We start from the raw sequence: 521,981 nt of genomic DNA, 5'->3' as shown, positions 1-521,981 counted from the left end.
TCTGGGTTTAATTAGGTCACGTGATATTTTTGGCCAATGCTATTGAATACAAATTTTTTGAAAAAAATTAAAAAATTTTAAATCGAAAAATAATTGTTCTGTTGGAACTGCACGGGTCCAATCAACGTGTTTACAAAATATTTTTTGAAAATATTAATATTCATAAAAGTTATGACACTTTTATTAAAAATTGATGAAGTCTAAAACCTAAAATTTTATATTTTATTAGATGCGCATTGACCTAACTAACATTCAAGATAAAACATTTCGCAAAAATTTTCAGTAAAACAAAAGTTACAGCAAATTTTTATTGTGGGTTTAATTATGTCACGTGATATTTTTGGCCAATGCTATTGAATACAAATTTAAAAAAAAAATTAAAAAATTTTAAATCAAAAAATAATTGTTCTGTTGGAACTGCACGGGTCCAATAAACGTGTTTACAAAATATTTTTTGAAAATATTAATATTCATAAAAGTTATGACACTTTAATTAAAAATTGATGAAGTCTAAAACCTAAAATTTTATAATTTATTAGATGCGCATTGACCTAACTAACATTCAAGATAAAACATTTTGCAAAAATTTTTAGTAAACAAAAGTTACAGCAAATATTTATTGTGGGTATTATTATGTCACGTGATATTTTTGGCCAATGCTATTGAATACAAATTTTTTGAAAAAAATTAAAAAATTTTAAATCAAAAAATAATTGTTCTGTTGGAACTGCACGGGTCCAATAAACGTGTTTACAAAATATTTTTTGAAAATATTAATATTCATAAAAGTTATGACACTTTTATTAAAAATTGATGAAGTCTAAAACCTAAAATTTTATATTTTATTAGATGCGCATTGACCTAACTAACATTCAAGATAAAACATTTCGCAAAAATTTTTAGTAAAAAAAAAGTTACAGCAAACTTTTATTCTGGGTTTAATTAGGTCACGTGATATTTTTGGCCAATGCTATTGAATACAAATTTTTTTGAAAAAAATTAAAAAATTTTAAATCGAAAAATAATTGTTCTGTTGGAACTGCACGGGTCCAATCAACGTGTTTACGAAATATTTTTTGAAAATATTAATATTCATAAAAGTTATGACACTTTTATTAAAAATTGATGAAGTCTAAAACCTAAAATTTTATATTTTATTAGATGCGCATTGACCTAACTAACATTCAAGATAAAACATTTCGCAAAAATTTTCAGTAAAACAAAAGTTACAGCAAATTTTTATTCTGGGTTTAATTAGGTCACGTGATATTTTTGGCCAATGCTATTGAATACAAATTTTTTGAAAAAAATTAAAAAATTTTAAATCGAAAAATAATTGTTCTGTTGGAACTGCACGGGTCCAATCAACGTGTTTACAAAATATTTTTTGAAAATATTAATATTCATAAAAGTTATGACACTTTTATTAAAAATTGATGAAGTCTAAAACCTAAAATTTTATATTTTATTAGATGCGCATTGACCTAACTAACATTTAAGATAAAACATTTCGCAAAAATTTTTAGTAAAACAAAAGTTACAGCAAATTTTTATTGTGGGTATTATTAGGTCACGTGATATTTTTGGCCAATGCTATTGAATACAAATTTTTTGAAAAAAATAAAAAATTTTAAATCGAAAAATAATTGTTCTGTTGGAACTGCACGGGTCCAATCAACGTGTTTACAAAATATTTTTTGAAAATATTAATATTCATAAAAGTTATGACACTTTTATTAAAAATTGATGAAGTCTAAAACCTAAAATTTTATATTTTATTAGATGCGCATTGACCTAACTAACATTCAAGATAAAACATTTCGCAAAAATTTTCAGTAAAACAAAAGTTAGAGCAAATTTTTATTGTGGGTTTAATTATGTCACGTGATATTTTTGGCCAATGCTATTGAATACAAATTTAAAAAAAAAAATTAAAAAATTTTAAATCAAAAAATAATTGTTCTGTTGGAACTGCACGGGTCCAATAAAAGTGTTTACAAAATATTTTTTGAAAATATTAATATTCATAAAAGTTATGACACTTTAATTAAAAATTGATGAAGTCTAAAACCTAAAATTTTATATTTTATTAGATGCGCATTGACCTAACTAACATTCAAGATAAAACATTTTGCAAAAATTTTTAGTAAACAAAAGTTACAGCAAATTTTTATTCTGGGTTTAATTATGTCACGTGATATTTTTGGCCAATGCTATTGAATACAAATTTTTTGAAAAAAATTAAAAAATTTAAATCAAAAAATAATTGTTCTGTTGGAACTGCACGGGTCCAATAAACGTGTTTACAAAATATTTTTTGAAAATATTAATATTCATAAAAGTTATGACACTTTTATTAAAAATTGATGAAGTCTAAAACCTAAAATTTTATATTTTATTAGATGCGCATTGACCTAACTAACATTCAAGATAAAACATTTCGCAAAAATTTTTAGTAAAACAAAAGTTACAGCAAACTTTAATTCTGGGTTTAATTAGGTCACGTGATATTTTTGGCCAATGCTATTGAATACAAATTTTTTTGAAAAAAATTAAAAAATTTTAAATCGAAAAATAATTGTTCTGTTGGAACTGCACGGGTCCAATCAACGTGTTTACGAAATATTTTTTGAAAATATTAATATTCATAAAAGTTATGACACTTTTATTAAAAATTGATGAAGTCTAAAACCTAAAATTTTATATTTTATTAGATGCGCATTGACCTAACTAACATTCAAGATAAAACATTTCGCAAAAATTTTCAGTAAAACAAAAGTTACAGCAAATTTTTATTCTGGGTTTAATTAGGTCACGTGATATTTTTGGCCAATGCTATTGAATACAATTTTTTTGAAAAAAATTAAAAAATTTTAAATCGAAAAATAATTGTTCTGTTGGAACTGCACGGGTCCAATAAACGTGTTTACAAAATATTTTTTGAAAATATTAATATTCATAAAAGTTATGACACTTTTATTAAAAATTGATGAAGTCTAAAACCTAAAATTTTATATTTTATTCGATGCGCATTGACCTAACTAACATTCAAGATAAAACATTTCGCAAAAATTTTCAGTAAAACAAAAGTTACAGCAAATTTTTATTCTGGGTTTAATTAGGTCACGTGATATTTTTGGCCAATGCTATTGAATACAAATTTTTTGAAAAAAATTAAAAAATTTTAAATCGAAAAATAATTGTTCTGTTGGAACTGCACGGGTCCAATCAACGTGTTTACAAAATATTTTTTGAAAATATTAATATTCATAAAAGTTATGACACTTTTATTAAAAATTGATGAAGTCTAAAACCTAAAATTTTATATTTTATTAGATGCGCATTGACCTAACTAACATTCAAGATAAAACATTTCGCAAAAATTTTTAGTAAAACAAAAGTTACAGCAAATTTTTATTCTGGGTTTAATTAGGTCACATGATATTTTTGGCCAATGCTATTGAATACAAATTTTTTGAAAAAAATTAAAAATTTTTAAATCGAAAAATAATTGTTCTGTTGGAACTGCACGGGTCCAATAAACGTGTTTACAAAATATTTTTTAAAAATATTAATATTCATAAAAGTTATGACACTTTTATTAAAAATTGATGAAGTCTAAAACCTAAAATTTTATATTTTATTAGATGCGCATTGACCTAACTAACATTCAAGATAAAACATTTCGCAAAAATTTTCAGTAAAACAAAAGTTACAGCAAATTTTTAATTATCTGTTTAATTAGGTCACGTGATATTTTTGGCCAATGCTATTGAATACAAATTTAAAAAAAAAAATTTTAAATCGAAAAATAATTGTTCTGTTGGAACTGCACGGGTCCAATAAAAGTGTTTACAAAATATTTTTTGAAAATATTAATATTCATAAAAGTTATGACACTTTAATTAAAAATTGATGAAGTCTAAAACCTAAAATTTTATATTTTATTAGATGCGCATTGACCTAACTAACATTCAAGATAAAACATTTTGCAAAAATTTTTAGTAAACAAAAGTTACAGCAAATTTTTATTCTGGGTTTAATTATGTCACGTGATATTTTTGGCCAATGCTATTGAATACAAATTTTTTGAAAAAAATTAAAAAATTTTAAATCAAAAAATAATTGTTCTGTTGGAACTGCACGGGTCCAATAAACGTGTTTACAAAATATTTTTTGAAAATATTAATATTCATAAAAGTTATGACACTTTTATTAAAAATTGATGAAGTCTAAAACCTAAAATTTTATATTTTATTAGATGCGCATTGACCTAACTAACATTCAAGATAAAACATTTCGCAAAAATTTTTAGTAAAACAAAAGTTACAGCAAACTTTTATTCTGGGTTTAATTAGGTCACGTGATATTTTTGGCCAATGCTATTGAATACAAATTTTTTTGAAAAAAATTAAAAAATTTTAAATCGAAAAATAATTGTTCTGTTGGAACTGCACGGGTCCAATAAACTTGTTTACAAAATATTTTTTGAAAATATTAATATTCATAAAAGTTATGACACTTTTATTAAAAATTGATGAAGTCTAAAACCTAAAATTTTATATTTTATTAGATGCGCATTGACCTAACTAACATTCAAGATAAAACATTTCGCAAAAATTTTTAGTAAAACAAAAGTTACAGCAAACTTTTATTCTGGGTTTAATTAGGTCACGTGATATTTTTGGCCAATGCTATTGAATACAAATTTTTTTGAAAAAAATTAAAAAATTTTAAATCGAAAAATAATTGTTCTGTTGGAACTGCACGGGTCCAATCAACGTGTTTACGAAATATTTTTTGAAAATATTAATATTCATAAAAGTTATGACACTTTTATTAAAAATTGATGAAGTCTAAAACCTAAAATTTTATATTTTATTAGATGCGCATTGACCTAACTAACATTCAAGATAAAACATTTCGCAAAAATTTTCAGTAAAACAAAAGTTACAGCAAATTTTTATTCTGGGTTTAATTAGGTCACGTGATATTTTTGGCCAATGCTATTGAATACAATTTTTTTGAAAAAAATTAAAAAATTTTAAATCGAAAAATAATTGTTCTGTTGGAACTGCACGGGTCCAATAAACGTGTTTACAAAATATTTTTTGAAAATATTAATATTCATAAAAGTTATGACACTTTTATTAAAAATTGATAAAGTCTAAAACCTAAAATTTTATATTTTATTCGATGCGCATTGACCTAACTAACATTCAAGATAAAACATTTCGCAAAAATTTTCAGTAAAACAAAAGTTACAGCAAATTTTTATTCTGGGTTTAATTAGGTCACGTGATATTTTTGGCCAATGCTATTGAATACAAATTTTTTGAAAAAAATTAAAAAATTTTAAATCGAAAAATAATTGTTCTGTTGGAACTGCACGGGTCCAATCAACGTGTTTACAAAATATTTTTTGAAAATATTAATATTCATAAAAGTTATGACACTTTTATTAAAAATTGATGAAGTCTAAAACCTAAAATTTTATATTTTATTAGATGCGCATTGACCTAACTAACATTCAAGATAAAACATTTCGCAAAAATTTTTAGTAAAACAAAAGTTACAGCAAATTTTTATTCTGGGTTTAATTAGGTCACGTGATATTTTTGGCCAATGCTATTGAATACAATTTTTTTGAAAAAAATTTAAAAATTTTAAATCGAAAAATAATTGTTCTGTTGGAACTGCACAGGTCCAATAAACGTGTTTACAAAATATTTTTTGAAAATATTAATATTCATAAAAGTTATGACACTTTTATTAAAAATTGATGAAGTCTAAAACCTAAAATTTTATATTTTATTAGATGCGCATTGACCTAACTAACATTCAAGATAAACCATTTCGCAAAAATTTTTAGTAAAACAAAAGTTACAGCAAATTTTTATTGTGGGTATTATTAGGTCACGTGATATTTTTGGCCAATGCTATTGAATACAAATTTTTTTGAAAAAAATTAAAAAATTTTAAATCGAAAAATAATTGTTCTGTTGGAACTGCACGGGTCCAATAAACGTGTTTACAAAATATTTTTTGAAAATATTAATATTCATAAAAGTTATGACACTTTTATTAAAAATTGATGAAGTCTAAAACCTAAAATTTTATATTTTATTAGATGCGCATTGACCTAACTAACATTCAAGATAAAACATTTCGCAAAAATTTTTAGTAAAACAAAAGTTACAGCAAACTTTTATTCTGGGTTTAATTAGGTCACGTGATATTTTTGGCCAATGCTATTGAATACAAATTTTTTTGAAAAAAATTAAAAAATTTTAAATCGAAAAATAATTGTTCTGTTGGAACTGCACGGGTCCAATCAACGTGTTTACGAAATATTTTTTGAAAATATTAATATTCATAAAAGTTATGACACTTTTATTAAAAATTGATGAAGTCTAAAACCTAAAATTTTATATTTTATTAGATGCGCATTGACCTAACTAACATTCAAGATAAAACATTTCGCAAAAATTTTCAGTAAAACAAAAGTTACAGCAAATTTTTATTCTGGGTTTAATTAGGTCACGTGATATTTTTGGCCAATGCTATTGAATACAATTTTTTTGAAAAAAATTAAAAAATTTTAAATCGAAAAATAATTGTTCTGTTGGAACTGCACGGGTCCAATAAACGTGTTTACAAAATATTTTTTGAAAATATTAATATTCATAAAAGTTATGACACTTTTATTAAAAATTGATAAAGTCTAAAACCTAAAATTTTATATTTTATTCGATGCGCATTGACCTAACTAACATTCAAGATAAAACATTTCGCAAAAATTTTCAGTAAAACAAAAGTTACAGCAAATTTTTATTCTGGGTTTAATTAGGTCACGTGATATTTTTGGCCAATGCTATTGAATACAAATTTTTTGAAAAAAATTAAAAAATTTTAAATCGAAAAATAATTGTTCTGTTGGAACTGCACGGGTCCAATCAACGTGTTTACAAAATATTTTTTGAAAATATTAATATTCATAAAAGTTATGACACTTTTATTAAAAATTGATGAAGTCTAAAACCTAAAATTTTATATTTTATTAGATGCGCATTGACCTAACTAACATTCAAGATAAAACATTTCGCAAAAATTTTTAGTAAAACAAAAGTTACAGCAAATTTTTATTCTGGGTTTAATTAGGTCACGTGATATTTTTGGCCAATGCTATTGAATACAAATTTTTTGAAAAAAATTAAAAAATTTTAAATCGAAAAATAATTGTTCTGTTGGAACTGCACGGGTCCAATCAACGTGTTTACAAAATATTTTTTGAAAATATTAATATTCATAAAAGTTATGACACTTTTATTAAAAATTGATGAAGTCTAAAACCTAAAATTTTATATTTTATTAGATGCGCATTGACCTAATTAACATTCAAGATAAAACATTTCGCAAAAATTTTTAGTAAAACAAAAGTTACAGCAAATTTTTATTCTGGGTTTAATTAGGTCACGTGATATTTTTGGCCAATGCTATTGAATACAATTTTTTTGAAAAAAATTAAAAAATTTTAAATCGAAAAATAATTGTTCTGTTGGAACTGCACAGGTCCAATAAACGTGTTTACAAAATATTTTTTGAAAATATTAATATTCATAAAAGTTATGACACTTTTATTAAAAATTGATGAAGTCTAAAACCTAAAATTTTATATTTTATTAGATGCGCATTGACCTAACTAACATTCAAGATAAACCATTTCGCAAAAATTTTTAGTAAAACAAAAGTTACAGCAAATTTTTATTGTGGGTATTATTAGGTCACGTGATATTTTTGGCCAATGATATTGAATACAAATTTTTTGAAAAAAATTAAAAAATTTTAAATCGAAAAATAATTGTTCTGTTGGAACTGCACGGGTCCAATCAACGTGTTTACAAAATATTTTTTGAAAATATTAATATTCATAAAAGTTATGACAATTTTATTAAAAATTGATGAAGTCTAAAACCTAAAATTTTATATTTTATTAGATGCGCATTGACCTAACTAACATTCAAGATCAAACATTTCGTAAAAATTTTTAGTAAAACAAAAGTTACAGCAAATTTTTATTGTGGGTATTATTAGGTCACGTGATATTTTTAGCCAATGCTATTGAATACAAATTTTTTGAAAAAAATTAAAAAAATTTAAATCGAAAAATAATTGTTCTGTTGGAACTGCACGGGTCCAATAAACGTGTTTACAAAATATTTTTTAAAATATTAATATTCATAAAAGTTATGACACTTTTATTAAAAATTGATGAAGTCTAAAACCTAAAATTTTATATTTTATTAGATGCGCATTGACCTAACTAACATTCAAGATAAAACATTTCGCAAAAATTTTCAGTAAAACAAAAGTTACAGCAAATTTTTATTCTGGGTTTAATTAGGTCACGTGATATTTTTGGCCAATGCTATTGAATACAAATTTTTTGAAAAAAATTAAAAAATTTTAAATCGAAAAATAATTGTTCTGTTGGAACTGCACGGGTCCAATCAACGTGTTTACAAAATATTTTTTGAAAATATTAATATTCATAAAAGTTATGACACTTTTATTAAAAATTGATGAAGTCTAAAACCTAAAATTTTATATTTTATTAGATGCGCATTGACCTAACTAACATTCAAGATAAAACATTTCGCAAAAATTTTTAGTAAAACAAAAGTTACAGCAAATTTTTATTCTGGGTTTAATTAGGTCACGTGATATTTTTGGCCAATGCTATTGAATACAAATTTTTTGAAAAAAATTAAAAATTTTTAAATCGAAAAATAATTGTTCTGTTGGAACTGCACGGGTCCAATAAACGTGTTTACAAAATATTTTTTAAAAATATTAATATTCATAAAAGTTATGACACTTTTATTAAAAATTGATGAAGTCTAAAACCTAAAATTTTATATTTTATTAGATGCGCATTGACCTAACTAACATTCAAGATAAAACATTTCGCAAAAATTTTTAGTAAAACAAAAGTTACAGCAAATTTTTAATTATCTGTTTAATTAGGTCACGTGATATTTTTGGCCAATGCTATTGAATACAAATTTAAAAAAAAAAATTTTAAATCGAAAAATAATTGTTTTGTTGGAACTGCACGGGTCCAATAAAAGTGTTTACAAAATATTTTTTGAAAATATTAATATTCATAAAAGTTATGACACTTTTATTAAAAATTGATGAAATCTAAAACCTAAAATTTTATATTTTATTAGATGCGCATTGACCTAACTAACATTCAAGATAAAACATTTCGCAAAAATTTTTAGTAAAACAAAAGTTACAGCAAATTTTTATTCTGGGTTTAATTAGGTCACGTGATATTTTTGGCCAATGCTATTGAATACAATTTTTTTGAAAAAAATTAAAAAAATTTAAATCGAAAAATAATTGTTCTGTTGGAACTGCACGGGTCCAATAAACGTGTTTACAAAATATTTTTTTAAAATATTAATATTCATAAAAGTTATGACACTTTTATTAAAAATTGATGAAGTCTAAAACCTAAAATTTTATATTTTATTAGATGCGCATTGACCTAACTAACATTCAAGATAAAACATTTCGCAAAAATTTTCAGTAAAACAAAAGTTACAGCAAATTTTTATTCTGGGTTTAATTAGGTCACGTGATATTTTTGGCCAATGCTATTGAATACAAATTTTTTGAAAAAAATTAAAAAATTTTAAATCGAAAAATAATTGTTCTGTTGGAACTGCACGGGTCCAATCAACGTGTTTACAAAATATTTTTTGAAAATATTAATATTCATAAAAGTTATGACACTTTTATTAAAAATTGATGAAGTCTAAAACCTAAAATTTTATATTTTATTAGATGCGCATTGACCTAACTAACATTCAAGATAAAACATTTCGCAAAAATTTTTAGTAAAACAAAAGTTACAGCAAATTTTTATTCTGGGTTTAATTAGGTCACGTGATATTTTTGGCCAATGCTATTGAAAACAAATTTAAAAAAAAAAATTTTAAATCGAAAAATAATTGTTCTGTTGGAACTGCACGGGTCCAATAAAAGTGTTTACAAAATATTTTTTGAAAATATTAATATTCATAAAAGTTATGACACTTTTATTAAAAATTGATGAAATCTAAAACCTAAAATTTTATATTTTATTAGATGCGCATTGACCTAACTAACATTCAAGATAAAACATTTCGCAAAAATTTTTAGTAAAACAAAAGTTACAGCAAATTTTTATTCTGGGTTTAATTAGGTCACGTGATATTTTTGGCCAATGCTATTGAATACAATTTTTTTGAAAAAAATTAAAAAAATTTAAATCGAAAAATAATTGTTCTGTTGGAACTGCACGGGTCCAATAAACGTGTTTACAAAATATTTTTTAAAAATATTAATATTCATAAAAGTTATGACACTTTTATTAAAAATTGATGAAGTCTAAAACCTAAAATTTTATATTTTATTAGATGCGCATTGACCTAACTAACATTCAAGATAAAACATTTCGCAAAAATTTTCAGTAAAACAAAAGTTACAGCAAATTTTTAATTATCTGTTTAATTAGGTCACGTGATATTTTTGGCCAATGCTATTGAATACAAATTTAAAAAAAAAAATTTTAAATCGAAAAATAATTGTTCTGTTGGAACTGCACGGGTCCAATAAAAGTGTTTACAAAATATTTTTTGAAAATATTAATATTCATAAAAGTTATGACACTTTTATTAAAAATTGATGAAATCTAAAACCTAAAATTTTATATTTTATTAGATGCGCATTGACCTAACTAACATTCAAGATAAAACATTTCGCAAAAATTTTTAGTAAAACAAAAGTTACAGCAAATTTTTATTCTGGGTTTAATTAGGTCACGTGATATTTTTGGCCAATGCTATTGAATACAAATTTTTTGAAAAAAATTAAAAAAATTTAAATCGAAAAATAATTGTTCTGTTGGAACTGCACGGGTCCAATAAACGTGTTTACAAAATATTTTTTAAAAATATTAATATTCATAAAAGTTATGACACTTTTATTAAAAATTGATGAAGTCTAAAACCTAAAATTTTATATTTTATTAGATGCGCATTGACCTAACTAACATTCAAGATAAAACATTTCGCAAAAATTTTTAGTAAAACAAAAGTTACAGCAAATTTTTAATTATCTGTTTAATTAGGTCACGTGATATTTTTGGCCAATGCTATTGAATACAAATTTAAAAAAAAAAATTTTAAATCGAAAAATAATTGTTTTGTTGGAACTGCACGGGTCCAATAAAAGTGTTTACAAAATATTTTTTGAAAATATTAATATTCATAAAAGTTATGACACTTTTATTAAAAATTGATGAAATCTAAAACCTAAAATTTTATATTTTATTAGATGCGCATTGACCTAACTAACATTCAAGATAAAACATTTCGCAAAAATTTTTAGTAAAACAAAAGTTACAGCAAATTTTTATTCTGGGTTTAATTAGGTCACGTGATATTTTTGGCCAATGCTATTGAATACAATTTTTTTGAAAAAAATTAAAAAAATTTAAATCGAAAAATAATTGTTCTGTTGGAACTGCACGGGTCCAATAAACGTGTTTACAAAATATTTTTTTAAAATATTAATATTCATAAAAGTTATGACACTTTTATTAAAAATTGATGAAGTCTAAAACCTAAAATTTTATATTTTATTAGATGCGCATTGACCTAACTAACATTCAAGATAAAACATTTCGCAAAAATTTTCAGTAAAACAAAAGTTACAGCAAATTTTTATTCTGGGTTTAATTAGGTCACGTGATATTTTTGGCCAATGCTATTGAATACAAATTTTTTGAAAAAAATTAAAAAATTTTAAATCGAAAAATAATTGTTCTGTTGGAACTGCACGGGTCCAATCAACGTGTTTACAAAATATTTTTTGAAAATATTAATATTCATAAAAGTTATGACACTTTTATTAAAAATTGATGAAGTCTAAAACCTAAAATTTTATATTTTATTAGATGCGCATTGACCTAACTAACATTCAAGATAAAACATTTCGCAAAAATTTTTAGTGAAACAAAAGTTACAGCAAATTTTTATTCTGGGTTTAATTAGGTCACGTGATATTTTTGGCCAATGCTATTGAAAACAAATTTAAAAAAAAAAATTTTAAATCGAAAAATAATTGTTCTGTTGGAACTGCACGGGTCCAATAAAAGTGTTTACAAAATATTTTTTGAAAATATTAATATTCATAAAAGTTATGACACTTTTATTAAAAATTGATGAAATCTAAAACCTAAAATTTTATATTTTATTAGATGCGCATTGACCTAACTAACATTCAAGATAAAACATTTCGCAAAAATTTTTAGTAAAACAAAAGTTACAGCAAATTTTTATTCTGGGTTTAATTAGGTCACGTGATATTTTTGGCCAATGCTATTGAATACAATTTTTTTGAAAAAAATTAAAAAAATTTAAATCGAAAAATAATTGTTCTGTTGGAACTGCACGGGTCCAATAAACGTGTTTACAAAATATTTTTTAAAAATATTAATATTCATAAAAGTTATGACACTTTTATTAAAAATTGATGAAGTCTAAAACCTAAAATTTTATATTTTATTAGATGCGCATTGACCTAACTAACATTCAAGATAAAACATTTCGCAAAAATTTTCAGTAAAACAAAAGTTACAGCAAATTTTTAATTATCTGTTTAATTAGGTCACGTGATATTTTTGGCCAATGCTATTGAATACAAATTTAAAAAAAAAAATTTTAAATCGAAAAATAATTGTTCTGTTGGAACTGCACGGGTCCAATAAAAGTGTTTACAAAATATTTTTTGAAAATATTAATATTCATAAAAGTTATGACACTTTTATTAAAAATTGATGAAATCTAAAACCTAAAATTTTATATTTTATTAGATGCGCATTGACCTAACTAACATTCAAGATAAAATATTTTGCAAAAATTTTTAGTAAAACAAAAGTTACAGCAAATTTTTATTCTGGGTTTAATTAGGTCACGTGATATTTTTGGCCAATGCTATTGAATACAATTTTTTTGAAAAAAATTAAAAAAATTTAAATCGAAAAATAATTGTTCTGTTGGAACTGCACGGGTCCAATAAACGTGTTTACAAAATATTTTTTAAAAATATTAATATTCATAAAAGTTATGACACTTTTATTAAAAACTGATGAAGTCTAAAACCTAAAATTTTATATTTTATTAGATGCGCATTGACCTAACTAACATTCAAGATAAAACATTTCGCAAAAATTTTCAGTAAAACAAAAGTTACAGCAAATTTTTATTCTGGGTTTAATTAAGTCACGTGATATTTTTGGCCAATGCTATTGAATACAATTTTTTTGAAAAAAATTAAAAAATTTTAAATCGAAAAATAATTGTTCTGTTGGAACTGCACGGGTCCAATAAACGCGTTTACAAAATATTTTTTAAAAATATTAATATTCATAAAAGTTATGACACTTTTATTAAAAATTGATGAAGTCTAAAACCTAAAATTTTATATTTTATTAGATGCGCATTGACCTAACTAACATTCAAGATAAAACATTTCGCAAAAATTTTCAGTAAAACAAAAGTTACAGCAAATTTTTATTCTGGGTTTAATTAGGTCACGTGATATTTTTGGCCAATGCTATTGAATACAAATTTTTTGAAAAAAATTAAAAAATTTTAAATCGAAAAATAATTGTTCTGTTGGAACTGCACGGGTCCAATAAACGTGTTTACAAAATATTTTTTGAAAATATTAATATTCATAAAAGTTATGACACTTTTATTAAAAATTGATGAAGTCTAAAACCTAAAATTTTATATTTTATTAGATGCGCATTGACCTAACTAACATTCAAGATAAAACATTTCGCAAAAATTTTCAGTAAAACAAAAGTTACAGCAAATTTTTATTCTGGGTTTAATTAGGTCACGTGATATTTTTGGCCAATGCTATTGAATACAAATTTTTTGAAAAAAATTAAAAAATTTTAAATCGAAAAATAATTGTTCTGTTGGAACTGCACGGGTCCAATCAACGTGTTTACAAAATATTTTTTGAAAATATTAATATTCATAAAAGTTATGACACTTTTATTAAAAATTGATGAAGTCTAAAACCTAAAATTTTATATTTTATTAGATGCGCATTGACCTAACTAACATTCAAGATAAAACATTTCGCAAAAATTTTTAGTAAAACAAAAGTTACAGCAAATTTTTATTCTGGGTTTAATTAGGTCACGTGATATTTTTGGCCAATGCTATTGAAAACAAATTTAAAAAAAAAAATTTTAAATCAAAAAATAATTGTTCTGTTGGAACTGCACGGGTCCAATAAAAGTGTTTACAAAATATTTTTTGAAAATATTAATATTCATAAAAGTTATGACACTTTTATTAAAAATTGATGAAATCTAAAACCTAAAATTTTATATTTTATTAGATGCGCATTGACCTAACTAACATTCAAGATAAAACATTTCGCAAAAATTTTTAGTAAAACAAAAGTTACAGCAAATTTTTATTCTGGGTTTAATTAGGTCACGTGATATTTTTGGCCAATGCTATTGAATACAATTTTTTTGAAAAAAATTAAAAAAATTTAAATCGAAAAATAATTGTTCTGTTGGAACTGCACGGGTCCAATAAACGTGTTTACAAAATATTTTTTAAAAATATTAATATTCATAAAAGTTATGACACTTTTATTAAAAATTGATGAAGTCTAAAACCTAAAATTTTATATTTTATTAGATGCGCATTGACCTAACTAACATTCAAGATAAAACATTTCGCAAAAATTTTCAGTAAAACAAAAGTTACAGCAAATTTTTAATTATCTGTTTAATTAGGTCACGTGATATTTTTGGCCAATGCTATTGAATACAAATTTAAAAAAAAAATTTTAAATCGAAAAATAATTGTTCTGTTGGAACTGCACGGGTCCAATAAAAGTGTTTACAAAATATTTTTTGAAAATATTAATATTCATAAAAGTTATGACACTTTTATTAAAAATTGATGAAATCTAAAACCTAAAATTTTATATTTTATTAGATGCGCATTGACCTAACTAACATTCAAGATAAAACATTTTGCAAAAATTTTTAGTAAAACAAAAGTTACAGCAAATTTTTATTCTGGGTTTAATTAGGTCACGTGATATTTTTGGCCAATGCTATTGAATACAATTTTTTTGAAAAAAATTAAAAAAATTTAAATCGAAAAATAATTGTTCTGTTGGAACTGCACGGGTCCAATAAACGTGTTTACAAAATATTTTTTAAAAATATTAATATTCATAAAAGTTATGACACTTTTATTAAAAATTGATGAAGTCTAAAACCTAAAATTTTATATTTTATTAGATGCGCATTGACCTAACTAACATTCAAGATAAAACATTTCGCAAAAATTTTCAGTAAAACAAAAGTTACAGCAAATTTTTATTCTGGGTTTAATTAAGTCACGTGATATTTTTGGCCAATGCTATTGAATACAATTTTTTTGAAAAAAATTAAAAAATTTTAAATCGAAAAATAATTGTTCTGTTGGAACTGCACGGGTCCAATAAACGCGTTTACAAAATATTTTTTAAAAATATTAATATTCATAAAAGTTATGACACTTTTATTAAAAATTGATGAAGTCTAAAACCTAAAATTTTATATTTTATTAGATGCGCATTGACCTAACTAACATTCAAGATAAAACATTTCGCAAAAATTTTCAGTAAAACAAAAGTTACAGCAAATTTTTATTCTGGGTTTAATTAGGTCACGTGATATTTTTGGCCAATGCTATTGAATACAAATTTTTTGAAAAAAATTAAAAAATTTTAAATCGAAAAATAATTGTTCTGTTGGAACTGCACGGGTCCAATCAACGTGTTTACAAAATATTTTTTGAAAATATTAATATTCATAAAAGTTATGACACTTTTATTAAAAATTGATGAAGTCTAAAACCTAAAATTTTATATTTTATTAGATGCGCATTGACCTAACTAACATTCAAGATAAAACATTTCGTAAAAATTTTTAGTAAAACAAAAGTTACAGCAAATTTTTATTGTGGGTATTATTAGGTCACGTGATATTTTTAGCCAATGCTATTGACTACAAATTTTTTGGAAAAAATTAAAAAATTTTAAATCGAAAAATAATTGTTCTGTTGGAACTGCACGGGTCCAATCAACGTGTTTACAAAATATTTTTTGAAAATATTAATATTCATAAAAGTTATGACACTTTTATTAAAAATTGATGAAATCTAAAACCTAAAATTTTATATTTTATTAGATGCGCATTGACCTAACTAACATTCAAGATAAAACATTTCGCAAAAATTTTTAGTAAAACAAAAGTTACAGCAAATTTTTATTCTGGGTTTAATTAGGTCACGTGATATTTTTGGCCAATGCTATTGAATACAATTTTTTTGAAAAAAATTAAAAAATTTTAAATCGAAAAATAATTGTTCTGTTGGAACTGCACGGGTCCAATAAACGCGTTTACAAAATATTTTTTAAAAATATTAATATTCATAAAAGTTATGACACTTTTATTAAAAATTGATGAAGTCTAAAACCTAAAATTTTATATTTTATTAGATGCGCATTGACCTAACTAACATTCAAGATAAAACATTTCGCAAAAATTTTTAGTAAAACAAAAGTTACAGCAAATTTTTATTCTGGGTTTAATTAGGTCACGTGATATTTTTGGCCAATGCTATTGAAAACAAATTTAAAAAAAAAAATTTTAAATCGAAAAATAATTGTTCTGTTGGAACTGCACGGGTCCAATAAAAGTGTTTACAAAATATTTTTTGAAAATATTAATATTCATAAAAGTTATGACACTTTTATTAAAAATTGATGAAATCTAAAACCTAAAATTTTATATTTTATTAGATGCGCATTGACCTAACTAACATTCAAGATAAAACATTTCGCAAAAATTTTTAGTAAAACAAAAGTTACAGCAAATTTTTATTCTGGGTTTAATTAGGTCACGTGATATTTTTGGCCAATGCTATTGAATACAATTTTTTTGAAAAAAATTAAAAAAATTTAAATCGAAAAATAATTGTTCTGTTGGAACTGCACGGGTCCAATAAACGTGTTTACAAAATATTTTTTAAAAATATTAATATTCATAAAAGTTATGACACTTTTATTAAAAATTGATGAAGTCTAAAACCTAAAATTTTATATTTTATTAGATGCGCATTGACCTAACTAACATTCAAGATAAAACATTTCGCAAAAATTTTCAGTAAAACAAAAGTTACAGCAAATTTTTAATTATCTGTTTAATTAGGTCACGTGATATTTTTGGCCAATGCTATTGAATACAAATTTAAAAAAAAAAATTTTAAATCGAAAAATAATTGTTCTGTTGGAACTGCACGGGTCCAATCAACGTGTTTACGAAATATTTTTTGAAAATATTAATATTCATAAAAGTTATGACACTTTTATTAAAAATTGATGAAGTCTAAAACCTAAAATTTTATATTTTATTAGATGCGCATTGACCTAACTAACATTCAAGATAAAACATTTCGTAAAAATTTTTAGTAAAACAAAAGTTACAGCAAATTTTTATTGTGGGTATTATTAGGTCACGTGATATTTTTAGCCAATGCTATTGACTACAAATTTTTTGAAAAAAATTAAAAAATTTTAAATCGAAAAATAATTGTTCTGTTGGAACTGCACGGGTCCAATCAACGTGTTTAGAAAATATTTTTTGAAAATATTAATATTCATAAAAGTTATGACACTTTTATTAAAAATTGATGAAATCTAAAACCTAAAATTTTATATTTTATTAGATGCGCATTGACCTAACTAACATTCAAGATAAAATATTTCGCAAAAATTTTCAGTAAAACAAAAGTTACAGCACATTTTTATTCTGGGTTTAATTAGGTCACGTGATATTTTTGGCCAATGCTATTGAATACAAATTTTTTTGAAAAAAATTAAAAAATTTTAAATCGAAAAATAATTGTTCTGTTGGAACTGCACGGGTCCAATCAACGTGTTTACGAAATATTTTTTGAAAATATTAATATTCATAAAAGTTATGACACTTTTATTAAAAATTGATGAAGTCTAAAACCTAAAATTTTATATTTTATTAGATGCGCATTGACCTAACTAACATTCAAGATAAAACATTTCGTAAAAATTTTTAGTAAAACAAAAGTTACAGCAAATTTTTATTGTGGGTATTATTAGGTCACGTGATATTTTTAGCCAATGCTATTGACTACAAATTTTTTGAAAAAAATTAAAAAATTTTAAATCGAAAAATAATTGTTCTGTTGGAACTGCACGGGTCCAATCAACGTGTTTAGAAAATATTTTTTGAAAATATTAATATTCATAAAAGTTATGACACTTTTATTAAAAATTGATGAAATCTAAAACCTAAAATTTTATATTTTATTAGATGCGCATTGACCTAACTAACATTCAAGATAAAATATTTCGCAAAAATTTTCAGTAAAACAAAAGTTACAGCAAATTTTTATTCTGGGTTTAATTAGGTCACGTGATATTTTTGGCCAATGCTATTGAATACAATTTTTTTGAAAAAAATTAAAAAATTTTAAATCGAAAAATAATGGTTCTGTTGGAACTGCACGGGTCCAATAAACGTGTTTACAAAATATTTTTTGAAAATATTAATATTCATAAAAGTTATGACACTTTTATTAAAAATTGATGAAGTCTAAAACCTAAAATTTTATATTTTATTAGATGCGCATTGACCTAACTAACATTCAAGATAAAACATTTCGCAAAAATTTTCAGTAAAACAAAAGTTACAGCAAATTTTTATTCTGGGTTTAATTAGGTCACGTGATATTTTTGGCCAATGCTATTGAATACAATTTTTTTGAAAAAAATTTAAAAATTTTAAATCGAAAAATAATTGTTCTGTCGGAACTGCACAGGTCCAATAAACGTGTTTACAAAATATTTTTTGAAAATATTAATATTCATAAAAGTTATGACACTTTTATTAAAAATTGATGAAGTCTAAAACCTAAAATTTTATATTTTATTAGATGCGCATTGACCTAACTAACATTCAAGATAAAACATTTCGCAAAAATTTTCAGTAAAACAAAAGTTACAGCAAATTTTTATTCTGGGTTTAATTAGGTCACGTGATATTTTTGGCCAATGCTATTGAATACAATTTTTTTGAAAAAAATTTAAAAATTTTAAATCGAAAAATAATTGTTCTGTTGGAACTGCACAGGTCCAATAAACGTGTTTACAAAATATTTTTTGAAAATATTAATATTCATAAAAGTTATGACACTTTTATTAAAAATTGATGAAGTCTAAAACCTAAAATTTTATATTTTATTAGATGCGCATTGACCTAACTAACATTCAAGATAAAACATTTCGCAAAAATTTTTAGTAAAACAAAAGTTACAGCAAATTTTTATTGTGGGTATTATTAGGTCACGTGATATTTTTGGCCAATGCTATTGAATACAAATTTTTTGAAAAAAATTAAAAAATTTTAAATCGAAAAATAATTGTTCTGTTGGAACTGCACGGGTCCAATCAACGTGTTTACAAAATATTTTTTGAAAATATTAATATTCATAAAAGTTATGACACTTTTATTAAAAATTGATGAAGTCTAAAACCTAAAATTTCACGGGTCCAATAAACGTGTTTACAAAATAATTTTAAAAAATATTAATATTCATAAAAGTTATGACACTTTTATTAAAAATTGATGAAGTCTAAAACCTAAAATTTTATATTTTATTAGATGCGCATTGACCTAACTAACATTCAAGATAAAACATTTCGCAAAAATTTTCAGTAAAACAAAAGTTACAGCAAATTTTTATTCTGGGTTTAATTAGGTCACGTGATATTTTTAGCCAATGCTATAGAATACAAATTTTTTGAAAAAAATTAAATAATTTTAAATCGAAAAATAATTGTTCTGTTGGAACTGCACGGGTCCAATAAACGTGTTTACAAAATATTTTTTAAAAATATTAATATTCATAAAAGTTATGACACTTTTTATTGAAAATTGATGAAGTCTAAAACCTAAAATTTTATATTTTATTAGATGCGCATTGACCTAACTAACATTCAAGATAAAACGTTTTGCAAAAATTTTCAGTAAAACAAAAGTTACAGCAAATTTTTATTCTGGGTTTAATTAGGTCACGTAATATTTTTGGCCAATGCCATTGAATACAAATTTTTTGAAAAAAATTAAAAAATTTTAAATCAAAAAATAATTGTTCTGTTGGAACTGCACGGGTCCAATAAACGTGTTTACAAAATATTTTTTGAAAATATTAATATTCATAAAAGTTATGACACTTTTATTAAAAATTGATGAAGTCTAAAACCTAAAATTTTATATTTTATTAGATGCGCATTGACCTAACTAACATTCAAGATAAAACATTTCGCAAAAATTTTTAGTAAAACAAAAGTTACAGCAAATTTTTATTCTGGGTTTAATTAGGTCACGTGATATTTTTGGCCAATGCTATTAAATACAAATTTTTTGAAAAAAATTAAAAATTTTTAAATCGAAAAATAATTGTTCTGTTGGAACTGCACGGGTCCAATAAACGTGTTTACAAAGTATTTTTTGAAATTATTAATATTCATAAAAGTTATGACACTTTTATTAAAAATTGATAAAGTCTAAAACCTAAAATTTTATATTTTATTAGATGCGCATTGACCTAACTAACATTCAAGATAAAACATTTCGCAAAAATTTTCAATAAAACAAAAGTTACAGCAAATTTTTATTCTGGGTTTAATTAGGTCACGTGATATTTTTGGCCAATGCTATTGAATACAAATTTTTGAAAAAAATTAAAAAATTTTAAATCAAAAAATAATTGTTCTGTTGGAACTGCACGGGTCCAATAAACGTGTTTACAAAATATTTTTTGAAAATATTAATATTCATAAAAGTTATGACACTTTTTATTGAAAATTGATGAAGTCTAAAACCTAAAATTTTATATTTTATTAGATGCGCATTGACCTAACTAACATTCAAGATAAAACATTTCGCAAAAATTTTCAATAAAACAAAAGTTACAGCAAATTTTTATTCTGGGTTTAATTAGGTCACGTGATATTTTTGGCCAATGCTATTGAATACAAATTTTTGAAAAAAATTAAAAAATTTTAAATCAAAAAATAATTGTTCTGTTGGAACTGCACGGGTCCAATAAACGTGTTTACAAAATATTTTTTGAAAATATTAATATTCATAAAAGTTATGACACTTTTTATTGAAAATTGATGAAGTCTAAAACCTAAAATTTTATATTTTATTAGATGCGCATTGACCTAACTAACATTCAAGATAAAACATTTTGCAAAAATTTTCAGTAAAACAAAAGTTACAGCAAATTTTTATTCTGGGTTTAATTAGGTCACGTAATATTTTTGGCCAATGCCATTGAATACAAATTTTTTGAAAAAAATTAAAAAATTTTAAATCAAAAAATAATTGTTCTGTTGGAACTGCACGGGTCCAATAAACGTGTTTACAAAATATTTTTTGAAAATATTAATATTCATAAAAGTTATGACACTTTTATTAAAAATTGATGAAGTCTAAAACCTAAAATTTTATATTTTATTAGATGCGCATTGACCTAACTAACATTCAAGATAAAACATTTCGCAAAAATTTTCAGTAAAACAAAAGTTACAGCAAATTTTTATTCTGGGTTTAATTAAGTCACGTAATATTTTTGGCCAATGCTATTGAATACAAATTTTTTGAAAAAAATTAAAAAATTTTAAATCGAAAAATAATTGTTCTGTTGGAACTGCACGGGTCCAATAAACGTGTTTACAAAATATTTTTTGAAAATATTAATATTCATAAAAGTTATGACACTTTTATTAAAAATTGATGAAGTCTAAAACCTAAAATTTTATATTTTATTAGATGCGCATTGACCTAACTAACATTCAAGATAAAACATTTCGCAAAAATTTTTAGTAAAACAAAAGTTACAGCAAATTTTTATTCTGGGTTTAATTAGGTCACGTGATATTTTTGGCCAATGCTATTAAATACAAATTTTTTGAAAAAAATTAAAAATTTTTAAATCGAAAAATAATTGTTCTGTTGGAACTGCACGGGTCCAATAAACGTGTTTACAAAGTATTTTTTGAAAATATTAATATTCATAAAAGTTATGACACTTTTATTAAAAATTGATGAAGTCTAAAACCTAAAATTTTATATTTTATTAGATGCGCATTGACCTAACTAACATTCAAGATAAAACATTTCGCCAAAATTTTCAATAAAACAAAAGTTACAGCAAATTTTTATTCTGGGTTTAATTAGGTCACGTGATATTTTTGGCCAATGCTATTGAATACAAATTTTTGAAAAAAATTAAAAAATTTTAAATCAAAAAATAATTGTTCTGTTGGAACTGCACGGGTCCAATACGTGTTTACAAAATATTTTTTGAAAATATTAATATTCATAATAGTTATGACACTTTTATTAAAAATTGATGAAGTCTAAAACCTAAAATTTTATATTTTATTAGATGCGCATTGACCTAACTAACATTTAATATAAAACATTTCGCAAAAATTTTTAGTAAAAAAAAAGTTACAGCAAATTTTTATTCTGGGTTTAATTAGGTCACGTGATATTTTTGGCCAATGCTATTGAATACAAATTTTTTGAAAAAAATTAAAAAATTTTAAATCGAAAAATAATTGTTCTGTTGGAACTGCACGGGTTCAATAAACGTGTTTACAAAATAGTTTTTGAAAATATTAATATTCATAAAAGTTATGACACTTTTATTAAAAATTGATGAAGTCTAAAACCTAAAATTTTATATTTTATTAGATGCGCATTGACCTAACTAACATTCAAGATGAAACATTTCGCAAAAATTTTCAGTAAAACAAAAGTTACAGCAAATTTTTATTCTGGGTTTAATTAGGTCACGTGATATTTTTGGCCAATGCTATTGAATACAAATTTTTTGAAAAAAATTAAAAAATTTTAAATCGAAAAATAATTGTTCTGTTGGAACTGCACGGGTCCAATAAACGTGTTTACAAAATATTTTTTGAAAATATTAATATTCATAAAAGTTATGACACTTTTATTAAAAATTGATGATATCTAATACCTAAAATTTTATAATTTATTAGATGCGCATTGATCTAACTAACATTCAAGATAAAACATTTCGCAAAAATTTTCAGTAAAACAAAAGTTACAGCAAATTTTTATTCTGGGTTTAATTAGGTCACGTGATATTTTTGGCCAATGCTATTGAATACAATTTTTTTGAAAAAAATTAAAAAATTTTAAATCGAAAAATAATTGTTCTGTTGGAACTGCACGGGTCCAATAAACGCGTTTACAAAATATTTTTTGAAAATATTAATATTCATAAAAGTTATGACACTTTTATTAAAAATTGATGAAGTCTAAAACCTAAAATTTTATATTTTATTAGATGCGCATTGACCTAACTAACATTCAAGATAAAACATTTCGCAAAAATTTTTAGTAAAACAAAAGTTACAGCAAACTTTTATTCTGGGTTTAATTAGGTCACGTGATATTTTTGGCCAATGCTATTGAATACAAATTTTTTTGAAAAAAATTAAAAAATTTTAAATCGAAAAATAATTGTTCTGTTGGAACTGCACGGGTCCAATCAACGTGTTTACGAAATATTTTTTGAAAATATTAATATTCATAAAAGTTATGACACTTTTATTAAAAATTGATGAAGTCTAAAACCTAAAATTTTATATTTTATTAGATGCGCATTGACCTAACTAACATTCAAGATAAAACATTTCGCAAAAATTTTTAATAAAACAAAAGTTACAGCAAATTTTTATTCTGGGTTTAATTAGGTCACGTGATATTTTTGGCCAATGCTATTAAATACAAATTTTTTGAAAAAAATTAAAAATTTTTAAATCGAAAAATAATTGTTCTGTTGGAACTGCACGGGTCCAATAAACGTGTTTACAAAATATTTTTTGAAAATATTAATATTCATAAAAGTTATGACACTTTAATTAAAAATTGATGAAGTCTAAAACCTAAAATTTTATATTTTATTAGATGCGCATTGACCTAACTAACATTCAAGATAAAACATTTTGCAAAAATTTTTAGTAAACAAAAGTTACAGCAAATTTTTATTCTGGGTTTAATTATGTCACGTGATATTTTTGGCCAATGCTATTGAATACAAATTTTTTGAAAAAAATTAAAAAATTTTAAATCAAAAAATAATTGTTCTGTTGGAACTGCACGGGTCCAATAAACGTGTTTACAAAATATTTTTTGAAAATATTAATATTCATAAAAGTTATGACACTTTTATTAAAAATTGATGAAGTCTAAAACCTAAAATTTTATATTTTATTAGATGCGCATTGACCTAACTAACATTCAAGATAAAACATTTCGCAAAAATTTTTAGTAAAACAAAAGTTACAGCAAACTTTTATTCTGGGTTTAATTAGGTCACGTGATATTTTTGGCCAATGCTATTGAATACAAATTTTTTTGAAAAAAATTAAAAAATTTTAAATCGAAAAATAATTGTTCTGTTGGAACTGCACGGGTCCAATCAACGTGTTTACGAAATATTTTTTGAAAATATTAATATTCATAAAAGTTATGACACTTTTATTAAAAATTGATGAAGTCTAAAACCTAAAATTTTATATTTTATTAGATGCGCATTGACCTAACTAACATTCAAGATAAAACATTTCGCAAAAATTTTTAGTAAAACAAAAGTTACAGCAAATTTTTATTCTGGGTTTAATTAGGTCACGTGATATTTTTGGCCAATGCTATTGAATACAAATTTTTGAAAAAAATTAAAAAATTTTAAATCAAAAAATAATTGTTCTGTTGGAACTGCACGGGTCCAATAAACGTGTTTACAAAATATTTTTTGAAAATATTAATATTCATAAAAGTTATGACACTTTTTATTGAAAATTGATGAAGTCTAAAACCTAAAATTTTATATTTTATTAGATGCGCATTGACCTAACTAACATTCAAGATAAAACATTTCGCAAAAATTTTCAATAAAACAAAAGTTACAGCAAATTTTTATTCTGGGTTTAATTAGGTCACGTGATATTTTTGGCCAATGCTATTGAATACAAATTTTTGAAAAAAATTAAAAAATTTTAAATCAAAAAATAATTGTTCTGTTGGAACTGCACGGGTCCAATAAACGTGTTTACAAAATATTTTTTGAAAATATTAATATTCATAAAAGTTATGACACTTTTTATTGAAAATTGATGAAGTCTAAAACCTAAAATTTTATATTTTATTAGATGCGCATTGACCTAACTAACATTCAAGATAAAACATTTTGCAAAAATTTTCAGTAAAACAAAAGTTACAGCAAATTTTTATTCTGGGTTTAATTAGGTCACGTAATATTTTTGGCCAATGCCATTGAATACAAATTTTTTGAAAAAAATTAAAAAATTTTAAATCAAAAAATAATTGTTCTGTTGGAACTGCACGGGTCCAATAAACGTGTTTACAAAATATTTTTTGAAAATATTAATATTCATAAAAGTTATGACACTTTTATTAAAAATTGATGAAGTCTAAAACCTAAAATTTTATATTTTATTAGATGCGCATTGACCTAACTAACATTCAAGATAAAACATTTCGCAAAAATTGTCAGTAAAACAAAAGTTACAGCAAATTTTTATTCTGGGTTTAATTAGGTCACGTGATATTTTTGGCCAATGCTATTGAATACAAATTTTTTGAAAAAATTTAAAATATTTTAAATCAAAAAATAATTGTTCTGTTAGAACTGCACGGGTCCAATAAACGTGTTTACAAAATATTTTTTGAAAATATTAATATTCATAAAAGTTATGACACTTTTATTAAAAATTGATGAAGTCTCAAAACCTAAAATTTTATATTTTATTAGACGCGCATTGGCCTAACTAACATTCAAGATAAAACATTTCGCAAAAATTTTTAGTAAAACAAATTTTACAGCAAATTTTTATTCTGGGTTTAATTAGGTCACGTGATATTTTTGGCCAATGCTATTGAATACAAATTTTTTGAAAAAAATTAAAAAATTTTAAATCGAAAAATAATTGTTCTGTTGGAACTGCACGGGTTCAATAAACGTGTTTACAAAATAGTTTTTGAAAATATTAATATTCATAAAAGTTATGACACTTTTATTAAAAATTGATGAAGTCTAAAACCTAAAATTTTATATTTTATTAGATGCGCATTGACCTAACTAACATTCAAGATGAAACATTTCGCAAAAATTTTCAGTAAAACAAAAGTTACAGCAAATTTTTATTCTGGGTTTAATTAGGTCACGTGATATTTTTGGCCAATGCTATTGAATACAAATTTTTTGAAAAAAATTTAAAAATTTTAAATCGAAAAATAATTGTTCTGTTGGAACTGCACGGGTCCAATAAACGTGTTTACAAAATATTTTTTGAAAATATTAATATTCATAAAAGTTATGACACTTTTATTAAAAATTGATGATATCTAATACCTAAAATTTTATATTTTATTAGATGCGCATTGACCTAACTAACATTCAAGATAAAACATTTCGCAAAAATTTTCAGTAAAACAAAAGTTACAGCAAATTTTTATTCTGGGTTTAATTAGGTCACGTGATATTTTTGGCCAATGCTATTGAATACAATTTTTTTGAAAAAAATTAAAAAATTTTAAATCGAAAAATAATTGTTCTGTTGGAACTGCACGGGTCCAATAAACGCGTTTACAAAATATTTTTTTAAAATATTAATATTCATAAAAGTTATGACACTTTTATTAAAAATTGATGAAGTCTAAAACCTAAAATTTTATATTTTATTAGATGCGCATTGACCTAACTAACATTCAAGATAAAACATTTCGCAAAAATTTTCAGTAAAACAAAAGTTACAGCAAATTTTTATTCTGGGTTTAATTAGGTCACGTGATATTTTTGGCCAATGCTATTGAATACAAATTTTTTGAAAAAAATTAAAAAATTTTAAATCGAAAAATAATTGTTCTGTTGGAACTGCACGGGTCCAATCAACGTGTTTACAAAATATTTTTTGAAAATATTAATATTCATAAAAGTTATGACACTTTTATTAAAAATTGATGAAGTCTAAAACCTAAAATTTTATATTTTATTAGATGCGCATTGACCTAACTAACATTTAAGATAAAACATTTCGCAAAAATTTTTAGTAAAACAAAAGTTACAGCAAATTTTTATTGTGGGTATTATTAGGTCACGTGATATTTTTGGCCAATGCTATTGAATACAAATTTTTTGAAAAAAATTAAAAAATTTTAAATCGAAAAATAATTGTTCTGTTGGAACTGCACGGGTCCAATCAACGTGTTTACAAAATATTTTTTGAAAATATTAATATTCATAAAAGTTATGACACTTTTATTAAAAATTGATGAAGTCTAAAACCTAAAATTTTATATTTTATTAGATGCGCATTGACCTAACTAACATTTAAGATAAAACATTTCGCAAAAATTTTTAGTAAAACAAAAGTTACAGCAAATTTTTATTGTGGGTATTATTAGGTCACGTGATATTTTTGGCCAATGCTATTGAATACAAATTTTTTGAAAAAAATTAAAAAATTTTAAATCGAAAAATAATTGTTCTGTTGGAACTGCACGGGTCCAATCAACGTGTTTACAAAATATTTTTTGAAAATATTAATATTCATAAAAGTTATGACACTTTTATTAAAAATTGATGAAGTCTAAAACCTAAAATTTTATATTTTATTAGATGCGCATTGACCTAACTAACATTCAAGATAAAACATTTCGCAAAAATTTTCAGTAAAACAAAAGTTACAGCAAATTTTTATTGTGGGTTTAATTATGTCACGTGATATTTTGGGCCAATGCTATTGAATACAAATTTAAAAAAAAAAATTAAAAAATTTTAAATCAAAAAATAATTGTTCTGTTGGAACTGCACGGGTCCAATAAACGTGTTTACAAAATATTTTTTGAAAATATTAATATTCATAAAAGTTATGACACTTTAATTAAAAATTGATGAAGTCTAAAACCTAAAATTTTATATTTTATTAGATGCGCATTGACCTAACTAACATTCAAGATAAAACATTTTGCAAAAATTTTTAGTAAACAAAAGTTACAGCAAATTTTTATTCTGGGTTTAATTATGTCACGTGATATTTTTGGCCAATGCTATTGAATACAAATTTTTTGAAAAAATTAAAAAATTTTAAATCAAAAAATAATTGTTCTGTTGGAACTGCACGGGTCCAATAAACGTGTTTACAAAATATTTTTTGAAAATATTAATATTCATAAAAGTTATGACACTTTTATTAAAAATTGATGAAATCTAAAACCTAAAATTTTATATTTTATTAGATGCGCATTGACCTAACTAACATTCAAGATAAAACATTTCGCAAAAATTTTTAGTAAAACAAAAGTTACAGCAAATTTTTATTCTGGGTTTAATTAGGTCACGTGATGTTTTTGGCCAATGCTATTGAATACAAATTTTTTGAAAAAAATTAAAAATTTTTAAATCGAAAAATAATTGTTCTGTTGGAACTGCACGGGTCCAATAAACGTGTTTACAAAATATTTTTTAAAAATATTAATATTCATAAAAGTTATGACACTTTTATTAAAAATTGATGAAGTCTAAAACCTAAAATTTTATATTTTATTAGATGCGCATTGACCTAACTAACATTCAAGATAAAACATTTCGCAAAAATTTTCAGTAAAACAAAAGTTACAGCAAATTTTTATTCTGGGTTTAATTAGGTCACGTGATATTTTTAGCCAATGCTATAGAATACAAATTTTTTGAAAAAAATTAAATAATTTTAAATCGAAAAATAATTGTTCTGTTGGAACTGCACGGGTCCAATAAACGTGTTTACAAAATATTTTTTGAAAATATTAATATTCATAAAAGTTATGACACTTTTTATTGAAAATTGATGAAGTCTAAAACCTAAAATTTTATATTTTATTAGATGCGCATTGACCTAACTAACATTCAAGATAAAACATTTTGCAAAAATTTTCAGTAAAACAAAAGTTACAGCAAATTTTTATTCTGGGTTTAATTAGGTCACGTAATATTTTTGGCCAATGCCATTGAATACAAATTTTTTGAAAAAAATTAAAAAATTTTAAATCAAAAAATAATTGTTCTGTTGGAACTGCACGGGTCCAATAAACGTGTTTACAAAATATTTTTTGAAAATATTAATATTCATAAAAGTTATGACACTTTTATTAAAAATTGATAAAGTCTAAAACCTAAAATTTTATATTTTATTAGATGCGCATTGACCTAACTAACATTCAAGATAAAACATTTCGTAAAAATTTTAAGTAAAACAAAAGTTACAGCAAATTTTTATTGTGGGTATTATTAGGTCACGTGATATTTTTAGCCAATGCTATTGACTACAAATTTTTTGGAAAAAATTAAAAAATTTTAAATCGAAAAATAATTGTTCTGTTGGAACTGCACGGGTCCAATCAACGTGTTTAGAAAATATTTTTTGAAAATATTAATATTCATAAAAGTTATGACACTTTTATTAAAAATTGATGAAATCTAAAACCTAAAATTTTATATTTTATTAGATGCGCATTGACCTAACTAACATTCAAGATAAAACATTTCGCAAAAATTTTTAGTAAAACAAAAGTTACAGCAAATTTTTATTCTGGGTTTAATTAGGTCACGTGATATTTTTGGCCAATGCTATTGAATACAAATTTTTTGAAAAAAATTAAAAATTTTTAAATCGAAAAATAATTGTTCTGTTGGAACTGCACGGGTCCAATAAACGTGTTTACAAAATATTTTTTAAAAATATTAATATTCATAAAAGTTATGACACTTTTATTAAAAATTGATGAAGTCTAAAACCTAAAATTTTATATTTTATTAGATGCGCATTGACCTAACTAACATTCAAGATAAAACATTTCGCAAAAATTTTCAGTAAAACAAAAGTTACAGCAAATTTTTATTCTGGGTTTAATTAGGTCACGTGATATTTTTAGCCAATGCTATAGAATACAAATTTTTTGAAAAAAATTAAATAATTTTAAATCGAAAAATAATTGTTCTGTTGGAACTGCACGGGTCCAATAAACGTGTTTACAAAATATTTTTTGAAAATATTAATATTCATAAAAGTTATGACACTTTTTATTGAAAATTGATGAAGTCTAAAACCTAAAATTTTATATTTTATTAGATGCGCATTGACCTAACTAACATTCAAGATAAAACATTTTGCAAAAATTTTCAGTAAAACAAAAGTTACAGCAAATTTTTATTCTGGGTTTAATTAGGTCACGTAATATTTTTGGCCAATGCCATTGAATACAAATTTTTTGAAAAACATTAAAAAATTTTAAATCAAAAAATAATTGTTCTGTTGGAACTGCACGGGTCCAATAAACGTGTTTACAAAATATTTTTTGAAAATATTAATATTCATAAAAGTTATGACACTTTTATTAAAAATTGATAAAGTCTAAAACCTAAAATTTTATATTTTATTAGATGCGCATTGACCTAACTAACATTCAAGATAAAACATTTCGCAAAAATTTTCAGTAAAACAAAAGTTACAGCAAATTTTTATTCTGGGTTTAATTAAGTCACGTAATATTTTTGGCCAATGCTATTGAATACAAATTTTTTGAAAAAAATTAAAAAATTTTAAATCGAAAAATAATTGTTCTGTTGGAACTGCACGGGTCCAATAAACGTGTTTACAAAATATTTTTTGAAAATATTAATATTCATAAAAGTTATGACACTTTTATTAAAAATTGATGAAGTCTAAAACCTAAAATTTTATATTTTATTAGATGCGCATTGACCTAACTAACATTCAAGATAAAACATTTCGCAAAAATTTTTAGTAAAACAAAAGTTACAGCAAATTTTTATTCTGGGTTTAATTAGGTCACGTGATATTTTTGGCCAATGCTATTAAATACAAATTTTTTGAAAAAAATTAAAAATTTTTAAATCGAAAAATAATTGTTCTGTTGGAACTGCACGGGTCCAATAAACGTGTTTACAAAGTATTTTTTGAAAATATTAATATTCATAAAAGTTATGACACTTTTATTAAAAATTGATGAAGTCTAAAACCTAAAATTTTATATTTTATTAGATGCGCATTGACCTAACTAACATTCAAGATAAAACATTTCGCAAAAATTTTCAATAAAACAAAAGTTACAGCAAATTTTTATTCTGGGTTTAATTAGGTCACGTGATATTTTTGGCCAATGCTATTGAATACAAATTTTTGAAAAAAATTAAAAAATTTTAAATCAAAAAATAATTGTTCTGTTGGAACTGCACGGGTCCAATACGTGTTTACAAAATATTTTTTGAAAATATTAATATTCATAAAAGTTATGACACTTTTATTAAAAATTGATGAAGTCTAAAACCTAAAATTTTATATTTTATTAGATGCGCATTGACCTAACTAACATTCAAGATAAAACATTTCGCAAAAATTTTCAGTAAAACAAAAGTTACAGCAAATTTTTATCCTGGGTTTAATTAGGGCGAATTTTTATTTTGGCCCGTTTGCTTTTATGTGACGTCATATGCATATATAATTATATGTTGATATAAAAAATTGTGAAAAAAAATTATTATTTAGATTTTAAATTCTATTTACTATAACAACCGCAGTAACGTAACGAACCTATTTTGAAACTATTAATCAAAAATATTAATTAATATTCATAAAAGTTATAGGCATATTACATAAAATTTGCAAAATCTTAAAATCCAAAATTAATTGCGTTATTAGATGCGCACTTGTCTAACTTTAATTCCAGATAAAGAAATTTGCAAAAAAAATCTAAAACAAAAAAATTAGGGCGAATTTTTATTTTGGCCAGTTGGTCTTTATGTGACGTCATATGCATATATAATTATAAGTTGATATAAAAAATTGTGAAAAAAATTTATTTTTTTAGATTTTAAATTCCATTTACTATAACAACCGCAGTAACGTAACGAACCTATTTTGAAATTATTAATGAAAAATATTAATATTCATAAAAGTTATAGGCATATTACTTAAAATTTGCAAAATCTTAAAATCCAAAATTAATTGCTTAATTAGATGTGCACTTGTCTAACTTAAATTCCAGATAAAGAAATTTGCAAAAAAAATCTAAAACAAAAAAATTAGAGCAAATTTTTATTTCGGCCAAGTTGGTCTTTATGTGATGTCATATGCATATATAATTATAAGTTGATAAAAAAAAATTGTGAAAAAAATTTATTTTTTAGATTTTAAATTCCATTTACTATAACAACCGCAGTAACGTAACGAACCTATTTTGAAATTATTAATCAAAAATATTAATATTCATAAAAGTTATAGGCATGTTACATAAAATTTGCCAAATCTTAAAATCCAAAATGAATTGCCTTATTAGATGCGCACTTGTCTAACTTAAATTCCAGATAAAGAAATTTGCAAAAAAAATCTAAAACAAAAAAATTAGGGCGAATTTTTATTTTGGCCAGTTGGCCTTTATGTGACGTCATATGCATATATAATTATAAGTTGATATAAAAAATTGTGAAAAAAATTTATTTTTTAGATTTTAAATTCCATTTACTATAACAACCACAGTAACGTAACGAACCTATTTTGAAATTATTAATCAAAAATATTAATATTCATAAAAGTTATAGGCATATTACATAAAATTTGCCAAATCTTAAAATCCAAAATTAATTGCCTTATTATATGCACACTTGTCTAACTTTAATTCCAGATAAAAAATTTGCAAAAAAAATCTAAAACAAAAAAATTAGGGCGAATTTTTATTTTGGCCAGTTGGTCTTTATGTGACGTCATATGCATATATAATTATATGTTGATATAAAAAATTGTGAAAAAAAATTATTATTTAGATTTTAAATTCTATTTACTATAACAACCGCAGTAACGTAACGAACCTATTTTGAAACTATTAATCAAAAATATTAATTAATATTCATAAAAGTTATAGGCATATTACATAAAATTTGCAAAATCTTAAAATCCAAAATTAATTGCGTTATTAGATGCGCACTTGTCTAACTTTAATTCCAGATAAAGAAATTTGCAAAAAAAATCTAAAACAAAAAAATTAGGGCGAATTTTTATTTTGGCCAGTTGGTCTTTATGTGACGTCATATGCATATATAATTATAAGTTGATATAAAAAATTGTGAAAAAAATTTATTTTTTTAGATTTTAAATTCCATTTACTATAACAACCGCAGTAACGTAACGAACCTATTTTGAAATTATTAATGAAAAATATTAATATTCATAAAAGTTATAGGCATATTACTTAAAATTTGCAAAATCTTAAAATCCAAAATTAATTGCTTAATTAGATGTGCACTTGTCTAACTTAAATTCCAGATAAAGAAATTTGCAAAAAAAATCTAAAACAAAAAAATTAGGGCGAATTTTTATTTTGGCCAGTTGGCCTTTATGTGACGTCATATGCATATATAATTATAAGTTGATATAAAAAATTGTGAAAAAAATTTATTTTTTAGATTTTAAATTCCATTTACTATAACAACCGCAGTAACGTAACGAACCTATTTTGAAATTATTAATCAAAAATATTAATATTCATAAAAGTTATAGGCATGTTACATAAAATTTGCCAAATCTTAAAATCCAAAATGAATTGCCTTATTAGATGCGCACTTGTCTAACTTAAATTCCAGATAAAGAAATTTGCAAAAAAAATCTAAAACAAAAAAATTAGGGCGAATTTTTATTTTGGCCAGTTGGCCTTTATGTGACGTCATATGCATATATAATTATAAGTTGATATAAAAAATTGTGAAAAAAATTTATTTTTTAGATTTTAAATTCCATTTACTATAACAACCACAGTAACGTAACGAACCTATTTTGAAATTATTAATCAAAAATATTAATATTCATAAAAGTTATAGGCATATTACATAAAATTTGCCAAATCTTAAAATCCAAAATTAATTGCCTTATTATATGCACACTTGTCTAACTTTAATTCCAGATAAAAAATTTGCAAAAAAAATCTAAAACAAAAAAATTAGGGCGAATTTTTATTTTGGCCGGTTGTTCTTTATGTGACGTCATATGCATATATAATTATACGTTGATATAAAAAATTGTAAAAAAAAATTTATTTTTTAGATTTTAAATTCCATTTACTATAACAACCGCAGTAACGTAACGAACTTGTTTTGAAATTATTAATCAAAAATATTAATATTCATAAAAGTTATAGGCATGTTACATAAAATTTGCCAAATCTTAAAATCCAAAATGAATTGCCTTATTAGATGCGCACTTGTCTAATTTAAATTCCAGATAAAAAAATTTGCAAAAAAAATCTAAAACAAAAAAATTAGGGCGAATTTTTATTTTGGCCAGTTGGCCTTTATGTGACGTCATATGCATATATAATTATAAGTTGATATAAAAAATTGTGAAAAAAATTTATTTTTTAGATTTTAAATTCCATTTACTATAACAACCACAGTAACGTAACGAACCTATTTTGAAATTATTAATCAAAAATATTAATATTCATAAAAGTTATAGGCATATTACATAAAATTTGCCAAATCTTAAAATCCAAAATTAATTGCCTTATTATATGCACACTTGTCTAACTTTAATTCCAGATAAAAAATTTGCAAAAAAAATCTAAAACAAAAAAATTAGGGCGAATTTTTATTTTGGCCAGTTGGCCTTTATGTGACGTCATATGCATATATAATTATAAGTTGATAAAAAAAAATTGTGAAAAAAATTTATTTTTTAGATTTTAAATTCCATTTACTATAACAACCGCAGTAACGTAACGAACCTATTTTGAAATTATTAATCAAAAATATTAATATTCATAAAAGTTTTAGGCATGTTACATAAAATTTGCCAAATCTTAAAATCCAAAATGAATTGCCTTATTAGATGCGCACTTGTCTAACTTAAATTCCAGATAAAGAAATTTGCAAAAAAAATCCAAAACAAAAAAATTAGGGTGAATTTTTATTTTGGCCAGTTGGCTTTTATGTGACGTCATATGCATATATAATTATAAGTTGATATAAAAAATTGTAAAAAAAATTTATTTTTTAGATTTTAAATTCCATTTACTATAACAACCACAGTAACGTAACAAACCTATTTTGAAATTATTAATCAAAAATATTAATATTCATAAAAGTTATAGGCATATTACATAAAATTTGCCAAATCTTAAAATCCAAAATTAATTGCCTTATTAGATGCACACTTGTCTAACTTTAATTCCAGATAAAAAAATTTGCAAAAAAATCTAAAACAAAAAAATTAGGGCGAATTTTTATTTTGGCCAGTTGGCCTTTATGTGACGTCATATGCATATATAATTATAAGTTGATATAAAAAATTGTAAAAAAAAAATTATTTTTTAGATTTTAAATTATATGTACTATAACAACCACAGTAACGTAACGAGCCTATTTTGAAATTATTAATCAAAAATATTAATATTCATAAAAGTTATAGGCATATTACATAAAATTTGCCAAATCTTAAAATCCAAAATTAATTGCCTTATTATATGCACACTTGTCTAACTTTAATTCCAGATAAAAAATTTGCAAAAAAAATCTAAAACAAAAAAATTAGGGCGAATTTTTATTTTGGCCAGTTGGTCTTTATGTGACGTCATATGCATATATAATTATATGTTGATATAAAAAATTGTGAAAAAAAATTATTATTTAGATTTTAAATTCTATTTACTATAACAACCGCAGTAACGTAACGAACCTATTTTGAAACTATTAATCAAAAATATTAATTAATATTCATAAAAGTTATAGGCATATTACATAAAATTTGCAAAATCTTAAAATCCAAAATTAATTGCGTTATTAGATGCGCACTTGTCTAACTTTAATTCCAGATAAAGAAATTTGCAAAAAAAATCTAAAACAAAAAAATTAGGGCGAATTTTTATTTTGGCCAGTTGGTCTTTATGTGACGTCATATGCATATATAATTATAAGTTGATATAAAAAATTGTGAAAAAAATTTATTTTTTTAGATTTTAAATTCCATTTACTATAACAACCGCAGTAACGTAACGAACCTATTTTGAAATTATTAATGAAAAATATTAATATTCATAAAAGTTATAGGCATATTACTTAAAATTTGCAAAATCTTAAAATCCAAAATTAATTGCTTAATTAGTTGTGCACTTGTCTAACTTAAATTCCAGATAAAGAAATTTGCAAAAAAAATCTAAAACAAAAAAATTAGAGCAAATTTTTATTTCGGCCAAGTTCGTCTTTATGTGATGTCATATGCATATATAATTATAAGTTGATAAAAAAAAATTGTGAAAAAAATTTATTTTTTAGATTTTAAATTCCATTTACTATAACAACCGCAGTAACGTAACGAACCTATTTTGAAATTATTAATCAAAAATATTAATATTCATAAAAGTTATAGGCATGTTACATAAAATTTGCCAAATCTTAAAATCCAAAATGAATTGCCTTATTAGATGCGCACTTGTCTAACTTAAATTCCAGATAAAGAAATTTGCAAAAAAAATCTAAAACAAAAAAATTAGGGCGAATTTTTATTTTGGCCAGTTGGCCTTTATGTGACGTCATATGCATATATAATTATAAGTTGATATAAAAAATTGTGAAAAAAATTTATTTTTTAGATTTTAAATTCCATTTACTATAACAACCACAGTAACGTAACGAACCTATTTTGAAATTATTAATCAAAAATATTAATATTCATAAAAGTTATAGGCATATTACATAAAATTTGCCAAATCTTAAAATCCAAAATTAATTGCCTTATTATATGCACACTTGTCTAACTTTAATTCCAGATAAAAAATTTGCAAAAAAAATCTAAAACAAAAAAATTAGGGCGAATTTTTATTTTGGCCAGTTGTTCTTTATGTGACGTCATATGCATATATAATTATACGTTGATATAAAAAATTGTAAAAAAAAATTTATTTTTTAGATTTTAAATTCCATTTACTATAACAACCGCAGTAACGTAACGAACTTATTTTGAAATTATTAATCAAAAATATTAATATTCATAAAAGTTATAGGTATGTTACATAAAATTTGCCAAATCTTAAAATCCAAAATGAATTGCCTTTTTAGATGCGCACTTGTCTAATTTAAATTCCAGATAAAAAAATTTGCAAAAAAAATCTAAAACAAAAAAATTAGGGCGAATTTTTATTTTGGCCAGTTGGCCTTTATGTGACGTCATATGCATATATAATTATAAGTTGATATAAAAAATTGTGAAAAAAATTTATTTTTTAGATTTTAAATTCCATTTACTATAACAACCACAGTAACGTAACGAACCTATTTTGAAATTATTAATCAAAAATATTAATATTCATAAAAGTTATAGGCATATTACATAAAATTTGCCAAATCTTAAAATCCAAAATTAATTGCCTTATTATATGCACACTTGTCTAACTTTAATTCCAGATAAAAAATTTGCAAAAAAAATCTAAAACAAAAAAATTAGGGCGAATTTTTATTTTGGCCAGTTGGCCTTTATGTGACGTCATATGCATATATAATTATAAGTTGATAAAAAAAAATTGTGAAAAAAATTTATTTTTTAGATTTTAAATTCCATTTACTATAACAACCGCAGTAACGTAACGAACCTATTTTGAAATTATTAATCAAAAATATTAATATTCATAAAAGTTTTAGGCATGTTACATAAAATTTGCCAAATCTTAAAATCCAAAATGAATCGCCTTATTAGATGCGCACTTGTCTAACTTAAATTCCAGATAAAAAATTTGCAAAAAAAATCCAAAACAAAAAAATTAGGGTGAATTTTTATTTTGGCCAGTTGGCTTTTATGTGACGTCATATGCATATATAATTATAAGTTGATATAAAAAATTGTAAAAAAAATTTATTTTTTAGATTTTAAATTCCATTTACTATAACAACCACAGTAACGTAACAAACCTATTTTGAAATTATTAATCAAAAATATTAATATTCATAAAAGTTATAGGCATATTACATAAAATTTGCCAAATCTTAAAATCCAAAATTAATTGCCTTATTAGATGCACACTTGTCTAACTTTAATTCCAGATAAAAAAATTTGCAAAAAAATCTAAAACAAAAAAATTAGGGCGAATTTTTATTTTGGCCAGTTGGCCTTTATGTGACGTCATATGCATATATAATTATAAGTTGATATAAAAAATTGTAAAAAAAAAATTATTTTTTAGATTTTAAATTATATTTACTATAACAACCACAGTAACGTAACGAGCCTATTTTGAAATTATTAATCAAAAATATTAATATTCATAAAAGTTATAGGCATATTACATAAAATTTGCCAAATCTTAAAATCCAAAATTAATTGCCTATTTAAATGCGCACTTGTCTAACTTAAATTCCAGATAAAAAAATTTGCAAAAAAATCTAAAACAAAAAAATTAGAGCGAATTTTTATTTTGGCCAGTTGGCCTTTATGTGACGTCATATGCATATATAATTATAAGTTGATATAAATAATTGTGAAAAAAATTTATTTTTTAGATTTTAAATTCCATTTACTATAACAACCGCAGTAACGTAACGAACCTATTTTGAAATTATTAATCAAAAATATTAATATTCTTAAAAGTTATAGACATATTACATAAAAATTTGCCAAATCTTAAAATCCAAAATGAATTGCCTTATTAGATGCGCACTTGTTTAACTTAAATTCCAGATAAAGAAAAAATTCGCTCTTATTTGTTTGTTTTAGATTTTTTTGAAAATTTCTTTATTAATTCTTTATCTATTTTTATGTGATACGACAATAACTTTTATAAGTAATAATAAATTTAAATAATATTTTTTAAAATAGGTTTATTACGTTACTGACTTTTTTATTGTTATTTGAATTTAAAATCTAAATTACTTTTTAAAAGTTTTGTACAAACTTATAATTATATGCATATGATGTCGCACGGTTACTTAAGGCCAACTTACCAAAACAAAAATGTAGTCCAACTTTTTTGTTTTAAAATTCTTTGCGAATTTCTTTAAGTACCTAAGTTAGACAAATGTGCATCTAATAGGGCAATTTATTCCGGTTTTCAAGACTTAGCGAGACTTTTCTTTTATGCCTATAACTTTTTTATAAAGAATAATATTTATCGATAATATCTTAAAAATAGGTTTATTACCTTACTGCGATTGTTATAGAAAATTCAATTAAAAAAAAATATAACTAAATATATGTATATGTTGTCAAAAGGTCAAAACCCCTTTTTTGATATATTTCAGTTTTTATTTGAAAAAAATGAGTAATTTTTGATATTATTGAGGCAACAATGTGTTCTAAAAATAAAGATAGGTTTAAATAAAAATTTATAAACTAGTGTATTTTTAGTATTTCTGATATTTTTCCTTATTTTAATAAAAACAAGTATAATAATTTCAACATTATTGTTATTAATTTTATGTTATTATTTTGGTTTTGTTTAAAATATACTTCATACAAACATAAAAAAAACTTTAGTTTTATTAAACAAAATCTGTTGAAAATTGTGCTGATGTAGTCTTAAATAAATGTAGACTTTTTTGTATTAAATAAAAATCCCATTTATATACCAGGCCATTGATTATAACAACAATCTATATTAATGATTCATCAGTTACTTAAAACATTGTTTTAATTAAATAATTTTACGATACTATTAATGTAGTTCCACAATCCTTTCAAGTCACTAGAAATTGTAAAATGGTTAGTTTATTTGTTTTCTCCAATCACTTTTGAATCATTTTGCAATTTAACCTTTTAAAAAAACCTTGCATTTAGTTTATATTATTTCTAAAAACAATTTTTCAGTTATTTTAAAATTCATGAAAAATTGAAAAGCATAAAAATTTGATTTATTATCTTTTTGTAAAATTCCACATTGTCCAGTTTGGAAAGTAGGGCAGCGTGCATACACAAGGATTTTTTCGTTGAAAAAAATACACGCCTGAAATTGGCGTTTTGTACGTCTGGCTTAAAAAATAAATGGAAAATTAAGGTAAACACGCTAACATAAATCACGCGTGCACGCGTTGTCCAAAAATTTTAATACGCGTGCACGCGCGGTCACGCCAATTTTTACGCATGCAGGCACGACGTCTCGTCGAAAACTGCCCTACTTTCCAGACGGGCACATTGTTGTGGTATTAAGCTTAGACAACCATTCATTTTTTATTCATCTGCATCTCTCTTTTTGCTGATTTTTAGACCAATTTTATAAACTAAAATAGTCTTATAAAAGATAGCTTAGATAATCCAAATTAAAAACAAATATTAAAAAATTGATACAAGCCTTTGCTTCTACTAAAACACAAAACGGGAAAACCCCAACAGGTGTTTCCCCATGTATTTAGCGGATTTATTTTTTCATTATCCCCAACATAAAAATCAACCTTACTGTGGTCTATTTTAATTTATAATATAATTAATAAAACATTTGGTTGGTTCCAATACACAATTTTCAAATACTAAAGCAATTAAGAAGCCAGTTTCTTTATCTTATAACTTGGCATAAAAAGCAACGTTTTTCCGAGGTATTTTAGATGTCTACAACTTCTAAAAATTTTCAAGTAGGCAGAATGTATTAAAAAATACAAGGCTATGTCGTTTTAAGGTACCTACAAAGCTACAAACACCTGTACGAATTAGACAACTAAAAAAATAGGCGAGTCCACTTTTAAAACTGTTTTAGTTAACTAAATCTCTTCGACGTTTTTGGTTCATGGTCTCTTTATTAAATGTAATTTCAAAAACAAAAATTTAGGGGAAACATTTTTTTATTTAACGTAAATATCATGATTTAATGTAATAGAGTTATTATACAAGTTGTGTGAAGGAATTGTGTTTTAATTAAAACCTTCGAAGGTCTTAAAATAATTCCAATTATCGTGACATATTTAAAAACCGTCAATGAATAAGGACCTAATTTAAATTATTTTCCATTAATAAAAAGCGTAAACAATGCTTCATATAACAAACAAACAAAGCTATTAATTAAACGATCTATTCCAATTTGAACGCGTTTAAAGATTGTAAATTTAATTTAGCGCGACTTAATCGGGGAGGTCCTCTTTGAAAATGTTGATTTAAAATCTCCGTTATCTTTTCATTGTTATCCTAGCATCGCGTTTACTTGTTGCCTTGACAATCGGCAATTTAAACAACAATCGCGTCCTTTTGTTACGTCATATAACGCGGTTCAGATCTTAGCGGGATGTGGTAATAAATTCGGCAACTTGATTCAAAAATAAGTTAAAATTGCAAGATTGATAAGCAAAATTGTTTTTAAATTAAAAAAAATAATTATATAATGCAACTAAGTGTAATAAGGTTAGCAATTCAAGCATTAATTTTGCGAATTTTATATTTCACGTTTATCAATTTATTAAAATATATGCCTAAAAAAGAGACACATAATTTTTTTATTTAATTTTTGCAAAACTAATTTGATACAAAAATTGGCGAAGTTTTAATAAAATATTTATCCTGTTATTTTATTTCTTTCATCGGGTCTTAAGAAAATATCCGACCGTTTATTGTAGGTTAAACAGAATGCTCGCGGTTACAATTGTTCAATCATAATAGCTAACCACAGTTATATTGTTACGTCATAGATCATTATTTGTTTCATGCATTGTTCGCAGATTCGGTTGTATCGATTTAATGAAAGATTTTTTGTTTTGCGTCGAGTTTTTTATGCCGCAAACATCGTAAAACATACGAAATATTTATTAATCAACGAAGATTCGGTAAAAGATCGATTACATCTCTTCCCAAACAACCGAACAATAAGTTAAAGACAGGGTTGGATTAACTTGTATGAATTGGTGGCTATTATAACTAACCAGTAATTGTCCGGTTTATAATGGCCTTAATGATTGAGGGATACCTAAACGAAAGCTTAACTAGTACATGAATATCTTTATATATTTTAAAAATTTATACTTCGTGGACACATTTTTTTATAATTTTTTTTTCAGATATTTGGTGCGCATGTTTTAAATGTGCAAAATAACGGTTAAATAATAATGTATTTTTAATTATGGTTACTGGTCATTGGGCATACAAATTATTTCGTAATTTTACTTTCCAGTTAAATTGATCGAAGGGTCACTTAGCTAAGGTTTAACATGTTCCGACATGTATTAGCATTCCAATAAGTTACCCACTCGAGCCTCGTGTAAACATCCCTTCTTTGTTTCTTCTCATTCTCTCACTTCTTTCTCCTATGCGGCTTCTCTCACATACTACTCGCCCATTGATGTAGATTGTGGAGTGGTTAGAAAAAGTCGACTATTCGCCGGTAGTTAAATAGAAAACGGTTTGTTGGTAAACCTGGAACAGCAAATCACAGTGCAGAGACATTAAAACCCAGCATCCAAATTCAGACAGGCAAGATCATATTCAGATTGCAAAGCTTCAGCAACATACAAACTCCCTACCTGCTTACCGTTAAAAAATAAAGTTGTACGGGAGGGATATGAAAGTTTATCAAGCAAGGAAAAAATTGCAATACTCGAATGTATTTATGTTTAAATTCAATATTTTTTCATCTTATCAAAAAGTTCAGTTCAAGATTAAAGTTAAATTAATTTTTAATGTAAACAGTAAATGAATAAAATAAACTAAAGTTCGTGTAAACTTGATTGTAATTTTGTGTTTACACGTTTTTCTAATCAGCAAAGTAAACAGTGTGTGTAGTGTAATAATATTAAGGCCCGGATTTTGAGGCAAATCTTATGAGTCGAAGATATAACAGAAGTGGAAGATATAACCCAGAATATTCGCGAGAACTTCCCTTGGAACAAGCAGTACAGGTATGATGTCACAATTACGTAATTCTGACGTAAATACTTAACTTATTTCATTTTACTAAAAATTTGGAGAACAAGTATTTTTGTTTAAGTTGTTGTGTTGATATTATTATAATGTAGGTCATTGCAACGCGTGGTATCTTTAAATTATTGTTAAAGATGTAATCTTCCATTTTCTAAATGTTTAAGTCTCTTACGTTATTGACCTTGGAAAGCCCATAACAATTATGATCAACGATTTGAATGGCACTTAAGAATATTTAAGGGTAGACGCGATGCTCCTTATTACTGATATTTACATCAAAATACATAAGGAAAAGTATTAAGGTTTTTTCTACGTATTTAAATACCAAAATCCTTAAATGTTTGAGCAACTGTTTTCAAATTTTCTAGCGGATTTTTGTATTATTTTTAATGAATAATGTGGGTATGTTATGACTACATGTATTATAAACACATAAAAATATTTATTCAGTCTTTATTTAAAAATAACGGCGATAAAAACTTTTTTATTTTAATTTCAAAATTTGCATAGTTAACGGATTTATAAAACGAATACTAATACAAATACTTGCGGTCAAATTTAAACTCATTATACAACAAACGGTATGTTTATTTATAACCAACCAATCTTTAGTTTGATTCCCGCCTATAAATTTTAAACAAAAGAACGAAACTTTTAACACAATGTAACCGTGTGTTTAACTAGCAAACGTTTATATTAAGTTGTATCAAATTACTTATAGGGATAGACGTAACAAATAAATCATTTTAATTAAATAACGGAACTTTCATTCATTGATTTTTAAAGCAGATTGGCCAATATTTTTTGCAGCAAATAACAATATTTTAGGCAGCGTTTTAACACATCATATGTATGTTAGTTAACAAAATTGCAACGTTTACAACTTTTTAAATATACGAGGAATATTGCTTGAAAAGAAAATGTAAGATTTATGTTTTAAAATAAAAATTTTCACATAAATATTATAAATCCTAAATACCTATGACAATATAACGTAATCGTATTACGAGCCTATAGCGATTTTAAGTCATGGTACTTTGCACTACCCGCAGTTACAAATTTCAAAAGCGCTTTTCTCTCTTGGTTTGTTTTAGTTTGAAAATTTCAAATCGACGAGACCGTTGATCGGTTGTTGTTCAATGCAAACATTCGAACGAGTATCATCTTGCCCGAGAGTTTAACGCTCTAAACGCTCACATCAACCTTAATACGCTATGTCATATTAACGACAAATATGACTATGGTAACGTCAAAAAAATTGATGTGTTTATTTTTGTAAGGTGGTCTGGAATTCAAAACGGCATTGTTAGTTGTTTGTTTGTATTTATAGAGTTTGTATTATAATTTGCTATTTATAATATTAACTGTTACCTTTATTAGTAACTAGTCATTACTTATTTGTAATAACACAAATGCCATTTTTACGCTACGCTGAACTTTTGTATTTTTATGTTACAAATTTGTTACATTTCAGAATAAATTTAAGATTAGTTTTAACGCTTTAAAATACGGCATTATTTGCTCCAAATATGCACGTATAAAAACCATTAGTCATCAATATTTTAATAAAAGTTTAGGAAAATGTTATTAGTATGGTACATAGATACAAGTGCACGAATAAACACAGGAGTTAAGACATCGTCGCACATTTAACAACGTCATTAAACTGGTATCCAACATCGCGTTGTTGTAAATCAGCAGACAAAAGCCCACAAACAATGGGACTTCGTTGGTGTCACGTGATTCAAGCCATTCAATCTATCGATTGTGTGGTCATTTAAAATTTGGCGGGAATTTTGCTAAAGCTTTAAAAAACTAATTTCGTATTTTACGAGAATATTTAATATATAAATTTCCTTTTTCGAAAAATTAAAGTTTTAATTAAATTTTTGTTGTAAAATGCGCTATAAAATTGAATAAGTTGAAAAATTTTGAACTTTTAGTCTCCAAAACTATTCCAAACTTTAAGGGAGTCAAAAAAAGGTAAATAAAAATTGATACAACGGTATGTATAAGCATTAGCCATCGCTGATAAGGCCAAACCGCAAAATAAATTCTGAAAATTTAAATAACGAAAATTATTTTCTTAGATTGCATAGGCTAGCATAGACAAGTATACCCACGTGTTATTAACAGTGTTAGTTTGGCCTATTTACCGCCAGCTTGTAAATCAAATAACTTTTTGTTTGCACATCCGTAGATGTGCCTTAACGTTTGTCAACATTGGAAATTTTTAAATTTATGTCGGTATTTTAGACTAGGATTTCTTATAATATTTTGCAACGCTTAATTTAATCTTTGGTATCTAAAATTTGTTCAATATTAAATTTTTAGTTAATTGTTTTATACGAAATTTAATATATAAACAATATACAGTAATTATGGTGTGACTGAGTGTAGTCACTTTTTTGTTAAAAATCATAAAAAGTTATATCTAAAATATACAAAATTCCTTTGTAAATACTTTTAGAACTTCAGGATTTTATCGTTGTCGCCTGTAATTTTTATTGACATTTTATTGTACAGAAAACTGCTTAATTTTAACTGCTTCTAAAAAGACCAAACATTATTTTTTTATTTTATTCGTTCTAGAACGTTGAAGACACAGTCCTAGGTGGGGATAGAGAGGGGTCGGTTCGGTCGGTGGGGGCGAGGGTCCGAGAAATAATCACCGAGAATCTTAGGGAACCGGATAGAACCGAATTAAACCAATCAGAAGAAGACATCATGTCGAAATCATTCCAGGTTGGTGTTGTTTATTTTTATTTTTGCTTAAGGTGGAAAGGTTGGTAGGGGTTTAATTAAAAGCTTAAGTTATGATTTTTAACAAACAGTAATTGTAGCTTTAAAAGCGTAAAACAACGAAAATTTATATTCAAAACGAAAAAGAAACTTTGATTTACAGACATTCGCAAATGCAAGTTTGTAATATTTACTTTGGTATATTCTTATATAACATAAAATATATCAAAGCCTTGTGCATTAAAATACAAAAGACATGCATTTACATTTCAGCTTAGATGATAACCTAAAGAAATAGGGTTATTAGGTTTAACACAAATAAATTATTCTTTTGTATAAACCGGTTTATTACATGAACCCCAACAAAAGATAATCACCCACTTTAATCTTTATTGTATAATAAACTTAATCATACCACATCTTAAATAAATATCGTATACTATAACGAGTTGTGGGTAACACGCTTTACAAGTTAACTATACAAAGTTAATAACCGAATAAGATAAATGATGATTAACTGTGTGATGTTATCGTGTTAAAAGATGATGTATGTTAAACATCGCATGTTTTTTTACAAAACATGTTTTATTTAAAAAAATTTAATATGCTTAATAACTTAGAACGATCATACAGTTAATGGTCAAAACCATAATTTTTTACTACAGGAGGAGAACCGAATGCTCCAGGCGGAGCTGAGTAGAGTAGAAGATCTTTTATCTCAATCGAGAGCTGATAGAGATGAAGTAGCAATCAAATATAATGCAGTTAGTGACAGGGTAAGTTCATTAAAACAATGTTGAATTTTGTTTGTTTTTTCGTGCATTGAAATAATTAAATTGGTTGTTTGAACAAAAAAGTATTCTTAAATATCTATTGGCACTGCAAAATGTGTTATGGACCTGTTTGTAAATATTGCAGCAGAACTGCCCCCTTCGTAGTATTTTTTAATTAAAATGCAGTAATGCATTTTAATTATTGGAATGTTAAATGAATATATGTTGTTAAATTGAGTTTTGGTTGTTTAATTTTATTTAATAATACCTAAAAGTATATTTTTAAAATAAATCATTTTTGTTGTGTTCATGTTATCGTGCTTAGCAACACAATAACTTGAAATAAGCATTTAGCCTAGCACACTACTTTGTTGAAATATTATTTTTTAAAAGTGATCGCTAGACGTCGCCCGTCTATTGAAATTTGTACCAACGGTTTTACCGGTTGTTTTGTGTACATATTTGCTAACCTTATTGTAATAATTTACTTATTGATTTTATAATGTTTACTTTCGTATGATTAAGGTGTTAGGTTAATAGAAACGAAGATTTTTGGTGGAATTTAAATTTTAAAAATTAGTTGGGTAAAGGTAGTGCAGTAGGCTAGTAAAGTTTTGTAGCTGGGAGTCAAACAGTTACAAAAAAGATTTTAAATTAGCAGATGTTTCAAGGGTAGACTAGTTGATAGCTGAAAAGCAAAGAAACAGTATAAACATCAAAACTGTGTTCATTTTATAAGAAAACAATCAATTTTTAAAATTTTTATTTTTCTTGTGAGAGTTAAAGAAAGATTTTTGAAAACAAAAGGCGGGACTTTAAAAATCAAGAAATTTGCGTTTTAAATCAATCTTTTATTAAACTATTTTAAACTAAATAAACTCGCTATAAAAAGTGCTACAACGTCGCCAAATCATTTCACGAAACAATGCCATTTATCGCTCTTCAAATGCCCTTGTGACGTCACAATCGTTCCTCTTCCTTCAAGTGGCCTCTATGGAAGTACGATCTTTTATTCAACCAATCAGAGGGCTTGATTGTTCGATTTAATAGCGTCCCTGCGGGTGTCCAGTTACCTTTAATTTCTAGTGTTCTTCAATTCTTTGTTAATTCGATTATTTCATTGTTTGTCGCGCTTTCGGTTCTTGTTGATTTTTTTTCATGTTTGAAAGTTATTGAAAAAATGTTTTCACTTTTATTAATCAAGTCGAACTCGGTTTGCTTTTAATATGAAGGAAGTAGCGAGCGAAATTAATTAAAATCTCGAATTTTAAAGATAGAGAAGTTTTTAATTTGATTAACAAACCAATTGTTTTGAAGGTCGAAAAATATCTAACAAGCGAAGTTGTTTTGTTAAAATAATGCTCATTATTATGTAAGTGGCATTCTTCCATTCATGTTTCGCCACACCTGATTGAAGTTAATTGTGATGTCATAATTGAGCCACGCGTTCAAATAGTTTAAATTTTAGCAAAACGCGAAAGTTATTTGAGACATCTGGAGACCCTAGTAACAGCAAGACTGCTAGTTAAAATATAATACAAAAGTTTAAGAACCACGACTTTAATAAAAATGAAATATTTTTTTAATTTGTTGCAAAATCGTTACGCATTAGTCGGTGAAAAAATTGGCATTTTGCGTTTTCGTGTTATTTTTTACAACAGTTAAAAGTAAAAACGCTGGTAAAAATTCTAGGATACATTTAAACGACTCATAGTACTCGAATTAGTTTTAAGTACAAAGTTAAAGTGGAATGGTAGTAATTTGCGACCCGGCGAATTTCATTTACAGAGAATATAAACACATAGTTGGCAGGTGTCTGCGCTTTGTTCGTGTTATCGATTTGGTATCCAGGTATTCAATTAGGAGATCGGGGGTAAATTGCAGGGATAAAAAATACTAATATATTTTTCTGTTTATGCTTTTAAGTTTTTGTGACGTTTTAAAATTAAGGGTGTCATGTTTGTTTTTAAAACGCAAAAAACCGAATTTAAATATATAAGAAAGTTTTATGATTCCAAGATTTAGGCGAGTTGTAAAAACAAATTCACAAAAAAAGAAATATTTTAAATATTTCGAAGGTATTTATTTCACCACAACAAAAATGTCTGTATAAAAAATCGTTAGTAAAGAATATGCAGTATACCTGATAAAATAAAGCAAAAATCCTAACTTATCACATCTTATTAAAATTGTTAAAGGTGGTTAGGGTTTTTAATTGTTTAAGTTAAAGATGTCGGACGAAGAGGATTCGGGACAAATGGATTCTGTGCGTACAAGAGTAGATAGAGTAAGAACATTTAATCGAGAAAAAAATTAGTGGGAAGTCCGATATATAATTTTGGCTTTAAACCTTTTAATTGGTTTGTAAGATCTAAAGTTTGGGTTTCACATTGCTAAAGAAGTTTGGGTTTCATTTGTAAAAGGGCCATGGAAATTTGAAGGTTTCCAAACGTAATAGGGTCATACAACTTTTTGGGTAATCAGATTTTAGAAAAAGATTAGAAATGTTTAAAGATTAATAAATATTTTTAGTTGGAGCAAGCTCTTAGACTTGAGAAAGGTGAAAGGGACAAAGGAGTTTTGGAAAACAGAAATTTGGAAATGCAGGTATTATTATAGGCATGGTTCTATAAAGTTGAATATGTACTTGTTTTAATTTGTGATATTTACCATAAAAATGAAACCGTAGATATGCATGAGTAAGTAGCGTTTTTTGTCTAGTTTTAAAGCTTTTTCGTTGTTGTTGTTGTTAGTATAACACCAGACTGCATAAAAATAAAGTAATGCATGTGGAAAAATTGGTGTATTGTATTTGTAAGCTTTGGGCATGTGGTATTATGTTAAATGTTGGTGTTTAAAGTAGCATGTGTAATTATTAGATGTAGATAACATATGTTGTCGCATTATCTAAAGTTTAATATTCTAACTGTGGTAGATATATTCAAAGTTTTGCCTAATTCAATTGAAAAATAGCCAACTGCAATAGCTAACGCAACAAAGTAGTTAAACCCTTAATTTCAATAGATTTATAACTGCGTAGGTTTTGCACAATTATAGAGGTCTTGTTAGTTGTATGTTGAGGATAATAACTTTATCTATTTGTGTATGAAAAATTTGTGATATTTTTACTTTAGAATTCTGTGCTTCGGCAAAAACTTGAAGAAGAGCAAACTTCCTACCGCAGAAAACTCCAGAAATATCAGGAAGGACAACAAGTTCAAAGTTCATTGGTGCAAAAACTTCAGGGCAAGGTAAAAAATCGAGTTGCTTTTTAAAATTGTCCATTTAATACAGGTGTATATAAGGCTAGTAAAAGGTTAAAATAGCCATTTCATTAAGTCGCATTTTAAAATAAATTTGCAAATATTTATTCATTTTGATCTGCAACGGATTAGCCTACGTGAATGTTTCGCAAACTGCAGGTCTGCATATATTTGTTACATCTAGCGTTAAGTTACTTTGTTTCACAAATGTGTTACCGATTAACAACATGTAAGAAATGACAAATAACTATTACCAATATGTTATTAAGGTTACCGAGCTTCCTAAGTTATTATATTACAGCGTCGTTGTTGCTTTTTTTCTAAGGATAAGGCGGTTTAGAAATGTGGTAACTAAGAGCAACCAGGAGTGGTTACTATTGTTCAAAATTCTCGACTAAGCTTGACGTAAACGAAACAATATTTCGTGAAAAGTTTCGAGTTTCTAAGCGAGCTTTGTTTAAATATTTAAAGATCCCAATTTTGAATGAAATGAATTAATTTTGGGCACTGCTAATAGGCGGTAGGATCGTGAGGTTAACAAAACGAGGCGATCATATTTTATCTGGTGTGACATCACCGTTATTCTACTTCACACTTTTATGTTATCGCAAACAAGGCCCGGTCTTAGGGTTAATTTATAACAAACATAAATAAAAAAAATTACCTGTTTCGCATAGTCTTTACTAGCTTGTCTAAAAACTTGTTTGCCATGATGTGTTCAACTTTTTGCGGTTGGTGCGAAGGTTGCAAATCTGAAAAACAAATTATTCATTCAATCAATCGAACACTACGTTGTTCATATTCATATGCCTTATTCGCCTTCACACATGATTTTATCACAATTCTTTTGAAATGTTTTTATACCCGGCACTTGGAAAAACTATTGTTGTTTTTTTGTGTTTTGAAAGCCACATCGCACTTAAACTGATTGTAGACGCCGGCGTTAGAAATAATATTTGTCGAACACGAATAAAAAGTTTCTTAATCCAACAAATCATTCAAGTTTTAGCAAGCTTAGTGCGAGTTTAATGTTGCGAGTAAGTTAAACAGAGAAATGTCGACTCATGTACCTGATAATTATAAGTGTATTCATAGGGGTGATTTGTAGGTTGTTTTATGTTAGGATTTTTAAAATGAATAGTAAGACGGAAATAGAAAAGTTAAATGAACAGGTAAACTCATTTTTGGGTCGTGGTAATTTGATTATCAATTAATGATTAAGGTTTTAATATAGCTAGCATTTTACTAATCGCCACAGCCTAATATTTTATAAAGTAGTGGGCAATTATTTTTACTAATATGTCATATAATTTAACAGGTTCTTCAATACAAGAAGAAATGTGGGGATTTAGAAGATGAACTTAATGTTATGAAAGCCGAAAGTGATAGATCTAGAGTAGCGGTAAGTAACGTAAAAAATCGGGATATTTTTAAGAAATATAATAAGGTGACAAAGCTATTTATAACCACAATATGTAACTTAAAACACTGTTGTTTAGTTATCGGAAACAACTGATACCCTACAGACTAGATTAGATAACACAGAGGCAAGGTTAAGGAGGACTGAGGAAACTCATACAACTGATCTTGAAGATGCTCTTATCAAGTTAGAGGAAGAAAAACAAAGGTGAGTTTATAGAAAGCTGGCTAAACTTTTAAAACTCCTGGTAATCATATATATATTAACTTATTATATTTTATGTAAATTGTAAAATCTGTTTTTTTTTGTTTGAAAAATGCATTTTTCTGCTTTTACTACAGGGCGACTTATTAAGTAGTATTATGCCACTTCTATGCTGGTATCTGTAAAAAATTTAAAATTTTAAAGAAAGGGCGTTAAAACAACTTCGTAACCTTAGTTACACCGCAAAATAGTTTTCATTTAAAAATGTTGAGAGTCAAAAAATAATTAAAAAAACAATGAATGAAATATTTATGCTTACAACTCGATTCTTAACAATTAAACCTAAAAAGAATATTAAAATAGTGCGGCATTTTGTGTTATAATTTGGAATATCTTAATACAAAAGCGTTTGGCATGTATTCGTTGTTATGTTTTTTGTGTAAGCACTCACCCGAAACGAAGACTAACCAATCAAATACCGAGTTTGCGCATCTATTATTTCCATTGTAATCGAAACGTCTAAAAAGCCGACGAGACGGTATTAATATAAAAATATGAAAGGTTTTTGAGGTATAACTAATGGAATGTTGATTTAACCGGCGTATTATAAACCGCACTGTTAAAGCAAACCATTTTTTCTTTACAAATATTAAGAGTTCTGAACGTTTGTTTAAATGGTTACTTTTGTGGTTTCTTTTGTTTGAGTTATAACGGATAACGACTGATTAAATATCGTTATTTAAATACAGTAGCACGGCCTTACAACGCCAAGTAAACTTTTCTAACAATAACCCATTTCAAAATTCTATTATACAAAATTGTATTAAGTTTCAAAAAAATTTAAATAGTAAATCGTATAATAAAATGTTAACAGCTTTAACGTACGAACGTTGGAGCGAGAAGAAGGACTGTTTATAAAAACTTGAAACAAAACACTTCATATAATAAAACATAAACAATTCCAGTGTTTACAAATAAAAACTTTGGTTTCAGATGCGAGAGTTTGGCTGAGGTTAACTCTATGCTTCGTGAGCAATTAGTTTCCGCCAATGATTCTAATGCCGTTCTTGCAGATGACCTCAAAAAGGTCTCGGACGACTGGAATTACGCTAAAGAGGAACTTAAGGTCAAGGAAAATGAATGGAAAGACGAACAGGAGGTAAGAATTAAGTTTCAATGTTAAGATTATTTTACAAGTAAACATCTATAGGACATAATAAAAATTGTAAGCAAATATGTAACCTTAAGCTAGTATATATAATTGTCTTATGCCACCTTGCCAAAAAAACAAGAAATAGTAGTCGATAATTAGTGAAATTTAAATGTCAATTATATAAATTCTGATTTTAATTCCATTTTTTACAGAACTTTAGTTCTTACTTCGGAGATGAGCACAGCAGATTGTTAGCATTATGGAGAGCAGTTGTGCAAATTCGACGAGGTTTTACTGAACTTAAATCCAATACCCAACGTGACCTAGGAACAGCTGTGAACGACGTACAGGTAATTCAATCTTTTGTGTTCTGCTTTTTAAGTAAATTTGTTTTTTATGAATTCTCTGCTTTGTATTCTCAAATCAATACATTTGATGGATTATGACCAAGCAAAAATATCCTTTATTCTTTTATCAATACATATAATTAATGAGAAAAAATATATTCAAAGAGAGGAGCTCGCCAACTCCACGCCGCATGCCTTAACCTTAACGCCAACCAAAATGTTCAAGATACTTCCGTGAAAGTTTCCCTGGAAAGAGAGAAGGGAGAAAAGTTTGATGTTGAAGAGCAACTTCGTCAAAAGGTAAGTTTATTTATTAATTTGAATTGCCATAGTATACCAATATCACCGAGTTGTATATAATTTTGATATGCATATGGAGAAATACAATACAAACAAAATTTAAAACTTTAATATTAATGTTATTGCAATTTCTGTTTAAGGTGAAGGAAATGTTACAAATGCAAGCGGATTTTGACTCTGACAAGGCAAGACTGAATGCACGAATTAACGAACTAACTGTCGCGTTTGATCGTGCAAAGACCCAAGTTAATGAAAAAGAACGAACAATCAACGAACTTAACACATCGACCCGACCAATGGTAATTTTAATTTAAATTTAACAATTTATGCCATGTTAAGTTATAGTTCAACTAAAGTATACAACGATATTCTTTGTTAAACAGGAAAGTACTCGTGTTGATGGCAGTGGAAGAGTAGAAGACGAGGAAACATCGGCTAGCCTCGCAGCTGACAAACTTGCACTTGAACAAGCTTTAAGAGACATCGCCCAATCTGTGATTGCAGATGCTGACTTGGCTGTTGCTTTATCGGACAGTCCACGTGCTTCGGCTGTTGATGACCTTACTGAGAGTATGGCTGATATCGGACTTTCCCCAAGGTTAGTTTTTAAAAACGACGCTGTACCGACTTACTATTTAAATTTATATCATACGAATAAATTAAAAAAAAAAAAAATTTTTTCAAATAAATTTTTCGATAAACGTAGAAAATAAGGAAAATTTATTTGATAAAAAAAATAAAGAACCGAACATATAGCTTTTTAAAGTTAAAGATTGTTAGCTATGTAAAAGTGGGACATTACCTTAACCACAAACTACTTGCCCTCTACGATAACAACTCGTTGAAAATTGGGAAAACTAGCAAACAAACACCTAACACTTTGACCCAGCACTACTTTAAAACACTCAAAATTGTCGCGCTATTGTTGGCCCTAAATTTTTCCTCTTATCTGTAGGAATAGAGCTTAGCACAACGCCAATAGTTTTATGTTAGGTTAGGCAATTTGTACAACATAGGGTAAGATATGAAGTACCACATTCCATTGGAATTGATTTAAAACCCAGCAATTGTTAAGTCCTTAACCACACGGAAAAGTGCGCAGGATAGTTTAAAGTGTAGCTTTGTAAGATCAGGATTAAATATTTTTAAAATAACAATATTTAGCTTAGACAACGAAGAGCAATAAATTTGGTGAACTAACTCTATTTATATTTAATAAAGGTAAAAGTGTATGTAAAAAAGTGATTAGCGTAAAGTTTAAAAATGAGTCATAAATTTCGGAAAATATTGCAAACATATCAATCGCCTTCAGCAAAAACAAGAAAGGGAAAAAAAATTTCATTAACAGAAAGTACAAGCCCAACTACCTCGAACATTAGCTCGGACGATAGCGGATTTTTTTCACCGGGATGTAAGGGACGAAACGACTCGGTGACAAGTTTGGATTCAGCACAGAACGATTACAAAGACGAGGAAATATTAGACATGTTATCGCCACTCGGAAAGTTCAGTAACTCGCGAAATAACCTTCGTAAAAACCGTCATGCACCCAAGACTCGTGTACGATATAAAATAGGCGTTCATAAGACAACGTGTCAGTCTTGCAAACTAAATAAAAGTTATGGAATAAATGAACAGTTGGCTTCCATAAATTGCGGGTGTGATTTAATACCAGCTACTTACCAAACCACTTTCGTGCGGGTTTGGCCAAGAGAAAGGTTGTTTATCAAAATTTTAAAAATTATATTTGACTAAATATAATTTACGACAAATTTTTCAAGATTATATATATAAAAAAAGTTTATTAATTTTAAGTCATTATAACAATTTTTCAAGTTTCTGACTTTGTATAAAATTAATATTTATTTTTTCAGACGAAGTTATTCTCCTTTGAGATCCCCGTCGCCTGGACGAAGGTCTCCAAGACGTGGAAGATCTCCGGGCATAAGAGGAGTGTCGCCCTCGTTTGCTGACTCAACTTACAACGCTGTTCAAGCTGCTTTGCAGAAACGCCAGCTTCAAGTTCAAGTAAGATTAACGAAGATTTTAAGCGTTTTTTACGCACATTAGAAAAATGTAAATAAATGCTTCATCTTTTTAAATAAATAATAAGAATTTTACTTTTGTCAAACGTTAGACTTTTAGGAATAATTTGTAAGAATATTTTGTTTTTTAGGAACTCCGAGCTAAGTTAGAGGCCGCAAGAGATGCAGCATCTTCACTTAAGAAACAATCAGCAGAGAATGACGTTGAGAAGAAGAACTTAGAGAACCAACTTCTAGCCTTGAAAGAGGAATTAGATCACACAACTCGAGCTAAGGATAATGCTAAGAGAGATGCCTACAGGTTCAAGTCGACCGCAGAAGTCGTTGGAAGGTTAGAATTTTGATCTTCTTATTTAAAGACCAAAAATACAAAATACACTGTTTTATGTATAAAGTGAATTTAAAGCATTTAAATAAGTTGATATAAATATTTTTATTTTAGTGAGAAAGACGAAATGGGCAAAGAACGTGAGAACTTGCAGGGTAGAATTGATGCATTACAGGGCGAAAAGGAAAGGCTGCAAGCGGCAAATGCTGATCTCCAAAGACAACGAGATAATGTTGAAGATGAGAAAGAGGATCTTATTAAGGATCTTGAGAGAAAAGACAATGAACTTAAAAGGGGGTAAAAAAAGTTCAGCATTTTAGTACAAATATTAACTGTTTAATCCTGGATTCGTGTTTACCTTATATTACATTTAAAATTATTAGACACAACTGCACTTTTACAAATTAACATATTTTATCAATTTAAGCAAATCCACATACGATACGATGGACGACAAGCATTCGTCATTGCGAGAACAACTTGTGACAACAAAAGAGGCTCTAAACCGAGCTAACTTGGAAAAGGAAATTATGGAAGCTGAAAAGGCAGAAGTAGTTGAGGCGTTATCGAAGGTACTTAAAACGACTAATATGTTGTATGTTCATCCTTTTTTAATTAAACATCTTATCAAATGTCTAGGCCAAACTGTATTTCTTGATAACAAGTAACGAAACAGGTTGAAAATTGCGGTTAACATGTGACATAACTTTACATTTTCTGAAAAGGTTGAACGAACAAATGCGGACGTAGAGTTGGCGCTTAACAAGCTAAAAACAGAGGAAGCTTCACTTCGAGATCAACTTGCTAAAATGCAAGCTTTGAACGAAGGTTTGGCTCAAGATAAGGTTGATCTTCACAAGGTTATAGCTGAGGTAAATGTTAAAATTTTTTGGAATTTCTTCATTCGAATACTGGAATTTCTTCATTCGAATATGTTAACAATGTCATAAAATATGTTTTATGTTATAGATGGAGGAGAAGTTTGTTGCTCTTGGTGCAGCTAAATACGACCTCGCACTTGAGAAAGATTGCATTCGAGCTGAACTTATCAAGACAGAGCAAGAAAAGATGGATCTTCATAACGAAAAGACTGGGTTGGATCATAGCTTGATCTTGACTGAACAAAGCAGAGAAAAACTTGAGCAAGATCTTATGTTGTTACATAGAGAAAAAGCTGAATTGACTGACGCGCTTCAACAGGTAACTTGCCTTGCTTCCATGGTATATTAAAATCAAAATATTTTTATCAAAGCTATCCCAATCAATATTTTAATGTGTTGCTTTTGGTAATAAACAAACTTTTTTTATTATAAGTGCACTCGCCACAAAGCAAACGTAGAAGAAGAGTTGGGAAGATGCAAGGACGATATCGCAAGGCTTAACGACATCAACGGCAAACTTGCAAGGGAAAAGGAAGAGTTAACGAAAGAGAAAGCAAACCTCATCGTTCAACTTACAGCAACTGAAAGGGAGAATCGAACCCTTTCCGAAGAGATGGCTGGATTAAGGTCAATATTTACTCTAATTCGCGGTCAAGTGGTTTTTTAATCCTTGAATAATCTTGAAGTTTGACTGTCAATTTTGTTTAAAACTCTTCTTGTATCTCTATTTAAATCCCACAATAGCGTTATTTGTTATTAAACTAATTAAAAATTTTAGGGCCGACAAGGAGGCACTCGAGACCAATTTGTTTGATGTGCAGAACGTTGCAGCGACCTTGGAAGCTAAGAAGGAACAACTTGAGGAAGTAAACCAGAATGCTATGATGAAGAACGAGGCATTGCAAGGTATTCCTATCTGCCAATTAAACCTACATTTAGTAGTTTGTAGCCTGCATATTTTATTTAACATTTTTAAACACAAATTTAGTTTAAAAATGACGTACTTTGCTAAAACTGTTGCTGTTTTTTATTTATGAACAGTCGAAGTTGGTCGAACAAGAAAAGAAATGGAAGTGGAAATCGCTAAACTTCAACGCGATATCCAACTACTTAATCAGGCCATAGCTCAACAGGAAAGAGAAGCTCAAGTTGCTTTAAAAACCGAGCAACAAGCTCACGAGGAAGATATCGAGAAGGCTGCAAGGGTCAAGGTGTGTATCTATTTTAACACAGTGTAGAGCTATTTTGTTAATAAAATATAAAACATGTTAATATATCTTGTAATATGTTACACACTTCAAGATACTTTTGGTTTAATTCTAAGGACACTCTTCGACTTGAGTTAGAGTCAGAGAAGGCTGATGCTTTCCATGAATATAACTTAGAAAAGGAGGAACTGGTGGCGAAATATGAGAACGAGAAACAGGAATTGGCGGAAGAAATGGAGGCGATCAACCAGGTATTTATTGTCAAATTTTTTACAAGAAATATAACACCTTTAAAATTTTTTATATTTAAGTAATTTGAATTACATACATGTAAAAAAACGGGAACCGAAATTTTGTGTAGTCATTTTATGTCGTGAAACGACATGGTAATATGTTTATGTTGCAACACGATATGAAATACCTATACATAGAGAGGCAGAAATCATAACAGCTATTGTTTTAAGATGTAAAAAGAAATACGATTATGCACATTTTTGAGAATAACACAAAGGATTTGTATCGAGTTTCTAATATGCTTTATTCTACTTTTCAATAAATGTCCTTGAAGAATAGAAATATTTTATACCACTTGAATATATCCACCAACTGAAGGATTTTACTTTCATAATTCATAACAGCTGAATAGGTTAAAAGGTGCGTGGTTAGGTTAGCGTTGGGTCTTAATAACAATAGAAAAGCATTACATGTCGTCTGGATCATAAATCTGTTTCGATCTTAGAGCAAGGTTAAAACGTTTATGACTGATTTTGTTGTTATGTTTTTGTCGAGAGAACATTTTTGTAAAGTTATGTCGAGCAGTATACGCGAGATTTCTTTGGTGACAAACACATTTGATGTAGTTATAGAAACTTTGCTTGTATTAGTTTAAGATAAACAAAGGGTAAATAAGGAACTTTAAAGACAATTAAAATATAGATTAGCAGGTTAAAAAAAAACCTTAGTACCAAAATACAGAACCATTTCTAGGTAAAACTTAGGGCTCAAGGTTATAAAAGAATGAAATAAAATGTAGTAAGGTATAAACATTATTAATAAAAAAGAAATAATGGAGGGCACAGATGAAGATGTTATGTTTCGTTTGGGACGCTGGCGTAAGTGGAATAAACATATTGCTTCTATGAATTCTCTAGTGAAAGTAAGTTGGTTTAGAAACATAGTTGAATTACTAAATCAATAGGTACTAGATTTTTTAAATGCTGGGGGGGTTGATCAAAACAATTTTAAAATAATAGCTATATGTTAAGGCATAGTTATTATGTTTTTATGTTACTAAATAATTTTTAAAGATATACACTGGGCAGCTTAGACAATCCTTTGTAGGCGGTTAGTAGTTGATGTTAATGCAGTAAAACCAGTCGCAGTCTAAAACCAATCAATATTTAACAAGTAACTTAATGCAGGAAAACAACGAAGCGATGATCATGGCCGAGGCAGAGAAGCAACAAGCTCTCTCAATGAAAGAAACTGAGAAGAATGCTGTACAAGAGAAGTTAAATAACGCAATCCAGAACTTGCAAGATCAAGAAATCGAATACGAAAAACTAAAACGACAAGCTAACTCTAAACATGAAAAAGACAGAGTAAGTATATTGTAAATAAATCAATTAAATTTTGTTACATCAATCGTAAATTGCCAGCTTGTGTTACCCAATTGCATTTAACAAAAAGTACTAAATATTTATATAACAACAACATAAGGAATTTTTTTTGCAAAACTTTATAAAGAAATTGTTATAACAGAACACAATCAACCAAATCACACAAGAACAAAAAGACTTCCGCACGCAGTTTGAGCTTGCTACTGAAGCTCATGAACGTGAAGTTAAGGGACTTAACGAGGCTTGCAAGCAGGTTCATGCAATGAGGGATGCAGCACACAAAGAGGTAAGCAGAATAAATTAAAGACACAACTGATATACAGCTCATATAATATTAAATGCTTATGCGCTATTAAACTATAACCACGATATGACTGTACAAAACAATACACTTACGTGTTTTAATTGAAGTTCTTAAATTTAAACCAGGTTGAAGAACTCAAACTCCAACTTCGAATGGTTGAGGATGCTAGAGATGGTGTAAGAAGAGATCTTATCGAAGCCCAAAGAAAGGTTAAAATTATTATTTTAACACAGAACAAACTTGACACTGGTATCAACATTTTACATAAATTTATTGATAATTCCTAGGTTCGTGAAACAGAAGAAGCACGCGACCGGCAAAGAAAGGAGAACTTAGAATTAAAGAGAGGAGTAAACGAAGAAGTGCATGAGAAACAAACACTTAACAAAGCTAACGATCAACTCCGAGTCCAGGTTAAAAAGGCAGAACAAGAACGAATTGCACTTAAGGTATGCATTAAAATTTTAATATAAAAAAATAACATTTTTAACCTTTACAATTGTTCTTAAAGACGTAGTTTTATACAAGCTAGTTTAAAAATTGTTGTTGTCTTAGGCACCATGTAATAGATAACGATACCTCGTTAAAATTTTTAAAGTATTATTACACCAACTGGCAATCTAGAATAACTAAATGTAATTAATCTATCTTATAATTTAATCTGTTAACCAAATATTTCACAGAGAGCCAACGAAGAAAAGGAGCAAAAGATCGCAGTTCTAGATGAAGGAAGAAACAACACACAAAAGGAGAACGGTGACTTGAGAGCAAGTCTGAGGGAGGTTGAACGCAGCAGATTGGAGGCTAGAAGGGAATTGCAAGAACTTCGACGACAAGTAAGTTGCTTCTTTGTTTATAATTCAAAACAAAATAGGTTCATATTTTACACAATTTTACCAAATGTTTTAGGTTAAGATGTTGGATGGTGAAAACAACAAACGATCCAAGGAAGTAGAGGACTTGCAAGCTAGAGTTTCTGATGATGAGGCACGAGAAGAGGAGGCAAGACGAGAATCTTTTGGATTAAAACAAAAAATTGTCGCAACTGAAGCAAGCAAAGAACAAGCTCTTAAGGAGGTAAATTTATTGTTTAAATTCTGCTAGAAACCTTTAAGTAGTTTTTGACGATTTAAAATTTTCTAAGGGCAAAACAGTTTTTGTAAATGTCGTAAATTAGATGTTTATATAAACCGTTAACATATTAATCTCTTTAGAACGCAATGTTGCAACGTAAATTGGCTGAATTTGAGGATGACACGAGAGCAAAGGAACGAGATTATTTGGAGCAACTTTCGGAGTCCCACTCAAATTCAAAGAAACAAAAAGATGACATCAGGAATCTTGTTATCAAACTTGATAGTTTGGATGAAGATTTGGCTGAAACTAAATTAAAACTTTCCGCATCTGAAGGAAGAGTTGCTGGATTAGAGAACGAAGTCGTTAAAATAGAAAGTGAGATTACTTACATTTTTAATAAAAATTTCTCTCATAGCTTTATTTGATATCTGTTAATTAATTATGCTTGGGCAAATTAATTACCCTAACACCGACTAAGCAATTAATATAATACAATTACTTTATACTTTTAGGCAATAAGCGTGATGTTGAGTTTAAGTTGGGAAGTCTCCACAGCGCCCTCCGACGTACCCTTGGAATCTCAAGATTGGGAAGAACAATGAGTCCAATGAGAGGTGGATACAGATCTGCAAGCCCATCTCCAAACCGGTAACTTTTTAACAGTTGGTTAAAAAACGGTCAGATAGAAAAAGTGTTTAAATGAATTTGCGCAGCTTTTAGTAAACAATAATAATCAACTTTCTCTAAACAGTCGATCACAATCTCCTGGCAAAGGTTTTGACAATACATTTACGACCACTACTGGCGGTAAAGGTACACCAATACCAAGGACTGGCTCACCCGACAGAAACCGAAGCATTTCACCAAGTTTCCGACGATCAGGATCTCCTACGTAAATTTTATTAATATTGTTGCATGTTTTAGATCTCTATAACCTGTTAGCTTTAATATAAAGTGCTATTCTTTTTTTGGGAAATGTTACATTTCAATATCAAAAAAGGATTTCGTTTTCGCACAACATGTAACACTTTTAAAATATACTTTAGACGAACTGAACAATTGGTTCAAGACATCGACCCTGAAGTTGTACGAGCAAGTTTGAGAGATTTCCTCCAAGAGTTAAAGGACACACAACGTGAGAAGGATGACGCAAAGATCGAAGTATCAAACCTTACTCGTCAAGTAAGTAAATTTACATATGTGGCAATTTGGTAATGAAAACATCAGCAGTTTCGTCAATATAAATACGTTATCTAAAGTTAAACGACCAAAATTCATTAGCAATGTTTAAAGATTTACATCTAAACATTTAAATTAAATTTGATATTTTTTAGCTTATGGAAATGGAAGCTGACAGAGACCGAGTCAACCAACGTTTACAACAACTTCAAAAATCTTTGGGAGAAGCGGAAGAAGGCAAGAGAGGTGCGCACGGAAGACTTGCTTCAGCTCAGACTGCTCTTATGCTCCAGGAGGAGACAATAAGAAGAAACGAGAGGGAACAGAAGAGTATTGCTGAAAAGCTGGCACAACTGGAACGTGCACAACAAAATTCTGAAACTGATAGAAGAGCTCTACAAGTAAGTGAAACTGGTCTGTTACATTTACTAGTAGCCTAAAAAATTTAAAATGTTTAACAAATAGCCTTAAAATATTCTCTTAAAAAATAATATTTGTGGTTTGTTATCAGGATAAGATCAATAAAATGAAAGCCCAGCAAGCTAAGTGCGAATCAGACAAAAGAAAATTAAAAGAAGCTTTCGACATGTCCGAACAGAGAGCCACAAAACTTGAACTCTCTAGACGAGCGCTAGAGGGCGATCTTCAGCGAAATAAACTTACTTTGAACGACAAAGAAACAGGCAACCAGGTATTGGTTTTGTGTTAACATCTTATTTAAGGTTAAGGTACAAAATACTGTTTAACCTTCAATGCATGGCCTTTTGTGGGTTGTTTCGCAGAAATTCTCCGCTTGAAGTTTTGTTTGACAGCCCCATTCGTTCAGGAAGGCTTAACCCTTGTTTGTTTACATGTTTGTTAAACTATTTTCATTTATCAAAGGTCCAACAAGAGCGAATTTCAAACCTTACAGCCCAGATACAAGACCTTGAGGGCAAATGCACTTCACTGCAACTTACAATTGATCGGCTAAGCACAGCTTTGGCTAAAACAGAGGAAGGCGAAAGTCATCTTAAGGACAGGGTAAATATAATTTAACCATGAACATTTTGTAGTAACATAAACAAACATCACATTGGAACGATTTCCAGGAACTTGCATTGTACAAAATCGTGAATCATAATTTTATTATTTTATCACAATCTTAATTACCCTTTCATGTTAAATTTTTTTAACAACAAAAATGCAAACACTTAACCGATTAATACTTTTGCAAGGTTCAATCTTTATCGTTGTCAATGTCAGAGAAAGATGCAGCAACAAATTCACTTAACGACAAGATCAGTCAACTACAAAAGATGTTGACAGCCTCCGAACATGACCGAAGAGTATTACAGGTTTAAATTATGACGTCACAATGTCATTTTATTTTAATTAGAAACGTTTGTCGCATAACACAAGCTTACGAACCTGGATCGAAGGTTTGTTTACGTACATGGATTTTTACTTATAGTATCGCAAAGGTTTATTTTACAGTAAATTTACAAATATCTATTAATGTTTTATAAAGTTCCTAGAACAAAATGCCCACACAAACCATAAACAATGTACCTCGACATGTTTTAAACAAGATATAACCACGACATGGCAGTGGCACGAACGTTTTTTAGCTTACAAGTGGCTATGGAAGATTTTGGTTTACCGTAAACTTGTTTTATTTTACAACGTTTTAACCACCCACATCAAAAATGAATTTGTTTACACAAAAAAGCAACTTTTCAAATAATATTATTAGGCCTACATTATATTGCAGCAGACTTCTTGTAATTAAAAATAAAATCGACGACCAAAATTATTTGACGCAGAATTTAAATACCATCAATACGCATATTTTGAAACAAACTGCTACCAAACAAAAACCACAATTTTTTTTCTTATTTAATTTACCTTTGAACCAATTTATCTAAAGGAAAGACTTCAAGCCGCCCGACAAGCTGTTACAGACCTTAAGAAACAAAATGGAGCCTTGCAAGAACGAACACACAATTTAACGCATGAGATTGAAGACGCTGAAGTTAGAAGATCTGAACTTGAAAATCAACTGAAAAGTTTACAACAAGTAAGTTGTTTTTTTAATATTTACAAATATAAATAATGGTGTCAAGATTGTAAAAGAAAAGTCAAGATTTTGACCGATTTTTTTCGTGACTCACACCTGAAATATTTTATCGTCAATTTTTTTCACAAGGTTTATTTTTCCATTAAAGTCAATTTTCTAGGTTAGGGAGCAAACTTACGCTATTTTTAGCTGTTGCCTTAATCGTTACCCTTGGTCCTATGTAAATAAATAGCTTATATGTTCACAGCTTTGCTTATAATATTAATAAAACAACCCTTCCGTCAAAACATTTGTAATAAGTAAGTTTTAAACGACGCTGTTTACATATTTACTCGCCAACATGAGTCGCACCTTCACAACACTGGTCGCGTGGTATATATAGACATAAAGCAGCAATTAATTAATAAGCGAGATTTTATATGTAAATTGTCTCAATGCAAAGTAGTATATGAGACACATCGTACCATTTAGATTAGGTGGAATAATATAATTGTTATCAATAAATCCTCTGTCAATCATAAACATTAACATATTTTCAGAACAAATTATAAACAATACCTAATATGGATGTTGACCTATATTTGAAGGGATTGCGTAACGTTAAAATTTAAATATACGTACTACAGGTCATTTCTCAACACCAGGATTCTGAAACAACTGGCTTAGAACGCATACAGAAACTTCAAGAAGAAAAACGAATTCTCCAAGAACGACATACTGGACTTAAGCGGGCAATTGCACAACTTGATTCAGAGAAGAGAGAAACACAGAGAGGTGCTGTGAGATTAGAGAAGGATAAACATGCACTTCAAAAGACACTTGATAAGGTATTTTGTTAAATCTTGGGATTAATTATGACAAACTAAGGTTACTAAAACATTTTTTAAACCGATATATACACTTAAGTTTATATTAATACAGCATTACTACAAACAAGAATTTATTATTTATTTACAACAAACAACATGTATAAACTATAATATTTCCGTCAACTCGTTTACAAATAATAAAATACAACTTTCCAGGTCGAACGTGAGAGATTAAAGACTGAAGAAGAAACGATCAAGTTGGCAGAAAACAAGGGACAGTTGGATCGATCTTTGAGGGATATGGAGGGAGATGTTGAGGACCACAGAAGAACCATTCAAGTATATAGATATTTAAGATATTTTGGATATATGTGTGTTAATTAGCTTTTAAAAGGCTTGTCTATTAAAAACAAGCGTTCGAACAAAATGCAAATTATCTTCCACAATATTTTTGGTAAATGTACATTAATACAAAATGTAGATTGAGTTGGTTAAAATCTTTATTTAACCACTTTTAAATTTTAGGCTCTGCAAGCACAGTTAGCTGATGCTGAACAGACCAATGCTCAACGATTGGTTGATGTTACTTCACGACATCGACAGGAAAATGAGTTGGAGATGGAAAGATTAAGAACAGCTCAAGTTCAAACGGAGCGAACATTGGAAGCTCGTGAGAGGGCGCACCGACAACGTGTTAAAGGTCTTGAAGAACAGGTGACAATTTTTTCACAACTATTTCAATATAAAATCTTCGCACAAAACTTTACGATTATTTTTATATAATTAGGTAATAAAATGATATTTTAAAGTGATTGATGTATACGAAAAAATTTGAACCCTTGCCTTTTCAAGTTTAGATAACTATTGCGCCAAAGCAACTTATCACTTAACCATTCCGTGCAGACAAATTAAAAATCACGCTACGGGAATTTTTTTAATTTTTTTAGAAATGGGATTGGTTTAATTTTAACTTAGATATTTTATAAATATTTAATATTCGAATCGGTGGAAATTTATAACAAATTTAAAAATAGAAATAACGACAAGGTCTGGGTAAAAAAAGTTCCGCATTAATTATTAACGTTTTGTCAAAAACAAATCAAATCTTTCAAATGTTTCAAAGTAAATCACAAATACTAAAAACAAATATTTTGCCAATTTGTCTACGTTATATAATATAAAACAACGCCCCGGGGTTAATTTAAATAATATCCATTTCTTTTTTAAACAAACAGATATATAGTATCGGTTTTGGAACTAAAAAACTGCAATCTAGAAAGAAGGTAATGCAGATGTTATCTACTTTATAATTGCCACATTGCCACAGTCGCTTTTTTATTTATGGAAACAAACCTATAACGCTTAATACTTCATCATTGCACAATCGTGTTTAACATTCCCGGTCTTACTCACTGGTTTAGTCTAGGGTGCAGTTTGATATACAAACTTGTCATAGAAAAGGGCGACTAACAAGTCATTTTATTCATTTAAAAACAATCCCAAAGGTTTTTATTAATAGAATAAAACCAAATCGTGCATAGAATCAACGAGTAGATCGATTTAGTTACGCATGAACTTGCTTTTTAGAATATTAAAGAGTATTGTAAAAAATATTGTTTTTTAAAAAATAATATTAACGAAATTAACAAATTATTAATTAATTTTTTTTTGTATTTTAGGTGGCAACCCTGAAAGATCAACTCACACAAGAAATTCGTCGACGTCATCGATAATTTCGCTGACGTCATATTACGATTACGTCACTTACAGCGTGTGTGTCTTTTTGTTCGTGAATTTTACAAAACGAGCGAAGATTTTTTCATGCACAACATTGTACAAATTTTAAAGTTCTATTTTCCTTGACTTTTTCGTTTCGTTCTAGCCTTAGCTTTATTATTGTTTGTCTGAAATGTTTTTTTAACCCAACAAACTTTGATTTTAAGTGTAATTATTATTCATTTTCGCGTCGTCATTCAACAAATAGTATTAGCATAAACACACTTTTGCGAAAAGCGTAGGCTAGATAAAATAACAAATTTTTAAGAATATATTTTTTTACGGTTTATAAATTATTTTTGTAATTTTTTTACACTGTTTTTTTTTTAATTTTCTATTAATTCAAAAATCACTGTCTGGATTTTGTATTCTTGATTACTTAGAAATAAAGTAGATAAATTGATGTAAATAGGTATTTTAACTGTAATTAATGTACACTTGTTAATAGTAAATAGTGTAAAGAATAATATTTTTCCAAAACGTATCATATTGTTTATATACATAGTATTAAATAGATTTTGTATTAAAGTTATAAATATTGTATTTACACCAAAATTTATGTTTATTATTTTGTAAATTTTTAAAAAAATATCTGGGACAAAAATGTATAAAATATAAATAAACATTAAATTTTTGCAAGTTAAATTCCGTCCCCTGAGATTTAATTAAATTTATCAATAATGTGTGTGGCGATATTTACCAAATATTCCCCCTAAAGAATGGTTGTTCTGGATTAAAAATGGTTGACATATTTGCGTGTGATGTAATGTTATTATCTCGTTTATATCAATTAAAACTTTAATAACAAAAAATTGTTGGTTTTGTGTTTAAAATAGTCTAACCATTTAAATACAGTTCTGCAAAGTAAAATTAATTTATCTTGAAATACGAAATGACAGAAACGCATTGTTTGCAAATCAGACACGCCTAGTAGATAACACAAGAGTCCATGTTAAAATCCTTATTATTACGTCAAATAATGGTTTGTTGTTTAAGAGCGTGTGACAAGTGCTACGTCATAAACCTAAACAACTCCAATGGGATTATGTTAAGACGTTTCCGTGCTATTTAAATCGAACCTGAATCACAAAATGTCGGTTTAGACAGAACGTTAGGTCAAGGTTAAAAGTTTTGGTATCACGTCATATAACGTTATGTTATACATTTATAAAGTTGCTTTACTATGGTTTGGATTAAATTAGTCACTAAAGTTTTTAAATATAAATAACGACATGCGTAAAACTCTATTGGTGGTCAAAAAAGAAATGTTTTAGAGCTCATACAAGATCGTCAATCAAATACGCCTTCTCTGTTTTGCAAATATAAAATATTCTGATTAAAAGTTTTTGAATGTGAATAATAAAAACAAATACGTGGGAACGCCAAAATGATTCACAAATCGCAAAACTGTTACATTTCAAAAATACCACCCAATTAGCACAAAACTTTAACCAGCGCCAAATTTAGACATTAAATCTATTCAAAACAAACGCACCTAAATTTAACACATGTACCTGTTAATCAAAGGCTAAACTAACATTCCTCTCAGTCTTCTTTAACCACGAAAATACACATTCTTCGACCCGCACAGCTGCATAAAGACTTCTAAATAAAGATAAATCTTTAAATTTTAACTTAAAATTACGAAACGAGCAAATTACTTAAATAAACGGTTGGTATTCCATGTAAATCATGTTTGGTAAACCGAGAGTAATCTTAATTATCCACCAGAACTATCATGTGTGCACCTTTAACGACCTGAGACATTACAAGAAGTTGTATGAGATTTGTCGACCGGTGCTTAACTGGATTAGTAATGTGACATTATGATGGATCATTTAATAACTTCTGGTTGTAATCTTGGAACAAATAAACTGTACGGCCTTAAATATAAACAATACACATAACGTGATGATTATATAAGAAAAGGGTGAGGTAACCGTAAATGACTATATTTAGATTTTGAGGCATGAGGCAAAAACAAATCGAGTATAACTGTGCCAGTTCACCACAATTTTACTGAGAACTGGGAGTAACATGCTATGCAATATTCCCTTAAACATTTTTCTGTTTGGTCAAAATTTCACCAGGAAAATTAAAAGTTAAAATTCGCTCTATAGATTAGTGTCAAGTCAATGCATAAACATGTCGGTTTTGCATAAAATAATAGATTTTAATAACGTTGATCTCATTCGGTTCATGACCTGTTAGGTTTGTCTGCATAACATTCCGACACGATCTAAAACTTTGACGTAAAGTTCGTTTCGGTGACATTGAAGGGTTATTACGAATTATAATTTTTGAAAATACGTTAAGTCAAAATTTTTATCCAGCCTATTCCTGTTCGTGATTTAGCAATTTGCGTTTTAAATTTAATAAGTTGGATCAAAAATTAAGTACCGTGGTCTAGTATGTTAATTTTTCCCTAACCTTTTTTTTGAGCAATATTTTAAATACAAAAATAAACTTTCAAGCATAAAAGTGTTATACAACACTTGTGAAATTTGCACATTTTAAAAATGGAAATTTAAACCTGCAAAACGTGAACCTGCTAACATACAAATAAGAAACCAAACTCATAAATCGCTCTTATGTACACACGATTACGGGTTTAATTTAATATATTTAGAAAATGTCATTGGCGACACAAATCCCTTGGTTTAGATTTTGATGACATTTCTGGTTTTTATATACCAGAAAAACATGAAAGATTAACTCGAAGTGTTACGTAAGATATACCGAGTGACATTTTATTTAAAATATATGTATTCAATTTGTTATGACAACATAAAAATATTTATTAAAAAAAAAAAATTAAAAAGTTATATTATCTGCTGTTTTAGACAACTTTGCATAATGTTTCCACGTAATCAAACGAAAACTAAAATTTTTCTTTAACTAATTTTACATGTAAACTACTCATTAAATATACAGTTGAAAACTCGTAAAAATTATAAATAATTATTTTACTTCTCAGCTTTTAAAAAATTAAACTGATTAAATTATTTTGGGTTAGAAAAAATTCCATTTTTGCTCTTACTTAATTAATATATAAAAGTTTAACCAAATATATTGAGAAAATACCTCAAGTTTAAAACAAAACCTTGAAATATAAGTTGATGGTCTGGTTTACGACTCAAATGAATCAAAATTAAAAGTTTTAAAGGCTAAGTTAACCAACGTTAAACTAAATTGTCAGAATACATATAGTTGAAGTTAAAGATATTACAATTTATAGTTAAGACAGTGCCCAAAGCACCTTACTAGAATAAACGGTAATGAAGTTAGCACGTGCATAAAAGTTAATTATACGATAGCAATCGGGTAATAAAATTAACAAAAGCGCAATGATATTTATTACTAAATTGAAATAAGTAAATTATCAAGTGAGAAAATGGTTGAAGTTTTGCTGATTTAGTTCAATTCAACGAAATGTTTGCGATGCGTTTTTAATCAAAACAAGGGTTAATAAGGTTCAGTAAATTTCTTTATTTTCAACAAGTTTAAATTTTATTTTGGTACTACAAGCATAAATACTTTAAAATTAGGTTATTATCATTAAATAGTTTAGTTATGAATCAAATTTAGATTTGTATACGTGTTAGATAAAGCTATGAAATTATTCAGTTTTAGATAAAAGATGCAAATTTTTAAATTTTCCTAAAGTTGAGAAACAAAAGTATTTAATTTTCTTTCCGCAGTTATATAACTTTAAAGTTTTAAATTTAGTTAACATTAAACTTGGATTTAAACAACGCAAATCCGGTTACATGCAACATTCATGTTATTTTAATTATTTTTACAAAAGATTAAAACTTTGCTGGTGTGATAACCACCTGGTAGAAAAACTTTCACAACAAACACCAAACTAGGAGGTTTACCCTTATCAAAGTTAGAAAAGTTCGTTAATTAAAATTGTTGAGTTATTGGAGAAAGTATCGAGCATTACATTTGGGTTCGACCAAAATAGATTTTCGTTTTTTGAACTTGTTAAGTCTGTTTATAGACAGGATAATCTGAAAAACATTTAAACATTCGCCACACACAAAATATTTCAATCCATCATAGCTACGACTTTAAACTCGCTAATGCGCATTAGGCTTAATGCGGGCACGATGTTCTTTAGTAACGACGTATTGACGCCTGATATTTGACTCGTACGCAAAATAATTGAATATAATTTGGCGATCTAGCATTAACATTTCATGCTAATTTCAAATAGAAACGTTAAAAGGTTAAGCTGTGTGTTATTACATAAATTTATACGTAAAACAGCGACTTATTTATTTTTACCATAACCTTTTCTAAATAAATTCCAGTTTTGTAACAACAAACCTAAAAGGTTTTATTATAAAGCAACTTGTATACTGCGTCTATAAACAGTCTGGTCGAACTAACAAGGGTTTCATGTTTAAATAGCTTTAGCACAAAGTTTATTTTAAGATACGGTAAGACAAGTTGATGCAGTTTATAAAGGGATATAGGGGAATACTGTTAAGGTTAAAATCAATGAATAAATTGACCAAAGTCTAACAAATAACCAAACATTTTTTTAAGATTATTAGCATCAAAGTAGCATTAATTACTGTATCATTTAATAGAATTCCTAATATAAAATAACAGTAAACCATTACTCGGCGAAATAAATTACTAACCCGTTTCTCATTAATCTCACTTTAAAATAACATGACGTGCTTGTATTAATTATACAAAATTTATTTCAAATGTAGAATCTCCAAATTTAGAAAGTCATGCCAAGTTGTTGAAGATAAATTTCACGTAATTGTGACATCACGTCGCAACAGATTAAAACGGAATTAACCACGCAAATTTCCGAATTTAATAAAAGTCAAAATTAATGACAAATGTAGCTCGTCAAAAGCGCATCGTAACAATACATGTTACTTGATTGAGTTCGAAATATCGCCGAAATGACGTCACGAAATCGCGTCTGATTAAGCTAAAGAGCATGGTAAGGTCAGCTCGGCAACTTGAAAACTGAAAGGTTTGTTTTGTTCACAAATAAATCTCAAAGTGAGATTTGAGTGATGGATGATAATTATGATCGTGACTCTATAACAAATCGATGCGATTAAGAAAACTCTGGCATTTTCTATTCCGTCACCAAATCATCTGCGTGTATATTGCCTACGTAACCACGAAACAGCAGAAACGTTGTTCGAGATTTCGCATAAATCAAACCACACCAGTAACACGACGTTGTTGGCGCTAACTTGTAATAATTGACTTATACGGAAGCGCACGCCCACCTATACTGGGATAAAAATAACAAAATAATGTCATTTTATAACTCGGGGAAAACGTTGTTGTACGACCGGAGAATATAGCAGGGCTTAAAATAAGCAGATGACTTAAAATGAACGTACGCAAGGCACGGGACCACATGACGAAATAACTGAGTGCGGTTAATTATAAATTCTTACAATAATTATTAAAACAGGGAATTTTTTGTAAATTTTTTTGCAAGTAATACTTCAACGATGATTGAGTTAGGAGAAAGATTTTAGGCCGTTTTACACGAATGTTGTTTTGTTGTAAAACTTGTTTTAAATCATTTTTAACCCACACAAAATTAAAATGAAATGTTTAGTGTACTAAAAAAATGATAAAAAAAAAATAAAAACCAAAATTAGTTTTAACAATTGATCTATTATATTATTTTTTAGTAAAACCTCTAAAAAATCATTTTTCTTAAAACTATTTTTAAAAGATTCAACTAATATTAAACAATTTCACGAAAAAAAACATAATTGTATGTAAAAATAGCTCAGTTTAGTCTAATTATACTAGATTAAACATTTGATAAAATAAACTAGTTTTTAAGGATAACTAACAGGTTATTATATCAAAGTTTTAGTCGCCATTTTGTTTAATTAGGAACCTTGTGGTTTAACGCTACTTTAAAAAGCTTTTGTTTTAAGAAACCTGAGGTTTTAAATTTTAAGACCGGTATATTATAAAAATAGGGTTCTGTATTGGTAAAATATTATGCAAATCCATTAGGAAAATAAAGTAGTTAACACTAAAATGCCCCAGACATTTATTTCTCGCCTTTTTAAATCTTAACGTGATAATGAACGAGCTTAGGTGTCTGTATAGCAACGTAACCACCGGCATTGAATAGAATTTGATTAATTTTTAATGACTCACACGACTAATTAACGATCTTGACCTTGTCAATAAAAATAAATTCGGCGAAAAGTTCGGTTAATGCAATCACGATGTAGTTTTATTAAAATTAATTTTATTTAAAAGCATATATTTATTAACGCCATATATAATTTATTGAAAAAAATTAATAATAATTTTAAAGGCTTGTGAACCACCTTCAATTAAGTGAATCTTCAAAAATTAAAGCGGCTTTATTACATCGAGAGCGCAATGGTAATTATTCACGTTTTCTCTAAAGGAAATGAAGGTTTACAAATATGGATTATGACCGCATACAATTCATTACAACCTCACCCTTTAATAAGGTGTGACCGTGTTCTAACATTATATAAAACTGTTTGCGGTAGTGGGAAATTTGACCTACAAATTTGACTAATGGACTTCAGAGAAAGAGAAGTACCGGTAATGCTAAAATACAACAGTACTCGTGTAAACATGTTACTTTTCCCAAAATTTACATTTAACATAACAAAAAAGAACACAAAATTTTCATTATAACGATCAGATATTTAAATCAACATAAACACAATCACAAGGATCAAAACTCTGCATCACACGTCACAATATGGCGACAAATGCGTCATCGTAATGAACCATAAAGCAAGATAACATTCAGACAATAGTTTCCCAAGCACATAAGTAAAACGTGCTCATTTTAATCATGTGTTGGTTACGCTACATTGCAGCAACACTTACCATAATATAGTAATATTAGAGATAATTTACGAATTTTATAAAGTAAAATTGCCGTCGATACCTGTCAAGGCAATTTAAAAAAGGTTTACAAATGCTGATTTGAAATTAAAGATAATAGACATTTACAAAGTTTATGTCGCCTAAACACTGTACAAGACCTAGTCAAAATATTCCTAGATAAGATTTATGATAAGATAAAGAAGCTTAACTGTATGCACTTTCAATACAATAAAGATTACATCTTTTTATAGTTTTCGTTATGTAAGAGGGAACCTTGTCAAAAACTTAATACAAAATCAAATTTTAAATTTCTAATAAACAAAAAATATCATCTACTTTTTATCAATTAGCATAAAACCAAATTTTTGTTTTTTTTAATACTATTTGTTTATAAAAATAAAAATTTGACCCTGGAAGTTGAGATAACCTTTCTCCATATATGCCTAAGTTCCATTAAAATTTAATCCTTTTATAAAGAAAAGAAAATAAATAAATATTCCTAGAAAAGCAAGGCCGCAACTTTGCAAATTATTTCAAAGTTTGACAACTTTGAACACTTACGAGAAAGGAGAACGGCGAATGCAAACCCCCCTTGTCAATCCCTTATTTAAACAATACGTATTACACGTCATAGATTGTCGCGTGGCCGGCTTAGTGTTTGTATACACATCCGTATTTGTAAGCCATAAGCGTGTAACACTCTACCACAATTCCTTGTTGACAAGTCAGGTGGTAATTATAAACAAAATCCCAGGAGTAGAACACTGACACTGGTCGAGCTATCGCGAATTCGCCGCCACAAAACAATTAAGATAAAACTCCTGGAAAACAATGGGCAAGAGTATCGAGAATAATAAACAGGCGTTGTGTTGAATATGACAGTCAAGTTCATAGGCGCCGAAAAATTAATTTTCACAGGGTTTAAATTGCATAACTTTATATCAAACCCACCTAAATGGAGCAAAATTTTAGCGCCTGTATTTATTTTCAATACAATTCAAAGAATTGAGAATGACGCAGATAATTTACTCTATGGTATTATCACAAAATATTATCGCACATTTTTGCAAAATCAAATTTCAAAATCGGTAAGAATGTCGCAAAATTGACAGTTCTCCCGCAAAATAAAACTCTTCGAGGTGTGAAAAACAGTTAAACTAATTCCAAACACGGTAGTTAATGATCTAATTTACAACTCTGCACCCTACACCAGTTAGAAAATCCGGCAAAATACGCCAAGTTTAAAGTGCTAGAGCGCGTGCCAATCATAATGATGTTTAAGTTAACTCATTACTGCACAGAGCTGCTAATTAATATGTTTAATGCGAGACGACAAATATGCGCCCGCATTTTCTGCCTTGGGGGCTTAATCAACAATGTGTGTAAAAAACTTTGACCCTTAAAAAAAGAATTAGAAGAGAATGCATAAAATATATATAAAAATAGCCGCCTTATATATAAATGGCTGAGGTCAGTTAAAATATTCAAAGTCCAGTAAATTCTATTTCGAGAAAGATCTTGCCTAAAATAGAAGAAAAAAACTAATTTTGGAAAGGTGAATTAGAAAATATAGAATACACCAACGCGGTAAAACAATAAAAGAAATGGACTGTGATTACAGCATCTAGATAAAATTCACTATAAAAGTGTGTCGAATGCGAAAAATAATCGAGAACAAGGTTTCAAGGTATTTAGCTACGGGCAAGCGTTATGTAACTTTAACGTATGCGGAGTTTCGTAACATTCAACAAACAGGCAAAAACTTTTTTGTCAGTATAAAATCGACGCTCGCTTTAGGATATTAGGCATTCGTTGAAGCTAAGATTTGTGCAAAGAACTGAAATAATCCTGACTATTCGGAGAAGTTACGTTCATACAATTTAATATCGCGTCATTTTAGCAGAAATATTTATAGATTTAAGTTTAAAAAGACTTGGACTATATTGCAATTTTAAAGGTATTTAACGCAATTTTTTTTTTGGCAGAAAATTATTTTAGTCTTATTTTATATAACAAGATAAACTTCAATTAAAATGAAAATTCCAACTAACTGTGCATCAACAAAAACATCAACTACAACGAAATATCAACTAAAGTTAAACTTTAAAAAATTAGAAGAAAAATATATGTTACAATCAAAAAATTATACCAAAAATTGGAACAAAAGTTGCAAAGAATTAACGAAGTCAAACGAAGAGTATACACGTAAAATTTACTCAGAGGAAAAAGGGAAAATTTGTTCGACCACCAAACAAAACAAACACGAAAAAACAATTTTCAGCTACAAAATGTTCTCAAAAATGTTGACGAGAATTTTTACTTCTACACCAAGTCTCTTCAAAATCGGTAAGTTTTTAAATTATTTTTTTATTTATTAAGGCATTACAAAAATTATAAAACTAAAATATTTTAGAAAAAGTACAAGGTTAAAATAAAAAATTAAAAACCGGTTTAGAATTTAAAAACTAAATTTTTTTTATTTTTTTAAAATATTATTTACCTGAAGTTACGCAACTAAAACACAGAAGAGTTAAAAATAGATAATCCTTTATTTTAAGTCTCCGATTTGCTAAGCCAGTCAATACTCGCGTTCGTAACATTAAAACTTGGAGTTTAATTTGCGAACGCATAAACAACGAAAATAACCAGAAATGATCTTTAACATGTTCGCAAAACAACTTAAATACAACAGATGGTGATATTTTAATCGGGAAACATAGTGGGCCAAAAAGTCACGTTAAGTGATTAATTCAGGCATTTCGTGACTAGGTTTTAAGCTATGGCTAACCCCCTTAAAGAAAGGCTAATCAATCAGCATCATGTATGACTTTTGAAGGTTACCTGCCATATTTGCCGCATATTTGGATCTGGTTATCAAAATTAAAAGTCAAGGGGACAAAATAGGCCACAGTAGTTATGTTCGCATAAGATCGCGTGCCATAGTAATCGCTTATGTGATTACATCGCAATATTTGTTGCCCAACAATAGAATATCGTGCGAATTAATTAACACCTGATAGATCAAAATCTGAAAAAAATCCCGGTTTTTTCATGCATTGCGTCCACTAGCGGTAAGAATATTTTGAGCACAATGTTTAAATTTGTTTCTTTTTGTTTCAGCGTTTTTGTTCCTGCTTTTCAACACAACTGTATCAGCCCACTCACTTTTAAATAGATTACCAACTAGAAGAAATAACCAGGCTATTTCATCTTTAAAATCACCGTCCTACAATAACTTTATTGTTCGGTTAAAAAAGCGATCTATCGACGGTTCTCAGTGTTATATCCCACTTAAAAAACTGGGTCTTCTTGCCTCTAATGCTGTTACAGTAGCGGTAAGTTTATAACCAGACTTTAAAACTTAACGCTTCAACAAATAAAAGTTTGATATATAATTTTAACAACCAAGTATGTACATAATCTTAAACTTAATTTTTTTAATTTTAGAGGAACGAACATCGGGTTGCATTTAAACGAAACACCGTGTTTTTACATCAACAAGGTTGGCCTGAATTTACACGACGAATGCACCGGGAATTAAAAAACACGTTTTGTAAAATTGAGGCAAAGCCACATCTGTTTAGAAAGAAAGAAACAAACCAACTTATTAAAACCATGCTGGCCATGATTGGAACTCTCCAAGAAGAGGTAAACTAAAACATTTAATTGGATCCAACTCAATATTTAAAAATTGTCGACTGCATGAATCAACTTTAGACATTAATTTGAATTGTTAACCAACTGTACTATATTTAAACATAGAATTACAAATATCTAATTTTATTTTTTTTTATAGATGAACGAGTTGAAAATCCTCGATTACAATCCCGATTTAACTTGTGGTAATCATTTCCAAGGTCAAGTAACAAAACGAGGGGTGGTAACAGAGTTAAACAAATGGAACAAAGTACTGAACGAGTTATGCGGGCAGGGCTTTCAATACTCGCGAAAATAAACCCCCGAAACTCTGTTACACCCCTCTCTTCATTTATCCCAGTTTTCTGTCAGCTTAATTTATTATCGTTTAGTCCAATTGCACACACTTTATTTTTCTATTTATTTATATTTTGTCGTCATTCGTATCAATATCTTGCCCTCTATTGTGTTTTATCACTGTGATTTGTATTATAATGACATAAAAAGGTCTATGATGACGCCATGCGTCAACTTAGGCTATTTTGTAATATCAACCTAATTTTTAACATTGAAAAGATGAGATTTTTTTAATTATATTTTATAACGACTTATGTTAACTGTGTTTTTCGTTATATTATATTAGTTGCTGGGCAATTTATATAATATATTTATTTTTTTTGTATGTAAGCCCAAAAATCAATGTTGTCAATCATTTTTGTTGTTTAATTATTGTTGTTTTTTTTGTTATCGCAAAAAGTTAATAAATGACACCACTGTATCATTTAAAAAGATCTTTATATTATTTTAGCATATTAAGATTTGTCAAATGCCAGTTAACTAAATACTAATAATTGACTTTTCTTAAAGCTAAGATGTCAAAATAAAAATGACTGCACTTACGTTTATGTTGTTTACTTTTAAATCCAGTCTTTTAATCCACATGATGTCGCTGAAGATCTAAAAAATAACAGCAACTTTTTTTAAAGTTACGCAAACCAAAATGTATAAATTTTAAGCTCTGACTAAATTCAACTTATATGTAAATTTAACTAAAATTTTTTTAGTTTAAAAAGATCACGTTGTAATAACAAAATTAACATTTAAGTTGACACATTGATTGTTACGTTACAAACAGATTATTGCGTCACAGAGAAAATACACACGTGACCAATTTGAAATGGCAATTAACGTTGCAAATTCTGTAACTCTGCAACGAATACATACACATTTGCAAAAGAAAAACATAAACCAATAAACACAAAGATTTAATCCCTCCAAAAATATTTATACATAATTACCATCTTATAATATAACAAAATATTAGAAATTAAAATCGTACCTTCGTAAAAAAATCCAACAGTTTTCAAAAATCATTTTTTTAAGTTTTTAAAAAGTTATCAAGGTTAAGTGGGTTTATATGATAATGCACGTTGTACAGCACAATAAATATTTATATAAAGTTTATCAAGATAAACGTTTAGTTAAAATTTTGGTATGTAAAGAGAAGGGCGGATTTTATAATAAAACATGTTGCTAATACAGCGTGCATATACTAACGACCTAAATTTTACTAGTTTAGAATTCGCTAAATGCTTGTTTCTAATAAATAATCTGATATAAATGCTACTAAAATCCCAATAGCCTTTTATTGTATTGACTGTGTGTAAACTGTTGCTCAACTTGGACTAAGTATCTACTAAAATAATTTAAAAATATCTTTTCCGAGAACTTTTAGTTAAAGAACGTGTGCAATTTCGCAAAACAATTTTTTTTATCAAATATGTCATCTGCTTTGTTCGATGCGCATGAATAAATAAGGTGTTCCTATTTATTTTAATCAAATGATTAAAAAGAAAAGCAAAATTTAAAAAAAATAATTGTTTTTAATCAAATTTTTATATAAAAAAAATTTGGGAATAGAATACTCTATTACAACAGTTTAAAAGGAACTTAATTTTTAGTTATTTTGTAACAAATTTTTAATGTTTTAATATCTAAGTACCATGATCAATTATGTCAAGTGAATAAGAAAACATTTTTGTCAAAAACATTTTAGTTAAATCAACTTAAACTGATATTGGACTTAAAAGGGAAAAAATTATTAAACTTCAAGCTATTTATAAAAGCATTGCCTTTGTCCTGGAAAAGTCTAGATGTAAAGTCAAGAATTAACAGTAAAATAAACACACACTTTGACTAGAAACAGGTTCATTTTAGGCTTGGACAAGTCTACGAACGAGCACTTGAGAAATTGATGACACCCTAACACGGGTACTTAAAAGCGAGTTACCAAGCAAAAGTGGGCTTAAAACAAAACCACCAAAATATAACACCAAGTAATTTTATCATTGCCAACAACGCTAAACATTTAAGATCAGCTATTTGAAAAAAAAAAAGAGTTTTTTTACGATTTTTGTGATGTCATATACCACTGTAGGGGACTTATCTTATACTTATGTGAACTAATAAGACAGTTTATGGTAAGATTTTATTTGCAAAGCTTTTACTTAAGGATGTCAAAATCAACTGATGACTTTTGCTCATCAAATGTCATAGATACGCATGTAAACATTTTCGCAAACTTAACATAAAATGTCTGGTAACGTGAATCATATTGTAAAAACTTGCTTATAACTTTAATTTTAATCAGAAATAAAGGGTGCAGCAAGGATTCAAAATGATTACGAATTGTGCTGGTTTACTTGATTATATTAAAGAATGGCCGCGAAGAACATTTGTTGCACTATTTTTTACGTCTATGTTAATTTATTTTTTAAACTGTAAGAATGAAAATTTAGAAAACCAAGAAGTACTATCGAGGTTAGTAATAATTATTTGATAAATTTATGTTTTGTTTTGCTTTTTTTTAGGGGTTACATAATTTAAAATTGTTGAAAAACTTTGTTTAAATATCGTTGTAACCCGTTTGGCAGCTTTAAATGTTATCGACATTTCGATTAAAAAACAATTTTAGGTAAAATATGTTACCTCAATTTCAAGGTATTTGTTTAATTTGAGATAATATTTGTTTTATCGTAATACGATGACAGAAAGGTAATTTGAAATGTTATTTTAAACTTTAAATTACGCAACAGACTGAGAATAACGTAAAAATAAGCATGTACCAAGTCTTAACTTATTCCATATTATCGCTTATCACAACAAAATTAAATAACGATAAATTGCAAAAGTTTTGTTGCCCGACAAAAAAAAATTTGTAAAAAAACAATATTGCAATTATATCGTTGGTCTTACTTTTTAAACGATTTATTTTTGCAAGATAAAAATTTTATAAATATTTGTTGTTATCGGAAGGTAAGCATAACATTCTTAGACCGCTTAGTCATATCGTACGATGTTTTATAACTTTGCCCCACCTAATTTGTTATTTTATTTACATAATTTGCATTTAAAACTTTAAAAGCTAGACTTAAAAACTCATTGAAATTTACAGAATTTTATTCGAGTAAACCGTTTATATTTAAAAGATTTTATCCCTTCCGTTAAATAAACCAAACTGGGTTTTAAATTCTATAATTTGGTAATGTTGTTAATATATTCATGTTGTTTGTATTAATTAAACCTAGTTGTTTGTTGCAGACACAAACGATCTTTACTTCCCACAGCTGCTGAAGCAAAAATAATAGTGGATCGCCACAACGAGTTACGTGCAACAGTCGGGGATGAAGGGGAAGAACCGATCCCTTCTAACATGAGATATTTGGTAAGGAATATAAATTTAAAATGTATTTTTTCACTGAACACACTAGTTGCGGCAAAAATGAGGCTTAATTTTTTTGTAAGTTAACATTAATAAGGCTTGAAGTTTTCGTGAGTTACTAACATCGCTGCGACAACTGTTTTTAAATAAGCAACACACTGCGTAAAATGTGTTAAAGTTATTCAATATTTAAAGTCTAAGCATCGCATATATCTTGGTCCAACAACGCAAAACTTTAACTGTGTCAAAGAGGTGGAATGTCAAACCTTTACCATAAAAAGGCAACTCATGTTTACAGACATTAATTTAATTCAGCTTAATATCAACATCTAGCGACTGCAATTTTATTAATTTTTAAAAACAGGCTTGTTATATTTACAGACATGGGACGAAGAGTTGTCTATAAGTTCACTTAGACATGCGCAAAATTGTGAATGGAGGCATTCAAAGGGAGAAGAAAGTATGCTTGATCGATTTCAAGTAAAACCAAATTTATTTTATAAAATTTTAAATGCAAGAATAACATTTTCAGTCAAATAAATATTTTAAGAATTTAATATTTTAAATAAAAAAAATGAAAAATTTTGCCAATGTTACGCAAATATAAACAAATCGGTATTGTTTTAACATATGATATGATACCCAAAAACAGTTAAATAAAAACAAATAAATCTACAAATATTCTTACTTAGGAACCGTGTGGAGAAAACTTGTGGGCAGGTTCTGGGGATTTAAATACAAATTTTGATCCTATTCATGCCACTATGGCTTGGTATGATGAATATATTTGGTATACATTTGCTAATAGGTCTTGTGTACCAGGACAAATGTGTGGACATTATACTCAGGTTGTTTATATAAGGTTTTTAATGTAGCGTTTTTTATTTAAATGGAAACAAAGTTATTAGCGTTTAAAAGAGTTAATAAATTACTTGAAAATCTATGGACATGTTAGAGTTTTAGTATTACAATTGGAAGCTATATATAAAGTTGATCATATTATTTGTAAAGTAAGGTTTATGATAAAACTACTACTTAAACTATGAATTTATTTACATACAGTTTGTATGGGCGACCTTATATAAAATAGGATGTGCTTGGACACAATGTCCTTATATGGAGGAGAATGGAGTGGTTATGACAGATGCATTGTTTATGGTTTGCCAATATGCGCCCGGGTAAGTTTATTAGTAAAAAGTTTTTAATTTCACTTCGTCGATTTTTAAAATCTAATTATTATAACGTGTTAAATTAATAAAAAGTGTGGTGAGTTTTTGGAAGGCCACCTAAACAATTTATTTGAAATGAGGTTAATTCTAATCAAAATTCTGTAAACCTAATTTCAATTGACTTAGCAATGCCAAATTTAACTGATTCCTAATTGCAAGTGATTTAAATTTTTGTTTATGTTTTTCTTTACTCAATAGTGGAAACGTTGAGAACACGGACCCGTATAAAGTGGGCGAGCGATGTTCAGAATGCAATTCGTTCGATACCTGTCCTGATGGTCGACTTTGTCGTAAGTTAAAATTGTTTTAGTAACCGACAATAATTTTGTTTCATTAATTTACGTTTTTTAGCATAAACGAAGTTAACTTTGTCGCAATTACTTTTCAGGGAATGAAGAACGCGATAAACCATATTATGTTCCTAGAAATACTGGTAAGAAAACTGATCTTAAACATTCGCAAATTCTTTATTATCCACTATAGGTTACATGATATAACACTTTATTAAAACTTTCGCTTTCTCATACGGTAACAAATAAATTAAGTAAAGACTTCCTATTATATAGGAACAGTAGCTGGCATATTAGTTGGAATGGTTTTACTTCTGGCATCAGTGGCAGGTGTGGCATATTACTGGCACGTTAAACAAGGGTTACAATCCCCGTTCTTATTAGCTTGGAGGAAACGCCGAAGGGTTTCGTCAGTCAATATTATGTAAGTTTGTTTTGGGGTAATATAGGGACTTATTGTTTTTGATTGGATGTTCAATTTGTTTATAAGAACCCTATTTGCAAATCATACAAGCGTTTCCTTTGATATTTGATTTGGTGAATTTTATGAAACATTTCGTTAAAAAAAATTGTCTAATATTACTTAACTTTATAAAATTTTTTGACTTTAATTACACAAGAAAAGAAAAAACAAACTATTTAAACCATAATTTGTACCTTAGGATTTAAATAACGCAAAATCGTAACATAAAAAAAATAATACTTTTATTAAATAAGGCAATTTGTTACATTTTAGCAAATCAAATACCACGTAAAATAAAATTAAAAACAGCTAAAGCCACACGAGTTTGTGCTTAAAATTTAATTAAATTTTGGACTTTAGTTTAGGTTTTCGAAAACCTAAACATGCTGATATTAAATCCATGTTACATTTAACCAAACATGACAATTTGAAGCCCATTTTAGAATATACCAGAACGTTGTTTGTAATTTTAATTAAACGCTACATATATTTTGGTTTAAAGTGTTAAGATTTCTTAGCAAGATATACGTATGGTTTATATATGCTTACACATAACATTATAATGGTTTTATAATGCATAGAGTACCATTTTAAATACGTCAATCGAAAATGGATGTCTGAAGTATTACACCAAATATTTGCGATATTTTGAATAAAAATATTTGCTACTAACAAGCTATAATTAATCTTACGACATTTATCTTACGCCATATTTGAACAACAAATATTTTTATTTATCGCAAAACTATTCAATGACGCAAATTCTTGATTTAAAATGCGATTATTTTTAATTTGAAAATTTTTAAATAAGCCCACAATGTTTTAAAAATTAAACCAAATATTAGATTACAAAATAAATATTTTCTTAGCATTTAATTCTTATTTTCCGATTTTAACTTTTTAATTTTACTATTTAAAATTTTTATTTTTTTTTTTAACTTTTTTAATATTTTTACTCAGAAACGAAAATGGAAACGGAAAAACTGATTCCAAAAATAATTCCGAAAAAAATTCCCCTAACACGAAACCACGCGAAACAAGACTTGCATCAATAAATATTACAACGTAAATAACTTAAAAAAATTAAGTTAAATGAATTTGTAAATATGTTAAAACTAAATCAAAACTTGCTTTTTTATTGTGTTTGTGTTATCATGATCTCTATTCTAAAAATATCTTTTAGAAAAAAAATACGAGATTTCGAGTAATTTTATTTGCAGTTTTGAATATATTTTTACTCCCGTAAAAAATAAGATTTTATTTGTAAAATTATTGAAAATATTATACTAAGGTTTTGCACATTAGCAAAAATTGAATTATTGCTTTCTGCTGTTAATAAAATGCTCTTTAAGTAAAATGATTGATTCTTTTGCAAATCTACTTCTTAGTTTAATTGTTTACTTACGAAATATTTACATTATTAAATAAGAAACTAATTAGCGATTATTTAATAAAATTTTGTATAACATCGTGAATTACAAATTAAATTTATTTTAGATTTTCAATTTATTTTGATTGAGCCATGTTAGCGAAATTATTTGCAACTATTTAATTTGTTTTTGATTAAAGCGATGAATTAAACCTAATTATGCGGGACAACCATAAAGCTCTAATCTTAAAGCGATTCTACTTTTCCATCTCCGCGGATGAATACGAATAAATCGAGATATAATCGGCGGAACCAAAACCTGAGTTTTAATCCGCTTTCCGCTAACATTTCCCGCCAATTCCGTTCTCCGCGATCCGCTTTTCCACTCCGGAAAATCCGGAACATACCAATTCCACGTCGTTCCGTCGTCGCTTAACGAAATCATAAACCCGCGAATATATCCTTTACGGGGAACCCCCTGTATTGCGACTTTGGTGATATTCATGACGCGAGCGAAGCTTACCTTAAACCTAGCAACGAGGTAACTATAAATACGAACTTAAAACAAAAAATTTAATTTTAAAAACACTAAGTTTTGTAAATAGCCAAATACAACATTTACGCGAGATAATTTTGCATTTTTTAAATTAAAAATGTTCAGACGAACTTATTGTATATCAAAAATCCCTAACTCTTTTTCTACCATCAAAAATAACATCATAATAATCATTTACCAGTTCTTGAAAGTCATAAAAAAATATTTTAAACTCACCACAGATGCCTGCTTGTCGATTTTTTTGCTTTTTTTGGTATCCACGCGGTGCCGCTGTTGAGCGTGGCCCATGCTCGATTCTCAGGTAAATCACAAAGTTCTAGAATCGACCGAGTGGCTCGACAAGTTGCGCTTAAAGTTATTAATCCGTTGTTGTCACGAAAAGAATTCTGTTTAAAAAAAGAAAATTTTTTTAGTTAAAAAAATATAAAAGCAAAAAAATAAATTTTTTTGCACAGCTGAGCGTATATTAAAATAAATAATATATGAAAAAAATTAAATATTAAATTCCAGATTACATTTTAGTAACATTGAAATTTATAATCAAATTTTACGTAATTCAAAGTTGTAACTTTTCTAAAGAACATTTTTTTTACTTATACTTTCGTGTTGTATCTAATATATTGTAATTATGTTAGGGTATGGGATGTTTTGGGTTTTATATTATTTTTTGGATTTAATTATGATTTAAGATAACTGTTACCTTAATTAGTTCTTCATCGCAACTTCTTTTACTTATATTAGGAGTTGTTAAAGATTGGTTTGTATTAACTTGTTGGTTGGGAGGTTGACAATCTCCTTGACTTAATTGTTCAGCAAATTTCCAAACCGCTTCAACTGCCTAAAATAAAGTTGTTTTTAATTAAAATTTTGCATTTATTATAATAAGTATAATTTTATAAGCAAAAAAAGTTATGTAAGCCATAAACTACTTAAATTACAATAAATTCATATACTTTATTAATAAAAAAAAAAAGTTTTGTGTTTTTGTATTTAAATATTTAATTGTGCAAATTATTGTTTACGTAAAAGTAAATTTTTTTTATTGAATTTGTTTAACAAGACAAATTCAATAAAATGTATTTTAGTCGTGTTCTAGCTTCTTAAACAACAGTTTACCAATATTTATAGACTTGGTAGGTTAACGAAAAGCTAAAATGAATTCAAAAACAATATAAAAATAAGTTATTCTTAATTAATTATGTGAACATACCTTAGAAAGAAACTGAAAAGCAGTTGGACCCAATCTATTTAGATTTGTTTTATCGTCGCATAATTCATTGTAACATCGTTTCATATAACCTCGTTGTGAACCTGAAAAAAAAATTGTTAAACATTGTTTAAAAAAACTATATTCTTTTAAGCGTATTGCAATATTTTATTTTATTTTTTAAATTTGTAAATAAAAACATGCAAAATAATAAAATAAAGCGAATTATAATAAAATGTTTTTATTACTTTATATTAACATGTTTATATTAAATATTGCTGTAGGATATATTGTTACAAGCTATAACAATATTGTTATTTGTTCAATACCTGTATCTGTGATAGAAATGCAAGGCAGAGGTTGACGAAGATAAAGAAATGGAAGACAATCATCAAATCTCATCAATTTTTGTTCATTACCTAAAAGTTAACATTCAAAAAATTAAAACATTGAAAAGAACACAAGAGATAATTTTTAAATGTATATCACAGTCAATTTTAAAAGCTAAAAGATAATTAGTTAATTTTTAAAAAACCTTTCGCACAAAGCTCATAGGTGTTTATTGTATCAAAATTTAATTTTAACCGCAAATTCAAAATTAACAAAAAAAAACAGTAAAGCCTACCATCCAGTCGCACAGGCAACTTGATAACGGGTGCGTTTAACTCATGAGAATTTACATTCCACGAACTAGACAAAACATCGGCAAAATACAAAGCCGCATGAGGTCGCGAGTGAACATTGGCGTACGAAATTAAAATCCAATCTCCAGCGTACTTTCGTTTTTTAACTTTGTCCTTATAGCTCAGATATTGTTGATATAAAGAACCAGAGCGGCCTGATGACACCCCGCTTAACGTTGGTACAATTTGACTGTTTGGTCTTTAATAAAAGTAAAAGTGTAAGTTTAAAAACAAATATTATTAACAAATTTTAAATCACTGTTTGCTTGAATATTTCAATAGTATAAAACGTATATAAAAATAAAGTTTTAATTTCTTATAAGTTTAGAACAATAGTTACCGTTTTAAAAAAAATTGTTAAACATTCTTTTTCACCTGATGTCATAATTTAACAACGATTCCATGTTAACAGCTGACGTAACTCTAGCTCCAGTCTTCTTTAAAAAGGGAAGCAGCCATCCACATAAGAAGTGAGAAGAACCAGTTAGTCCTTCAGTAAACTCTTCACTCGCAAAACAATTTGTGTAACCACTGTTTGCCAATCCTTCGTAAAAGTTTCCTTCTTCTTTGAAGTCGGTAAATACTAGGATGACCGAAAAGTTCCTAAAAAGTTGTTTAGTTGTAAAATTTAATTTTTTATGTTGTTTCAATCCAAATTTCTTTTTAACACATTTATAATAACTAAAACCCTAACATCTATACTAAGGCAACTTTAATTAGACTTAGGCAAAATTAAAAATTTGTCAATTCTTTTTATATTTTAAAAGTTCTAAATTTTAAAATATTTCCTAACCTCGAACACGTTATATTGTTGGTTAGCAACCTTCCAACCTCTAATAAACCGACAACTCCTGATGCATTGTCATCAACCCCAGGACTTCCTCCATCATGAGTATCATAATGGGCCATTATGACGATCAAACGATCGTGTATTGTGTTGTAATAACGACCTCGTATTACTGAAATTATGTTGTAACCAAGAACGACTGTTCTGATGTACTGAAACAATATAGAACGTTATTAAATAAATATTGTTTATATTTTCTTGGTATAAAAAGCTGTTATGTTATAAAGTATTTTAACTTGAGAACGTTTTACTTAAACTTTTTTTTAAGTTAGAAAATTTCTTTAAAGAATGTTAACTAAACATAGAATATCTTACTGATCTAAAGTTAGGTGGCGCATTTTTCTCTAGAGTAGTTTGTACAACTTTAAAACTCTGAAGTTCTGACGTCATCCCCAACTTACCAAGCGTTTTCCGAATAAATTTTCGTGTTGCAACCTGTAAGAGTTAATATACATAAACTACATGAAAAATTGGTTTAAGAAATACTTATATCTACATTTGTATAATATTTATGAGTAAAATCTTTTAAAAAAAACTATTAAAGAAAAACTTTAAACAAGATTTAAAAACTAAACTAAATTTCAATAAACACAATTTTAAAGTTGGTATATTAAACTTCTCTCATGCACATCACGTGACCATATAAACTCACCTTATTGGACGGATCTGAAGCATGATGACGTGGTTTAAATAAAGTGTTTCCCAACCATTCTCGTAAATTGATTTCGCTCACTCCGTTTCTTCTATCGTGAGATTCCGGAACATAATTTGGTAAAGCATCGTTGCATCTGTCAATCAAATACTTTGTTAATAACATGAGTAGTTAAGCTTGGTTTTTAGGTATCTAAGCCATCCTTAATTAAAAACAAGTTATGATAAATTTTTAAACATGTTTGTTTTGAATCTCTAAGTTATTATAATTCAAAAAAACTTGACAAACAAGACTTTTAAAAGATGAAAATGTTAACAAGATTTCGATTTCCACCAACAAGCCCCTTAACAATATAAAAAATTTGTGGCACAAAAATAAAAAAGATAAAGTCAAAATTTATTAAAAAAAACTTTAAATACTAACTTGTCACCATAGCAACAATGTTTACAAAGCACGGTGTCGTCAGTTTTATAACAACCAGTATTGCAGTCACGTGGTTCACATCTTCGGGTGTAATCAACCAATCCGATCGCCGTGTGGTTAAGCACAGTAATCTGAAGAAATGATCAAATATGTAAAGCAAAAAATTTTTATTTTTTGTTATATATCTTTGTACTCGATATGGGAATGTCAAATGCGCGACTTAAACATAGAGTAACAACAGTTACCCCGACCCAGACTCGAGTTGCCTGTGTCAGTTTGGGATATTATTGATTATAATTGCCAAATAAATAAGCTGCTGATAAAATGCTGGCTAAGCAGATGTTTATACCGTTTATAGCATCTTACTTAACGGCGCTTTAGCTTGAGATCACTGGGGATCGAACCAAGGACCTCGTGTAGTGTAGTAAGTGTTCTAACCTTACACCACTTTGCCAAGTTATACACCAAGTGCAAGCAATATTAACAAATAAATAATTTACAATTTTATCAAGGTAAAGCATTGTTGCTAAAGGCCAACATGTAAAATATAAACAATATTAATTTTTTTTAATAATAAAGTTACTTACTGAGCACGTGCCAGTGCACGAGACTGTTCTTACAAATCTGACGTCACTTTCGTCGACGGTTTCCCAACATGATGACGTCACAGAAGAGATGGAAGTCCCATGACATTGATAACATTTCCGTAGCAACAAAGTCTCGAGTTGTGTTTCTGTGAACGTGGAAGTTCCGTTTAAGTTCAGAAAATTGTTTTCTGGATTTATTAAATCATCAAACAAGAAACCAAGCACAGAACCTGGAATATAAATTTTATTTAAATTGTTGAATTTTTGTTTAACCTGTGTTCAAATTGTATTCATTATTCTAATTGCATAATAAACATTTAAGATACTTGATTTGAAAATGTTATCTAAATAGGTGTAAAAAACAATTTTAAGAACTAATAAACCCGGTGAACTTTAATAATATGTGAACGATGTATTGTTTTGATTTGTTTACAATGCAAACATAGGGTAAAGATTGGCATTTGTAAACTTATATCACCTTACAGAACGTGGTTCACAAAGTTTTGATGGTTAAGTAATTTAGCCTAAGTTACATTTAGGTAACAATGTTATAAAGGTTCTAAATGTATATAACCTTTACCCTAGACCGTTTATTAAAACAAGGCGATCTCCCTAATTTAGTAAAGCATATAGGTACTCCGCTTTAACGGATCATCGTAAAAAAAACTAAATTAGCTAACTCTGTTATTTATTCGAATATGTACAGTAGGCGCGGTAACTCACTTCATTTAAATAAAAACATGAGAACAATAAAATATCAAAGACAAAAAGGTACCCGTCCGCACCTTTGAGTTAGAACCAGCTTTTTTTGAGCGCCACGAAAAAATATTTGAAGGCCCAAGTAGGTTCAAGACAACGAATTCCGATAAGAAAGGCAGACACAAAATACAATCAAAGTACACTTTGAGCACATGACTAACTATAATGCGTCTGGAACCACCCGCACATGACAACATTTATTTTACAAAAACCATAATAAGAATATTGCAATAATTTCCTATAATTTGTTACATTCTCATTCCCCTATCAAACAACCTTGGTGAAGTGTTAATGATAATTAGCACAACGCAAAACTCGTAACAACTTTTAACTTCCTCTAATTATTAACACTTTGATAAAAAATCTTCGTAATCAAAGTCATAATTACCTTGAAATGCAAATATTATCTCCAATATAACGAAATATTTCATCTTTAAATTTTAAAAGTTATTAATACTGACAACTTAAATTTATATGTAGCGAAGTCTACACTTTGTTTACAACCTTTGGTGTTAATCATTTATTAGTGGATTTGATTTAAAGCAAATGTTAATGGTCAGCATTTGTAATTTTAAAACACACAACAATATAAAGTAATCTTAGTTTTTTTTAACATTAAATAAAACAAAATATGCAAAATATTTAATTGAAAAGTGGCGCAAATTAAATTGCCTGTTCGTGGCGCAAGTCAAACAAAATATAACAAAATCGAAACAATAATTAGAACTTAATCAAACACAGCGAAGGTGAAATAATCTCTTGTACAAACAGCTGGTTTGCTTCCTCGTAATAGGAACAAAAACTGCGAAAACTTAATATCCAACCAAGATACAACCACGAACCTAACTAAACACATTAACACGGATGCAATACATTCGAACGAAGATATAAAACCAGAAACTTAAGATTTAAGTTCATTATACGAAAGTCAATTCATAGATGTAACAACTGTGTACAACATATATTTCAGAAAATATCAACCTTAATCAAAAAGAAATACAGAATTCTAAAGTCCGTAACAGCAACGTCGCGATTAACTATTAGCAGCATACGGATTATATATAGACAGTTTATAGTTAAACTTGTACATACAAATATGTGGATCGGCTGTCCAAAGTCAAGTACAAATTGCATAGAGCCAGCAGATATTATGGCATCGCAGGAGTTTTCAATTTGTATGGTAAGTAAATTTACAGCTTGCGTAAAATGGAAATGTAAAAGAAACTTCACCAAGAATTGTACTTAATTAGTTTTATATTAACATGTACTTTTTTTTAAATTATTCAAAACGATTTTGTTATTTTGTCAGAGTCGCCAGGCGTCGTCTAATGACGTAAAAGTAATACGAAAAAAGAAACGAAGACTAACGCAGTCACGTGCATCATTATATCGAAATTATGACATCACAGACCAAGTAATTCGACCCGCGCTACAAAAATCGACAAAAGAATACAACTCTCCGCTTAAAAGATATCAAAATCAAAGAAATATTGGAGTTAAACGAAGCAGATTTATTAAGGAAACTCCGACACACCAAAATGAATCACCGAGGTAAATACCAATAATAAGTTCTTTTTCAATAACATTTTATTGATAATTTTAAATTATTTACGGTTGTTACAACCTTAGTGAAGAAGACTGCATTTTTTAAGTTTGTTTCACATTAAAATCTGAGAAATTAAAATAACAAGAAACTTACAATAAACATTAGCAGCTTAACAATGTGTTATATAAGGCGATAAACAAACGTCCTAGTTATTACGTCATAGATTCGCGTCTGTTAAATCACAAAAAGTCGCGACAAACACATTATTTTAAATACGTCATAGTCAAAAAAGATATTAGTTAGTATATTTTATAAAATTGTTGATAACTTAACCTTACCTTTATGTTTAGATCCAAGCGAAACCAGGTTAACATCGATTTTGAAATTCTTCTTAGAAATAAAGGTAAATTTCTATTTTATAAACAAATATAAGTGGTTTACATTTAACTTATTTTTTCTGCAACATAATCAGAACTATATTATCCTTCCAAACTTTGGTTTTATTTTACTGACAATATATAAAACAGTTACTGATGCTAACAAATCTAGTTTTTAAGTTCACATTACTTAAGCTGTTGCAATACAAAAGTACATATACAACGAATACGTTAACAAAAGCGTTAAATAACTTCAAGGCCTTAACGTAAAAACGTCGCGCGTTTTTGGCGTTTTTTGGTGACGTCAATTTAGTAAGAGAGCAGATTTCTCAGAGATATTCTCTCAGCTAAATGTCAAAGTTGTCTTGATAAATTGTTTGATTATTTACACTTAAGTCTGTTTATATTTGGTTTTTGACAATATCAACATTTCAAAGAAAAAATTTAAAAAAATTTAAAGAAATTAAAAAGTAATGTTTATTTTTTTAGCATAGCAAGGATAGTTGCCTTTAACTAAACCGCAAAATTATGTTTCAGTGCACGTAGGCAAAATGTTAATATCATTTTTAAAGTTAAATATTTGCACATTTTTTGTACATTACGACAAATTATAAACACAATTGTCAAAATCGAACATAAAATATAAAAAAAACTTTTAAAATGTAATTTTTTATGCAAATTTTTAACATGCCTTTTTATTACAGAGGGACTTGCTGCGTTTCGACAATTTTTAGACACAGAATATAGCGCTGATAATTTGGATTTTTGGATCGATTGTCAACAATATGTAGTAGCTGATGTAAAAGAACTTAAAAGCAAAGCTGACGAAATTATTTTAAAGTATTTAACGCCAAGATCTCCAAACGAGGTATTAGAGTAATAAGTTTTTTAATTATAAAATTAAGAAAAAATATCCAGGAAAATATAAAAAAAATTAAACTTAATTTTTAATAAAAACCCATTGGAATTTTTGTACAAAACCGTAGTCTAATAGCACCAACAGTTTACATGAGTTTAAAAATTTTTGCCCTTGTTATCTGAGGGTTGGGGCATATTATTTAGACGGCGCTTAAATGTCAAGCCTTATCTTCCATGTTTATTTTAGTAATATATAAACTATCTTGTTTAGGTAAACTTAAATTACTCCCTCAAGAAATTCGCCCAACTTCGTGCGATTCATGACGACAGAAGAGCTTTTATTCGATCACAAAGAGCAATTTACAGACTAATGAGTGAAGATTCGTTTCCGCGTTTTACTCGAAAGTACCCGAACCTTGTTCCTTATTTAAAATCACTTAATAAACTAACATGGGTGTGACTTTATTTATTTTTATTTTTTTGATTTTTGTAATAAAACTTGAATAGTCGTTTAAACATCTGAGCTTTTATATGCAGAATTTGTGACGTAAGCAGGTTTAATGTGACGTCATTCCACCCAATACAACTTTTAAAGTTTTTACAATCTTTTTTGATTTATTTAAATTGTTAAGTAAGACACCAAACGACGACCATGCAACATTTAATTGACGTCACTTAGTTTTGTCACCAAAACTTTAAATGACGTCACATAGTTACGATTTAACTTTCAGTTTAAGCGATCTAAACGAGCCCTTTTTTTCACGCTTTAACGATTTCGGTGACGTCATGTCGCAATGGCTATGTTTGGGTGATAACGTTTTGTTTCGTTTGATACTCATTCCTCTTTTACTTCCCATTCCTTCTCGTTTTATCTCCTCCTCCTCTTCTCCCTGAGAGAAATCGGAGAAACGAGATTTAAGGAAAGGGGCGCGTTCATCGTCTGTAAATTTGGATTGGAACATAAAAGTTATAAGTAAATAATTGTGAGTCATCTTCTTAAAACCTGGTTTGGTTTTCTTTTTTCACTTGCCCATAAAAAAATACAATTTCGTGTACGATAAACAAGTAAAAATAATGAAATGTCAAAACTACTTTTAAAGTAACAACAACTACATTTTAGGTGCTAGATTTAAACTGCTATCTTGATCTCACATCAACGCTGATTTCAATTTCTAATGCTTAAATTTTAGATTTACTTGTGATACCAAGTTAAAAATTATCTAAGGTCAATCAACCTAAATTTCAAAAATCAAAGTTTTATTTCTACTTACTTGATGTATCTTCTTCGTTTAAAATTGTCCCAGAACAATTTTTTCCGAGTTTTAACTTACAAGCAGGGGAGTCTACCGGACAGTGATCACAAACTTGTACTGTTATGCTTGGTACAATTGATGTTTTGCGTTTCTGTTAAATAAAATGCTTTCAATTACTTGTTTGTAAAAGAAAATCATTTAATAATAATATGAAAATTCACATTAAAATTTTGCATTGAAATCAATGTGCAAATAACACATGGTCATTTTATCGATGCTCAAAATAGAAAAAAATCCCTTTTTATACCCATTTGTAACCCATTAACGCAATAAAGGCATTGCTTAAAATTTTGAAATTAATTTAATATGTAAATAACAAATAATAACTTAATGCTCAGAATAGAATAATGTTTTTTGACATCTTAAAGGCATTGTTTTAGTACAGATAAGTTTGTTTCAAGCATAAATAAGTTTGTTTAATTTATGGCAGTAAAACTTACATAATTTGTAGTTGTAAGAGGTGTAGATCGAACCCTTGCTACAAGTTGCTTTGCTGTTCTATAGAGCAACAAAAAATAAAATTATAAAAACATTAGCCAACTTTTTTTCGCCATCATAATTAGGTTCTCAAATTAAAAAAATTGTTTTTCTTATACTTTCTTAATTTTCAGGTAATCTATTATTCTTATACTGTATTTTGTAAATTATTATGTTTTTACAAGCTTTCACATTATTAAGTTTTTACAAGCTTAAATTTTACTATTTTACTTTGTAAAATCTTCGTGACTTGGCGATTGTTTCATCTTGGGACTAATCTGTTCAACCAAGCCCTTGCTAGTTTGTTGTAGATTTGTTGCATGTCTAAATGATGAAGATCTTAATTTTACATCTTCCTGGACTTTGGTGAAAGATTTTGAACTTGATCTTCGACGTGAAGGAGAAACTAAAAAAATGAAAATAGAAATAGAGCACATTCATTTTATGAACACAATCTATAGCTGGAATAGATACAAAATTGATATGTAAAAAAACCCAATTTTTAAAAAGCACTTTCAAAAGTAAATATATAATTAATACCTCCAGAATCAGTTGTTCCATTTTCACTCTTTAATTTAAATTGAGATTTTAATGCAAGGGCTTCATTGATGAAACCCTCAACCATTAAAGAGAAATTAACTCTCTCATATTTCGATGTATTCAGCAAGTCCTCCAGAACCTTTTTCTTTTCCATCTCTTCCACTGTCTCAACATTTCGTTCCAACACCTAGAAGAAGCAACATGTTTAACTAAATTAACAGATGACAATTTATAATACTTAGTAACAAATATATATTTAGCGGGGGATATTGTGATACAATATTGTACTATTTATTTCAAGTTTAACTGTTACTTAGAATCCAAGTTTATATAAATATATAACGAATTTATTTTTACCTTTCTTCTGGTAAAGCCTTTAAGATGCATAATTAGCGGAGATTGAAATTTCATTACAAATATCATAAAATTCCAAAAGGGCAAGCCACCTAAAAATAATAAAATAAACAAAAAATGATAAACAAATTGTAGCTTAAAGATAAGTTTTCTAAGTGTAAGCATTTAATTTGATCATTTATTAAGAAAACAGAAACCATATGCATTATACTACATATAAAGAAAAAAATATATATTTACCTAGATTTCTTAAAGCAATTTCTTTAATCTTTTGAGCAAGTGAATACCATTGTCCATGTAATTGCGTTCTGAAGCAAGTTATCACAACTTTTAATGCCAACAACAACACTTTTTGTTGGATGTTATTCTTTCGGTAAGAAACTAAATTCAAAACAATTTTAAATATTTTCAAATTAATAAACTAATTTTTTATTCATAAGAACGAACATAGCTCTGAAGATAACAAATATTATAAAACAAAAAAAAAGTTGTGCAATATTAGAATAACTCTAAATGTTTTAACAGACACTAAAACAGCTGATTCTTTATTTTTACAAAGTTTTAACTAACCCGGTGAGGATGCTCTAAACAGCTGGGAAAGACTTTCAGTAACATTTTTAGACTTTCCAAGCAGCTCATTTGTGCAAAGATTTAATAGAAATACTGCATCTCTATCAGCCACTGTTAATTTCCACTTTACTGAAAGATTAATTTTTTATTTGTCAAGTTAAAGAATAGTTAGATTATAAAAAATTTCTTAAAATTTCTTTACATCAAATTAAAAATGAAAACCAATTGTAATAAAAATTAAAGTCATTTACCTTTACCATCTCTTTCCTTGGCGTTTGGCAAAATCGGTGTTTCAGATACGACACAGAAGCAAAGAGGAATAATAAGATTCAGAAACAAACTTCCACTTCTGTCGTCCGCTAATGATGGTTTAAGAATATCTTCCAAACTACAACCATCCCTTAGTGACTTGGTTAGCAAAACTACATAAAATATTTTTTTTACTTAGTAGATGTTAAAGTTCATGCTTTTAAGAACGATAAATAATAAAAAAAGAAAGATAAATAAAAAAAAATATTTTCCAGCTTATAATACCTTGCACATCAAAACTAAATAACAGATATATTTCTCTTACCAATTAATTTAATAATTTTGGGAGTCAAAATAGGAGACACGTTGAGCAATTCGTTTGATTGACATCGACAATTTGCTTCATCAAAATTACTATTAGGTGAAGCACTTGCGTTTATTTGCATGGAGATGCTTAACTGTAAATTAAAGCACAAGTTGTAAGTAATATAAATTCTATCTTGTAAAGGTTTGTACCTCATAAAATAATAAAAAAAAACTGTATAAAAAAATTAACCACATTTAAAATGTTAATAATAGATTTCAACTTTAAAGAAATGCTTTACCGTGACACAAGTTTTTAAATAAGGCACATGCGAAAGGGCTGGTTGCCTTGATAATAAATCACACAAACCATCCACGATCATTGCCATCATTCGCCAATCCAAGTTTAATCTAAAGTAATAAGAATAACTTTCAAATTTCAATAGAAAAAAATTTAAAACTGTAAATTTATGTCAAATTAAGTTATTTTATAAATTAGTTTAAAATATATGTCAATATACAAACAGATATTCGTTTATTTACCTGTACAGATACACTTTGTTTGCCTTAGCGAAGAATTTATCCAACCTTTTTAGAACAAGAAACAAAGCTGTTCGGTTATTCTCAACAGCCCAATCAACTACTGGTAGCATGTGTTTAATGTAACAAACCATTCCGATGCTTACCACTGGGAGTGTATCATCAGTGAGAAGCTAAAAAACAATGATAGCAAATGTTGTAAAAGCAATGTTACAAATGTTACGTTTTAGCATCAAAAGTATTATAAATTACCTTTAGCAAAGACTGTGCAATTTCGGCTATTCGTATGTGAGATTTAGTGTTAAAGCAATCTTCATTATCAATACCTTTAATAGCTTTTATTCTGAATATAAAGTTATTAACTGAATTATTTTTTTTATTTACAGGTGGTAACATTTGTTGGCTTCTGCTAAACTGCTAAGTTACCTTGCTTTAAATCTGGTGTAAAACTTTGTGCAAATTTGAAGGACTTGATCTCTTGGAGCAACAAATTCTTCAGTTGTTTGTTGTTTCTTTTCCTCGATTTCTCCACAGGCTCTAATCCCTCCCTCCTCCATTGCACTAATAAAATTGTTAATTAGTTTTTGCAGTTTAATTATTTATGTTTAGAGATTGTTGATCTACCTGAGATAAGATAAGTAAATGCTAAAATAGTTAAATAGCTCAAAACATATAAAAAAATGGTTTTAGTTTTAACATTTACTAGTCTCTGACCGCACTAAATAAACTTAATTTTATATAACTTAGGATTGTTTTAATAATATATTACAACTTACCTTTCAGGATTAGTTTTAGCAGCTGATGTTCTTGTTGAAGTTTGTAGCTGTTGTTGTTGCTGAGAGGTAGAACTTTGGACAACTCTTGTTAAAACTTCAACACTTGCAAGTAAGGATCTCATACACACCGACATCTCATTTAACTTTGATAGTTCTGCAACACAATAGAGAATGTATAAGTGAAAAAATATAAATTTAGATTCAAGGTAGCCTATTTTACATGTTTAAAAACAACAAGCAATAAATTTACCTTCGCCAGGGGTGCATTCAAGTTCGATATAAGACAAAAAACAAGGTAGCATACTGTTCATTACAATAAGTAATTCTAGTGTGCGATGGTTTTCAGGCTGATAGGCTATCACTGTTATGCACAATCTAAAATGTCAAAATGATTTGTAAATTTTAATAATTAAAAGTATTAACACATTTTATTCGGGTAAATTTCTAAACAATACAACTATTTTATTTTTAACCTAAAATTGTTGCCAAAAGATTTTACGAAGTCTTCTCCTTCTGCACAAACATCAGCGATTTGAAAAGGCTTTTCAGCAGCAATTAAACTCATTACCTAAACAGTAATAAATATTATTATTTAAGTAAGCTAGGGCAAAAAAGTTATTTTAAATAGTTATAAAACCGATTAAAAATTTATTTTATTATCAATGGATAACAAAAATAAATGTGATTATTCATTTTACTGGGTTTATTTTTAATTTTACAAGCAAACTTTGTTAATAATGTTACATTAATAAGTGAACAAGACCATATTACTTACATCAATGACATCCAATTCCTCGTTGCTTTGAAGTGATAACAAAAGTTTAAAGAAATGTTGGTGAGAAAGTTGATCTTCGTCAATATGATCTGTATCTTCTTGTTGGTATTTATAAGCCTTAGACAATAAGTTTAATCATATGTTAGAATAAACAGTGTTAAAATGTGTTTTAAAGATTATAGATTTGACACATAACTAAATAGTTGTACTTTACTATAACTCATATTTATAAAAATCCTTATAAAAATGAATCAAATTTATAAGTTTAAGCAAAGAAAAGTAAAGAAAGAGTAAAAAACAACTTACAGACAATAGAGGGGCAGCAGAAGCAAACAAAAGTAAAAGAAATGGTTGTCTGTGAACATTCTGCATTTGCTTAAATACAAACTCTAAACTTTTCCTCACCAAAGTATTTTCATAATGTTTGCTGTATACCTAAATAAAAAAATTATAGATTTAAAAATTGACCAACATTAACGTTAAACATTTTTTTAACTCAACATCATCTTAAAAACTTACCCGTAGCATTGGAGGCAAAATAAACTTATAGCCATGCATAGTAAACGTATGACTAAAATAAACCATGATATCAATAATAGATGCTGAAAACTTGCGAAGAATTGTGACATTTTCACAATGTATAATTAAACTTGCACTTAAAACGTGGAGAAAAAACTTAAGGTCATTTGCCCATGGAAACTCCTCTAAAATTATTAATATAAAGGTAAGTACAAAATCCATTAAAAGAAATACAAATGTTTATCCAAGATGATACTAAATATTAGAATATCTTACTTGAGAGTGACAGGAGAGTAGTGACAATAAGATCAATCCAATAATACTTTAACATTGCATCAATGCTTTTTATTTCTTCCCCATGTTCTGTGTTGAAAAGGAAAAACTCGGCATCCATAGCCTAAATGAAAATCACAGTAAAAATGTTTTGTTTTTTTATAGCATAAATAGTTTTAATTTTTAAAAAAATGATCAAATGGTCTTTGTTTTTATTGTTATTGAAAAAATTATACCCAATTTTTTTATTGCATAAATAATATTAATTCACCTTTTTAGGAAAGCACCACAGTTTTTTGAGTTCATCTTGTACAAAGGTTGCATTTAATTCCTTTTCAACAGCACTAGTTTGGTTCTTCAAGGCGTTTATTAAAAGCTTAATTTTATGAATCTCAGCTAGTTTAAGTTCAATAACTCGAACAGTCATGAGTTTACAACTTTCTTTTGGCTCCATCTTTACCAACGTTAACTAAAAAAAAATATTTTAAATTTACAATATCTAAGCAGCGATTTTATAAAAGTTCTACCAAAAGAGTTTTAATTATTTAAAGCAAAAAAATACACACATAAAGTTAAATTTAGTTTAATTTACCTCTGGATAAACAGCTTTTTTGAACTGATAAAAGTCTCTAACGTAACAATGTCTACACAGAATTTGATTAGTTTTAAGGTCAATCAGTTGATATGATTCTTGGTTGTTTTCTGTTACATCAAGTGAGGTGATTGCTTCATGCAATACCAAGTCAAAGTTGCTATCATCTGTCACATCAACCTTTAAAGCAAATTAAAAAACAAGTTGAAAAAATTATAAGATTTTTTTTACAAAAAAATTAAAAACTTAGATTATATACAATCTAACCGCTAAAACAAAACGACATTTTTTTGAACGAAATTTTGTATTTTTACCAACATTACTACATTAAATGTTTACGTAAATTTAAGCTTATAATAAATACCTGTGTAGGCATATAGTAATCCCCCTGATTCCAAACTGTAAGTTTCTTAGTGCCAGGCATACCCGATGAAGCTAAAATCTATAAAAATGTAATGAGAAAATAAAAATTTGAGCTAATTATAAAATACATAAAAATAAAAAAGTCATACTAACCCCATCTAGAAGAAATGTTGTTAATTACTTACTTGAGTTTCAATTTGTTCCTTCCTTAAAGCTTGTTTTAATGTTTTAAGATCAACAGCCTGAGTGTAAGGTAGTAAAGAATTTATTGAAGCAACACATGGTGAAATGAAAGCTTCGTTTGTATCTTGTCCTCGGTTGTAATGTAACACTGCTTCCATCTAATTTTAGATTATTGTTCAAAGATAACTTAAAAAGTCATAAACTTACATTTCAATATAATTTTGTTTAACATTGTGCAATATAAAAAACAATTTAATATATTTCGATTTACCTTTATGTTTTTTTTTAATAAACCTCTACAAATGAATTTTTATCTTGTTTAAAAACATAAAGTAACTATTTATCTTATTTTACCTATAGTATAAAATGGTATTACCAAGTGATTAATTAAGCTATGTGCCACAGCCGGTGAGATTTGTCTCATAAGACTTGGAAGCATTCTAATAAGCCTGGTAGAATATTCTTGGTCTTGTTTGTTTGTTAGTTGTTCTGTTAAACTTCGCAGGAATAGGTTGTGATCTTCGTTTAAACATTCTGTTACAACCGATCTTGTCGTTTCACTAACTGTAACAGAAACAAATAGTAAATGCTTTTTGGGTTTGAATAGAAAAATCCTTCGAGTTAAACATATACTTAGATTTTAAATTTAACAATGTTAAGACAAATAACCTTACCAGATATGTTGTCAGATACAGCATCATCGGAAAGTAAGTTAATAACAGAAGAAATACAAACTAAAATACAAGACGGAAACACTGGAAAATTTGGGAATGAAAGCTCAGAATATTTAAAGACATTATCTGGGCTCACTAAAAACAGAAATTATATATTTAAGTCCGTGGTAAAACTGTGTTGTATTAAAACAATTATATATTAAACATTTTTAAAGAATAAATAAAAACATACTTATTTCAGTGCTGTAATTTCTGGAATAACTTTTGTTGTGTAAATAATTTGAAGAACTAACTGAGGTAAACCTTGATAACCTGCCTATAGATTCACCGCTGTCTAAAATTTTAGTTTTTTTTACATATGTATTCATGAGCTGTTATTTATTGTGATACAGTTTTTAAGTGGGTATTCAGTTTGTTACACATGTTAATTACTTGTTATTTTTTAAATAATATAAACAGTTACTCTTACCATCCTCAATATCGTCTATGGCAACTTTCTTTTTAACTTCATTAGTGATGATTTGAACCAAAGGAACATTAGTTACATAAAATTTATTCCTAGCTATGGCGCGTTGTTCCTGGTCGAGTGCTAGCAATCTTTTTAACCTGTTCTCCTTGTAGTGAGATCTAATATATTTATTTTTTGGTTATAAAAATCAGTTTTAAAATAAAGATATTTGAAACATAAAATTTAACACAATCTATACTTACAGTGTATCTGTAGCAAGAAAAGCAGCGTTTTGGGCATTGGAAAAACTGTTCTGAGCCAAAATATCGTCGATATTCACTATATTTGGCATCCATGGTGGATCTGGAAAGTTGGGAGTTGACAATCCAAGTGTAGATTGTGAAAATGTTAATGTTAGAGTGGGTGCTTGAACCTACATTGTTTACAAATATTTATTTATATATGAATTTTCAACATTTTCTAACCACAAAGTTACTTAATCAGATCTTTTTATCAACACAATTTTTAAACTTGTTTATTAAAATTAAAAAATAAATTTAACACACATTGTTTTATGTTAGAATAATTTAAACATATTTACCTTAAAAGCCCTTCTTGCTCGATTCTCAGCTAACTTCCACACAGAGTTTCTACATTCCCACAGCACCCTAATCTTTTTTATTGCACTTATTCTCTGTGAAGGATTTATGTGAGAAATTTCAGTCAATATTATTGAGTGAACTTCTTTTGGAATCTTAACAGCACAGAGTAGAAATAATGCCCCTGTTTGGTAAAGTTATTTTTTAGTAAGCAACGTATAGTACGTATAAACATTAACATTTTTTAAAGTTATGAAACACTTTTATTAAAAAGCAAATGGCATATATATCGAAAGAGTCTACATGCAAGGTTATAAAATTCCAAAATTGAAAATTAAATTTATTTTAAATAGTAAAAACATTTAAGGTGAAATAAAAAAACAACTTTAAATAATAAACATATAAGTAACCAGCACTCTCAGAAGTTGACTTGTTACCATCCAACAAAATCTCCCAACACAAAGCTTGTATGTCCATAATCATGTTCTCATCAATGATTGTGATTGATTTTAACAAACATGAAAGTGGAAATTTGGTAAGACATGTTCTCTTGTATTTTAAATATCTGCTCAAACATTGGTAAAAGTTATAATAAACTTATATAACAAGTAGTTTAAAATTAGAAAAATAATAATTTTAACAAAGTATTTTACCTTAAAAAAGAGCCAGTTTTATTTTTATCTTGATCGTTATCTTTGTCTTGTGAACTCTAAAATTCAAAAACTATGTTATTAATATCATGAAAAAGTTGCTTTAAATATTTTCAAACATACATAAAACAAAATATTAAAAATCAAACAGAAATATTAACGTACCTGTTGGTTTATAACTATACAAAAATGAATTGTGGATATCAGTCTTGAACATGATCTATCCATTCTCTTATGGCAATACGGATGACAAAACACTGAATGATCGCATAAGAAATTTTGCTGGTTTGCCAAGGCTAGCATATGCTTAAATAAAAAAAATGGAGAAGTAAGGAAAGGTTTATAAAGACATTATATTATTGCTAAATAAAATATAATCTAAACAAGTCATTTTTGGATAGTTTATTATTTAACGGATACATAGTTAACTACCCTATAAATTTTGATTATTTAACCAGACCCTGCAACTAATAAAAACTTTTTTACCTTCAGCCATGGCAAGTTATCAGACAAAGCATTTACACCAGTTCTCAGCTGCGGTGAAAAATAAACCGCCGATGACGTTCCCATTGCACTCAACGGTGATACAGGAACTTCTCTTTGTGTTGCAGAGTCAGAAAACAAACTACCAATCGACAAAGAACTTCCAAATGAAAATGCACTGCATGAACTAAAGGGTGAAAAACTGCTCGTACCACTTGGGTTAGAGTTAGGGACGCATAACATATTGCCACTGGAAGCTGAGCTACTTGTGTACCCAAAATTTGTTTTTGAGCCTGGGACTTGGGTGTTTGAGATAATTGAACTGCAACGACGTGTGCGCAAGTAATTTTCTGGAACCTCGATGTCCTCTTTAATCTGCAAATCTAAAAATTGAATTTCAAAAACCAACAAAAATAATAATGAGGTCATTTTAAATTTTAATTGCAAATACTTTATTTCTGTTAAGGAATTTGTTTAAACTTGCTTACACAATTCAGATATAAAATCCAGAAAGAATATGGCAAATATCAAATTACGTTATATTTACCTGGTAGCTTTATTTGTGGAGTGACATTAATTTCTACACTTGGAGGTGTTTTAAGAGCTTCAAGTTTGTTTGGAGAATCAACTCTTGGACTCGGAGTTGTTGAAGGTAAAACGTGAATCTCTGGAACTAAAAATACGAGAACTAAAATTTTTTTAAATCCATACATTATGTTCATATGTTACTTACTGCAAAAATTATAAACACGTTGTAATTAACATAAAAGGAATAAAAACTATTTTTAAGATAAATTTTATTAGAAATCAAATAACAAAGGTAAAACGTAATGCATGATTATTTGGATATTGATGCATTGAAAGACTAAATTTAACAAATTAACAATCCTTAAATTAAAACCCGAATAAAAATAAAAATATTAGAAGTAGTTTCTTTATACCTGACTCCTTGTCCACCCTAGAACTGTCATGTTGAGGTAACCTTGGGTAAATATCTCGCAAGAAAGTTGTGATTTGGTAAAGAAGGTTGCTTGCACACATTTTAATACAACTTGGACAATCCTTTCCACCCGGATTTACTCGCACTAAAATAAATCACCATTACCATTTAGATAATTTAATACATAGAGAAAGTGTTTGCTATGACTTGTAGGCTGATAAAAGAAAGTACAAATTACTCAATAGCAACAAAAAAGTCAGTATTCAAAACTTATGTTTAATTAGTTGAGTATTTCACACTTGTTTTTAGATATTTAGTAAATTAATTTATCCTTGAACTATCTTACTGTCTTTTATGAAATTCTCCAAGATATCATCTTTTCTATTTTTCAATTTATCTTCAACTTTTCTTACATCACCCAACACTTTGGAAGGGTCGTTATCCAAAGAAATAATCTTCTCTAAATAACTTGAAACTTCCTGCAACAAATATCGCATAATAAAAGCTCAGAAACAAAGTCGTAAAAAAATATGAGTTCAAAACACCATTTAATTATAATTTATGTGATTTGTTGAAATCTAAGAACATATTTTGTATATCAGTTTTCTTACTATTCCCCAGCGGTAAAAGAGAGTCGCAGCATTCGAATAAATTGCAGCATTCTTGTTTGATCTTTTGTTACCAGCCCTGTTCTGCATCCACTGTGGCCACGCACCTGAGGCACAACTATCAACAAAAGAGGCACAATACAACAAAACTGCTGCCCGCGACAATACCGGAGACTCCTAAAAATCAAGATATAAGTTAAACATTATCGGTTTAAAACAACACAGATTAGGTTTACAAACTTTGTAACTTATATATCTTAACTGATCAACATTTAACTTATAAACAATTCAACAAAGCCCAAACCTATTTAAACAGATTATCTATTTTAAACTTACAAGTCCCATAATAGACCCCATAATGGTTGGTTCAGGACAGGTCCCAGGTGGACAAAAATCCATCAAAATTTCCAATATTTCGAGTCCATCGCTGATATCTTTGGTGTTAATTTCAAACTCGGTGTTATCTTGGTCATTGTTGTCACTGTTACCTATCTTATTTAGCATTGATAACTCTGTAGAAAAATTAAAAAATAACTGTAAATGAAAATAGTTTTAATAATCTTTTGTAAGTGTCATAGCAAGTTCCATTCTAGCAGGATTATTTTAGTATTTCAAAAAGGTATATGTCGACTTTATAAATCACTAAAAAATGTATGAACATAGATTATTATAACCTCAATAACCTCACTTTAAATAAGTGTTAATTTAAAGTTTACTTTAATCTTAAATAACACTTTGTTGTTTAACTTACTTGAAGCAATAAACCCCTTGGCAGTGTCCTTATTTTGTTTCTTTCCACTTGTTTTCTTTCTCATCCTTGTCAAAAAACTTTCGCTATCTGCTGGGCTCCCTTCATCAAACTCAGTGCCAGTAGAGTAAGCTTTGCTCTATGTACAAAACAATATTAGTACATGTTTTTTTATTATGTCTAGTTACGTCAAAAAATATTTAGAATTTATAAAAACATACCACACTTTTCTTAAATAGTCCTCCTATGTTGATCTTTCCAAACAAAGACAAACTTCGTTGCACCTCCATTTCGCTTGACATTGACGAATTGTCAAAAGGAGAACAACATTCATTTTGACTAAATATAAATGCAAATTTAGAAATCATTCAGTAATTTAAAAAATTAAAAAACGGCAGTGTGGTGAAGTAGTTGACTTTACTACATAAGTTCCAGATTTTAATTCCCACTTCTCCTATATTGTAGTGCCCTTAAGTAAGGCGCTAAAAACTGTATTTCCTTCTGTTTGCCAACACTAAATCAGTAGCTTCTTTATCAACCACTTATAAACAATAATATATTATTTTAAAACTCACGTTGTGGATGGTTGCCCGGCGTTCCACGCGGCTTCACTTTCTACAGGACTCGAGTCCAAAAACTCGATACTTTTCCGCAGAAATTTACCCTGCTTCCACAATGGGTTACTATATCGCGTCATAAGTGGGCTTGATTCTAAGTTAACTGCACCACGTCTTTAATATGTAAATACAAATATTTAACTTTTTTGGAAAAAAACTAAACGAGATAATTTTATAAGTGTTAAAATTTTGGAATGGTATTAAAGTCTTTGTACTTTTTTAACATATTTACTTAATTAGAATGTATACATACAAAGCCTAATATCTGTATTTGTTAAATATAGTTTGTACAGAAACATTACAAAGAGTTATTTTATTTTGGATTCAATAATTACCTAACAGTTCGAAAACTTTTTGGAAAAATTGTGTCAGAAATTTTTCTTTGCGTTTCTTCTACTTTTTCAAATTTTTTCTTCGCCTAAAATTAAAAAAATTGCAATACCTTAAATAATTTCACATTTTAAACTAGATTAAACATGGTACAAAAAAACAAAAATGTATTTAACTTAGTATGAAATATATTTTAGTAAACTTTGGATAATTTAAAACCTACTTGAGCTTTAATCCACTGATGTCTTTTTCTCATTGGTGTTTTCATAATTAAGAGTAAAACTTTATTGAATGTAGAAGGATGTTTAATACGAACAAATTGAACAAAGTTTCGCACTTCTTCATATAAGATCTATAAAAAATAAATACCTTTGTAAAAGATCTATAAATAAAGAAAGTAGCTAAATTAATCAAGTTGTTAATACCTTATTTTTCTTGTTGTATAAATCTTTTTTAAACTCCAGACATTTTTTAATAACTTGTTGGAAAATAAGTTTTACAACCACATCACCAATGAACGTTGTTGCTTTTGCATCAGCACACAATATCTCATCTGTTACATCTAAGCAAAGTTTTCTTATTTAAACTTTCATTGTAAATACATATTTGTTTCATACTAATAAATTAAACGACAAATCTGTTAAACCTGCCGACCAAGCCTTCATTAAACCATTAAGGAATGATATAGTATTACTGTACAAACTTTAAGAAAAAATATTAATAGAAACAAGTTATTTACTTTTTACATCGCATATGTTGATGTCCACTGAGCAGTAACTTAACAACGGGTGTACAAACTCCATAACTTTATCGAGTGAGTGTTTGGTCACAAATTCACTTATAAAGCTTTTAAACTGGGTGATATAAGAAGAGAACACACTTGTCAACATTAACCTGGTCTGTAAAATGTAATGAAAGATTCAATATTAAAAAAATAAACATCAACAACCAATACAGTTCTTTTTTTACAAGTTAAATTATCTTTAACTTTTCAAAACACCATCTAAACCTTCAAATTTTTTTCTGAAACCTTTGATGCTAACTACTTACCAAGGACCTCATTCTGTCGCTGGTTGAACTGATTTGACCAGCCTTGGAGCAATTTCCTGAACAACCCAGTAGAGTTGTCAGTCTTTGTAAGATTCGTATATAAACTTCTACTGTGTTGGTCTGTATTTTAAAATATTATTTGGTCAATAACATAGTTTTTTTAACATTGCCTTAGTTAAAAAAAACATTAAAAATATGATATAAATGAAAATGTTTTACAAAATACATGAGATAGGTATAAATAAAGTCAACAAATGTTCCAAAATGCCTATTATTAATACCTAAATCTAACTTACATTGTCTCTGTCAGTAATAAGTTTCAAATGATGCAAACAATCAATAATTTGAACACAAACATCTGTAACTTTCAACCCAGGGTTTTTAGCTACAATGACATCAATCACATTTAATACAACTTCAACTTTTAAAAATCCTTTCTCGTCCAAGTATTGCTGGTGTGCTTTTAGTTCAGATTTGTAAATACTTTTATCAAGACAAGTATCTGAAGTCCATTTTCGATTTTCTTTCATCTTAATTTTTACAAGACATTTAAAAAAAATTTATAAGATACTTTAAAACAAGTTTTATACTTAATAGCATGTTAAACAAATATTAACCTCAATTGTTATTGTATTTTCCGATTCTTCTTTAAATTGATTAGGTTTAGTATTTTTTTTCAAAATATCGCCTAGTAAAATCAAAAAAAAAATTAAACAATTCTTGATATAAATCAAAAAATTTAAAATAATACCTATAACCAAAATAAAAAACATAAGAAAGCGGATTAATATATTTAAAACAACATTTTAGCCTTTAAACCTCTTTTTAGCCTTTGAAGGTTTTCTTTTAAAAAACCCGATAGTGAATATTAAGGCACCAATAGAAGTTAAATATATCAATCAGTTCCAATTACTCACTTGACATTGAACAAGAAGCAATACAAGATTCACTTGTTTTCCTAACAGCGTTGTAAGAAGGCGGAAGCAATATGCTATCGTCGTTTGTTGAATGAATACGATTTGATAACTTAAACGTTACAGTAAGGTCTTCAGACTAAAAGAAAAATATAAATTAAACCTCTACAAAGCCATTTATATGTGAAATTATTTTAATAAATGCAAAAAAATACCAAATAGTTAAATGCCATTAAGTGTGCTTGTTATTCTTTAAACTTACTACTTTCCTTGGGCCTCCTTTTTTTACAGATTCAGAATTTCTTTTAAGTGGGTAAACTTCGTCATAGGAAGGTGGTGGTTGTGCCTTAAAATATAAAGCTAAAAATGTAAGTCGAAAGCCTAAGTTTTTTCAAAAATTAAAATCGAACCAAATGTGCTTTAAAGAACCTTACAATATATTTTTGTTTTAGTAAATTAACAAGGTAGCAGAAGTAAAATTATAACCTACAATATATTTAAAATTTTGTTTTTCAGTTTGAGGTTTATATAAATAAATTTGCTTAACTAACCAAATATTTTTCTTTAAGCGCCATCCTGTAAAACAATGTCGAATGCCTTCTTTCTTTTACTGAGCAATGTTTTCTTCTGGTTATTGGAGAACTTTGCGATAATCTTAAACTTGCTGTCTTATTTTCCCTGTTACTCTAGTAATCAAAATTTGATAAAAATTTGAAAATAAATTTTAATTTTGCAAAATTTAAAGTAAAAAGATCTTAAACCCCAAAAAATATTTACTTTTACATTTTACTTTCAAAATTTTACAACAATCAATTTGTTAAACTATTCTCTTACCCTGAACCTTGATAAAAACTTGCTTGTTGTTTTAATTGGATCTTCATTAACTTGAGCAACAGTCGAAGTACTTGGTGTTTGTTCTATCACAAAATATAATTGGCGTTATATCATGAATAAATTTTAAACTCTCATTCGAAACTTCAATACTTTAATTTTTGTGTATTAGTGAAAAAATTATTTTTAAATAATGAACTTTATCAATAATTTTTAAATTATAAATTTTGTGATTTCCAAAAAATAAACTTCGCGATTTTCAAATATTAAACGTTATTATTATGTTATTAAAATGCAATGTGAATAAATAAAACAAAGCAAACCTTCGTTAGATAAATCACTGTTCTCTTCCTTGATAATATCTTTCTGGGGAACGATCAACTCAAAAGTTTTCCTTTTTCTTCTTGATCTCGGCCTTCTGTCAATCATAGATTGCCATTTGCGTGGTTGAGATCTAAAAAAGAGAAGATTTTGGCGTTTAGTAATTTATTACGTAAGAATTGCCTTGTGTTACTCACAACCTTGTGCTTGTGACGTCAGAATCGCGTTTAAACGATTTTTGTATCTTCCGCAAGATGTAAATAGTTCCCCACAGTACTCCCTCTTCCGACCAACTTTGATGAAGCAGACAACTTATTACAGCTACGTCACAAATGGTGACGTAACCCATCGATTGTGTGGTATAAGAAGTGCTACCAAAATATTTTTATTTTAAATAACTTAATTAGTCCAAAACTTAAATAAAATGTGTTATAAATTTAGTCATTTTATTTAAGTTTTTTTAAATTTACTTTGCGAAGCATAAAAGATTGTTGGGTTACACAAAATTAAATAATTACAACAGTTTAACATTACTTACCCTTTTTTATCGCCTTCTGATTGGTTGTTGCTGGTTAATAATTCTGAATCGTTTACTCTGGTGGAAAATGCTGGGATTGAAGGTTGTTCGTGATTCCATATTGACCTCCATATTTGTTGACCACTTTGAAATTAAATATAAATTACAGTGCTAATTTTTTACATATATGGGTTGATTTTTTTTTGTAGAGTAACAGCAGATACTCCGACCCTGTCTCGAATTGCCTTTGGAAGTTTGGGATATTAAAATATATTTAAGCAAATGATTAATTGATGGCCAAACAAAAGTTTATACCGTTTATAGCGTTTTACTCAAGGATGCCACATTATAAAAACAGTGTGGATCGAACCCACAACCTTGTGTGGTTAAACCAAGTGTTCTGACGACAACACCATGCTGCCGGTATTAAAATATATAAATTTAAAAAAACTGATATTTTTAGAGATTTGCAAGTTAAGTTTGTTTACCTTGTCAACCTAAAAGTCAAATCAGTTTCCTTTATCTCGCTGCAAATCGGTGCCAAAAGATAAATAAACAACCTAACATTTTCAAGCGACATCGACGGAGTTGCTCTTCCGTTAAGTGATGATTCGTTTTTACAAACTTCTGCAGCATCAACGAAGATCCAATGAAGAGTATGTAGCAGTTTAGTAGCTGGTACACCAAGTTTGTCAGCTTGGCCTAGTGGACAAATAAAATTTTTTTTTTGAATTTAAAGTTATGCAAAACATCAAAATTGTTGGGCAGCACGAAGTTATTGAAAATACATAACAGTCATTAAAAAACAAGACTACAAAATTGGCTTTAATTATCAAAACGTCACAAGGCATTAAAATATAACGTTATCAATAATTTAAACAAGTCTTCAAACGTCATTCAATTTACTGCGCAATAAAAGGTTTAAAAAAATTGATTACTAGCTGAATAATTAATGTTTGGACAGGTGAGTTAATCTCAATTTTGATTGATTTTTATTTAAATCGTAGATTAGAGAATATTAATCCAAAAACAAACACATTATTATTTTTGAACGAATATGATAAACTACATGCTGTAATGAATTTTCTAAATAAATTAAATTTTCTTATTTCGTTTTATTTGAAAGGTATTTTAAACCATCGGTATTATTAAACAACGATATATTCTATTAACGGTTTGGCTTACTTTAGCGCAATTTAAAAGAAAGATACCGCGATAATATCATAGTAGTAATTACCAATATATTAAAATTAAACTAATTACAAAATCTCCAAATCAAATTTTACACACCTAATTTGTTTCTGTTTGTAAGAAATAGCGCCGCGCAGTGGAGAATGTGTGGTATGCAAGCCTCGATAAGTTGCCATCGAGATATGGCCTCAATAGCGCCACTTAGGGACGGTGGTAATCCGAGAAGTTTGTTTTCCACCAAAACGTGCTCAAAAGACTAAAAATGAATTTTACATTTTTTAAATAAAATTAAAAAAATAATTTGTTTTAAAAATAAAAAAGTTTAAATTGCTATAATATAATTACAAAAAGTTAATTAAAATTTGTTGTAAAATTAAATTTAAAATTTTTAAGTCATTAAAAAAAGGAACAAATGCAGCTATCCTAAAGCCTTGTCGTTCAATGCGAATACAATTAGCAATAGTGACGTCACGAATTCGATTTGCAGTGCGATAAAAAATTTCGATCGATGCAAAATTTATTTAAAATAAATCTTGGCGTAAACAACGGATCGATAAGTCAATTAGTCTGCATCAACCTTTATATAGCAGAACAATAAACACAATTTCTTAACAGTATTTTCATCGCGTTTTTAGCTACTAATATTGCATAAAATACCAGCGCACCTTAATTACGTTTTACCCCAATTTGAAGAACTATCTTACCACACATGAAGCTTCGTATAAACGACCTATTTTCTTTCGCAAAAATGGCCTGTAATAAAACACAAAATACTTACGTTAATGTCAACACAAAAATGGATTTTAAATATTTAATTAAATTACATTTTTAAGAATTTACACAACTCTAAATTATTTTCAAATTTCGGTTTTTAATTTATCAGAATCTTGACACAGTATCGACTTTTAAAAATCCAATAAACTACAAACGAAATTCCTAATCCACAATTTAATTTAGTTAAGTGTGTAACAAATTCTTACTCTGTCTGTCGCCATAGGAAAGACTGGATCGGCAACGGAATTTTAAATTGACGACTTGGTTGACAAGTTGTTGAACTTTCGCTAAATTTTTCCATTTTAACCCCAAATTTTTTATCTAAATCCTGTATTTGAAAAACAGTAAACTGTAAATATTAATAAACATGAAATTACAAATTGTTTCTTTGTTTGAAAATAAATTCCTACTAAAAACAAATAATAAAAAAAACAAAACAAATTTGAATAATCAAAATTTATTGTACTACACTATGAATTACAAAAAACAGTTAGTTTTATAAATATATACTTTACCTTTTTAAGCTAACATTATTTGATTACATACTACACAGACATGAAATAAATCACATATTATTATTTATTAACGCGCCGTAACTCATTATTTATTAATTAGGTAACATAATTTTTATTGTCTTGGAATATCACGCTTAATTATTATTATCTTAGAACAACTAATAAAAAACTGCAAGATTTTTTAATAAATATTTCTACTTTAAGATCGTTTCTGTGTTTTAAACTCTATGCTCATTATCTATAAAATTAAATTACCTAAAAAAGTATTTAATTTTAAAATCATGTTTACAAAAAAATATTGAACTCAGAGGTCTGAATAAATTTAATATCATAAATAAAACTAAAAAAATTGTTTATTTGAAAATTTAAAACCTTATTCTAAAAATTTTGATTAATCAAAAACAATAAAACTTTCGCCGTAAATTGTAACGCATTTTTTTATTTTTCTGCCCTTAAAAGTGCGTCTTGAGCTCAATGTTATTGTAGACCTGAATGCCATGCTGTTAAAACCTGACTACCTGTGAAAAATCAATACTTAAATTAGAGACGCTTGCGTAGTAATTGAATTTTTAAAATCAAAATTATTCAAATCCCAAGAGACGTAAAATCGAATCCAAGTTGACTGAAAGATTTGGGATTTTAATATTTCGTGATTTCTACAAGATTTATGCAAACATTTTGATCTAAAGTAATTTCAATTTTCTTGCGTCCTGAAAGTTGTTTATAAAAAATTTGACTTAGTATAGATTGTAATTTATTTTCAAAATGCCATTGTAATCAAAAATAAAACGATTTGCTGAAGTAACTTAAACATTATTCTCATTCTCAATGCAGAAATGTCAATCAAGAACTTTAACTTAATAAAACAACTGTTTGTGTTTTGTTGCAAAAGTCAAAATAAAAAACAACTTTAACTCTAACTATGCATTAAAACAGTGGGTAAATAAATCACATGCAAATATACTGAAAATAATAAAAAACATACTTCCTAAATTAACAAAAAGTTTTATTATTTATTAAAATAGCGGGAGAAAGAAAAAAAATGCATATTAAAAAAAACAACAACTACTATGTTAAAGATAACCACGAAAATTCAAGTCTTTTAAGTAAAAGTTTTTCATGATTGGTTTTTGGTTACAAATTGTTTATACCAAGCAACAATTTCTGTTACACTTTGCTCCATATTTTCAGGATTATTACTTTGTAATTCGTGGACAATTTCAGGTTTATAAGATTCCCTCGCTTCATCCAATATAGTTTGGAATATTTCGCATTCAATATTATTTCTTATTTTTGCTTCACTATAGCCTCTGCGATGCAAAACATTTTTGTCAATATTTGATTGAAAGGTTACAGGTTCGATTCCCAGATAAGACAAGTTAAATTACTTTAGTTTGGACTGCTATATTTAATGTCACCAATGACAAAATTGTAAATTAAAAAAATAAAATTTGAATAAGATTTTTAAAATCAATTTTTTGCTCTTAAAGGTAAAGTAAATGTGTTGTGCTATAATGTGCTTTAAAAAAGTGAAATAAAAATATTACATTAACTGCATTGAGAATAAATCTAATTTTGTTTTAGCCACAACTAAATTATGGATTTAGTGTAGTATATTTTCAGTGATGATTTAAATATACCCTAGCTTAATGTTTAACAAATTTCATTAAAAAGGTAATTAATGATCTTTAATATTTATAAAAATAACCATCTGACTCAATTTAAAACCACTTATTTAACAAATTCTATCAATTCCATAATTTTTTTTAAATTTTAAAATCCTTAAAACTTAACATTAAAACATACCTTTGTATTAGTCGATCATAGAGGATACTGTTATCTGTTCTTAGAACAAACACAATATCAAACCATCGCTCTGGGAAGAAGTCACATCCATGATAATCAACAATATTTCCTCCTTCACTTAATCTATCTTCCAGTTCATCTGACAGTTAAAAGTTTTTAAATAAATATATATATATAAATGTAAAATATATGTATTAGTGAAACAAATATTAATTAACATGGGAATGCAAACTTTAGAATATTATCTAACCTTTAGCAATGTCTGTAAAGCTTATAGCTTCTTGCGAATTAATATTAAATTAATTTAAGGTAAGTATTTAAAAAAAAAAAAATTAAAGGTGGACAAGTTTAAAAGTTCTAACCATTTGAGGCCTTATGGCTAACCATTTGAGGCCTTATGACTAATATTTTTTAATTTTTTTTATTGTGGCAAATTTAACTTGTTTAAATTTACCAATAATTCTGTCTTCATCTAAAATTGGACAATCCAAAATTTCATCAAATCCACAAAAAAGTTCATTTTCCTTCGCTATATCCCCAATATTAATGTAATTAAGATCAGTTTCTTGAGATATTTCTTGTGCAAGTGTTGATTTACCAGTACCAGGAGTTCCTAATAAAAGATAAATATACAAAATATTGGCAACTTTAATATTAAACTTTGCCACTAAACAATGTGACAAAGTCAGAATGTGAAATACATTATCACAATTAAAGTAATAAATCAGAATTCTAAAAAAATATGTAAAATTGAGAACTTCTCTAATCACCAAAAAATAGTATAATTTTATTTATTTATTACTAGTATATGTCTTGTGTTTCAAATTAAATTAAACAGGTATAACTTAAAAATTGTCAAAGTTGTAATGTGAAAATAAGTTTTAAATAAAATCTTACCTGTGATTAGAATATTGGGTTTTATCCGCATCATTTTAACCAAATATCCAGAAAACTTTACTCTTAAACTAATACACTAAACAAATATTAATCTAAAAGAAAAATTTGATCATATAAACCTAAGTTCAACGAGCTTTATTTCTTTAAACTTACCAGTTTTTGCAAAACTTATTGTTTACAAAATAACACGTGCACGACAGTGTTTCCAAAAATAATTTTAGTAAGTCTATATTTTTTTGTCCTCACGCAATTTTTTTATTACCAATGAGCATAATTTTTTTCTACATTTAAAACAAAGCTAAATGTGTCTTTAACTTACTTGATTGAAAATTTACAATAAAAAAGCAGAATGAAACCAAATACAAAAAAAATATAACAAATTTACTTAAGCTCAATATCGAAACACAATACATTCCGTTGCACGATAATTATAAATAGTATAACAAAGTATTCATGAAAATATGCTAACAACTAGTAATTCACTCCCTCTTTGTATTTATTGACATTGTTTGTACCCCTATAGTGGGTTGACTGCACAAAATATCAGCTCTAGAGTCGCCATCAATGTCTATGACTTGTAATAAATTACTTTCCCCTCTACATAATTCTCGACGACCCCTCCAATCGATGTGGTTACCAAACATACCATTATTACACAAAGTAATCTCAATATTCCTATAGAAAACAAAAAAGTTACCAATTAGACTTAATCAAAAAGTAAAATAAGTGCTAACCAACCAACAGCGTTGATTGTTGTCGAACACTTGGCATCACTAAATAAAGTCCTGGGTTCGATCCCCACTGTTCTTATGCTGTAGCATCCCTTAAATATGGTGCTTTAAACAGAATGAAATTTCGCTAAACTAATACTCAATCAGCAGCTTATTTAATAGGCAATTATAATCAATATTTATCCAAACTGGCAAAGGAAACTCCAGACTAAGTTGGGGTAATGGATGCTACTCTTTGTTTAGGTCATAAAGTCAACCTTTCCATATTAAAGATAATTAAATAAAAAAAATCCTACCCAGATTTGGTGTTATAACAAAGTAAATCAGATATTCCATCAGCATTTAAGTCCTCAACGTATCTTAATATCATTTCATCTTCATTTAGAAACTTACAAAATTGAGATGGTCCTTTCCATGATAAAGTATCGTAAGTACCTTGATCACTTGCATAATGTATTTGACTGTAGAAAAATGAAATATAAGTAAAAATATAAAGTTAAAGTTAAGTTTTACAAAACCATGTTTTTAAAAAATAAAAAATATAATTTAGGAGCTCTTTAGTGTATATATGCAATCATGTTTTTTATAAAAGTACAGTAATAAAGGTAAATTTTAAAGTCAACACATGCACTATAATTTACAGCCATCCATCCGCAGAGGCGCATAGTAAATCATCTTTTTCATCCCCATTAAATCTCCCAACAAATAATTTCCCATAAAGACATATCAGTTCTGGGCTTATTTTCAACTCTCCTAAGACTAAAATTTAAAAAAAATAGCCTATTAATATTTTTAAACTAAGAATAAATAAAAAATATTGATTACAATTTTGATTTCTTACCTGATTCATAAACTTTAGCTTCTGTTGTCGATGTTGTTGTGGTTGTTTCTGTTGTTGTTGCTACTGTGGTGCTTTGTGGTTGAGTTGTTGCAATTGTTGCTAGTGTAGTTGCAACTGTAGGTTGTGGAGTTGCAACTGTTGCTAGCGTCGTTGCAACTGTTGCTAGTGTCGTTGCAATTGTTGATTGTGTTGTTGCAATTGTTGCTTGAGTAGTTGCAGCTGTAGGTTGTGTTGTTGCAATCGTAGCTTGTGTTGTAATAGGTGCATTTGTTGTAGTTGTCGCAGCAATTATTGTTGTCGTAGCCAATGTTGTTGTTGTTGAAATATTTTGATTTACATCGCAACATTTTCTCACATGATAAAGCTTGTTTGTGGCAGTATCAAATCTGTATTTCTGTACAAAAAAATATATTTAAATGCTATAAAAATATCAAAATGTTAGGTTAGAGGTAATGGGTACCTATAAAAAATGCTGGATTAAATGTTAATTAAATAGATCGCTAATAGATTAAAAGAATCGCATAAATTAAACCCCAACCCTCACTAAATGCATTTAATTTAATCCATTAGGTTCATTTGATAACCATTTAATATACATTTAATCCTGTATATTTTATAGATATCAAAAAATAATACCGAACACTGTACCTCTTCATCATAAACACAATCTTCTTTGCCACCAACTTGCAACAAGTTACTCATACACTTCCTTGTTCTGTAAATACTACGATCACATGAACTTGTTTTACAAACACCCAAGGAAGACCAAGCAACCCAGCCTACCCACTTGTAAACCAATACTAGGTTTTTAGCTAAAAAAAAAAATGTATAGTTTTTGTTCTAATATTTAAAGCTTGTTAGTAATAAGGTAACACTAGTGGGAGCAATTATAATTCTTTACAATATAAATTTCTAATGGTAAGACAAATTTAGTTTATTTAAAAAAAATCCAACTATAAAATTTAATGTGATAAAATCTTTACAAAATATTGTAGACAAGCCTCTATATTTAAATTCATCTTACCTTCTTCACAGTCTATCCTACCACATTCCCCTTTATCCAGATAAGCAAAGAAACTCTGGGTGCAACCACCTTTAACTGAACATTCTCTAAACCTAAAAATATATAAAATAGGGCTTGAAAATGGAGCTTGAAGAAATATTGCGATTTACATCACAAATAAACTACTATAATGTAACAAAATATGATAAACTACTATTGGGTTCTGAAAAAAGCAAATTAGTATTTTCATGAGATCCTAATAATAAGAGGCTATGATATTATCCTAAATTAAGAAATTTAAAATGCAAAATTAAGGTTGTAACCTCTGTCTCATTCCCTGCACACCACAGGTGGCAGTACAGGGTCCCCAAGGCCCCCAATCGGTAAACTCCCCCCCACATTTCTGTGTAGCACAAGTTTTTCTGCAAAATAAATTATTAAAAATTGAAACTACATTTAGTGACAATTGAACCGGCAGCGTGGTGTAGTGGTAAGAACGCTTGCTTTACCACACATGGGGTCGTGGGTTTAATCCCCACTGACTTCATGCTGTAGCGCTCTTGAATAAGGCGATATAAATGGTAGGAACTCCAGATGATCCAGCACCTAATCAGCAGTATAAATATCGGACAATTATAATCTATAATATCCAAACTGCCCCAGGCAACTTGAGACTGGGTCTGAGTAACTGATGTTACTCTATGTTTAAGTCGCGCATTCGACTTTCCCACATCGAGGATAAAGATAAATACAAAAAAAATTATATATACAAAATATTCATAAAAGTAAATGCCAATTTTTTTTTAAATATCCCAACTTTTAGTATTTTTAACCCTTGATTTAAATGCCAAAAATCTCAATTTTTTCACTTACTGTTCAGCAGGATCGCCTTCACATAATGATGATATTTCTCCATCCTCATACTTGCAAGTTCGAAACCGGATAAGCACCATTCCTCCACATGTTTTTGGACACTTGGTCCACTGTTCCCATTCACTCCATGCTGAGGGTTTATCTAAAAAAATCAACAAAAACACATTTTATTTTGAGATATTGTCTTGAACTGTAAAAATTTACTACTTATATTTATATTGGTCACAAGTTTTTTAAACAGGTTGAAATAGTGTTTTAAAGGAAATTATATTAAACAATATACCAAACTGCCAAAGACAACTCGAGATCTGGTCGAGGTAACTGATGTTACTTTATGTTTAGGTTGTGAAGTCGACCTTCACATCAAGAATAACAGAAAAAAATAACAAATAACAATGCTATAATTTGCATTACCAACATTTTAAATCAATAAACAGTTCATTTCACCAGCAGCACGGTGTAGTGGTAAGAACACTTGACACACCACCATGAGGTTTTCGGTTTATTCCTCACTGCTCTCAAGCTGTAGCGCCCTTGAGTAAGGTGCTAAAAATGGTAGAAACTCCTGCTGAGCCAGCCCTTAATCAGCAGCATAAAAATCGGGCAATTATAATAATATCCCAAACTGCTGAATACAACTCGAGACTGGGTTGGAGTAACTGATGTTACTTTATGTTTATGTTGCGCATTCGACTTTTCCACATCAAGGATAAAGATATATACAAAAAGAAATTACCTAAAAGACCAGTAACCTCACATTCATACAAATCATTTATTTCATTGATGTCAGTTTGAGAGAGATTTTTCATGGTGTAATATTTTGCCTTTTCACCATTAGCCAGTGTGAAAGCACTTTTACCCCACAAAGCAAAATCATTAGATCCATACATCATGATGGAATCCAAATCAAACTTGTAACTTTTGTCAATTTCAGTCATTTTTGTTCGCTTTCTAAAATTACTATGGTATCCTAAAAATAAAAGTTTAGTTTGTAATAAGAGTTGATACGGCAAATCTTTTAAGATATTGTAATTTAAAAGTTATTAAAAAAATTAATACAATAAAACAAAATAACTTGAGAAACATAAACCCAATAGAAGATGACAACTTAAGGAAATGTTAGTTAGTTGCAAAAAAAAGTAAAGTAGCAATACCTTATATGCATATCTATTGTTCAACTTTTACATTGAAAGGACATAAAATAACATTTACTACTGCTTTTATTTCCACTAATCTACAACTTACTTGATTTAATATTTTCTAAAGTAACTGTAATGTACTGATCTCTATCTGGTCTCGACATTTCATGATAGATTCCCAATGCATGAAAAAATTCATGAGCTACAGTCTGTTAATAAGCAACAATTACTTAGCTCTAACTACATTGCTCAACATTAAGTATAAATAACCACTGTTTTGTATTTAAAGAACAGAAAGTCAAGTGTTCATATGCTATCTGAATTTAAAGGAGGTACCCTCTTAAATACCTAAATTACACTATTTTTGGACCTAACATACTATCTTAATTTTTGCTAAACATTGCTCTACATACTTATTTTAAAATAATAATCAAAATTTAATAGGCATGATTTTAGTAAACATTACTCCAATTACCCTACAACAATCTCACCTCAAACTGCCAACATCTTGCCTCTAAATTCATATTTTGATATCTTGAACCTTTTATTGAATCTCTGCCATACCAACCTATCAATGACCTAAACATGTAATACTTGTATTTAAGAAAAAATAATAATTTAAAAGATCAATCATAATTTTTAAATTAAATTTTTTTAGCTAAAATTTGGTATGACAAAAATATTACCTAGCCGAAACTTCAACACACAATAGAGCTTTAGACTAAGTAAGATTATTATCCCAAGACTGGATAGATAGAATTTAATTTCTTTCTAATAGTTAGGTAATACAAATAGGTTTAAAATGTAAAGAACTTACGAACATCGATTTGAAAGAGCGATGGAAACATGAAATGTGTCGCTGTCATCTTCTACAAGAATCAGATCAATACAAGTAAACTCGGACAAAAACTTGGTGACATCATACATCATTTCATACATAAATTTTTCTAAATTATGAATTGTTCTAAAATTTAAACTTATATAAACCGTTAACTGAAGCAACAAAAAGTAAGTAAACCTAGGAAATTTTTTTTTATAGATTTACTACTATTTGTGCAACAGTTCATGTTGATGAATAAGTAGTAAAAAAACATAAAAACAGACTTTATAAGAAACACAAAGAAAAACAATATTTACTAGCAGAAAGAAATGAGTAATGAACTTTGACTCTTCCCTTTTCGTTTTTGGGCCAGTATCCAATTGGTGTTTCACTTTTAGCATACACGCTAAACTTAGCTTCTGGTTCATCTGAGTAAGCATATGCCTTGAAATAAACATAACAATAAAGTTAATAATACAAACAACTTTATGCCGATTGTTAAAATATGTAAGCTATAAAGTAGACCTACATTTAAATATTGTTTTTTCAAATACCAAAAATACTTATTAATAAAATAATGTCACAGATGCAAAAATAGTATAATATAAGTTTTTTTCAAGGTATATATATATATATATTTAACTGATTTAAATAAAAAAAACATGATTAACTTACATCAAGTAAAGCACCAAGTGAATTCTCATCATAATTCATATCACTTTCAACAGTTCCCTTCTCTGCACATTTACAACTTACAGGACAGTGGTCTTTATCACTTTCATAAGCAAATGGGCATTCTTCACTACACAAAGTCACATCAAAGTCACATTCTTTAGCTGTTAATACATAAAAGTTCATTTACATAAATGTATTAATACAATATAGCCTATTAACCAAAAATATTCCTTTTAAAAAATTAAACCGAAAAAAACAATAAGTAATAATTTACCAACACAAAGATTAACATTAAACGGAGAATTTGCCCCACTCCCTTCCACTGCATTTTCTACAGCTTGGCAAGCTAGTTCTTTCATAGTTGATGGTCCTAAACAATATAAATTGTGTATATAATAAGATTTGTTATACACTGCAACAGTGGCAGCAAAGTGTTGCTGTTGTAACACCTGACTCAACTACAAAAGGTCCTTAATTTGATCCCCACTGTTTTAATGCACCAGCACTTTTTGAATAACAGTTTTAAGTAATAGAAACTCATACTAAGTCAAAAAATCTAAGATCAACTATATTTTACTGTAACTAATTTAAACTCACCTGAGCTAAGTGTAACTCCAAGAATAATACAAATAACTCCAATAACTAAAATGCTAACAAACAGTAACTTTTGGTTTAATGTTAAGCCCTTTTTCCGAGCTTTAGACTGTCGAGCTGCATAAATTCAAAGCATTTAGTCAAATGGTTAAACTTTTTTAATATCTACATAGGAATCTTTTAAAGACAAGCATAGTGTCAAATTTTTATTCTGTTTTAAGGCTGTTAGACCAGTTCTATTCACTGTTTAACTATCACACTACCAGACTATTAATTTAAGTATCAAGCTTACCCATACACTTTGACAAAATATATTTAAATGTTTTTCATAATTTAAGTACAAACCCTTTCCAGTGGCAGCTTGTGCAAGTCTTTGTTTTTTACTTTTGTTCGTTGATCTATTTTTCGAACTTTTCGGAGTATTCATGTTTAATTTCGTCTAGGATTAATGAAAGTGCAACGTGCAATAGTAGAAGTCAAGTCAACATAAGCACAATATGTCTCCTTGACATTAACTTATTTAATATTTCACATAAAACCTTCTCTTTTTGAAGTATTCAATTTTAAATGCAAACCACGTGATGTTAGCTGTTTTCGTGACGTAGGCAACAACATGAGTCAAGGTTGTAAATAATATGTGTTACTCTGGCAAGTTAGTATATTTATTTTTTAGGATACAAACTGAGTTGTCCTCTATTCAAGTAGTTATGTAATTAATTTAATAAATTTTAACTAAACATTTTCATAACCCTTAAAAAAGGCAACAATTTTGGTATTTAACCTTTTATGGTGTTCTTTGACACTTTTGCAGAGAAAAAAATAAAAGTAAAAATAAAATCATGGTCAGTTCGGTTCGGTCGTCAACAATGCGAATAAAACATTAAATAATACAATAATAAAAAAATAAAAAGAAAAGACAGAAGTCTAAAAGACAACTGAGGCAAAATCAGGTCATTCAAAGTCAGGTCGTCAACATCAAAACATAATAACAAAATAATAATACAATAATAAAAAATAAAAGAAAAAAACAGAAGTCTAAAAGATAACTGGGCAAGGCCAGGTCATTCGGAAACGGGTCATCAACATAGGAACATAATAAAGATAATAATACAATAATATAAAAAATAAAAAAGACAGAAGTCTAAAAGACAACTGGGCAAAATCAGGTCGTTCGGTAACGGGTCATCAACGTAAAATTAACAAAATAAACTTCTTCATATCAACTATTCATTAGTTTTCTTTGAAGTGGGCAAAGTATTGGAGAAAGCTCGATCGATTCCATATCTGAAAGCTGCATTAACATCACCGTTCTGTGCACTTACTTCAACAACCTGATGAAAAGAAATATTTTTGTTTTATTAAAGTTATTAGAAACCTTATAGAAACTAATAAAAATATATTTATTTATGTATTTTTATTAACTAACTAAAACATAACTTGGCATGTTATGTTTTAGTTTTTACTACCTTTAAAACGTTAGCTGATATAAATAACATGTTTTCAAAATTTAGGTTTTTATGTAAATATTTAAAACTGAACTTAATAATAATTAAAAGAGTCTCAAACCTTCAAGTTTGGTTCTTCTAAGCCAAATTTCCTCAAAGCAGAATCAACAATTTCCCTCAAGTCAGTATCCTTGTCAGAACTTGGAACGTTTTTAACTTCAACAACTCTTACTTGGTAGTTGGAGTTATCTTTCCAAGTTGTTAGTAATGCAATATCACTCTGTATTTAAAAATTTTAAATAAAATTTATGATAAAATATAAATACCTTTTTAAATTTATTTAAAAAAAAGGCTAATAAATAGATGCTTGCAATTACCTCATTGCCACGTTGGACTTCGAAGTCTTGTAGACTTTCCCAAGCTCCACAATCCATACCCTTTGCACACTGACATTCTGTTATTATTCGGAAGTTTAACTTTGTCTAAAAGAAGAGAAAATTTAAAATATATTACTTAGAATGACTCTATATATCTTTAGGATATATTCTAAATCTATACAACAAATACTCGCTAATTAAAAATACATTCACATAAAAATTAAAAGCACCTTAGATCCATTTTTACATGTTGCAGTCTTTGAAACATTGTAATACTTCGTAGCAGAACAACATGAACATTGCTTAATAAACCTTCCACTCTTTTCATGGTAGTGAGAACTACTTGAACATTGACCCTCACAGTAAGCCAACTCTAATGTTTCATCAGTGTTACAATCGTCATAGGAATAAACTTGGGGTAAAGACTTCGTCGCTCGGCAAGTTAAAGATGGATAGTTGCCTATTTTTAATTTTTTAAATAAGATGTCAACAAATAAGATATAATTGACCACCTTTAAATTAAATTAAATGGAAAACCTTTCAATAAAAAGTACTTACATGAAGAACAGCAGTCCTCTGAATCATAACTAATTGATCCCTACAAAATAATAATAATAGAAAATTTATAATACTGTAAAGCAACAAAGAAAATACCAAACAATTAAAGTAATATTTTAATTACTTACCCCTCTACCAAGGCAATCAGTTTTATTCATGGCAGGGCATAAAGTATTAGCAGTGAACGAGAGAGCATATCCATTTGTGCTGTTAATGCAACTATAAACTGTGCATCTGGCCTTGTGTTTTTGACCAATCTGATAATAAATTTAATTAAATATTAGCATTTTAAATATTATTTAAAAATAAAACATACATTTTCAAAATAAAAACATTATTTTAACACTGCGTTTACTAAAGCTTCAATTGATTTGCAGTTTTTAAATTTAATATTATTTTGAGTTCAAGTCCTTCCAATCTTCTAATAAACTAGAAACTTACTTGTAAAGTGAATGTTTTATTGTTTTTGGTATCAGTTATATTACATTCTGTTGGGTAACAAACTCCACAGCAATGAGCAGTATCTTCCTGTCTTGCATAACCCTGGTAAAAATTTAATACATAATAAATACAAAGCAAATGTCAATCATAAACCTTGCAAAAATAGTAAAATAAAGGAAATATTTTAACAGAAAAACTTACACTTGGGCAATCTAAACAAATAGTGTGGCTACATATCACAGCATTAAATCCATCTTGATTTTTGTGTTCTGAACAAGAACAATTGGCACACTTTCCTTCATTCCAAGTTGACCCTGGAGTCTTTAACAAAGTTTAAATATGTAAACATGGCAGTAGTTTATTTAACTTACATATATTATGTTGTGTTGCGTATAAATTTTTTGAAATTGATGTGGGGTTAATGTATTAAAATAGACCTAATAGTATTTATAGAAATATATATACAAAAAAGATCAAATAAAAATTTAAATATACCTTAGTTGTTGTTCCATTAAGAAGGCAGACATTGTCTGGAACTAAAAGAAAAATAATACAAAACGTTAAACAGATTTATACTAAATAAAATTTCAACTTGATAACACCAACTAAGAAATACTAAAAAAGACATGTTATTAGATATAAAAACAAACAAAACAACAACTTACTACACTGGCAATGTGTACAACAATCCTTTAACCCACAATGTTGTTTATACCCAGGACTACAATCCACATTCTTAGGAGGACTACATTGTACTTGGACATCTCTTCTTAGTGGAATACCAGCTCTCATTTCACAAGTCTCGTTGTGGCAAACATCGTTGTCAACCTGCCACACATCTCCAATCTGGCATGTGACACAATTCAGTTACAAGTTTGTATTATTAGGTTTATAAATGTTTTTTGTTTTTATAAAAGTTTTTATTTTATAAATAAAAAAATGTTGACATGATTTTACATAACATAAGATAGATTTTATATTTTAAATTTTGTTTTACATTTAATTTAAATTTTGTTTTCTTAAAATTAAGGCAACATAAAGTTAAGTAGTTAAAGAAATAGACATTTATCAGACTCACATGATGATAAGTAGTAGGGTGGTGTCCAACTCGCTCAACAATGCACATATTTCTTACACATATTGGACAACATTGTCCTTCTACTTTCTCAGGACCAAATCCCTGTTAAGCAATCAAATTAGTTTTTTTTCAAAAATGATAAAATAAGGATAATAAATAACTCTTGAACATATACAATATAGATTTTTATTGCAAATTGAGACAAAATATACAATTTGGAACTCACCAAACTACATTGTTTACATTTGTATGAAGTATCTGTGCAGTTGGTGACAAAAGTATTATTCTTTAAAGTGCACGAGCAGTTAAGACAAGGATGGATAATAGACATCCAAGTTGCGTTCATTGCTACTTTGGTTAAACTTCCATTGATTGATGCATAACATACACCTTCAAATTCTGTAAACAAATTATCACATCTAGTATCTCATATCACTATTTTGTTAAGCATACTAAACAAAGAAATCTTTTTTAAAACTAAAGTATAAGTGTCTAGTGTTAGGTTAATTAAATACCATTCCCTTTTTAAATATATTTTGTAACAATGTCTTTGCCAAATTAAAAATATTTTAGCTCACCACATTTTTCAGTTATACATCCACAAATATCTGTTGAGCTCTTCTTTATGTATCCCTGAAATAATACAACAATATGTTAAGCAGTTATTCAATTTAGATATATCACAATTTAAGACCAAGGTAATTTAATTTATTTCAATTTAAATATTCAAAAATACTTTTCAAAAAACTTTTGTTATACTAAATTTTACTTTAAAAAATTGACATAAAATATTTGCAAATTTTTCTTGAGAGTTACTAGACCACAAATATTTTGTATAAGTTTTATAAACTTACTAAACCACAAGTAGCATAAGTGTTCAAACACGATGTACAAACACAATCCTCCTTATCACAACAAGTTGTTGGACTTGTTCGAAGCTTTTTAGGGTGAGTACAGTTCGCCTCTTTCTTTTCACACAAACTGGTGTTGCACACACAGGCATATACAGGCTTACAACTTGCACCACCGTCAATTCTAGCTTCTAATTTTCCATCTTTGCAACTATCAGGTCTTGTAGCAGTACAATTGCTGTAATCACATTCTGTAAAATATTAAAAAAGTTAATTACTAACTTTTAGCATGTCACTTAACAGGTATGTTTTATAGAATATTTGTTAAAATAAACAACTAAATAGATGTTAATGTTCATATAAATACAAAAACTTAATCTCACCGCAGACATATTCAGGACAACAAGGATCAGATCCAACCTTTATCCTTAAACTTTCACACTCCTCACAAACAGGTTTGGCCATGTCTTTATGAGGACAAGTTCTTGGAACACAACTGATTGTTTTCGTTTCCATTGCACAGTTGCAAATCTGGCAACCTTCTTCTGCTGAGACCCAAGGTGTACCAACCTTTTGACACAAAAAATTGTTGAAAAAATGTGTGAATAACTTCTTTTTTAAATAATTTCATTAGGTTAGTTCACTCAACTACAAATAATTAACAATTTTTTCCATCATTTAAATTTAAAATAAAATTTAACAATATCTTAAACTGAATATTACACATATAATAAGTATACCGCTAAGTTGTAACATTACCAAATAAAAATTGCACCACAAAGTCAACTATAGCCTACAACATCCATTACCTACAATAAATTATCTATTGCAATTTATTTTGTAATAAAACAATTTTCAAACCTCTCTATATGTATCATGATCAGCATCGTAACACTTATGACAATGATCCTCGGTTACACAAGTGTTATTTACAACAACTTGACCTTCTGTGCAGTTGATAAAGCAACCTGATGTCACTCCAATGTCACCTTTCAATTTACTGACACTAGTGTCAACCATTTGCTGGCATGTTGGCTCATAGGGTGGCTTGCGACATTCATCATAAGTGCCGTGTTTGCATGTCATTGCTGAAAATCAAATTGTAATATTTTAAAAATAATCTAGATTTATTTGATCAATTTACAACTTTAAAGTTTTGGTTATAACATTATATTCATACAACTAAACATTTTTATTCAATTTTTTTAAATTTAAACAACTTTAACATAAATGAACGTATTTGAATATTTTACAATTTTACAGTCTTAGTTTTAACACTGTGTTGCTATTATTAAACGCTTAAATTAAAAAAAAACAGTAACTAAAATTAAAAAATTTAGACAACTTTAACTTACGACAAACAACTGGCGTTCTCCACTCAACACAATGTCCTGCTTGTGTACATGCACGAGCAAATGCAGCTAAGACATCGCAAGGTAGATAATTCTTAGTACAAGTATCTGATATACATGCACTGTAGTAACCATCTGTAACCATAATAAAAAAATATTTATTTTGTTTAAGTGTTCTTAGGTTTATATTCAAAATTGGTTTGAATTCAAATTGAATGTTTTAAACTTACCATAATCGACTTTCTTTCTACATTCAGCAAACTTTGGATTGTAACGAATAATTCCACAGTGGTCTGAGAAGGGTTGAACACAAGTTGAGGTTGTCTCTGGTATACGACATGAATCCTTTAAAAGAAAAAAGAGTTGAATAATATTTTAGTTTAACTGGTTGATAGCCCTGTCCTACAAATCAACATTGTTGATATGGTCGCAACTTTTAACTGATGTTTGCTTGTGGTAACTTACCATTATACAAGCGATAGTTTTACATATTTTAAAGCTCTATAAATTGAAGATACATATACTTATATATAAAGTCCACTTAGCTCCTATATAATTGTTATGCTACACTACATTATAATTATTGCAAAAACTAACACATATTTCACTTATTCAAAATTACTGCTTAACAAACATTTAAAGTAAAAATAATTTATAGAATTAAATTTAGCTTACGTTAGATAATGACCACATGTATCCAAAATCCTGTGGAGTTTCATCGTGACCATGCCAAGGATTCAGAAGATCGTCATCTTTATTTCCATTGCAAGATCCTAACATTTTTAAAATAATTCAAAATTAAATCAGGAGTCAATATTTTTAAATTTCAAGTAACTACTGTGTTGAAAATTTCTAAGTCTTTCCTAAATACCTTACACCATAAAAATTAAAAAAATAGCAACAGAAAACATTTTTATTTGTAAACTCACCACACATTCCATTCAGTCTGTTTCCCCACATGAAGTAAGGAACAGAAAGAGTAACCAAGTGGTCATGTGGGGTAAACACAACAGTTAGACCAAGATGAGAGTATTCAAGGATTATACTAGATCTTCCTACAACATGAATCTTAAGCACATCAGCATCTAATCCACTTACATAAGGCAAGTGAAGGTGGTGACCTAAATGGGTGGCCTGTAAAATTCAATGTTTAAAATTTTAGTATTCGATTCGGAAAATTTGCAATACGAAATTATGTTAATAAAATATTGTAGAGTGATGAGCTTCTATTTAAAGTTTTGGTAACAAAAAAATGGGTAAATAAAACCAAACTGTAATTAAATAAACACAAATTAAGTTAAATATGCCAAATTGTTTTAATTTTTAAACTTAAATATTACCGTTAGATTCTCCAAATGATAATTCCCATCTCCTAAAACAACATCCACGCTGGTCACACATTCCATTGCTTCAGGATATTGTTCGTTACAAGGTCCAGTTGTTTCAATCACTTGAAAGTCATCAATACTTGTCACTTGATTGTTAGATTGTGCTAGAATGTTGCTACAACCAGAGTTAGTTTCATAACGATAGAATGCCCCATCAAAAGTGTGATAATGAGGGTCACCCAATACTTCACAAACACCTGCAAGTTTCACATTGGTAATTTATGTAGCAAAAATATTCATTTTATAGTTAACAATAGCCTACAAATTTTAAATTGGGAATATATTTAATATACATCAAGGTTTTACAGTTTTTAAGTAGTGAAGAGACATTTATATATGGTACCGCAAATCAATAAAGATTAATATTATTAAAAGTAACTAACTTTAATTTATTAATTTCTAAAATAACCCTACTTGTATATAGTAAATATTAAAATATCATAAACTTACAAGGGCATTCCCACTGGCAATTACAATCAACATCAACATGAAGATCAGGTTCGTGACCTTTCGTACAGTTTGGTTTAGTAAGGTCATTACAAAAAGTCAGTTTGTTTCGTAATAATAAAGATCCATCCATCTGACATTCGTAATATTTGCAAGTATCTTTCGAATCATAGAATATTTGATGAATTGGAATAAGCTAAAAAAATTTAAGTTAAAAATATGTTAGTATTTTTAAGAATTTTAACCATATACATTTCTACTAAAATTAGGAAAAATTAAAGATCATTTGGTCAATTATTAAAAAGTTACCTCCACACTTCCACTTGTCTCATTGCGATAATAGCAACCTAAACAATTTATTTTATTATGTTATTTTAAATAAAATATGAATCTAATCTAAATTATAGGTTATTAAAAATAAAAACTAGTGTTATTACTGACCAGTAGGTGGAGAAGGTGTGGTCATTTCTTCTACCAAAGCTAAACAAATTATTAAGAGTTAAAAAAGTGTTTAGTTTAACTTTTAATTTAAAGTTTTTGCATAGTAAACCTTTTATTACAACAACTTAAAGAGTTAAACTTACGTTGACAAATTGTGCTGTTTAAAAGATTGACAGACAAGCTTGTTCTATAATTTTCCAGGTCAGCTTTAATAACTTTATCGGATCCAAAAGTTGATATTTTGTCGAGTAAATTTGTCCTAGCATTTCCTAAGCCAACTGCAGCAATACTGTAGCCTGTGTCTTGGAGTTGTCTTACTATACTATCCGTTATACCAAGAGTACGTCTGTTTACCATGGCAATAATGGTCTGCGAGGTAAATTTCAAAAACCATCAAAAAATTGAAAATAACTTTTTTATACAAATTCTTTTTTAATACATAACCTTTTAAAATAAATAATGCCCTTCATAAGTAGTCCAAAATTTATAAAATAAATATTATCAACTTTTATACCATTAAAAAATATTTTTATAGGTAAAAAATAAACCTTTCTGATGGGATATCCAGTTGCATTTGTTCTTCTCACTTTCTCATGAAGAGATGTGAAAACTTTTGCCAACCCTCCCCCAACATTACTCCTTTCATCACTGGTCTTGTGAAGTGAAGTTATTGTTCTTAATAACTCATTAAGGTTATTGGTAAAGTCATAAACCTAGAAAAAATTAAGTTTTTAATAATATAACTAAAATGAAATATTCAGGACCTCATGTAGAAAATGGTGTTCAAATTACTACACCACTTACTTTTGTTTCATCTCTATTATTTCCATAAAACACCATTGCAACTCTCGATTTGGCCAAATTAATTCTTTTTACAATTTCGTACAAAATAGTTTTCTCCATTAAATAACTTTGTGGGGAACCCCCAGTTTTAGGAACGACACAAATGAGGTCCATACTTTCATCACAAGTTTTAAAAGGTGAAACTAAAATAGAAATATTGAATTTTTATTTAAACAAACTATAAAAACCTTTTATAAAGTAACACCACTTTTGTGTTGTAAAAGCATCTAATATAATATTAAATATTAAATTTAAAGACTGATATTCTGACTAAAAAACAATAAGTCAGTGATTGTTTCACCTTCTTTAAATATAATTTATATTAAAAATGCATACATAACTGTACATAATACTTACCAGGGGGTGATATTGTAGTAGGACGAGCACAATTACTAGAACAGCACTTCACACTAACACTGTAGTTATGACATCTTCCCCCTTCATCAGCAGGTACCTCAGCATGAATACATTTGATCAATTCAGAGTGAGTGCATTTTAGGTTGGATTGAAGCCTGACTTGATCACTCTGTAAAATTTATTTTGTTTTAAAGTAGTTTATCACAAAAATAATAAACTGTTAAAGTTTTACTAGCATTTGGTCATTATTAATAAACAAAACAATTATTTTATAAATAAAATATTAAATTGATATGTTTGACTACTAAATTTTGCTTTTAATTATTACAATAACAGTTATCAACTTTATAATGTAAGTGGTATTTCAATCCAAACTTACCTGGCATCTAACATTATAACCTTCAAATCCCTTATCACAAATGTCACCATAGTTAACTTCCTCAATATCCCCAATACTCTCCTCATCTGGTGTATGATTACTTCTGTAATCTAAATTTCAAACTCAATTTTCTTAAAAGTTTAATGAAATACTTGATACAACAGAATGTTTAAAAATGCAACTTACCAGTCCAGTAACATTCACAAACACCAGTTGTAGTTTGATGAGGGGTAAAGGTACTGAAGTACGATGTTGCTAAAAGAAAAATTTAATATCATTTAATGGTTAATAAAAGTTAAAACCAATTGTTAACTGTATATATATACACAAAATTAAAACTAAGTCCAACTGTAAAATCAAACGTATGCCTAAAATTAGATTAACACAAACATGTATATAAATACTTTCGCTTGGTGGAATACAGAGGTAACTGTAAACTAGATCTACTGCTCTCAGGTTGTTTAAATGTCGATAATTTTGAATATAAGTTGCTGCATTGTTAGTAGCAATATGTTCCAGTTCAGTTACGTTGGCAGATAGTAAACCGACTGTTACAATCTGCAAACCACCTGGGTGTTCATGTTGTAGGGATTTAAGTTTTGCTAATGGTTCCTCAATGTCATCCTGTAAAAATATTAATAAATGTTGATTTATCGTAGAAAATATACTGAATAGTAATAAGCTGTTTTGCACAATTTTAACAGATAAGAAAACGTTTTAAATACAAATTTTTATATATTATCAGCTACTTTATTAAGTTTTACATACTTTGGAAATAGTTGTGTTTAAAATAGTTGTGTTTAAAATAACTGTATACAAAAAAAGCTTAAAAAAACATACCATTAAATAAACAATTTAAAATAAATTTTGAATTACTTGCCTTTGATCTACCATCAGTTATTAACAGAACAGTGTAGGGTACATCTGCCCTGTCCTTATCAGGTGAAGTGGTCAGCACATTATAAGCCATGTTAAGAGCTTTGCCTGTATTTGTAACAGTTCCTTCAGTAGGTCGCATGGATTCAACCCCAGCTATTACATCTTCATATATTGGAGCATCTGTTAAGCTGAAAACTAGTGTAGGTACACTGTCATACTCAATAACTGCAACCTGTGAAGAACAAAATTATTTTAAAGAGAAACTTTTAAACAGTGTCTTTCAATTATAACCTTAATTCATTACTTTCACCTAGTTGTTTTAGTTAAAAAATAGTTTAAAAAAAATTAAAATAACAACCTGAGTGTTATTGGAAGATATTTTGAAACGAGACAAGATATTTTTTAAGAATTCTTTGATTTGATTTATCCTAAATGTAGCTATACCAGAAACATCAACAACTATAACAAGATCGTGGACATATTCACATAATTCTGGCAGAATTCTTGGGTGCTCAGTTGTAACTGCTGTTGTAGCTGTGAAAGTAAAAAAAATTAACTTAAAAAACTTACACTGCTCAAATTAATGATAATTTAAAAGTTTTTAACTAAAAAAATATATTTAATTTAAATCTGCAGTAATTTTAAATTCATTTATTCATTAAAAATAAAATTTTATTACAAAACACAAGTGTTTTTTGTATATTAATACAAAGGGTAACAAACTATATTTGTACATTATAAATAAATATTATTTTTATAAACTTAATTTACCAGAAGGAACCCAACAAAGATTATGCACAACATCATCAATAATATTCCGCTGTGAGAGTTCATGGTAAGCATCTGCGTAGATTACTGGTCCATGAGTTGAAAGTTCGCCAAGGCTGGTTGACCTTGCAGGTGGAAGCATACCAACAACAACCACTTCTACTCCAGCAGGATGAGCTCTTTGTAACTCTGTGCGCAGATCTAAGATTTGATCAATCGAGGTCTAAAATATCAACAAATAATAAATAAAATCATTGAAATTTTTCTAGAAAAATTAAATAATATAAAGTTAAATTAAAAAAGTGTGCTTTAAAAACAATAGCCTATTAAATATAAAAACAGTAGTATAATTGCTTAGCATTTTTCCAACCACACTTAGTTTTTGTTTGTTGCAGATCTTTATGTTTGTTAGTTGTTTTAAACTTACTTATGTTGAAAAATTAAACAAAAATTTAACATTTAAAAGAAGATTTACCGAGTCCATTCCTTCGGTTACAATCAGCACAGTCCAAAGTACATCACTTCTTGCCCCACTTTGTTCCGATAACAAACTCATGAGAATTTGATCTAACTTAGCTCCATGGCTGTCGGCAACCCTTCCAATGGTTTGTGTTGACATTCCATCAATTCTAAACACCAACGAATCTCTTGATGTGGATGCAGTAAAGGGAAAAATTACAATTCCTGAGTTCTGGTAGGCTGTCAAGGCAACCTTAAAAAAATATTTTTATTAGATTATGATTTCTTGTAAGTACATATACTAATATAACAACAAAGTGACGTTAGTTTAAAAATGTTAAATATTATTGAAATATTAACAAGCAATTTTGCATTAACCAGTGGAGCACAAAAATGTGTTAAAATAGAAAAGTTTGTTTGCCAATTACAGAAAAATTAACTTATTTTACTTGTGTTTCATCCGGTCCAATATTAAACTGCATCACAATAGATCTAAAAAACTTCTTGATATCTTTAAAGTTATGATCAATCTCTAAACCAACTGGAAACTGTGCCATGATAATAATATCTTTCTTTTGTGGGCAAACATAGGGAGCAGTTGTAGGCTGTACAGGTGTAGTGTCTGTAAATAAATTATTATCATTGAAAAATTAAGTAAAATATGCAGTCACATTTAAATGATATATATTTCTAAACAAAAAGTCTTTAGTAGAGGCAATAAAATGCTTAAAATTAAAATTAAAGTTGAAATAAAATAAATACAAGTAAACAATATAGAATTCAATTTTATGTAAAAAATGTTATAAAAAAACGTAAGTAGAAACACTCAAATAAACTATTAGACTTACAGACAGGATGAGGAAAATAACAAACTTCAGTTGAGACATTTTCTGAAACTTTTTCAGTAGTTAAATCAGAATACTTTGGTTGGTAAAGATAAACTCCATTTACAGCTAACTTTTTAAGTTCTTGTTCAGGAGCCTGGAGAACTCCCACAGGGAAGATATTTAAACCTGGTGAATGATGTCCGGCAACTTGGTTTAGCTCTCGGATAACTGGAGCTAATCGATCCTAAAAAAAATTTACAATTTTCCTAAATCTTTAAAAAAATTAAATTTTAAAATTGTTTAATATTTCTAACAAATGTTTAAGTTTTTTTTCATTGGACAGTTTTTACTAAAAAAACAAAAACTATTTCTACCTCAGAGGGGCTATTAGTGACTAAAAGAATTTTCCAGGCTACATCAGGTCTTGCTCCTTTGTTAACTGTAAACACTCCATTAATCACAGTGGATAAAGCATCAGCCGTGTTTGATAGTTTACTATTTGTTGTATTTAAACTTTCGATTTTATTTAAAACATCAAGTTGCGACTTCAAATCACCAAACTTGGCTTGAATAGTTGGCCGTTTACCATATGTTACTATAGCAACCTTAAATACAGAAATATATTTATTTTTGCCTTAAATAAATGTTTAATCTTTGAAATATCTAAAAAAAATGACTAACAATTTATAGTAATGTAATGGATAAAACTTTATATAACCTAAAGAATAACTATAAAGTTTATGTATATAAGTTGTCAAAAAACAGAATTTAAGTAAATGTTATTAACAAAAATAATTTAATAAACAAACCTGGGTTTGGTTTTCTGATAAACCAAAAAATTGCAAAACAGAAATAAGAAATTCTTTAATTAAAGTAAGTTGGAAATTTGAAACTTCTTTTGTGTTTATCACAATTGCAATGTCGTTTTTGTCTTGACAAACTGCTGGATATGCTGGCACTAAAAATAAGATATTTATAGAAAAGAGTTTATCAAATTTTTCTAACTATGTTTTAAAATAGCAAATAAGAATAATATAACATGATTTTTGGTATATTTATTGTTTTAATGTTACTGTACTTCATAATCTAAACATTATAGTCTGTATGTTAAAATAATATATAAAATAGTTAATTTAACATCAAAATTAAAACCAGTACTTACATATCATTTCAGTGGGATAACACAATTTCTCATACACTTTCTTCTCATTCCTTGGCCAACTTAACCTGTTATAAGCTGTAGCATAGAAAGCAGCATCCTCAGTTGCTAGTTGAGCGGTTTGATCTAACTTTGCATGGTTTATTCCATATACTACTATGGTGGCTTTAGGGTGGGCTCTAAGTATGTTGTCTCTGTACATAAGTGCTGTGTCGTGATCACCCTGCATTTCATAATTTATATATATTAATAATAATACAAAAATGTTTTCTAAATGTAAAAAAATAACTGCATATAATGTTAAAAAAACTGGCACATAAAAAACTAGCATAATAAACCAATACCCAATTTAAATCTGTAAAGTTTTATGTAAACTTTAAATATTAGGAGAAAACTTAAAAAAAAAACTTATACTCACCCTTGCATCAGTATCAGTAAGCACCAACACACTTAACAAGGTATCTTTCCTTACATATTTGCTACTATCAAGGACTTGCTTAAACAAAGCAGACTTGTGAGCATATGTGCCTTCAGCATTTATAGGTAGTTCTATAGATTCAATGCTCTCCAAAACAGCAGAAAGAGAGGTTGAATCATTAAATTGGAAATGAACATAAACCTTAGTGTCCGCTACAATTAATTCAAACTGAAAAAACATAATGAAATTGGCATCTTTTTAAATAGTTCATACAAAAAAATTATTTTATGTATTAAATATTAATTAAATTTTTTTATCACTCAAAGATATTTTGTAAAAGTTTAAATTTTTGTAAATGTGTTTACGTTAATATAGCTACAATACACTTTTACAAAAACAATTATTTTTTTTAGCTTTTAATCTTAGTAGCTTAATACCTGAGTATGACCCGGTCCAATGTTGAAATTTTGTACAATTCTGGAAAGAAATTGTTTAATATGACCTAGGAAGTCAACCCTTCGAGGTGAAGCAGGTAGCTCAGCAGCTATTATGATGTCATGATCGTAAATACAATATTTCGAAACGGGTGCCGTTGTGGTTAAACCAACTAAAATATATAAAGGTATTAAACCTATATTAGATTAAAGACCATAAACTTTAAAGTATATATTTCTTACAAAAAAAGAGTAACATTAACCAGATTACAAAAAAAAGAAAAAATAAGTTAAACCTAAACATTAAACTGTAGTAAACCTGTAGTTGGATATGGAGTAGTAAATATTGGTTCTACAATTCCTTCACAGACATCTTCTCTAACTTGCTCAGAAAGTTGACCTATATCATGAATAGAACTAAAAGTCTCCACCCCACCACTGCCATTTTTAGTTGTTAACTCATTAATGTAAGGAATTGAATCTGGGCCCATTGTAACCAACAATACACCAAGGGATTTAAGCATGTTTACTTCTGATACAACATGATGGACATCATCATTTGGTAACTTATTCAGCATTAAAATAATCACTTTTTCAGAGTGCGTTCTGATACCAGATGCATGAAGAAGGTTGTTAACGGTATATTGTAACGCTGGCACTATTAAAGTAATGTGTTCATCATCTGCCAGTTGTTTGCGCAATTTTAAAGAATCGCTAATTTTCTGCAGTGCTTGAGCTTTAGTAAGTTGATTTCTCATATTAATTTCAAGTTGACTAACTGGTCCAAATTCAACTACTCCAAATCGAGTGTGGCCAGGCTAAAATGTAGAGTAAAAATTAGTTATCGATTTCTTAACAAAAGTTAATGTCTTTTAGTTAGTTTAAAACTATTTTGTTGCATTTGAATAAATTTAACAAAAGTTACATCACATTTGTATAAATTTTACAGTAAATGTAGTTTGTTTTAATTTAAATTTTTTGATAATTAAACATTTATAATTTTTGTTTAAAATACTTAAAAATACTGGTGAAAATAAGGTTTAACTAACCCTTAAGTCAAAATATTTGACTTGATCTTTTATGAACCATCTTGTCATCTGCAAACTGAATGAGGATAAAGTTAAAGTGCGATCAACCACGAAAACAACATCCATTTCTCTTTGACAAACAAATGGAACAGGAGTGGTAGGTGCATATGTTGTTGTATGGGGAGTTACAGGGGTGGCAATACAAAATCTATTCCATATCATATATACCACAGCCTTAGTGTAATAGGGCAAGTAAACTGGCCTGAAAAAATTATAAACAAAGCTTCAAATTAAAAAAAATAGGATAATTACAGATATGCCTTAATTTAAAATTTAATTTAATTTGGAAAATCTAGCTTTAAAATCGAAATTTTATCAGAATTACAACGTTAAGTAATAACAACTTATTATTCAAAAACATATATACAAATAAAAACTTGTAATATAACCATTACTCACAGGTAAGCTGAAATGTAACCGTGTTTGTTGGTCAATCTATGCCAGGGAACATTACTAGCATCCTCCATTACAATAGAAAGCACAAATGTTTTATTTTCAAGCAACTCATCCAATCTTTGCTGAGGTATTAACTTATTAGGGATTCGACTCATAACAAATACAACCATACTCTTAAAATCGGAAATATTTTTTCTTCCATATTCTGCAAACATGTTTTCGGCAGCATCAAGTCCAACGACCATATTCAAGGGACCTAAACTTGGGGTAACAGCCTGATTTTTAACAGCAGCTTTAAAGTCTTCTTTGTTGTGCATTAAACCATCAGTAACTGAATATGCATGAGATCCAAACCTTATCAAACCAGCATAGTAATACTCTGTCCCAAATGTTATTTTGTCTGCTAATTGATTTAAAAAGCTTTTAATTGGCTTCAGTGTCTTTGCTCCTGCTGATAATTCGTCATCAATTGCAAATATAACATCAACTCGACATGCTGGCAATGGAGTAGGAGTTGTGGTTGATACTGGAATAGGGGTTGTAGTAATAGGTTCAATTTTACAAATCAGCTCAAGAGCATTGTTTTCATATTGTTCCATTTCTTGTATTTTAGGCACTTCAACAACTCCATCAGTTAATGTTGAAAGAGAGTATTTTTCTCCATCATAAAACCCCCCAATTGCATATGTTATAACGTTCACATGTTTCTCAACAGCTTGTTGTATTACAGATTTTGTATCATCCTCGCTTCGTTGCCCCATCAACATAACAATATCATAAGAAGTGTTAACTGCATTTGATGAAGTTATAGTAATATTCTGCATAGCCAGTGCCATAGCAAGCCCAGCGTTAGATGGAAAGTTGTTACCAGAATAACTCGCATATTCTAAGGCATTCTGAATCTGTGGTAAAGCTAAATATTGATCCAATCCAAACTGCAACTCTGGTTTGTCACCATAAGTGATAAATCCAAATTTGGAAGGCAAAATGCCTCCTTTTTCATAGATTGTTTGTGCAACGTGTTTCATAAAGTTAGATACTGTAATTGTATTCAATGGACTTAGTAAACTGTTATCAACAACAAAAATTACATTGCTTACTGGACAAATAAGATTTTTAGAAGGAGGTGGATGCTTTATTTCTGGTGGGGCTGATGGGTAACATAGGTATACTGTTAGATCATGTGCAGCATAGTAAAGATACCTTGCAGGGTCTACTGGAAATTGAATGTAATCAATTTTGGTTGTGGCATGGTTGAATAAAAAGTTACTTTCAACTGCAACTGAATAGAATGTAACATTGTAATGGGCAAGTCTATCCCATTGGCGCTCTAAAATAACATCATCAACATTTCTGTATAATATAAATATAATAGAGCGATGTACAACCGAATGATTATTTGTAGAATTTTCAATCATGTCGATAGCTTTATCCATAGTTTTTTGAACATCTATGTCAGCAACCGGCATTACAGGATAGATTGAGCTTATAATATCTACCATTGATTTATTGTAGTTTGATCTATCTAGATTAATAATTACCCTAGGTTTTTTGCCAGTAACAATTACCCCATTCTGTGTAAGACCTTTCACGAATAAAATGTGATGATCAAATTCAACAAAGAACTGCATAAGGTAATGATACAACCTTTGTTGGGTAAAGAACACCTCATCGATAACAAACACCACATCAGATGCAGGGCTACAGGTATGTTCTTTGGGAACTTCAAATGCTGATATAGTAGGTGGAAGTGTATGAGCAGTGTAATCCACACACAAAACATGAGTAATATAATCAGCTACTGGAACTGTGTCTGCTTCATCGTTTATTGCAAGGATAGTTGTATTTGCACCAGGAAATGTTGTGTATTGATGCATCTCAGGATGCTTATGTGTAGCTGAAATAAGATGTACGTTATATTGAGATAATTTTTCCACTGCATCATGTAATTGATCATCATCTGAATGCGATCTTGTCATAAAGTTGACAATAAACTTTCCAATTTTGCTGTATTTAGGTTTTTCCTTTTCATTAAACACACTGTCCAACACAAACTTGATAGCTTCACCTAACCTTAGTTCGTTATTTACATCTCCATGATATGGTAAAGTTGCAATGGCTTCTAGAAGAACACCAGTTGTTGAGTAAGCATCCAAACCAAACTCTATATTTGGTGGTTTTTCCCCGCCAAAAGTAACAACTGCAATTCTAGTTTGTTCCTCTGAACTAACATCATCGGAAAAACGAATCATGAGCTGTTTAGCTTCAGTAAAATTATTTTGCAACAACTTTCTATCAACCAGCAACACAATATCTGCAACTAACCTATTACAAGGCCTGGGTGGGGGAATATACGGTATTCCTTTACATATGGAAGTTACAAGTTCACTTGATAAATCTCTAAGTTGAGATAGAGAGAATATTGTATTATAAACCTCAGGACTTGTAGCCAAACTTCTTGCTGTGCTGCCTGTTGCAAACGGGTAATGTGCAATTACTGTGACTGTAATGTTGAGATCATGAAGTTGTTGTAAAGTTTGTCGCTCAATTTGTTGTGGGGGTCGTTTCAGCATTGCCTGTATTATATAAATTGATTAATTTTCTGTAAGAAAAAATGTTTAACAAAATTATGGGAAAGTATTAAAACTTAAACACAATTTAAAAGTTTAATAAAATCGATATAAAATTCACATTTTTATTTTAATTTTTAATTATAACAAATTATATTTAAATATAAATCACTATTGTTAAGATTTTTATTTGATATTGCAACAGAAGTCAACTTACAATTATCACTTTATCTCCACTTGTAGTTCTGTTTAAAATATCAATAGCTACAGTCAAGCCAGCATTAACATTTGTTGTTTTAGAAAAGACACTTGTGTCTGCGGCTTCATCCAACGCATCAGAGATCAGGTATAAAGTATCAGATTTGTCTCTGTCTATGTTGTATGGAACTAATACATGAGGTTCATCACCAAATGATACAAGTGCAACCTAGACAAAAAAGGTCAGTACTCTCTTATAAAAGTTGTACTAAAACATAATTTACATGTAAAAGTAAATAATCTAAGCTCTATAAACAACACAATCTCCTAAAAGTTGAAATATTTCAAACAACAACACTTGATTTTAGGATTAAATGGCATAAATTTAATTTTGAAATAATTTAAATATTATTTTAAAAATTAGCAAAATTAAGCCACATTAAATTACCTGGACATTATCAGGACCAAACTTGACATATTTAAATAGATTTCGTAAAAAGTCTAAAGTCATTGATCTTTGGAAGAAATTGCCTTCGACAAACTCATTATCCACTAAGATGATAGCATTGCTTCGATAGTCACAAACTGGGGCAACAGTTGTCTCATAAACTGTTTAAAAAATAAAATTAATCTCACATTTATAGGTAATAACAAAATACTAAATGCACTTAATTTAACCTGTAAATGTTAGGTAACACCTAACAGTTTAAGGTAGAAACAATACACAAAAAATATAAGACAATGTTTTTTAATGAACACCCAAGTAATAAAACTTGGTGACATAACTTAGTAAAAAAAGAATTACTTGACCTACCAGTGGTTACACTAGGGGTGGTTATAGGGGCAGTTGTAGGTGGATGGGTCCTGGGCACAATATAAGTTGGTGCTAAGTAGTTGGAGAAACCTAAAGTTTTAAATAAGTTATTAATAATATTGCTAAAATTTTTGAAGCGGAAGGTGATAAAATAATCACAACACGTTTGCAGAATTTTTTGTTTATATAACACCAATTGGATACAATATAAATATATCTACAATAACATAAAACCATATATACCTTCACAGATATCATCTCTCAGATTTGTAATCATCGTTTCATTGCTAAGTGCGTCATAACCTCCATTTACTATTTTGTAATGAATTTCGGGATATGAAGCATTGACAACAGCTATCATTCTGTTAAATTTTTCCCTTGATGCTCTACTCTCACCTCTGTCCTTAACACTTTTTACTACAAGAATATAGATGTACCATTTCAAGTCAGTATCAGCGAGACTTTTAAGACCTTGTTCTAGTGCATAAATGTTGTCTGCAGCACCCTCATCTAATATTATCACCGCTGAGCGCCCATACACAAATCGATCAAAATAGGTCAGTCCTTTGATTTGTTGATCTGGATTGAAATATTTCAAGTTTAAAATTTTGTAATTTTTAGTTTTAAACAAATAGAAACAAAAAAAATACATTGGTGTAAACTTAAAGTTGTTAAAGAATGATTTTGTCCAATATAAGTTTAGCGATAAGTTTAGCGATAACATGTTACTTCTTTCCATTTAAAATTAACTTAAAATTTTAATAGCTTTTCTTAAACTTGTAATCTAACCTGAGTATTTCTCTGCAAATGTTGTTAAAGCTTTTCCAGCATTTCTTCTTTTACTTGAAGGCAATTCAAGAACCTCGATTCGTTCTTTTAGTTGATGTTTATTTCCATTATATTCATCAGTGGAGATGAAGTATGGACTTTCATCATGAATGTCTTTGTCATAAACTATAACACTAACCTGTTACAAATACATAATTTTGTTTAACAGTATAATATTAATGCTTAAAAGTTAGCAATGTTTTAAAAATATAAATGTTACTTTTTGTATTAACTTTAAGCACACTAAATGACTTGAGCAAGTATCATACACATGTTGTTAAAAATTATATAACCTTATTAAAAAAATAAAATACTTTACAATGTTATCTAATCCTTTATTCGAAAATAGTTTTATTTACCAGAGAATGTTGATTATCCACTTTAAACTGAGAAGCAAGAGAAGTGATAAAAGTTTTTAGTGGGCTTGTATTTTGTCTTAATATTGGAGCAACATTAGAAGAACCATCAACAAGAACAATCAAGTCCAACATCTCAGTATCGCAGTGGGCTAAGAGATTAAGTTTATTAATTTAAAATTTCCTTGGAAAATTTTAATAATTTCCACGGTTATTGTTTAAACATAATCTCAAGTTAAAACTCAAGGTTGATAAAAAAAGTTATAAAATTGTAAAGACAGTTAAATAGATTAAAAACTTACAATATACAGGTGGGGTGGTTGGTGGAATTGTTGTAACTTCTACAGCTGAAAAAACACACAATGTTGATCAATTGCTATTTTAAAGTATAAAATTTTAGAGTTTTAACAATGCAAAAAAAGTACTCACGTTGGCATATTAAGTCTTTTATGTGTTCTACTTGGTTGGGCAAACCTTTAAAACCATTTCTAACTATAACCAAGTTAGGATGTGGTAAGGATCCATCAATTGAATTTGCTAATGCATTTACTAATCTTGTTGGTGTATCTTCTGTTGGGGGAATCACCAAAGCTGTTACCTCAATGTGGTCCAATTTAGCCACTGTTAGAACATCTCTAAGTTTGGGAATTCTGGAATCGATTGAAGGACGATCTTGTGATGTAACAACCAATACTGCTACTTTGCGGACACCAGGACGACCACCAAAAGGAGCTAAGGAGTAAATCATTTTAAAGTATAATAAAGCATCAAGTAAGAATAAGTTTTAAAAATCAAACTATATATTTTTTCGCTGTATATCACATAAACAAATTGAAAAAGTTTTAAAAACCTTTAAATTTATTCATTGCTTCTTGGATAAATGGAGCCACGATATCAGCTTTAGGTTTTCCAGGAAGTTTCAAATCTTTGATAGCTTGTAACGTTGTGTTGGTTGTATTGTGAGATCCTAATGGAAATCCCAAGTCAGGAGTTTCATGTAGCATGTCATCATAAGTTAGTATACCAACCTTAAACAGCAAGATTTTTAGTAAATTTCTGTTAAAAACTTAAATATAAAGTAAAATATTGCTTTACTAAATGCAGTTATATTTTCTTTAAATTAATTATGTTTACAAGCAATATCTTTAGTTAAATTACTTTAGTACAATTTATATAATAAAGAATATAAAAGTACCTCAAAATCTCATACAAAACATTTACAATTCACCTGTGTGGTATTAGGTCCAATTAAAAATTTTGGAATTAATTTTTCCAGAAACTTTTTGTAATAAGGTAGAGGCGAAGGTTCAGGTGAAGTTATTGATCCATCCAAAATAAATAACACATCAGTAGAAGGCATACTTGTACACACTAAAAATTTATTTTGAATTAAAAAAATTTAAAATATCTTAAACAAAGTATAAATATATTATTTTATACTGACTTTAACATAAATTAACTTAAAACTTAAATATACAACAGTGTTTTTATTTCTTAAATCAAAGTCTTAAATCAAGTCAGTTATTCTAGTTAGAGTTGGCAAAAGTACATGCTATGACATAGTTAATAGGCATTATTTGTCTTTTATAACCTGGAGATATGACTGTTGTTTCTTCAGACCAAGGAGTAGTAGAAATAATAGTTGTTTCTTCAGCCCACGAGGTAGTTTCTAGTTTTAGTGTTGTCATTGGTACTAATAAAACATATAGTATAAAAAAGAAGTTTAAAGTGATGTATTAAAAAAATGACGATTTTAAATATTCTACAAATAAACTAGGAATTAAATTTTCACCTGAACAAATAAGATCTGTTGTTTCGTTTACAAGATGAGTTAAGTTATGAAAACCCTCTGGTACTGATATAATATGATTTGGTAGAACCGGTGGTATCAGAACTTTGGAAATTGATCCAGTATCATTAGCTTGCTTAGTTGGTACTGCTACAATAATTGTTTCAATGTCAGAATTATTGTGAATAATTGGTTTCAATTTGTGGAGAATTTCTTGAGTCAAATTTGGATGTGAAGTAACCTCAATTACAGCAACTTTTCTTACACTTCGCCGTCCTCCTAAAAACGAAAATATGAATTATAATAACAACCAAAAATTTTTAAATAACTAAATTACCTGCACATTTACAAGTAAATTTCTATTAAAATAATAAATACTGGATTTGTTTGTTTAACTTACTTCTAAGGTGTTTGTAAACTTTTTCAATCAAATCTGTAAGATTTCCTCTTTTATTTCCAGGAGTGATCAAGTTGTCGATTTGTTTAAGAATGTGAGTTTTGTTGTTGTGAGGTTTAAGTTCAAATCCAAAGGGAGGACTAACATGAGTTTTGTTGTCATAAAATATTACTCCAACCTAATTTTATCAAGTTCATGTTAAAAAAAAATTAATAATTGAATTTTTAGTATAATCAAATAAACTTAAAATATAATACTTTATTCCAATCACATATTAAAAAATAGTAATTTCAACATGTTGACAAGTGTCTGATACAGATTTAAAATATAGTTGTTAAGTAAAACCTTTAACTAATATAAATTTGGTATTTTAACATTGAAATAAGTACCTGGGTATCATTAGGACCAATATTAAGATGGCTAACAATCTTTTTCAAAAACTTTTTGTAATGTTCAACGTTTGTTTTATTTGGTTTGTGAGAACTATCCAAAGCAAATACAACATCAGTTGGTGGCATCACATGACAATCTGTAACAAAAAAATCAGTTGTAAAATATTAAAAACTAAATGAAATTTGAATTGTTTTTAATAAAATAAAAATCATAACAGTAAAAATTTGTTAAATTCTGAAAAGCTGACCTTTCTTGATAGACAATTATATAGCAAGCAACTTACGATAAGGTATCTCTGGCGTAGTATACCATGATGTAGTTGTAAATACTTCAGGAGGTGTAGTTGGATATTCATGAGTTGTTGAAGCAACTGCAATTTATATTGTTAAAATAAATAAGTTAAATTGTTTTTGTTTAATCAAGTTAATTCTTACATTGATTTAACCTGGGTAAGACATAAAATAACTTTGTAACTTGCACCTACATATTTCTATTTTTGATCTTTACATCATTAAATTAAGTCAACTATTTCAAGAACTAAATTTATTGTTGTAAAATACTTGTAAGGTATTGTATTTATGTCAACACATACAAATTTTTGTCTTTTATTACCTGGTGATATGACTGTTGTTTCTTCCAACCAAGAAGTAGTTTCTGGTACTGTTGTGGTCAATGGTACTATTAATATATAAAATATAATTTTTTAGTATTAATTATTAAAAAGACATTTATAATTTTTTTAAATGGTGCTTTACAAAGTAGAAATATTTAAATTTGAAATATAAAAATCCCATATGGTCAAACTTAAAAAAATGACTTACAATTTCAAACAAATAACCCATAGAAAGGGAAATTATAATTACCTGAACAAATAAGATCTGTTGTTTCGTTTGTAAGATGAGTTAGGTTATGAAAACCCTCTGGTACTGATATAAGATGATTTGGTAGAACCGGTGGTATCAGAACTTTGGAAATTAATCCAGTATCATTAGTTTGTTTAGTTGGTACTGCTACAATAATTGTTTCAATGTCTGAATTATTGTGAATAATTGGTTTCAATTTCTGAAGAATTTCTTGAGTCAAATTTGGATGTGAAGTAACCTCAATTACAGCAACTTTTCTTACACTTCGCCGTCCTCCTAAAAATGTAAAATAATGGTTAAAATAATTGTCCAAATATTTTAAATTAACTAAAATACTGCCAAACACAAAAAAAACTTATGCAAATTTATAAGTAAATTTGTATTAGAATAATAAATACTGGATTTTTTTGTTTAACTTACTTCTTAGGTGTTTGTAAACTTTTTCAATCAACTCTGGAAAATTTCCTCTTTTATTTCCAGGAGTTTTTAAGTTGTCGATTTGTTTAAGAATGTGAGTTTTGTTGTTGTGGGGTTTAAGTTCAAATCCAAAGGGAGGACTTACATGAGTTTTGTTGTCATAAAATATAACTCCAACCTAATTTTATTAAATAAAAAAATGTTGATGATTTAAGTTTATGTTAAATTTATGCTTCCAAGTTAACCATATTTAAAAAAGGAACAATTTTATTTGGTAACATTTGGCAGATAGCTGTAATAAAATATCTCAATCACGATTTTTAATTAAATGACCAGATATATTTTGTATTAAAATTAAGCTGTAATTTTTTATTTTTAATATAAATACCTGAGTATCATTAGGTCCAATATTAAGATGGCTAACAATCTTTTTCAAAAACTTTTTGTAATGTTCAACGATTGTTTTATTTGGTTTGTGAGAACTATCCAAAGCAAATACAACATCAGTTGGTGGCATAACATGACAATCTGTAACATAAAAAGCAAAATATTAAAGTTAAGTTAAACTCTTTAAAAGTATAATTCTTCCCAATACACGAAAAGAATGAACTTACGATATGGTATCTCTGGTGTAGTATACAATGAAGTAGTTGTAAATATTTCAGGTGTAGTTGGATATTCATGAGTTGTTAAAGCTAAATCAATTTATAATTATTTTTATTTTTATTGTAAAGTGCAAGATGTTAAATTATCAAGTTTAATTTAATCAAAGTAATGTTTTTTGTAAATCTTTTTGTAAGTTAAACTTCAGATGTAAATACTCACGTATGCAAACCAAAGTCACCAAGTCATCAATGACATTAGGAAGGCCTGGAAAACTAGTTGGAACATAAACCAAGTCAGATTGTGGAACAACATTTAACTTTTCTTTTAATTGATTGACTAAAAAGAGCGGCAAACTAGATGTAGAAGGAATCATAATAGGAATAAACTGAATATTTTGATTTTGAGCTTGCGAGATTACATCATGGATAGAAGGCTCTAGAATTCCCATCAAAGAATCTGTTGTTATCTCTACCAAAGCTACTTTGCGTGCATGAGGTCTACCTCCAAATTCCCCTTAAAAAAATCAAAATATATTTAAGAAACATACTCAATATTTAAAAAAATGTTAATAAAATATAAAAATAATATCTGATATAGTTTCAACATACTTGCAAATTTTTCCATAGCGTTTCTAATAGACTTTGTGTAATCAATAATTGCATTTTCCGGAAAAACAATTTCCTTAACATAATTCTTTGCTTCTTCAGTATTTAGAAATGAACTAAGTGGAAAACCATTTGGTTTTGTTCCATAAAGTGCATCACTATAGGTGTACACACCAATCTATAATAATATAATATTAATTTCATTAATCTGTGTTTAAAATAATCTCAAATTAATAATTTAATATTATTGTAGACTTATTTAAATGAAAATACAACAACATACTTGAGTATTATGAGGTCCCAGTTTAAACTTATTGATAAGATTTTTTAAAAAGTCTTTATAAATTCTTTGTTTGGGAACATCTTCAGAAAGACCACTATCAAGAACAACTAAAATATCGGTGGGAGCCATGTTTTCACACTCTGTTGAATTAAATCAGTTTTCACATATATATTATAAATTTATATCTAATATTTTTACATGAAAACAACTAACGTTAATCTTGTGATGAACAAAATGAAAAAACAACAATTAAAATTGTTTTGAATCAACAACAACAAACCTCTTGGAATGTAAGTTGTGACTTCATGAGTTGTTACTTCAGCTGGAGTGGTCATTGGAACTAAAAAAAATCAAATTATGTTTTGATAATTTAAAACTCAATACATAAAAATTTTAAAAAGTTACAAAAAATATTGCTCTTTTGATAACAATAATAAAAATACCTGAACAAATAAGATCTGTTGTTTCATTTGAAATATGAGTTAAGTTATGAAAACCCTCTGGTACTGATATTAGATGATTTGGTAGAACCGGTGGTATCAGAACTTTGGAAATTAATCCAGTATCATTAGTTTGTTTAGTTGGTACTGCTACAATAATTGTTTCGATGTCAGAATTATTGTGAATAATTGGTTTGAATTTGCGAAGAATTTCTTGAGTCAAATTTGGATGTGAAGTTATCTCAATTACAGCAACTTTTCTTGCACTTCGCCGTCCTCCTAAAAATGTAAATAATGTTTAAAATAATTAGCCAAAAATTTTAAATTAACTAAAATACTGCCAAACGCAAAAAAACTTATGCAAATTCATAAGTGAGGTTGTATTAAAATAATAAATTTACTGGATTAGTTTGTTTAACTTACTTCTAAGGTGTTTGTAAACTTTTTCAATCAAATCTGTAAGATTTCCTCTTTTATTTCCAGGAGTAATCAAGTTGTCGATTTGTTTAAGAATGTGAGTTTTGTTGTTGTGGGGTTTAAGTTCAAATCCAAAGGGAGGACTTACATGAGTTTTGTTGTCATAAAATATAACTCCAACCTAATTTTATTAAATAAAAAACTGTTGATGATTTAAGTTTATGTTAAATTTATGCTTCCAAGTTAACCATATTTAAAAAAGGAACAATTTTATTTGGTAACATTTGGCAGATACCTATAATAAAATATCTCAATCACGACTTTTAATTAAATAACCAGATATATTTTGTATTAAAATTAAGCTGTAATTTTTAATTTTTAATATAAATACCTGAGTATCATTAGGTCCAATATTAAGATGGCTAACAATCTTTTTCAAAAACTTTTTGTAATGTTCAACGTTTGTTTTATTTGGTTTGTGGGAACTATCCAAAGCAAATACAACATCAGTTGGTGGCATAACATGACAATCTGTAACAAAAAAGCAAAATATTAAAGTTAAGTTAAACTCTTAAAAGTATAATTCTTCCCAATAGACGAAAAGAATGAACTTACGATATGGTATCTCTGGTGTAGTATACAATGAAGTAGTTGTAAATATTTCAGGTGTAGTTGGATATTCATGAGTTGTTAAAGCTAAATCAATTTATAATTATTTTTATTTTTATTGTTAAGTGCAAGATGTTAAATTATCAAGTTTAATTTAATCAACTAATGTTTTTTGTAAATCTTTTTAATTTAATTTAACTTCAGATGTAAATACTCACGTATGCAAACCAAAGTCACCAAGTCATCAATGACATTAGGAAGGCCTGGAAAACTAGTTGGAACATAAACCAAGTCAGATTGTGGAACAACATTTAACTTTTCTTTTAATTGATTGACTAAAAAGAGCGGCAAACTAGATGTAGAAGGAATCATAATAGGAATAAACTGAATATTTTGATTTTGAGCTTGCAAGATTACATCATGGATAGAAGGTTCTAGAATTCCCATCAAAGAATCTGTTGTTATCTCTACCAAAGCTACTTTGCGTGCATGAGGTCTACCTCCAAATTCCCCTTAAAAAAATCAAAATATATTTAAGTAACATACTCAATATTAAAAAAAATGTTAATAAAATATAAAAATAATATCTGATATAGTTTCAACATACTTGCAAATTTTTCCATAGCTTTTCTAATAGACTTTGTGTAATCAATAATTGCATTTTCTGCAAAAACAATTTTCTTAACATAATTCTTTGCTTCTTCAGTATTTGGAAATGAACTAAGTGGAAAACCATTTGGTTTTGTTCCATAAAGTGCATCACTATAGGTGTACACGCCAATCTATAAAAATATAATATTAATTCCAATAATCTGTGTTTAAAATAATCTCAAATTAATAATTTAATATTAATGTAGACTTATTTAATTGAAAATACAACAACATACTTGAGTATTATGAGGTCCCAGTTTAAACTTATTGATAAGATTTTTTAAAAAGTCTTTATAAATTCTTTGTTTAGGAACATCTTCAGAAAGACCACTATCAAGAACAACTAAAATATCGGTAGGAGCCATGTTTTCACACTCTGTTAAAAAACAAATAATCAATATTTTAAACATAAACATACAAAAATATTTAGAAAGTAAAACACTTATCCAACAAATTAATAAAAAATAATAAATACCTCTAGTAATTACAGTTGTTACTTCTTGCGTAGTATATTCTTTAGCTAGATATTAATAAAAAAAAAAACAATTTGTGTAAACACAAAAGAAATATTTCAATTTGTTATAAATTAGAAACATTAAACAAACAAGACTTACGAATAGTTGTTGTGGCATATTCTACTGCAGTAGCTACAAATAAAAATTTAAAATAAATACAATAAAACATATAGGTACAACCGTAATTTCAGCAAAAGTATTCTCTACTAAAAACAAAAAATTTTTTAAAAATTGAAAATATTTACTTGTTATGGTTGGAATTGTAACAGTTGTCAACTCTGGTACTATAAGTAAAGGTAAAAGTTTTTACAGTTAAGCTATAATGAGTGAATATTAAGTACAAGCATTTAAATCTACTTGATGTTTATTCAAATATAAAAAAAATTTTACAACATACCTAAACAGATAATATCTCTAACTTCATCAACTTTATAAACCAATGTAGAAAATCCTTGTTCAAATATAAACACATTAGATGGTTTAATTAATCCCTCAATAGGTTTTAAAATGGTATTCTTAACAAATCCATTCAAAGGAGTTCTAGCTGTTGAAACTGCCATAATGATAGGTTCAATATTTTCAGCAACTGCTCTTTTTAGTAGTTGAACAATCTTTGGGATGTTTAGATCAAATTCACTCATATCAGGAATTATAAACTGAAGAACAAATATTTTTCTGGCATTCGGTCGACCACCATTTCGCACTAAAGTAAAAGCAAACAGCTACAATATTTGTTTAAATTATACTATTTAATAAGAGTTAAAAAACTACTACGTATTATGATAAAAAATAAAAACAAAACTAAACACAATTGCCTAAAAATTAAACCAAGATTTTAAAACTAGACATAAAAATTTTTACAAACAGTTACTATTAAAAAAAGCAAATTATGTCGCACAATACCTAGATATCCTTCATTCAATGCTTCTTCAACCATTTCAGTGATTTTTGTTTCTTCATGGTTGGGTGTATGCAGTTCGTTTACAGCATCAAGTAAGGAAATCAAATTATTATAAGTGCCAAGCTTAAATCCATTGGGTATTGTAGAATATAATGCTTTATCATAAAAATAAACTCCAACCTTAAGATAAATCAACTTAAATTAACTAAAAATCAGACAAGAGATATTCAATCAAAACTTTTTATAGTACATTTTCTCTTTTATACTACATTTTCCAAAGTCATCACAATATTGTTTAAAAAATTTTATTATATTTTACTCTAAACTTAATAGTTTTACCTCTGTGTTATTTTCTCCAATCTTTAATCTGGCAAACAAATTTTCAAGAAAGTCTCGATAATAATTGATATTCACAAAAGCATGATCCAACTTCGATCCATCAAGAAGGAAAATGACATCAGTTGGAGGCATAATTTCACAGGCTTAATATAACATCAGTTTGGTTAAAAATTTAATTTAAGAGCACACTTTGGTTAGCTTTTAAATCTAAGAATTAACAACTTAACACTTACCATGAAAGGGTGTTGGCATTGGAGGGGTAGTGACCGGAGGCAAGGGTGGTGGAAGCAAAGCTAAAATTTAACAAGTTATGTTGACATCAGATAACATCATGTTTAAGTAAGTCATAGTTATTTAAACTCTTTAATATAAACTTTTAAACAATTCTATTTTTACAATACAGCAATAAATAAATTGTTAATCTTTATGCTTGTGAATAGGATTTTACTTAAAAACGTTTAACCTAGCTAATTTTATCGATGTGTATTATGAATTTACCTGAACAAATAAGTTGAGAGACATAGGATACGTATCTAAACAAAGCTTCGGGTCCACCATGAATCCATACAGTGTTGTTAAGTGGGAGATGAATTGGAATTTCATCATCAAAACTTAAAGGTTTTTTCACCGAAGCTCTTCTCATTAACATTGGAAGCCTTGGACAGATAAGAATCAAACTAATGTTTCGAGCAGCTGCATCGTCGCAAAGTTTATTAAATAAAACCGGATCATCTGGTGTACAACCAGCAGGAGTGATAACAACTAGCACCCTGCTATCATTTACTGTTGAATCTATTAAAAGCAATTATTTAAAATAAACCTAAATAGTTGTAACTAAGTGATTGCAGAAACAGATAGTTATGCCCAAAAATTTGCAATTCTTAAATTATTTTGTTTGAATATTTTTTTGGTTAAGGTTATAAATTATAAATATGTACCAAACATTTGTTGAACCACAATTTTTTTTTAAATATTGTTATTACATAACCAAAACTGTATCACACTTACGATCTGGAAATCGATCAAGAGTTTCATTAATAGATTTGACTACATCAGGTCTAAACACTTCATCTGGATTTTTTTTCAGGTTCTCAATAGCATGAAGAGCATCTTCTCTTGATAAATTTTCTTCCAGTAAAAACCCGTAAGGCATATCTGACACTAGTGCAGAACCATACTGAGATACTCCAACCTTAATAAAAGCATGTTTAAGTTTAATTGTTGGATTACAAACAAATTATAAAAAAATAGTAAAATACAATAATTAAATTTAGTTCAATTTGTTATAAATAAAAACAATAAACAACTACATTTAAACAAAAGATAATCTTATTTTTAAACATATTTTTGATGTTTGAAAATAAAATTTATACTTCAAGATATCTTCCCTCGATGCTAAATGGAACAACAACATTTTCTATAAAGTTTCTTATGTCAATAAAATATTGCTCATTTGTTCCCAAGGCGATTGAATTTTCAATTAAAAACACCAACTTGATTGTTTTTTCACAATCTATTAAAAACAAGGTATTTTAATACCATTCAAACAACAAAACAAGCGATAAGTATGTGCATACCCTTACCAAAGTAAAATAATTATTACAACAATGCTAATAAACGTTAGGGCTTAAATTATAAACAATGTTTTAAGAAACTTAGATCCTAGAAAAACTGAATATTCTTTTGAACAATAAGTAATTTTTTTAAATATTAATTTAACTTACTAACCAATAAATTTAAAAAGCTACTTACACCATACATGAGATTTTGGAATAGTAGAATAAATAGGAGGCAGAGAAGTAGGTACATAACACAACAAATCAGCAAGTTCTTGACCTAACACTTTAGAATCTATTTCAGGTGATATTTCTAATGAAGACTCTTTTATTTCTTCTTGCCAAGCTTGAGTTCTTGCTGCATTATTTACATTAAATGCACCGGGCATGTACACAGTGGTAAAGCCAAATCCTTTTCTTTTTAACCATTTTATTTCATCTAAACTCCAATGTTCGGCTATTCTATCCAAAACTAGCACAATCACTTTCCCATACCCAGATCTGGGTCGTTCATGATCATCAAATGTAGCAGCTTTTCCTTGTCTAAGCCCTGCTGCAAGCCTGAAAATTCCTGGTGTTGAGGTTGTAACTAAAACATTATTAACTGAATCTGGTGAAATTTGTTCTAAAAGTTTTCCTTTATTTGTGCCTTCACTTAAAAAGTTTATTTTTATCTCAGTTTTTGACCCAACAACAGCTAAAGCAACTCTTGCATATTTGTCATTAATAGCAAGATCTTTCATGGCATCATACAAAACTTGAGAAACTTTATATCGATCAGTTTCATTTCTTACTATTCGACTATCCACCACAATAAACAAATCAACTTCTCTAAAACAACTGGGTGCAGCTGTTGTTGTTTCCTCCCATGGTGATGTAGTGTAATTTACATAACTTGTTGTAGTTGGGTAAGGTTGTGGTGTTGTAAACTCTGGCAATGGTCCAGGGTTGCAGAGATGTTTAGCTAGGTATGAACCTAGTTCAGTTTGTAGAAGTGTATCAGGTGAAGGTATTACAGTATAAAAACCTTTATCACCAGCTATAGTTGAAACATCTTCTATAGTTGCATTGTCAAACCCAACAACAATTACATTCGCATCTTCTTGTAATTTTTCAATTGGACCCATGTTGCTTTGGTCTAATTTTGAAGCGGTTATCACAACAACAGTTAAATCACGAATAACTTTAAGCTTAGCATGCTCCTTGTTAACCTCCATTATAGCAGCATTTAAATCGGAAATATTACTTCCATGAAGAACAAGATCAGCATGCCTAAACTTTAAAAAGTTTTGAAGTGCTCTGTTATCTTCAAGTGGAAGAGCATAGTCCAATGTATCACTGTACATCAAAATAGCAATTCGAACTCTCAGCTCTGATATATAGCGACCTGGTAACTTGAAGTTTTGAGGATTAAGAGTTAGCGCCACCTTTCGAATTCCTTTAAGAATCATAAGAATGTCATTTGTTGTAACACGATTTGAATCATCTATCAAGAAATATATATCAGTGGGTTGATTGCAATAAATAGAGGGTACGGGCAACTTTCTAGGCTGTCTACATACATTTGCAATAACAGGATAGAAGGCTCCGGAACGAACTGGTTCTTTCATATTTACATATCGAATGTTTTTAAAACCAATTAAAGATTGAAGTTTATCTTTTTTTTCAATGGTGTTAAACACGGTTGATTGTGCTATAACAGATAAAACAACTTGTTTAGTTTCTAAATCCTTCATTGTTTCATTAGTAGGTGCGCCTTCGCCAGGTAATATTTTTCTTCCAGCAAATGCAATAATAGACTTTATTGCAACTGTACTTTCTTCTTTAGATGTTCCAAACAAACCTGAACCAAAATAATCAGACAAAGTATCTTCAATGGCAAAGTTCAGATCAAAATTGACAAGTCTAGAAATGTCTCGATTATTATTAACAAGAGATTCAATTTTTGATCTCATTGTTGCCAGTATTTCAGATTTATCATAACTAAATTTGAAAACACGCCAAGTACGATGATCAGCTAATATCATTGAAACATGAGTATACTCTTCACTGATTGAAATATTTCCCAATACCTCGCTTAAAAATGTATAAAAATTGTCAATTCCTTCAGGAGATGTTACCAATGCTGTGTCAATAATTACTACTAGATTTGATTTCATTGCACATAAAGATTTTGGTGGTTTATATATAGGTGGAAAGGTAACTGGTACAGTAGTGGGTGTAATTCCTGCTGGCGTTGTAGTTTTAGAAATAATTTCAGTTGTTCCATTACAGAGTTGATTTACAATTTGAATTGAAACATCCATCTCGGTCATAATATCATGAACATTGCCAAAATGATATTTATGAAAAAAAGTATCCCAATTATCACCAACATGTAACTCGTGACTGTGTGACCAAACTGTTACCATTAACAATTTAATATGTTTCTTGCTTAGATTTTCAAGTAATTTATCAATTGCTTCAACACTGTCTGTAGGGTGAGAAAATAAGAAAACAAGTATTGTATCTTGTACTGTTTCATTAAGTTCCAGATCTGAAGAGTTGAAAAGCCGAACAGCAGATTCAATGGCTGGAACTACTTTATTTTCCCTAAATCTGTACATTTCCAGATTATTTACAACATTTTGAAAAATAGATAAATTCTGATGAGCACTTAATGAAAGTTCTGTCTTAACATTTTCACCAAATTGTTGTAACCCAATATGTAACATGGAATAGGGTGCACCATAATCAGCAGGTGCAATGGTATTCCCATACCCCCAAATAATCTGTTTTAAAAGATTAAAGTTTGCAGGGCTCATTTCAAAAGCACTATGGATCAAGTAAATCAAATTAACTTTTCCGTTACAGTATCTTCTAATGTCAGCAATTGATTGGACACCCATGAATCTGGTAGTAGTAGAAAGTTCAGGTGTGGTAGTAATATTAAGAGGAGCAGTGGTGCTAACTTCAGGTACAGTGGTGGTGAGTTCACATTCAGATGGAACATAACAATCTGTTTTCCCCTTGTTTGCACAAACACTTTACATACAAAAACATAAAAAATATTAGTTGACAGTAAAATGTTATTTTAAACAACATTGATAACAATATAATAGTTAAAGCTAAATAAGCTACATTCTATCTTTCATATAGAATTAGTAAAAAAATTATTAAAACAGTAATTGTGTTATTTATAGATTTAGTTATACTTTTAAAATTAATTTAGAAAAACACAAAAAAATAAAATCCAAAGTTTACCAAATATAACATTTTTCTTGTGTAATAACTTCTCCAAACTTGAAACTTTTTCCGTTAGCATGGCAAGTCTTGGAACAATCTTTTGTGCATCTCTTAGTAATTTCATCATAAAGTTCACCTTTAAAAGAAAAAGTAATGAAGTCAATTGACTAAAAATGTTTAAAATTTATCCAGTAATTTCATCATCAAGTTCAACCTTAAATGGAAAAGTGATTAAATCAAATAACTAAAAGTGTTTAAAATTTATTTATACAGTAGGTCTAAAATACTCAATATACTGTTTAATGAAGACTACTATAAATTAAAGCACAAATTTTTTTACCATGTGGACATTTGGGAAAACAACCTTCAACACAAGCAATTTGCAGGGGGCATCTGTTGTGATGACCTGCCAGGTATTTATGCTGGCATGTGGCAGGACAAGGAGATTCACAAATGTCATAATGCCATGTACATAAGTCTGTTCCATTATTATAAGCCTCACACATAACAGCTGCAGTTAACAAATATTATTTCGTTTACAACAGAAAAAAATTTAAATTTTATTTTATATTTCAATGTAAAAAGCTATATTAAAGGTATCAACTTTATTACTATACCTATGTTTATTTTTTTAATTAGGTCCAACTAAAATAATTTTTTTTTTAAATAATTTTATCATTAAAACTTACGACATATTGATGGTGATCTCCATCTTAGCGGCATGCCATTCTCAGCACAAACAGTGGCATATGCCGCGATAGCAGTACACACACAATCACAGTCACCACCCCCGTCACAGCCACAAGCATCATACAAACAATTCTGATAATACCAAGTTACATCAACCTAGAAAAAAAAATTTGTTTAATTTAGATAAGAAAATTATGACAGAATTATACAGAACAAAACGATGGATTACATTAAACTATTTTTAACACAATACATTTAAAAAAATGATAGCCGTAGTTATTTATAAATTGATAGCTAAATTTAACAACAATCTATATATAATGGAGCTTAGTGGACAGCATATATATATATATACTTATGTATGTCCAATTTATAGGCATTTAAAATAAAATAACTGACGACTGTGATGTGCGCATAAATTATCACAGTCAAATATTAGTTGAGAATTGTAACCATATTATGACAATTTGAATTAATCAACTGTTCCTACCAAAGTGTGGCAGGGGGCAAAGACTTCACTGTTTAAAATCTTGCAACTCTTTTGAGCCCAGGGTCTTCTATTTGGGTGAGCATTACATGGATTCTCAACCTTGTCCGCATCATCACAAGTTGATGAAGTCTATAGAAGTTGAAAAGTTAAACTTTTAACAAAAACAATAAATTTAAAAATATGAATAAAATAAAAAATGTAAATAATATATGTATAGGTGTTTATATATTACTAAACATTAAACTTGTAAGAAGGTAATTAAATATAAATTCATAGTTTAAACAGCTTCTTATTTGGTTCGAAAACATTTTTCACAATTAGTTTTTGTTTTTTTCATGAATGAAAAAATGAAAGTAGTTTTAAATGTATCTGTCAATATGACTAGACTTAGCTTCCTCATTTGGTAGATTTAATATTATAGATGTTGTGTATTGAGCATTTCAGGTAAAGAAAAAAACTTTAAATACTTCCTTGACTTAATTATTTGGCAAACCTTTAATATACACTTCGTGCAAAGAACAAAAAAGTAAAAATAGTTAAATCAGTAAATTGTATTGCTTTGTTTTGTCAAAATTATTTGAGTTCACATTCCTTTTACTTAAAACATTTTGTAAAAATGTAACCCTGTAAAAGCCCGACTTTTGAATAATCTGGCAAAAAAACATTCCTTAATATTATGTTATATACTATAAATTACTTTGTCAACCCTCAACCAATAAATTAACAACAAATTTTTTTGTTTAATCTACTTGTTTTAGCTGTTTACACCACACGTAAATTAAAACAAGCAGACTTGTTTATAGATATAGCAACCTTGACAAATATTCGTAAACCTAAACAAATAAATAATTAAGTTTATTTACCTTCCAACTGTTTCCAAACTCCCAAGATGTCACTGCTTGCATTCTGTCTGCTTTCATTCGATCATTGCTCTGATTGTCATCAAAGTTACCACACAAGCCACACACTTTACCCTAAATACATAAATTATGTTAAATATGTAATTTATACAAAACTACTTTAAATTATAAAAATTTTATCTAATGAAGTAAATTTTAGCATTAAGTTTATGCCTATAACAAAATTTTAGGTTAAATTTAGGCAAAATGCAATACAATAAAGATAAACCTTGCCTGCAAAGCAAGCTCTTAAAATCAAAAACAGATTATGTCTTAATCATAGAAAATCTAAAGAGAACCAAAAAAATTGTTTTCTTGTAATATACCTTATAACTAGGATCCAATTTAACAATTATAGTGGACTTTCCATCCCAAACTACAGTTATTCCACTACTTGTTGTCATTATTATGTAAAATCCAACCCTGTGATAATCCCACATAATCTTAGTTTGATTACTTTTTGATCCAACAGCTGGACCCCAAGATATAACTTCTTTCTTGTCTAAAAAAAAGTTGATATTTTTAAAAATGCATCATATATTTTTTTCAAATATATTTAACATTTAAAAAAGATAATAAAAATATTACACTTGCAAAATTACACTCTTGAACTAAATATTTACCAAATCCAATTCCTTGAGTTCTAAAGGTTATAGAGACCTTGTCTTCTATAGTAACAACAACTCCTTTGGTGCATGTTATTCCATCACTTCCACATATTGCATTCTCAACTTTAATTCTGAAAGTTCCCTTATTATTGTTGCAATAATCCTAAAACAAAAAATACCTTTTAACATATTAAACTTAACATTGTAATTTTTTAACTTCCAAAAGAGAGAACTCACATTTGCTTAGTATTACACCTAATTGAAAAATAAATAAATTTCAAAAATTAAAAATTTTTTGTGCATTTTTTAAATAATTACTTGAGCTAATATATAGCTACAGGAGCCCATGAATTCAAACTCATATCCATCAAAAGTTTGGTAATGTGGATCACCATACCCCGTACATGTTCCTGTACAAAATTCTTGGGTACACTGCCAATCTCGGTTTTTACAAACACTAAAAATAAAAGGCGTTTAATTACTATTAAAGCACAAAAGAAATCTTTAAGTATAACTTATAAACTTACCAAGTATTGCAGTCTACACTAATGTTATGCCCAGGTAGGTAAGCTTGGCCACCAGAATAACAAGGACAGTCCTCAGGTTGAATGCAAGTTTTTCGTTCATGATCAAATACAAGGTTATCAGGGCATGCACATCCTTCAATGCAAGTTCCTATAAAATAAGTTTATAAATTGTAAAGCATTCAGTTGAATAGCCAATATACAAACAAAATAATTTTAAATGTGTAGATACAAAATATTTTTAAATATTAAAAAGCAAAAAATAAAATTTCTGTAAAGTTTGCCTAGTTCAATAAAGTATTAAGAATTGTATTAACACTTGCAAAGAACTAGACTAAAGTCATATCAACTTAAATTTTTATTTAAAATAACAGTTACCAGAATAACAATCTTCTCCATAATTAGAACAAGTTTGCTGACATTCTACTCCAACTGGGTTTGTAAGACTTTGGTTGCAAACCTTAAATACTTGACCGAATTGACACACTTCATCCCCTATAATTTAAAATTGGCAATAAGTAAAATTTTGTAAATATGATAGAAGTAAAAAAAAAAGTATTAACATTTTAATATTAAAATAGACAATCAAGACTGCATGTATAAATGATAGATTTTATGTGATTGGCATTTATTTACATTTGTTAATAATGTTACATGAACATTTTATATATATCATAGACCAATAAAATATGAGTGCATGTTGCTTACTTGTGAACTTTTTAATTGGTGCAGGTTTTGGAATCCTAGCATTATTATTTATGCAAGTAATTATCCCATCAACACACCGACTAAAAATAGAAAACAGGGTTATTATACATAAAATAAATAAACTTTAATAAATAAAATTAGGTAAACAATAGCTTTAATTAATAGAAAAATATTTTATTAAGCTAGAAATGATCATTATTACCTTTTTCTAAAATATACAACTGCTCTGATACTTATACAAAATAACATAAAAAATTGGCATATACTAATTAGCTATTAGTATTTTTTAAAGTTTTTTTAGTTAAATTACTAAAATAAAAAACATACCAGTTTGTGTTCTCTCTATGTATAACTTCAAATGGGTTATAGACCAATCCAGCATGGTAACAATGACAATAAGACTTTGCAACACATCTGCCAGATGCATCCAAGTACAAACCTTCAGGACAATTACAACCTTGTGTACAGTTCACATCACATCTTACACTTTGATCTGATATTGATCTACATGTTGTTAAACATCTACTTCCACATTCCTGGTAGGTAAGGGTGGTTGGACAAACCACAGCTAAATGATAATGTTTTGTTAAACTCCAATAAACATATATAAAGCAAAACACTTAACCATTAGTTATTATTTACCAAATAAAAGAATATGAAAATTAAACTTAAACTAAAAGGAATCAAAAGTAGAATAAATAGTCGATACTTAAAGTAAAATATTTAGTGAAACATTTAAACAAAGTAAAAATATCACAACTTGTAGAAGATTAGTTTAAAAATCAAATTTAAGATTTGGTTAACTTACAACAAAATTTAGATGATCTCCAGTTAATTACAAATCCAGCTTTGGCACAAACCCTGGCATAATGAGCAATCGAGTTGCACAAACATTCTTCCGCATGCTCGCACTCACAAACATCATATCGACAAATATCATAATAATATTTTGGGTCGATTTCTTGATGGCAATCTTCAAACACATCGCTCTTAATCACAGCACACTCACTGTCAGCGTAAGCAGCTAAACAATAACAATTTGTAATTAAACTTTAATTTAATCTTTCAAAACAAAAGTTTAAATATATTAAATAGTTTTATTACAAGAAAAAACTGAAAAAATAAAAAACTGAAAAAATAAATAAACTTATCATTTATTAAATATAAAAAATGTTTTGTAATGAAAAAATGCCTATGTTAAAAATTGTATAACACTAATACATTCAATATTTTAATTGTTCGTACCTCTTTCTTGGTTACTAAAGCAAGGTTCAGAAATGGTTGTATCAGAAATCGATCTACAATTTGCATTCGCCTTCCAAGAATTTCCAAATTGAGTTGGATTTTTTTCACTAAGACCTTAAAATTATTCAACAGGGAGTACATAAATTTTTAATATAATTAAAATATTGTAATTTAGAAATTATTTTTAGCTAACACATTTTTACAGTTAAAATATTATTCTCTTACCATTGGGATTTCTCATGTCATCTTTTTGATTATTGTTGTAATTTCCACATAGTCCACACAACTTATTTTGCCATCTAAAATAAAAGTAAGCAATATGTTTAAGCTTAATTTTAATATCTTGCAGACAACATCACATAGATTAAATATGAAAAAAAATTCAAAGAATAACACTATTTTAACCTTACTGAATGAACTTAACATTAGGTAAACATTGCAACAAAATGTACAACCAACTTTAGCCTACCTTCTTTCAGCTGTAACATAAACTCTGTCATATCCATCCCAGGCCACAGTTATCCCAATATTTGTTGTTACCTCAATAAAAGATGAAGATACTTGAAACACTTTGTAATCCTCTGTAGAAAAATATAAAAAACTATAAAAAAAAAACAAATTTAAAAAACAAATATATATAAATATAAAAAAATTTAGTATTTTTTATTTAAAATTAGTTTAGCTTAACAAAATAATGAGCTAAGACTCTAAATGTTAACTAACCTCACAATATGCTGAATTAACAATTTAAAAAGAAATCTGTTACCATTAATAATAGGAGCCACTGTTATTTTCCCATCAATAGTTACTATGTCGCCTCGACCCAGTGTTATAGACACTTTGGTATGATTGCCGGGGTTAGAAATCAAGGATCGTAACAGAATTGTGACATCTTTTGTGCAAGTAACAGATGAGTCGCGACCACAAGGTGTATTATCAACCAACACACTAAAATAACAAAAAAATTGTTTTGCAAAATAAATATATATCTACAATTAAAAAGGCAACTTACATAAACTTAAATTTAAATTACAGTTTTTAAAAATAACATTTATTTCAAATTTTGTCATAAACTTTGCATACAACTTGTTTTCAAGCAAACTTTAACATAATTAAAAACAATAATTGTTGGAAATTCCAGAAATGTGATTAATCTTGAATGTCAAAATTCTTTACAACTTATTAAAATCGGAAATAATTATGTCTTTTTTGGCAATGTTAAAGGTTATTAAAATACTAGGAAAAATTCCAAAGTCGAACTAATTAAAGTCAAAAACAAAAACATTTGATATTTTTATTATTTCCTGTTGTTCAAAGAACTATTTGACCTTGAATCAGTTTAAGTATCATGGGAAAATTTTATTTTTTATAAATACATATTCTTTAATAGTTATTGATGTTTAAAAAACTTAAATAAAAAGAATCAAGTTGGCACTGATTGTTCATATGCAAAATCGTATAATTAACCAACTCAAAAGAATATTTATAAAAGAATTACCTGAACAATGAAGAAGGGGTACAATCTTTAGCGAATGTGTATTGGCAATCACCATTCATAGTAAAGGTCTGGCCATCGAAAGTTTGGTAATGAGGATCACCAACTGCAGAGCAGACTGCCGGGCAAGGAAGATTATTGCATTCCCAGAATGCACTTTTACAAGTACTGCAATAAAAATAAACATAATTTTAAATGTTTTTTATCCTCTTTCACAGCCAAAAATAGGGTAACATTTGTTACCCGACCCAGTCTCAAGTTGCCTTTTGCAGTTTTAAATAGTACTTGCCAAATGGCCAAAAATTAACCAGCCGATTGATTTTGGGCTTGGTTAAAGCTGGTTTTGTACTTACTAAGACATGAAATTAGTATTGACCTAAAGTTGTAAAAGTTATGTAATACCATTGACCTTATATTGTAAAGCAAGATGTTCCAGAAGCTATACCACATTGTGGGTGCATATTCACTTAACAGCAAATTAAATAAACACTTCAATATTTTTTTACATAAAACTAGCATATTTACCAGGTTTGACACTCTTGTTTAATGGTAGAGTTAGCTTCGTATTCCACGCCATTATGAACACAAGGGCAGTCATTCACATGAACACAATGACCATCATGTCTTAACATCCCTTCCGGACATGCACAACCTACACATTCAAATATTTTAAAATCACATGGTTAAAATTTAAAAAAGTAACATGTAACACATTTAACCACAAGAATTCAAGGAAAAATAGAAGAAAAAAACAATTCAAATATTGGTAAAGCTCTGCAAAATTATTTTTATACTTAGCTTTCATTTTGATATAAATTAAGCATACTAACCATCAATGCAGTGGTCGTGGCACTCAGTCTCAGGTGTCACTAAATTGTGGCATGTTTTTGGACATGAACTGGCACATTCCTTGTAGACCATTCCATTTTCACAATTAAGTGCTAAAATTTAACAACAGAAATTTAAAAAAAATAAAAATATAAAACCTGTTTATAGATATAAAGCTTAACTAAGTTAGATAAAAGTAAACTTACGACACATAGTTGCCGTCCTCCAATCAGGAACAATAGCAGTTTTACTCATGCACAGTTTTGAGTATTGAGATACAGAAGGACACTGACAAAAATTGTTTACTTTTCCACCATTCTAAAAAAAATATATACATTAATGGATACAAGTTTTACAATAATTAATTAATATAATAACATTATAAAACAGATAATCGAAAGCTAAAAATCAATTATTGCTTTATCTAATAATTACTATAATTTAATCTAAAACCTAACCCACTAATGAAAATGTTCTTTTATTTCCGAAAAAATGTGAACCTAAATTTTAGTAAAATGTCATAAAAAAATATCAAAAAAAATAAAACAATATCTTTTTGATGTTTCAAGAGTATTTTAGCTTTAACCTTTTTTAACTTAAACTTACATTGGATTTGTGTTCACATTTGCAGAGATCTGAAATACAAGTGTTAACCAGGGGATCAGGATCCACACCAGCTTCTACACATTCCCGGAAAGCAGCGTTCTTGGTGATAAAAATTTGACATACTGCTTTTATTTGCTAGAATCAAAATAATATATGAAATAGACACATAAAATGTTTGTTGTGTAATAATATCGAACTTTCTTTAATAAAAAAAGTTTTTAACAACATTTCTTGGTTTTTATTAGTTAAGAAATGAATACAAATGTTTAATATAAATGAACTGACGGTCAGTGATAAGAAAACATGTAAATTAATTAAATCTGGAAAAATCATACAGAAACAATAAAGAAACAAAAAAGTAAAACCTAAACAAAGGTGTTACTGACAAACCTCTACAGTTTCAGCAGTGATACCAGAACAATCATAAATCTCTTCAGTAACCTCATGGCAATGTGTGTGAATTCCCAACACTCTCCAACCTCTTGCAAGAAACATCGGGCTTGTTGCATTTGTATCTAGAGGGTAATAATTATTTTAATTTTTAAAAAGTATTTCAAAATTGACAGAAAATTTTTTCTATCATTTTTCCTAGGTAAATAATATTCTGATTAGTTTTTGCCTTAACAGGAGTTCATACCATTTGTAAAGCCTTACCTAAGCGCTGCAACATAGAAGCAGTGGGTATCAAGTCAATGACCCTATCCTGAGACATCAAGCAACTCGCTTTTATTAAGCTTCACCAAATTTAAGAATTAAATGATAAACATGAAACAAAACTTACTGTCAGGTAGCATCATGTCGTTTGAAGAATCACCATCAGCATTTCCACAAAGTCCACATAAACTTCCCTCTAAGTATCCAGGTTCCACTTCAATTTCCACCATTCCTTCTCCATCCCACCATATTGTAAACCCATATCTATTAAAATTAAATCGAAGCATTTGACTTATAAATACACCAACTACATTTAAACTATTTAACCAACACAAAAGACCTAATTCGAATACAAATTTCCAAAGTTTTGGTTAAGTTTTACCTTGTTATAAGTCTTAAATATCTTCCAACTTCACTGATTGACATTCCCTTGATTGCATTATGATGCAAGTCGATCCTAAACACATACAAATTATAATATTCGAGTAGTTAAATAAATATGTTATTCTTTAAAAAAAATGTTTCCTTTTCAATTAAAGTTAAAACTATTTAAAGAAATTTTTTACTAAATTTTAAAGTTGTTTATTTTTAATTTATCAAATCTGCGGGATTAAAATCACAACAAAATATAACAAAAAAATAACTTTACTGTACAACAAACTTACATTTGTCCACCAATTAGAGCAATCCTATCAGGTAACAAAGAGACGGGGGCAAGACCCTCAATATCCAACACGACTGCTAGGAATGAAGTTTTGTTCACTAATGCTTGTAACCTTGGTTTCAACTAAATGCAAATGTTTTTAGTGAAAATAGATTAATTAAGGCACATGTTTATATAAATTAAACATTTTGTAACCATTATATACATAATTAAAAAATTGTTTATAAATAAAAAAACTTTAATAGACAAAAAAAATACATAAACTGTATAGTTTTCTTAAAAGAAAATTTATTATAAAAATAAATTGGTTTTTAAAAGTAGTCACCAAATTGTATGCAGTTATATTGTTTATTTGTCCTGTATCGCCCTCTACAGGCAAAAAGTCTTCTGGATTAACAACAATATCGATAGTGAACAAATGATCATGACAGTCAGTTGCAAGAGTATATCGACAATTCCCAGGAAAATCAAAACTGTGACCGTCAAATGTTACGAAATGTGATCCACTCCAGACTACACAAATCTTATCTTCTTCAGCATTGGGAAACTTTGTGGCTGAAAAAGTAAAGTCGGTGTTATTAGAATTTTACTGTTTAATTTTAAACAACTTTTTATTTATAATATTTTGGTAAAAATAACAATATCTTTAGATAATAAAATATGAATACATATTATTAAAGTCATGATTCAAACAATACATCATTTTAAACATAGTACCGTATAAATAAATCTTTAATATTACTTTTATTAAAAAAATAAATGAACATATTTTAGAAATGATTAAAGTTAGTACTTTATAACTTACGGTATTGGCAATGTGGACCCTCAAAACCATGTGTACAAGCACAAATTTCAGGTGCAACACATTTCCCACCATTTTGACATCTTTTAACACAAATAGCTAAATATAAAAATATTTGCTTAGAAACTTGCAGTTGTAACTTATGAATAAACAACAAACTTTAATTTTAAATTACAAATTAAACCATTTTACAAATGAAAAAGTTCACAAACAAAATAAAGAAAATTTAAACATTAACAATTAACAAAAACTAAAAATTTTTTTAAGTTAAGTTTTTAAAAATAAAAACAAAATTCAACAACAAATTGTACAAAAAGTTGTTGGCCATTATTCAAAAATTTAATAAAAATACTAACGAGTTTCACAGTTGTGCCCTCTCCAAGGTCCATAACATTCACAAGAATTCGGAGCAACGCAAGATCCACTATGTTGACATTTCGGATTGCAATCAGCTAAATTTAAGAAAAAAACATTAAGTTAAAGTTAGACAAAAAATCTAGTTTGCTTAATATTTAGCAACTTCATGAGAATAGCATTTTAATCTCAAAGTTTTTTGAGTTAGTTACACATCACAGAACAAAATAAAATAAATTATTTTAAAATAATAATATATACCTTATTAATTCCTAAATTATATAACTTCAGACAACACTGTGTATTTTAAGCATGATACACCGCATTAATAAGTAAATATTTATACAACATGTATTCATTTTTAAAATATCAGGTTGTACTTACGAACATTACAGATATCTCCTGTCCACCCGCTCACACATTTACAGGTGTTCGAAATTCCACATGCACCGTTCTTACATGGTGGGTTACACAAAGCTTTTAATAAATAATTAGTTAAAATCCTTTAAGTGATTAAAAAAGTGATTTTAAAATAAGATATCTTTATTAGAAGAATTCAAAAATATATTTCATTTTTAACAGAATAAATTTTGACATAAAACAAATTTAAATATTTAAATCGCTTTGTTTAAAATGCGATCCCTTGTTTAATATTTTAATTAGTTAAAAAAAGTATATAATAAGATACTGATATAAACTAGAATACAAACCAATTTCACAAATTTCTCCAGTAAATGTAGGTGGACAAATACATTGGTCTGGGGCAGAACAGTGTCCACCATTTGTACATTCAGGATTGCACAAAGCTGAAACACAATATTAATTCATAGTAAGATTAATATTTTTTTTTTTATTTTGCTTTTTCGCACATTGATAAAATTAAATAATAAATCCAATATACAATTAATATTACAACAATGCAACGGAAAAAAAAATAACAAAATCAATTTAATGATTTAAAACATGTCAAAAGTATTAATGATTACATAAATATTTTAAGTATGTTATGGCATGGTCACCAAACCCAAAATTTATAAGATATTTAACACAAAGAAGTAATCTAGGTTAATAAAAAACAAAATTTATTCACAGTTTTAATATGTAACACAAGTCTTATAAAATTAACATAAAAACAGAAAAAAAGAAAAAACTTACGAACATCGCAGTGAAAACCTTTGTAACCTTCTTCACAATAACATTTGTCTGGTCCAATACACTCACCAAAATAACATTCACCCGAGCAGACAACTGATTATAGAATGACATTTTTAAAGACGTTAACATTAAATAATAATTAACTTAAATACCTTTTTATTCGATTAGCTTTTTTTTACTTAAAACTAAATATATTGCCAATCAAAACTACATTTTTTATGTATTAATTAGTTTATTTTATGTTTTATAAAACATTGCACAGACTCCTACATTTAAAAGTAAATTATCAAATTCCAATTAACTTTAAAACAACATAACTCACATTCAGAGCAGTCAAGGCCGAACCATTTGTTAATACAAGTACAAACATTAGAAGCAGTGCATGAACCTCCATTTTTACATGGTTTCACACAGGTAGCTGTAAAACAAATGAAATTTCAACTTAAAATTGTTAAATTATGATAAATATAAAGAGAAATATAGCTTTGCAAAAAGCAGAAACTTTTTTTGTCATATTTTTTTTAAATTGGCGCAAAAAGGTCAACTTTGCATCCATAATGTAGAATAACATTTCTTTACCTGACTCAGTCTTAAGTTGACTTTTGCATTTAAGATATGACTAATTATAATAATCTTACAGTTATTTTGCCGTGTGGTTTTTGGGACAGCGGGAGATTATATTGTTTATAATTTTACACTCAAGACCGCTGCTGAATTAAATTAGTAGAGATCAAGCCCAGGACATCATGTGTTAAAGTCAAGTATCCTAACCACTACACCCGACAACTTAACATTTGAATTTAGTAAAATGCTTACAACTTATAAACACAAAAGCTCATTAAAAAAGATTTAACTTGTTTACTTACGTCTATCTCCGCTAGCCCTCTTTCCATTTAATAAAGCAACTAAATCGTCATTTTCATTCGGAGATCCTGACAAAATTGAACCTGCTTCTCTTATTAAGCTCCTCAAACCACCACTAACAAAATTGTGTAAGGAAATAAAAAGCGAAAAATAAAAATTCAAAAAAAATTTCTATAATGAATAACAATTGTTACATCATAGTAAATCACGTGTTTTTCATATTTTTGAATACCACGAGGTAGTCATGTGACTTACGCTGCACGAGGTTGACCATTGTCTTCGCCAGGGGATTCCCCTCTGCGGGTGTTTGGCGGTCCCCGTCCTCGGTTTCCGGGTGCCCGGCGCCGACCTGGTCTCTGTCCCGGTTGAGCTTGGTTTTTTTCTAAAAATATTTATCAATTTGCTTACTTTTAATTTATTACTAATTTGTAAAACTAATTTTAATTTATTCTAATTTGTAAAATTAATTTTATAATCTTAATTTATTCTTATACACTTCGGTTCGTGATTCGAAAATTCGAGGCAACGCATTCTTTTACACCACAGACAATTAATCAAAACCAAAGACTTTGAAAGACGAAAAAATCAATGCGTCCCATATAATTATTGGTTAATTGTTAGTCTGAAAAAGCATTTTATCGTTAGAACATTACCGCTTTTTATGCAAAGTGATCGTGGGTTCAATCCTCACTGATTTCATGTTGTAGCGCCCTTGAGTAAGGCGCTATAAACAGTATGAACTCCTGCTGAGCCAGTACATAATCAGCAGCATAATTACCGGGCAATTATAATCTATAATATCCTAAACTGCCACAGGCAACTCAAGACTGGGTCAGAGTAACTAATATTCAAAACGCGCATTCCACTTTTCCACATCGAGAATAAAGATATATACAAAAAAAAAGTGCTTTAGTTATTTTTTTACTTCCACTTTGATTGTTACATACTTAAGGATTAACCCGTTACTGGCTACTTTAAACTTGACTTACCTGGAAATGAAATCAAATATAAAATCGCGACGACGAAAAATAGATCAAAAACTTTTCGGCGCATCCTTAAAATAAAATATTTTCACAAAAATGAAGCTAAACCCTAGCCAACATACAATATAAACCACCCCATTTTTACACAACAAAACAGGTAATGCGCACGACACGCTGTCATCAAAGAAAGTCCCTTCGAATATTTCCTTTTAATTATTTGAAGAAAAGCGTTTTTTACGTAAAACATCGAAAAAAGGTAAAATGTTACGTAACTTTGTGGTAGCAATACCTTGCAAACGCATTTCCTATGGCATTTAACAAAGGAAAAATAATCGAGATATTAATTTTAATCACTTCCGAGAAAAATTTTGTTGAATAAGAAACAAAAAAACAATTATGGCCAAAACTTGAAAATAAATTTTGTGTGAAAGTTAAATTGTTTTTGCACAAATAAATTAAATATCTTGCGGTCAATATTTTCCAAATTGTGCCAACGACGGTAATTAAAAACAACCTTAACTGAACCAAACTTAACATTGGTGCTAATAACAAGAATTTATTAACGAAATAAAAGAAATCAAGACCTTTTAAAAAGGTCAAATGACAAAAGTTATTTCATAAAACTGAAAACCAGACCTAGAAAAAGAAACTCCCAAAACAAAACTAAATTTATTTAAAATTAAGACAAGTAAAATCATTTTATTTTTTTATTTAAACATAAATGCCTGTTGCCACCAAAAATATTTTTTTATATTTTTTAAATATTTTTTGGCAACCCTTAAAAAGATCATGTTCCAAATTGTTTTTATTTGACAACACTACGTTTTAGAGCTCATAATTTAAACAACCAATTCTACTGTTGCGGTTGAATAACTGCGTGATATATTACAGGATAAGTTAAAAATGAGGTTTTTACTCGACCTTATTTCATTTCTTGCTTACACAATATGGATTTATGTTAAAGAATTATTTAGGTATGAAATATAAACAGTTTATAAACTTTAGGTTTAAGGATGTAGAAAATGGTGACGTATTAGGTTGTGACGCATTTTACGTCAAAAACGGTTAAAAAATGCGCAATATGTGTCTAAGCTTATCAAATTTTGCAGAATATTTGTATTGATCGGTTGTGTTGTTTGTATAATATGAAAGAAAATAAAGGCGTGTGCTTTTAAATTGAATGCAAGTTTTATAGTAAGCCTGTGAAATTGTACATATTATTGGATAGCCTTATCGTATTCTTTACAACTATTTCAACTTCACATATTGATAACGTAACTGATAAAACGTTTTAAAAAAATAAATAAAAAAAAACACAAAAATTAAAATTATAAAAAGGGCAACAATACATAGACAACACGTTAGCAGCCCTTTTCAAACACAATTTACGAGTATTTTATAACGAGTTTGGTAAAGATCATTACTCAAACACAGTTAAACTCAAACAACAAAGTTTTTATATTGTTGGACTTTACACTCCAGTACAAAATTGCGACAATATTTACTTAAAATTGTGTTTTTAACAAAATTTAAACCTTAAGGCGTTATCGTTGTATTAAGATAAAAAAAACTCGCGTAAAATAAAACCAACCATTTTACATAAGTTTATTGTTTTTTGTTTTTTTTAAACCTTTATTGGTTTTAATTTAACTTTAAATACGTTATATTTAAGTAACAACATTTGTTTGTCTTTTTTTGAAATGTGCTTCAAAAAAATGAAGCACAAATAAAATGTAAATAAATGTGATTTTTATGCATACTACATATCGATAAAATGGTAAAATTACGTTTTAAAATTTTATATTCATATAAAGCATTTAAATATTATATTGTAAGTTATATTATAACGCAAATATGCAAATTGGGTATCAAAAAACTATAAAAACAAATAAGAAAATTTACGATATTCACCCCCCTTTTTATTAAATTTAGATGGATCCTACCATCGAACTACAAGTCAATTTCAGGGGAGGTTTGTTTAATTACCGGAGGAGGAAGCGGGATCGGTCGTTTGATGGCGCTGGAGTTTGCAAGAAAAGGGGCAAATATCGTTTTATGGGATATCAATAAAAAAGGTTGGATTTTGCGTAACAAAAAATGTTTTAATTTATTTATAAATAAATGTATTAATTTCGTATAAATAAATGTACTAATTTATTTATAGACTTTACTTATTTTATTACAAAAAAATTCTAAAATAAAAAAAAAAAAATCGTAATGTTGTAGTACACACTTGCTGCTATAACAATAATAAATTTCAGTAGTGTCACGTGACTATGTTGCAACGCAGACTTTCTATATCTAACTAACCTTTCTAAGCGAATATTGACACAATAAATCAATATTTTAGGTAACGACGAGACGGCAGAAATGGTCAGAGAAATTGGTGCTGAAGTCTTCGCAGACGTTTGTGATCTTTCTAAGAAAGAAGAAATTAAATTAGCGGCCGCAAGGTTGCGCGAGAGAGTTGGCGATGTAACTATGCTTGTTAATAACGCAGGTAAAACGTTAAATAAATATACTTTTAATTAGATTAAATAAACAATTAAAAATTGATGGTAAAATAAATATAAATTGGAACTAGATTAAATTAAAATGTGGTTTAGTTTAAGACTACTTTGTTATTACATTCAAATTAAATCTTTGCTAAAAAAACAAATTTAAAAAATTAATCTATTTTCGAAAAACTTAATCTTTTTAATAGGCATTCAACGCAAACTTCCTTGTTTTATTTCACATAATACTAACAATAACTTCCTCGTTTTTTGTATTACGTAAAATTAATGACATAATAGTTTCATAAACTATATGTAGCCTATCGCCCCATTGTCAAAATTTTTAAATTTTATATTTATTTTATTTTTCCCATTGTGAATAATTTCACAAACGTCATTCAAAAAATCAAATTTTTTGACAAATTTTTTTGTTTTTGTATTAGGTTGCTTGCCCCTTTTACAAAATTTTGTTAACAATTACTTTTGAATTTCTATTATTTTATATTTATTGTGACGTAGGAGTGACATTCTGCAAGAAGTTAATGGACCTATCGGAAAGTCAAATCGAGTTAACTTTCAAGGTCAACACTCTTGCGCATGCGTGGACTTTACGCGAGTTTCTACCTACAATGGTGCAGAATAACCATGGTCACATCGTTACTGTGGCCAGTACAGTCGGTAATTTACATTGTTAAAATATTTTTAATGCAAAAATTAAAGTTAAAATATTACAAGGATTTTACCAACAAACAAGTCTAAAATAAATAATAAAAAATAAATTAAAAAAGCAAATCCAATTCCTTGTCAAAGCTATTGGCACACTTTATTCACCAATGCGCAATGTTAATATTTTTAATATTTTTAGTACTTGTAGTTTTTTAAATTTCCCACTTTTACTTTATGGTTAACAACTTAAAATGACGTCACGTGTATCCAAATATAATATAACAAAACGTCTATAACGTCATAAGTAAAAACGTTAGTTTATAACGACATAAATAAAAAACAAAAGCTTATTACGTCACACGTATTAATCGTAAGTTGATGACGTCACAGGTTTATTCGCGACACCTGGTATGCCCGATTACAACGCTTCTAAGCACGGAGCGGTTGGTTTACATCAATCGATCTATTATGACCTCACAGAAGTGGACGGAGTTAAAACGACGTTGGTTTGTCCTTACCACATCCATACTGGAATGTTTACGTGAGTAGACAACATTTTGTTTCGCTGATGACGTAGTAGAAAGGCAAATAATTAAAAAGATGTGGAAAATTTTTTAGTAACATATTACGTTAAAACCTTACGCATATTATTTACTTTTACCTTCATTTTAATACAGAGGTGTTAGGATCAAATACCCTTGGCTCGTTCCTTCACTAACTCCCCAGGAATGTGTTGATGCAATTATACATGCAGTCTTAACAGATAGAGAGATGGTGGCTATACCAAGGTCTATGTATTTTGCCCATTATCTTTCAACTCTTCTGCCTATGAAGATCCAAAGAGCCCAGCATTCGTTTATTGGGTCTGATGAATCTCTCAAGAAGTTTGTACCTAATAGAGTTTACCAAAAAAAAGAGTAAAAATATTAAAATTTTATTGTTGAACTTATATTCCATCTTATAATAATTTAAGTGGTTAAAAAAATACTTAAAAAAGCAATATAGAAAAGTAATATTTCATAAAATGCATTTGGCAAAAATTTATACAATTTTTTTATCTTTCTCAATTAAAAATTGGTAGACACTATCAAAATGTGTGCATGATTATAATTTCTTTAATCAGTAATGTTATTTATACAAAAACTTTCAAATAAATATTTAAGATAATTACATTTGTTAGATAAAATGTTTAAGGGAAAACCTATTAAAATTATTTGACTATAATGTAATATGCAATAAACAAAAAATAATCATTTTAATAGGCTTGTTATTATTAGTTCTACATACACTAGCATGTAGCATTTTCATTTATACTTGAGACAATTACTGAGTCATTGAAACAAAGAAATTTTTTTCCACAGCAGTTATTTCCTTGTATTATCCACACTTGCTTATAAACAAGGAAGAACACCAAGTTTTAATCAATTTTTTCGTGTTGTACAAGATTAAGCAGGTTTTAAAATGAACAAGTTAATTTTAAGTTTGATGATTTTAAATATTGTTAATGGAAGAGACTGTTATGAACATGGGAGTAAAGAATATTATTTCGGATCATCTTTAAGTAATTATAATCAGGCAAAACAAGATTGTGAATATATGAGTGCCAAGTTAGCAACTGTTAAAACATTCAGCATCAGAGAGTTTTTTAATAAAACAATTTTTGGTAACTATTAATAGCTTTTTAGTGTTATAGCAACCTCAAAAAAATGAATAGCTATTATAATGCAAAAAATATTATATACATTTTTTTGACGTAAAAAAAGATTAAAATTTAAACAAGAAATAAGAATTTAATTATTCTGTATTTTTAAATTCTTAAGGTAAAGATGGACTATACTACATTGGCCTGGAAAGAAAAAAACCTAATAAATCTGATTCCTCTTTCAAGTGGAACGATGGGACAACTTTAACCAGTGGTCAATCTAACTGGGATAAAGATAAAGGTGCAGATGAACCTAATAATGCCAATGAAAAATGTGTTGTTATTAAGAGCTGGTCTTCCAAATGGAACGATGTTGAATGTGTAAAAAAAAACAAATATATTTGTGAAAGGAAAATAAAAAGTGAGCAATTAGAAGTAGTTTGTATACCCTAATTTTAATACAAAACATTTTTTTTAAATAAATTAACAATTTTAACTAAATTACTTAATATTAAACAAAATAAAAAACAATTTAGCCATATTCATGATACTTAATATTATTTTGTTTGATATAGAAACAACAACAACAAAAAAAAAGATAACTCCATTATCTCCACCAATAACAACAACAACTACAACATTAACCACTCCAATAACAACAACAACAAATAATAACATAGCTCCCCAACCACATGCCACAACAACAGCGTTAGGGAAAGCAAATTCTGACCATGATAACCTTGAACAAAATAACAAGGTAAAAAATCAGGGTGCAGTCAACAATTTAATAAAAATTATAATCCTTGTAATTTTGATTGATTCTATGCCTGGTCATAAGTAAATCAAACATACAGTCACCTATTGGAACAAATCGGGACTTGGCATTACAACAAGTTGTTTGCCTTTTAACATTAAAAAAAAGAAAATGTGTGAGCATAGAAATAATTCAATTTCGTGATTAAAAATATAAAAATTTTCTATTTGTTTTTATGACAAATTTACAAAAACTATTATTTTATTTAAGGAAATGGGCTTAACAATTGAGTTAATTGTGGTTGGCGTAATTTTATTTATTAGTTTACTTGGATTTGGTTGTTTTGTGTACAGGACGAAAAGAAATGCGCAAAATGAGCAAGGTAATAGTATTTTTAGTGATATTTATGTCAAGTTTTAAAGGTCCATTTGTAGATGGACTTAAAATATTCCAGAACTAAAATTTTTTTCTTAGTTGTTGTATTATTAATCTAATGTTACTTTGTTTATTACCCGCTAACATTACCAGAACTAAAGTGTTTCGCTACGACATAACAAATAATCGCTATAACACTAAAAACATTTCTTTTGTTGACCTTTTATCATTAATTATTTAGGAAAACTTATATTTGGATAAATCATGGTCTAAAAAATGGAGCAAAAATAAATAGGATGCGAATTTTAGTTTGAAATTTATGTAACACTAATTTTTCTATTTTAGATGAAAATATTTACATGAACAGAATCTAACACTCATAGTAAACCAGGCCAAGAAGAAAACATTTCACCACAGAAGCATCATCTTGTTCTTAAAACTTATATAACAAGGCTTAGGACAATTTACAACAACAAAAAATTCTCACCTGTGATTTTATAACATTTAGGTTAATTTTTAATCAAATTTACAAAAACACAACAATATTAACTATGATTTCATTTTTTAAATATGTTTGTTTTCTTTTTTGGATTTTTATATTAGATTTTTATAATTTTTATTAGATTTTAGATTTTTATATTAAGTACGGAAAATTTAGTAGCTATGCCCAACTTGCATAAATATAAGTTACATAAACCAATGTTTGCCCTTTAACTAAGAGAATTAGATTTATATACTTAAATTTGAAGTCAAAATGTTTTCCTTTAACTCACATGATGGTCACAACCTAGCATAGGTAGACATCGCAATCTGGGTTTTATTTCGCTTGTATAAATTTCCTTTTATATAACTTTTTTACAGTAAAAACTTTTTATTTTGTTTTATTTTATTTATCGTTTGTTTTTTAAAAGTGAATAGAATAAATGTCAACTCAAATGATAGACCTTACCTTGTATTCATATGTCATTGTGTTTCTTAAACAATTCCCCTTCAATTGATTTCATAAATTTTAAATTCCTATCCCTTTATAATGCACTTCCTTTATCAGTTTTCTTTTATCACCTATAATTTAGAATAAAATTGTCATTTTTTATATTTTAGTGTAAAAAACGATTGCAAACTAGATTTATTTGATAAATAAAATATGGTTCGAAATTGTTTGATTCTTTTTTATAAATATAATTGATTTAATAGGTTTATTAATTAAATTGTAAATTTAAATATGAACTTTTTTATATTTAAACCTAATTTTAACAAGCGAACACGCACTCATTGATATTGTGATATAAAAGTAAACTAAATTTAAAAGCAAAATGCCGATCTTAATTTTTTAGTAATCAAACAAGTATTAAAATATAATAATAACAAAACAATTAAAACAAAAATTTTACACATTTTTTACTTATATTTTAACATTTTACTTAAATTTTCAACTAATATTTTTTACTTTAATGGACAGCGAAAAGAACGATTTTTGACGGCGACCAGAACGCTATTAAATTATTCAAGCGTTAAACTCACACTAATTCGTTATTTTATAAAAAAACTAAAATAATAATTAAACGATATTTAGCTAGAGTTAAATCTTCATTTTAAATAGCAACATACAAAATAATAATACCAGCAACATATTAAAATTTCAGAAAATTTAATCTTTTAATTTTAATAATAAAATATATTAATTAGTAATTAGTGATAATTAAAAGTTGTAAATAGGAGGTTTGCGATTCGTTGGGATAATAACAAACATACTAAAAATTTAGAACTTTTAGTTTTAAAGAACAAAAGTTATTCGATTTCAAAATTCGGATTAGTAAGAATAAAAATAAAAATAATAATAAATATACGGACAATAACAATATGTTTCGAAATCTAAGATTTCGAACCATAATTAACGCTATTTTACATTTCTTATTTAAAAGAATATTACTAAAATTCTTTAGATCAACCTTTATATTTAACAGGGTTTGCCTTTTTGTTTATTTTTATGATTGATAAAATGAACATTTTTTCATAAACATATCAATTATTTCAATAAAGTAGTTTTTATTTATACTAAGCAACTTTAATATTTTACTTTTATAATTGTATAGTTAACAAAAGTTCTCTTTGGTTTAGTTGTAAATAAATATTATTAAAAAATGTAAATGTTTTTTTCTAATTTGCACATGGTTAGTCAAACGCAAGTATTGTTAAAACACTCTGTTATAATTAATTTTAATGTTTTTGTTTATTTAGGAAAAAATGTGGCCGTGAGGTTGCACCAGAGAGTCATTGATGTAACTATGCTCACGAATAATGCAGGTATATCGTTAAATATTTATACCATTAATTATTATTTAACAATTAAAAATTATTTGTAAAATAAATATAAGTTGGAACTGAGTGATATTATCATGTCAAACTAGTTTAAGACTGATTTGAGATTACATTTGAATTAAATGTTTGCATTTTTTGGGGGGTTTTTCGCACATTAATAAAAGTAAATAATAAATACGATATACAATTAATATTACAACAATGCGACGGGAAAAAATGACAAAATCAATTTAATGATTTAAAACATGCCTAAAATATTAATGTTTACAACTTAAAATTGTGTTTTTAACAAAATTTGACCCTTAAGGCGTTATTGCAGTATTAAGATGAAAAAAACTCGCGTAAAATAAAACTTACTATTTTACCAAAGTACGTCAAAACTTTATTAGTTTTAATTTAATTTTAAATACGTTATATTTAAGTTACAACATTTTTTTTTGCCTTAACTTTTTTTGAAACATGTGCTTTAAAAAAATAAAGCACAAATAAAATGTAAATAAATGTGATTTTACATTTATGCATACGTATAAATAAAATGGTTAATTTCTGCCTTAAAACTTTGTTTTATATTCATATAAAGCATTTAAATTTTATATTGTAAGTTATATTATAACGCAAATATGCAAATTGCGTATCAAAAAACTATAAAAACAAATACGAAAATTTACGATATTCACTCCCCTTTTTATTAAATTTAGATGGATCCTACCATCGAACTACAAGTCAATTTCAGGGGAGGTTTGTTTGATTACCGGAGGGGGGAGCGGGATCGGTCGTTTGATGGCTTTGGAGTTTGCAAGAAAAGGGGCAAAAATCGTTTTATGGGATATCAATAAAAAAGGTTGGATTTTGCGTATAAATAAAAGTATTAATTTATTTATAGACTTTACTTATTTTATCACATAAAAAATCTAAAATTAAAAAAAAAAAATCGTAATGTTGTCGTACACACTTGCTGCTATAACAATAATAAATTTCAGTAGTATCACGTGACTATGTTGTTTATATCTTTCTATATCTAACTAACTATATCTAACTAACTTTCTAAGCGAATATTGACACAATAAATCAATATTTTAGGTAACGACGAGACGGCAGAAATGGTCAGAGAAATTGGTGCTAAAGTTTTCGCAGACGTTTGTGATCTTTCTAAGAAAGAAGAAATTAAATTAGCGGCCGCAAGGTTGCGCGAGAGAGTTGGCGATGTAACTATGCTTGTTAATAACGCAGGTAAAACGTTAAATAAATATACTTTTAATTAGAATAAATAAACAATTAAAAATTGATGGTAAAATAAATATAAATTGGAACTCTATTAAATTAAAACGTGGTTTATTTTAAGAATACTCTGTTATTACATTTAAATTAAATCTTTGTTAAAAAAACAAATTTTTTTCAAATTTTTGCAATCTATTTTTGAATAACTTAAACTCTTTATTATAATTTAGTAACTTAATCTCTTTAGGCATTTAATGCAAACTTCCTTGTTTTATTTCACATAATACTAACAATAACTTCCTCGTTTTTTGTATTACGTAAAATTGATGACATAATAGTTTCATAAACTATATGCAGCCTATCGACCCATTGTCAAAATTTTTAAATTTTATATTTATTTTATTTATCCCATTGTGAATAATTTCATAAACGTCATTCAAAAAAATTAAATTCTTTGACAAATTTTTTTGTTTTTGTATTAGGTTGCTTGCCCCTTTTACAAAATTCTGTTAACAATTCCTTTTGAATTTCTATTATTTTATATTTTAAAGTCACGTGTTTAATTTTTTATTGTGACGTAGGAGTGACATTCTGCAAGAAGTTAATGGACCTATCGGAAAGTCAAATCGAGTTAACTTTCAAGGTCAACACTCTTGCGCATGCGTGGACTTTACGCGAGTTTCTACCAACAATGGTGCAGAATAACCATGGTCACATCGTTACTGTGGCTAGTACAGTCGGTAATTCACATTGTTAAAATATTTTTAAAGCAAAAATTAAAGTTTAAATATTACAAGGATTTTACCAACAAACAAGTCTAAAATAAATAAAAAAAATAAATTAAAAAAGCAAATCCAATTCCTTGTCAAAGCTATTGGCACACTTTATTCACCAATGCGCAATGTTAATATTTTTAATATTTTTAGCACTTAAAATTTGTTAAATTTCCCACTTTTACTTGATGAGTAATAACTTAAAATGACGTCACGTGTATTCAATTAAATATAACAAAACGTCATAAGTGAAACGTTAGTTTATAACGACATAAATAAAAAACAAAAGCTTATTACGTCACACGTATTAATCGTAAGTTGATGACGTCACAGGTTTATTCGCGACACCTGGTATGCCCGATTACAACGCTTCTAAGCACGGAGCGGTCGGTTTACATCAATCGATCTATTATGACCTCACAGAAGTGGACGGAGTTAAAACGACGTTGGTTTGTCCTTACCACATCCATACTGGAATGTTTACGTGAGTAAATAGCATTTTGTTTCGCTGATGACGTAGTAGATAGGCAAATAATTAAAAAAATTTGGAAAATTTTTTAGTAACGTATTATGTTAAAATCTTACGCATATTATTTACTTTTACCTTCATTTTGATACAGAGGTGTTAGGATCAAATACCCTTGGCTCGTTCCTTCACTAACTCCTCAGGAATGTGTTGATGAAATTATACATGCAGTGTTATCAGACAGAGAGATGGTGGCTATACCAAGATCTATGTATTTTGCCCATTATCTTTCAACTCTTCAGCCTATGAAGATTCAAAGAGCCCAGCATTCGTTTATTGGGTCTGACGAATCTCTCAAGAAGTTTGTACCCAATAGAGTCTACCAAAAAAAAGAGTAAAAATATGGAAATTTTATTGTTGAACTTATATTCCATCTTATAATAATTTAAGTGTTTAAAAAAAATATTTAAAAAAAAAATATAGAAAAGTAATATTTCATAAAATGCATTTGGCAAAAATTTATACAAATCTTTTATCTTTCTCAATTAAAAATTGGTAGACACTATTAAAATGTGTGCATGATTATAATTTCTTTAATCAGTAATGTTATTTATACAAAAACTTTATCCAAACCAAATAAATATTTAAGATAATTGCATTTGTTAGATAAAATGTTTAAGGGAAAAACTATTAAAATTATTTGACTATAATGTAATATGCAATAAACAAAAAATAATCATTTTAATGGGCTTGTTATTATTAGTTCTACATACACTAGCATGTAGCATTTTCATTTATAGACAATTACTGAGTCATTGAAACAAAAGAAATTTTTTTCCACAGCAGTTATTTCCTTGTTTTATCCACACTTGCTTATAAACAAGGAAGGGGGTTGTACAAGATTAAGCAGGTTTTAAAATGAACAAGTTAATTTTAAGTTTGATGATTTTAAATATTGTTAATGGAAGAGACTGGTATGAATATTATGGTAAAGAATATTATTTCGGATCAAATTTAACTAATTATAATCAGGCAAAACAAGATTGTGAAAATATGAGTGCCAAGTTAGCAACTGTTAAAACACACAGCATCAGAAACTTTTTTAATAAAACAATTTTTGGTAACTATTATTAGCTTTTTAGTGTTATAGCAACCTCAAAAAAATGAATAGCTATTATAATGCAAAAAATATTATATACATTTTTTTGACGTAAAAAAAGATTAAAATTTAAACAAGAAATAAGAATTTAATTATTCGTATTTTTAAATTCTTAAGGTAAAGGTGGAGAATACTACATTGGCCTGAAAAGAAATAATTCTGAAAATTATGATTCCTCGTTCAAGTGGAATGATGGGACAACTTTAACCAGTAATCAGTCTAACTGGGATGAACATGAACCCAATCATTCATATGAAAAAAGTGTTGTTATTAAGAGCTGGACTTCCAAATGGAACGATGTTAAATGCTATACAATACATAAATATATATGTGAAAGTGAGCAATTAGAAGTAGTTTGTATACCCTAATTTTAATATAAAACATTTTTTTTAATTAAATTAACAATTTTAACTAAATTACTAAATATTAAACACAATAAAAAACAATTTAGCCATATTCATGATACTTAATACTATTTTGTTTATTATAGAAACAACAACAACAACAAAAAGGGTAACAAGAAGAACATTAACTCCACCAACAACAACAACAACTACAACATTAACTCCACCAACAACAACAACAGAAAGTAAGATAGCTCCCCAACCAGATGCCACAACAACAGCGTTAGGGGAAGCAAATTATGAACATGATAAACTTGAACAAGAAAACAAGGTAAACAAATTTATTTTAAAAAATAATACAATCATATACCACAGACAAGGTATATGGCTAAGTCCCTTGTAGGTTTTAATTGGTTTTATATATGCCATGATATAACTTAAGTTTTAATGATATTTACTTAAACCAATTAAGCATTAGGTTCAAGGGAACATACAGGAAGTATATTAAAATCAACAATATATTTAATTATCACAGCACATAAGGATAGCATAATATTGTTACTTTATGAATAGAATTTTGTCTTTATTTTTAACCTAATCAAAAAATTTTGTGTGTTTTCAAAAAAACTTATTTCTTATTAAATATGAGTAAATTTTTTATAACTGTTTTTCTGACAAATTTACAAAAAACAATATTTTATTTAAGGGCAATGGCTTAACAATCGGTTTGGTGGTTGGTCTGATTTTATTCGTTTGTTTACTCGGGGGCGGTGGTTTTATGTACAAAAGAAGGAAGAATATGCAAAATCACCAAGGTAAAATAAAATGTTTTGTTGTTATTAATGTTTAACAGCCTATAAATGCAAAAATAAACATAGAATTTCAGACTTAATCTTAATTTTTTTTTTAGTTTCGTATTGTTAATTTGATTTTTCTTTTGTTTATAAATTGGTTTGGTTTGGCTGAACTAATGTGTGTTTTGCTAGCACATAATATAGGATCACTATTACTAAAACATTTTTTGATCCTTTATTAATATTTATTGAAAAAAATATAGATTCCATAAATTATGTTCTAAAACTTTACCAAAAAATAAATTGGATGCAAATTTTAGTTTAAAAATTATGTGATGCTAAATTTTATAATTTCAGAGGAAAACATTTATATGGCAGCAAATGATCCAGCTAACCCTAACCCTACCACAGAACCAGGTAGTTCTATTTACAACACTGCAGACCCTTTTCGTGGTCAAAACTTATATGCGACGGCACAGCCACGTTCAGATGCCAACTCTAACACCACTGCAGAACAAGGCCAAGGTAGTAACATTTACACTACAGGGGGCCCTTCTCAGAGTCAAAACTTATATGCCACAGCACAACCACGTTCAAATGCCGACTCTAACACCACAGCAGGACCTTCTCAAAATGAGAACCCAAACACCACAACTCAGGACAATTTGCAACAACAAGAAACCTATGCAGCAGTTATTCCAAAACATTTGCGTGAAAAAAAATAATAAAACAGACAGTGTAGTAATTTATGGTTATGTTTGTGGCTGTTTTTTTTTTGGTTTTTTTATTTTGTTATTTTTGTTTTGATTTTATTTCTAACACAATATTCTATAATTAATAGAAACTCAAGTAGCAATGTCAACCTTATGTATAAACATGAGTTACATCTAACCATCATTAACCCAAAAGTTACCACCCTAAATAAAACATTGGTTAACATTGCTACCAGAGTTTCTTATTGCTTTAATATAATTCTTTGTCTTTAACCTTTTTACGAAATTTTTTTTGTTTTATTTTTATGCTGTTTTTTAAAGAGGAAGCTATGAGTATGCCAGACTTTATATTTCTATTTTTAATAGAGTTCTTGAACAATACCCTAATAATGCTTTTATATAGAATTTTCCGAAACTCCTTTCAAAAATTAAAACTTAATGAAAATATATAAAACTTGGCCTTATTAAGTAATTCAACTAACCCCTATTATTATATACCTACATTACCAACATTTAGTTTTTTTCTTTTTTTTTATTGCCAAAAAAAATTATTTTTTTGTAGTTATTAGTGCCATATGCCCGAAAATCATTTTATCAAATACACAAAACAATGACATTTTTTATTAACTCCCGCTTAACCTATTTCATCTAATTAAAATGGCTTTTAGCCACTAAAAAAATGATACCTAAATTTTTACAAAAAGTCGTTATCAAAACTTTTTTATAATTTTGTTTTTTCGGGAGAATGCGCATTTTGGTCAAATGGTTGAAGTCATACAGACTAATACATTTTTTGCATGTAATCATAAATTGCACATTAGCGCCAATATACGTTTTATATTTAAAAGAATTGTAATATATTATATTTACCTGTTGGTTTGATTGTATTTTGTTATTTTGCCCTTTCTCTATCATTCCAACAATGGTAAAATAAAGTCTTCTTTCCACAAACATACTAATAACATACTAATTGTTTTAATTAAGTATTCTTGGTAAAACTGAAACAACGGCAAATGCTTTTTTGTTTAATTGTAAATAAAAATTATAAAAAAATGTAAAGTTGTTTATATGACGCACGTGGTAAATTACTGAACCGTAATAACATAAACATATGTTTTGAACTTTATTTGTCCTCAAAAAGGAGGTCATAAACCTAACATTCTGCTGTGATTTATATTTTTACAGACTAAACGACTTGTTCTTTAAACTAATGCTTAACCATAAAAATACAAACAAAGTTCAATATTGCTTTATATTTAGTTAATTAAGAAGCAGTTTTTCTAAACAGAAAAATATTCTATACAAGAAAACCAAGCCAAAATTGATTTGCTATGGTTTTTAGCGTTTTATAACATAAGTATTACCAATTACAATCAAAGTATACACTCTTAACACAACAAAAGTTACAAAATAAATCATACACAGCATAAAGTATCAGAGCAATCAATAAAAGCTTATAATCATGAGCTGAGCATTTAGTTATGCATTGCAACCAAGTAACACAAGCCAAAAGATTAAGTACACAATGTGATCAAACAAAAATAAAAAAAATCAACAGTACAAAGTACAGTTAGACAAATATAATAAAATGTGAAAGCAAACATACACTAACTATATTAAAATACAACAAATTAATTAAAAATAGAATGTTAATTCAGAACCAAATTTTTACACATTTAAATTTTTTTTTATTTGCACTAGGCATTATTGTTTAACTTGCTAAATATTTTGTTCATCAATAGGAAGTGTACCCTTCATAAAATCCTTGTATTGTCTTTAAACCGGCCAAAATATAATTTGCTACATTATGGGGATTTTGAGCCAACTGCCCTACACCATTTACCAGAGCATTCAGCAACCCCTTGCCAATTTTTCTTAACCACAGCAAATCATTTTTTTCATTAATCTTTTTAATACTTTCAAAACAGCTATCCAACTCTTGACAAAACTTGTCAGCAAATTTATAACCGAATTTTTCATAACCATTTTTTTCGAATTTGCTTTGAATATTATTTCGAACATCATGTTTAACTTGGTCATGGTAAGCTTTAAGGTCCTGTGGTTCAATGTACTTGTTGTCAATAATCTAAAAAAAATACTATAAATTAGACCTACAAAATTACAAGTCACACTATATGCTATTAGTAACGTTTTTTGATTAACATTAGAATCTTTTTTTTATTTTATTTATTTACCAAGCGATAACTAAACGAAATAAATTTACATAATTTGCATTTTTTTTAAACTAAAAAATTGGGACTACAAATAAAATCAACAAAGAGTTTTTTAGGACTGAAAATACACTTTTAGCAATTTAATACCTCGTTCATTTTTTCCAAATAGTCAGATTTTATTTTTTGAAGAACATTACCTACATATTCATTTAGGTTTCTCTACAAAAAATATTAAGCTGTATGTTATTTTTTTTTTGTATATATCTTTATCTTTGATGTGGGAAAAAAACATAGAGTAACATCAGTTACCCCGACACAGAAAAAATTTAAACAAAGTTTTACAAAGTACCATGGCTATATTAACTTTTGCTAAGCCAAAAGTAAATATGCAAATTATTTATAATCAATAGTAACCAGAAATTTTAAAATATTTTTTTAAAATGCTAAATTTAAATTTACCTCATAGACAACATTTTGTCCTTTCAAAGTTGTAAAATGTTGATTGATTTCTTGTCCAAGATTGATTTTAATTTCTGTCCTTTCAGGGAGTAAAAGCTTTTCTGCTTCATTCTCATAAATAAGTAAAGCTTCTTTTTTATGTTGGTCATGATAATTTTTTAATTCATTTTCTTCTTTGAAGTTGCATTGGATAAACTATATTATAAGAAACAATTATTAATACATTTTGTATTACATTAAATCACAGTGTTTATAAGCAAAAAAATTACAAACAAACAAAAAATTTACCTGCTCCATTTTTTTTTTATAAAAACTAGAGTTTTGTTCTTTAATTTTTTTTAATCTGTTCACTGCTTTTGTCTGTAAAAACGTTTAATAATTTTTTAAAACAAAATAGGTAGTTTAATATAATTTTACATGGGTAGTGTTGTTTAGTGGTCAGAACACTTAGTTTATGTTAAAAGAGATTTAGGGTTTAATTCGCACCGATTCTATGCTGTAGCACCCATAGGTAAGGTGTTATAACTAGTATGATCTCCTGCTAAGCTAACCCATAATAAGCAGCTTACTTATCGGGCAATTATATTTAAGTTGTAAAGTCGACCTTCCCACATTGGGAATAAATAAATATGAAAAAATAGTGGTTTAGTTAAAAAAGTAACAGTTATTTATTTTTTACCTAAGTAAAAACGTCCATAATATTTTGTAATGAAGCCCTTAACTTGTACCAGTACACCAATTTGGTAATATTTATCATATTATAAAGACAAAAAAATTTGTTGTAAGAACCTTGTTGTTGTTGTTGCTCCCCTTAAATTGTTCAAGTAAATTTTCAGCAACCTTATTATTAAATTGATTTTACATTCAGCAACCATGTGGGTGTTCATATTAAGTGTGTCGAACAATTTTAAAGCTTCTGCTCTGTACCGGTTGTGAACTTCCCAAAGTTTTGCTGGCTCAACATATTTGTCGTCACATTCCTACAAAAATATAAAACTGTAAAACTCAGTAAAGCATTTAAAAAAATATTAAATATTATTAAAAATATTCACTTAAGTTTTAATACACTTTCTTACTTTGTTCATTAATTTTGAGTACACTTCCTTTGCTTTATTAATTGCTTCTAGAGTTTTTGTTTTAGCTAGTTTCTAAATATTAAACAAAATATATTATTTTTTAAATAAAAAGTTGTAATAAAGATCAAAAAAATTAAAATAAAAGCTTCAGAACCAACATTATTTAACTTTTGCCAAAAAAAAATGCAAAATAAAACAAAATGTAATTAAATTTAAAAAAAAAATTAAAATAACTTTGTTAGTTTCATTATTTTGATTAAACTTTAACATTTCATCATTTAGTTCGGTAAGAAGCATTGATTTGTATTCAGCACGAACACCAGTGTCTGTTTCAAGATTAAATCTTTCAAACTTAGTTAAAGATGTACCATTAGCTCTTGCATTGGCCTTGACAAAAGCTTTTTCATCAAGAACTACACCTGTATACTTCAAATTCAAAAAAATATTTGTAATAATAAATGTAGTTTGACATATGTTGGGTTAAAACAACTAAACCCTAACTGAATGCCTAATTAAAACTAGAATTATAAGTTTTAAATATATTATATTTTATTTGATGTTAAAAAAGTAAAAATAAATCAAGGCAACAAAATTGCTTTTGTATACTTCACGGGAATAAAATGTTTCTCTTACCTCATTCATCAAAAGGATGTAAGTTTCCTTGCAACTAATCGACAACTCTGACAATTCTCTTTCTAGTTTATCCTAAAATAGTGAAGAAAGTACATTACCAGGTAAGTAAAAGATAAATTAACAATAAATTTGCAAATAAATTTAACATGATAAAAACAATGACAGATTTTTTTATATGTATATACTTTAAATGTAAAACAAAACCTTTTTTGTTGATTTGTTTCTAAAAAAACTTGAAAACAACTGGTTATATCTTTTTCAAGTCTTTCTTTAAATTCTTGGCGCAATTGAGGGTCAAAATCTTTCACTTTTTCTTCAAATTTAACCATAACTAGATTATGATCTTGTGTGTTTGTTTGTTCGAGTATTTCCTTCTCAATAAAACATTCCTTATAAACAGAATAAGCTTATTAACAAAAACTAAAACTATTTAAAAATGTGTTTAGGTTTTTTAAAGTTTCTAAACCTAAAAAGTTAGTTTTGTCAACTTTAAATAAAACTTTTGGATCACTTCTATTGCACTTTGCAAGCCTAGCTAAATCTTTGTCGTATTTTACAGTACTACCTAATTCTTACTTGACGGTTCTAGCTAATTCTCTCTTGTAGTTTACAATCCTACCTTATTTTCTGTTGTACTTTACTGGAACAGCTAACTTCCTCAAATTTTATGATCCTAGCTGCTTCTCTCTCATATTTTATAATCTTAAGACTTTTCAAGAACATTAAGTACAAGTAATCAAAATTTTTAAACAAAGTTTTACTACTTAACAAAATTTTTTAACATACCTGCTTTGATTTAAATTCTTGTGTCAAATTTTCAACAATACATTTTAACTTGTCTTTTATTTGATTCTGTAAAATTAATTATGTTTATTAATTAGGCTTATTTTTAAATTTTTTGTTATATTTTTATTAATTTAATAATTAGTTAATGCTTAATTAAATATTTAATGTTTTATACAACAACACTATATAAAAAGACTACAAAAATAAGAGCAAACTGTTAAATTATTTATTTTATATTATACCTTATGCAAAACAATAAAATTTAGAAACAATTTATTAGATTTTCATACATAAAATGTTTTATTCTTCTCTGTAAAATAGTCAAATTGGTGATCAATTAATTCTTCAAGACTTTTTCTCTTCGTTTGAACAAACTTACTATCTCCAAGTTTAGGAGCATCATTATAGACTGCAAGAGCCTATGATTTACATCCATCATGAAGCTCTTGAAGATTTTTTGTATATTGCTGGCACAACTATAACGAAGAAACAAATAAATATTAAATAATATATATATGTTATTGTGAATGTAAAATTTGGCCAAAATATTTTATATGTTTATATAAAGTTTAATAAAACTTTCACAAACCATTTTCATATTTTCCATGTAATGTTGCTTTGCCCTTTGAATTAATGCAACAATTGCTGCTTTTTAATTTGCCTAAACAAAAGAAACACTGTTATAGCAAAGGTACAGCCAATGTAAGTACGTACATTGTGAATAAAAATTATTTTAAATGCCTAATTTTAAGTTGAAAGATTTATAAAATTTAAAACAAAATATAAAAAAGAAAATATGCACCTCCACAATGGATTCTACTTCTGGCATTTTTCCACTTTTAAAAATGTCAAAATAGGCATGAATTAGGTTGATTAGATCCCTTCCAGTGACATCACAGCCATTATTTTTTTTCACAACAATGTTGTGGGGCTGGAACAATTGAATTTGTAATTCATCAACAATTTCTAAAAACTTTTGACCAATATCTACAAAAAATAATATTTTGGTATTTTTAGATAACAATCAAAAACTAATTTTTATAATTTTTTTTTTGGTTCACAGTCGATAAACCTTTAAATGGAATTGAAGTTTCCTTCAGCTATTTTTATTCCAGGATAAGGCAACAAAAAACAAGACAAATCAGTAAAATATTTGTTCATGTTGTCTCGAATTTCATTGATTTCTTTGTTTTCACTTTTGTTAAGAATTTTCTTTAAATATTCACTGCCCCCTTCTAATCCTAATTTTATATCTGCATGGGGCCAATCTCTAATTAGAAACATCAATTTCTGGCAAACACAAATGTTATTTATTTAAATTATACCTGTAATAATTTGTAATTGTGTTTATTAAAAATCAACAAATAGTACCTGAAATGGAGCTTGATTTTGAATATCTTTGTTGTTTTTCAAAAATTCTTGTTTGGAAGTATATCCATAACTTGCAAATAACTACAAAAATAATTCTAAGTACATGAGTACTCAATTTTTTTTTATAATGCAACACTATTTAGTAGTACAAAAAAATGTTTCAATTTAAAAAAGTTTTTTTGTATTGTTATTAGGTAATCATGTTTTTAAAACAGCTAAACAGCACCGAAAGTATATATCAAGAGCAATTAATAAAAAAATAAATACTGGTTTAATACTTGACAGCAAAAAATTCTTAACATAAATTTTAGGCGCAACATCACCAAAACAAAAGTTACAAACAAACTTACATGTAAGTTTTGGAGGTCATTACTGTTTATTTCTTGGGAAACGTTGTAGATTTGAACTGAACCGATCAGAGTACTTAAAGAAAAGATAACCGATGAACTCTTTGTGTCCCCAACCAGATCGAATGCTCCTTGAGTGTCCATAAGAAATAAGTTGACTTAAAATACAATGTTTTTGTTAATTTAAACATTTATTTATTTCCAATCTAACCGTTATTTTAATTTTTTATTAAAAAAAACTTGCTTCTTTTCCATGATCAGTAGTAACAGGAAAAGGTTGGTTCCAAATCCAAATTCCTTTTGTGTCACTCTCATGACCACCTCTCCAAGGGAAACCATCCTTTGGATTCAATATTTGAGATTTGTTTTTTAACCATTCTTCAGGCTTAAAATAAAAAAAAAATTTTTATCACCATGCAGTTTTAAAAAAATAACAACAAACATATCCTTATTTTAAAAATTAACTTGATTATATAAATATTGATTCAATAATAAAAAAATTTAACAGTTTGCCTTATTAACTTAATTTAACTTTACACTTTTAAATACTGACCGAAACATACCTTACTAGACCTTAATCTGTGCAAGAAAAGGTTCAAAAGAAAAGATTTCCCTTTCCGAAATGCTCCGGTCAATGAATACAATGCAACTGGTTTATCTTTCACATTTTCATTACCAAATATTACTTCTAAAGCCTCTGTGTCCAATTCGAACCCTCCTTCATCGCTGCCCGAATTATTTATTGGTTTTACAAGTTGAACTGGTTTTCCAAGGTTGGAACAAATCTGAGCATTTTTTCTCTCTAAATAATTAAATAGTTTCAACCTTATTTATCTTATACATATATGCCACAAAAATAAAAATTGTTTAAAAGTTAGTATTTGATTAAATGAAGGTTTAGTACCTTCCATAGAAAAGAAAAATCTTATTTTATCTCTCCAATCCAGATCCCTAAATTCCACACCATTAGAAACAATTAGCCAACACTTTTCTTTAAAGGTAAAGGGCATACTAACACTGCCTTATGTTTACCAAAAGGTAAGTCTTTAAGCATATAAAATTAAAAATGTTAATTCTAGCTTCTAATTTTCATTTGTGAAAACACTTTAATTTTTTTTAACTATGAGTTTTGTCTAGTACATAGAATTTCTTTTCTAGTAGATAGTGTACCTCAAAATCATTTACACTAACAAATTAAGCTTAATAGTTAGTCGTGCATTAGGCAATAAAAAATTAATTGCTGAAACAGCATTCACTAAGTAAATAAACTTGAGTTACAACTTTATGAGCAAACAAAAATTTCAAGAATGGTATAAATTAATTTTTTTTTTTTATACATCTTAGTCCAAAGAGTTACATGCATCACCAAAAGTAAAACCTTATTTATCTTTAAAGGGTGTTAAATACTTAATACACCAATTTAATTATTTAACTTGATTGATTTATTATTTCACCCAAATAAAAAAGGGCTGTTACGTATGTAAAAACGTATGTAAAGTATAAAGGTTGCAACAATATTTACATTCAATAATCATTTACGAACAATCAAAGCTGTGGAAATTTACACAATATGAAGGTATTAAAACCCTAACTGAATATCGATAAAGCAAATGATATTCCAAGTTAAAATAAAAATTTAAAAAAAATAGAAAAAATCAAGATACAAATCCTAAACAATAACTAACTGTATGAAATATGCTGGACAACAAAAAAACAATACAAATGCAAAATTAAAAAATCACATTAACTTTATATAAATTCTTTAGAACATCCAAGATAAATACAAAACTTACAATAACCTTCAACATGATACTTTTTTTTTATATAAAACAATAAAATAAACTTGCTATATGTCCTGTAGTTAGATAACAAACAACTATTTTAAGATATTTAAGAATTAAATCCCTTTAAAAAACCTACTCCTGCTTTAAATAAACCAAAAACAGTCCCAACCCCTGGTGGAATAGAAAATAATGAAACCCCACCATCTTTTATAGCTCCTATCACTCCCTTTCCAATTCTTTTAAAAAGATGTGGTTTATTTTTCTCATTATCATCTTTTATAGTTTGGAACTTTTTGTCAAGATCATCGCAACATTTTTCACCATAACTTTTTCCAATTAGTTCGTACCCTTTTTGGGTTAATTCGCTTTGAATTTGAATTTGAAAAACTTGGCTAATTTCTTTATGAGTTTTTTCTAGTTCCTCTGGTTTAACGTAATTGTTGTCAGTAAACTAAAAAAATAAACTTTCATAAGTTTAAAAAAAGAATTAAAGAAACGAGTAGAAAATTTAGAAAAGTAAAAAATATTGTACAAAAGAAAAGATGAAATCAATTGGGGTTATTGTAAGATCTTAAGAGTTCATTTAGGCTAAATATTTTCAACTTAAATTAAAATTAAACTGATAGACACAAATAGAAAACATAAAGTATATGTAAATAGATTATACATAAAACATAAAAAAATTATTATAAATAAAAAATAAACCAAAAAAAATTATAAACAAAAACATAATAGTATGTAATAACAGTTGTGCCATTTTGCATTGTGGCACCAAAGTCTTAACTTAGTTTTCACTAATTATTAAATTCTGATACTTTTTTCTTTACCCACTCCATAGAAAGTTTTGCAGGTTCTGGAAATAAAGAATTTTCTAAAATAGCTGCTTCTAAATTTGTCTTTTTTACTCTATGTTTGCTTAGATATTCGTCCATTGATCCTTGAGTCCCTAGAGCATTTAATATAGATGGACTAACACTTGTTGGAGAACTACTACTAGTATTAGATTGACCACGCATTATATACCAAGTTAAAGCCTGTTCAGCTAAAGCTCCCCATTCCTGTATATTTTTAAGCAATTCATTATGATTTTTGTTGATAGTTTGTAAATTTCTTTGATAGATTTTCGCAAAGCTACTAAATTCATCATCAGCATATTTGGTAAACTTTTGTTCCACACTTCGAGAAATGTTTTTGTTTTCAATTTCTTGTTTTATTAAACTTACTTCCCCTTGTTTTAAGATATCATGTAACGATTCTAAGGTTGAAACTTCTACTTTTTTGTCATCACATAACTACATGAAATTAAAATCTCACCTTTTCTATTGTTTTAAAACTTAAAATACAAACAAAAAATAACTATAAAATTGTTTTATATAGAAGTAAACTATTACAATTTTCAGAAACCATAATTTATTAATTAAACAATTTGGTTTACATTACCTGTTTCATTTTTACAAAATAGCTTGTTTTTTGATTTTGTAGAATTGTTTCAGCAAATTTTGTAAGCTTTTTCTACAAATAAACAAATAAGTTGCAAAATATATATAATTAATTACAAGATATATATAATTTATCACATTTATTTTACAATAGAACAAATTAATAAATAAGTATTAAAATATATATTTTCTATGAATTGTATACAATATTGTTAATTTTATACAAATTTTAAAATATTTTAATACCTTGTTAACTTTGTTATCATTTTTTAATATATTGAAATGGGCTTCCATTTGTTTTCTAAGGTCATCCTTAATTTCTGTTCTTTCTGCAATCGCAAATTTTTCTGCTTCGTTTTCATAATCAACTAGTGCTTTATTTTTATGCTTGATATGAATATCTTCTAGTTCCTTTTCTTCTTTAAATTTGCTTTTAATGTCCTGTAATCCAGTAAGTTTATTTTCTTTTTTCGAAAATGTAGATTTTTAATTATGTGTAACCATAGTTTATGTATTTCTAAACAAATTTCAGTTTTAAAAAAAAAATTACCTCTTTCATACCCTTTATATAACAACTTAAATTTGATTCCTTGACTTTTTTAAATAAACTTATTTCCTGTGCCTAAAAAACAATAAAACATATATTTATTTTACACAAATGTTGTCTATTTATTAAACACCACCCTAATAATTAAGGTCATCATCAAGTAATTTATTTGATCTGTTTTAGGCCAGAACACTCTAACCAATGCTTTAGACCAGAACACCCCAACTAATGCTTTAGACCAGGACACCGTAACCAATGCCTTAGACCAGGATACCCTAACCAATGCTTTAGACCAGAACACCCTAACCAAAGCTTTAGACCAGAACACCTTAACCAATGCCTTAGACCAGGATACCCTAACCAATGCTTTAGACCAGAACACCCTAACCAATGCTTTAGACCAGAACACCGTAACCAATGCTTTAGACCAGGACATCCTAACCAATGCTTTAGACCAGGACACCCTAACCAATGCTTTAGACCAAGACACCGTAACCAATGCTTTAGACCAGAACGCCCCAACCAATGCCTTAGACCAGAACACCCTAACTAAAGCTTTAGGCCAGGATACCCTAACCAATGCCTTAGACCAGAACACCCTAACCAATGCTTTAGACCAGGACACCCTAACCAATGCTTTAGACCAGGACACCCTAACCAATGCTTTAGACCAGAACGCCCCAACCAATCCTTTAGACCAGGACATCCTAACCAATGCTTTAGACCAAAACACCCTAACCAATGCTTTAGACCAGAACACCCTAACCAATGCTTTAGACCAGGACACCCCAACCAATGCCTTAGACCAGAACACCTTAACCAATGCCTTAGACCAGAACGCCCTAACCAATGCTTTAGACCAGGACACCCTAACTAAAGCTTTAGGCCAGGATACCCTAACCAATGCCTTAGACCAGAACACCCTAACCAATGCTTTAGACCAGAACACCCTAACCAATGCTTTAGACCAGGATACCCTAACCAATGCTTTAGACCAAAACACCCTAACCAATCCTTTAGACCAGGACACCCTAACCAATGCTTTAGACCAGAACACCCTAACCAATGCTTTAGACCAGAACACCCTAACCAATGCTTTAGACCAGAACACCCTAACCAATGCTTTAGACCAGGATACCCTAACCAATGCTTTAGACCAGAACACCTTAACCAATGCTTTAGACCAGAACACCTTAACCAATCCTTTAGACCAGGACACCCTAACCAATGCTTTAGACCAAAACACCCTAACCAATCCTTTAGACCAGGACACCCTAACCAATGCTTTAGACCAGAACACCCTAACCAATGCTTTAGACCAGAACACCCTAACCAATGCTTTAGACCAGGATACCCTAACCAATGCTTTAGACCAAAACACCCTAACCAATCCTTTAGACCAGAACACCCTAACCAATGCCTTAGACCAGAACACCCTAACCAATGCTTTAGACCAGGACACCCTAACCAATGCTTTAGACCAGGACACCCTAACCAATGCCTTAGACCAGAACACCCTAACCAATGCTTTAGACCAGAACACCCTAACCAATGCTTTAGACCAGAACACCCTAACCAATGCTTTAGACCAGAACGCCCCAACCAATGCTTTAGACCAGAACACCTTAACCAATGCCTTAGACCAGAACACCCTAACCAATGCTTTAGACCAAAACACCCTAACCAATGCATTAGACCAGAACACCCTAACCAATGCTTTAGACCAGGACACCCTAACCAATGCTTTAGACCAAAACACCCTAACCAATGCTTTAGACCAGGACACCCCAACCAATGCCTTAGACCAGAACACCCCAACCAATGCTTTAGACCAGGACACCCCAACCAATGCCTTAGACCAGAACACCCCAACCAATGCCTTAGACCAGAACGCCCCAACCAATGCTTTAGACCAGGACACCCTAACTAAAGCTTTAGGCCAGGATACCCTAACCAATGCCTTAGACCAGAACACCCTAACCAATGCTTTAGACCAGGACACCCTAACCAATGCTTTAGACCAGGACACCCTAACCAATGCTTTAGACCAGGACACCCTAACCAATGCTTTAGACCAGAACGCCCCAACGAATGCTTTAGACCAGGACACCCTAACCAATGCTTTAGACCAGAACACCCTAACCAATGCTTTAGACCAGGACACCCTAACCAATGCTTTAGACCAGGACACCCTAACCAATGCTTTAGACCAGAACGCCCCAACCAATGCTTTAGACCAGGACACCCTAACCAATCCTTTAGACCAGGACACCCTAACCAATGCTTTAGACCAGGACACCCTAACCAATGCTTTAGACCAGGACACCCTAACCAATCCTTTAGACCAGGACACCCTAACCAATGCTTTAGACCAGGACACCCTAACCAATGCTTTAGACCAGAACACCTTAACCAATGCCTTAGACCAGAACACCCTAACCAATGCTTTAGACCAGGACACCCTAACCAATGCTTTAGACCAGAACGCCCCAACCAATGCTTTAGACCAGGACACCCTAACCAATGCTTTAGACCAGAACGCCCCAACCAATGCTTTAGACCAGGATACCCTAACCAATGCTTTAGACCAGAACGCCCCAACCAATGCTTTAGACCAGGACACCCTAACCAATGCCTTAGACCAGAACACCCTAACCAAAGCTTTAGGCCAGGATACCCTAACCAATGCCTTAGACCAGAACACCCTAACCAATGCTTTAGACCAGAACACCTTAACCAATGCCTTAGACCAGGACACCCTAACCAATGCTTTAGACCAGAACACCCTAACCAATGCTTTAGACCAGGACACCCTAACCAATGCTTTAGACCAGAACACCGTAACCAATGCCTTAGACCAGGACACCCTAACCAATGCTTTAGACCAAGACAACCCGACCAATGCTTTAGACCAAAACACCCTAACCAATGCTTTAGACCAGGACACCCTAACCAATGCTTTAGACCAGAACACCTTAACCAATGCCTTAGACCAGAACGCCCTAACCAATGCTTTAGACCAGAACGCCCTAACCAATGCTTTAGACCAGAACACCCTAACCAATGCTTTAGACCAGAACACCCTAACCAATGCTTTAGACCAGAACACCCTAACCAATGCTTTAGACCAGAACACCCTAACCAATGCTTTAGACCAGAACACCCTAACCAATGCTTTAGACCAGGACACCCTAACCAATGCTTTAGACCAGGACACCGTAACCAATGCTTTAGACCAGGACACCCTAACCAATGCTTTAGACCAGGACACCCTAACCAATGCTTTAGACCAGGACACCCTAACCAATGCCTTAGACCAGAACACCTTAACCAATGCTTTAGAGCAGGACACCCTAACCAATGCTTTAGACCAGAACACCACAACCAATGCTTTAGACCAGGACACCCTAACCAATGCTTTAGACCAGAACACCCTAACCAATGCTTTAGACCAGGACACCCTAACCAATGCTTTAGGCCAGAACGCCCCAACCAATGCTTTAGACCAGACGCCCTAACCAATGCTTTAGACCAGGACACCCCAGGACACCCAACTAATTTAATTTAAAAATCACCTTAAATTTATTGTTTTTTCCTTCACTTTTACTCAGCAAATTATCAGCAACCTCATCAAATTGAACAATACATTTATCAACTAGCTTCTCGTCAATACCAAGATTTTTTAAAATTTGTAAAGCTTGTTTACAGCATTTTTCATGAGCTTCTTTCAAGGTAGTTGGTTGAATGTATCTGTCACCACATTCCTGTAACAAATATTTATTTTTTATTTTCTGACTTTTATTAACTTATAATATGAACCTAGAAGTGTAAATAAAGAAAGTTTTAGATTTTAAGTAGACAAAAAACACTGCTTATAAATGCCATAATGTATTAATATACTACTATAATAGGCCTATGTTTCGTTATTTTTAAGGTTGTTGAATTTGTTACATTTTTATAAAATTTTTAAAATCTGGACCACATGTAGTTTACAAAAATTTTGTACCAAGGGAGGGAGCCCTTGACAATTTATTTTTGATCTTAACGGTTCTTGCATATTTATTATAAGACTTTACGATCCTCTATAATTCTTCATTGTATTGCACAATACGCACAAATTCCCTTTTTTGTACTTGGTGTTTGTCATATAAAAAAGTCTGTCTTTTATTTTACTTTCTTGCCTATAGTATAAATGCCCAATTACTTTATTCACCAACAACATATTCTATCACTGCTCAGTTTACCCTTACTTTTCTCTGCAAAAAGCACTTTAATTTCCAAAAAATGTTGAAATTTAGTAAAATGTCAATTTTGAAACTTTGATTTTCGAACATACAGTCGAGATGTTTTTAAACTGTTGATCGGACGCCATAACGACTATAAAATAAAGTCATGTTTGCAAAGTTAAATCAATCAGCAGTCAAGTCTGTAAAGTTAAATTGTGTATGGTAATGTCTGCTAACTAACAAAAGGCAAATTGTCTAAAAATTTTAATAAAACAAAAACTGATTTCTTGAATAATACTTTTTTAAAATGTATCAACTGATACCATTTTACGACCCCTGCTAAATTTTTTCTAAACTCTTCGATCCTTGCAAATTCTTTTTTGTTCTCTAAGATCCTAATTGGTCTTCGTTAGTTCTCTTCAATACTCTACGGCCCCCGCTAATTCTCTTTTATTCTCTACAGTCTTTCCTGATTCTCTCTTAATGTTTATGGTTTATGAGTTTGAAACTCAAGTGATCCTAAAAACTTGTTACCAAACTTAACTATTAGCTCACCTTTTCCATTAACTCAGAGTACTTTTCTTTTATTTGGTTTATAGCTTCTATTGTCTCTGATTTAGCAAGTTTCTAAATATAAAATAAAGTTTTTGAATAGATAGTAGCATAAATTATTTAAATGACCAGTTCTTGGATATTAAAAAAAGGTAATGTGTTTGTTATACATAAAAAAATTATTAAAAAAACTTTATATAACCATATTTATTCTGTTGGTTTTTTGAAAACTTTTTTTTTCTTTAAAAATTTCATCAACTAGCTTTTCTTTGTAGTTTCTGCGAATAGTGGTATTAAATTCAGTTTCTTTTTTTTTAAACTGAATGTAACATTTTTTCTTTGCATTTTCATGCACAATTTTAAAACCCTCATCATCATGGACTTTGTTGTCTATCTGTAAAAATAAACAACATTGAAACAAAAACTGATGTGGTTTTATTGAAAAATAATATCTCATTATTGTAGTTTTGTTGAAAAATAATATCTCATTATTGTAGTTTTGTTGAAAAATAATATATTATTATTGTAGTTTTGTTGAAAAATAATATCTCATTATTGTAGTTTTGTTGAAAAATAATATATTATTATTGTAGTTTTGTTGAAAAATAATATCTCATTATTGTAGTTTTATTGGAAAATAATATCTTATTATTGTAGTTTTGTTAAAATATAATATCTTATTATTGTAGTTTTGTTGAAAAATAATATCTTATTATTGTTGTTTTATTGAAAGATAATATATTATTATTGTAGTTTTGTTGAAAAATAATATCTTATTATTGTAGTTTTATTGGAAAATAATATCTTATTATTGTTGTTTTATTGAAAGATTATATCTTATTATTGTTGTTTTATTGAAAAATAATATCTTATTATTGTAGTTTTATTGAAAAATAATATCTAATTATTGTTGTTTTATTAGAAAATAATATCTAATTATTGTAGTTTTATTAGAAAATAATATCTAATTATTGTAGTTTTATTAGAATATAATATCTAATTACTTTTCCTTTTTTTATAAAAACAAGTTTTTATTAGTATTGTGTAGTCTTTGTTTTTTATTTGGCACTTTTAACAATGATTCTTACCTCTGCCATAGAAGAAGTATAAGTTTCTTTGCATGTATTTACTAAATCTGACAATTTTCTTTCCTGTATAGACTAATAAACAAAAAAATACAATATTTAACAGGTAACAGATTTAGTAATTTCGATTTAAAATAAAAAGATTTTTCCAATTAGTTACAAAAAGTTAACGATATAAAAGTATATATAGCTCTACTGTTGCAAAGTATTTTTTGTCATGGCCACAATATTAAATTACAGATTACAGACATGGCCCATTAACAACTTTCAAATTGTATATCCGAGTTAAATTAAGAATTTAGTTTAAAAATTATCATTTTTATTTCATTAATTTTGTATATAGTTTAACCTACCTTTCGACGTGAATTGGTTTCACAAAAAGCTTTTAAACAACTTTCCATTTCTTTTGTAAGGCTTTTTTCATATTTTTTATTATCTATACTTTTACAAAGTTGAAGGTCATTGAATTTTTCAGAAAGTTTGGACCCAAAGTCATTAACTTTCATTTGAAACTTTGCACAAACTTGTTTTTTGTTTTGATCATAAATTTCTTTAAGTTTTTCAAGTTCTACATATTTGTTTTCGCTTTTCTATAAAAAAAATGTGTTCTAATTATAGCTACACAAACCTAATGTAAAAAAGTCATAAAGAAGACATTACAAATTCAAGCATACATTACAAATTTAATTTTTTAATCAAAACAAAAAAAAAACTAACTTCCTTTAGATAAGATTTAAATTCTTGTATCATTTCTTTAACAATGGCGTTTAATTTTTTTTCCACATCCGACTGTTAAGTAAATAAGATTATTTATGCTACTCATTTAGAAAAAAAGTTGTCGTAAATCAAGTCGATTTTTACAAAAACATTACTCATTTATGATATATAAATAAAATTAAAAAGTTAAACAAAGATGTAAAAAATAATAAACATACAATACGTAAAAATAAACCACAGCCAATGTAATTCTTTTAAAGTACAATACAAAAACCAAGATGTAGACTAACCAGACAATAAAAACTTACATGAAATTTCTCATGAATTAGCTCAAAATATTCAAGTTCTTTTTTTATTTGACTTTTCAAAAATTCTTTTTTGTCTTGAATAAAATTCGAATTCCCAAGTTTGGAAGCATCGTCAAAAAATTTTAAAGCTTTTATTAGGGAATCTTTATGAACTTTCTCAAGATCTGTACTATAAGTTTGATTCTGCAAAAAAATGTTGAATTGTTACATTAAAAACGTTTTTTAATGACCAAAAAATCAAAAGTAATTCTGCAAACAAAAATTTCTTTATTTAAATCAAATCGCTAAAAGGGTATTTACCGCTTTCATATTTTTTATGTACTGTTGCTTTGCCTTATCAATTAAAGTTAAAATCTCTGCTTTTTGATTTGCCTTAAAAAGAAAAAAAACAAAAGTTGATATATAAAGTTATAAACATTTAAAACATTTAAACTTTTAACATTAAGATAAATGAATAGCCTATATGTAATATAAGATCTTGAAATTTTGTTAAACTACAAAATTAAAAAACACTGTGCATATGCCTTTAAATAAACACTAAAAAAAGTTTAAAAGTTTAAAAAAAACATTTTTAAACCTCTAAAATTGTTCCTACGCCAGGCAATTTCCCACTTTTAAATATTTCGAAATATGCTTGTATAAGAATTTTAAGGTTTTGTCCTGTGACATCACCACCATTGTTTTGTTTGACAACAATGTTATCAGGATGAAACAATTGTTGTTGTAATTCATCGACATATTTCAAAAACTCAGAATCTATATCTGTAGAAAACATTACAAAGATAAAGAGAAGTGATTTTATGACTTACTATTTTTTATGTAATTTAATACATCAAGACAAAGGTTTTCTTTGATAAAAACATGTAAGTTGAAACATTATCTCATTGGATATTGCGCAAAAGAATTTCAAATAAAAAATTTTTCATTAAATTTTCATTTTTTAGTAAATTTTCATTTTTTAGTACTCATCAAATCTTATTTTTATCTTATTTCGGCAATTAATCCTAGTAACATTTGCGCAAATAACTATTCGGGATAACCTACATTCAAATTTATGACATTTTACCAAGCAATTAAATTCACTAAATCTTATTTTTATTTACTATAGGTAATTTTAACTTTTTCCTATCCCTATTTTTAAATTAAACATATCACCAACCTGCAAAAGAAATTGGGGTTTCTTTATTACTTCTTACAGCAATTTTCATTCCAGGATGAGGCAATAAAAAGCAAGACAAATCAGTGAAGTATTTGTTGATGTTGTCACGCACTTCTTTAACTTCTTTATTTTTATCATCAGCTAAAATTTTTTTCAAATAAGCTTTGCCCCCTTTAGATCCATAATTAAAGGTAGTATCTGACCAATCTCTAATCAGAAACATCAATTTCTGAAAATTTAAACTTATATTTCAACCAATTACAAAAATCACTAAAGAATATTACAATAATTATTTATTCATTTTTATTTTAAAATTCTTCTAATAAACCAGTCCAAATATAAACTTTTTTTGCTTAAGGATTCTACAACATTTAAATAGTTAAATTTTGGCAAAGACTCCTAGGTGTAAAAAGTACTGAATGCCAAGGGTTTAAAAAGTAAAAAAAAAAATTAAAATTAAACAATGTTTAAATAATAATAAAAATAATTGTGCAAGAATAATTATTAATTCTTGTCAAGTTTAAACAAAGTTATTTACCTGAAATGGGGCTGGAATTTTAGTTTCATTGTTTTTTACAAACTCTTGTTCAGCAGTTTTGCCATAATTAGCAAATAACTACAAAACCAATTTTATTTTAGTTATAAAAACCTAAGTATGGAATAAATATAAAACATTTTTTTTTAAATATTTAAACATTGGAGTTTAAGTCTAAATACAATTTTGCCTTTTAAAAAAGTGTTAATCTTGTAAAATTTTAGTCTTGTGAAAACAAAACAAATAAGTTAAACTATTTCAAAATAACCTGCAAGTTGTTAAGATCATCTCCACCTATGCGATCGTGAACATTATAGATTTGAACTGAGCCAATCAAAGTGCTTAAGGCAAAAATACTGGATGTTGATTTCGTGTCTGATATAAGATCAAAAGCTCCTTGAGTGTCCATAAGAAATAAGTTAATCTAAATAAAAAAAACATTAATAAAAAGTCTACAATTTTATATTTTTAGATATGTATATATATTTACCTCTTGTCCATTCGAATTTGTAAAAGAAAATGGTTTACTGTAAATCCAAATTCCTTTGGTATCACTATCAGAGCCACCCCTCCAATGAAAACCTTCCTCTACTTTTAACACCTGGTTTAATCCTTCTGACCATTTTTCAGGCTAAAACAATTATAAACAAAGTGTACCCATTTACAAATAAAGCCAAACAAAATATAGCAAAATCTTAAATCTTACAAAACCACCTTAAATGTATATTGGGTAAAACTTGACATATTTAAAAAAAAAACATTAAAACATTAAAACATATATGTTTTTTAGGCAATATTTTTTAAGTTAAAGATTTCAGTTATAAATTTTGGGGCTTCAACTTTTAAAAACTTAAAAAGACTTAGTTGACAGAAGCCCACAAATATTATCAAATAAAAAATTAATTCTTTTTTATAATTTGTCAAAAACAGTACAAGTCCTTTTTTATGTAATTGATCAAAAATCTAAAACATTTAGCAGTTTAGGATGTAAATTTTTTAAGGCTTTTTACATTGTCAATTTATTTAATATATTAGTACAATTTATGGTAAAAACCATTTATATAGTTTTTTTTTCAATATTTGTTAACAAAAATTTAACATACCTTACTAGACCTTAATCTATGCAAGAAAAGGTTCAGAAGAAAAGATTTTCCTTTTCGAAATGCTCCGGTCACAGAATACAATGCAACTGGTTTATCTTTAACATTTGGATGACCAAATATTACTTCTAAATCCTCTGTATTTAATTCAAACCCTCCTTCTTCACCGTTTGCACCATCTAATGGTTTTACAAGCTGTATTGGCTGTCCAGTTTCTACAATCGATGCTAAATTAAACACGTGCACATCAGTCCAAAAGTAAACAAATGTTGTCAAATAAATCTAATTTATTTATTATTTAAATATTTTTTTATTTTCCTCACTTTTTTTTAATAATTTTTGCCAAATAAAACTTTTTTTAGAATTAATTTTATTTTAAACTAAAATAAACACAAATTATTACACTAATTAGTTAAAAAAGAAAAAACTTATTGCGTTAATATATTATTATAGTCAGTTAAGGCCTGTTTACACGACAAGGTACCGTAGCGTTGCGCTGCGTTACGTAACGTCACTTTACGAGTTCTAGAGATTAACAAATACAAAATACCTAATAAAGTATACCGCTTACAAAATCTTGCGTAAATTTTGCTTGAGCCACAAAACTTTACGAAATCTTACGTAACTTTCGCAAACTCACATACGTGTGAACGACTCTGTTCATTTTAAATGGTTGCAAAATCTTGCACTACGTTGCGTTGCTAACGCCGTGTGAACAGGCCCTTAACAAAATATAATTTGCAAGCAAAACTGCTACTTACACATTTCTTTTAATTTAAAACCTTAAATGCCGTTAATCATTTTCTTACGCATATCTTTTTAATAACTTAAATTGTTATTTTACAATAACAAGTACCTTCGCCAAAAAGTACCTTCGCCAAAATTTTCTCAAGGGAAAATTAAGAAATTTAAAAATATGAGACCCTATTCACTATGTCGTCAACAAATATGTTTTTGTGTAAAACCAGTTCTTCTTTTTACAGAAAAGTTTTGTTTATTTTATATATAAAATACAATAGAACGTTACGTTGTTCTTGAAAGCATAAATATCCAGTTTCACGTTTTGGTAGTGTGGCAAGCGCTTAATTCTTAACCGCTTTCCAACGGGTTAAGTTCATACGAGTTCACCGAGCCGAGTTCATACATTAAGTTCATATATCCGAGTTCATATATTAAGTTCATACGAGTTCACCGAAAAATTCGCCATGATATTGTTTAACTACACAAATTTAAAATTCACATTAACATAAATCGCATTATTAATTTTTTTGCAAAATACGTATTTACTCAGATGGTAGTAAAGTTGTTTTGTAAAGTTTAGAGTTGTTCTGTAAAGTTTAAAGTTGTTTTGTAAAGTTTTTGCAGAATTTTTGAGACAATTTATGTTTACCAAACATCGATTTATTTGCATTGGTCCCAGTTCACACCAATGCAAAATTGTATGTAAATGCTGGAATGAGGAACCGAAAAAATGAAGGCCGTTTTGAGAACCTATCAATAGTTGAAATATTTAGACAGCAAACTAATTGTATCTAAACGGACATGGTCAATAACTCTTAGCTTGTATTGACAGACATAAAATTTTTAATGTTTAAATAAGGTTGTTTTTGTATAAGGTTATGGTTAAATGCAAATGTTTTAATTTTTTTTTTCAGCATACGTTTTTAATTTTATTGATTTAAAATTAGCTATAACAGTTGAAAGAAATCACAACGTAACGAACAATAATTTTCAAATAGGCTATTTGAAAAATATTCTATAAAACTTTTATATTTTTATTTTGAATAACTTATTATGAATAGTCTTATATTTTTATTATGAAGTACAGATTAATACACCATTTGTTTATAATTGAAATGAACTAGTATGAGTTCTAGAAATAGAGAAAATTTTTCTGAACTAATTGCATGTCTGAAAAATTTTGGCTTTAGCGAAAGTCAAATAAGAAGTGCGATTTATGCAACAGGTAAAATAAAATGTTAATTTAGTCATTTATCAAAGTTTGTACTAAAATTACTAAAATCGTTATTTTTAAAGGAGTTTCTCCTATTGTGAACGACGAAAATGTATCTATTTTAATTGAAAATATTAACAGAAATCAAGGTAAATTTTTTATGCAAAACTTAATTAACACTTAAAAATATCTAAAACATTATTATACCTTAATAAATTTAATTTTGTTTAAACTTCTTATTTTTAATCAAAACGCATTATTTAATTAATAAGTCTATTTGATATAAAAATTTTTAAATAACATTTAAGAGCTTTCGCCGAGCGTGACTGCTGCCAATGTGGATATAGACAAAAACCAAGGTAACGAAATATATAACTTTTATAGCTAAAAAAAGAAAACTGAAAACATTTTCAATTTAGAAACAGTTACCTAAGTACATGGGCAAAGTTAATTTTTTTAATCTCTGTTTTTAAAGCAGGAACAAATATTCTTAAAAGCAAATCACACAAAACCTCTAAAAAATCCTCGGGTAACTATCAACCTCGGGTAACTATCAAGGTCAAAAAGATTTTGAAGTTAAACTCGGCAAGTTATCTTTTATTCTTTGTGTATATAAATGCTGTGTTAAACTATAACCATTAGTTTAACTTCTATCTATTTAAAGGCTACCTTGAAATACTCTAGCATCCATCTTTGACATAAAAAAGGACTCCCTATGTTTAAACTTTTTTGTTGCTTTGCTGTAATGTTTGGCAGATTTAAGCAGTTACTTATCGTTGTTTAAACATGAACTATATATAAGACCAATCTGTTCCCAAATAATACTAAAATATAACTGTTGGAATTTTGTTTCTTTTAAACTTTAGACGCTGGTTACGAAATTGGCAAACCGATTCAACTTGTGAGACCAAGAGATCCCTCTGGCAGATGGCAGTGATAAGGGAGGGTTTGAATTAAACATAGAGGCATTAGAGGTTATATTTGGTCATCCAAATGTCAAAAATAAACCAGTTGCATTGTATTCATTGACCGGAGCATTTCGAAAAAGGAAATCTTTTCTTCTGAACCTTTTCTTGCACAGATTAAGGTCTAGTAAGGTATGTTTTTTTCATTTTTGAATTAATTTTTATATATAAGTAAATTTATGCCTGAAACTAAAAAATATTTGACAAAAATAATTTATTTTAAATTTGTTGTTTTAAGCCTGAAAAATGGTTGACTGACAAATCTCAAATATTAAACCCAGAGGATGGTTTCCATTGGAGAGGTGGTCATGAGAGTGATACAAAAGGAATTTGGATTTGGAACCAACCCTTTTCTATTTCTACTCACAGTAAAAAGGAGGTAAGTTATTATTATTTTACTAAAATAAATTTACACGTAACTCAATGTACATTTTGATCTACAACAAAAGACTCGCAAAATTAAAACTGGTTCTAACAGGGAAAATACTCCTTTAAAAACATTTAATGTAAAATGACCGATCCAGGCTGATAAACTCTTGTATAACCAAGCACTCTTTAAGGTCAACTTGTTTCTTATGGACACTCAAGGAGCATTCGATCTTGTAGGAGACACAAAGTGTCAATCAGTTATCTTCTCTTTAAGCACTCTGATTGGCTCAGTTCAAATTTACAACGTCATGCAAAACATTGACACTAATGACCTTGAAAACTTACATGTAAATATTTTAAAAAAATCAACTACTTTTAAAAGCATTAATATATATTAAGATTACTGATACACATTAAAACTAAGTTTTAATGTTATTATGACAGTATGTTATTTATAATAAATATTATTGATAAATCATGATTTTACCAATTTTAACGCAAAAAATCAAAACCTTATCAAATAGTTGAACAGTAGGTTTATTTTTGTAGTTGTTTGCAAACTATGGAACCACTGCGAAACAGGTATTTCTGAAAAACAATACAAATGCTCAAACTCAAGCTCCATTTCAGGTAAGCATAAGTTTTTTTCTAACTTGATAAATTACTATTTTTTTAAATCACAATTATTTTTTTAGAAATTGATATTTCTTATCAGAGATTGGGCTGATAGTGACATAGAACTAGGATCTGAAAATGGCAGCAGATATTTGAACAAAATCCTAAACCAAAGCGAAAATAAAAAGATTATACAAATTCGTGACAGCATCAACCAATACTTTACGGAATTGTCTGGGGTTTTTGTTGCCTGGACCTGGCAATTGTGTTAGTACTGGAGGTAAAAAGGAAACCTCAATTTCTTTCAAAGGTTTGTAAAAAATTAACTTAATTAAAAAAAAGGCTTTAATTTAAAAAATATAATTTTATTTTATTTCTAGCTTACCTCAAATTACAAACTAGTTTTGGGCAACATTTGATAAAATGTAGTTTAAAAATTTTTCCTAGATATAGATCATAATTTCTTGGAATATGTCGCCAAATTACATAAGCAATTATTTCACCCCAACAACATTGTTGTGAAACAAAATAATGATCGTGATGTCACTGGCCGTGATCTCATAAATCTAATGCATTCCTATTTTGATATTTTTAAAAGCGGAAAAATGCCGAACGTAGGATCCATTTTGGAGGTAAAAAAATTGTTTTTTGTTTTAAAAATTTGTTAGATTACATTAATTTTTACCAAAATATTTTGAAAATAAATTATTATAAACTGGTTGTATGGTTACCAAGTCAAATGTTTTATTGATATTAGCATTGCCCAATTTACAGTGTTTCTTTTATATCTTAAGGCAATTTTAGTTATTTGTTTTTTGTTTATTTTTTAAAGGCAAATCAAAGAGCAGCAATTTTTGCTTTAATACAAAAGGCAAGGCAACAATACAATGAGAAAATGAAAGAGGTTGGTTTCACGTTTGTTAAACTACAATAACTATATAATAAGAATATCATTTATTAAATATTTTTTGTTTTAGCCACTAAGCTTTTAAATATTGTTAACTCAAAATTTTATTTAAAATTATAATCGTTTTTAGAAATTCACGCATTATGAAAAAAACCTCGAAATGATTCATCAAATTTGTAAATCAGAAGCTCTCTCTGTTTATGACAATTCTCCCAAACTTGGAGATAAAAACTTTGTAAAAGAACAAAAAAAAGATCTTGAAGAATCGATAAACCAACTTTTTTTTGCGTTTGAAGAAAAGAATAAAACCTTTTATGTAGGTTTTAACTGTGTATTACAATAATGTAACAATTTTAACAGCGTTTGCTTAGTAAATATTTGACACTGACTATCAATACAAAATAGTGTTTAATGTATATAACAACACAGCAATAATTTGCCTCGAGCCTCATCTCAACCCCTATTTTTCTCTAACACAGATTTAATTTGTTGTAAAATTAGAAACTGGCAGAAGCAAAGGCACTTACAACTATGGATAGCGCAAAACAAAAGTATTCAAAATTGATGAACGAAGTAAGTATAAAGTAACTGTTCAATGTTAATCAAATTGGCGCCGACATTTGCCCTGTACTTCATGTAGCATTCAAGTGTAAAGTTTTATTAATACAAAATGGTAATTTTTGTTTAAAAAATAAAAAGACATCTTTGCTTTAGGAATGTGACGACAAATATGTTGCTTTAAAGTTGTTCGACACACTTGATATAAACACCAACATGGTTAATGAATGTAAAAACCAATTCAACAGTGAGGTTGCTAAAGATTTGCTGAAAGATCATACGAGAAAAAATAACGAAAACAAGGTGTTTTTAGCTTTTTAACACTATATTTGTTAACCCCTTACTTTTAAAACCCCTATTGTATTTGTTAATGTTATTTAAACAGTGGGTGTGATGTAAAATACTAAACACCAATACATAATTTTGTTTCGTGAGTTTAAATTTTTTTATTATCATTGATAAATGTTTTATTGTAGCAGTAGAATAACCGGTACAATAACTATGCTTAAATATTTTACTGCTTTTAGACAAAAGCTGTAAATGGATTTACTAAAAATAAAGAAAATGCTTTTGTCTTTTATGACAATAAAATGAAACAGGGAAGTGTTTGTAACTACATAAATTTGGTTTGAAACCAATAAAATAAAACATTAGCTGATTGTTAAACTATACTTACCTTAACTACCTTTGTGATAGTTTATCCAAGGCAAATTTAAAGCAAAAGGTGAGCTAGAAAATTGTCATAACCTGGCAAAGAATGAAGCCTTAAACATGTACATGGAGAATGCAGAAAAGCTTTTACTTCCTGAGAGAGCAGAAATAATTAAAAACGACCTTGAACAAGAAATCAATCGTCATTTTAAAAAACTTATTGAACAAAATGTTGATTACGAGGTTGATAAGTTAAAATATGATAAATTTATGAATTAAACTGGCAATATAAAAATGCTTATATTAATTATTTTACTAAAGTATTAAATTAAAAATTATGAGTAAAATCTACATAACAAACATTAAAAATGTAGAATAATCTAAAAATTACTGTGCCTTTTTAAATCGTTTTTGTTATGTAGAAAAGCTTGAATAAAAAAGCAAATGACGTTGTTGTTGTTGACCTTTATCAAAATAGTGACCGCCAAATTTTTTAGCAGTATCACTAACCCAAAATAATAGTCTTAAACTAGAATATAATATATGAGTGTATTTAACATTACTTTAAAATATAATTAAATTTTAAATAGTAAAACGATTTGCTAAATTATATATCGTACTTTTTTTTAGTCTGAACTTGAAAGAAAATTGTCTGATTTGTTAATTAGTTGCAAGAAAACTTATACTTTATCTATGAATGAGGTAAGAAATTTTACGCATTAATACAAAATTTACAACCAACAACCATAAGCTATAAAGTGATGGCAAACTTTACAAGTTTGTACAATAAACGCCACGTTTCTCTAGTAGTAATAGCCTACTAATTACTTTTTTTCATTGGAACATTTCTCAGTTTTATTAAAACTACCTGCTTTCTTAACAATATAATGTAATAATTAAAATATTTTATAATAATAAGAAACAATTTGTTTTAAAGTGGGGCAACAAAGTTCTCGACGATGCAGGTTTTGAAGTAGCGCACGTTAATGCTTGTAAAGCTGCTGAGTTGAAATATGAAAGCTCGGATTTTGGAAAAGACACTGATCTTCGCGTTAGATGCAAATTAAAACTGGATTTAGAATTAAATGAGGAAAAGTCAACGTTTAAACGCACGAACGAAATTAACAAAGTAAATTTTAAGTTGTGGTTCTTTAATAATCTTTAGAACAATACTGCAAAACTTTAATAATAATACCATTTACATTAAAACATGTTTTTTTATAAAGTTGATAATTAAACATCTAGTTAGTATATTTTATTTGTAAATAAAACAATTTAATTTCTTTTATGTTTAGAATAAGGCAGAAATTATCAAACGAAATGCTTCGTACAATGCAGAACAGCAATACTCTAGATTAATGGACAAAGTAAGTTTATAGTTGATGTTTAAACCTTTTAATTAGTGGCTTTTTGACAATATTTTCTACATGTCCTTAGTTCCTTTTATAGTGGTCACAAATCAATGCACAAAAAAATAAACTACCCCCAAAATGTAAAATAATGTATGTTATTAAGTGAAAGTTGATTGATTTTTAACAATATGAATATAGTATATTTGGTAATGTTGTAGGAATGTGAAGACAAATATGTTGAGCCAGAAACACTGGGTGAAGCTCACTTCAGATGCAAAGCAAAAGCTTTAAAGTTATTTGACCTTCTTGATTTGGACACAAACCAAATTGATGAATGTAAAAACCAATTCAATACCGAGGTTGTTGAGAATTTGCTAGAGCAATATAGAAGAAAAAATAAAGAATACAAGGTGTTTGTCGTATTTTTACCATTTAATTGTCAACTATTTTTTTATTTAAAAATTAAGGTACTTTTAATAGATAATAGGTATTTAGTTGGTAAAGTAAACTTCTTAAAAACTTTTGCTGTTTTATTAACCTTTTTATGTTATTTTAAGTCTAATCTAGAGAGAAAAATATCTAGTTTGTCATTAAGTTGCGAAGAAGCTTACATTGTTTACATGAATAGGGTGAGAAAGATAAAAAAAACTAAATAAATACCAAAAAAGATAAAAAGATTATGTCAAAAATATTAGTATCCATCAAGTTTAAAAAAGGCATGATCAAAAATAAGTAATTATGTAACACCTGTTATAACAAAAATAGATAAAACAGTTTTTTGAACGATTTGTTTACAGTTTGGCAGTAAAGTTCTTGATGACAGAGCTTTCGAAGACGCCCATAAAGATGCTTGTAAAGCTGCCATAAAAAAGTTTGAGCTTTCTGAGCTTGGAATAAACACTAATCTTCGTGATGAATGCAAATCTAAACTTCATACTGATCTTCAAAATAAAATGCCATCGTTTAAACGCATAAACGAAAATAACAAGGTGATTTTAAACCGCAATTATAAGCTAGACTAAAGTTGTTGTTTTATATTGTAGTTTAAACCTCTCTATGATTATAAAACGATTTAATTTTTTTAGGATCTAGCAAAAAGAAAGGCACAAAATACTGTAGAGAAAGCAAAACAAAGATACTTCCAGTTGATGGACAAAGTGAGTAGTAATAAACAGTTTATAGTTTTATTTAAGTATCTTTCTTGTTGGAGACCACAGTGTTACCTTTTTCCGATTTCTACGCAAGTACTTCGTTTATTTTATAAAGTAGCTATTTATTTGCACGAATCATTAAAAATAAATTTTTACTTTTTTTTAAGATATTTGAAAACAAATATGTTGAGCCAGCGAAACTTGAGGAAGCTCACAGTAAATACATTCCAGAAGCTTCAAAGTTGTTTGACGCACTTGATATAAACGCCTACATGGTTGCTGAATGTAAAAAACAATTTAATACCGAGGTTGCTGAAGATTTGCTTGAAACTTATAACAGAAAAAATAAAGAAAACAAGGTGGTTATAGCCTGTTTAAATATAATATATTGTTAATATTCGAAATAAAAATGATAGTAATTTAAATAAAAAGTGCTTTGCTAACTGACAAAATTTGCCTAACTGACAACAACATTTTTCATTAAGAACTATACATTTTATAGTAAAATTGTTATAGTAAACCATGGTAAACCATTACAATTATATTAAGTGCCAACATGATAACGGAACCGTAGGAGCTACATTTAAATAATGTTTATTTTTTTTGTAGGTTAAAAAAGTAAATGAACTCAAAGAAATTAAAGAAAAAGCTTTTGAATTTTATGAAAATAAAATGAAACAAGTAAATATTTGTTACTTTATAAATTTAGTTTTAAAACTGGTAAAATAATGTTTGTCAACTAATAAGTTTTTTTGTTATAGTACATCAAGGGCAAATACAAGGAACACTATGGGTTAGAAAATTACCATAACCTACAAAAAAACAACGCATTAAACATGTATGTGACAAATGCAAAAACTTTTTTTTTACTCCCTGAAAGACCAATGATTAAAGACAATCTTGAACAAGAAATCATTCAACATTTTACAACTTTAAAGGAACAAAATGTTGTCTATGAGGTAAATTTAATTTTAATATAAAAATCCTATAAAAGTTATAAAAATCCTTTGGTATGATAAAAATAACTTTAAAAGTGTTGAATAACTGTAAGATTTTTCTCGTTTGTGTAGAGATACTTTAATGAAAGAGCACTCGCCATGCAGGAAGAAATAAAAGACAACTATTTAGATAAATTTAAAGAGGTATTACTAACATTTTTAGTAAATCCTTAAAAAAACTAATATTTAACTACGTTAAAATTACCAAAGAAATAAAATTAATTTTAGCGAAGTACCAACTAGTTACAATTTTTAAAAATGCATTGATCTTTAAGAATGGATTTAAATTGGAGTAACAATTAAAATTGCAAGTTTTATGCTTCGTGCAAACATTTTTAGTAAAAAATAATAATGATAACCTTTTATTAAGATACTGGACAACAAATACGTTGATCCAGAAAAACTTAAACTGTGCCACGAACAAATTAAAAAAAATGTACAAACAAAATTAAAAAAAGGTTTTGACGAACGTGGATACCAAAAATCCGGGGAAGAATTTGTTCTAAAATGTCTCCAGAACTTAGATGAACGTTATAAAAACATCAAAAAAATTAACGATAGCAATAGACCAAAATGGTTAAAAAGAATTATCGAAAAGGTTTTAAATTTTTTTGCAAGTTTTGTTGGATATGATATATTCCCACCTAGAATTTTTGACTATATTGCTGGTGCAACTGAAGTCTCAGAGAAAGTCTCGGGAGCTTTAATTCTTTAAATTAAATTTTAAATTTAAAAAAAATTATTTTGTTATTTAATTTTTAATTAATTAATTTTTCAATTTGTATTATGATTTATTTTGTTATTAACAAAATGTAGTTCCCATTTTTCGGTGCATGTTTAATTTAATTGCTTAAAATTTTATAACTTATATTGCAATATATAAAGCCATACTGCTAAATATTTTTAACTATTAAGTATATTTTAATTAGATTTGTATATAAGCTAAGACTTTACATAAACACTAATTGGTACCCAGCCCATATAAACTGTAATTTTTGTTTGATTTGGTTTGATTGCTTTTTCATACTTAGTAATATTTTTTCTAAATTTAAAAAATACGTTTATAATATTAATAAATGTATTTTATAACTGTATATCAAAAAAATGAATAAAGATGGCAAAAATTTTTTGTTTAGTTTTTGTTTTTTGTCTAAACCTATTTTTTACAGACCCAGTACTTCAGTAATCTACGTCTTGGTATCAGAAAATTATTTAAAAAGTTGGATTTTATATAAATTTTAATTTTAGTTGCTATCCTTTACAAGTAAAAATAAAACAATTAGTTTTCTTGTATTTTTAGAAACTGGCCCAAGCAAAAACACTTAACATATTTTTTCGTTATGATACTTATTTATGTGTTGTAGTAAGCATTGTTAAATGTGCTATAAGCCCCTATTTTCGTGGCAAAAAAAAAGGTTAATATAACGTCGTTTGCAGCCAAGCGTGTATTTAATGTTAAATAAAGTGGTGCCATTCACCCATAACATTTGTTAGTACATGCATTATTGTTGAATATATATTATCTTAAGTAAAATGACTACAATTGCACAATTAAACCATTTAGTGATGCATGTTTAATGTAACTTTATTTAATATTGTATATAATATTTCAATTGCATAAAATAGTAGTCACATTTTCGTAGTGATCGTGTTAATTGTAAATAATGTAATTTAACCCTTCGGCATAACTTATGTAAACATAGAAAATTAGAAATTTTATTAATAAAAGCACTAATTATAAGTAAACTAAATAATTTTTATAAAGGAAATGTGTTGGTATAAAATAACCTGTATTTGTGCAAATTTTTCAAGATTTTAATTTTCAAACTTTTGGTTATTTATATTTTTAACTGTACATATTAAAAACTGCAAAACTGATTTATAAAAAGTGTAAATAAATTAATTTTATCAGTGTGTAGATTTTAATAATTTTTACGACATTTGGAGTTGATGATAAACTACAATACAGTCGATTCGTTGCATAAGACTACTTTATTTAAAAGCGGTGTTTCACGTACTGCAAACTTTTCGTTATTAGCTGAAAGAAAGTTAATTTGAAGTCGTTCGCAACAAAGCGTGTTTCCAAAGTCAAGTTAACTATAAACAATAACTGGCAGAACTACAAAACAACGTTTTATATTGATTTCTTTCTAAAATACGAAAAACTTAAAATTCATTTTAGTGAAGTAGGCCTATGTGAGAATTTTATACATTATTGACCCAATGTTATTATTTTTACAAATAATGCAGTATGTTTTAAACAGCACGTGAAAATATTTAATAATTAACTGCAAATTTAAATCTAAGGCGTAAACTTAAAAAAAATTAAATAGCGAGCATTAAAAGCAAAGTAAACCACATATCGAACTGTTGTGAGTCTAAATATGGTGTTTTGAAAATCAGTGACCCAGTGAACTACGGGAAATTTTTTTGAGTAATATAAAGAGTTGGAAATTCCAGATATTAAACTGTTTGCGTGTGTTTAAATAAGGTGTGGTAAAAATAAGTAACCCAGAAAAACAAGTGGTTTTTTTCTGGGTGATACAAAGAGGTGGAAATTCCAGAATACCAGACACAAAAAATTTTGTAGTTAAAAATAGAATTCGAAGAAACTTTTGTACAACAACAAAATTTTTTTTTTTCGTTTGCAAAGTGTGATTAAAAACGATACTCGCATACAAAAATTTACTTTATGTAGACCTCGTAACAGATGCTAATTGTATGTAGGTCAAAATGATTTTTTTGATAAGAGAAGTGACTGCGCATGTTTATAGATTTTTTAGCAACAGTGCATATTTATAAATTTTTTGGCAAATGTAAAAATTTATAGATCCTAAGTCTGCGTTTTATTATTTTAGTAGACAGTAAAAAAATACAGTGTAAAGGCCCGTTCACACGGCGTACGCCACGCAACCTAACGTTATGTAAGATTTCGCAACCATTGAAAATAATTAGGGTTGGTCACACGTACAAAAGTTTGCGAAAGTTGCGTAAGATTTCGTAAACTTTTGTGGCTGGAGCGAAATTTACCCAAGATTTCGTAAGCGGTATACTTTCATTTTAGATATTTTGTATTTGTTAATCCCTAGAACTCGTAAAGTTACGTAACGCAACGCAGCGCAACGCAACGTTACCTTGTCGTGTGAACAGGACTTTACAAATTAAGACAAATTATCTGAAATGTTTCCACGCGTGAAGAAACAAAGCGTAAGCGAAGGTGAAATACAAAGTACGATTAATAAAACAGGTAAAATGAAACGTCAATTTGGTTATTTATCTAAATTTAAAATAAAATAACTAAAATACTTTGTTTTGCGACGAAAATGTGGATACTCTAGTTGAAAATCTTAGCGAAAATCAAGGTAAAAGTGGATGGTTTATTATTAAACTAAATTTACTAAAATGCAATTTATAGTTATTGCCGATATATTTTTGCAGTGTCTTTTAAGTATAACCCGCAAACTTAGAAATAGAATATCTATCGTGTTTGTGTACTTAGAGTTCAAAAATTTTAGTATGTTGTTTATAATAAAAAAGTGTTTCAAACGTCGTCTTTACGGCATATCATGTTGATCAAATGTATATCACATTATCAATTATTTAAAAAAGTATGAAAAAAATGTTTGTTTGTTTATTATATATAATTTCTTGTTTGACACGCCGATTTTTATACTTTACGGATCTAAGGTTTTTTTAAGAACATTTACATACAAGTGAACAGTTACGTGCAAATTTATATGTAAAATGATTGAACTTTTTTAAGTTTATTAACAGTTAAAGCTTGGTCTTCTAATGTGCAGTAAAAATGCTTATGCCTGCGCCAAACCTGCATCTAAATGTTGATTTTATATTTTTAAAATTTAGAGAAACTTCTTCAAATTGGACCAGTTCAACTTGTAAAACCAATAAATGATTCGGGAAGTGATGAAGGAGGGTTCGAATTGAACACAGAGGCTTTAGAAGTAATATTTGGTCATCCAAATGTTAAAGATAAACCAGTTGCATTGTATTCTGTGACGGGAGCATTTCGAAAAGGAAAATCTTTTCTTCTGAACCTTTTCTTGCATAGATTAAGGTCTAGTAAGGTATGTTTCGGTCAGTATTTAAAAGTGTAAAGTTAAATTAAATCAAGTTAATAAGGCAAACTGTGGATTTTTTTTAATATAGTTGTATAAAAAATAAAAAAAGCAATTTTTAAATAATTTTAAAAATATTTTTAGTCAGAAAAATGCTTAGAAGACCAATCTCAAATATTAGAACTAGATAATGGTTTTCATTGGAGAGGTGGTCATAAAAGTGATACAAAGGGAATCTGGATTTGGAACCAACCTATTCTACTTACTACTGATGATGGAAAAGAAGTAGGTTGTTTGTTTTTTGATAAAGTTCCCTGAATTTCAGAAAAAATACAAAAATCATTCCTAAGACAAAACCACAACCACTTCTTGTTACTACTATGCCCCAAAAAAGTATATATGACCCTAATACAAGTAAAGTTGGCAAATATAACCACTTGGCAATTTTTGGGGCCAAAAATGAGTAAAAGGGTGAAAATAAGTAATGTTAAATATTTTACAAAATAGTCAATCAGGATTAATTTGACAAATATATTTTAGGTCAACTTGTTTCTTATGGATACTCAAGGAGCATTTGATTTTGTTGCGGACACAAAATGTTCATCAGTTATCTTTTCTTTAAGCACTCTGATTGGCTCAGTTCAAATCTACAATGTTTCCCAAAACATTGACACTAACGACCTTCAAAACTTGCATGTAAGTAAATATAAAACAAATATTTTTACTGTACAAAAGAAACAGATTTCTAATAAATAGTGTATAATATAGTGAGACACAAAATAAGGCTATGTTCAGGGGGTATGTTACATAGTTTAAAAATATCGAAAATATACTTTTAAAAAGGTTTAAACTTTGGTTTATAGGTTATTTAATATTTAACTTATGCAATTAATTTACTTTCATAGTTATTTGCAAATTACGGAAATACTGCCAAACAAGAATTTCAAAAAAACAACAAAAATATTCAATCCCAAGTCCCGTTTCAGGTTATTTTCTGTCAATATTTAAATAACAAAGGTAAAAATTAATATATTTATGAATAACAAATGTTTTGTACAGAAATTGATGTTTCTGGTTAGAGATTGGCCTGATAAAGATGTAAGTTATGGATTAGAAGGTGGTAGAAGGCTTCTAAGCAATATCCTTAGCAAAAGTAAAAACAAAGAAATTATTGAAATTCGAGGCAGCATCAACAAATATTTCACTGAGTTTTCATGTTTTTTGATGCCCACTCCTGGAAAGAAAGTAGCTGAAAGGGGAAGTAAAGAAACTCCAATTCCATTCAAAGGTTTGCACATTTAAAGAAAAAAACTTCAATAAACCATACTAAAATTTCATTTACAAATTTTTTTCAAGATATTGATCCAGAATTCTTAAGGTATGTTGACGAATTACAAAAGCAACTTTTTGAACCCCACAACATTATTGTGAAACAAAACAATGGCTGTGATGTTACTGGTAGTGATCTAATCAACCTCATATATGCCTATTTTGACATTTTTCAAAGTGGAAAAATGCCAAGAGTTGAATCCATTGTGGAGGTGCATGCTTCCTTTTTTGATTTGATTTTAAATTTTTTAAATTTTACAATTTAGAACTCCCAAGTATTGAAATTTTTTATACAATTTGTGTATAACATCGGCCCTACTTATATTCTTATGACAGTGTTTGTTTTGTTTAGGCAAATAAACGAGCAGCAAATGTGGCATTAATTCAGAAGGCAAAGCAACATTACATGGAAAATATGACAACTGTATGTAAAACTTGCATTTAATTTCTGTTAAACTTTTAAAGTTGTTTAGTTGGTTAGCAAAGAAAAATTTACATTTAAAATGTCATGTATACAACTTTTATTATTCCTTTTTTATGTCAAACAATAAAATAGTTTGGGGGTTTAATATTTTTAGTTTGTTTCAGCAATGCCACCAATACGAAGAAAACCTTCAAGTGCTTCATGATAAATGTAAATCAGAGGCTCTTGCTGTTTATGATGATGCTCCTAAACTTGGAGATGGAAGTTTTGTTCGAACAAAAAGAAAGAATCTGAAAGAATTAATCGACCAAAAACTTGATTTCTTTACAGAAAAGAATAAGAAATTTTATGTAGGTTCAATTCCACTTTTTTAAAAATTTTTCACAACTATTATGATATTTTTACATTAGGAGTATTGTAAATATAATAGTTTATACAATATTGTTGATTACAATACAACAATAAATTAATTTTAAATATAATTTTAACCACTCTATAGGAACAGCTAAAGAAAGAGTTACGAGACATCGTTGAAGAAATGGCAGAGGATTTCAAATCAAACTTTGAGCAGGTATATATAAAATGAAACTGATTTATTGTTGTTGAAATCATACAATTAAAACAAGTTTCTTTAGGTAGTTACTTTAAATCTTCATATTGTATTGGGTAATAAATTAGTACACCTTTAAAAATGATACATTACAATAATTGATAATTCTATTTTTGTTTAGGGGTGTAATGGAAAGTTTTTGGAAGATGAAAAACTCCAAAAACTGAATGTTGAAAGCCAGGACCTGGTTATTTAATGAAAAGGTGAAAGATTTTGACCCCAATCTTTACGAAGAATTTAAAAAAAGACTTGACAAAGAAATGGAAAGATGTTTTCAAGCTTTTACCAAAACCAATCTGCATAAAAAGGTAAATCTTCTTCGTATTTAAAGACATTTATTTCCAGCTTAGTAACCTTTTCAGTTGACCTTATAACTTCATCTGCTTTAAAATTTTTTATGATATTTGGCTTACACAACATTGCGTATATAACCTTGCTTCTAAGATAAACAAATGTTAAATTTTATAAACACTGCACCGAAGATCACTCAAGATCGGGTTAATTTAAAACGATCCCAACTCTGTAACTTCTTTATTTGTTGCCTTTAGTCTGAACTGGATAGAAAGTTGTCAGATTTGTTCATAAGTAGCAAAGGTGCCTATACTTCGAGTATGAATGAGGTAAGAACAATTTTTCATAGGTTTACAACTGTTTTTTGTTATGGCTATGTTTACTTATTGTATTCTAAAGTAAAATGGTCATTTAAATTATTTTTTACTTGCTCAGCAAGTTATTAAAAGTCTATTTAGCTAATTTAAATATGTTTGCTTAAGGCTTTAAAAAATATTTATGATTGCAAAAAATGTTTTACAGTATAGTAGTGTTGTTCTTGAAGACAAGAATTTTACAGAGGCGCATGCAAATGCTTACGAAGCATCTTTGGCTCAGTTTGAAAGCTCTAATCTAGGGGAAGACACCATTCTTCGTTCTGAATACAAGACAAAACTTGATAACGAACTTAAGGATGAAATGTCAAAGTTCAAACAGGCCAACGATTTTAACAAGGTAAATTATGTTGCATTTATAATCTGGACTAAAAATTTATATTTGTGTTAAATAGTTTACTTTTTAATATGTACCATAGAATTAGTCGGCAACTTAAGACTGGGTGGTGTAACTGTTGTTACTCCATGTCATTTGACCTTTCCACATCGAGGATGAAGTCATATAAAAAATATATTTATATGAAATTTAATCATGTTTTTTATTGTTTCTATTATTTATTATCAGAATATTTTTACAGTGAATCATGTTATAATACATTTTTTTTGTTCTACATTTAGAAACTGACTAAAGCAAAAACTTTGGATCAAATGAACAAAGCCAAGGAAAAATACTGGGAATTGATGGACAGAGTAAGTTGCCAGATAAAGATAACCTTATTGTTTAATATCATTAGTTAAGGTTAATTTACAATGCTTATGTGTCTTAACATAAGTATTTAACAGTCACATGGTAAAAAGATATCTACAGACATAGGAATAAAGTGTTGCCACAGATACAATTTGTAGTAAAACATTTTAAATTTATATGTTGCAGGATTGTGAAGACCAATATGTTGAACCAGCAAAACTGAAGGAAATTCACAAAAAATGCACAGCAGAAGCTGTTACGTTGTTTGACACACTTGACATAAAAGCCAAAATGGTCGATAAATGCAAAAAACAATTCAACAATGAGGTTGCTAAGAAATTACTGGACACCTATGAGCGAAAAAACAACAAAAACAAGGTGCTTATAACTTACATTATATTTGTTAACCCTTTTACTAGGCTAGACTGATATGCTAGTTAATTATACATTGTAGCCTATTGGAATCTGGTGGTTATTGTTCTTGTTTAATCCATTTGTTTTTTACAGACCAAGGCTGTAAACCGGTTAAAAGAAATTAAAGAAAATGCTTTTAATTTGTATGACAAAAAAACACAACAGGTATATAATTAATACTTACGAAAATATGGTTTAAAACTCTAAAATTAACTGTATTATAAGTGTTTGCTTTATTACAGCTTATCCAAGGCAAGTTTAAGGAAGAGAATGATTTTAACAATCTTCATAACCAGGCAAAGAATGAAGCTTTGAGCAAGTTTGAAAAGAAAGCAGAAGAGTTTTCGCTTACAGAAAAAACAGAGATTAAAAACAACCTTGAACAAGATATCAATCAACTTTTCATAACCTTGGATTCGCAAAATTCCGTCTACGAGGTGAGAAAAGTATTTATATTTGGTGTAATTAGATTGGAATAATAACATAAATACATTTCTAGTTATTAAAAAAAGGTTTTTTTAAATTGTTTTCTGTTTGCAATAACAAATAAAAACTGTTTTTGTAGCAAAACCTAAACGAAAGTGCAATTGCCATGCTTCAAGAATTGAAAACCAATTACTTACAAAAAATAAATGAGGTAATATTTATTTTAGTTTTGTTAAAACCTTAAAAAAGTTAATGTTACAATAAGAAACTAAATACATATAAAGTATGTATTGTAATTTCTTTTAAGTTGGGATAAAAAAAATTCTGTTGTTAATTTATGTGATGGCAAAAAAGTAGCAGACAATATTATCTAGTTTTTTTTGACATAGGTTAATTTTTGTTTCCACTAATATAGTCATTAACCTTTTAATTTTAGTTAACTGACAGCAAGTATGTTGATCCAACATGTCTAGAAGAATTTCACGAAAATACCAAACAAAATCTTCAACATCAATTTCAAGCTGATTTTATCAAGGAAGGATATATTAATTTGGCAAAAAAATATGCTGACAAATTCTGTCAGGATTTGGACAATAGTTTTGGAACCATCAAGAGAAATAACAAGAAAAACAAACCAAATTGGCTGAGAAAAGTTGGCAAGGGGTTGCTAGGAGCGGTACTTCAAGGTTTAATTAGTTATGCTTCAAGTGGAAATGCAGTGGACGGTGCACTTGGAGTAGTAAAAGGATTTATTGGTGGCTTTACAGGAAAAAAAGTAAAATAATTTTTTGACTACTGAAATTGTATACGCTGGCATAAAAACAATCCCTTAAAAAAATTAGCGTTTTTAAGTCAATTTAAAACAACCTTAATACTATAAAATATTGGTAATGCTAACTGATGACTTTTTGTTATATTTTATATGTTATTTGCTTGTTGCATTTTTAGTTTTCATTCATTACTGCATGTTTTATAATTTAATGTTGTAAATTTTGCTATTTTAGTAGTGTAGTTGCCATATTATTACAACCTAAATAAGTGCATGTTACGAAGTTGATTATTGTATATATGATTATAACAGCTAGTGTGAAAATATATTGTATGTATGACTTGGACTATAACAGCTAGTGCGAAAAATATTGTATAGCGAGTATTAAAAATATTTGAAATGCCAATTTACTTACATAAACACTGATCAGCTTGGAACAATTACAAATATTTATTTTCAATTGCTAAATTTGTATTATTTCTGTCTGTTAAAATTGAATTTCAAAAATTTTTCATTTATTTTGTTTTAAAACTGTACATATTATAAAAGCCAAATTTGTAACTGTGTGGCGAAATTTATTTGTTTATTTCTTTGCTCGTACTTTTAAATCTCAAATTATATTTTTTTGTTTCTCAACGAGAAAAGCTTGGATAATTCGGCTTCTTACTGTTAAAGCACTTAGGCATCAACCTTATTTTTGTGTTTAATGTATTAAAATGTCATATATAGCAAATATTTTTAAAAGATAAATCTTGTCGTATTTTTTTTAAAAACAACTGTTTGCATTGGTTTGAAAGACATCATCTAAATTGTATTTGAATGTCAGAATAATGAACCCAGCAAAACAAGACCTATACTCCCTGTAAAATATAAAGGGGAAAAAGATCCAGTCGAAAAATACCTAAAAAAAGAGAAAATTTTGACACACACGAGTCAAATGACACATTACAGCATCGTCGTAGGCTCATTTGCTGGCACACTTAAAATAGTAATCTTATTTTGCCTTTTTTTAGACCTTAATTTATTTTTTTTGGAGAATAGAATTTTGGCTTAAAAATGAAAAGAACAGTGGGCTGTATTATTTAAGATATATCCCAGTTTAAAAGTATTTATATCAAGTTTGCTGTATTTTAAAAAATTAAACCAAAGGTAGTCTACTTGCAAGGACAAAACTTCTTTTAGAAAAAGCAATTGTGAATATTCATAGATCTTTACTAAGGTTAATGGACTTAGTCGAGTAAATTATTAGATAAACAAGGTGAGTTCAAAAAATAAAGACAATTTATCTGAATCGATTTGTGTCTTAAGAAATACAGCTACAATGACAAAGTAAAAGAAAAGGGCAATTTGTAAGGCAAAAAATAAAGCATGAAATCAATTAAGTTTGTTTTTAAAAAATCCAATATGAAATTGACAAAATGTTTTTGCAGTGTTAACGACAAAAATGTAAATTGGAAGTACAAATACTCCTTCATTTTTATTAGGCATTCTTTTCGGGTACTTTCTGCCACCAACTGGATCTAAAGTATTGTCAGAATCAGCTCAATCCCTGACAAGAAAAAAAATTCCTACAATAGTAAAAAAATATATTATTACAATATATATTTGTTTCAATCCTAAATTTAAAATAAGAATTAAATAAATTTATTCAACACAAAATTACCTGGAATACGACATGGCTTTCATCTTTGTTGTATTTTCAAAATTTGTTTTGCTACATTATCATAACTAGAAAACAACTACACAGTTTTAAATTTTAACAATTGGTGTCAGACAATGTATATTTGAATTTAATCGTATGGTATTTTATAAAGTATAATTTCCACTTTTACCCAGTTTTAATTAAGGTAAATATTGTTCCCATATCTTAGTTTTAATAATTTAAGATCATATAAATAACTCACATTAAATTTTGAGGGTCCTTACTGTTAATTTCTTGTGCTTAACTGATAAACACTCTGATGTCCGTGACAAAATTAAATTCTCTTTGTGAGTCCAACAAAAATTATTCTGCAAATAAACACAAAAAAGTATAAAAAATGAAAAACCACACATAAAAAACTAAAATATACTGTTTTCAAAGATTCTTCTTTTTCATTAACAGTAGTAATTGGAAATGGTTGGCTTTGAGTCCAATTCACTCTGTGTTATCACATCTCCAATGAAAACCATTCTCTGATTTTAATTTTTTGTAACTGGTCTTTTAACCAATCTTACCGCAAGATAGAAAGCTTTGTTTAAAAATAAGTAGCTAACACTGTAAAAAAAAGAACATAAAATTGGGTTTGTAAAATTAACTGACAATGATAGTTAATACATATTTTCTAGCGTATTATATGAAACAACATAAAAAAAACAAAGTACATTACCTTAATCTGTGCAAGAAAAATTACGATTTTTCATTCCAAATGCTTTGTTCAAAAAATACAATTGGTTTAGTTTTAACATTTGACAGTTTGAATTGCCAAACGGTACTTTTAAAGCCATTTGTATTCAATTCCAGTCATTCTTTAATGCTGCCTAAAACATTAAATGGACTTTAAAGTTGAATTGGTTTTCCAAAATTGATGCTGACAACTAAAAAGAAATTAAATTCAACATTACTCAGTTAGCAAATTGGTACAACGTTAACACAACGCGTGTTAAAAAGTTAAAACACAATGTTGTCAAATAAAAACTGAACATGTTGCCCATTTTTAATTTAATTTTTACAGTTTTTTACCAAACTATTTTTGTTGTAAGCAAATATAAAAAAGGTAAAAAAAAATCAAATTTCAATATTAAGATAAAAATAGGACGAAAAACAAAAATTTTAAAAGTTGTAAAAAGTTATGCTATTAAACAAGCCATGTTCAATTTTTTTTGCAAAATACAATAAATTTTAAATCACTTTCTAATATTTATTGTTTTTACAAGTTTTTTTAAAATTTAACAACCCAAAAACACATTTACACTTTTTTTTTTTAAAACATGACCTTTTTTATCGCAAAATTTGTAATTGCAAAGTTTTATTCCTAAGGATATACCTATATTTTTATATTGTAATACTTTCTTAGGCGCCCTTCAAATTTTTTTTATACGTTAGAGAACAGTTCTCCTTTTTTAGAAGGAAGCTTTGTGTAAATTATATTAACAAAACACAAAGGACTAGTCAACATAAAAATAAATCGTTGTTTTCTCTTCTTCTTGAGACAATAAACATTCAATTTACTGTATATAGTTTAAACTAGTATTGTAGTATTATAATACAGTTCTTGCTTTAAAAAAATGTGATGATAAGAAAAACTTGGCCCCATTTAAAAATAAGTTTTGTGTTTAATGTACATAAAATATTTTGAATGTATGGCAAATTAAACTTAAAAGATCAAAAATTGATTTATAACTGTTATATATGTTTCGCCTACTGGTACGACGTAGCCTCACAGATTTAATAAATACTACTTACTAAACAAACTGACAACGACATATCAAAACTAAAAAAATAAATGTTGTAGCATCAGAAGCAACAGCAAGATAAAGCAAACACATAAGTTGTATTAAAGGATAGATCATGCCATAAAACCGATTCGTTTTTTAAGGTAATAAAAAATTTACGTTTATGCCAGATAATAAAAACTTCGGGAGTGAATAAATATCAAGAGATCAAAGCAAAGTTAAAGCTTTTCAAACAAGTATGTTCAATTTCAATGTTTTACTACCACTCCTTACAATAACAACCCTTACAATACAATACAAAAATAAAAAAAAGATTTTGCCAAATTTAGTAATCTTCTGCAACAGGTGCACGAAACAAAATGTTAGGCTATAAAAAAATTACCAAGCAACTAAAGCACGGTTAGGGTACTTAAACAGCAGTATTGTATAAGACAGTAAATTTTTAATAATGTAAAGCCTGTCATAAAAAAAAACATTTTAATTAATTTGAGCGTTAAAAAATAAACGTTTTAAACTATGGAACCGTGCTGTTGCTTGCACATAATAACCAAATAATAATTTATTAAAGAAATTATTAACTTTTGTTAACGTTGATAAGTTAACCTAGTGCAAAAAATTGATGCTTGTTCAATCTTTTATAAAATACTGAAAAGACAAATAAATCATAAAATTTTCCGGAGCTTAGTTTACAGGCGCCAGGTACAAACACCCGATAAAAGTTTATAGCTTGTATGAAAAAAAAGCAGGTAAATAGAATTTTTAACTGTGACTTAGTAACAAAAGGTTTTTATATTATAAATTAAGCAAAGTAGATAAGGACAACTACCTGAAAATTATAAGTGATTTTATATAAAATAAAACATTAAAGCAAAGGTTAACAGTGTTAATTATCAAAAGCTAAAAGGTTTTAAATGACAACTGTTAGGCTAATACCTAAACAAGTTTAAAAATATATTATAAAATATTTTAGTTTAATAATGTTTTTAAAAATAAGTGTATTATTATATCACTAGTAAATCTATAAAGGTTTACCCAAAATACAAAAGGTGAGTAAATATTTTAGACATTTAAATATGTATGCATTTAATAATAATAATAATAATAATATTACCTTAATAAAATAAAAAGTAAACTTATACTTCGTTTATATTAGAGTGTAGAGTATCAAGGTAGTTTAAGAAATCTATGATTCAATATTTTATCACATTTTATACAGATTTATTTATTGAATAAAAAAAAAAATATGAGTTCTAGAAAAAGAGACAATTTCTCTGATCTAATTAAACATCTAAAAAACCTGGGCTTTAGCGAAAGTCAAATAAGAAGTGCGATTTATGCAACAGGTAAAATAATTTATGCAACAGGTAAAATAAAAGGAAACTTCTTGGTATAATAAATTTTAAACTAAAAAGAGTAAATTTTTTTTTCTTAAAGGAGTTTCGCCCATCGTAAACGATGAAATTGTATTAACTTTGATTGAAAATATTAACAGAAATCAAGGTAATTGTAGATTGTAAGTTGTTACAAAACATTTAAGTCATCAAACTTTTATTAATTTTATATTGACAACCTTTATTTATATTGATCAAGTGACATAGATAAGTTTTGTTGACATAACCACGTGTACAAACAATAAACGTAAAATTATTAGATACTTAAACGCTTTTAAAATATTTATATTGCGTTTATTAAGCCTTAATAAAAAACCCAGATACTTAGGTTTAAAATATAAATAGTTAACTAGGTATAATTTCCACTATTATCTTGCTGTTGACTACATTTATATCAATCTTGAATTTGTAAATATTTATAATTTTAGAAAATTTCTTTAAAATTGGACCAGTTCAACTTGTTAGTCCAATAAATGTTACGGGCAGTGATAAGGGAGGATTTGAATTAAACACAGAAGCATTAGAGGTTATATTTGGTCATCCAAATGTCAAAGATAAACCAGTTGCATTATATTCTTTGACCGGAGCATTTCGGAAAGGAAAATCTTTTCTTCTAAACCTTTTCTTGCACAGATTAAGGTCTAGTAAGGTATGTGTAGATTATTTTGGATAAATCCGTTAAGCTAACTTTTAATTTTTTTAACGAACAGTTTTTTTGATGTTGATTTGAAATGGAATTGTTATTTATTTACTGTCAATCTTTGGCGTATTTTTCCTCTCTATTTTAACAATGAGTTCCAATGCATTTTACTATGACTTCTTTATTGAATTTAAAGTTTATTTAACAACTCTTTTCACATTGGAACTCTAACATCGTTTTTCTGGTTCTAAATCATTTTTTTAATAATTTATTTTTGCTTTTTATTAAGTGCAAATTTTCGTTTTAAAAACAGTTAGGCAATTTCGTTCTACTAAAATTTTGTTCTACTTTTGTAAGAATTAGCTATAATTTTATATTCATGTAACCAACAACTAAAGACAGACAGTTCTTTAAATTAATTAAAATTCGCTACATATGTTTTGTTTGGCAATAAAATTTTGATGTTAAATTAATATATTTTCAAATAACAAAGAGTGTTATTTTTCGTAATAGTATAGTTGTATAAAAAAACTTTTCATATATTTGAAAATATTTTGTTAGCACAAAAAGTGGGCAACAGACCAGTCTCAAATATTAAACCCAGAGAATGGTTTCCATTGGAGAGGTGGTTATGAAAGTGATACAAAAGGGATTTGGATTTGGAACCAACCAATACCTCTTACTACTGATGATGGAAAAGAAGTAAGTTGTTTTTATACTTCGATAAATAGTTCTGAGTTCTAAAACAAATTTAAAAATCACCCCAAAGTCCTCACATCTGAACAACCACACTTCTGTAGCAATAACATCCAAAAAAAAGAAAAAGATTATATCTTTTTTATTACAAGTATAACTAGGAAATGTAAACCTTAGAAATATTATCTGCTAAAAAAATTACTAAAATGATAAAAATAAGTAATGTTAAGTATTTTACAAAATAGTAAATCAGAAATAAATTAACAAATTTTTTTAAGATCAACTTGTTTCTTATGGACACTCAAGGAGCATTCGATTTGGTTTCAGACACAAAATCTTCATCAGTTATTTTTGCTTTGAGCACTTTAATTGGTTCAGTTCAAATCTACAATGTTTTTCAAGAAATAAACTGTAACGACCTTCAAAACTTACATGTGAGTTATGCTTTATAAAAATATTCTTACTGTTTTTATAAAAAATTTAAAAACTAACTACAGATATATATTTATATCATAAACATACAGTAAAAAAATCTAAAAGTTAGTTTAAGGTCTTTTCAATACTTAACTTATGCCATTAATTTACTTTCATAGTTATTTGCAAATTATGGAAATACTGCCAAACAAGAATTTCTAAAAAACAACAAAAATATTCAAACTCAATCCCCATTTCAGGTAAATTTGTTGTTATTTAATAAACAAAAATACAAATTATTACATTTATAAATATTATTTATTTTTTGCCAGAAATTGATGTTTCTGATTAGAGATTGGCCCCATGCAGATATAAAATTAGGATTACAAGGTGGCAGTGAATATTTAAAGAAAACTCTTAACAAAAGTGAAAGCAAAGAAATCATTGAAATACGAGACAACATGAACAAATATTTCACTGATTTGTCTTGTTTTTTGATGCCCCACCCTGGAATGAAAATAGCTGTAAGAGACGACAAGGAAACTTCAATTCCATTTGAAGGTTTGCACACCAATTAGGATCTCAAAATATTTATTTTATATCTTAAATTAACAAAATATTATTTATTAATTTTTTCTAAGATATTGATCAACAATTCTTGGAATATGTCGATAAGTTACAAAAGCAATTGTTTCAACCTCACAACATTGTTGTAAAACAAAACAATGACTGTGATGTTACTGGAAGTGATCTAATCAATTTAATTCTCGCCTATTTTGACATTTTCAAAAGTGGAAAAATGCCCGAAGTAGAATCCATTGTGGAGGTGCATATTTTCTTTTTTAAAGTTTGTTTTGAATTCTATTTTTCTTCCAAAATAGATTAAAGCATTTAAAATTATTCATATTTACAGTCTATGTAATACATTGCCTTACTTTTAGTAACATAACAGTGTTTGTTCTGTTCAGGCAAACAAAAAAGCAGCAATTGTGGCTTTAATTCAAAAGACAAAACAACATTACATGGAAAATATGAAAAAGGTTTGTGAAATTTTTATTAACCCTTTTTTTATAATGCAGTGTTCCATTTTCTTTTTTTTCTGGCTGTTAACCGGCAGCATGGTGTAGTGGTCAGAACACTTCCTACACTACGTTCTGGGTTTAATCACCACCGCTCTCATGCTGTAGTGCTTTAAAGTAAGGCGTTATAAACGGTGTGAACTCCTGCAAAACCAGCACCAAATTACCAGCTCAATTATCAGCCAATTATAATCTATAATATCCCAAACTGCCACAGGCAACTTGAGACTGGGTTAAGGTAAATGTTGTTACTCTATGTTTAGGTCACCCATTTAACCTTTTTACATCAAGGATAAATTTATATATACGAAAAAACGATAATAAATTCTACTTTGTTATAGTCGTGCCAGCAATACGAAGAAAACCTTCAAGTGCTTCATGATAAATGTAAATCAAAGGCTCTTGCTGTTTATGATAAAGCTCCTAAACTTGGAGATAAAAGTTTTGTTCAAATGAAGAGAATAAGTCTTGAAGAATTAATTGACCAACAACTTGACCTTTTTTACAGAGAGGAATAAAACATTTTACGTAATTTTAAACTCTGTCTTTTTACTTTTTTCTTTACTATTTTTTTTTACGGCTTAAATGTAGAGTAACATTTGTTCATCTGACCCAGTTTCAGGTTGCCTTTGGTAATTTGGAAAATCATAGATAATAATTGCCCAAATAATAAGCTGGTACATAAAAATAGTATGAACAGGAGTTTATACTGTTTATAGCGCCTTACTTAAGTGCGCTACATCATGAGAACAGTGGGGATTGAATCCAGGACCACATGTAGTGAAGCCGAGTGTTTTCTCCACTACACCATGCTGTCGGTTTCACTTTTGCCTAAGGGTTATTTGTACATGAAATAGTTTTTACAATGTTGAAGATTCCAATACAAAAAGAAATTGTTGTTATGTATAATAAACTTTTTTATATTTTAATAGGAACAGCTGAAGAAAAAATTACGAGATATTGTTATAAAAATGGCAGAGAATTTTAAATCAAACTTAGAGCAGGTATATTTAAAATTAAACTTAATCATTGTTGTTGCAAACATACAATTAAAACTCATTTATACATTTAGTTACTTTAAAACTCCACTCTTTATTGGGTAACAAACTACTACATTTGTTTAATATAAATAATTAAATATTTGTTATTTTAAGGAAAGTAATGGAAAGTTTTTGGAGGATGAAAAACTCGAAAAACGGAATGTCCAAAGCCATGACCTAGTTATCGAAGCATTCAATGAAAAGGTGAAAGATTTAGACCCTAAACTCTCCCAAGAATTTAGAGAAAGACTCGACAAAGAAATGAAAAAATGTTTTAAAGCTTTTATAGCAACTAATTCTCATAAAAAGGTAATTTTTTTATACTTTAAAAGATTTTTAAAAAGATTTTTTTATCATTACAACCTTTTAGTTAACCTTATGACATTCTGTATTTTTGTAATTAATAAAAAAATTTTGGCTAACACAACATTGCATAAAAAAATAAAATAAAGTTATAATTCTGCTTCTTAGAAAAAATACCTAATTTCAAACCAAGTGCACACAATATCAAGTTGAAACAGTATCAACTTTCAAATAAAGTTATTTTTATTGCTTTTAGTCTGAACTTGATAGAAAATTGTCAGAATTGTCAATAAGTTGCAAAGGAGGCTATAATGCTTGCATGAATGAGGTAAGAACCTTTTTTATATTTTACTTTAAAGTAAAGTAGCAATTGTAACAGTTTTTAACTTGCTCAGCAAGCAATTAAAAGCCTAGATAGTTCCCATATATTTGTTTAACATAAGGTTAAAAAAATATATCCATTATTCTTAATACTAAAATATAACTCATTAGCTGTTTCAAAGCCATTTCAAATTATGATTACAATATTGTTTTACAGTGTGGTGATGTTGATCTTGATGACGCAAGTTTTGAAGCAAAGCATGCAAATGCTTATGACATATCTTTAGCTCAGTTCGAAAGCTCTGACCTTGGGATAGACACTGGTGTTCGTGCTGAATACAAATCAATGCTTCTTACCGAACTAAATGATGAAATGTTAAAGTGTAAACAGACCAACGAAATTAACAAAGTTATTTTATGTTGTATTTATGAACTTGACTAAAATTCTTTATTTATTTTATTGGTTAAATAGTTACCCCTTTTGTCAGACACAATAATATATAAAGTTTAATAATGCTTTTTTATAGTTTAGGCTTTTTATTTATTATTTTAATATTATATTAATAGGACATGTTATTAAAACAATATATTTTATTGTATATTTAGAAACTGGCTAAAGCAAAAACACTAGAAACAATGAACAAAGTCAAGGAAAAATACTCGAAATTGATGGACAAAGTAAGTTGTGAGTTAGAATAAAATTAACGCCAATGTTTGATATCATGAGTTGAGTTTAACCCACAATGCCAATGTGTCTTACCAGTATTCAATAGTCAACATATTGACAAATTTTAAAATAGTTTTCTAGATATTTTTATATTTGTTAAAAAACTGCTTTTTTGTAGGAATGTGAAGACAAATATGTTGAGCCAACAAAACTTTGGGAAGCTCACAACGAATGCATGGCAGAAGCTTTAAAGTTGTTCGACACACTTGATATGAACGCCCACATGGTTGCTGAATGTAAAAACCAATTTAATACAGATGTTGCTGAAGATTTGCTAAAAAATTATAGGCTGAAAAACAACAAAAACAAGGTGCTTGTAATTTACAAATTATTTGTTAACCTTTATGTTTTGTGGTACTGGATTGGCATGATAATTGACGAGTGATTTGACTAAAAAGTCATCCTATAAAGGATATGAAACGAAAATGCTTTAGCTAATAAACAAAATATATTGTAAACCATAAGTTGTAAAAGATTAGAAACTGGTGGTTGTTATTCTTGTTAAATCAACTTGTTTTTTTACAGACCAAGGCTGTAAACCGAATAAAATAAATTAATGAAAGTGCTTTCAACTGTTATGTTATTGAAATGCAACAGGTATATAAATTATATTAAGTAATTATGTTTTAAAACTCTTGAATAAAATGTCTTATTGCAGCACATCCAAGGCAAATTTAGGGAAGGAAATGAGTTAAACGATCTTCATAACCAGGTAGAGAATGAAGTTTTGAGCAAGTTTAAAGAAGAGGCAAAAGAGTTTCTACTTACAGAAAAAACAGAGATTAAAAACAACCTTGAACGAAAAATCAATCAACATTTCACAACTTTGGATTCGCAAAATGCAGTCTATAAGGTATAAAATATATATATATATTTCTGGTTAATAAAAAATTGTATATTTGCTGATTTTTTTTTTGTTTGCATTAACAAATAAAAACTGTTTTTGTAGCAAAACCTAAATGAAAGAGCAAATGCTATGCTTTAAGAAATGAAAGCCAACTATTTGCAAAAAATGAATCAGGTATTATTTATCATATTTCTGTTACAAACAATATTACTTATATTAAGAGTTTACTGTCTTGTATTGAAAATCCCTTTTATTGTTTTACAAAACGTAATTAATTTACAATAATTTAGCTTTTTAGTTATAAGTAAGCTCTATTTACATACCTGCTATAAAATCTTTTAACTTTGGATGAAAAGGTAAGTTCTGTTGTAATTTTATATAGTTATGTGATGGCAAAGAAGTGGAAGATTCCGTTCTAGAGATGTTACACAATGTCTATAAACAAGAACAAATAAGTTTAATGACACAGGAAATCAAAAACATCGAAATCTGCAGAAGTATTGAGCAACAGTTTGTAGAATTTACTGATCTTATAAAAACAATTAGATCACAGCCTAATATTTATAGAGATAACAAAGAATTCAACTTAAAACTTGACAAAAACACATACATAAAACTTGACAAAAAAGCGTATTTTTTGTAAGTTTGTGCTTTCTTTTATTTTTTTAAGACAAACACAGGTACTCATCTGCGTAAATGGGGGCCCAAAGTAGCTAAAGGGCTATTAAGTGGGGGTACGATTGTTCTGGGTGACTATCAAGATTCTGAAAATTGGACAAGGGCTGGATTACAACTTGCATCTGAATTATGTGATGGTTTGGAAAGGCAAAACAACCGGTGGTGATTTCCGTTTTAAGTGCAGACACAAGGGAATGCCAAACAACTCACAAAAATTAAAGACACAGAACTCTAAACTGACATTGCTCAGCCTTTGAGCATGAACACTTAAATTAATAAAACACTTGTACATACAATCTGAACAATGCTTTTACGTTTTTTCTTAATATTTGACTTTGTTTATTTGTGATCTTGTAAAGTAACAATTTTTATATAAAATTGCTTAATGATTTAATTATTTTAAAGCTTATTTTTAGTTTTTTTTACTGCGATTAGTTATTGTTTTTCTAACATACCCACAAACATTTTATTCAGTTAATTGGCAACAAATATGTTGAACCACAGTATTTGGAAGAATGCCATAAAGACACCAAACGAATTCTGCAATATCAGATTCAAACTGATTTTACCAAAGATGGGCACGACAATTTTGGTAGAAAATTTGCTGAAAAATGTTGCCAGGAGTTAGATGATTGTTTTAAAATCATCAAGACAAATAATGAGAAAAACAAACCAAATATGTTAAGAAAAATTGGCAAGGGATTGCTAGGAGCTGCATATCATGGTGCAATTGGTTTTGCTATAGGCCCACCAGGAGGTTTTAGAATTCTAACTTGTGCACTTGGAGCAGTAAAAGGATTTGTCGGTGGCTATACTGAACTAAATATTATTGTTATATAGCCAATATTTTTAATGCTAATTGACTTACATAAGCACTAATTATGGGCGTTGTTTAGATAGTAGAAATTACAAAGATTGTTTTAATTTACTAAATATAAAAACCCATTTCATTAATTTTTTATCGTACATCGTTAAATGTTTTCACCACAATTATTGATTCTTAAAACATAATGCGTCTGCAGGGTTTAATTTTTAATTATATTTTGATTTTTTTAACTTGTGCTGGGATACAATTATTGTAAATAAGGAATAAGTAGTTTTGAGGATATTGCAGTTTGTAGTCGAAAAATCACCAAAAGTGACGTTTGCAAGTATGACATGTAAAGTTATCAAAAAAGGCTTATTTGACATTAGAAAATAATCTTATATTGTATTTTTCTGATCGTTTTTTTTGCAATATAGACCCTTAGCATAAAACCCAATATTTTGCTGTAACGTAAAATGTAATATATGTCCCAATTTTTAAGTATTTTGTATTTGAAAGTTTATAACAAAGCCAGCCTGTAAGGCACAGCTACCTGTAGGGCACAGTTGGTTAAGGCTCACAACTGCTTGAAGGGGAAAAATTTCTTTCAGAATGGGCAACTGTGAATATTTATAGATTTTTTTTAACCTGGTAAGAGGTCTTGTTAAGCAGTATGAGTTTAAAAAAAGAGACAATTTCTCTTGAATGTATTCATACCCAGGGGTTTAGTGAAAGTTAAATAAGAAGTGTGATTCAGGCAACACTATATATCTTTTAATATATATCTTGTTATTCACTGTCATTAATGCGCGGAAAATCAAAATAATAATAAAAAACAGGGAAAGTAAAGCACAACTTGAGTTGTTTGTTAAAGTACTACATAAAACTTATTAGATTGTTTTGCTGAAAACACCACAAATTTAAATATCTGGTCGGAAAATATGAGAACTCTTTTCTTTTTGTCAGGCATTCTTCTAAAGTACTTTTTGCAACCACCTGATCCCAAAGTAATTTCAGTATCAGCCTAATTTGTCAAAAAAAAGAAATTCCTACAATAGTAAAAAATATATTATTACAAGATATATTCGTTTTAGTCCTTAATTTAAATTTAGAATTAGTTAAATTTATTTAACAAAAATTACCTGGAATAAGACATGGCTTTCATCTTTGTTGTATTTTCAAAATTTGTTTTGCTACATTATCATAACTAGAAAACAACTACACAGTTTTAAATTTTAACAATTGGTGTCAGACAATGTATATTTGAATTTAATTGTATGGTATTTTATTTAAAGTTTAATTTCCACCTTTAACCAGTTTTAATTAAGGTTAATATTGTTCCCATATCTTAGTTTTAATAATTTAAGATCATATAAATAACTCACATTAAATTTCGGGGGTCCTAACTGTTAATTTCTTGAAAATTAGTTTTGAATTTAAACCAAGCCAACCAGAGTGCTTAACTGATAAACACTCTGATGTCCACGACAAAATTAAATTCTCTTTGGGAGTCCACCAAAAATTATTCTGCAAATAAACACAAAAAAGTATAAAAAATTAAAAACAACACATAAAAAACTAAAATATACTGTTTTCAAAGATTCTTCTTTTCCATTAACAGTAGTAATTGGAAATGGTTGGCTTCGAGTCCAATTCACTTTGTTTTACCACATCTCCAATGAAAACCATTCTCCAATTTTAATTTTTTGTAACTGGTCTTTTAACCAATCTTACCGCAAGATAGAAAGCTTTGTTTAAAAATAAGTAGCTAACACTGTAAAAAAAAGAACATAAAATTGGGTTTTTAAAATTAACTGACAATGATAGTTAATACATATTTTCTAGCGTATTATATGCAACCACATCAAAAAAAAAACAAAGTACATTACCTTAATCTGTGCAAGAAAAATTACGATTTTTTATTCCAAATGCTTTGCTGAAAAAATACAATTGGTTTAGTTTTAATATTTGACAGTTTGAATTGCCAAACGTTACTTTTAAAGCCATTTGTATTCAATTCCAGTCATTCTTTAATGCTGCCTAAAACATTAAATTGACTTCAAAGTTGAATTGGTTTTCTAAAATTGATGCTGACAACTAAAAAAAATAAATTCAACATTACATAGTTAGCAAATTGGTACAACGTTAACACAACGCGTGTTAAAAAGTTAAAAACAATGTTGTCAAATAAAAATTGAATTTATACGTGTTGCCCATTTTTAATGCAATTTTTACAAAACTTTTTTATTACGTGAAGCAACTGAAAATTTGTATAACAAAAACTAAATATTAATACTGAAATAAAAATCGTATGCAATAAAAAAAAAATTAAATAAGACGGTTTTGTATTCAATAAGGCATGGTAATTTTTAAGCTTGTTTATTACCAAATATAAAACAATTAGATCACAGCCTAATATTTATAGAGATAACAAAGAATTCAACTTAAAACTTGACAAAAACACATACATAAAACTTGACAAAAAAGCGTATTTTTTGTAAGTTTGTGCTTTCTTTTATTTTTTTAGAATTATCTTAAAACATATAAACAAAAAATTGGTTGTATGCATACAAAGTATTTTTGTTTTTTCTTAACAAGTTTAAAAAAATAGTTTTAATGTGTAAGACAATAATATGCGACAGGTAAATTACTGCTTCTTTTAAAATTACGTTTTAAAACTTTTAAATGGAATGCAATTTTAATAAATAATGTGTGGAGAAATTAATTTGCTGATTTTGTTAAAATTGCCTATATAAAACAGTTGAAATTATGACTACAATTAAGTCAATTTGACGCATAAATTTCTTTTATATTTTAATTTAATAAACCCTTTCATTCAAGTGTTGTAGTTGTTTATAGCAAAAAATGTCACTAATTCAAAAAATGTTGAAGGTTAAGTTTATAACAAACAATAACTGGCAAGCTAAAAACAAAATTTTCTAAAATACAAAACAACAGAAGCCATACTTTTTTTGGAAAAGGTTTAAATGGAATAACAAAAATTAAATAAGGTCTTAATGTCGTTATTTTTACAAGAAATGCAAAACTTTTTCAAACATTTTGATATTGCCCACATTTAGTTATTGCAGAAACAAATCTTATGTGTAGACTTTTAAGTAACTACAGAGCGCAAAAAACACAGTGAACCACACAAATCAAACCATGTGCGGGGGTTGAATGACGTTACCATGAAAGAGGAACTATTTCTTGTTTGTGATATGTGGTGTAATACGATACTAGGTACAAATGCCCTAATGTGAAGACAGGTATCGCTTCTGCTAATTGTATACCAACCAAGTCAATAGCGAAATCTATTCAGGGCGTGTATTCATACATTTTTGCCCTGTGCCTGTAAAGTTTGGTAAAAAGAACGTTATCAGATAAGCAGTATGAGTTTTAGAAATAGAGACAATTTCTCTGAACTGATTAAATATCTCAAGAACCAAGACTTTAGCGAAAGTCAAATAAGAAGTGCGATTTATGCAACAGGTAAAATAAAATGTTAATTTAGTCATTTATCAAAGTTTGTAATAAAATTACTAAAATTGTTATTTTTAAAGGAGTATCACCGATTGTAAACGACGAAAATGTATTAACTTTGATTGAAAATATTAACAGAAATCAAGGTAAATATAGATCGATAATTGTTAAAATAAATAACAAGTGACGTGTCACGCGATATAAAATATTAATTGATTGACAGCACATTCCGCAGTTTGTCCATAAACACAATATTTGTGAAGGTTAATGCTTTCTGGTGCTCCTTTGCTAACCCCTGATACAGCTGTATATCTTCGGGTTAATTAGGTTCTAACAGATATCGTGATTTCCGCACCAGGCATTGCAAAACAGAGTATAGTTTGTTTGCAGTTATTAGCCGCGGCGATATTTCATTTGCAGTGGCTAGCTTCACGTTGTCCATACATATAATAAAAGCGTCCTTTAATGCGCCATCTCTCATATCACTCCGTATCACGTAAAGGGATTGGTTGCACAAGCAATCAATTCCACACACTAAAATGCGATTACTACTAACTCTAAACAATAAACTTAAAAAGAAAATCTAATTATTTAAATAAAACTTATGATTTAAATGACCTGGATTTAAGTAAATTTTTTACTATCTTGCTGTTGACTGCATTTATATCAATCATGAATTTGTAAATATTTATAATTTTAGAATATTCCTTTAAAATTGGACCAGTTCAACTTGTGAGACCAATAAATGATACGGGCAGCGATGAAGGAGGGTTTGAATTGAACACAGAGGCTTTAGAAGTAATATTTGGTAATGAAAATGTGAAAGATAAACCAGTTGCATTGTATTCTGTGACGGGAGCATTTAGAAAAGGGAAATCTTTTCTTTTGAACCTTTTCTTGCACAGATTAAGGTCTAGTAAGGTATGTTTCGGTCAGTATTTAAAAGTGTAAAGTTAAATTAAATCAAGTTAATATGGCAAACTGTGGATTTTTTTAATAAAGTTGTATAAAAAATAAAAAAAGCAATTTTTAAATAATTTTAAAAATATTTTTAGTCAGAAAAATGGTTAGAAGACCAATCTCAAATATTAGAACTAGATAATGGTTTTCATTGGAGAGGTGGTCATAAAAGTGATACAAAGGGAATCTGGATTTGGAACCAACCTATTCTACTTACTACTGATGATGGAAAAGAAGTAGGTTGTTTGTTTTTTGATAAAGTTCCCTGAATTTCAGAAAAAATACAAAAATCATTCCTAAGACAAAACCACAACCACTTCTTGTTACTACTATGCCCCAAAAAAGTATATATGACCCTAATACAAGTAAAGTTGGCAAATATAACCACTTGGCAATTTTTGGGGCCAAAAATGAGTAAAAGGGTGAAAATAAGTAATGTTAAATATTTTACAAAATAGTCAATCAGGATTAATTTGACAAATATATTTTAGGTCAACTTGTTTCTTATGGATACTCAAGGAGCATTTGATTTTGTTGCGGACACAAAGTGTTCATCAGTTATCTTTTCTTTAAGCACTCTGATTGGCTCAGTTCAAATCTACAATGTTTCCCAAAACATTGACACTAACGACCTTCAAAACTTGCATGTAAGTAAATATAAAACAAATATTTTTACTGTACAAAAGAAACAGATTTCTAATAAATAGTGTATAATATAGTGAGACACAAAATAAGGCTATGTTCAGGGGGTATGATACATAGTTTAAAAATATCGAAAATATACTTTTAAAAAGGTTTAAACTTTGGTTTATAGGTTATTTAATATTTAACTTATGCAATTAATTTACTTTCATAGTTATTTGCAAATTATGGAAATACTGCCAAACAAGAATTTCAAAAAAACAACAAAAATTCTCAAACCCAAGTCCCGTTTCAGGTTATTTTCTGTCAATATTTAAATAAGAAAAGTAAAAATTAATATATTTATGAATAACAAATGTTTTGTACAGAAATTGATGTTTCTGGTTAGAGATTGGCCTGATAAAGATGTAAGTTATGGATTAGAAGGTGGTAGAAGGCTTCTAAGCAATATCCTTAGCAAAAGTAAAAACAAAGAAATTATTGAAATTCGAGGCAGCATCAACAAATATTTCACTGAGTTTTCATGTTTTTTGATGCCCACTCCTGGAAAGATAGTAGCTGAAAGGGGAAGTAAAGAAACTCCAATTCCATTCAAAGGTTTGCACATTTAAAGAAAAAAACTTCAATAAACCATACTAAAATTTCATTTACAAATTTTTTTCAAGATATTGATCCAGAATTCTTAAGGTATGTTGACGAATTACAAAAGCAACTTTTTGAACCCCACAACATTATTGTGAAACAAAACAATGGCTGTGATGTTACTGGTAGTGATCTAATCAACCTCATATATGCCTATTTTGACATTTTTCAAAGTGGAAAAATGCCAAGAGTTGAATCCATTGTGGAGGTGCATGCTTCCTTTTTTGAATTGATTTTAAATTTTTTTATTTTTTAAATTTTACAATTTAGAACTCTCAAGTACTGAAATTTTTTTTACAATTTGTGTATAACATCAGCCCTACTTTTATTTTTATGACAGTGTTTGTTTTGTTTAGGCAAATAAACGAGCAGCAAATGTGGCATTAATTCAGAAGGCAAAGCAACATTACATGAAAAATATGACAACTGTATGTAAAACTTGCATTTAATTTACGTTAAATTTTGTTCAGTTTGATAGCAAAAAAAAATTTAAATTTAAAATTTTATAAATACAATTTTTATTATTCCTTTTTTATGTCAAACAATAAAATAGTTTGGGACTTTAATATTTTTACTTTGTTTTAGCAATGCCACCAATACGAAGAAAACCTTCAAGTGCTTCATGATAAATGTAAATCAGAGGCTCTTGCTGTTTATGATGATGCTCCTAAACTTGGAGATGGAAGTTTTGTTCGAACAAAAAGAAAGAATCTGAAAGAATTAATCGACCAAAAACTTGATTTCTTTACAGAAAAGAATAAGAAATTTTATGTAGGTTCAACTCCACTTTTTTAAGAATTTTTCACAACTATTATGATATTTTTACATTAGGAGTATTGTAAATATAATAGTTTATACAATATTGCTGATTACAATACAACAATAAATTAATTTTAAATATAAAATATAATTTTAAACACTCTATAGGAACAGCTAAAGAATGAGTTACGAGACATCGTTGAAAAAATGGCAGAGGATTTCAAATCAAACTTTGAGCAGGTATATATAAAATGAAACTGATTCATTGTTATTGAAATCATACAATTAAAACAAGTTTCTTTAGGTAGTTACTTTAAATCTTCATATTGTATTGGGTAATAAATTGGTACACCTTTAAAAATGATACATTACAATAATTGATAATTCTGTTTTTGTTTAGGGGTGTAATGGAAAGTTTTTGGAAGATGAAAAACTCCAAAAACTGAATGTTGAAAGCCAGGACCTGGTTATCGAAGCATTTAATGAAAAGGTGAAAGATTTTGACCCCAAACTTTCCGAAGAATTTAAAAAAAGACTTGACAAAGAAATGGAAAGATGTTTTCAAGCTTTTACCAAAACCAATCTGCATAAAAAGGTAAATCTTTTTCGTATTTAAAGACATTTATTTCCAGCTTAGTAACATTTTCAGTTAACCTTATAACTTCATCTGCTTTAAAATTTTTCATTATTTTTGGCTTACACAACATTGCGTATATAACCTTGCTTCTAAGATAAACAAATGTTAAATTTTATAAACACTGCACCGAAAATCACCTAATATCGGGTTAATTTAAAACAATCAAACTCTGTAAATTCTTTATTTATTGCTTTTAGTCTGAACTGGATAGAAAGTTGTCAGATTTGTTCATAAGTAGCAAAGGTGCCTATACTTCGAATATGAATGAGGTAAAAACAATTTTTCATAGGTTTACAACTGTTTTTTGTTATGACTATGTTTACTTATTGTATTCTAAAGTAAAATGGTCATTTAAATTTTTTTTACTTGCTCAGCAAGCTATTAAAAGTCTATTTAGCTAATTTAAATATGTTTGCTTAAGGCAAAAATATTTATGATTGCAAAAAATGTTTTACAGTATAGTAGTGTTGTTCTGGAAGACAAGAATTTTACAGAGGCGCATGCAAAAGCCTACGAAGCATCTTTGGCTCAGTTTGAAAGCTCTGATCTAGGGGAAGACACCATTCTTCGTGCTGAATACAAGACAAAACTTGATAACGAACTTAAGGATGAAATGTCAAAGTTCAAACAGGCCAACGATTTTAACAAAGTAAATTATGTTGCATTTATAATCTGGACTAAAAATTTATATTTGTGTTAAATAGTTTACTTTTTAATATGTACCATAGAATTAGTCGGCAACTCAAGACTGGGTGGTGTAACTGTTGTTACTTAATGTCATTTAACCTTTCCACATCGAGGATAAAGTCATATAAAAAATATATATATATGAAATTTAATCATGTTTTTTTATTGTTTTTCTATTATTTATTATCAGAATATTTTTACAGTGAATCATGTTATAATACAGTTTATTTTGTTCTATATTTAGAAACTGACTAAAGCACAAACTTTGGATCAAATGAACAAAGCCAAGGAAAAATATAGGGAATTGATGGACAGAGTAAGTTGCCAGATAAAGATAACCTTATTGTTCAATATCATTAGTTAAGGTTAATTTACAATGCTTATGTGTCTTAACATAAGTATTTAACAGTCACATGGTAAAAAGAAATCTACAGACATAGGAATAAAGTGTTGCCACAGATACAATTTGTAGTAAAACATTTTAAATTTATATGTTGCAGGATTGTGAAGACCAATATGTTGAGCCAGCAAAACTGAAGGAAATTTCCAAAAAATGCACAGCAGAAGCTGTAACGTTGTTTGACACACTTGACATAAAAGCCAAAATGGTCGATAAATGCAAAAAACAATTCAACAATGAGGTTGCTAAGAAATTACTGGACACCTATGAGCGAAAAAACAACAAAAACAAGGTGCTTATAACTTACATTATATTTGTTAACCCTTTTACTAGGCTAGACTGATATGCTAGTTAATTATACATTGTAGCCTATTGGAATCTGGTTGTTATTGTTCTTGTTTAATCCATTTGTTTTTTACAGACCAAGGCTGTAAACCGGTTAAAAGAAATTAAAGAAAATGCTTTTAATTTGTATGACAAAAAAACACAACAGGTATATAATTAATACTTACGAAAATATGGTTTAAAACTCTAAAATTAACTGTATTATAAGTGTTTGCTTTATTACAGCTTATCCAAGGCAAGTTTAAGGAAGAGAATGATTTTAACAATCTTCATAACCAGGCAAAGAATGAAGCTTTGAGCAAGTTTGAAAAGGAAGCAGAAGAGTTTTCGCTTACAGAAAAAACAGAGATTAAAAACAACCTTGAACAAGATATCAATCAACTTTTCATAACCTTGGATTCGCAAAATTCCGTCTACGAGGTGAGAAAAGTATTTATATTTGGTGTAATTAGATTGGAATAATAACATAAATACATTTCTAGTTATTAAAAAAAGGTTTTTTTAAATTGTTTTCTGTTTGCAATAACAAATAAAAACTGTTTTTGTAGCAAAACCTAAACGAAAGTGCAATTGCCATGCTTCAAGAATTGAAAACCAATTACTTACAAAAAATAAATGAGGTAATATTTATTTTAGTTTTGTTAAAACCTTAAAAAAGTTAATGTTACAATAAGAAACTAAATACATATAAAGTATGTATTGTAATTTCTTTTAAGTTGGGATAAAAAAAATTCTGTTGTTAATTTATGTGATGTCAAAAAAGTAGTAGGCAATATTATCTAGTTTTTTTTGACATAGGTTAATTTTTGTTTCCACTAATATAGTCATTAACCTTTTAATTTTAGTTAACTGACAGCAAGTATGTTGATCCAACATGTCTAGAAGAATTTCACGAAAATACCAAACAAAATCTTCAACATCAATTTCAAGCTGATTTTATCAAGGAAGGATATATTAATTTGGCAAAAAAATATGCTGACAAATTCTGTCAGGATTTGGACAATAGTTTTGGAACCATCAAGAGAAATAACGAGAAAAACAAACCAAATTGGCTGAGAAAAGTTGGCAAGGGGTTGCTAGGAGCGGTACTTCAAGGTTTAATTAGTTATGCTTCAAGTGGAAATGCAGTGGACGGTGCACTTGGAGTAGTAAAAGGATTTATTGGTGGCTTTACAGGAAAAAAAGTAAAATAATTTTTTGACTACTGAAATTGTATACGCTGGCATAAAAACAATCCCTTAAAAAAATTAGCGTTTTTAAGTCAATTTAAAACAACCTTAATACTATAAAATATTGGTAATGCTAACCGATGACTTTTTGTTATATTTTATATGATATTTGCATGTTGCATTTTTAGTTTTCATTCATTACTGCATGTTTTATAATTTAATGTTGTAAATTTTGCTATTTTAGTAGTGTAGTTGCCATATTATTACAACCTAAATAAGTGCATGTTACGAAGTTGATTATTGTATATATGATTATAACAGCTAGTGTGAAAATATATTGTATGTATGATTTGGACTATAACAGCTAGTGCGAAAAATATTGTATAGCGAGTATTAAAAATATTTGAAATACCAATTTACTTACATAAACACTGATCAGCTTGGAACAATTACAAATATTTATTTTCAATTGCTAAATTTGTATTATTTCTGTCTGTTAAAATTGAATTTCAAAAATTTTTCATTTATTTTGTTTTAAAACTGTACATATTATAAAAGCCAAATTTGTAACTGTGTGGCGAAATTTATTTGTTTATTTCTTTGCTTGTACTTTTAAATCTCAAATTATATTTTTTTGTTTCTCAACGAGAAAAGCTTGGATAGTTCGGCTTCTTACTGTTAAAGCACTTAGGCATCAACCTTATTTTTGTGTTTAATGTATTAAAATGTCATATATAGCAAATATTATTAAAAGATAAATCTTGTCGTATTTTTTTTAAAAACAACTGTTTGCATTGGTTTGAAAGACATCATCTAAATTGTATTTGAATGTCAGAATAATGAACCCAGCAAAACAAGACCTATACTCCCTGTAAAATATAAAGGGGAAAAAGATCCAGTCGAAAAATACCTAAAAAAAGAGAAAATTTTGACACACACGAGTCAAATGACACATTACAGCATCGTCGTAGGCTCATTTGCTGGCACACTTAAAATAGTAATCTTATTTTGCCTTTTTTTAGCCCTTAATTTATTTTTTTTGGAGAATAGAATTTTGGCATAAAAATGAAAAGAACAGTGGGCTGTATTATTTAAGATATATCCCAGTTTAAAAGTATTTATATCAAGTTTGCTGTATTTTAAAAAATTAAACCAAAGGTAGTCTACTTGCAAGGACAAAACTTCTTTTAGAAAAAGCAATTGTGAATATTCATAGATCTTTACCAAGGTTAATAGACTTAGTCGAGTAAATTATTAGATAAACAAGGTGAGTTCAAAAAATAAAGACAATTTATCTGAATCGATTTGTGTATAAAGAAATACAGCTACAATGACAAAGTAAAAGAAAAAGGGCAATTTGTAAGGCAAAAAATAAAGCATGAAATCAATTAAGTTTGTTTTTAGAAAATCCAATATGAAATTAACAAAACTTTTTTGCAGTGTTAACGACAAAAATGTAAATTGGAAGTACAAATACTCCTTCATTTTTATTAGGCATTTTTTTCAGGTACTTTCTGCCACCAACTGAATCTAAAGTATTGTCAGAATCAGCTCAATCCCAGACAAGAAAAAAAATTCCTACAATAGTAAAAAAATATATTATTACAATATATATTTGTTTCAATCCTAAATTTAAAATAAGAATTAAATAAATTTATTCAACACAAAATTACCTGAAATAAGACATGGCTTTCATCTTTGTTGTTGTATTTCCAAAATTCATTTTGCTACGTTATCATAACTAGAAAACAACTACACAGTTTTAAATTTTAACAGTTCGTGTCAGAAAATGTATATTTGAATTTAATTGTATGGTCTTTTATTTAAAGTTTAATTTCCACCTTTAACCAGTTTTAATTAAGGTTAATATTGTTCCCATATCTTAGTTTTAATAATTTAAGATCATATAAATAACTCACATTAAATTTTGAGGGTCCTTACTGTTAATTTCTTGAAAATTAGTTTTGAATTTAAACTAAGCCAATCAGAGTGCTTAACTGATAAACACTCTGATGTCCACGACAAAATTAAATTCTCCTTGGGAGTCCATCAAAAATTATTCTGAAAATAAACACAAAAAAGTATAAAAAATTTAAAATTACACATAAAACTAATATGTACTGTTTTTCAAAGATTCTTCTTTTCCATTTACAGTAATAATTGAAAATGGTTGGCTTCGAATCCAATTCACTCTGTGTTATCACATCTCCAATGAAAACCATTCTCTGATTTTAATTTTTTGTAACTGGTCTTTTAACCAATCTTACCGCAAGATAGGAAGCTTTGTTTAAAAATAAGTAGCTAACACTGTAAAAAAAGAACATAAAATTGGGTTTTTAAAATTAACTGACAATGATAGTTAATATATATTTTCTAGCGTATTATATGAAACAACATAAAAAAAAAAGAAGTACATTACTTTAATCTGTGCAAAAAAAATTACGATTTTTCATTCCAAATGCTTTGTTCAAAAAATACAATTGGTTTATTTTTAACATTTGACAGTTTGAATTGTCAAATGTTACTTTTAAACCATTTGTATCCAATTCCAATCATTCTTTAATGCTGCCTAAAACATTAAATTGACTTCAAAGTTGAATTGGTTTTCTAAAATTGATGCTGACAACTAAAAAAAATAAATTCAACATTACTTAGTTAGCAAATTGGTACAACGTTAACACCACGGCGGTGGATTTGACCACCATTTCTACTCAGCAAAAAAAAAAAAATTCGCGCCTTTTTTCCTGCCGTTGGTAAATAATATATTTTTCCCGCCGTTGTTATTTTCAGTTGCCTGTTGTAGTTTAACAATTATTTTCGTTGTTAATTTTTAAAGTTCAGTTACTAAGCCAGTCGTTGCGTTACTTAGCCAGTGATTAAATGCCAGACGAGAAATGATGCCAATGGTTTGATTTTTTTTTTATTACAGATTGAATTCTACAGTTGTAACTTATTATCATTTAAAAAAATCACCAACGGTCCTCCAGTCTTCAAAAACAGCTCTTTTTAGAGCTAACTTCTTATTGAAACTTCTTTTTTAAATTTAGTGTAAAACTCACATTTAATTTATAAATCACTTTACATACTTCAAAATAGTTTTTTAAATAGCCTACATATTTCTACCAATAATTTAGTTTATATTAGATTTTACTTTGTACACATAAAAAATACAGACCATAAAACTTTTTCAATACTGTGAAAACTTTTTTTTATAACCAGTCGATTTAGATTATTTTTCAGAAAGTTTTAGCTCAATAGTTAGTACAGATTCAAAAAGGAGAAATGTACACCAGTGCTATTAAATCACCTATCATTGACTCCGTAGTGCAGCCTGTGGTACAGTTGTTAAAAAATCCAGAACTAATATAAATTGTTTACTTAAATTAACTAGACTTTACAAACCATATTTTTTAGCTAGCCTATTTTATTTTAGTACGCAAATTCTCTTGGTGAGGTAGAAGAGAAAATCACTCAATTTGAGATCTCAACCTTAACAAAGTTTATAGTCAGAAATAGTCATGACAGTAGTATGTGTAACAGTTACAGGTTTTCATAAATATTCTACATTTTTTTAAACTCTTATTGCTGTATATTGTATATTCAGAAGGTGAGAAGATTTTCTGGAATGAAGACTGCATTCCATTTAAATACCTTAAATGTTATATAAGAGAATGCCAACACGGAAAAGATCGCAACAAATCCAAAAACAAACTTAGATGTGAAAAAGTTGTACCTCAGGTAAAAGGCAGCTAAAATATAAAAAAATATTAAATTTTGACCTCAAGTAACGTTTATATAAACATCATGTTTTTACATTAAATTTACAGCTAGCGGATCACATGGTAAAAAAATCCTACATGTGTTTACAAGGTTCAAAAAAAACTGATTGTCCTGCTACTATACAGATTTCATATATCACTCTTTTTCCTGATTTTAAGGTTTGTAATGGACACTTGCTGCTTTTTAAATTACAAAAGGCCTTGCCAGAAATACTAGTAATCAGAAAAATAAACAAATTTATTTTAGATTGAGTCCAAAGAAAGTGGAAACAAGTTAAGGTATCTAAAAGACCTTGCCAGCAAAGAAATTAGAATTCGTTTAAAAGGTTCATCTGAATTATTAAAATCCACCGTTTACAGAATTACTTTTCCACCCATTAAAGCTCATGTTGGTCATGTTATTGGAAAGGTAATTTTAATTTTTTAAATTACTAATTTAAAAACAAATAACTAAAATATGTTTCTCGTTAATATTCTTAATAATGTAGCCTCTTTGCAAGATTTATTGTAGGTGGTGTAATGGGTATGCAATGTATTGTTTAAACACAATTTTTTGGAAACTTATGCTATTTTTAGCATAATATATGTTACGTATTACTTTTTAGCAATCTGGATATCAACAGATAGTTGATAAACGGATAATTGCTGAAGTTGGAAAACTTGTTAATGATGGTGTTAGTAGTGTTCGTGAACTAAGGCGGGCAATTGATCTTTACGTTAAACATGATTTATTTAAGGGTCAAGAACCACCCTGCCAATCAAATCGGAGATTTAATCCAACAATGAGGGATTTAAAAAACAGTTTTTATCGTGTATTTGTGAATCGAAAACTATCAAAATTTGATCAGACAAATGTTAAACTTTTGATTGATGAGTGGAGAAAGAAATATGGTACTGATGACAATATTTTGTATCGACCATATGTTGCAGGCGAAGCAATCAACATGGAAGAACATGAGAGTGAATGGGATGAAACCCCTTTTATCAAATGCAAACAATCGCTTCTATTTGTTCATCAATTTTCATGGCAAAAACGATTGTTAGAACGATATGGTCAGGAAATCCGCCTTTTAGATGCTACGTACAAGACGTCAAAGTACGCCCTTCCCCTATTTTTTCTTTATGTGAAGACCAATGTTAACTACCAAGTTGTTGGGTATTTTATTTTACAAAATGAGACAGCTGATGATATTCAAGAGGCACTTAAAGTTTTGCAAAAATGGTGTCCCAAGTGGAATCCTTCTTTTTTTATGACAGATAAGTGCGATGCTGAAATTAATGCACTTGAAGCTGTATTTACAGGTAAATTTTTTTAAATGCAACGATTGTTAGTATCACTTAAAGCTTAAAAAGCAAACTAAAATAAATCTTATTCTGTAAAGGCTGCAAAGTACTAATTTGCGACTTCCATCGCGAACAAGCATGGGGAAGATGGGTAAAAAAACATGAAAATGGTGTTGGCGATAAAGACAGGCAACAAACGGCTTTGAATCTTTTGCGATGCATTGCCACAGCTGATACTGCAAACAAGTTTGCATCTGGACTAAACCAATTACATTGTAGCGAGATTTGGAATGAAAATGAAAAGTTTCGAAACTATTTTAGCAAATTTTGGGAACCTATTAAGGAGGTAGATTACATCAATGACTTTACCATTTATGTAAAATATATTTAAGATATATATGCTTTTTAGACATAACATTTTATAAAAGTTATATACAATTGCAAATACTTCTAAGACTTTTTTGCAGCGCTGGGCTTGGCTTTATAGAGTAGGTCAGCTTCAAGTCATAATCAACACCAATAATGGAGTTGAAAGACAAAACAGAACTTTAAAGGAATGCCACATCAGATTTCGCACAGATAAATCATTGTCTGGTATTATCACTGTTTTACATCAAGATTTTTTACCGGAAAATTTACAAAGGTGTGAAGAACATATGTAATGTGTATGCAGCAGTTAAATAATAAATCCAGTTATAAATTAAAAAGCCTAAAAATATTTTTAGGTATAAAGACGGCAACCTTGCAGCTTCAAGCAATTATCGCAGATATCATGATAATGTTCCATTCTTTTTACGAGATAGACCCCACTACATCATAAAACATTGCATTTCCAGAATGATCTCTGCATCAGACATTGTTTGTACATCAATATTAAGAAAAGGAGACTTTTTTAGTGTTAACAGCACATCAACAAAAGAAGTTTATGAAATTTCAATTAATTCGATTCCTAAATGTACCTGTGTTGACTTTAAAAGATATTTTTTACCATGCAAACATATGTTTAGCATATTCGAAAAATTTTCAGATGTGTCATGGAATAGTTTTCCATCATGGTACATAAATTCACCTTTTATGGTTTTGGATCCTTGGATTGTCAATCCTACTTTACCTGTAACTCAGGCAACATCTGAAGTTAAAGAAGAAAAAATAAAAATTTCTCAAAAGCAAATTTACAAGGTAATGCTGACATGCCCTTGAACAAACCTTTACACACTCAAATTGTAGAAGAAAAACCAAAAAGATCAACTATAACCAGAATCTCTGAAGCCTTAACTACTATACGAGATTTATCATTTGATGTGATTTCAGAGGACGCCTTGTTAAAGGCTGAAGGGAAACTAAATGAGATTATTAAGGGTTTAAGAATGAATTGTCAATATGATGATAGTTTGCGGGTATTGGGATTAAATAAAAATCTGAAAAAAAATTCTGAAAAAAAAACAACCAAAACAACTAAACCAACTAAAGAGGTTTGTGACGAGCTTCCAAGAAAGCATCCCAAATCAAACAAATATGTTTCGCGGCATGGTAAACACGCAGACGCGATGCGTGATCTATATCGGGTAACTACTTTGTTTCCTAAGAAATGCAAGTTTCATAATGACAATTCTGATTTTCAAATTCCACCAACCAAAAAGACGTGTTTTCAAAACACAAAGTTATTTAGTACTGAACCAGTTGTCTTGATAAAAAAAATTACTCCATAAGTTAACCAATGGCTAAAACAGAAAAGACGTCCTTTAAAGGATAAACATCACTACTGAAGTGAAAATGCATTTAAACTAAATAAACTAAATATATATTTTAAACCACTAAAATATATATTGTAACAGATTAAACTGGTTATATTTGTTTTTACACTAAGGTTGTTGATCGGATCAGTTTAATATTTAATACTTGAGAAATTATATTTTAAACTCTTAAAATAAATTCTTGTATTATAAGTAAATGCTTTCTTACAGTATACAGACATGCCAAGTAAAGTTATCGGTGTAAAAGGAGGCAGAGTTAAAGTATCAGGATGTTGCATTGATATTCCTGAAGGTGCACTAAATGAGGATGTTCGAATCACCATTAATGTTGATTGTTCCGTTGATAAAACTCCCCCAACTAGGGTATTTGCGGTTATAAAGTTGTTTTACATATATTTAAGCTACAAAAAATAATTATTTTGTATAAATAATTATTTTTTATCACTTGTTTAAATTTTATTACTATTTTATTTTCAGGAAAACCCAACTTACTTATTGACCCCGCAATTCGAATGCTTGCCGCATAGATTAAAGTTTCGGATTCCAGTACAAATATCTCTTTTCACTGCCCTTTTTTTGAAAACTGAAACCTATGTTGTCACTGTAATTTTTTTTTTTGCTTTAATAAATAATAAGTATATTTTGGCAAATTTTTTTTAGTTAATTTTAATTATTCTTTTGTATATGATTGCAACTAAATTTTGTTTTAGCCTCAAAGAAGTGAAGATAAAGTTGTTTGGGAAAATCTTGCTGATGTTATTTTGGGAGATTCCGGGTCAATTAGGTTTCAAGTTGATCATTTGTCATGGTTAGTAAATTGTTTAATAAATAGTAGCATGGTTAAAATATTAAAGAGGTAATATTAAAGGGAATTTTTATTTAAGGAATAATAAACACCCTGGGTTATTTTTTTAATTATACAGACATGTTTCAAACTTGCATAAAAAGGAAAATTAAAAACCAAAAATTTTATACAACTTAACTTACAATGTAGATTACCAAGCAAAAGCTAACAATCTGGTGCACACTTTTTATCTTAACATAAAACTTCACTATGTCATATATTGTTTAAAAACAGTTTAATCACTGTTGTTTTTACTATTGTCTAATTGTTTAAGGTTTCAAGTTATTAGCACCTGGTTACCTGAATTAGATCAATATTCACAAAAACCTAAAAAGAAGCAGATTTTTCATTGCTACCATAAAGATGGAAGAGAAAATTTAACGTTAGAAATTATTGACTCTAACATGCAAAACTCACTTACACAAAATGTAACCCGTGCTTTTATGGTGTCTGTTTCTTTAAGGTTTGCTATATGTTTTAGGCTACATGTAGTTCTTAGTTAATATTTTTTGCTTTATACTATCTTGTATGTTTAAAGATTAAACGACAAAGTGGAGGTTAAGATTCTAAATGATTGTTTTGAACCAGTCTGCCAAACCTACAGAAATAGGAAGTTTAAATCTGATATTATTGAACTTAGACCAAAGCCAGAATTTAGAAATGAAAATCCAGCAAATAAAATATTTAATTATTCCATTACAAATCGTACAACAGGAAATGTTGAAGAGGGAAGATTTGAATATCCTAAACACAAAGAAGCGGGTTCGTAACAACTTTAAAAAAATTTAAATTAATCTTATTAAAAGATTTAATACATATTAATTTTCATAGTAAATATGTTAATAAGTTATACTACTTTAATATTTAGTTTGAGTAATGCTTGCACCTTTTGATATATTATTATTTAAATTACTCAACATAATGATTTACAAAGTAACTAAATAGTTTTTTTATAATATTTTCTTTCACAGTAAATATATTTACTGGAGACACTGTTTTTCAAGAACAAAGAGAACCTGAGACCTAGCATCAAGGTTTTAATAAACAGCATACCAAATTGGTAAGTACTATTACACCAAAAAGTTTCTTACAAAATTAACTTGTTTTGTTTTCTGTACTTATAAATGTTTGTAATTTTTTTTATTCTTAGTCAGCCTTAACCAATAATATACCAGTAATAAAGCATAAGTACAGAATACAAATTTTTATTGGTGTTGTTTCTTTTAATCTTAAAAGTGTTTTTTGGGTGTTGTTTCTTTTGATTCTAAAAGTTTTTCGAAATTTAAGCATTTTTTTGTGTAAAACATTTCCAAAGTATATAAAACATTTCCAAACTATAACTATTTAATTTTTTTATCCTTAACTCACTTCCATATACAAAACCGTCTTATTCTAATTAATTAACAACAAGTTACTTAAAAAACCTTAGTGTCTTTTTGTAAAAAGTAAAAAAAAAAAAACAATTGCTTAGCAATAGAATAAAACCAGAAATCACAAATGAAATTGTATTTTTTCCTAAGATTGTTAAACTTTTTTGTTTAAACAACATATAATATAACAACATTTCTTTCTATCTGTTTTTGCTTTCTCAAATAATTTTGGTCCTGAATGCTAATGCAATTATATTACTTGTCACATACTCTTTATACTCTGATATAATTTAATATGTAAGTGGATAAGTTTACCATCTAACCCAAACAATAAATGTAAATAATGTGATTAAACTTTAGACAATACTTATGTATACACTGGGTACTTCAAAATTAAATACTCTTATTCCAAGTAAACCGAATCATTTTTGTAAAAAATGTGTTCTTTTTAATATTATTTTTCTTTGTACAAAATCTATAAGATTTTAAATTTTTAATTTTTGGTCATTGATTTTTTAACTGTACATATCAAAAATGCAAAACTGATCAAATAAAGTGTGAGAAAAATTAATCTGCCTTTTGTTTGTTGGTGTTTAAGACATTTGAAGGGATGATAACGCATAAAATATTTTCTAATATGTAATTAAGAGACTACTTGATTTAAAAGTGTTGTGGTATGCGTGGTGTTAAGGGCCAAAAGTTTTCAAAGGTGTTTGCGACAAAACAAATTCAAGGTTCAGTTACTAACCAATAATAACTGGCAAGCTAAAAACAAAATTTATTAAAATACGAAACAAAACATGACCTAATTTTTTGTAAAAAATTTAAGTAGAATAACACAAGTTAAATATTGTGTTAATATCATTATTTTAACAAGTAATCATTTAAAACGTTTCGATATCGCCCACATTAAGTTATTGCGGAAATAAATTTTAACCGTAGACTTTTTTGTAAATATAGAGCGACAAAAGAATGGTAAACCACACAAGTCTAACTGTATGCGTGGGTTTGAATGACGTCATGGCGAAATTGTATGTAAATGTAAAAATGAGGAACCGAGAAAAACAAGGGGAACTCCCTGGGAAATATAAAGTAGTGAAATAACGAGACGACTAGACATTTTACTTTGTCCAAACTTTAACAAATGTGTTTAAGTTCTGTGCGTGAAATGCAATAAATAATTGATGTTTAAATCTAATTAGCATTGAAAACTCATAATTAAAATATATGTGAACAAGTATATTTCCCTGATTTATAGAATAACAGTCTAATAGATTATGCCTTATTATGTAATGTAAAAAGATAGAAATTTTAAGCTAAAAATAATTTAAAAAGAGGAACTATTTCTTGTTTGTAATATGTGGTGCAATACGATACTTCTATTTGAAAATGCCCTTTATGCAGAGACTAGTATCGCTTCTGCTAATTGTATATAAACTCAGTCAATAGCAAAATCTATTCAGGGCTTGAATTCATGGATTTTTACTCTTGTGTTTATTAACTTTGGTAGAAAGTAAGTTATTAGATAAGCAGTATGAGTTTTAGAAATAGAGACAATTTCTCTGAACTGATTAAATCTCTCAAGAACCAAGGCTTTAGCGAAAGTCAAATAAGAAGTGCGATTTATGCAACAGGTAAAATAAAATGTTAATTTAGTCATTTATCAAAGTTTGTAATAAAATTACTAAAATTGTTATTTTTAAAGGAGTATCACCGATTGTAAACGACGAAAATGTATTAACTTTGATCGAAAATATTAACAGAAATCAAGGTTAGTATAGACCAATAATTGTTAAAATAAAACTTCACTAAAATACGACTTTTACCAACTCTAATCTAAACAATTAAAAAAAACTATTTAAATATTTAAATAAAACAAATGATTTAAATGACCTGGATTTAAGTGAATTTTTTACAGAAATAAATCTGCCTTCAAATCCAAGGGAGTCACACAGAAATTTTAGACAATCTACTTCTAGTAGATATCAAGGTCAACGAAATTCGGAAGCTCAATTTGGCAAGTCATCAAACTTTATTAATTTTATATTGACAACCATTATTTACATCACGTGACAAAGATAAGTTTTGTTGACATAACCACGTGTACAAACAATAAACGTAAAATTATTAGATACTTAAGCGCTTTTACAATATTTATATTGCGTTTATTTAGCCTTAATAAAAAACCCAGATATTAAAATATAAAATAGTTCACTAGGTATAATTTTCACTACTATCTTGCTGTTGACTACATTTATATCATTTATGAATTTGTAAATATTTATAATTTTAGAAAATTCCTTTAAAATTGAACCAGTTCAACTTGTGAGACCAATAAATGTTACGGGCAGTGATAAGGGAGGGTTTGAATTAAACACAGAGGCTTTAGAGGTAATATTTGGTCATCCAAATGTCAAAGATAAACCAGTTGCATTGTATTCATTGACCGGAGCATTTCGAAAAGGAAAATCTTTTCTTCTGAACCTTTTCTTGCACAGATTAAGGTCTAGTAAGGTATGTTTTGTTTGGCAATAAAATTTTTATGTTAAATTACTATATGTTTATATGGCAAAGTGTGTTATTTTTTGTAATAGTATAACTGCATAAAATTTTTTTTTTAATTTTTTTAAAAATATTTTGACAGCCTGAAGAATGGTTGAGAAACAAAACTCAAATAATGAACCCAGAGGATGGTTTCCATTGGAGAGGTGGCCATGAGAGTGATACAAAAGGAATTTGGATTTGGAACCAACCAATACCCGTTACTACTGATGATGGAAAAGAAGTAGGTTGTTGTTTTTTGATAAAGTTTCCAGGGTTTTAGATCAAATATAAACTCTTGAGACTAAACGTCTAAACAACCACACTTCTGTTACAAATACACTTCCGAATGCAATTAGTAAAAACTAAATCCGACAACAATTTTTTTCTAAAAAAGATTTATACTACCTAAAAACAAGGTAAACTAGAAAATGTAATCGCCAAAAACCCATGCGACAAAATTTAACTAATAGACTGCTTTCATGCTCAAGCGCTCTTGAGTAAGGCGTTATAAAAGATATGAACTCCTGTTGAGCCAGCGCTTAATCAGCTGCAAAGTTATCAGGCAATCATAATCTATAATAACCCAAACTGCCACGGGCAAATCGAGACTGGGTCAGGGTAACAGTTGTTACTCTATGTTTAGGTTGCGCATTCGACCTTTTCACATTGTGAAAAAAGATATATACATAAAAAGAAATTAAAAAAAATAGAAGGAAATAATTATTTTAACAGTATTTTGCAATATCCTTAATCAAAATTACTTTTTAAGGTAAACTTGTTTCTTATGGACACTCAAGGAGCATTCGATTTGGTTGCAGACACAAAGTGTTCATCGGTTATCTTTGCTTTAAGCACTCTGATTGGCTCAGTTCAAATTTACAATGTTTTGCAAAACATCGACAGTAACGACCTTCAAAACTTGCATGTAAGTTATACTTTATACAACATTTATTGCTTGAGAATTTTTTTTTGTTTTTAAACTATTTTAAAACCAAGAACAGATTGCTACTAAACATAATAGGCAACTTTATTAACTATATCAAAAACTTGGGTTCAGGAAATATGTTAAAGTAGTTTTAACTTGTTTAAATATAACATATATAGGTAGTAAAAAATATGTTAAAAATTAATTTAAGGGTACTTCAATACTTAACTTATACAAAAAATCTTTTTTTTGTAGTTATTTGCTAATTATGGAAATACTGCCAAACAAGAATTTCTAAAAAACAACAAAAATACTCAAACTCAATCCCCATTTCAGGTAATTCTTTGTAGTAACAAAAGTAGTAAGTATTGCATACATTTATAAATACTATTTATGTTTGACAGAAATTGATGTTTCTAATTCGAGATTGGCCTGATAAGGATGTAAATTTTGGATCAGACGGGGGCAGGGAATTTTTGAAAAGAATTCTTAACAAAAGTGAAAACAAAGAAATAATTGAAATTCGAGACAACATAAACAAATATTTCACTGATTTGTCTTGTTTTTTGATGCCCCACCCTGGAATGAAAATAGCTGAAAGGGGCAGTAGAGAAACTCCAATTTCATTTGAAGGTTTGCACACCAATTAGGATCTTAAAATATTTATTTTATATCTTAAATTAACAAAATTTTATTTATTAATTTTTTTTTAAGAAATTGATCCACAGTTCTTGAGATATGTTGATGAATTACAAAAGCAACTGTTTCAGCCTCACAACATTGTTGTGAAACGAAACAATGGCTGTGATGTCACTGGAAGTGATCTAATCAACCTAATTCACGCCTATTTTGACATTTTTAAAAGTGGAAAAATGCCAGAAGTAGAATCCATTGTGGAGGTGCATATTTCCTTTTTTAGTTTTTGTTTTGAATTTTAAATTTTATAAATCTTTCAATAAAGAATAAGGCTGTTAAAGTTGTTTTTATTTACAGTGTATGTACTCTGATTTACATAACAGTGTTTGTTTTGTTTAGGCAAATAAAAAAGCAGCAATTGTTGCATTGATTCAAAAGGCAAAGCAACATTACATGGAAAATATGAAAATGGTTTGTAAAAGGTTTAATAAACTTTATATCAAACTTTTAAAATAGTTTAAAGCAAAATATACACGCACATTAACATGTATACAATTTTTAATACACTTAAGCCAGGTTTTATTAAATAGGAATTTAAGTTTCTTTTTACTTTGTTATAGTTGTGCCAGCAATATACAGAAAACCTTCAAGTGCTTCATGAAGATTGTAAATTAGATGCAATTTCAGTTTTTGATGATGCTCCTAAACTTGGGGATGAAAAGTTTGTTCGAATGAAGAGAAAAAGTCTTGAAGAATTAATTGACCAACAACTTGACTTTTTTACAGAAAAGAATAAAACATTTTATGTAAGATTAAACTATATATACACTTTTTATTTTCTCTTAATGTTTACTTAAACACTAGGGCTATATGTAGATGAAATAGTTTATTCAATACCGTATACAATTAACCATAAGTTGATGTTAAATATATTAAACATTAATACAATTCTATAGGAACAGCTGAAGAATGAGTTACGTGATATTGTTGAAAACCTGGTAAAGGATTTTAAATCAAACTTTGAGCAGGTATATATATAAGGGTTAAACTCATCTTATCTTGTTGCAAACATAGAATTAAAATTTTTATTAGAGTAGTTACCTTAAAATTTAACTAGTGTTGGGTACTGAATTAATGAACATGTGTGCATATTTAGGTAAATATTCTGTTATTGTTTAGGGATGTAATGGAAAATTTTTGGAAGATGGAAAACTTAAAAAAATAAATGCTCAAAGTCGCGACCTAGTTATTGCAGTATTTAATAAAAAAGTTAAAGAATTTGACTCCCAACTCTCCCAAGAATTTAGAGGAAGACTCGACAGAGAAATGAAAAGATGTTTTCAAGCTTTTATTGAAACCAATTTGCATAAAAAGGTAATATTTTAAAACATTCTTTATATTATAAAGTTTTCATTTTACCTCATGAGTTATTACATTGACTATTTTTAAATTTTTAAAATGATTTTTAGCTATCTTAACATTGCTTAAACAAATAGTATAGAAAAAATGTTTGGTCCTTAACCAAATGCACCAAACCAATGGTAAATTGTAAGCAGCTTTCAAATAATTCTTTTATGTTGCTTTTAGTCTGAACTGGATAGAAAATTGTCAGAATTGTCAATAAGTTGCAAAGGAGTCTATAATGCTTGCATGAATGAGGTAAGAACTTTTTTATATATTTTATAAAGTAGCAATTGTAATAGTTTATAACTGGCTCAGCAAGCAATTAAAATCTTGAATTGGTTATTTTAATATGTTTGTTTAATTAAAAGTAAAATAAAAGATATCCATACTTTTTAACATGACATTCTTAGTTATTGGCTTTTACATTACTTCATTAAATTATGGTTGCAAAATTTGTTTTACAGTATGGTGGTGTTGATCTTGATGACGCAAGTTTTGAAGCAAGGCATGCAAATGCTTTTGATACAGCTTTAGCTCTGTTCGAAAGCTCTCACTTTGGGATAGACACTGGTCTTCGTGCTGAATACAAATCAATGCTTCTTACCGAACTAAATGATGAAATGTTAAAGTGTAAACAGACCAACGAAATTAACAAAGTTATTTTATGTTGTATTTATGATCTTGACTAAAATTTTTCTCTTGTTTTAATGTTAAATAGTTATTCTTTAGTTATTCACCATAGTATATAAAGTTCGATATATATTTTTATAGTTTTTGCTTTTTATTTATTTGTAGAATTTTTTAGAGGGAATTGTTAATAAAACAATATATTTTGTTGTAAATTTAGAAACTGGCTAAAGCAAAAATACTAGAAACAATGAACAAAGTCAAGGAAAAATACTCGAAATTGATGGACAAAGTAAGTTGTGAGTTGAATAAAGTTAACCTTAAAGTTTGATATCATGAGTTGAGTTTAATCCACAATGCTAATGTCTTGACAGAAGTAATGAACAGTCAAGTTAAAAAATAGGTTCCTGTGTTTTTTCTACATTTGGTTAAAAACTACTTTTTTGTAGGAATGTGACGACAAATATGTTGAGCCAACAAAATTAAAGGAAGCCCACAACAGGTGCAAGGCAGAAGCTTTAAAGTTGTTCGACACACTTAACATGAACACCAACCTGGTTGCTGAATGTAAAAACCAATTTAATACTGAGGTTGCTAAAGATTTGCTAGAGAATTATGAGCTAAAAAACAACAAAAACAAGGTGCTTATAACTTACAATATATTTTTTATCCCTTTTGTTTTGTGATACTTAGTTAGTCCAATTGACAAGTACTAGATGGCTTGATAAAACAAGTTTTTTACTTAAAAGTCATCCTATTAAGGATATGAAACAAAAATGCTTTAGCTAATAAACAAAATATATTGTAAACCACCTAAACCACAAGTTGTAGCAGATTAAAAACTGTTTGTTGTTATTCTTGTTAAATCAACTGGTTTTGTTACAGACCAAGGCTGTAAACCGATTAAGAGAAATTAAAGAAAGTGCTTTCAATTGTTATGACATTAAAATGCGACAGGTAAATTAATTTAACTGACAGTGTGATGTAATGTTAAGAACAGTTGCTACACCATATGTGGTGGTGTGTTCAATCCCCACTGCTCTCATGCTGTAGCACCCTGAGTTAAATTCTTATAAACAGTATGAACCCCTGCTGAGCAAGCACTTATTAGCAGCATAATTATCAGGCAATTATAATATATATTATCCTAAACTGCCACAGGCAACTTAAGACTGGGTTGGGATAACAGTTGTTACTCTATGTTTAGGTTGCGCAGTTAACTTTCCCACATTGAGGATAAAGATATATACAAAAAAATGCTACTTTTTAAATTATGTTTCAAAACTCAAATAAAATACTGTATTATAAGTAACTTTTTTATTAAAGGACATCCAAGGCAAATTTAGGGAAGGAAATGAGTTGAAGAATCTTCATAATCAGGCAAAACATAAAGCTTTAAACAAGTTTGAACAGAAGACGACCGAATTTTCGCTTACAGAAAAAACAGAAATTAAAAACAACCTTGAACAAGAAATCAATCAACATTTCACAACTTTGGATTCGCAAAATGCTGTCTATGAGGTATAAAATTAATTAATTTGGTGTAACTGAAATTGGAATAATAACACAAATACAGTTCTAGTTAAAAAAATGTTTTTCTAATTCGTTGTCTTTTTGCATTAACAATAAAAATTGTTTTTGTAGCAAAACCTAAATGAAAGAGCAAATGCTATGCTTCAAGGAATGAAAGCCAATTATTTGCAAAAAATGAACGAGGTATTATTTATCATATTTCTGTTACAAACACTATAACTTAATTTACTGTATTGTATTATATATCTCTCTTATGGTTTCAAAGAAACCTGAATAAGTTATAATAATTTGGTTTTTTAATTAGTAAGCCTTTTTTACATACCTGCTATAAAATTCTTTTAACTTTGGATGAAAAGGTAAGTTCTGTTGTAATTTCATATAGTTATGTGATGGCAAAGAAGTGGAAGATTCCGTTCTAGAGATGTTTCACAATGTCTTTAAACAAGAACAAATAAGTTTAATGAAACAGGAAATCAAAAACATCGAAATCTGCAGAAGTATTGAGCAACAGTTTGTAGAATTTACTGACCTTCAATTTACCATCATCAAGAAAAACAAAGAGACAAACATAGGCACCCATCTGCGTGAATGGGGGCCTAAATTGCTTAATGGTATAGCAAGTGGAGCTATGGCATTTTTAAGCAACACCAAAGACCCTCATAGATGGATAAAAGCTGGTTTCATGTTTTCATCTGAAATGATGGGTAAAGGTTCTGAAGCCGTTAAACAACTTTCAATTATGAATCTTTTAAGTAAGGGAAAACAAGGGGATACCAAAAACAAGGACACTGAAGTCTAATTAAACTGATTTTGTTTGGTCTTCAAATATTAACTCTAAAAAACAAATAAGACAATTGAACATATGCTTTTTTTAAGCTGAACAATTCTTTATGCTTTTTTGTTGTTTAGTTTTGTTTATTTTAAGTCTGTACCTTTACAGCTGGACTATCTATATCGAATTACCTTATTAGATTTGTTGTTATAATTTTTTTATTATTTAGTTCTTCTTAAGACAAATTATTTGTTGTTTTACTAATGTACTTAAAACCTTGTTATTGTAGTTAATTGACAACAAGTATGTTGAACCAGAAGAACTAGAAGAATGCCATAAAGATACTAAACGAATTCTGCAATATCAGATTCAAGCTGATTTTAACAGAGATGGGCACGACAATTTTGGTAGAAAATATGCTGACAAATGTTGCCAGGAATTGGATGATTGTTTTGAAACCATCAAGACAAATAATGAGAAAAACAAACCAAATTGGTTGAGAAAAGTTGGCAAAGGATTGCTAGGAGCTGCAGCCCAAGGTGCTATTGGTTTTTTCTTAAGTCCACCTGGTTTTAATTATTTTACCGCTGCAATTGGAGCAGTTAAGGGATTTTTTGAGGGCTTTAATTCCAAATGGTAAATACAAAAACCTTAGATGCTACTTCTAGGTATTTTACTAAAGACACATAATTTGGCAATCGGACAACTTTTAAAACACCCTTGTATCTTGAATTTTTTTTTTTGTGTTAATTTATAACAATTTTAAAATCAAATATTATGATAGCTGATTGATGACTTTTTATTCCGTAATAGTTTGTATTTTACGCTTGTTTTTGATTTCTTGATACGCGTAGTTTAGTTGCTATATTGTTATACCCTTTATTAATGCATGTTAAGTAATTATTGTATATAGAATTTTTATTATAACAGCTGGTTAAAATATCATAAAAAAATATACCAATAATAAAATCCATTTTAAATGCAAATTTATATACATAAACACTTATTCTTCTATAAAGCTCAATTTCAATTTGCTATATTAAAGAACATATTTCTGTCTGTAAAAAATACATTAAATTGTAACTATTTCTGTCTTGATAACTGTACATATCATTAAAAGATTTGTAATAAAGTGTGGCAAAATTTATTTGTTTATTTTTTGGCTTGCGCTTTTAAAACTCGAACCACAATTTTCTGTTCTTCAACGAGAAAAGCTCGGATAATTCGACTTCTTACCGCTGAAGCACTTAAACAACCACCATATGCTCTTGTAACATGCTTCTTACGTTTTGACATGGAAGCTAACTCACGAGGTCGAGCTGGTTTGATACCAAACAACTTTTTTTTTGTGTCACCACATTTTGGGATTGATCCAAACTTTTTTGTATGAAGGTAGACAAGTCGACCACCTAAACAAGAAAATGTCTGTGAATATAGAGAAATTAGAGCAACTAAAATAAATAATATACTGGATCGGACAATTCTAAAGTACGGGATGCGGGATAGTGTGGGAATGTATGTAAACGTTAACAAAAGTTTTCGAATTACAGGACGGAACGGCATTTTTGTACTCTACTTCGAGATAAATGCTTTATTAACCTAAATGAAAAAGGGATGATGCGGGATTGATATTTAAGCACATGAAGGATTACGGAAGTGTATAAAAATTCCGTCTTTTTCTTCAGCGATTTTTTGTTTACGTTTACATATGGCTTGGCATTTTCACACTTCACAACTTTCTGCAACCCGTATTTCAGTACTACCCAGTGAATTGGTGTATGTGAAATGGTTATCGAGTGGATCAAACAAGTCGCATAAATTAAACCCCAACCCTTACATATTTAGAATAGACTTAATGTGTGCGATTTATTCGGCCCATTCATATACATATGATCCATTCAATTCTTCATCTTTTTTTAAAGGTACACTTTAGGTAAAACATATTGGTAAAATTAAATTAATAAAATACGTTAGCCAAATTAGTTAACAAAGAAAAAGTTCATAAAAATATTGGATAATCTGAACATTAACCCTACGTTTAACAATGCAAATAAATATGCAATAATACTAGCATTAAATGATAAGGACAATTTAAAAAAGGAAGCATTTTAAATGTAATAGTTGATAGTATACAATAAAGTTTTAAAAGATTTCAAAACTAGGCAGATTTAATAAAAAACTAACTTTTTATTAAAATATTAACTGTAACTATTGACTATGACACCAGTCACTGACTATACAACGGGGCATCTCTAGTTAGCAGCTAAATATAGAGGAATTTTATCAGTCAGTTTCACTAGTGTGATTAAGTAACGTGTTTTGTTGTTATAATTCATTTTTACGTATTATCTACAGCAAGAAAGTTTAGTAATATATTTAAGATTTTTTAGTCCCTTATTTACGCCTAAGAATGCCAAATCAACGGAGAAAAAGCGTTCAAAACATGAATAATTGTAACTTAAACAATTACCTGGCGTTTTTGAGATCCTTTTTCGGTTCGAAGTTGTATTATAACTCAACCTACGCCTATAAGTAAGTCGCTGCACCATTTTAACCGACTTTCAAAACCTCGCTAGAAGAAAAAAGAATCCAGCATTGGAAACAATAATCTCGTGTCCATGATTTATTTTTAGTGACGTCATTATTCATAGAGGTCGCACTAATAACCACTAAAGTCGTATTTGAATCAATTTTGAAATCGCCATGGCATTTTTTAACGCCATCTTAAAATTTTGCAAAGCGTTAAAACTTGTTGCATAAATAATGAATTATAGCGCGCGTAGTAACGTAGATTCCATCACATCTGATGCATTGAAAAGTAGAATTGAAGCTTACTGTACTAAGCCAGTTCTGCCACCAATATTATGTCAAAGGGACAGAAATTTTTTAGACAAAATAAGAACCCAAATTGATAATGAAAAAGAAAGACTAAAGTTACCTGAAGAAGGATACAGTCCTGAAAGATTTTCCGTTTACAGGTACATAACATTGTATTTTAGAAGTCAAACTGCTATTTAAGGTTTTAAATAAATATCTTTAGAAATCGTTTTGTTTTAATGGCAGCGTGGCGTAGTAGTCAGAACACTTGCTGTACTACATAAGGTCGAGGGTTTGATCCCCACAGCCCCCATGTTGTAGCACCCTCGGGCAATGATAATCTATTACATCCTAAACTGTCAAATGCAATTTAAGACTGGGTCGGGGTAACTAATGTTATTCTATGTTTAGGTCATGAAGTCGACCTTTCCACATTGAGGATAAAAATATGTTAAAGAAAATGACTTAATTGTGCCGAACTAAACTTATATTTTATTTTAGCCAAGCTTTTAATGATGTCATAGAGAATGTGACAGTTTACAAAGACATACTCTCTGATGTTAAACGCGAATATGAGGATTGTATTACTGCCATTAACAACGGACAAAAAGAATCGTTTTTTCTTCAAAGTAAAATTAAAACTCTGGCACATTTGCCTTCTACTATTGAGGGATATGAAAGAAGAAAAATTGACCTTAAAGAAAAGTAACAAGTTCAAAAAATTGTTTCATATATATTATAATACTCTGCTCAATAAAGGATGGTTTAAAGAATGTAAATGTTTGTGTATTTTTAATTTAAACAAAACTTTTATCTTGTTTTAGTAACACTTTGCTTGCTTTAATAGTGGAGCCAATATAAACCATTACAATGTAGAATAGCCTACCCACTTTTTTATAGATTAACCATCTTAAATAAAGACAATGCAAAGCTTGAAGAAAAACTTAAATTATTAAAATCACGAGGAAAAAAAGAAACAAAAGCTAAAGTTAAAGAAACTTCATCAACTGAAGAATTACAAAAAGAAGAAATTCAAATAAAACCAATTCCTGGTGAAACTTTAAATCATTTTCTTTTTTAAACACTTTTTAAATATCTTGTTAAAATGTTTCGTAGCCTTTACATTTAAGTTAGGCCGTGTCAACTTAAGAATAATAAAGAATGTTGAAATAGGTTTTAAACTCTGAGATACAAATGTGTTCAGGTTTAACTGTGGAGCAATGGACCCAAGAGTCAACATTATCTCAAGCTGTGATTAAGTTAAACAAAGATATCAAAGAAATAACGAAACAACAAAAAAATAATTATGTTCCAATCTCTAAGAAGATTGAGGTTAATAAATAATTTAAAATTTAATATTTAGCTTTCAACAAACTTAAATTTTTAAATTTCTAGGCTGAGAAAATGTTTGAAGACAAGTTGCAGGAGAAGAAAAATTTAATTGAGAATGGTAAGAATATAAAAGCAAAAAATCAGAGAATGAAATTACTTATTGAAGCAATGTCAGCTTTTACAAGAATAAAGGAAAGAAATCCTTCATTTGAACAAGGTACTTAACCCTTGGATTGACATGTTTTATTACCAGTTTGTATAAAACATTAGCAGTAACAATTTCGCGGTAACAAGATACTAATGTAATGTTCTTTACCTTTAAAATGTTGAAATAACATTTATTTCGTTTTAAAAGTTTTATTTTTTTATAGATCTTACAAGTTACATTCACAATTTTTTCTCCAACGAAAAACATTTATTAAGAGAAAAGTCTTTGCTAACAGAAGAAGTAAGATCACCATTTAATTATGCTACTCTGGTTTAACCTTACTAAATATTAAAAAATTAAATTATCTACAACATAAAATGTTGTAGATAATAAAAGTTTTTAGGTTGTTAATATTTAAATAAGGTATAAGACCAAGTAGCAAAAATAATATGGCTTTTGTTTATTAAAACAAACTAAACACCATCATTTTTTATCCAGGGATTTCTTGAGGATGATGATCCTTCCAAGGAAAAAGAAGCAGAGATGATTTTGGAATATATCGACAAATTCAACGAATTATTTGCTGATGAGGAATATGCCAAAGCTGCAATACATGCAGCTAACAGCCCCAGAGCTGTACTTAGAGCTATGGAAACTTTAAACAGGTTGGAATATAACTGTTTGTTTTAAATTTTAAATTTGTTTTTATTGATTTTATCAAGGTAAGTTTAACTGTTAAAGTATAAGAAAATGCTATGTTTAGCGATGTGCTATTAATTTTGGCGAAGTGCTTATAAAGGATCTTTAAAAAAGTTAATTAAGACTTAAAATGTAATGTCTTAAATGCCAAAGGAATATTCTTTCTTAAGACAAAAGTAGCCATTTAGATTTAAATATTCTGTGTTTGTTTTAGATTCAAAACTGTGTCAGAGAATTACTCTGGGACTCCAACCCCACTTTTGTTGTATTCTGAAGCTTTGATGCATTCCTCATCTGCACAAGCTCATGTTTGTGATAAGGAAATGTCAATCGATTGCTGCAAGTAAGTGCACACATTTGTTACCCTGATCCAGTTTTGAGATTACTTTGCCTGCTAATTTTAAGCTGCTAATTAAGTGTTGGTTCAGCAGGAATTCATACTGTTTATAGCGCCTTACTTAAGGGCACTACAGCATGAAAACAGTAGGGATCAAACCCAGAACCACATGTAGTTTTCAATATAAAATTCAATATAATCTAAAAATATTAGAGCTGTAGTTATTTATTTAAATGTTAGATGTGCTTTGGATGAGAACCGACCAGATTTAATTGAACATTGGGTGAGCAAAGCTTGTATTACAACTTGTGAAGAAATTGGAAACTTTCTGGTGGAATATGGGTAAGAGATATAATACAGAATTTAATTAGTAATCCACTAAAACGAAAACTGAATTGAGATAAACTAGCAGAAAACTATCCATTTATAATAAACCTAAAATTGCATTATCAGACTTTTTATCATATGACTGTCATTTTTTTATTTATCTACTAGAGAAGAGCATCCACAAGATAGAATGTTATGTTATGCTGTGGCTGTAAAGATATACACAGATGCTGAGAGTCACTCAAACGTTTGTTATACTTTATTTGCTATGGAGCATCTTGGTGGACTATTGGATTATGCAAAGAATGTTGCAAGATTTTCGAAAAGTAAATTTTTTTGATGTTTGAAATGGATTCTGTATTTTTTTTAACTATAAAAAAATATGTTTTTATTCTTAATGTAAGGCCAAGGGCATTTTAGATAAAGTTTTTAAAACACAATTTAGATAAAGTTTTTAAACTTTAGGTGACTACTTGAATCTGGTTCGTAAATGCCCGAACCCAACTTTGGTTTGGAACATTTGCCGACCTTCAGATGAGATGACCCCTGAACCAACCAACCTTTACCAACCTAGTGTGCTTCCTGTCAGGTAACTAAAGGATATTGTATTTAAATACTTATAGTAACCGACAGTATTTTCTTTAAAGCAAAGCATTTTAAAAGTCTTTTGTTGTAATAGTTTCTCTTAAACAGTTGACAAACAGTGAAGAACTTATTATTAAAATAGGGAGGGAAAATACGCCAAAGCTTGTCAGCAAATAAATAACAATTCCATTTTAAATCAATATCAAAAAACTGTTTGTTTTTAGAAATTAAAATTTGCTTATGCGATTTATCCAAAATAAGCTACAATTTAAAAGTAGGACTTCGTAGTTCACTTAGACACTACGAACATATGGTTAAGACCCTTAGACACCATGATCATATAACTTGGGCATTATTTTGTATATTTTAGGTTTGATCAAGCTATCTTAGCTATGTTAGAATCTGGTGGAAATGGGGCGAAAATCTCGTTTAGGTTTCTTGATGATCTTTACACTGAGAGTTTCTACCGCGAGGAGGGACAGGCTGATCGGAGACTAGACTTCTCTGATGCTCTTCACCGCATTGTTTATGATGAGGCAGAAAGTGAAAGTTTTACCGATGATGAGTCAGCAGATTGGATTAAAATCGCTGACTTATGTGCCGAGAATAATCTAGAGGATGTTGCCATGGAAATCAAAGCTGCATTCACGGTTAAACGAGCTGTGATGAAAGCTCTAGATATTATTGCTCAAGATGAGAAAGAAGAATTTGATTATTACACATAAATCTCTTACTATGACATCATACTTAAAATATATTTAAACCCCATTGATTTACCTTTTATCTTACCTTTCTATATGTTGTTTAAAATAAAAAACAAAGATTCACTATAGCTCATCATTGGCCCCTTTGAAATGTGACCTTTTTTAGCTCAAACAACATTTTGTTTGTTCTTTCACAAATATTTGTCCCGCAGGGTGTTTCATGTTTATTAACTTCTAGTTTAGAGAGTCTAAAGCAGTGGAAAAGGGTAGTAAACCGAACCTTAAAGGGAATGTGTGTACTTTATAACAGACTTTACTTTACATGGTTAAGCCTTTACTGAAGCCATGCTTTTTTACAAGCCAACACCGAGGTTTTATTGAGTGATTCTGTAAACAGTCATTCACAAACAATCGAATATTACTAGAAACAAGAAAATAATCCGATAATAATTAAAAGATAAAACAATAAAAGAAGATGGAAATGTTGAACTTGGCTTAAAAGCACCATTTTATATTGGCAGTTGATTGTTATGATTCTAGAAAGTTATCAATCATGTACTATGACATCATCATCGTTATTATTGTCACTGTCAATGGTTTTAGTTGTTTGCTCATCATGGTCATTATCACTTAATGCAGACCATTCCTATGGAGAATAAATAAATGTTTAAACAAAATTTAAAAAACGAATATCATTTCTAACAAATAGTTATAAATGTTTGATCATAATTAAATTAACTGACATCAAATGAAATGTTGCCTGCATCCAATTCCGCTTCATCTGAAGACTCTAAAAAATAATAAAAAAGGTAAAATTTCTACAAAACTATTAACATCAACAATAAAAAATTATAAACCAAATTTTTACCTTCTTCGTAAACAAACAATGCAGTTTGTTCCTCTCCCGACTCAGCATTATTTTTCCTCGATAAAACCTGACTCATCAATAAATCAAGTTTGCCCTCTAACCTTGAAAGTCGACTTTGAGTTTGAGTTCTGACGTCGATGAGTTGGTATACTTGACTTAATAGTGGGACAACATCAGGAAACTTTGAGGATAAAATGATTTAATGAAAATTAATCCACAGGTTGTTTTCATTAAGTTTTTAAAATATAAAATGTTTTGTTAATTAATTAATTAAAATAAAATTTCACAAAATCTAATCATGAAAAGGTCTTACAGTCATTAAATAAGAAGCATGAGTGTTCAAAGTTGTTCTCATCCATTTAATAAATATTAAACATCTAAAAATAAAATAAAATTTAGTCATTTTAGAAGTGATAATGTTAAATTTGTTATTCTATGTTTAAGTCGTTAAGTTAACATTTTTACAGTAAGAGTAAAAAATACAAAAAAGGGCTACGAAAAAAATTTTAATTAATTAAATCTATTGTTTAAAATATTAATTCTATAAAGCAAAAATAACAATTTAGTGTTGCCAAATTATTTTACTTTTCAGGGCTGCCGTCAAGTCTTTCAGTTAATTCTTTAACAAGAGGAATAATATATGGAAGTGGAAGTTGACGAACAGTGTTTCCAATTAAAGTTGCATTACCATGTTGAAGTACTTGCTGTATTGGTGATATAAATTATTATTGGCATCACTTTTTATATATGATAGGTTTTATATTTTTTATTAGGTAAGGGTGTGCTGTTATGATGTGTTTTTGAGCTATCTGTAAACGCCAGGCTCAAGGGCGAATAGTGTGGCATTGTGCAGCTCAAACCCGAAACCTTATGGCTTGTAGTCCGCTGCCATGACCGCTTAACACACTACTGGGCAATTTTACTAGATACTTACGTTGAGTATATCTCTGTCGTTACTTTGAAGCCCTTGTGACAACAATAACGCAAATGAATCAGCAGTAGGGGGCGCAGGAGAGTCATCAGAATGAGTCGGTTTTACAAGATTTTCCAGAGCAACTAACCGTTCTTCCATCGCCATCTAAAAACATTTTATCATGAAAAAATGTTGTCAAAATTCAAAAAGAAATATTTTAAATATTACCTCCGACTTTCCGATGGAATTTTGCTTTTTTCTTTTTCTTGGGGTTTTTTCGCTTGAGTGACCAGGAAGTCCAGGAACAATTGTTGTTATTTCGTTTCTCTTTCTGATTGGCTCCCGCAACTAACGATAAAAATATTATGATATTGAGAAAATCGAAATACCGTGTAATCTTTTAGAGAACTAAAAAGTCAACTCACCTTCATGTTGTTTTCTTCCAACAAAACAAAAGTTAAAGTCGGATCTTTTCGGATTAAAATTACATCTTTTTCTGTTTGTTCGTTTATTTTCTAAGAAATTGAATATTTTTAAATTAGTAAATAAAATTTGTGTATTTATAATTCTGCTTTTTATTGAACTTTTACTATTACCAAGCAACCAAATCTTGATTTAAAACTTACTATATTTTCAAATGCAAGTTTAGCTTTTGACCCGTAAGCCACAGTTACAACTTCGTCTTTAAGTTGTTTGCTGATTGAAATTGAGACAATATCAAGGGGCTTCCCCTCTTCACTACTTATTCTGATCATGTGGGATGGGGTTAATGGTTTCATGGTGGGCCTGGAGATAAAAGGGGGCAGGTGTGAAAATGTGTTAGTTTTAAATCTTAAACTTGGTTTAAGTTTCGTCATAATGGTCAGCCAATGCTTAACAAACCACCAGCGTGGTTAAGTTGTCAGAACACTTGGCTTTCATACATGAGGTTGTGAGTTTAATCCCCACTGCTCTTATGTTGTAGCGCCTTTAAGTAAGGTGCTATAAACGGTAAGAACTCTTGCCGAGCCAACACTTAATCAGCAGCTAAATTACTGGGCAATTATAATTTACAATATCCCAAACTGTCAAAGGAAACTTGAGATTGGTTCAGGGTAACTGATTTTACTCTATGTTTAGGTCATGAAAGCGCTGTACAACAACTTGACTCACCCATTTAAAATATGAGTAAACACCAGAACTTCATTGTTTTCAGTAGAGACGACAGCATACAACTGATGCTCAACATTAGAAGGGGGTAAAATATCGAACATGATTGGTTCTGAAGGAAGAGCTAAGGAGGATACAGCTGTCTTCTTATGTTTAAGACTCTTAATTTGCCTTTAAAAAATTAAAAGTTAATAGACAAAATTAATTAAAAAATTGCTATAAGTGTGAATAGTAAATCCTAGTTAATATACCCACAAAATAACTTAATTTTGAATAAAATAAAACTTTGTTACCATTTTATACAGAAAAAAGTTTTAAGACTTACCCTTAAAAAATTCTACACTAATAGTGACTTGTTTAAAAACATTAAATGCAAGAAATTCAACAAACCAAATGCTAAGAGCTCGATCGTCGATCGCAGATGACACAAAATAGCTCCCATCAACCTCCTCTAGTGGTGAGTGGTTGTTTGTTATAAGGTCAAAGTTCACAAAACTTAATCCATTAACTGGACTCGAATGCCCAGAAAATTTCTGCAAATTATTAAAAGTAAATAATAGTTCTTAAAGATTGTTTTTAAAAAAATTCTTTTTAGGTTCCATAGTTTAATAAACATATTCTCACCCTTAATAATTCTTTAGATTTTAAGTCCCATAGTTTAATAACTTTTCCAGCAGAAAGAAGAGTTTTCGAATTGGGTCCGACAGAAATTCTTTGAACTTCGTGTTTGTCTGCTTTCCATTTACTAAATTGTTTAAATTAATTTTGTTAAACTTTTTTACTACTTTTCAATACAAATTATATTTAATGCATAACACTAAGGCTTATTAGGGCAAAATCAATTTTTTTTTGCCAAATGCCAGTTTAAAAACAAGATTAGTTTATATACTATATGTACATACAAAAAAAGTATATATACTATATGTACATACAAAAATATTTTTTTCTTATTTTTTTCTTATTCTTATCTTATTTTTTCTTATTGAAAAATGTACTTGAACTTGAATTTAACTTAGACAATCCTTACATAAAACTACTAATATCATGAAATGTTAAGGTCTACCTTTTGTGCTTAAGTGTGGTAATATCCCATTCCATGATATATCGATCGTTGGAACAACTATAAAAAAGATTTTGCTCATTTTTCCAACAAATACAATTCACCTGGTCTGTATGTCCGCCATCCTAAAAATATAGTTTTAATTTTTAAATTAATAAAATTAAGGTTAAAACATATGCTATATCTATTTATAGTGAAGCTTTGGTAATTACTATTTAGCATTGCCTTGAGCATTTTATATTTTACAAGAAACTGCATAAACATTAAAAGCAAAGTCCTATGTTGATATCCATAAGTTTTTTTTTAACATAAATGACAAAAACTAGAAAAAGGGGGTTTAGAGCTTAAACATTTACAAGCCCGAGTATTTTGTCGCGATACTCGAACGAGTCCGAGTACTCGGTTATGACGTCATTTAAACGTATATAACTGGCTACGAGAATCTTTCCCGCATAATCTTACATATTTTTGAATAAGATCTCCAGCTAATGCATCAAACAACATCACATTTCCAACTGTGGTCCCAAGAGCAATATACTCAAATTTTTCTGAAGTTTTATGTTTTGTCTTTTTTCTTCTGGGTGTTTCAGGTACCTAGAATTAAAAATAACAATCAATTTAAATCAAAAAGGGGTTAGTTCCTTTCTTTATATAGTATGTATAACTAAACTTTAAAAAATATACAAATTCATGTTCTATAAACAATTTGAGAACTATTTTAACAATGATATTTAATATAACACCACCTAACAGCAGAATTTTCCGTTGTAAATTACTAAAAAATTTGCTTAAATTGTACTGAAATTTGAGAGGTTTATAATGCCAGGAATTAATCAACAAAATTTTAACTGGCGTAAATCTTTGGCATAGAAAATTTTTTGCAGTTTTGAAATATTATAGTAAAATGAAACCTGTTTAAATGCAATTTAAAGAAAGGTAAAATAATTCAATGTGTGACCTGTTTTCTGTTACTGGATATCTTCCATGACAAGCAAGTAAAAGTGGAACTAAGATGACTGGCTGGGGTGAATTGTTGTTTTTGTTCCCCGGTTGTTGCATCCCACAAATGTAAAACTCCATCTTGAGAACAAACGGCTAATTTGTCGCCAGCAAAAGCGGAAATATTTTGTTGTTGTTCAACTGACATTCTAGCAAAAAAATCTACAAAAAAAAAAAAGTGTTTAATTTTTTCTTTAATTTTGCTAAAATATAGGTTAATCTCTTTATGTTACAAATAAAGAACAAAAACTTTTTCCGTTGCAAGTAGCAAATAGACGTACAAATCGTACTTTTTGGGATAAAATTTTTGGATTTTTTTAATGACAGCGTACGTTACGAAACCTCGCGAAATATACAAAATATTTAGTCAAAACTAAAGATATTTATTCTAATATAGTAATAGTAAACCAATATTTAACATTTCACGTTCACTTTACAAATTAAAATTAGTTTACTGTGTCTACAAAACCAAACCAAACTCAGAAAATTGTTAACAAAAATGAAAACCTTTTTATAGGTAAAGAGTTATTTTTCCCCTTTACACAACTATATATTTTAAACCCTATACCGGCGAACGGTTATACATGCTGTCTTGGTTTCTTTCATGCGCACGTGCAATTCAGAGTTTCCGACTTAGAAATATTAAAATTAAAAAAAGATCTAATAAAATACAAATGCTTGTATAAACTTTTACATTAAGTTAATATAAATAATTTTAAATAAATATTTGTTAAAATAAAATAAACCAAATATGTTTAATTTAGTTTATTTTGCTAAAAAAAATTTTAATATAATTTTAACATTGATTAAGCTAATTTTTTTTTAAAACTATAAGCATACCCATATTAGCCATATAACATATTTTAGTTACATTCAAACAATTAAATACATTTTAACTAAATTTAGAATAATTATCTTTAAAAAAATTAACAGAAAACCATTAAAAAAATTAACGTCAATTTCTCAGGACAACACTGGGCAAAGGATTTTGATAGAAAACACGATTTTCTATTGAACACTTTGTTTACGTTAATTTATTAGATAAAATTTACAATATAATGCTAGATATGAATAAAAATACTGCAATAGCAATTGCCGGACTTTGTGGCACAGCATTTATCGGGTATTGTGTTTATTTCGATCGTAAACGACGAAGTGATCCCGATTTTAAGAAGAAATTACGAGAAAGTTTGTTACATTTTAAAATCAAGATACGATATTTTAAAAACATTTAGTCTTCTATTACTCGAGCCTATATTTATTATATTTTTTGTATTTTTAGAAAGAATGAAATCGCAATCAAGTTCAAATAATTCATCTAAAACTAAGGTAATTTATTTTCCTTGCATTAGTATCTTAAAGATGTAGTTTCAATATCTGTTTAGATGTGAAGTTACCTCTAATTTTACAGGGATTTACCTATATTTAGGAGAAAAAAATCTATTGATAAATAAAATCGTTATGTTCTTAGATGCCAGACCTCCGAAATGTTGAAGAAGTTCAAAAATTCTTCCTGGAAGAAGTCCAAAAAGGGGAGGAGCTTCTAGGTCAGGGAAGTTACGAAGAAGGAGTCGAACATTTGACCAATGCGGTGGCAGTGTGCGGTCAACCACAACAGTTGTTACACGTTTTACAGCAAACTTTACCTCAACCTGTGTTTGCGATGCTGCTCGAGAGATTGCCAACCATTAGCCAGGTTTAGAGTTTTTGTTTTTTAACGAAAAGAAAATTGTAAAATACCTTATTTCTTTTAAACTAAATATGCATCTTACTCATAAAAGAATGTAGAAAAAATGTTAATGATTTAATTTATACATATACCTTCATTAAAATTGTAATTTTTTGCATCTGATTGTGGCAGTTTTTTTTATGTATATTTGTGTATATTTTCTATTTTATTTAACAGAGAATATCAACTGCTCCAACAATGTCACAAGTTCCAGAAACCAAAGAATCAGACACCGCTACAATAACTGATGTGGATGACTTAGAATAAAAACTTTTATGCAGTTTAACTTGTTGCTAAACTTAAATTGGAATATACATACAACTGCTATCATGTGTTGCAAATATCTACAAAACCATGTACATTCATCAAGTTTTTTATTGTACAATAAAACGTTTTAAGAAGTACTGCTTATTTGGGGCAGTGTCAATAAATATTTTGAATTGTATTCTGTCATCAAAAAAGAAAGTTAATTGACTAAAGTTTTAAATAAAGTTTTTTTAAAGAAAGTGCATTAATTAACAAGAAATTTTTCCCAAAATTAAAGAATAAATAATTGATAAATATTAAACAGCAGCTTGCAATGTTTATTTTCGTTTTATAGACTTTGTAGTTTTTGTTTTTTTCTTGGGCCCTTCACCACCAAACCAGTTGGAAAGTACTTCCGACATATCTGGAAGTTTATTTTGTCCTGGTTGGAACATCTTCATCGATTCTTCCATTTCTTTTTTAACCTCAGGATCAGTTGAGTTCATCAACTTTGGTAAAACTACGACCATAAGAAGTGGCATCACCATCATCAAAACCTAGAGTAAAAGTTAAAATTTACAACTTTTTTACAAATCAAAATAAAATAATTGGAAAAAGTTTAAAATTTTAAAACCCTTTTTATAAAAACGAATTAAAAAGTATGGTACATGACATTAGCAATTAAAACAGTTAAGTAATGTGTTTATAAATATAAGAACACCTAACAAATAGGCTTATAAACAACACAAATGAAATATCTTACCATTGGATTTTTAAGCATATCAAATATACTAAATTTCTCTCTTGCTTGAAAATATTTAGCAATGGCCAAAGGTTTTAAATCTAATGGATATTTGACCAAAGATTTTGCATTTGGTTTTAAGTTGTTTAATTTTCTTGCCCTCACATTTCCCTGGCCGGATACATCAACTCTGATTGGTTCAAACATGTAAGTTGGGGAAAGCACTTCAACCACAAAAGATCCTTTTGGAACATTATGAACAGTGAAGCTTCCATCCGCCCTGTAAAAAAATATTATTTAAAACTTTTGTAAATCTAAGTTTTAATTTTACACAATTTTTGGCTAAGAATTTTAACACTTTTAGAATAAAAAAGCACTGACTTGAAACATAAGCTTATAGCCCTTTATTTATTATTCAATAATAGCCTTTAATTAAAAAACACTAATTAACAGTTAGCCAGTTAATTTTATATATACACATTTACCTTAAAAATCCTTTATATTGTCCATTATTTACTATAACTGTGGTGTCAGCATTATTTTTCGCGTCGTTCGGAATAAAAACTTTACCTTCAACTTTAAAACTAATCGAAGATTTAAAACAAAGAAATAATACGAAAGAAAATATGAAACAGAACTTCATTTTTAAATTTAAACTCTAAAAAACAACAAATTAAATGATTTAAACGCTTGTAACGTTAGTCATTTAATACCTTACGTAATGAATAATAACTAGTAAACGAGTGACCTACTTAAACTACCTGTTTAAAAATCATTTTTCAATTTTAAAGGATTGTTTTAAAGTAAAATGTCGCCGAGTTGTTTTAAAGGGTTAAAATTTTAAAGCAAAGATTGTAACAGTTAAATGCTGTAAATAGGGTTTTGCAATATAACTTTTTATCCTCATTGTCCGTCAATGCACTTAATTTAAATTGCTTATTCTGCTATGAACAAGAGGTGGTTACAAACTAAAAAAATAATAAGCTACATCTTTTTCGTTTAGCAGTGAAAAGTATTTCAACTTTAAAAGTAATGCTGTTAGTATTATTAATACGACATAAGTTTAACTACAATTTGACATTTTAAGTAATATTTCAGTGCCCTAATTATATACTGGCTAACCATTAACACATTTGCCTTATTGGAAATTGTAAATGAAGTCTTTTATTTAACTCCCTAAGTAGATTTAAAAAGTTCACCCTAAACGAGATTTTAAATTGCAACTAACTTATTTCGCCAAACAACATATTGGCTTTAAATCTTAACCTTTTGATCTATATTGATAAGGGGGTAACTAAAGCAGCATGGTGTAGTGGTAATAACACTTGCCACACCACACATGAGATCAGTGGTTTAATCCCCACTGCCCTCATGCTGTAGCGACCTTGAGTAAAGCACTATAAACGATATGAACTCCAGCTGAGCCAGCACTTAATGAGCAGCTTAACTATTGGGCAATTATAATCAATAATATCCCAAACTGCCACAGGCAACTCGAGACTGGGTCGGAGTAACTGATGTTACTCTATTTTTAAGTCGCGCATTCAACTTTCCCACATCGAGGATGAAGATATATACAAAAAAAGTCTAAAGTTTTGGTCCTGATTCAATAAAGGGTTAAAGTTAATGTAGACATGCATTCATTTTATTTCCATGTAAACTACACAACGAGAAAACATTCAGAATATAAAATCAGTTCAAATTTAGTTCATACTTCGCCCTTTCTAATCCTTCCACATTTAAGACAAATTTACGACGAGACAGATTGAGACGAAAAGCACAACATTGTTTTGGGTTGCATAAAAAACGTTTTACAGTGATTGGGCGAGGATAAATTAGACAAAAACAGTGAAAAGATCAGAAAAAATGGGCAAAACACATCTACAAGCTAATAACAAAACAACTATCTTCAAGTTGCTATAGTGAAAAAGAACATTTTTTAAATAAGCTCCAAACTGTAATTTGGTCCTTTAAAAACGAATCACAATATTAAAGATCATGAAAAATAATGCAACTTCTAACTGACAAAAATTTAACTAGGTAATAACAAAGAAAAATCTAAATAAAAATCAAATTTAAAATCAGATTGTATAATTTATAATTATTTGGAACTTCTAATTACTGAGATTAATGTTGATTGATTCTTTGCCAACGATAAGTTTAAGTCTCCTTGCAGGTGACCCAGTTTTCGGGGTAAGGGAAAAGTTACGGAGTTGAGTGGTTCGTTTACGTAGCGTAAGTTTCGGTATTTCATTTGTTTTGCATTGAGACATCTTTGAGTCATATCGTAAAGGTATGTCGGTATTTGATGTAACATATTTCTGTTGTTTGTTAGTTAAAAGTAACTTAAATGATTCTCTATTTTTTTGGTGAATTATTTTCGGTGAATTTTGTAAGTTTTTTTGTGAATTAGCTGATTTTAAACACGTTTTAAAAGTAGTCCTTGTAGGTGGTGGCTCATGTGAGATATTGTCCTTAACTTTTTTTGAAGATAATATCGGTAGAAACCCTATTTCTGACCATAGATTTCGAGCTGGTTTATGTTCAATTGGATTTGTTAAAGCCTTGTCTAAACCACTTCTTAGTTTCATGGAGAACAAATCATTGTTTTCTTGTTTTTCATTGTGAGGTAGCCAATCTGCTTCAGTATTAGATGATAGAATATGATCAGAATATTGTAACTCAGTAAACGAACTATCCCTTTCGTCTGTATACTGTACTGTGAAAAAAACAAATAATAAAAATATATTTAATAAGGAGTCTGTAAAAATGAAACAAAAAAGTACAATGATTTGTGTCCAAATTTACATCAGTTTTTTGGTAGAAAAAGGAGGTTATTTTTGTAACTTATTAATCTAATGTAGTGATGCTAATTAAATTGGTTTAAAGTTAGCATAAAATCATATAAAGAAGTGCCTTAAAAACAATTTAAACTCACCAATATTATTGGGTTTTTCAGTTAAACGAGCGCTTCTACGAACCGTAGTCGGACTTTCAACTTTTACCAATTTATCTTTACTATTAGCTCCTTGTTCTAACAACTTCACAGCGAGTGCTTCAAGTTTTAAACCTTTTTTCGTGATAAGTGTTAGTCTGTTGTTGTTGCCATGTGACGGTAGTTTAATCGGAGCTGTTGTTTTCCGGCGATGAAAACTTGATTGTTTACTGAAGTAAATTCCATTTATATCAGTTTCTGTTGCATCTAGGTAAGGTTCAAATAAATTAGTGTTTTGGGTTGTTATACGTGGACGTTTGTTGTTACTTCGAAGCCCTTGACTGCATGTTCTTTTACGAGAAAGTGGTTTAACTTCCTGAACCACATTTTTGGTTGGAATAAAATCAACCACTACCGGGTCATCAGTCAAGGGTGGTGTTAAAGTTAAAACTTCTTCTGAACTTGTTGATAGAACATCGGAATCGGCGTAACTTCCAGCATCACTGTTGCAGGTAAAATACTCAGAACTGTCCTCAGAACTCACTGAAAACTCACTGGATGCTGGGGATGTTGATCTATCACTACTTCTTAGTCCGTTAAGTTTGTGTTTTAACACAGGAACTTGTTGGTTGGTCGACTTTTTTCGGCGTAACCGGTGAAGTCTTTTATCCGTTTCACGGAGTCCATATTTCTTGCTGAAAGTCATTGGAATATCAGTCACATTTGAGCCATCTTTAGGTCGAAAAGCTCCGGTTTTCCTTCTGTAATAGATAAATGTTGATTAGTGCTGTATATAGAAATAATATACCAGGTTACATGGTATACAAAAGACACAAGTTTTACTTAGGGCAAAAATGATTACCTTTCACAAGTTTCACATTCACAGAAGCAATTTTTGTCGCCAAAAAATGAGTCTCCATAGAAGCAGGTAATCTCCTCACCGGGTTCAATGTCTCTTAAAACCTTAACACAAGCGGTATCTCTTCCCGATGACACAAAACAACAATTCGGTCGACAATCTACAACAATAACAGCATTGTTTAAAAACTATTAAAATGAATTTTTAAATGCCTATTTAAAAATATAATACAATTAAATTTACCACAACATTAGTCATAAACTAGCAACTAACAACACCATAAAACGTACAAAAAATTCTTTTTATACATTAATAATACTACAAAAAAAAAAAATTCGATACTAAAACATAAATATAACTAAATTTACGCATTTAATAAACAATAGGATTAGAAAACACTTTACATGCTAAAAATAATATAAAATACCAAATATCTTACCATGGTTAATAAAAGAAGCGGGGCCGAGCCATAATTGAGCACAATTCTTTCTTGTTGAAAACATGACGCTAAAGTCATTTCTACCAGGAACTAATAACGTCGTCTCATCTTCTTTTGTTAACTCTGCTATGCATCCAACTAAGAGGTTCATTTTCTCGTTCTTACACCTCAAAAATAGAAAACAAAATGTCAGTTACATAGCATGGAAGGGTATTAGTATAACACTGTAGTAGGAATAGCATTGAAAAGGTCCGTAAAGCATGAAAAACTGCTATTATATAAACAAATTTACTACAGTAATCTTACAACCAACCAGGGTAATTGAACATACCATCAAAATTAATATAACTTATATTTAAATATCAACACTAAACATCTTAAACATGTTTATATCTCACCATTCTTTAGTTGAAACAATCTTGGCTCCTCCATCCTCCAAACTATATCGGTTACAAACCTCAATTCTAAACCCACACTCAGGATGGAACATACCCAGATATCTGAACACATGGTCTTTAAATACCTGCAATATTAACAACCTGGGTAAATGCATGTACATTCATTTAATAAAAAGTCTGGTCATTATTCCTACAACAAAAAGGCAAAAACAACATAGACTTACAAAAGGGAAAGAAAATATATATATTTACACAAAAACTTTAAACCTACCTGCTTTTGCTTGTAGCTTTTATTAAGAAAGTGGACATTAAAACAACCTCCAGACATCAATTTTTCAAACGATTTCTCATAGTCAGGATAACAAGTAAAACTATGGACAGCCTGGGCACATATTTCTGCTTTGCCTTTGACAGGACGAAACCTGGAAAAAAAATATAAGTTTTAGGCTACTGACTTACATGTGCAAATGTAAAATCAAAATAATTAAATTAATATTAATCGTAACTAGAATTAGAAAAAGGTTACTAGTGATTATTGAATATAATACACTTTAGGAGGGCCTGCTTATTTAAAATAATAGTAAACACTTACACCAAAGAAAATATTAAAATAAAAACATTAGTAAACACTAACCGAAGGTTCATTTTATGAGTTGAAAATCTCAGAATTGGATCCAGCACCAAAGAAGTAGCCAAGTCATCATTTTCACATAATTCCCTTGCATTCATGTTGGTGGATGGGGTATAACGTGACACCATTTTAGGTAGAGTGCCCGCACCATATAATGATACAACCATTATTCAATAAAATCTGTAAAATATAATTTGCAAATTTTTTTAACAAAAAATATGGTTTGATATGATTTCTATTAGAAAAAAGCAGCCTAAAATGCATTTTTATAGTAGTAGTACTATTTGAAAATAAATTCTTTAAATAAATTATGAAAAAACGCTAAAGTTCTATTTTTATTTTGAATTATGGATCCCTTTATTTTTTGAGGCTTATAAAATTTTGCACTCTACCAAAAAAAATGTCTGTCTATACTCTATAGCCTAAAGCTGTTCTAATAAACTTAACAATTACGTCTGTACGTCTGACGTCATCCAAACTAATTCAAATTTAATAACTTTGACCCAAAAAATAATTCCCTACTATAGAAACATATTTACGCTAACCTAATTACGTAGTAAAACTTGCCGTCAAAACAATGAACACAACCTAACGACTTTGCTGACGTCATCAACCGTTTGGGCGCCAACGCCCTCTGCCAAAATCCTAATGTCAAATGTCTAGAATTTAAGCTCAACAATTTTGACTTTTTTAGACGTTCTAACCAACTTAGACTGTCGCAAACTTTAGATAAAACTTACCTTAATCTTGGTTTTGTTTCAGAATATATATCTCATCGTAGAATAGTTGTACAAGTTGGTAAAATTAGTTCTTGTTTTCGTCTAGTTGATTCGTTAGCTTCGCTTTAGTTTTAGAAATGGCGTCGCTATTATCAGGAACAGTCAGTCACGTGATATCAATCCGCGCAAAAAAGGGGGATTATTTTTTATCAATTTGTGCCAATTTATCTAAAAAACAAAGTAAACTTTAATTAATATTAATTTTAATTTAAAACTAATTTATTAAATGAAAAAAAAATATTTAATTTGTTTATATTACGTTATCTAATGCGCACTGTCTGCGCGGATGAATATGCGTACGTTCTTTGTTAAATCACGTGGCAAAGCGTAATAGGGAGTGCACAATAATCGTAATAAAGGGGGTTTTGTTTACGTTTTCGTAGGAATAACAAAAATGTTGTTATCAAAATAACAAAAGGTTGTTGTGATAATAATTTAATTAATTAACGCAATTAATAATATTTTTTGTATATCTACAGTATTAAATTGAAAAGATAGCTCACACGTTTTATTTAAAAACAGGTTACCAGGGCATAAATTACTATTTTTAAACCAAATAGTTATTTAATTTAATAAAATGACACAGATTTTAGTAATTTTTCCCCTTTTTACACAACAAAATTACCCTTTAAATAAACCGAAAGTAAATTTGTTATAATATCGTTCGAAAATCTATTTTTAGATGTATGATCTATAAAATGGTTCCGTTTACAGGCTTCACAAGCATTATAAACGTTTAAAACATGATAAAATAAACCTACATCATATTATTGTGTTGCCATATTAAACAAAACATGATGTCATTAATTAAGTTTCAGTGTTTCATTTAATTAACAATTATGAATGGAGTAATTAAAAACTATTGTGTATATTTTTTCTAATATCTTTGCTTTGTACATTTCGACCAATGTTATATAAATTGGCCTTTTCTTCAAAAATTAACAATTTTTTTAAAAATTTAAATTTATATATTTTATTAGGTACACATTTATAACAAATTTGTTTATAAACAATTGTTTAAAATGCCTCGAAATGTTGAAATTAAGGCCCGCGTTCAGGACATGGTTACTTTACTGAAAACAGCAAGACGACTAAATAATAATAAAGATGGGACGATTTTAAAACAATTTGATATTTTCTATAACTGTGGCCAAGGACGACTTAAACTACGATGTATAACTGAAGTAAGTGTTCAAATTTTAGGTTTATTTAAATTAATTTGTACCGTACAATTTTCTACTTAAATTTTTGTAAAAAAAATAAAAAGCAAATGTTAGCGCGCATTTTTACACATCAGAAATTGTATTACACATCATTTTTTTAAGTAAAAACATTGCTATTTTATAATTTAATTATGGTATATGTTAATTAGGGGCAAAAATCACGAAGTGAACTAATAGCTTACGAGCGCCCGGACGTGGTGGGCCCAAAAATCTCAGATTTTAGTCGAACGACAGTTATGGATTTCGCTGAAATGGACAAAACTTTAACAAGCTCACTGGGCCAAAGGGGGGCGGTAAAGAAGCAAAGAACCTTGTTTATCCTCGGCCAAACAAGAGTGCATGTTGATAAGGTTGAAAATTTGGGAAATTTTATGGAATTAGAGGTACTGCTTAAATTCAGTTTGTTAAAAACCGGCAGCGTGGTGTAGTGGTCAGAACATTTTGTACGCTACATAAGGTCCTGAGCTCGATCCTCAGTAACCTTATACCGTAATTCCCTTAAGCAATTAGCAGTTTATTATCGAGTAATTATAATCTATATTACCCCAAACTTTCAAAGTCTACTCGAGACTGGGTCGGGGTAACTGATGTTACTCTATGTTTAGGTTACACATTTTACCTTCCCACATCAAGAATAAAGATATACATAAAAAATATGATTGACAAAAACTTGACGTGCGTTTTTGCCATTATTGACGGGTACACTTCTTGTTGAACTAAATTTTAAACACGTTATTTAGGTAATGCTGCGTGATGATCAAACTTTTAATGATGGTGATCTAATTGCAAGAGATTTGATGCAAGAGCTTGGAGTTTCCAACGAGGATTTAATAACGGGGGCCTACTTTGATTTGTTAAACAAGAAGGCTTAGTTAACACTCGTATTTTTTGGGTTTTTGATATTTTATTTGTAATTGGGATTTCCCTTTTTTAATTAAAAAAAATTAGTTTAGGACATATTTGCTATTGTTGCCATATTGTAAAATTTTGTTATCAAGTTAAACTGTCTTAATTTTTTATAAGGGGTGCTGCTAAATTTGTTTTTTACTGCCATTTTCTATAATAAATTTAACAAAAAATGCGATTTGTTTTATTTAAACCATTTTTAAATTACCTGATTAAGTATAAAAATTCATAAAAAAAAACTTCTGTACATATTTAGTATTATGAATGTCAAATACATGTTTAGATCAACTCCATATTTATATAAACTATATGCAAGCAAACTGTCATTGCCCAATCTAATAACCAGAGATTATGACGTAATTGTATGACGTACCAGCTGTCATTAGAAGATATCATTTAGTGATAAACAAATTCCTGAAGTAATTATATAAACATATAAACCCTTTTGGCACCATATTGCATTTATAAAGTGTCAAAGGAGATTAACAGTGTTTATAAACAGTTTAAGAACAAGTTTTTAAATAGGTAAGTTATAACATGTATAAAGGTTAATTAGTACATTTAAGTCATAGCTAAATATAACTCTTATCCCATGTGTAAGAAGATATATATTAAGTGGCGATATAAGGCAGCATGCAGTTCAGTAAACTTACTTGAAGTTTTGTACTTGTAGTTAGTTATTAAAACTACAGTTGTAGCACTAACATTTAATTGTTTTAATAAATATATTTATTTTTCATTGACAATTGGTTGAGGCAGTAGTACAAAATATAGTTTAAATTAATTCGTTTAAAAACTATTCTAATATAATTAATAAAAAGCTAAAACTTAAATAACAAATTTAATTAAAAGTTTCAGATTAGTTAAAAAATTAAACATTTATAGACATAAATTAAAATGTTTTAAAACATTGTATTTTATTTGTTTTTACTTATTAAGTTTAGCTTAAACCTTAGCTTAAAAATAAGCTTATAAATTTAGATATTCATCAGGGATTATTTAAATAGTTTAAACATTACATTTAAATTTTTATTGATTAAGTTTCACACAAACCTAAGTTAATAAAATGTCTGAGCACCGACAGAGAAGTGAGAGGCATGTCAACGTGAGTCCTTACTTTCAACAAACATCTATGGAGCCGTTTGATTGGCCAACATCAAGACTGATTGATCAGGTGAGGTTGTAATATTTATAACTTAAAGTTTGGTCGGGTAAGTGGTTTAAGATAAGCTTAAAAGTCGACTATCTCACTTTAAAAATCAGAAAGTGTGTTAAACTTCGAAGCTAGGCTATAGTCGATGGTTTGTGAAATTTATAACTGGGCTAAAAATTATTTTTTTACATTAACGAATAAGATAATATGTAAAGTTAGGCAAAGATTAAAAACTTTAGGAATAAAAATAGGAATAAAAATTAAATATAGGAATAAAAATTAAAATATATTTTATTACAAATTCTAAGAAAAATCAACACTAATCGAGCCCCTGTAATTGAATTATGTCCTCTGTTAAGTTTTTTTGTCAGTAAACATCAAACCCATATTCTTGCAGGACTTCGGGATGCCCACAATGGGGGATTACACGTTTGACTCCTCCCATCGCTTATTCAACGATCCATGGGCAACAAGAAGGGTGGTTACCCGCCCCATAGTCTCCCAGTTTCCACGACAAATAAGCGGTGGTGGATTGTCGCAGGTATGCGGAATATGACGTCATAAAAATAAATTTTTTATGACGTCTTTATTAATTTAGTCAAATGATGTCACATGGTATCAAATCTATATGACGCAAATGTTTACACGATCTTTTCATAAATTAATATGGATTAAAAAATGGTCCCTGGTGAATACATTGTAACGTCATCATCGATAATCACATTTTAATGATGATGTCATAGTTATAGTAAAAGCCAAGCAATTCTAGTTAATCCAATAGGTCAAACGTCAATGTAGGACAGAATCTAATATTTTGTTTAACAGGTGTCGACAGAGGACGACAAGTTCAAGGTGACTTTGGACGTAAAACATTTCACACCGGAGGAGATCACGGTGAAAACGGTTGGTGATGTCATAGAGGTTCACGGACGTCACGAGGAGAAGAAAGATGATCACGGAGTGATATCACGTGACTTCACGAGAAAGTATACAGTTCCACCGAGTACGTAAATACTAGAATTTTTATTTTAACACTTTTTTTCATATTTGTTTACGTCACAATGCTTTGCTCACAGATGTTGACCCCATGACTGTGACGTCATCACTCTCACCTGATGGAACCTTGACCGTAGAAGCTCCGATTAAGCAATCTGCTTTGCCACAAGGTCCCACCACTCTTCCAGTGCAACACGTTGAGGATAAACCAGCGTCAAGTTAAGTTACTGGGACGAGATTTAATCAACAATTATTCGACGATGTTTTAAAAGCTTTTGTGTAACTTTTCAAGTTTCTGTTTATTGTAAAGTTTTCTTTGGTTAAATTTTCTGTTCAAATATTTATAATGGAACTGGGCAGCGCAATAAAATATATAACTAATAAAAAAGTAAGTTTTTTATTTTAAAACAGTTTTAGATATTTATTTATTTTTAACTGTTCCCAGTAACTTGACAGTATATTGAACAGGGCAACTTATACGCAACAAATATCTGCAGTTTACTTCATGGTTATAAGTACTTGGTATAACTACTATATTGGACGATGTAGTTCGACAAAGTATTGCACAATCAACTAAAAAAAATTATGTTCGTTTTTTTAATATAGGAGGCAGTACTTTTACTTAAATTTACATTAAAATTGGAAGTTGTTGTACCAGTATATTGATATTCTGGTTGGGTGATCCAGTCTGGGGGATTAGTTTGGAGCGATTCTGCGCTGATGCAAGTTTCAAAAGTTTCATTAACCTTGAAATAAATATACTGGTATAAAAACTGTACAAATAAAACGATTTTGTAAGGTCACGTTTAAATAGAATTATAAATTTTAAGAGTATGTAATATAGAATATATTTTTAAAGAATAATTCCATGAAAGTAACAACTAACCTTCCAAGCATGTATTCCAATTCCTTGTTCAAGTTGTTTTCGATTAAAATATTTTCTTTTACCAAGTTGAATAAGAGCAACATAAACAATTGTCTCATCTTAACAAATAATAATAAAGTAACAGATAAGCATTTATTGTAACATAATTTGACTAATACTAATTTATATTTTATTTTTTTTACTAACCTAATGATTCCTTTGTTCCAAAACTGATTAAATATTGAGGATTTCTATGAAACAGATCAACAACATCTTTGCAATATTTTCCACCATTATTTAAAGTGACTTTCCAATTTCCAAATATATCTTGGTTAAACCAATCCTTGTTACTTTCTGGTTTACCTAAAACAAATTACAATATAAACAAATTATTTTATGATTAAACAACACTTTAAATAAAATATTACAGGAATAGCTATTTGATTAAATTATAAAAGTTTTACCAAATAAATCATTAAGATTTTCCACAGTATAAGTTAATGTTGCTTCATATTGAAACAAATCTTTTAAAACAATGTCAACATTTTCTTCAGTACTTATTGGACTCCATAATGTTACCTAGAAATATTTTGAAAATATGATGATAAAAATTAAAATACATTTTAGTAATTAATAAAGTTTATAAATTACTTTTTCACCTGGTCATTAGATTGATCAATTTTAATAATTGCATAATAATGAAGAGCTGACATTTTAAAAGCTGTAAAACAACATAACTTATTTACCCTCAACCTTAAGTTGATAATGTTTTCAAAATAAAATTAAATTAAAAAACTTTTATATTTTCATAGTTAAATATTGTACTTACATTTGTTTTTCTTTTCAATATCATCAACACAAACAAATACTATGCTTTTCATAATAGTCAATACTTTATGAAATTGTTTCTTTAATGCAATCAAATCATTTTGATTAAAAGTTTTCGTTAATTTTTTCCTCCAGAAATGACCCCCAGTTAATAAGCGAAAACTTTCTGATATTTGTCCACTGTTTAAAGATTCATAACTTCCAAATTTTCTAAAAAAAGTTCAACAAAAATTTAAAGATGGTAAAAAAACAATACCATAACACAAAAACAGTTTTTATATTAAATACTTTAGCTTTTTAAAAAAATTAAATAAATTTTAGGTAAATACTAGCAAATAAAGTACAAATAATTTTAACTATAAAAACTTATTTAAATATAACAAGTCCACATAGTTTAACAAAAAATATTTTTAAATGAATTTACTTACTTAGCAACTGCTTTCTCTAAATAAGGCATCCAAAGTTGGTTTGAATTTAAACAAGTTGAAAAGTTAAGTTGTCCATGGTGAATTGGTAAAAGTTGATCAACTTCAATTTTAATCCATTTTGCTTCATCTACATCCCATAATGTTAAAGTTATGGGTTTGTTGTTGGCTGGTATTGGGCCTATATAACAAGATCTTGTTTTATTATGTCACAAATTAAATTTAAAAAATGAAAATGAAAAACAAAATGTTCATTTTAAAAAATTGGTCTTTTTTGTATAGTAAAGTTGGATTTAAAGTCATTGTAATTTTCTTATATTATTTTTTTTATGTAATACTAAAAATACTAAAACCTAAACTCTTACAGTTTTCATTTGAGCCCAAATGTTGATTAAAAATATAAAGTAAATATTTTTTGTGAAAAGTGAAATAATTACAAGCACAAATCAGCCAACAATTCCCTACACCACCTTGGCATGGTTGAGAGATGTTTTCATTAAAGAAACAAATATCTTGGTCTGGTATAATTTCCTATAACACAACACATTAGATTTTTTAGGTTATTTAATTATCAATTATTAATAATGAAGACATCACTTATATATATTTATTTATTCCTGTCTTAAGAAAGGTGACCTAACAGCCTTAAATTGGTTAACTTAGCAGATTAGATAAACTCAACTAACTGATGTTTATTGGTGTGTAAAAAGTGTAATATTATAAATTACTTTTTGTGAAGATCTTAACAGAACAAACATATTTAGGCATAAAAGCACAAAAATAAATCTTACCTTTGCAGTTTTCCATATCAGCGTTGAAGCAATTTCGTTATTTTTAACTAACAACTGACAATTTTCCATTTTTGCACTACAAAAAATTTACATTTCCTTCTACCGGAAATTATATTTAATAAAGTAGCCTCAGGTTAGGTTATTTCCCTTGACTAAATTGGAATGTAATAAAACATTTTGCTGACTCATAACTTTGTTCCTAAAGTCAACAAAATGAAAGAAAAACTAAAAATCATTTTGTTAAATATTAGTTAGTGAAGGACGTTAAAATGTTGTCCAGTGGTGCTATAGCAGGTTATTCTATATTGGGTGCTTTTGGGGGTTATGTTTTAACTTCAGTTTTGCTGCTAAAGTGTCCCGGTATTTTGCACACGAAGAAAAAACGATATTTTTTGGCATCGCATATTAGCCATCGTGGGGGTAAGTTTTAATTCCTTGAAATTAAATTTAAAAAATGTAAAAGTTTTACTAATATATTTTTAAATTTCTGTTCCATTATTCATTGGTAAAATATTGCTTATAAAATACATTTTTTAGGTGCTGCTGAAAAAATCGAAAATACAATTTCGGCCTTTGACCAGTAAGAAAATAAAAAAAATTTTTAAATTATTAAATGTTTTTTGTTAATTTTTTTTAAGTTTGATGTAACATTTAAATTGTTACTATCAGTAATGTATTTTATGCAATTTATTCAAAAAAATCACTTGTAAAAAAATAAACTTAAATTTTTATTTTTTAGTTTTGATTCAAAAAATATTTAATTTTTTAGTGCAATAGCATGTGGAACCCAACTACTTGAACTTGACGTTCACCTAACAAAAGACAAACAAATTGTTGTTGCTCATGATGCTGACCTAACAAGATGTACTGGGTATGAAGGAAATATTTGTGACTCTAACTTTGAGGTAAATATTTGAATTTTTGTGCACTTTTAATTGGAGGTTTAATTTACATTTAAATTACATTGAAAAATGCTTTTTAAAAATAAAAATAGTAAAAGTGTTATAATTAACATGTCTTACGTAATGTTATAATAGTGTGATAATACCCAATAATTATACTTAATATAAGTGTATAAATAGCACTGTTATAGCAATTAATTACTAGCTATTATTGCATTACATTAAAATTAGCCTGTCTTTTAAACACAACTGATATAATTTAAAAAAATGGAATTTATTATTCAATTAATTTTTTAGGACCTTCCTTTAATGTCAAGTGAGTTGAAAGTTCAGTTCTACAACAAGTCATGCAACAACAATGGAGTGAATGAAAGGATAGCAACATTAAAGGAGGTGTTTGAGAAATATCCAACTATGCCAATTAACCTGGACGTAAAAGATAACGACGATGAACTTATATTCATGGTAGGTTATGGTTTTTTTTTTGTATATATCTTTATCCTTGATGTGGGAAAGTCAAATGCGCGACTTAAACATAGAGTAACATCAGTTAATCCGACCCAGTCTCGAGTTGCCTGTGGCAGTTTGGGATATTATAAATTATAACTGCCCGGTAATTATACTGCTGATTAAGTGCTGGCTCAGCAGGAGTTCATATCGTTTATAGCGCCTTACTTAAGGACGCTACAGCATGAGATCAGTGGGGATTGAACCCACGACCTCTTGCTGGTCATTTTTTTGTTTTTGTCAAAATATTTTGCCTTTTTGATGTAGTTATATATGTTTAGTGAAAATATATCTATTTTTTTATTTTTATTTACTAAAACTAAATTTTTAATAAAGGCTGTTATAAAAATAGGGCAAAATTTTTAAATTTGTTGAAAAGTTTCTTATTTAATTTCTGTTTGTAAAAGAAAACATTGTCTTAATTAATGGTGATTGATTACTAAGAGGGAAATTATATTTAAAGTAGATAAGGATAAAACAAGGAAGTAAATGTGAAAGTGATAAAAAAAAATTAAATTATTCCTGGTTTTAAAAAGAGTTTCATATTTATTTATTTTTTGTTAAATCGTTTATAAAATATAAAAATGAAAATTGTTTTAAAAAAATTTTAATGGAAATTTTTGGCTTAAATTCCAATGAAAATTGCAAGTCATGCTGACATTTACATAAATGCAAGTCATAGTGGCCTCAAGTTACCCGATGTTTAAGTTTTAAAAGCACTTTATTTTTGTTTTGTTATAGACTCCAAATTTATTTTCTAAAAAATTATATTGTGATTTTGTAGGTTGATAAATTGATAAGAAAATACAATCGGGAGAAAATAACTGTTTGGGGAAATTTTAGCGATGATGTCACAAATAAACTTCACAAACTGGTAACAAGTTTTTTTATTTAAAAAAATTATTTAATATTTAAAAATTTAAAAAATGGATTTTTTTTACTTAGAATCCTGAGGTCCCACTTTTGTTTTCTATTAAGCGAGTTCTCATGCTTTACATCTGGTTCTATCTTGGGGTATTACCCTTTCTTTCCATCAAGGAAAGTTTTTTGGAGATTCCATTTCCAGATGCAATAAAACAGTAAATTGATTTTGAATAAATATAAGTTTTTTTTAATATTTTGTAGTGTTTAATTTATGGGGTTAAACCTCTAGTTTTTAATTAAATTTATATTTATACATGATATAATATTTAACATGTCAGATTAACCTTCTTTTAGTAAAACATAAACATTATATTTAGCACCTCCTTTAAACTAACACCAGGTCGAAAACGGTTTCTTAAAATTTTGAAACCAATCCTTCAAAGCAAGATCTTGTTTAAGCATTTGCATGATAGGGGAATAGCTGTATGTTTCTTTATTTATCTATTTATTTAATGTTAATTTATCCTTGATGTGAAAAGGTCGACTTTACAGTCTAAACATAAAGTAACATCAGTTATTTCGACCCGGTCTCGAGTTGCCTTTGGCAGTTTGGGATATTATAGATTATAATTGCCCTGTAATTATGCTGTTGATTAAGTGCTGGCTCAGCAGGAGTTTGTACAGTTTATAACACCTTACTCAAGAGCGCTACAGTATAAGATCTCTGGGGATTGAACTCACGACCTCATGTGGTGTAGCAAGTGTTATTACCACTACACTGAGCTGCCGGCTCTATAATGAACCTTTTTTATAAAAATTTGAATATTGAACTTGTTATTTTTGTAGACATACATGTGGGTTATAAATGAAGATGAAGGATTTGAAGCAGCTTATAAACTTGGTATTGAAGGAGTGATGACTGATTGCCCAACTAAGCTTAAAGATTGGCTGGATCAGAACCCAAAATATTGGGTGTGAAGAATTCAATGCTACCCCCCCACTTTAGTCAACTAATCTATCTCTTTAGAAACTTTTCTTTTAGTCAACAACCCTTTTAAGACAACACTGCTTCGTTATTGTAGTTCAAAGGTGCATTAAGTATTTCATTTAACATTATTAAAAAAAAACTGTTTAAAAACTTTTAATAACTTTAATTTAAGATTTCTGTAACTTTTACTTGCACATTAAACTTATTCTTCAAATTTTATTCTTAAAAATAGATTTTATTTTTATCTGTATTTGATTTCTGTAATGTATTCAGTATTCAGTTCAATTATAGTTCAAAAATTTTTATTTTTATGTTTATGGGTCTCTATTAAAGGCATACTGTAATAATCAAAATAGTTCTAAATTTTGTTAACTTTTTGTGTTAAATGTTCTGTAAACTTTTAGAAAATTTGTTCTTAATTTTTTTGTTTCGTTTTAAAATGTCAAAATATGTTTTATATTAATTCTGTAATTTTATCTGAAAAGCACTTTTATTTTAAAGTATTTGATTTTATGGTTCTAAATTTTTTAACATTTTGATTCTATTTAAAACGGTTGTACTATTTGTTATGCGATTATACGCCATAGCGGTAGATATAAAAAAATCGCATTCTAAAAAAAATTGATTTATTTTCAACCGGTAGTTGGGGACAGAGAGTCAAAAATTTGTTACTTTATTTTAATATGTAGTCCGGTAGTGTGGCGAAGCGGTTATGGCGTCATACTACGAGCCGCACCAATGCCACATTATTTACCCTTAAACCCGGCGTTTAAGGATAGCTCAAAACACGTCATAACAGCACACCCTTGCCCAATAAATATTAAAAACCTATTCTCTTAAAGGGATATAGAAATGAATATTAGTGGAAATTTATGTTTGTTTTTTAATTACAACTTAATATAATTAAAATGTCAAAACTCTTGTTAATTAGCGACAATTTAGTGTTAATTAAATAGTTAAAATAAAGGCGCAAGAACACATTTAATTAACGCGCTATAACACTTTTATTGGGTTCCGAAATCTAGGTGTAAATAGACCCACTGTTGCGTATCCGCCTACAGCTTTATGACGTCATAGACAGCTGGGTAAAAGTTTCACTTTTTCGGATAATTTAATTATTTTTTTTGTTTTTAGCTTTCTATATTTTCATTTTTTTACTTTCTTTTTTATGTTTAAAAGTTAAAAAATATTTAGTTTTGCATTTATGTTATTTAAATTAAAAATCATAAAAAAATTAATTAAAAAAATTATTTTTTTGTTATTTTTAAATTTGACGCTTTTTAAAACCCCAACGAATACTCAAACCCACGCGAATTGCTCTTAAATTGACGGCTAACAAACGTTTTTGTTTGCTAATTGTGACGTCACGGTCGTACTTGTTTGCGTATTGTTACGAGTATTTGTATTGTGGTAAGTGTGAGATTTCAACAAGGTAGTTCTTGTTGAGAATTGTAAATTTCTTGCAGAGCGTTTTTGCTAAATGTTAAAAAGTTAGCAGTTTAGTTATATATGTAGCTTTAAAAATAGTAAGAAATAAAATGTTATTACAGTTTTTAGCATTATAGAAAGAATAGAAATGTAAAATTATAAATAAATATTAAAAAAATCATAAAAAAATATTAAAAAATAATTTTTTTAAAAAATTAAAAAATAATTTTTTTTAGAGAATAAAATAAAAATATCTGGGTTTTATTATTTTATATCTTTTGTAATAAGCAATAAAGTATATTAAAACTTAACACTTAATTAACGTTGTTATACAATTTAATTTAATGTGGTTATAAAGACTTTTGTTTTGAATTAAACAACGTTGTTAACGCAACATATATCTTTTGTTTAAAATCATTATATTCTGTTAATTATAAAACTAACATCCTAAAAATGTAATTAAAAATATTGGAAAATATAATTAAGTTTTAAATCTATATAGACTTGTATGCATATTAATCGAAAATTAACTTAATCTTAGATAGAATATTGATTAGTATGGATTCAACTAGGGAGTTATAAGAAAGATGTCATCATTAATATTTAACAGAATCTAACCTTATTCGAGACTTAAGTCATGTTTATAGTCATTAACTAGTACAGATAGACAGAAGGCAAGTTTGGAAAATCTAGTATTCTAACCACTAGGGAAAAAACGTAAAAAACAAACCACGTGATCAGGATTAAATCGAATTCTGATTGGGATTAGCATTCTGTTTGTAAACAATTTTAAATTGCCTCGTTGGTTTAAATACAACGAAGCAGGATAACTGTATGTTTATATTGAACTAATCTTTTTATTGATTAATTACGCGACCAATTTAAATGACATTTTAAACCTGTTTAAAGGATATGGAATTGGGTTTTAATAGATTCCTGTTTAAATAACCATGTGGCCAATAGGTTTTTTAAGTTTAACTTTATTTAACTTATTTCTTACAGAAATTTATGTTTTTTATAGCGTTTTAATATTTTTTTTTCGATTTTTTGTTAATTCTTTGAATCAGGAAAAAACTATATAGCTATAAAAGCAACTTTATCTAACTTATTTATGTTAAAAATTTGTGTTTTTATAGCGTATAAAAAACGCGTTTCTTAAATTTTTTGCTAATACTTTAAATAGAAAAAGAAAAATATTAACGTAGAAATCTATATACCAGTTTCAAAATATATTTGTATAAAAATATAAAGAATAGAATATAGAAATTATATAGGTAATACAATGAGCAATGTATTATGCCACAAACAAAATTTATCCGAGTATAAACGAAGTGGTTACGGGGTTTGAACACCAATAACAACATTGAAAAGAAATTTTCGTTTCACTTGGCTAATCTGTGTAGGTAGCTCTGACTATTGTGAATAGCTCAGTTATTTTCACGGGGCTTTGTGTAATTTAGATCACGTTAACTCGAGGTAATCGAACCTGGTTTCAATTAATTGTGATATCCTGGGTTTTGTGTTAAAATTATAACAAAAATGTGGTTGCTTATTTACAAACGTATAACAAGTAGAATTGTATTTTATTTGTATTTTTTGGATATTTTCTCTAAAAAAATTATTTGGTAAATTATAAAATGTTGCAAACTATATTGGTCATAAAATTTAACCATTAAAACCATATAAATGGTAGTTTACGTAACCATTAGAAATCATTACAGCCATTTTTTGTAATTTAGTTTTTTTTAAGCTATATTGGTGATAAAATTTAACCATCACAGCTGTATAAATGGTAGTTTATGTAACCATTAGAAGAATAATAAAAGCTGTATAAATGGTAGTTTTTGAAACCATTAAAAACCATTAGGAAAACCATTAGAGCCATACAAATGGTAGTTTTTGTAACCATTAAAAACCATTACAGCAACCATTAAAGTCATACAAATGGTAGTTTTTTTAGAAATTATATCGGCAATTGTGCAATTGCAGTGCAGTGGTAACTCACGAAAGTGTTGTTGTTTTAGCATATGCTCCTATTAACAACGATTATCAGCTTAAACAGGCACTTATGATATTAATTCCATCTTTTAAATGGGTTTTTGGTTTTTATTTATCGCACTTTAATATTTCAATTGATTTCAATTGTTTTAATATCGCTATCTGACGCTTTATAAGTACGTCACCACGCTAAACAACAGGTCCTTGTGCATAGATTGTATTATGATTGGTAACAGACACTGACCGGTATATATGGACTGTACAAACGTCTATAGTTGACCAATCTATTGTCCACTAAAGCCTGTATTGGTAACAGTTTGGTAAAATAAACAAAACTCTCGTAAAAGAGAAAGTCAAAATAGGAGAGAGCTTTTTTCTTACGCGTGGGTGTATGTCTATAATACAACGCCTCGTTTTATTCATTATTACAAAGAGAAGTTAGCTGTTGGTTATTGTGCAGTTTTCTAGTTAAACTAAATTTAAAAACGGGATTGCGAAGTAAATTAATATATATTTAAGAATAAAGGGGCATGTGAAGTTAGAAATAGAGTGTAAATATGAAGTAAATTAATGATTAATAGAAGGTCCCAACTTTAATTAGTAACGAAATTTAAAGAGAACTTTTTTAAGTTGACTTTTAGACTCTACTAACTTAACTAGTACTTCGTATACCTTTTTAAACGTAACTTTTGTATAACAGGTTATATAGTTAATATAGGATATTCATAAAACTGTACACTTATTGCTAAGAACACCGAAATGCCTGGTTACCAAACCAAGTTTGTCGACAAAGTGAGAAAACGTCATCAGTGCCCATTATGCAAACTTCCAATGCGAGATCCTGTACAAATCACTACATGTCGACATCGATATTGCGATACTTGTTTGCAGACCTTTCTTGGGTGAGTTTAACTTTAAGAATCATACAAAAATATTGACAAAAAAGTTTTTTGGGATTTTAATTCATATGAAGAGTAAAAAAGGGTGTAGTAATATCTAGTAAAGTTATATATGCTTGGTCTGTTTGTATATAGGTTGGTAAACTTATTGTTTGCTTATTTATTGCGTTTTTTGATTGTTTAACTAAAGATTGCATCATATATTTGTTAAATATTGGGGTTAAAATTTTAAATTTTCAACTTAGACCTTTAAGAAGCGAATTTTTCATGCGTTTTATTAAAGCAAAACAGTGAATTATTAAAATTTAAATAAACTTTGCAGCTAATTTTTAAACCACATTTTTTAAACAACGCAAACTAACAAAGCTTACAGCTGCATTTTGCAAGAATTTCGACATTTTTGGCCACCTACTGCGTAACAAAGTGGTATTTATCGCGTATTTAATTGGCATTGTGATGTCACAACGCTCATTTCAACATGTTGTTAATTATTAACTTAAATACGTAACAAAAGAAGTTTTACAAATTCAACATTTTTGCAAATATTAACATTTTTAACAACTTATTTGTTTTAGCGCTATAAAAACCAATATAAGGTTAACAGCCTTGTAATATATTGCTATATATTTGTAGTTAAAGAGCTTGGTTAAACATCTTTTGTTTTCTTAAGGGTTTTTATTGTTTTTACAATTTTAAAGTAGCGTTTGTATATATTTTATTTAATTTTTTTATAAGTTTAAATCTGTATTTATATTAAAAAATAAGCAATGCTCATATTATTCATCTAAGTACAATTAAAATAAGGTTTACATTTCGTTTAAAAATTAGTAAATTTCAATAACTTTAAAAATTGTCAAAACCGATTATTTAAAATTTTCGTAAAATCTGGGTGTGAAATATATTACCCGACATTTATGGCATAATTGTGTGAAGCACACGTCACAATACTCTTTGTTGCAAAATAATGAATTTCTAACAAAAATTTCGTCATCATTTGATGCCCTTAAGCTAAATGTTGAGTTGTTTTAAAAACTAATTTTAAAATTATTTTGTTCAACCAAAATACATAGGATTGTGATATTATCATTTTAATGACCTATTTTTACTATTTTCAACTTTAAACTTGACCCAAAGCCACTTAAATCTTTAATACAAATTAAATTTAATATCTTATATTATCCATAGAATACTAAATTTATATAAATCCACGTTATATTAGATTACAGGGTATATTTTAAGATTTTAACTCGGTTTTCGCCAAATTATTTAAGCTTTAAACATGATATTAGTCAGGCAAGTCTGGACAGGCTTTTTTATCTTTCAAATTGAATAAAAGTCAGGTAGGTATTCTTCACTTTAAACCAACTTTCGTGGTATTCTTCAGCTTTTAACATTGGTTTGTGCGATCTTCTATAACTTGTATCAAATGTTTTTGTAAGAAATATTCGACAAAGATTATCTTTCAACTCTTCAAGATTTATAAAGTTTAATTGTCATAGTAACCAAGTTTAAACTAAGATTAAGTGGTTTTATTTTGTAAATATATCATCTACGTTATAACATAACCTTGTACATTATTATATAAGACAACGTTTAAAATATGTTTGTATAATATTTCGTCCCTAAAAAACTTTATTATTTTGGCAATATCGCCTACAGACTAAATTCTTCTAACCTGAAGTTCAAACTAATTGAATCACTGCGGTTCTAACTTATGCGTCATTTACCACAAGGGCTTCAAGTTAACATGTGCCTAGGTTAAACCCAAAATTGGTCAATCAATAATAAGACAATTTCACAATATACTAAATATATTTACGGTAGTATACCAGTAATGGCAGCGAACTACAAGCTAAAGGTTACGGGTTCAAATCGCGCCAACGCCACACTATTCGGCTTTAAATCCTGGGTTTATAAATAGCTTAAACACATCGAAATGTTTGGGGTTCAAGTCGCACTAATACCACACTATTCGCTCTTCAGCCCGGCGTTTACAAATAGCTCAAACACGTCACAACAGCCCTTTTCTTAAAAATATAAAAAAGCACTAAAAAAATTTAAAAAAATAACATTTCAAAGTTGTTTTTTTTGTCTGAAACGTGGTGACAAAACTTACTTTAAATTGTCTGTAAAATTGGCCTTCTCACATCGAGGATAAATCACTAAAAATGTCGCTTAAGCCTGGGAACCAATCCTCAGATCACGCAATATTATCTCGGTATATTATATTACATAAACATTGTACACCGCTACACTTCTAAGTTAAACCACGAATATCAATCTTATTTTTTGAACTTTGGCAAAAATCGAAGAAATTACATTTTAGCGTTTTTTTATTGGTTTAACTTATAGATAAATATCGAATAAAATGAATTAAAGTTAATATTTTTAAAATTTACTTAAAATAACAATATAAATTAACTTTAATCGATTTTTTATTGGCTAGAAATTACGATTTTTTGGTAAAGTTTAATATTTTCATGAAGTCAACTTGACTATTGTTTTTTAACAATGACCTGTTCCATATATTATGACGTGTTTAAATTGTGACGTCATCATATTATGATTTCATTCACACTTGTGTATTTTTGGCTTCGAAATTTACGTTGTTTATCGTTTAAAATCAGCGCCAGCAATTATAACTGGGAAAAGTCGACAACTAATGAGATTCAGTGTCGTAGAAGTACCTTAGCTTGCTTGTAAAGTCCTCTACCCTGCACTTACAATCAGCTTAATTCTTAAAAGTGGCAATTACACTAAAAAAACAATAACTTAGTAGACTCGTAACCCTTTAACAACGACTTTACATTGGTTTTAAACAGGCTTCGCTTTGTAAGAGTTACCCTACTTTATTTTAACGCAAAAAAATTAATTTCTAAAACTTTTATTTTTAATTTTTCAGGGAAAATTTTATTTTTAAATTTAATTATTTTTCTACTTGATTTTGGTAACTTCTTAAAAAGATTAAAATTGTGTTTTGGAACATTTTATGCTTTTGGCGACAAGGTAAACTATATTCGAGACGACTTTTATATTTATAAACACGTGTCAACTTTAACTTATGACATCATAAATCATGTTTATTTGCCGGTTGTCTGGGTTACATTCTGAGTTATCTTCAAAAATTTAAAATAAACCAAACTTTAAATTTATCGATTACAAGATAGCAGATTGTTTTATCATAAAACCAACTTATGATGTCATAATTGATATAACATGTCATAATTATGGGAGTCAGATAAAAGTTAAATTCTCATAGAAAAGTGATTTTTAATAATTTGATTCCCACATTAAGTACATGAGATTATATCTTGTGACATTATTGAAGTATGTTAATTGAATGTGAGGGTATTTAAATAGCGGGTGATTAATTTATTGTAAATGTTGAATTAATAGAAAAAATTATGTGAAATTAATTTATTTTAACCACCAGCAGATTTTTAGTTAAGTTAAAATGTTTGAATTTTTTCACAAATTTTTGTTTAGTTTTTTTTGGAGTGTTAAATTACCTCGGATTTTGCTTTACAAATAAGTTTTCACATTCCTTTACTTTTGTCGCGAATTCTTCTTCTAAAGAAATGACGTCATCGACTTAAATCATTTGTAAACAAAACTTTATGTAAACTTATAGGTTTGTCTATAATTCTTCTATTTATAAATCTTTAAATCCTTTTAACAACTTACTAATATCAAATTCACACCCTTCCTATTGGTCAGTCTGTTACGTTTCCTTAAACGTCATAATTTCCTCAATATTACGTCATAATCTGAGCGGACGTAGCCTATCAAATATCACAACTTTCTGTCGATTGTATTAGAAACAATATCGTTTGTTTAACCTTTGTCTCATTATTATATTATACCGCTTTGATGATGGTTTATGACGTCATAATAGGGATTGTTGTAAATGAAAGTAATAATGTTTATGTCCAGTCGACTTCCTTATATGGGAAGTTAACAAGTTTTAAAGTTTTCAGAAGGTTTTTATTTGTTTTATGTCTCACCGGAAGGTCTGAGGTTCGATTCCCAGCCTAACCCAAATTAATCAAACGTTGTTGTTTATTGAGAAAGGAATTTAAAATACAAATAACACGAATTGTTAAACATTATCTTATTTCATTTAAAAAATACAGAAAATTTGTGTTTTACTTTATCTCACTTTTACACCACTTTGAAAAGTGTGGTACTTTGTATCACTTTAACACCATTTTGAAAGTAGATTTAATTTTCATTATTACCGACAAAAATAATTAGATATTGCGGAAAATAGTGATCTCGTTTCATTGTTTGTTATTGTGACGTCATATTAGTTTGGCACGTGGGTTATTAAGGTCGCTCATGCGGGAGATTTTGTTTTAAAACAATCAAGACCACGTGATCAAATATTAAATGTTTGTTGTTAATAAAATCAAAGAGAATTACAGCTATAAGCTTATTAACGTTAACAAAATATTGTTTGATATATGGGTAGTTAAAAAAAGTTCTTTATTAAGTGAAATCAAAAAACATTTTTTTAAATTTTTTTAGGAATTATTTTTATAAATTTATTTTATTGTTAAAACAGTGTTGTAATTGTGTTGGTAATTTTTTTAGGAAGTAAGAATCACATTAAACACCATTATTTTGTTTTTTCGCGCATTGATAAAAGTAAATAATAAATACGATATACAATTAATATTACAACAATGCGACAGGAAAAAATGACAAAATTAATTTAATGATTTAAAAAATGTCAAAAGTATTAATGATTATAAAAAGATTTTAAGTATGTTATGGCATGGTCACCGAACCCAAGACACCACTTATTTTTATTTTTTAATAAGGGAATGTTGCAAACAATGTGCATGTATAATATTGTGTTAAATTCTATCCCCTTTAAAATTTAAAATCCACTCAAACAAGGTTTTGCACGGGGTTTAACTTTTAAGAATTTTAAGATTAAGTTAAACAAATATCAAGTTTTTGGGTTCCGAGTTCAATAATAATTACTCAAAAGTCACTCAATATTTTAAATTCTTCGTTAATTTTACTTTAATACAATATCATAGGGGTAAAAATGCACGGTCCTTTATTATTTTTTAGTTTTTATTAGTTTTTGTTTTTTTAAATTGTTTAAATATTTATTTTTCTACCTTTAATCTTTTATGTTATGGTTCAATAATTTTTCGACGTAAAAAGTGTGAATTTTAAATCTGGCGCAATAATATCTATCAACACCTCATTAGGGTACTATTTACTTCATGATTTGTATTTTTCCGCGAGTTTATAAACAATAAAATTTTATAACGTTATATAAAATAAAATTCCTTTGATCAATTCACTTATATAATGACGTCACAGTTACCATTATTCGTCCTTTGATGATCGGTCATCGTAAAATTCAACGTTGACTTTAATTTTAAATTCAAACAAGTGGTCACGTGACACTAATATTAAAATCAAATATAAACAGCAGTTGGTGAGCGGTATTGATGGTCATCTGGTCAATACAGTTTTGTTTATATTTTTATTTGTTTTAATTTCAATATTTATGCTGGGATGTCAAATATTGGTTGTAAATTAGTGTTTTTATTAATTAGTTTTGTGTTAATGTTTTAAATCTTAAAACAAACACTAATTAGAAAATTAGTAAAATGTTTACAAAATAATTTTTAAACTCAGTTTAGCTATACCTTAAAAAATAACATTAATTCAAAAAAGGGTCAATAATACTAGAACAAAAACAACTAAAATCCAAGAATTCCAATGCTCTATTACATCACAAAATAGTTTCACAACAAGCAAAATACATTAAAAGTAGTAAAATGAAACTTCATTGGTTGCAACTTTTTGTGTGTTAAACTGTAAACTGTGTTCACGTGACTCGTGGTCGAATAAACACCTGCTTTACTGGGTTTTGTTTCACTTGGAATTAAGGAAGTGGTTTTATGGTATAATGGTGAAATGATTTGGTTTTGCTGAGCTTTGATTTTTGAGGTTTTTATGTGTGTTTATAAGTTTTTTAACGTGATTTACTGTTTATAACGTTATTAGATAGAAGGTGTTTATATGGTCTTTAAGGTTGTTAACTTTTTGCTGAAAAATTAAACACTTTTTAATTAGTATTTTGGGTTGTTTTTTTCTTATTAATTTTTTTTGCTGATTATTCAAAATTGTAACCTTGTTACCTTTTGTGTTTCTGATTTTAATCAATTTTACGTCAAATTCGGTTTTAATCTTGACGTAAAATCTGGTACCGAAATCTCCGATTTTCATCATTATTACGCGATAAAACGTAACTGTGGAACGTTGTTACGTCATATAACCACTATATGTGATCATAGGTGAACTATTAAGCAGAATAATTAATGGTAATCACTAGTTTTTTGGATATTTAGTTAGTTATATGACTATAAAATACAGTGTTATCTAACTCTATAACAACGAAGTTTCGAATTATACATAAGAAAAGTGAATTAAAATGTTGGGATCGCTATGAAAGGGTTAAATCTAACGTCTACCATGATTATATACCGGCTTTAATAAGCATAGAATAAGTTGTAATTATAAAGTTCGTTGAGCCTTCATGTCTGGCTTTAAAATAACTCGGACCACAAGAAATATCTCGAACTTCATTTTAATTCTCTTTGATGTTAATCTCTGTTGTCTGATTTGAGGTTCAATATGACGTCATAAGTGTATCATTATGTCGCGTTTTTAGCATTTTTATTTTTGTAAGATCTTTGATAAAACTGGGGTTATGACCCGTTTGTGTAATTTTCTATGTGCCAGGCGTCAGGCTGACCACTAATTAATAATTAAATATTTTAAATTCTCGGCGTTGTTTAATGTTGAACATATTTTTAGGTCATTTTAAATCTCGTTCAATCCTTTTATGGATTTTTAAAATTTGTAATTTCTTCACCTTTACGGCCTTTGAAATTTAATGATCCAGTTATTAAGAGATTAGATTTCTGCATTCTTTAAATTGACATTATTTTAATTGACTTTTAAAGTGCTTTAATATAAATAAATTCGATTATCTTATAACCTTGATATAATAATGTAAACAATTCTATTGTTACGTGAACAATTAAACAATAATCGTTTCATTAAACAATCGAGTAATTGTAAGTTCTTAAAACATATTACATGATTGTTTAAAACAATTAACAACAATATAATTGATTGTTATTACAACAAAAACACGAAAAATCGATTGTTTAGATAATGCAAATTATACTTAGTTAAAATAACACTTTTTGGCATTCTTTTAAATCAAAATTCTTCACTTAATTATAACTCAAATACACACAAAAATAGGCGGTACTTAAACCTGTCAATCAAACCAAATTCGACCAATAAGAGCAAGTTAGGCTGTGTGACTGGGTGGGCAAAATTGAAAACAAGTCTTAGGCTTGTTGAACTGGTGATTTAAAATACTAATTAGCGAGTTAAAATGACTTGAATCATAGGTTAAAGTTTTACCGGATTTAAGTGCATTGTGGATGACTTTAACATTTTTAAGACTTAGTTTGTGACGTCACAAAAAATGATTCAGATTTTTTTTCCTTACTCAGGGGTAAAAACAAAATTGTTTTTGTGTTTTTTTGCAACAGAAAAGTAAAATTAATTAACATCAAATAATTAATTAATTTTTTTTGTTTTTTTTAGTGATGGAGTTTTCAACTGCCCCGTTGACCACATGTGTTTGGACTACGCTAAGGTGAGTGTTAAAGTTAACTTTTAAACCACACTCTGGTACCCAAATACGTCATCACGATTTAATCTCATGTTATTTAGATTTTAACTGATTTACAAAATAAAGAATTAAGATTAAAAGATTATCACGAAAAGTGTAAATTTTAAAGTTGATTTGAAAACAGATTTTGTTAACATCACAACAACTATATAGAGTTAATGTGTTGGGATATTTAAATAAAATATTTGCAAAGATTAAACACATTTCAAAACTTGCAATATTTTAAACCGATTAACACAATAAATAAATGTCAATTTGTTACATTTAAGTATAATAACATGACCTTTAAAATCGCTTTAAAGATTTGTGTACCAAATAAACCAGATTTTAAATATTTTTATCTTGACCAAGTTATCAAGACTTTAAAATTATCTTACAAAAAATTTAGTATTTTTTTTTATTTTGGTTTTTCGCACATTGATAAAAGTAAATAATAAATACGATATACAATTAATATTACAACAATGCGACGGGAAAAAATGACAAAATCAATTTAATGATTTAAAACATGTCAAAAGTATTAATGTTTACACAAAGATTTTAAGTATGTCATGGCATAGTCACCAAACCCAGTATATGTTGCCTAAAAATTCACAAATAACTAATTCATTCAATAATACACTCAACAAATTAAGTATTTAATATCCTACATCTAATTTGAGGTACTTGAAGCTACTTTAAACAATTGCGGTTAATAATTAGTTTTCAGATTTAAGTTTTGTGGTTTCTGGTTTCAGCCAAGATTTCACGCGGTTTGGTCTTTCAGTAATTTCATGAAATTCCTAATAAAGTGTTTAAATATATCCAAGGGAAACCAATCTTTGATTTTAACTTATGATAATAATGACTCAGGTTCATTTATTTGTATTTACGTCAATTACAAATTTCATGCTCTTTTAAAGCTGGTTTTAACATTTTAAATATTCCAAACATTGCAAACATCTCAACGTTATATCAAAAATGCGACTTGAAATTACCCAACTGTAAAAAGCCAGCTAATTTTTTTGACTTTTTGGTTCAGCTTTAACGGTTTAAAGCTTACAGGTTGACTTGTTATGCATTAGGTTACGTTTGTTAAGGTTATTATCATGCTGAACAGGAGTTTAAATATCGCTTTACTTTGAAAAACTTTTGTTTATATTTTACATTAATATCCGCGTGAGAAAAAACGAAATTTGTGAGAAAGTTGCAAAAGTTTACAACTTGTGGTATTACCTATCTACAGCATAAACTTTGAGTAATTAATTAATTAAAATGAAGTTGTCTTCATCATGACTATATGACGTATATGGGTCCCACAAACTAATGTGTTTTAGATGGTTTGTTTATTATGGGGGAAATTTTTCCAAAGTTCAAATATATAAAACTTTATTTGATTAATGAAGATTTGTTTATTTATGTTCTCAAATTACCCAGAACTTTATTAACTTTGAGGTTCATTTAATTGAACCTGACACGTTTGCTTAAAAGTTTAATAACGCAAAGTTCCATCAAGCGGTTAAGGTTGCAAAAGTCACTAAAGTTAACTTGGTTATATTACGGGTGTAACTTGCTGATATTTCCGTTGTTTTTATGTTTCAAAACACACAAATTTACATGGGTTTAGTGGGTTTAATTTTGTGCCGAAATTTTGTTGACAAAATATTAAACTTTGGCGTTTCAAAGGTTTTTTAAAAAGTCAAAGAAAAAAGGGAAAATGCCAAAACTTTTAAAATTTATTTTTCTATATATTTTTATTTATTAAATTGGTAGAATAATAAAAGATAACAAAAAAATACTTATTACCTCTTTATAGAAATACATTTATTTAATATTTTTGCACTACTTCAAATTTGCTTTAAACAATCTTTTATTGTTTAAGTTTTCAATATAGTTATATGTGTGTGGCCGGTAATATATATTTACTGTAAACTTTTTCATTTCCTATTTCATGTTTACATGCAAACCTTTATTATTTTAACTTCAAACTTTTGCGTTAATATATAACATATACTTTAAAGCACTTTACTAAAACTTGAACAATCTGTTAAAGATAGAATAATTGGGTAAATTTTATTAGTAGTAAGGTTAATTTTGCAATCCATAAAAATCTTGAATTTTAAACATTAAAATTGATGTTTAAATTGAAAGTCAAATTTGAATGACAGTTCCCATTCAACATATGTTGTAATGTACTTGTTATAGCATGTATGCAGATTATGGTGCAACCTCCAAGCCGTATACTTAACATTCCTGAGACCTGAGATCATATTTTTTTCAAGTTTTTTATTTGTGTCTAGATGCTAATCATCAAACGAAATCTAAAACTTAAATTTCAAAAAACTAGACAATGTAATTCTACCGTGGGGAACCTAATTCGTTTTAAATTACATGCATAATGGATGTCGAAAATTTTAATACAGTTTTTATTAACTTAAAGTTAACTTTATAAATAATGGATTAGTTTAACACATGTTTCAATCAAACTTAAGCTTAACGTTGGGAACATATGTTCCTATTACAACGCAGTTTAATACCACCAACACCTTGTTGCATAAATAATCTACTGCGATTTTTTCCTGACATATTTTCGAAAATTTAAAATTTGGTAATAATGAAAAAAAATTTAACAACTTTTTGTGTGGCCAAGTTTTCCAAAATAGCAGCAACATATTTATAAATTAATCACATCTCTATACTTAATAAACTAATATAATTCTTTTAAAGTTATTAAGTTAAAAATAGGTCAAAGTTTTATACAAGATTATACTTGTAGGTTTATCAGATTACATATTAAAACTTAACCAAGATATCAATACATGTTTTAAATGTTCAATTGATAAGTTATACATAATACAAAACATCGAACATTGAATAATTATCTTGTATTTTAAAATATAAACAGAACTATTAAAACTTTACGAATATATGAAATATGTTTACCTTTATTATATTAAGAATATATCTTTAGTATCTATTAATAACCAGTTTTTTACCATATTTAAATAAATTCTCGATGACTTTTCCAATAAAAACATAATTTTTGGGCCTTTTACATAAAGAATATTAAAATATATTTACACTAAGTAACAACATTTTTAACTTTATTTATTTAATGTTTTTAGATCTACCCTGACCCTGACTTAGAAACTGATATAATGTCTCTTACCACACATTGTAGTAATTATCCATCTGGGTGTAAATGGACTGGCAAGCTTCATAACTTAAAGGTGAATTTACGAAATTTTTAATTGCTTTATAAGTATGGGAAAATTATAAGTAATCTTAATGCAAACTTTTTCTTATTTTCACATAGATTCATTTGGACAAATGCAGCCACAGTGAACGAGATTGCCCGAATCGTTGTGGCATTAGGCTTCGCTCAATGAACCTAGCCGATCATCTTGAGTTTGAATGTAATAAGAGAAGAGTGGTTTGTGATTTCTGTGCCAAAGAATTCACCGGAGAAATGGTAAGTCTGAGGTCCTTTGATCGATTCCAGATAAAAGCAATTTTTAAAAAATAATTATTTTTGTGTGATTTTGAAATACTTTTTGACTAAAATATTGAGGATAAAAAATTTTAATCATATTTTGACCACTAGATGGAGGAGCACGAGGGAAGTTGTCCGCTAGAGAGCGTACATTGTGAGAACAAATGTGGGGCAAAGATGTTGAGGAAATATTTGACAAGACACACAACCGGAGATTGCCCGAAGAGAGCGACCAAATGTACACACTGTAACAAGGACTTCAACTACGATATTTTACAGGTAAACTTAATATATACATTTTTATTTTTATAGGTTTTTGTAATTTTTTATCGGAAAAGAGTATGCTGTTATGACGTGTTAGAGCTATCCGTGAACACTGGGCTCAAGGGCAAAAAGTGTGACTTTGATGCGGCTCAAACCCGAAACCTTTCGGCTTGTAGGCCCATGCCATGACCAATTAGTAAACTACTTTAATATATTTGAAATCCATATATAATGGAGCTTAGTAGACGATATATGTATGTATGTCCAATGTATAGGCTCGCCAAATAAATAAAAAAACGTTTTTGGTGCACAGGTAAATTATTGCCAACAGATATTAGTTATGAGTTGCAATCATGTTATAACAATTAAAATTTCGACTATAAAGCGAGCTGTCTACTAAGTATTAACAATTTTCATAGTTAAATTAGAGTATACATTTTTAGTTATAAATTTTACTATTTTTGCGGTTTCCTAGTTTATTATATTAAAGAAAATTTCATAATATTTGACTTCTTTTTTTCACTATTTTAAAATATCAATTTTTCATGCTCAATATAAATGAACTGTTTTTATTCTCACACAGACTCACTTTGGTAACTGCCCACGATATCCGATCAGTTGTCCGAATCGTTGTGACGTTTTAAAGATCGCCAGGGAAGAATTGGAAATCCATTTAAAGGAAAAATGTAAATCAGCCTTAACTGCTTGCCCATTTAAAGAAGCTGGGTGTAAACATAAGGTAATATGACGTCATATTAGTTACTATTTGTGACGTTTTTTATGGATTTTTCTATTATTGTTCAACTTAATATAATGTATTTAGTATTTGTTTAATCATTGTTCGTGTACAAATAATTTGGGTTTAACGGGACTTGAACTTAAAACCTTGCCCTTAGAACAACTAAAATAAAAAGTCATTCTTGGCAACCGAAAGAACTTTCTTTTAGTTAAACAACCCGCCTTATATTACTTCTATACAAATATTAAAACAAATAACTTTCAATATTGGAATGTTTAAAGTTTATTTATTGGGCGTAAATTACATTGTGTTTAAATATTTAATCTTCTACTATTTAATATTTGACGTAAAAATTACGTGATAACTTAAGTCAAAAACGTATAAACGACCCAGTTTTCCTACATCTTACGCAAAAGTTGTTTTATTACACTACACACACTTAGATGACTAGATCATGTACAAACAGTAGTCAATAGCTCGCCCAACGGTCGGGATTTTAATTGTCGTAATATAGTCACAACTCCTAACTAATATTTTCCTGCGATAATTCACCCATACGACACAAATAGCAGTTTTATGTATTGCAGGCCCATAAATTGAATATATTTATATATATCTTCTACTAGGCCTTATTAAATATACATATAAGCGCTTTGTTGTTTAATATAATGTCTAATACAAAGTTTAATGTAGACCAATATAACTTTAATTTATCCAATTTATGTATTAGTATTAGTTACTTGGTTGCCATGACATTCATACTTGACTAATTTTCTATTACTCATCATTAATATTCACTTTATTTACTCGCAATTGTTCACACCGCCCACTGCTATTATGACGTCGTTGTAGTTCCTCTATGACGTACACAAACGGCGTTCATTGTGTACACGAGTAAGCGTGGAATTGTGTTGAAGTGGACTTAAGTTAAACGAAGTTTTAAATGTTTAACTTTTGGCGCTTAAAACGATTTAAAGCGGGCTTTATTATATGGAAATGTTAACTGATGTATTTTCCCATGGGGTTGAAATTTTAAGTTTTCATTCTTTTTAGATTATTTATTTTTATTCATTATTTTATTTGAAAACGACAGCGTGATGTAGTGGTTAAGAACACTTACTACACCACAAATGAGGTCGTAGGTTCAGTCCCAACTGCTCTTATGCTGTAACACCCTTAAGTAAGGCGCTATAAACGGTATAAACTCCTGCTGAGCCAGCACCTAATCAGCAGCTTAATTATCAATTATAATTTATATAATATCCCAAACTGCCAAAGTCAACCAGAGACTGGGTCGGAGTAACTGGTGTTACTCCATGTTTAGATCGCGCATTCGACCTTTTCTTATTAAGAATAAATTTATATACAAAAAAAATAATTCTTAAAAATAACAAATTTTTGCCACATATTTTAGTGCCCAAGATACCATCTCGATCGCCATCTCGCGGAAGCAAATAACACTCACATAAAAAGTATGTTCGAGTTAGTTAAGCTACAAAAACAACAAATCGGTGAACTACAGCGACAAGTAAGTGACCTGAGCATTAACAACAACGGGGTCTTACTCTGGAAGATCAGTGATTACTCCAAAAAGTTGCAAAATGCTCAAAAAGATCAAATTATTGAGATGAAGAGTCCACCTTTTTACACACACAGACATGGTTATAAACTTCAGCTTTCTGCGTTTTTAAACGGAAATGGAAGCGGCCTAAACAGTCACATGTCACTGTATATTCGAGTTCTGCCTGGGGATTATGACTCTCTGTTAGAATGGCCGTTTGCACACGACCTTACATTTACTATATTAGACCAAGGCGACCCTTTATCCTCAAAACGAAGCCATATAACTGTCAGGTTCACTCCAGATCCAACCTGGAAGAACTTCCAACAACCAACTGTGGATTCAAATGTCGATGATTCCAATCTTGGGTTCGGTTACCCCAAGTTTGTTTCCCATAAAGAGCTAAAAGACAATAATTACTTGAAGGGAAATAACTTGTATATAAAAGCGATTGTGGACACCTCGCGGATTGTAATTCCTTAGATTTCTCGTGTTTTTTGTTTGTTTTATTTAACCTGCCATATATCGTATATTATAAGGGTTGAATATTGAAGTTATTGCTAGTAGAAACACTAGTTAAAATATTTCGGTACTTACAGCCTTTAGGTTGAAAATAAATAAAGTTAAAACCCTTCCAAATAAAGTTAAAACCCCTATATTGGTACTTTTAGTCTTTAGGTTGAAATAAATAAAATTAAAAACCCCTTTTTGTTAAAAAAGCTCGTTCTTAGAATAACGGTCTTAGGAGTTTTTTTTTATTGTTGTATTGATTCAAAATGTTATAGAACTCGACTAGTGATATTATTTTAGGTATATTAGTAAAACATGCTGGTTATGTTTTTCTAATCTTTTGTATATTTCGTTTTTTTTCGCTTATTTGTTAATTTAAATTAATATTTTTTGTTGTTGGTCTAATATTTTGTTCCTCATGGATTTATGGTTAGGTCAAAATTTTAATTCTTTATTTTTTGAATTAAAATTTAGTTTTCTTTTTATTTTCTGCTTATTTGACTTTTGTTAAGTTTAGATTTTGTTGAAATGTTATGTAAACATCTTTAGTTAATTGACCATCGATTTTTCTGTTTTTTTTTCGAATAAAAATTAGACAAAATTATTGGTTTGTTATTTTATTTATATCTTATCCTCGATGTGGAAAGGTCGAATGCGCATCCTAAACATAAAGTTGTTTTGATCCAGTCTCGAGTGCGCTACAGTATGAGAACAGTGAGGATTAAACCCACGACCTAATGGTGGTGTAGCAAGTGTTCTTATAATATATGATATCCCAAACTGCCAAAATGAAGACTTGGTTGGGGTAACTGTTGGTACTCTATGTTTAGGTCGCAAAGTCGACCTTATCACATAGAGGATAAATAAAAAAAATAACAAGTTTAAAACTGGATTTAGTAATTATTTTTTTCCACCAATTTTTTTTTTAAATTAAATTGTTTTTATTTTTGTTTGACAACACGAATTATTATTTTTTATTTGGCAACAGCGTCTTTTGATTGACACGTGCGCGTGCGCGATGTAAACAAAAATTAACATCGAATAATAAACTAAAAAAAATAATGAATAAAAATAAATATTCTGATTTAGTTAGATGTTAAAGAAACTTAAGGATTGTTTATTAAATTACAAAAAATAGAAGAACTAGGAAATTTAATTTTAACCGTTACGTGTTTTAATTAAAATATAAAGAATAACAATTATATAGTTACTTTAAAAACACCGGCAAACCAGCAGCGTGGTGTAGTGGTAAGAACACTTGCTACACCACACATGAGGTCGTGGGTTCAATTCTCACTGCTCTCATTCTGTTGTGCCCTTGAGTAAGGCACTATAAACGGTATAAACTCTTGCTTAGCCAGCACTTCATCAGCAGCTTAATTACCGAGCAATTATAATCTATAATATCCCAAACTGCCACAGGCAACTCGAGACTGGGTCGACGTAATTGATGTTACTCTATGTTTAAGTTGCACAATCGACTTTCTAACATCAAGGATAAAGATATATACAAAAAAAATATATATATTTATATAAAGTATTACAGTTAACTAATCAACCGATTAAAATATTAATTTTAAAGAATTTTTAAGTTAAAATAAGTTTTATTAAACAATAGATATTAAAGTTTTTAAAATAACATGATAATAAAGATCATATTAATATTTCTGTTAAACTTTAAATTTTGTTTCACAAACGATGTCCAAAATTGTACTTTATCCTCAATGTGGGGTGAAAAGCAATCATGCACATCACCAGTGTTGCCAAAAAACTTAACATCAGATTTTTGCAACATCGAAAAAGTTGGAAAAATTTCAAACAAGGAATTTTTGGAGAAATTTGCTTTTCAAAAACCAGTTATTTTTGAAGGGGTTTCTGACAACACTTTATTTAAACAAAGATGTTTAGTTGAGAACCTACTTAAAGAATATGGACATAAAATAATCACATTAAGCACAGCTAACACTCACTCCTATGATAAAACTGATATGACTTTTAAGAAATATATAAACGAAGTTTGGGGCTCACAAGATATTCAAAAATCAGGAGCAGAAACTTTATATTTTTTCGGGAATCATAATTTTAAAGATTGGGAAGGACTGTTTAGAGACTATGTTGTACCACTGTATAAATTACCCAATAAGGGACCAGCGTTTAGTTTCGGTCTAGCGGGTGCAGGAACAGGGGTTCCGTTTCATTTTCATGGTCCCGGTTTTGCCGAAGTTATTCACGGGAGTAAACGTTGGTTTTTATCGCCTTACGAACTAAAACCTGATTTTAACCCAAACGAAACAACCTTAAAATGGGTTTTAAACGAATATCCAAACTTTGAAAAACACGAAGATTTTTATGATTGCATTCTGAAACCGGATGAAGTTTTGTATTTTCCAGATAGATGGTGGCATGCTACATTGAACTTAGAAGATTCGGTTTTCATCTCAACTTTCTTGGGTTAATATTAATTTGGTTTAAGATAATTGGTGCTTGATTTGCTGTGGCAAATAATTTTTTGTTTTAATTTATTTATTTGTTCACATTGTGAAGCGTATACATTTTTGTACTTAACTTTTATCAAAATTGTTAACTTTAATGTTACCTCAAAAAGATGAAACCAATTGTTCAATGTTTTTTTGAATACTTGACATTTATATTAAAAACTATTTGAAATCTAGAGGTAAACTGCTCTTATATTTTTAGTTTTAGCAAAATTAAACAAAAATTTGCCAAAAAACTATCTAATCTAGACCACTGCGATGATATTAATTATGTTATTTAATTGTTTTTTGTTCAGAGATGTTCAAAATAATTAAAAATTGATTGAAAATAGTTAAAAATGCGAACTGTGTTGATGGTAGCAGAGAAGCCGTCGTTGGCTTTGTCGATTGCCAAGATTTTGTCGCACAACAAGCTTTCAACAAGGAAGGGAATTAGTAACGCTTGCCCTGTACATGAATATACTGGTAAGAACTGTTGAATATGTACTTAAAAATAAATGTACTTGTCTTTTTAGGTATAATTTTATGCTTATTGGCAGTAAGGTTTATAACAAGTAATCTATATATAATCCACCTTAGTGGACAATATGTTTATGTATGTCCAATTTGTCGGTCTACCAAATAAACAAAACTGCCATTTGTGGTGCTCCGATAAACTATATTAAGAATTGCGACCTTATTACAACAATTTTATATACACTGATTTCAGAAAAGTACTTGAAGTTAAAAAAATTCTAGAACATTATATATATATATATATATATATATTTAAAATCAAAAAAAAACTAGTCCTTTCTTTCATTAACAATTGTTTTGCCAAGATATGGAACAATAAATAATATTTTTTCCTACTTTAGGGACTTTCCAAGGTGAACGAGTGACCTTCAGAGTGACCTCTGTATGTGGTCATGTGATGAGTATTGACTTTGAACCAAGATATAACAACTGGGAGAAAACTGATCCAAGTGAATTGTTTACAGCAGCTACATTAAAGAAAGAAGCAAACCCAAAACTTAATATTGTTAAGTGAGTTTGGAAAACAAATAATTTTTATATTTCAAATTTCTTGTGTGGGTTATGCAGTTTTATTGTATATTATTATAATGCTTTTTATTTAATTTCTGTAAATGTATTACACTGAGTTTGGAAATTACCGATAATTTCTTTAATTTTTTAAATATTTTAAGTTACTTAGCAAGTTGTATTATTATTTTTTACTTTATTGTTGATTTTGTTACAATTTGGTCTACAAAATACCTAATTTAGCTACTTCAATTAAGTTTGAAATTAAATTTTATGTTTAAGGTTTCTTGAGAAAGAATCACGTGATTGTGATGTCATAGTGTTGTGGTTAGATTGTGACAAGGAAGGTGAAAATATTTGTTTTGAAGTTTTGGAAATTGTTCTTCCCTCAATGAGGAAATCTGTAAGTTCTAAAAAATCTTTTATTGAACTTTTTAGTTGAAGAAACTGGCAGTGTGGTTCAGTGGTTGAAACACTTGGCTTCATTACATGAGGTCCTGGGTTCGATCACCACTGCTCTTATGCTGTAGCACTCTTAAGTAAAGCACTATAACCTAACCAAACTTCTGCTTTGCAAAAAAACAATCAGCAGCTTAATTATCGAGCAATTATAATCTATAACATCCCAAACTAACAAAGGCAACTTGAGACTGGGTTGGGGTAACAGTTGTTACTCTATGTTTAGGTTGTGCATTCAACCTTCCCACATCGAGGATAAATAAATTTAAAAAATGCTATAAAATGTCTTTTTTAGACACGAAATGAGAGAGTATATCGAGCTCATTTTAGCTCGATAACGGACAAGGACATTCACTCAGCTATGACCAAACTTGGCCAACCAAATGAGAACGAGTCATTGTGCGTTGAAGCACGACAGGAACTTGACCTAAGGTTAGGATGTGCGTTCACCCGTTTCCAAACCAAATATTTCCAGGTAGGCCAAAATCAATTTTTGTTATCAAAAAAAAATTTAATAAATCTTCTAAGATTTAACTTTTTTGGTTTTTGTCACAAACCTGACTTAGACTTATAATAGTTTTTCAACTAGATATTGACGTAACTTTTAACTTTTTTTTTGTTAAGGTTCATTAGTGAAAATAAGTAAGCAAACGCTGTTTAAAAAAAAAGCAGTTGGGACCAAACCCAGTACCTTATGTTGTGATATCCATTGCATAACCTACCATTTAAAAATAAAATCAATACCATACTTAACAATATATATTTGTAGGGGAAATATGGTAACCTGGACAGTTCCTTAATTTCCTATGGACCATGTCAAACCCCAACTCTCGGCTTCTGTGTGGAAAGACACGATCGGATTCAATCTTTTAAACCTGAAACTTATTGGTGTTTGGATGTCAGTGTTAAATGTCCAAATGATGGACCTTCCATTCTACTGGATTGGGAGAGGTAATTTTGTATTAAGATTATTAAAAAAACTTGGCAGCATGGAGAAAACTGGCAGCATATTGTAGTGCTTTAAACACTAGGTTTCACTACATGAAGTCCTGGGTTTGTTCTCCACTGCTTCCACGCTGTAGCGCCCTTGGGTAAGGCGCTATAAATAGTATAACTCTTGTGAGCCAACACTTAATCAGCAGCATAATTACCAGGCAATTATAGTCTTCAAAATATCCCAAACTGCCACAGGCAACTTGAGACTGGGTCGGAGTAACTGACGTCACTCTATGTTAAGGTCGCGAAGTCGATCTTTCCACATTGAGAATAAAAAGATATCAGAAAAGTAATCTTATTCTAGAGTTTGAAACATATTTTAGGTTATGTTGTTATCGATTTTTTAATCTTTTTTTAGATTTTTAGTTCCAAATATTTTTGTTAAACTTAATTTTTAATTTTGGTGGCTTACTTTTTATATCCTTTGATAAATTGATTTATATTTTTCAACAGAGTTCGTGTATTTGACCAACTAGTTGCTAACATGTTTCTATCCTCAATCAAACCCCATCCAATCTCCACAATAACTGAGGTTAAAAGTAAAGAGAAAGTGAAGCAAAGACCACAGGCACTGAACACTGTTGAAATGTTAAGAGTGGCAAGCTCCTCACTTAATATTGGACCTCAGCAAGCCATGCAAGTAAGTGGTACATTTTAACAAGTTTTAGTTAAGAAAAAATGTAGACTTTGCAAAATCTTGTTAGAGCAAAAACTTGCTCAAAGTTGTACCGACTGAAAACTTGTATAAACAATAAGACTGAATGGCAAAAGCTTGTAAATTTGTGTGTTAATAAAGGTTATAGATGACAAACAATCTATACAACTAGGATAAATTTTTTTGGAAATGGTAAATCATCTTGAGAGTTAAGGCAATATCTCAAGTTTAACCGGACACAAATGTAATTTAATAGTTAATCTAAGTTAATTACATGTCCTTTTAAGACCAGGGATGTAATAACTAAATCCATAATATAAATGCAACCTTACAAAACTTGACTTTAAACCTTTATTAGCACTATACAAAAGCCTCCCCTATAGTTAGTATTTTATTTGTCATAACATGGTTGCCACTCTCAAAAAATCATTGCCCGTGATAAATTACCTGCAAACGATAAACAGCATTTTATTTATTTTGTAGGCCTATAATTTGAACTTCATATACATGTATATAAATATAATTCAATAAACTTCTTTAAATATATATTAATAATTTAAATTTATCTTAACACAGGCAGCAGAGCATTTATACACTCGTGGTTATATCAGTTATCCTCGAACTGAGACCACTCATTACGCCGACAACTTTGACTTCAAGTCAGCCTTGCAACAGCAATCAAGTAGTAGAATATGGGGGTCCTATGTTCAGGGGTTGTTAAGTGGAGGGTGGGTGAAACCTAGAGGGGGTAAAGATGCAAGGGATCACCCTCCTATCACCCCAATGCAGGTGGCAACTGAGCATGAGATTGGTAAGAATTTAATTTTGGTTTTAATTACATTTTTTTTTTAATTTGGCTGTAAAAAAAAATATTTTTTTTTTTGTATTTATTTATCTTGATGTGGTGAGTTGACTTCACAACTTAAACATAGAGTAACAATAGTTAGTTCAACCCAGTCTCAAGTTGCCTGTGGTAGTTTAAGATATTATAAATAACAATTGTCCGATAATTATACTGCTGATTAAGTGCTGGCTCAGCAGGAGTTTATACCGTTTATAGTGCCTTACTCAAGGGCACTACAGCAAGACCAGTGGTGATCAAACCCAAGACCTAATGTAGTGAAGCCAAGTGTTCTAACTACTACTACATTCTACAAGTAATAGTTAAAACAATTAACTTTAAATTCCAACAATAGGTAGTCATGATAGTTGGAGGTTGTATGAATATATCGTCAAACATTTCCTCGCAACATTGAGCAAGGATTGCACTTATCTACAAACTCAAATCTGGTTCGATATTGCGGGTGAGAAGTTCTCTGTCACGGGAAACTCCCCACTAGTACCTGGATTTACTGAGGTTGGTAGAAATTTTTTTACTACTGTTATTATACTTTAAAACTTACAACTAGGAAGGTTATTTAAAATTACTTTAAAAAACGAGTGGTGATCATGACATCAGATTATGGGTAGGATTTCAGGTTTAAGCCTCGTCAATGCCCCATCATTTTTTCTTAAGCTTGGCATTTACAGATAGCTTAAACACATCACAACATCACATTATTTTCACCATATTTAACCTATGACCTTAAAATAATACTGAAAAATACAAAAAGTTAAAGTTATCTTAAAAGTTATGTCTTCGTACAAATTTAATTTTGTTTAAGATAATGTCCTGGCTATCAATTGATGAATATCAAAATGTTCCAAAATTAAACAAAGGGGATAAATGTAAAGTAGAAAAAGTTCAGCTTTCTGAGAAGAAAACTTCACCACCAGGTGGGACATTTAATTCTTTTATTATTTATCAACAAAATATTTAAACAATAAAATTGTTAATCCACGATTATATAGATTATTATGTACATTACATTTTATTAATGCTGTTTTTAAAAATTAAAAAAAATATTTAAACTTTTATGTACTTTTTTCAGGTTATTTAACAGAAAGTGAGCTGATAACTTTAATGGAAAAACACGGAATTGGAACTGATGCTAGTATACCGACTCATATCAATAACATAGGGCAACGTAATTATGTAACCGTGACCAGTGGAAGAAAATTAGAACCAACAAATTTGGGTAAGTTTTTAATTTTTTGAATATTTTTTCTGAAGGTTTTCTAATTGTATTAAGCAAGCCTTGTTAAACCTAGTCTTATCGTGATAATATTTTATGTATTTAGTCTAAACATTATTTATTGGTTTTAGTTTTTTTGTATATATCTTTATCCTTGATGTAAAAAGGTCAGCTTTACAACCTGAAATTAGAGTAACATCAGTTACCCCCACCCAGTCTCAAGTTGCCTTTGTCAGTTTGAAATATTATTAATTATAATTGCCCTATAAATAACCTGCTGATTAAGTATAGGTTTTGTTTTTTTAGTTTAAAATGTAAATATAGGTAGCTTTTATTACCTTAACCTAGTAGTAGTCTGATCTGCTTATTAGCTTAAAGATTGGTAACTGGTTTTAGTTAATTGAGATTACTTACTTTTATTTTTTTCCAGGTATAATGTTGGTGCATGGATATAAGAGAATTGATCCCGATTTGGTTTTACCCACAATGAGATCAGCTGTTGAGAAACAACTCAACCTTATTGCAAGTGGTAAGTTAAACTTTAGCAGGCAAAAAAATTTAAAAAAAATATCTTAAATATATAACTAAGTGCTTAAGTTGTTTATTGCTTAATAAGTACCCAATTCTTAATAATGCTTAATAAAATTTCCTTTTTTACAACTTGTTTTTGCTAATTGTCTAGGAAGAAATCTGAATTAAATTTAACACTTTTTATATTAATATTTTGTGCGACAACTTTTTTGAATTTATTGAACTAAATTGATACAGGGTTTGATGACCATGCTATGATACTCAAAATCTTTATCTAAACGTTAATATTTATGACATGTTTTGAATCATTAAATTGATTTTGTCATTTTTTTTAGTTGCATTACTATATTTTAAATTCTCTTTCTTTTTATTACTTTTATTGATGCGCAAAAAACAAAATATAAAAAAAAATAAATAAGGGGTAATTTTTAATAAAAAAAATACTTTTTCAAGTAGACAAGTGTATTTTAATTAACATTTTTATATCTTACGAACAGGCAAAGTTAAGCACACTGATATATTGAAGCATGCTGTCCAAATATTTCACCAAAAATTTCACTTTTTTGTTGAGCATGTCACTGATATGGACAAACTGTTTGAGGTCACTTTTACACCACTCTCAGAAAGTGGAAAACCTATTTCAAGGTTGGTATAAAATTATTTATTAAACTACAACAAAAAACATGGTATTTAATTTACAAATTTTTTTTTACTTAAAAAAAATGAAAAAAAATTTAAAGTAAAAAAAAAGATTTAAATAGTAAAACAAAGTTTGTGACCCAGATGTGGCAAGTGCCGGCGGTTCCTCAAATATGTTGCAGCAGCACCACCTCGACTCTATTGCGCCACATGTGACGAAACTTACGACCTTCCACCAAAGACAAATGTCAAGTTGTATCAGGAACTTAAATGTCCCCTCGATGATTTTGAGTTATTAGTTTGTTCAACAGGTTGGTGATGATTTAGTATCTATGTAATCACATTTTTTATTTATTGATTTATCCTCGGTGTGGAAAGGTCAACTTTACGACCTAAATTAAGAGTTACATGAGTTTCTCCACCTCAAATTGCTTTGGCAGTTTAGGATAATAAGGATTATAATTTTTTGTTAATTGTAAGTTGCTGATTAAGTGTTTGCGCAGCAGGAGCATACTGTGTATAAAACCTAACTTAAGGATGCTTGGCAAAAAAGGTTTAATTACGTTATTCTTGCAGGGCCCCAGGGGAAGACGTACACATTGTGCCCATATTGTTACAACCACCCTCCATTTAAGGACATGAAGAAGTTGTCAGGTTGTAATAATTGCTCTCACCCAGGCTGTCCACATTCAAGGTAAAACAACTTGTTTTCTTCTAGGTTATTTAATTTATTTTAATATAATTGCATTTATTTCATGATTTGTTGGTTTAAAACTTTATTGTCACTTTAAAAATGATATTATATTGTTAAGTAAGACCTAAGATCTTGGGTTTGATTTCATTTCCACTGAGGGCATGTTGTGGCATTCTTAAGTAAGCCCTGAGATTCTGGGTTTGATTCCCACTGCTAGAATGTTGTAGCTCATTAAACAAGACCTTTATAAAATGATATTACAAATTTAGTAAACTAAACATTTTTGTAACTTTCTTCCCAAAGGACAACTTTGGGTGTTGCCCAGTGTCCTTCATGTGACCTTGGGGTAATGACCCTTGACCCCTCTTCTGCCCCCAAGTGGAAATTATGTTGTAACGAGGTAAAATGTTCCAGCGTGGTAGAGCTCTTCAAGAATGCTCACAAGGTTATTAAAAGTTTAAAAGTTTTTTTGTTTTAGTAAATCGTATTATTTTGTAACAATAAATGATATTGTTTTGTAATTGTTACATCTTGATCCATTACAGATCACAGTGAGTGAAGTAGAATGTGAAAAATGTGGTTCTTATTACTTGGATGTGGATTTCCATAAAGATAAAACCCCACTAAAGGACAATGAAACTAAACACTCAGGTTTATAAACTTTAAGGTTTTATGTCAAAGTGGGTTAACTTTAGTTAGTTTGTGGCCTGCACTTCAGTCACAATTTTAAATGTTGTGATATGGTCATAACTCTAACATATGTTTATAGTAACCCGCACACCACAAATGGCAGTTTATTTTTTATAGAGGCATCAAAAAAGACATACACACAAACATTTAAATAAACTAGACAATAATTTGCCCTACAGTCTTTCTTTTTGTTGTCACAATATGGTCGCAACTCTTAACTAACATATGTTTGTGGTAATTTACCCGCACACCACAAATGGCAGTTTTATTTTATTTTAAAGGCCAATAAAATAGACATACATACCTACAGTAATATATGCTGGTCGATAGCTCGCTCTTCAGTCTATATTTTAATTGTCATAATTTGGTCGCAACTCAACTAATATATGGCTGTAGGTATTTTCCCACACGCTACAACTAACAGTTTTTAAAAGTGTGAAATAGCAGCCATAACATCAGATTACGAGCCAAATAGGTTCTGGGTTTAAACGGTATTAATGCTAAACTATTCGCCCTTAAGCCAACTTTTTCCAGATATCTCAAAAACTGTGTTACAACTTTAAAAAAATGTCTCCTTTAGGGGGCTGGAAAAAATAAACTGAATTTTTTTTTAAAGGTCTATAAAATGGACTTACATACACATTTGTATATATATATTGTCTACAAGACTTTATTGAATATCAACTTTGTAAACAATGTTTTTTTTCTATTTTTTCTAGGTTGTATTTTTTGCGATGAAGTTTTCTCATCTTTGATCAAATTAAAACAAGCTCGAACAACAGTTAAACGACAATTTAAAAAGCCCACAAGAGGGGGTAGAAGAGGACGAGGAAAGAAAGTCCCGAAAGATAAAATGTCCCAACTTGCGAATTATTTCGTTTAAATTTGAGGCAAAACTTTTATTTTTAATCAAACTTCTTAAAAGCCTTTTTTTTATTTTTGAAATTAATGATTAAAAGTAGAAATAGCAAAGGTAAAGTTTTATTTTTAGATTAAATTAAAGTCTGCTTACAGTTTTAAAGCATATCAAAATAATAATACAGAATTTAAGTACAATTAATTATTGCATTTCTCTGGATACAACTTTTAACCGGCAGCGTGGTGTAGTGGTAAGAACACTCGCTACACTGCCATAAGGTCGTGGGTCCAATCCCCACTACTCTCATGCTATAGCGCCCTTGAATAAGGCGCTATAAACTCCTGCTAAGCCAACACTTAATCAGCTGCATAATTACCAGGCAATTATAATCTATAATATCCCAAACTGCCAAAGGAAACTCGAGACTGGGTCGGGTAACTGATGTTACTCTATGTCTAGGTGGTGCATTCGACCTTCCAACATCGAGGATAAAAATATATACAAAAAAAAATTATAAAAAGCTCACTAGAAAAAGATTTAACTTCATTAAAAAAATTGTGATATTTTTAAAAATAATTCTAAACAAAATTACAAAAAGATGCAATAACTTAAACATTGTGAATCAGTATAATAATAATAAAGGCACCGGTTAACATAAATGCATATTAAATATATAATAACAGGTAGGGGACTTACTTGCGACGAAAACTTCTTGAATATATTTTAAACATTAATTAGCATAATATTCTTGAAAATTAGAGTTTTAGTTTTTTTATATAATAGTTTTTTTATATAATATATAAGAGTTTTTTTATATAATATATAAGAAATGTTGTCATTGCTAAAAATTGTTTTGTAAATGTGAAGAATTAAATGGAAACTTAATTTACAGAAATAAAGAAACTGAAGTTTTAAGGTTAATCAAAAAATGTAAATTTTTGCAAAACATTTAAAAAACTCAACTATTTAAGTTGCTTTAATTAAGGCACTTGACATATAAAAAATATCTGCAAAATTTTAAACATATTGCATTTATACACAGCTTTTAGGTAACTTTAACAGAATAAAAATTCTAGTACCTTTAATATTATAAATAGTTGCCTGAAACAGAAATCAAATTTATTTGAAATTTTTTAAATTTTTTTTCGAATAAAAATAAAATAAATTTATAAATAAATATACGAAATAAGTAACTTTATTACTTAACTTAAATCGTACCAACCACCAACTTTAATAATGGTTAAACCAAATAGTTTACTAATTAATTTAATTAATTAATCAAATTTCATAACATTCTTTACTTTCCAGCCCATAATATGCTTCTTTTAAACTTGGTATCACACTTGAGTCATAACTCTTGTTTAATTCCTTGCAAAGATTACAAAACCCGTTGACCTCATAATCAAATGGGTCATTTGAGGGGATGTCCCCTGGGTTTGGGGGCTCTCGCAATTTATAGATTGGGTAAAATCCTGGCATTTTCCACCAACTAAAATCAATTTTTTTTTTTTAAATTTTGTCGTTTTCGTTAAAAAATGTTTTATATTTTAAAGAGTTTTACGGCCAGAACACTTTGCTTTACTACATGAGATCCTGAGTTTGATCCCCACTGCTCACATGATTTAGCACAGAGTAAAGCACTATAAACAGCATGCATAAACTTCTGCTGAGCCTAAACAACATAATTATCGGGCAATTATAGTCTCTATAATATCCCAAACTGTTAAAGGCAACTCGAGACCGGGTTTGGGTAACTAATGTTACTCTATGTTTAGGTTGGCATTGGACCTTTCACGTTAAGGATGAAGATACAAAAATAAAATGATTGGTATCCCTAAATTAAACAAGGCTCACTTAAAATATTGTTTATAAGCTTCATCATCTTTATCCAAACTAATTAAATATTCAGCTAATTTCTTTGGGTCATTGTCGAAATCTTCTGAATGAATATAACTACCAGGTGGCGCCACTTTTTCATATTCTTGCTTTTTTGTCCCCCATACCACGGGTACTAACCCAGCATAAAGTGAATTGTACCAGAATTTTTCAGTAACGTAATCCACACAACCAAGTGTGTTTTCAAACGCTAGATAAAACCTAAAAATTAAGTTTTGAAAGATTATTTTGCTGTTTTTTGTTTTGTTAAAGGTACAATTTAGAGAAATTTTGTCTTAAAACTATGGTTTGCAAAGTAGGATTAAATTGTTTACAATTTTAAAGTTGAGTTGGCATTTTTGGCAAGTTTTAGATATTTTAATTTTGATATTTTGCTTTTAAAATTTTTGTACGGTATAAAATTACATTTAATTTAATTGTAATTGTTGTTTAATCTTTTAAATTTTGTATAATTATAATTTTAAAATATAACCTTCACTTTTTTGTTTTTAAACCAAAATTAGATTTAATATAAGGCCAAAATTTAACAAACGATTATAGAAAACCACATGATTGTAGGTAGTTTAAACTAAAGAGATTAGGTTAGCTATGCTCCACATAAAAAGTAAAAGCAAACACGGATGTGTATTTCACGGATGTGTACTCTACAAACAAAGTAAAAGAAACACGGATGTGTATTTAGGTTTAGAGGGTATGAACATAAGTAAACAATATTAAGTTGTACTGAATTAAGGAAAATATATATAATTAGGTAAAAAATGTTATAGTTTTATGTTTATAAATGATTGTAAAGCATTGGCATTGTATAAAATACCTAATTGTAACATTTTTTGGTAATTTTTTTGATTAAAATAAACACTCAAATGTATATTAAGGACTTAAAATCCAAGTTTTTACATTTTTATAATTTATAGTATTCAAATTTTTGACATTTTTACACTTTTTTGTTATTTTATGGAACTTATAGGTGGGCATAGTAACATAGAAGAAATAAGGATGTTATTTTAACTAACAGGTCATGTAACATAACCGGTTAAGGAAATAATTCAAATTTAAATTGATGTTGTTTCAAGATATCAATAAAATGTATTAATAAGTTAAATTTGTTGAATATCATTCTGATTTTGTAATAATGGGTTTAAAAACTTTAGTTTTATTTTTAGATATTTTTGGACAATTTTACCCTTTTTTTAAACCAAGATTTTATACATTTTCTATTCTACATATATATAAATATTATAAAGCATTAAATTAAACTTTACTGTTAAAGGGGTTAAAAATACATATTTATATCTTATGGCAATGTTTGAATATTTTAAATATAAAATTAATAATATAAAAGTTAATAACATTTATATGTAGCATCATAACTTACTTAAAAGTCCTTAAAAAGTCAAAAAACTTTAAGTTTTCCAGTGGCAATTGTTTGGTTCCACATTTTCCATATAACTCCAGTGTGGGAAGATGTTCTTCTATTTCTTTAACAAAATTTAATCTTTTCACCGCCCCTGCAACGTCGTGGCAATCACTTCCAACCCAGGCAGCAGTTCTGTTAGTCACCTGTTGGTAATAAATGATCAATTATGATGTCACAGTTGGTCAATTATAGATTATAATTTTTCATATAAAAATGTAAGCCCTGGTCATTTATAAAGTTGTCTTATTTGATTAATTGTGATGTCATATTTGGGTCAATGGTCATTTTTCGTAACAGGAAAAATTAAATTCTAGATTGTCAGAGTAATTATTAATTAGAAAGCTGTGGGCATTAATATTTTTAAATGAATTTTTTATCAAAAAAAGAATAAATAATTAATATGATAATTTTTTAATAGTTTAAATTTAATATTTTAAAAAGATATTTAATCTTTAAAAAACTGGAATTAATTATTACCATATCTTCTTACCTTTGCCTCCATTAATTGTTTAAACATAACTTCAAACTCTTTATCATTAGTTACAGGCTTTAATTCACTTAACCGAGATTCTTTTTTCCTATAATAACAAAACATAATACAGTAGCAATTTTAATTAAAAAAATGTTTGCTAATTTAATTAATATTTTTATTTTTTAATTAATTTTTTTAGATCATTTACCTTCCAACTCTGTGCAGATACCAATCTTGAGCAGAATGCGGAATAAAAACTGCCGGAATGTTAGAGTTAATATGATAGTTCATCGTCCAGTTAATAAAGTTGTCGAACTCAAATAACTGTTTGTGGTAATAATTCATCACTGTCCATGGTGATTCATGACACCACCACACAAACAATTGGTTATTATCTCTAAATAATTAAAAATTGAAGGTCAATAAAAGAGGGTTTAAAGTCCTTTTAAAATTTAGTCTACTTATTTAAATATTTTTAAATTGTTTAAAATTACTTTAATTGATTTGTTAATAAATGATGCTATAGAAAAAAAAATGAAATTTTAAAATACAATTTAAATTACTAAAAATTTCAAAACAGAAACTAATTAAAACCAAAATACTAAGAAATGTCGGATTTTTGAAGTGTTTTAAAATTAAAATTATGTTTTTTGAATTTTAAATTTAAATATATGACACTAAGAAATCACACAAATTAAATTAAAAATCTTGAAACCTTTCTGGAACACTGATTGCTACATCTCTTGTAAAACCTTTCATGTAAAACACAACAGCTGAACTTTTACTAAATTTTGATTTGTCCTCCGTTATATCGCAACCCCCACCACAAGTTTCTGTTTGGGGGATTGTCCAGCCCCTTTTATGATAAGTGGGAACCCAAATTAATATAAGGGGCTTTTTGGCTGGAAAATATTTTGCTCAAAAAAACATTTTTTAATTTTACTTAAAAAATTGATTTAATAATTATTGAATGTTTTAATTTAATAAAGTAAAATAATAAACTTAAAGGTTCTTTTGTATATCCACTTTTACACTTTTACAAAAACTTAAGTAAAACAATATTTAAAACACTTAGATTTAGTTAAGCATGCAATCACAATCACTTTGTTAAAGGTTGGGTTAGTTTAAACCAAAAATTTGTTAAATGTAAATAAAAGCAAATTGTGTTAATGAATTGTTAAATGTTAAAAAAAATGCAAATTGTGTTAATGAATTACCTTCTATAGGAATGGTTGTTAAATTTGAAACAATTTTAGTAGTAGTTGCAATTGTAGTTTTTTTAGTAGTAGTTGCAATTGTAGTTTTTTTGGTAGTAGTTGGAATTGTAGTCTTTTTAGTAGTTGTAGTAGGAGTGGAAATTGTAGTTTGAGGAATTATTTTATCTTTTATTATAGTTTGTTTAACTGCCTCATTTATGTGTATTTCTATAGATTAATTTATATCGTTTAACTATAGTTAATACCATTAATATAACCCCCTATTTTACACCAAAAACGATATAGCTACTAAATTACAAGATATGTTAAAACTCAGTTTTTTGCCCCAAAATTGATAAAATTTTTGCCCCAAAGTCTTTTTATAATAAGCAATTGTGCATTTTTGATATGCGAAAAATTATAACGTTTTACATGCTATAATATAACGAAAAATGCATTAATGTTTTTGTTAGTTCATGCGCTGGTTAAATAACGTAAAAAAAACGTTAATATTCTTACCTTTATTAAAGCTCCAGTTTCGAAATGCGATCGAATTTGGTTGAAATGAAAGTAAACCCAGAGTAAAAAATACACTAAACAGTGTAAGCAGGACGCATCTGGTTAACTTACGCATATTTTCACCATATAATACCATTTAAATTAAATATTTACCGTTAACACATCTATCTAAACTTTAACAACATAATGAATTGCACAATACATAAATATTTATCACGGATTGTTGTGAGTCAATAATTAACTCAGCAATAAGAATTTAAAATGTAAAATCCCATGCGGTTTTGTTACATTCTATACCTCTTGCTATTATCTGAATAAGTAATAAATTAACCTTATGGTTTAAACCCTGGGTATATCATTAATATTAATGCGACTACACCTTACAATACAAATGTTCGTAAACCAATAATAAATATGTGTTCAATGCTTTTTATTTTTTAATCTAGTTTTCTATAAAATTCTCTTTTTTCGACCACGAATTTTTATTCTTAACTGACCAGACCTTTCAATTTAGGGCTTAACATTTTATTACGTCTCTTGCTAAGCAAACATTAGATGGTTTTAAGTCAACACTCTCCATTTGAAGAGTAGGTATGCGATAGTACAGCTCATACATATTTAATTAAAAACATATCCGTTTATTTCGCTCTATATCTTATGTATTAGTAAAGCTTATGTATATTACAGAGAGTTATTTCGGTAATTAAGCGTAAAACTTCTATGAACCTTTAGGCTAATTTCACATCCTACGCCGCCTACAAAAATTCGCAATTATAAATAGAATGAAAAGTTTAATCTAAATACACCTTTATCTCTCTTTTAAAATACAAATATGTTGATTGGCATTTACGATAATAAAATTGGTATCGACATTTGCCAGACTTCAGTATGCATGCGCAAGGTTACTCAATAAACATCGAAAAATATTAATATCTAATGCTTATTGCTCTGTTACTATATATACTATGAATGCCTTTATTTGCTTGCTGAACTACTGTCTTACATTTTCACTTTAAGTCTGATGCTATTAAACTTAAACATAGTGGCGGAAGTTATAAAGTTTCGCAGAGCTTAACAACAATTACTTCTGAAAAATTAGTCATTAAAATATATTCACGTATTTTTCAATGTTAGATTGAGCTGTTGCAACCAAAAACTCCCCTTAATACTGAAATTTGACTCTTTATAAGCTTAATCCTTTTTTATATTTTGATTTATAGTGGTTGAAATTCCTTCGATAAAAGTTGTTATTATAAACCCAAAAACCCACGCTAAACTAAACAAAATAAATAGGTTTTTCACAGATGATTAATCTTTAAAAAAAAAGAAAATAATAGCTTATTTACACTAGCATATGGGTATTATAGTTTAAAGATAAACAAAATATATTTGCCTTTTATTATCATCTTGTTAAATGTATTCATGTGTTTATTATATTCTTGACTAAAATTTTGCCTTTTTTAAGTTGCTAACAAGTTCAAGACAAATGCTGCATTGCTAAATATAAGTTAATTATTTTTATTATTATTGCAATACAAATAAATAATGATGTAATTAAGCAATCAAGTTTTCAATGAGTTTGTATTTCCGCTTTCAATTATCGTCGAACTAAAAAAAGTTTAAAATAATCTACAAATAGATTATAACTAAAATCTCAAATTTTTATAGCTATTTAACACTTTGGTAGCAATGGGAATCGAACCTAAGACTTCAAGTTCTTAAAAAATATACATTAACTAAGAAATGAGCTCACAGTTAATTTACTTTACAAAAAAACTTTTAATTAGTGTTTCCAAAGTTCCCATTATTATCTTATTTATAAGTAATTCTATTTTTTATACATTTAAAACATAAAAGTCAATTAATAACTATGATTTAAAATTTATTATTTTTAGTTTTAAGATATGAAAAGGGGACAAAGTGAAATGCCATAAAATAGCAGGCAAGATTTTAAGTTCTACTAGATGGCGCACAGGAGCCAATTTTACAAATTTGGGCGAAAACTTTTTTGCGTGGGCGACAAGTTTAAATTACCCCCGAAAAATTGTAAATTTTGACTTTTAAAAATATTCAGTATTATCTTCGATCTGATAGTTGGTTGTAGTTAGTTTAAATTGCTTATTTACGTAAATTTTAGGTTTTTTGCTTTGTTTACTTTGCCGCCTTACATTAAAAAGTTATAAAGATGGGTTTACCATATTAGGACATAGAGAAATAAATCTTTTCTATTATTATCTTTGTACTTATATCATGAAATTATCGCTTTACCATTTTTGGATTACACAGACAGACAGATTTCTAGCGAATACATTAAAAAAAACGTCCATAGGCTAATAGGAAATTAGGAGTGAATGTGAATGAAACGTAAAATTGGATTATTAGTAAAGTTAACAAAATTCTAAAGGAATTGGTTTTCAAAAACATACAAATAAAAGGTAAATATTAAGTTAATTTTAGAAATATTTGTCAAAAAAAATTGTGCTTTCTAAATTTTTTTAACCCAAAGTTTTTAAATTTTTCTATATTGTTCTTGTCAGTTTGTTAGTGTTAGTGTGTTAAATATATTTAAAAACCGGCAGCGTGGTGTAGTGGTAAGAACACTTGCTACACGACACATGAGGTCGTGGGTTCAATCTCCACTGATCTTATGCTGTAGCGCCCATGAGTAAGGTGCTATAAACGGTATGAACTCCTGCTGAGTCAGCACTTAATCAGCAGCTTAAATATTGGGCAATTATAATCTATATAATATCCCAAACTGCCACAGGCAACCCGAGACTGGGTCGGGGTAACTGATGTTACTCTATGTTTAAGTCGCGCATTCGACTTTCCCACATCGAGGATAAAGATATATACAAAAAAAAATATGTTAAAGACCCAAAACATAAAGTTTACAAAATTTTATTTAAAAGTTTTGGGCAAAATTTCACCAACTGCTTCTTCTGGTTGTGCCATGGTTATTGTTTTTAACACTTTCCGCTTAGCATCGGTGACTCATTTAAAACGTCTTATTTCTTTCCTGTTTAATTGTTCAGGTAGTGCTGCACTGCGTATATGCTTGTGTATAAGCGGTATAGTGTGTATAATATCAGAAGGGTAGTTAGTGCCAATAATATATACAGTATAGGATTTTTAATGTTGATTTTATTAAGCAAATTAAAAGTAAGCATGTATGTTGAAGGTTGTATTTATTTTGTACTTAAGTTAACTTAGCAAGGAGTTAATTTGTTTACTATAAAACAACCAGTTTTAATAAAGAATATTTAAATGTTAAAGGTTGTAGTAAATGTTCTGTACTGCCAGGTAGTAAAAGATTTAATTTGTTTAACATCTTTGTGGTATTCAACATATTACTCAGTGAATTATCAGCTTTTTTGTAGGATTTTATACAGTATGGAATATTAAGTTTAATTAAATCAAAGTACACAGATATTTATATTGTTAAATTAGTATCTAATTAGGGATTTAAGATGGCGGATTCTGTAAGTTGAAGCTTATATGTTTTTAAATATATACTAGCACATATTTTTAAATTGTTTTGGCTTTATTGTTTTCATTGTTTGTTTAATTGTTAAGTTCATTAAACTGGCATTTTTCTTTGTTATATTGTCATTCCACACAGTCTCTTTGTTTAAATAATGGGACTATATGGTAATATGAATATAGTACCACATTTTGTATTAATATTCCATCTACAGTACATGTATAGCTTTGTCTTTGGCAGTTTCATATCTAACTCAATAAGCTTTATAATATAAACAGTAGGAGTTACATACTGCCCACCTATCATCCAACTTGTTATTTCAGCTTGTTTTTATAAACAAATATATACCCTTAATTAAACTCAGAGTTTTATTAAGTCTATATATTTATATTACTCTAATGTATTAAATTATGTTTTTCAGAGTATGGCGAAGCATCACTGGCAGAGTAACAATGCCAAAACAAGTGGCCTTGATGACATGGTCTTGTTGACCAAGATTTCAGAGTCTTCAATTTGTGATAACTTGAAAAAAAGATACAACGATGATCAGATATTTGTATCCTTTTAATACAGATTTAAATCTTATATATATACTAGTTGATTGTCTTAATCTATGGGTGCTATTTACCTATTATAATATGGTTGCAACCTATATTTGCTAATTGTAATTTACCTGCGCACCACAAGCAACAGTTTTTTTGTATGAAGGTCTATTAAATTAAACATTATTATATCTTCTTGTAAGCCCCATTATATGGGTATGTAAGAACTTTTATGCGGTAATGTTTAGTTATAATCAAAACATTGACATTAAATACAATTTGGTGTAAATTTTGTAAAGTTTAAGTCCCTAGAAGTTTCATAGATTTATTTACCAATCACCAATATAATCCTGTGTAGTGTAGATTTAGCAAATTGCGTATACAAAGCCACACTGTGCTTATTTGTTTATGTTTTGTTTTGATTTTGTTGGTTAGGATGTTATTAATTTAAGTTAAATTTCCCTCTTAGTTTGGTATTAACTTTCGAAATAACATGAATATTAAAACCATTTTAACTATAGTTTATTCATAAAGTTCTATGTACAACACTATTATTAATTTATAATTAAAAGAGCAAACTTTTAAAACCCTATAATTAAAATAACTTACAGCTGTTTAAGCTATAATTTAATAAACCATTATTTTAAGTCACTTTGCCAATCATAACATTTATTTTTTGATATATTTTAAATAAGTTTGTTTTCCTTAATTATAATACTACCACTAGACCTACATTGGACCTGTGTTGGTATCAGTCAACCCCTTTAAAAATATGCCGTACTTTACTGATAAGGAGGTTGAACTGTACCAAGGAGCGGTGAGTTTTTACCATATTTTGTTTTTACCCATTTACTTAATGATTTATAAACTGTAATCATTGGGAGATTATTGGACTTATTTTAAAGCCTATTGGCGTGTTGTCCTTATTTATTTTTCATGTCAAAAAATTATAAATTCACTTTAATTTTGACCGGCACATGGTGGTTAGAACACTTGGCTTCATTACATGAGGTTTTGGGTTTGATTTTTCCTGCTCTCATGCTGTAGTGCCAATAAGTAAGGCGCTGTAAACGGTTTGAACTCCTGCTGAGCTAACACTTAATCAGCAGTTTAATTGTCGACTAACTAAAAAGTATAATATTTCAAACTGTTAAAGGGAACTAAAGACTGAGTCAGGGTAAATGATGTTACTCTATATTAAGACCGTGAAATCGACTATCCCACCTTTAGGTTAAACTAATCTATAAAAAAATTAGGACTTACTTTGAGAAATTAAAGTAATTTTAATTATTTATTTTTAAATCCAGGCTGCTTATGAAAATCCTCCTCATATATATGCACTGGCTGATGATATGTACAGAAACATGTTAATTGATATGGAGAACCAGTGTGTTATTATAAGTGGGGAATCAGGTGCAGGAAAGACTGTAGCTGCTAAGTTTATTATGGGATATATTTCTAAGGTAAGAGAATATATATGTTATATACTACCATAACCCTGTGCTTACACTAAACATTTATGTATGAAGAATTCAAAAACCAGTATTACCAATACTAAAGAATTTTTTTTTTATAAAACAGTTTCCTAGTATTCACTTTGAATTAAATTGTTGCTTTTATTAGTTAATACTGTGTACTCTCTATCTATTATAACATGTATTTTTTTATAATATGAATTCATGTGTAACCCTATGTTATGCCTTACTGAATTTAAACAACTTTGTCTTTTACTTTTGTTTTGATATATTGGATGGTTATACTAAGTACTTTAAATAAAGATTTTTAACTTTTTAAAAACACAGAAACTATCACTAAGACATAGTCATTTTTTTTAAAAATTGTGTTAAACTCTTACTTTAAACAAGATTTTTTTTTTTTTTTTTTTTTTTTTTTAAATTTAAACAAGATTTTTTATTAAAAGGTGTCAGGAGGAGGTGACAGAGTTCAACATGTTAAAGATATCATCTTACAAAGTAATCCTCTGTTGGAGGCTTTTGGAAACGCTAAGACTGTGAGGAACAACAACAGCAGTCGATTTGTAAGTATTAACAACATGATTAAGTTTGTTTTGATTTGTTAATTTAAATTCAATGTCAATGGGTTTAAATTTTTCAGTGCCTTAGAAATAATAAAATTTGTTGAAAAAGGGGTAATTTTAAATTATATTTGTTGCTGTTTTTTTTGATTTAATGCAATAGGCCATCAAAAAATAAGTTTAATAAATTAAGAAACAAAACTATTTATATCGTAAAATTTGTTATTAATAAATATTTAAAAATGGCTGAAAATTTTATTATTAACTCGAAACCTATAAAAATATATATAACACAATTGTTTTAAACTTAAAATAAATTTTTAACCCAAAAAGTTGTTTGCGACAATTACTTAATTGAATGACAATGATGACTCATTCAATATAGTGTCAAATGCATTTAATTAGCGCTCAACATTCTTGATTAAAATTATTCGGGTTTTTTGTTTGTATGAATAACAGGAAGTTATCAGTTGTGTATCATCTGTGATGTCATAGTAGCAGAATAATGTGAAAGGTTTGCAAAACGAGTCATCATTTCTTACATTTTTTCTTTTAATTTGTAAATTTGTGAGAACAATGTTTTGTAATAAAATTTCCCTTATTTAAATTTGTGACGTTGGTTATATAAAAATTTGTTTTAAAAAGGAAAGTTGTTAAATAGTTATTTGTTTTGTTTGTTTATTATCTTTATTACAATTGCCTTTAAATAACTTTTTTCGTTTATTTGACTAAACTAAAATTAAATTTGATTTATTCTTTATATTTACTGCATTTTTATGAAAGAAAGTAAAATTTTAATTAAAATTTATTTTAAAAAGCAACTGATATTAAAATATTGAGTCAACTACCATTAAACTATAATTAGAATTGCTTTGAATTTTGGTCATTTTTTTTTTGTATATATCTTTATCCTTGATGTGGGAAGGTCGAATGGGCAACTTAAACATAGAGTAACATCAGTTACCCCGACCCGGTCTCGAGTTGTCTGTGGCAGTTTGGGATATTATAGATTATATTTGCCCGATAATTATACTGCTGATTGAAGTGCTGGCTCAGCAGGAGTTCATACCGTTTATAGCGCCTTACTTAAGGGCGCTGCAGCATGAGAGCAGTGGGGATTGAACCTACGACCCATGGTGGTGTAGCAAGTTTTTTACCACTACACCAAGCTACCGGTTTTTCTTTTCAATTTTAAATATTTTAATTTTTTTGCAGGGCAAATATTTTGAGATTCAGTTCAGCAGAGGAGGAGAACCCGATGGAGGAAAAATCTCAAACTTTTTGCTTGAGAAATCTCGAGTTGTTTCACAAAATCAGAGCGAGAGAAATTTTCACATTTTCTATCAAATATTAGATGGAGCAGCTCAGGATCTCAAAGGTTCTTGATTTAATTATTTTAACTGTTTACAAATAATCTATTTTATTATGTACATTAAGCTATTTAAAATTTGTTGTTTATTGTTTATTTTAAATTTAGTTCATTAACTGTTAACTAAAACAACAACACACACAAAGATATATTGTATTGGTAATATTGATTTAAATCAGGGGTTTGTTTAACACTAAAATGTGGCCTTCACGATAAAATGTTTTATGTATGCAGTCACCTAATTGCACCATTACCTTCTTATTGTATATAGCTTACTATTTAATATTGTCAACCTGATGTTTTAACATTTTTATATCCACAGAATCACTTGGAATAGCAAGTCCTGATTATTATTACTACTTGAATCAAAGTGGATGTTATAAAGTTGATGGAACTGACGATAAGAAGGATTTTCAAGAAACCATGGAGGCTATGTCTGTTATTGGTAACTTACTTTGTTTTAGTTGTTACATAAACTTTCATAATGGGTTTCATAAATATTTTAAATTGACACGTAACAAATAAGAATTTGTTTAAAATTATAAGGAACTTAAAGAAATTAAACTTGGGACCCTTAAAAAGACTTCACAAGTTTAAAACAAGTTTAAATTATGTTTAGGTCTGTCCCCTGAAGCCCAACAATATGTACTTCAAATTACTTCAAGTGTTTTACATCTTGGTAACATTAGTTTTATTGAGAATGGAAATTATGCAGCAGTTGAAAATGAAGATTGTAAGTTTGTGAACTTTATTTCATCTTTAACAAATTTTAATGAATTATTTCCCCTTTAATTTTTTGAAGTTTAATATTATCCCATAAAGTTATTTGGTATGGTTTGAATTGAATTTGTAAAGTAAGTTGTATTTTCTTGTTCTTTTAATGTCTCTAAAGTGCTTTGGTAAAGTAAACCAAACACTTGCTAATAAATCATGAAGTTAAATTTAATATGGCCACTTGTTTGTATTAACTGTGTTTTTATTACCACTAAGTATAAGTGCTGTAGTGAAAGTTTATAATTCACAGAAGTATTTAAAATAGGGAAAGTTATTTTTGCTTTATTGTTCAACTTTTGATTTGTTCACATCAATTTACTGAACCCCTACCCCTTAAAAATAAGCTTTTTTTTACTACAAAATTGTACCTTTAAATTGGTTTCTTTTTTTAATTATTTAAATTCTGTTAAAGTTTTGTGTACAATTGAAATCAAAATTGCAATGCATCAATGAGTTTATTTATTTTAGAAGTTTAACATAATATTTATGTGCATGTACATTTTTTTAAACTTTTAATCTGTTTTTATTTGTACAACATAAATCTAAATATTTTGTTTTTTTAGTTCTTGCTTATCCATCCTACTTACTTGGGGTAAGCCAAGATGCACTGAGAAGTAAACTAACTAGCAGAGTAATGGATAGTAAGTGGGGAGGCAAAAGTGAAAAAATTGATGTCACTCTCAACGTTGAACAAGCTTCCTACACAAGGTTGGTTGTTTGTTTAATATTTAATAAAGTTTCTAATATAAAAACCTTTGCGTGTAAATGATAAGCAAAGAAAATATGCTACTGCATTTTTGCTTCAATATGTAAATTTAGTTTAAAATATAAATTTCTTATTATAAACTAATTAAATTTGCGTATTATTTAGGGTAACGATAATTTGGATACTATTCTCATTGTAATTGTGTGTTTATGAAATAAATACAACACAAATTTTAAAAGCAAAAAAAATTGAAATTTTTTTTTTTTTCAAGAAATAATTTTACTTTATTGTGCTTACAAATTAACCTTGCTTATACTTCCTACAGAGATGCATTATCCAAAGCCTTGCATAGCAGATTATTTGATTACCTGGTTCAATGTGTCAACCAAGCAATAAGGAAGGACTATGATGAGTTCAATATTGGTGTGCTTGATATTTACGGGTTTGAAATTTTTCAGGTATGTTGTAATATACATTAGGTGTTTTCCATGTTAGAACTATAGCAAGAGTTTAAATATGTTAGGAAAATTGATTTTGTTATTAAAAAGCAAATTTATTGCATATTGTTAGAAATTTAAATGTTTTTGTCCTATTGTCATTTTTTAAATAAGGGTTATGGGTTGTAAACTACATTTATTAACCTTATTGTTGACTCTGTTGCAAAATGTAAATTTTTATAAAGGTTAAATGGTTACATGGAAAATACTTCTATTTTATTTTTGTGTCTTTTTTATAGCATTTTTCTTAAAAAAAATTAACTTTAAAAACTAACTTCTTATAATTTATATGCTACTATTTTCTTATTTTTAGGTGAATTTTAAAACAGCTTTATGTCTTTAAAACCAATCTAATTTTAATTTTTATAGAAAAATGGATTTGAGCAGTTTTGTATTAATTTTGTAAATGAGAAATTACAACAAATCTTTATAGAACTAACTCTAAAAGCTGAACAAGAGGAATATGTTCAGGAAGGAATTAGATGGACTCCTATTGATTATTTCAACAATAAAGTTGTGTGTGATTTAGTAGAAAGCAAGGTAAATAAACATTGATGTGTTCAAATATAGTTCATAAAAGATTGCATAATAAAGTTAGATAAGTTTGTAAATTTAAAATAAGGGTATTCACAAATATATAAACATTTTGAATTATGAATAGTCATATTAACCTTATTGTCTACAAAATTCACAGTTTATATTTTGTTGTCGAAAAGTTGCCCAATGTTTGATTTAATTTTTAATATTTTTTCTAATTTTTTAGTCTCCTGTCGGAATAATGTGTGTTCTGGATGACACTTGTGCAACCATGCATGCAGTAAACGAGGGTGCTGACCAAAAGTTTCTCGGAAAGTTGAATGGGGCTTGTAGCAACCACGAACATTATCAAAGTTTTAGGTAAGACATCAATTACTTACTATAAATTATAATAAAGTTAATATTTAACTAATCTTTTTATACTTTATGATTGTTTGTTAAATTGCATTTAAATGTTGATATTGCTGTAAAATAAAATTTAATTGAAAAATTTTAAACAAATATTTAAACTTAATAAATTTTTACTTAGTGCTGGTTTTATTATCCATCATTATGCTGGTAAGGTAACTTATGAGGTTGAAGGATTTTGTGAAAGGAACAGAGATGTTTTGTTTAAAGATTTAGTTCAACTCATGCAACAATCTGAATAGTAAGTTAGCTGGGTTTTAACTTAGCTTTTATTTACTTGTTTAAAATCTTATAAACTCGTTATAAGTCCATATGTAATTCCATTTAATTTTGGGCCATTTAAAAGTAAATATTAGTTGCCAACATTTCTCAATAAAAACTACATTCTTACTTTTTTATTTTTTGTTTAGTGATTTTATTCGAGATTTATTCCCTGAGAATACAGACCAACAAAAGCGACCGACAACTGCTTCTTCAAAGATTAAAACACAATGTAACATATTGGTCACCACTTTAATGAAGGTATGTACATTTAAGTTGCCAGGTCTTGCTTTTATTTACCCTTAATTTTCACAATTTAGGATTTTTAGTGTTTAAACTACTCTTAGGTAGCTAAGTCTTGATCCTGTTTAACCTTAATTTTCAACGTCTACAAGGCAACGTTTTTAAGATATTAAGACTTCATCACATTGTTTTGACTTTAAAACAATGTTTTAATTTTATTTCTCTGTAGTGTTCACCCCATTACATCAGATGCATCAAACCAAATGAATCAAAGAAACCCCACGATTGGGAGGATAGTCGAGCTAAACATCAGGTTGAATATCTTGGATTAAAAGAAAATGTGAGGGTCAGAAGAGCAGGGTTTGCATACAGGAGACCTTTCCACAAGTTCTTACAAAGGTCAGTTTATATTAAAAATGTTTCTGTTTTTGCCCTTTAGTTTTATTTTGTATTTACAACAAATTAATTGTATGTTCACATATTAAATAGAAATAAAATTAATCAATTAGAAGGAGATGAAAATAATTCAAAAAACATTAAGATTTAGAGACCATTTAATAAATTTTACAATGACCAGTTAATATCCAATATATATACATATTTTTATATACATCTTTATCCTCGATGTGGGAAGGTCGAATGCGCGACCTCAACTTAGAGTAACATTTGTTACTTCGATTCAGTCTTAAGTTGTCTTTGGTAGTTTGAGATATTATAGATTAAAATTGCTCGATAATTATGCTGCTGATTAAATGCTGGCTCAGCAAGAGGTTATATCGTTTATAGCGCCCTACTCAAGGGCACTACAGCATGAAAGCATTGGGGATCCAACCCACCACCTCATATCATGTAGCAAGTGTTTTGACTACTACACCACGCTACCGGTTTTACTTCACTATGCTGCTAGGTTTTGTTTACTTCGGATTAACAACACACTATTAGAATGTTTGCTTGATAGTTATGTTAATTAATTTTAAATTATTACTCAGATATGCAATCCTGACACCTGAAACTTGGCCAAAATGGAGAGGAGATGAACGGCAGGGAATCAAACATTTAATGAGTTGTGTGAACATGGACCCAGATCAATGGCAATGTGGAAAGACAAAACTTTTTGTTAAAAACCCGGAATCAGTGAGTTCTTGTAGTGTTTTGAACATATTATTATGTGCATTTTAATTAATATATCTTTTTTTTACTAAGCCTTATTGAAATTTACAAAATAGAGTCTAAAATATATTATTTTTAAGTTGTTCTTACTTGAAGAAATGAGAGATCGTAAGTTTGATGGATTTGCTCGAACTATTCAGAAAGCATTTAGACAATATAATGCTCGCAAGAAATACCAACAAATTAAGGAAGAGGCTTGTCAGGTTGGTGCATGATTTTTGTTTAGGATACTACTTCTTGTATTGATTCAAAATTCAAGTTTCAATTTCTTTAATATAAGTAAAAATGTTTTTTGATTTATGTTCGCTAAACTGTTTATTTATTTATTTGTTTTTAGATTGTGTTTAATCGTAAGGAGCGTAAACGCAATAGTTTGAACAGAAATTTTGTTGGTGATTATATTGGGTTGGATTCCCACCCAGAGTTGAGAAGGTTTGCTGGAAAGAGGGAAAGAATTGAATTTGCAGATACTGTTGTCAAATATGACAGAAGATTTAAAGTAAGTTTAATATAAATATTCTTTGTTCAAAAAGGTCAATGTTTAGAGGTATTTTTACAATGTATTCCTTTGTATCTTATAGTTTTTTTCAAGAAGACCTTTGGTATATTATTCTGCTGGTTGATTTTTTGATCTTACTAATCACAATTTCGTTATAGCAATATAAGAACTGAACCAAATAACTTAGATTTTATGAAAATACGTCATTTTAAATCCTTTGTATTATGCTTTTAAAAGTAGCCAAAATAAAGCTTAATTTATATTTTAGACTTCAAAAAGAGATTTAATGTTAACTGCAAAGTATATTTACTTGATTGGTCGTGAAGTTGTTAAGAAAGGACCGGAGAAAGGACAAATCAAAGAAGTTTTAAAACGACAACTTGAACTTCACCAAATTGGATCAATTTCTACAAGGTAAAAAAACAGTCAAATTTTTATATCCAAGTGATGAGTTATTGTAATTTTCTTAATAAGTAACTGTACAATATTCTTTTAAATTGAATTTTTTTTTAGTCAATTACAAGATGATTTCTTTGTGATTCATGTTCAGAATGATTACGATTCAGTTTTGGAATCTTTGTTTAAAACTGAATTTCTTCACGTTCTATCTAAGAAATATGAAGCAAAGACAAACCAAAAACTTCATATTGCATTTGATCAAAGGTGAATTATCTTTATTTGTTGTTTTTAAAGGACGGCAGCGTGGTGTAGTAGTCAGAAAACTTGCTGTACCACCATGAAGTCGTGGGTTTAATCCCCAATGCTCTCATGCTGTAACGCCCTAAGGTAAGGCGCTATAAACGGTATAAACTCCTGCTGAGCCAGCACTTAATCAGCAGCATAATTACCAGGCAATTATAATCTATAATATCTCAAACTGCAACAGGCAACTCAAGACTGGGTCGGGGTAACTGATGTTACTTTATGTTTGAGTCGCGCATTCGACCTTCCCACATCGAGGATAAAGATATATACAAAAAAAAAATTGGTATTTATCCTCGTTTTTTTTCAGAATTGAGTTTAGTGTGAAGAAAGAAGGTTGGGGTGGGGGTGGGACCCGTCTTATTAATTTTACTCAGGGTCAGGGGGACATCCCCATGTTGAAACCTTCGGGTAAAAGTTTAAACGTCTCAATAGGACCAGGGTTGCCAAAAAACACAAGTATGTAATTAAGTAACACTAATAAAACTTTTCGAGTAAAACATTATGAGTAACACTTGAGTAACACTTTTATTTGCAAATTGCGGGTTTTGTTTTGCCCTTGAAACATATTATTGTAAATTTCTTTTTACTTTGTTAAACCAATTAAATTTGCACAAACTTAACAAATCTAACTTTAATCTAGAACCAGAAGTTCGCAACGTTATGAGACAACAACAAGGTGGGAGAAGACAAGCTCCAAGACATCAACCTTCACAAGGTTACAACCAACAATCACATCACAATGCCCCTCCCATGCACCACAATGCCCCTCCCATGCATCACAATGCCCCTCCCATGCATCACAATGCCCCTCCCATGCATCACAATGCCCCTCCATCACATCATAATGCCCCACCAATGCATCACAATCAACAACAAAACTTCCAACAAGCAGGCAGACAGGCCCCACCAATTCCACAAACAAGTCGAGGACCCCCGGTCAACAATGGGGCACCAAGAGGGGGTTACAATCAGCGGGGACCTCCTCAGGGTGGTTTTAGAGGTCCAGCGCCACGTGCCCCAGCTGTAACATCATCTTACACTCAGCAAGGAAGGGGTAAGATAGTATGGGGTTATTTTCAAGGGTTAAAATTTTTATTTTATGCATGAAATTGCAAAATGATATTTTAGGTTAAAAAAATTATTAAATTTATGTTTACTAAAATGAATAGATCTTAAAGTTTTTTTATTAATAAAAGTTTTATGTTAAATAGAATGAAAATTTTAATTTTAATTCAAAATCTAAGCAACAAACTTTTTTATTTTTAATTTCACGTTTTAATTTCTTGCATGACCTTTCACCCTTCTATCTACCCACAATGCAGTGTTCTCTGTATCTTCAGGCGCGACCTCTAATGGAAGACCCCAACGTCCTGCCCCAACAAGGCATGCTGCCCCAAGAACAAGGGGTAAGCCCCTAAATTATGACCCATAAATTAAAAAAAAGTCAAAAACTGAATTAAAAAATTCAGTATTGAATTGAACTAAAATCTTGATATAATTTATTTTATGTAATTAAAATATGTAAATTATATGTTAAAATTAATGTATTTCATCTGTGAAACTTGCTTGTTGGTTTGATTTGTTGTAGATTACTAACTTATTAGTTTTTGGTGTTTTAAAATATGATTTTTAAAACTTGTAAATTTGGTATCAGAACATAAATAAATGTAATTGTTTTACTGTTGAATAAAAAAAATGCATAACTGTAGATTATTTAAGTACAGAATTGTGCAAAGTTAATGGAATCAACTTTTTTAAATTTAAATGTGCAAAAAAATTAAATTTTGGTTGTCAGTAAAACTGTTATTAAAAAATTTCCTGATCTCAGGTAGTGATAGTCGAATGCCAACAAGCCCCTTGCCCCACTTACCTGAAATGGGGCAACAAAGAAGAGCACGAGCCCCAAGTATCGCCCAGGGCAACGAGGATTTCATGAAAACTCCAGACGCAGGAGCTGCTGGGTGAAGATAAAATAAAAATAGAAAAAGAAACTTTTCTTTTATTAATTATTTAATAATAATTTTTTGTTTTTAAACTTTTTATTTATTTTTTATTTATTTTTTAAAATTTCCACAGCCTCCAAAGACGGTTATCCCAACAAAAAAGTCAAAAGAACCGCCCAGTACCAGGAGGAAACCGACCAAGACCGCGACCAAAACCCAAAGCTTTTCCCAAATGCAAGGTAGGTTAAAGATTTGATCAAATTTTTTATTATAAATATATCTTTGTAAAACTTGAATTTTAGTTGGTATATTGCACATAGTAATAAACAACTAACTTTAAACTTCGTTTCTTGCAGGCAATATATGGATATGATGCAAGTGATACAGATGAAATTAGTTTTGCAGCTGACACTTTTATTGAAATAATTAAAGAAGGTAAATTAATATTTTACTCACCCAAACACAAATTTACAATAGCAACACAAGATTCCCTGTAAACAATGTGGAAAACTTTTAACTTAGGGCTAAGCTTTAAGCTTTGGCTGTGTAGATGAGTTAATGGTTAGAATACTTCCTGGAATTAATTTAACTTTATTGTTTAGATCCATCAGGTTGGTGGACAGGTAGGATTAATGGAAGAGAAGGGTTGTTCCCTGGAAACTATGTTGAGAAAGTTTAAAATTCACATTTTCGAAAAAAAATTTGGATAAGACATGTTTTTGAAACTATCCAGAACTAACAATTTCAATCTGTCAAACAAGAAACCTTTATGATATTATTAAGTTAACCTTTTATAAAAAAGATTCGAAGAACAACAACTTTGTACAAACTTGCCCAAATTCAAAATTTTATTCTGTCAGAAAATCTGTTATGATATTATAAAGCTCTTTTTAAATTTTAGTCCAAAAGTTTTGGGGAATCTAAAGAATGTTTACAGTGATAAAACTTTTAAAGAAGTTTTTGAAAATTAAAGAAAATAATTAAATCCATGCTTATTGAAAAAAAATATCAAATTGTAACTAAATTAACAAAGAATGCATAAACTAAATAAGACATTCCAAAGAAATTTTTGTTTTAATATTATTCCATTAATATTAAAAACATTACCACTTTGTGCTTGAAGTTTCATTTATTGTAGTTTATGCAATATTCAAACCATTTTATATATTAGTAACTGTATGTTATAGTAATTAATATTTCACTGAATTAAACTGTATATTGTGCTTGTGTTTATTAATATGAGTGTTAAACCAAATTTGTTTAACTCTTTTTTGTTATATTTTCCACTGCTTATGTCATTCCTTTTTTAAATTACTACACTGCTATTTTACACAGTAATTATTCCTAATTTAAGTTTCAATTTATTTGATATTTATGTTTAAAATTATTGATTTTTGTTTCAAGCAAGTGATGTTACAAGGCAATATAGAACATTGCACATTTATCTAACCATGCTGTACATTTCATTCCATTCCAACATGTTTGTATTATGTATTTTTGTATTTACTGATTTAATTTAAAAATCATTTATTGTTAGACCAAAGCACTAAGCCTTTGTTATCGTTGTATTATATCTTTTATTATTGGTGAACAGCAAAGTTATGTTTTGCACTAATTCTTTAGAGTACGCTTTAATTTTGTTTTTTTATGTTTTTTTTTAATGAAATGTATAACCCAGGGTCTTAAATTATTAGGACAACTAAATGCTAATTAGGAAAAATAAAAATTGAAAAAGTTTTTGGAATTTTTGAAAATACTCGAGCAAAATCAAGTCCAACTAAAGGGAAAAAACAAGGTAACAAATTGAGTAAGTTTAACTTTAAATTTAAGGGGTTGAGGTAGCATTTTATTATTTTAAGAAACTTTAGAATCAATTTTGAGTAGAATTTAAGTAATGTTTACACCTGTTGCATAAAATTATTTGATAATTGAATAGTGATATGTTATGCCAGCTAGCTGTTTATAGTACAAAAGTAAACTTTGTGATTTAAAAAACACTACATTTAGATGACAACAATTTACAAAATTTAAGCCAGTATGTAGCCTATTCTTACCTTTAACCAGATGATATATAACTTATGTTTAAATATTGTTAATAGAGTGGTACAATACGGTATGAACACATAAATTAACAATTGTTTTTGCATGCAGTTACTTTTTCAAAATTTATTTTAAATCGGGGATAAACAGAATATCAGCTGTGGTCATCGATGCGTATCTACAATTGTGACGTATCCTAAAGTTTCACTTTCCTATCATAAACGTATGTGACCTTATGTTGAGTTATTTAAAGTTTTTGTCGATTTTAAAATAGAATTTTATACAATATTTCACTAGATATTAAGTTAGTCAATTTTTACTTACATTACTTATACGTCAGGTAGCATAAGTTAACGATATTTAAAAGTTGAAATAAAGAAACTAAAGTCGAAACAGCAAAGAAGTTAAAAAAACGGAACAGCATAATAAAAATATTTTAATTTAAAGGTTTTATAATATTTGTAGTTTTAAAAAAAAAAAACTATTGCGAAAAATAAAGGCATATTTCTGATTATTAAAATGTTTAAAAAATGAAATTAAAAATGGAAAACAGTAAAACTAAACTCTTGAACAAAAATAATTCCAATAAAAAATACGGGGAATCCAATTCGAGTTTTACTTCAACGAACAGACACAAAGAAAAAAAATTCAAAAATGAGGATTATGACCACAATGTGGACGATATGGAAATGACAAAACTGCGGCCGCGTGGAGGCGGTAACAACTCTCACTCTTATGAAAGTTACAAGCCTCCCCCTGACAATGTTGTTTACTTGGAAAGGGAAATTTTATCAACGGACACTTTACAGTCATTTGCTTTATTATATGGTTGTACGGTATGTTATTATTTGTTGTAATTAAGATAATTGCTAATTAAAGCTAATTACTAGTTTGTAAAGCTTTAATATCAAGCAATTATTCTAATACAAACTTTATTTAATTCACAATAGAATAGAGTTGTATTTAATTCAAATTTGTTTTTTAGATAAATGATATAAAAAGGGCAAATGGATTAATTTCCGAACAACATTTCTATGCTCTGCGCCACATTAAAATTCCAATCAAACGACACAGTTTACTCCTTGAGCCAGAAGAAGAAGCTAAACGTCGTCCGATAGCGGTTACTTCGCTTGCAGGCTCGTCTGTTGGCGATAAACTAACAAACGGACAAAAAAATGACGATGTTTATATTAATGATGATATAGATTCTGCGGACAGTTTAGAAAATATTAATTTATTAAAATCTGACCAAACTTTAAACAAATCGCACAACGACGCAAATAAATTCCTTAAAAAAGTTGACAAAGAAATTCGCAAAACTGTTCAAAAAAGTGACATTTTACAAACTGATAAAAACGAAGTTTTAGAAGAAGTCGTTTCTTCTTCGCTTGGCTCGATTGGTTATCGTCCTCTACCACCTCCTAGTGATAAATTTGATGAATGTAACGGCTCGGACTTTGGTTTTAAATGGTGGGTGGTGTTGCTTTGCTTTTTGGTTCTTTTTATTTTTATAGTTGTATTTATTATTTATGAGTATAATTGGCAACCTTAACTTTTTGAACCTAATTTTATCTTTGTTTAATTACTGGACTTTAGACTAAGACTTGATGAATAATTAAAATATATCAAATAGATTAAGTTTTAATTTAAAACAATTAATTTTAAACAAATGATAATTAATCCCAATTTGAAATTAAAAAATCCTGGAATAAAAAAGTTTATTTTAAGTTAAAAATTATTTTATTTTAAACTATTTTTTTTACTGGTTGCACTCAAATTTAAAAAACCCTCAAATATATGTTACTTAGGTAACACAATTACCTTATCTTAAATTGGCTGAACTTATATTGATCGTTGGTACCATAAGTTTTGTTAGTTATTGAATTTGCACTAAGATTTCAATCCTTTTTAAAAGTGAGTTTATTTTTTTTTGTAAAAAGTTGGTGAAAATAATTTGGAGTTGTTGGGTAGTTAATTTATTATTAAAATATTGGAGTAGTTGTGCATTGAAAATGGGTTTAAATTTAGGCAATGTCGTAATAGGAAACATATGTTTTATCTTATGGTTTACCACAATTTACTTAAGTTTTTTGGGGTCATTAAAAGGTAAAGTTTTTTTTCTAAATATTTATGACTACCTTTTTTGTGTTTTAGTAGTCTATTGTTGTTGTTTTTTTATTTAAACTATTAGCTAATTTATTTAATAAACATGACTGCCTTAATGTTAGAAAAATAACTGTAATGAGTTAGTCCAACAAAGTTTGTTAAAATCTTGAGTTTTGTTGTGTGTTTTGTTGTCATATTATAAAGAAAACACTGTATAAAAGTTGATCTGGTCAGGAAATGTTAATACTTCCTTTCAACCTTCTGTTTTTATGGAAATTTTCCTTGCACCATATTGACTTTTATTCACTTTATCTCTTCCTTACTTTAATGTTATTTAAATTGGTGCCAGACTTTAAAATGTTTAACTAAACTAAGCACTTTTTTAAAGTTAATATGGTAAATTTTTCTAAAAATATATTTTTGTAATGATATCCAAATCAAACCTAGATATTTTTGTACCGAATTATTTTTAATAAGTTTTTCTTATTTTAGTTTAAATATTTATTGCTCTGTTTGTTTATGCTTCAAATCGTGTTTAAGGTGGTAGAATTATGGTGTGAACTGTAATTTAGCCCAACAACAACTTCTAACTTTTCTATTTGTGCAATATGTTAGTTAAAATAGACGAGTTTATATTTCTTCGTGGCTTTAATACAAGAATAAATTTAACACCGTAAAATTGGTAAAAATCTAATTTTTGTTTTCATTATAACTAAAACCCAATAAAAATGACATGATACCATATAAACCTAAACAAAATATTTAACATTAGTAAACTATTGATATATTTCAACAAGCGTTGGCCTATAGTAACTAGATATAAAACAAACGTAACATTATATTTATATTGTTATGATTGGATTGACTGTTATGGTAGGCTATTGATTTATAGTGAAGTACCATTGCAGATACTTCGATCTTTTATTGCATTTTTACAGGGCTACAATAGCTACAAGGCAATATATGTCTTTAAATTCAAATTTATGATGTAAGTATATGCGTTAGTGATAAAGGTTACATGAAGTTAAGTTTATAATTGCCAAGCCCTAAACCAAGCTTATAAATGTCCCATATTGTGTAACAAATGCATGCGAATTAGATTGATAATTTCCGTTAAAATACATAACAAAAAAGCTCGTGTAAAAATGAAAAAATATTCTGTATATAAGGTTTAGTTTAAATTATTATTAAAAACAAAATTATCGGATTACAAGAAAACGACAATCGTACTTATATGAACAAAATTAACAAAAAAGCTTGTAAGTTAATATACATCGATTAAAACATAATTTTTACACTTGAAATGGTAACACACAAACGATTTAAAATATATAGTAATATACAAGTTGTTATATTTTAAAATGGGCATATAGTTAAAATATTATATACTCATGTTTATTTTATTAAAAACTGATTTAAACTTGGGGGGGGGGGGGGGGTAACACTAAAAGAAGGGGTAAAAGTGAAGACAGAAAGAGAGGAGAGCCCTAAAAGAAGAAAAGAAGGAAAGGGGCTCAGGAAAATATTTTTGCAGTCATTTTTAGTGAGCAGCGAAAATCGTCAATGTTTTCTTAATGCTTTTTAGCATTGACAATTTCTGCTGCTTGCTGAAAATAACCGCAAAACACTTTTCCCCTTATCTCTTTCCATCCTCTCCTTTTTTAGGACTCCACCCCTTTAGTGTTACCTGTTTTTCCGCCATTTTTTAAGTTTTTAAAATCTTTTTCTTTCGCAAACAACCTCATAATTTCCCCTATTACAATCTACATAACGAATCAGGCTTTCATATCTGTTAAAGAACGCACAATCTTGATTCGGGGGTCTACTAAAGAAGTCCGGGATAGCGTTTGTGTTGTCACTCGTGCTTCTGACGTCATCAACCCACGTCCATGCGTCATTTTTAATACGTAATCCAATCCAATAATGGGGAGGGGGAAACAAAGGGAAAACCAGGGAAATTTAGTGGAAAACCACCGAAACTGCGTAAAACTTTGCTCAGGATAAATCTAAGAAAACGTCCAAATTTTATTTCACTTTTACATTCACGCCAAAATGACGTAACAATTACGACTTGAATGCTCAATTAATACCTTACAATGACGTCACAGATACAACACGCTTTATAGTTACGTCATAGAGATAGCTTTGTGTTGGTCTTATTACAATACAAATAAGATGATAATTACAATATTTTTGTGTATTTATTTATGACGTAATAGTAATAGTGACGTCATCGAATAGTTTTACGTTTGCAAAGAGCGTTATATGAACCATCAGAGCACGTGACCCAAACGATTTTAAAATCATAAAATTCGTTCAAGAAACCACATTCGCGGCCACTACTTCTGACGTCATAAAGACTATTACGCGCGTCCGTATTGTCTTCTCCGTTGATGACGTCATAAAAACTATTACGCGCGTCCGTATTGTCTTCTCCGTTGATGACGTCATCGGTCCATACCCGTTGGGTTCCCACTATTTTTATTCTCACTTAATAATGCGAGTTTTGTGACGTCATAATGGCATTGGCGTGAGGTTTTATTATGTTAGTGAAAAAAAAATCTGATAAATAAAAAAAAACTTTTTTTTTTTAAATATTTACTCTCTCGTTTTCTCGTCGCGAATCCCAGTTGTCACTAAGTCTGCTCCAATATCTAAACAAGCTTGCCTCCCCTGTTCCCAACTACTGAACACTCCCTCGAGCCTTTTAAATTGGGTTTGCAGTGGATAACTTATCCAGGTTGGGTCCGTTAAAGTTTCCAATTTACCTGGCGGGTTTAAAAAGTTAATTTTAAAAGTTTCTACTTTTTAAGCAGTTTTTTTATTAGTTTTTATAGAATTTTGTTATAATTGGGGTCTTCATATTTTTATCAAATAAACTTAACTCAGTTTTTAAAGCTCGCAACAAAAAAATTTAATAAAAGCAAAAATTTTGTACGTGTTAAATTTTCAATTTTTTCCTCCAACAAATTTAATCTTTCTTCATCAACAACTCCTGGAGCTCCGGGTGCTCCCTGGAGACCTTTCGGGCCCGGTGGTCCCGCAGGACCTTGCTTCCCAGGTCTTCCGGTCATTACCTGACTGCTGACGTCATCAGCTGGTGACGTAGTGAAGATTGAAGTAGCAGGCTTACAGATCATAAGGTTGTTGTTGTTGTTTGTGGAATATACCCCAAGGCTGATATAACTTAACATACCTAACATGATAATTACTTTGTTTAGGTTTAACATTTTGCTGCTGCAAGAGTTCTGTAGAAATATAAGTAATTTTTGTGGGTAGTATTGTTACATTTCTATTATTTTTCCATAAGCATTTACTTAGACACATTTATTTATAAGAAAAACTGACTTTAAATTGACGCGTTTTTATGATAAATCTTTTTTTATTAAGACCTTTTATTTTTAATGACTTATTCTAACAAAAACTAATTAAATTAAACTTGCTTTTCTGTTTGTATTTAATTTCTGTGGCTCTGGTTAAATCTAAATTTAACTTTGAAAATTTCCGTTTTTAAGGATATTTTTTGGCTGGAAGGCATTTTATTTTAACTTTATTTAAATAAAACTTCATATTTTTGTATTTGAAAATAAATGGCATTATAAACTAATAGTTGTACCTAATTTTGAAGCTTAAAATAAAAATACAATGTCAAAGGTTTAAAATATATTGTAATATACAAGTTATTATATTTTAAAATAAGCAAAAGGTTAATAACTTTATATACTTCTATTTTTTATTGAATACGGTTTTAAAATTGCTTAAGTTGAAACTGTTTCGTCGTTTTTAAAGTTTAATTCCTTTTTTTTTGATCTGGATAATTTTCGGTTTTTATATTTTTATTGCGTAAGAATAAGTAGTTAGTACTTGTTTAAAGTAGCTGTGAAGCCGGGTTAAAAAGCAAATAGTGTGGCATCGGTGCAAATCGAGCCCGAAACCTTTAAGTCCGTAGTGACCGCCTAATCTCACTACCAGATTAAAAGTTTAATTTCTATTTTTTCGCTCGCAAACAACTCTAAGTCCCTCTCTCTCACAATCTGCATAATAAACAAAGTTTCCACTACGCCAGCCAGTTAGCGCACAACTTTGGTCCGGGGGTCCACTATAGAAGCCTGGGAAACCATTTGTGTTGTCATCAGTGCTTCTGACGTCATCAACCCAAGTCCATACGTCATTTTTAATTCTCAATCCAATCCAGGAATTAAAAAAAAAACGATTGGGTACAACTTTGCTTACGATAAATCTAAACAAAATGCCCAATGTTTATTTCACTTTTACATTCACGCCAAAATTGCCTCCCAATAATGCAAGTATTATGACGTCATATTGGTATTGGCGTTAGGCCTTATTAAGTTATGAAGATTTTATTTTAAATATTTACTCTCTAGTTGCTTTGTCGCGAACTCCATTTGCTACCAAATCCGCTCCAATATCTAAACAAGCTTGCCTTCCCTGTTCCCAACTACTGAACACTCCCTCAAGCAGTTTAAATTGAGTTTGCAGTGGATAACTTATCCAGGTTGGGTCCGTCAAATTTTGCAATTTACCTGGCGGGTTTAAAAAGTTAATTATAAAGGTTATCGCTTTTTAAGCAGTTTTCTTTTAAACTCTGTTTTTAAAGTCAGCAAAAAATAATTAATTAAAAAAAGCAAAAATCTTGTACGTGTTAAATTTTCAATTTTTTCCTCCAACAAATTTAATCTTTCTTCATCAACAACTCCTGGAGCTCCGGTTTCTCCCTGGAGACCTTTCGGGCCCGGTGGGCCCGCAGGACCTTGCTTCCCAGGTCTTCCGGTCATTACCTGACTGCTGACGTCATCAGCTGGTGACGTAGTGAAGATTGAAGTAGCAGGCTTACAGATCATAAGGTTGTTGTTGTTGTTTGTGGAATATACCCCAAGGCTGATATAACTTAACATACCTAACATGATAATTACTTTGTTTAGGTTTAACATTTTGCTGCTGCAAGAGTTCTGTAGAAATATAAGTAATTTTTGTGGGTTGTATTGTAACATTTGTGATAGTACCCCAAAAGCCTATTTACTTTATCTTACTTAGACATATATATGTAAGAAAAACTGACTTTAATTTGACACGTTTATATAATAAACATTTTTTTAAAAAGACTTATTATTTTCTATGAATGTTTTTAACGAAATGTAATCTTATAACTATATAAGAGTAATTAAAAATTCCTTTCCTGCTTTAAATATATATCATTTCTGACAATTTTTGCAGCGGATTTTAACTTTTTCTTTTTTTGCAGCTATTTAATGGCTCGAAGGCAATTACTTCAAATTTGAATAAACCTTATATTTTGTAAGTTTAAATCAAATAGCAATATAAACTAATAGTTACAAAGATGTACATTTTAAATCACGTTAACAAATGTGTGCATCAACATAAACCAGGTTTTGTTAAGTTTAAATATGAATTTAACACGAAATGGTTTAACTTGGTGCTGTAAAATAAGCGAATAAAAACACGCCAGCAGACAACACAATAATCAATAAACAATGGAGGTAGGTCTTCGCTTTCGGGTTCTGCTTGATACTGGTATGTTTAAGAAGGTTTTCCCTTCTCTCTTTGTCGGTTTGTACTTGTGTAATGTTGTTGTAGCCACAGAACCAGTCATAACCCTTCCTCATAATACTTCGTTCTACGTCATCATCGTTTACTAGTTCTTCTTTGTCGGAAACTACAAAATTTACATTTTTTATTAACTTTTAATGGTATGACATTTAGAAACGACCGTGTAGTGGTAAGAACACTTGCTACACCACATGAGGTCCTGGGTTTAATCCCCACTGCTCTTATGATGTAGCGCCCTTAAGCAAGGAGCTAAAAAGGGTATGAACATCTGCTAAGCCAATACTTAATCAGCATAATAATTATCGGGCAATTATAATCTATAAAATACCCCAAACTGGCAAAGGCAACTCAAGACTGGGTCGGGGTAACTGATGTTAGTATATGGGTCGTGATGTCAACCTTCCCACATCAAGGATAAAGTTATATACATAAAACATCACATATTACAACAAACACAGTCATCCTTATGCGTTCATTTTCCCTATTCTAATAATTTAAATTTAAATGATTTAAAAACACTTTGATTTTAAAAGACTTCTTACTGATGTCACTTCTAAACTATTGCATCACAAACTTTAATTATACCATTTTAAGTGTTCAACCTTTTATGACGTCACTTACCCTTCTTTTCATCCTGATTCTCCATCTCGTCTTCGAAGTTGTCTGTTCTAAGTTGTTTCCAGTGTTTGGTCCACCACGTCACTCGACAAATCTTGATTCAAATTTATTTTGTTATTTACGCGACATTAAGTCAAGCAGTGCTTTAAACCGGACTACGAGCTGAAAGGTTTCGGTTTGAACTTCACCAATGCCACACTATTCGCTCTTAAACCTTGCGTTTAAGGATAGCTCAAACATGTCACAATATCACACCCTTTCCGGATAAAAAATATAAACATATATCCTTAAGGGAATATTTAAAAAAGTTACACTACATAGATATTACATTGATTCAGAATCTCTTGTATTTAATGGACGCAGCGTTGTTCTTCATATAGGAAAGCCGTCTTTAGTTGGCCTTTTAATTACTTAAGTTTACTCTATATTTGGCAGCGTTTTAAACTTAAGTTACAATTTCAAAATCTTAGACTGTGAAATTAGGCTTTTCACCTGTTTTCTACTTGGTGCCTCTGTGCACAAACTAACCACAATGGCAACTATAATTGTGATGGAGAAGATTAGGAAAGCAAAGTACATGAAATGAACTTTGACGACGATCGTTTTGTACCATTCAGGCCTGTAAAATAGGCTTGGTTATAGGAACTAAATCCAACATAAATTGGATATACAAATATTGCCCACTAAGCTTCATTAGGTGAAAATGACAAAATGAGAAAACGTCACATATAGTTATTTATGACGTCACAAACCATGTATCGGGAGTAAGACAACTTCCTGCTTTTCCCTGTAGAGAGAACACCATGATCATTCTGATAAGACCAACCAATATACCAGACATTAAACCCCAGAAAGCTCCCTTAATAATAAGTTATAAAGTTTTAAAAGCTAAGTAGGTGATAGGTTCACATATTGCAAGTTTAAACCAATCAGAAAAAGTTTAACCTGTTCGTTACAGCGAGTCCAAAACATTCCTAACATGAACACCGCCGCAATTGGTGGCGCTAGATAACCGCTTATTTCCTGGATCGTGAGAAAGAGTTGACCATCTTGTAACAAAAGCATTAATGGAACCTGAATACAAAAACATTTTATTATTTAAAGAAAACCTTTGATGGGTCGTTTTACAATATATAGTATGTGCAAATTAATAAAGCAATTTGGGAATTCGGCTCACAATTTTGTAAGCCACCATAGGGTCGTGGGTTTAGTTCCAACTGCTTTCATGCTGTAGCGCCCTCGTGTAAACGATATAAACTCCTGCTGAGCCAGCACTTAATCAGCAGCTCAAATTATTGAACAATTATAATTTATATAATATTCCAAACTGGCACAGACAACTCGAGACTGGGTCAGGGTAACTGATGTTACTCTATGTTTAGATCGAGCCATCGACCTATTGTTTAACTTACCCATGCGATACTTAAGCAAACCATGACTAATATCCAAGCTCGCCCAATCAACATGAGCTCTCTCACGCTAGCTTGTGGTCGGATTACTCGCTTCCAAATGTCGATGGTAAATATTGTGCTTGAACTAAAAAAAATTTAACCAATAAAAGGGTTGTTGACATTACATTATAGTTCAATAGTACATATCGTTTAACATGTACAAAGATATGGTTGGTTAATGTAAGAATTTGCAACATGGGATTGACTTAGATTAAGACTTACCTGTTGAAAATTGAATCTAAGTCACTCATCAAAGCTGCGATCATAACTGACATCATTAAACCACGCGCACCTTTAAACAAATATTAACATATCACAACTCCCGAATAAAAAACCTTTAAACAAATATTAACATATCACAACTCCCGAATAAAAAACCTTTAAACAAATATCAACATATCACAACTCCCGAATCACAACTTTTTTAACTTTTACAGTTTAACATATTGAACTTTTATATGACTTAAACTTTAACATGATTTCTAATTTTTTTTGTATATCTCTTTATCTTCGTTGTAGGGAGGTCGAATGCGCGACCTAAACATAAAGTAACATCATGTACCCCAACCCAGTATCGAGTTGCCTGGGGCATTTTGGGATAATATATGGATTATAATTGCCCGATAATTATGCTGTTGATTAGGTGCTTGCTTTGCAGGAGTTTATACCGTTTATAGCGCCTTACTCAAGGGCGCTACAGCATGAGAGCACTGGGGATTGAACCCACGACCTCATGTAGTATAACAAGTGTCCTGACCACTACACCACGCTGCCGGTCTTTACGTACACTTTAATATGATTTACATGTTACAAAAACTCTATAAAACACTGTCAGTTATAACGTTTAAGATATAATAAATCCAAGTTATACGAACCTGTTGGCATCACACCAAGCACCAGTCTTGGAAAAGCAATATTTGTGCAACCACTGCTGCTCTGACAAACTTGGTAACAAATATCTGGGTCCACACATGCAATCTCGTCTGTGCAACAACATTAAACGATAACATTACAGCTTTTAATTCAAAAATTATTATAAAGGGTTTTATATTGTGTTTACCTGTATATAATATTCGACTTATCATACCGGGCATGACCATTAAGAAAAGAGGTAGAACTTTAATAAAACCCGCCATAATGGTCGCACCCTGAGCGTGGGATAGACTTTTGGCTGCCAGAGCTCTTTGAACTATGACCTAGTGACGTCAGTAAATTATTACGTCAACTACGTCATTATTTATTTTGATTTTATAGTTCCTATGAAAAATGTTCCAAATGATTTAAAAAAAAATTTAATTGTTTTTACTGGGATTCGAACTAAAGTTACCTGATCAGTGCACCAATACCAGATCGACGCCGGTGTTTGGCCGAGGATAAACGCAATCCAAGGAACATCCGGGTCTGTGGGTTCACGGAGCATGACGAAAGAGTCATCCAATGGGACTCCACATCCTAAACAAAATTATTTTTTTATATTTATTTATCCTCAATGTAGGAAGGTCAACTTCATGACCTAAACATAGAGTAACATCAGTTACCTCGACCCAGTCCGGAGTTAACTTTGGCAGTTTTTTTAATATTGTAGATTATATTTGCCCGATAGTTAGGCTGCTGATTTTTACTAACTTTTGTTAACAACCAGTCAGTAGTTTAAATTACAGACTCATTTTTTCAATTACCAACTAACCATGGTAGGCCCCTTAAAGTAATTAAGGCGTTAGGTTTGTCTTCTTTTATTTACCGTGACGTAATACTTTGAATGGTTTACTCTACTCCATATTAAAACGTTACAAATTGGTCCATTAATGGATTAATTTAACTTGGCTTACCGGGTGTAAGACCTTGTAACGTGGTATTGGGGATTGCTTCCATGTATTTCTCTTTCATTGCCTCATAACCTCCAACTTGGATAAAACCTAAACACATACAATCACTTGTTTACCTTCTTCTTATTATTTGATTTGTTTATATTTTTGTTAGGTCTTTGTTGGTTTTTTAAACAGTATTTGTTTTTAGAATTTTATTTTTATATTGAAAGAGATCCAGGGTTTGATTCCCACCGCCCTTATATTGTAGCGCCATTAAGTAATGCGCTATAAACAATATGAACTCCTGATAAAGCACTTAATCAGCAGCATGATTATCAGGCAATTACAATCAATAATATCCTAAACTATCAAAGGTAACTCGAGGCTGGGTCGGGGTAACTAATGTTACTCTATGTTAAGGTCGTTAAGTTTCCCACATCGGGGATAAATAACTACAAAAAAAACTTATTCTTACTTAACACAGTAAGCGCTGTAGCCCCTCCTACCATAAGAACAGCTTGTAAAGTATCGGTGTAAATAACAGCAGCAAGACCTCCAGTCACTGTCAACAAAGCTGTTATGAGAATAAGTCCAACCATAGAGACGTACAAGTTCCAACCTAATGATTGTTGGATAAATAAACCCCCAGAGTAAAGGTTCACCTAAGTAGAAAAAAAATCATTACGACAAAGATGCAAAATTGTAAAGGGATTATGAGTTAACGTAGGGATATGTTTATATATATATTTTTTTATATATATCTTTATTTCCGATGTGGGAAAGTCGAATGCGTGACCTAAATATAGACTAATATCAGTTACCCTGATCCAGTCCTGAGTTGCCTGTGGCATTTTGGGATATTATAGATGATAAGTGCTCGATATTTATGCTGCTGATTAAGTGCTGGCTCAGCTGGAGTTCATATTGTTTATATCGCCTTACTCAGGGGCGCTACAGCTTGGGAGCATTGGAAATTAAACCCAGGACCTTGTGTATGATAGAATATTGTTCTGACTACTACACCACGCTGCCGGCTGTCGGCTATACTATAAGGTTATAGAAATTTATATCCTTAATATAAAAAATTAAATAAAAGGTAATTTAAAAAACAAAATGTTTTGTTAAAGTTGTTAATTTTAAAGTTGACCATGAGAACATAATGTTGCTTTATTTTTAATGATAAAGTTTAAATGAGAATAAGATTTATATGTTTTAAAAATGGGTTTTTACTTGCATTTTAAGTTTGTTAAAACAAGCTTTATATTTTTTTTATTTTGCTAGGTTTAGGTTAAATATAATAGATTCATTTACTGAAACTTTGGTGAAGATGTAAAGTAGGAGAGATAATATTGCGATGAAAACTCGAAGTCTTTTTCCTCCAAATCTTTTAGATAAATATTCGGGCATTGTAACAACCTAAACAAGATGTATTAAAAATTCTTTATTAATTTAATGTGGTTATAAAAAAAATATATTTGAGAAAATAATAAAAATGATGCCAAAGTTTTAAAAAAGGCAAAACACCAGATCTTTTTAAAATAATATTTTTAAACTTACCCCTCCAGTTATATAAATTGGAACGAACAAAAATCCCAACATTTGGAGAACGATCAAAGCCTAAAATACAAAATCCAAATTGTCAAACAAATTCAAAACAATCTACAAACTTATGGCAAAGTTAAATAAATGAAGTTAAAATAATTAAAAAGGGGTTTTTACGAAAATTTTCGAGTTGACCGAATTTATTTTTTTTTAATTCTTAAAACAAACTTACGTTAAGTTCCCACGCCCCTACTGCAATCCCAATGGCCGCCCCTGATCCCGCTAGTCCGATAAAATGTTCACTCCCTATATTACTAACAAACAACGACGCCCCAACCTTTAATGAAAATAAACAAAATGTGAATTTTTATCGTTTAAAACATGCCACAAATATCAAAACTTGAAACACAGTGTTATAGGATATAAGAATATTAACAACCTAATATTAAAGCATACTTAAAATAATAATAAATATCTAGTAAATATTAATAACTACATGTTTTAATTTTATTAACCTTTGAACCTTAGGGTAATAAATTAAGATAACATGTTATGTAATATGTACACAGCTATGCCTAATATTTGCTCAGTTAAACATTTGTGTGCATACGTGTGGGTCCAATGTAGTGTTAGGGTCCAATGTAACAATTACTTGATACTCACAAATTAGCAAAGAAAAAACTTTACATTTCTGATTTTGGTTAAGTAAACTTAAACTAAGTTTAAGTTTCATTAAAGGTTTTATTGGGGCAAGAAAAGGTAACTTACCGGTAACCAAATCATCGATCTTCCAGCCAAGAAATATCCACTTACTGTTCCCCTGTTCGATCTACACATTGCCTGTTAATTAGAAGAAATGTTTAAAGTATTGTAAAAACAAAAGTTCATGTTAAGCACGTGATTTGTGCTAGTAATAAAGCAGATTTGCGTTTTGTATAAAAACAAAGAATTTTTAAAGGCATTTTTTTTAAATTTAAATTATTATATTGAAGCATGACAATTTACTTGATCAAAGTTTTATAATAAAAAAAAATTCTTGAAACTTACAAATAGTCCAACTCCAATAACTATGACGAAATAAAGAACGATTGTTACGATGTCCCAGGTTTCCAATTTAATATCGTCTGGTGGAACATAAGGTGGAAAAGTTGGTTTTGCAGTTGATGACGTCATAGCTTTAGTTAATGACGTCAAATTAAATACAGTCTAATATAACAATTTGAAACTCTGTATTACTCGCGTATTAACTAAACATGAAGCCATTAAGTTAAAAGCTATTAAATTTAAATATCAGCTGGGTATTGTCAATCAGTTATTAGAATTTGTGGTAAAATTTTAAGCTTGTACTTTGCTAGTACCCCTACATCTTAATACTTTTAACATAAACTATAAATTCCTGAGATAAAAATAGGTTTTTAACTGCCTTACGCATTTTTTTCTAAAATGAAAATGTTGAATATTTTTGGCTAAAGAAACTAAAGGAATAGTGTGACCTATAATTTAACTTAATAACAGTAAGTTAAACTGCCTGTTTTTAGTTATAATTTGTCAATATCACCATACTAAATATAAAATAATTTAAAACTAGAATCTATCTTATATTATACGGCAAATATTGCTTTTTATACCAAGTTTCTATTCGAAAAAATTTGACTTGAAAAGTATAAAAAACTGCTCCGAAAAGGTAAAATTAGATTATTTTTCTATGTATTGTTAGTGACACGTAATTTGACTCGCTAGCGTAAAACATTTTACATTTTGCAATTTTTTTCAGCTTTAAACTGCGATATCTCGAAAACTACTTGATCAAAATTAAAAATCACGGTATTACTGTGCAAGTTAGAAAACTATCATTAAAGGCTTATATAAAAATAATCGCTGCGACTGCACTATCTTTTATATCTGACAATTATATAGGCACACCCTTACTCAATCTACTTCTATTGCATACTGATAAAACATTATAGAATTTTACATTGTCTGTAATGTTTGTGCATTAAAACATACAAAACCTGGAGTAAAATGAAATGGAATCAACCTCATTGTATTTACAAAGCGCTGCGATTTTTTTATTGGTTTTATGTTGTCTGAATAAACACTTAAATGCTTTGGTGTTTTATTCTAATCTACAGCAATTTGATTTTATTTTTGCAACGTACAGAATATTAAACAAACTTTAATTTTGCTTTGACACTATTTTTATCCGAGTTAATATGTGCAAAATTATATTTAGGATAAAAGTTTTACAATATGATTTTTAGGGGCATATTGCAATAAATTGGTAACATACAAATATGTAAATAAAAACTATTACTTAAATTTAACAAAATAAGTTACATTTTGTTATGTCTTTTATGAAATTATACTTTTTTTTACACTTTTCTAAGTTGCATAAGTTGGAAATATTTTTTTACGATCGAGGATAAAGGAAAATCTTGTTACAGTTGAGTGAATACTGTTGTTTCGACGACGACGTTGTTTACAACTTTGCAAAACTGAAAATTTTAAATTCTGAATTTTTTAATTAACACGTGTTTTTAATTAACATAATTAGTAATTAGTTAAATATATTATATTAAATTTAAACATTTAGGGAAGCAAGCTTTTTATTAAGTATTAAATTTTTACTGTTTAACAACATATTTTTATGTAGTTTTATGTTTAAAATTGACAAAATAATATAGTTACGAAATTTTAAACTTATGGTTTTTGTTTATTTTTTTTAAAGTTAAAATTATAAACTTTGAAAATGAATTCTTTAAACCAACGTTTTTTTTGTTTTTATGTATTATTAATTTAATGGTAGTTTTCTTTTTGGTATTTTATTAATTTTTTAGATTAAATATATTTGATTTTAAAGTTTTATAAAAAGGTTAAAAGCAGGACAAAAATTATGATTTTTTCTACATTTAGTTACTTTTAAAATTAAAAAAACATTTGAGAATGGCTCCAGTCAACCAGTTACTGTTTAACTAGCTAGAAAAGTAAACACTTTGTTATTTTTGTGTTTGCCATCATAAATCATGTTAAGATAAAGAAATTGTTTTTTTAAATATTATACTAACTAGAAATTTCTATTTTAAAATGAGGGATTTTAATGAGTAGGCTTTAAAATATATATTTAATGTTTCTATTTATTTAAAGCATTTATAATTCCATTGTTTAAAATGCGTTAAGGCTTTGAATTTTTGGTTTTATTTTAAAAAAATTAAGATTTTGACATTTAAATCATAAAATATTGTAGATAATATTTTAATTTATTCATTATTAAAAAAAAATTTATAAGTAACCTAAAGTTCTTGAGTAAGTAAACAATGGGTTAAAAAAATTTAATGTTCGGTAATATAAAAAACAGTTTTCCCAGGGTATTCCCCCTGGTGATTGTGGTAGCAGTTTTTATAAATGTGGGAATAAATAAAGTGTTAGTGTAAATTCAAAATATCTTTTGGATTTTGTGTATATATTTAGAGTTATTTTTGGTCCATGTTATATACTTACTAGTAATGTTTATTTAACTGTTAAGGTAATGCATTGATTTTAAATAAGAAATAGTCAATAAATTTTTTTTTTTTTAATTTTTAAATTGCAAATTAAAAAACTGTTATAGCTACCTTGTTGCCTATGAGTTGACCTAATATTTAAGTAAAGTAAAAATTTTGAGAAAAAACAGTTAATGTTGTTAGTTATCTGTTAGTTTGTTAGCAACAATAGTCATTGTTATATATTTGTTTGGTAATCAATAGTGTTTGAAAGGGTTAAGAATGTAGGTAGCTATTATAGTTTTCATGTTTTACTTTGGTTTGGTAAAAAGTTTTATCTGTATTAAGTGTTTTTAAATTCCAAACTGTGTGTAAATTTGTTATTTTTATACATTGCATACATTGTTAATGTTTTAATTAATTTAATTTGTTTTTTTAGTTAAAATTGATAAGGAAAATGTATAAGTTGCAGTTACCACTTGGCCCACATTTTGAGCAAGAGGTAATTGTGCTTGAACCACAAAAACTGAGGGAGGAAGCAAAGGAGGCTCGGGTAAAATATTTCATCAGTTGTTTTTTAAAATATAATATAATATAAGTTTTTTTTTAGTTATAAATATTTTGTTACTTGAATTTATATATTCTAATATGTAGAATGAAACATTTAAAAAACTATGTAAACTTTAAAAATATAAAAAAATTGAATAAAAGATATTAGGCGTTTTAGGCGTATATATATAACATTAGGCGTATATATATAACAATGAATCAAATAATAGTAAAACTAATTAATTTTTTTTTTAAATGTTTTTTTTCAACAAACTTAATTAAAAAAAAATTATTTTTAGGCTGTTCCAAAAATAAAAAAAATTTCTGGAAATTTTCCATGGGGAAATAAAAAAGCAAAAACCAAAGGTAATTTTACTGAAGGGACTTTTTGGAATGAATTGTTCGTTCTTTAATTGTTATTTGTTAGCTCGTTCCTACGATTGTTAATAGTCATTCTTAAGATTATATATAAATGCTTTTTGTATATAAACTGTCTGACTATTATAATTAGAATTTATATTGTTCTAAATTCTATTTAAATGTTTATTTCTAAGCATTTTTTTGTTAAAGTCATATATTAGCAATATTTTTGTACTCAAAAATTAATAAAGTTGGTGTCACTGAACACAAAATGGTTTTAAATTTAAATAATTTCACCTACTTTTAAAGTTATACAACTTTAAAAAAAAATTTCAATTAATTAAAAAAAAGAAAAGGGAAGCCCTGTTAATGATGACGTAGAAAGTACTACCTTGTATACATTTACTACGCTACTTGGTACTTTCTACGTCACACAAAAAAATATGAAAACCTTGTTTTTTATGTTAATCATTTTCCAGTATTTAAAAAAAATTAATCGTAAGCTCTACAAAGTTTTTTAAAGGTTCTAAACTCATTTGATGATTAGGTGTCATCAACTATACTAACTCTATGCAAAACTCTCTAAAATAACACTTTAAAAAAGCATTATCATTAAATGATAAATAATGTCACAAAATCATAGATTTTTAATGCTATAAATAATTACTAATAAAAGCTCTTTTAACATTAAAAGAAACTACTGAAAACTTAACATTTAAACCTGGATTTAAAAATCGTCGAAAATTTAATAATTTTTTTAAAAATTAACTTTTTAGAACAACAAGTAGAGATGTGGTGTAGTTTGGACAAAGAATATCGACAACAAGTTGAAGAATGTTCCTTAATAACAATGTTATCTCCGTACTTATATGGAAATATTTTCCTTCCTACTGGTTACATGAGATTAGCAAACGAATGTGGAATTATAGAGTTGAAAGAACAATTGTAATTATGTAGTTTTTTGTAATATTATTAATATATATAATTTTTATATTTATCCTCAATGTGGGAAAGTTGACTTTACGACCTAAACTTACAAAGACATTTAAAAAAAATGTCATAGTTTACATTTGCAGGATAATTAATTTGCTAATTGAATTTTAGTTTAGCAGAGGTTTATTCCCTCATAGATCTTTTTTTAAGGGTGCTATCGCATCAAAGCACTAAGAATCAAACCTAGGACCTTATGTAGTAAAGCAAAGTGTTCTAACCACTACACTATGCTGTCAAAATAAAATCATTTATAATTACAAAAATGTTGGCTTTTATTTTAACAAAATTAATTATTTATTGTTTTTTATATATGACATCATAGACACACAGATTGGATCACAAAAGACCAACTACCAAAGAACCAACTATCTGACCTGCAAATATGTTTTGTTGAAATGATACAAAGGGTGCACAACGAAGTTACTCATATATTTGAAAACACTTTTAATTTGTTGAGACAAATGGACTTTTTAAAAAGCTTGGAAGACCATCATGAGATTACCACTGGTGCTGCCATGTCTGTAAGTCTTGTGTTTTTTTGGATATATCTTTATCCTCGATGTTGGAAAGTCGAATGCGCCACTTAAACATAGAGTAACATCAGTTACTCCGACCCAGTCTCAAATTGACTGTGACAGTTTGGAATATTATATTGATTATAATTGTCTGATAATTAAGCTGCTAATTAAGTGCTGGCTCAGCAGGAGTTTATATCGTTTATAGCGTCTTACTCAAGGGCACTACAGCATGATATCAGTGAGGATTGAACTCACGACCTCATGTGTGGTGTAGCAAGTGTTCTTACCATTACACCATGCTGTCGGTTGCTCTTTACTTTGTGTTTCTATTTCAATTTAATTCAAGTTTTTGTATAAGTTTTATGTTTTGCCAGTCAGGGTTTTTGTTAAATTTTTCTCTAAATTTTATTTTTTTAAGCTTTTTCTTAAACTATTTTACAATACTGGCATCGTAGTATAGTGGTTACAACATTTGGCTTCACTACATGAAGTCTGGGGTTTGATCCCCACTGCTCTAATGATGTAGCATCCTTTAAGTAAGGCACTATAAATAGTAAGAACTTCTGCTAAGCCAGTTCTTAATCAGCAGATTAATTAACAGGCAATTATAATTTATAATAATATCCCAAACTGCCACAGACAACTTAAGCCTGGGTCGGGGTAACAAATATTACTCTATATTTAAGTCTTTAATTCGGCACTTCCATATTCAAGATAAATAAATATAAAAAAATAAAAAAGGGTGATTAATTATATTTGTGAATAAATTGGTTTAATTCAGAGTTATATTTTAAATGTATAGGTTTAAATTTAGGTGTAAGCTTTTATCTTAATCTAATGATTATGTTATTTGTAAACAGGAGGTAAACCCTTCAGTTATAGAAGCAATTGCAACTGAAGCTCGAAGTGAGGAAATATTTCACAGATTAACGTAAGTTTGACTTAATATTTTGATTGATACAGTTTAATCAAATTTCTTATTATCTACAAATTTTTTTATTACAAATATGACTCTTTTGTTACCAACATTCTGCATGACATATTTTGTTTTTTTGGATTACATATGTTGTCGGGCTCTAGACAAAACAAACAAAGTGCTGTTTACCATAGAAGAGATTCGTAATCTGTAGGTGATAATTCTCTCGCACCGTAATCCAGATGAGAAAATTTAGGAGAGTCGTAGTGTAATTATGTTTTGTCTAGAACCGAACAACATATGTGATCCATTTTTTGTAATAAATTTCAAGTGAATATTAACTAATATATTTAATCTTTCTTATTATACTTAAACCACTTTTAGGTTTACAACTAATTTTCCACATCAATATTACTTACTACAAAACAATTTTGAACTATCCTCTTAACACTGCAATAAAAGCTTTAATTTATATTCTGTAGTGAAGTAGCAGAGAGTGTTGTACAAAGATATCCAGCTGAAGTCTGTGAACATCTTTCCTTCACCACACAAACCACAATCATGGGTTTAATTGCTATCTACCATGTTGTTAAAAGTGTTTATCTTATAACAGGAGAGGGAAGGGATATTGTATTGGAGATGGAGGAAAGACAGAAAGAATCTGTAAGTGTTAAGTTATAAAAATTGATTTATTTAGTAAATGTATACTAAGAAAATAAATGGTTATTATTCCTACCTATTTGAGTTTTATTAAAGAGGTGTGTAGTTTAGTGGTAAGGTGTCACTTGCTACACTACCATGAGGTCGTGGGTTCAATCCCCACTGCTCTCATTCTGTAGCACCCTTGAGTAAGGCGCTATAAACGGTTTAAACTCCTGCTGAGCCAAACTTAATCAGCAGCATAATTATCAGGCAATTATAATATATAATATCCCAAACTGCCACAGGCAACTCGAGACTGGGTCGGAGTGACTTATGTTACTCTATGTTTAGGTCACGCATTCGACCTTTTTACATCGAGGATAAAGATAAAAAAAAAAACTCTGATTTTAGTTGTCCTTTTTTGTTTCCAACTTATTGTTTTTTTTTTAATTTACAGCCTGCTATGTTGAAGTTTAAAGAAAAAGGAAACAAGTTGTTCAATAAAAATGATTATGAAGGAGCAATTGAAGTTTACACCAAAGCAATATCAAGAAATTATTATAATTCTGTGCTGTATTGTAACCGATGCCAGGCTGCTATTAAAACCAAGAATTTCAAGTAAGTCTGTGAATAAACCAGCAGCAAGGTGTAGTGAAAAGAACACTTGCTTCACCACCATGAGGTCGTGGGTTTAATCTCCACTGCTCTCATGCTGTAGCGCCCTTAAGCAAGGCGATATATACGGTATAAACTTCTGCTGAGCTTAGCACTTAATCAGTAGTATAATTATCGGGCAATTATGATCTATATAATATCCCAAACTGCTAAAGGCAACTTGAAACTGGGTCGGAGTAACTGATGTTACTCTATGTTTAAGTCGCGTATTCAACTTTCTCACATCGAGGATAAAAATATACAAAAAAAATGTACTAGTGCCAAGTATAATGTTATTCTGATGCTAAATGTTATGTGTTTAATTTTAATTTAATTTTAATTTAAACTCATTACTGCAACTAATTGACCAATGTTGTGGAGCTAACTTCAAAAAGTTTTAGAAATTTTTTTCCTAAATGCCTGGCAGAAAAAATGCAAACTAGCAAATATAATTGAATTGGCATAATAAAAATTTCCCAGCTGTTAAAAGTGTAAAGTTGATCTTTTTACAATTTTGCATAAATTTTAATAGGCCTATTACAAATATGATTTTTTACAGATTGGCTGTTAGTGATGGTTTTCGAGCACTGATATTGAAACCAACTTATGGAAAAGCATATTACAGACAAGCTGAGGCCTATAAGTTGCTTGATAATATTGAATTTGCTCTAAGGATAAATCAACTGGGTCTTGATAAATGTTCTGATCCAAGAGACAAAAAAGACCTGGAACGTCAAAGAGTAAACCTAGGTTGATATAGCTTTAATCAATTAGATATTAAAATGTATTTATCTGCGGTGTGGAAAAGTCAATCTCATGGCCTAAATTTAAAGTTACATCGGTTACTCCGCCTCAAATTGCCTTGACAGTTTGAGATAATTGGAATTATAATTTTTCGTTAAATATAAGTTGTAGAGTAAGGTGCTATAAATGGTATAAACTCCTGCTGAGCCAGCACTTAATCAGCAGCATAATTACCGGGCAATTATAATCTATAATATTCCAAACTGCTAAAAGCAATTTGAGACTGGGTCTGGGTAACAAATGTTAGGTTGTAAAGTCGATTTTCCCACATTGAGTATAAAGATAAATATAAAAAAGGTTATTTGTAAAAATTAACAAGTTAGAATTTTTTTAAATATATATAATAAATTTTTTTTAATTTTTAGCCTCTTTTGATCCTGACATTGAAGCACGGATAAATTTTAAACTCTCGAATAAAAGAATTAAAAAGAGATTGAAGAAGAAAAAGAACAAGAAAAAGGCAACAGAAGATGTAACTGATATTGTAAGTTTAATTTTTAAGAAATTTTATTTTTGTAAATAAATTTTATTGTTAAAGTATAAAATTAAGATGGTTTAAAAAACAAAGTGTAAAAACCTCTTTACAAAATAGTGTTAAATCATTACAGTACTAATTAAAACTTATTAGCTTGAATTTTTTAATAAATAAATAAATTTAAATATTTAGGTCTTGGAGGAACCTCCACCTTTAATGTCCGATGAATCTATTTCAAGTTAGTTTTAATTTTTGTTTTATGCTTATCAGCAACAATAAACTATTGGAAACAAATGTTTTGACAGAATATACAAAATCATATTTATAGTTTAACATTAGTTAATAGGGCGTATTCATAATTTTTTTATATATATATATATATATATATTAACTTTTTTGCTAACTACATCTTGTTTTGATATTTTTGACTCTTTAATATCTAAATTTTTTGTCGATTTTATTGATGGTACCCATATATATATATATATATATATATTTTTTTTTTGTATATATTTTTATCGCGACCTAAACATAGAGTAACATCAGTCTTGAGCTGTCTGTGGTAGTTTGGGATAATATATATATATATATAATGATTAAGTACTGGCTCAGTAGGGGTCCACCTGGTTTCTAGCGCCTTACTCAAGGGCGCTACAGCATGAGAGCAGTGGGGATTGAACCCACAACCTTATGTGCGGTGTAGCAAGTGTTCTTACCACTACACCTCACTGCCGGTTTTTTATATATATATATAACAAGGTCCTAAAACCTGATAATAAAACAATTTAAATGTTTCCAGGTTTTTCAGATGATGAGTGCAAGTTTATTACAAAAAAGAAAGACAACAAACCTTTGAATTTCTACACACCCAATAATTCTAACTCTAAACCTTCTAGAGCATCTTACAAGGTATTTCCCTGCTATTATTAAAGTCCTTGGTTTACTTAAAAAAATGGATTCTTATTTTGGTATTAGGTTAATTAAGGTTAACACAATCTTTTTAGAAAACTACTGAAAGACACCTTCAGAAGAAGAAGATATTAAAAGCTTTGCCCAAACCCCAGACTGTGAGTTTTTTAATTAAATTAATTATAAATATATGTGGATAAAGTTAAGTTAAGCTAGGCCTATGGGTTAAGGCAAAATAAGGCTAATGTAATTTGTTTACTCAATAACTTTCTTAATTATTAATTACAATTAAACTTTTTGTATTGTTTGACCTTATTGATGTGGTTGGTGTATACTGTGATATCTAAGGTAAGTTTTGAAATTGACTTAAATCTAAAATTGGTATTTAAAAATGGATTTAGTTGTAAACAACATTTTATCTTGGAAAGTTATTTCAATTCCAAAATTCTTTAAATTTTTTTACAAACAACAACACAATGTTTTCACCATTTAATTTATTGGTACAATGTTAGTAACACAAGTGAGGTAGAACTCGGTAAAATTGTGGTTTTGGTCATTTTTGCTACAAGTTTAAAAATATCGAGAATTACAATAACTTGAAAATGTTTCAAACAATTCTTAATTTAAAAGTTTTTTTTTACAATTTCAAAATGAATAAGCTGAAAAAAGCGATCATGAATTTAGAAAAAATGCGAAAAAATTATTGATAAAATAAATAGGGAACTTTAACATCTTAACATATTGTTGACATAATTATTTTCCTGTTTACTCCATGTGAATGTGGACATAATGTTATACAAGTATATTTTCATGCCATGCTTGTGAACTAATTGTGATGTGAGTTAAATATCAAATAAAGTTGTTTGTTTATTATTTTAATATTAGTTTGTGGTATTTATATCTTGTTTATTTGCAGTTTTTAAAGTATTGTATTACTAATGTTTGTGTAAAATTGTCTTTAATTGCGCAGTTATATTAATTTTACTTGAATTTCCGACATTATAAAAACATTAGTTGTTAAATTTTCTATGGTTTGCAATCTTTGTAAAACATTGTTTGTTGTGTTTTTGTCTTTATTGTAATGTTGTTTTATTTGTTCAGGTAACACTTGTGCTTTTTTGTTAACTTTTGACTTTCTTGATGCGATTTAAACGTTGAATTTTTGACCTTTAAAATCCCCTTTTTTCGTTGACTTTTGGCTTTCTTCAATGCTTTTTAACGTTGACTTTATAACATAGAATCCCACTTTCATTGTTTGGCATTGTCAGCTTTAAAATGTGGTTAACTTCATGCCTTTATGCATCTTCTTACCTTCCACCTCATCCTACTTAAACCTTGCTAAAGTATAGTCTCCCCCAGTTTGTTATTTAAAGTCAGGTCCTTGGTTGAAGCCATATCTATCATTTGATTCCATTCATCCCAACCTCCCAACAACTTATAAGAATTCGACGAACTCTGGTTCTTTGTCGAACTTACATTATTTTCTTCCTCATCTATGGTCCCGTCGCTCTGTTTTTCCCCGGGATTCGTGACCGAATTTCCCGTCAACGAGATGCGGGGATTCCGGCGTCCCAATCTCGATGCCAACCTTGACCAAATTTCTCGATTTCTCGCGTGTCGTTCGCGCTTCGTGATGTCTTCACTTGTGACGTTGTGCTCTGCGATCCCTGTGATGTCATCACTCGGCTCGGGCACGTGGTCGTCACGTGACTGCGGCTTGGATTTCGAAAAAGCGCGGCAAATTCTCGACATGGCGACGCATTTGCATATTCGTGACGTAGTATGACGTAGAAGGTGACGTATTTCACGCTGAGTTGTCGCGTAAACCAAAGGGTTGAGAACGACGCTGAAGAAGCTGATGACGCGAGTTGCGACACTCCAACCATGACACGTCAGTCCCTCGTAACCTGCCATACCCTGTTACGTCATAATTAAACAATTATTACGTTAAAAAATCTCTTTTAAGCCAAGATTTAATCAAAATCTTGATTTAATCAAAATTTGTTTAAAATTTGTTTAAAAAAATGAGGTTTAAATGAATAAAAATGACGTAATAACTTACATCGGTGACGTAGATGATCTGGAATATTCGTTGAGGTAACCAGCATAATGAGAAGAAACCAACATACGTTAAAACCGTTCTCGATACTTTGTTGTGTCTGTGAACGTTCTTGTGGATCAAGTTCTTACGCAACGTCCCTCCACTTCCCCCTCCTCCTACTGTGATGTCATAATATTAGTATTTGTTGGGTCATAACAACATGGTTTGTAACGTCAGTATATTTATTGAAAGTTTTAATTGATGGATGGTTTTTATTAAATTTTAAATTTTCTAATTGTGAAGCGAATTAGAAATTTCTAGTTACCCGCACTAGCTCGAGATGCGGCAGAATAAGCTCGACTTCGGTTCGAGTTGGTTGAGATTTGTCGGTTATAGTTTCGTTGTTTGTCATTCTTCTGTGTGTACAACCTTGTATGGGGTTGGCATAACTCGGTCGTCGAGTCGCAATTTTCACCACCGCGAGATGGGGACAGAGAGACGCGTTTGTTGATACTGTCCGTGTGATTGTCGTATTCAGATTCTGAATAAAATATAAAATTATAAATCGATTTTCAGGAGTCTTACATTAATTTTAAAAAGATTCGATTAACGTTAGTTAAAAAATAATTTATTCCGCTATACTTAAAAATTGATTTTTCTTAAAAGTTAGATAATAATTATTGCCTCTCGAATTATCCTTTTGTTTAGACTGTCGATAAAAAGTCAACTTTTTAAAGTTTAGTTGCTAACAATTTAAAAATAGTCTGGTAGTTTTTAAGTAAAAATATGCATGCTTGTTTCTTTGTTGTAACTTTGACCTTTTATTGTTAGAAGATTAACGTTTATGTAATTACATCCACGCTAATACTTTAATTCCTTTTAAATGGTTTAAAATATAAAGTTTGCTTCAAACCTTGTTTGTTTAGGTTGTTAAGTTGATCTTTTTTAAGGAGTTTAAGTTAATAATTTAAACATATTCTTTGAATATAAACTAATGATTGTATGTAGAGTTAACGAATTTTTTTCCCTTTTTTAAATATTTTTTCAATTTCTTACTTTTAAATTTTGAGTTATGTCAATTTACCTTCAACATTGTTAAGTTGGTGTTCATAGTTGGTCAACCTCTTTCCTTCATCGTCCATACTGTGTCTAAACACATCACTTGACCATCTTTTAACATGGTTATTAGACTGGTTGCTACTACTTGTTCCCGTTCCACTATCTGCAGAACTTGTTCGCTGATAACTTGCCTGAAAAACAAAATTTAGTTGAGTTTACATGGCCAAAAAACGGCTGCAAATCTTGGCATTTTTAGAAAGAAATAACTAAGTGTTTTTATAAATGAGTACCAAATAATTCAACTTTTAAATACGTTGTAATAGTCACTGTGTTTTCTATAATGGTAACTTGCCTTTTTTGGGTTAACTTATGATGAAACGGTCGCAAAACTTGTCTATTTAGGGCTTAAATTACCAAGTTTTTTGTACTATTATTATATAGTAACACAACTTTAAAAAACTTTGTTATAGTCGCTTTTTATCTTATGGGTTAAGTTAACATGGCTGATATATACTTTAAAACTATTTAAATTACAACACCACGCTTAAGAGTTTAAGGATTATTACGTAATACTTACTCTGTTCTCTTGGTTCATAAACAACGGAGCTGAAAGCCGGACTCCTGGTGAGGTTTGAATCGAGGTTTGATCAGTTGGAAAACTTTCTGCCGAGCTAGCCGAACCTCCACTTGTTCTGCGTAGTTGTACTGCTGTAAAACTTGATAATCGAGGTCTGGGGTCTGAAACCAGGCCGGGGGAGGCTAAAAACGGGGCCTGAATGTCAGAATTGGTTGAGTTATTTCGTGTTCGTTTTTGAGCTGAGTTTGAATTTTTATTTGCCGTGTTTTGAGGTATTTTAAGATCATATTTCGTGCGTTCGTTCCACTTCGGATGCTTTCCAGCACTTCTGCGGAGAACCGGTGAATTTTCCCGGTGGTTCGACACCGTTTTATCCCCGATCTTCACCGAACCACTTCCACTATAAGCAAATATCTTTAAAAAATCCGATCTTCTGCGTTTACCGACCGAGTCCTCGTTAATTATTCCTTCTTCCTCGGCTGATCTTAACCTATCTCGTGCGTTACTTCCTATCATTATTGCAATAGCTGAGTAACTGATAACGATCGCTATAAAGGGTACAAAAAACCCAATCACTAAGTTAACTACAATGTTGTATATCATTGCTCGCTCGGAGAAATTGGACGAACAGGCGCTGTCTAATTTAAGACCATTTTGCTCCGTTTCTTCGTTTATATCGTTCCATGATAAATGAAATAAAATCTGATATGTAGCCAAGTCGGCCACCGTCGTATTCGTACCCGGTTGATTCGGCACCGGCATCTCGAACAAAGTATCCGGTCCACCGTTAAACAACTTATCAGTAAGCGCTTGAAGTTCCGGATAATCCCCGTCTTCATTAAGTGGATAATCTTCATAATTTCCATAACCCGACGGGTAGTCATCGTCATAAAACTCTAAACTATCTTTTTCCATCATATCTACGCAGTTGACAACAGATATTCCCCCATAATCCATAACATATGTTTTGTTGTTTTTGATGGCGATATGCAAAGGTTGAAAGCAACTCACGTACTTCTCAATATTGTCCATTTCTGACCATTTGTGTCCAGGTTTACTGTAAAAAAAAAACAAAAACAAATATCAAAATATTGAACAACTTGATACAATAATAGCAGCAACCAGCAGCGTGAAGCAGTGGTCATGAGCTAAAAACTTACATATAAGCAAATTAAAAAAAAACGTAAGTTAAACTGTGAATATACGGACTTTACACAATGAGTTTCAATACTTACATATGAGCGAATCGGCCAGTAATGTTTAGATGATGAGTAGGTTGTGTTGAGGAATCGATCAAACTAAGATCAAGGAATGCAGGCAAGGCACACGCGAATGCAAGCACCCACATAAAAACACTTACCGCGTATATAAACTTGCGCTGTAGACAAAAACATAAATAGGATTAATTGCAAATTCTCACTGCTTTAAAATTAGGATGATTGAATGTTTTTTATAGGGTAATAACTTTTTTTTTTATTTTGGTTTTTCGCACATTGATAAAAGTAAATAATAAATACGATATACAATTAATATTACAACAATGCGACGGGAAAAAATGACAAAATTAATTTAATGATTTAAAACATGCCAAAAGTAATAATGATATGCCTATTTTTGGTTATGCATTTTTTGGGTGAAATTTCGTGTTTATGTTAAGTTTAAAACGACTTTATCATTAGTTAGTATTTAGTTTTTTAAGTTTTCTGTTTGTTATTACTCAATATTTTGGCTAGTCATGACAAAAATAGCATAAATTAAAGTCAAATAATTTGTTCTGTTTAAAAATCTTCGATGTTTTGCAAATGCAAAACTAAAAAACAACAGCACCATATCTAAGCAGTAATTAACTCTTCTATTAGTAGCAATTCATCATATTTAAGCCCATAGTTAAAGTATTTATGCTTCGTTGCCTTAATACATTAAAGTTGACGTTTTTCGAATCAATATTTTTTGGGTTGTTTTGGCTCGGGTTTCATTTTTTAAAACCTATTTTTTTGATTAATTATTTTTGGCAAATTATTAAAGTTAAAAACTTGAGGGTATTGAACTATTGCTGTTATCTAAAATTATTAATTTTAACTTTTTTCAAGGTTTAGTTAGGTCAAAAATTATTTTATTGGTTTAAACATAAACAAGGCCTAAAACAAGGAATTGAAATATTGCGTTTTTTACAAAGTTAATAATTTTAACTTTAACTCTTTCAAACTATTTAATTTATAATCAAAATAATCTTTTAACAGTTTTAACATAAAAAGGCCAAAAATCGTAATTTACAGTATGTTAACAATTTTATGCACTACCCTTAATAAGAATCTATTAACTAAAGTACATAAAAGTTTTAAAATTAAGTTTTTACCGCATTTAAAATTAACAAACTCACGTTAAACTGATATTTCTGACACCTATGCAAGGACCTCCACACAGCTACAGATCTTTCAACACTCATAGTTGCCAACAAAAAAATGTTGTTGTAATAATGAAAGTTGTATAATGCGAACACAAATCTAAATTAAAAACATGCTTAATATAAGTTTATAATACCGGTAGCGTGGCGTAGTGGTAAAAACACTCGCTACACACCACATGAGGTCGTGGGTTCAATCCCCACTGATGTTACTCTATGTTTAAGTCGCGCATTCGACTTTCCCACATCGAGGATAAAGATATATACAAAAAAAAACATACAAAAAATAACAAAAAAACATGGTTTTTAAAACATTAATTCTTGCGTTAAAATAATGTATAGGTACATATTATTTTTATTAAAATTACGAACATTTTAATATAATAAACATACAAAAGTCTTACTAGTTATTAAACGTGTTTAGTTAACCTACCTATTAACTGCTAGGTTGGATACACGACCCAAACTTGTATCATAAGAATGTGTGATTTCAACACTGGGATCTGAACAAAAAAATTATTAATTAGATAACTTAAAAAAACTTAGTTGTATTGGTAGTTAGCTATTACATTGGTGTAATAGGAATTGTTTTTTAGTAAATTTTTTTTCGATATATATTTAGGTCAGGATTTTCGTATGTGGGAAAATATATTAGTTTATATACACGGCAATTTCTTACCGGTATTAGTTGTTTATATTAATGTGTATAGATGGATTAAACTTGTCTTTTATTTTTTTTTGTATGTATATAGAATGGACTTGGTATGAGTAATGTTAAATTGCACTACGATTAAGTTAATTTCCCACGCTTGGGATCTTGTATATTAGTTAGTTAAACAAAATAGGAACCATAAGAGATAATGGTTGTTAAGAATATGTCAAAAAGTCGCAAAAATTGTAAAAGTTAGTATTTGTTTTTATTACTTTATTATTAGTTTATTTTTAATTTCTATTTTTATTAATCGAATTTTGATATAAAGTTTAAGTTTTCAATAGTAATCTAACAAATTAAATATTAGTTCATAATTTTTATTTTTATTAAACCTAATTTTGATATTAAAATGCCAGTTTCCATATTAGTAATCTAAGAAGTAATATATTAAATGGTGTCTTTAAACGTTTATTTTAACAACATTGGTCACTTCACAATCTCCCCAAACATCGTAAATTTCTTTGCACGCAATATTTGCCCCGCTTCAGTGCCTTGCAATTGTTCCAAACTTTACCCGTTATAATTTGTCCAAGTAGCCCCTTACTGGGCTTTCTATTTATAACTCATTGTTTATACGATGTGTATGTGCTTGGATGGATCTTAAGTTTGGGTTAGTGTTGTATACAAAGAAGCGCTTTTAATTTTGTTTTAAGGTGATAACTATCTTGTTTAACCTTTTTGTATTGCTTTATGTAATTGTTTTTTACACTTATGAATATATATTGTGGGGTTAATTTTTTGTATTTAAATAGATGAAGTCATAAAGTTATTTAAATCTAAGTATATGTGTTAATATATATAAGTTTAAATCGTTGCAAAATCTCTAAACGTTCGTATTTTACATTCATAAAAAATCTATACATTTTTGATAATATTAATTAAATCCTTTTTTTGTGCTTTTTGGCTAATACTCTGTTAGTCCAAAATTAAGATCTTTTTTGGTGAATATTTGATATTCTGTTTCTTAACTTGACCCCACTGCTTAACTGTTATGATAAGACAGTTAAACGATTGATCAAACGATCAAATAACACCCACACCATATGTTGAAAGATACAGTTACCATTTTGTTTACAGTACGGGTGGTCATGGGTTCGAATCCCAACCAAGCACGAGATTTTAAAAACATTTAAACGATTTAAAAAAGCGAAAATTGGTTTAGATGTTTGTTTGTTGAAAATTTGTTAAAACAAAAACATAAGGCTCTAGTTTGAAATTTTTCTTATTACATCAAAATAGCGATGACGTCATGTTAAATTGTGACGTCATATTAATTATGGTCTGTAACTGTACACGTTGTGTGGGATTGTGTGGTTAAAAAAGTCCCAATTTTTGCTCAATTTATCATTTTTTGATGCAACTATCAACAAGGTAATACTCATAACTCTTCAAGTGATTTCAAGTGCTAAGTTCTCAAGTGTTTGGTTTTCACTTGAGCGGGAAAACACTTTTGTTATTATTTTCACGCCATAAAATTAAATGAACCGTTTGAAGCAGGGATTAAAGTACCTACCGTCAAGAACTGCGATTGTTATTTTGCCGACGGCGATGCAAAATGACGTAATCTTAATTTTTAAAGCTTGAATCGAAAAACTTAAAATTTAAATCCGAAAATTGTTAAATTTCTACCAAGTTATACATAATCACACTTTCAAAAACTTTTTTTTCAAACTTTTAGAGACAATTTTATTAAAAAAAGCTAAACCAGTTGTGTTAGCTTCACATTTAAATCGTTTATTATTAGTTGGAACACCGTGTTTATTATTAAAATAACATCATAATATACAGATTCGCATTAACACTGATTAGACTGTTGTTTATCTTCAATATAAATATGATATTTTTAGTCTATTATCGGCATTTACTTAATTTGCACGACGTACTTTTAATAAATCTTTAAACTTTAATTACTTTACTATATACTAACATCGGTATCAATGTTATCGCACTGCAATCTTAAACCAATATATATTACACACCTTTAAAACATATTTACACAAGTAGAAATATACGACTATCCCTTGATTACATAGCTCACGATGCATGGGGGATTTTTTATTGTAGGGTGTGCTCTTTTATACTAAAGAATTATGCATTTAAAACGTAAAACTATCCCTAATATTTTAATTAACAAGGTTTATATGGTTTTAACTTTGTATAACCTAAAACAGGGTTGTGGTTACTAAAAATAGCCTATGTTTAGGGTAATTTCATTTTTGTGAAATATATTTTGGGTTTTATTACCATTTTGTACATGTTAATTAAGAATTTATGCTGTTAGGAATAAAATTAACAATAGCTTAAAATTAACACTTTATGAATAGTTTAACTAACCGTGTTGTAACATAAGTTCTTGAACTTCGGTTTTTGAGGGTAAGTTGCTGAGCTTCAGACCTGATATAATAATCCACACAACACAAACTAAGATATCTGTCACTGAGATTTGGATCATATAAGCTGTGTAGACTGTTCGTCGAACCTGAGATAGTAAGAATATGGGGTTAAGTGATGAATTATATGATGTTGTTTTGTGTGTTTTTAAAGAACATGTTAACTTATATTTGTTTTTTTTAACAGTAAATTTATTTTACTTTAGTTAGATTTATTCCCTAGATTGTCGTTACAGATTAAAATTTATGTTATGTAACGAAAAAACAATTGAAGACATAAATTCGTTGGTTTTAGAACAAAAGAGATTGCCTATATATTTGCATAATACAAAGTTGTAATCTCAGTAATTGAAAATCTTACAAACTTATGTGAAAAAATTAAGAATAACTAATAGCATAACTTCGTTGTTTTAAAAACAAAAAAGATTGCCTATTTTTACATAATTTAAAATGTTATTGCCATTGTTGTGTTAAAAATCTTAAAAAACTCGTATAAATCACTTAAACTTAAAGGCCCTAAACGTTTAAAAACATCAAATTCTTAACGTTCTTGGTAACACAAGTTAACACCCACGTTAACTAGCACGTATATGTATAATAACATGTTAAAAATTCAATTTTTTGTTGCTGTTTTTCACTTTTTTTCAAGAATTCCTATTAAATTACATTTTGTTGTTGTTGTTTTATAATAAATGTCACATTTTTGATTGGTACGTTGTTAAATGAAGTCACGTTATAGTTATAAAAGCTGTTTAAAACCTCTAATTATCGGTAATTTAGATCGATGAAAGTAGTTTGAATTCGCGAAAGGTTGTGTGTGGTTTGGGGTAAAAGTTTCGATTTATCAAGATTTGGTTTCGTTGTTGGCATATTTGTTTTGTATGTTATACGATAGTAACTCCTACTGTTTGTTGGGTATTGTTGCTGATGGTTTGTGTATTTTGGTATACAACCTTTTAGGATTTGGAAATATATATTTAATGTTGTTTAAACAAATAGATTAAACCACATTTTAAACAAACTTTTTAATTGTTATATTTTAAGTAAAACTTTTAATTAATTGGTTTAAATTATCTTTAACAAGTTTATCTTTAATTACCTTTTTAAATATGCCCTAATTAAATGTTTTCGTAAAGTTTTAAAATACATTTGGAAATTTTATTTTTCATTTTGCACGTGCATATATTCTCGTCTAACTTAAATAACTTTAAAAGGAAATAAATCGACAAATATTCCCTTATAACTTCCGAATATATAAGCTAACCTTTCTATTAACCCGATGATATCCGATGACGTCATATATCTGTGACGTCAGCATTACTATTTCCTAATATACACGTAAACATGAACGTAAATACTTGAGATAATTGAGATTAAGTGTTTATTAAATAAATTTAAATTCGTGTAATTGTGAAAACCCACTTGAAAATTGAATAATTGTGTTCTATTTGTGTGTTATAATTTCTACTGTTCAAGTTTTTTAATTCTTTTCTTATGATTTGAATTTATTTAAATAAGGAATTTAAAGCTAATATAGTGGGAGAAATAACACAAAAACTATTTATTTAGGTTTATATTTATCATTAAGCATCTATTTAGTTGTTAAAAATATATTTTCCAACAAAGTAGTAACCGCAATTTTGCATCTAATAATAACATTTTAAACGAATATTTAAAACTCAAATTTCAGTTTTTTACATTTTTTTTACGTTTCTAAAGTTTATTTAAACGTTTATTAACAAAAAAATACTTAAAATATTTTGCTTACCTGTTTCTTTGTGAAAAAAATCACCAACATTGGGATGTTAAGTAAAAGACCAAAGAAACATAGAAACAATATAATAACTCCTTGTGCAGTTGCTATATCGAGTTGTTGGTTAAAAGTATCCACCATTTCTGTGTTATTCTCTACATTCATAATAGAGTTTATTTCTCATAAAATCCACTTTTTAAAGATTTTAAAATATTCTTAAAGGTTCGGGTATTTGAAAGTTGTTTGGTTATTTTTGCATTCCAACTTCGGTTAGTTACGCCATAATAGACAGATTATTACGTCATTAAACCAATATTAACCTTCCTACGATGTGTTTTCTATTGAGAGAATGTGAATAGATTATTGTTGAATTTTGACACGGTTTATTCACTTGTAAAGTTATAATAACTTGCTTCTATTTTGTATCACGGTTTTTAAAATCTAATTCTATAATTTAATATATTTAAACATCTGTTTAACCTTAACTCTGACCTGACTTATTTTAAACTAATATTTGGACTGCACTGGTCGCACAGTAAAACCCCTGGTTTGAATGTTTTGTTACCACGTTCGTTTTGTCACGGTAAATTAACAAGTTATTAAACTTTGAAATTGTCGTCCACACAAGCTTATCGCTTATTACCTTCCATCTACCTCCAGGCTATTCGAGATCCAAGCTTATACATGTAATTATCTGATCTAATGCAAGAATTCTTTAACTGACTTTTTTGTGATTTTTTGGTGACCTTTGTTATGTTAACTGTGCACGCTATATACTGGTGATTTCATATGTTTGTCGGTATAAGCGTTTAACTATTTACTTGTTTTAAGTTGAAAATAAATTGGTTTTTGTTTGTGTCAACCTTGGTTTGGAATTTATTATTATTATTCTTTAAAATTATTCGTTTTTGTACTTTATCTACAAGCATTTAAAATTTTATGGTATGAATAACATTTTATGTTTAAATTTCTTTTAAATTAAAGCTGAGGTTATGGAAAAAAATATTTTATTTTAATGTTTTAATTTTTAACAAAATTTTTTAACCTTTTTTATTCATATTTATTTCCTTATTTATTCCTCTATATTTACTTTCCTTGTTCAGTTAAGTTTGCCATTGTTTAGTCGTTTAGTTAAAGTTTTTTGCCTTAACCTAATTACGTGATCACTAAATATATATTTATTTTATTTAAAAACCATCACCTATATATTGTCCTCAACATAATACAACTTTTTTGTTCATCTTTATTTTCTTATTTATATTTTTATATATACTACCCTTGTTTAGTTAAGTTTATTTCTCTTACTCTTAAACAATTTGTTGTCTTATTTTCCTAAACAGTAGCGCACCAAAATGAACTTAAACTTTGCTGCTTAAAACAACAATTTTTGCGCTTTTTACGACCTAACTTGATTAATTGTATTTGTGTTTACAAGCTGCTGTTACAAACCTAAAAGTTAAAACCAGCAAATTTGAACAGTACTTAGGTATATATCTTTTTTGTTGTTAATTGATTTTTGACGTAGTTATATTTATGAAAACAACAATATTATTGCTGTGTTAGTACCGGGGTTGCCAGGAATTTTACGCGGTAAAACTATCCCCTTCACGGCCGAATATTTACATTTTCACCGGGTAAAGTAATCTCGTGCGGCCTGTTAAGGAATTTAAACAATTGTATATATCTTTAAAAACTTTAAATTTTTTTGGACAGCTCCTAAAATAAAACTTTTCTTGTTTTGGAAAATATTAAACAAATATTTCCCCTTTCTCTATTTAGTCTAAAATTTTCACACGCCTTATTTATTTTCTGACGTCACTATACAGACCGATTTAATGCCTATTCACTACTGTTTGAATGTAACTAACCGGTACCTTTTACAAGTTGTTATTTAGACATGAATGGCACGAATTCTTTCTAGTTATCCACCCATATAGGCTGGCACGACACTTTTTTCTCCCTTCTCTGTATTTATTATTTTAGACATTTTTTGATGCAATTTCAACAGGATTTTGAGATAATTTTTGCGGGTTTAAGTTGTTAGGCTAATTTTCTTATTTTGATCCAAATTTTTATGTTTTTTGGGGTTTTATATTAAACAACAACGCTTTTTATTATAACATCTCTATCTAATAAACATTTACTTTGTTTCTTTTGGCATTTTTAAATTAGTTTTCGTTTTAAAATATTGGTTTAAAGGTTTTTTTGACCCATTCATATAATAATCGACCTAAGAAAATATTTAATTTTTTTCTTTTTCTTGTCTAATCGTTTTTTTACCTAAAAATTAACAATATACCTATAAATAACCTAATATTTTTACCGTAAATTGATTTCTACTTTCGCTACACATTTTAAGTTATATTCATCGTTTAAGATTTGTAATACGTTGACAATGTATAAGTTATATTTAAACCTATGTTTACCAATATTTTCTTAATGACTGATGTTGTTTTGTTATTTTTTTGTGGTCGTGTTATTTGATAGGGTCAACAAATTACTTTTAAGCCACGATTCGTCATAACTTGTTATTTAACACCACGTTAGGGTCACTTGCTTTAACACGTAAAAACTTGTGATTTTAAGATAAAATTTTTGTTCAAAAATATTTTGTTGTTTGAGCTTAAAATAGTTAATATATTTAAATGCTTTATTGGATAATATAAGAATCTTATGTTACTAGATTTAGACCAAAATACCCTTGCTAAAAAAATAGCAAAAACGACTTATTTGTAAAGTTTTAAAATTCTTTTTAAAAAATATTCTACATTTAAAGAGGAACTACAAATGTTTCTAGTAATTATAAACCTTGAAAAGGATGGCGTATACTAAATATATTAATAAGCGTTAAATCACATATACTAAATTGCACATTTTAACCAAATTTAAATTGTTTGCCTAAATCTATTTTGCGTTGTTACTAAATTTACTTAATTTAGGCGTATATACCTTACTAAAAAAACTGGCAAAACAAAATATTCGTACGATTTTAAAATATATAAAGTTGTGTATTTATTAACTATGAAAAGTGCGACCTTAGAATTCTATCTAAAAATGTATACAATTTAAGTATACAAGTCTTTGCCTTGACTTAATTAAACAATAACATAATAAATATTTTTCTATTTAAAACTCATCACCTTTATATTGTACCCAACCTAATACTCGAAACTTAAACATCTACCCAGCACTAAATGGTCGAGTAAGTTGCCTTTTTCAGCCCCCTTCATGCTCTTTTAACCGCTTTCAAGTGTCTTCGTAGCACTTTAACAGACACAAAATTAACAATTTGGCATGGTTTTTATTGTCTTATTATTTTAAGTTTTTCCTAAACATATTTTTGGAAAATTTAGATTTATATTTTTTACAAAATGTTTAGTTGTAAAATTATAATATTTAATTTTTTTCATTAAAACATTGATATTATATTCAGGCTATATATGCTTTATTTTTTGTTCTATTGTTAAGCCTTTAAAAGCTTTATATAAACAGTTCAACGAACACCAAAGTTGTCAAAATATCTTGGTTTTAGTTGATTTAGTGGATCTAGGGTCAAAGTAATTGTATATCACGTGACTTTGCGCTTGATTGAACATGTTGAAAGAAAAGTTTACACTAATCTGACTCGTCAACTTTTTAAGTTTAAATATTTTATAATTATTTAAACGACAATAAACCTAAACTAATGGTTTAACTATTTTACATTGTAGTTTGTTGGTGACCTATGCTAAAAAACTAAGTTTTCTTACACTTTATTTTTAACTTTTTATTTACTAAGTTAACCACGATAAGTTAACACTCATATTAGTCATGTAACGAGCCATTTAATCCACTCAATTTCAAGGTTTTAACATTTTTAACTCAACAAACCGACGACTGACATCTCCTGGATTTACCAGCATTGTTATAACTTTCCAAAAACTGTTTTTTTTTCTTAGTTTTTTCCAACGATATTTAGACTACGTTTTAGAATCTAAAATCGGGTTTATTTTGTATGGAAGCCAATTTACTTAAAAGTTTGCTTTGACGTGATAAAGATTATTACAATTAGATCATAAGTCCTTGAATAACTCTTTAGCCACGAATAATCTACTTCTGTCGCAGTGTTGGGTTTAATTTGGTGTTTAAGGTCGTTAAAGGGTTTTGTTTGACCACTTAACACACGCCCGTATTTGCTGCCATTGTTTGTCCCCAATGACGTCATACTAACTACATAGATGACGTCATAGTAGCTCTTTAAGTTTGCAAATATTCACTTATCAACAAAATTCTGTCATTTTATGATTTTATTAATTAAAATCGAAATTTTTGTAAGGTTTTGAAAAGGTGATATAAAATGGATATTTAATTTAAATAATTTTAAATCGACTATGTATTTGAAAACTAAAAACTTTTATATTTTGTTGTTAAATTTATTTACTCAAGAATTTGCGTCAAATTTAAGACTTAAATTGAAGAGAAATAAATTGTCGTAAAAAATACAATTTGCTTTTAAATATAAAACCTGTTATGAATAAATAGTAAGGTTAAATATTTTGTTAAAATATAAATATTAAATCTTATTAGTCTATAGTTAAAGTAGCTTTACAAAGCAATTTTTGTTTTTTAAAAATAATAAATATTTGTGTAGTAAATAAGTCGTGTTTGGTGACCATGCCATAATATACTTAAAATCTTTATGTAAACATTAATACTTTTGACATTTTTTAAATTATTAAATTGATTTTGTCATTTTTTCCCGTCGCATTGTTGTAATATTAATTGTATATCGTATTTATTATTTACTTTTATCAATGCGCGAAAAACCAAAAAAAAAATATAAACTCCAATTTTTTTAAATTCTGAAATTTAAGCCAAGTATTTTGATAATACTGCGTTTACTAAACCAACATTAACCGAATTCTGGTGTTTATTTTTTAACACTCCATGGGTGGGCTTCAACTTTATCTCAAATCTTAATTTTAGACGATTTATCAAAAAAGTTTGATAATTTTTAAGTGTTTTTTCCGGTACTTATAACTGGTGTATTTCAACTTTTTAAAGTGGATTTAAAATTAAATTTAATCGAGTTTTCAATAAGCAAAAGTTGCAGATAATGTTTTTGATAAAATTTAGGATTTTTGATTGTTCATTTGATTGTTAAAAGTCAATCGAATAATTTTGTTTGTTTGTTCGATTGTTTGATTAATGTGATTGTTGAAAGACAATCGAATTATTGTTTCAATTACAAAACAAATACTTTAACCTAAAAATTTGATTTTTTACTCGTTTCTTTTATTTTAACCAAAAAAAAACGGTCGGTTATGACGTCATAGACCCCTATTTTATCTTTCTCGAATTTGTAACTTTACTCGACTTCAAACCGAAGTGCAACCATGCGTGATATTCGAACTAATCAAGCGTGAAAGAGTTAAATATTTTGTGCTCTAAAAATTTTTCGAAAATTTTGGTTTTAAATTTAATTATTTTTTGGTGATTTTAAAATTAAATTCCAAACTATTTAAATGTCGCAAAAATACTTTGTACAAATATTGTTAGACCACCGGGTTTGGGGTAAATTTGTCCTTTTTATTTTTCTTTTTATTTCGGTTTTCGCACACTAGTAAAAGATATAGAATATATATATTACAATAATGCGACCAAAAAATGACAATATTAATTCTATGATTTAAAACATGCCATAAATATAAATATTTAGATATAGATTTTAAATATATAATTACATGGTCACTAAAACTCAGTTTATTGAACTTTTACTAACGATATAACGTTTAGGCTGGGTTGGGATAATTTTTTTTTTTAATTTTTATTTATAACCTGTGTTTGTTGAATTCAATTTTTAAATTTCTGTATCTAAAAACAGCTTGACTTGATTCAAGTTAATGAGCTTTTATAGAATTCAAAATTTTACTTTTATAGAGGTCAAAATTTATAAAATTTTATTACTAAAGATAAAATGATATTTTAAATTTTTTGCTCAAAATCTGTGTTTGTTGAATTTAATTTCATTTTTGTATCTAAAACAGCTTGAGTTAATTTAAGTTAATAAGCTTTTATAGTGGGTCGAAATTTTACTTTAATTTAATTATTTTGTTCAAAAATCCCGTTTTTATCATTTGATATTTTGACCAAAATTTTTTGCCGGGTTTTCAAAACACGAAACCAAAAAGATTGTATCCGTCAATAAATAACACATTATGACGCCACACATACCTGCTGACGTCACAATGAACAGCGTTTAATGCTTTGTGTAAACAGGAAGTTGTCTTTATAAGGAAATGGGTCAATTTTTTGTTTGAGAAAAAACTTTAAAAAAAAATTTATTTTTTTATTTTTTTTGTTGTATTCGGCGTAAAAAGCGTTGAAAGATTCCTTTATGACGTTTTAATCATTTTACGGGTCACAAATAGCGTACAAGGTCGTACGTGACCTTTACTTACTGTGACGTAATAGTCCTGGTAATTGTCACCGGGTTTAAGGGATTTAACTTAAATATGGTTTATGTCATCTTTGTTACGTCATATCTGTCAATTGTTTAGATTATTTTAAGTTTCAAATCTTGATAAAAACAAAAAACATTTTAAAAAGTTTTAAAAATAAATAAATTCTTAAATTTTATATTTTGTGATATTTTTATTTTTAAAAATACATTTTTTATTATACGTAAGATGATTTTATCTTAAAGTTTTAGTAACCTATTTTAAATTACAATATAGTCAAAAATAAAACAACTTTTTTTTTATTTCAAATAATTTTTTGAATGAAAATTTTAAACTATTTTAATTAATATTTAACAGATGTTAAATTAACTGTTATTATTAAATAAAGGGAAGTTAGGAACGGAAAATAAGTTTAAGTTACGTATTTTTAATTTAGTTAATTATTTTAAAATTAAATATTTTAAATTTTTTAGACCATTATGCACCTGTTAACAGTTGATTAATTTATAAAAAATGTGAAATTTTTAACCCAACAATTGGGGTTAATTGGTAATTTAAACAACTAGTTTAATTGTTAAAGGAAGATACACTTATGTTTTAAACTTAATTAAAATGGTTAATTAAATAAAATTTAATTTTTAAACTTTGAAAATTTAAAAAAATAATAAATATCTTTAATTTTGAACGTTGTAAAAATAAAAACAATATTCGGCAGAATGGAATTTTAAAACGGTCGCAAAAACTAAAAACAAACCCAATTTGGATATTTATTATTTTTATAAAATCCAAATTGAGACTTGGTTGTTACCACACATTGACAAACTAATATATCATGAAATTTAATCTATTATTAGTTTCTATATACTTACACACACAACACATTCGTCAAATCAAGCCTCGGGTCTTCTACTCGTAACAATAAGGTTATTGTTTCGTATTATAATCTAACTATGACGTCATTTTGTACTCTGGCGTGGTTTAAAAGTAAATTGCATCGCGTATTTTTTTTCTCAATTTTAAAACAATATCAAATGTTTGGATTTTAAACAGTTGCAATTATTACGTCATAAAAAATAGTTGTGACGTAAGAATAAACGCTCCCACGCTCTGGTGTATGTTATCTTATACCTTGCATGTAAGGTTCACTACCTCGCGTGGTAATTTATCGGTTTATAAACTTTTTTGTTGGTTTGTAGCGGATACTTGTGTTAAGATGATTTGTTTTTTGTTTATAACTAAACAGGACTTTAAAATTCAACGTTGAAATTGTTTTCTATAAATGTAAATTGTAATACCAGAAAATTACTTTTTGACCACTAGATGCTGCAAGAGAGCTCATTTTTATTTTTTTCTAAACGTGGATTTGATCGTTTGTTTTAATTTTTCTAATTTATGACAAAATATTGTTAGATTTACAAAAAACTATTCCCAAATTTATAGTTGTTAGTTCAATATGTTTTCTTACGTTTTTTATTTTTATTTTTAGGAAACAGAATCAGAAGCAAAGAAAGAGAAAACTTCAACTTCTAAACCTGAAAGAGTAAGTTGTTACGTCATAATCTTATATAGCATAGTTATGACGTCATCATTGTGTATATCATAGTTGTGCCGTCATAACCGCATAAACGTAGATGTAAAGACACAAATCTATAAAACGTAAACATCACGTCATAATCGTATAAAACGTAGTGGTGACGTCATACCTATATTCAACATAGCTATGACGTAATTCACGTTTTTTGGAATTTATTATTGTGACGTCATTGTTGGATTTTGTATGACGTATTAGCGTTTTCATTAAGTCATCACAATAACTATATGTTCTAAGATTACATAAAGACCGTCAGCGTGGTGTAGTGGTCAGAACACTTACTACACCACACATGAGGTGGTATGTTCAATTCCCACTGCTCTCATGCTGTAGCGCCCTTGAGTAAGGCGCTATAAACGTTATGAACTCCTGCTGAGACGGCACTTAATCAGCAGCTCAATTATCCGGCAATTATAATCTATAATATCCCAAACTGCCACAGGCAACTCGAGACTGGGTCGGAGTAACTGATGTTACTCTATGTTTAGGTCATGCATTCGACTTTCCCACATTGAGGATAAAAATATATACAAAAAAAAAATAGTTATTTTGTTGTGGATGAAAGCCTAAAATTAATTTTCTCTATTTTTAATTCTAGGTTCGTCAAAATAGTTACAAGGAACCAGAAGTGAATCTAGTGAGTGACATAGAACAAATTAAAATCAACTTTAGTTCAGTGATTAAACGAGGCTCGATGGCTTTAATTGGGGAGAAATATCACAATGCTGTTGCTGATTATGATGCGGCATTGAAGATAATGCATGATAATAAAGAGGTATTGTATTGTTTCAATAAAACATTTCACAAATGCTTAAAATAATAAAATTAATTTTTTTGGGTTTCAGTTTTTAAGTATTACATCGACTTTAAGAAATAAGGCTTGGTTTTTTTTTTATAATTTATAGCACTGTTAAACAGCAACATCAAGAATCAAATTTGAGATCCCAGGGTCTCCAGGCAACAATAATATAATCAGCCTATAAACTTTAATGTTTCATATTTATTTTACTTTTTACTGTAACAACCAAAATTTAACTAGGATTTTTAAGGCAGCATGGTGTAGTGGTCAGAACACTTGTACATTAGGTTTTAGGTTTGATCTCCGCTGCTCACATACTGTTGTGGCCTAGTGTAGGGCGGTATAAACAATATGAACTCTTGCTGAGCCAGTACCTAATCAGCAGCTTAAATATCACCCATTTATATTCTATAGTATCCCAAACTGCCACAGACAACTCGAGACTGGGTCAAAGTAACTGATGTCACTCCATGTTTAAGTCCCGCATTCGACTTTTCCACGTCTAGGATAAAGATATATACAAAAAAAAACAGTAAAAATTAAACTAAAGTTTATAATCCAATAACTTATTAAGATTAAAATTTCAGTGTTATATTCTTCAAATCTTTTTTCAGATTGCTGAAGGATCGACCCCGATGTATCGATCTGTTTTAATTTATTCACGAGGAGTTGCTTCAATTCGAACCAACCAACCAAGCGAGATTTCACGCTCTATTGACTTCTTTGAGCGAATCAAAATCAGCTCTGAAAACTTTTTTCATCCAATGGTGTTTTATACACTTGCTAAAGCTTATTATTTGTTAAATAGGTAAATATATATATAAGTATGATTTTGTGCTAATTTTAAATTTCTTTTTGTTTAAGAAATTTACTATTACCAATGCTTATTTTTAATCATTCTTAATGTAAAAAGGTCGACATTTGGACCTAAACATAGAGTAACATCAGTTAGTCCAACCCAGTCTCGAGTTGCTTGTGGCAGTTTGGGATATTATAGATTATAATTACCTGATCATTATGCTTCTGATTAAGTGTTGACTCAGCAGGAGTTCATTCCGTTTATAGTGCCTTACTTAAGGATGCTGCAACATGACTGCAGTGGGTATTAAACTCAGGACTTTATATACTCAAATTTATGATTTAAAACATGCCAAAATTGTTAAATATTTGTAAATGACATCACAGTATAACGAGTTAAAAATATTTTAATTTTAGTTTCTCTAAAGCTGAACCAATATTGAGATCAGGATTTAAATTTGGGAAGAAAGCTAATTTTGGTGGTGTTTTAACTTGGCCTGGTAAGCAAAAACTTTTATTTGTGATAGTTGTTTGTTAATAGCACAAACCTATTAGCATAACAATATATTAAACTAGCAAAACTAAAGCTTAAGTTTATCAAAATTTCATGTTTTTTAAAGACGACATTTAATTCTAAAAATGTTTAAAATTAATATTAAAATCTTTATGTGATGACACTTAGTGGATGACATGTATGTATGTTCAATTTATAGGCCTACAAAAAAATAAAACTGCTGTTTGTGGTGTGCAGAAAATTATCGCAGGCAAATATTAGTTAAAAGTTGCGACCTTATTACAACATTTAAAATGTAAACCCTAGATGGCCAATTAACTAGTGATAATAAACTATACTAACATAACTTAATCGGCAGCGTGGTATAGTGATAAGAACACTTGCTACACTGCTGATGTTACTCTAAGTTTAGGTCGCTCATTCGACTTTTCCACATCGAGGATAATGCTATATACAAAAATAAAAAAAGTTTAAAAAGTAATTTTATTTATATGTTTTCTTGTACAGAAATAGACACTCCAATACCAGAATCTAAATTGGAGAACTTGACGGTGTTGATGCAACAATTATTACTTAATCTCAAGCACCCTCCCAAGCCTTATGCTGTATGTAGATATGAACATTGTTTAAAGGAGCATAATAGAAGAACTATATACCTAACTGATCTTAATTTTGAGGTAAATAAAGATCAATTTTGTTGTGTTTTTAAATTGCCTGATTTACTATACCAGGTGTAATTTATTTTTATTCTTATTTATCCTTGATGTAGGAAGGTCAAATGCGCGACCTAAACATAGAGTAACATCAGTTACTCCAACCCAGTCTCGAGGTGGCAGTTTGGGATATTTTAAATTATAATTGCCCGATAATTAAGCTGCTGATTAAGTGCTGGCTCAGCAGGAGTTCATACCGTTTATAGCGCCTTACTCAAGGGCGCTTCAGCATAAAAGCAGTGGGAATTGAACCCCTGACCTTATGTGTGGTGTAGCAAGTATTCTTACCACTACACCATGCTGCCGGAACTTATAATTGCCCGATAATTATGTTGCTGATAAATTGTTGGCTCAGCAGGAGTTCATACTGTTTATAACGCCATTTTTTAGGAACACTACAGCATGAGAGCAGTGCGATTTTCAAACACAAATTTGTTCTTTAATTTTGTTTGATTTTACTTTTTTTAAATTATATTTTTTTAACTATTTCAAATTGTTTAATTTTTCAGGGATATTTGAAGACAATTTGTAGTTGGAAATGTAGAACTTGTTTTCATTTCAAATGCTGGAACAAATTTAAACATGAATATTATAAAAAAATGGGAGAAAAAGTAAGAATGTAGAAAACATGATTTAACATTTTTTTTTATATATCTTTATCCTCGACGTGGAAAATACGAATGCGTGACTTAAACATAGAGTAACATCAGTTACTTCGACCCAGTCTCGAGTTGTCTGTGGCAGTTTGGAATATTATAGATTATAAAATTGCCCAGTAATTATACTGCTGATTAAGTATTGGCTCAGCAGGAGTTTGTACCATTTATAGCGCCTTACTCAAGGGCGCTACAACATTTAAAAGTTATCTTATTAATGGTTTATTTAAATCTTTGTTAATTTTATTTACAAATTATTTTTCAGGAAATTTTGGGTCTTCAGTGTTTTACTGATGGTTGTAAAGGGATAATAATTCAAAATTTGATGTATGATGATTCGGGGGAAGTAAAAAGAGAGGTAGACATTTAAATTGTTTCTAAAATAAAAGCTGACGTTGTGTCTAAACATTCTTTATTATGATTATGATTACTTGTACTTTATAGCCTTGCCAATTCATAGCCTAGCCTTGCCAATTTTCTCCTGTATATTAAAATCTTTGCTAAATCTTTCAAGATCTTTAGAGTCCTTTCTAATTCTCTATTGTACTTTACAGTTTCGTTTGTAATATATGGTTCTTGTCAATCCCTTTTGTTTTTCTTGGTTCTTGTAAATTCCTTTTTTCGAGTATATTGTTATTATTTATCAATGAAACTTTTTTGTTTGTTAGGTTTTTAGAGTTGGTGATATAAATATATATTAAATACAATTTAATTAAATTTAATTTATCTTTAATATTATTTAATAACCTCGACAACTGTTATTTCTTGTAGATAATATGGGAAAATGAAATAATTGAAAACATAGAATCAAGAAATATTTTGTTAAGCAAATGTTTAATGATAAAAAGTGATCGAAATTATAAAGCAAGATTGTTTAAAATGAAGATGGCAAAAGAAAAAAAGAAGGCAGCAAAATCAGCGAAAAAAATTGCTAAACAAGAGGTTTGAAAACAATTTTAAAATTCTAATAAATAAATTTTAATAAAATCTAGCTTTTGTGATTATAAAATTTTAAATTATTTCTTTTTGTTGTTAATAGATTGAGAAGAAAAATATAAAAACAGAAGTTATAAATAATGTTAAAGGTATGGAAAAGTTTTATTAATGTTTTAAATATTATTTTGTTAATTTTAGTTAAAAACAATGTACCGGCAGCGTGGTGTAGTGGTAAGAACACTTGCTACACCACACATGAGGTTGTGGGTTCAATCCCCACTGATCTCATGCTGTAGGACCCTTGAGTAAGTCGCTATAAACGGTATGAACTCTTGCTGAGCCAGCACTTATTCAGTAGCATAATTACCGGGCAATTATAATCTATAATTTTTAAGAAATTTAAAACTAGTTTTAACTTCTTATTTATGTTTAGAAATAACTGAGATAGATTTAAAAAATGCAAAAATTATAAGAAAAGGAAGCAACGAAAATGTGAATGTAAGTAGACCAGGTTTTACAAATAAGTTATAACTTTATAAATCGAATAATTTTTATTTTAATTTTTTTTAGAACCCAAAGTCCCCAAGAAATAAAACAAAATCGAAAATTAAAAAGCGAACAATTTCTTTAAATCAGTTTATCGGTGAAAGTTATCATGAAGGCCAAGAGTGAGTTTTTGTAAAATTAGTTTAACTTTTTTGTTGGTTAAATTTTAATCTTTATTATTAGATAGATTAATGGTACCGGCAGCATGGTGTAGTGGTAAGAACACTTGCTACACCATCGTGAGGTTGTGGGTTTAATCCCCACTGATCTCATGCTGTAGCCTTGAATAAGGCGCTATAAACGGTACGAACTTCCACTGAGCCAATACTTAATCAGCAGCTTATTTATTAGTCAATTATATTCTATATTATACCCAAACTGATAACAGGCAACTCGAGACTGGGTCGGAGTAACTAATGTTACTCTATGTTAAGGTTGCGCATTCGCCCTTTCCACATCGAGGATAAAAATATATACAAAAAAAATAAAATAATTTTAAAAATATTTTATATCTTAATAGAAATAATGAATATGAAGAACAGAATATTAAAGAAAAAGAAATAGTGGAAAATAATTCAAACTCTGAAAATGAAAATAACTTGAATCCAACTGAATTAAAACTTGTGAAGTTGTTGTATGAGTAAGTTGTATGTTCAAAATAATAACCTTTTTATTTAAAATCAATACTGAATGAAGTCTTTGTATTTAGTTCGATTCCCACTATTGACATTTTATAAGGCCTCAAAGTTTAGTATTTGGTTTTTATTTTAACTTCTTATCTGTTGTTTTTCTTTGGTATTTTTTAGGTTTTTACTTATGTTTAACAAATGAATATACTTATACTAAACATAGTTATACCTATAACAATAATAATTTGATCTTAACATTAAAATCTAATATTTTAAAAGATATTTGTCATTTGCTTTAAGATAAAAAGCATATTTGCTTTGGTTATTACAGTTTAACATTTAATTTAGTAATTATCTGTTTTTGTTTAGATATTTTGAGTCGGTATTTAAGGAATATGGACCGATAGAAATATATTCTGAAGATCTATCTAAACCATTGTTGGACTTACCTCCAGAAATGCATCGTCTAATTGAAGAGAAATATGGAGGTTTACCTAATTTCTTTGACCATAAGAAAGACATGTAAGAGATATTATTATAAATATTATATATATATATTTTTTTTTGCATTGTTAAAGTATAGCCTATAAAAAAATTAAAAAAAATTTCGGTTTAGTTCAATAAAATTTTTATGATTTTTTGTTTTAGATTTTGTGAAGTGAATGATTATGTTGGTTTAAAGACACAGTATGCTGAAATGTTAAGTTTTTATCAAAATAATAACAACCCACAAGTAAGCATTCTTATCAGTTGCAATTTTTTAGTTTTTAAAATGTTTTAAAAATCATTAAGAATATTTTGTGGTTATTATTTTAAAACTACAAATTGAAAAAAAAAATTAAATTTTAAATTTGATTGCGTCGTGTTAACTAATTCAGATGTTTATTACTTGTTTGTTAATTCTAGTTTTTTTTATTATATTTAGTATTTTTTTTTTATATTTAGCATAAAGAAGAAGAAAATAATCAACAGAGATCGAGTGATTTAGATTCGAATTCACGAGAGATTTTATCAAACTTTGAAATTACCAAACAAACTCACAATTATGAAATAAAATTTAATGTAAATATCTCGCCAACAAGTTCTACATCACAAGATTCAAATATGACATCACAGGGGTCAAATATGACATCACAAGGGTCAGATATGACAACAGAAAGGTCAGATGTAATATCACAGGGTTCAAATGTGACATCACAGCAATCAAGTGTGACACCAAATGGGTCAAATATGACATCACAGGAGTCTAATGTGACGTCAAAAGGGTTATACGAGATGCCACAATTAGAGATAATGAGACCACTGAACTGTAATATGACATCACAATCATCTAGTCCGCTGACATCACTACAAATAGAAAGCGTTTCACCTGAAGATGGTAAAAATCTTACAAATTTTGTAAAAAAACTAAAAACAAAATTTCCAAAACTTTTTACCTCATTTTCAGATTCGGATTCTTGTTTCCGCTCTTCTTATTCTAACTCCTCCCAGGAGGAACAATCAGGAGAGGAACAATTAGGGAAGGAGCAATTAGAAGAGGAATTTGAGGAAGAGGTTGTATTGGAAGAAAACTCTTGGGAGGAAAGTGAGGATAAATATTATAAGAGTGAAAGTGAAGAAGAAGAAGATGATCAATATAATGAAGAAGTCGAAGTTGAAGATTTGAAAGCTGGAGGTGAACCTGGTGCTATAAGTGTAATAGAGGTAGGATTATGATGTCATAGTTGGATACTTGTATTTATTTATCCATAATGTAAAAAGGTCGACTTTACGACCAAAACATTGAGTAACATTTGTTACTCTAATCCAGTATCTGGTTCATTTGGCATTTTGATATCTTATTGATAGAAATTGTTTCATAATTAAGATGCTGATTAGGAATTGGCTCAGCAGGAGTTTATATCATTTATAGGGCCTTACTTGAGCGTGCTAGAGCATGAGAGCAGTGGGGATCGACTTAGGACCTTGTGGGGTAAAGCCAAGTGTTCTGACCACTACACCAGGCTTACCTTTTTAACTTTACTTGATATTGGAATTCTTGATAGTTTAACTAGAAAATAAACTTTTTAAATCTGTTTTTAGAAAGAGGAAGTTCAACAACTTAACCAACAGACACAAACAGAAACAAAATTTGACCAAAATGTAATAACTAAACAACGATTAGAGACTGAAGAAAAGTTGAAGGTAAAAAAAAACTTTTTGTTTAGCATATTTTAATTGTAAAACTACAGTCTATTTTTTATATTTTAAAATGCAAGATGGTAGAGTTTGTAACATGTTTTTAGGATTAGTTTTAGGATTCATTTGAGTTATTGTTATTTGGTATTTAATTGACTCAATAAATATGTCTATTTTATGTCATTGTTAAATAATTATTTTCTTGTTTTATTGTTGGTCCAAGGTTAATAATTAGACTCCCATTATTACTTGGCATCTTTTAAATCATTAAAAATTGATTTTGTCATTTTTTTATTGCATTAAAGTAATACTTATTGTTTATTCTATATTTCTTTTATTAATGCGCGAAAACTTTAATACAACGGGCAGCGTGGTGTAGTGGTAAGAACACTTGCTACACCACACATAAGGTCGTGGGTTTAATCTCCACTGCCTTCATGCTGTAGTGCCCTTGAGTAAGGCGGTATAAACAGTATGAACTCCTGCTAAGCCAACCTTAATCAGCAGCATAATTATCGGGCAATTATAAGCTATAATATCCTAAACTGCCATGGGCAACTTGAGACTGGGCTGGAGTAACTGATGTTACTCTATGTTTAAGTCGTGCATTCTATTTTTCCACGACGATAAAAATATGTTCCAAAAATATATATATATCATTTTTTTATTTCAAGATGATACAAAAAGAATATGAGGACAAAATGTTGCAACAAAAGCAACATTCAATGACCCAGATATTAAACTTAAAGAAAGATATTTTGGAACTGCAACGAATCCATGCTCACGATGTTAAAGACTTTGCCACCTCAAGTCAAATATTGCATGGAGAAATTCAAAAGTTATCGCAGGAGAAGTTTACTTGGGGAAATGCAATGAATCATCTTAAGATGAAAGCTAAAGAGGTTGGTGTTAAGTTAAGTTGTTTTTTGTTGTAGTAAGAACTTAAACTGGTGTAGTTGTTAGAACACTTGGGTTCATTATATGAGGTTTTGGGTTCGATCCTCACTGCCCTTAAGCTGTAGTGCTCTTTGGTAAGGCACTATAAGCGGTATGAACTCCTACTGAGCCAGCACTTAATCAGCAGCATAATTATCGGGTAATTATAATTTATAATATCCCAAACTGCCGAAGTCAATTCGGGCCTGGGTCGAAGTAACACTTGTTATTCTATGTTTAGGTTGTTAAGTTCACCTTCCTACTTTAAAGTTAAATAAATATCAAAAGTCTAAGATGTCAAATTTAACGGTTTTTACTTTTTAAACTGATTCTTTACAAAAATTAACAAAAAATGCCAAGATTTTACACACCAAATTTTTTGTAGTCACAAGATAGAGCTTCAGAAGTTACAAACCAACTTGCCTTCCAACAAAATATGTACAAGGATCAAGCTGTAACAATCCATGATCTAACAACCAAGTTGAATCAGCAGAAGTTGGCGTACGATGGTGAACTTAAAGTTGCAAATAATAAAGTGGATGAGTTTAAACAACGAGCAATTGAATCAGAGGTAACAAAATTAAAGCTTTTATTCATTTGAATCGGTCTAAAATTCATTTTGTCAATGTTTTATTATACTGACATAGCGATATTGTTAATGCAAACTTGTGATATGTTTGTTTCTTCTAAAACAAAGAGCAGTCCAATCTATGGAAAACTAAAATTTTATTTAATTTAGTTTTTAATCTAGAAAAGCCATTTTATCAAGTAGTTAGTTACATAAAGTTGCATTTTTTTATTAATTATTAATCTTGTCTTCTGTTTATAATTTGCTAATTAGTTGTATAATTATTAGGTCTATTCCACTTAGCGGCGCCTAACATAGCTTTAGTAAAAATTGAACCCATAACTTTGTTTAATGTCTAGATTACCATGTGTTAAAAATCAAATGTTTATTATTAAGCTTATTAATGAAAAATTCAATCTAATTAATTGAAAAATTTCAGATCAAAACATTGAAAACTCAAAAATATTTCGGGATCCTGAAATTGAACGGAGCAAAAAAAGAATGCGAGAGATTTGTCCTCGATTTCGATAAATGTATTTTCCACTCCGCTAATTCCTCGAAACTGTTGCTACATGAACTCGGTCAAGGACGACAACAATGGAAAAACAATGCTGAACAATGTGCATTGTTGGTTACACAAGTCCAGGTTTGTGATGTCATACTATAATTAACAATAATCTCATTTAATTTTTTTTTTGGTTATTTTTATCCTTAATGTGGGAAGGTCGAATGTGCAACCTAAACATAGAGTAACAACAGTTACCCAGACCCAGTCTTAAGTTTGCTTTGACAGTTTTGGATATTAATAATTATAATTGGCCAGTATTTATTCTGCTGATTAAGTGTTGACTCAGCAGATGTTTATACCGTTTATAGCGCCTTACTTAAGGGCGCTACAGCATGGAAGCAGTGGGGATTAAACCCACGACCTCATGAAGCAAGTGTTCTGACTACTTCACCATGCTGCGGTCTTTTTTTTATTTAATTTGCAACATTTAATACAGGAAACTTTCAAGAAATATAAAGAGAAAATTGAAAGTGGGATTCCTATAAAAGAACTGGGTTTAATAAATGTTCCAAATCCACCAAGTCCTGGACCCAATATTCAACAAATTATGCTAAATGCCAGAAGAAGTCAAATGAGTGAGACTCTTTTTATTAATATGAACTAGTTGAATAAGTGCTATTAATGGCATTTTTATTGTTGTTATATACTTGCAACTAATATATGCTCAGCTAATTCACCTACACACCACAAACAGCAGTTTTATTTTTTTTGTAGGCATTTGAATTTACATAAATAAAAGAATATATATAGTCTACTAAGTTTTCTTTTTATATAGATTATTTTTATTGTTTTGTTTTTGTAGTGTATCTGTTTTTGTACTTGCATTAAATTGTGTTTTTCCATATTAAAATAATGTTTTTTTGTAAAAGATCCATTGATTTTAAAAAGTTTTAAAACTGGGTACTTTAATATATTTTCATCTAAATCTAAAACTTTTGTTTACAGGTCAACCAGTTTTACCGATAACACCTTTTTCCAATGAAATAAACAGGTTTGTTGTTTTACAGCAAAGTTAAATAGTTAAACAATGACCATTTCTATAATGCTTAATAATCAGTGTGATAATAAAACGATTTGTTTTTAGTGGGTTTAAATCTCCAATAAACTCCATGTTTGGGGATTTCCCCAAATCAATGGAGCATTCCATTACCCCTAAATCCCCTCAACCTCCGATAGGTTCAGAGAAATTTAAGAACAACAATGGGTTGAACAATGTTAGTGTTAATAGTGGGGTAAGCATTGCTAACAATGGTTTAAACAATGGTAGCATTGTGTCAAACAACAATGGGTTAAATAATGGTGCTAACAATGCACAGATTTTCAATGCTAACAATGGTGTGATTAACAATGAAAACAATGAATTAATTAACGAAACGATCAATATTACCAATGCCTATAAAAATGGGGTAAACAACAATGGTGACAATGCTAACAATGTATTCAACAATGGGGAAGCCCACCTTGTAAATACTGAAACAAAGGGATTCATTAATAAAAACAATGGCAATGCTGTAAATATCAACACTGTTTATAATAACAATGGCGATTATGCCAACAATGGCAATAACAATGGGGCCAACAATGTTGTATATACCAATGCTAAGAGTAAACTAAATAACAATGTTGAACCTAAAAACAATGTGAATAACAATGGTGTACAACCTAAAGATGTGAATAGTGAGAAATTTGAGGACAAACATTTGAAAAACAATGCTAGCAACAATGCAGATAGCCATTCAAAAAAGAACCATGTTGCTACAGTTAGGGTAAGAGTTTAAATGTTTAATTAAAAACAAACTTTTAAAACTTTTAAAAAAATCAATTTTTATTACAAATTGCTTGTTTTATTATAAAACCGGCAGTGTGGTGTAGTGGTAAGATCACTTGCTACACTACATGAGGTCGTGGGTTTAATTCCCATTGCTTTTAAGTTGTAGCAGGCTTTAGTAAGGCGCTATAGACGGTATAAACTCCTGCTAAACAAAATCAATCAGCGGCATAATTATCCGTCAATTATAGTCTACAATACCTAAAAGGCAAAACTATTTTTTACCAAATTGTTAATAAAATATTTATAATTAAACTTTATTAGACTCCAACCCCAACCAAACCTTTGGGCAGTTTTGAAAGAATTATGAATCAACTCCAAGCCTTGTTCACCAATGTACCAAGGTTAATTTAAATTCAGTTTCAACATTTATGTAATATTTATAATATTTAATATTTACCACACATGGGGTCGTGGGTTTGATCCCCACTGCTCTTATGCTGAAGCGCCCTTGAGTAAGGCACTATAAACAGTATGAACTTCTGCTGAGCCAGCACTTAATCTGCAGCAAAATTACCAGGCAAATATAGTCTCTATAATATTCCAAACTGCCACAGACAACTAGAGACTGGGTCGGAGTAACACTGATGTTACTCTATGTTCAAGTCGCGCATTCGACTTTTCCACATCGAGGATAAAGATATATACAAAACAAAAATTTAAGGTTTAATTGTGTTTAATATTAACATTTTGTGTATTTTCCACAGGAAAGATTTGGCTTTATGTATTAAGGAAGTTCGACAGAATAATAATAATTCGTTGACCGGGCTTTCAAATGATGATATTGTTAACAGGGCTTCACATTTTGTTAGTAAGAAGGGGTTGATTAAAAAGGTAAGTTTAAACTTAAACGAAATAATTTGATTTATACTCGATGTGAGAAGGTGCATTTTACAACCTAAACATAGCGTAACATTTGTTACCCTGATCCAGTTTCGAGTTGGCTGTGGCAGTTTTGGATATTATAGATTATAACTGCTCGATAATTATGCTGCTGATTAAGTGCTGGCTCAGCAGGAGTTCATACCGTTTAAAGCGCCTTACTCAAGGGCGCTACAGTATAAGAGTAGTGGTGATCGAACTCACGACCTCATGTAGTAAAGCCAAATGTTATAACAATTACACTATACTGCTAATTAACAATCAGAAAAGACAATCATTTTTATTTGTTGTAGTATCCAAATATCATGACGCCATCAAATGTGGGGTCACGTGCTACTAACTCACCTACGTCATCAAGTTCACCTTGGACAAAAAAGGGAAATCAGTCACGTGGTGGTGTAAGTTATTCTGTTAACTATGACGTAATATATGTATAGTCAATATTAATTATGACGTAACAATGAATTACAGGAGTTGGAGGATGAGGAGGAATGTGTAATTTGTCAAGATCCTCTCAAGTTTAAAAAAGTTCACAAACTCTTGTGCAACCACGTGTAAGTTGATGACGTCACTTATTTTAAAGTTAAAAGTGAGATCACTTTTGTTGTTTTTTTTTGGTGTGGAAAACTAATATAAAATTGATTTTTTATTTTTTGTAAGTTTTATGACGTCACAACTCTATATTATGACGCAGGTTCCATCAGGATTGTTTGGGGAAGTGGTTGGAACAAAATCGAACTTGTCCTACTTGTAGAGATTACGCGATTGACACGTCACAATACCCTGCTCTGTCGCGCATGAATATCACACGATAAGTTTATTTTGTATGATTTTCCAGCGGATGAATATTTTTTTATTATTAAAACCCGTTGGGCGGATTAATATTTTTGCTTTTTTGTATACGCGGAATAATACGAAAAAAAAAGAAAATTTGTGCGGATGAATATTTGGTTTTTGTACAAAAATGGGCGGAGTGATATTATTTTATGATTTTTTGTAGTGTGCTTGTTTGTAAATAGTGTGCTTATTACGCCATGATTGTGTGCTTATCACGTCATGGTTTTATGCTTATTACGTCATGATTGTGTGCTTGTTTTAACAATGTAGAAAAGTGTCTACCATAATATTGGAATATAAAAAAGTGCCTACCCTGTAAAAATCGATCTTTTTTCTTTAAATTAACATTCCAACTTTTTTTACTTCGACCAAATATTTTTTAGAGTAGCAACTTTTTTTTTTAATATTTGATTGTGCTTAAAAGTTTCTACTGTAGGACCATATAAGGTTTATAGTTCGTTATTAAGTTTCATTGTAGTTTTATATCCAGTAGTTGCTAATAAAAAAATTAATTCAAGTTTAGCGAGTTTTAACTTTTTGTGAGATAGTTGTAGTAATGGTACGTCATTTAAGGGCTTTTCGTGACGTCATGCAAGGGTAGTAATGACGTCACAAAATGTTACGTCATTTTTAAATAAAAAAGAGCATAAAAAAATTTTGTTAATTTTTCTAGCACTCCGTTTTAAATTTTAATATAAAATCTTTTTTAATAAATCTGTCAAATCTCGTGTCATAAACCTAAATTTACAACATAATTCGCTAAACTATTTGACCTTAGGTTAACTTCGTGTAATAAAGGTCTATTATTACGTCACCAACCAACACTATCACGTGTCCTCGGCATTCTTACGTTAAATAAAAGTGGAAATTTTTGTGATCAGAAATAAGAATTGGAATTTGAGGTTTAAGATTTCAGAAAAGTTTCTCATTTTGTGGTTTAAATTTTTTATAACACTTAACTTGTTATCGAACAAAATAGATTTGTGACGTCACAAAACGATGGCTATCGCAGTTCGGTATTCTCAGTGACGTCACAAAAGCAGCAAAACACGTCTTAAATAACATTGAAATTCGAACAATTTCTGCAGAGTCATTTTTAGCGAAAATGAACTTAAAAAAGATTTGTAAAAAATTGAAAATCGAAAACAAATCGTAAAATTTCGTGACGTTGCTTTTCCAGGAAGAAATTCTTGTTAAATTTAAATTTATTAAACTATGTGAGGTATGTGGCCTAATATGGGCTAAGGTAGCTTGTTTTTATGGTAAAACTCTGTTATAAAAGTTGCTTGAAACTGGCATTTTTATTCATAAACAGATTTGTAGTTGTAGAAATAAAGATGTTAAGTTTATTAGCCGGACTTTTTATGGTTTTTGGGAATACTCAAGGCAGACCTACAGGTAAATATTATCAAGTTTTTGTTTGAAATTATTTATAAATAAAATTGTAATAATTGAGAATCTATAAACTTTATAGTATTTAACGATTTAGCTTATCTGATTGCGTTATTACAGGTTTTAATTACGCTAAATAATGTACCCAAGCAATTAAATTTATTTAGCTTATATCACAAGGTCAAAACTTAACATATTTGTTTTTATTTTAAATAGGAAAATGTCCTGCAAATTTTAACTTTACATCGGGTGATTCCTGCTACAAATATATCAACACGAAAATGTTTCAACATTCGACAGCTCAGCTTTACTGTAAAGAACAATTCGGGGGCGATCTTGCAAAGTTGGACTCGAAACATAAAATAAAAGCAGCTCTCAAATATTTTCATCTTGTTTTTGACGAAGAAGAAAAGCAGGGTGGGGTCCCAACTGCATGGGTTCAGGGTAAATGGGTGGTGGGTACGCGCCACGTTGTCTATGACGACGGCGACGTCAATTTTAAACCTCACTGGATGACGTCATCACGTCACGTGATTACCGGGGAGTCTCTGCACTGGCCGACGCATTCTCTTTTCGGATGGGACGCCACGTGCGTTTCATTGTCGCTATGGCAACTGAAATCGCCGTCGATGGGGATCGAACAGAGAGCCGGACTTTACAACGTTCCGTGCGATAGTTTTTATTGGGCAAACGCTCTGTGTGAAGTTAAAGTTTAATCGTTTTTGGATCAAATCTAATCTGTAGACGTTCTATGGTACTTATTGTGTACAACTTACAATTTTCTTTTGCTGTTATTGTTGTGCTGTTTATAATTGTTTTATTTTATTGTTTTTGCTGATTTTTAAATAAAATAAAAAATACATTTTTGTTTTAACTAATAGTAAAACAGTTTGTAAATGACAAATTTGTTTTTACTACATTAAAATTGTTATTCTTATTATGGTAAAAAGAGGATAAATTTTTATTATTTAAAATAAATTGTTGGAAACAAATTGGAAACACTGCAACGAATAGTTAATTTTGGAAGACACTTAATCAGCCTGAAGAAATTAGGAGTTTAAACAATACAGTTAACTTTTACACCACGTTGCAAATTTGCTATAACTTTTTTGCAAACCCTTTTGAAAACTTTAACCGCTCAACTAATCTCGTTAGTCAAAAAGTAGTGCCCTCAGACTTTTTTGAAAGGGGGTGTAATTTCAATTTTAGGGGTGAACGGGGTTTAAACTTATACGGAAGCTATTAAGAAGTAATTTATTAGTAATATGTTATAGGTATTGTTATTTAAAAGGTTCTAGTTTTTAAGCTGCTAACAGACTAAGGTTTGTTGGTTTTGATAAAAGGGTCTAAGAGTTAGTTTTTCTGTAGGCGTTTTTTTTTTATATATATTTTGATTTTTCGCACATTAATAAAAGTAAATAATAAATATGATATACAATTAATATTACAACAATGCGACGGGAAAAAATGACAAAATCAATTTAATGATTTAAAACATGCCAAAAGTATTAATGTTTACACAAAGATTTTAAGTATGTTATGGCATGGCCACCAAACCCAAAAACGTTTTAACGTACAGAAGTTAAAGTTTAAGAGTTTACCCCAAAATAAGAATGAACTGTCTGACTGTAGGGAAAATGTTATTAAATACAACGAAAATGTTGTAATGGCTGTTGTCAGTTTGTAGAATAGGTTATATTACTTGTACTTGTCGACTACCATCAGCTGCAGACATCACGTATTTTGTTTATCTTTAAACATTTAAAAAACTAAAAGACGTTAAAAAATATTTAATAAAGAAATAGTGAATTCAAGTTTCTATTGATTAGGCAATAAAAGTTCTTTTTAATTAATGAACGAACAAAGGCCCTGTTTGTTATTTTAGAAAACTTTAATAAATGCCACGCTCGGTTTAATTTGAATAAAGGTTTAATGTGTATTAGTAAAGTCTGATAACTTTAAATTTCTTTTATAATTTAGGTTTTATTAAAAATGTAATTTTTTTCATAATTCTATTTAAATGCAAAAGCTGTAAACTATGTTTTTTAATTGTTAAGAATTGTTTACAACATTTTAGAATGCTCCTTTAATGAAATTTTACATTGTTTAAAAAGATTAATAACTGCTATATTGTTAAAATTTTAAATTTAAAAATTTGTACCAGAATTTATATAAAAAATTGAATATAAGCTTTAAAAATAGAATAAAATTGGATTTACGCAATTAATTTTGCAAATGAATTTTTAGTTAATTTTAAATCATGGAATTACTACCCACAGAAGCACCAGTTTATGTAAGTAAAAAACCTTTTATTATTAGTTTTATTTTAAATTTAAAATTAATTGTTAAGGAGAATGATAACTTATTGTCAATTGTTAAACAATATGATAACAATGTGCATTGTTGTTTACACAATTGTTAATTTTGTTAAACAAAAATATGCAAATTTATTGTTTTTTGTAGTATTTTGACTTTAAGTTAAAATTGTGGTTTAGCAGTGGAATAGTGGAGTAGTTGTATAAATGTTTATATTTGTTTTCAGAATTTCTTATCAGTTATTTTACATTAAGCTAATTCGAAGCAAAACTATAAATTTATTTAAATACTATCAGCATTTTCAAAAATAAATAAATCTTGTATATTAACAGGGTGGAGGTCTGATTGTTGCTTTTCTGCCAGAGGATTATATTCTGCCGGAACATATCAGAGCTTTTCTGGTATTCAAGGGAAGCCAACAACGTCAAGTTACGGAAGCAAAGATTAGTATGGAAGATAACGCCTTCCATGCAGTAGTTCCTGGTACTTGTGATTATAGTTTGTAAAGTTTTTAATTTTTAGATATTTTAATTTCTTGTATTTTTTACTCCTTTATAAACTTAGAATTGATTTGTTATTGGCTATTTAGGTTCTTTGTGCAATAATTTTAGTTGTTTAGTTAAAAAAAGTTTTTTACTAATTTTTTAATAACTACTTTAAAAAAAGCAGTTATTTTTGGTATTGTTTTATTAAGGTTAATTTAATGTTATTTAATTGTATTGATAACAATGTTAGAATGAAGGTAAAGCTAGAAAAATTGTAGAAAGAACAACTTAACTTTAAAAATAGTTTAAATGTGTACAGCCAAAACAAATGGATCTTTTGTTAAGTAACAAAGTGTAAACATTGCCTTTAATGTTAAAGTTTCTTAATATTAGGTTTCTTTTATTTTGAATTATAAAGTTAAATAAAGATGATGCTGTTTTGAGAACTTTGCCACTTATAACTTAAGTGTGTATTTAATATATTTCATGGAAAGTTATTTTAATATTGTCTGCTTATTAGTTAGGATTAAAGTTTGTTTTTGTAAGAGCAAATTGTGTGTTTAGTAAGTCTGTTGTTGAAAGGGTGATAAGATAAAGTTTATTCAGAACTTTTCCTAAATTTTGATATTGTATAAAAAATATATATTTTTATATAAATTTGAGGACAAATTTTTAGGTAAAAGAAATCTATAGGTTTAAAGTAGTGTCATATTGTGTCTTACGTTAAAATTATAAACTGTTGTTTAATGTTGTATTTAAAATAGTAGAATGTTTTAAATTTTCTTGGGTTTTTGGTAAATCAGTGAATTTTTGTTTGAACAAAATTGTCTGCATTTAACCCAAGCAGTTTGAGATTTAGTTTCTTATTTATTATTGATAACAAGCATAGGCAACTATTTTAGTCAGGCATAATATACTTGTTGATTTTAAAAATTAAATTAAAAATATATAACAAAAATTAAATCCAGTAAATAATTCTATTATTAAATTATTTTTTTTTTGTTAAATATTTATTTTTCTTATTTACACTTTATTAGAAATATTTAGACAGAACATTTAAAATAGGTTTTTAAATTATTTGTTATTTGCATATGCCTATAACAGCTTAAGACAAAAATCAGAAGATTTTAGATTTACCTTGAAGGTATATATGCAAAGTTTGTAGTACATAACTTTTTTAAGCAGAATAATTTATATTAGGTATAGGCTATAGTGTGTATTAGTTAGATTTTGGTTACATTCTATTTGAATTTTTTTTTAAAACAGATATATAAATAAATTAATCAAAAATTAAGTGGATTTTTTTGTACAAATTTAGCCAATATTGACAGAGTGTTTAATTGTAATTTGTTTGTTAATTAAATATTGTCTGTGATGTTTATTTGTCTTCGCCAAACAAGCACTCACATGTTAATTTCACTTGCTTTGAAGCTGAAGGAAGTAGCTCGTATAAATTTATGACCGGTTTTATTTTTACTTTTTAATAATTCTTATTTACCTTAGTTGTAGTCAGGGCGTTTTAAGCAAGGACAAGTGAGTTTAGCAAACTTAAATAACTTAGATTGGTTAGTATAGATATTATATTCAATAGAAAAATGATATGTTTAAAAACACAGTGTTAAGGGCAGATTTTTGTACAACATTAGATTGATTTATTTAGAAGTATATAGAAAGTTGACAGAGTTTTTAAAAGCAAAACGCTATGTACTTTAGTTTAGAGTAATATTAATAAAATATTTAAGTTTAGGATTTATGTTCTATAGAGTAATTGTAAAACTGAATATATTACCTTTAATATTTTGTAACATCTATTTATATTTAAAATATTTTTTATAAAATACATTATTTAGTTTAAAGGTATATTTTTGTAATTTGGTAGTATATGTTATGTGTACTGTTGCAACTGTTATTTAGTGAATAAGCAAACTTTAAATTCTTGTAAGTGTAACTTTAAGTAGTTTTAAGTGTTTTAAAAAACCCCTCGGCCTAAAAGTGGTGTAAATAATCTTTTTTTATAAAAATAGTGAAGACTGGCTATATCTTAAGATAGGCATTTATATGCTATGTAGAAATATAAAAAGTATTTGACATTTAGAAAAAAAAATTTTTTCACATAACTTTTAAGGTTCATTAAAAAAAATTTTCATTTGATTAAAATTTATTTTCGTTTTTGCATTTTTTTATTTTTATGTTTTTTTTTCAAACAGATCATGAACCTCCAGAGCAAGTAGAAGTTTCAGTTTATATTCAGTTCAACAACTTGGAAGGAAAATCAATCGGGAACGAACCTTTTACCTACTACCTTGACCAAACCTGTTACTTGGCTCGTTATTTGGCAGATAGGTAAACCAAAGATTTATGAGAATATGTTTTTATATTGAGCCAATATTAACTTGCTATCTGAATTTAACAGATATGCAAATTTAAAAAAAAATTTAAATTAGTAGCTGATCGAAAATTTTCACCATCTCAGGGCTTTGCTTATTTAAAGTATAATAGATTATAGTGTATATAGAGATATATGTTAAGTTTTGTATAGTAAAGGGGATGGGTGGGATCGGATCTTGTACCCCTGGTTTATCATGCAGTGTACCTGACCAGTACACCATGTTACTTGTTGTTATCTGTTACCTTAACCTGCACTTGTATCTTATCTTTTAACTGATAACAAATATACACACAGAATAAAAAAGAACTCTTTGCTTTAATTTTTAATTTTGTCATTAACTTTGTGATTGTATTACATTAATATTTCCTTGCAATGCAAATTTTGTCAATAACGATTTTCTACTATTTTGAACTACAAATACAGGGTTAAGTTAAACCTATTATATATATTAATTTTACATATTACACAAAAATTTTAATTTTGTATTTGAGGCTAATGGAATATTTGTCTTTTTGTTTAATATACAAATAGGCTTTATCTATGTTAACCAATCAATTAAATATTTAATGATTCAATATGGTATTTTCATACAAATGATATTACAAATCTTCATCAATAAATATCGACTAACTTTTATTTGTATTGTAGTGTCCACAAATTATATGCATTAGAGGACTGGGATTATATTCAGGGCCCAAACTTTTCACTAGAACAAGAAGATTTCAACACCTTGGATGAGAGACTGACGTCAGCTTTTCAACATCTTATTTTACCACCACATTGGAACTTACTCGGCGATCCTGACATTGGTGAGTTATATTTAAAGATTTTTAAAGGTGTATTTTAAATATTAATATGTATATATATTATTAAATGATTTTGGATTGGGATATTTAACATTTTTTTAAATCAGATAAATTAAATCATTAGCCTCCTTATTAAATTTTAAATATGTTTGTTAAAAATTGATTAATTAGTTAAAGTATGTATCATTTTAAAATAATTTTACACATTATGGCTATTTAAAATAATTTTAAACTTTGTGGATGTTTAAAATAAAATGTTAATAGAAGTAAAATTAAATTAATACATTTTTTAGTATCATAACAGTTTGGTTATTATTTTAAGAGTTGTTTGATTCACTATTCTATATAACATTTTTTAAATAATTTTACACTTAGTAGTTACATTTTTATAACATTTAATCCTAAGAAATATTTTAAATGTTTAATACTTTTAATTAAAATTAAACATGTATATAAATATTTCAAAATTTAAAACAATTTCCGCATGAACTTATAACATCATAACATGATTACATTAAAATTTAACACAAAATTCTTATATAATCTTGTTATAATACCTGAGGTAACTTAAGTTCAGTAAAACCTAAATTTTTATGGTTTTAAGGATGAAAAAATGTCTATGTCTTTAGGCAATAAACAAATGTTATTGTGATTCATTTTGGTTTTTATTACCAATATAACTTACCGATGGATTTCATTTTAATATATTATTTCATTTAATTTAATGTGCTAATGTATTTATTTATTTAAAACCAATGTAAGTAGCATATTTTTTAGTTTTGTTTTAAAATAAAATATTTGTAAAAATCACAGGTTATTTATATTACTATTATTATCGCAGAAAATAATAATTTACTATTATAACATCATAGAAAAAATTCCAAGAGAGACATTATTCCACTTTGCATCCCGTCTTGGACTTTCCACGTTTGTAACTCTCCTTCTTGAGAAGAATAGCGCAGACGAGTGTTTAAATTTAAGGAATAGACACGGTGAACTGGCAAAGGATATTGCTCGGGAAAGAAACTTTGACGGACTTGCTGATCTAATAACTGAGTAAGTTTTAACTTTACAGTTTCAATATTTATATATATTTTTTAACTTTTTTTGGCACTACTTAATCAGTTTTATATCTTAAATTAGGTAGTGGTTAAGTTTCTTTGTTTAACTCTCTTTGGCATAGAAAGGGTTTTTAAAAAAAATAGCCTATTAATTTTTAACTTTACAATTTTAATATTACATTAAATTTAACTGAATATTTTAATTCTGTTGGCACTACTTAGTCAGTTTTGTATTTAAATTAAATGTTGCTAAACTTTTTATTTATTTACTCATTATTTGGTCAGTTTTTTATCTAAATTAAGTTTGTAATGGTTAAATTTTTTTGTTTAATTATTTTTGGTATAAAAGGGGTTCTAAAAGATAACTAATTTTTAACTTTGCAATTTTAATATTACATTAAATGTATCTGAATAACTTTTTTGGCATTATTTAATCAGTTTTGTATGCAAATGTAATGTTGCTAAAATTTTTTAATTATTTACTCAATATTTGGTCATGTTATATTTAAATTAAGTTTGCACTGCATTGTTTCTTTGTTCACTTGTATTTGGTAGAAAAATGGTTTCTGCACAAACTAATTTATTATAAGCAAGTTATATATCTTTCTTGTTCTTGAGTTTTTTGACCGTTATTTTTTTTTTGCTGATTATTAAATTGTTTGTGAATTTCTTTAAGTATTTAACAGTTTAGGTTTATTTTAAATAGTAGATTATGTTTTGTGTTATGCAATTGTGTGTTGTTCACATATTTTTTTTTTTTTTGCTGATTATTAAATTGTTTGTGAATTTCTTTAAGTATTTAACAGTTTAGGTTTATTTTAAATAGTAGATTATGTTTTGTGTTATGCAATTGTGTGTTGTTCACATATTTAACAGGTCAAATCTTTCAACTTAACATTTTATACCAAAGCTTAAAAATGATTTTAAATTTAAAAAAGATTAGTAGACTTTAATTTTTTTTGATTATTCTCAGAATATAAATGAGCTTGCAAGGGGTAAAGTAGATGATTTATTTTTATTAATAATTAAGAAAAATTAAAATAGCAGCCTGCATGCCCTAATCAATACCAAACAATATTATTAAAATTTAAATTACAACCTTATATTGAAAGGGTATGGAATAATAATTAGATGTTATATAAGGGATTGAGGTTTTATTTATAAAGAGTATAGACAGTGTATAGACAGTGTGTTGTTAAGGTCGAATAACCTGGATTAGCAAACATTTTCTCTTATAGTTTAAGTTTTGTGTATTGTAAGGTTAGGTTAGTTCAAGTGTTTATAAGCTTATGTAATTTCAGCAAGTATTTTGGGTTTTATAAAAACATCAAGTTTTGAAATGTTTCGGTATTATAACATTTAAATTTTGTGTTGTTTAACATTTATTAAGTGTTTTTTGAGTACATATTTAGAATTAGCATAGATTTAAATATGTGATATGGTAATTTTTAACATGTTTAGTAGAATTTCCAAAATAGATATATTAGGTTTATGGTAGCAGTTCTAAATTTATTAAATGTTTTGTTACATTTTTTTTCCAAAAAGAAAAACAGACATTAGTTTAAAAATTAAACATCATTGTATAGTTGGTTTATTATTTTAAATTTTGAGAATAAATTCTAGTTTCAGTTGAAACAGATTTGCAAAGGAAGTTGTAAACTTTATATTATTTCCTTTTAAGAAATTATTAAAACAACAATTTCCTGTTAATTATTACTTTAGATTAAGTATTACAGTTAAAAATATAAATAGTTTAGTAAATTTTTTACAACATTTTTTTAAAGCTAAAGTTTTGAAATATAAAACTAACACAAAAATGTAGTTTAAAAATGAATAAAATAATATAAATATTAAGTAATTCAATTACCCTAATAGTGTTAATAATATTAATGTTAATATTTGTTTTTTAATTTCTTAGTAATGTTAATAATTTATTTTTATAATAGATATATTTAACTTGTATTATTTAATATTGAATTTAAAAATGTGCCGACCTTTTAATAATAATTTCTTGATATTTACCAAGATTTATGTTAGTTTGTTAAAAGGGTTTTACACATATAACATGTAAATATATAGGGCAAGCAAATAGTAATATAAGTTATTAGTAGATTGCAGGTTTGTACATGAGAATAATAAGGTCACAATTGTCAATATTTATTTTTTTTTAATGATTATTGATTTGTTTTTGAGCGTAGGAATTTTAAATATTTTTCCCTTTTTTTAATTTGTTTGAAATTCCGTCATTTTTTTCTTTGTATGCAGACATCTTTTGAAAATTTGTATTAAGCATTTTTAGTGTTATTTTTAAATATAAATATTTGCTAAATTAAGTTTTTATATTTTAGAATTAAATATTAAATTAAATTTGTAACAAATATTAATACAGCCCCCATGCACATGGAGTGATAAGGTGGGAAAGTAAAGAAAGAATTGGGGAAAATACGGTGTTGAAACGACAAAGTTTTGGGACTATTTCAACCATCTCTGAACTTGTTAATGGAAACTGGCCTCCACTTGGTAAACCTTGATTCATTCATTTTTGAAAATTGTTGTTAAACTTTTAGTCCTAGTTTTTTTAAATGATTCATATCAACTTATATGTTTATTTATTCAGTCTTTTATTCTCTTTTTTAGTTTTGTTCTTCTGTTTCTTATGCAATTTTTTAAGAGATATATAAATAATATGAAACTAAATATGCCATGATTTAAACGTGTTTTGGTAACAATCTTAGATTCATTAATTTTTGTTTAAATACATTTTTTCGTTTTATAATAATTTCGTTTTATAATAATTTTTTTTCATTTAAAAATATGTTTTTATTTTTCTCAAACAGAAGAAGAAATTGCTGCTTTAAGTAAAACTATTCCACCCAGCACTCCAATCCCTCATCAACCTAATATGTGGAACAACACAATCGAGGGATCGATGTACTTTGACGAAAGCTATGAGGGATATATCTCCCCGTTTGATTATCCTCACACGGAATATAAACGACACAGAGGTGGAATGGATGGAAGTGGATTGGATACTTCAGGAGAAGTATTAAGTAAGTTTAATTTAATGGAATTTCTATATAATAAAATGGCTGTTTTTAAGTTAGGCAAAGTTGAATTTTGTTTTATTTTATGTTTTGTTAAATAATGTAAAGTTAGTTTCAAATACCGGCAGCGTGGTGTAGTGGTAAGAACACTTGCTACACCACCATGAGGTTGTGGGTTCAATCTCCTCTGCTTTCATGCTGTAGCACCCTTGAGTAAGGCGCTTTAAATGGTACAAACTCCTGCTGAGCTAGCACTTAATCAGCAGCATAAATATCGGGCAGTTATAATCTTTATTATTCCAATCTCTTAAAGTCAACACGAGAATGAGTTGGGGTAACTGATGTTACTCTATGTTTAAGTCGCGCATTCGACTTTCCCACATCGAGAATAAAGAAATATAAAAAAAAATAATAAAAATAATTTTGTAAATGTTTACAATATATACACTTTATATTAACTTGTAAACCTACTAAGTGTAACAAACATTTTTGAAAGTTTTTTTAAAAATTTGCTTGACATTTTGATACCGTATAAACTACTATAGAGTTTTATAAAATTGCAAGCATTTATATTTAAATAATTAATATTGTTTGTACAGGTGACAACCTGAAACATCTGCAGGAAATAAGTGATGGAATTCATTATTTAAGACACAAGGATTTGGAAAGATTAAGAGAGGTATAAACTACATCTTATATATTCTATTAATTAACATTTGTTCAATATTATGGGTAAAATATAAATAATATTTCATTGGGTTTTGATAGTTGTTAACCAATATAAAACTAACTTAAAATAATTTTGTTGTTAATCTTTTTTGTGTTACAATATTAAGTTAAAATTTGTATCTTTTATAAAAGTAATTTCTATCTATTTCTAATTTTAAACATATTTATATAAATCTAACTTTAAATAATGTTTAGAATGAGAGCCAAGAAGCAAGGTTAAGTAGTTCATGTCCAGCATTGAATCAAGACCAATCAACTATCAGTAGCACAGGTAAGCTGTGTGTTTTATATTGAAATTACCAAGCATTTACATAGGCCGACTAGAGCTATGTTTTTTACTATATTATTGACAATTAAGTCAGGTAATTGTTACCAAATTGTGTTGTTGGATTTGCTAAGTACATTTTAATGAAGGTAATTTTAAATTGAAAGTTTATTTGTTGAATATTTCAATTTGAAATATTTTAAAATCCAGTTTCGTTTTATAGTTGTGGTTTAAGAAAATATTTGATAATTATTACTTATGTGTTGTAATGGTGCTTATTAACTATATAAGCACCCTGTGGTTTGGATTTTAAAATAGTTTTAAAAATATAATCTAGTTTTAATTTTATTCTAATTTATTAAAAAGTTATTTTTACATTAATTTCAAGATTGTTTGTTTTAAAAATAAAGTTGCTTTATAAATAAAATTTAATTAAAAAAATAGCTTTTATAATTTTCATAAACTAAAATTTAATAATTATATAAAACATAATAACCCTCTAAAAAGTTTGTATAATATAAAGTTGTTGGTTAATATAAGAAATTAAGTTTTTAAGTTTTTTGTTCTGAAACTTAAGATACTTGAGAACTTTAAAGTACTTTGACATTTTGTTACATTTTTTGTTTTAACACTAGTGTGGTTTTGTATAAATCGTTAATTTCATTAAAATAGCATTTAAATATGTTTTTTAAATATCTATTTTTTATTTTGCAAGTTAATTACACAATATTTATTCAAAAACTTTTAGCAATAGGAACAGAAATTTTTTTGCTTAGGAAAAACTTTTTATTGTTTGCTACTTTACTTTTATTTAATTTATAAATTTCTAAAATTTTGTTTTAATTAGTTTCTAAAATAAATTGTCTGTTTGGTTATAGTTTGTTTTTATGTAAAATGAAATTTTATTTTTATTATACGCCTTTTTATTTTCCAACAAAAATCTGAAATTTTTTTATTTTTAATATTAGGGCAATATTAATTTCTCGTTTTAAATAATTTTTTAAATAATTGGTTTGTTTTTCGTTTTTTTTTTTAAACATTTTTATTTTTGAGCAAAATTCGCAATTTTTTTTATACACAGTAATTCAAAAAGCACAATTTTAATATTAGGGCAATATTATTAAATAAATTCGCAAGGAATTTCAAATGAGATTAAAGCATTGCAAAAATGTCAGTTTTGTGACAAATCGGACTTATTTGCCCTGAAATTTGATCCAATTTGTCCATGGTTGAACAAGCAAGATAAACTATTTCTTTTGTTGCTCTATTGCCCAAACTTTTGTAAATAAGTCAATTTATTTTCGTAATATTTACGACTTAATTTTTAAGGTTTTTTTAAATTCAATTTTTGTAAAAAAATAAATTTTAATATATTTTTTAAGAAGCCTTTTAAAGTTAACTATAAAATAACAAAGTTTATGTTAAAAAATTGACAAGGTTTAAATACTTTTTATTTCAATTTTATTAATATATATACACACCAAAAATTACTATTACGAAATATTAAGCTAACTGGATAATTGTTTCATCATAATTGTTTAATGACAATACTAAGAATAACACAACAATAGGGTTTTAACAATAGGCATTAAGGGGAAATTCTAGACTTTATTATGCTAGACAATACAACTAACAATGACTGGCATTTATTTGTCTTCAATAATAAATATTTTAAATTTGTACACAATGTTCAAAATGTTGTAAACTATTTTTAAATAATAAAAAAAATATGTTAAACAATTGTATTTCTTTATAGTAGTTTGATATGACATAGGTTAATTTAACTTTTTGTTTGTACTTTCGCCTACATTTCAAAAATCAATATTTTATAAAAGTTAAACAATTCTTGCACACTTGAAACACTCTGTTTATATGTGCTTAAAACTTTAACAATATACCATAAGGTTAGATTGTATATATAAGTGAACATGCAACTTAAAGTTATATAGAATTTGTTTTTTAAAAAATGTTTTTTAGCATTAGATTTTTATATTTATTTATTTTTGGTTCAATTTATAAAGTTAAGTTTTATAGTTTTAAAGATGGTGTTTTTAATATAGTTATAGTTTTAAAAATGGTGTTTTTTTAATATGTTAAATAAATGGTTGTTTTGAATGGTTGTTTTTAGGTGAACAAGATGATGTTTATGAAACACCAGATACACCAATAATGGCAAGAACCAGGAGAGCATTACCGTTAAATTTAAGTGACGAACAACTTGAGGAGCAGGTGAAAAATAAAGTTTTGTTCAAAAATATTTTAAACTTAAAAAGTTAAAATTTTAACCCATTTTAATAAAATTTGTAGGAGTATGTTAGGTTAGGTACACTTTCATCTAATTTAACTTGAAGGAGGTGATATACATAAATGTCCAATTTATAAACTTACAAAATAAATAAATAGCCTTTGGTGGTGCGTGGGTAAACTTTTACTGACCAAATATTAGTTGAGAGTTGCAACTATATTATAGCAATTAATATAGTTGCGTGGGTAAATTATTGTAGGCATTTAATAGTTAAGAGTTGTGACTATATTGTTTTGATAAAAATGCAGATTATAGGACAGGCCATTGACTAGTTTAACCAATTGTAACAACAACTTATATTGTAGATCCAACATACCAACCTAGAAGAAGGTGATTCTCCTGACTCACTACAACGAAGGCACAGCTGGCATTCATCTGAGAGCATTGATGATGTTTCTCCCTCACAGAAGAGAAGGTAAGTTGTTATTACTAAACTTGTAAGATTTTGTTTTAAATTAAATGTTACTTTTAGTTAAAATTAGCATGGCAGTTATATACATTTTGTTGCGTTTTTTTTCCTCTGTTAGTTAACTAAAATTTTTAAATAATTGCCTTGGTTAAACATAGGTTAACTTACAACTTTTGTACTAGCTTATTGGTTTGTGAAAAACTAACCACAAGATTTTATTTAGATTTAGTTTTCAACAAAATGAGGGAAATGAAGAAAATCCAACAAATGTAAGTTTAAAATATTACTAAATTAATGGACAATAAGTCTTTAAATTAAATATACCTGAAAAAATTTCTAAAAAATTTTTTTTTGTATATATCTTTATCCTCGATGTGGGAAAGTCGAATGAGCGACTTAAACATAGAGTAACATCAGTTACTCTGACCTAGTATCGAGTTGCCTGCGGCAGTTTGGGATAATATTGATTATAATTGCCCGATAATTATGCTTCTGATTAAGTGCTGGCTCAGCAGGAAGTCATACCGTTTATAGTGCTGTAGGGATTAAACCCACGACCTAACGTGTGGTGAGGCAAGTGTTCTTATCAATTCACCACGCTGCTGGTTTTTGAACTATTGTCAATGTTGTTAATATTTAAAATTTATTGAGTATTATACCTAACTTTATGCAACATACAATCTTCTAAGTTAAAAATGTTTTATGTTAACTTTCTACAGACAGATACAATGACCTCACCAACCTTAAGAAGAGTGGAAAGAAATAATATGGCAACATTTTCCATCGTTGTTCCAACTAGTACACAGGCTTCTAATGCAGGTAAGTTACTTGTTGAATTAGAAAAGGATTGGTTTTGTTAATCTGTTTAAAATTGTTGGGGTTTAGTGTGAATCAGGAGCTTGGATTATTGAAATAAATCTTAAATAATAATTGCTTAAAATAAGTTGTATTTGGATATTTGACAAATGTTGTTAAAAAAAGTTGATATGACTATATTTTGGATAAATATTTTTGTTGTGTTATGTTCTAATAATGTTTTAATTAGATTTAAATTAAAACTATTATCAGTTTATTATTTACCGTTTTTATATTTGTTTTATAGATGAGCTTATTGAAATTGATGGACCATTGCAGGTACTTACTATTACTTTAAAATAGTTTGCCCATTGTCCACTTATTAGCGGTTTTGATAAAGTTTTGTATTTTGTTTTAATGAAGACTTTAATTGTTTAATTTGTACTAAATATTTTAAGAAAAAATTTAAATCTTTTTTTTTAGACCAACCAACGATCAAAAAGTCTTTCAATGAATAATAACAATTCCAGTGATTCAATCGACATCATCGGTAACTTTCATTATGTGTTAAAAATTATTAATATTTCAATAAGTTGTTGCATTTCTTAGTATTAAACTGTTGTATAGTTACACCTTTTACAGTTTAGCATACTTATTAATAATTATCATATCTGTAAAAATAACTTACAATATTTTATACTAAAAAATTATCTTTGGAAGACTAAAATTTTGTTGTTGCTATTTAAACAATCATTTTCTTACTTTTAGAACGAAGAAAAACTATCAGTGAGGGATTGACTCAAAAGTAAGTTTAATCTGCATGAAATTATATTTGATGTTAATTCATTTTCATTTTAATATTTTCATCTTTAATTATTTTGAACTTATAAGTTTGCGGTATTAATATAGTGTGAGGGCTGGTGTGGCTATAATAACTTAATAACTAATAGCTAAATCTAACTCTTTTTATAAAACTTTATCTTCCATAATATATAATTGCTTTTTAGTTTTTAATTTTTTAAAAAAGATTTTGTTTTTAGGACTAGTTTTTTTTTATTTTCATTTACTTTTTCAAACTCAACTAATTTTTAAGTAACTTCAGTTTATTTTGATAAACCTTTTTAAAAATACTCCTTTCTGTTTTTACTGATATACCTTTAAACTTTTACTTTAGTGGTAACTTCTTTGCTTTTTTTGCAATTTATTTCTTTTTATTTACTGTAGAATTACTTGTTAACTGTTTATTATTCATAATGTTACTCTTCTTATTTAAAACTTTCAGCGACATAGATTCTAAAAATCATCTTCTTGCTATACAACATTTCGTCAAAAATACAGAGTAAGAAAATATTCCTAATCTTAGCTCAATATTTTTGATTCAGTTTATTCTGTTTTAGATATAATTAAATTAATGTTAAATATTTGACTTTCTTAATTAACTATTTTATTTATCAATGAATTACTAATCTTAGTTTGCCAATGCAATATTAATTACATCTTTAATTTAGATATGATAACAGTAGTGTGGTTTAATTAACAAATATTAATTTAATTTTAATTTGGTGAACTAACAAACTTGTGTTACAAATTAGTGATAACCCTGATCCAGTCATTTTGTCTACTTCTTCACCCAAAGAACTTTCGTTATCCGAGTTTCTATCCGAGTAAGTACAAACATGAGTGTAAGGAAATTTAAAGAAGGTTTATTTGTATGGAGTTTAAAATGGGGTATATACACTTGCTATACCACACATGAGGTCGTGGGTTCATTCCCCACTGATCTCATGCTGTAGCGCCCATGAGTAAGGCACTATAAACGGTATAAACTTCTGCTGAGCCAACACTTAATCAGCAGCATAATTATCAGGCAATTATAATCTATAATATCCCAAATTGCCACAGGCAACTCGAGACTGGGTCGGAGTAACTGATGTTACTCTATGTTTACGTCGCGCATTTTACTTTCCCACATCGAGGATAAAGATACATACAAAAAAAGGGGGACATTTTGGGGATCAACGTTAAATTATACAGAGGTGTTTTGTCAACAAGGGTTTAAGAAAGTTAGTGGGTATATTAATGGCTTTTATTTAGTTGCTAATTTTATATAACAACATCTGCTTATAATAATAACCTGTTTTAATTTGCATGATGTTTAACTAATTAGTAGCTTGCTTAATTAACAATAACTTGTCATAAAATTTTTAAATGTTTTGTTAAAGGTAAACGAACCATTTTACATTATTTAAAATAGTTTATAATATAACATTATGTATATATGTTAAACTGAGTTACATAAAGGTTAAATTAACATTTAAATTTTCAACGAATTACTTCCGTTATGGTATGGGACGTAATGCCCTAAAGATAAAATCAAATACGTGTTAACTTAGCAAAATATAAATAATTTAAATTGCTTTTAGAAAATTGAAAAAAAATTGTTAAATAAATTTTGTAGCCCGACAAACTTTGGCGGGAGCGAAGATCTTAAAATCCCGCCACCTGTCCCTCCGAAACCCGAGATGGGAGCCGCCGCTAGGAGGATTGTGACCCGAAAGTTAAGTTTCCTGGGAAAAATGAGAAGTAGTGCCAGAAGTAAACCCAAGGACAAGGTTTAAAAAACTTTGTTGCGTTATATCTTCGCAATAGTAAATTAGTGGTTATGACGTCATAATTTGATATTTTTTGTGACGTCATTAATCATATTGTTTATTTAAATTTGCCGCGTGACGTGTAACCGTAATATTGTTAGTTGTGATGTCATAAGGATGATGTATTATAAAATTTATTTTTCAGAAGAAATCTTTCTCGGAGTTGAAATTTGGAAACGGACCAAGATTGGACGAAGAAGGCGACGGTAAGTTCTCTCGCTTAAGTTCCCACATTTTGAGTTTTTTTTACATTTTGTGACATAAAGAACAAAATATTTCAAAGAATATGAACTGTTGATAAGATGATATGGTAAATTTTTAATCAGTCATTTTTTTGTGAGTTTTAATCTTAGAATATCAAGTTTAATCTCAAGTTTGTTATAAAAACAAAGTAACCTAATCTAATTTTACCTCCAACTCTTTCAAAATAACAGGCGCGTGTTATGTTGAATATTAAGCTTAAAAGTGTAATCTATGTAGTGAATGGGTTACCCAGTTTTGGGGTTATATTTCTTTTTTGTGATCCTTTTTTATCAGTTTTTTTGACAAACTTCTTTTAACCTCAACTTTTCCCATAGTTTCAGATTTAAAAGCTAAAATTATTTTTTTTATTCTTTTAAATTAGAACAGTCAGCAAATTAAACCAAAGTTCAAAAGAATATTATAACTTAATTGTTAAAAAATAGATTAATTCGATTTTTAAACAGAAGTTAAGATGCTATTAAGTTAAACAAAAATAATTTTTGTTGTTTTTTTTAATTTAAGTTTTTAAAAGAGTCTAAAGTCCAGTTAAAACAATGTATTTGATTAAATAAATGTGTCTCCAAAAAAATGCTTTTTGAATGCTTTTATATTGTTAATTAAACTGTCACTTTCTGCTGATCAAATTTGGTTGAAAACAAGGGAAAAATTCTCGGAAATGTCCAAGTCGTTAATTGTTACTCACAGTCTCCATAAAGTGCATGATATTTTCCTTTTATAGTCTCTGTGCTTTAAGGTTGTGAATTCTGGTTTCAGTAGGTAAAGGTTTGCAATTTGCGTTGTTAGTTATGGGAGTTAGTAATGCGTGAAAATTTTTCATGGTTCTAATTTACATTTTTTTACTTATTTGTTACTTCTACTGCATATATAGAAAGAAAGTTTTAGTTGGTTAACTTTTATGGTCATATTTGTTGCTTCTAAATGCAATAAAATCTTAATAAAGCATAGGCTAGCAGTTAAACTAATGAAGTGTAAGAATAGTTGGTTTTATTGCGTTTTGTACACGCGAATTTTACATTAACATAGTTCAGTTGTAAGTGATTTTATTTTAAAAATATTTGAAGTTTGTATATTTTTTAGTTTATAGTTGTCGTTATGTAAACTGTTGTCGTAACAATACCTTGTTATGACGTCATAACAGCTTTGATCTTCGAATAAAGGATCGAATAAATGGTTGTTGGTATAAGGTTCAAGAAAACATTTAATTAAATGTTGAACAAGATTTAAGTTATTTTAAAAGCCTGCATTTGTTTTTACAGTTATTCAGTGTTTCCAACTTACTTTCTATATCGTTAACCGATTGGTGGATTGATGTAATTTGGAAACACTGGTGTTAAATAAACTCAGGATCATGTTTTTGTGTGACAAGGTTTGAAGTTAAGATAGGGATTGTATATAAACATGGTAATGGAAGTTAATATTATGTTGAGTTTAAATGAAGGTTGCTTATGTAAGGAACAGTAAAATGGCTTTATAAGTTATAACATTAAATATTAGTTAAGATTTAGGAAAGAAAATTTAAAAAAATAGGCAGTTTTTGTTGATTATTAAAAATATAATGAAATGAAAGTATTTTAATAAGAAAACGGTTGAATTTTTGTTAATAGTAAGGCATTGTAAAATATTTTATATTTATAAATATTTTAAATTAATATAAACATGATATGACTGTTTGTTCAAAGTCTGAAAATTTTCTATTTTTGTATTTCTGAATGAGTTACAGTGGCAACAAATACTCCATAGTAATCAGGCAAAATTTAAATCAATATTTAATCACTTTGACCTAATTTTATGTAAAATTAAAAGTTTATTATATTTTATTTTTGCTCTTTACTGATAAATAGGAAATTTGAGCGCAAATAATGTTGAATTATTTCCCAATATTGTCGTTCAACACCTTTCCCCTACTCTTGTTTTTAAGTCATTAGTTCTTAATTATCCGCTAAAACAATGCACGATCTACGACTTCATGTTTTTAATTGATACTTATTTAAAGTTGTGATAATTGGCATACAATGTAAAAGGGGTATTTTGTAGATTTTCGTAAACGTAAGCCCTTTATCCTTTTTAAATTTTAATCAGTTGATTTATAGATTTAGGAATCTTATATTTAATTGTCCACTAAATAATTTATAGACATGATTATGTAAGACCAGTGTCTATACATACAAAAATTTTCAGGCTTTATACTGGCTCCTATGAGTCAATGTAGTTAGAACAGCGGTCATTGAATGAAAAATTTTTTGCAGAAATTTACAGGAAATTAAAAGAAAGGCCGAATATTGACAGTAGTTACAATTAAGTGCTTTGCCGGTTTGAATGTTTATAGTTATTGGTTAGGTTAGTATAAGCGCTTGAACTATTGAAAAGTAAGGTTAACATGAGTTTAAATTAACCTAGCAATACTCTTGTGAAATATATAAGTTTATTTTGGCTGTTAAAAGGTTACATTTACCTTTATAATAACAGAATAAGAATGGTTTGTTATTATGTTAACCAAAACGTAGTAAAATTGCTTATATTTATGTAACCAACATAGGTGATTATTACGTTGAACTGGTAATAATTGCGTTTTATGACGATGGTCACGTGAAAGTATTTACAACAAAACCAACGACGTAACAATCAAAAATATGACAATGCTGACACAATTGGTTAATTTTGGGTTGTTTTATGTAATAATGCGTATTTATTTGATATAAAAATATTGTTATTACTATTTTTACACTTAAAAAAAACTTTTTTTAATAGTGTTAAGTTATTTAAAGTAAGAAAAAATAACAGTTTCTTAAATGTAGATTTTACGAGTTTTTGAACAGTTTAAATAATTTGATTTTAAAATATAATATTCTTAAAATAGTTTTGTTTCTACAAACTTTGACTGACAGCTTAAAATAATAATTTAATTTTGTTTGGTTAAAATTTGGTAACTTAATAAAAAGTGACGAAGTGTGTTAATTTTTTTCCAATTTTATTAGATTTTTTTTTCATATTTTTTTTAGGAAAACTTACTTTTATTGCGCAAAAATCAATAATAATTTAAGTTATAAAAGTCTAGTTTCTTTTTTAATTTTTTTATCAACATGCCTGCAAATTGGAAAAAAGGTATACTAATTTGAATACTGGCCTACGTTTGAAAAAAATTGAAATTTTAACAAAGCTTATAGGTATATCGAGTTTAGTAAATCTTAATCTTGTATTTATCAATAAAATTTAATTTTAAAATTTTTATCCCAACAATTAGAAGTTTACATATTATCGGTTTATTATCAGATATTTTATGATAACAATGTTAATACAATCAAATTGATAAAGATTGTGAGTTTATTGCGAAATTATAGAAATATAAAAATAAATATTTTTTTATAATTTAATCGCATTTCGAATAAAACGTAACGCCCATATTATTATAATAAGCTCGTCAGAAAGTTGTTGTTTTTGATATTTTGTATACCGCCCCAGGCTCAAGTTTAAGTTGACATGAAACAGGTTTCAAGTTTAAAGTAAAATAATTAAAAAACGATTAAAAGATATTTAGAAATTTAGGTTTTGTGATATTTTGGTTTTTAGTTACTAAGAATTTTTGAAAGGTATTTAGACTTTAGAATAAGCTTCAAAAAAGAAAAAATTATAAAAATTTGTTTTAAAATACTTTAAAGTCAGTAAAAATCCTAATTTTTAGATTGATATCTACAGATGTACTTATGTTTCAAGTTAAATCAGGCGCGAATATTTAATAAACGCGAGATAAAGGTGTAGCTAGGAAGGCGGAAAGGTAAATTAAGTGGATGACCAATATTGGTTTTAACCTTTTTATTTTTAGTTTCGTCTAACATCGCCACTCAGGTTAAAAATAAAAACCAGATCAGTAACTTCTAGTTCTACATGAACATGAGTATTGTAAATGAAAGCTGTTGAATAAAAATAAAATTTCAGTTGCGTTATTAGCTTAATATTACAAAGTATATTGTCACAGTTAATAAAATATGATGGTATCAGTTTTAAATATACAAAAAAAAAGATTTACAAAACAGATTTAAACCAAGGTAGAGAAATAAATTTGCAGTTTTATAAGTTGTATAAGATTGAAAAAAATCTGTAGTTTTAGGAATATCAATAACAGAAACAATTGTGTAAAAGGAAACACGTTTTAGTTAATAATTCATGTTTTGAGATGTAACATTTTTGAGGATAACGTAATTGAATAATTAAACTAATTAATTTGTAACATTCTAGTGAACAAGTAGGTGTAATAATGACGTAATGAGAATGTTAGTTTATTTAACATATTTTTCATATTTGTAATACAGATTTAATTTTTATTTTATCATCAGCGATGTATTAGTTAAAAAGATTAGAAAGTTAGGACAGTAGGTTTTATGTTTTAGTAAAGATTTTTAACAAAAATTCAGCCTATTTGATTGAAATTTAAGTTTAAATAATATAAAAATCCATTTTTTTGTTTTTAAAATTTGGTTTCATTTATTTTTTAATTATGTTTTAAAAACGTAGACGAAAATCATTCTCAGTATAGAAAACCCAAATAAGATAATTTTTGGATCTCTTTTAAAATCGTTTACGGTCTGTTTAACACGAGTGTCACGTGATCACCTTGACCACGTGGTTCGAGATTTTGTACTCTGTAATTTGACGCCGTTTTCACATTATTATCTCTGTGATTATGACGTCACAAAACCATGTGTGACGTAGATGGCGTCTGCACGACTAAAACATCCTGTGCGAGGTTGTGAGTCGTTTTACGTCGAATTTAATTTTAAAATATTAAAATCTGAAGCTTTTGTTGTTTTAGATTTAAATTATTAACGTGATAACATTAGTTTAATCTGTTAAACAAACAATTCTTATTGTGACGTCAGAGGATTATTGTTTGTGACGTCAAAAGGTGATTATTAAATATGGAAAGTGGAACTTTACCTCGGACCAAGTTTTCAGACAAAAAATTCGATTCCTTGACCAAAAAAAAGAGGGCGCTGTTTCAACTTTTTCAGAAGAAAAATCGAAGGTCGTCGTACAACAATGACGTCACTAAGAATATGGCGTCATCAATCGCAAGTTTGTCTGTGATCGATCTCAAAAGTTTGGGGAAAAAGAATTTTAACACCTGGACCTGGCGGCAAAGCACGAGCGAGAACTATAAAGCATCTGTCGATTCTAATTGTGACGTCACTGATGCCAGCAATTTTACTGGTTCGCGTCGCGAGAAACGTTCTAGAAGAACTGGGTTAACAAATTCTTTGTTCCTCTCTCCACATCATGCTTCTCCGACTTTAAATGGTGCACAAGATGAATACGTCGAGATCAGATGTCAATCTGTCCCGGACTGTACACAACGAAACTCGGTGGCTTCCGACGATTCTCCCGGGGATTACGACTCGTCGTTTTCGTCCCTCAGTTTGGTCAGTTCGGACGAGCGGTGCGGTGTCTCCCGGAATTCGAGCAACGCATCGCGGTCCTCGGGCTCGTTCATGCACGCCAGTCCCTCCAAGCCGCCTCGTACCTCCAGCATCAAGACCAAGTCGTCCCCACATTTCTTTAGGAAGATAAGTTCTTCAATTTCGAGTCCGAAACGTCGTCGGAGAGCTCAACAATTAGCCGAAAAAGAAGCTTTATTGGAGGCTCGACGTCGCGTCTCTACTTCATCTTCTGACGAAGGTCTTCCCGCGTGTGATGACGTGTGCTATGACATCACAGAGCAGTGTTTTGACGAAACAAAGGAGGTTTTTGATACCTGGGATGGAAGAAATGCGTTGACTTTGCCAAGACAGAACAAGAAAAACAAAGGTAACAAAAAAAAAATTAGTTTTTAAAAATTAAAAAGAATTGATTGGTTAACTATGAGTATAGGTTCCTAAAAAGATAGATATTAGGGTGTATGCTAAACGAAATATATGTTTAATAAATAAATTATTGGCGTTAACAATCATTGTCTAGACTTAAAGGATGGTTCAAATTTAACACAATCTCGTATTAATATAAATCGGGACATATTAAATAATAAACCAATATACAACGAATAATATAGTTGTCAACCTGTTATTTGTGTTTAACGTAAAGTACCTAAAAAGTTTCGTATGGATTAAGAATCGTATAAACACACTAACATGAGAAAATCTTCTCCTGAGGTTAAAAATAACATTCAGACGAAGATTAAACCTTTGGTGAGTCAAACGAATGTTTAGAGGTTAGGTTGTGTAATCATTGGTGTGAAATTAGGGTGGGCTTACATTTATGGTTTCGTTTGGGTTAAATTTATATTAAATGAAATCTTGTTTTGTGAAAAATTTGCTCAAAATTAATCTTATATTATAAGTAAAGTCGGCTTATTTTTTGTTGTTGTTTTGTTTTTTCGAAGCTCGATTTCAATTGTTCCTCCTCATTAGAGGTATCATTTACGTCATTGATATTAACACCACTTCATTCGATCCAATCTTTTTAATCAGGTTTCACAATTCCTGTGTTTTTTAGAAAGTTTATCGCCTTAAAGAATTTTCAAATCAGTTTTGTTGATTAGGCATAAAATTTTTTGTTTCAAGAGTTCTAAGTATTTAATAATAATCTTTTTATTTCGTGCCCATTAATCGGATCTTTTACGGCCCACTTTCAAAAAAAAAAAAACAATTTTTTAAATAAAACTTGATATTCTATCTACGTCTCACAACAACGTCATCACTTTAATGCCAAAACATAATTTGTGGTGTAAACGAATTGAAATTTTGACCACAACTGAACAGATAGTTTTGTTATGAGTTGGAAGTTAATTTTAAATTAGTTTAAGTTTGTATTTCCGTTTGTGTGGTTTGCTCGATATGAGAAGTTGTGATTTTTTGCATCTTTTATTCCTAACTGACCAGCAGCGTCGTGTAGTGGTAAAAACACTTGCTACACCACCATGAGGTCGTGGGTTTAATTCCCACTGCTCTCATGCTGTAGCGCCCTTGAGTAAGACGCTATAAACGGTGTGAACTCCTGCTGAGCCAGCACTTCAATCAGCAGTATAATTATCGGGCAATTATAATCTATACTATCCCAAACTGCTAAAGGCAACTCGAGACTGGGTCGGAGTAACTGATGTTACTCTATGTTTAAGTCGTGTTACTCTATGTTTAATTCGACTTTCCCACATCGAGGATAAAGATATATACAGAAAAAAGAAAAAAATTTTTGGTAGAAAATAACCGGTTTTTGATATTATATTGGTAATTTTTGGTTTTAAAATTTGGTTATTAACATTTTTCAAGTATTATGCGATTCGCACAAGTATTAATTAAGGGGATTTCCACATCGTGTAAGTTTTTGTTTATCCAATTATAAGCTAAAAGACTAAACATTATTTTCTTCTGGGTGGCATTATTAAGTGGCCCGTAAGAGATTCGATCAATATTTTATTCAACTTAAATATAAAGTTAAACTACATAGAATTTTTTTTGTACATTTAACATAACTTAAGCTTAAGTATTTTATAAAGTCTTATATTATAAAGGTAGAAAAATCGATTAATTTTTAAATAAAGGTTAATATAAATGTAAACTACAATAAAAATTGATCTTTAAAGACTAAACATTACTTAGGCTTAACTAATTTATAAAGGCTTTTATTATAAAGAAAGAAAAAAACCTAATTTCGTTTTTTTTTGGCGCGTTTTTTTTTGTTTTTGCAGAAGCTTAACTGTGAGATGAACCGTGCTTAAATTTGTATAAAGACCTCGTGTATTGGGTGTTTGTGTATTCAAGTGTATAGGGGTCTGGTATTTGGCTTGAAATAATTAGCAAACATTTTCTAATAACTTTTAACTTTTAAATAGCAATTTTGGTATAAAAATTATATTTTTTATTATATGAATTATTTTTTTAAAAATGGTTGTTGTTACTAAATTTTTTAAACATTTTTTTAATTGTTTTAAACAATCAATGAATCGAAGCATTGCTAATTAGTTATGACGTCATAAATAGCATGTATATGTTAACTGTTTTATGATAGTTATAAAGGGTCATTATCAGTTTGGTTCACTAATTGTAGAATTAAAAGGATAGTTAGTGCGTTATTTTAAATGTTAAATATTAAGTTTGTTTTTTAGTTTTAAATTAAACTAAATTCGGAAAAAAGAAATTAGTAAACATTTAGGAAAGTCAGAGTTAGCTAGATTTCTAATTTTTTTATTTATTTAATAGTTATTAAAAAAAAAATTATTGACCAAAATTAGCGAATACGCAAAAAAACAAATTTGTTTTTTAGTCATTATTGCATGTTTATAGTAAACAAATTTCAATTGAAACTTTAATATTTCCTCTGTGACGTCAACAATAAGATTTTCATTCACAAAATTAAATGTTTATTAGGATTTTGACGATTTTATCATTTTTTAATGTACCTCGCGTAGTATCGCGTTATACTAGCTATGACGTCACCAATTACGTAATTTAGCTTCTTTTATTAAAGTTAGTTATTGTCAGGTATACCATGAGTTTAGTTAAGCTAAAATGATTATTACATTTAAAGCTGAACTGGCAAAAAAAACGAAATTTAGCAAGGTTTTAATAATTGTAACACTGGCGTAAAAAAGTTTAAATAATTCATTAGTTTATTGTTTTTTATTGTAATTACTTTTATGCAACATATGGTCTTCCATATACAGTAGTTATACAAGGTTTAGGGAACCTTTTTGTGTAGAAAAATTGTAGTTTTTACCGTTTAAAAAACGTTGAAAAATTGTTAAATTTAGTTGCTTGTTATATATAAGTTGTGATTCAGTCCACTGCTTATGACGTCACAATTATCATTATCCTACTTATTGTTGTGATATTTCTTAAAACTTGTTTGTTTTATTTAACCACACCCTTTGCACCGCACCCGAGTTCTATGACGACATAATCGAATATCGTTACGTCAACAAAACATGAATAGATTATGAATAAAAATTGATTTTTTAAAATTTTTTTGAGCATTTTGGTTTAAATATAGTTGGACATTAACTATAATGGCAGATAATATAAGGTTGTAATTATGTTTTACGCGATGTGGGTAAATAGTAATTAGTAATTAGTGCAGTTTACAACGAAACGAATGTAGTTACAGATTGTTTAAATATTTCAAATGTTTTTAAAGATTCTAACTTTATAAAATTTATTTTATGAAAGTTTAATATATTTTATAGACAGAAGGAATAATAATTTAAATTAGTGAAGTTTTTATAAATAAACAATGACATCATAGTTATAGATTGTGTGAGAATAATGGAATAAACTCCTTTATTTTAGTGTTTATTATCAGGAATTTAATTGGTTAAAAAATAAACATTTTCAGAAATTTGTAAATTTAAAAATTTTAAGAAATATTTGCATTAAAAATACTAACAATATTGTCATATTTTATATTAAATATTAAAAGGTTGTATCTTTAAACAAATGTCTAGACATTGTAGATAATTTTAAACCTTAATATGACATCACAGTGGGATAATAAACAGACATTATTGCGACAACATTGAATTTCAACCAGACCCAATTACCAAAAGTATTCGGTTACTATGACAACAATAAAAAATTTAAATTTATTTTTTGTAGGGTTTTATGTTAAAACAAAATATTTAAATCAAATAAGTTGTAAATTAAAGAACTTTAAAGTTTCAGCCCTTAGGCAAAATATAAACTTGAATAATCTTTGTCTTGTGATCATTTGTAAAACTTTGAATTTTGAAGCAAATTTTTTGTATTTTAAAAGTTTTTTTTTAAAGTTTTTTTGGATCACTAATTTTTGGAATTTTTTGTAAAAAATATTAAAGGTTATTGTTTAAGATTCAGATTAAATTAGTTAGATGTAATAATCCTTTATTTGTGTTTTATAATTTTTTTTGTAAATTTATAGACTTCATTTTTTATAAGAAGTCAAAAAAAGTGATAAAAACTTGTTAAAAGACTTTTAAATAGAAAGTAATTTGTGATATCAGGTCGTCCTTTTTCAAGTATTCTTTACTATTGTGTAACAATGCATTTAAGTGGCACTTTTATGACCTCACTTACCTTTTTTGTCTTATACTACAAGCCTAACTGAATTTTAAACATATAGTTTGAGACATTCTGTGTGTAAATTAAGTTTTTAAAAGATTTTATTTAAGAAGATAGATTGAAATGGTTTGAAATATTTTATGAATATTGTTCTGAATTTTTGTTTAGTTGCTTAAATATTAAGGAATTAGATTTAAGATAAATTAAAAAGTTTTTAAAACAGTTTTAAATTTCAATACTGGCTGTAAATAAAAAAAATTATTTTTAATTTAGTTTTGTAAATATATTTTTTTAAATTTATTTTTTTTTCAGTTTTTTATTAAAGATATAGTTATTTAAAATTAAACTTACTTTTAAGACCTACACTTTATATCTAAAGTTCATTAAAAAATGTCGACCCGCCCTTTATATTTACATAGTAGATGTTTTAAAGAACAGATGTTTTATATGAAGTAGGTAAATATCAATCTTGTTTAAATAAGGTTATGAAGCTTCTAGTGCAGCCAGTTGATTTTTACTAAAGTTAATAAAACCTGTGTTTTTCAGTAGTTTTTTTTTAAGGGTATATTTTATTAGAATTTTAAGAAAGTTTTAGTTATGTTCTATCTTAGTCCAGATTTTGTAAATTTTATTGTTAAAATAAATATAAAAATAACAATTTTAGTTAATATTGTAATCTATAACTTAGATAATTGAGGGGCATTTTATCAATTTTCACATAAAATTTTGGAAATTTTTTAAGTTTTTTATTCTAAAGATTTAATTGGTTTCTATTCCTTTTAAATTCTTTAAAAATCTAGAAAAATTTAAAATTTTGGAAAAGTATTGTAATATGTTTCAAAATAACTATCAAATTCTGTGGTTTCAAGTAGTTTTTCAATTTTATTTAATTTTTTAACTGTGAAAACTTTGTTAAAATGATTGATTATTGACATATAGGTAAAGGGAACTTTTTATGATTCATTTAAAGCGTGGTACCCACCTTCAGTTCCTTATAAAGATGCCAATGTATAATGATTAGGCAATAGGTAATTGAGAATTCAAAGTATTTCTCTATTTTTAGAATATAATGACCAAGTTTGCGTAAAACTTTTTAATATTTCAAAAGATAAATACCAACTCACAATTTAACATGTGTATTACTAAGTAAAAGTTGATATTTTTAAAAGACGATTTACGTTGAAATTGCAGACGTGGTTTTGCACTCGCTTTGCAAGTTTAATAACTATCATAATCGTGGGAATATTGATAAATGCCCCTATATGGCACGTATATTACAATATATTGGTCGTCTTTATGTCTAGATTGGGACAAGTTATGATTTTCCCATAACTTTAAACTTGGTTGTGATATCAAAATTTGATCATTTTAAGTTGGGTTTAGTAAGGATAAGGTGTTATTAGCTTTAAGTAAGTAAAAGAGGATAAAAATTAATATCTTTATAAAATTGTAGCTAATTTAAAAACAAATTTGGAAAATATTTAAAATTATTAAAATATCTTTAGGCACATTTAAAAATTTTTAGTAGATTCATTTTCAATTGTCATTGTAATTGCTGAAATACCATTTATTTAATTGTTACATCACTGTTGGTTTTCGTGATGTCATCTATTTGCAGTGATGTCATCTACATATATTAATAAATTTAAATTTTTTTGGCAAATATTTTTCTGATAAAATATTTTCAGTTAAGTAAACATCGGATAGCTGGTAATAGGTTAATTATTAAACAACCTATTGTTAGACTTGTGTTTGTTTAATAACTTATATTAAGTATCAAATTATAAAGGGAATTTTTTGAAGTTGTATTTTTACATCAAAATCACTTTTAAAAATATCAGATTTTAAATTGGTTTCTTTGCACATAATAACATTTCACAAAACAGGTAATTTCTCAATAATATTTCTATTTTTGGAACAAAAATCAAAGTGATTTAGTTGCATCAAATTACCTTTGTCTATTTTACATAAGAATAACTTTTTCAAGTGATAAAATTGAGATTTTTTTGTGTTTTCATTCATCTTTTAACACAGAAATTCGTTTTACTTTTTTTACACCCCCACATTAAAAAGATTTCAGTTTTGTGGTTTATTTGTTTTCTTGTTTTGTGTTCAGGTTAGGTTTCTTTAAAACTAGTTTTTACCCAAATTTTTCAACCTTTTTTTCTGATTCAATTGTGGGCTTAAGAGTATAGTTTAGGTAACTTTTATCTTTATATTAAAACACTATTTTAACTTCATTCATTATTATGTTTCTCCATCAAAATTGCACAAACATTTTTTATTTTCTTACTAAGCATACAAAAAACAATGTTGTCTTTTAAAGATATAGTTCTATTGTAAATATTGTTAACTTTTATTAAGCCTACCTTTTCTTGGTGCCAATGTGTACTTTTTTATTTGTTCCTAAAACTTTGGTTCGTATAAGTTCGTTATATTTGACTGAAAACTTGTGAGGTTGAAATGTTGAAAACTTGAATTTAATAATGTTGGATGATTTTGGATTCATGGTAAAATATCAAAGAAGATGTAAGAATTAATTCTTTCTAATTACAATTTATTTTTAGTTAGTTTTACTTGGTTTAAGTGAATTTTTTTAAATCCTATTTTTGTAAGTTTAAAAAGATGAATTTAGATTTTAAGAATATTTAGAAATATTATTGTTTAAGTTTGTTTTTAATTAAACAGAATGTAGATTAGGATTTTTACATTTTCTACGAAAATTTACTTGCTTTAAGCAGTATCAATTTTATCAAATTTTATACACATTTTTATCAGCTTTTATTGGAAGTAATTAGTGGAATTTTTAATTAAATTGAAACTTGATTAGACCAATGTTTTCATTGAAATATAATTAGCCAATTTGTTCAAATAAAAGATTGCAAATCTGTGCTAATTTATTTGTTTTCAATTCATATCAAGAGTTCTGATCAAGTTCAGTAAATACAATTTACTCCTAATCAATAGAAACTGTGACGTAATATTTAACAATTATGTCATCATAAACAGGTCATATGACTTGAATTAGGATTCAGGTGAATGTGATTGGCAGGTATTATATATAAACCAACAAAATGTAATTTTTTACTGCTTTTAAATGTATGTTCTACTGTTAAGGCTAGTACAAATGACCTGTTTTAAAATGTTGTTAGTTACTAAAGGTTAGAACAAACATTCGGGCACTTAACATAGTTTAATATACCTGTCTGTACTCGTATTGTTATATACTTGTGGTAATAGAAGGACTGTTAGTTTCGAAACAGTTCGAATTTTTGAGTTTTTAGACTTTTTTAGACGAAATTTCAGAGTTTTTAGACGAAATTTCAGATAAATTTATGACAGATTTTTTAGTATTTTTGCTTGGTTTAATGAGTTGTACATAGCCTTTACTTTATAGCGAGCTCTATAATTACGATTTTACCGTGTTACGAACTTGATTAATCACATCCACGTTATTATTATGACGTAATATCCACCCAACTATGTCCTATATCATCGATTTGTATCAATATCATCGCATACTGAAAATGACGTTGCTAAAAACTTGCAAAAAATTAAATGATTTACTTTCGAAAATTTATATATTACAGAATGTTTTTAAATTGTAGAATGCATAGACAGAAAACATGTAATTGACGTAGGTAGACATCTGATGACGTCATATTTAGGTTTCCATAATATAGAGAGCGACGTAGGGACAACATAATATTACAAATATGAGAATTTAATTGCTGGTAGTGAACAAGAGTTAAAGTAAAATGATTCAAGTTTAATTGAGTTATTATTCAACTATTAATAAGAAGTTGTTTTATGTGCATTTCAACGTTAATTAAAAGTATAGCTAGAATTTACCTGGAAAAAATAAGAATAGATATAGGTTTGCTAAGGGTTTATATTTTAACTTAATAAAGAAAATTCATTAAAAATGTATTTAGTTTTTGAAATAGTTTAAATTTTAACGAGGTTTTATTAGTTTAAAGGGTAATAAATATTCAATTAATTTTAACATTGTAGACATAAATGTTGTTTGTTTATTTTACCAACTTTGATTTACAGACATCCCCCACAAAGATGACATTTTTGCACCCGTTACTTGGGTTCGAATCCCGGCAACGTTAAACATTAAAATTAATAATAAATTCTTAATATTTTATGCGACCCTGAGTTAAATTATTATGTGTTCTATGTAGTTGTCTTTAAACGGGTTATAAACTTAAATAATTGAGTGATTTATGAGTCATAAATATTATCGCGAACGTAGGTTTATTTTCGAGCAAGGTCGCTAAATTAAATAATTAACACTCACATGAGAATTATGATGTCACAGTACAATAGTGTTTATATTATCTGGCTTTGTTATCTAGAACAGGGGTCGGCAACCTTTTTCGCACTGCGGACCGATTTAAAACTGGAATCTTTTTCGCGGACCAGCCTTTAAACATTTTTTTGGCATTTTCGGGTGAAAGTAATCAATTAGTTTAGCTAACAATGATGTTTCAAGGGACGCAAATTAGTTTAAAGCAATTTATTCCTTCATCAAATCGATAAAAAACAAAATGTTTCTACGACAAAAATTTTTAAATGTTTCTACGACAAAATAAGCTTACAAATTAAAAAAAATACGTTTCTGTTTCTAATCATTAAACCTGAAAAAAATACGGCCCGGTAACGTACTGCTCACGGACCGGTACCGGGCCGCGGCCCGGCGGTTGCCGACCGCTGATCTAGAATATCAATAGTATATTGTTAAATTTGATAGGTAAAGGTTTTTATTTGATAGAACTAAATATTTTTATGTTAATTTGTTGTTTAAAAAAAGATTAGCTAAATCTAAAACCTAGCAAGGTTAGCAATTTTTAAAAATCTCTAAGAAATTTAAAGTTTAAGGTACCTAGTAGTATTAGTATATATGTTTAGCGTTTACACATTGCTCTTTGTTGGTTTGTGTATATTAATTACAACTTTAATGACGTTTTGCATTAGAATTAAGGTTCTTATACCAATGTTAGACGGTGGTATAGACGTATTTGCTTGACAAGATAAGGCTTAATATAATAGATTTAATTTTTTATTTATTTTATGTAAATATTAAGCTGTCAGATAGTAAAAATTGAAATGTCATTTTTTTGGGTTGATTAAAATTTGCGGTTATTCTAACTGTTTGTTTTTCTTAGATTTTAAATTAAATTTTTTAATAAACTTTGAGTATTTTTGAAAAGTTTTTTTTAAACATTGTTTGGTAAGCATTTGATTAATATAAATATTTAAACTAAAATTTTTTTTTATTAAATATTTTTTTATACAAAATTAAATCTTTATTTTTTTATTTTTTAGATTCGTTAGATGGCGCTATACCTGATCCAAATACACTAAAGAAGACAAAGGTAAGAATTTTTAATTATTAATTAGCAATTAGAACATAATTTAAATTATTTTCTTAATTTAACTCTAGTAAACAATTAAAAAAAAAAATTTAAAAATTTAAAATTTGTCCAAAATATAAAACCAATAAATTTGAACAACAAAAAACAAAAACTCCGCCAATAAAAGTTGACCTGTCATCCACAATTAAAACGTCCGGTGGACTTGGCATCGATTGTTTTGCTTACGTCACAATAGTGTTTTAATGACGTCACAATAAGGTGTGCCAAAACACGCGATTTAATCGAAAATTGGCGTCTACGCACTAAATAAATTAATTAACAAACAAAAATATTGAAAAAACTTAATTTTTAATTTATAATTGAATAATAAATTTTTATTCGTTTTTAAATGTATTAAAAAGTCGTTTTTAAAATCGTTTTTTTTTTTTTTAATTATGATCGGTGTTTTACCGGTTAATAACCGATCCACACCTGCAACATTCCAACCTTATAACGTCATAGTTGAGTGATTGTTGCGACAACAATGATATTTAATCTAACATCGATTTATCGGAATATTAGAACAAGAAGATATTTAATAAAATATTTTAATATAGGATATGTAATATTTAAACAAAAGTGTGTTTAAAATCAAATTCGGAAGTTTGATTGTTTAAAAACGCGCTATTTATGACGTAATAATGAGTAGTTGTTAATAGTTTGGTTGCGTGTTCGATTCGGTTAAGAATGAGGTCAGATATTAGTTAATGTTTGTGATAGTTTGGTTGAATGTAGAAATAATATTGTTTGAGTTATTGTGCAAATTGTTGAGCTAAAAGTTGGATCAAAAGTAATTAAAAATTTGCAGTAATTAAAAAGTTTGTTAAATTTAGATTTCCCCCTTTTTGCGCTTTTGTTTTTACGTGTTACAACTAAACTGCCTGCATATGACGTCATAATCTACTTCCTGTATTTTTACTTGCACATACACAGTGTGTGTTATGATAAGCTTTTATAGATTAAAAGTGTATTAGACTAAACCTGAATTTTTGGCTGTTTTTAATCATTTTTAAAATTAAATTTATGCAGTTTAGAAGTGGTGTAATAATACTAATTGCTAAACAGGGACTTAAGTTAAAATATTGTTTATATTTATTGCAAAATGACTTTATTTTTAAAGGGTTTTTGCATATTATTTGTTGTGGAACTATTGTATAAGTATATTAATAATAAATGGTTAACTTAAAAATACATTTATTTAAGTGTTTTAACAGATCTAAGTTAATTAAGATAGTCCATATAATAAAAACAATGTTTAAATTTAAAATTAAAAAATCAAAATAATTAAAATGGATCCAAAAAAATCACGCGAGAGATTAGCTTCGGTACATGGGGTGCGCCACTTGAATGGTGGCACGCCGCGTGCAAACAGTGGCACGCCAAAAGGTACTGCAGGGTTAGGGAGTAGTATCTGGTATAACTATTCTCCGACCCCGTATGTTAAACCGGATGATGTAACTGTTCGCAGACGTAAGAAACAGGTAAAAAAACAACAGTTTTTGATTGGTTTAATTTTTATTTATTTTGTATTTTAGTTTTAGTACAAAAAAGTTAAAACTTGATATTTTATCCTTATTTACAGTAATACAATTTAAGTATTTTGTTAAGTTTTTTGAATGGGTTTAAGTTTATATAGTGTTGCAGCCCTAGTTTGCCTTATTTTTGTTATTCTCATTATTAGGAAATTTTAAATATCTTTAAAGTCCCAATATTGTCTCGGTAGAAGTTTTTATTAAAATCTTGGGTTTAAATCTTTTAGAATAATTATAAATAACAATCAACGACAATGCAATCGTCTTTAGTGTTTGTGATGATAAAAATCGATTCATTCATTATTTGATCACAATTAATATCTGTCTAGACCAACTTTAAACCGTTTTCAATCAATGATAATTTCCGAAATTTTCTAAAAATAAATTATTTTATCATTTTCTTAATTGAAACATTTTCTTATATGGGCATTTTAGACAAAGATAATGTCATCAATTTATTTTTAAATCTCTTTATTTGGTCATAATTGTAACAATAGGTGCAACTTATAAACAGATAATTACAAACTAAAAAAAATATTTTTAAATTTAAAATGATAAGATTTAGTATAATTCTCAAAAATAGTAATTTACGTAAATTTATGCGGGTTAAAATTACGTCAGCAAGTGCTTAGGTTTTAAATATTTATTTTTATTTTTTTATTTAATTTTAAACCAAACTAAACTGCTCATTTTGTTTTTATTAACCTCTTGTTAGCGTAGGAAAATATTCCCAAAATAATATTGTGACGTCATAAAAACATATGTGTACACAACAATAGCACTATAATGCCCAACTAATTAAAACTTGAATTGTGTTTTGATTGTTATTTAACAATTAAAAAAATAAATTTATTTAAAATATTTTATTTAATTCAAGCTGAAATAAATTTTAAATTTTTGTTCAATTTTACGTGAAATGACGATTATTATCTTCTATACTGACGTCATATTAACGCCATTGTTGCCGCTGATGTCACTAAGAAACAGGAAGCTGTTTATACGCGAATAGCCAAGTTATATGTGATGTTATAATTCGTTCCAACAAAGATAAACCAATTAGGTTTAGTATGGGCCACAGAAACACGAAATTTTAAGTTTAAAAGAATTAAAAAAACTTCGTAAAATATTGAAATTATTTAACAAATAAATTTTAATGTTTTTGCAAAACGAAAATAAGTTAAAAGTTTTAAAATGGAGGTTTAATTAAATTACCCGTTTTGGACCTTACAATATACGGTTCAGGCAGTTAGATTAATAAGTTAAACAACAAATAAAAGCACAGAAAAAATCAGTAAATTAAAAAAATAAAAATTACGCTAATTAAAAATTAATTTTCACTGTCGATTTTTTTCCTAATTACAAACAAAATATTAAATTACTAAATATCGGTAATCTTAGTATTTTAAGTTATACAAACTTGATGCTAGAGCACGAGATTGCAACATTTATTTACGCGAAAAATATCGTATTTAGCAAAACAGTTAAAATCAGCGTTTTATTTTCTAGTTGCGACATTTGAAAACTCAGTCTTTCGTGTAGGTTGTTCTATAAGATGCATCGAAACTAACTTGTTTTATTAATTGTTACGTCATAATGTTAGGTGTATAGGTAATACAAGGAAGTATTATTACGTTGTTTAACGAGGCGCATTAGTGTTTATCTAAGATGATAAATTTTATTTATTAAAAATATTGTTTTATGAAAATGCAGTCATCTAAAAGAACATCTAATTAACAAACTAGAATGTTAGAATTAATTAAAATGCCTTTTATTTAAATATTAAACAATTATATATCTACTAAAGATTGTAAAGGAATTGCAGAATTTCAAAAGTTTATAAAAAATATGATAAAATAGTTGATTTTAAAATTTAAAATTTAATTAAAAGTCAAAATGAGAAATAATCAGGATTATGAGCTCATAATCCCTAATTCAAACAGTCCACGAAAAGTTACTAGAGTTAAGTTAAGAAAAAAGGTAAAATAAAAAAAATTAAAAAAATGCTATCAGCGGGAATTGAACTTGAGTTTTTTGTTTTGTAGAGACCATCTATTATCCAACAACGACCTCAGAGTATGATGATTAATAGACCAGCTACATACGACAGTAAGTTGTTAAACTTAGCAAAATTTGAAAAATATTTTTTGATAATTTTTTTTATGCCAACTAAATATTAATTGACATTTTTGGTGACTATTTTTTAGTTGGCAACCCTGCCTATCATAGGGACGCCCCCATCAGTGGAACAACTGGTAGAAACCCAAGACCTTTATCTGTAAGAAAATAATTTTATTTTATGTAAATTTACTAAAGATAAATAAATAAAATAACTTATAAAATAAAGTGTTATATATTTAAGTGAATTGTTAAACTTTTATTTTTAGAATTATAGCAATACCAGTTTAAAATCCCTAGGAGATAACCTACATCATAAATCTTCCAATAGGTAACTATATTCAAATATTATTTTCACTAATATGTTGTTTATTACCCTGCTTATTGGATTTAAAACGCATAATTATCGGGCAATTATAATTTATAATACCCTAAACTGGCAAAGGCAACTCGAGACTGGGTCGGGGTAGTTAATGTTACCCTATGTTTTGACTTTCCCACATCGAGGATAAAGATATATACAAAAAAAAATAAAAACAACTAAAACAAAGGGATGGGGATATTTTAATAGTAAGGATACTTTATTTAACAATATAAATCGATATTTCTACAGATCTAGTTATCATGAGGATGAGGATAAAGAATATTCACACAATATTTATAATAAGTACGTATCCATAAAATTTACTTTAAACTGCCTGATGTAATATGTTACTAATTACCAATATTTGGAGATAACTTAAATTAATTTAAACTTTGATTTTTTTAGTTTAAAAGATTCTGGATCAATTGAATCTTTAGATGAAGGTAAATTTTGATTAATTAGTTTGGATAAAAAAAAACTGTTCTAGTTTATGTATTATATTTATAATGTTAAATTAAAATTAAAGTTATATAATTTTGTTCGTTCTATTTATAGTAACATCATGATCATGTCTTGTTTAAATAATATCCTAAACATAGCACGTATTTAACCTATCTTATTTTAAACACACAGCTACAGCATATGACACCACCGATATTGAATCCGATCTCGATTTAATGTTAAGAACCGATGAGGCGAACTGGAGTGGACCCATGGATAAAAAAGTGTTAAAGAAAATGCAAAAGAAAGATATTAAGCGTCAGGAAAATATTTTCGGTAATAATTTTAAAGTATAATTGTATGTGTTTAATTTGTTTTTGCATTTTATTAATAAAAATTTAACACTTTTTACAAATTTTATCATATTTTATGAACCCAAATTTGTCCTGGGATATTCAAGTAAATTCGTATGTGTTAAGTTAGTTAAAAGTTTTAATTTTTAATTAAGAAGTTTTTTTTTTACAAATTTTGTCGATTTTTACGAATTCTAAATTGTTTATGTAAATTTTTACAATCTTTTCTATTTTTCAATTTTATACAAAATATTTTAAACTAATTTTAACTTAATTTTTTTCCACAGAGTTCATCCAAACTGAGAGGAACTATCTCACTATCCTTAAAATAATGCAGAAGATCTTCGCACGAGGGATGAGCAGAAAGCTTCATGTTGATCAACAAACTGTTGACAAGTTGTTTCCGTTGATCGACGAGCATGTTGAATACGTCGCACAATTTGTCGCAGCACTTAACGACAGACAAGCTGAAGAGAAGGTAGATTTTTAACATAAAAATTCAAAAAATATTTTAAACAATGTAGCCAATTATTTTATCTTTTAAATTTTAGAAAATTTTGATAACTTAATGTTTTAAATCAACTTTAGCAAATTTAAATCCTAATCTGTATTTCTTTATCAGGTTGTTCATAGAATTGGTGATTTGTTAGTTAAGCAATGGAGCGGGGAGTCTGGAAATCAAATGAAACGACTTTTCGGAGATTTTTGTTGTAAACAAAATGAAATAACCTCCTTCTACAAAGATTTACACAAGAACGACAAGAAATTTCAAGCTTTCATAAGGGTATGTTACCTTTATTTTTATGTTGTGTTTCCACAGCATTTTATTTATTTATACTAGCTGATAGCTTACTCTATGGTTGGCATTGTATTTGTCACAATATGGTCACAATTCTCAACTAATATTTGCCAGAAATTTATACCTGCGCTCTTTTATATATAGATGGTATTTATAAATATCAGTTTTTAATATACTTTTATTGTATTTAACATTGATTGAACTCTTGATAAATAATTAAACTTTTAGGAATGTGAAAAGAACCCTCTAGTGAGAAGAATGAGTGTCCCAAGTTGTGCTTTGTTTATCACTCAGAGAATAACTAAGTATCCGATAATGTTACAAACCTTGTGTGAAAATACTGTCAAAAAAGGTAGGTTACTTATAGTATATAGTAGTTGCTTTTTATTTGCTTTGTTTATGAATTATTTAAATTTTCTATTTTTAAAATTTTATTGCAAAACTTAAAATTACACAGTCACCACAAATGGCATTGTTTTTTATCAATAATACCCCCTTATCCTTCATAACTAACTGTTTGCTCTATGATGAGACCCATCCTTGCGCTCATAGTATTAAGTTTGACCTCCTTTGGGTTAAATTTAATGGGAAGACAACATGGGACCTGGGTGTGTAACCTTTGTGGGTGGCTACCTGGGGCTGAGAGCACATTTCAGGGGTTAAAGTATTGGGTGAAGGGTTAAAAAGCTTTTGGGGTTCAAGTTGCACACAATTTCTTACTATTGCTTTTAGGTTTGGTGTAAAAATAAAACTATAAGCATAACTAGATCTTTTATGAATTAAAAGTCTAGTTTTAAACAATTGAAAAACTAGGTAAAATATCAGGTCAATATTAATATAAAATCACAAACAGTTTTGTTTACGACTTGCTTGTAGAGTTGATTCAAAATGATCTTAAAATTATAATCACATTCTTTTATAAGTAAAAATATCTAGTCTTAGAACTAAAACCACATAAAAAATAAATGCTAATTGTAAATTCTAACTTTTCACGCCACAAACAAATTAAATAATAAAATTACTTCTTCACAGATCACAAGGAGGATAGTGAGGACTTGGATCAATCTCTGGAGCTGTCGAGACAGATCGCAAAAGATGTGGATGATCAAGTCCAAGCTCATGAAAGGGAATTGTTGTTGATTGAGATTTATGAAAAGACTGAATCAAGGACAACAACTTCTTATAAAGGTAAGTTAAAGCCAAGATCGACATTGCTTTTAAAAAGTTACCAATATCTTAAATCTTTTTCAAATTAAGTAACATATTTATTTTCTGGTGTTGTTAAAGAACATTATGCTAATTTGTTGTTAAATTCTTGCATGATTTATAATATTTGTTTTTTCAGATAATCGTAAATTCGACAGAAAAGATTTGTTAGCTAAGAAGAGAAAATTACTTTACAGTCTCGATTCAATCCAGTGGAAAATTAAAGATGCAAAAAAATTTACTGGTAAGAAATAATAAGAAATACTACTATGTGCACTTATTAATTTTGTTTCAAAGCATGAGTTTAATTGGTAAAAATTATTATGTTTTTCTTTTTTCAGATATCTATTTTTTACTTTTATCTGATTGCATCGTTTTACTTCAAGAAAATAACGGAAAATATGCTTTCCCTTCTGGCCAGGTAAATTTAAAACAAAATTAAACAAAAAATTAAGAATGCTCAATTTGTTTCTGATTTGGTCCTTAAAAACCTGGTATTTTTCATGCTAAACACTAATTAAAAAATATTAATTAACATTCAAAAGCTTGATTGGAAAATAATTTTATGGGTTTTGTTTTTAGCCAGCAGCCATCCCTCTTTCCAAGTTAATTGTTCGAGAAGTTGCCAGCGATGAAAAGAGTTTGTTTTTGATGAGTATTTCAACCCAACAGATGTACACGTTAAAGGTAACTTCAAGTGAAGAAAGAAAGAATTTGCCACAGAAGATTCAGATGGCTTCAAACAACTGCCCTGATGAAGGTAAAACTAAAAAATTTTGATGTTTCTTGAAATTCAAACCAAAATTTACTTTAAAAAATTAATATTTTTAAAGTTTTTTAACTGGTATCATTTTTTTAAGCTAAAATTTTTTTCTGACCAGATGAGGGCATCTCAGAGGATGAGGAAGAACGAAGAATCCAGGATGAAAAGTGCGAAAAAACACGGGGCATGATCGATCAACTGGAACACAAAGATTCGTTGATCAACAAATTGTTGAGCGAGAAAATGTTGTTGTTTAGAAGTTTGGCTGAAAGTGTGGACAAAGGAAATGCGATCGGTAAAAACTTTTTTACAAATGTTTTTTGTTAGAAGTACAAAAATGTGTTTTTATTATTATATATAAGGTAATAGGTGTCCTTATTTAGTTGTTTATGTATTAATACATATTTCAAAATAATCCTAAATATGGTGTTTGTTTTTATCAAAGTGCTTAATTAAGGTTTTTTTTATCATATTTTATCGGTCATATCGCCAACTGATTAACAAATTAATTGTTTTACAGCTAATATGTATTACACTTATCCAAACTACCACAGTATGGAAAGTGAGAACGGCAATAACAGCAAGATTCCAGCATGTACTCCTTCTTTGTTAAAAGCTATTGAACAAGGTAATACTTTGAACACAATTGTTTATGATTAAGACTTATTTAAATGCAATAAACAAATTATAAGTCATTTGTAGATTGAGATTACATTATTTTAAAACAACTAGAACATATTTAGTAAAAATTAAAATAACTTTAATAAAAAGATATTAAAAATTAAAAATTAGTTTTGGCTTTAAGACTATTTTAAATTTTTTTATCAGGATTTGTTTAAAAGCAATGAGCAACTGCTTACCCTTTTAAGGTTTTAATATTATTGTAAAATAACGAATTTTTGTTAGTTTAAAAATTAAAATACCTTTAAAAAACATTAATATTTATAAATGAGAAATAGCTTTATACTATTTTTAAAAAATCCTTACTTTTAAAAATGAATTTATATTTATTTTTTTAGTTGAAAAGTTGTCCATAGCATTATACGGCACAGATGGTCCACCCTCTATAACCTCCCTCCAAGAACAAAGATCCACTCCCCAACTTCCAAAGAGGTCTGATACATTTGGAGGTTTTGATAACGGAAAAGAAAACCCAACTTCATCCAGAAGTAAGTCGTGCTAAATCAAATATTTAATTTTGAGTTTATTTTGCTTCTATTTTAAATAATAACTTAAACAAAATGCATTAAGTTAAAAAAAGGACTTTGTGTTTGAAGAAAAATTTGTTCACTTTACATTAATATTTATTGCAAAAATTTATGTAAAAATAACATGTTTTCATTTTCTTTTAGATACTTGGCATTCATCTCAAAGTGACAGCAAACTCGCTCAACTTGACAATTCAATTATGACGTCATCATCTTCAGTGAACCGTGACTCGGGGTTAATCGACTCGGAGGTCATGGGTCAACGAACAGACTCACAAAGTAGCATCCCTCAAGCCTGGGTAAGAATTATTTTAAATTTAAACGGTTAAAAATTCACAAAATTAAGAAGATTTTTTAAACAACCGTTTCTAATTTTTAGGCTCCAAATAGTGAATCCAGTTTATCTATCACCCCCAGTGGCACATTTATGCCACCAAATTCTGAACAAGTCGTGGCCCTGACACAAGTCGCACATCTGCTAAACCTTCATTTATCTGTTGCTGCACAACAAGATACCAGAACTGAAAAGTAAGATTTTAAAATTGTGAGGTCGACCTTTCCTACATCGAGGATAAATTAATACAAAATATAATAATACCAATATTAAACCACGAACTTTACTTTAGACTCCAGCAACAACTTCGTGAAAGTCAGGACAAAACCCAACATCGAAGAAAGCTGGGGGGGAGTTTGCAGGAAGCCGAACTTAAAAGAAATCAAATTAAACAACAAGAACAACTGAACGACCTTAGAAGACAACAGGTAATTATTTAACCTTTTGATATCACACTGTTATCAATAATTTGTACAGTTTAATAAGGTTGTATTATTGACAAAACTAATTTAGCGTAATCTGCTTGAAGTAAATAAACAACAAAAACTATTTAAAAAGGAGCATATAAAGTATAACCTGCAAAGCCAACTTAAAAATACTTACCTTAAAAGACTGATTGTAATTTGTAACGATATTTTGTTAATGATTTTACAGCAAGCATTAAGGAACGAGAGGGGTCAATGGGAGAGGCAATACGAGAGATTTCAGAAATCGATGGAAGAAGACAGAAGAGAAGTCGAAGAAGAAAAAAAGAAATTGCTTCAACAGAAAGAAGAGAACGAACGTCAGCGAGACGAAAACTTAAAAAACAAAGAAGATTATCAGCGCGAGATGTCGCGGTTGAGGGAGTTGCAACGTAAGCACCAGGAGCAACCACAACAACAAGGTTTAAACAGAAATAATAGTTCCAACCAAGTTGGTGAAAACAATCTCTCAAAATCTCACCTAAGTCTTCAAACCGGTGGTCTCGATTCAGGGAAAGCACCTCCCTCACCCACATATATGACAGCTGCAGAATACCCCAGGACGTTCCCAGGCCCCAAAAGTAACTCAGCGGTTCAGGCCCCAGTTAATCAGGTCCCATTTCATTTGCAGTACAGTGCAACCAATCAACTTGCTAGAACACAGGTAAATTTTTTTTCTCATTTATTTATCCTCGATGTAAAAAGGTTGGCTTCACAACCTAAAGATAGAGTAACATCAGTTACCCCAACTCAGTTTTGAGTTGCCTGTGGTAGTTTGGAATATTATAGATTATAATTGCCCGGTAATTAGGCTGCTGATTAAGTGTTGGCTCAGCAGGAGTTCATATTGTTTATAGTGTACGTTCTTAAACTTGTTTTTTGGTCTCTTGTAAATTTTTACGATTTTTCAAACTTTATTTATAACTATACTTAACCTTAATTTATTTTTAAAATTACCATTGGGTTTCAGGGTCCAAAACACCAAGAAATTCCTTCTAAGTTATCGAATTTATCGACAAAACATCACGGAAAAAACTCCAAAGTTTCGAAACCTCAATCGTCGAGTAAGAAACTCCATATTGTGTAGGAAGTCAATATTTGTGTAAGTGTGATTGGCGTGGGAATGAGAATTCTTGGTTGTTACCACCTTTTTTCTTTTTTCTTTTTATTTGGATTTTTTCTTGTGGTCCGTTTTTTTTACCCTTTTAATGTTTTTGCATGTAAATGATTTTGTCTGTTTCTGGATATTTTGATTTAGGATTTTATTTTGTTTAAAGTTTAGTTTTGTGTTTTCTTTTAGACACTGTTTGAAGCATGTGTTTAATTTTGAATTTAACACCTTACTTTTGTTTGGAGTTTGTTTTCTGTTTTTCCTTTTTTGATTTGATTATTTTTATTTCTTTTTTGGTATCCAAAAAAGATTGTAAATCAAATTTTTGATTTTCCTTCTAAAATTTTACAAATTTTTTCTTTTTGTTTTCTAACTCACTTTTCACTCTTGAATGTTTTTGATTTGTGAATGAACTAACCACGTGATCTCTGTTGTATCACGTGACCTATGTGCACCTATGCATGATAAATACCTTTTTAATTTTTTAAATTAAACAAATTTTTAATTTTTTAGTTAATTCTTTGCGAGGCAGGAATTCTTTAATCGGAATGTTTCGAAACAATTCGCAAATAAATCTTCAAGTTCCTCCCACTCAGTCTTACTCAACCAATCAGGTCGTGCCACGTCATTTGAGTGACAGTTCAAATTCATCAAACGAAAGGAAAAGTCCAAACAATTTGCTAAAAGAAAACAAAACTAAAAACGACACAGTGGAGTTGTTTTTATAACATATTCATATCTTTTAATTATTGTACCTCGCTTATTAAAGGCGGGCTTTTTGTATATTTTTACTACTGTATTTTTGCTCAACAACATAGGTTATTATTCACTGCTTCTTTGTTGCGTTTCCCCAATCATTTTTTGTGCAAAATTGACTTAAATTTTGCTCGGAGGAGTTTAGTTTAATTTATTGTGCTGACTTCTTGTTTAAAATTCTCTTAATCTGCACTGTTTTATTTAATAAATATAAAGACTTTAGCTGATTCTGTCTTATACAAACAAAGTAATAGGGGATCACTTGTACTTCACGATTCTTAAAAAATCTTAGGACCGTAAAGTATAGAGAATTAGCCAGTATAGTATAAAACGAAAGAGGATCAGGCATTACTGTAAGGTACAAGAGAAAAGTAGCTACGAAGTACGACAGTTTTTCTAAGAACCATAAACTACAAGTGATCTGAAATAGGTTTAGTCGGGTTACCCCAGAAAGGTTGTTGTTGCTAGAATTTAAAAAAAATATAATAACTGAAATTTTAGATTTAAATGGTCTCTGTATAAATTTGTTGTTGTGGATCAACTAACTTTCATAATCTGTTTTAAACTAAGGCAATATAAAAAAATCTGTTTTAAACTAAGGTAATATACAAAAATATGTTTTAAACTAAGGTAATATAAAAAAATCTGTTTTAAACTAAGGTAATATACAAAAATCTGTTTTAAACTAAGGTAATATACAAAAATCTGTTTTAAACTAAGGTAATATAAAAAAATCTGTTTTAAACTATGGTAATATACAAAAATCTGTTTTAAACTAAGGTAATATACAAAAATCTGTTTTAAACTAAGGTAATATACAAAAATCTGTTTTAAAACTATAGTAATATTTTAATTAAAATAAAAAAAACTTAATCAGCTAAATCTTAAATAAAAATATTATAATTTTTTTTTTTTGGAAAAAGAGGCAAGGTCGGGAATCGAACGCGGACTTGGGACGTCGGTAAAATTAAAAGCGCCGCGGGTTGAATTCCTTCTCTTCAAGTTACTACGTTTTTAAGGAAAACACAAGATTACAATTTTAACTTCTTATCAAAAATGTAAAGATTGGTAAACAAAAACACTAGTATTTGAATCAGTGAACTGTAAGCTAAGTTTAGTTATCACGTGATAGAGAGATAATAAACAATTAACATGCAATTTTTAGTATGCTATAATGTTACTTTATAAACTGTAGGCTTAAACATAATAGGCCTATGTTGTTGTATTAAAAGTTATATATAAGTAATGTTTATTAAGTCAAAAGAAATTAAAAAATCAGTTGGCATGGCTTCTTTAAACTTTGACAAAGATATTATATAACAAATCAGCTACATGTGTTTATTTGTTTTAAAACTACTGGAACATTAATTTAATAAATATTAGTAATTTAGGTTGTTACCGACCTACCAGAAGACTATAAAGCTGAATATATACAAATCTTAAATTAGCCTATAGGGTAAATAAAAGCGTCGGAGTGTTAAATAATAAGTTTTATAACTTTTTTTTAATATTGCCAGAGGGCAGATATTTAACCTGGCCTAGTAAGCAAATTTTCGTTTGCTTTTTAATTTGAAAGATGTTGTAGTTTTTTGGTTCTTTGTTTAAGGCTTTATAACTTATCATAATTAAAATGAAAGTAAATTACATATTTAATAGACAAAAACTTTACTAAAATATTAAAAAGTGTTAATTTGCACAAATAAAAAATTGGACATTCTGGATTATTTTATTTCTTGGACTATAACCAAAAGGCAGTAGAAGAAAGGTAGTTATTTGTATTTTCATTTCAAAGATATAATTATGATGAAAAAAGTAAATTAAATTTTAAAAAATTGTATTTTTTTTCCAATGAAATTTGTCGTTTGGTGGCGTGATTTAATATATTTATTTAAAAAATATATTTATTTAAAAAAAATTAAAAAAAAGAAAAAAGGAAAAGTTTGGTGGCGTGATAAAATGTAAAAAAATAATATAAGGAACGTTCCAATGGATCTTATATATGGAATCTTGCTAATCGGCCTAAAGCCTAATATTTCATAACCACAATTTATAATGACTCATTGGTAAAACAAAATTGTGAGACAATAAACTAAAACATCCCCGGTTCAAAAATAAACTAAAATTATGTTTTTTAGAAAAAAGATATTTTCTTTTACAGAGCAACAAGCTTTACAATTAAATGTCACATTTGCAATTAAATTAAGCTTGACAATTAAATGTACAATTAAATGTCAAGCTTTACAATTAAATGTAATCTAATATTACGGGGTTAAATGTCAAGAAAATAATAAAGTTTTTATAGCATTTTACATGATTATTTACACTTTTAAAATTAGTTGATACCCTTTTAAATGACCATTTTTTTTAATATCATCCTTTTAACAATAACGCTAAAAATAATGGAATGTGCTACGCATTTAATTTTTGATAATTTTTGAAGTTCTAATTTAAATAATAAATATTTTTTGTTGTATTAATTTTTGCGGTGTTATTCACTTAAAAAAAATTTAATTAAAAACTTTTAAATATTATACGAAATTTTAATAAATCAGAAGTTTTTTGTTGGTATTATGTAGCTGAAAAGTTTTTGATTTTCTGACATAAAAATGATGAAAAAACATACGTTTTGCAATTGTGGTATAAAAATGTTTGGTTATTTTTAAACTTTTGTTTTATTGTTGCTTAATATATTATGTATATGCGGTTAATATTATAACTAATTTTTAACTTTTTTCTTAATTTTACTTTGTCTAAAAATAATTTTTACGAAAAATTTTTAATAGATTTTTTTTTTGTAATTTTTTATCTCTAAATAAGTAAAAATATAAAAGATGGGTGTTAAATCTAACTATTATTGCTTATTTTCTATATGTTTCGTAAATGTTTTGAATAAGTTTATGTTTTTAGTTTATTTTAACATATTTTGAAATTTTTTTTAAAGATAACTTAATTGTATGGTTAAATAGACAACTATTTGTTAATATCATATTTATATTACGATCGGTAAGAAACTTTATAATGGAATTAAAATTATTAATTTGGTTTTCGTAATAAAACAACTTTATAGCTGTATTAAAAAAATGTTTAACTTTAGAGCAATAAAATTAGAATTTGGAAACTAATTACGATTCACATAATTTTTTTTATACCCTTTATAATTTTTGCCTACATTTACCCGTTCTATGAAATATAACTTACTTAGTTAGTAGTTTAATTTTTACTGTGGTAACTATATCCCTATGTTTGTGCATTTTTTTTCTTATGGCGGTTAAAAGATCAAGGTTTAATAAGTTGTTTGGTTTGGAATCTTTGATTTTAACGATTTAGTTTTAAAAATTAGGGTTTAATTTTTTTTAAATTTTATTTATTTATTTTTTTTTTTAATTTAAAGTTTGATTTTTTTTAATTTCGTGCAATTTGGGAGTTGGGCTTGTTAGGGTTTAATTTATTTATGTTTATTTTTGTTAAAATTTTAAGATTGCCGTCTAGGTTTTAAAATTTTAATTTTTTATAATATTGACATAGCAAAAACGAAATAAAAGTAGTTTGTAATTAATATACTCTTAAATCTTTGCTTGTTTATTAAAAATTGATAATTAAAGTTTAAAAATTTTTTTCCGATTAATTTAAAAATGGTAAAAATGTGTTTAAAAAAATTGTTTTTATTTTATATTAAAATTTATATTCATTTATTAAAACTTGATAATTAATATTTTGCTTTTAAAGTTTAATCATTTCTATATTATATTATTAAAAACAAAACGCGCGTTAAAATTTTTAACTTTTGTTTTCTTATTATAATTAAATGCTTATTTGTTTATTAAAATTTAGTCCAATCGTTTAAAATTTAAAAATTACTTCAACTTTTTTATTTAATTTTCATATTAGTTAATAGTTATTTTTATAGATATTGTTTAAAAAATACTAATCTATTATAAACCATATTTTTTTTATTAAATAATTTTTATATGCGGTTGATTATTTAAATATTAAAGTTAATATATTTATCAGATATAATTTAAAAATTTTAAATATATTGTTTTTTCTTTTTATTCTTGGTTTGTAACTTGTTAAATTTAGCGGTTTTACTTAATCCTTTTTAATCAAAACGCTTTAAATGCAGACATTTGGCAATTCTGTAGGTGAAAGTTTAAATTTTTAATTAAATTTAAATTTTTTATTTTTTTATTTTTTTTGAATTTGTTTTGTTACAATTTTACCAACTTTATAATAAAGAAACCTAAGGTCAACTAAGTTAGGTTTTTCGCTTAAATTTGATTATCAGTCAAGGCACATTTCGGCGTTGACGTTTGGTAATATTTTTTGAAACCACAGAAGGTGTTACTTTAGGCAAATTTAATTCTGTTTGTTTAAAGCATAAACAAACGGTGTACGTGCACTTATTTGATATCTATATATCTAAGTATTTATATATATTGTAAATAAAATAAGCGATATTTTAAAACAAATTTTATTTATTTTAATTTAAAATTTACACAATAAAAAATTGCAAAAAACACAAAATTAATTATTTAAATTTAATAGATTTATCTTGTGATATTCTACATTTAATAAAGCCTAATGAATGATACATACAATACATGTTTGTATATCTAAGTGTATGTCCACTTTAAAGGCCTACAAAATAATTAAAATTGCTGTTAATGTTGCACTGGTAAATTACTATGAGAAGTTATTATTTGTGATCAGATACCGAACAATAAAAAGCCGACTGTAGGGTGGGCCGTCAACCGATCACAATAATAATGATAATAATAATTGTAAAAACACAACAAATTGTTGCAACTTATAATAGCAAAAATACTTTATGTTAATAATTTAAAATTCTAGATATTTAATTTTTTATTGGAAAATATTTTTTATTGGTGTATGATATTAAATTTTTTTTGATTTTTTTTACTTAGTTTTAAATATAAAATATTTCCAATTCAATAATTTAACCAACTAACAAATATATTTTTTTAAATTTATAAACTGGCATCTTTATTTATTTAGTCAATATGCATACATGTTTAATTGCAAATTTAACTAATTTATAGTACTATTGGGTTTGTAATAACAATGTTAATAAAATGAATAGGCCATTTTGTAAAAAAAAACATAAAATCAAAAATCTGTTTTAACTTTAGCTTTTTCGGAAAAAACACAATAATTTTTTTAAAGATTTTATTGGTACCATTCCCTTTAAAAAACATAAAGTAAATTACACAAATATTTTTATTTACAATTGCGGTTATAATTAATAAAAGTAATAATTACAAAATTTACTTTTTTGAATGTTTGATATATAGTACACTATTCTCGTTTTAACGATAAAAAATCAAAATTTAAATTGTTATTGTCAAAACGAGCGAATGCAGAATATAATTTCAAAAAAAAAATATTTATTAATTAATAAAAATAATAGATAAATAAAATAAATTTATGTTATTGTTGTTGATAACTTGGTTATACATTTAGTAGATATTAGTAAATTTTTATGGTTTTATCAACTGATAATAACTCCCAAGTTTTTATCAAATAATAAAACTACAAAAAAATTACAATTAAATTTTAACACCATTTTGTTGATATTAAGTTTTAGTAAACATAATTTTAACAGAATAAATTACCAAACAAAAATTATTTAAAAGCTTTAATAAGTTAAAATAATAGAGGACATTGTCAAGACCGGATTTTTTTTTCAGCCATTTTGTCCTAATAAAAAAAAAAAAAAAAAATTACTAAATTAACATTTTAATTAATTTATAACAAAATTTAAATGAAAAATGCTACAAATATAAAAATTAAATTAATAAATCAAAAAAATACTTAACTTTTTATTTTTCTTAAATTAATAAATAGTAAATAAAAATAAAAAATAAATATTTAAAAAAAATTTCTAACAAAATTTAATTTAGAAAATATTCCGCAAAAAAATAACGTAGTTTAACTAAAACAATACTTACATTTTTAATATTTTGAAATCATCAAAAAGTAAACAAAAATAAAAATTAAATAAACAAAATTATTAAAAAATTAACTTTAGCTTTTTTGTTCCAAAAATTATTTTAGTATAGGCTAGGCATAAAATTTTATTTTTATTTTTTTTACATTTTTTGTTATTTTATGAGGATTTTTTAAGGTTTCTCTACCTTAAACATGGAGATTGAACCTGCGGGCATTTTGTTGCCTTTCTTGTTTTAATTTTTTTTCAGCCTGTGAAAATTTTTTTTTTAATTTTTTTAAAAATTTTTAATTTTTTTTTAAATTTTAACAAATATGGACCTGACATTATATAACTGCCCACACTAACCCATAGTTTCTTATAAAAAAACTTAAACAGTAAACTAACGACTAAGGACAGAGTTGGTGCATTTAAAAATACTTAACAAAATAAAAAATTTTTCAATTTTATAAAATTTTGCAAATGTTATTAATAAAATATATTTTATTAATTTCGTTAAAAACTAAAACAATTTAAAGGAATACTTGTTAGTTAGCTTTTTTTAAAGTCAATTTTAACCAGATTATTGTATAATTTAACAGAAATAAAATAAATTCTATTTAGATAATTGAAATTTTTTTTAATTTTGATGTAAGTTAAAAATATTATTTTTGTTATTAAAGGAAATTTTGAGAATGTTGTTTTGTAATATTTAGTGTTGATAAAATAAAACGTGCGAAAGATATAAAATGAGCAAGGGTTACAATTTTTTTTTTTATAGTACTAAAAAAACCTAAACAATAATTAATATTAGTTGCAATATTCTAGTTCTCAATATATATATTTTTATATTTTATGTCAGGTTTATGTTAACATTTAACATTACTCAATAACATAAAAAAACTCGGCCGACGATTGTAGCGTGCCCGATCTTGCAAGAACCTTGAACCGTCATCAGCGCGTAATGCTGATTTGCTTTAAAATGTTACATCAGCCATGCTAGGTTTGCCAAGCATACAAAAAATGCTGGTTATGGTATGGCCTTATCCTGGTTTTAAATTTTTAACTGGAATAACAACAACTTTCTTTATTTTAAACATTATTTTTAAAAACTAATACTTGATATTTTTATTTTATTTTAGATATCAAAAAATAATTTCAACATTGGCTGTATTGAAGTGTTACCTAAAAATAAGGTAAAAAATTAAATTAAATAGCATAAATGTGTAATGTTTAAAATTATTTTTAAATGCCATATTAAACTTTTAATTTTTCATTTAAAGTTATAAATAAAAACTAGTCAGGTAAAATGTTTAAAGATACGCCATTTTAATGTCTACCTAACCAAAATATAGTTAATAAGACAAAAAATAGTAAAAAAAACAATATGCAATTAAATATATTATATTTATAATTTTATGTAAATTATTAGCTTTATTATTTAATTTTATTATTTTAAATAAATTTTAAAATGTATTTTTGAATACATTGGCCATTAATTTAAGTAAAGTTAAACATTGTACATATATAATTAACGCCTTAAAATAAACTAAATCAATTAGATGGTAAAAATGTGGGTTAATAAATTTTAATTAAAGAAAAAAAATATTTGTTTACAAAATTTTCGGTTTGTGCAACTTGCTTGGTAGCCGTAACTGTAATTCTTGTTTGGCTAAAATTTGCAATTTTTCCAGCGATAAATCAATCAGTAGCTTAATAATCGCATATATCATAAAGTTAAAATCAGTTATTTAAAATAACACTAGTCCATCAACATTCTGTTATGTTAATAAACGTTTTGTTGAGTGACTAAAAAATCTACTTTATAAGCGCAAAAAACGATAAAATTAATTCTGAAAAATGTTTATGCATTTTGGCATTTTATTTCCTAAATAAAATTAAACATTTATTAAAAACTCATTCATTATTTTAAGAACAAAAAAACATTCATTATTTTAAGAACAAAAAAAACAGCAAAATGGTCAAGCAAGATCGCCAGCGCCAAAAAGCATATGCGTTTGATGATTAAGCTAAAATGACAATTGCAGCTGATACAATAGCTTTAGTGAAGATCGAGATCCAAGCAAAGAGATAATAAGTAGGTAAAAAACGTTATAACAATTAGAGAAATTGCAAATTGAAACATTGTTAAATAAGTTTTTTTTTATTAGTTTCAATATAATAAAATAGTAAAGTAATTTAGGAAAATTTGTTATTCCAAATATTTCAACTCAATATAATCATAAACAGTTTTTAATTTAAACAATCTTCATTAGGCTAAAGATCAACTTTTTATATGCTAAAATCACAAATAATTCAGTGTCTACGATTTTTAAAGGTCAATCAGACCAGGATATTAAAATAAGGATGTTTTCCATGTAGTCGTGACGGGTTTTTTCAAATTTATTTATTTAGAATTAAGTGGTTTTTCTACTTTACTTTATTCGTGATAAGCAGCCGTGCAATTTGCAAGTCTTGTATTCTTTCGTTCTTTGCTTTTCTCGCGCCTCGTGGTTTGATCTTGTTTAATTTTTCCCGCTGTTTACTGCGAATTATTCGGAAGCATGGATTTACATCCAGATTAAATACTTTTAGGCTTACTGGCTGATTACTGACGTCATGACCTTTGGCATACTCGTTTCGTTCGACAAATAAGGTAAACACTTGTTTTTGCAGCTAATGTCGGCCAAAGGTTATTTACAATAAAATCGCATAAAGATCAGTAATTAATTAGTATGAGCAAAGCTTAATAGACCTAAATACTAACAATCATTCAAAAATGTTAGTAATGCATTAGGGCCAGGAAAAACCATTTTTAGTATTAAAATATCGCACATTTGTTTAAACGACTTTTAATTTTTTCCTAAAAACATGATTGTGGTTTGATTTGCCGTTGAAATGGAATTTTCATGATCCAAATACCTGAGTTTTACATAAACAACATAAAGCTAGAAGATCAACAACACTAAGCTATTCCAATAGATCGTAAATAACACAATAACAAATTAACGGTTCATGTTCACATTTGTTTCAATTTAGAATCAAATTTTAACTTTTGGGATACATATTAAAAAGAGCTGCTCACAAAAATTATATTTTGTTGGCTTGATTGAATGAGTGCAGACTTGTTAAAACCGTTTTGGGCCACCCTGGATTATTCCAATATTTTTAAACAGTAGTTAGGCTTAAGAATGCAAGAAAAAATGAATAAGCATTTAAGTTGTTAAGTCGTGTTGTATGGTAAAATTGTGCTGGCATTGGACTACGAGTTAAAAGGTTTCGTGCTTCTATAATGCCACACTATTCGCCTTTAAGCTAGGTGTTTACGAAAAGCACAAAAACGTCACAATACTACACTCTTTCCTGATAAAAATACTAGTTTGTTTACATCTAAAATTGCCCAAACCATAATAATCCCAAAGTAAATTTTAGCGAATAACAAACATCTAAATTGTAAAATATTAATGTTAACATTAATCTGTTATTAAATCCCACAAACCTAAGATCAGTTTAAAGCTTAGTTTAACAGATAAGATTGTTTTGATATCAACTTTAATTAATTTCTGTTGCTTCCAGAAGTTAACCTCAAGCAATATCAAAAGATCGATCTTTCCACTCTGCCTTAATGTAATTGAAAACCCGAAAAAAAGACGTTTGTTTCAAAATGACTTTGTGTAAAAGTAAACCAACATCTAAAAAAGTAAGTGAAAAGTTACTATTTAAATACATTTTTTAACAAAGTTAATTTTTATATTATAAAGTTACAACATTTTTTTGGTTAGGTTTGTTACCAAGGCCCCTTAAACAAGAAAAAAAATGTATTATAAATAGTTAAAAATTTACCACTACATTTTTTTACTAATTTTTATGCTTGATGAAGCAACAAGATTGGTCACCGAAAGCATTTTCGAAAATTACTAAATAATTATAAGCACTTTTTAAAAGTACCGTTACATCTTTAAAACAAAAATTAATCTTATTCTTGTACTTTTGCCCAACTTAGTTACAAAAAAGGCAATCAACAAAAAATAAAACAGTTGGGTTTTTTTTGTTTTGGCTAGTATTAACATTATACTTATTTCATCTCTGCCATTTTATTTGTTTACAGGTTTACAAAAAAATGCTTTTTTGGCGACGTGCGCACAACAACGACATATCAAAGTTAAATGATGATGACGAACGTTGAAAAAAAAATCAAAAAAATCAAAAGCTTATTATGGTTCGAAATCTTAGATTTCGAAACATATTGTTATTGTCCGTATATTTATTATTATTTTTATTCTTACTAATCCGAATTTTGAAATCAAATAACTTTTGATTTTGTGTGTTTAAATTTTTAAAATTTTAATATGTTGTTTATTATCATATTGTGTTTCAATCCTCCTATTTTAATAATTTAAGTATTATTAATTAGTAATTAATAGGTGTTTATTTATTAAAATTTAGAGATCGTTATTAAGTTTTCAAATTTTGGTCAGTTATATATCATAATATTAATAACTCGAAAATGGATTAAAAATTTAATTTTTGTTTGTTTATTATATTTAAATTCTTGTTTGTTTATCAAAAATTAAAGTTTGATATTAGGCATTTAAAATTTAATATAATGTATTTTATAATATTTGTAATTAAAATACATGTTTAAAAAATAATTTTTGGTTGTTTATTTTATTTAAATACTTGTTTATTTATTAAAAATCAAAAATTAATTTTCGGAATTTAAAATTTAGTATAATGTATATCCTGATACTAACAACATAAAACTGGGTTGAAAAAATAATTTTGTTTGTATAATATATTTAAATGCTTGTTTGTTTATTAAAAATCAAGAATATGTAATTATTATTGTTTTTATTCTTATTTGACCGAATTTTGAAAGACGATAACTTTTGTTCTTTAAAAGTAAAAGTTCTAAATTTTTAGTATGTTTGTTATTATCCCAACGAATCTCAAACCTCCTGATTACGACATTTAAATGTCACTAATTACTAATTAATATATTTTATCATTAAAATTTAAAGATTAAATTTTCTGAAATTTTAATATGTTGTTGGTATTATTATTTTGTATGTAGCTATTTAAAATGAAGATTTAACTCTAGCTAAATATCGTTTAATCATTATTTTAGTTTTTTTATAAAATAACGAATCAGTGTGAGTTTAACGCTTGAATAATTTAATAGCGTTCTGGTCGCCGTCAAAAATCGTCCTTTTCGCTGTCTATTAAAGTAAAAAATATTGGTTGAAAATTTAAGTAAAATGTTAAAGTATAAGTAAAAATTGTGTAAAATTTTTTTTTTAATGTTTTGTTATTATTATATTTTAATACTCGTTTGATTACTAAAAAATTAAGATCGGTATTTTGCTTTTAAATTTAGTTTACTTTTCTATTACAATATCAATGAATGCGTGTTCGTTTGTTAAAATTAGGTTTAAATATAATTTACTTTTCTATTACAATATCAATAAATGCGTGTTCGTTTGTTAAAATTAGGTTTAAATATAAAAAAGTTCATATTTAAATTTATAATTTAATTAATAAACCTACTAAATAAATTATATTTATAAAAAAGAATCAAACGATTTTGAACCATATTTTATTTATCAAATAAATCTAGTTATTATTATTATTGTTTTTATTCTTTCTAGTCAGAATTTTGAAAACTTTTGTTCTTTAAAACTAAAAGTTCTAAATTTTTAGTATGTTTGTTATTATCCCAACGAATCGCAAACCTCCTATTTACGACATTTAATTATTACTAATTACTAATTAATAGGTGTTTGTTTATTAAAATTTAAAGGTTGTTATTAATTTTTTAAATTTTGGTCAATTGTATATTATGATATTACTAACTTAAAAATAAATTAAATTTTTAATTTTTATCACTAATTAGTTAATAATATGTGTTTGTTTATTAAAATTTAAAGGTTGTTATTAATTTTTTAAATTTTTGTCAATTGTATATCATGATATTAGTAACTCAAAAACGAATTTAATTTTTGTCACTAATTACTAATTAATAGGTGTTTGTTTATTTAAATTTAAAGATTGTTATTAGGTTTTTAAATTTTGGTCGGTTTTATCTTATAATATTTATAATTCGAAAATAAATTAAAAAATAATTCTTGTTTGTTTTTTATATTTAAATGCTGGTTTGTTCATTAAAAATTAAAGTTCGACATTAAGCATTAAAAATTTGGTATGATGTATTTTATAATATAAGTAATTAAAAAACATATTAGAAAAATAATTTTCGTTTATTTATCATATTTAAATGCTTGTTTATTTAATAAAAATCAATTTCAAGAATTTAAAATTTACTATAATTTATATCCTAATATCACAAACTTAAAACTGCGTTAAATATTAGTTTTTGTGTGTATAGTATATATAAATGCTTGTTTGTTTATTCGAAGATATGTAATATTCTTAGTTGATGTTTATGCATATATTTTTTTATTTATAAAAATTTATGTTAAAAATAATCAAATATTTTCGAACCATATTTTATTTATCAAATAAATCTAGTTTTTTTATTATTACAAGTGCTTACTTAAGCTATGTATACAATTTTGCATCATTGAAAGGTCGTGGCAGTTAGCTCAGTGCGAAAGGCCCACAACTCTCAGTACTGAGTTCCGAGGTTTGCCCAACTTAGACTCCTCAAAATAATCAACTTACCAATTTTTGTATTTTGCGTACGTAGGGCCGGTCATATGATCACGTGACCCAGCACACATGTAAAAAAGTTTAAAAAAAAAAAATTTTTTTTTTAAATCAAAAGATAACTATACCAAAAAAAACGCACTGTTCTAACAGCCGTGATTGCAAAAATTTTTTAGCAAACACTAATATTTCCGAGAGTTATTACAAATTTATGACATTGATTTTTAAATTTTTTTAGAACTGTTTTGGTATAACTAATGCTCAAGATAAAGAAATTTTCGAAAATAATTAAAAGAACAAAAAAAAATTTTTTTATTTCGCGTACATTGAATTGTTCGCGCGACATTTTGACCTAATTAAACCCAAAATAAAAATTACCTCAAACTTTTGTTTTACTGAAAATTTTTGCGAAATGTTTTATCTTGAATGTTAGTTAGGCCAATGCGCGTCTAATAAAATACAAAATTTTACGTTTTAAGATTTCATAAATTTTTAATAAAAGTTTCATAGCTTTTATGAATATTAATATTTTCAAAAAATATTTTGTAAACACGGTAATCGGACCTGTGCGGTTCTAACACAACAATTATTTTTCGATTTAAAATTTTTAATTTTTTTTCAAAAAATTTGTATGCAATATCATTGGCCAAAAATATCACGTGACCTAATTAAACCCAAAATAAAAATTACCTCAAACTTTTGTTTTACTGAAAATTTTCGCAAAATGTTTTATCTTGAATGTTAGTTAGACCAATGCGCGTCTAATAAAATACAAAATTTTAGGTTTTGAGATTTCATAAATTTTTAATAAAAGTTTCATAACTTTTATGAATATTAATATTTTCAAAAAATATTTCGTAAACACGGTAATTGGACCTGTGCGGTTCTAACACAACAATTATTTTTTGATTTAAAATTTTTAATTTTTTTTCAAAAAATTTGTATGCAATATCATTGGCCAAAAATATCACGTGACCTAATTAAACCCAAAATCAAAATTACCTCAAACTTTTGTTTTACTGAAAATTTTCGCAAAATGTTTTATCTTGAATGTTAGTTAGGCCAATGTGCGTCTAATAAAATACAAAATTTTAGGTTTTGAGATTTCATAAATTTTTAATAAAAGTTTCATAACTTTTATGAATATTAATATTTTTGAAAAATATTTTGTAAACACGGTAATTGGACCTGTGCGGTTCTAACACAACAATTATTTTTCGATTTAAAATTTTTAATTTTTTTTCAAAAAATTTATATGCAATCTCATTGGCCAAAAATATCACGTGACCTAATAAAAACCAAAATAAAAATTACCTCAAACTTTTGTTTTACTGAAAATTTTCGCGAAATGTTTTGTCTTGAATGTTAGTCAGGCCAATGTGCGTCTAATAAAATACAAAATTTTAGGTTTTGAAATTTCATAAATTTTTAATAAAAGTTTCATAGCTTTTATGAATATTAATATTTTCGAAAAATATTTTGTAAACACGGTAATTGGACCTGTGCGGTTCTAACACAACAATTATTTTTTGATTTAAAATTTTTTTTTTGTTTTTTTAAATTTGTATGCAATATCATTGGCCAAAAATATCACGTGACCTAATTAAACCCAAAATAAAAATTACCTCAAACTTTTGTTTTACTGAAAATTTTCGCGAAATGTTTTACCTTGAATGTTAGTTAGGCCAATGTGCGTCTAATAAAATACAAAATTTTAGGTTTTGAGATTTCATAAATTTTTAATAAAAGTTTCATAACTTTTATAAATATTAATATTTTTGAAAAATATTTTGTAAACACGGTAATTGAACTTGTGCGGTTCTAACACAACAATTATTTTTCGATTTAAAATTTTTTATTTTTTTTCAAAAAATTTGTATGCAATATCATTGGCCAAAAATATCACGTGACCTAATTAAACCCAAAAAAAAAACTACTTCAAACTTTTGTTTTACTGAAAATTTTCGCGAAATGTTTTATCTTGAATGTTAGTTAGGCCAATGCGCGTCTAATAAAATACAAAATTTTAGGTTTTGAGATTTCATAAATTTTTAATAAAAGTTTCATAACTTTTATGAATATTAATATTTTCGAAAAATATTTTGGAAACACGGTAATTGGACCTGTGCGGTTCTAACACAACAATTATTTTTTGATTTAAAATTTTTTATTTCATTTTTTTAAATTTGTATACAAATTCATTGGCCAAAAATATCACTTAACCTAATTAAACCCAAAATAAAAATTACCTCAAACTTTTGTTTTACTGAAAATTTTCGCGAAATGTTTTATCTTGAATGTTAGTTAGGCCAATGTGCGTCTAATAAAATACAAAATTTTAGGTTTTGAAATTTCATAAATTTTTAATAAAAGTTTCATAACTTTTATGAATATTAATATTTTTGAAAAATATTTTGTAAACACGGTAATTGGACCTGTGCGGTTCTAACACAACAATTATTTTTCGATTTAAAATTTTTAATTTTTTTTCAAAAAATTTATATGCAATATCATTGGCCAAAAATATCACGTGACCTAATAAAAACCAAAATAAAAATTACCTCAAACTTTTGGTTTACTGAAAATTTTCGCGAAATGTTTTGTCTTGAATGTTAGTCAGGCCAATGTGCGTCTAATAAAATACAAAATTTTAGGTTTTGAAATTTCATAAATTTTTAATAAAAGTTTCATAGCTTTTATGAATATTAATATTTTTGAAAAATATTTTGTAAACACGGTAATCGGACCTGTGCGGTTCTAACACAACAATTATTTTTCGATTTAAAATTTTTTATTTTTTTTCAAAAAATTTGTATGCAATCTCATTGGCCAAAAATATCACGTGACATAATTAAACCCAAAATAAAAATTATCTCAAACTTTTGTTCTACTCAAAATTTTTGCAAAAATTTTTTCCTTGAATGTTAGTTAGGCCAATTCGCGCCTAATTAAATATAAAATTTCAGATTTTGAGATTTCATAAATTTTTAATAAAAGTTTCATAACTTTTATGAATATTAATATTTTCGAAAAATATTTTGTAAACACGGTAATCGGACCTGTGCGGTTCTAACACAACAATTATTTTTCGATTTAAAATTTTTAATTTTTTTTTTTTTAATTTATATGCAATATCATTGGCCAAAAATATCACGTGACCTAATTAAACCCAAAATAAAAATTACCTCAAACTTTTGTTTTACTGAAAATTTTCGCGAAATGTTTTATCTTGAATGTTAGTTAAACCAATGTGCGTCTAATAAAATACAAAATTTTAGGTTTTGAGATTTCATAAATTTTTAATAAAAGTTTCATAACTTTTATAAATATTAATATTTTTGAAAAATATTTTGTAAACACGGTAATTGGACTTGTGCGGTTCTAACACAACAATTATTTTTTGATTTAAAATTTTTTATTTTTTATTTTTTTAAATTTGTATGCAATATCATTGGCCAAAAATATCACGTGACCTAATTAAACCCAAAATAAAAATTACTTCAAACTTTTGTTTTACTCAAAATTTTCGCGAAATGTTTTATCTTGAATGTTAGTTAGGCCAATGCGCGTCTAATAAAATACAAAATTTTAGGTTTTGAGATTTTATAAATTTTTAATAAAAGTTTCATAACTTTTATGAATATTAATATTTTCGAAAAATATTTTGTAAACACGGTAATTGGACCTGTGCGGTTCTAACACAACAATTATTTTTCGATTTAAAATTTTTTATTTTTTTTCAAAAAATTTGTATGCAATATCATTGGCCAAAAATATCACGTGACCTAATGAAAACCAAAATAAAAATTACCTCAAACTTTTGTTTTACTGAAAATTTTCGCGAAATGTTTTATCTTGAATGTTAATTAGGCCAATGCGCGTCTAATAAAATACAAAATTTTAGGTTTTAAGATTTCATAAATTTTTAATAAAAGTTTCATAACTTTTATGAATATTAATATTTTCAAAAAATATTTTGTAAACACGGTAATTGGACCTGTGCGGTTCTAACACAACAATTATTTTTCGATTTAAAATTTTTAATTTTTTTTCAAAAAATTTGTATGCAATATCATTGGCCAAAAATATCACGTGACCTAATTAAACCCAAAATAAAAATTACCTCAAACTTTTGTTTTACTGAAAATTTTTGCGAAATGTTTTATCTTGAATGTTAGTTAGGCCAATGCGCGTCTAATAAAATACAAAATTTTACGTTTTGAGATTTCATAAATTTTTAATAAAAGTTTCATAGCTTTTATGAATATTAATATTTTCAAAAAATATTTTGTAAACACGGTAATCGGACCTGTGCGGTTCTAACACAACAATTATTTTTCGATTTAAAATTTTTAATTTTTTTTCAAAAAATTTGTATGCAATATCATTGGCCAAAAATATCACATGACCTAATTAAACCCAAAATAAAAATTACCTCAAACTTTTGTTTTACTAAAAATTTTTGCGAAATGTTTTATCTTGAATGTTAGTTAGACCAATGCGCGTCTAATAAAATACAAAATTTTAGGTTTTGAGATTTCATAAATTTTTAATAAAAGTTTCATAACTTTTATGAATATTAATATTTTTGAAAAATATTTCGTAAACACGGTAATTGGACCTGTGCGGTTCTAACACAACAATTATTTTTTGATTTAAAATTTTTAATTTTTTTTCAAAAAATTTGTATGCAATATCATTACCCAAAAATATCACGTGACCTAATGAAAACCAAAATAAAAATTACCTCAAACTTTTGTTTTACTGAAAATTTTCGCAAAATGTTTCATCTTGAATGTTAGTTAGCCCAATGCGCGTCTAATAAAATACAAAATTTTACGTTTTAAGATTTCATAAATTTTTAATAAAAGTTTCATAACTTTTATGAATATTAATATTTTCAAAAAATATTTTGTAAACACGGTAATTGGACCTGTGCGGTTCTAACACAACAATTATTTTTCGATTTAAAATTTTTAATTTTTTTTCAAAAAATTTGTATGCAATATCATTGGCCAAAAATATCACGTGACCTAATTAAACCCAAAATAAAAATTACCTCAAACTTTTGTTTTACTGAAAATTTTTGCGAAATGTTTTATCTTGAATGTTAGTTAGGCCAATGCGCGTCTAATAAAATACAAAATTTTACGTTTTGAGATTTCATAAATTTTTAATAAAAGTTTCATAACTTTTATGAATATTAATATTTTCAAAAAATATTTCGTAAACACGGTAATTGGATCTGTGCGGTTCTAACACAACAATTATTTTTTGATTTAAAATTTTTAATTTTTTTTCAAAAAATTTGTATGCAATATCATTGGCCAAAAATATCACGTGACCTAATTAAACCCAAAATCAAAATTACCTCAAATTTTTGTTTTACTGAAAATTTTCGCAAAATGTTTTATCTTGAATGTTAGTTAGGCCAATGTGCGTCTAATAAAATACAAAATTTTAGGTTTTGAGATTTCATAAATTTTTAATAAAAGTTTCATAACTTTTATGAATATTAATATTTTTGAAAAATATTTTGTAAACACGGTAATTGGACCTGTGCGGTTCTAACACAACAATTATTTTTCGATTTAAAATTTTTAATTTTTTTTCAAAAAATTTATATGCAATCTCATTGGCCAAAAATATCACGTGACATAATTAAACCCAAAATAAAAATTATCTCAAACTTTTGTTCTACTCAAAATTTTTGCGAAATGTTTTTCCTTGAATGTTAGTTAGGCCAATTCGCGCCTAATTAAATATAAAATTTCAGATTTTGAGATTTCATAAATTTTTAATAAAAGTTTCATAACTTTTATGAATATTAATATTTTCGAAAAATATTTTGTAAACACGGTAATCGGACCTGTGCGGTTCTAACACAACAATTATTTTTCGATTTAAAATTTTTAATTTTTTTTTTTTTAATTTATATGCAATATCATTGGCCAAAAATATCACGTGACCTAATTAAACCCAAAATAAAAATTACCTCAAACTTTTGTTTTACTGAAAATTTTCGCGAAATGTTTTATCTTGAATGTTAGTTAAACCAATGTGCGTCTAATAAAATACAAAATTTTAGGTTTTGAGATTTCATAAATTTTTAATAAAAGTTTCATAACTTTTATAAATATTAATATTTTTGAAAAATATTTTGTAAACACGGTAATTGGACTTGTGCGGTTCTAACACAACAATTATTTTTTGATTTAAAATTTTTTATTTTTTATTTTTTTAAATTTGTATGCAATATCATTGGCCAAAAATATCACGTGACCTAATTAAACCCAAAATAAAAATTACTTCAAACTTTTGTTTTACTCAAAATTTTCGCAAAATGTTTTATCTTGAATGTTAGTTAGGCCAATGCGCGTCTAATAAAATACAAAATTTTAGGTTTTGAGATTTTATAAATTTTTAATAAAAGTTTCATAACTTTTATGAATATTAATATTTTCGAAAAATATTTTGTAAACACGGTAATTGGACCTGTGCGGTTCTAACACAACAATTATTTTTCGATTTAAAATTTTTTATTTTTTTTCAAAAAATTTGTATGCAATATCATTGGCCAAAAATATCACGTGACCTAATGAAAACCAAAATAAAAATTACCTCAAACTTTTGTTTTACTGAAAATTTTCGCGAAATGTTTTATCTTGAATGTTAATTAGGCCAATGCGCGTCTAATAAAATACAAAATTTTAGGTTTTAAGATTTCATAAATTTTTAATAAAAGTTTCATAACTTTTATGAATATTAATATTTTCAAAAAATATTTTGTAAACACGGTAATTGGACCTGTGCGGTTCTAACACAACAATTATTTTTCGATTTAAAATTTTTAATTTTTTTTCAAAAAATTTGTATGCAATATCATTGGCCAAAAATATCACGTGACCTAATTAAACCCAAAATAAAAATTACCTCAAACTTTTGTTTTACTGAAAATTTTTGCGAAATGTTTTATCTTGAATGTTAGTTAGGCCAATGCGCGTCTAATAAAATACAAAATTTTACGTTTTGAGATTTCATAAATTTTTAATAAAAGTTTCATAGCTTTTATGAATATTAATATTTTCAAAAAATATTTTGTAAACACGGTAATCGGACCTGTGCGGTTCTAACACAACAATTATTTTTCGATTTAAAATTTTTAATTTTTTTTCAAAAAATTTGTATGCAATATCATTGGCCAAAAATATCACATGACCTAATTAAACCCAAAATAAAAATTACCTCAAACTTTTGTTTTACTGAAAATTTTTGCGAAATGTTTTATCTTGAATGTTAATTAGACCAATGCGCGTCTAATAAAATACAAAATTTTAGGTTTTGAGATTTCATAAATTTTTAATAAAAGTTTCATAACTTTTATGAATATTAATATTTTTGAAAAATATTTCGTAAACACGGTAATTGGACCTGTGCGGTTCTAACACAACAATTATTTTTTGATTTAAAATTTTTAATTTTTTTTCAAAAAATTTGTATGCAATATCATTACCCAAAAATATCACGTGACCTAATGAAAACCAAAATAAAAATTACCTCAAACTTTTGTTTTACTGAAAATTTTCGCAAAATGTTTCATCTTGAATGTTAGTTAGCCCAATGCGCGTCTAATAAAATACAAAATTTTACGTTTTAAGTTTTCATAAATTTTTAATAAAAGTTTCATAACTTTTATGAATATTAATATTTTCAAAAAATATTTTGTAAACACGGTAATTGGACCTGTGCGGTTCTAACACAACAATTATTTTTCGATTTAAAATTTTTAATTTTTTTTCAAAAAATTTGTATGCAATATCATTGGCCAAAAATATCACGTGACCTAATTAAACCCAAAATAAAAATTACCTCAAACTTTTGTTTTACTGAAAATTTTTGCGAAATGTTTTATCTTGAATGTTAGTTAGGCCAATGCGCGTCTAATAAAATACAAAATTTTACGTTTTGAGATTTCATAAATTTTTAATAAAAGTTTCATAACTTTTATGAATATTAATATTTTCAAAAAATATTTCGTAAACACGGTAATTGGATCTGTGCGGTTCTAACACAACAATTATTTTTTGATTTAAAATTTTTAATTTTTTTTCAAAAAATTTGTATGCAATATCATTGGCCAAAAATATCACGTGACCTAATTAAACCCAAAATCAAAATTACCTCAAATTTTTGTTTTACTGAAAATTTTCGCAAAATGTTTTATCTTGAATGTTAGTTAGGCCAATGTGCGTCTAATAAAATACAAAATTTTAGGTTTTGAGATTTCATAAATTTTTAATAAAAGTTTCATAACTTTTATGAATATTAATATTTTTGAAAAATATTTTGTAAACACGGTAATTGGACCTGTGCGGTTCTAACACAACAATTATTTTTCGATTTAAAATTTTTAATTTTTTTTCAAAAAATTTATATGCAATCTCATTGGCCAAAAATATCACGTGACATAATTAAACCCAAAATAAAAATTATCTCAAACTTTTGTTCTACTCAAAATTTTTGCGAAATGTTTTTCCTTGAATGTTAGTTAGGCCAATTCGCGCCTAATTAAATATGAAATTTCAGATTTTGAGATTTCATAAATTTTTAATAAAAGTTTCATAACTTTTATGAATATTAATATTTTCGAAATATATTTTGTAAACACGGTAATCGGACCTGTGCGGTTCTAACACAACAATTATTTTTCGATTTAAAATTTTTATTTTTTTTTTTTTAAATTTATATGCAATATCATTGGCCAAAAATATCACGTGACCTAATTAAACCCAAAATAAAAATTACCTCAAACTTTTGTTTTACTGAAAATTTTCGCGAAATGTTTTATCTTGAATGTTAGTTAAACCAATGTGCGTCTAATAAAATACAAAATTTTAGGTTTTGAGATTTCATAAATTTTTAATAAAAGTTTCATAACTTTTATAAATATTAATATTTTTGAAAAATATTTTGTAAACACGGTAATTGGACCTGTGCGGTTTTAACACAACAATTATCTTTTGATTTAAAATTTTTTATTTTTTATTTTTTTAAATTTGTATGCAATATCATTGGCCAAAAATATCACGTGACCTAATTAAACCCAAAATAAAAATTACTTCAAACTTTTGTTTTACTCAAAATTTTCGCGAAATGTTTTATCTTGAATGTTAGTTAGGCCAATGCGCGTCTAATAAAATACAAAATTTTAGGTTTTGAGATTTTATAAATTTTTAATAAAAGTTTCATAACTTTTATGAATATTAATATTTTCGAAAAATATTTTGGAAACACGGTAATTGGACCTGTGCGGTTCTAACACAACAATTATTTTTCGATTTAAAATTTTTTATTTTTTTTCAAAAAATTTGTATGCAATATCATTGGCCAAAAATATCACGTGACCTAATGAAAACCAAAATAAAAATTACCTCAAACTTTTGTTTTACTGAAAATTTTCGCGAAATGTTTTATCTTGAATGTTAATTAGGCCAATGCGCGTCTAATAAAATACAAAATTTTAGGTTTTAAGATTTCATAAATTTTTAATAAAAGTTTCATAACTTTTATGAATATTAATATTTTCAAAAAATATTTTGTAAACACGGTAATTGGACCTGTGCGGTTCTAACACAACAATTATTTTTCGATTTAAAATTTTTAATTTTTTTTCAAAAAATTTGTATGCAATATCATTGGCCAAAAATATCACGTGACTTAATTAAACCCAAAATAAAAATTACCTCAAACTTTTGTTTTACTGAAAATTTTCGCGAAATGTTTTATCTTGAATGTTAGTTAGGCCAATGTGCGTCTAATAAAATACAAAATTTTAGGTTTTGAGATTTCATAAATTTTTAATAAAAGTTTCATAACTTTTATAAATATTAATATTTTTGAAAAATATTTTGTAAACACGGTAATTTAACTTGTGCGGTTCTAACACAACAATTATTTTTCGATTTAAAATTTTTTATTTTTTTAAAAAAAATTTGTATGCAATATCATTGGCCAAAAATATCACGTGACCTAATTAAACCCAAAATAAAAATTACTTCAAACTTTTGTTTTACTCAAAATTTTCGCGAAATGTTTTGTCTTGAATGTTAGTCAGGCCAATGTGCGTCTAATAAAATACAAAATTTTAGGTTTTGAAATTTCATAAATTTTTAATAAAAGTTTCATAGCTTTTATGAATATTAATATTTTTGAAAAATATTTTGTAAACACGGTAATTTGACCTGTGCGGTTCTAACACAACAATTATTTTTCGATTTAAAATTTTTTATTTTTTTTCAAAAAATTTGTATGCAATCTCATTGGCCAAAAATATCACGTGACATAATTAAACCCAAAATAAAAATTATCTCAAACTTTTGTTCTACTCAAAATTTTTGCAAAAACTTTTTCCTTGAATGTTAGTTAGGCCAATTCGCGCCTAATTAAATATAAAATTTCAGATTTTGAGATTTCATAAATTTTTAATAAAAGTTTCATAACTTTTATGAATATTAATATTTTCGAAAAATATTTTGTAAACACGGTAATCGGACCTGTGCGGTTCTAACACAACAATTATTTTTCGATTTAAAATTTTTAATTTTTTTTTTTTTAATTTATATGCAATATCATTGGCCAAAAATATCACGTGACCTAATTAAACCCAAAATAAAAATTACCTCAAACTTTTGTTTTACTGAAAATTTTCGCGAAATGTTTTATCTTGAATGTTAGTTAAACCAATGTGCGTCTAATAAAATACAAAATTTTAGGTTTTGAGATTTCATAAATTTTTAATAAAAGTTTCATAACTTTTATAAATATTAATATTTTTGAAAAATATTTTGTAAACACGGTAATTGGACTTGTGCGGTTCTAACACAACAATTATTTTTTGATTTAAAATTTTTTATTTTTTATTTTTTTAAATTTGTATGCAATATCATTGGCCAAAAATATCACGTGACCTAATTAAACCCAAAATAAAAATTACTTCAAACTTTTGTTTTACTCAAAATTTTCGCGAAATGTTTTATCTTGAATGTTAGTTAGGCCAATGCGCGTCTAATAAAATACAAAATTTTAGGTTTTGAGATTTTATAAATTTTTAATAAAAGTTTCATAACTTTTATGAATATTAATATTTTCGAAAAATATTTTGTAAACACGGTAATTGGACCTATGCGGTTCTAACACAACAATTATTTTTCGATTTAAAATTTTTTATTTTTTTTCAAAAAATTTGTATGCAATATCATTGGCCAAAAATATCACGTGACCTAATGAAAACCAAAATAAAAATTACCTCAAACTTTTGTTTTACTGAAAATTTTCGCGAAATGTTTTATCTTGAATGTTAATTAGGCCAATGCGCGTCTAATAAAATACAAAATTTTAGGTTTTAAGATTTCATAAATTTTTAATAAAAGTTTCATAACTTTTATGAATATTAATATTTTCAAAAAATATTTTGTAAACACGGTAATTGGACCTGTGCGGTTCTAACACAACAATTATTTTTCGATTTAAAATTTTTAATTTTTTTTCAAAAAATTTGTATGCAATATCATTGGCCAAAAATATCACGTGACTTAATTAAACCCAAAATAAAAATTACCTCAAACTTTTGTTTTACTGAAAATTTTCGCGAAATGTTTTATCTTGAATGTTAGTTAGGCCAATGTGCGTCTAATAAAATACAAAATTTTAGGTTTTGAGATTTCATAAATTTTTAATAAAAGTTTCATAACTTTTATAAATATTAATATTTTTGAAAAATATTTTGTAAACACGGTAACTTAACTTGTGCGGTTCTAACACAACAATTATTTTTCGATTTAAAATTTTTTATTTTTTTAAAAAAAATTTGTATGCAATATCATTGGCCAAAAATATCACGTGACCTAATTAAACCCAAAATAAAAATTACTTCAAACTTTTGTTTTACTCAAAATTTTCGCGAAATGTTTTGTCTTGAATGTTAGTCAGGCCAATGTGCGTCTAATAAAATACAAAATTTTAGGTTTTGAAATTTCATAAATTTTTAATAAAAGTTTCATAGCTTTTATGAATATTAATATTTTTGAAAAATATTTTGTAAACACGGTAATTTGACCTGTGCGGTTCTAACACAACAATTATTTTTCGATTTAAAATTTTTTATTTTTTTTCAAAAAATTTGTATGCAATCTCATTGGCCAAAAATATCACGTGACATAATTAAACCCAAAATAAAAATTATCTCAAACTTTTGTTCTACTCAAAATTTTTGCAAAAACTTTTTCCTTGAATGTTAGTTAGGCCAATTCGCGCCTAATTAAATATAAAATTTCAGATTTTGAGATTTCATAAATTTTTAATAAAAGTTTCATAACTTTTATGAATATTAATATTTTCGAAAAATATTTTGTAAACACGGTAATCGGACCTGTGCGGTTCTAACACAACAATTATTTTTCGATTTAAAATTTTTAATTTTTTTTTTTTTAATTTATATGCAATATCATTGGCCAAAAATATCACGTGACCTAATTAAACCCAAAATAAAAATTACCTCAAACTTTTGTTTTACTGAAAATTTTCGCGAAATGTTTTATCTTGAATGTTAGTTAAACCAATGTGCGTCTAATAAAATACAAAATTTTAGGTTTTGAGATTTCATAAATTTTTAATAAAAGTTTCATAACTTTTATAAATATTAATATTTTTGAAAAATATTTTGTAAACACGGTAATTGGACTTGTGCGGTTCTAACACAACAATTATTTTTTGATTTAAAATTTTTTATTTTTTATTTTTTTAAATTTGTATGCAATATCATTGGCCAAAAATATCACGTGACCTAATTAAACCCAAAATAAAAATTACTTCAAACTTTTGTTTTACTCAAAATTTTCGCGAAATGTTTTATCTTGAATGTTAGTTAGGCCAATGCGCGTCTAATAAAATACAAAATTTTAGGTTTTGAGATTTTATAAATTTTTAATAAAAGTTTCATAACTTTTATGAATATTAATATTTTCGAAAAATATTTTGTAAACACGGTAATTGGACCTGTGCGGTTCTAACACAACAATTATTTTTCGATTTAAAATTTTTTATTTTTTTTCAAAAAATTTGTATGCAATATCATTGGCCAAAAATATCACGTGACCTAATGAAAACCAAAATAAAAATTACCTCAAACTTTTGTTTTACTGAAAATTTTCGCGAAATGTTTTATCTTGAATGTTAATTAGGCCAATGCGCGTCTAATAAAATACAAAATTTTAGGTTTTAAGATTTCATAAATTTTTAATAAAAGTTTCATAACTTTTATGAATATTAATATTTTCAAAAAATATTTTGTAAACACGGTAATTGGACCTGTGCGGTTCTAACACAACAATTATTTTTCGATTTAAAATTTTTAATTTTTTTTCAAAAAATTTGTATGCAATATCATTGGCCAAAAATATCACGTGACCTAATTAAACCCAAAATAAAAATTACCTCAAACTTTTGTTTTACTGAAAATTTTTGCGAAATGTTTTATCTTGAATGTTAGTTAGGCCAATGCGCGTCTAATAAAATACAAAATTTTACGTTTTAAGATTTCATAAATTTTTAATAAAAGTTTCATAGCTTTTATGAATATTAATATTTTCAAAAAATATTTTGTAAACACGGTAATTGGACCTGTGCGGTTCTAACACAACAATTATTTTTCGATTTAAAATTTTTAATTTTTTTTCAAAAAATTTGTATGCAATATCATTGGCCAAAAATATCACATGACCTAATTAAACCCAAAAGAAAAATTACCTCAAACTTTTGTTTTACTGAAAATTTTTGCGAAATGTTTTATCTTGAATGTTAGTTAGACCAATGCGCGTCTAATAAAATACAAAATTTTAGGTTTTGAGATTTCATAAATTTTTAATAAAAGTTTCATAACTTTTATGAATATTAATATTTTTGAAAAATATTTCGTAAACACGGTAATTGGACCTGTGCGGTTCTAACACAACAATTATTTTTTGATTTAAAATTTTTAATTTTTTTTTAAAAAATTTGTATGCAATATCATTACCCAAAAATATCACGTGACCTAATGAAAACCAAAATAAAAATTACCTCAAACTTTTGTTTTACTGAAAATTTTCGCAAAATGTTTCATCTTGAATGTTAGTTAGCCCAATGCGCGTCTAATAAAATACAAAATTTTACGTTTTAAGATTTCATAAATTTTTAATAAAAGTTTCATAACTTTTATGAATATTAATATTTTCAAAAAATATTTTGTAAACACGGTAATTGGACCTGTGCGGTTCTAACACAACAATTATTTTTCGATTTAAAATTTTTAATTTTTTTTCAAAAAATTTGTATGCAATATCATTGGCCAAAAATATCACGTGACCTAATTAAACCCAAAATAAAAATTACCTCAAACTTTTGTTTTACTGAAAATTTTTGCGAAATGTTTTATCTTGAATGTTAGTTAGGCCAATGCGCGTCTAATAAAATACAAAATTTTACGTTTTGAGATTTCATAAATTTTTAATAAAAGTTTCATAACTTTTATGAATATTAATATTTTCAAAAAATATTTCGTAAACACGGTAATTGGATCTGTGCGGTTCTAACACAACAATTATTTTTGATTTAAAATTTTTAATTTTTTTTCAAAAAATTTGTATGCAATATCATTGGCCAAAAATATCACGTGACCTAATTAAACCCAAAATCAAAATTACCTCAAATTTTTGTTTTACTGAAAATTTTCGCAAAATGTTTTATCTTGAATGTTAGTTAGGCCAATGTGCGTCTAATAAAATACAAAATTTTAGGTTTTGAGATTTCATAAATTTTTAATAAAAGTTTCATAACTTTTATGAATATTAATATTTTTGAAAAATATTTTGTAAACACGGTAATTGGACCTGTGCGGTTCTAACACAACAATTATTTTTCGATTTAAAATTTTTAATTTTTTTTCAAAAAATTTATATGCAATCTCATTGACCAAAAATATCACGTGACCTAATAAAAACCCAAAATAAAAATTACCTCAAACTTTTGTTTTACTGAAAATTTTCGCGAAATGTTTTGTCTTGAATGTTAGTCAGGCCAATGTGCGTCTAATAAAATACAAAATTTTAGGTTTTGAAATTTCATAAATTTTTAATAAAAGTTTCATAGCTTTTATGAATATTAATATTTTCAAAAAATATTTTGTAAACACGGTAATCGGACCTGTGCGGTTCTAACACAACACTTATTTTTCGATTTAAAATTTTTAATTTTTTTTCAAAAAATTTGTATGCAATATCATTGACCAAAAATATCACGTGACCTAATTAAACCCAAAATAAAAATTACTTCAAACTTTTGTTTTACTCAAAATTTTCGCGAAATGTTTTATCTTGAATGTTAGTTAGGCCAATGCGCGTCTAATAAAATACAAAATTTTAGGTTTTGAGATTTTATAAATTTTTAATAAAAGTTTCATAACTTTTATGAATATTAATATTTTCGAAAAATATTTTGGAAACACGGTAATTGGACCTGTGCGGTTCTAACACAACAATTATTTTTCGATTTAAAATTTTTTATTTTTTTTCAAAAAATTTGTATGCAATATCATTGGCCAAAAATATCACGTGACCTAATGAAAACCAAAATAAAAATTACCTCAAACTTTTGTTTTACTGAAAATTTTCGCGAAATGTTTTATCTTGAATGTTAATTAGGCCAATGCGCGTCTAATAAAATACAAAATTTTAGGTTTTAAGATTTCATAAATTTTTAATAAAAGTTTCATAACTTTTATGAATATTAATATTTTCAAAAAATATTTTGTAAACACGGTAATTGGACCTGTGCGGTTCTAACACAACAATTATTTTTCGATTTAAAATTTTTAATTTTTTTTCAAAAAATTTGTATGCAATATCATTGGCCAAAAATATCACGTGACTTAATTAAACCCAAAATAAAAATTACCTCAAACTTTTGTTTTACTGAAAATTTTCGCGAAATGTTTTATCTTGAATGTTAGTTAGGCCAATGTGCGTCTAATAAAATACAAAATTTTAGGTTTTGAGATTTCATAAATTTTTAATAAAAGTTTCATAACTTTTATAAATATTAATATTTTTGAAAAATATTTTGTAAACACGGTAATTTAACTTGTGCGGTTCTAACACAACAATTATTTTTCGATTTAAAATTTTTTATTTTTTTAAAAAAAATTTGTATGCAATATCATTGGCCAAAAATATCACGTGACCTAATTAAACCCAAAATAAAAATTACTTCAAACTTTTGTTTTACTCAAAATTTTCGCGAAATGTTTTGTCTTGAATGTTAGTCAGGCCAATGTGCGTCTAATAAAATACAAAATTTTAGGTTTTGAAATTTCATAAATTTTTAATAAAAGTTTCATAGCTTTTATGAATATTAATATTTTTGAAAAATATTTTGTAAACACGGTAATTTGACCTGTGCGGTTCTAACACAACAATTATTTTTCGATTTAAAATTTTTTATTTTTTTTCAAAAAATTTGTATGCAATCTCATTGGCCAAAAATATCACGTGACATAATTAAACCCAAAATAAAAATTATCTCAAACTTTTGTTCTACTCAAAATTTTTGCAAAAACTTTTTCCCTGAATGTTAGTTAGGCCAATTCGCGCCTAATTAAATATAAAATTTCAGATTTTGAGATTTCATAAATTTTTAATAAAAGTTTCATAACTTTTATGAATATTAATATTTTCGAAAAATATTTTGTAAACACGGTAATCGGACCTGTGCGGTTCTAACACAACAATTATTTTTCGATTTAAAATTTTTAATTTTTTTTTTTTTAATTTATATGCAATATCATTGGCCAAAAATATCACGTGACCTAATTAAACCCAAAATAAAAATTACCTCAAACTTTTGTTTTACTGAAAATTTTCGCGAAATGTTTTATCTTGAATGTTAGTTAAACCAATGTGCGTCTAATAAAATACAAAATTTTAGGTTTTGAGATTTCATAAATTTTTAATAAAAGTTTCATAACTTTTATAAATATTAATATTTTTGAAAAATATTTTGTAAACACGGTAATTGGACTTGTGCGGTTCTAACACAACAATTATTTTTTGATTTAAAATTTTTTATTTTTTATTTTTTTAAATTTGTATGCAATATCATTGGCCAAAAATATCACGTGACCTAATTAAACCCAAAATAAAAATTACTTCAAACTTTTGTTTTACTCAAAATTTTCGCGAAATGTTTTATCTTGAATGTTAGTTAGGCCAATGCGCGTCTAATAAAATACAAAATTTTAGGTTTTGAGATTTTATAAATTTTTAATAAAAGTTTCATAACTTTTATGAATATTAATATTTTCGAAAAATATTTTGTAAACACGGTAATTGGACCTATGCGGTTCTAACACAACAATTATTTTTCGATTTAAAATTTTTTATTTTTTTTCAAAAAATTTGTATGCAATATCATTGGCCAAAAATATCACGTGACCTAATGAAAACCAAAATAAAAATTACCTCAAACTTTTGTTTTACTGAAAATTTTCGCGAAATGTTTTATCTTGAATGTTAATTAGGCCAATGCGCGTCTAATAAAATACAAAATTTTAGGTTTTAAGATTTCATAAATTTTTAATAAAAGTTTCATAACTTTTATGAATATTAATATTTTCAAAAAATATTTTGTAAACACGGTAATTGGACCTGTGCGGTTCTAACACAACAATTATTTTTCGATTTAAAATTTTTAATTTTTTTTCAAAAAATTTGTATGCAATATCATTGGCCAAAAATATCACGTGACTTAATTAAACCCAAAATAAAAATTACCTCAAACTTTTGTTTTACTGAAAATTTTCGCGAAATGTTTTATCTTGAATGTTAGTTAGGCCAATGTGCGTCTAATAAAATACAAAATTTTAGGTTTTGAGATTTCATAAATTTTTAATAAAAGTTTCATAACTTTTATAAATATTAATATTTTTGAAAAATATTTTGTAAACACGGTAACTTAACTTGTGCGGTTCTAACACAACAATTATTTTTCGATTTAAAATTTTTTATTTTTTTAAAAAAAATTTGTATGCAATATCATTGGCCAAAAATATCACGTGACCTAATTAAACCCAAAATAAAAATTACTTCAAACTTTTGTTTTACTCAAAATTTTCGCGAAATGTTTTGTCTTGAATGTTAGTCAGGCCAATGTGCGTCTAATAAAATACAAAATTTTAGGTTTTGAAATTTCATAAATTTTTAATAAAAGTTTCATAGCTTTTATGAATATTAATATTTTTGAAAAATATTTTGTAAACACGGTAATTTGACCTGTGCGGTTCTAACACAACAATTATTTTTCGATTTAAAATTTTTTATTTTTTTTCAAAAAATTTGTATGCAATCTCATTGGCCAAAAATATCACGTGACATAATTAAACCCAAAATAAAAATTATCTCAAACTTTTGTTCTACTCAAAATTTTTGCAAAAACTTTTTCCTTGAATGTTAGTTAGGCCAATTCGCGCCTAATTAAATATAAAATTTCAGATTTTGAGATTTCATAAATTTTTAATAAAAGTTTCATAACTTTTATGAATATTAATATTTTCGAAAAATATTTTGTAAACACGGTAATCGGACCTGTGCGGTTCTAACACAACAATTATTTTTCGATTTAAAATTTTTAATTTTTTTTTTTTTAATTTATATGCAATATCATTGGCCAAAAATATCACGTGACCTAATTAAACCCAAAATAAAAATTACCTCAAACTTTTGTTTTACTGAAAATTTTCGCGAAATGTTTTATCTTGAATGTTAGTTAAACCAATGTGCGTCTAATAAAATACAAAATTTTAGGTTTTGAGATTTCATAAATTTTTAATAAAAGTTTCATAACTTTTATAAATATTAATATTTTTGAAAAATATTTTGTAAACACGGTAATTGGACTTGTGCGGTTCTAACACAACAATTATTTTTTGATTTAAAATTTTTTATTTTTTATTTTTTTAAATTTGTATGCAATATCATTGGCCAAAAATATCACGTGACCTAATTAAACCCAAAATAAAAATTACTTCAAACTTTTGTTTTACTCAAAATTTTCGCGAAATGTTTTATCTTGAATGTTAGTTAGGCCAATGCGCGTCTAATAAAATACAAAATTTTAGGTTTTGAGATTTTATAAATTTTTAATAAAAGTTTCATAACTTTTATGAATATTAATATTTTCGAAAAATATTTTGTAAACACGGTAATTGGACCTGTGCGGTTCTAACACAACAATTATTTTTCGATTTAAAATTTTTTATTTTTTTTCAAAAAATTTGTATGCAATATCATTGGCCAAAAATATCACGTGACCTAATGAAAACCAAAATAAAAATTACCTCAAACTTTTGTTTTACTGAAAATTTTCGCGAAATGTTTTATCTTGAATGTTAATTAGGCCAATGCGCGTCTAATAAAATACAAAATTTTAGGTTTTAAGATTTCATAAATTTTTAATAAAAGTTTCATAACTTTTATGAATATTAATATTTTCAAAAAATATTTTGTAAACACGGTAATTGGACCTGTGCGGTTCTAACACAACAATTATTTTTCGATTTAAAATTTTTAATTTTTTTTCAAAAAATTTGTATGCAATATCATTGGCCAAAAATATCACGTGACCTAATTAAACCCAAAATAAAAATTACCTCAAACTTTTGTTTTACTGAAAATTTTTGCGAAATGTTTTATCTTGAATGTTAGTTAGGCCAATGCGCGTCTAATAAAATACAAAATTTTACGTTTTAAGATTTCATAAATTTTTAATAAAAGTTTCATAGCTTTTATGAATATTAATATTTTCAAAAAATATTTTGTAAACACGGTAATTGGACCTGTGCGGTTCTAACACAACAATTATTTTTCGATTTAAAATTTTTAATTTTTTTTCAAAAAATTTGTATGCAATATCATTGGCCAAAAATATCACATGACCTAATTAAACCCAAAAGAAAAATTACCTCAAACTTTTGTTTTACTGAAAATTTTTGCGAAATGTTTTATCTTGAATGTTAGTTAGACCAATGCGCGTCTAATAAAATACAAAATTTTAGGTTTTGAGATTTCATAAATTTTTAATAAAAGTTTCATAACTTTTATGAATATTAATATTTTTGAAAAATATTTCGTAAACACGGTAATTGGACCTGTGCGGTTCTAACACAACAATTATTTTTTGATTTAAAATTTTTAATTTTTTTTTAAAAAATTTGTATGCAATATCATTACCCAAAAATATCACGTGACCTAATGAAAACCAAAATAAAAATTACCTCAAACTTTTGTTTTACTGAAAATTTTCGCAAAATGTTTCATCTTGAATGTTAGTTAGCCCAATGCGCGTCTAATAAAATACAAAATTTTACGTTTTAAGATTTCATAAATTTTTAATAAAAGTTTCATAACTTTTATGAATATTAATATTTTCAAAAAATATTTTGTAAACACGGTAATTGGACCTGTGCGGTTCTAACACAACAATTATTTTTCGATTTAAAATTTTTAATTTTTTTTCAAAAAATTTGTATGCAATATCATTGGCCAAAAATATCACGTGACCTAATTAAACCCAAAATAAAAATTATCTCAAACTTTTGTTTTACTGAAAATTTTTGCGAAATGTTTTATCTTGAATGTTAGTTAGGCCAATGCGCGTCTAATAAAATACAAAATTTTACGTTTTGAGATTTCATAAATTTTTAATAAAAGTTTCATAACTTTTATGAATATTAATATTTTCAAAAAATATTTCGTAAACACGGTAATTGGATCTGTGCGGTTCTAACACAACAATTATTTTTTGATTTAAAATTTTTAATTTTTTTTCAAAAAATTTGTATGCAATATCATTGGCCAAAAATATCACGTGACCTAATTAAACCCAAAATCAAAATTACCTCAAATTTTTGTTTTACTGAAAATTTTCGCAAAATGTTTTATCTTGAATGTTAGTTAGGCCAATGTGCGTCTAATAAAATACAAAATTTTAGGTTTTGAGATTTCATAAATTTTTAATAAAAGTTTCATAACTTTTATGAATATTAATATTTTTGAAAAATATTTTGTAAACACGGTAATTGGACCTGTGCGGTTCTAACACAACAATTATTTTTCGATTTAAAATTTTTAATTTTTTTTCAAAAAATTTATATGCAATCTCATTGACCAAAAATATCACGTGACCTAATAAAAACCCAAAATAAAAATTACCTCAAACTTTTGTTTTACTGAAAATTTTCGCGAAATGTTTTGTCTTGAATGTTAGTCAGGCCAATGTGCGTCTAATAAAATACAAAATTTTAGGTTTTGAAATTTCATAAATTTTTAATAAAAGTTTCATAGCTTTTATGAATATTAATATTTTCAAAAAATATTTTGTAAACACGGTAATCGGACCTGTGCGGTTCTAACACAACACTTATTTTTCGATTTAAAATTTTTAATTTTTTTTCAAAAAATTTGTATGCAATATCATTGACCAAAAATATCACGTGACCTAATTAAACCCAAAATAAAAATTACCTCAAACTTTTGTTTTACTGAAAATTTTCGCAAAATGTTTTATCTTGAATGTTAGTTAGACCAATGCGCGTCTAATAAAATACAAAATTTTAGGTTTTGAGATTTCATAAATTTTTAATAAAAGTTTCATAACTTTTATGAATATTAATATTTTCGAAAAATATTTTGGAAACACGGTAATCGGACCTGTGCGGTTCTAACACAACAATTATTTTTCGATTTAAAATTTTTAATTTTTTTTCAAAAAATTTGTATGCAATATCATTGGCCAAAAATATCACGTGACCTAATTAAACCCAAAATAAAAATTACCTCAAACTTTTGTTTTACTGAAAATTTTCGCAAAATGTTTTATCTTGAATGTTAGTTAGACCAATGCGCGTCTAATAAAATACAAAATTTTAGGTTTTGAGATTTCATAAATTTTTAATAAAAGTTTCATAACTTTTATGAATATTAATATTTTTGAAAAATATTTCGTAAACACGGTAATTGGACCTGTGCGGTTCTAACACAACAATTACTTTTTGATTTAAAATTTTTAATTTTTTTTCAAAACATTTGTATGCAATATCATAGGCCAAAAATATCACGTGACCTAATGAAAACCAAAATAAAAATTACCTCAAACTTTTGTTTTACTAAAAATTTTCTCAAAATGTTTTATCTTGAATGTTAGTTAGCCCAATGCGCGTCTAATAAAATACAAAATTTTAGGTTTTGAGATTTCATAAATTTTTAATAAAAGTTTCATAACTTTTATGAATATTAATATTTTTGAAAAATATTTCGTAAACACGGTAATTGGACCTGTGTGGTTCTAACACAACAATTATTTTTTGATTTAAAATTTTTAATTTTTTTTCAAAAAATTTGTATGCAATATTATTGGCCAAAAATATCACGTGACCTAATGAAACCCAAAATAAAAATTACTTCAAACTTTTGTTTTACTGAAAATTTTCGCGAAATGTTTTATCTTGAATGTTAGTTAGGCCAATGCGCGTCTAATAAAATGCAAAATTTTAGGTTTTGAGATTTTATAAATTTTTAATAAAAGTTTCATAACTTTTATGAATATTAATATTTTCGAAAAATATTTTGGAAACACGGTAATTGGACCTGTGCGGTTCTAACACAACAATTATTTTTCGATTTAAAATTTTTTATTTTTTTTCAAAAAATTTGTATGCAATATCATTGGCCAAAAATATCACGTGACCTAATTAAACCCAAAATAAAAATTACCTCAAACTTTTGTTTTACTGAAAATTTTTGCAAAATGTTTTATCTTGAATGTTAGTTAGACCAATGCGCGTCTAATAAAATACGAAATTTTAGGTTTTGAGATTTCATAAATTTTTAATAAAAGTTTCATAACTTTTATGAATATTAATATTTTTGAAAAATTTTTTGTAAACACAGTAATTGGACTTGTGCGGATGTAACATAACAATTATTTTTTGATTTAAAATTTTTAATTTTTTTTCAAAAAATTTGTATGCAATATCATTGGCCAAAAATATCACGTGACCGAATGAAAACCAAAATAAAAATTACCTCAAACTTTTGTTTTACTAAAAATTTTCGCAAAATGTTTTATCTTGAATGTTAGTTAGCCCAATGCGCGTCTAATAAAATACAAAATTTTAGGTTTTAAGATTTCATAAATTTTTAATAAAAGTTTCATAACTTTTATGAATATTAATATTTTCAAAAAATATTTTGGAAACACGGTAATTGGACCTGTGCGATTCTAACACAACAATTATTTTTTGATTTAAAATTTTTAATTTTTTTTCAAAAAATTTGTATGCAATATCATTGGCCAAAAATATCACGTGACCTAATTAAACCCAAAATAAAAATTACCTCAAACTTTTGTTTTACTAAAAATTTTCGCGAAATGTTTTATCTTGAATGTTAGTTAGGCCAATGTGCGTCTAATAAAATACAAAATTTTAGGTTTTGAGATTTCATAAATTTTTAATAAAAGTTTCATAACTTTTATAAATATTAATATTTTTGAAAAATATTTTGTAAACACGGTAATTGGACCTGTGCGGTTCTAACACAACAATTATTTTTTGATTTAAAATTTTCATTTTTTTTCAAAAAATTTGTATGCAATATCATTGGCCAAAAATATCACGTGACCTAATTAAACCCAAAATAAAAATTACTTCAAACTTTTGTTTTACTCAAAATTTTCGCGAAATGTTTTATCTTGAATGTTAGTTAGGCCAATGCGCGTCTAATAAAATACAAAATTTTAGGTTTTGAGATTTTATAAATTTTTAATAAAAGTTTCATAACTTTTATGAATATTAATATTTTCGAAAAATATTTTGGAAACACGGTAATTGGACCTGTGCGGTTCTAACACAACAATTATTTTTCGATTTAAAATTTTTAATTTTTTTTCAAAAAATTTGTATGCAATATCATTGGCCAAAAATATCACGTGACCTAATTAAACCCAAAATAAAAATTACCTCAAACTTTTATTTTACTGAAAATTTTTGCGAAATGTTTTATCTTGAATGTTAGTTAGACCAATGCGCGTCTAATAAAATACAAAATTTTAGGTTTTGAGATTTCATAAATTTTTAATAAAAGTTTCATAACTTTTATGAATATTAATATTTTCGAAAAATATTTCGTAAACACGGTAATTGGACTTGTGCGGTTCTAACACAACAATTATTTTTTGATTTAAAATTTTTAATTTTTTTTCAAAAAATTTGTATGCAATATCATTGGCCAAAAATATCACGTGACCTAATGAAAACCAAAATAAAAATTACCTCAAACTTTTGTTTTACTAAAAATTTTCGCGAAATTTTTTTATCTTGAATGTTAGTTAGCCCAATGCGCGTCTAATAAAATACAAAATTTTAGGTTTTAAAATTTCATAAATTTTTAATAAAAGTTTCATAACTTTTATGAATATTAATATTTTCAAAAAATATTTTGTAAACACGGTAATCGGACCTGTGCGGTTCTAACACAACACTTATTTTTCGATTTAAAATTTTTAATTTTTTTTCAAAAAATTTGTATGCAATATCATTGACCAAAAATATCACGTGACCTAATTAAACCCAAAATAAAAATTACCTCAAACTTTTGTTTTACTGAAAATTTTCGCAAAATGTTTTATCTTGAATGTTAGTTAGACCAATGCGCGTCTAATAAAATACAAAATTTTAGGTTTTGAGATTTCATAAATTTTTAATAAAAGTTTCATAACTTTTATGAATATTAATATTTTCGAAATATATTTTGTAAACACGGTAATCGGACCTGTGCGGTTCTAACACAACAATTATTTTTCGATTTAAAATTTTTAATTTTTTTTCAAAAAATTTGTATGCAATATCATTGGCCAAAAATATCACGTGACCTAATTAAACCCAAAATAAAAATTACCTCAAACTTTTATTTTACTGAAAATTTTTGCGAAATGTTTTATCTTGAATGTTAGTTAGACCAATGCGCGTCTAATAAAATACAAAATTTTAGGTTTTGAGATTTCATAAATTTTTAATAAAAGTTTCATAACTTTTATGAATATTAATATTTTCGAAAAATATTTCGTAAACACGGTAATTGAACTTGTGCGGTTCTAACACAACAATTATTTTTTGATTTAAAATTTTTAATTTTTTTTCAAAAAATTTGTATGCAATATCATTGGCCAAAAATATCACGTGACCTAATGAAAACCAAAATAAAAATTACCTCAAACTTTTGTTTTACTAAAAATTTTCGCAAAATGTTTTATCTTGAATGTTAGTTAGACCAATGCGCGTCTAATAAAATACAAAATTTTAGGTTTTAAAATTTCATAAATTTTTAATAAAAGTTTCATAACTTTTATGAATATTAATATTTTCAAAAAATATTTTGTAAACACGGTAATCGGACCTGTGCGGTTCTAACACAACACTTATTTTTCGATTTAAAATTTTTAATTTTTTTTCAAAAAATTTGTATGCAATATCATTGACCTAAAATATCACGTGACCTAATTAAACCCAAAATAAAAATTACCTCAAACTTTTGTTTTACTGAAAATTTTCGCAAAATGTTTTATCTTGAATGTTAGTTAGACCAATGCGCGTCTAATAAAATACAAAATTTTAGGTTTTGAGATTTCATAAATTTTTAATAAAAGTTTCATAACTTTTATGAATATTAATATTTTCGAAAAATATTTTGTAAACACGGTAATCGGACCTGTGCGGTTCTAACACAACAATTATTTTTCGATTTAAAATTTTTAATTTTTTTTCAAAAAATTTGTATGCAATATCATTGGCCAAAAATATCACGTGACCTAATTAAACCCAAAATAAAAATTACCTCAAACTTTTGTTTTACTGAAAATTTTCGCAAAATGTTTTATCTTGAATGTTAGTTAGACCAATGCGCGTCTAATAAAATACAAAATTTTAGGTTTTGAGATTTCATAAATTTTTAATAAAAGTTTCATAACTTTTATGAATATTAATATTTTTGAAAAATATTTCGTAAACACGGTAATTAGACCTGTGCGGTTCTAACACAACAATTACTTTTTGATTTAAAATTTTTAATTTTTTTTCAAAACATTTGTATGCAATATCATAGGCCAAAAATATCACGTGACCTAATGAAAACCAAAATAAAAATTACCTCAAACTTTTGTTTTACTAAAAATTTTCTCAAAATGTTTTATCTTGAATGTTAGTTAGCCCAATGCGCGTCTAATAAAATACAAAATTTTAGGTTTTGAGATTTCATAAATTTTTAATAAAAGTTTCATAACTTTTATGAATATTAATATTTTTGAAAAATATTTCGTAAACACGGTAATTGGACCTGTGTGGTTCTAACACAACAATTATTTTTTGATTTAAAATTTTTAATTTTTTTTCAAAAAATTTGTATGCAATATTATTGGCCAAAATTATCACGTGACCTAATGAAACCCAAAATAAAAATTACCTCAAACTTTTGTTTTACTGAAAATTTTCGCGAAATGTTTTATCTTGAATGTTAGTTAGGCCAATGCGCGTCTAATAAAATGCAAAATTTTAGGTTTTGAGATTTTATAAATTTTTAATAAAAGTTTCATAACTTTTATGAATATTAATATTTTCGAAAAATATTTTGGAAACACGGTAATTGGACCTGTGCGGTTCTAACACAACAATTATTTTTCGATTTAAAATTTTTTATTTTTTTTCAAAAAATTTGTATGCAATATCATTGGCCAAAAATATCACGTGACCTAATTAAACCCAAAATAAAAATTACCTCAAACTTTTGTTTTACTGAAAATTTTCGCAAAATGTTTTATCTTGAATGTTAGTTAGACCAATGCGCGTCTAATAAAATACGAAATTTTAGGTTTTGAGATTTCATAAATTTTTAATAAAAGTTTCATAACTTTTATGAATATTAATATTTTTGAAAAATTTTTTGTAAACACAGTAATTGGACTTGTGCGGATGTAACATAACAATTATTTTTTGATTTAAAATTTTTAATTTTTTTTCAAAAAATTTGTATGCAATATCATTGGCCAAAAATATCACGTGACCTAATGAAAACCAAAATAAAAATTACCTCAAACTTTTGTTTTACTAAAAATTTTCGCAAAATGTTTTATCTTGAATGTTAGTTAGCCCAATGCGCGTCTAATAAAATACAAAATTTTAGGTTTTGAGATTTCATAAATTTTTAATAAAAGTTTCATAACTTTTATGAATATTAATATTTTTGAAAAATATTTCGTAAACACGGTAATTGGACCTGTGCGGTTCTAACACAACAATTACTTTTTGATTTAAAATTTTTAATTTTTTTTCAAAACATTTGTATGCAATATCATAGGCCAAAAATATCACGTGACCTAATGAAAACCAAAATAAAAATTACCTCAAACTTTTGTTTTACTAAAAATTTTCTCAAAATGTTTTATCTTGAATGTTAGTTAGCCCAATGCGCGTCTAATAAAATACAAAATTTTAGGTTTTGAGATTTCATAAATTTTTAATAAAAGTTTCATAACTTTTATGAATATTAATATTTTTGAAAAATATTTCGTAAACACGGTAATTGGACCTGTGTGGTTCTAACACAACAATTATTTTTTGATTTAAAATTTTTAATTTTTTTTCAAAAAATTTGTATGCAATATTATTGGCCAAAAATATCACGTGACCTAATGAAACCCAAAATAAAAATTACTTCAAACTTTTGTTTTACTGAAAATTTTCGCGAAATGTTTTATCTTGAATGTTAGTTAGGCCAATGCGCGTCTAATAAAATGCAAAATTTTAGGTTTTGAGATTTTATAAATTTTTAATAAAAGTTTCATAACTTTTATGAATATTAATATTTTCGAAAAATATTTTGGAAACACGGTAATTGGACCTGTGCGGTTCTAACACAACAATTATTTTTCGATTTAAAATTTTTTATTTTTTTTCAAAAAATTTGTATGCAATATCATTGGCCAAAAATATCACGTGACCTAATTAAACCCAAAATAAAAATTACCTCAAACTTTTGTTTTACTGAAAATTTTCGCAAAATGTTTTATCTTGAATGTTAGTTAGACCAATGCGCGTCTAATAAAATACGAAATTTTAGGTTTTGAGATTTCATAAATTTTTAATAAAAGTTTCATAACTTTTATGAATATTAATATTTTTGAAAAATTTTTTGTAAACACAGTAATTGGACTTGTGCGGATGTAACATAACAATTATTTTTTGATTTAAAATTTTTAATTTTTTTTCAAAAAATTTGTATGCAATATCATTGGCCAAAAATATCACGTGACCTAATGAAAACCAAAATAAAAATTACCTCAAACTTTTGTTTTACTAAAAATTTTCGCAAAATGTTTTATCTTGAATGTTAGTTAGCCCAATGCGCGTCTAATAAAATACAAAATTTTAGGTTTTAAGATTTCATAAATTTCTAATAAAAGTTTCATAACTTTTATGAATATTAATATTTTCAAAAAATATTTTGGAAACACGGTAATTGGACCTGTGCGATTCTAACACAACAATTATTTTTTGATTTAAAATTTTTAATTTTTTTTCAAAAAATTTGTATGCAATATCATTGGCCAAAAATATCACGTGACCTAATTAAACCCAAAATAAAAATTACCTCAAACTTTTGTTTTACTAAAAATTTTCGCGAAATGTTTTATCTTGAATGTTAGTTAGGCCAATGTGCGTCTAATAAAATACAAAATTTTAGGATTTGAGATTTCATAAATTTTTAATAAAAGTTTCATAACTTTTATAAATATTAATATTTTTGAAAAATATTTGGTAAACACGGTAATTGGACCTGTGCGGTTCTAACACAACAATTATTTTTCGATTTAAAATTTTCATTTTTTTTCAAAAAATTTGTATGCAATATCATTGGCCAAAAATATCACGTGACCTAATTAAACCCAAAATAAAAATTACTTTAAACTTTTGTTTTACTCAAAATTTTCGCGAAATGTTTTATCTTGAATGTTAGTTAGGCCAATGCGCGTCTAATAAAATACAAAATTTTAGGTTTTGAGATTTTATAAATTTTTAATAAAAGTTTCATAACTTTTATGAATATTAATATTTTCGAAAAATATTTTGGAAACACGGTAATTGGACCTGTGCGGTTCTAACACAACAATTATTTTTCGATTTAAAATTTTTAATTTTTTTTCAAAAAATTTGTATGCAATATCATTGGCCAAAAATATCACGTGACCTAATTAAACCCAAAATAAAAATTACCTCAAACTTTTATTTTACTGAAAATTTTTGCGAAATGTTTTATCTTGAATGTTAGTTAGACCAATGCGCGTCTAATAAAATACAAAATTTTAGGTTTTGAGATTTCATAAATTTTTAATAAAAGTTTCATAACTTTTATGAATATTAATATTTTCGAAAAATATTTCGTAAACACGGTAATTGGACTTGTGCGGTTCTAACATTATTTTTTTTTGATTTAAAATTTTTTTTTGATTTAAAATTTTTAATTTTTTTTCAAAAAATTTGTATGCAATATCATTGGCCAAAAATATCACGTGACCTAATGAAAACCAAAATAAAAATTACCTCAAACTTTTGTTTTACTAAAAATTTTCGCAAAATGTTTTATCTTGAATGTTAGTTAGCCCAATGCGCGTCTAATAAAATACAAAATTTTAGGTTTTAAAATTTCATAAATTTTTAATAAAAGTTTCATAACTTTTATGAATATTAATATTTTCAAAAAATATTTTGTAAACACGGTAATCGGACCTGTGCGGTTCTAACACAACAATTATTTTTCGATTTAAAATTTTTAATTTTTTTTCAAAAAATTTGTATGCAATATCATTGGCCAAAAATATCACGTGACCTAATTAAACCCAAAATAAAAATTACCTCAAACTTTTGTTTTACTGAAAATTTTCGCAAAATGTTTTATCTTGAATGTTAGTTAGACCAATGCGCGTCTAATAAAATACAAAATTTTAGGTTTTAAAATTTCATAAATTTTTAATAAAAGTTTCATAACTTTTATGAATATTAATATTTTCAAAAAATATTTTGTAAACACGGTAATCGGACCTGTGCGGTTCTAACACAACACTTATTTTTCGATTTAAAATTTTTAATTTTTTTTCAAAAAATTTGTATGCAATATCATTGACCAAAAATATCACGTGACCTAATTAAACCCAAAATAAAAATTACCTCAAACTTTTGTTTTACTGAAAATTTTCGCAAAATGTTTTATCTTGAATGTTAGTTAGACCAATGCGCGTCTAATAAAATACAAAATTTTAGGTTTTGAGATTTCATAAATTTTTAATAAAAGTTTCATAACTTTTATGAATATTAATATTTTCGAAAAATATTTTGTAAACACGGTAATCGGACCTGTGCGGTTCTAACACAACAATTATTTTTCGATTTAAAATTTTTAATTTTTTTTCAAAAAATTTGTATGCAATATCATTGGCCAAAAATATCACGTGACCTAATTAAACCCAAAATAAAAATTACCTCAAACTTTTGTTTTACTGAAAATTTTCGCAAAATGTTTTATCTTGAATGTTAGTTAGACCAATGCGCGTCTAATAAAATACAAAATTTTAGGTTTTGAGATTTCATAAATTTTTAATAAAAGTTTCATAACTTTTATGAATATTAATATTTTTGAAAAATATTTCGTAAACACGGTAATTGGACCTGTGCGGTTCTAACACAACAATTACTTTTTGATTTAAAATTTTTAATTTTTTTTCAAAACATTTGTATGCAATATCATAGGCCAAAAATATCACGTGACCTAATGAAAACCAAAATAAAAATTACCTCAAACTTTTGTTTTACTAAAAATTTTCTCAAAATGTTTTATCTTGAATGTTAGTTAGCCCAATGCGCGTCTAATAAAATACAAAATTTTAGGTTTTGAGATTTCATAAATTTTTAATAAAAGTTTCATAACTTTTATGAATATTAATATTTTTGAAAAATATTTCGTAAACACGGTAATTGGACCTGTGTGGTTCTAACACAACAATTATTTTTTGATTTAAAATTTTTAATTTTTTTTCAAAAAATTTGTATGCAATATTATTGGCCAAAAATATCACGTGACCTAATGAAACCCAAAATAAAAATTACTTCAAACTTTTGTTTTACTGAAAATTTTCGCGAAATGTTTTATCTTGAATGTTAGTTAGGCCAATGCGCGTCTAATAAAATGCAAAATTTTAGGTTTTGAGATTTTATAAATTTTTAATAAAAGTTTCATAACTTTTATGAATATTAATATTTTCGAAAAATATTTTGGAAACACGGTAATTGGACCTGTGCGGTTCTAACACAACAATTATTTTTCGATTTAAAATTTTTTATTTTTTTTCAAAAAATTTGTATGCAATATCATTGGCCAAAAATATCACGTGACCTAATTAAACCCAAAATAAAAATTACCTCAAACTTTTGTTTTACTGAAAATTTTCGCAAAATGTTTTATCTTGAATGTTAGTTAGACCAATGCGCGTCTAATAAAATACGAAATTTTAGGTTTTGAGATTTCATAAATTTTTAATAAAAGTTTCATAACTTTTATGAATATTAATATTTTTGAAAAATTTTTTGTAAACACAGTAATTGGACTTGTGCGGATGTAACATAACAATTATTTTTTGATTTAAAATTTTTAATTTTTTTTCAAAAAATTTGTATGCAATATCATTGGCCAAAAATATCACGTGACCTAATGAAAACCAAAATAAAAATTACCTCAAACTTTTGTTTTACTAAAAATTTTCGCAAAATGTTTTATCTTGAATGTTAGTTAGCCCAATGCGCGTCTAATAAAATACAAAATTTTAGGTTTTGAGATTTCATAAATTTTTAATAAAAGTTTCATAACTTTTATGAATATTAATATTTTTGAAAAATATTTCGTAAACACGGTAATTGGACCTGTGCGGTTCTAACACAACAATTACTTTTTGATTTAAAATTTTTAATTTTTTTTCAAAACATTTGTATGCAATATCATAGGCCAAAAATATCACGTGACCTAATGAAAACCAAAATAAAAATTACCTCAAACTTTTGTTTTACTAAAAATTTTCTCAAAATGTTTTATCTTGAATGTTAGTTAGCCCAATGCGCGTCTAATAAAATACAAAATTTTAGGTTTTGAGATTTCATAAATTTTTAATAAAAGTTTCATAACTTTTATGAATATTAATATTTTTGAAAAATATTTCGTAAACACGGTAATTGGACCTGTGTGGTTCTAACACAACAATTATTTTTTGATTTAAAATTTTTAATTTTTTTTCAAAAAATTTGTATGCAATATTATTGGCCAAAAATATCACGTGACCTAATGAAACCCAAAATAAAAATTACTTCAAACTTTTGTTTTACTGAAAATTTTCGCGAAATGTTTTATCTTGAATGTTAGTTAGGCCAATGCGCGTCTAATAAAATGCAAAATTTTAGGTTTTGAGATTTTATAAATTTTTAATAAAAGTTTCATAACTTTTATGAATATTAATATTTTCGAAAAATATTTTGGAAACACGGTAATTGTACCTGTGCGGTTCTAACACAACAATTATTTTTCGATTTAAAATTTTTTATTTTTTTTCAAAAAATTTGTATGCAATATCATTGGCCAAAAATATCACGTGACCTAATTAAACCCAAAATAAAAATTACCTCAAACTTTTGTTTTACTGAAAATTTTCGCAAAATGTTTTATCTTGAATGTTAGTTAGACCAATGCGCGTCTAATAAAATACGAAATTTTAGGTTTTGAGATTTCATAAATTTTTAATAAAAGTTTCATAACTTTTATGAATATTAATATTTTTGAAAAATTTTTTGTAAACACAGTAATTGGACTTGTGCGGATGTAACATAACAATTATTTTTTGATTTAAAATTTTTAATTTTTTTTCAAAAAATTTGTATGCAATATCATTGGCCAAAAATATCACGTGACCTAATGAAAACCAAAATAAAAATTACCTCAAACTTTTGTTTTACTAAAAATTTTCGCAAAATGTTTTATCTTGAATGTTAGTTAGCCCAATGCGCGTCTAATAAAATACAAAATTTTAGGTTTTAAGATTTCATAAATTTCTAATAAAAGTTTCATAACTTTTATGAATATTAATAATTTCAAAAAATATTTTGGAAAAACGGTAATTGGACCTGTGCGATTCTAACACAACAATTATTTTTTGATTTAAAATTTTTAATTTTTTTTCAAAAAATTTGTATGCAATATCATTGGCCAAAAATATCACGTGACCTAATTAAACCCAAAATAAAAATTACCTCAAACTTTTGTTTTACTAAAAATTTTCGCGAAATGTTTTATCTTGAATGTTAGTTAGGCCAATGTGCGTCTAATAAAATACAAAATTTTAGGATTTGAGATTTCATAAATTTTTAATAAAAGTTTCATAACTTTTATAAATATTAATATTTTTGAAAAATATTTGGTAAACACGGTAATTGGACCTGTGCGGTTCTAACACAACAATTATTTTTCGATTTAAAATTTTCATTTTTTTTCAAAAAATTTGTATGCAATATCATTGGCCAAAAATATCACGTGACCTAATTAAACCCAAAATAAAAATTACTTCAAACTTTTGTTTTACTCAAAATTTTCGCGAAATGTTTTATCTTGAATGTTAGTTAGGCCAATGCGCGTCTAATAAAATACAAAATTTTAGGTTTTGAGATTTTATAAATTTTTAATAAAAGTTTCATAACTTTTATGAATATTAATATTTTCAAAAAATATTTTGGAAACACGGTAATTGGACCTGTGCGGTTCTAACACAACAATTATTTTTCGATTTAAAATTTTTAATTTTTTTTCAAAAAATTTGTATGCAATATCATTGGCCAAAAATATCACGTGACCTAATTAAACCCAAAATAAAAATTACCTCAAACTTTTATTTTACTGAAAATTTTTGCGAAATGTTTTATCTTGAATGTTAGTTAGACCAATGCGCGTCTAATAAAATACAAAATTTTAGGTTTTGAGATTTCATAAATTTTTAATAAAAGTTTCATAACTTTTATGAATATTAATATTTTCGAAAAATATTTCGTAAACACGGTAATTGGACTTGTGCGGTTCTAACACAACAATTATTTTTTGATTTAAAATTTTTAATTTTTTTTCAAAAAATTTGTATGCAATATCATTGGCCAAAAATATCACGTGACCTAATGAAAACCAAAATAAAAATTACCTCAAACTTTTGTTTTACTAAAAATTTTCGCAAAATGTTTTATCTTGAATGTTAGTTAGCCCAATGCGCGTCTAATAAAATACAAAATTTTAGGTTTTAAAATTTCATAAATTTTTAATAAAAGTTTCATAACTTTTATGAATATTAATATTTTCAAAAAATATTTTGTAAACACGGTAATCGGACCTGTGCGGTTCTAACACAACAATTATTTTTCGATTTAAAATTTTTAATTTTTTTTCAAAAAATTTGTATGCAATATCATTGGCCAAAAATATCACGTGACCTAATTAAACCCAAAATAAAAATTACCTCAAACTTTTGTTTTACTGAAAATTTTCGCAAAATGTTTTATCTTGAATGTTAGTTAGACCAATGCGCGTCTAATAAAATACAAAATTTTAGGTTTTGAGATTTCATAAATTTTTAATAAAAGTTTCATAACTTTTATGAATATTAATATTTTTGAAAAATATTTCGTAAACACGGTAATTGGACCTGTGCGGTTCTAACACAACAATTACTTTTTGATTTAAAATTTTTAATTTTTTTTCAAAACATTTGTATGCAATATCATAGGCCAAAAATATCACGTGACCTAATGAAAACCAAAATAAAAATTACCTCAAACTTTTGTTTTACTAAAAATTTTCTCAAAATGTTTTATCTTGAATGTTAGTTAGCCCAATGCGCGTCTAATAAAATACAAAATTTTAGGTTTTGAGATTTCATAAATTTTTAATAAAAGTTTCATAACTTTTATGAATATTAATATTTTTGAAAAATATTTCGTAAACACGGTAATTGGACCTGTGTGGTTCTAACACAACAATTATTTTTTGATTTAAAATTTTTAATTTTTTTTCAAAAAATTTGTATGCAATATTATTGGCCAAAAATATCACGTGACCTAATGAAACCCAAAATAAAAATTACTTCAAACTTTTGTTTTACTGAAAATTTTCGCGAAATGTTTTATCTTGAATGTTAGTTAGGCCAATGCGCGTCTAATAAAATGCAAAATTTTAGGTTTTGAGATTTTATAAATTTTTAATAAAAGTTTCATAACTTTTATGAATATTAATATTTTCGAAAAATATTTTGGAAACACGGTAATTGGACCTGTGCGGTTCTAACACAACAATTATTTTTCGATTTAAAATTTTTTATTTTTTTTCAAAAAATTTGTATGCAATATCATTGGCCAAAAATATCACGTGACCTAATTAAACCCAAAATAAAAATTACCTCAAACTTTTGTTTTACTGAAAATTTTTGCAAAATGTTTTATCTTGAATGTTAGTTAGACCAATGCGCGTCTAATAAAATACGAAATTTTAGGTTTTGAGATTTCATAAATTTTTAATAAAAGTTTCATAACTTTTATGAATATTAATATTTTTGAAAAATTTTTTGTAAACACAGTAATTGGACTTGTGCGGATGTAACATTACAATTATTTTTTGATTTAAAATTTTTAATTTTTTTTCAAAAAATTTGTATGCAATATCATTGGCCAAAAATATCACGTGACCTAATGAAAACCAAAATAAAAATTACCTCAAACTTTTGTTTTACTAAAAATTTTCGCAAAATGTTTTATCTTGAATGTTAGTTAGCCCAATGCGCGTCTAATAAAATACAAAATTTTAGGTTTTAAGATTTCATAAATTTTTAATAAAAGTTTCATAACTTTTATGAATATTAATATTTTCAAAAAATATTTTGGAAACACGGTAATTGGACCTGTGCGATTCTAACACAACAATTATTTTTTGATTTAAAATTTTTAATTTTTTTTCAAAAAATTTGTATGCAATATCATTGGCCAAAAATATCACGTGACCTAATTAAACCCAAAATAAAAATTACCTCAAACTTTTGTTTTACTAAAAATTTTCGCGAAATGTTTTATCTTGAATGTTAGTTAGGCCAATGTGCGTCTAATAAAATACAAAATTTTAGGTTTTGAGATTTCATAAATTTTTAATAAAAGTTTCATAACTTTTATAAATATTAATATTTTTGAAAAATATTTTGTAAACACGGTAATTGGACCTGTGCGGTTCTAACACAACAATTATTTTTCGATTTAAAATTTTCATTTTTTTTCAAAAAATTTGTATGCAATATCATTGGCCAAAAATATCACGTGACCTAATTAAACCCAAAATAAAAATTACTTCAAACTTTTGTTTTACTCAAAATTTTCGCGAAATGTTTTATCTTGAATGTTAGTTAGGCCAATGCGCGTCTAATAAAATACAAAATTTTAGGTTTTGAGATTTTATAAATTTTTAATAAAAGTTTCATAACTTTTATGAATATTAATATTTTCGAAAAATATTTTGGAAACACGGTAATTGGACCTGTGCGGTTCTAACACAACAATTATTTTTTGATTTAAAATTTTTAATTTTTTTTCAAAAAATTTGTATGCAATATCATTGGCCAAAAATATCACGTGACCTAATTAAACCCAAAATAAAAATTACCTCAAACTTTTATTTTACTGAAAATTTTTGCGAAATGTTTTATCTTGAATGTTAGTTAGACCAATGCGCGTCTAATAAAATACAAAATTTTAGGTTTTGAGATTTCATAAATTTTTAATAAAAGTTTCATAACTTTTATGAATATTAATATTTTCGAAAAATATTTCGTAAACACGGTAAATGGACTTGTGCGGTTCTAACACAACAATTATTTTTTAATTTAAAATTTTTAATTTTTTTTCAAAAAATTTGTATGCAATATCATTGGCCAAAAATATCACGTGACCTAATGAAAACCAAAATAAAAATTACCTCAAACTTTTGTTTTACTAAAAATTTTCGCAAAATGTTTTATCTTGAATGTTAGTTAGCCCAATGCGCGTCTAATAAAATACAAAATTTTAGGTTTTAAAATTTCATAAATTTTTAATAAAAGTTTCATAACTTTTATGAATATTAATATTTTCAAAAAATATTTTGTAAACACGGTAATCGGACCTGTGCGGTTCTAACACAACACTTATTTTTCGATTTAAAATTTTTAATTTTTTTTCAAAAAATTTGTATGCAATATCATTGACCAAAAATATCACGTGACCTAATTAAACCCAAAATAAAATTACCTCAAACTTTTGTTTTACTGAAAATTTTCGCAAAATGTTTTATCTTGAATGTTAGTTAGACCAATGCGCGTCTAATAAAATACAAAATTTTAGGTTTTGAGATTTCATAAATTTTTAATAAAAGTTTCATAACTTTTATGAATATTAATATTTTCAAAAAATATTTTGTAAACACGGTAATTGGACCTGTGCGGTTCTAACACAACAATTATTTTTTGATTTAAAATTTTTAATTTTTTTTCAAAAAATTTGTATGCAATATCATTGGCCAAAAATATCACGTGACCTAATGAAAACCAAAATAAAAATTACCTCAAACTTTTGTTTTACTAAAAATTTTTGCAAAATGTTTTATCTTGAATGTTAGTTAGCCCAATGCGCGTCTAGCAAAATACAAAATTTTAGGTTTTAAGATTTCATAAATTTTTAATAAAAGTTTCATAACTTTTATGAAAATTAATATTTTCGAAAAATATTTTGTAAACACGGTAATCGGACCTGTGCGGTTCTAACACAACAATTATTTTTCGATTTAAAATTTTTAATTTTTTTTCAAAATATTTGTATGCAATATCATTGGCCAAAAATATCACGTGACCTAATTAAACCCAAAATAAAAATTACCTCAAACTTTTGTTTTACTGAAAATTTTCGCAAAATGTTTTATCTTGAATGTTAGTTAGACCAATGCGCGTCTAATAAAATACAAAATTTTAGGTTTTGAGATTTCATAAATTTTTAATAAAAGTTTCATAACTTTTATGAATATTAATATTTTTGAAAAATATTTCGTAAACACGGTAATTGGACCTGTGCGGTTCTAACACAACAATTACTTTTTGATTTAAAATTTTTAATTTTTTTTCAAAAAATTTGTATGCAATATCATAGGCCAAAAATATCACGTGACCTAATGAAAACCAAAATAAAAATTACCTCAAACTTTTGTTTTACTGAAAATTTTCTCAAAATGTTTTATCTTGAATGTTAGTTAGCCCAATGCGCGTCTAATAAAATACAAAATTTTAGGTTTTGAGATTTCATAAATTTTTAATAAAAGTTTCATAACTTTTATGAATATTAATATTTTTGAAAAATATTTCGTAAACACGGTAATTAGACCTGTGCGGTTCTAACACAACAATTATTTTTTGATTTAAAATTTTTAATTTTTTTTTAAAAAATTTGTATGCAATATCATTGGCCAAAAATATCACGTGACCTAATGAAACCCAAAATAAAAATTACTTCAAACTTTTGTTTTACTGAAAATTTTCGCGAAATGTTTTATCTTGAATGTTAGTTAGGCCAATGCGCGTCTAATAAAATACAAAATTTTAGGTTTTGAGATTTTATAAATTTTTAATAAAAGTTTCATAACTTTTATGAATATTAATATTTTCGAAAAATATTTTGGAAACACGGTAATTGGACCTGTGCGGTTCTAACACAACAATTATTTTTCGATTTAAAATTTTTTATTTTTTTTCAAAAAATTTGTATGCAATATCATTGGCCAAAAATATCACGTGACCTAATTAAACCCAAAATAAAAATTACCTCAAACTTTTGTTTTACTGAAAATTTTTGCAAAATGTTTTATCTTGAATGTTAATTAGGCCAATGCGCGTCTAATAAAATACAAAATTTTAGGTTTTAAGATTTCATAAATTTTTAATAAAAGTTTCATAACTTTTATGAATATTAATATTTTCAAAAAATATTTTGTAAACACGGTAATCGGACCTGTGCGGTTTTAACACAACAATTATTTTTCGATTTAAAATTTTTAATTTTTTTTCAAAAAATTTGTATGCAATATCATTGGCCAAAAATATCACGTGACCTAATTAAACCCAAAATAAAAATTACCTCAAACTTTTGTTTTACTCAAAATTTTCGCAAAATGTTTTATCTTGAATGTTAGTTAGACCAATGCGCGTCTAATAAAATACAAAATTTTAGGTTTTGAGATTTCATAAATTTTTAATAAAAGTTTCATAACTTTTATGAATATTAATATTTTTGAAAAATATTTCGTAAACACGGTAATTGGACCTGTGCGGTTCTAACACAACAATTATTTTTTGATTTAAAATTTTTTATTTTTTTTTAAAAAATTTGTATGCAATATCATTGGCCAAAAATATCACGTGACCTAATGAAAACCAAAATAAAAATTACCTCAAACTTTTGTTTTACTAAAAATTTTCGCAAAATGTTTTATCTTGAATGTTAGTTAGCCCAATGCGCGTCTAATAAAATACAAAATTTTACGTTTTAAGATTTCATAAATTTTTAATAAAAGTTTCATAACTTTTATGAATATTAATATTTTCGAAAAATATTTTGTAAACACGGTAATCGGACCTGTGCGGTTCTAACACAACAATTATTTTTCGATTTAAAATTTTTAATTTTTTTTCAAAAAATTTGTATGCAATATCATTGGCCAAAAATATCACGTGACCTAATTAAACCCAAAATCAAAATTACCTCAAACTTTTGTTTTACTGAAAATTTTCGCAAAATGTTTTATCTTGAATGTTAGTTAGACCAATGCGCGTCTAATAAAATACAAAATTTTAGGTTTTGAGATTTCATAAATTTTTAATAAAAGTTTCATAACTTTTATGAATATTAATATTTTTGAAAAATATTTCGTAAACACGGTAATTGGACCTGTGCGGTTCTAACACAACAATTATTTTTTGATTTAAAGTTTTTAATTTTTTTTCAAAAAATTTGTATGCAATATCATTGGCCAAAAATATCACGTGACCGAATGCAAACCAAAATAAAAATTACCTCAAACTTTTGTTTTACTAAAAATTTTCGCAAAATGTTTTATCTTGAATGTTAGTTAGCCCAATGCGCGTCTAATAAAATACAAAATTTTACGTTTTAAGATTTCATAAATTTTTAATAAAAGTTTCATAACTTTTATGAATATTAATATTTTTGAAAAATATTTTGTAAACACGGTAATCGGACCTGTGCGGTTCTAACACAACAATTATTTTTCGATTTAAAATTTTTAATTTTTTTTCAAAAAATTTGTATGCAATATCATTGGCCAAAAATATCACGTAACCTAATTAAACCCAAAATAAAAATTACCTCAAACTTTTGTTTTACTGAAAATTTTTGCAAAATGTTTTATCTTGAATGTTAGTTAGACCAATGCGCGTCTAATAAAATACAAAATTTTAGGTTTTGAGATTTCATAAATTTTTAATAAAAGTTTCATAACTTTTATGAATATTAATATTTTTGAAAAATATTTCGTAAACACGGTAATTGGACCTGTGCGGTTCTAACACAACAATTATTTTTTGATTTAAAATTTTTAATTTTTTTTTTAAAAATTTGTATGCAATATCATTGGCCAAAAATATCACGTGACCTAATGAAAACCAAAATAAAAATTACCTCAAACTTTTGTTTTACTAAAAATTTTCGAAAAATGTTTTATCTTGAATGTTAGTTAGCCCAATGCGCGTCTAATAAAATACAAAATTTTAGGTTTTAAGATTTCATAAATTTTTAATAAAAGTTTCATAACTTTTATGAATATTAATATTTTCGAAAAATATTTTGTAAACACGGTAATCGGACCTGTGCGGTTCTAACACAACAATTATTTTTTGATTTAAAATTTTTAATTTTTTTTCAAAAAATTTGTATGCAATATCATTGGCCAAAAATATCACGTGACCTAATTAAACCCAAAATAAAAATTACCTCAAACTTTTGTTTTACTGAAAATTTTCGCGAAATGTTTTATCTTGAATGTTACTTAGGCCAATGCGCGTCTAATAAAATACAAAATTTTAGGTTTTAAGATTTCATAAATTTTTAATAAAAGTTTCATAACTTTTATGAATATTAATATTTTCAAAAAATATTTTGTAAACACGGTAATCGGACCTGTGCGGTTCTAACACAACAATTATTTTTCGATTTAAAATTTTTAATTTTTTTTCAAAAAATTTGTATGCAATATCATTGGCCAAAAATATCACGTGACCTAATTAAACCCAAAATAAAAATTACCTCAAACTTTTGTTTTACTGAAAATTTTTGCGAAATGTTTTATCTTGAATGTTAGTTAGACCAATGCGCGTCTAATAAAATACAAAATTTTAGGTTTTGAGATTTCATAAATTTTTAATAAAAGTTTCATATCTTTTATGAATATTAATATTTTTGAAAAATATTTTGTAAACACGGTAATTGGATCTGTGCGGTTCTAACACAACAATTATTTTTCGATTTAAAATTTTTTATTTTTTTTCAAAAAATTTGTATGCAATATCATTGGCCAAAAATATCACGTGACCTAATTAAACCCAAAATAAAAATTACCTCAAACTTTTGTTTTACTGAAAATTTTCACGAAATGTTTTATCTTGAATGTTATTTAGGCCAATGCGCGTCTTATAAAATACAAAATTTTAGGTTTTAAGATTTCATAAATTTTTAATAAAAGTTTCGTAACTTTTATGAATATTAATATTTTCAAAAAATATTTTGTAAACACGGTAATCGGACCTGTGCGGTTCTAACACAACAATTATTTTTCGATTTAAAATTTGTAGTTTTTTTTCAAAAAATTTGTATGCAATATCATTGGCCAAAAATATCACGTAGTCTAATTAAACCCAAAATAAAAATTACCTCAAACTTTTGTTTTACTGAAAATTTTCGCGAAATGTTTTATCCTGAATGTTAGTTAGGCCAATGCGCGTCTAATTAAATATAAAATTTCAGATTTTGAGATTTCATAAGTTTTTAATAAAAGTTTCATAACTTTTATGAATATTAATACTTTCGAAAAATATTTTGTAAACACGGTAATCGGACCTGTGCGGTTCTAACACAACAATTATTTTTCGATTTAAAATTTAAAATTTTTTTTCAAAAAATTTGTATGCAATATCATAGGCCAAAAATATCACGTGACCTAATGAAAACCAAAATAAAAATTACCTCAAACTTTTGTTTTACTGAAAATTTTCTCAAAATGTTTTATCTTGAATGTTAGTTAGCCCAATGCGCGTCTAATAAAATACAAAATTTTAGGTTTTAAGATCTCATAAATTTTTAATAAAAGTTTCATAACTTTTATGAATATTAATATTTTCAAAAAATATTTTGTAAACACGGTAATTGGACCTGTGCGATTCTAACACAACAATTATTTTTTGATTTAAAATTTTTAATTTTTTTTTAAAAAATTTGTATGCAATATCATTGGCCAAAAATATCACGTGACCTAATTAAACCCAAAATAAAAATTACCTCAAACTTTTGTTTTACTGAAAATTTTTGCGAAATGTTTTATCTTGAATGTTAATTAGGCCAATGCGCGTCTAATAAAATACAAAATTTTAGGTTTTAAGATTTCATAAATTTTTAATAAAAGTTTCATAACTTTTATAAATATTAATATTTTCAAAAAATATTTTGTAAACACGGTAATTGAACCTGTGCGGTTCTAACACAACAATTATTTTTCGATTTAAAATTTTTAATTTTTTTTCAAAAAATTTGTATGCAATATCATTGGCCAAAAATATCACGTGACCTAATTAAACCCAAAATAAAAATTACCTCAAACTTTTGTTTTACTGAAAATTTTCGCGAAATGTTTTATCTTGAATGTTAGTTAGGCCAATGCGCGTCTAATAAAATACAAAATTTTAGGTTTTGAGATTTCATAAATTTTTAATAAAAGTTTCATAACTTTTATGAATATTAATATTTTCAAAAAATATTTTGTAAACACGGTAATTGGACCTGTGCGGTTCTAACACAACAATTATTTTTCGATTTAAAATTTTTAATTTTTTTTCAAAAAATTTGTATGCAATATCATTGGCCAAAAATATCACGTGACCTAATTAAACCCAAAATAAAAATTACCTCAAACTTTTGTTTTACTGAAAATTTTCGCGAAATGTTTTATCTTGAATGTTAGTTAGGCCAATGCGCGTGTAATAAAATACAAAATTTTAGGTTTTAAGATTTCATAAATTTTTAATAAAAGTTTCATAACTTTTATGAATATTAATATTTTCAAAAAATATTTTGTAAACACGGTAATCGGACCTGTGCGGTTCTAACACAACAATTATTTTTCGATTTAAAATTTTTAATTTTTTTTCAAAAAATTTGTATGCAATATCATTGGCCAAAAATATCACGTGACCTAATTAAACCCAAAATAAAAATTACCTCAAACTTTTGTTTTACTGAAAATTTTTGCGAAATGTTTTATCTTGAATGTTAGTTAGACCAATGCGCGTCTAATAAAATACAAAATTTTAGGTTTTGAGATTTCATAAATTTTTAATAAAAGTTTCATAACTTTTATGAATATTAATATTTTTGAAAAATATTTCGTAAACACGGTAATTGGATCTGTGCGGTTCTAACACAACAATTATTTTTCGATTTAAAATTTTTTATTTTTTTTCAAAAAATTTGTATGCAATATCATTGGCCAAAAATATCACGTGACCTAATTAAACCCAAAATAAAAATTACCTCAAACTTTTGTTTTACTGAAAATTTTCACGAAATGTTTTATCTTGAATGTTAGTTAGGCCAATGCGCGTCTTATAAAATACAAAATTTTAGGTTTTAAGATTTCATAAATTTTTAATAAAAGTTTCGTAACTTTTATGAATATTAATATTTTCAAAAAATATTTTGTAAACACGGTAATCGGACCTGTGCGGTTCTAACACAACAATTATTTTTCGATTTAAAATTTGTAATTTTTTTTCAAAAAATTTGTATGCAATATCATTGGCCAAAAATATCACGTGGTCTAATTAAACCCAAAATAAAAATTACCTCAAACTTTTGTTTTACTGAAAATTTTCGCGAAATGTTTTATCCTGAATGTTAGTTAGGCCATTGCGCGTCTAATTAAATATAAAATTTCAGATTTTGAGATTTCATAAGTTTTTAATAAAAGTTTCATAACTTTTATGAATATTAATACTTTCGAAAAATATTTTGTAAACACGGTAATCGGATCTGTGCGGTTCTAACACAACAATTATTTTTCGATTTAAAATTTAAAATTTTTTTTCAAAAAATTTGTATGCAATATCATAGGCCAAAAATATCACGTGACCTAATGAAAACCAAAATAAAAATTACCTCAAACTTTTGTTTTACTGAAAATTTTCTCAAAATGTTTTATCTTGAATGTTAGTTAGCCCAATGCGCGTCTAATAAAATACAAAATTTTAGGTTTTAAGATCTCATAAATTTTTAATAAAAGTTTCATAACTTTTATGAATATTAATATTTTCAAAAAATATTTTGTAAACACGGTAATTGGACCTGTGCGATTCTAACACAACAATTATTTTTCGATTTAAAATTTTTAATTTTTTTTCAAAAAATTTGTATGCAATATCATTGGCCAAAAATATCACGTGACCTAATTAAACCCAAATTAAAAATTACCTCAAACTTTTGTTTTACTGAAAATTTTCGCGAAATGTTTTATCTTGAATGTTAATTAGGCCAATGCGCGTCTAATAAAATATAAAATTTTAGGTTTTAAGATTTCATAAATTTTTAATAAAAGTTTCATAACTTTTATAAATATTAATATTTTCAAAAAATATTTTGTAAACACGGTAATTGAACCTGTGCGGTTCTAACACAACAATTATTTTTCGATTTAAAATTTTTAATTTTTTTTCAAAAAATTTGTATGCAATATCATTGGCCAAAAATATCACGTGACCTAATTAAACCCAAAATAAAAATTACCTCAAACTTTTGTTTTACTGAAAATTTTCGCGAAATGTTTTATCTTGAATGTTAGTTAGGCCAATGCGCGTCTAATAAAATACAAAATTTTAGGTTTTGAGATTTCATAAATTTTTAATAAAAGTTTCATAACTTTTATGAATATTAATATTTTCAAAAAATATTTTGTAAACACGGTAATTGGACCTGTGCGGTTCTAACACAACAATTATTTTTCGATTTAAAATTTTTAATTTTTTTTCAAAAAATTTGTATGCAATATCATTGGCCAAAAATATCACGTGACCTAATTAAACCCAAAATAAAAATTACCTCAAACTTTTGTTTTACTGAAAATTTTCGCGAAATGTTTTATCTTGAATGTTAGTTAGGCCAATGCGCGTCTAATAAAATACAAAATTTTAGGTTTTAAGATTTCATAAATTTTTAATAAAAGTTTCATAACTTTTATGAATATTAATATTTTCAAAAAATATTTTGTAAACACGGTAATCGGACCTGTGCGGTTCTAACACAACAATTATTTTTCGATTTAAAATTTTTAATTTTTTTTCAAAAAATTTGTATGCAATATCATTGGCCAAAAATATCACGTGACCTAATTAAACCCAAAATAAAAATTACCTCAAACTTTTGTTTTACTGAAAATTTTTGCGAAATGTTTTATCTTGAATGTTAGTTAGACCAATGCGCGTCTAATAAAATACAAAATTTTAGGTTTTGAGATTTCATAAATTTTTAATAAAAGTTTCATAACTTTTATGAATATTAATATTTTTGAAAAATATTTCGTAAACACGGTAATTGGATCTGTGCGGTTCTAACACAACAATTATTTTTCGATTTAAAATTTTTTATTTTTTTTCAAAAAATTTGTATGCAATATCATTGGCCAAAAATATCACGTGACCTAATTAAACCCAAAATAAAAATTACCTCAAACTTTTGTTTTACTGAAAATTTTCACGAAATGTTTTATCTTGAATGTTAGTTAGGCCAATGCGCGTCTTATAAAATACAAAATTTTAGGTTTTAAGATTTCATAAATTTTTAATAAAAGTTTCGTAACTTTTATGAATATTAATATTTTCAAAAAATATTTTGTAAACACGGTAATCGGACCTGTGCGGTTCTAACACAACAATTATTTTTCGATTTAAAATTTGTAATTTTTTTTCAAAAAATTTGTATGCAATATCATTGGCCAAAAATATCACGTGGTCTAATTAAACCCAAAATAAAAATTACCTCAAACTTTTGTTTTACTGAAAATTTTCGCGAAATGTTTTATCCTGAATGTTAGTTAGGCCATTGCGCGTCTAATTAAATATAAAATTTCAGATTTTGAGATTTCATAAGTTTTTAATAAAAGTTTCATAACTTTTATGAATATTAATACTTTCGAAAAATATTTTGTAAACACGGTAATCGGATCTGTGCGGTTCTAACACAACAATTATTTTTCGATTTAAAATTTAAAATTTTTTTTCAAAAAATTTGTATGCAATATCATAGGCCAAAAATATCACGTGACCTAATGAAAACCAAAATAAAAATTACCTCAAACTTTTGTTTTACTGAAAATTTTCTCAAAATGTTTTATCTTGAATGTTAGTTAGCCCAATGCGCGTCTAATAAAATACAAAATTTTAGGTTTTAAGATCTCATAAATTTTTAATAAAAGTTTCATAACTTTTATGAATATTAATATTTTCAAAAAATATTTTGTAAACACGGTAATTGGACCTGTGCGGTTCTAACACAACAATTATTTTTCGATTTAAAATTTTTAATTTTTTTTCAAAAAATTTGTATGCAATATCATTGGCCAAAAATATCACGTGACCTAATTAAACCCAAATTAAAAATTACCTCAAACTTTTGTTTTACTGAAAATTTTCGCGAAATGTTTTATCTTGAATGTTAATTAGGCCAATGCGCGTCTAATAAAATATAAAATTTTAGGTTTTAAGATTTCATAAATTTTTAATAAAAGTTTCATAACTTTTATAAATATTAATATTTTCAAAAAATATTTTGTAAACACGGTAATTGGACCTGTGCGGTTCTAACACAACAATTATTTTTTGATTTAAAATTTTTAATTTTTTTTCAAAAAATTTGTATGCAATATCATTGGCCAAAAATATCACGTGACCTAATTAAACCCAAAATAAAAATTACCTCAAACTTTTGTTTTACTGAAAATTTTCGCGAAATGTTTTATCTTGAATGTTAGTTAGGCCAATGCGCGTCTAATAAAATACAAAATTTTAGGTTTTGAGATTTCATAAATTTTTAATAAAAGTTTCATAACTTTTATGAATATTAATATTTTCAAAAAATATTTTGTAAACACGGTAATTGGACCTGTGCGGTTCTAACACAACAATTATTTTTCGATTTAAAATTTTTAATTTTTTTTCAAAAAATTTGTATGCAATATCATTGGCCAAAAATATCACGTGACCTAATTAAACCCAAAATAAAAATTACCTCAAACTTTTGTTTTACTGAAAATTTTCGCGAAATGTTTTATCTTGAATGTTAGTTAGGCCAATGCGCGTCTAATAAAATACAAAATTTTAGGTTTTAAGATTTCATAAATTTTTAATAAAAGTTTCATAACTTTTATAAATATTAATATTTTCAAAAAATATTTTGTAAACACGGTAATCGGACCTGTGCGGTTCTAACACAACAATTATTTTTCGATTTAAAATTTTTAATTTTTTTTCAAAAAATTTGTATGCAATATCATTGGCCAAAAATATCACGTGACCTAATTAAACCCAAAATAAAAATTACCTCAATCTTTTGTTTTACTGAAAATTTTTGCGAAATGTTTTATCTTGAATGTTAGTTAGACCAATGCGCGTCTAATAAAATACAAAATTTTAGGTTTTGAGATTTCATAAATTTTTAATAAAAGTTTCATAACTTTTATGAATATTAATATTTTTGAAAAATATTTCGTAAACACGGAAATTGGACCTGTGCGGTTCTAATACAACAATTATTTTTTGATTTAAAATTTTTAATTTTTTTTCAAAAAATTTGTATGCAATATCATTGGCCAAAAATATCACGTGACCTAATGAAAACCAAAATAAAAATTACCTCAAACTTTTGTTTTACTAAAAATTTTCGCAAAATGTTTTATCTTGAATGTTAGTTAGCCCAATGCGCGTCTAATAAAATACAAAATTTTAGGTTTTGAGATTTCATAAATTTTTAATAAAAGTTTCATAACTTTTATGAATATTAATATTTTCAAAAAATATTTTGTAAACACGGTAATCGGACCTGTGCGGTTCTAACACAACAATTATTTTTCGATTTAAAATTTTTAATTTTTTTTCAAAAAATTTTTATGCAATATCATTGGCCAAAAATATCACGTGACCTAATTAAACCCAAAATAAAAATTACCTCAAACTTTTGTTTTACTGAAAATTTTTGCAAAATGTTTTATCTTGAATGTTAGTTAGACCAATGCACGTCTAATAAAATACAAAATTTTAGGTTTTGAGATTTCATAAATTTTTAATAAAAGTTTCATAACTTTTATGAATATTAATATTTTTGAAAAATATTTCGTAAACACGGTAATTGGACCTGTGCGGTTCTAACACAACAATTATTTTTTGATTTAAAATTTTTAATTTTTTTTCAAAAAATTTGTATGCAATATCATTGGCCAAAAATATCACGTGACCTAATGAAAACCAAAATAAAAATTACCTCAAACTTTTGTTTTACTAAAAATTTTCGCAAAATGTTTTATCTTGAATGTTAGTTAGACCAATGCGCGTCTAATAAAATACAAAATTTTAGGTTTTGAGATTTCATAAATTTTTAATAAAAGTTTCATAACTTTTATGAATATTAATATTTTTGAAAAATATTTCGTAAACACGGAAATTGGACCTGTGCGGTTCTAATACAACAATTATTTTTTGATTTAAAATTTTTAATTTTTTTTCAAAAAATTTGTATGCAATATCATTGGCCAAAAATATCACGTGACCTAATGAAAACCAAAATAAAAATTACCTCAAACTTTTGTTTTACTAAAAATTTTCGCAAAATGTTTTATCTTGAATGTTAGTTAGCCCAATGCTCGTCTAATAAAATACAAAATTTTAGGTTTTGAGATTTCATAAATTTTTAATAAAAGTTTCATAACTTTTATGAATATTAATATTTTCAAAAAATATTTTGTAAACACGGTAATCGGACCTGTGCGGTTCTAACACAACAATTATTTTTCGATTTAAAATTTTTAATTTTTTTTCAAAAAATTTTTATGCAATATCATTGGCCAAAAATATCACGTGACCTAATTAAACCCAAAATAAAAATTACCTCAAACTTTTGTTTTACTGAAAATTTTTGCAAAATGTTTTATCTTGAATGTTAGTTAGACCAATGCACGTCTAATAAAATACAAAATTTTAGGTTTTGAGATTTCATAAATTTTTAATAAAAGTTTCATAACTTTTATGAATATTAATATTTTTGAAAAATATTTCGTAAACACGGTAATTGGACCTGTGCGGTTCTAACACAACAATTATTTTTTGATTTAAAATTTTTAATTTTTTTTCAAAAAATTTGTATGCAATATCATTGGCCAAAAATATCACGTGACCTAATGAAAACCAAAATAAAAATTACCTCAAACTTTTGTTTTACTAAAAATTTTCGCAAAATGTTTTATCTTGAATGTTAGTTAGCCCAATGCGCGTCTAATAAAATACAAAATTTTACGTTTTAAGATTTCATAAATTTTTAATAAAAGTTTCATAACTTTTATGAATATTAATATTTTCAAAAAATATTTTGTAAACACGGTAATCGGACCTGTGCGGTTCTAACACAACAATTATTTTTCGATTTAAAATTTTTAATTTTTTTTCAAAAAATTTGTATGCAATATCATTGGCCAAAAATATCACGTGACCTAATTAAACCCAAAATAAAAATTACCTCAAACTTTTTATTTACTGAAAATTTTTGCAAAATGTTTTATCTTGAATGTTAGTTAGACCAATGCACGTCTAATAAAATACAAAATTTTAGGTTTTGAGATTTCATAAATTTTTAATAAAAGTTTCATAACTTTTATGAATATTAATATTTTTGAAAAATATTTCGTAAACACGGTAATTGGACCTGTGCGGTTCTAACACAACAATTACTTTTTGATTTAAAATTTTTAATTTTTTTTCAAAAAATTTGTATGCAATATCATAGGCCAAAAATATCACGTGACCTAATGAAAACCAAAATAAAAATTACCTCAAACTTTTGTTTTACTGAAAATTTTCTCAAAATGTTTTATCTTGAATGTTAGTTAGCCCAATGCGCGTCTAATAAAATACAAAATTTTACGTTTTAAGATCTCATAAATTTTTAATAAAAGTTTCGTAACTTTTATGAATATTAATATTTTCAAAAAATATTTTGTAAACACGGTAATTGGACCTGTGCGGTTCTAACACAACAATTATTTTTCGATTTAAAATTTTTAATTTTTTTTCAAAAAATTTGTATGCAATATCATTGGCCAAAAATATCACGTGACCTAATTAAACCCAAAATAAAAATTACCTCAAACTTTTGTTTTACTGAAAATTTTCGCGAAATGTTTTATCTTGAATGTTAGTTAGGCCAATGCGCGTCTAATAAAATACAAAATTTTAGGTTTTAAGATTTCATAAATTTTTAATAAAAGTTTCATAACTTTTATGAATATTAATATTTTCAAAAAATATTTTGTAAACACGGTAATCGGACCTGTGCGGTTCTAACACAACAATTATTTTTCGATTTAAAATTTTTAATTTTTTTTCAAAAAATTTGTATGCAATATCATTGGCCAAAAATATCACGTGACCTAATTAAACCCAAAATAAAAATTACCTCAAACTTTTGTTTTACTGAAAATTTTTGCGAAATGTTTTATTTTGAATGTTAGTTAGACCAATGCGCGTCTAATAAAATACAAAATTTTAGGTTTTGAGATTTCATAAATTTTTAATAAAAGTTTCATAACTTTTATGAATATTAATATTTTCAAAAAATATTTCGTAAACACGGTAATTGGACCTGTGCGGTTCTAACACAACAATTATTTTTTGATTTAAAATTTTTAATTTTTTTTTAAAAAATTTGTATGCAATATCATTGGCCAAAAATATCACGTGACCTAATGAAAACCAAAATAAAAATTACCTCAAACTTTTGTTTTACTAAAAATTTTCGCAAAATATTTGATCTTGAATGTTAATTAGCCCAATGCGCGTCTAATAAAATACAAAATTTTACGTTTTAAGATTTCATAAATTTTTAATAAAAGTTTCATAACTTTTATGAATATTAATATTTTCAAAAAATATTTTGTAAACACGGTAATCGGACCTGTGCGGTTCTAACACAACAATTATTTTTCGATTTAAAATTTTTAATTTTTTTTCAAAAAATTTGTATGCAATATCATTGGCCAAAAATATCACGTGACCTAATTAAACCCAAAATAAAAATTACCTCAAATTTTTGTTTTACTGAAAATTTTTGCAAAATGTTTTATCTTGAATGTTAGTTAGACCAATGCACGTCTAATAAAATACAAAATTTTAGGTTTTGAGATTTCATAAATTTTTAATAAAAGTTTCATAACTTTTATGAATATTAATATTTTTGAAAAATATTTCGTAAACACGGTAATTGGACCTGTGCGGTTCTAACACAACAATTACTTTTTGATTTAAAATTTTTAATTTTTTTTCAAAAAATTTGTATGCAATATCATAGGCCAAAAATATCACGTGACCTAATGAAAACCAAAATAAAAATTACCTCAAACTTTTGTTTTACTGAAAATTTTCTCAAAATGTTTTATCTTGAATGTTAGTTAGCCCAATGCGCGTCTAATAAAATACAAAATTTTACGTTTTAAGATCTCATAAATTTTTAATAAAAATTTCATAACTTTTATGAATATTAATATTTTCAAAAAATATTTTGTAAACACGGTAATTGGACCTGTGCGGTTCTAACACAACAATTATTTTTCGATTTAAAATTTTTAATTTTTTTTCAAAAAATTTGTATGCAATATCATTGGCCAAAAATATCACGTGACCTAATTAAACCCAAAATAAAAATTACCTCAAACTTTTGTTTTACTGAAAATTTTTGCGAAATGTTTTATTTTGAATGTTAGTTAGACCAATGCGCGTCTAATAAAATACAAAATTTTAGGTTTTGAGATTTCATAAATTTTTAATAAAAGTTTCATAACTTTTATGAATATTAATATTTTCAAAAAATATTTCGTAAACACGGTAATTGGACCTGTGCGGTTCTAACACAACAATTATTTTTTGATTTAAAATTTTTAATTTTTTTTCAAAAAATTTGTATGCAATATCATTGGCCAAAAATATCACGTGACCTAATGAAAACCAAAATAAAAATTACCTCAAACTTTTGTTTTACTAAAAATTTTCGCAAAATATTTGATCTTGAATGTTAATTAGCCCAATGCGCGTCTAATAAAATACAAAATTTTACGTTTTAAGATTTCATAAATTTTTAATAAAAGTTTCATAACTTTTATGAATATTAATATTTTCAAAAAATATTTTGTAAACACGGTAATCGGACCTGTGCGGTTCTAACACAACAATTATTTTTCGATTTAAAATTTTTAATTTTTTTTCAAAAAATTTGTATGCAATATCATTGGCCAAAAATATCACGTGACCTAATTAAACCCAAAATAAAAATTACCTCAAACTTTTGTTTTACTGAAAATTTTTGCAAAATGTTTTATCTTGAATGTTAGTTAGCCCAATGCGCGTCTAATAAAATACAAAATTTTACGTTTTAAGATCTCATAAATTTTTAATAAAAGTTTCATAACTTTTATGAATATTAATATTTTCAAAAAATATTTTGTAAACACGGTAATTGGACCTGTGCGATTCTAACACAACAATTATTTTTTGATTTAAAATTTTAAATTTTTTTTCAAAAAATTTGTATGCAATATCATTGGCCAAAAATATCACGTGACCTAATTAAACCCAAAATAAAAATTACCTCAAACTTTTGTTTTACTGAAAATTTTCGCGAAATGTTTTATCTTGAATGTTAATTAGGCCAATGCGCGTCTAATAAAATACAAAATTTTAGGTTTTAAGATTTCATAAATTTTTAATAAAAGTTTCATAACTTTTATGAATATTAATATTTTCAAAAAATATTTTGTAAACACGGTAATCGGACCTGTGCGGTTCTAACACAACAATTATTTTTCGATTTAAAATTTTTAATTTTTTTTCAAAAAATTTGTATGCAATATCATTGGCCAAAAATATCACGTGACCTAATTAAACCCAAAATAAAAATTACCTCAAACTTTTGTTTTACTGAAAATTTTCGCGAAATGTTTTATCTTGAATGTTAGTTAGGCCAATGCGTGTCTAATAAAATACAAAATTTTAGGTTTTGAGATTTCATAAATTTTTAATAAAAGTTTCATAACTTTTATGAATATTAATATTTTCAAAAAAAATATTGTAAACACGGTAGTTGGACATGTGCGGTTCTAACACAACAATTATTTTTCGATTTAAATTTTTTTATTTTTTTTTTAAAAATTTGTATGCAATCCCATTGGCCAAAAATATCACTTGACCTAATTAAACCCAAAATAAAAATTACCTCAAACTTTTGTTTTACTGAAAATTTTCGCGAAATGTTTTATCCTGAATGTTAGTTAGGCCAATGCGCGTCTAATTAAATATAAAATTTCAGATTTTGAGATTTCATAAATTTTTAATAAAAGTTTCATAAGTTTTATGAATATTAATATTTTCGAAAAATATTTTGTAAACACGGTAATTGGACCTGTGCGGTTCTAACACAACAATTATTTTTCGATTTAAAATTTTTTATTTTGTTTTTTTTTAAATTTGTATGCAATATCATTGGCCAAAAATATCACGTGACCTAGTTAAACCCAAAATAAAAATTACCTCAAACTTTTGTTTTACTCAAAATTTTCGCGAAATGTTTTATCTTGAATGTTAGTTAGACCAATGCACGTCTAATAAAATACAAAATTTTAGGTTTTAAGATTTCATAAATTTTTATTAAAAGTTTCATAACTTTTATGAATATTAATATTTTCGAAAAATATTTTGTAAACACGGTAATTGGACCTGTGCGGTTCTAACAAAACACTTATTTTTCGATTTAAAATTTTTTATTTTTTAAAAAAAAATTTGTATGCAATATCATTGGCCAAAAATATCACGTGACCTAATTAAAAAAAAATTTAGTAAAAGTTTCATAACTTTTATGAATATTAATATTTTCGAAAAATATTTTGTAAACACGGTAATTGGACCTGTGCGGTTCTAACACAAAAATTATTTTTCGATTTAAAATTTTTAATTTTTTTTCAAAAAATTTGTATGCAATCCCATTGGCCAAAAATATCACGTGGCCTAATGAAAACCAAAATAAAAATTACCTCAAACTTTAGTTTTACTGAAAATTTTCGCATATTGTTTTATCTTGAAAGTTAGTTAGGCCAATGCGCGACTAATTAAATATAAAATTTCAGATTTTAAAATTTCATAAATTTTTAATAAAAGTTTCATAACTTTCATGAATATTAATATTTTTTTGTATCGGTCCTATATTTTTGCTTCGGAAAAGTAACCCTTTATTTTAAATACTTTTAAAATTAATCAAAAAAATTAAAAAAAAAAACAGATTTGAAAAATGTGTTAATTAAGCCTCTGCAGTTGTTTTGGTAAAGTATTTTTAAATTCTGAAATTTTTTTTTTTTTTTTAATTTCAATTAAGTTAATATACATATGAGGTCACAAGGTCATTTAATATAAATACTGCTCAAAACAAAAAATCGTAATTATTTGTTTTTTTGTAATTAATTGTTTTGGGAATTGTTTTATCTAGTATCTAAGTTAGGCAAATCCACAATTATTAAGACAATTAATTTTGGTTTTCAAGATGTGGCATTTTTTATGAAAATTGTTCATAACTTTTATGAATATGAATATAAATTAATAATATTTTAAAAATGTGTTTAGTAAGCCTCTGCAGTTGTTTTGGTAAAGTATTTTTAAAATCTGAAAATTTTTTTTTTTAATTTTAATTAAGTTTATATGCATATGAGGTCACAAGGTCATTTAATGTAAATACTGCTCAAAACAAAAAATCGCCCTAACTTTTTTTGTAAGGAATATGAATATTAATTAATAATATTTTAAAAATGTGTTTAGTAAGCCTCTGCAGTTGTTTTGGTAAAGTATATTTAAAATCTGAAAATTTTTTTATAATTTTAATTAAGTTTATATGCATATGAAGTCACAAGGTCATTTAATGTAAATACTGCTCAAAACAAAAAATCGTTCTAACTTTTTATTTGAAATTTTTTTTAACCATTTTTATACATGTCGGTTCAAATTAACCTAACAAGTAAATAAAATAAAAATATAATCAAACATAAATTGCATATTTTACACATCGAAAATATGTTAGGAAAATTAAAGATATTGGTAAAGAAAAATAAATACACTAGGTATTTTGATTATTAAAGACAATGTATTAGGTTTGTAAGTTAACACTGAAAGGGAAATTTTAGATTTAATAATATAATATGTGGAATGGACAAGGCACAAAATAAGCAACAACATAGCACCATTTGCAATTTAATCAATATTATGGTATCTTAATTATATTTACTGCATATTATCACCAAAAACACAGTCTTCGAAAACTACTGCAAAAACTTTACAAAAAATCAAAAATGCAACTTATTAATGCAATTCAAACGTCTATTTACAAAATTATTAGGAAGATTCAGGAGTGATAAAGGGGTTAACTAAAAATAAAAAATATCAAAAAAAAAATCTCAAAAACATAAGGAATTCGGCAACATAATAAAAGCTTTCCTAAAAATAATGTTTTGTTGTGAAAATCATTTATTTAATTAAAGACCTAAAAGTTGTCTAATATCATTATTGTGGTACATGTTATACTGTGTTACCCCATTTCTTTATATCACCTTCTTTAAAAGATTTCTAGTCCAGTAAGAATTGCAACAATTAAAAAGCAAGCATATAATCCCCATAAGAAGTAGCCATAATGTTTGGTTAATCTAAACCCACATAATGGAATAATTACGAAGGATAAGCACAAGCTTATAAGGAGACCTCCTGATAACACAGCTTCCAAACTTGTAAACACAATCTAAAAATTAATTTAAGTTTATAACTTACAATGCAACTGAAAATATCAATTTGCACCGAAATATTTTGCTTCTAAAATTGACAAACAAGTTTTTAACATTATTACATGCTTTTTAAACCTACCATAATGGGTCGACTTCGAGTTACAATTGATATTGTACAAGGCAAACCAATTCCTATTAACAGGTCTATACAAAGTTTAACATTAAGGAAATATAATCTAGAATTTTAAAGACTTTTAAACACTGAGTTGTTAATGTTAAAAAGTTTTAAAAATTCATTAAATAAATAACCAAAAGGATACTAAAGAGGGGGCCTCCAAAACAAGCAGACAGACTCATTCTTGGAAAACCCTGTCTTGCCAAAGTAACATCAGCCACCATGTCACCTATTGAGTTGCCCCATGCAAGAAAAGTGAGACCCATAATTACGTTTGTGACATTTAAAATAGTTCCAAAAGTCTGAAGCAGGTTGACTATTTCATTGGCTACTGTATACGTCCAAACTATTGCAACCACAAACCCAATGTATGCAAATATCTGTGGAAATTATAAGACATAAACAAAAATGTGTAACTTTTTGACAAACACATTTTATATCTAAAAATTACTAAAATACCAATCAATAACAAATTTAACACAGGCCTAATTTAACAAATATAAAACATAAATACTATAGTGGGTTAGATTTTAAAATTTTTCCACTTTAAGTAAATAAGAAAATAAAATGTTTAAGCAGTTACTCCGTGATAAAATGGTCTCTCATAATTGTTAGAAGTGAACCAAACAACTAGAGAAAGGAATGCTCCAATAATTAACATCAAAGCCCATAAGGGAAATACATTGTTCAACATTACATGACCTGTTAAAATAATTATTAAAAACGGTGTTAAAAAAAGTTTTTGATGGTATTAATCATGTTAAGTAGTTAAACATATAAATATATAGGTCCAATTTATATGCCTACAAGATAAATAAAATTACTATTTGTGGTGTGTGGGTAAATTATCGCAGGCAAATGTTAGTTAAGAGTTGTGACCATATTACGAAAATATAAAATCTGACCAAAGAGTAGGTTATTGACTAGTTTAAATAATATTTAAAAATGACTGCATTGTTTGTTGATGGTAGTAAGTGATCTTTATAAGAATCAATAACTTGCCTCCTTTAAGAGCGATAGCACAGAATATTGGACCAAGTAGAAGGTTGGCACAATTAAGAGGCCGGTTCCATCCTCTTCTATTAGTTCCCATTGTTATAACAGGGACAGTTAACTTACAAACCACTAACCAAGGTGCCTGTAAGTTGTAAAATTAAATAAGATATGATTTATAAGCCTATTACCATGTGTGTACACTTTATAAAAAAAAAAAATTTTTGTATATAAAACACACTGGATAATGAAAAAAAACTAAACCTGCAAATGGTATGGAAAGGTCGAATGCGCGACTTAAACATAGAGTAACATCAGTTACCCTGACCCAGTCTCGAGTTGCCTGTGGCATTTTGGGATATTATTATAACATATTAAAATGAAGTAGAAATAAATGGTGTTAAATGATTAAATAGCAAATGATATAAACATAACAAACCTGTAAAACCAGAACTATTTTAAAAATCTTATTTGCCTCCTTCCATTCAGTTTTATCAATTGGATTAAGACCAAAAAGAAATATTTTGCCGACAGAAAGATTTGAAAAATCTATTTCTTCATCTTCATCATTATTATGACATTCATCTATTAAATTGGTGTGTTCTAAAATGTAAAATTGCAATTAATAGTTGATCACATGATATTTTAAAACTTGGCAGAGGTATGCAACAAACTTTAAACAATACATTGGTGTTTTTAATAGGTTTTAAAAACTTGCAAAAATTTTGTCGCAACTGCAATAACAAATTTTGTAATTTTGAAAAGAATTTGCAAATGTTAACAGTAGTTTGCTATATATTGCATGTGTTATAAACATTTATTTAACATTTAATCAGGCTTCTTTAATATCAAGTAATTAAATATTTTTTGTTTATACTTTAAAGGAGGTTAACTTCAGCGAAGCAAAAAAAGCATCAAAAGAGTATAATATACCTAAGAAAATAAAATGTAAGCAATATATGTAGCTGTTATAATACCTGTATCTCCTTTATTGATATAAGGAATATCTGGGGGCAAATTTTCATTGAAACTGGCTCTTCTACTTCCATTTAAACTGGAGTTATAACTTCCACTAAAGTTGCCAGAATGTGTTCTTAAATGACCTTGGGTCCAATCTGTGTCAAACAAGTTGTTGCTGTTGTGGTTTCTGTTTAAAAAACATTTTTACAAATTTGAACTTTGTGGTGACATAAAAATGCAAATAAATATAGATTTTGTAGTAACTTAAACATGCAAATACATTGTGGCATTAAAGTGTCAATACACAGTTAAAGTGTCAATACACAGTTAAAGTGTCAATACACAGAATTTTTAATCTTGTAAGTTTGATAAATAACTCAAACACTATTTCAATTTTAACATTACACTGATTTTTACTTGCAAAAATTGTAAATACTACTGATACATTATTTAACAAGTTGTATAGACATACTCTAAATAGATACATTAAAACATTATACTTTAAATAAATTTGGGACTTGAAATACAGAAATATAAAAAAATAACAATATTGTTGCTAATACCTTAGTAGAGTATTGACGGGTGCTGGCTTCAACAAAGGAGTATTTACATCAACTAAAGAAGGAACTCTAATAGTTGGAACTTTAACTTCCTTTTTGGCTCTTAAACGTTGGTTTATAGTTCTTCCAATTGCCACTACAATCACATAGAACAAATACAAGCACAAAAATCCTGGTAAACATAACAAATGTTAGTTTATATATATTTGGTTTGTCATTATTCTTGATGTAGAAAGGCCGGCTTCACAGCCTAAACATAGAGTCACATTTGTTACCCTTAATAGTTGACTTTGGCGGTCTGAGATATTATTGAGCATATAGCCTTAAAATTTATCTGGTGATTGGTTTTTGACTCAGTAGAAGTTCATACCAATTATAGTGCCTTACCCATAGGCACTTCGGCATGGAACCAATGGGGATTAAACCCAGGACCTCAAGTAGTAACGCCAAGTATTTTTACTACTATAACTTGCTGCCAGTTTAGTATATTATTTAATTAAAAATACAAGTTAAGATTTAAATGTGGATAAAAACAACCAAATAATATATTTACCAACAGAGGAATAAAGATTAATCTCCCCCTGAAATAAGATCACAAAAGCCCAGAACACGGTGATTATGAAGAAAATTAAATCTCGAAGAAAAGGTCGTTGAGCAATATCAAAACTTGTGACCCTGGCAACTGAACCAGCAACAACTGTAGTAATAAACATAGCAGCACCTACAAGTTTGTAAAAATTTTAATTATTTTTGGATTTCATATTAAAATAATGATAATTTCAAGTTTGGCAGTCAATGAAATTTACAAAAATATAATTTTTTGCAACATAACTACATTTTTGACAGTTAGATTATTTACCCAACATGACTTTATTTATTTAAATATTAACTTTATTTTTCTACTAATAATGATCTTAAAAGCACTAAAAAATATACAATTTAATATTGTTACTGTTAGCTAAGTGAAACATAATTTACACACAATTTAAAATACAAATAAATGCTATAATTAATGTGGTGTAGCTAACCATGCAAAATTGACATTTTTGCAGTCATTAAAAATAAATGCAGACAACAAATTATAAAAAAGCCTATTTAAGCATAACAAAATTACCTTAGTCAATGTATTATGTAAACAATTTAAATCATTGTCTGTTTTTAAAATAACTTTATATATTAAAATGTGTAATTAATAATTTTATTCTAGATAATATATGTTAGCAATTATGAAAATTTACAACATTTTTAAAAAGTTAAAATAAAACCTATTTTTAATATTAAAAATACAAATTTTGGTAAACGTTCAATAAATTATGTAATACCTTATGTAATTAAATCACAAATAACCTACCTAACAGAGATCCAATTGCAACTCCAGCAGCAGTTGGATTGGGATTTGTAAAAGCAGCAATTGCACTAAAAATATCAGGAGAACCATTTCCAAATGCTACAATGGTTAAACCGTAAATTTTGTTAAGAAAAATGATGATATTACAGAAAATTTGTACGAAATGACT

At 27.7% G+C, this 521,981-nt stretch overlaps 41 protein-coding genes and 4 long non-coding RNA genes across 68 annotated transcripts in view; 25 read left to right on the top strand and 20 right to left on the bottom strand.

The window, feature by feature from the left end:
• Nucleotides 1-43,021: 43,021 nt before the first annotated feature.
• Nucleotides 43,022-67,467, top strand: LOC145753227 (uncharacterized). 4 transcript variants are annotated; one of them, XM_082569625.1, is made up of 41 exons: nt 43,022-43,154; nt 45,769-45,921; nt 46,584-46,694; nt 49,224-49,298; nt 49,826-49,942; nt 51,273-51,356; nt 51,454-51,581; nt 52,572-52,737; nt 52,944-53,081; nt 53,244-53,378; nt 53,519-53,677; nt 53,762-53,976; nt 55,253-55,406; nt 55,555-55,754; nt 55,866-56,048; nt 56,179-56,323; nt 56,477-56,623; nt 56,721-56,951; nt 57,066-57,259; nt 57,411-57,538; nt 57,674-57,843; nt 57,957-58,091; nt 59,262-59,441; nt 59,602-59,745; nt 59,889-59,972; nt 60,051-60,212; nt 60,447-60,599; nt 60,673-60,840; nt 60,978-61,215; nt 61,353-61,488; nt 61,592-61,732; nt 61,887-62,022; nt 62,175-62,420; nt 62,531-62,710; nt 62,902-63,042; nt 63,237-63,356; nt 63,929-64,078; nt 64,705-64,905; nt 65,104-65,226; nt 65,413-65,601; nt 66,567-67,467. In XM_082569625.1, exons 1-41 carry the CDS (start codon nt 43,077-43,079, stop codon nt 66,618-66,620), a joined length of 6,192 nt encoding a protein of 2,063 aa, XP_082425751.1. In that variant the 5' UTR covers nt 43,022-43,076; the 3' UTR covers nt 66,621-67,467. The 4 variants fall into 4 exon arrangements, with proteins under 4 accessions (XP_082425751.1, XP_082425752.1, XP_082425753.1 ...); XM_082569626.1 differs by lacking the exon at nt 49,224-49,298; XM_082569627.1 differs by lacking the exons at nt 43,022-43,154; nt 45,769-45,921; nt 46,584-46,694 and adding an exon at nt 48,887-48,978.
• An 8,077-nt stretch (nt 67,468-75,544) lies between these two features.
• On the top strand, nt 75,545-77,950 carry LOC145753238 (uncharacterized). The gene is made up of 4 exons (XM_082569639.1): nt 75,545-75,897; nt 76,672-76,886; nt 76,999-77,199; nt 77,348-77,950. The coding sequence occupies exons 1-4, from the start codon at nt 75,585-75,587 to the stop codon at nt 77,504-77,506; spliced, it is 888 nt and encodes a 295-aa protein (XP_082425765.1). The 5' UTR covers nt 75,545-75,584; the 3' UTR covers nt 77,507-77,950.
• Nucleotides 77,951-79,816: 1,866 nt separating this feature from the next.
• On the top strand, nt 79,817-84,206 carry LOC145753236 (glioma pathogenesis-related protein 1-like). The gene is made up of 9 exons (XM_082569637.1): nt 79,817-80,007; nt 80,788-80,911; nt 81,290-81,388; nt 81,601-81,756; nt 81,971-82,086; nt 82,336-82,427; nt 82,526-82,570; nt 82,704-82,851; nt 83,851-84,206. Exons 1-9 carry the CDS (start codon nt 79,865-79,867, stop codon nt 83,957-83,959), a joined length of 1,032 nt encoding a protein of 343 aa, XP_082425763.1. The 5' UTR covers nt 79,817-79,864; the 3' UTR covers nt 83,960-84,206.
• Nucleotides 84,207-84,476: 270 nt separating this feature from the next.
• LOC145752487 (uncharacterized) lies at nt 84,477-90,404 on the bottom strand. Its single transcript, XM_082568785.1, has 13 exons — nt 90,362-90,404; nt 89,215-89,444; nt 88,628-88,758; nt 88,205-88,340; nt 87,868-87,987; nt 87,499-87,704; nt 87,081-87,308; nt 86,648-86,904; nt 86,352-86,441; nt 86,026-86,126; nt 85,516-85,653; nt 85,032-85,201; nt 84,477-84,789 (listed from the first exon to the last, which is right to left on the bottom strand). Exons 1-13 carry the CDS (start codon nt 90,402-90,404, stop codon nt 84,477-84,479), a joined length of 2,163 nt encoding a protein of 720 aa, XP_082424911.1.
• Nucleotides 90,405-91,069: 665 nt separating this feature from the next.
• LOC145752485 (regulator of G-protein signaling 21-like) lies at nt 91,070-93,214 on the top strand. The gene is made up of 5 exons (XM_082568783.1): nt 91,070-91,153; nt 91,283-91,524; nt 91,870-91,922; nt 92,601-92,764; nt 93,026-93,214. The coding sequence occupies exons 1-5, from the start codon at nt 91,070-91,072 to the stop codon at nt 93,212-93,214; spliced, it is 732 nt and encodes a 243-aa protein (XP_082424909.1).
• A 253-nt stretch (nt 93,215-93,467) lies between these two features.
• On the bottom strand, nt 93,468-112,577 carry LOC145752483 (protein unc-80 homolog). Its single transcript, XM_082568780.1, is given in 60 exon segments — nt 93,468-93,694; nt 94,026-94,158; nt 94,508-94,565; nt 94,776-94,950; nt 95,085-95,271; nt 95,442-95,530; nt 95,679-95,819; nt 96,009-96,137; nt 96,260-96,430; nt 96,583-96,715; nt 96,863-96,971; nt 97,104-97,273; nt 97,353-97,443; nt 97,527-97,661; nt 97,877-98,030; nt 98,127-98,251; nt 98,350-98,444; nt 98,652-98,768; nt 98,958-99,086; nt 99,171-99,355; nt 99,447-99,567; nt 99,715-99,912; nt 100,036-100,215; nt 100,400-100,477; nt 100,584-100,739; nt 100,958-101,145; nt 101,256-101,390; nt 101,725-101,882; nt 101,967-102,136; nt 102,305-102,486; nt 102,713-102,898; nt 102,969-103,011; nt 103,118-103,258; nt 103,439-103,818; nt 103,983-104,108; nt 104,377-104,520; nt 104,722-104,854; nt 104,987-105,160; nt 105,320-105,495; nt 105,735-105,870; nt 105,953-106,070; nt 106,307-106,462; nt 106,684-106,766; nt 106,902-107,030; nt 107,104-107,240; nt 107,418-107,577; nt 107,729-107,898; nt 108,021-108,258; nt 108,346-108,374; nt 108,646-108,781; nt 108,905-108,988; nt 109,194-109,328; nt 109,477-109,559; nt 109,797-109,927; nt 109,995-110,165; nt 110,333-110,455; nt 110,800-111,013; nt 111,602-111,758; nt 112,207-112,255; nt 112,483-112,577. Coding segments are annotated over 60 exon segments (8,556 nt in total).
• A 1,149-nt stretch (nt 112,578-113,726) lies between these two features.
• LOC145753241 (adenylate kinase isoenzyme 6-like) lies at nt 113,727-115,587 on the bottom strand. The gene is made up of 4 exons (XM_082569641.1): nt 115,495-115,587; nt 115,052-115,210; nt 114,598-114,736; nt 113,727-114,101 (listed from the first exon to the last, which is right to left on the bottom strand). The coding sequence occupies exons 1-4, from the start codon at nt 115,526-115,528 to the stop codon at nt 113,909-113,911; spliced, it is 525 nt and encodes a 174-aa protein (XP_082425767.1). The 5' UTR covers nt 115,529-115,587; the 3' UTR covers nt 113,727-113,908.
• A 230-nt stretch (nt 115,588-115,817) lies between these two features.
• On the bottom strand, nt 115,818-120,593 carry LOC145752973 (uncharacterized). Its single transcript, XM_082569352.1, has 10 exons — nt 120,573-120,593; nt 119,679-119,912; nt 118,943-119,084; nt 118,393-118,491; nt 118,091-118,182; nt 117,715-117,878; nt 117,067-117,460; nt 116,867-116,984; nt 116,522-116,686; nt 115,818-116,169 (listed from the first exon to the last, which is right to left on the bottom strand). Exons 2-10 carry the CDS (start codon nt 119,878-119,880, stop codon nt 115,974-115,976), a joined length of 1,572 nt encoding a protein of 523 aa, XP_082425478.1. The 5' UTR covers nt 119,881-119,912; nt 120,573-120,593; the 3' UTR covers nt 115,818-115,973.
• Nucleotides 120,594-122,886: 2,293 nt separating this feature from the next.
• On the bottom strand, nt 122,887-171,045 carry LOC145753122 (uncharacterized). Its single transcript, XM_082569520.1, has 123 exons — nt 170,903-171,045; nt 170,169-170,295; nt 169,916-170,028; nt 169,372-169,467; nt 169,050-169,142; nt 168,605-168,700; nt 168,279-168,371; nt 167,897-167,992; nt 167,544-167,639; nt 167,064-167,293; nt 166,740-166,861; nt 166,457-166,531; nt 166,202-166,338; nt 165,811-165,935; nt 165,421-165,555; nt 165,021-165,132; nt 164,817-164,927; nt 164,512-164,638; nt 163,990-164,154; nt 163,258-163,439; nt 162,961-163,072; nt 162,717-162,790; nt 162,492-162,605; nt 162,055-162,270; nt 161,574-161,814; nt 161,247-161,326; nt 160,917-161,033; nt 160,542-160,689; nt 160,333-160,471; nt 160,030-160,177; nt 159,733-159,908; nt 159,371-159,481; nt 158,508-158,636; nt 158,017-158,173; nt 157,668-157,838; nt 157,346-157,463; nt 154,299-157,126; nt 153,920-154,059; nt 153,555-153,738; nt 153,045-153,338; nt 152,780-152,839; nt 152,547-152,689; nt 152,210-152,387; nt 151,704-152,009; nt 151,552-151,590; nt 151,406-151,438; nt 151,267-151,311; nt 151,028-151,167; nt 150,748-150,922; nt 150,359-150,652; nt 150,147-150,227; nt 149,923-150,062; nt 149,538-149,712; nt 149,118-149,393; nt 148,955-149,014; nt 148,675-148,814; nt 148,395-148,569; nt 148,006-148,299; nt 147,795-147,875; nt 147,569-147,708; nt 147,184-147,358; nt 146,764-147,039; nt 146,513-146,578; nt 146,184-146,270; nt 145,897-146,036; nt 145,511-145,685; nt 145,114-145,389; nt 144,913-145,014; nt 144,550-144,692; nt 144,172-144,349; nt 143,751-144,053; nt 143,624-143,668; nt 143,325-143,473; nt 142,927-143,104; nt 142,381-142,716; nt 142,138-142,227; nt 141,772-141,932; nt 141,343-141,552; nt 138,559-141,131; nt 138,121-138,361; nt 137,391-137,889; nt 137,075-137,244; nt 136,638-136,865; nt 136,223-136,442; nt 135,870-136,018; nt 135,435-135,665; nt 135,082-135,304; nt 134,683-134,855; nt 134,250-134,486; nt 133,778-133,997; nt 133,365-133,540; nt 133,008-133,238; nt 132,532-132,751; nt 132,314-132,382; nt 132,128-132,237; nt 131,749-131,917; nt 131,353-131,534; nt 131,097-131,261; nt 130,692-130,917; nt 130,549-130,587; nt 130,417-130,454; nt 130,111-130,303; nt 129,613-129,857; nt 129,202-129,406; nt 128,948-129,045; nt 128,503-128,617; nt 128,276-128,407; nt 127,782-128,008; nt 127,304-127,490; nt 126,924-127,171; nt 126,648-126,702; nt 126,296-126,468; nt 126,070-126,171; nt 125,657-125,837; nt 125,487-125,527; nt 125,193-125,312; nt 124,992-125,093; nt 124,679-124,807; nt 124,551-124,590; nt 124,223-124,452; nt 123,993-124,097; nt 123,737-123,895; nt 122,887-123,501 (listed from the first exon to the last, which is right to left on the bottom strand). Exons 1-123 carry the CDS (start codon nt 170,964-170,966, stop codon nt 123,394-123,396), a joined length of 24,141 nt encoding a protein of 8,046 aa, XP_082425646.1. The 5' UTR covers nt 170,967-171,045; the 3' UTR covers nt 122,887-123,393.
• Nucleotides 171,046-171,772: 727 nt separating this feature from the next.
• LOC145752777 (retinol dehydrogenase 10-like) lies at nt 171,773-175,048 on the top strand. Its single transcript, XM_082569111.1, has 6 exons — nt 171,773-171,870; nt 172,829-172,971; nt 173,247-173,396; nt 173,911-174,069; nt 174,448-174,598; nt 174,735-175,048. The coding sequence occupies exons 1-6, from the start codon at nt 171,800-171,802 to the stop codon at nt 174,976-174,978; spliced, it is 918 nt and encodes a 305-aa protein (XP_082425237.1). The 5' UTR covers nt 171,773-171,799; the 3' UTR covers nt 174,979-175,048.
• Nucleotides 175,049-175,496: 448 nt separating this feature from the next.
• Nucleotides 175,497-177,882, top strand: LOC145752778 (P-selectin-like). The gene is made up of 5 exons (XM_082569112.1): nt 175,497-175,720; nt 175,878-176,120; nt 176,275-176,456; nt 176,724-176,835; nt 177,174-177,882. Exons 1-5 carry the CDS (start codon nt 175,519-175,521, stop codon nt 177,200-177,202), a joined length of 768 nt encoding a protein of 255 aa, XP_082425238.1. The 5' UTR covers nt 175,497-175,518; the 3' UTR covers nt 177,203-177,882.
• A 1,952-nt stretch (nt 177,883-179,834) lies between these two features.
• On the top strand, nt 179,835-182,002 carry LOC145752481 (retinol dehydrogenase 10-like; the record flags this gene model as incomplete). Its single annotated transcript, XM_082568778.1, has 5 exons — nt 179,835-179,988; nt 180,228-180,377; nt 180,947-181,105; nt 181,472-181,622; nt 181,759-182,002. Coding segments are annotated over 5 exons (858 nt in total), but the record flags the coding sequence as incomplete, so codon positions are not given.
• A 495-nt stretch (nt 182,003-182,497) lies between these two features.
• LOC145753044 (uncharacterized) lies at nt 182,498-185,617 on the top strand. The gene is made up of 5 exons (XM_082569429.1): nt 182,498-182,724; nt 182,881-183,099; nt 183,254-183,438; nt 183,814-183,922; nt 184,259-185,617. The coding sequence occupies exons 1-5, from the start codon at nt 182,523-182,525 to the stop codon at nt 184,624-184,626; spliced, it is 1,083 nt and encodes a 360-aa protein (XP_082425555.1). The 5' UTR covers nt 182,498-182,522; the 3' UTR covers nt 184,627-185,617.
• A 352-nt stretch (nt 185,618-185,969) lies between these two features.
• LOC145752480 (uncharacterized) lies at nt 185,970-190,178 on the bottom strand. The gene is made up of 11 exons (XM_082568777.1): nt 190,122-190,178; nt 189,743-189,808; nt 189,190-189,345; nt 188,957-189,028; nt 188,642-188,749; nt 188,324-188,395; nt 188,037-188,087; nt 187,536-187,607; nt 187,248-187,442; nt 186,936-187,007; nt 185,970-186,700 (listed from the first exon to the last, which is right to left on the bottom strand). Exons 1-11 carry the CDS (start codon nt 190,176-190,178, stop codon nt 186,350-186,352), a joined length of 1,272 nt encoding a protein of 423 aa, XP_082424903.1. The 3' UTR covers nt 185,970-186,349.
• LOC145752479 (atlastin-2-like) lies at nt 188,748-192,021 on the bottom strand. Its single transcript, XM_082568776.1, has 10 exons — nt 191,998-192,021; nt 191,701-191,845; nt 191,464-191,618; nt 191,114-191,194; nt 190,815-191,032; nt 190,545-190,729; nt 190,332-190,403; nt 190,033-190,218; nt 189,743-189,808; nt 188,748-189,345 (listed from the first exon to the last, which is right to left on the bottom strand). Exons 1-5 carry the CDS (start codon nt 192,019-192,021, stop codon nt 190,817-190,819), a joined length of 621 nt encoding a protein of 206 aa, XP_082424902.1. The 3' UTR covers nt 188,748-189,345; nt 189,743-189,808; nt 190,033-190,218; nt 190,332-190,403; nt 190,545-190,729; nt 190,815-190,816.
• An 8-nt stretch (nt 192,022-192,029) lies between these two features.
• LOC145751987 (uncharacterized) lies at nt 192,030-205,754 on the bottom strand. Of its 4 annotated transcripts, XM_082568165.1 has the most exons (20): nt 205,674-205,754; nt 204,916-205,139; nt 204,303-204,443; nt 204,081-204,236; nt 203,816-203,893; nt 203,278-203,506; nt 202,696-202,880; nt 202,419-202,490; nt 202,119-202,301; nt 201,811-201,882; nt 201,447-201,683; nt 201,097-201,168; nt 200,211-200,402; nt 200,012-200,083; nt 198,806-198,994; nt 195,234-195,305; nt 194,930-195,124; nt 194,685-194,756; nt 194,060-194,536; nt 192,899-193,695 (listed from the first exon to the last, which is right to left on the bottom strand). In XM_082568165.1, exons 1-20 carry the CDS (start codon nt 205,675-205,677, stop codon nt 193,351-193,353), a joined length of 3,267 nt encoding a protein of 1,088 aa, XP_082424291.1. In that variant the 5' UTR covers nt 205,678-205,754; the 3' UTR covers nt 192,899-193,350. The 4 variants fall into 4 exon arrangements, with proteins under 4 accessions (XP_082424294.1, XP_082424291.1, XP_082424293.1 ...); XM_082568168.1 differs by lacking the exons at nt 192,899-193,695; nt 194,060-194,536 and adding an exon at nt 192,030-192,262; XM_082568167.1 differs by lacking the exon at nt 194,060-194,536.
• Nucleotides 205,755-217,006: 11,252 nt separating this feature from the next.
• LOC145752213 (atlastin-2-like) lies at nt 217,007-224,577 on the top strand. 2 transcript variants are annotated; one of them, XM_082568447.1, is made up of 12 exons: nt 217,007-217,679; nt 218,297-218,517; nt 218,653-218,793; nt 219,049-219,204; nt 219,414-219,494; nt 219,568-219,796; nt 219,865-220,049; nt 220,190-220,261; nt 220,426-220,611; nt 220,761-220,832; nt 220,993-221,179; nt 221,420-221,491. In XM_082568447.1, exons 1-11 carry the CDS (start codon nt 217,613-217,615, stop codon nt 221,065-221,067), a joined length of 1,485 nt encoding a protein of 494 aa, XP_082424573.1. In that variant the 5' UTR covers nt 217,007-217,612; the 3' UTR covers nt 221,068-221,179; nt 221,420-221,491. The 2 variants fall into 2 exon arrangements, with proteins under 2 accessions (XP_082424573.1, XP_082424574.1); XM_082568448.1 differs by lacking the exons at nt 217,007-217,679; nt 218,297-218,517; nt 218,653-218,793; ... (3 more) ...; nt 219,865-220,049; nt 220,190-220,261 and adding exons at nt 221,685-221,876; nt 222,155-222,226; nt 222,411-222,602; ... (2 more) ...; nt 223,204-223,275; nt 223,501-224,577 and having other exon boundaries at nt 220,547-220,611.
• Nucleotides 224,578-224,790: 213 nt separating this feature from the next.
• LOC145752994 (uncharacterized) lies at nt 224,791-226,476 on the bottom strand. Of its 2 annotated transcripts, XR_014283799.1 has the most exons (5): nt 226,203-226,476; nt 225,906-226,090; nt 225,738-225,843; nt 225,497-225,561; nt 224,791-225,401 (listed from the first exon to the last, which is right to left on the bottom strand). It is a non-coding gene; the product is annotated as an uncharacterized LOC145752994 (long non-coding RNA). The 2 variants fall into 2 exon arrangements; XR_014283798.1 differs by having other exon boundaries at nt 225,738-226,090.
• Nucleotides 226,477-237,008: 10,532 nt separating this feature from the next.
• On the bottom strand, nt 237,009-238,345 carry LOC145753132 (uncharacterized). Of its 2 annotated transcripts, XR_014283824.1 has the most exons (5): nt 238,099-238,345; nt 237,799-237,983; nt 237,595-237,736; nt 237,352-237,416; nt 237,009-237,258 (listed from the first exon to the last, which is right to left on the bottom strand). It is a non-coding gene; the product is annotated as an uncharacterized LOC145753132 (long non-coding RNA). The 2 variants fall into 2 exon arrangements; XR_014283823.1 differs by having other exon boundaries at nt 237,595-237,983.
• A 1,206-nt stretch (nt 238,346-239,551) lies between these two features.
• On the top strand, nt 239,552-246,688 carry LOC145752333 (uncharacterized). Its single transcript, XM_082568599.1, has 20 exons — nt 239,552-239,698; nt 239,770-239,835; nt 240,390-240,610; nt 240,745-240,885; nt 241,141-241,296; nt 241,506-241,586; nt 241,660-241,888; nt 241,957-242,141; nt 242,290-242,361; nt 242,519-242,704; nt 242,861-242,932; nt 243,093-243,287; nt 243,527-243,598; nt 243,787-243,978; nt 244,261-244,332; nt 244,517-244,708; nt 244,838-244,909; nt 244,987-245,181; nt 245,310-245,381; nt 245,607-246,688. Exons 1-20 carry the CDS (start codon nt 239,599-239,601, stop codon nt 245,952-245,954), a joined length of 2,919 nt encoding a protein of 972 aa, XP_082424725.1. The 5' UTR covers nt 239,552-239,598; the 3' UTR covers nt 245,955-246,688.
• Nucleotides 246,689-246,991: 303 nt separating this feature from the next.
• LOC145753072 (uncharacterized) lies at nt 246,992-248,632 on the bottom strand. Of its 2 annotated transcripts, XR_014283810.1 has the most exons (4): nt 248,350-248,632; nt 247,850-248,237; nt 247,604-247,671; nt 246,992-247,508 (listed from the first exon to the last, which is right to left on the bottom strand). It is a non-coding gene; the product is annotated as an uncharacterized LOC145753072 (long non-coding RNA). The 2 variants fall into 2 exon arrangements; XR_014283809.1 differs by having other exon boundaries at nt 247,850-248,632.
• A 7,575-nt stretch (nt 248,633-256,207) lies between these two features.
• LOC145752031 (uncharacterized) lies at nt 256,208-264,804 on the top strand. 3 transcript variants are annotated; one of them, XM_082568217.1, is made up of 21 exons: nt 256,208-256,595; nt 256,667-256,732; nt 256,880-256,978; nt 257,255-257,475; nt 257,606-257,746; nt 258,275-258,430; nt 258,686-258,766; nt 258,835-259,063; nt 259,145-259,329; nt 259,466-259,537; nt 259,687-259,872; nt 260,023-260,094; nt 260,246-260,440; nt 260,654-260,725; nt 260,935-261,126; nt 261,318-261,389; nt 261,547-261,738; nt 261,983-262,054; nt 262,424-262,618; nt 262,742-262,813; nt 263,013-263,834. In XM_082568217.1, exons 1-21 carry the CDS (start codon nt 256,496-256,498, stop codon nt 263,427-263,429), a joined length of 3,087 nt encoding a protein of 1,028 aa, XP_082424343.1. In that variant the 5' UTR covers nt 256,208-256,495; the 3' UTR covers nt 263,430-263,834. The 3 variants fall into 3 exon arrangements, with proteins under 3 accessions (XP_082424343.1, XP_082424345.1, XP_082424344.1); XM_082568219.1 differs by having other exon boundaries at nt 262,987-263,182; XM_082568218.1 differs by having other exon boundaries at nt 256,210-256,595; nt 263,692-264,804.
• LOC145752034 (large ribosomal subunit protein eL34-like) lies at nt 264,524-266,009 on the bottom strand. The gene is made up of 2 exons (XM_082568222.1): nt 265,873-266,009; nt 264,524-264,811 (listed from the first exon to the last, which is right to left on the bottom strand). Exons 1-2 carry the CDS (start codon nt 265,949-265,951, stop codon nt 264,555-264,557), a joined length of 336 nt encoding a protein of 111 aa, XP_082424348.1. The 5' UTR covers nt 265,952-266,009; the 3' UTR covers nt 264,524-264,554.
• An 8-nt stretch (nt 266,010-266,017) lies between these two features.
• LOC145752033 (clathrin heavy chain linker domain-containing protein 1-like) lies at nt 266,018-270,474 on the top strand. The gene is made up of 12 exons (XM_082568221.1): nt 266,018-266,380; nt 266,721-266,924; nt 267,120-267,271; nt 267,424-267,551; nt 267,615-267,768; nt 267,923-267,999; nt 268,198-268,364; nt 268,613-268,741; nt 268,976-269,077; nt 269,231-269,388; nt 269,528-269,651; nt 270,018-270,474. The coding sequence occupies exons 1-12, from the start codon at nt 266,166-266,168 to the stop codon at nt 270,370-270,372; spliced, it is 1,965 nt and encodes a 654-aa protein (XP_082424347.1). The 5' UTR covers nt 266,018-266,165; the 3' UTR covers nt 270,373-270,474.
• A 129-nt stretch (nt 270,475-270,603) lies between these two features.
• Nucleotides 270,604-275,536, bottom strand: LOC145752320 (WD repeat-containing protein 43-like). Its single transcript, XM_082568585.1, has 15 exons — nt 275,300-275,536; nt 274,804-274,935; nt 274,345-274,466; nt 273,906-274,026; nt 273,672-273,814; nt 273,285-273,452; nt 272,759-272,918; nt 272,558-272,647; nt 272,361-272,480; nt 272,154-272,297; nt 271,805-271,923; nt 271,533-271,596; nt 271,220-271,400; nt 271,095-271,141; nt 270,604-270,997 (listed from the first exon to the last, which is right to left on the bottom strand). The coding sequence occupies exons 1-15, from the start codon at nt 275,486-275,488 to the stop codon at nt 270,899-270,901; spliced, it is 1,899 nt and encodes a 632-aa protein (XP_082424711.1). The 5' UTR covers nt 275,489-275,536; the 3' UTR covers nt 270,604-270,898.
• Nucleotides 275,537-276,322: 786 nt separating this feature from the next.
• On the top strand, nt 276,323-277,649 carry LOC145752080 (mitochondrial import receptor subunit TOM20 homolog). Its single transcript, XM_082568286.1, has 4 exons — nt 276,323-276,528; nt 276,623-276,669; nt 276,812-277,036; nt 277,247-277,649. Exons 1-4 carry the CDS (start codon nt 276,399-276,401, stop codon nt 277,334-277,336), a joined length of 492 nt encoding a protein of 163 aa, XP_082424412.1. The 5' UTR covers nt 276,323-276,398; the 3' UTR covers nt 277,337-277,649.
• Nucleotides 277,433-278,760, bottom strand: LOC145752079 (endoplasmic reticulum membrane protein complex subunit 7-like). Its single transcript, XM_082568285.1, has 3 exons — nt 278,543-278,760; nt 278,079-278,337; nt 277,433-277,872 (listed from the first exon to the last, which is right to left on the bottom strand). Exons 1-3 carry the CDS (start codon nt 278,698-278,700, stop codon nt 277,654-277,656), a joined length of 636 nt encoding a protein of 211 aa, XP_082424411.1. The 5' UTR covers nt 278,701-278,760; the 3' UTR covers nt 277,433-277,653.
• A 926-nt stretch (nt 278,761-279,686) lies between these two features.
• On the bottom strand, nt 279,687-284,169 carry LOC145752071 (histone-lysine N-methyltransferase KMT5B-like). Of its 2 annotated transcripts, none has more exons than XM_082568271.1 (8): nt 284,060-284,169; nt 283,323-283,499; nt 282,960-283,110; nt 282,689-282,813; nt 282,291-282,457; nt 281,855-282,011; nt 280,996-281,753; nt 279,687-280,776 (listed from the first exon to the last, which is right to left on the bottom strand). In XM_082568271.1, exons 2-8 carry the CDS (start codon nt 283,484-283,486, stop codon nt 280,172-280,174), a joined length of 2,127 nt encoding a protein of 708 aa, XP_082424397.1. In that variant the 5' UTR covers nt 283,487-283,499; nt 284,060-284,169; the 3' UTR covers nt 279,687-280,171. The 2 variants fall into 2 exon arrangements, with proteins under 2 accessions (XP_082424397.1, XP_082424398.1); XM_082568272.1 differs by having other exon boundaries at nt 280,599-280,771.
• Nucleotides 284,170-285,084: 915 nt separating this feature from the next.
• LOC145752899 (adenylate cyclase CyaB-like) lies at nt 285,085-286,381 on the top strand. Its single transcript, XM_082569263.1, has 3 exons — nt 285,085-285,282; nt 285,471-285,704; nt 286,062-286,381. The coding sequence occupies exons 1-3, from the start codon at nt 285,121-285,123 to the stop codon at nt 286,191-286,193; spliced, it is 528 nt and encodes a 175-aa protein (XP_082425389.1). The 5' UTR covers nt 285,085-285,120; the 3' UTR covers nt 286,194-286,381.
• Nucleotides 286,382-287,190: 809 nt separating this feature from the next.
• Nucleotides 287,191-288,758, top strand: LOC145752296 (alpha-crystallin B chain-like). Its single transcript, XM_082568555.1, has 4 exons — nt 287,191-287,401; nt 287,778-287,921; nt 288,206-288,383; nt 288,457-288,758. Exons 1-4 carry the CDS (start codon nt 287,294-287,296, stop codon nt 288,597-288,599), a joined length of 573 nt encoding a protein of 190 aa, XP_082424681.1. The 5' UTR covers nt 287,191-287,293; the 3' UTR covers nt 288,600-288,758.
• Nucleotides 288,759-288,797: 39 nt separating this feature from the next.
• LOC145752473 (calpain-2 catalytic subunit-like) lies at nt 288,798-291,383 on the bottom strand. The gene is made up of 10 exons (XM_082568768.1): nt 291,286-291,383; nt 290,932-291,025; nt 290,498-290,675; nt 290,071-290,279; nt 289,901-289,962; nt 289,706-289,820; nt 289,449-289,604; nt 289,263-289,360; nt 289,032-289,122; nt 288,798-288,949 (listed from the first exon to the last, which is right to left on the bottom strand). Exons 1-10 carry the CDS (start codon nt 291,352-291,354, stop codon nt 288,798-288,800), a joined length of 1,224 nt encoding a protein of 407 aa, XP_082424894.1. The 5' UTR covers nt 291,355-291,383.
• Nucleotides 291,384-291,493: 110 nt separating this feature from the next.
• On the top strand, nt 291,494-294,882 carry LOC145752555 (lysophospholipase D GDPD1-like). The gene is made up of 8 exons (XM_082568859.1): nt 291,494-291,705; nt 291,823-291,865; nt 292,055-292,190; nt 292,485-292,652; nt 293,479-293,568; nt 293,640-293,773; nt 293,936-294,041; nt 294,405-294,882. The coding sequence occupies exons 1-8, from the start codon at nt 291,555-291,557 to the stop codon at nt 294,534-294,536; spliced, it is 960 nt and encodes a 319-aa protein (XP_082424985.1). The 5' UTR covers nt 291,494-291,554; the 3' UTR covers nt 294,537-294,882.
• Nucleotides 294,883-298,676: 3,794 nt separating this feature from the next.
• Nucleotides 298,677-313,738, top strand: LOC145751991 (TNF receptor-associated factor 4-like). Its single transcript, XM_082568171.1, has 7 exons — nt 298,677-298,874; nt 306,525-306,576; nt 309,717-309,821; nt 309,908-310,063; nt 310,196-310,363; nt 310,932-311,087; nt 312,502-313,738. Exons 1-7 carry the CDS (start codon nt 298,732-298,734, stop codon nt 313,129-313,131), a joined length of 1,410 nt encoding a protein of 469 aa, XP_082424297.1. The 5' UTR covers nt 298,677-298,731; the 3' UTR covers nt 313,132-313,738.
• A 1,054-nt stretch (nt 313,739-314,792) lies between these two features.
• On the top strand, nt 314,793-315,893 carry LOC145752884 (jmjC domain-containing protein 8-like). Its single transcript, XM_082569249.1, has one exon. The coding sequence runs from the start codon at nt 314,799-314,801 to the stop codon at nt 315,612-315,614; it is 816 nt and encodes a 271-aa protein (XP_082425375.1). The 5' UTR covers nt 314,793-314,798; the 3' UTR covers nt 315,615-315,893.
• A 71-nt stretch (nt 315,894-315,964) lies between these two features.
• LOC145753629 (DNA topoisomerase 3-beta-1-like) lies at nt 315,965-328,584 on the top strand. Its single transcript, XM_082570038.1, has 18 exons — nt 315,965-316,118; nt 316,511-316,679; nt 316,959-317,079; nt 317,431-317,610; nt 317,905-318,086; nt 318,585-318,771; nt 319,363-319,597; nt 319,983-320,143; nt 320,451-320,562; nt 320,718-320,864; nt 321,292-321,390; nt 321,890-322,037; nt 322,176-322,342; nt 322,608-322,725; nt 323,029-323,170; nt 323,271-323,376; nt 324,135-324,305; nt 328,259-328,584. The coding sequence occupies exons 1-17, from the start codon at nt 315,992-315,994 to the stop codon at nt 324,296-324,298; spliced, it is 2,565 nt and encodes an 854-aa protein (XP_082426164.1). The 5' UTR covers nt 315,965-315,991; the 3' UTR covers nt 324,299-324,305; nt 328,259-328,584.
• On the bottom strand, nt 325,272-329,941 carry LOC145753630 (3-galactosyl-N-acetylglucosaminide 4-alpha-L-fucosyltransferase FUT3-like). Of its 2 annotated transcripts, XM_082570039.1 has the most exons (8): nt 329,775-329,941; nt 329,277-329,483; nt 328,775-328,961; nt 328,268-328,456; nt 328,078-328,165; nt 327,546-327,730; nt 326,129-326,371; nt 325,272-325,763 (listed from the first exon to the last, which is right to left on the bottom strand). In XM_082570039.1, the coding sequence occupies exons 1-8, from the start codon at nt 329,908-329,910 to the stop codon at nt 325,553-325,555; spliced, it is 1,446 nt and encodes a 481-aa protein (XP_082426165.1). In that variant the 5' UTR covers nt 329,911-329,941; the 3' UTR covers nt 325,272-325,552. The 2 variants fall into 2 exon arrangements, with proteins under 2 accessions (XP_082426165.1, XP_082426166.1); XM_082570040.1 differs by lacking the exon at nt 329,277-329,483.
• A 2,123-nt stretch (nt 329,942-332,064) lies between these two features.
• Nucleotides 332,065-346,685, top strand: LOC145752670 (unconventional myosin-Ie-like). Of its 4 annotated transcripts, none has more exons than XM_082568985.1 (27): nt 332,065-332,209; nt 333,680-333,814; nt 334,528-334,617; nt 335,108-335,263; nt 335,722-335,838; nt 337,051-337,213; nt 337,527-337,649; nt 337,824-337,937; nt 338,542-338,686; nt 339,010-339,142; nt 339,551-339,721; nt 339,945-340,078; nt 340,248-340,367; nt 340,537-340,648; nt 340,860-341,029; nt 341,620-341,764; nt 341,881-342,003; nt 342,138-342,299; nt 342,568-342,713; nt 342,813-342,962; nt 343,312-343,460; nt 343,645-344,058; nt 344,327-344,410; nt 344,833-344,965; nt 345,081-345,186; nt 345,304-345,382; nt 345,550-346,685. In XM_082568985.1, the coding sequence occupies exons 2-27, from the start codon at nt 333,683-333,685 to the stop codon at nt 345,624-345,626; spliced, it is 3,648 nt and encodes a 1,215-aa protein (XP_082425111.1). In that variant the 5' UTR covers nt 332,065-332,209; nt 333,680-333,682; the 3' UTR covers nt 345,627-346,685. The 4 variants fall into 4 exon arrangements, with proteins under 4 accessions (XP_082425111.1, XP_082425112.1, XP_082425110.1 ...); XM_082568986.1 differs by lacking the exon at nt 332,065-332,209 and adding an exon at nt 333,144-333,256 and having other exon boundaries at nt 344,345-344,410; XM_082568984.1 differs by lacking the exon at nt 332,065-332,209 and adding an exon at nt 333,144-333,256.
• Nucleotides 346,686-347,468: 783 nt separating this feature from the next.
• On the top strand, nt 347,469-349,757 carry LOC145752415 (lysM and putative peptidoglycan-binding domain-containing protein 3-like). Its single transcript, XM_082568699.1, has 2 exons — nt 347,469-347,823; nt 347,973-349,757. The coding sequence occupies exons 1-2, from the start codon at nt 347,518-347,520 to the stop codon at nt 348,537-348,539; spliced, it is 873 nt and encodes a 290-aa protein (XP_082424825.1). The 5' UTR covers nt 347,469-347,517; the 3' UTR covers nt 348,540-349,757.
• A 4,783-nt stretch (nt 349,758-354,540) lies between these two features.
• LOC145753203 (sodium/myo-inositol cotransporter-like) lies at nt 354,541-360,941 on the bottom strand. Its single transcript, XM_082569602.1, is given in 16 exon segments — nt 354,541-354,767; nt 355,268-355,394; nt 355,793-355,919; nt 356,053-356,159; nt 356,246-356,374; nt 356,713-356,836; nt 356,974-357,043; nt 357,627-357,734; nt 357,812-357,947; nt 358,079-358,203; nt 358,581-358,667; nt 359,035-359,221; nt 359,871-359,975; nt 360,117-360,176; nt 360,334-360,438; nt 360,870-360,941. Coding segments are annotated over 16 exon segments (1,893 nt in total). The 5' UTR covers nt 360,939-360,941.
• Nucleotides 360,942-363,494: 2,553 nt separating this feature from the next.
• Nucleotides 363,495-403,271, top strand: LOC145751934 (uncharacterized). The gene is made up of 41 exons (XM_082568092.1): nt 363,495-363,624; nt 364,020-364,133; nt 364,429-364,495; nt 365,266-365,434; nt 365,805-366,003; nt 366,861-366,931; nt 367,399-367,579; nt 368,016-368,176; nt 368,772-368,962; nt 369,382-369,500; nt 369,684-369,729; nt 370,291-370,400; nt 370,496-370,558; nt 389,263-389,316; nt 389,966-390,142; nt 390,781-390,974; nt 391,382-391,464; nt 391,986-392,155; nt 392,701-392,802; nt 393,113-393,205; nt 393,619-393,789; nt 393,887-393,932; nt 394,217-394,281; nt 394,354-394,451; nt 394,850-394,969; nt 395,328-395,480; nt 395,607-395,691; nt 395,904-396,336; nt 396,406-396,662; nt 397,041-397,142; nt 397,811-398,038; nt 398,458-398,643; nt 399,080-399,286; nt 399,645-399,783; nt 400,154-400,199; nt 400,293-400,974; nt 401,301-401,380; nt 401,744-401,870; nt 402,212-402,316; nt 402,390-402,472; nt 402,613-403,271. Exons 2-41 carry the CDS (start codon nt 364,038-364,040, stop codon nt 402,731-402,733), a joined length of 5,880 nt encoding a protein of 1,959 aa, XP_082424218.1. The 5' UTR covers nt 363,495-363,624; nt 364,020-364,037; the 3' UTR covers nt 402,734-403,271.
• On the bottom strand, nt 370,884-381,670 carry LOC145752931 (uncharacterized). 2 transcript variants are annotated; one of them, XM_082569304.1, is made up of 10 exons: nt 381,352-381,670; nt 379,528-379,672; nt 376,915-376,984; nt 376,458-376,581; nt 375,313-375,455; nt 374,078-375,134; nt 373,526-373,691; nt 372,767-372,982; nt 372,463-372,620; nt 370,884-372,317 (listed from the first exon to the last, which is right to left on the bottom strand). In XM_082569304.1, the coding sequence occupies exons 1-10, from the start codon at nt 381,499-381,501 to the stop codon at nt 371,739-371,741; spliced, it is 2,808 nt and encodes a 935-aa protein (XP_082425430.1). In that variant the 5' UTR covers nt 381,502-381,670; the 3' UTR covers nt 370,884-371,738. The 2 variants fall into 2 exon arrangements, with proteins under 2 accessions (XP_082425430.1, XP_082425431.1); XM_082569305.1 differs by having other exon boundaries at nt 372,463-372,611.
• A 728-nt stretch (nt 403,272-403,999) lies between the features above and the next one.
• On the top strand, nt 404,000-405,009 carry LOC145753054 (uncharacterized). The gene is made up of 2 exons (XM_082569439.1): nt 404,000-404,153; nt 404,364-405,009. Exons 1-2 carry the CDS (start codon nt 404,015-404,017, stop codon nt 404,861-404,863), a joined length of 639 nt encoding a protein of 212 aa, XP_082425565.1. The 5' UTR covers nt 404,000-404,014; the 3' UTR covers nt 404,864-405,009.
• A 1,300-nt stretch (nt 405,010-406,309) lies between these two features.
• LOC145751974 (rho guanine nucleotide exchange factor 28-like) lies at nt 406,310-448,776 on the top strand. 3 transcript variants are annotated; one of them, XM_082568148.1, is made up of 42 exons: nt 406,310-406,440; nt 406,796-406,946; nt 409,156-409,291; nt 409,986-410,146; nt 411,016-411,199; nt 413,594-413,724; nt 414,042-414,254; nt 414,848-414,927; nt 415,173-415,248; nt 417,371-417,471; nt 417,853-417,962; nt 418,180-418,225; nt 418,676-418,775; nt 419,059-419,090; nt 419,235-419,301; nt 419,520-419,556; nt 420,344-420,415; nt 421,210-421,363; nt 421,548-421,608; nt 437,020-437,069; nt 440,683-440,746; nt 440,845-440,915; nt 441,025-441,086; nt 441,369-441,422; nt 441,525-441,562; nt 441,753-441,896; nt 442,201-442,391; nt 442,536-442,697; nt 442,941-443,064; nt 443,745-443,900; nt 444,058-444,162; nt 444,260-444,339; nt 444,501-444,678; nt 444,800-444,976; nt 445,202-445,309; nt 445,701-445,850; nt 446,034-446,188; nt 446,269-446,417; nt 446,516-446,651; nt 446,878-447,351; nt 447,658-447,751; nt 448,312-448,776. In XM_082568148.1, the coding sequence occupies exons 1-42, from the start codon at nt 406,408-406,410 to the stop codon at nt 448,524-448,526; spliced, it is 5,082 nt and encodes a 1,693-aa protein (XP_082424274.1). In that variant the 5' UTR covers nt 406,310-406,407; the 3' UTR covers nt 448,527-448,776. The 3 variants fall into 3 exon arrangements, with proteins under 3 accessions (XP_082424274.1, XP_082424276.1, XP_082424275.1); XM_082568150.1 differs by having other exon boundaries at nt 447,658-447,789; nt 448,312-448,452; XM_082568149.1 differs by lacking the exon at nt 420,344-420,415.
• A 1,436-nt stretch (nt 448,777-450,212) lies between these two features.
• Nucleotides 450,213-458,984, top strand: LOC145753116 (uncharacterized). 4 transcript variants are annotated; one of them, XR_014283819.1, is made up of 5 exons: nt 450,213-450,319; nt 455,644-455,697; nt 456,462-456,599; nt 458,078-458,201; nt 458,610-458,984. It is a non-coding gene; the product is annotated as an uncharacterized LOC145753116 (long non-coding RNA). The 4 variants fall into 4 exon arrangements; XR_014283820.1 differs by lacking the exon at nt 456,462-456,599 and having other exon boundaries at nt 458,081-458,201; XR_014283818.1 differs by lacking the exon at nt 450,213-450,319 and having other exon boundaries at nt 455,420-455,697.
• Nucleotides 458,985-516,960: 57,976 nt separating this feature from the next.
• LOC145752478 (mitochondrial sodium/calcium exchanger protein-like) overlaps nt 516,961-521,981 on the bottom strand; it is a 6,375-nt gene continuing 1,354 nt past the window's right edge. The window contains exons 5-14 of the mRNA XM_082568775.1: nt 521,816-521,927; nt 521,018-521,185; nt 520,468-520,636; nt 519,922-520,091; nt 519,384-519,547; nt 518,954-519,089; nt 518,535-518,653; nt 518,097-518,331; nt 517,916-517,980; nt 516,961-517,793 (exon numbers count right to left, since the gene is read on the bottom strand). Coding sequence (XP_082424901.1) covers nt 517,614-517,793; nt 517,916-517,980; nt 518,097-518,331; nt 518,535-518,653; nt 518,954-519,089; nt 519,384-519,547; nt 519,922-520,091; nt 520,468-520,636; nt 521,018-521,185; nt 521,816-521,927 — 1,518 coding nt within the window. The 3' untranslated portion in view covers nt 516,961-517,613. The remainder of the gene's footprint in view (nt 517,794-517,915; nt 517,981-518,096; nt 518,332-518,534; nt 518,654-518,953; nt 519,090-519,383; nt 519,548-519,921; nt 520,092-520,467; nt 520,637-521,017; nt 521,186-521,815; nt 521,928-521,981) is intronic.

The sequence above is a fragment of the Corella eumyota genome, chromosome 5, assembly GCF_963082875.1.
Source record: "Corella eumyota chromosome 5, kaCorEumy4.1, whole genome shotgun sequence".
NCBI classification, from domain to species: domain Eukaryota; kingdom Metazoa; phylum Chordata; class Ascidiacea; order Phlebobranchia; family Corellidae; genus Corella; species Corella eumyota.
Note: the sequence above shows the minus strand (reverse complement) of the source record. Positions and strands in the feature narration are given on the sequence as shown.

Excerpts from the sequence above, each read along its gene's own strand:
- LOC145751934 (XM_082568092.1), top strand. The coding sequence starts at position 364,038 with ATGTATAAGTTGCAGTTACCACTTGGCCCACATTTTGAGCAAGAGGTA. Across the intron at positions 395,481-395,606 it reads TTTGACCATAAGAAAGACAT|ATTTTGTGAAGTGAATGATT; the intron begins GTAAGAGATATT and ends TTTTTGTTTTAG. Across the intron at positions 401,381-401,743 it reads TTGTTCACCAATGTACCAAG|GAAAGATTTGGCTTTATGTA; the intron begins GTTAATTTAAAT and ends TATTTTCCACAG.
- LOC145753241 (XM_082569641.1), bottom strand. The coding sequence starts at position 115,528 with ATGATGCGGATAAAACCCAATATTCTAATCACAG. Across the intron at positions 115,211-115,494 it reads ACCCAATATTCTAATCACAG|GAACTCCTGGTACTGGTAAA; the intron begins GTAAGATTTTAT and ends ATCTTTTATTAG. Across the intron at positions 114,102-114,597 it reads TATGATCGACTAATACAAAG|AGGCTATAGTGAAGCAAAAA; the intron begins GTATGTTTTAAT and ends TTTGCATCGCAG.
- LOC145752777 (XM_082569111.1), top strand. The coding sequence starts at position 171,800 with ATGAGGTTTTTACTCGACCTTATTTCATTTCTTGCTTACACAATATGG. Across the intron at positions 172,972-173,246 it reads ATGGGATATCAATAAAAAAG|GTAACGACGAGACGGCAGAA; the intron begins GTTGGATTTTGC and ends TCAATATTTTAG. Across the intron at positions 174,599-174,734 it reads ATCCATACTGGAATGTTTAC|AGGTGTTAGGATCAAATACC; the intron begins GTGAGTAGACAA and ends ATTTTAATACAG.
- LOC145752670 (XM_082568984.1), top strand. Across the intron at positions 333,815-334,527 it reads ACAACGATGATCAGATATTT|ACCTACATTGGACCTGTGTT; the intron begins GTATCCTTTTAA and ends TACTACCACTAG. Across the intron at positions 342,004-342,137 it reads TTAAGGAAGAGGCTTGTCAG|ATTGTGTTTAATCGTAAGGA; the intron begins GTTGGTGCATGA and ends ATTTGTTTTTAG.
- LOC145753236 (XM_082569637.1), top strand. The coding sequence starts at position 79,865 with ATGATTACGAATTGTGCTGGTTTACTTGATTATATTAAAGAATGGCCG. Across the intron at positions 80,912-81,289 it reads CTTCTAACATGAGATATTTG|ACATGGGACGAAGAGTTGTC; the intron begins GTAAGGAATATA and ends TTATATTTACAG. Across the intron at positions 81,389-81,600 it reads GTATGCTTGATCGATTTCAA|GAACCGTGTGGAGAAAACTT; the intron begins GTAAAACCAAAT and ends ATTCTTACTTAG.
- LOC145752079 (XM_082568285.1), bottom strand. The coding sequence starts at position 278,700 with ATGAAGTTCTGTTTCATATTTTCTTTCGTATTATTTCTTTGTTTTAAA. Across the intron at positions 278,338-278,542 it reads CAATATAAAGGATTTTTAAG|GGCGGATGGAAGCTTCACTG; the intron begins GTAAATGTGTAT and ends ATTTTTTTACAG. Across the intron at positions 277,873-278,078 it reads ATATGCTTAAAAATCCAATG|GTTTTGATGATGGTGATGCC; the intron begins GTAAGATATTTC and ends CTTTTACTCTAG.
- LOC145752034 (XM_082568222.1), bottom strand. The coding sequence starts at position 265,951 with ATGGTGCAGCGACTTACTTATAGGCGTAGGTTGAGTTATAATACAACT. Across the intron at positions 264,812-265,872 it reads AAGGATCTCAAAAACGCCAG|GTGGTCGACTTGTCTACCTT; the intron begins GTAATTGTTTAA and ends TTTCTTGTTTAG.
- LOC145752884 (XM_082569249.1), top strand. The coding sequence starts at position 314,799 with ATGATAATAAAGATCATATTAATATTTCTGTTAAACTTTAAATTTTGT.
- LOC145752487 (XM_082568785.1), bottom strand. The coding sequence starts at position 90,404 with ATGAAATATTTCGTTATATTGGAGATAATATTTGCATTTCAAG. Across the intron at positions 88,759-89,214 it reads CGTGCACTGGCACGTGCTCA|ATTACTGTGCTTAACCACAC; the intron begins GTAAGTAACTTT and ends TCATTTCTTCAG. Across the intron at positions 87,705-87,867 it reads CGCCACCTAACTTTAGATCA|TACATCAGAACAGTCGTTCT; the intron begins GTAAGATATTCT and ends ATATTGTTTCAG.
- LOC145752931 (XM_082569304.1), bottom strand. The coding sequence starts at position 381,501 with ATGAATGTAGAGAATAACACAGAAATGGTGGATACTTTTAACCAACAA. Across the intron at positions 376,985-379,527 it reads AGAACTTATGTTACAACACG|ATCCCAGTGTTGAAATCACA; the intron begins GTTAGTTAAACT and ends TTTTTTGTTCAG. Across the intron at positions 372,318-372,462 it reads AGATCATCTACGTCACCGAT|GGTATGGCAGGTTACGAGGG; the intron begins GTAAGTTATTAC and ends ATGACGTAACAG.
- LOC145752778 (XM_082569112.1), top strand. The coding sequence starts at position 175,519 with ATGAACAAGTTAATTTTAAGTTTGATGATTTTAAATATTGTTAATGGA. Across the intron at positions 175,721-175,877 it reads TTTTAATAAAACAATTTTTG|GTAAAGATGGACTATACTAC; the intron begins GTAACTATTAAT and ends TAAATTCTTAAG. Across the intron at positions 176,121-176,274 it reads TTGTGAAAGGAAAATAAAAA|AAACAACAACAACAAAAAAA; the intron begins GTGAGCAATTAG and ends TGTTTGATATAG.
- LOC145753238 (XM_082569639.1), top strand. The coding sequence starts at position 75,585 with ATGAAAATTCCAACTAACTGTGCATCAACAAAAACATCAACTACAACG. Across the intron at positions 75,898-76,671 it reads ACCAAGTCTCTTCAAAATCG|CGTTTTTGTTCCTGCTTTTC; the intron begins GTAAGTTTTTAA and ends TTTTTGTTTCAG. Across the intron at positions 76,887-76,998 it reads CTAATGCTGTTACAGTAGCG|AGGAACGAACATCGGGTTGC; the intron begins GTAAGTTTATAA and ends TTTTAATTTTAG.
- LOC145752031 (XM_082568217.1), top strand. The coding sequence starts at position 256,496 with ATGAGTTTTAGAAATAGAGACAATTTCTCTGAACTGATTAAATCTCTC. Across the intron at positions 260,441-260,653 it reads AAACCAATTTGCATAAAAAG|TCTGAACTGGATAGAAAATT; the intron begins GTAATATTTTAA and ends TGTTGCTTTTAG. Across the intron at positions 261,390-261,546 it reads ACTCGAAATTGATGGACAAA|GAATGTGACGACAAATATGT; the intron begins GTAAGTTGTGAG and ends ACTTTTTTGTAG.
- LOC145753054 (XM_082569439.1), top strand. The coding sequence starts at position 404,015 with ATGGTAAAACTCTGTTATAAAAGTTGCTTGAAACTGGCATTTTTATTC. Across the intron at positions 404,154-404,363 it reads TACTCAAGGCAGACCTACAG|GAAAATGTCCTGCAAATTTT; the intron begins GTAAATATTATC and ends TATTTTAAATAG.
- LOC145751987 (XM_082568165.1), bottom strand. Across the intron at positions 201,883-202,118 it reads TAATTCATGAGAAATTTCAT|TCGGATGTGGAAAAAAAATT; the intron begins GTAAGTTTTTAT and ends TTTACTTAACAG. Across the intron at positions 198,995-200,011 it reads ACTCTGAGTTAATGGAAAAG|GAATGTGGTGACAGATACAT; the intron begins GTGAGCTAATAG and ends TATTTGTTACAG.
- LOC145753044 (XM_082569429.1), top strand. The coding sequence starts at position 182,523 with ATGAACAAGTTAATTTTAAGTTTGATGATTTTAAATATTGTTAATGGA. Across the intron at positions 183,439-183,813 it reads AACTTGAACAAGAAAACAAG|GGCAATGGCTTAACAATCGG; the intron begins GTAAACAAATTT and ends ATTTTATTTAAG. Across the intron at positions 183,923-184,258 it reads GAATATGCAAAATCACCAAG|AGGAAAACATTTATATGGCA; the intron begins GTAAAATAAAAT and ends TTATAATTTCAG.
- LOC145752555 (XM_082568859.1), top strand. The coding sequence starts at position 291,555 with ATGTTGTCCAGTGGTGCTATAGCAGGTTATTCTATATTGGGTGCTTTT. Across the intron at positions 291,706-291,822 it reads GCATATTAGCCATCGTGGGG|GTGCTGCTGAAAAAATCGAA; the intron begins GTAAGTTTTAAT and ends TACATTTTTTAG. Across the intron at positions 292,653-293,478 it reads ACGATGAACTTATATTCATG|GTTGATAAATTGATAAGAAA; the intron begins GTAGGTTATGGT and ends GTGATTTTGTAG.
- LOC145753122 (XM_082569520.1), bottom strand. The coding sequence starts at position 170,966 with ATGCGCCGAAAAGTTTTTGATCTATTTTTCGTCGTCGCGATTTTATAT. Across the intron at positions 151,168-151,266 it reads AACAACTGTAATTACTAGAG|AGTGTGAAAACATGGCTCCT; the intron begins GTATTTATTATT and ends GTTTTTTAACAG. Across the intron at positions 148,570-148,674 it reads TGGGACCTCATAATACTCAA|ATTGGTGTGTACACCTATAG; the intron begins GTATGTTGTTGT and ends ATATTATTATAG.
- LOC145751991 (XM_082568171.1), top strand. The coding sequence starts at position 298,732 with ATGCCTGGTTACCAAACCAAGTTTGTCGACAAAGTGAGAAAACGTCAT. Across the intron at positions 298,875-306,524 it reads TGTTTGCAGACCTTTCTTGG|TGATGGAGTTTTCAACTGCC; the intron begins GTGAGTTTAACT and ends TGTTTTTTTTAG. Across the intron at positions 310,364-310,931 it reads TCAACTACGATATTTTACAG|ACTCACTTTGGTAACTGCCC; the intron begins GTAAACTTAATA and ends ATTCTCACACAG.
- LOC145752899 (XM_082569263.1), top strand. The coding sequence starts at position 285,121 with ATGCCTCGAAATGTTGAAATTAAGGCCCGCGTTCAGGACATGGTTACT. Across the intron at positions 285,283-285,470 it reads AACTACGATGTATAACTGAA|GGGCAAAAATCACGAAGTGA; the intron begins GTAAGTGTTCAA and ends TATGTTAATTAG. Across the intron at positions 285,705-286,061 it reads GAAATTTTATGGAATTAGAG|GTAATGCTGCGTGATGATCA; the intron begins GTACTGCTTAAA and ends CACGTTATTTAG.
- LOC145751974 (XM_082568148.1), top strand. The coding sequence starts at position 406,408 with ATGGAATTACTACCCACAGAAGCACCAGTTTAT. Across the intron at positions 417,472-417,852 it reads ACGAACAACTTGAGGAGCAG|ATCCAACATACCAACCTAGA; the intron begins GTGAAAAATAAA and ends CTTATATTGTAG. Across the intron at positions 421,609-437,019 it reads ATTGGACGAAGAAGGCGACG|ATTCGTTAGATGGCGCTATA; the intron begins GTAAGTTCTCTC and ends TTTATTTTTTAG.
- LOC145752333 (XM_082568599.1), top strand. The coding sequence starts at position 239,599 with ATGAGTTTTAGAAATAGAGACAATTTCTCTGAACTGATTAAATATCTC. Across the intron at positions 241,587-241,659 it reads AAACCCAAGTCCCGTTTCAG|AAATTGATGTTTCTGGTTAG; the intron begins GTTATTTTCTGT and ends TGTTTTGTACAG. Across the intron at positions 242,142-242,289 it reads GAGTTGAATCCATTGTGGAG|GCAAATAAACGAGCAGCAAA; the intron begins GTGCATGCTTCC and ends TGTTTTGTTTAG.
- LOC145752033 (XM_082568221.1), top strand. The coding sequence starts at position 266,166 with ATGAATTATAGCGCGCGTAGTAACGTAGATTCCATCACATCTGATGCA. Across the intron at positions 268,365-268,612 it reads GCTATGGAAACTTTAAACAG|ATTCAAAACTGTGTCAGAGA; the intron begins GTTGGAATATAA and ends TGTTTGTTTTAG. Across the intron at positions 269,078-269,230 it reads AACTTTCTGGTGGAATATGG|AGAAGAGCATCCACAAGATA; the intron begins GTAAGAGATATA and ends TTTATCTACTAG.
- LOC145752213 (XM_082568447.1), top strand. The coding sequence starts at position 217,613 with ATGTTTCCACGCGTGAAGAAACAAAGCGTAAGCGAAGGTGAAATACAA. Across the intron at positions 217,680-218,296 it reads AAGTACGATTAATAAAACAG|AGAAACTTCTTCAAATTGGA; the intron begins GTAAAATGAAAC and ends TTTAAAATTTAG. Across the intron at positions 219,495-219,567 it reads AATCCCAAGTCCCGTTTCAG|AAATTGATGTTTCTGGTTAG; the intron begins GTTATTTTCTGT and ends TGTTTTGTACAG.
- LOC145752320 (XM_082568585.1), bottom strand. The coding sequence starts at position 275,488 with ATGTCAGTTGAACAACAACAAAATATTTCCGCTTTTGCTGGCGACAAA. Across the intron at positions 273,453-273,671 it reads GATCGAGCTCTTAGCATTTG|GCAAATTAAGAGTCTTAAAC; the intron begins GTTTGTTGAATT and ends AATTTTTTAAAG. Across the intron at positions 272,919-273,284 it reads TTTACTCATATTTTAAATGG|GCCCACCATGAAACCATTAA; the intron begins GTGAGTCAAGTT and ends TTTTATCTCCAG.
- LOC145753227 (XM_082569625.1), top strand. The coding sequence starts at position 43,077 with ATGAGTCGAAGATATAACAGAAGTGGAAGATATAACCCAGAATATTCG. Across the intron at positions 55,407-55,554 it reads AACGCCAGCTTCAAGTTCAA|GAACTCCGAGCTAAGTTAGA; the intron begins GTAAGATTAACG and ends TTTGTTTTTTAG. Across the intron at positions 62,711-62,901 it reads ACAAAGAAACAGGCAACCAG|GTCCAACAAGAGCGAATTTC; the intron begins GTATTGGTTTTG and ends CATTTATCAAAG.
- LOC145752485 (XM_082568783.1), top strand. The coding sequence starts at position 91,070 with ATGTGGATCGGCTGTCCAAAGTCAAGTACAAATTGCATAGAGCCAGCA. Across the intron at positions 91,525-91,869 it reads CACCAAAATGAATCACCGAG|ATCCAAGCGAAACCAGGTTA; the intron begins GTAAATACCAAT and ends CTTTATGTTTAG. Across the intron at positions 92,765-93,025 it reads CGCCAAGATCTCCAAACGAG|GTAAACTTAAATTACTCCCT; the intron begins GTATTAGAGTAA and ends TATCTTGTTTAG.
- LOC145752479 (XM_082568776.1), bottom strand. The coding sequence starts at position 192,021 with ATGTTTCGGTCAGTATTTAAAAGT. Across the intron at positions 191,619-191,700 it reads TGATCATGGAAAAGAAGCAA|TCAACTTATTTCTTATGGAC; the intron begins GTTTTTTTTAAT and ends TTGTATTTTAAG. Across the intron at positions 191,195-191,463 it reads ATGACCTCCAAAACTTACAT|TTATTTGCAAGTTATGGATA; the intron begins GTAAGTTTGTTT and ends TTATTTTTGTAG.
- LOC145752480 (XM_082568777.1), bottom strand. The coding sequence starts at position 190,178 with ATGGATGTAAATCATAGGCTCTTGCAGTCTATAATGATGCTCCTAAAC. Across the intron at positions 189,809-190,121 it reads TGCTCCTAAACTTGGAGATA|AATCAAATAAAAGACAAGTT; the intron begins GTAAGTTTGTTC and ends TTAATTTTACAG. Across the intron at positions 189,346-189,742 it reads AAGAATTTAAATCAAAGCAG|GAATGTTTTATTGAGAAGGA; the intron begins GTATGTTAAAAA and ends TCTGTTTATAAG.
- LOC145752296 (XM_082568555.1), top strand. The coding sequence starts at position 287,294 with ATGTCTGAGCACCGACAGAGAAGTGAGAGGCATGTCAACGTGAGTCCT. Across the intron at positions 287,402-287,777 it reads CATCAAGACTGATTGATCAG|GACTTCGGGATGCCCACAAT; the intron begins GTGAGGTTGTAA and ends ATATTCTTGCAG. Across the intron at positions 288,384-288,456 it reads AAAGTATACAGTTCCACCGA|ATGTTGACCCCATGACTGTG; the intron begins GTACGTAAATAC and ends CTTTGCTCACAG.
- LOC145752071 (XM_082568271.1), bottom strand. The coding sequence starts at position 283,486 with ATGGTTGTATCATTATATGGTGCGGGCACTCTACCTAAAATGGTGTCA. Across the intron at positions 282,814-282,959 it reads AAAGCTACAAGCAAAAGCAG|GTATTTAAAGACCATGTGTT; the intron begins GTAGGTTTAAAG and ends TTAATATTGCAG. Across the intron at positions 280,777-280,995 it reads TGAAAAACCCAATAATATTG|TACAGTATACAGACGAAAGG; the intron begins GTGAGTTTAAAT and ends TTTTTTTCACAG.
- LOC145753629 (XM_082570038.1), top strand. The coding sequence starts at position 315,992 with ATGCGAACTGTGTTGATGGTAGCAGAGAAGCCGTCGTTGGCTTTGTCG. Across the intron at positions 316,119-316,510 it reads CCCTGTACATGAATATACTG|GGACTTTCCAAGGTGAACGA; the intron begins GTAAGAACTGTT and ends TTCCTACTTTAG. Across the intron at positions 320,563-320,717 it reads GAAGAAAACTTCACCACCAG|GTTATTTAACAGAAAGTGAG; the intron begins GTGGGACATTTA and ends TACTTTTTTCAG.
- LOC145752473 (XM_082568768.1), bottom strand. The coding sequence starts at position 291,354 with ATGGAAAATTGTCAGTTGTTAGTTAAAAATAACGAAATTGCTTCAACG. Across the intron at positions 291,026-291,285 it reads TGATATGGAAAACTGCAAAG|GAAATTATACCAGACCAAGA; the intron begins GTAAGATTTATT and ends GTTGTGTTATAG. Across the intron at positions 290,280-290,497 it reads TTAGAGAAAGCAGTTGCTAA|AAAATTTGGAAGTTATGAAT; the intron begins GTAAGTAAATTC and ends AACTTTTTTTAG.
- LOC145752080 (XM_082568286.1), top strand. The coding sequence starts at position 276,399 with ATGCTAGATATGAATAAAAATACTGCAATAGCAATTGCCGGACTTTGT. Across the intron at positions 276,529-276,622 it reads TAAGAAGAAATTACGAGAAA|AAAGAATGAAATCGCAATCA; the intron begins GTTTGTTACATT and ends TTGTATTTTTAG. Across the intron at positions 276,670-276,811 it reads ATAATTCATCTAAAACTAAG|ATGCCAGACCTCCGAAATGT; the intron begins GTAATTTATTTT and ends TTATGTTCTTAG.
- LOC145753630 (XM_082570039.1), bottom strand. The coding sequence starts at position 329,910 with ATGGTATTATATGGTGAAAATATGCGTAAGTTAACCAGATGCGTCCTG. Across the intron at positions 328,457-328,774 it reads GCAATCAGTGTTCCAGAAAG|AGATAATAACCAATTGTTTG; the intron begins GTTTCAAGATTT and ends TTAATTATTTAG. Across the intron at positions 326,372-327,545 it reads GACTTTTTAAGGACTTTTAA|GTTTTATCTAGCGTTTGAAA; the intron begins GTAAGTTATGAT and ends CTTAATTTTTAG.
- LOC145752415 (XM_082568699.1), top strand. The coding sequence starts at position 347,518 with ATGAAATTAAAAATGGAAAACAGTAAAACTAAACTCTTGAACAAAAAT. Across the intron at positions 347,824-347,972 it reads CTTTATTATATGGTTGTACG|ATAAATGATATAAAAAGGGC; the intron begins GTATGTTATTAT and ends TTTGTTTTTTAG.
- LOC145752973 (XM_082569352.1), bottom strand. The coding sequence starts at position 119,880 with ATGACTGAAATTGACAAAAGTTACAAGTTTGATTTGGATTCCATCATG. Across the intron at positions 118,492-118,942 it reads GAAGGCGATCCTGCTGAACA|AAAAACTTGTGCTACACAGA; the intron begins GTAAGTGAAAAA and ends TTTATTTTGCAG. Across the intron at positions 116,170-116,521 it reads TGTTATAACACCAAATCTGG|GAATATTGAGATTACTTTGT; the intron begins GTAGGATTTTTT and ends TGTTTTCTATAG.